This window comes from Saimiri boliviensis, chromosome 18, assembly GCF_048565385.1.
Source record: "Saimiri boliviensis isolate mSaiBol1 chromosome 18, mSaiBol1.pri, whole genome shotgun sequence".
Classification (NCBI taxonomy): Eukaryota; Metazoa; Chordata; class Mammalia; order Primates; family Cebidae; genus Saimiri; species Saimiri boliviensis.
The window spans coordinates 240,094-776,792 of NC_133466.1; the positions used below are offsets into that span (position 1 = coordinate 240,094).

Sequence of the window (536,699 nt, forward strand, 5' to 3'; positions counted from 1 at the left end):
CCTACTAGAAGCAGCTCCCATTGATAGCTCCCACTGAGAAGAATGAAAATGGTGAGTGAATTCTGCACCTTCATTGAGGTACCCAGGTTCTCTCATTGAGACTGACTGGGTTGTCGGTGCAACCCATGGAGAGCAAGGAAAAGCAGGGTGGAGTGATGGCCGACCCAGGAGCTCCACGGGGGAAGGGAAGCTCCCATCCCCAGCCAGGGAGGTGGTGAGTGATTGTGCTACCTGCCTGGGAAACCATGCTTTTTCCACAGATCTGTGCAACTCACAGATCAGGAAATCCCTTCATGATCCCAAATCACCAGGGCCTTGGGTCCCAAGCACAGAGCTGTGCAGACGGTTAGGTTGCAGCCAGTGGCAGCTTGCTGGAGACTGCCTACCACAACCAAGTGCTTAGTGGGAGGAGTGGCTACCATCACTGCAGCTCTGGTCTTGCTGTTTTCCCCTGCTGGTGCTGGAAAGACTAGGTAGTTTGAACCAGGAGGCATTTCCCACAGCACAGCACAGCAACTGTGGCAGATCCTGGCCAGACTGCTGCTTTAGGTGGGACCCAGATCCGTTCCCCATCACTGGGCAGGGACTCCCTGTGGGAATTTCAGCAACTCCAGCCAGAGGTTTATGAACAGAACTCTGATCTCCCTGGGATGGAGTCCATGGTGGGAGAGACAGCTGTGATCTCCACAACTCAGCAGACTTAGTCTTTCCTGCCTACTGGTTCTGAAGAGGTGGGACAGTCTGAACAAGGAGTCCCCCCAGTGCAGCACATCCACACCACCAAGAGGCAGCCAAACCGCTTCTTTAAGCAGGATCTCGATCCCATGCCTCCTGACTGCGTGAGTTTCCCCCAACATGTGTTGCCAGGCATATTATATGGGAGCGTTCCCACCAGCATCAGGTTTGTGTCCCTTTAGGATGGAGTTTCCAGAGGAAGGATCAGGCAGCCATCTTTGCTGTTCTACAACTTCCGCTGGTGACACCTCCAGGTGCAGGAGGGACCCAGGTGAATAGAGTCTGGAGTAGACCCCCAGCAAACTGTAGCAACCCTAAAGAAGAGGCTGTCAAAAGAAAAACAGAAAACAACATCAACAAAAAGACCCCACAAAACCCCATCCAAAGGTCAGCAACTTCAAAAATCAAAGGTAGATAAGCTCACAAAGATGAGAAAAAAATCAATGCAAAAATGTTGAAAACTTAAAAAGCCTCTTCTCCAAATGATTGCAGCATGTTTCCAGTGAGGGCAGAAAACTGGGCTGAGGCTGAAATGGATGAACTGACAGAAGTAGGCTTTAGGTGAACTTTGCTGAGCTAAAGGAGTTATGTTCTAACCCTGTGCAAATAAGCTAAGAACCATGATAAAACATTACAAAAGCTGTTAACAAGAATAACCAGTTTACAGAAGAACATAATGATCTGATGGAGCTGAAAAACACATCATGAGAACGTCATAATGCAACCACAAATAACAATAGCCAAATAGACTAAGTGGAGGAAAGAATTGTAGAGCTTGAGGACTGTCTTGCTGAAATAAGACAGGCAGATAAGATTAAAGAAAAAAAAGTGAAAAGGAGTGAACAAAACTTCTGAGAACTATGGGATTATGTAAAAAGACTGAACCAACAACTGATTGGGGTACCTGGAAGAGATGGGGAGAATGGAATCAAGTTGGAAAGCATACTTCAGGGTATCATCCAGGAGAACTTCCCCAAATTAGCAAGACAGGCCAACATCAAATTAGGGAAATCCAGAGAACCCCAGTATATTTTATACTCCATGAGACCAACCCCAAGACACATAATCATCATATTCTCCAAGGTCAAAATTAAGGAAAAAATGTTAAGGGCAGGCCAGGCACAGTGGCTCACAAAGTCTTGTAATCACAGCATTTTGGGCCGAAGCAGGAGGAACATGAGGTCAGGAGATCAAAACAATCCTGGTCAACATGGTGAAACGCTGTTTCTACCAAAAATACAAAAATTAGCCAGGCACGGTGATGCGTGCCTGTAATCCCAGCTACTCAAGAGGCTGAGGCAGGAGAATCACTTGAACCCAGAAGGTGGAGGTTGCAGTGAGCTGAGATTGCGCCATTGCACTCCAGTCTGGTAACAGAGACTCCATCTCAACCACAACAAAAAGAAAAAGAAATACAAACAACAAACAGAGATCACTATAAACATCTCTATGCACATAAACTGGAAAATATCTAAGAAACTGATAAATTCCTGGATACACAGACCCTTCCAAGTCTGAACCACAAAGCAGTTGAATCCCTAAATAAACTAATAATGAGTTCTGATATTGATGCAGTAATAAATAGCCTATCAACAACAACAACAGCAACCAAAACCCCAGGACCAGAAGGATTTACAGCTGAATTCTACCAGAGGTACAAAGAGGAGCAGGTACCATTTCTTCTGAAACTATTCCAAACAATTGAAAAGGAGGGACTACTTCCTAACTCATTTTATGAGGCTAGTATCATCCTGATACCAAAACATGGCAGATATTAAAAACAAAAAACAAAAAACTTCAGGCCAATATGACTGATGAACATTCTTGCAAAAATCCTCAATAGAAGACTGGCAAACCAAATCCAGTGGCACATCAACAAGCTTATCCACCATGATCAAATCAGCTGGGATGCAAGGCTGGTTCAACATATGCAAATCAATAAACAATTCATCGGCCGGGCACGGTGGCTCAAGCCTGTAATCCCAGCACTTTGGGAGGCCGAGGCGGGTGGATCACGAGGTCGAGAGATCGAGACCATCCTGGTCAACATGGTGAAACCCCGTCTCTACTAAAAATACAAAAAATTAGCTGGGCATGGTAGCGTGTGCCTGTAATCCGAGCTACTCAGGAGGCTGAGGCAGGAGAATTGCCTGAACCCAGGAGGCGGAGGTTGCGGTGAGCCGAGATTGCGCCATTGCACTCCAGCCTGGGTAACAAGAGTGAAACTCCATCTCAAAAAAAAAAAAAAAAAAAAAATTCACATAAACATCACTAAAGACAAAAACCACATGATTAAATCAATAGACACAGAAAAGGCCTTCAATAAAATTCAACATCCCTTCATGTTAAAACTCTCAACTAGGTATTGAAGAAACATACCTCAAAATAAGGAGCCATTTATGACAGATCTATGGCCAATATCATACTAAATGGGCAAAATCTGGAAGCATTCCCCTTGAAAACCAGCACAAGACAAGGATCCCCCCTCTCGCCACTACTATTCAACATAATATTGGAAATTCTGGGAAGGAATCAGGCAAGAGAAAGAAATAATGGGTATTCGAATAGGAAGAAGTCAAATTGTCTCTCTTTGCAGATGACGTGCTCTTACATCTAGAAAACCCCATTGTCTCAGCCCAAAAGTTTCTTAAACTGATAAGCAAATTCAGCAAAGTCTCGGGATACAAAACCAATGTGTAAAAGTTACAAGAATTCCTTTACACCAACAGACAAGGTATGGAGCCGAATCCTAAGTGAACTCCCATTCACAATTGCTACAAAGAGAATAAAATGCCTAGGAATACAGCTAACAAGGGAAGTGAAGGACTTCTTTGAGAAGAACTACAAACCACTGCTCAAGGAAATCAGAGAGAACTCAAACAAATGCAAAAACATTCCATGCTCATGGATAGGGAGAATCAATATCATGAAAATGGCCATACTCCCCAAAGTAGTTTATAGATTCAATACTATTACCATTAGACTACCATTGACATTCTTCACACAACCAGAAAAAAAAAAAAAAGCTATTTTAAAATTGATGTGGAGCCAAAAAAAAAAAAAAAAAATTCCATATAGCCAAGACAATTCTAAACAAAAAGTACAAAGTTGGAGGCATCATGCTACTTGACTTCAAGGTATACAACAAGGCTACATACAGTAACTAAAACAGCATGGTACTGGTACAAAAACAGACACATAGACCAATGGAATAGGATAGAGAATGCAGAAATAAGACCACACATCTACAACCATCTGATCTTTGACAAACATGACAAAAAACAAGCAATGAAAAAAGGATTCCCTACTTAATAATTGGTGCTGGAGAACTGGCTATCCATATGCAGAAAATTGAAACTGGACTGCTTCCTTACACCTTATGCAAAAATTAACTCAAGATGGATTAAAGACTTAAATGTAGAACCCAAAACTGTAAAAACCCTAGAAGGAAATCTAGGCAATACCATTCAGGACATAGGCATGAGCAAAGGTTTCATAATGAAAACATCAAAAGAAATTGTAACAAAAGCAAAAAAAAAAAAAAAAATATATATATATATATATATATATATATATAGATATATATATATACAAATGGGATCTAATTAAATTGAAGAGCTTCAGCACAGCGAAAGAAACTATGATCAGAGTGAACAGACAACTTATAGCATGGGAGAAGATTTTTGCAATCTGTCCATCTGACAAAGGTCCAACATCCAGAATCTACAAGGAACTTAAGCAAATTAACAAGAAAAAAACAAACTCATTAAAAAGTGGGCAAAGGACATGAACAAATGGCTCTCGAAGACATTTATGCAGCCAACAAATATATTTTTTAAAAGCTCAATATCACTGATCCTTAGAGAAACACATCAAAACCACAATGAGATACTATCTCACACCAGTCAGAATGGCAACTATTAAAAAGTCAAAAAACAACAGATGCTGGCAAGGCAGCAGAGAAATAAGGAATGCATTTACATTATTGATGGGAATGCAAATTAGTTCAACCATTGTGGAAGACAGTGTGGTGATTGCTCAAAGACCTAGACCCAGAAATACTATTTGACCCAGCAATCCCATTACTGGGTATATACCCAAAAGAATATAAATCATTCTATTATAAAGATACATGCACATGTATGTTCATTGCAGCATTATTCACAATAGCAAAGACATGGAATCAACTCAAGTTCCTGTCAATGGCAGGCTAAAGAAAATGTGGTACATTTACACTATGGAACACTATTCAACCATAAAAAGGAATTAGATCATGTTCTTTGCAGGGACATGGATGTAGCTGAAAGCCATTATCCTTAGTAAACTAACACAGGAACAGAAAACCAAATGCTGCATGTTCTCACAAATGGGAGCTGAACAATGTGAACATACAGACACACAGAGGGAAACAACACATACTAGGGCCTGTTGGGGGGACACAGGAGGAGGGAGAGCATCAGGAAAAATAGCTAATGCATGCTGGGCTTAATACCTAGGTGATGGGTTGGTAGGTGCAGCAAATCACCATGGAACATCTTTACCTATGTAACAAATCTGCACATCCTGCACATGTACCCCAGAACTTAACAAATTTTAAAAATTACTATCGGGTCACTTGTTTTCAGTCTGATGGACTTTCTTTAGATATTTCAGGTAATGTCAGCCAGCAACAAAGTTTGCTTATCTAAGAATGCCTTATTTTGCTTCCATTTTTCAAAGGCGTATACCTTTTGTATATCTTATCTGGAGAAACGTAGCTTTTTTTTCCAAGATTGCTTTGTTTATTCAGAGTTTCTTTAGATTGTATATGAACTTTAGGCGGAGCTAGTCTTTTTGCAAAAACCATAATTAGGATTTGGATAGGGATTGCCTTGAGTCTGTAGATGGCTTTCAGAGGTACTGGTATCTTAACAATATTAAGACTTCCAATCCATGAACATAGGATATCTTTCCATTTATTTGTTTAATTTCTTTCAGCAATGTTTTGTATTTTTTATTTCACAAGTCTTTCATCTGCTTGGTTAATTCCTAAGTATTTTTTTGATGCTGTTGTAAATGGAATTGTTTTTCTAATTTCAAATTGTTCATTGTTAGTGTATGGAAATGCAACCTATTTTTGTGTGTTGACCTTGTGTCCTGCTAAATTGCTAAACTTATTAATGTTATTTTTTTGTGGAATCTTTAGGCCTTTCTACATACAAAATAATATTGGCAGAGATAATTTTAATTCTCTCTTTCCAGTTTAGAATAATTTTTTTTCTTGCCTAATTGCTCCAAGAGCTTCCAGGTCTGTGTTGAATAGAAGTGACGCAGTCTTCCTTGCTGTGTTTCTGATCTTAGCAGAAAAAGCTTTTGCAGATTTTCACTACTGAGTGTGATGTTTCTTGTGGATTTTCATATATGGAATTCATTATGTTAAAGTATTTTCCTTTTATGCCTAGTTGTTTTTTTCTTTAATTATGAAAGCATACTGAACTTTGTCAAATGTGTTTTCAGCATCGAGGTGATCACGTTTTCTCCCGCCATTCTGTTAATATGGTGTATTACATTGATTGCTTTTCATATATTGAACCATCATTATAGTCCAGAAGTAAACTCCACTTTGTTATGCTGTGTAGTACTTTCAATATGCTGCTGAAGTCAGTTTGCTAGTATTTTATTGAGGATTTTTTTTGCATCAGGTTCAGAAGGGATCTTGGTCTGTAGTTTTCTGTTTTGTAGTGTCTTTGACTGGCTCCAGTTACATGAGATGGAGCAGTTTCATTCCAAAACCATCTCCCTGTGCCCCCCGGTCTGTGGAATAATTGTCTTCCACAAACCAGTCCCTGTTGCCAAAAAGATTGGGAACTGCTGCTCAATAAGATTACCAGCAGATTTCTCATTAGAAATTAGATGACAGAAGATAGTGGGCTAATATATGCTAAGAGAAAAAAAAAAAAGTCAACCAAGAATCCTGTACCTGGCAAAGTGGTTCATCAAAAGTGAAGGAGACATTAAGATATTCTATTCTTGTAAGGAATGTGCAACCTCGATCCCTGGCGTGTACAGTTAGCTCACAAGAGGGCTTGAATGCCTATGAAAACCTAGTGTCACCATTGATCTGACAGGAGGCAGAGCTCAGGTGGTAGTCCTCACTCACCAGCGCCACTCACCTCATGCTGTGTGGCCCAGTACCTAACAGGCCACAAACTGGTAACAATTTGTAGCCTAGGGGTTGGGAACCCATTACCGATGACCCTTTGTATGTGACAAGCAGCTTCTCTCTTAATGCTTTCAAGATTCTTTGGCTTTTCAAATTTTGATATTTGTGTGGTCTCTTTACGTTCGTCTTAGAATTTGTTGAGCTGCTCGGATGCTTATATTCACGTCTTTCATCAAATTTAGGAAGGCTTCAGTCATTATTTCTTCAAGTATTCTCTCTCTCCCTCCACCCTGCTTCTGGAACTGCCAACATATGCATATGTTGGTCTGCTTAATGGTGTCCCACAGATCCCTTAGACTCTGTTCATTTTTCTTCAATCTTATTATTTTCTTCAGACTTATTAATTTCTACTGTCCTGTCTTCAAGCTCATTGATTCTTCTTCTGCCCTTGGATTCTTCTAGGGAATTTTTCATTTTAGTTATTGTACTTTTCAGCTCTGGCCTTCCTTTTTAGGTCCTCTTCCTCTTTATTGATATTTCCATTTTCCCCATATATTGGTTTTTAACATTCTCCACATCTTCCTTTACTTCTCTGAGATCTTTAAGACAGTTGTTTTAAAGCCTTTGTCAGTAGATTTACCATCAGATCTTTTTCAGGGACAATTTCTATTGACTTTTCTTTGAAATGAAGCATATTTTTCTTTGCATGTCTCATGATCTTTTTGTTGAGAAACTGACATTAAAATTAAATAATGTTGTTACTCTGGAAATCAGATTCTTCTTCCCCATCATTTGCTGGGGGGTTTTGTTAGTTAGTTAATTAATTTACTTATTTATTTAGAGACAGAGTCTCGCTCTGTTGCCCAGGCTGGAGTCCAGTGGTGTGATCTTGGCTCACTGCACCCGGGTTCAAGTGATTCTCCTGCTTCAGCCTCCCAAGTAGCTGGGACTACAGGTGCTTGCCACCATGCCTGGCTAATTTTTTGTATTTTTAGTATAGACAGGGTTTCATTGTGTTAGCCAGGATGGTCTCAATCTCCTGACCTCATGATCCACCTGCCTCAGCCTTCCCAAGTGTTGGGATTACAGGCATGAGCCACTGTGCCTGGCCTTATTTATTTTTATTGATCCTTAGCTGTCTCTATGCCAAGGATGAGCCTGAGGTCTTATTTTAAGGTCTTCTTGGGTCTTTTCTGAGCCTGTAACTTTCCCTGGGCATGGACAATCACTTTCTACTTCTCCCTATACATGCAGGTACTTTTGAATGTTCTAGTCTTTAGTGTCTGGCTCCCAAAAGGTGAAAATGAGAAAAATGAAGGGCGGGGATCAGGGTGCTGGCCCTTTAAATTCCAGCAATAGAAGTAATTTAAGCTGGATGGAGAGGGGTTTGCAAAAATGGGCAGAGGTACAACAATGGCCTCTGGACTCATCTGCCCCTCTAAAAAACAGCAATCAAGGATCTGGGTCCATGTGCAAGCTGCTCCTGGAACATGTGCACACTTGCCTGCCATGGGCTGGGGGTAGGGTAGCTGCTACTGTGCTGGGAGCTAAAGTTAAACCTAATTTACCATCTAAGCCTTGCCCTGGAAGTTACAAGCCATCAGCAGACTCCAGAGATCTAAAGAATCACATAAGATTCTGCCAGTGCAATTACTGTCTAGGTCAGAAGATGTTCCTGGTGGCTGGTACTCTACTGTCTTCCCAGAATCTTCCCCTTCATTCAATAATAGCGTAAATGTTAAAAATTGCTTGTCTTTGACTTACCTTCCATTCCATTTGAGCATGAAAGCCTGTGGATGGCCTTCACTCCACTGACCTCCCTCTGGAGCCTCCTGTGGCATCTGGGCATGCCCACCTAGCAGTAATGGTCGGTGGCAAGGCCTCTGTGTTCCCTTTTCCCCTCAAAGCTTCATCTGGTCCTTCATGTTCATTTTTCAGCTTTTGATTTTTTTTACAGTGGCATCTGAAATGAATGTTCATATCTGGACTTTTCAGTTCCTTTGGGAATCTGGGGAATAATATACCCCACACTTAGCAGGCACTTAAAACTAATAAACTTTCAATCTCTCAATCTGTACTGCCCTCAGCAAACTCCACAATGATCCTTCTGAAATATCTCATGGGTTCATGTGAAAAGGTTCTCGCATTAAATCCTGAAAAGCAAAGCAGAATTCAGGAAGATCTGGGTGAGGATTAGGGTGACTGAGGCTTTCAGACCAGCAAGAGGGAGGAGGGAGGACAGTCCAGGCACCTGCTTAGACATTTTAAAGTCATTCCTCTTCAACACAAATTTTTAACTAATAAGCAAAAATGTAAAAACCATTAATTTTGAAATTTTACGTGTAGTTTCCTTTTAATTCTCCATTACTGAAACTGAACATCAAACAAGAGGATGAATGCCATGCACAGTGTTACAACACTGTTACTATATCTAATTTAAACAGAATATGCCTTCCCTAAGCCTTTCAGACCCAAAATTTATGTAACATGATCTCAGGAAGGGAATGCTTCCTCTTCCTGTTCTTTTTTTACAGGGCAAATAATGTGCACATGATTTACTGAGGATATTTACTGACAGAAAGACACAGTGGCACCAGCAGGTCCCTTGCCCTTTCTTTAGAACAGCTTGGAAGACCTGAAGGCCAGCACCGTGGCAGGAACCAGGCAAACACTGGAGGTTAGTTATTTCTCTGCCATGTACTCCCCCATTGGTTTATGCTGACCATTCCAGAAGAACCACTTTGAAATAAATCAGCTATATTCATAATCTCAAATTAAACACAATAACCATAGTTTGCATAAAGCAAATACAACATTTAAACAAATAGAATCAAAATAGAAATAACCCACCAGAAAAAGTAAGAAGTATATGGAGGTTATAATTCTTAATAGAAAAAGACTCCTACAAGTCAGTAGGAAAAAAACTTGACCATAATAAGAACTGCCAAATCTGAAAAAAATACGCCAGATAAGAACTAAAAATGGCCATGAATACATGAGGACATATTTAACATGACCAGACACAACACTTAACTTGTCTGTCAAATTGTCAAAGATTTATTTTAATCTTGAGCATGTCCATTGCCAACACTGCTTGGCAACTGCAAAGAGGCCTTTTCCATGCTGTCGTCCTACCCTTCTGGAGGGCAGCAGGTACCCCAAGCTTCACACCTGGCATGAACTCTGACCTACTCTCTCTACCTGTAACTGAGCCCAAGGCAGCAGCTGTAATGGCAGTGTCAAAGTTCATCTAAAAGGAAGCCACAACAGTGATGTACAGCAGTACAGCAAATACCACATTGAGTCATGGCACACTTGTAAAATACAGCCATTGAAACATGTAGAAGAATATATGTAATAGATTTAAAAGTCTATATAATTTATTAAGTACAAAAGCAGATTATTTAAAAAAGCACTTGATCCTAATTTTGTAAAAAATTTTTAAAAAGGAAAAAATAAATCCCTGAGAGGGTTTATGTCACATGCTAATGCTGCTATTTACTCAGAGGTAGAATTATAAGAAATTTAAATTTTTTAAATACTTTAATGTGCTTTCTAGATTTTATGCTGTAGGCATAATTGCTTTTACAGTCAGAAAAAAATGCAAAATAAAATACATCCTGTTCAGGGTAATTTTAAAACCCTTCTCATACATTTCAAAATGCAGAATTACAAAGTCAATAACTTTTATTAACATAATGATATAAAAATTTTAGTGTGATATACAGAATTCCCAGAGTAATTCTAAAACATTTTTAATGCACTTCTTAAAATCTTAATTTACAAGACACCTTGTCTTACCACCACTGACCTTTCAATACAAAAAGTTTACAATTTTTGTTTGCTATAAAACTACGACATTAAGATTGGAGTTAGGTAGTTTTCTCCTTTCCCTTCCCAGCCATTCTATTGTAAGGAATGTCCTCCGTTAGACAACTGCCCAAACCTCTATATGTCAACAATAAGTTACATAGATTCTGTACATAATTACAAGAGGATTATTAGGATTCCAGTATGTCACAGCATACTTTACCACAGTCCAACACCATGGGCAAACAGGGCTACTATGCACAATGCTATTTGTAGCCAAACAGGAGTAAAATGTGAGAGCTGGGCCAGTTAGCCAGACTCATGTGTGGAGAATTAATAACAGCTTTGTTAGGCACTGATCCAGACTAATTCTGGAAAAACCTGGTTGTTTCTGTGAAGCATGCATGATTCACAAAATTTTCCGCCCTCAATACCCCAAAACCCAACAATTTCATAACATACTCTTAATTAGCTATATAAAAATAATCTATGTTTTAGATTCGTGCTTGACTTCAAATTCTTAGAAGTAACTGAAGGATTTTACATTCTCTTCTTTTGACTTAGGTTCTGTATTTTAGATGACTCAGCTTAGTCAAGTTTGAACAAAATAATAAAATGATTTGGCCAAATTTTATAGGCACACAACTCAAAATGCAAAAGGCAGAATGCAACCATCTCCACCTTCAATGTGGGGCAATGGTGTTTCCTGCTACCCCTCAACTGTACTGCCGGTACTCATCAAACAGTACGATGGATATGAAAACCTTAGACTTTACCACCAATGCTTTTATATCTGATGGCTTGGAATAAAAACAATAAATCAGTACACTTCCACGAGAAGAATTAATATTGTAGTGTTATGAAAACTAGCAATTTAACAGCATAAAGTTAAAAACCAGGAAAGTGCTGGCTTATCTTTCTGAAACAAAGCATCTAACTTGACAGTCCAAAATGGCACTTATTGAGTGTCAGTGACAATATATGCTGACAACCAGCACGCTTGTTTCAATAAAGAAACTGGCAGAGGAGGCACTGCGTGTGACCACACTGCCCTCTGTGAGTACAAAGGATGGGTCCGGCTTGCTTCCTTTCCATCAACCTCCTGTGAAACAGAAGTGAGGCAGCTGTACTCATGGCCTCAAGTTTCTCTCCAGCATAAATTCTATGTAAGAACTTGTCATTTGAAATGGGAATAACTGAATTTTAAAAATCAGGAACTATATTTTTAGCCTAAAGAAAGTGCAAACTTGCAGTACAGCAGAGAACCGCGGTGCCTGTGATTCCTCACTAGGCCCACGCCAGGCCTTTCCTTTCCTTCTTACTCCATCTGTTAAAATACCAGCATCCATGTTTTTGTAAATGTACTTGGCAGATTCAAAATATTTCTTTAAATAATTCAGGAAGTACTTTCTAAAATGAGCTGCGGGGAATTGCTGAGAGGAATCTGTAAAAGCACAGGAAGGGGTAAGTCCCGGTGGGGAGGCTCTGCAGTGCCTTCCCACATCACACCTTGGATTGCTGGGACTCATTCATCTCTGGCACCTGGGCTGGTGCACGTGCTCACATGTTGTAGGCCACATAGATGGGGTCCAGCTGGTCAGCCAGGAAGCCGTCTCGCAGATGCATGCGCTGCTTCTCACCCCGAGAGTTGATAGGGATCACCCCTGGGTCCACAATGACCACCACGCCTACGACCAGGTAGTGCTCCTCCAGCACCACGTTGGTCACCAGGGCCACCAGGTCCAGGGCATCCTGCTCTAGCCCATCCAGCTCCACCACCACCACCAGCAGGTTGGTCCAGGTGAATACAGCACTGCAGAGAGAAGAGAGACTGGGTCACATGGATACAGGCACAGGCTACAGGGGCCAATAAATGCTTGGGAAAGGGTAGTACAAATAAGAGTGAAGAACACTAATGTCACACGGCTGGTTAAGGCCATTCACAATCTAAAGATCAGGCCAGATCCATTTTACAGGAATGTCTATTCCAACTAAAGCTTTTAGCAGAAGCACTATCTGATGGTGAAAGCTGTACCTGTCCCAACACGAGTTCCCTACAGGTGAAGGAGTTGGTGAAACCCCGTCTCTACTAAAAATACAAAAATTTGCTGGGCACGCTGGCACACACCTGTAGTCCCAGCTACTTGGGAGGCTGAGGCAGGAGAATTGCTCGAACCTGGGAGGTAGAGGCTGCAGTGCATTGAGATCACGCCACTGCACTTCAGCCTGGTGACAGAGCAAGACTCCATCTCAAAAAAAAAAAAAAAAAAGTAGAAACACTTCAGGATGAGAACTGTGGAAATCTTAACATTTTGCCTGTGCATTTGGGGACAATCTCTTGGCTTGCAACTTATAAGGAAAAGGAGAAAACAAGCAAAACCCAAACAAAGGCAGCAAAGTGTGCTCTGGCACCATGTTTGCAGAGTCCACCCAGAGGGAGAACACACAAGAAGTCCTCAGCCCTCTCTGGCAATGCCCAAGGCAGACAGAGCTCATCTATGTGGCACCCAGCTCCACTGCAGCCCAGGGTGACAATGCAGGAGGCCTGTGCCCAGGGCCCAGCAGTCCTTGGCTGTGCTCCAACTGATGCACAGCACTCATGCCCAGAGGAAGGCTGGAGGGGCCATGTGGAGCTGCCCTCTGCCTGGGCTCTTACCACTCAGCGATGCTCCTGTGTGCTCGGATCACAGAGGTCTCGATGTCGATGGGGTGGTACCGCATGCCTCGGAGCTCCAGAGTTTCATCCAGAGACCCAACCACATACAGTGCATCATGCCGTCCTGTGAACAGTGTATGTTTACATGTGCCTGTAAAGCGGGGCACGCAGAGTCTGGACACGCGTGTCCTGTGATGCCAACCAGGACTCTTGGGCACAGGGAGGTCTCAACTCAAATATCATGAGGTCCCACACCACATGCAGAGAGGGTGATGGAGGTACTGGCAGCACAGGCTGTTATCTCTGCAGCACAGAACCACCTCAGGAAAGTTACAGCAAGTGTGAGCGTATTACTAAAAATAACTTTTACTGGGATGGGGAGCATCTATAGGAGCTACCGAAAGTTCTGCCTTGTCTGGCCAGTTTGTGGTGGCTGTGCAGAGTCCTCTGGACGTTGGCCACAATCTTTAGCAGTTGTGCGTGGGAAGCCACTGGTAACGACAGTGGCTGAGAGGCCAGCCTGGCCTTGGGGAGGAGCCTGGCAGTTTTATCACCAACACCGTCCCCCACCCCCTCAGCAGAGGCCAGTGGCCAAGCACAGTGAGGGGCTGTCATGGAGGGAAAACAGTATTTTCAGAGAAAATGGCTGTCAGAATATCATTCCCCCACGCTGAACAATACCAGGCCACAGCAAGGAGTGAGGTGTGCCAGCAGGTGACCAAGCTCTTGGGAAGCCCAAGTCCTCCCCCACAGCAGTCACGTGGGACTTCACCACAACCCCTCACCTCCACTGGCATCGGTGAGCTCTGTTCGTCGAAGAAAGCCAAGGTAGCCAGTCCTTGCCCAGATAGTCTGTGTGTCTCCAAAACTCAGCCGGGCACTGAAGTGGTCAGCATGAAGCGCCTCCTCACCGTAGACTGTGTAGTAGCCGGTGGCATTGTGGGGGCTGCTCACCCAGATCTGGTGGGGCCCAGAGGACAAGCATGTGATGTATTACCGGCTACTGAGTTCAGATTCTGTCACGAGACGTCCACTAGCCAAGAATACTGCTCCAGAAAACACTGAACCAAGTGGGAGCGGATAATACCCATTGTCTCCTATCTTATGAACTAAGTTAAATTACAGGCACAGGCAGCAAACGTCACTTTTCTCTCCTTAAATAATGTGTTTCCTCCTTTGACCCAGGAATGATATCTCTAGGACTCTATCCTACGTGAGTAAGTAGAGAGAGGTAATTCCACCTTCCTCATTGTCAAACAATTAAGAGAGGGCTGGGAGCAACCTGAACTCCACAACAGGGATAGGTTGAAGGAATGAGGGTCCCTACAGAGTGGAGAGTGTGCGGCTGCTCAGACTCACAGTAAGACAGAGGCTCTGACAACAGCATGTCCCATAGTTAACATCAGCCCCATGCATGTCTGTGTGCATCCACCTGTCTGTTCAAGTGTTGGTGTGCACCCACATATCTACACACATAAGCATCTGTGTGCATCCACGTATAGACCAGGGGACCAGAGCTTCATCCATGGAGGCCTGTGCCTACAGGGCCAAGCGTCGTGGGGCCCTTCTAGACACAGAGCCTGTCTAGAACCCACAGTCAGTTCGTCTGCCTCTAAGGTGCCGCTACATGGCAGCATCTTAAAGAGGAGAAGGGGGTGGCCAGTAGGGGCGTTTCCCTTGAGCAGCTGCCACGAGGGGTAGGTCCCCATTCCTGGCTCAGACTCTCCAGCTCTTGGGGAAGGAGAAGCAGCGTGGCCACCCTTGCTCTGTTCGGTCAGACCTGGGTTTGGCTGTCCAGGAAATGGGATGGTTGAGAGGAGGGTCCCTCACTCCATCCACACTCAAGACTGGGGCCCAGGACACCTTCCCATCAGGACACGGTAAGACCACCTGAGGTGGCACATGCTCACACCCTTGTCCCAGTCAGAAGAAGCTGGCTGAGGCTGAGTGATTTTCCTCTGGGCGTGACTCGATGGGAGCCCCAGTCTGGCTTCACAGCAGAGTCCACAGATGATGCCTGTGCCCACCTGGTTTGAATACATCAATGTGACATCACATTCCCCAAGAAGGTAGGACTAGGAACCTGAGACCTAAGTTTCCATGGTAACAGATCAACCTAAGTTTCCATGGTAACAGATCAACCTAAGTTTCCATGGTGACAGATCAACCTAAGTTTCCATGGTGACAGATCAACCTAAGTTTCCATGGTGACAGATCAACCTAAGTTTCCATGGTGACAGATCAACCTGCACATTTGGGACACGACTGCACTTCAAGCTGCCACCACTGCCTGTAATGGGTCAGGCCTGTCCCAAATCACAGGGAGACAAACATGTAATACATGTAGACATTTCAACCCAACAGATTCCTATGCAGCCTCTGTGTCTCCAGGGAGACCCACACCATCCACCCTGTGTCCTCAGGACAAGGACTCTGAGCTCCTCCCAACTTCCCAGCTGCTGGTGGAGGCCCTGAACTCTTCTGGTGCAGAGTTCTCTATTGCCACTTTCCCTGGGTCTGTGCTCTTGGCTGGGTGCCAGGGACCACTTTTAAGCAGCAGCTGTGGGGTCCTTCCTAAGGTAGCTGTTTTCTACACTGCCACTGGCTTCGTGCAGCTCCTCCCACCTGCCAGTGCCTCAAACCTTTAGGTTTTCCTCTGTTAGGTCAACCTAGGGACGAGGCAGTTTGTCCCATAGCACCCCAAAATCCTACGTAGGAACTGGGTCTGGGAGGTACATAGGGAAAGGGCCAAATGGTTTCTGGTAGATTCCCAAAGGCGTGTGTGATCCCACAGTTTAGAATTCCCAAATCTGAAGCAAAAAGGAAAGAAAAGTGAAGCTGATGAGGCTTGAGAGCTCACACCCCCTCCCACCGGCCCCTGCCCTCAACTCACCTCTCCCAGGTGTGAGTCTCCCAAGGGCCCTTTGGTCTCAGTGTGTGCAATGATGACCTTCACACCAGGGAGGATCTGCAAGGAGGAGAGCTATGTCCCTTGTTAAAGAAAACATGACACAAGACGCTCTTGATTTAGTGACAATAAAATTAAAATAACGTCCTTCGGAAGCTGGCCTGCAGGACTGATGTGCTTATGTCAGGTCAGGAAGTTTAGAGGCCACTCCAAATTTGACTTTGAATTTTGAAAGAAATAAGAGATGTTAACAGAAATAAATTGTGAATCTTAGCAAAATTACTCCAGTTCCTAAGAATGAACCCCATCTTTGGGTGTCAGGAGGGGCAGAGGGTCACTAAGGCTATGAAGACAATCGGCCAGGTGACGCTGACGAGCACCCATCCAAGGGGTGCAGTGGCCCTGCTTTGCCCAGCCCCGCAGGAGGCACATGCCTGTGAACTTTATCGAGGTCCGGGTTCTCGGCTAGGAACCTGACCATGAGGAAGTTTTTCCTGCCTGTGACTCCAAGTCAGTCCAAACACTGAGCAGTGGCTCTGTGCCAATTCAGGATGGTGAGAAGCCACCATCTGTTACCTGGTCTCCCCAGACCCAGTCCCAGTGGTTCCTCACTGGGCTCAAGTCAGACCACCTGAATGCACAAGGCCTGGCTGCTTGTTCTGTGTCCTCAGTTTCTTCACGCATGAAACCGAGGCAATAACATTGCAGACTCAGGGTGGGCAAGAGGAGGGGAGGAGGGGCCACAGGGAGGTGTGGGCCATGGTTAGCACCAGACCCTTCCCCGAGGGGCAGGACTCTTCTGTTTCCCCAGTTGCTGTTGGAGCCTCCACCCTCTCCTTGCATGTCCCAGTTGAGCCCCCAAACCAGAGCTCTCTTTCCAGGACACAAACCTATCAGGCCAAAGTGATTCTAACAGCAAAATAGGAAAGAATGTCCAATAAAAGGGGGTGAGTTAAACAATTACAGTGCAGCTGTACATGCCAGGACAGGAACAGCCACAGAAAAGAGCTATGTGCTGGCCCAATGACCCAGGGAAACCCGCTGAGTTTACACCAAGGACAATGCAGAGCTGTGTGTGACAGCAGCTCACATGTCCCTGTGCTCAGAGAAAGGAGGATGTGCTGCAGCCCAGGGCTCCGACAGCTGTGCTACCCGCTCAACTCACCCGACTGCACTCTCAGCTTGTCTACTTCCTAGAGTGACTTTAACAGGGCACGTAGGAAGGGAGCTATTCAAGTCCCTGCACCTGCATGTGAGTTCACTCACTCACTCCTCCTGCTCCCCACTCAGCCCAGTCCTACTGGCCTCCTTGTAGCTCCCACCTCAAGACCCTCACAGCAGCTGTGCCTTCTAACCCCAGACTCACCCGCCGCCCTGCAGGAGTCTGTGTGCTGGACATCCTACGGCTTGGCTGAGTCCCTCTCTGGGCCCCTCCCTGACTCCCCACAGGTGGCTGTGGTCATGGCAGTGAGTGAACAGAGTAAGGATGGCCAGGCTGCTTCTCTTGCCTCCGGGGTTGTGAAGGCACCAGGGCCCCCACACCCCCACTGGATGCACAGCAACGCCCACTCACACCAAGCCTGGCTTACTCTTCATGCTGCCTTCCTGGGCTGTGTGGTTTTTCCTCCTTCCTTTGAACCTTTCCTGGTTCAGAGGATGCTATTCTGTGCCTACACCTGCTGACCCCTTGCAGCACCTGTTTTTTCTGGGAGACCTCAGGCTGTCTCAGGATCCCCCAGATCCCCCGAGGCTCTGAGGACCTCTTCCCTGCCGACACCCTAAACCAAGGAATGAGATTTTGCCATCTCCAATTTAGGGCCAGGGCCGTTCCATTTAACTCTACATGGGTAGGTGGGCCAGACTCCTCGCTCCATGTGCCTGACCCCAGAGGCCTAAGGCCTCCCACCTGCCCAATGGGAGTTCTTTATTCCTGCACCTGAAGTTCTCCCTTTCTTGGCACTGAGCTCAGATGTGTTTAAAGACGTAACTAAGTAATTCTATGTGCCAGCTGCAAAGAAGGGAAGGAGGAGCAGCCGAGCCCACCCCAACCAGGAGTTGACCTGTGTTCATCAGAATTGCAGCCCCCAGCGCCCCCTACAGGGTGGTGCTTCAGACAAAGGTCTCACACGACTCAGAATGCAGCGTCTTGGCTTCCACTACCTTTCCAGACTCCATCAATGGCAGGCTGTGCGGAGAACCCCGTTCTACCAAACGTACCCTAAAAAATAAGGGAATGATTTCAGCATAAAATTTGCTGCACAGGCAGTAATGTCTAAAAGGGCAGATCATGAGGTTGGAAATGATCACTCTGAGGGTCTGTTGACAACAGTCAGGGTGTCGGCAGGGACACCCCACAATGCTGGGTCCCAAGTGCTGCTGCCCGCATGTACTCGCCATCCACCCCATGTGCTCACAGCAGCTCACTCTACATTTCTTTTAGGTCGTCCCTGAATCCAGCAGGCCCCTGGCACCCAGTAAGCTAAACCTAGTGTTTACATCAAGCTCCAGTATGGCCATGTCTAGGTTTGGGATCTGAACTTCAAAGCTGGGAGGGGCCCTGAAGCACATCTGACCACAGACCAGCAAGCACACACTGTGTGCATCCCATCATTTATCAAGATGAAAACAGATTCTCTGACAGCATCAGGTAAGAAACGCTCTTGCCAGCAGATGGATGACTTGTCTTCTACCTATCCCTATCCTATAAAAAACCAAATGTCACATGGATCACTCTTATTCTTCCTGGTTGTGCGACAGACAGGGATGTTCACTGCAGCCCTGGGGACATGGGCGCACAGAGACAGACATCGAGCTCCCCTGGGAAGCACACCTAGAGTGGGGCCCACAGCTCTCCTCTTCCTCGTGGTGCAGATGGCCCAACGCAGCCAGCTGTCCGAACACGTGCCCATCTGGGTGCCCAGGTGGGCCTGACTTGGCCCTCCTGTCCTCTTATGGCTGGGTCCCCGGGGATGCCACTGGGTATGAATGGGGCCCAGGCAGGCTGAAAACATTACCTGTCATGGCGCAGTGCCCGCATGTCCACATAGACGGTTGTGGGGTCTGGCCCAGCTGTGCCCTGGAAGGAGAGCGGCAGAGGAACTTCTGTTGGGGGTCTCACTTTCATCTTGTTTCCACAGGCACAGCTGCATGGCAGCTCCTCCTGGGCCCCCGGGGACACCCAAGAAGGTAGCAGCTGGGCTCCCTGCAGCCAGTCTGCCTAGGGGCTCAAGGTCCCCGGGGCAGGGCAGGCTGACACCTTCCATCCAAACATCCACACAGCTTGATAATACTGAGTGAACCACTCATGACTCTGAACACACCATATCATGCCACTTTACATTTCAGTTCTAACATCTTTCTATTCCCACTGGTCTCTTGTTGTGATGAAAACACCATTAGGATCTGAGGGGCATTTCCACCATGCTGGCAGGCAGGGCCCAGCCTCTCACCAACCAGCCTATTTCTACTGGGCACGGCTCACAGCAAGACTCAGGTGAGATGGATGGCAGCCTTCACCTTTCTCCTCCCTTCCTGACTTCTGAATCTTACAGTTAACATTAATCCTGACTGAAGGACACTATGTGTCATTTTATTAGATAAGGAACATCAAATTAAATGAGTACTCTGATCAACAAAACCCTTCAAGATCCAGACAACATAACCTGTGTCTGCACTGGAATTAAACACACCCATTCCTCCCAAGGCAATGTTATGAGGATTAACAATTTTTGAAAATAGTTTTACTTTTAAATTTGGATACAAGGGAGCTTTTGTAATATGTCAAGGAATATCCACTGTGAACAAAGTAAGACAGCAAAAGAAACACGTCTGTCTAGAATTCACGAGAAAGTCACATGAACTCATGGGAGGGGGAAGCAAAGAGGCACCAACGAGGTCAAGGTCATACCTGCTCAGCCAGCTTTCCCAGCCTGTTGGGCTGACAGAGGCCAAGGAGGCCAGCAGAGTGAGACAGGGAGGAGACAGCCACAGGAAACACACACAGAAGCAGCAGCCACATGAGAAACACAGGGAAAGAAAGAGCAAAACCCACCTCCGTATCTCAAAGAGCAAACGTGAACATCCCATAACATCATTTCTGCAATTGTGTGGCACCTACACCCTTCTGATGTCTAGCAAGGAGGGCTGGGGCTTGCAGATGCAGAGCCACTAACATACAGGCCGGCACCCACGCTCAGCCACAGCCCACAGCAGGCAGCGAGCTCACAAAAGACTCCCACCCAGCCTCCTCTGCTGTGTGACAAGGGGCTGAGGCTCGAGTGGCCAGGGGTCTTGTCATGGTGAAGAGGGCGTGAGCAGAGCCACTGCCTTGCCTTGCGTGCACTGCCATGAGGGGGAGGCACAAGGCCAAGCAAACACTTTGGAAACAGAGACAGACCTGCACCCAGCACAGCTCTGCCATGGGCACATGCCATTTCCTTACAGCTACTCTTGCACTATGTGGGTGAAAAGAGCACTCAATAGGTAGGGTATCTAAAAAGCTATTTGGCTTTAAAATGTTATTAGAAAGAAATCAAATTAAGCTATTAGCACAAAATCTGGGAAACAGCTGTAGTTATCTGAGGAAGCAGTGAACAGCAATGCCATGGGCTCTTCAGTCTCTGAAACTTGGTGCTTTTTTTTTTTTTTTTTTTTGAGACAGGGTCTCGCTCTGTCCCCCAGGCTGGAGTACAGTGGTGAGATCTTGGTTCACTGTAACTTCCTCTTCCCAGGTTCAAGCAATTCTCGTGCCTCAACCTCCCAAGTAGCCAGGAACACAGGCGTGCACCACCAGCCAGTTAATTTTTGTATTTTTAGTAGAGACAGGGTCTCATCATGTTGGCCAGGCTGGTCTTGAATTCCTCACCTCAGGGGATCCGCCTGTCTTGGCCTCCCAAAGTGCTGGGATTATAGGCACGAGCCACATTCCTGGCCTGAAACTTGGCACTTCCTTTTAATAAGACATTTCATGGCTTCAAAAATGAATTTGGGTCAATACAAATTACCACATTTATTAATGTTTCAATTTAATATTGCTAGATTTCCTAAAACAGTAAGTTCAATCTTGCTTTAAGAACTTAGCTATGTATTATATCTAAGAGAGTTTTACAGGTAAGGTATTAGTCACTGCTCAGAAACAATTTGTATTTTTTCAAGCCTTTGTTCAACTAGAATATTTTTAAAAATAAAACCCTTGAAGCTAAAATGTTACATGGAAATGAAACATCAAAGGCTCAGAGAAGGAGAAATAGACCAGGCAGGTACAAAACTGACATAAACTGAGAAACTCTGGGTCTGCACGCTGCCAACAGCCAGCTTTGGAGAAGCGCAGGGCCCAAGCACCTTACCTGGAGGCAGATGGCCACGTTGACCCTACACCCGAATGTGGTGCTGACGGCGCGGGCCGGCAGACCCAGGTCCTTGAAGAGCTTGGAGAAGGACTGGGTCAGCGCAATCCTGGGCCGCTCCTCGGCGACCACCATGCATGTGCGCACACATGACAGGTTCACCCCCTTCATCTGCGGGAGGGGTGAGCAGTCAGGCCACAGCCACAGCCCAGCAAGGTGCCACAGCCCTGAGCACTGTCTTGGGAAGTCTCTGGGTGGGCACACAAAGGTGGAGCTGGACACCAACCTCCTCTCCTCAGGCTGTGTCTATCCCACAGAATCCTAAGTGTGGATGCACTAGAGGATTCCCATCTGACCTGCATCCCACACCTGCCCTGCCACATGTCCAAACCTCTACCCTGCTATTCCACAGGGATGCTGCCCTACCCCACACCTTCCTCTCCTGCGGGGTGTGAAGCTGCAGAGGCAGGTGGGCCATGGGAGGAGGAATGTGTACACAGGGCCCGCAGGGGGAAAGGGTTTTCTCTACTTCCACAAACTGCAGGGAGGGGCCTTGGGAGTCTTGTTTTGTTTTGTTGTTTTTAAACCTCCCAGGGCTGTGGGCTGCAGCACACTCGGACGCCCAGGTCTGGGCACTCACCCTGAGGACACCGGTCTGCGCGCCCAGGCCCTTGGTGCACATCTCCATCACAGAGTAGGAGCAGAAGGTGACGCGGGCCTTGTACTGGCTGACGGCTGACAGCCACAGGGACACATTGCTCTCCAGCTCCAGCGGGGGCACCAGCACTGACTGGTGTCCCGAGTAGACGCTGTGAGAGGGAAGGCTCGTGAGGCTCCGCTTACCCACCCAGCACCTGGGCACTCCACTCTTCCCTTCTTCAGGACATTTCTTTTACGGCCATGACAGGGCACAAATCTGTTCTGACGCCAAGTGGGGAGTGAGTGGAAAACATGCCACGGTGGGGAGGTTGGGGGGGTGGCAGGCACGGGGTCCTGATCTCTGCTCCAAACACTTGGAGAGTATCCAGGGACACTGTTCCAGAGGCACTCACTTCTAGAGATGGATCACTACTTTGTAGTGTTTGAAGGAATCAAGCAGATTCTTCCCAAGTACTAATAATGGACAGTGTATTTAATGAAAAATGTATTTTCACTCAATTTCAGACTCAGACTCCAACCCACTTCATCCACAAACAAACCCACTCACACATGTCTCAGCTTGCTGAGCACTCAGAAAGGTGCCTTACTTAGAAGGCCACGGTTCCTATGAGCCACATGAGCTGCTGCCACCTAGCAGGCAGTAGGGACCCTGCACTCACCTGCACAGACACCACAGGGCAAAGCCAAGGCCACAGTAGGGGTCGAGGCAGATGGCAATTTGCCGTGACGGGTACAGCTCACACTGCAGCTTTATGGAGCGGCACAAGGCACTGGTGGCCGCGTGCGACATCTTAGGAGTAAAATAAGGTTAAAAAAAAAAGTGAAATGAAATTCAGTGATGTGCAGGGGGAGAGATGGTTGATGGCAGCAACTGCTCTCCACATGGCTAGACCATAGCTCCGAACTTCCAAACCTCATATTTATTTCCTTAAAAGATGGGTGGCTCAAATCCCCAATATAACCTAAGCAATACCCAAGAAACGATACACTCAAAATCTTTGAAACAAAATTTCAAAATACTGAATTTCCTTTCTCTCTCTCTCTCTCTCTCTCTCTCTCTCTTTCTCTCTTTTTGAGATGGATTCTTGCTCTGTCGCCCAGTTTGAAGTGCAATGGGGCAATCTCAGCTCACTGCAACCTCTGTCTCCCAGGTTCAAGCAATTCTCCTGCCTCAGCCTCTTGAGTAGCTGGGATTACAGGTATGTGCCACCCCACTCCACTAAGTTTTATATTTTTAGTAGGAACAGGGTTTCACCATGTTGGTCAGGCTGGTCTCGAACTCCTGACCTTGTGACCCACCTGTCTTGGCCTCCCAAAGTGTTGGGATTACAGGCGTGGGCCACCGTGCCCAGCCTGGATACTGAAAATTTTTAATTGAGCTATTGGCTCCCAGCAAGGAAACAGATTCATCAAAGTCACCAGTTCCTGGAAGCCGGACAGTCATAAATCAAAAAGTTTAGACATGACCACAAAGCATCAAAATATGCATTACTCTCAGGCTAATCACATTTTAGGGGTTTACTGGTATTTAACACATTAAGCAGCAGTATTGTTGCTTTTTCTGTCCACCCCGCTCCCCCCAATTTCTAGGGGCTGAAGCCAACATCATTTCAGAGGACCTACCTTCACTCCCGCTAATATCCCAGTGGTCGACACGCTGAAGTCCAAGTATGCGAGGACATCGGGGGAGGGGGGCCTGAAAATGCTCGCTACCTTCTTTTTCGGGATGTCATCTGTTAAACAGGAGACACCAGCAATATCAGTATGTTCCTGCATTTATTCTGAGTGCTCTGGGCTTTCACAGGCGAGAGGTGACGCATGATTTGTCCTCGGGAGTCCTGCAGACAGTGAGCTCAGACAGGAGTAAGGTCACAAGGATGCAGGCTATGTGTGCTCAGAAAAGCGTATTTCATTCTTCATGGAAATGCTACCCAGCCCCACCAAGACCACACTGGGCCTGTGGGCATGGGGGACGAGGCAGGCAAGGAGGAGAGACATCACATCACCAGGGCAGGCACTGCTTCCCTTGAGGCAAGCCTGTGAGGCTCTGAGGCCCTGGCCAGCTGTTCTGCTCCGAGCCTGCCCTCCCCTGCACCAGCTGCCCTGGCCCAGCCCCATCCAGCCCAGACTCAGACAGGTCCACAGCAGACGGGAGCCAGGGGGTTTTCAGACCCCCGCCCCACAGGCCCTCAGGGGGCACAGTGGCATTCACCAATGATGGGGACAGGGATGCTGGTGTGGTGGCAAGTGGTGGGAGCTGTGTCCCCAAAGGGTTCACAGAAAGCCTCAGAGAGCTGCCAGCCCCCATGCCAGCAGGAGGTGGGTGAGAGGGGCAAGGCTGTGCTCCGTACCACTTGGAAATGGGTATGGCTGCCATGGGCTGAGTGGAGAATGGATTCGCACACGGGATGGGGACCCCTACTCCTCACCAGGGCCCAGGGGCCGCCCCTGCCGTCAGCCAGGCTCCTGCCAGGACTGCTCTCGCCTCATGTGTGTTTTTGGACGGCAGCCAGGCCACACCTACAACAAGGGAAAAGGGACTAGTCCTGGGCAGTGTGAGGGCACTTACCTGTGTCTAGGATGGTGGGCCAGGTCCTGATGTCCACGGCGGCAGCAGCCTCCTTGGACCTGAGCAGCCGTGTGACGGCCTGTGTGGTGAGGACACATGCAGACTTGCTGACCTGCAGGGCGAGGGGTCAACGGTGGGTGAGTGGGGCCCCTCCAGCTGCCCAGAAAGGGGGGCAGCAGAGGGTGGCCTGGCAGCCTCCCACCCACAGACCCTGTCCCGAGGGCCAGGCGAGCGCACCTCCACGATCATCTTGACGGTGGGCAGCGTGGTGCCTAGGTTCTGAGGGTGCGGGGGCCGCACGGTGACAGGTACGCAGCCGCAGTACAGGCAGCCATAGAAGGCGGCGATGAGGTCCACCCCTGCGGAGACAAGGACCGGCCATGAGGAGGGCGGCCACAAGAGGCTCCCACTGGCCTCTGTTCACAGTTCCTGCAAGAGAGGAGGCGGGCAGTGCTGGGGAGGATGGGGCTGACTTTCAGGTTTCCAAAGGGGAAGCTGAGCTGAGGCAGACAGATGCAGAGAGGAGGGGCTGAGCTTGGTTTTGGAAGCTGCTTCGGGGAGGGAATATCTGGGGGGCTGCTTAGGGTAAGTGACTGCTTACAAAGAACTGCAGGTGGACAGCCCCACAGTGAGCCCACCTGGTGGGTAGACCAGAGCCACATGGTCCCCAACACTCAGTCTTCCCTTCTCCATCAGAGCCGCAGCCACTCTCTCAGCCCTTTTGTGCAGCTGGACACACGTTGCAGTGCTTGTGACGGTGCCCTAGGAAAGTGATCACCGAGCTCATCTGCATGCTGGTGCCTGCAGATGGGCTGTTCGCAGATGTGCGTGTTTACCGCATGCACGCCACTGCACACAATTGCCTTGTGATTATCCGTGATCATGACATTGTGTCAGTCCTATGTGCCCTCACCATGCTGATGTCTTTTTCTTTTTGGTAGAGATAGGGTTTCACCATGTTGGCCAGGCTGGTCTCAATTTCCTGACCTCAGGTGATCCGCCTGCCTCAGCCTCTCAAAGTGCTGGGATTACAGGCATGAGCCACTGCACCTGGCCCACGACTATAGTTTCTCTTCTCGCCATCTGTGTACTCTTGCCAGCAGTGAAGGGACAGGCATGCAAGCATCTCCTGCATGGTCCCAGCTGAGAGGGAGATGCGGCCACTCCATTCACCCAGGGCAGAGCCACAAACACATGGCTAAAGACCTTTCTGGCCTTTTCAATAAAATATTCCATAAAGCACCATTATAAATGAATAGTAAGTGATGGGCAAGCATCCCTCAGTTGTATTACCGTGCATGCCCACAGGCCGCCTTACTGAGCCTGGGCCTCTGTCATCTAGAGCTGGCTTCTCAGAGGTGTCTGTCCACCTTCTCCAGAGCTGATTGCACCCACTCATTGCTTCACCCTGTCTCTCTGCTGATGGGTTTTGGGCTATGTGACCAGTTTAGTGCAAACAGAAACACCTTGTAACCCTACCCCTCTGCTCAGGAAACTCATCCTCCCTGATCCCATGCCAGGCCTCACAGCTTTTTTAGTCCTTAAGAAGATAAAAAGTGCAATTCAGTCTAACAAATATAAAACTCCAGAGCAGACCAGTGTAACATCAAAACTCCCCACTTCTCAAGTGGTGGCTTCTACTGACAGAAAGCAGCGAAAAAGAGAGACCAGTGGAAGCACTTGTGTGCCATGCCTAGGCACAAGGGCTGCGCAGATCCTGAGAGTCCAAATCCTGGGAGCCTTACCAGTCCACGTAAGTCAGGGCCCTGTCAGGACAGAACCTGAGAACTGGACCAGGACTCAAAGCCCCCAAGGCCCTGGATCCCGCCGCACCCTTGGGGGAAACCCGGAGACCCCCAGCCTTGTCTGTGTCCCTCCATGGTTCCACCTGGCCCCCACCACACTGGCCTCCTCTCCTGCCTTGAGCCACTGTCCATCACTGCTTCATAGCCCCTGCTACCCTGGCTCCATCCAAAGCCCCCTCCCCAGCACTGCAGGTCACATCCCTCCACTGTACTCATGCTGAGGTTCTCACCTAGGCTGATTTTACCATGGTCAATGGTAAATCATTGGCTGGCTGTAGGCTTTAGAACTCAAACAGTAAGTCATAAAATAAATGTTTACTGGGCATGCTTCTAGATCAGGCTCCCCAAACTACAGCCCGCGGGCTGCATGCGGCCCCCTGAGGCCATTTATCCAGCCTCCCGCTGCACTTCAGGACGGGGCACCTCTTTCATTGGTGGTCAGTGAGAGGAGCACAGTATGTGGCGGCCCTCCAACGGTCTGAGGGACAGTGAACTGGCCCCCTGTGTAAAAAGTTTGGGGATGCCTGTTCTAGATGCTTCCAATAAACCAGAAAAAATCTCTCTCCTACAGAACTTGTTTTCTAGCAGGGAAGACTGATTTTAAAGCTGTTAAGAATAGGGGTCCTTTTTATTTAACACTGTGTACATTGCAGGCATCAGTAAGTATTTTTTGAATGAATGAGCAATACCAAAAGCTAGACCAGCATCTTCTAAGCCACAGTGACCTACTCTACCACACCAAAGCTTAAGAGTTCTTACGGCTTGTATGGCGCATGGTGCAGGAGGGTTTTTAAATCATTTAACTTTCTGTTTCCACATTTTGCATTCCTGTCCACAACCTGAACATGAAGATTACAGTTTCTCCTTGGCATCCCAAATGCTCCTAGCATAGTGGAATGCACACAACAGGAACTTGAAACACATGAGAATTTCCAAATCAGCAGCAGGAACAGGGTCGGAAGCAACATTTGCCATTTAAAAGCTGTAAATAAATGTAGAAATTCTAAATGCCTAATTGTTTCTTAAAAAACATTTCCTAATTTAGCTCACAAACTTAGAAGTATTTACATGTATGCGGTTTTTAATTTTAAAAACTGGAGCTAGGCCAGGCGCGGTGGCTCAAGCCTGTAATCCCAGCACTTTGGGAGGCCGAGGCGGGTGGATCACGAGGTCAAGAGATCGAGACCATCCTGGCCAACACGGTGAAACCCCGTCTCTACTAAAAATACAAAAACAAATTAGCTGGGCATGGTGGCACATGTCTGTAATCCCAGCTAATCATGAGGCTGAGGCAGGAGAATTGCCTGAACCCAGGAGGCGGAGGTTGCGGTGAGCCGAGATCGCGCCATTGCACTCCAGCCTGGGTAACAAGAGCGAAACTCCGTCTCAAAAAAAAAAAAAAAACTGGAGCTGATAAGACTTTTCCTGCTAAACACAAAATCAGTAGAAATACTATTGTGTGAATTGTGTGGAAAACAAGGAACCTACAAAGGAAGGGGCAGGCCGAGAGAACCACACCGGACAAGGGGCCGAGCCCACAGGCACACTGTTCTCTACACAGGAAAACCACCAGGGCACTGGCATCACCAAGTAGACAAGCAACGGGCTCCACCAGCCCCGACGCCGCCTCACCTTGGCGTTCAGCAGCAAGAACAGCGGGTGGTCAGGGGTGGTGTGGGCACGCCACTGCAGCACGTCAGCCAGGAACAGGAACTGCACGAGAGGGTGATGTGGTTACTGGCAGCCTCCGGGGTATGGACACCCGTCCACCGCCCCTCCCCTCAAAACTGGCCTGTTACCTTCCGTGCCTGGTCACTGTCCTCCAGGTGGGCGAGCTCTCTCCCAGAAGCCTGTGCGATTCTCTTCCCAGCAACCAGGTTCCCGACGATCATTGAGGCTGGTCCAACCTCTAGAAATGGGGAAATTCTGAATGAGATGCTAGTAACTTCTCATTCAGAATGAGAAGAAAAAAGTCATGTGACTTTTTTTCCATTATATTTTTTATTTTGAAAACATACTTGAATGAGGCATTTAACTCTTCTATTGAGATACAAATATTCAGAAAGCCAGCTACAATGTTCATGCTAAGTGACAAACAGAATTTCTCTCTTAAATAAAGAAGTTTACTACATGACATAGCTCAGAGGATATGATTTAGCCTGAGTCACAGCAAAATTCTTAACATATTTTGTTTTATTGTACTTTATGTATAAATCAGGAAATTAAATCTTCCTGATGAAATGTATTTAGTGATATTTTATGTGTTCAATAATTAACAAAAAAAAACTTTGTCATGTACTAAAAATCAACATGATCAAAGAAATGAAAAACTGCATTAAGTTAAGCCAGTCTTTAAAATTAGCTTTTAAAGGTGTAAAATGAGGGAAGGAAAGTTGACCACTTGCTGAGAGATTTCCAAGGTCCCATCAACCCAGTGTCTGTGGCAGGTCCCAGGGCAGAGGCAGGCAGCTGGCTCCTGCGGACAGGTATGGCTCGTGCCCCATAGCACAGCATGGCCACAGAGGCACTTTTGACTTTAAGCTCCAGTATGATCCTGGGCATCATTTCTAGCCCTAAGGAGCCATCTCCTAGCCGTGCAAAGCTAAGAGGCCATCCTGGAGTTTATCATTACAACTGGTTCCTAACAGGCAGGTGCAAACCACCATGCAGGGCATGTGGTTAAGTTCCCCCATGCGTAGCTAGTTTCAGGCACACAGAAGATAGCACCATTTTGGGGTGCACCCTCGCTCCGGCTCTTGACCCTAGCCCCAAAGGCATGGGCAGTTGGCACTGGAGGGCCTAGCAGGGCTGCACCCTAACCACAAGCACAGCTGCTATCAATGCTAAGAATAGAGAGCATCCTGTTGTTAGGTACGACTAACCTGGTTGTTTCTGACGAGGTTTGGGGAGGTTGGTCACACAGGTGTGAGGGCACATCAGCACGTTACATGGGTGCAGTGTCCCTTCCTGAAAGCGCTGTTTGGTTTCAGAAATGTGAATCCCTCCAAGAGGAGCCTTGGGCAAGGTGTTGGCAGGAACCAGGGCCAGACAGTACACGCCCACCTGGTGGATGCTGTCGATGGCCTGAAAGGGAAGGACCCTGCTTGGCCCAGGCCCCCAACCTGAGGCTGGGGAGATGCTGGGTGGGGGACAGGAACATCCCCTACATGGACCTCTTCTCCAGGCCAGGAAATGGAACTCTGGACATTATGTTAGATGAAGAGGAGTGTGTACAGTTTTCTACCGTTTAAGTCAGAAAGGGGAAACACACACACAGTATTTGTTTACCCACGTCCATAAATCTGTGACCAGAGGCTGAGGGATGGGGCAATGAGGAGATGGTGGTGAAAGGGCACAAACCCTCAATCAGACAGGACGAGGAAAGTTTTTTTCTTTGAGATATATTCAGACTGGTGAACATCACAGATAATGTATTGTACATTTCAAAATCACGATGAGAGTGAATTTCAAGTGTCCTCACCATAAAAAAATAAATATTGAGGTGATGGATATATTAATTATTCCATATTGTATTTATAAATTATAACATCACTTTGTACCTCATAAATACATAAGGCTATAATTTGTCAATTTGCAATGAAAAATACAGATAAACAAGCTGGAGGCAGGGAGGACAGGGTGGAACAAACCAACCACTTGGCGCTCGGAGTGGAGTCGGGGGGCCAGCTTGGGAGATTCACCGAACCACAGGCCGTGCAGGGCGCCCACCTGCAGCACACGGCTCATCCACTGGAAGCTGTCCTCCTCCGAGGCATCTGGCCGCTGCTCAGCTACCAGGACGATCCGGTCATCATGCAGCACAGTCACAGAGAACACAGCAATCCTGAGGGATGAGACATGGAAATGGCCACACGGCAAGACGCCGAACAAGGCACAGATGCATTCTCACCTCACAGTGGAAGAGGCAGGCTGTCCTTATATTCAAAATGTAGTCTGTCAAATGGGGCTACCTGCTGCAAATTTGTAAAGTAACTCATCGTTCTAATCTCAAGGACGATTGAAATGTGTCTCAAGTCACAAAAAACAGAGAGGACTTCAGGGTAAAGCGAAACAGCCAGAAAGACACATATTTTTACAAGAAAAATTTCTTTAATCTGATGTTAATTTCCTTGTGCACAAATCTGTCTAAAAGTTCTATTAATTACGTTTTTTAATACAACAGACTGCACCTCTCTTTTACTATAATCTATTCACAATTATTGTGATTAGCATAGTTAGACCTGTCTTTACTACCTTAAGAATTTCAACATGTCCTCCTTTTTTCTGTGTTGCCTTTTTCTTCTTTTAGATTTTGAGTTGATATAAGACAGAGATAAAATATAAGATGATGATCTTTATAAAATAAGATGATGATCTCCCCATCAAACCAATCATTTTAGGATGTCTACCATTCTGACTCTGGGACATTATGGATACACCTTCTCTTGTCCTTTCCTATGACTTGACTGGTGTGTGTACACACAAACACACACACACACTTTTATACAACAGACCTTACCTAATATTGAGTTCTCCTTACTCTCTTATATCTTATAGCACTTCCTGAGTTTACTTCTCTTAGTATCTTGACCAAAACTGTTTTCACTATAGACCTTTGTATGTCAAAACTTCTGAAATTTACATGCTTAAAAGTATTTTTTACTACAACTGCACAACTGACAATTTGGGCAAATTGGGTGCACTGTTATCTTGTGCCAGTTCCACTGTGGGGAAGTCTGATGTGTTTTGCTTGGCTTTTTTGTGGTCCACGGTGAGAACACAGATAAACTCAACATGCCATATGGCCCTCTGTGGACCATTTCCCAATCCAGAGAACTCCAACCACCTGCTTCCTCAGACAATCCCTGCTCCACTCCATGTATCCCTTCTTCCTGAGTCTGCTATGTGGACACCAGCCCTTATTCTCTCCCATCTCTCTTAATAGTTCCTTTAAAGTTCCTATTTTACTTCCAGAGTAGTTCCTTAATCTGACTTTCCACCTTTTCAACTTGTTCTCTAGCTGTATCCATTCTATGTATTCCATCTAATGTGTTCTTTGAACAATTACTTTGCTAGCATTTCTAGATCTTATTTCACGCTGCAAATCTTCTATTGCTTTTCTTCCAGTAACATATAATTTCAATTGGTTGTGGTTCCACTTCCAGGTTCCTGTATTCCTCAGCTCTTCCTAATGGGGCCAAGTAGGCTATCCTGCCTGCAGATGCAGTTACCCAGACCCCATTATTCACTCAGGCTTGCCTCACCTCGTCAGGATCCTGCTTTGGGGGTGGAGGCTTCTTTCATCTCCAGGTACAATCAGGTACAGGTGGCCCTGGGTAGGGGCTCTCCCCACTCCACCTCAAAGCAGGGTTTGGGCTACCTTGATGTTATCCCTAAGGACACCTGCCCAAAGTGTCCCCCATTTCTGCTGTGAGGGGCAGTTCATGACCCTAGCTGTGTTACCCTCCTCGTGCACACCCATACACACAGCCTGCCTGGCCAGGCCCCCTGAGCAATCTCCCACCTTCTCTGTTGTCCATCTTTTGGGCTTCTTCCTCAAGACTGACCATGACGACACATCACTTTGCAGAATCCCCTCATGATTGCTTTGAGGGGTACTCAAAGGCAGGGCCTGGCCTGGCACCCAGGTACCTTAGTTTTAGTAACAAAAGGCATGCCCTTGGCCAGGCACATTGGCTGACACCTGTAATGCCAGCACTTTGGGAGGCCAACAAAGGAGAACTGCTTGAGCCCAGGAGAGTTCAAGACCAGCCTGAGCAACATAGTGAGACCCTATCTCTACAAAAAATTTTAAAAATTAGCCAAGTGTGGGGTGTATGCCTATAGTCCGAGCTACTCAGGAGGTTGAGGTGAGAGGACCGCTTGAAGCCCGGGAGGTTGAGGCTGCAGTAAGTTATGATCAGGCTACTGCACTCCAACCTGGGTGGGCAACAGAGCAAGACCCTGTCTTTTTTTTTTTTTTAAAAAGAAAGGCACCCACTTGAGAAAAATAAAATTTAAAAAGGTAGCTGGCTGAGTGGACCAATTAGGGGAAGAGCTTCCTCCCAGACAGAGAGCTTGGGAATAGGAGCAAAATTCCCCTCCTGTGGCCCCTATGCCCAGAGGCGTAGGCCCAGACGTCTATTTCTTTGCTCAAGAGAATCTCTTAAGGTCCTTGCTTTACACATGTAGAAAAGTTGAGCTGATTTTCATTCCAGAAGCAACGTAGGGTATTGTGTGTCTCACAGAGAAAATGGTACTTTTCTGTTTTAATTCACATTCTAAGGTTATTAGGAACTTGGACCCATTTCTCCTTTGCTTTACTCAATTTTTCCCTCTCTGATTTGTCCCCTGGAGCCTTTGCCCAAAATTTTACATCAAATTCCTTATTTTCTTGAGGAATTCAATGAACTCTTTGGACAGTGAGGATATTAACTCTGGTATCACTGCTGCAAATATTTTCCTTTTTATTTAGGAGCTTTCTGATGTACAACGATGTTTAGATTTTATGAATTGAAATTTGCTGGGCTTTCCATCTACTACGGACAGACTTCCCAAGCTGTAAAAGGAAGGAATCTACTCCCGGCACAGGGGTCCGCAGCGCATCACCTGCCTCTGTAGACAAACTTCATGGGTTCCACGGCCAGTGCAGTGGCTACAACATCATCCGCATTGTGTCTGCGAACTCCAGTGACCATCAGCCCGTCCAGTTTGCCCACGATGAAGACCAGGTTGTCCTGAGGGAAATGGTGTGGGTCAGGATTCCACCCACGGGCAGAAGCTGGACGTGCCAGGACCATGGTCAGGCCCCCCAAGAAGGGGCCAACAGCACAGGACTCTCGGGCGCCTCGCAGTCGGGTCAATGCCCACAGACCCAGTGTGTAGCGCAGGCCCTATGACAAGCCAAGCTCGGAAAAGGGGCAGGCTGTGTGGAAGGAAGCAGGGCTGGTGGGGCAGTGTTAGCAAGGGAGTCAGCATGGGAAACGCTCACAAGTGGGAGACAAGCTGTGGTTGGAGTCTGTGAAGGACTGAAAACCGCTGCACTAAGGGTAGGGGTCCCAAACCCGGCAATAGTGACCTTCTGGGTTGACAGTATCGTTGCAGGTGCTGTCCTGGGCAGTGTTGGCCACGAGCAGCATCCCTGGCCTCTAGGTACTTACTCACTATATGCCAGGAACGCTCCCCTAACATGAGTTGTGACAAGCAAAAATGTCTTCAGAAGTTGCCAGAAGGCCGGGCGCGGTGGTTTGCGCCTGTAATCCCAGCACTTCGGGAGGCCATGGTGGGCAGATCACCTGAGGTCAGGAGTTTGAGACCAGCCTGACCAACATGGAGAAACCTCGTCTCTACTAAAAATACAAAATTAGCTGGGTGTGGTGGCACACATCTGTAATCCCAGCTATTTGGGAGGCTGAGGCAGGAGAATCACTTGAGCCCAGGAAGCGGAGGTTGCCGTGAGCCAAGATTGCGCCACTGTACTCCAGCCTGGACAACAAGAGCGAAACTCTAACTCAAAAAAAAAAAAAAAAAAAAAGAGGTTGCCAGAACTCCCCTGGGAAGGAGGGTGCAAAACTGCCCAGCTGAGAGAAACACTGGGCCAAGATGTTACAAATAGAAGTATTTATTTTTAAATAGTTTAGACATCCAAAGTGATATAATGAATAAATGAATACTCATGGACCGGCCACTCCATATAAAAAGCAAAACACCCTCATCCATCCCTGGGACCCCCGACTCGGGCCTGTGTGCAGGACTGCACACTGATCTCAGAGGTGTGGACGGCCCTGCACACAGGTGAGGTGATGGGCGAGGAGGTCAGTGTGACCAACCAAGGCCACATGGAAGGTCAGGAACAGCCAGGACAAGAGCAGGACTGCAGCAAGGTGTCCCTTAGCTACGCCCCCTACCTTCTCTTACTGCCAGTCCTAGTATAGGAGGACATACTCACAGGCCCAATGAAGCCCAGCAGGCCCGTCCTGGTGAAAGGCCTGTCAAAGACGGGTGACCCTCCTGCGGTGACTGGAACTGTCTGCACAGAGTGGAGAGGGGCACAATCAGGCTGTGGACAACCAACTAACTCGCCAAAAAGACCCAGCAGGTGGCAGGAGACTCAGCACCACATGCATGCCTGCCACGCCTGCCAACCAGGGGAAAAAAGAGGCTGGCACTGCATAGGCCCAGTTTCTGTGGCCTGGCTGCTCCACCTCCTGGGCAGGCCTCCTGAGGCAGGACAAGAGCATGTCTTTTACCTCTGCTCTGTGTGCGTGGCCTCCCCTGGCCTCAGTAGACTTGTCCTGAGCAACTCACATTACAACAATGCAAATGTGGCAGAGGGCTGGTTTCCCTGGGGCCAGAGTGAGTGCCTTCCTATCAGCCACCAGGCAGCACCCACATGCCCTTCTCCCATGCAGGACCGTGGGAAGCACACTGACTCTCAGCTTCCCACAGCATGCCTGGTCCTGGTCCTGGTCCCGGCCCCACCCTCACTCTGGGAGGATACACAGAGGTGTGTAGGCCATGTGCCAACAGCCCTAGGAGGGCCTGTGTGGCAGGAGACCATCCCCGACACCACTGCAATCCCCCAGCACCCCGCACACTTGGGGCCCCCTGAGTGGTCACAGAACTTAACTTCAACAGGAAAGTCAGGAAAAGGGACAAACCTCAAACACATTCTTCGTGATTCCAAGCAATCCATAGTAGGCTGTGCCAGTTGCACTGGAACTGACGCATATTTCTCCCACTTCATCAGTTTTACAAAGATAAGGGGTACCTTCTAACTTCACAACACATACATTAGCTAAAATGAGAAAAAAAAAAAAACTCAGAATAATGAAGAACATGTTTAAATGGATCATTCAGAAAGCTCTCCTTGCTGCTGTTTGTGCAGTAATGGAAACAGGATATTATACACACAGCGTCTTCTTATAAGGAGTTTTATGATGCACATGCCACCCAGTTGTAAGTCTTAGACTGTATATGTAAATTTTTATAACCACTGTAAGGTAACTAGAAAGTACAACACATCCTTCATGTAACAGGCCCCGGCTGACAAAATATGTCCTCTACGATAAACAAACCCTGTGCCTCCTCCTATCCCACTGTCCTCTTGGGGCCATGTGGGGTGCTGCTGGCCCTGGCTCCTGACTATCACCACCACAGCAGCTCCTGCACCAGAGCCTGACAGAACTCTGCCCCATGCCTGCTCCCTTTCTAGTAACTTTGTTTTAAATGCTGACCTGCCATGTGACTCCAGACTAATCTTAAGTCCAGGAGTGCCTCTAAGATGTCTTAATGGAGAAACATCTATTCATCTTAAGTTTTGCCTATCCTCCAAAACAACCCTTGATGCTGCTGTAAACGCCACAAGCTATGAGGCCCAGGGCACTCCCTCAGCCATGTGTACATTCCTTCCAGAGCACAGATGTTTCTCCCCAAGACGTAGGCCCTGGGTCTGGAGGGTTGCAGCGCAGAGATCTGCCTGTCTTGCAGCCATTCAAGACCATGATTCCGTCAGTAAGTTCCCCAGCAGATCGCCCTTTACTGACAAACTGGATCTGCCTGCCTCCTCCTTCAGTTTCTTAGCTCTTTCTGCTTTGGGGGTCCAATCTGCACATATGCTCCTTTTCACGGAGCCTGATGGCGCAGGCCTCAGCATGACTCCTCCCACAGCCCCATCACCATAAAAGACTTAGCAGAGAGAATGCAGCCATGCTTGGCTCATGTGGAAGGTGATGCTTGTCTGCACTTCAGGCAACCGTCCAGGCAGCCCTCAGTGCCACACAACACTCACAGGCACACGCAGAGATGGGGCAAGGTCACAAAAGACACAAAGCACTACATATACCCTTGACGCCGTAGTGAACACAAACGCCGCAGGCTTACACAGGGCAGACTGAAAAACTGCTGAAGACAAACCACCCGTCGGATTCACCATGTGGCTCAGTCCCACAACAAGGGGCATAGTCAGGGGGCTGTGGAGCATCATGGGAAACAGAGGTCCGCCTGGGGGAGCGCTGCGCACACACCTAGAGAGCACTACACACGCATCTCATGTCCTAATCCACGTTTTACAAATAAAATGCGTACAACTACAGATGTTCCTTAGATTCATTCAGAATCATGACCTCAACATGATTTTCCAGGAAAGTTTAAACAGCTACCTATATTTTCCCCATAACATAAATAAGTGAGATCTCAATGATTGATGTATGTGAAAATGTTTTGGCCACAGGTTTAAGCACTGTACAAGACTGACAGGTCCATTTCCAAGTAGAAATACAGGAAGAAAATGATGTCATTCATATGAATAAAAAGTAGAGCTAGAAACACAAGCTGAAATGCTCATCTTCTTCAGTGAGGACCCAGTGTCTGTGTACATACAGGGATCAGGCACCACCTGGCCCCGAGCTCCAGGTTAGGGATGGCTGAGCTGCCAGCATCACCCACAGGGTCTGCACCTGAGCAGCATAGCCACCTACAGAAGGCAGAGCTGCAGGCACGAGGACCAGAACGCTGAGCAGCACACAGTGCCTGCAACCCCTAACGTAGTCAGGGCTGCATGGGAAAGGGGGAGACTGCACTGAGAGATGGGGCCTGCCTCTAGAAGTCACCAAAAGGGGCCAAGACAGCTGCCCATGAACCCCAAAAAAGCCTGAGGCAGGAAAATAGAAGTAGCTGTGGGGTGGCTACAAGCAGGGCAGCCTCAGACCACATGACAGTGACCCTACTGGACTGTCACCAGGGCCTCCCAGGCCAGGTTCTGCCTCAGGCTGGCAAGGACAACCTCTAACATGAAACATGACAGTCAGGCCCACAGAGCTGACTTCTGCGCAAGAGACCACATAGACCTTTCTGACACATAGGAATTTCTGGGAAGCTTCCATGAGGCTTCAACCATAACACATGCTTGCTTCAACTTATTTAGATAACCTAATTGTCAAGTTATTCATACACATTACCATATTCCTCAGAGTTGCCCACTTCACACGGTTGCCGTGGGGTTAAGTGTTCCAAAACATGTGAATATGAAACCTGTGACTGGAATGCAGTGAGCTATCAGTACCATCTCCCCAACATCAGAGAGCTGTAAGTGAGCTGCACAGCCCACACACACATCTCTGTATTTTAGCTCATCTTTAAACTTAACACAAAGAGAGGGAAAAAACTGAGCAAATATTTTACAAACTAAAATTCCAATTTACCTTGAAAACCTTCTTGAGAACCGTTTTACTTGCATGCTTGCTTCTAGAGCACTACGACGAAGCCTGGAGCATTTATAACCTTTTTTGTGACATCAATCAGTTGCGGACAAAGACCCACTCTGGTTAGTCCCTTACCTCCGGGCATCACCTGACCAACGTCCTGAACAGTAAGGACTGACAACTTTTCTTCCGTATCCACTCTGATAACACCGTAACTTAGACCATTCATCGACAGGACCGCCTTTCTTGGAGGTGGTCCTCCCAGATCAGGTGGCCTAGAAAACAAAACCACAATGGAGTTAACTGATGAGGGGGATAAAATTCCAGGGAGGTGAGCCCACCTTGCCTGCAACATGATTCTGCACCAAAACCACCACTCCATGCTACAGACTGTTGAGAAACGCATGTTCTAAAGATGCTGCAGTTTCTCCACACCACATGTCCCTCTGCAATGTGACCTCAACACACCACTCAGTGGGAGAAGGGCCTGTGACTACAGTGGCGGTGATGCTATGTGACTTCCAGTGCAGGCCATAAATGTCAATTCAGCTTCTATCCAGTTGTCCTGAGACACTCGCCTGGAGCCCTGAGAAGCCAGACAAACAGAATGACTGTGTTGAGGCCACTGTGCTGCAAGGAGCCCAGGTGGGGGCCCTGAGATGGTCTCAGCCCCTCATGGCTCCTGTCCAAACACCATCTCCTGCAAGCCAAAAGCAACTGGCAGAGGCTTTCCTAAACTCCTGGCCCACAGAAAGCCTGAGAGATAATAAAATGACTGTTGTTGTTGTTTGTGATACAATAACAGTAACAGAACACTAAGCAACAAAGGTTATTGTTTCCTCCAATAAGAAAAAAATTAAACCGTTGTGCAAAACAAATCACCATAGAACAAAAGAATGAAGAACAATTTATAGTTTGTAGGTGACAATAGTGGTTTTTAATGTTAAGTGTTTAAAAAGTTAGGGTTACTTTTAGGAACTTGGGGTTACTTGCATAAATGGAAACACATACAATTTATGAATATGTGACTATAATACAAGACCACAACTGAGGCTGTGAGTACACTGCATTCTACCCCCAGGATGGAGCTGGGCTTGGAGTGGGTAAGAGGAGGGGAAAGGAAACCTCAGGAGGCGGGTGAGGAGCACAGGAAGGGCCAGCAGCCCCACACCCGCACACAAGGGTTCTCAGGACAGTCTGCATGCCTGACATGCCCTCCAGGCTGAGAGAGGCGACATGAGGAAAACAGCCATGAGGGCAGCATGGGCCTCCCAGGAGGTGGGTGGCTGGATGCTAAGCACCAGGCTGGACGCTTCTCCAGGCAGGTCAATGGTTCCCACAGACTCCATGGCTGACAGGAACCTGCTTCCGACTAAGGAAGAGTTCCTAGGTTGTAATGATTACTACGGCTACAGATGAGATGACAAGGCCTTTCTAATTTGGCAAGCACTTCAGAAAAATCATAAGCTGGCATTCGGCAAGAATCCAGAATATGGCCCAGAAAGCTGCTACTCAATTCTCCATGCAAACCCAAGCTGGCAAAAAGCAGCAGGCCAGGCACCAAGGTGCTGCTGCACAAATGGGCCTGGATCCTAACAGGCACAGCTCCAGAATAACTCCGTTGTACACGGAAGACTCAACTCAGTGCTCACAAGACACAAGCAAGGAATGAGGTTACCTGCGGATGGCGACAGTGAGTGCCTCAGGAGAACTGGCACAAGGACAGATGACCTCTGGCCTCAGACCTCTGGACTGGAAGACGTTGAGGAAGGCGTCACAGGAGGAGATTGACCCTGCACGGAGCAACAAGGTGGAATGCCAGCACTAACTGGGGGCCAGCAGGGAAAGGGTAACGGCTGGCCACTACACACAGGAGCACATGCTCTTGGGAGTTCACCAGGCAACAGCTGGTGGCTGTACAAGCTCAAGTCAGCATAGCCTGCAGCCATCAGGACCCAGGGCTGTGTCAGCAGAAGGAAGGGGCCCTTTCACAGGCATCCTCAGACTTCATGATCTTCAAGGGAGATGGTGTCTTTAAAGAAAACCAGACAGCCACAGACGGTTTGGTGCTATAAAGGGCAGAAAGGGCATCACTAGGGACAGGAAGGCGCTGCATACGGTGGTTGACAAGCCGCACGGCACTGCAAGGATCAGGCGCAGCGACTGGGGAGTGCCACGGGAGGAGGCACTGGAGGGGTGGCACGCTGATTCCACCATGTGGACCACAGAGAGGCAGTGGGCATGGGGTGGAGACACAGAGACCTGAGCAATGCTGCAGAACCCAGAAGCAGGCCCTGCCTGTCTCAGGTGTAGACCTGAGAATGAGAGGCTCTGGGCATGCTGAAAGGTGGGGTGCCCTCCCAAGAGATGGGGGATACCGGGGGTTCCATCTCTTGGGCTACACTGGAGAAGGGATAAGACGAAATGTCAGCTTCTGAACCAGGGTAGTCTCCAATGCCTAGACAGTGATGCAAGTTAACAATCAAGAAAAGCCCCAATATCTGGTCAACAGATGCGTGCTGCAACAGGAGCCCCTGTGTGACCAGCATCACCTGAGGCTTCCCCCGAGGAAGTACCGAGTCCGACCGTGGACAGTCCTGGGCCCCAGAGCTCACATGTGTGCAGCTCTGACAAAAGCAGTCATCACTCAGACCACTGTACACAGGAAGTCCAAGGTGCTCAGGCAGCAGCCACAGGGAGCTCCTCCTGGGAAGATCTGGGGGCCACCCAGGGAAACCAGAAGGAAGAGTCGTTGGGTCCTGGTGGGAGAAGTTAAGCCAGAAACCAGAGAGGTGGGGGCACCAGAACAAAGGGCAGGAGGTTGGGGATGAGGTCCGAAGAGAAACAGGAACCCCCAGGCCACAGCATAATCTGGTAATTAGTAAAGAAAGATGACTCTCATTAAGGCATGTACCTTTCATCAACTGTATTAAAATTGCTTTTAAATCTAGTGGCCTAATAAACATGCATGAGGTAAGCCAGTGAATCACCAAGATGTTCCATGTCATAGAAATGATGTGTAAACAGCTCAGTTTTGCTTCTCAGTGTATTCTACTTAGGTTTGCAGGAGGGGACACTGTGGGCTACGCCACAGGCGCACAGGCTCACTCACACGGGTTGGCACCATCTGCCACAATCAGCATTCGCAGTGAACTGAGGCTGACATCCCTCTGGCCTCGCTGAGCTAGGAGAGACCAGTGCATGTCTCGTGACTTCACCAGCGCGGCCCGAGCTGCAGAGAGAGGATGGCACAGACATCCCTCCGTCACAAGGGCTGGCGCCCTCACACACCTACACACATGTGCACCTCATCCCACACAGAGGTGCACACACACAAAGAGACTCAACACTTAGCTCCCAGGTCACAAGCTCTCTGCAGCTGTGTCTCACATGCAATCTAACTAACCCTCAACACTTTTTCCACAAAAATCAACTCTGAGGTACAATTTAGACATCAAAAACTCAGATCCATTTCCAACATTAATATTTTCTTAGAAGCTCCATATTGCTCTTTTCCTATCTGCCCGCTTCGTCTCACACTGTCCCTCCCCAAGCCCCTAGTACTGGCTGGTCAAGAGGTCTGAGGACCCCAGGAGCTGAACAGAGGGGCACAGCCCAGCAGGAAGAACAAGGCAACATGGTGTCCCAGCTGAGCCAGTGCCTCAGTGGCTGGTAAAGGTGCCACTGAGCTCCACAGGGCAGACAGAACACAGACTGGTGACTGTGCAGGTGTGGCCATGCTGGGGCTTCCTGCTTGGTCTCAGGAGGCACCTCAACCACTGAGAGAAGTGAGGCCCCCACCCACCAAGTGGCCCTATCTTACTACATCACCCATGAAACCCTGAGGGCCATGCCCGAGGCAGAGAAAACCCCCATTCTCCTGGGCAGGGGTATGACCAAGGAAGACGTCCCATGGCTCCTCAGCCTACACCTGCAGTTCCATGTCAGCTTTATTTTTTCTTAATCACCAAAGATGAGTTCAAAGAGCTTTTCCTAAAGAAGGGTGAGTGCCGTGACCAGGATATCCATTACCTTTATAGAAGCACACTTTCTGGATCCAGGACAGCGGGTTGGCTTTCATCAGCGCATAGGGGACGCTGACCACGTGCATCCTGTTCATGACGCTCTGTGGGGGAGCAGACATGCTCAGGGCAAGCAGGCCCGAGCCACACCAGAAAAAGCAAAACAAAACCAATGTACTCTCCCAACAATGTTTCAGGCAGAGGCTCAGGTTCATCTCAATCCCTTGTTCCAATCAATTAGTCATCAGCAAACAACACTCACTGTTAACACTCCATGCCACAGACCAGCATCCCTTTTGAAATCCAGCACATTTGTTAATGTTTCAGCTGAAAGTGGACAAAGAAGGTTAAACCACTGATCAACCTCTCAACAAGCCCGACGCATTTTCTAGAGAAATTCGGAGGTGAGTACATCATCAACATGTTAAGTTTCAGGGAACAGATACAGCATTTCCAAATACCATGTACCAATTAATAATAATCCTGGTTATCTATTCAAATTACTGGAAACACATAAGAGTAGAAGGTCACGCAACTAATGCAGAGAACCATGCTGAGCATGAATCGGAAGGCAGAGGAACATCATATACTGAAGAAGTTGTAAAAGGTGTTACCACATCTTTTCTTTGCTTTTCTTTTTTTTTTTTGAGACCGAGTCTTGCTCTGTCAACCAGCCTGGAATGCAGTGGCGTGATCTCAGCTCACTGTATCCTCTGCCTCCCAGGTTCAAACAATTGTCTCAGCCTCCCGAATAGCTGGGACTACAAGCATGCACCACCACACCCGGCTAATTTTTGTATCTTTGGTAGAAACAGGATTTCACCATGTTGGCCAGGCTGGTCTCAAACTCCTACCTCGGTGATCTGCCCACCTCAGTCTCCCGAAGTGCTGGGATTACACGCGTAAGCCACCACACCTGGCCACACCACATCTTTTCATCAGATGTTTTGAGTGGATATTTTCAGAATGAAGAGGTGGGGATGAAAAACTGTCAGGGATATTCTTACTTCTCAACTCTACACCGCTCCTCAATTCTCACACCTAGAGGCTGTGATCCAGCATCTCCCCTCTATCTCATAGAGCTGGTGGTTCACATCACCCTTCAGAAAGTCACTCTTCCTTTGCCTGTTTTCTCATCCAGAGGCGTGCAGCTAATACATTTTAGGGAGCTTTCGGCCAAGTCCTCTCTAGAACCTGGCTTGTACCTCACAGGCAGAAAGGACAGAGGCTGGGGCTGGGCAGACCTGGCTTCTCGCCAAAGGCGACAGTACTCCAAAGGTGAACAGGAGAAGTTTGATTTGTGTGCCAGGCAATGCTGTTGCATCATGAACAACAGTATTATAAATATCCTTTCTCTGTTGGCTAAAGAACACAAATTATTACTATTATTTTTATAGACAGGGTCTTATCATGTTGCCAGGCTGCAGTGCAGTGGCTATTCATAGGCACAACCCCATTACTGATTGGCATGGAAGTTTTGACCAGCTCCCTTTCCGACTTGGGTCGGTTCACTCCTCCTTGGCAAGCTGATGGTTCCCCACTCCTAGAAGGTCACCAGGTTGCTGCCAAAATTAGTGCAGAAACCCGGTTGGCATAGCACAATACAGCCCAGAATTCCCGGGCTCAGGGAGTCTTCTTACCTCAGCCTACCGAGTAGCTGGGACTGTGGGCACACACCACCAAATCTCGCTAAAGAACCCAAATTATAGGTGACATACATAACATTAGCTCTGGACTAAAGAAAAAGAAAGTCATGGGTCTTGATTTCAAAGATCTAACTTTTTGAATTTAATAAAATCCTCAAAAAAATACCTGAAATCATTTTCCAAATCCCTAGTAAAAGCTTTAGCTGTGCCCTCAACCTACCCCTTGCTTCCTAACACTTCTTTCTTTTTTAAATTTTATTTAAAATTTCTCTCTTATTTTGTAGAGATGGGGTCTCATTATGTTGTCCAGGCTGGTCTGAAACTCTTGACCTCAAGTGTTCCTCCTACCAAAGTGGTGGGATTACTGGTGTGAGCCACTGCACCTGGCCTTAAACACCTATATTTTAGATATTTAAACATACCATTCAATTCCACTTTCTAGTGTTGTTCAATTCCAGTATTACAATGTAAGAAAACTGCTATGCATCCATTTTTATAGTTTTTAAAATTATTTGTCAGCGTGTACCCCATAAATATATACAATTAGTACTTATCAATTAAATATTAATTTAAAAATATTTCCCTAAGTATCTGACATTTGAAGTAAATCAAGTGCCGACTATACTTTACCAAGAGATCATCTATAACCATATTCTACTTACATATTTACATGCATGACGATAAGTCAAAACTACAGTCACAGATAAAGTAATAGAAAAATAAGAGTGTTTTCCTCTTTTTGAATGAAAAATGCCCTGACCCTCAGTATGTCACAAAGTAAGGCAGCCCCCCAGGGCTGGCCTGTGAACCCAGTACTGTGTATAAGTGAATCAGTGGGACATAGGTTTCATGTTCTATAAAACCAACATCCATGTGCATTTACTGAAAACAACCCTGCATGGGGTTGCCTGGACTCTAATAAGAGACGCTGTATGCCCTTTTGGCCAGTATAGAGATCCCACAAACATGCTAAAGATGGTACATCTCCCTACCTGGCATGACCTGGATTAATGGGCAAAGGCATTACCCAGGGGTGGTTTTGACAGGTGCAGCGACAGTCACATGATTAGGTACGTCAAGTATCTGTGTGAGGCTGGAGGGGCCACCACCCCACCCCGAGGGCCCTTACCTTCTGAGTACCCGCATGCCTGGGTCAGAGCCCGGCACTGTGCCAGCAGGGATGCATGAGACACAGTGACGCCCACTGTACTGCCTTCTTTGCTGGTTTTATACTGAAAGATGTCAAGGAAAAAAACATTATATGGTATTTCTACAGCTGACAACAGACAGAATGGAGACTGACAGAATCTTCAAAGGAAGAACTGGTCAGTGTCTTTCTGCTAACCATCCCATGAGGCCCAGGTGCATGGCAAGCCCTGGCTGCTGAGGGGATGCTTCAGTTGAACTCATGGCTCCTCCTGGGCAGGTACCCGAGGGCAATGCTGTGACATGGGCTCTATCACAACTGTCTCCATCCCCAGGGGGCAAGTTAGGAGAGAATTAGGTAAGAGAGAAACCTGGAAGGATCTGAGCAAGGATCTATATGACACTCCAGATTTCTGAGGCAGAGATAAAACAAGAACTCTTAGGCCAAAATTAAAATATATATATATATATTATATATATATATATATATATATATACACACACACATGTATATATCTCACAACTTAAATTCTTATGAAAAGCAAGACTTAAGCCTGTGGGGCATGCTTTTACATGCTCTGAGTTAGGAATGGTCATTACCTCAATGTAGGCGGTCCCAGTCCCTGTGTCCTGGGCCAGAGGGTGCCAGTCCTTGGGGGGCTTGGCTAGATGCTTCCCATCAATCACCAGCCAGGAAAGGGGAGGCCATCCTGGGACACACAGACAGGTGACAGAACAGCAAGCAGTCAAAGACACCTCTGCTCCCCACACTGAAAGCCTGCACCTCCGACATGCAATACTGGCTTGCAGCATGCAGCACTTGTGACTGAGGAGTGCAAGTTTTAGTCTCAATTCATTTTATTTAATTTAAAAAGGTACATCTGGCCAGTGGCTACCACATCAGACAGTACAGGTCGAGACACTAAGCCAGATGAAAACCGAGATTCACAAGGAAAACCGAGATTCACAAGGCCTTAAACAAGCAATCACTTTTGCTGAAGACTCAGTCACCTCCGTCATGTTTAATTTCTGGAACAGCATGCCTGGAGACAGTTTAACATAGACCACAATCGGAACACTGACTCCCCTTCCCTAGGCAGGTCTCACCTTTGAAAGCTGCCACCTCTCCCGTCTGTGCCTTGGGGAGGCCTTTCTGACAAGCGTCTGTGGTCAGGGCCAAGGAGACCCCACAGCTGCCCAGCAGAAACCCAACTTGCTGGCTGCCTGCATCCTGCAGAAAGCAGAGTGACAGTGTGGAAATGGGGTGCTCAGAGCAGCGCCAGCCCCTCGGTGCTCCAGGTCATGCACAGAGAACAGATCTTTCGTTCATCCAGAACAATTCAGTCCTATTATTGATATATATGATCTTTTCATAGAAATCGTTCATGAAAATGTGACAACTCTGTTTAAATGTAAAAGATAATTTTGGTTTGTTTTTGTGGTACAATATAAAATATAATGGGCTAATTTCTCAAAGTTTATTCTTACAAATGACATTTAGAAGCATTTTAATAAACTCCAAAATTAATGGCATTGAAATTTCTATTGGATCATGTTTGAAATTTGCAAATTAACCTGGATAGGCCTGGTCATTAACAATATTAATTATTTCCACACAGAAACACGTTTCCTTGTAGCCAAGTCTTCTGTATTCCTCAGCAAAATTTTGTCATTTTGTTCATATAAACTTGACAAATCTCTAGTTTTACTCCTAAGAATCACCGCATTCAAATACCTGCTCATCATATATTATCCTTTGCAATACACTAGTTTTATCTGCAAATTTTACTTTTGGGATTCTTGACTATTTGTGAATAATGCTTATGTTAACAACTGCCTAAAGTCTGGGACAGGATGCCAGAACACCCTAACATACACGCCTTGTCTACTTCTAAATGACTTTTTAGTAAACAGATTACTGATATTTACATTCAAAATGTTATAGCCATCTAAACAGCAACCAAAACTGCTCACTGTCATGAACAGAAACGCAAGAATTTCCATTTTGTTTATTTAAAACTGCCTCTGAGAAGTGACCTATCTCACTGTAATGATATATTTATCCCTAAGAAATAATAACTATTTTCTATAAACATATGGTTTTGAGGAAAAGTTTAATAAAATCTTATTGAATCATAATTATATTCATTAAAGGAAAAAATGGCTATCATTTCTGTTGGAGAATTCACACAGGTGACAGAACAGCTCCACCCAATAAAAGTGTGGTGTGGAGCCGGGTGCGGTGGCTCAAGCCTGTAATCCCAGCACTTTGGGAGGCCGAGGCGGGTGGATCACAAGGTCAAGAGATCGAGACCATCCTGGTCAACATGGTGAAACCCCATCTCTACTAGAAATACAAAAAATTAGCTGGGCATGGTGGCGTGTGCCTGTAATCCCAGCTACTCAGGAGGCTGAGGCAGGAGAATTGCCTGAACCCAGGAGGCGGAAGTTGTGGTGAGCCGAGACCGCGCCATTGCACTCCAGCCTGGGTAACAAGAGCGAAACTCCGTTTTTAAAAAAAAAAAAAAAGTGTGGTGTGGGAGCATCACCAGCAAAACTGTTCTCAGTGCCTCTCTCACCAGCAAGAAGAAAGTCAGATAAAACGGCATCTGGGCCGGGTGTGGTGGCTCACGCCTGTAATCTCAACACTTTGGGAGGCTGAAGCAGGCAGATCATGAGATCAAGACATGGAGACCATCCTGGCCAACATGGTGAAACCCCGTCTCTACTAAAAATACAAAAACTAGCTGGGCATGGTGGCGTGTATCTGTAGTCCCAGCTACTCAGGAGGCTGAGGCAGGAGAATTGCTTGAACCCAGGAGGCAGAGGTTGCAGTGAGCTGAGATCGCGCCACTGCACTCCAGCCTGGCGCCTGGCGACAGAGCAAGACTCTGTCTCAAAAAAAAGACAAAAAACAAAAAATGGCATCTGATTTCTCTTGAGTCTTGGCCAGCCTGTCAACTACTAGCTTCCTCTCCTCCGTCAAAACAGCTGCTTGCTGCCTGCCCACATTCAGCGAAAACCATGCAAGATACCACTGGTTGTGTCGAGACTCAAGTTCAGAACTGAACCAGGTGGGACCTCAGCCACGGGTTTATTACCTTTCTCGTTAATGGCACTTCTATGGGGACAGGAACCAGCTCTGCCAGGAGACACCCATAAAACGCAACCATGAACATCACGGGGTCACTATTTGGAAACACGAGCGCCACCTACAACAGCACAAAGAAATGAAGTTAGCCTTCTCACATTCCTCCCCCCTTTCCTTCTCCCATCATCCAAATTTCCAATTTTTACAATATCTAGCTAAATTAAAAGGTAGTTACAAAATAAAATTTTTGTTAGCCCCAAATATTGTAATAATTGTGCTTGAAACCATTAAGGAACAAGTCCAAATAGTATTTAACTGAGTAGAGACTGTTAACTCAGGGCCCTTGAGAACACACAGTGATGAACAACTAGTAAGAGCCTTCACTCTGTAAAACAAAATGTAAGCTGTATCTATACTTATTCTGTACTTGAAGTCTGGGAATTTAGTTTCTAACAAGGTTGTTTGTTGAAAAGGGCAAGGTTTTCCTTCGAAATTTGGTTTTAATAGTGGTTGACCAGAACTGTAACCTATAACCTTGAGACTAGATGTTTGGAATGAAAAGTATATTTTCACAGAATTTGTAATGAAAAGCTGTGTTCACTTTTACAAAGTATAATATTATAGGAGGCTGAATTTGCCACCAATTTCTTCAACTCTATCAGTGTGACCTTGTTAATTTTACTATTATTTACCTAACCATAGAGATTATCTTCCAAGTCAAGAAAGTATCTGAAAGTCTTTATCCTTGTAAGAATTTTTTTTGGCCGGGCGCAGTGGCTCACGCCTATAATCCCAGCACTTTGGGAGGCCAAGGCGGTTGGATCACAAGATCAGCATGGTGAAACCCCATCTCTACTAAAAATACAAAAATTAGCTGGGCATGGTGGCGCACGCCTGTAGTCCCAGCTACTCGGGAGGCTGAGGCAGGAGAACTGCTTGAACCCAGGAGGCGGAGGTTGCGGTGAGCCAAGATTGAGCCATTGCACTCCAGCCTGGGTAACAAGAGCGAAACTCTGTCTCAAAAAAAAAATAATAAAAGAAGTTTTTTCAAGAAAATTAAATCAGTGATTCCTAAATTCATTCTAAAGCATAGTAAAGTCACATCTATGAGCACAATATATCATAAAGTATCATGTTTTTAGTAATGTTCTTAAACTATTTACATTTTTATAGCCAAGTACACATTTCCTTTCTTTTCTGGTAACAGCCACCACCATTTCTACTTTATTTGCTTTCCTGTGTATTCTCTAATTTGTTTTAAAATACTTCGTCAGATGGGTCAAATACCTGCTAGTATCATTTTCCAAATAACCATCCGCTCAGTGGAGCCATGAGTGTCCCCTGCTGCTGACGACGCCACCCCATCCTGGGGTCTGGGTTCTCCTGATATTCACTGTGCCACTCCTTGGCCTGCTGCTAGTGATCATCCTGGGCATCTACTGTGGCCCTCCCGCTTGCACCCCACTTGCTTACATGGCTGAGGGACATCTTCTAAGAGCTAGCCAAGAAAGTGCTTGTGAGCCAAGTATTTCTGAGTCCTGCATGTCTGAAATGGCTATTGCATTCTCAAATCTGTTGAATCTCTGGGAATAGAATTATACGTCAAAAATAATATTGCCTCTGAATTTCCGAAGCATCATTCCACTCTCTTCCAGTTTTACCAGTGAGAAATCCCAAAGCCAGTGTGACTGCCAATCCTACTTTTCCCTTCAAAGCTCTGGGGTTCTTTTCTGTACCCTGGTATTATGCAGTATCATGGGCAGGTGTTTTCATGTGCATCCTTGGACATTTACACTCTCCAGGTCTGGGATATTGTCCTGAATCACTATTTTCATTTAAAATGTTCTACTTTCTGTTCTCCTTTCTCTTTCTGGACTCATTATTAGTCAGATGTTAGGTCTTCTTGATTGAGTCTTTTTGTCCAATTTTACCCTACTTTCCGTCTCTCAGCCTTTCCTACTGACATCCTTTTCTTCATTTATGAAACACCTTCGTCTCAGATTTCCAGGAGTATCAGTACCCGCTTTTTAGAAGTGCCGTTCTCTACGTCTAGCTTTCCTTCAGGTTCGTTTCTTCCTTCCTCCCTTCCCTTCCCCGTCTCTTTCTCACTCCCCTTCTTCCTTTCCCTTTTGGTATTCGCTCATAATGGCATTTCCTTCTTAAAAGTCCTCGGCTAACAGTTCGTATGTAAAAGTTCGGCACTGAAAGAGTTACTTGGAACTGTCTGCCAGCTTGTTGACCTGCAGTTTCCATGTTGGGTGATCTGACACAGGTGACTTCTCACCACCGGATCTCACTGGTATGCTCACTTTCATGTTCTGTTTTCCACCCTCGACTTTATAGTATACTGGGGGTCCTCAGGTCTGGTCCATCTTGCCTACAGCAGTACTGTCCAAAAAACATTCTAAGATAATGTAAATGTTTTACCTCCAAGCTATCAGTACAGTAGATACTAGCCACACTCCTACTGAGCCCTTAAAATGTGGCTTGTGCGACTAAGAAACTAAATTTTTTATCTTATTTAATTTTGGTTAATTTAAATAGCCCCACATAGCTACTGCCAACCATATAGGGCAGTGTAGCACCAGAGAAGAAGCCTCTAGCACCCTATTTTGACAGATAGGTACAAGGAGGCTACCTGGACACACAGAATAGGGAAGAAGATAAATATAAGGCATATAGAATTTCACAGCAGGGTTTCAGACCTTTAGCTTTTAATTCATAAGATCTAAGCTCTGGAATCTAATATTTTTAATATCAACATATATGAAGTCAAACAGAAGAGAAGATGAAGAAACAGAGGACAATGAGTACAGAAAAATAATATTGCTTTACTCTGTGTCACAAACTTTGCCATATTTAATATTCTTCACTGCTGAATTTTTTTTTTTTTTTTTTTTGAGATCGAGTATCACTCTGTCACCTCCAGGGTTCAAGCGATTCTTGTGTCTCAGCCTCCCGAGTAGCTAGGATTACAGGCGCATACCACCATGCCCAGCTGATTTTTTGTATTTTTAGTAGAGACAGGGTTTTACCATGTTGCCCAGGATGGTCTCAAACTCCTGAGCTCAGGCAGTCCATCCGCCTCGGCCTCCCAAAGTGCTAGGATTACAGATGAGAGCCACCACGCCCAGCCTTCATTGCTGATTTTAAATCCCTTGTATTAATGCTATAATTCTAACCAAATGATAGAACACTAATTTCAATGAAACAGATTATTTAAGTCTCTGCTTTTGCTCATTCCAACAAAGCGGCATTCTAGTTACTTACTCTGTCTCCAGGTTTAAGTAGAGGCTCATTCTTATTAGTCAGTTTATTAAGTAGAGTATAAGCTAGTTTTAAACTCCGACTCCAAAGTTTACCTAAAACAAAATAAAAATACCAAGCAATGTAAAATTTGAAAAACAAATAATTAACATTTTAATGTAGAAATCAAAATACCCCATAACATACCATTATCCCATTACTGGAAATTTAAGTAGTTTCCAACTAGTAACTATTCTGCACAATGCTGTAATGAACATGATTGCTTTCTCTTAAAAATAACTTACAGATTTATTTTTCTTAATACAAAAATAAAATAGGATTTTATTATAGAAAATTTGGACTACAGAAAAGCCAGCAGAGGCCAGGCTCAGTGACTCATGCCTGTAATTCCAGCACTTTGGGAGGCCAAGGTGGGCAGATCACTTGAGGCCAGGAGTTTGAGACCAGCCTGGCCAACATGGTGAAATCCCATCTCTGCTAAAAATACAAAAAAATTAGCCCAGTGTGGTGGTGTATGCCTGTAATCCCAACTACTCAAGGGGCTGAGGCACAAGAATCACTTGAACCTGGGAGGGGGAGGTTGCAGTGAGAGCCCGCCTGGGCAACAGGAGACACTATTAAAAAAAAAAAAGCCAGCACAAAGTCAGATTTTGTACATATGCATATATGTACAACTATACACATATATACATGTATACATGTATCATGTCTCTATTTTTTTTTTTGAGACGGAGTCTCACTCTTATTGCATACACTGGAGTGCAATGGTGCAATCTCGTCTCACTGCAACCTCTGCCTCCCAGGTTCAAGTGACTCTCCTGCCTCAGCCTCCTGAGTAGCTGGGATTATAGATGCCCACTACCATGCCTGGCTAATTTTTTGTATTTCTAGTAGAGAGAGGTTTCACTACGTTGATCAGGCTAGTCATGAACTCCTGACCTCAGGCAATCCACCCGCCTTGGCCTCCCAAGGTGCTGGGAGTACAGGCATAAGCCACCGCGCCCAGCCATCTCTATAATTTTCAAGAAATGAGATCATACTTCACCCTACTTTTTCAATTAACATTGCATAGTAAATGGATTTTCATTACATTAAATATCTGACAATTACATCATTTATAAGAGTGACACATAATAATCTTTACAACAATTCATGAAGTGGGTCATATCTTTATATTAACATGTTAAATTCTTAGTATGTTAAATTTAAGATGTTAAAATACAAGGCAATCCCAAAAAGAAGTTCCCCTGACCGAAAATCAAGAGACAAACTAAACAAGAGCAATGGATCCAAAGGTGATCTGGGTATCAATGCCATCCATTCTTTACTTGGAAAGCCAACAGGACCTCATCAGGTCACATCATGAATGAACTCCCATTCACAATTGCTACAAAGAAATAAAATACCAAGGAATACAACTAACAAAGGACATGAAGGACCTCTTCAAGGAGAACTACAATCCACTGCTCAAGGAAATAAGAGAGGACACAGATGGAAAAACATTCCATGCTCATGGTTAGGAAGAATCAATATCATGAAACTGGCCATACTGTCCAAAGTAATTTACAGATTCAATACTATCCCCATCAAGCTACCATTGACCTTCTTCACAGAACTGGAAAAACAACCTTAAACTTCATATGGAACCAAAAAAGAGCCCACATAGCCAAGACAATCCTAAGCAAAAAGAATAAAGCTGGAGTCATCACGCTACCTGACTTCAAACTATACTACAAGGCTACAGTAATCAAAATAGCATGGTATTGGTACCAAAACAGAGATATAGACCAATGAAACAGAACAGAGGTGTCAGAAGTAACGCCACACATCTTCAACCCTCTGATCTTTGACAAACCAGACAAAAACAAGCAATGAAGAAAGAATTCCGTTTAACAAATAGTGTTGGGAAAACTGGCTAGCCATGTGCAGAAAGCTGAAATTGGACTCCTTTCTTACACCTTATACAAAAATTAACTCCAGATGGATTAAAGATTTAAACATAAGACCTAACACAATAAAAACCCTTGAAGAAAACCGAGGCAATACAATTCAGGACATAGGCATAGGCAAGGACTTCATGACTAAAATACCAAAAGCAATGGCAACAAAAGCCAAAATAGACAAATGGGATCTAATTAAACTTAAGGGCTTCTGTACAGCAAAAGAAACAATCATTAGAGTGAACTGGCAGCCAACAGGATGGGAAAAATATTTTGCAATCTACCCATCTGACAAAGGGCTAACATCCAGAATCTACAAAGAACTTAAATTTATAAGAAAAAAACCAACCCCATCGAAAAGTGGGCAAAGGATATGAACAGACACTTTTCAAAAGAAGACATTTATGTGGCCAACAAACATATGAAAAAATGCTCATCATCATGGTCATTAGAGAAATGCAAATCAAAACCACACTGAGATACCATCTCACACCAGTGAGAATGATGATCATTAAAAAATCTGTAGACAGACGCTGGAGAGGATGTGAAGAAGGAGGAATGCTTTTACACTAATGGTGGGAGTGTAAATTAGTTCAATCATTGTACAAGACAGTGTGGCAATTCCTCAAGGATCTAGAAATAGAAATACCATTTGCAATCCCATTACTGGGTATATACCCAAAGGATTATAAATCATTCTATTATAAAGACATATGCACACGAATGTTAATTGTGGCACTGTTTACAATAGCAAAGACTTGGAACCAACCCAAATGCCCATCAATGACAGACTGGATAAAGAAAATGTGGCATATACACACCATGGAATACTATGCAGCCATAAAAAAGGATGACTTCATGTCCTTTGCAGGGACATGGATGAAGCTGGAAACCATCATTCTCAGCGAACTGACACAAGAACAGAAAACAAAACACTGAATGTACTCACTCATAAGTGGTTGTTGAACAATGAGAACACATGGACACATGAACACAGGGAGGGGAACATTACATACTGGGGCCTGTTAGGGGGTAGGAGAGGTAGGGGAGGGATAGCAGGGGGTTGGGGGATTGGGGACGGTAATATTAGGAGAAATACCCAACATAGATGACAGGGGGATGGATGCAGTAAACCACCATGGCACTTGTATACCTATGTAACAATCCTGCATGAGCTGCACATATACCCTAGAATTTAAAGTATATTTAATAAAAAAACAACTCAGAACACTGTTGTAGCCTATATTAAAAGGTCAATTTAAGGTGTTAATCATTGTAATGCATCAAGAATTTCAAACTGAATCCAGCTGTACATAAAAAGAATAAGGCATCATGACCAAGTCAGTTTTATCCCAGGAATGTAAAGAGGTTCAACAGAAAATCAACATAATTTGACACATTAACAGAATAAAGGTGAAAAATAAAACAATCATATCAATAGATGGAAGAAAATAAAATTTAACAATCATTCATGATTTTAAAATGATTTTAAAAGATTTTTGAAATCCTTCTTAAACTCAGAATGAAAGGAAACCTATTTCCTTAATGGGATAAGGGCATTTTAGAAACTCAATAGGAAATATCATAATTAATGGTTGGATACTGAAAGCTTCCTCTCTGAGAGAAGTAAGTCAAGGACATCTGTTTTCAGCATTTTACTGAAAGGCTTAGCCAGTGTAAAAGGGGAAGGAAAAAGCTGAACAACTGGAAATATAACTACCATTATTGGCAGATGACATGATGGTGTCATGTCATCTTATGAATCTTCTATAACTGAATTTAGCAAGGCTGCCAAATACATCAACATATAAACACCATTTGGTTTCTATATACTAGCAATAAAAAGTAAATAGGCCAGGCCCAGTGGCTCAAGTCTGTAATCCGAGCACTCTGGGAGGCCGAGACGGGTGGACTGCCTGAGCTTAGGAGTTTGAGAACAGCCTGGGCTACACGGTGAAACCCTGTCTCTACTAAAATATTAAAAATCAGCCAGGTGTGGAGGCAGGCACTTGTAATCCCAGCTACTCAGGAGGCTAGGTCATGAGAATTGCCTGAACCCAGGAGGCAGAGGTTTCACTAAGCCGAGATCGTGCCACTGCACTCCAGCCTGGACAGCAAAGAGAAACTCTGTCTCACAAAAACAAAAGAGTCCTGGGGAGTTGACTTTGTAAACACACAGAGGTACTTTCTCTTGGTTTCCACCATCAAGCAAACAGGAATTCAGGGGTTCATGTCGTAGTTAGCTATAAAAGTTATCTTGAGCAGTTAAAAGCCTTTGCAAGCTCAGAATTGGATGCTCCAGACTTCTTCTGGGAATAGTCCAAGCATCCAACACTATAGCTTAGTGGCTAAGGCTTACTGTTTTCACCTGGGAGGTTGCCTTTGGTAAAGTTCAAAAGTCAGAAATATTGGCCGTGTGGCCTGGCTGAAGTTGAGTAATAAGAGATTTAAGTAAACTTTTTGAAAAGAGCACTATAGGCCAGGTGTGGTGGCTCATGCCCCTAATCACAGCACTTTGGGAGGCTGAGGCAGGCAGATCACTTGAGTTCAGGAGTTCAAGACCAGCCTGGCCAACCTGGTGAAATATCGTCTCTACTAAAAATACAAAAAATCAGCCAGGCGTGGTGGCGCACGCCTGTAATCCTAGATACTCAGGAGGCTGAGGCAGGAGAATTGCTTGAACCCAGGAGACAGAGGTTGCAGTGAGCCGTGATCATGCCACTGCACTCCAGCCTGGGCGACAGAGTGAGACTCCATCTCTAATAAAAATAAATAAGCACTATGGTTAAAAGTCAGCTTAAAAGTGTATATTCAGGCCAGGCTCACACCTATAATCCCAACACTTTGGGAGACCGAGGGATGACAAGGTCAAGAGATCGAGACCATTCTGGCCAACATGGTGAAACCCCATCTCTAATAAAAATACAAAAAAAACGCCGGGCGCGATGGCTCAAGCCTGTAATCCCAGCACTTTGGGAGGCCGAGGCGGGTGGATCACGAGGTCAAGAGATTGAGACCATCCTGGTCAACAAGGTGAAACCCCATCTCTACTAAAAATACAAAATGTTAGCTGGGCATGGTGCTGCGTGCCTATAATCCCAGCTACTCAGGAGGCTGAGACAGGAGAAATGCCTGAACCCAGGAGGCGGAGGTTGCGGCGAGCCGAGACCGCGCCATTGCACTCCAGCCTGGGTAACGAGAGCGAAACTCCGTCTCAAAAAAAAAAAAAAAAAAAAAAAAAAAAAATTAGTCAGGCATGATGGCATACACCTGTAGTCTGAGGAGACTTCGGCAGAATTGCTTGAATCTGGGAGGCGGAGGTTGCAGTGAGTTGAGATTGTGCCACCGCACTCCAGCCTGGCAACAGATCAAGACCCTGTCTCAAAAAACAGAAGTGGATTTCCAGGATCTAACAGCTTGGGACTCCTTGGGAAAAAGAGGAGGTACCACAGACCCCATTTTGGGAAGAACCTCTGTTTTTCTTATGAAACCCCAGGAATTTAAAATGGATAGATCCTCCCAAAATTTAAGACTTGGCTCTGTTTTTCACTGTGTTACCTGACGGTTTTGATTTCACATTATGAGAGAGCTTTGGTGTGTAATAATTAGGTAGGAAATATACTTTGAGGGTAGCTAATGGCAGTTATAGGGGAATATACAGCTCTTTGCATGTTTGGATCAGAGATGCATGCTCTTGGTCACCTAGAAGATATGGAAATGTCCCCATACCTCACTGAGAGATAACACTCCCATAGGGGATGGGCTGATTTCCTTTTTTGGGGATGTAGTATCTGGTATAGAAATGGGACCCCTGATTTCTGGAATCTGCTTTTCCTTACAGCTGCTTATTAGGCCCCAGAAACTGCATGTTTCCCTAGCACTGTTTATCAAAGAGCTCCACCCTGAAGCCAGTAATCCAACTAAGAAACTTAGAAACTGAAAATGGAAAATCTTACAACTCCTGGATCTTCTGTCTGTGTATTTCTTTGTTATGTGTGTGAAGTTTATATATGAAAGAGCATTGATTAGTTTAAAAATACAAGCTTAAACTATGTACTTTGTCAGAAAAATTAAAACTGTAGTGCCTTTTAATTCACATGACTTAAGTAATCTTTGGGAAATGAAGACAGTTTTAAAGATTACGGTAAAATAAAAATCCCTTCAAAAATTTAGGCATTTGGTGTAAATTAGGCAGTTCAGATGTTCGGTTTGCTAAATGCTTTAAGGTCATAAACTGCTTCTTTGTAATGTGTACTTGAGACTATGGGAAAAGCAGTTCTACATGCAAGGTGTATAAGGAAAGTGAAGTGTATTTTTGGTAAGCGATTGTAAGAAGTCATGGGAATGTAAATTTTTTTTTTGCCTAAAGGGTTAAAGGATTATTTTAAGTTAGATAGAATAATGCTGAAGGTTGGAGCAAGTTGTGGAAGGTTTGTGAAAAACTAATCTTGTAAAAGAAATTTGTGTGTGAACACACTGGCCTAAAGTTAAAGGGGTATTATTCATTTTTCCATAAATTAAATATTGGAATAAAGGCACAACAGAGTTTTCTTGCAGCACGAATCTGCTCTTTAATAAAAATTGTTAAGGTTTATAAAAGATTTATGAGAATCTTACCTTATGGTTGAATAGATTTGTCTTATTACAAGGTTTTATTAAGAATTGGGTTTTACATCAATAATTCACTAATGCAACAGTGAAATTTGGCTTTCTCCCTTGAACAAGATTTTTAATGTTATATTTTTAAAAATAATGAAAGATGGCTGGGTGCAATGGCTCATGTCTGCAATCCCAGCACTTTGGGAGGTGGGGACACATGGATCACTCGAGACTAGGAATTCAAGATGAGTTATCATTTTGGGTAAATGAATAACTTATGATGACCTGGGATTCTATCAAGTGTTTAAACCTTTAATATTTGACAGACTTTCCAAAATCATATTCAAAATTACGCCTTTTTCTGACCTAATTAATCTTTTGGGTATTAGGTCCCCTCAAGTCTAAAAAATAACATATTTAGCTTATTTGGTATAAAAATCACACAGGAGCCGGGCGTGGTGGCTCACGCCTGTAATCCCAGCACTTTGGGAGGCCGATGCGGGTGGATCACGAGGTCAAGAGATCGAGACCATCCTGGTCAACATGGTGAAACCCCGTCTCTACTAAAAATACAAAAAATTAGCTGGGCATGGTGGTGCGTGCCTGTAATCCCAGCTAATCAGGAGGCTGAGGCAGGAGAATTGCCTGAATCCAGGAGGTGGAGGTTGCGGTGAGCCAAGATTGTGCCATGGCACTCCAGCCTGGGTAACAAGAGCAAAACTCTGTCTCAAAAAAAAAAAAAAAAAAAAAAAAAATCACACAGGAAACATTGTCAGATATGAAATGATGTTTGGCTTTCTTTGGGCTGTATTTGTATAAATATGTTATTGGTATGTGTTCCAAAATCAGTGAAACTTGTATAATTCTGACATGAGAGTACATGTTATTAATAAGTATAATTGGTATGTTAAATTGTTGTATGTCACAGAAGTAGTAATCAAAATTCCTAGTCAATTGTGGCTTTTATAGAGGCTGCCCTAAGGCATTCTGTCATCCATGGAAAATTGTGGTCTTGTTTTGGTCCTCTTTAGAAGACGTTTTATAATCAACTATAGAACTCTAATAGGTGTTCTTGAATGTAGGCTTCTGCTAACTTTGGAGATTGTGAATTAGAATAAAGGAAAACCTAGGTCGGGTACGGTAGCTCACGCTTGTAATCCCAGCACTTTTGGAGGCCGAGGCGGGTGGATTGCCTGAGGTCAGGAGTTAGAGAGCTGCCTGGTCAACATAGTGAAACCCTGTCTCTACTAAAAATACAAAAAATTAGTTGGGCATGGTGGTGCATGCCTGTAATCCCAGCTACTTGGGAGACTGAGGCAGAAGAATCAGCTGAATCCGGGAGGAGGAGGTTGCAGTGAGCCGAGATCACGCCAGCCATTCCACTCCAGCCTGAGCAACAAGAGTGAGACTCGTCTCCAAAAAAAAAAAAAAAAAAAAAAAAAAGAAGTAAGGAAAAACTTTCAGGACTTTCACAGAGAGCCAAAATGTTCATGAATATCAAACAGGAGTTAGCTGCAGGAGCTGAGCTAATAGAAAACAGAAGTAACTTGCTTTGACTTTTTGCTTATATCATTGCTGATCTGTTTTTATTTTCAGAGCCAAGAAAGCTTTTTTTTGAGCTACTTAAAGCTTTTAACAATTGAGTAAAGCAGACAGAAAAGAGATGGGTAATGTAAAAATCTGGATCAGTATTCTAATTCTAATTCTGGGCACACTGGAATCAGCTAGCAACCCCTTCTCATCTTGGTTCCATCAGTTACCCAGTTCATGAAAATCCTCATTTAATTTACTTAGGATAATTTTATTTATTTTGTTTTACTGTTGTAGAATAAATTGCTATTGTACTCTGTGTAGAAATGCAGGATAAGCTTACTCAATGTTTTCTTAAACTGAACACTTATTAATCTTCCAGATATCACCTTTTCTTGAAGTTATGAATGGCCCTCATCACCATACTGATTCTTTCTGACTGAGCTCCTTTCTTTCTCAAATACAAAGACCCTAATAGTTAGGCAGGAATATCACCACCCCTATTCTGCCTAAAGAAGTTACAGAAGATGAATCTTTGTCCCTCTACAATCCTTAGGATTAAGAGTTCTCTTATAAAACAGAGAGAGGAAATATGTCAGAGGCATTTAAACCAGAGCAACTCCATCTTGAATAGTGGTAAAATAAGGCTGAGATCTGCTGGGCTCCACCCTCAGTAAGTCAGGCATTCTAAGTCACAGGATGAGATAGGAGATCAGCACAAGATACAGGTCATAAAGACCTTGCTGGTAAAAACAGCATGTGTAGTGAAAAAGCTGGCCAAATCTCCCCAAAGGAAGATGGCGATGTAAATGATCTCAGGTTGTCCTCATTGCTCATTACACACTAATAATAATACATAAGCATGCTAAAAGCCACTATCCCAGTGCTATGACAGTTTATAGATGCCATGGCAATGTCAGGAAGTTATCCCATATGGTCTAAAATGGGAAGGAACTCTCAGTTCCAGAAATTGTTCACAGAACTTTTGGAGGCCAAGGCAGGAGGATTACGAGGTAAGGAGTTCGAGACCAGTCTGACCAACATGGTGAAACCCCATCTCTACTAAAAATACAAAAATTAGCCAGGTGTAGTGATGCATGTCTGTAATCCCAGCTACTCGGGAAGCTGAGGTAGGAAAATCTCTTCAACCTGGGAGGCAGAGGTTGCAGTGAGCCAAGCTCACATCACTGCACTCCAGCCTGGGCAACAGAACGAGACTCCATCTCAAAAAAAAAAAAGAAAGAAAGAAAGAAAATGTGCTAAAGATTCAAAAGGTACTTAACAAAAGAAAAAGCCAAAATGATAGAAAAGATCTCAATTTATTTAGTTATCAGGAAAATGCAAATTAAAACCACAGTGAAATACAACCATATTATCATGAGATTAGCTGAAATTAATAAGCCTGACAATACCAAGTGCTGACAATGATGGGAGCAGGTAGGAACCACCCACACTGATGGGGCGAGGGTGAACTGGGGAAGTGTGCTGCCATCTAATCAATATGAAGGTAGCCATAACCCCAGACCTAGTACTTCCACTCCTAAGTACTCACCCTTCAAAAATATATGCTTATATACCAGGTGGCAAACACTAGAATCTTCCTGGGAGCACTCTTTCTACCAGCTAAAACTGGAAACAAGCCATGTATTCCACCAAAGGTATAACAGATAAATAAATTCTGGTATATGCATTCCTTAACAAAAATAAATGAACTACAGCTACACACAATAAAATGAATGAATTTTAAAAGCATAATGGTAGAAGACTCTGCTTCTGTGTAGGAAAGAATACTGGTAGCAGACCAGCACTCCTGCCTAAGCTGAGATTAAAAACTGAATAAAATGCAGAAATCATCTTTGGGAGGCAGCAAGTTGCTGCTCAGCAAAGACGACTGGAGGAGTTAAGATTCCAGAGAGGGAAAACCTTCTGGGAAGCGAGCTGAGCTGCAGCTATCTTTATGCTGTCGGTGTTCAGGGATTCCACCCCTACAGGAGGCTGAGTATTCCACTTGGATGGAGCAGTGCCACCAGGACATGAAGAAACCTGCAGAGCTTTTGGCAGAGGCTAGGAGTCTCAAGAGCACAGCCACCTTCTGCAGGACATGTGCTGAATCCTATGGCTGTATGCAGCAGGAGACCAACAGCCCATGTGGAAAACCTTTGAAAAACAGAATGGGGTCCTTAAGAAACCACAAGGAGACCAACACCATGACTGGGAAGCCATCAGAGGAAAAGAGACACATGGACACACCAGGCACTGGCAGAAAGCCCAGGAAAGCAGAAGCCGGCTGGGCCAGGTGTGGACTGGACTGCAGTGACCAGCCAGCCACTACTCTACTTGCCTAGGAGAGGAGGGGGATTTCTCTTAAGGAAGATGACATTGTCTGGACCCTCCATAATGTTTTTATACACAACATACAATATTCCATCAAAAAGGCCAGGCCTGGTGGCTCATGCCTGTAATCCCAGCAGTTTGGGAGGCTGAGGCAGGCAGGTGGCTTGAGCCCGGGAGTTTGAGACCAGCCTGAACAACACAGTGAAATCCTGTCTCTATTAAAAAATAATAACAATAGACACGGTCTTTGAGCTGAGCCGAGGTGGTCGCTTGTATCGCAGCCTCCCTACAGCCGCGGATCCCTGCTTAAGCCTCCTGTGGAAGCCCGGGCCCGCTTCACAGCTTTCTCCCTTTGTCTCATAACCATGTCCACCAATGAGAATGCACATACACCAGCTGCCCGTCTAGATTCAAGAACAAGGGAAGACAGTACAGAAATGAGGCATCAAAAGCTAAGAAGGATGATCAGATGCTGAAGAGGAGAAATGTAAGCTCATTTCCTGATGATGCTACTTCTCCGCTGCAGGAAAACCGCAACAACCAGGGCACTGTAAATTGGTCTGTTGATGACACTGTCAAAGGCATAAATAGCAACAATGTGGAAAATCAGCTCCAAGCTACTCAAGCTGCCAGGAAACTACTTTCTAGAGAAAAACAGCCCCCCATAGACAACATAATCCGGACTGGTTTGATTCCAAAATTTGTGTCCTTCTTGGGCAGAACTGATTGTAGTCCCATTCAGTTTGAATCTGCTTGGGCACTCACTAACATTACTTCTGGGACATCAGAACAAACCAAGGCTGTGGTAGATGGAGGTGCCATCCCAGCATTCATTTCTCTGCTGGCATCTCCCCATGCTCACATCAGTGAACAAACTGTATGGGTTCTAGGAAACATTGCAGGTGATGGCTCAGTGTTCCGAGACTTGGTTATTAAGTACGGTGCAGTTGACCCACGCTTGGCTCTTCTTGCAGTTCCTGATATGTCATCTTTGGCATGTGGTTACTTACGTAATCTTACCTGGACACTTTCAAATCTTTGCCGCAACAAGAATCCTGCACCCCTGTTAGATGCTGTTGAGCAGATTCTTCCTACCTTAGTTCGGCTCCTGCATCATGATGATCCAGAAGTATTAGCAGATGCTTGCTGGGCTATTTCCTACCTTACTGATGGTCCAAATGAACGAATTGACATGGTCATGAAAACAGGAGTTGTGCCCCAACCTGTGAAGCTTCTAGGAGCTTCCGAATTGCCAATTGTGACTCCTGCACTACAAGCCATAGGGAATATTGTCACTGGTACAGATGAACAGACTCAGGTTGTTATCGATGCAGGAGCGCTTGCCATCTTCCCCAGCCTGCTCATCAACCCCAAAACTAACATTCAGAAGGAAGCTACATGGACAATGTCAAACATCACAGCTGGCCGTCAGGACCAGATACAGCAAGTTGTGAATCATGGATTAGCCCCATTCCTTGTCAGTGTTCTTTCTAAGGCAGATTTTAAGACACGAAAGGAAGCTGTATGGGCTGTGACCAACTATACCAGTGGTGGAACAGTTGAACAGATTGTGTACCTTGTTCACTGTGGTATAACAGAACCGTTGATGAACCTCTTAACTGCAAAAGATACCAAGATTATTCTGGTTATCCTGGATGCCATTTCAAATATCTTTCAGGCTGCTGGGAAACTAGGTGAAACTGAGAAACTTAGTATAATGATTGAAGAATGTGGAGGCTTAGACAAAATTGAAGCTCTGCAAAACCATGAAAATGAGTCTGTGCATAAGGCTTCATTAAACTTAATTGAGAAGTATTTCTCTGTAGAGGAAGAGGAAGATCAAAATGTTGTGCCAGAAACTACCTCTGAAGGCTATACCTTCCAAGTTCAGGATGGGACTCCTGGGACCTTTAACTTTTAGATCATGTAGCTGAGGTATAAATCTGTTGTGTACTATGTTTGGTATTTTGTCTTCCTGTTTCTCTACGAAGAACTCTTTCTAAATGTGGTTTGTTATTGTAGCACTTTTTACACTGAAACTATACTTGAACAGTTCCAACTGTATATACTGTATGAAGCTTGTCCTCTGGCTACATTTCTTATTTCTATGTGGAATTTCATATCTTGCAGCCTCCTGTAAATAAACATTAAAACCCAAAAGAAAAAAAAAAATAATAGTAACAATAGAAAAAACTAACTGGGCGTGGTGGCGTGACCGGTAGTCCTAGATACTCAGGAGGCTATAGTGGGAGGATCACTTGAGCCCAGGAACTCAAGGCTGCAGTGAGCCATGATCACCACTGTACTCCAGCCTGGGTAACAGACCAAGACTCTGTCCCACAAAAAAAAAAAAAAAAAAAAAAAAAGAGAGAAAACACAGACAAGAGCAACAGACCCAAAAGTGATCCAGATATCAGTGTCAGCTAACAAAGACTTTCATTTACAATAATTAATCTGTGTATTCAAGGCAGCAGAAGAAAAGATTAGGAAAACGCATGGAATAATGAGATTTTTTTCCAGAGTACCAGAATAGTAATTATAATAGAGAAATAAAAATTCTAAACTGAAAATACAATATCTAAAATAAGGAACTCATCAGGGTTTCACAGCAGATTAGAAATTTCAGAAGATGGGATTAAAAAATAGGAATAAAGGAAAATGGAAAATATCCAAACTCAAGTGTGTGTGTGTATATGTATATCTATATATATCTATATATATCTATATATATATATAGATATACACACACATATACATATATAAATGCAAAATATAAAAAAGAACATTAAAGGCATATGGGACTCAGAGAAAAACTTTTATATAAGTGCATTTGGAGTCCCAGAAGGAGAGAAGAAAAAAATGAGGAAGAAGCAATATGGCAAGAGAAGATGGCTGTAATTTTTCTCAAACAGATAAAAGACATCATTTTACAGATTCAAGAAGCCCTGTAGACATCTTGAAGATTTCAAAGAACATTACCTCTATAAATATGTCATAGTAAGACGGCTGCAATCCAAAGAAAAATAACATTTTTTAAGCTGCCATACACATTACTATTAAGAGAGCAACAATGGTCTGGCATCTTCTCAAAAGCCAATAACAGTTATCTTTGCACTGCTGAAAGAAGATAAACAAACACGAAATAGAACCTTCAAAAACGAGGCTGCCGGCAAACCTACAGTACAATGAACATACAGGAAGTTTTGCAGGCCAGAAGAAAATGATTACCCAGGAAAATACAGAATTTCAGGAAGGAATGAATATAGTAAAAGAAAGAATAAAAATGTATGACTGATTAAAAAAACAAAAAAATATACAATGGGCCAGACATGAGAGCTCACGCCTGTAATCCCAGCATTTTGGGAGGCTGAGGTAGGCAGACTGCTTGAATTTAGGAGTTTGAGACCAGCCCAGGTCATATGACAAGACCTCGACTCTACTAAAAATACAAAAAAGTAGCCAAGCATGATGGTGCATGCCTGTGGTCCCAGCTACTAGGAAGGCTGAAGTGGGAGGATGGCCTGAGCCCTGGGGGCAGAGGTTGCAGTAAGCCAAGATCACGCCTCTACTCTCCAGCCTGGGGGACCAAGCACAACCCTGTCTCAAAAAAAATAAATAAACACAATGGTAGTTAACACCTTACATTTTGTAAAGAAATGCAGACAAACTGCAAGAGAAGGATAATGTACAAGAAAAAAAGTATGTCACAGGCTGGGTTCTTCACAAAGCAGATGCTGAGACAGGCTCAGGCATATCAAAGAATAAAGATCTGTGACTGGAAAAGACAGGGAGCAAGACTGGGCAGGAGGAGCAGTCAAACCGCAATGTAGAACTGACAGTCTCCACAAGCCCAACGCGGTTTGTAAGTAAAGTCCACGCTAACAGGAACTAGGCCCTTGTCCCACTGCCTTGCTTGGCCACTGGCCAGGGACTGCCCTGCCAATAGCATGACCTAGATTTGAATGCTGATTTAACAGGTGGAGGCTGTGAGCTAGCCACACTCCTCAAAGGCTGGCAATGAGCATCTTTCTTAAAGAATTACAGACCAATCTTCTAATGAAAACATACGTAAAAATTCTAAATGACTTACTGGCAAATCAAATCTGGGTATATATTTAAAAGAGTAAGATATTATGACCAAGTGGGATTTATTCTAGGAATGAAGGGCTGCTTTAAATTAGAAAATTAATCAAAATAACTCACCAAATTAATGGAGGAGGAAAACCATATGATCGTCTTGCTAGCAGCAGAAAAAGCATTTGACAAAATTCAATCCCAACTCATAACAACTTTTAACAAACAAGGAGTAGAAGGGAACTTTCTTAATCTGACAAAGAGTTTCTACCAACAAGCAAGCAAGCAAAACTACAGAAAACATCATACTTAATTACCACAGGCTTTTCCTCAGACGGAAAAACAGGCAAGAATGCCCACTCTTGAACATTGTTCTATTTCACACTGTACTGGAGGTTCTAGCTTATGCAAAAAGCAAAAAAAAAATATATATATATATACATATAAGTATTGGAAAGGACAAAATAACTGTCACTGTTCATAGATAACGTGATTTTTGTAGACAGGTAATCCAAAAGATATATAGACTACTAATTATGAGTAAACAAAGAACTAGCAAGTTAACTTACTGAGATCACTGGATATAAAGTCATTATTTTAAAATAATACTAATGATATAGATTGCACTTCTATATATAAGCAACAAATCAGTAGAAAAAAATAAAAATCACAGCTTTGTAATAGAAATACATCTAATAAAGGATGCTCAAGACTGCATTCCCAAGTATAAAAACAATACTGAGAGAAATTAAAGCAGGCCTTTAAAAAGGGAAAAATATTCCACAGTCATAAAATGGAAGTTTCATAATTATAATACAGGTTGAGTATCCCTTATCTGAAATGCTTGAGATTAGAAGTGTTTTGGATTCCAAATTTTTTTAGATTTTGGAATATCTGCATTATATATACTTCCCAGTTGAGCATCGCAAGTTCAAAAATCAGAAATCCAAAATGCTCCAATGAGCATTTTCTTTGAGCATCATCATGTCAGCTTCAAGTAGTTTCAGATTTTAGAGCATTCTGGATTTTCACATTTGGGATACTCTCAACCTATAAAACATTTAAAGGACTCCAACTTCATTCCATACACAAAATTAAATTCTAAATGGATCATGACACCTAAATGTGAAAAGCGTTTTAATAAGGTTTTAGAAGACCATGTAGGAGAGTAACTTTGTGACCTTAATTTGGTAAAAAGTTTCTAAACTGAACAAAAACTTAGCTACAATACAGGAAAAAAAAATAGGTAAGTTAGATTACATTAAGATTTTTCATCCATTAAAGGCCATAATTGTCTGGGTACGGTGGCTCATGCCTGTAGTCCCAGAACTTTGAGAGGCTGAGGTGGGCCGATCACGAGGTCAAGAGATTGAGATCATCCTGTCCAACGTAGTTAAACCCCATCTCTACTAAAATACCAAAAAAAAAATTAGCCGGGCATGGTGGTACACACCTGTAGTCCCAGCTACTCAGGAGGCTGAGGCAGGAGAATCACTTGAACCTGGGAGGCGGAGGTTGCAGTGAGCTGAGATAGTGCCACTGCACACCAGCCTGGCAACAGAGCAAGACTCCATGTCAAAAAGAAAAAGAAAGCCATAATTAAAAGTGTTAAAAGGCAATCCAAATAGTGAGAAGACACTGCAAAACATGCCTATCTGATGCCTATCTGAAACATACAAAGAAATAAGAGGCCAGGTGCGTGGCTCACACCTGTAATCTCAGCTCCCAGCACTCTGAGAGGCTAAGATGGGAGGACTGCTTTAGCCAGGAGTTCAGTATCAGCCTGGGCAACAGAGGGAGACCCCCATCTCTACCAAAAAAAAGGTTGCTCTTTTTTTTTTAATTAACTGGGTGTGGTGATATGAGCCTATGGTCCCAGCTACTCAGGAGGCTGAGGCAGGAGTCTCTCTTGAGCCCAGAAGGTCAAGGCAGCAGTGAGCTATGACTGCACCACTGCACTCCAGCCTGAGTGACAGAGTGAAACCTGTCTCAAAAAAATATATATATATATAAAAAGAAACCATTAGCAAACAAACAGAAAAAATGAGCTAAATATTTGAACAATTCATAAAAGTGGATATTCAAACAACCAATAAGCATATGAAAAGCATGATCTGTCACCAGGCAAATGCAAATTAGCCTGCACTACAACATACCTACAAGAACGACTATAATGAAATAAACAATATTAAAAGCTGGTGAGGATGGAGAGTAACTGGAACTCCTCATATACTCACTGCCTGTAGGAGTGAAAACTACTGCACTGCCTTTAGAAAATTGTTTGGCAGTATGTCCTAAAGCTGAACCCAATTTTGCTTCTGCTTTTATAACCAGCACAAATGCCTACATCTTCTCACCAAGAGACTCACATAAACATGTCCATAACAGCACTACACACAATAGCCCCAAAGTGGAAACCACCCAAATGTCTGTCTACCTAAGAGTGTGTAAATAAGTTCTAGTATATTCAGACAATAAAATAATATCCATCAATGAGAATAAACTTAAAGAACACTTGTTTACAAAAAAAATTTAAAGCAGGTAAAGCCAACAGCGTGCACAGTCAGGACACTAGTTACCCTTCACGTGTGGGAGGATGTTAGTGCTGGAGGTACAGGAGGGGCTTGGGAACCTGGCAACACTTCTGCTTGGAGTGCTGATTACAGGATCATATTCATATTCACTCTGTGAATTCATCAGGTTGAATATATGCTTACTATTTGTTACAAAAAAACGTAACATGGAACCAAAAGATGCCAAACACACAAAAATACATACTGCATGATTCCCCTTATACAAAGTTAAAAACAAGACAAAACTAAACTGCCTTGTTGAGAATGCATATATAGAACACTCAAAATACTAGAACCCAGAGCAATGGCAGTCACCATTCATTGGTGAGTTGTCCCCTCTAGAGGGATGGGTACCTGGTGTAGGTCAATGTTCTATTTATCTGCCAGTTGTGCTGGCTTCTCAGGAATATTATCAAGCTGTATGTCTATGCTGTGTTACATGTGCGACATTCTACAGCTAACCCAGAAGCACGACTGCTTTCTGTTAACACTTGCCATAGGTGAGAGTGTAGGTGGCCTTCCCAGTTGTATCCAAGGCAGTCAGACAGGGGGATTTGGGCTGTGTTGTGCCCCAGCGCTGCAAGGTGGCCAACAGCGATGGCGGTCGGGGGACACCTGCAGTGAGAGGCTCCCCTCTCAGCACACTCGTCTCACTTCCCTCAGGCTTCGGCTGATTTGGATCTGGTTGCTGAACTATAAGCAAAATCAAAATTTAAAAATCGTCAATTCAGAGCACCACGAATGCACTCGGTTTTTAAGCATTCATAGTTTATAATTTTGTTTTTTAATTCCAACTATAAAAAACTTACAATAATTTGTTTAGAGTTTTATATCACAGTCACTGACCAATTAACCAAAGGACTAAAGGAGCTTCAGTCCTAGATGACAGTTTTAAAATAAAGTTAAAAACAACCAACCATCAACCACAGCCTCACAGATTGAGGTGACCACAGACACAGTCCCAACTCTGGACAGGGCTGTGGCACCACAGTGGTGAACAGCCAGGCATCCACAGCCTGAGGACTGGACCCCCAGTGGCCCACTCAGATAGGGGGAAAGCAAGCAGAACCACCACTTCAGCCTAGGGATCCAAACAATTACCACCATTTTGTTCAAAGAAAAAGAATTAAAAGATTATTTGATTCTATAGTTCCTGGAAAAAGACTAATTTAATCTTTTTTTACTTTAAAAAGAATTACTTAAATCTTTTTCCAGGAGCTCTATAATCAAAATTTGCCCAGGTGGTAAGAAACACTGCTTTAAGAGGCATTCATACCAATAAACCCTGCATTTGAAAGGCACTGTGTCATGGTTAATGTTGATGTCAACCTGACTGGATGGACGTATGCAAAGTATTGCTCCTGGGTGTGTCTGTGAGGGTGTTGCCAAAGGTGATTAACATTTGAGCCAGTGGACTGGGAAAGGTAGACACACTCTCAATCTGGGCGAGCACAATCTAATCAGCTGCCAGTGAGGCCAGAATAAAAGCAGCCAGAAGAACAAGCAAAGACTAGATTGGCTTAGCCTGCCAGCCTACACCTTTCTCACGCTGGATGCTTCCTGATCTCGAACACTGGACTCCAAGTTCTTCAGCTTTGGGAATGGGACTGGCTTCCTTGCTCTCAGCTTGCAGATGGCCTTTTACAGGACCTCATTTTGTCATCATGCGAGTCAATATGCCTTAATAAACTTCCCTTTATATATACATCCATCCTATTAGTTCTGTCCCTCTAGAGAACTCTGACTAAAACACACTTCTGATTACAAAGGGGAAACAATCTCCTAAAAGCCATGTCTATTCCCCTGGTGTGGAGGAGACCCTGGACTGGGCTGGTCTGCTACTAGCAGTGACACTGTATGAGCAGCCAAGGTCTGCGAGCAGGGCCAGCGAGGGGCTCCTGTGCCTCTAATGGCACTCTCACAAGCTTGTACTGGCTTCATTGCCGGTTTCTTTCTGTGTCTTGCTAGTTTTCTCTTTTAAAAAATATATTTATATTCTTTCTTTCTAAATATGTATTTCGTTTATATATGAGAGGCTAAAATTCTGAAAAGCACCCAAATCCATGCTAAAAATTATATACTTTAAAACCATAAGAAGGTAAATATTTCAGAGTTAAAATTTAAATAAAAATTTAAATAACGTTAAGTTAAAACCTTCGAAGTATTCTTATGAAATGCTAAGTCACTTTAATATGAGCAGCAAATTTTCTACCTGCTTAAATGAATGAGGCAGTCATGTGATTTTAAATTCACCATTACACACAGTGACCACTGAGTCTGGAAACAGAATATTTACAGCAATAACCATGTATAATACACATTTTCCTGTGTTTCTCAACTTCCTGGCCACCCTGTTCCTACAAACACAAAAGCTCAAAGTTGGACAACTCTTACCTTCCAACAATTCCTCAAAATCGTCTACAAAGAACTCCTTCAGTGGGGGACGCTTTGGCCTCTTCAGGGTGTTAAGAAGCTGCTGGATTTTGGAGGACACTCTGCTGTTCACAGGGACACCTGTCATGGGAAGGACAGAGAAGCACTGAGGCCAGGACACATCACACCCTCTGGAGAAGTGGACACAGGTGTTAAGGCCCAAGGACAAACCACATGATTTATCAGTTTACAAATCCATCCACGTGTGGACCCCACTGGGCAGTCATTTTGGAATTAATTCATTTAGCAACCACTTATTGAATGCCTTCCAGGAAACAGGACTTGTTCTAAAATAGCAGTTTTAAAAATGGTCCAGGGACCCCTGGGGCATCCAAGACCCTTTCGGGAGGTTTATGAGGTCATGACTATTCCATGGTAATGCTAAAAAGTCATTTGCCAGCCGGGCAGTGGCTCAAGCCTGTAATCCCAGCCAAAGTGGCAGAGGATTGCTTGAGGCCAGAAGTTTAAGACTAGCCTATTTAACATAGCAAGATCCTGTCTCTACAAAAAAATTTTAAAAATGAAAAATCTGGATGTGGTGGCTTGCACCTGTAGTCCCAACTCCTCGGGAGGCTGAGGAGGAACTGCTTGAGTCCAGAAGTTCCAGGCTGCGGTGAGTCAACCGCACTCCAGACTGGGCAACAGAGTCTCTATTTAAAAAAAAAAAAAAAAAAAAGGCGGGGGTGCTAGGCACAGTGGCTCACTCCTGTAATCCCAGTACTATGGGAGGCTGAGGTGGGTGGATCACCTGAAGTCAGGAGTTCAAGAACAGCCTGACCAACATGGTGAAACCCCGTCTCTACTAAAAATACAAAAGTTACCTGGGTGTGGTGGCACATACCTATAATCCCAGCTACTCGGGAGGCTGAGGCAGGAGAATCACTTGAACCTGGGAGGCAGAGGTTGCAGTGAGCCTTAAACCCTGTCTCTACTAAAAATACAAAAATTAGCCAGACATGGTGGTTACCCAGGCGTAGTGGTACATGCCTGTAATCCCAGCTACTCGAGAGGTTGAGGCAGGAGAATCACTTGAACCCGGAAGGTGGAGGTTGAAGTGAGCCAAGATCGGGCCACTGAACTCTAGCCTGGGCAACAGTGAATCTCCGTCTCAAAAAATACAATAAAATAAGGAAGAAAACAAGCACAATTTTTAAAAAATCGGTGAAAGTATAACAGATACTTTCTCTACAAAGATGGCAAACAGGTACACAGAAAGATGCTCAACACACCATCATCCATTAGGGAAATGCAAATTAAAACCTTAATGCAATACTTCTACATGCCTATTAGGATGGTTAACATAATACCAACTGTTGGAGAGGGTGTGGAAGTACTGGTACTCTCACTACTAATAATGAGAATGTAAAATGGTACAAACACTTTGGAAAACAGTGTGGCAGTTTCTTAAAAAGTTAAAATAGGCTGGGCACAGTGGCTCACACCTATAATCCCAGCACTTTAGGTGGCCAGGGTGGGTGGATCACTTGAAGCCAGGAGTTTGAGACCAGCCTGGACAACATGGTGAAACCCCATCTGTACCGAAAATACAAAAATTAACTGGGCATGGTGGCACATGCCTGTAATCCCAGCTATTCGGGAGGCTGAGGCATGAGAATCGCTTGAACCCAGGATGGTGAGGTTGCAGTGAGCCAAGATCACATCGCTGCACTCCAGCCTGGGCAACAGAGTGAGATTCAGTCTCCAAAAAAAAAGTTAAAATGTACTTTATATTTTTTATTAAAAATATATTTTATATTAAAAATATAATTCAGCCATTCTACTTCTAGATATTGACCCAAAAGAAATAAAAACACATCAATGCCAAAACATGTACAAGATCGATTATTCATAGCAGCTTTACTTGTAACCAGGCCCAAACTAGAAATAACCTAAATACATATCAACAGGTAAACAGACAAATTGTAGTGCATACATCTAATGAAATATTACTCAATGAAAAGTAGTAACTATTGACACAAGAACATGAATGAATCTCAAAATAACTATGGAGAGTGGTATAGTCCAGATCATAAAACTATGTGATTCCATTTATATAAAATTCTAGAAAATGCAATCTAATCTATAGTGACAAAAAGTAAATCAGTGGTTGCCTGAAGGGTAGGGGGAAAGCCAGAAAGATTCGAAGAGGGAATGACCATGGAACACAAGGACACTTTGGGCGTGCTGGATGTGATGCTTTCACAGGTGTACAAATGTCTTAAAACTTATAAAATTGGGCCGGGCGCGGTGGCTCAAGCCTGTAATCCCAGCACTTTGGGAGGCTGAGGCGGGTGGATCACGAGGTCGAGAGATCGAGACCATCCTGGTCAACATGGTGAAACCCCGTCTCTACTAAAAATACAAAAAAACTAGCTGGGCGTGGTGGCGCGTGCCTGTAATCCCAGCTACCCAGGAGGCTGAGGCAGGAGAATTGCCTGAGCCCAGGAGGCGGAGGTTGCGGTGAGCTGAGATCGCACCATTGCACTCCAGCCTGGGTAACAAGGGTGAAACTCCGTCTCAAAAAAAAAAAAAAAAAACTTATAAAATTGGCCGGGCGCGGTGGCTCAAGCCTGTAATCCCAGCACTCTGGGAGGCCGAGGCGGGTGGATCATGAGGTCAAGAGATCGAGACCATCCTGATTAATATGGTGAAACCCCATCTCTACTAAAAATACAAAAAAGTAGCTGGGCATGGTGACACATGCCTGTAATCCGAGCTACTCAGGAGGCTGAGGCAGGAGAATTGCCTGAACCCAGGAGGCGGAGGTTGCGGTGAGCTGAGATCACGCCATTGCACTCCAGCCTGGGTAACAAGAGCGAAACTCCGTCTCAAAAAAAAAAAAAAAAATTTATAAAATTGTACACTTTAAATATGTGCAATTCATTATGTCAATTACCCTTCAATTAAGCTCTTTTTTAAATATAAAGAGTAATAAATTGAATTAAAAACACATCTAGCCAATGTATAGACTGCTTCATGTTGATTCAGTATTTGTCTTCTGCCTCTGGACAAGGAGATGAACGCCCTCAACAAAATCTGATACCTTGTTTGGGAGTACCAAAATATACGATAGGCCCTAGCTCTGAGCTCCTCTAAATTTTTCTATAATTTAAATTGGTATTTCGGGGGAAAAAAAACTGACATCATTTTGATAAAAGACACGGAAGACTGTTTCAAAAAGAAATGGTATAGTTGGCCGGGCGTGGTGGCTCAAGCCTGTAATCCCAGCACTTTGGGAGGCCGAGGTGGGTGGATCACGAGGTCAAGAGATCGAGACCATCCTGGTCAACATGGTGAAACCCCGTCTCTACTAAAAATACAAAAAATTAGCTGGGCATGGCGGCACGTGCCTGTAATCCCAGATACTCAGGAGGCTGAGGCAGGAGAATTGCCTGAACCCAGGAGGCGGAGGTTGCGGTGAGCCGAGATCGCGCCATTGCACTCCAGCCTGGGTAACAAGAGCGAAACTCCGTCTCAAAAAAAAAAAAAAGAAATGGTATAAATGAGGACATCATGAAAGTGATACTGACATCTCTGAGCCTGCACATGGGAAACCATGATTGCTGTTGTACCGATTTCACAGGCGCTGACGATGGAGAGTGTGGGGGCTGTTCTGTTGCAGGTGGGTGTGTGCCCCCGCACTGACTAAGTCGCTGTCTGCCACATTGAATCTAAATAAAGAAAGTTCCCACAGCTTCTCATTTCCCTACTGTATTGCAGACTGAAACTCCTTTCACATCCTATCTAAATGTGGAAGTCTTTTCCCTCCCTACTCTGCTTGTTCCCCTCAACAAATTCTATAGATATTTCCAATTATTTCTCCACATGATGCTTTCTGTAATAACATTAACTGCACACACTGGTTTCCATTTATCTGCACTGATTGATTTAAACTGATGGCTGGCTTGGGTTTGCTACAGTAAACACATTAAAATTGTGTTCAATACCTGAAGAGAAAACCTGTGCTCTGCTGTTTCACAAGGAGAAAGAGAGGCATGCTCACCATCTGCTGTTTCCAGCATGCTCCCGCTGCATCCGCGAGGAACACTTCTCACAGAAGCCACCTGCGGACGCTCAAAGTATGAATGCTCCACGAGGCCCGTGGTGACATCAGGAGGGGCAGAATGCAGATCTGCTTTTGAAAAACACACCCAAAATGAAAGTGGCGATTAAGTCAAAGGAGTATTAAGCTGCTCTTCAAACCCCATTAGTCTAAAGCTTCATTAGCTGAGCTCTAAGTGGGGAGAACGTGGTATTCTGATTAATTTTGTTTTCCTGGCTGACCAAAGGCATACTGGGAAACTATGAACTCCCGGAAGTGTTACGCAGAGATCACGTGTACGTGGGTGGCTTGACTCTCAAAGGGATCCAGACTCAGAACCACCAACTTCAGCACAGAGAAAGGCACAAAGTAAACCTGCCTGTCACAATAACCTGATGAGATTTCAGTTAGAAGTTCCCTCAAGGGGCTGGGCACGATGGCTCATGCTTGTAATCCCAGCACTTGGGGAGGCCAAGGTAGGCAGATTACCTGAGGTCAGGAGTTCAAGACCAGCCTGGCCAACTTGGCAAAACCCGTCTCTACTAAAAATACAAAAATTATCTGGGCGTGGTGGCACATGCCTGTAATCCCAGCTACTGGGGAGGCTGAGGCAGGAGAATTGCTTGAACCTAGGAGGCAGAGTTTGCAGTGAGCTGAGATAGCACCACTGCACTATAACCTGGGTGACAGAGTGACACTCTATCTGAAAAATAATAATAATAAATTCCTTCAAGGAAGCAAAAACAAGTTTGAAATCAATGGTCATCTGTACATTTTTTTTTTAACATTATGAAAATAACAGCCAGGCTCATACAAATTGCTACAACTCCCAAAAAAGTATGCTGGACACCATACCTTTGTAGTCCTGAAAGAATAAAACTACAGAAATTAAAACTTCCCCCCACTGCCAGTTAAAACATCTGCAAAATTAAGAGACCACAATCAAGTTCTTCTTTTTTTTGAGATATTCGAGTCTCGCTCCATCACCGCCCAGTCTGGAGTGCAGTGGCACGACCTCGGCTCCCTGTCTCAGCCCCTTGAGTAGCTGAGATTACAGGCATGCACCACTACTCCTGGCCAATTTTTGTATTTTCAGTACAGACGCGGTTTCACCATGTTGGCCAAGCTGGTCTCGAACTCCTGGAGTCAAGTGACCCACCCACCCCAGTCCCCCTGAAGTGCTGGATTTACAGGTGTGAGCCATCATGCCTGGCCACAATCAAGTTCTTAAAGTAGAATTGGTGTAACACTTAAAAACAGACATCACTCCTTTCATTGTCTGAATGTACATTTCTGGGTTTAATTTCTATGGTACAGTCTATCTGCTCAGAATTCTAGCTGACTACAAGTTCCAATAGGAATTATGGTTATAATTGGGTCTACCATTAGTAAAGGCACTTCGTTTGTATGACTACAGAAATTGTGTTCTACCACACATGGACACAGGGAGAGGAGCATCATACACTCAGGTCAGCTGGCAGGCTAGGGGAGGGACAGGAGGGCGTGGGGAGGATAGGGAGGGATAACGTGGGGAGAAATGCCAGATATAGATAATGGGGGAATGGAGGCAGCAAACCACCTTGCCATGTATGTACCTAAGCAACAACCCTGCATGATCTGCACCTCTACCCCAGAACCTGAAGTACAATAAAAAATAAAAATAAAAAAAGAAATTGGGTTCTATCACAATACTGAATACACAGATACTTGCCTACTTACAAGAATCAACACTGGGGTCAACGTGCTAGCTCACATCTGTAATCCCAGCACTTTGGGAGGTCGAGGCGGGCAGATTAGCTGAGGTCAGAAGTTCGAGACCAGCCTGGCCAACCAGGAGGAACCCTGTCTCTACTGAAAATACAAAAATTAGCTGGGTGTGGTGGCGCATGCCTGTAGTCCCAGGTACTCGGGAGACTGTGGGAAGAGAATCACCTGAACTTGGAAGGCGGATGTTGCAGTGAGCTGAGATTACGCTACTGCACTCCAGCCTGGGGGACACAGTGAGACTCTGTCTCAAAAAAAAAAGAGTCAACATTGGCTAGGTGAAGTGGCTCACACGTACAGTCCCAGCACTTTGGGAGGGTGAGGCAGGAGGATCACCTGAACCTAGAAATTTGAGACCAGCCTGGGCAACATAGCAAGATCCCATCTCTTAAAAAAAAAAACAAAACAGCTGGCCATGGTGGCAGACACCTATGGTCCCAGCTACTTGGGAGGCTGAGGTAAAAGGATCACTGGAGCCCAGGAATTCCAGGCTACAGTGAGCTAGGACCACACCACTGCACTCTAGCCTGTGCCACAGAGTGAGACATTATCTCAAAAAAAAAAAAAAAAAAAAAAAAAAAAAAAATCAACACTAGTCTATGTTAGGTAGAGACGACTAGTAATGTTTAATATTTTAATGAATGTACCTGTTAGTCTCACTGTGGTACTCCTAGGTACAATGTATAGCAGTAACTTTTTACTAGGGTTGTAGAAAGCTGAAGTATATGAAAGCATAAAGTCACTATCTGCATAGCAGAATATACCGTTAGTTTTCACAGCCCTTAAAAAACCCTGATGCTGATCAAATTAGCATTTTAAAGTATGTCTATCAGGAGGTTCCTTTAGTTTAAAAAGAAATTTCCCCACTCTTCCGAATCTAGTGAAAAGAATGATTTTAAAAGTATATATGGAAAAAAAGGTATACATGGCATACAAATACGTACTACAGGTAGTTTTTAAAATTCCTATATAATGGCTGGGAGCAGTGGCTCATGCCTGTAATCCCAACATTTTGAAAGGCCAAGACATGAGGATCACTTGAGCCCAGGAGTTCAAGACCAGCCTGGAGAACATAGTGAAACCCCATCTCTATAAAAAAAATTCAAAATTTAGCTGGGCATAGTGGCATCTGCCTGTAGTCCAGCTATTCAGGAGGCTAAGGTGTGAGAATTTCTTAAGCCCGTGAGTTCAAGGCTGCAGTGAACTACGATCATGCCACTGTACTCCAGTGAGGGTGACAGAGCAAGATCCTGTGTCTAGGGAAAAAAAATAAAACAGCTGCATAAAAATAAACAAAAGCTACATTCAAAATAAAAATAAAATACTGTAATTAAAAGTACTGCTTTTAAAAATAGGTATATTTGTATAAAAATGTTTAATATATTTTATTTCCTTTATCCAAAACTGAAAGTGATATTTTAAAAAATTATCTTTAACTGATACGTTCTACCTCAAATTTTTTACTTAATATGGTCTTCCTCTTTTCATGTTTCTTTCCTTTGTTTAAACTGAAGACACATCTAGTGTTAGAAAATAAAACAAAGGATGATTTCTGTAATAAGAGGAGGAAAGTTGAGTATTTTTCAGGTTTAGAAATTCAAATTAACTATGTCCAACGAACATTCAGGATGTGGGTAGCTACAATTCGTAGAAAAATACAATCCTGTAAGTATGCTATTCAATAAAGTCCAGGTTAAGAATTTTTTTAATTAATAGAATTGAGCATAAAATGTCAACACTAGGACTAGCAAATAAGAAAGGAAGAGATCATTATAGCTACACTTGCAGGAGTAAGGAGTTGTCTTCCAACAACACAGGTAATAAACCTACATTATAAATAATTGCAGCCAAGTCCTTTTCAGAGAATGAAAACATGTAATTCAAACATACATTAGAGTTAAATGCTTCGTTTAAAGACACCCCACCATCACTGGAAAGTTGAGGGCTGTACGGTTAAACAGTCTGAACTGTGGCTAATTTTTCATGCTGAATAAAGCTTTCATTTCTAAAATAAAAATTCCTCATCACCAGGAAACAGTGTTGAGATGGCTCAGCAAAGGCTAACAAACTCAGACTACTACTCCTGCACCATCTCACCTAGAAAGGAACTTCTGGAAGAAGAAATGAGGTAAGAGAACATTTAAAACTACTGTTCTCTTGCACCTGCCTCAGAATTGGAGTTAACTATGTATTTCTATAAAGTTAAACCTCCAATGATGAACAGAGAAGGAAAATAATGGTGCAAAAGCTGTTTTCAAGGTATGGATGGTACACATCCCAGGAAAGGTGGGCAGCAGCCTCTGGCCATGGAACACCCAGGAAAGCTACAGAAATAATCTGGGCAGGCCATTTTCCAAAAAGGTGCTTTCTCTGTGGAAAATGCTGCCTTCTCCTCCTACCCTGGCAGCCTTGGCAGTTCCTCTATGAGCTAGAAGCAATGTGGAGTCAAAGCAGGGCACTGTGAGCTTTCATCTGAGACTGACACCTCAGAAGAAGGGCACATGTTAAACACACAGATGTACTGACTCAAACAAATAAAAAATGAAGAGCAATAGCGACGTGCCCTACAGAGGATGCTGACACAGAAGCTGTGGGACAATCAACATACCCAATTTGTCCCCAGTCCAGCCAAGTGACCAAGATTTTACAAAAAAGAGCTCAGCACATGAGCCCAGTAACAGCCTGAGGTGACCCATGGGGACCCCACCACAAACACCAGCCTGTCATGGTTGCACTGCAGGTGCTCGCCATTTCAGTTTTGGCAGAAAAGCAACTAAAAGCAAAGAAACCGAACAGGAATCAAGAAAACGGTATCAGCCCTGGCTTCACCACTTAGGCTGCTGTGTGATCTTAGGCAACTCACAATCACCCGACTTTTTGCCTTCCTTCCTCATCTAGGAAAAGAAAGGAGGGGATTCAGATGAGTCTCCAACAATATGGATTGTATTTTAAGGCACTTGTGCAAGAATGTATGTGGGCTTCACATGCCAGCTACATACAGCTAACTATGCTGCCATTTTAGTTAAAAAAAACTGAATTTCAAAGGATGAAAGGTTTGTACTTTTTTTATTTCTAAGATGAATGTAATTCAAATGACTGTATGATTTGGAAAAGATCCATGCATCTATATCATTAGCTCTGACTGATACCTTTTCAGGAGGAAGACTGTCTAACCTGGTATCTGGAGGAGCAAAGGTCAGACCACACTGCAGCCTTCTTCCCCCACCTCAGAATTCCAGCCAGGTACCGAAACAACCAACAGCCCTGCACCTATGAACATACAGCCAAGAGGAAAGGCATGGAAAACAGAGAGGCAGCCAGGTCAAGGGTGATGGTTACAGCCACCAGCAGGTATGTGCGTGTGCTCACCATCCACCCCTGCACCTGCTATGCGCACCAGCTGCCCCTCAAGAGCAGGAAAGGGCGTTATGACATTGAGAAACACACACCACACCCTTCTAGGGGACTATGAGGGAGGCCCCATGCCCCAAAGGCCTAGGAATGTCAAATCACAGATGCATCAAGAATTACTTTTGTTACCAACAGGACATTTTCCAGATGAGAAAGAGGTAGATCTTAGTGGGGAAAAATTTTGCAACTGAGCTGTATTGTTCAAAAGGTTATTAGGGGTTTAATCTGAATGATGAATTAACCAAATATTATCCTCATCTCTTTCAAGCCATTATTAAAAGCTCAAACCCCGTTTACTGTTTTAGGCAGATAAGCCAGCATGGGCCATCTGGGTTGTGTGACCTCAGTCGCTGGGAGAGCACTCAGGCCTGCAGCTAAGTCTGCAGGGAGGCGCCCAGCTCAGGTGCGCTCCACCTCCTCCTTGAAAAGGAGCGGTGCTGCTGCTGGGGCTTGGCACCTCCATCCTGGACACTCCTGATCCCACTCTGCTGGCACAGGGGCCGCAGCAGCTTGTTACTGACCTATGTGGGTGTGGGCCTCAAGGCCTGCGAGTGCAGTGGCAGCGGCGGCCCCCGGCGTGGCTGCAGCACTGGGAGCGGCGGTGGGTCTCCCTCCCGGGTGAGATGAGGTGGAGGATGCAGAGGATGAGGTGGACGAGCCCTGAATGACCCGGTCGAGCCAGGGCTCGACGCTGGAATGGCTCTGGAGCGGAGTGGAGGTGAGTCGCCCGGGTCGCCGTAAAGAGCCCTCATCTTCTGAGGCAGACGACGTGTCTGTGGTTAAAATAATGATGACAGGCATGATGTTGGGATGAGTCAAGAGAAGGACGGAGTTCCCACTCGCACTGGAGCCTCCCAGGCCTGTGTGCAGCATGCTTCTGTACACCTGGCACAGCTCTGCAGTCACCTTGAAGGTCACCCTTAATCTAGAAGGGTATGCAAGGAGGCCTACTGTGGAGCAAATGAGTCCATGAGCCTCCAGCGCCCCAGAAACCACACACACTCAAAGTGAAGACAGGCTGTTGTCTCCTAAATGGCTTCAGCATGTACCTCGGTGGGGTCCCGAGTACCAAAGAAGACCCTGACTGGTAAGCATTCTGTGAATATCCGGTGCTGCGCTGCATGTCCACACAGAGTCAGATACCATATCCACGCATCAGTCAACATCACCCAGGAGCAAGACTGCACCCGACCCTACACCGTGGAGGTAGAGAGGCAGCATCCTGGCCTGTGCACAGCCGCAGCAACAACATGGTGGCCATGGGAGGCCCGCAGCCCTGTCTACATGCATCCTTTCAGGGGAATCATGTGAACTAGCTCTAAAAAGAATCCCTTCCCCAAGACAACTGCTTCAGTCAACAAAATTAACTGTAAGTTAAGGTTTCTTCAAGTCAGCATGACTGTGTGTTTATTATGGGTTTTAAAATTATTAAAATATTATTTTAAAATTAGATACCATCTATAGCTATATTTAGTAGAAACAATTATTTGACAACCATTTCTAAGATTTTTTTCAACAATAAACTTCTTTTGTTTTAAGCAAGAAAGCATTACCAAAACCACTAAATCATCTTGTGAATCTGGTGTGTTTGGTTTTATTGTATAGTATCTCCAAATGCATCAAACCAAAAATGGGTGTCACTATTTTTGTTACTTAAATATATGACAACAATACAAGTTCATGAATGTGAAGTCATTAGACACTATGAACATCTTGTACAGTTTAACAGAAGACTATAATACATTATTGCTAGAGAGAAAACTCACACAAAAAATTTTCATTTCTAATGATACCAACAAAACCACAACAAAATAAGCCCCAAAACTTTCCAAATAGTCTTATACTACTGCATGTAAGTCCTGGTCACAACCTGTTAAATTATAGGTAATAAGATGAGAATAACTGTAAAATTCTGAATTCAGGAAGCTTTAGCTCAGTGCTTATTTTAGTTTCCTCTCTTTACTAAAAGACATAAATAGCATCTTAGTGTCCACACAAAAAGTCTTACAGAAAGCGAGTACCCATTTACATAAGACCACTATGTACACCACAGATTTTCAGGTAAGGAATATGAGCATATGCAAACATTTTTAATCTCCAAACGTGTCCAATCTATACTACAGGCCAGACGGATCTTCCAAATTCAATGGGAAGCAAACAGGACAACATCAGGCCTGTGAACCACTCAAAAAGGCCACTCCTGAGACTGATTATCAATACCTGGAGGGGTGTAGGTCTCCACAGACGAATGCACAAGGACAGAACGTCTTTTCGAAGGCATAGGCATCTTCCTCTCTTTGTACTTGGCCAAAGCTGCTTGCACGGCTTCAGTGTGGACATCTACACCGGAAGGACAGCAGTAACAATACTTTTTATAAGATGGGTTATAAAGTAGCAAATTAAGTTTCCTGTTTTTGTTTGCTTTCAGTGGGGGTAAAAGGAATAGAAGCTCTCTCTGCCTATCCCCACATGCTGGTCCTAGATTTCTTTAAACATTCGTTTGTTTGTAGATCTAACTTTGGAATCAGGTAAAACATTCCCACAGTTATAAATCGAAACTGAATAAAAGAGAAATCCCCAAAATTGAAAATAAAGTGAAACAAATGAACCTAAATGTGTATCTAGTTGTTGGTTTAAACCAAGCTTGTTCAACCCAGAGCCCACGGGCTCAGGAGGGCTTTCAATGCAACCCAATACAAATTCGTAAAATTTTTTAAAACATTATGAGATTTGGCCAGGAATGGTGGCTCATGCCTGTAATCCCAGCACTTTGGGAGGCCAAGGCAGGTCAATCACCTAAGTTCAGGAGTTGAAGATCAGCCTGACCAGCAGGGCAAAACCCTGTTTTTACTAAAAATTACAAAAATTAGCTGGGCATGGTGGCAGGCACCTGTAATCCCAGCTACTCTGGAGACTGAGGCAGGAGAATCGCTTGAACCAAGGAGGCAGAGGTTGTGGTGAGCCGAGATCGCACCATTGCACTCCGGCCTGGGCAACAAGAGCAAAACTCTGTCTCAAAATAAAAGAGAGAGAGACAGAGAGAAAGAAAAAGAGGAAGAAGAAAAGAGGTGAAGTACAGACCCTGCAGTCCTGAATCTGACAGACCACTTCACTACAAAGAAATGAGGTACTCTGTCTTTTAGAAGTCTGTCTTACCCCTGTACATTGAAAATGCCTACAAACAACAACCAGCCCAATAGCAATCAGCATCCCTAGTGCTCAGACTGTGGTCTTAAAACACCATCCTCACTTAAAATCACCCTGAGCAGGCCAGGTGCGGTGGCTTACGCCTGTAGTCCTAGCACTTTGGGAGGCCAAGGTGGGCAGATCACCTGAGGTCAGGAATTTGAGACCAGCCAATCAATACGGTGAAACCCCATCTGTACTAAAAATACAAAAATTAGCTGGGCATAGTGGCACGTGTCTGTAATCCCAGCTACCTGGGAAGCTGAGGTAGGGCAATTACTAGGACCCAGGAGGCAAAGACTGCAGTGAGCCGAGATCATGCCACCGCACTCCAGCCTGGGTGACAGAGCAAGACTGTCTCAAAAACAAAACAAAACAAAAAAAACCACCCTGAGAAATGGCAGATTCTGGATCTGGAGTAGGGGAAGAAATACCCAGGATGAGCCTAGAGCTTCTTCTCATGCCTTAATCTCCAGAGTACATGGGACTACAGGTATGTACCACCACACCTGGCTAATTTTTGTTAGCAGAGATGGGGTTTTGCCATGTTGGTCAGGCTGGTCTCAAACTCCTGGCGTCAAGCAGCAATCCACCTGCCTCAGCCTCCCAAAGTGCTAGAATTACAGGTGTGGGCCACCACAGCCAGCCATAATGCCTCTTCTTATAAGGATACTAATACCATCATGAGGGCTCCACCCCCATGATCTCATCTAAACCTAATTACTTCCCAAAGGACCAAACTCCAAATATCATCCCACTGGGGTTAGGCTTCAACATATGAATTTCAGAGAGGAGATATAATCCAGTCCACAGAATAGTGATAAAGAGAAAAATCTTAAAAGTGCCAGAGAAAAACAAAGATACATTAGGTACAACAGAACACATACATGAAACAAAGTTGAAAAACTAACACTACTGATTTAACACTTATTAAGGTATAATCATCAAGAGAACATTGTTTTGCCATAAAGACAGATAAGGGCCAGGCGTAGTGCCTCACACCTGTAATCCAGCACTTTGGGAGTCTGAAGCAAGTGAATCATGAGGACAGTAGTTCGAGACCAGTCAGGCCAACATAGCGATACCCCATCTCTACTAAAAAAACAAAACATCAGCCGAGTGTGGTGGTAGGCACCTATAATCCCAGCTACTTGGGAGACTGAGGCAGGAGAATCGTGTGAACCCTGGAAGGAGAGGTTGCAGTGAGCCGAGATCGTACCACTACACTCCAGCTGGGGCAACGGTGTGAGACTCTGTCTCAAAGGTCGGGCGCAGTGGTTCAGGCATGTAATACCAGCACTTTGAGAGGCCGAGGCAGGTAGATCACGAGGTCAAGAGATCAAGACCATAGGGCCAAGATCATGAAACCCTGACTCTACTAAAAAAAACCAAAAAACAAAAAAAAAATTAGCTGGGCATGGTGGGACGTGCCTGTAGTCCCAGCTACTTGGGAGGCTGAAGCAGGCGAACTGCTTGAACCCAGGAGGTGGAGGTTGCAGCGAGCAGAGATTGCGCCATTGCACTCCAGCCCAGTGCCTCGTGACAGAGCGAGATTTTGTCTTAAAAAAAAAAAAAAAAAAAAAAGGCCGGGCGCGGTGGCTCAAGCCTGTAATCCCAGCACTTTGGGAGGCCGAGGCGGGTGGATCACGAGGTCGAGAGATCGAGACCATCCTGGTCAACATGGTGAAACCCCGTCTCTACTAAAAGTGCAAAAAATTAGTTGGGCATGGTGGCACGTGCCTGTAATCCCAGCTACTCAGGAGGCTGAGGCAGGAGAATTGCCTGAGCCCAGGAGGCGGAGGTTGCGGTGAGCCGAGATCGCGCCATTGCACTCCAGCCTGGGTAACAAGGGTGAAACTCCGTCTCAAAAAAAAAAAAAAAAAAAAAAAAAAAGACAGATGAATAGATCAACAGAATAGAGTCCAGAAATAGATGCACACATTTATGTGCAACTACTTAAAAAAAAAAAGTCCAAAGGGAATTCGTTGGAGAAAACATAGACTTAAGGAATGGCACAGAAACAGCTGAACATCTACATCCAAAAACATGAACTCTGATCCATACTTTGTATTTACACTAGAATTAACTAAAAAAAAGGATCACAGACCTTAGGGCTCTAAAATGGCACTAAAAATCGAAAACTATAAAACTTGTACAAGAAAACACAAGAGAGAATCTTTCTAATCTTGGATTAGGCAAGGATTTTCCTTTTCTTTCTTTCTTTCTTTTTTTTGAGATGGCGTTTTACTCTTGTTGCCCAGGCTGGAGTGCAATGGCACTATCTCGGCTCATTGCAACCTCTGCCTCCTGGGCTCAAGTGATTCTCCTGCCTCAGCCTGCCAAGTAGCTGGGATTACAGGCATGTACCACCACACTCAGCTAATTTTGTATTTTCAGTAGAGACAGGGTTTCTCCATGTTGGTCAGGCTGGTCTCAAACTCCCAACCTCCGGTGATCTGCCCGCCTCGGCCTGCCAAAGTGTGGGATTATAGGCGTGAGCCACTGCGCCTGGCCAGCAAAGATTTATTAGACACAAGAACAAAAGCACTATCCATTTAAAAAAATGATAACTTAGACTTCATAAAGATTAAAAACTTCTGCTCTTCAAAAGATACTTTAAGGAAACACAAAGACAAACCACAGCCTGAGAGAAAATATTGGCAAATCATATTTATGATAAAAGACTTATATTCAAAAGATAAAGAATATACCTAGTATAATCTTCACAAGGGCAGAAATCAGTTTATTAGTATCACTTACATGAGCAGGGGCAGGGCTGGGGAGAAGAGTGGGGACATGTAGAAAATAAGGAAGGGAAGAAGGGAGGAGACGTTTTCAATGACCACGTCCATGGAAAGTACATATATGTGTGCATGTGTATCTGCATCCAGGTATGAAGACAACATTGCTCAGTGAAATGCTGAGGGTGGCTATCTCAGGATTCAGAAGTTTCAGGTGATTTTTACCTTCACCTTTGTCCTTAAACTTGGTATAATATTTTTTACCTATTTAACACTAAGTATGTATTATTTATGTAATTAGAGAAGAAGCCATTTTCCATGTGATAAAGTTTTTTATAAATGTATATCAAATTGATAAGACATTATCTGGTCAAATATTTCTTAGACTATTTCGTCACACTCCCTGTTTAAAAAAACATTTAAAATCTTAATCTTTGTCTTCAGTATTCTTGAAACAACCATTATCCCTATTAAAATTTGTTCTGAAAAAGGCTTATCAAAAGAACTTAAATGTGAAGAAAATGTACAATCACACAGTGATGAAAATATTAAACAGATAATGTGCTCAAGTTATTAATATATAACTTATAAGGCCGGGTGCGGTGGCTCAAGCCTGTAATCCCAGCACTTTGGGAGGCCGAGGCGGGTGGATCACGAGGTCAAGAGATCGAGACCATCCTGGTCAACATGGTGAAACCCCGTCTCTACTGAAAATACAAAAATTAGCTGGGCATGGTGGCGCGTGCCTGTAATCCCAGCTACTCAGGAGGCTGAGGCAGGAGAATTGCCTGAACTCAGGAGGCGGAGGTTGCAGTGAGCCGAGATCGTGCCATTGCACTCCAGCCTGGGTAACGAGAGCGAAACTCCTCCTCCTCAAAAAAAAAAATATATATATAACTGATAATAGAAAACATGAATTTTTTTCAATGGACATTTTTTTGATTCAAGTAAAATTATCAGAGACAAATTTAAATATTCATAAAAGCACTGCCACAGAGGCAGAAATCTAATTGGAAGGAAATCTCCAAAATCAGAAAAAGCAATACTAAAACACCTACACCTAGCAGTAAAGCTGCTCCATAATGCACAAAAAGTATTAGTATCAACTTCAAAGTGGAAAAGTGTATAAAAGTTTTAAAGAAGTTACTCTATTAAGAGGGAGAGGAAGACGTCTCCAGAGATTTTTGAAGGCATCCCCTAAGAAAATGCCACTAAAGCTACATAATACATTAAAACAGACTGTGATTATGTGAAGGTTAAATGTTTTTCTTGAAAAAAACATGATTATGTACATTACTGCTCACATGAAGACAATTTCTTTGGCAGATATTGTGGCAAAGAAAAAATAACTGAAAGACTTCACGGTGGGAGTCTGCGAGCTCCAGGCCCATCGCCCTTTCTCACTGCCCAGGCTGTGACTCTACCTGACCGGAAGCGCTCGTCTCTCGAGGTGGTGGGCCGTGACTTCTGCTGCTTGGGTACTGCGGCAGTGGTTTGTGAGGGCCCAGGAATTCTATGCTCTGCTTGCAGAGATGGGTCTATTCCTGAAACACAATATGGGAATACCTTATGTGAACAATTTGCTTTTCAAGTTACAAAAAAATCCATTTAAAATAGCATACACTTCTCATCTGTTGCATACACTCTATCGAAGAGCCTTTAATCTGGAAGTCAGTGACAGACACATGAATGCTGTGGGTTAAGGGCAACATCTACTTCCTGCTCTTCTCTTCCCACACCCACCAGCCCTGCCTCTCATTCACCAACTGCATGAAGGACGACGATCAAACAGCTGGCCCTGTACCCTTGGCAGCACAGTACCCAGCAGTTCACATCAGGGGTGTGAGCCATGGTAGAAAGCCCTCTCAAAGCCCACTTTTGAATTGTGTTTCCAAGTCTACAATGGCCTGTGCTGCTCGTGCCCAGCATTGTCTACAGCGTTGGTAAACCCTGAGTAAGAAACAGCTCACCAGACCACCACTGGGGTCCACCAGTAGCCCTCTGATACAAAAAAAAAACAGGAAAAAAAGTGAAAAGGCAAAGAAAACAAGAGCAAGAGGGGCATTAGAATGATGATGTCAGGGCACAAAGTGCTCAGAGGCTGGGACCTGCTCAAGCCGGGCCAACTGCCCTCACTGCACCACCCACTTGCCCTGCCTTCAAATCGGGGCAAATGAAAAGCACATTACTGCTCTCCACACTCCCTCACCAGGCCCTCTGCTCTCCAGGCAGTGGTCCCTGGCTACAAATGACCTCAAGACACATTCCAGTGAATGAAGGAATGGGGAACAATTGTTCAAGGTCACTAAACAAAATCCCTGGCATCATTTGAACCCTTGCTGACATCTGCAAACAGCACAAAGTAAAACCTGCAGATGTGCTTCAACAAACATATCTGTTTAGCTTTAACCTTTGTTTCAAAATGTCTCATAAAATTGGCCAGCAGGAATTCCAATCCCACTGGCTCCTCCAGCCCTTACCACTCCCTGAAGAAGCAGAGTCCACGCTGCCTCAAACCTGGGCAGGTCAGTGACCGCCCCAACAAGTACAGTGTCACAGAAGTGATGTTGTGTGACTTCCAAGGCTGGTCGTGAAGGTGACACAGCTCCATCTGGCTCTCTGCAACACCACACACCAAGTCTAAAGTGCTAAGCCCCACGGTGGAGAAGCCACATGAGGACAAAGGGAAACACAGGCAGGGGTGGGGAGCCAGGTGCATGGCAGCAGGAGTCTCTCCACCCCAACAACCATAGCCGTGACTGAGGAGCCCTCACAGGATGTCAGACCAGGACTTGAGCACCCAGCTCTGGCTCTGTGGACAGGGACAAGGTAACATTTGAGCTGGGCCTGCATTCCACATTTGTGAGTGGAACAGATGCTGCTGATGTTGTTCAAGCACTACGTGCATTTTGGGGTGGTCAGTTATGCAGCACTGGAGAAAAGGAACACTATCTACAGAAATCAACGTTAGTCCTTCAAAATTTGAGCATACATATGTACATATACATGTATATTTGTGTGCATGTGTGCGTGCACACACACACACACACACACACACACATTTATGTACAAAACATATATTAAGCAGTGCCCCTACTAGCTTTCGGCTTTTTGTGACTGGATAAAACAACTTTAGACAATACAGAGTCTTACACCTTATGATGATAAACAAGCATGCTGTGAAGTGACATATACACAAATGGACTTCCTTAAACTTCAACAGTCCAAAATATGCATCCTTTTATTCTTTGAGATAAATTCATTTATTCAACAAAGATACAAAACCCAGTGTGAAATTATTGGATGAAGTAGTAGATATATTTTTAATTTAACAGATATGAAGAGGTAACTTTCCAAAAAGGTTACAGCAATTCACACTCCTACAAGTAATGTATGAAAGTGCCATTTCCCCACTGTCAGCACTAGATGTTATAAAAAGTTCCAGAATTCTGCCAATCTGATAAGAGAAAAACGGTGTCCTTTAATTTGCATTTCCATATCTACTAGAGAGGCTGAATATAATTTAATGTTTATTGCCCATCCACATTTCCTCTTCTTTGGATTTCTGTTACTTTACCCAACAAAAGACCCCCCCAAAAGACCAAGAATCCTCACTCCTTGTCTGCTGGGGACACCTTGAACTGTGTACACACACAGAGCTGCGGCCTCGCTGCTGGCAGCTCAGTCATTCTGAAATGTTCTCATTCTTAGGGAGCCTGTCACACCTGTCCATCGTTTCCTTTCCAGCTTCCAGGTCTCCTATCTTGCCTATGAATACAATTCCAAGCAAAAGGGTGTTCAAATATTCTCCTGAATTTCATGATTTTTATAAATAAAAACATATTTAGAACTTTAATTCTTCTGAAGTTTATGTTCACTAATGGTGGGGAGGAGGAAGACGGTTCCTGCCTGCAGAAGGATAGTACCAAGTATTAAATTGACCCTCCTCCTTCATATCCTCTCAAATCACGTCTGGATTCTCTTCCACTGACTGGGTCATGTACTCCATACACTGACATCCTCCTGTGGTGACTATAAAGCATGCACAATCAAGTTTAGTAACTCAAATGCCAGTCCTTTATCTCTAGTGTACTTTTTCAAAAATTTATAGGCTACTCTCAGAACTTTTCCCCTCCTAATGGGTCACTTCCAACTCTAGGTCCAGGAGAACCTCAGGGCTGGTATTCAGACTGGACTACATTACATTCACACATTAACTTGGAATCTGCCAGTTTTACAGGATGTTAAGTTTTTCCAGTTAGGAAACTGGTATGTTTCTTCATATATTTAGGTCTTGGTTATTTCTTTCAATTAGATTTTACAATCCTAATATAGGTTTTGTCTTTCTTACTAAATGCACTGATAAGCATTTGACAATCTGTTTTCATTATAAGATTTTTTTCATGTTTGAAAACAGAAATATTGCTAGAGAAAAGCCACATATTTACCGTCTATCTTTACATGTATCAAACCAAAATTACTAATTCTAAAAGTTAAATGAGCAGTCACATGAGTTTCTGAGGTATAAAATAATACCACCTACATTTAAAGATGATTATCTTTTGTTCTCTAATATTTATTCTGCTTTGTTTTCCCATCGTATTGCATCAGCTGTGGCCACCCAAATAATGTGGAGTAAGGGTGGGCATGGCCAGTATTTCTGTTGACCTACTTGGAATGGAAATGGCTACAGTATCCAATTGTTTAGTTTGATGATTGCTGGTGATTTTGGACAAATGGGCCTTAAAGATATTTTGAATAGTTTCCTTCAATTCCAATTTTACCCTGAGTTTGTTTCTATTTTAGATGAATAAATATCAGCATATAGGCCGGGCACAGTGGCTCATACCTATAATCCCAGCACTTTGGGAGGCCGAGGCAGGTGGATCACAAGGTCAGGAGTTCAAGACCAGCCTGACCAACGTGGTGAAACACCATCTCTACTAAAAACACAAAAACTAGCTGGGCATGGTGGCAGGCACCTGTAATCTCAGCTACTCAGGAGAATCGTGTGAACCCAGGAGGCGGAGGTTGCAGTGAGCCAAGACCGTGCCATTACACTCCAGCCAGGGCAGCAGAGCGAGACTCCGTCTCAAAAAAAAAAAAAAAAAAAATCAGCATATAAAGAGCCTCCTAAATCTTCTTGCTGTTGATTATGAAATGCATCATACCAATATGGGCAATATAAAGCATGTGTACAGTTTAAGAATATCATCAAGAAACCCATAGGTTATGAAATAAAACACTTAGTGTCTTAGGAGTCCCTGTGGCCCTCTCCAATCTAACTTCCATGAGGAAATGGTGTGCTAGAGTCTTTGAAAACCACTTCCTTTACTTTCTGCACTCACTGTGCAAGGTCCCTAAATATTAATAGCTCGGATGGAAGTTTTTTTTACCTTGTGTTGGCTATATGCCTTTGTAATTGCTTCTTTATCCCCATTATGTTTGTAAGATTCATCTTTGCTGATGCGCATAGCTCTTGGGCTTTCCACTGTATGAATTCTGTTGATGGGTATTTGAGTTCTTGGCAGTTTACAGATGTAATGAACATTCTTGTACAACAGAATAAGGTGCAAACAAACATGAGTTTCTCTAGGGCAAGTATGTACCTGAAGAACTGCTGCACCTCTTCAACTTTACTACTTAATACTAGCTGCCTGCACCCTACTGATTGAATCTTCTCCAACAGGAAAGTTGGAGGGGGTTATAATGTGCATTTCTCTGATTACCAGTGAGGTTAAACATCTTTTTATTTGCTCATTGGCTATTTGGATTTCCTCTTATGAAACACATATTTGAATCTTCATCCATTTTCTACTGGACATTTTCTTATGCTGAAAGACTTTCTGGCTATTAAGTTTAAACTAATTAAATTAATGGAAGGTATGGTGGCTCACACCTGTAATCCCACCACTTTAGAAGGCCAAGGCTGAAAAATTGCTTGAGGCTAGAAGTTGAGGACCAGCTTGGGCAACATAGCAGACCCCATCTCAGTCAATGAGCTGGTCGTGGTGGTGTACACCTGTAATCCCACGTACTCAGGAGGCTGAGGCGAGAGGATTGCTTAAACACAGGAGTTTGAGACTGAAGTGAGCTATGATCACACCACTGCACACCAGCCTGAGAAACAGAGTGACACCTTGTCTCTTATGCTCAATCATCATACACGCTGCTGTTTCATATACTGGACAATGCAGTCAGAGAACATGCAAGAAGTTCTACTGGGCAGCACTGCTTGGTACATTCTGGATACTAATTCTTATTTGTGTTACGGCTATCTTCTCACACTCTGAAGTTTGCCTTTGCAATCTCTTTATGATGATGTTTGATGATCAGAAGTTCTTAATTTTCATGTAGTCCAATTAATCAATCCTTTCGTTTATGGTTCCTGAGTTTTGGCACCTTTAGTGATGTGAAAAAATCCTTCCTATCTTGAGATTATAACAATTGTCCTGTAAGATTTTCTAAAGGCTTTAAAGGCCTTTCACATTTAGGCCTAATACATTTGGAACTGATTTTTGTCTCCAATGTCATGTGTTTTATATGTGGACAAAGAACTATGCCAGCACCATGCCTGCCATGCCACCGTTCCCATGTGCAAAGTCCACACATCTATGCATTTGTCTGGGCTGTCCACCCTGTCTTAGTGACAATGGCTTTATAATAACTCTTCATATCCTGGTTGGGACAATCCTCTCACCTCATTCTTTTCTGAACATATTTTGGGTCTCCTGACCTTTTATACTCGGATATACATTTTAGAACTAACTTGTTAGTTATTAAATTCCACAAAGAAAAAAAAAACTATTGAAATGAATGCACTGAATCCACAAATCAATCTAATGTGGGAAGAACTGACGTCTTTATAATAGATGTTCTAGCCCCGGTAAGGAAATGCGCCAGGCTGTTCATAATCATAAAAATAAAAAAAATCTTCTTTGGGAATGAGGTCTGAGATCTGTACCAAGCCAGAGCTTTAAATTATAATCTATGCCTTTGGATTGTATTAATATTAGATGCATATTTTTCAAGACCAGTCTGGGAAACATAGCAAGACCCCATCTCAATCAATAATCAACATATACCAACGTTTAAACTTGGTTTAACATTGCTAACGAATGTTAAACTCTAAAAACAATTTTTAAATCATGTTTTATGAAAAAATGTAATTGCTATGAAACACCTGAGTGTATTGAACTTACCTTGAATAAGTGGTATATAACGTGCAAGCAGCTTTGCCCTTTTCTTTTCATATCCTTTTTGAGTGATGTCACCTAAAACAACAATAGAAAAAAGAATTGCATTTCTTCTCCAATTCCAAAATTTTTAAATTTAAAATTAATTCATAATTGAAAAACTGGAAACACTAATGTCCTTCCATGGAGTGATTGGACAAATAAACTATCATGGATCCATAAAATGGAATACCACTCAGCAATAAGAAAGGAATAAATTACTGATACAGCAATTTGGATAGATCTCACATGAATGCTGCTGAGTGAAAGAAGCCAGACTCAAAAGGCTGTATGCTGAATATTCAATTTTTATTACACTCTGGAAAAGATACAGCCATAGAGTCAGAGGCAGGTAGTGGTTGCCAGGGGATGGGAGTGAGGAAAGAAAAAGGGAATTTTGGGCCAGGCGCGGTGGCTCACGCCTGTAATCCCAGCACTTTGAGAGGCCGAGGCGGGTAGATCATGAGGTTGAGAGATGGAGACCATCCTGGTCAACATGGTGAAACGCGTCTCTTAAAAATATAAAAAATTAGCTGGGCATGGTGGCGCGTGCCTGTAATCCCAGCTACTCAGGAGGCTGAGGCAGGAGAATCGCCTGAACCCAGGAGGCGGAGGTTGCGGTGAGCTGAGATCACTCCATTGCACTCCAGCCTGGGTAACAAGAGCGAAACTCCGTCTCAAAAAAAAAAAAAAAATGTGATCAGCTGATGTGTTGTTGCCATGGTAATCCTGCTGAGTACAGAGGAACCACAGGTTCAGACATTTGGTTTATGTGCTTGGCTGAGGGGCCAATGGGGCGAAGCTACAATCTGTGGGATTATGACTGAACGCCTCTAAGTCAGAATCCCACCCAGGCAGAACGAGACAGCAGCGCTGCGGGGCCTCGGATGGCCTCCCTCGGATAGCCGGTCCCTCGCTGTCCCGCGGGCCGCTCCACCCTGCTTGGGGTGTGTCCCGCCGTGTGCCGGGACTGGGGTCCGGTGTGGAGTGTCCCTCGTCCTGGGAAACGGGCTGCTACTGCGGCAGGAAAGGCGGCCGCCCCGTTGCCCATCACGCAATGCATGGTCAGGGGGAACCTGGCACTAAACCATTCGTACACGACCTGCTTCTGGGTTGGGGTTTTGTACTTAGCAGAGCAGCTCCCTCGCTGCGATCTATTGAAAGTCAGCCCTCGACACAAGGCTTTGTATTTTTTTTTTAAATTGTGATCAGCATCCCTGGGAGCCTGATAAAAATGCAAATTCTGAGCTATACCCCAAACTGACGGAAACCAAACCTGTACTTTATCAAGATCCTCCAGTAATTCCTGTGCAGGTTCAAGTTTTCCAAGTAATGGAATATGGGACCCATGGGGCACAAGCCCTCCTAGGCCAAGGGGTGTCCTTGGGAAAGGAGGAAAAAGGACGGCTGTTCCAATAAATTATCATAAGGAAAAGTAGTCTGAAAACAAATCAAACCACCTAGGAATGAGGTAGGAAATGCACCATCATGGAAATACTTGTTAACCTAAGCACACTATTTGGTTTCCTACACACACCTGAAGTTCTAACAGTGGATCTGTGATGTTTTGAAGACTTTATTTAGACCAGAATTATATATTACAATTCTCCTGACTAGCTTGTCCTCTGGGTGAACACAGTAAGAGTTTTTAGTGTTTTGTGAGACCTCCCTCCTCTCAAAACAAACAAAGCAGTAAGGTTGCTGGTGAATCAAAAGACACAGACTGATGTCGTTTATTGAATACGTAACCGAATATTTACTTTAATTTTTTATTGTAGGATTTGTTGTGTGAACATACTGATGCCGTTGAATATCTGTTATCTAAGTTAAGCCTCAACGGAAGCCTCTTGGTAGGCATTAATTTGCCATCCTACAGAAGAGCCTGAGGCCAAGGAGGCCAGGGCCTGAGGGCCAGGCAGCTGACTCTGGTCCAGAGCAGCCTACCACAACCTACTCCACCCTGCACTGCGCCCAAGCCCTGCCCTCCGCACAGAGCCTCTGCTCTGAGAGCTCACTCGGTTCCTCCCAAGCCTGTCTGTCTCCTCCAAAGCTTATCTGTCTCTCCTTCCATTTATTTATTCCCTCTGTCCCAACTGTGTTCCATCCCTTCAGGCAACTTTTTCTTTGCATTTAGTGTCTTTTAGACATATTTTCTTACCGTGTCTTTCTATAGTATCTTTTACACAGTTTTTTAGTGTTTTTCAGAATATATTCTGCAGAATGCAGTCTGCTTTGTATCTGTGTATTTAATTGACCTGAATGGCATATTATAAATCTGTTTTCTTCCATAAGTCTTCCATTTTTAAAACCACCCCATCCTCAAGGCAATGAGCACACCTGATCCACTGCTCTGACCCAGGTGCTCCTTGGAAACGTCATCCTTGTTCACCCCCTCACACCTTCACTGGACACCCCCAGGTCCAGAGAGAGCCAGCCACTGCTCACACCAACACACTCATTGCTGCAGTGACAGTCCTCATCAGGTTCAGGATATAACTGTACAATTTCACTTATTAAATATCAACTTGTACACAAGTGTTTAAGGTTTAGAAGGCAGTAATTTTCAAATGTGCATGTGGGGTATGAGAGGCAATTAGTCAACATCACAGAGGTATAGTATGTGGCTCTGGCTGAATTCCACTGCTGCAGAAGAATCTCACCTGGGGTTACAGATGCCAAATCCCAAGTAATATCACCAAGTTCTTCACTCAGCAACACAATTTCTAAAAACACATTCTCAAAAGCACTCAACGACCCCTTCAGGTCACAGGAACAAGGATTAGTGCACGCTATATGTGATGGCAAATAAGGCAAAACAATCTAATTGTCAATAAAAATAAATAAATACGCTGCCAAACGTCTTTACAGAATTCTGTCAATCTTAAAATCCTCTTATTTGGGGTAACTGGGGTTAAATATCACTTACATGGATTCAGGGTATCCTACTGGGTAAAAAGAGCAAGTTGAAAAGCAATATATATATATATATATAGAATGATTCCATTCTGATCAAAGTAAATAAAATTAGTTGTACGGATGTACAACTAATTATTAATAGTGTTTTCCCCTGTGGAGTGATTTGTTTGCCTTTGGGTTAGGGTGTAAGACAGATTTCATTTTTTACTTCACATACTTTCATTCTTTAAAATTTTTAGACACATAATCCTTTGTCATTAAGAATGTATGGGGATGGTTCTAACGATGTATAATGGCTACATAAGATGTTCCTGGGGGTAACCAGATGAATTCCATGTACTATTTTTGCAACTTCGAGTCTAAAATTATCTCAAAGGAAGAAGTTTTAAAACACATGGAAGAGATTGCACAGAATTGGTATTTTCTTTTTTAGATGTCTCATTAAATTTGCCAGTGAAACAATATGGTGCTGCAGGTTTATTTTCCAGGTTTTTAAACTATGAATTTAATTTATTTAGTAGTTATAGGACTATTCAGGTTTCTGCTTTATTACTGATGAGTTTTGGGGTTTTGTGGCTTTCAAGAAATTGGTCCATTTCATCTAAGATGTTGAAAATAGTCATGTGGGCCAGGTGGCTCATGCCTGTAATCCAGAACTTTGAGAGGCCAAGGTGGGCGGATTACCTGAGGTCAGGAGTTCAATACCAGCCTGGCCAACATGGTAAAACCCCATCTATACTAAAAATAGAAAAATTAGCTGGGTGTGGTGGCACCCCCCTTCTGTATTCCCAGCTACTTGAGAGGCTGAGGCTGGAGAATCACTTGAACCTGGGAGGTGGAGGTTGCAGTGGGCCACTACACTCTAGCCTGGGCAACAGAGCGAGATTCTGTCTCAAAAAAAGAAGAAAAAGTCATGTGTCACTTAATGATAGGGGTACATTCTGAGAAATGCATTGTTAGGCAATTTCATTGTTGTACAAACATCATTTGAGTATATATACACAAACCTCGAAGGTATAACCTACTACACATCTAAGCTGTGTAGTATAGCCTATTGCTCCTAGCCTACAAACCTGTACAGTATGTTACTGTACTATATACTGTAGGCAGTTGTGACACAATGGTATTTGTGTGTTTAAAATATCTAAACAAGGAAAAGGTACACTAAAAATATGGTATAAAAGATGAAAAATAGTACATCTGTATAGAGCATTTACCATGAACTAGGCTTACAGGAATGGAAGTTGCTGTGTGTCAGTCAGCGAGGGGTGAGTGAATATGAAGGCCTAGGATATTACTGTAAATGACTGTAGACTTAATAAACTCTTTACACTTAGGCTATACTACATTTGTAGAAAAACGTTTTCTTTCCTCAATAATAAATTAACCTTAGCTTAACACAGCTTTTAAAAAACTTTTTAACCTTTATAATAGCACAGCTTAAGACACCAACATACTGCACAGCTGTACAAAAATATTTTCTTTCTTTATATCCTTATTCTTTCTTGCTTTTTTTTTAAGAGACAGGGTCTTGCTCTGTCTCTGAACAAACAGATTGGAGTACAGTGTTACAATCATAGCTCACCACAGCCTGGAACTACTGGGCTTAAGCAATCCTTCCACATGAGTCTCCTTAGTAGCTAGCACTACAGGCACTGCTCTAGCACACCCAGTTAATTTTTTAATTTTTTGTGGAGACTCGGTCTTGTCACATTATCTAGGCTGGTCTCCAACTCACAGTCTCAAGCAATCTTCCCACCTTGGCTTCCCAAAGTGCTGGAATTACAGGCATGAGCCATCATGCCCAGCTTATAAGCTTTTCTATATTTTTTAAGTTTTACGGTTTTTTTTGGGGGGAGGGGGGGCTTTCTCACTTTTAAAACTTTTCAGTTAAAAACTAACGCACTTCCATACATTAGCCTAGGCTCACACAGAGATCACCAATTACACTGTGTTCCACCTCCACATCTTAACCTACTGGAAGGTCTTCAGAGTATGTAATACCATGCATGGAAGCTGACACTTCCTATGATTACAAAGACTTCTTCTCGAATAGTTCCCAAAGGGTCTGCCTGAGGCTATTTGATGGCTAACTTCTTTTATATATAAGGAGTATACTCTAAAATAACAAAATGTAAATACATAAACCAGTTACATTAATTTATTATCATTACCAAGTATTATGTACAGTATATAATTATACGGACTAGATTTTTTTTTTGAGGCACAGTTTCATTCTTATTGCCTAGGCTGGAGTGCAGTGGCATAATTGGCTCATTGCAACCTCTGCCTTCCAGGTTCAAGTGATTCTCCCGCCTCAGCCTCCTCTGCTATCTATAGTAATAGTGCCTCTTTCATTCCTGACTTCGGTAATTTGTGTCTTTGGTAATTTGTATTTTTTCACTGTCACTCTTGTTAGAGGTTTATCAAATTTACTATCTTTTCAAAGAACCAGGTTTTGGTTTCACTGATTTTTTTTTTTTTTTTTTTTTTGAGACAGAGTTTCACTCTTGTTGCCCAGGCTGCAGTGTAATGGTACAATCTCGGCTCACTGGAACCTCTGCCTCCTGGGTTCAAGCGATTCTCCTGCCTCCGCCTCCCTAGTAGCTGGGACTACAGGTACACGCCACCACGCTCAGCTAATTTTTGTATTCTTAGTAGAGACCAGGTTTCACCACGTTAGCCAGGCTGGTCTCAAACTCCTGACCTTGTGATCCACCCACCTGGGTCTCCCAAAGTGCTGGGATCACAGGTGTAAACCACTGTGCCCAGCCCTCACAGAAACTCTTATACATTGCTGGTGGGCATGCAAAATGGTACAGCCACTCTGGAAAACAATGTGGAAGTTTTTTTACACAGTTAAGCAAACACTCACCAGATGACCCATCCTATAGAAGTAAAAACTTGTGTTCACAGCAAAACCTGTACACAATTGTTTATAGCAGCTTTATTCTTAATCACCAAAAACTAGAAACAACCCAGATGTCAAGTGAATGGATAAACAGACTGTGATATAACCATACAATGGAAAACTACTCAGCAAGAAAGAGGAACGGACTACTGATACTTGCAAAAATGTGAATGAATTTCAAAATACATTACATTGAGGGAAAGAACCCATTCTTGAAAGTTACCTACTGTATGATTACATTTATATGACATTTCTGAAAAGATAAACCCATAAAGATAGGAACAGACCAGCTGAGGGATGGAGAGACTGCAAAGGGATAGTATAAGGAGTGTTTTGGGATGATGGTACTGTTCTTTTTCTCTTTTTAGAGTCAGGTCTCACTCTGTCACCCAGACTGGAGTGCAGTGGCAAAGCTTACTGCAGCCTTGAACTCCTGGGTTCGAGCAAATCAACTTCCCAGAGTCTGAAAGGAGTATCTGACAAAGAAGTACTTCAGGTAGTTAGCAGCTGGGTGGCTTCACAACGAACCAGTGTGGCTACGGAAGGAGCACCCCAAAAGGGCATGGCACAGTGGGTGGGAGCCCCAAGGGCCCAGCAGGTTCTAATCCAGTACCATACAGTCTGCTTTTGGTCAGGTCACTCTGACCGCCTCCAAGGTGGACACCAGGCAGAAATCAGATACACACCAGAGACTTTGGACCCAAGTGAGCTAGACAGAGTTACCAGTGTTTATTCCTTTGGAAAAGTGTTGGTCTTTGCTTTGCTGACAAAGAAGGGGTCCAAAAAGTCCACTAGGTCCCAACTTGGGCCACACAAGCTTACTTACCCAGGATCCCAAGGCAAGGTCTCTGTGCCATGGTAGCTGGGAAAGCCCACAGCTGCCACTGGACTAGACAGGTCCTACTGGAAGTACCCACAGAGAAGAGAAGAAACAATAAAATGAGGGGTGATCCATACCTGATATGCTTTGGCTCTGTGTCCCCACCCAAATCTCACTTGAATTGTAATAATCTCCACATGTTGTGGGAGGGACTCAGTGGGAGGTAACTGAATCATGCATGGGGGCAGGTTTTTCTCCATGCTGTTCTCCAGACAGTGATTAAGTCTCACAAGATCTGATGGTTTAATGAAAGGGCAGTTCCCCTGCACACGCCCCCTTGCCTGCCACCACGTAGGACACCCCTTTGCTTTCTTTGTCTTTTGCTATGACTGTGAGGCCTCCCCAGCCATGTGGAACTGTGAGTCCATTAAACTGCTTTCCTTTTATAAACTACCCTGTCTCAGTTATGTCTTAAACTTGAAGACAGATGCCACAAAAAAAAAAAAGAAAAAAAGAAAAAAAGAAAACAAAAAAGGCAGTCTCCAAGCCTGTGACACAGAAGAAAAGTTGAAGAAAATCTGTGAAGATCAATGTTTTGCATGGTGGCACCATTCACTGATAACAGTGGTTCTTATACTTAATATAAACAGGTGAAGATTTCGCTTTTCAAGTCTTAAAGCTTCCAAACACAAGAGTCTCAATCATATCTAATACAAAAAGGTAGAGCATATCTGACTGCAATTTAAATTATTTATGCAGCCAAGTGTGGTGGCTCATATCTGTAATACCAGAACTTTGGGAGGCCAAGGTGGAAGGATTGCTTGAGCCCAATAGTTAGAGACCACCTTGGACAACATAAAGAGACCCTGTCTACAAAAAAAGAAAAAAAAATAATAATTAGCTGGCTATGGTGGCACATGCCTATAGCCCAAGCTACTAGGGAGGCTAAGGTGGGAAGACTGCTTGAGCCCAGGAGTTCAAGGCTGCAGTAAGTTATGATGGCACCACTGCACTCCAGCCTGAATTGCAGAATGAGACATTAAAAATAACAATAATACTAAACAAATCATTATGCTTAACATTGAAGAGTGTAGATATGCTTCCACAGTAGTGTTTGAATGTCCATTGTCTCATTCATTTGTAATTAAAGACTTTTTAAATGTTTAGTAAATATTTTCTTTTATCTCAAAGTTTAATAAAATATGGAAAATATTTTCATTAAACTGAATACATACACACACGTAGGAATTCCATTTATGACAGTGACAAAATTATAGATCTAAGACCAACTTTTCCAATGGGAACAACTAAAAAGATCACATTAAAATTTTTCTTTAAATCTGAAGACATTACAGAAGTAAAGAACTGAGGGCCAAGTCAAGTCAAAAAGTAATCACCAAGTAGTTGAACTGAGCAGAACTTTGACAGACTTGAGAGCTAGGAGTTCATTGAGGAGGAAGTGCCTTGGAAAGCACCCTAGGTTGTTTGTTGGGACTTAGAAGGATCACACCTTGGGTATGAACTAAAAATAGAGCAGCCCTCACAAGGACTGGAGCCAGTTTCAAATCACTTTCTCTATATGTACATTAAGGTCATCTTGGATTGCATGTACTCCCAGCCTATCTACCTATCAGATGCAAAAGGAAACCCTTTGTGGTCACAAATTATCACTAAATGGACAATGTCTGGCATTTGATCAGAAATAACTAGGCACATATGGCAGCAAGAAGCTAAGACTAAAAACCATGAGAAACAGTAATAGAAAGCTATACAAAATGGTACTTTAAAATAACCATTATCAATATGTTTAAGGAATTAAAAAGCAGGATTGTGAATTAAAAAAAAAAAAACAACAAAAAAAAACATAGGCTGGGCATGGTGGCTCATGCCTGTAACCCCAGTACTTTGGGAGGCTAAGGCAGGCAGATGACAAGGTCAGGAGTTCAAGACCAGCCTGGCCAACACATAGTGAAAACCCATCATTACTAAAAATACAAAAATTAGTTGGGCATGGTGGCACATGCCTGTAGTCCCCGTTATTCGGGAAGCTGAGGCAAGAGAACTGCTTGAAGCCAACAGGTAGAGACTGCAGTGAGCTGAGATTGAGCCACTGCACTCCAGCTTGTGCAACAAAGTGAGATTTTGTCTCAAAAAAACAAAAACAAATAAACTATAACAAATTCTAGAACTGAAAAATAATGTATCTCAAATCTAGTAATAAATTTAATGAAAGGTGTGCAAGACTACTACCCATAAACTAAAAACATTATAAAAACATTACTGAGATAAGTCAAAAAGACCTAAAGAAATAAAAGGATATACCATGTTCATGAATCTGAAAACTTAATACCAGAAAGCATAATTTCTCTCCAGGTGGAACGTAAGAGTCAGCCTGAGTACTTCTTGAAAGTTTTTGCAAGGAAATTGAAAGCTGATTCCAAAGCATATAGGGAAACGCAAAGGGCCAAGACTAGCTAAATGAAGCTTGAAAATCAGAATAAAATTAAGAGGGCAGAGGGCAGACTTACTCCACCAAATATGGAGAAAGAATGGAGTAGGTGCTAAGATAAACAAGTAGAGCAACACAGCAGAAATCAGTCCACAGTAATAGGGGAAAGATAGCCGCTTCCAAATGGTCAACTGCAATAGAAATGAAATCACTCTTCCTCTACACCAAGCATAAAATTAAATTCCAGGTGGATTACGTATCTAAATGTGAAAGATGGCTGGGCGTGGTGGCTCACAACTATAATCCCAACACTGTGGGAGGCCAAGGCCCGTGGATCACCTAAGGTCAGGAGTTAATGACCAGCCTGGCCAACACGGCGAAACCTCATCTCTACTTAAAAAAAAAAAAAAAAAAATAGCTGGGTATGGGCTGGGCATGGTAGCTCATGCCTATAATCCCAGCACTCTGGGAGGCCGAGGTGGGTTAATCACCTGAGGTCAGGAGTTCGAGATCAGCCTGACCAACATGTTGGTTTCACCAATATGGTGAAACACCATCTCTACTGAAAATACAAAATTAGCTGAGTGTGGTAGTGCATACCTGTAATCCCAGCTAGTCTGGAGGCTGAAGCAGGAGAATCACTTGACCCAGGAGGTGGAGGCTGCAATGAACCAAGATTGCATCATTGCACTCCAACCTGGGCAACAAGAGCAAAACACTGTCTCAAAAAAGCAAAAAAAAATTAGCTATGGTGGTGCACACCTGTAATCCCAGCTACTCAGGAGGCTGAGGTAGGAGAATCGCTTGACCTGGGAGACAGAGGCTGCAGTAAGTCGAGATCACGCCACTGCACTCCAAGCCTGGGAGACAGAATGAGACTCCATCTCCCAAAAAAAAAAAAAAAAAAACCAACAGAAGTTCTAAAATGTAATATAGAAGAATACCTTCATGACCATGACATACAGAACTCTCTCTTTAACAGGAAAGCACCAATCATAAAGGAAAAGACAAAAATATCTCATACCACCAACATAATTTACAATTTAACCAATATAATTCACAATCTAAGAGGTAATTTTTAAAATAACAAAATACTTTCTCCTCTAAGAATGTCACTGACCTTGAAGTGGACAGATTAGTTTCCTATGGCTGTAACCAATTACACCACAAATTTGGTGGCTTGCAAAAGAAACTTATTCTTTCACAGTTCTGGAGGCCAGAAGTCCAAATTAAATTTTACTGAGCCAAAATCAAGGTGAGAGCAGGGCTACACTCCCTCTGAAGGCTTTTAGAAAAAAAGTGTACCTTGACTCTTCCAGCTTTTGGTGACTGCCAACATCCCTTGACTTGTGGCCACATCACTCTAATATCTGCCTTGGTACTCACATGGGTGCTCCCTATTTTTTATGTATTTCAGCTCCCTATGCTTTCTCTCTTCTAAAGTCACCTGTGTAGTATTTACGGTCTACCTAGAAAATTCAGAAAAATTCATCTCAGGATCCTTAATCACATCTGCAAAGATTCTTTTTCCAAATAAGGTAACATGCATTCACGTTCCAGGATTAGAACCTGACATCTCTGGGGCCACCACCGAGCACACTACAATGAGCAACCATTAAAAATATATACCAGAGGCCAGGCGTGGTGGCTCACGCCTGTAATCCAAGCACTTTGGAGGCCAAGGTGGGCGGATCACCTGAGGTTGAGAGTTCAAGAAAAATATATACCTATGGCCAGGTGCAGTGGCTCACGCCTATAATCCCAGCACTTTGGGAGGCTAAGGCAGGTGGATCACAAGGTCAGGAGTTTGAGATCAGCCTGATGAAAACGCTGAAACTCCGTCTCTACTAAAAATAAAAAAATTAGCTGGGCGTGGTGGCACAATCTGTAATCCCAGCTACTCAGGAGGCTGAGGCAGGAGAATCGCTTGAACCTGGGAGGTGGAGGGGTTGCAGTGAGCTGAGATCACACCTCTGCTCTCCAGGTCTGGGTGACAGAGTGAGACTCTTATCTCAAACACACACACACACACACACACACACACACACACACACACTCCGGGCACAGTAGCTCACACCTGTAATCCCAGCACTTTGGGAGGCCAAAGCAGGCAGATCACAAGATCAGGAGTTCGAGAACAGCCTGGCCAACATGGTGAAATCCCATCACTACTAAAAATAAAAAAATTAGCCAGGGGTAGTAGCAGGCGCCTGTAATCCCAGCTACTTGCAAGGTTGAGGCAGGAGAATCACTTGAACCTGGGAGGCGGAGGTTGCAGTGAGCCGAGATCACGCCACTGCACTCCAGCCTGGGTGACAGAGCAAGACTCTGACTGGAAAAAAAAAAAAAGAAAAAAAAATATATATATACATGCATGTACATGTGTATACATATGTATACATATATATGTATATACACACACACACATATAAATCTTTTTTTTTTTTTGAGACAGAGTCTCACCTTGTCACCCAAGTCGGAGTGCAATGGTACAATCTCAGCTTACTGCAACCTCCCCCTCCCAGGTTCAAGTGATTCTCCTGCCTCAGCCTCCTGAGTAGTTGGGATTACATGTGTGAGCCACCACATCTGGCTAACTTTTGTATTTTTAGTAGAGATGGGGTTTCACCATGTTGGCCAGGCTGGTCTCAAATTCCTGACCTCATATAATCCACCTGCCTCAGCCTCCCAAAGTGTTGGGATTACAGGTGTGAGCCACCACGCCCAGCTAAATATATATATATACATATAAATCTTCAGTTCTGCTATTCTATTAGGAAAAAGGGCATGTGCTTCCTTGACTTACCACAGGAGGAGTAAGCTTAAGTCAATGTTGCTAGATTTACTCAGTTAGACAGGTCCTACTGGAGGTGCCCACACAGAGAACCAGGAGGAGGCAAGAAAATGAGGAGTGATCAGACCTGACCACTGTAAAACTTGAAGACAAGATGCACAGAGGAATTAAATGATCGTTTTTACATATCCATGGCCTAGTAAGGGCACATCAACTTCCAGATTAAGAGTGATGCCATGAGCTGGGTGCAGTGGCTCACGCCTGTAATCCCAGCACTTTTCGAGGCTGAGGCAGGCAGATTATTTGAGATCAGGAGTTTGGGACCATCATGGCCAACATGGTGAAACCCCATCTCTACCAAAAAATACAAAAATTAACCGGGCATGGTGGCACACACCTGTAATCCCAGCTACTTGGGAAGCTGAGGCAGGAGAATCACTTGAACCCAGGAGGCGGAGGTTGCAGTGAGCCAAGACTGCACTGGGGAGGTGGAGGGGTTGCAGTGAGCTGAGATCACTGCTCCAGCCTGGGAAACAGAGTGAGACTTCCATTTCCAAAAAAAAATAAAAAATAAAAAAGAGTGATGCTATGACTAGAAGCCATTGTTGGTGAGATTCATTCCGAATCTGCCTCGAACAACCTGGATCTGCTTCCTCCAATACTGAGCACACTTTGACTCCTACACTTAACTCCCCTGCCTGAGGGCTCTCTCCAGTTCCCTCCTTTTCCTGAGCACTTCCCCATGCTGGTCTGTATCTGTGCTTCTGGGCTAGTGCTCAGTGCCTTCCTTGGGCACTCTTCTCCAAGTGGACTGTGGAGTGATGCTGATGCCAACTCTGTAAATTGTTCACACTCTATGTGTTTCAAAAATATACTTGGGAAAAAAAAATTACTACAACATGGTGTAATCATATAAGAGTATCATGCAGCAGTTAGACTGATCCAGAGTTACGTGTATTAACGTAATCATAATTTTTAAAATATAATATTGAGGTAAACAGCAAGTTTCAGAGGATTTATCAAGATGATTTACATAGTTTTAAAATACGTAAAAGCACTATCAATTGTTTGTGGATATATGGAAAGGCAATTAAATGATAAAACACCAAATTCAGGAGAGAAGTTATGAAGACAGCAAATGAATTAGAGAGAAAATGGGACTTCAATTCTATAATGGTTCTTTGTAAAAACCAAAAAATATGAAGCTAATATTAATTTTTTAAAAGTTGGGCAGTAGGTACATGGCTGTATATATGATGATTCACAAAAATTGGTGTGTTTTGAAATATTTCACAATTAGAAAAAAATTAAACAAGAAGCAGTCATCCACATTCAGAAGTTTCTACCTCTTAAAAGACTTTCAAACTGAAGCCTGTGGCTGACTATACTGCAGTTTCCAAGGACCAGAGAATACTTGCTCAATATGAACGTCTGTCATATCTTCTACAGTACTCATGAGCTTATTTAAATTATCCCTTTCAACTGAAGTAAGACCCTTAACATGCATTTAGGACATACAGGTAGACAACAATGTCAGTGAAAGGTAATAAGACTCTTCCGTAAAAATACAGCTCTTGATTGGCCAAGCATGGTGGCTCACACCTGTAATCCCAGCACTTTGGGGAGGCCGCAGCAGGCAGTTCACAAGGTCACGAGATCAAGACCATCCTGGCCAACATGGTGAAAACCCTGACTCTACTAAAATACAAAAAAAAAAAAAAAAAAAAAAATTAGCTGGGCGTGGTTGCGTGGGTCTGTAGTCCCAGCTACTCGGGAGGCGGAGGCAGGGAAATTGCTTGAACCCATGCAGTAGAGGTCACAGTAAGCTGAGATAGCCCCACTGCACTCCAGCTTGGCAATAGAACAAGACTTCTCAAAAAAAAAAAAAAAAAAAAAGAAAGAAAAAAAAGAAAAGGAAATATAGCTCTTGGCTAACAAGTTTGTATGTAAATAGATAATAAACCTTTAAAATACCAAGTATTTAATGGAAGAATGCTTTTAAACATCAATTGGTAAGCTAAAGCCACATGGTTATATAATTCTTACTCAACATTCATAGACGACTAGCCTTGCAACTGAAAGGAGAACTTAGATATTATCCACTTCAATGCTTCTGCATCCTTTCAGCTGCACATCATCTGTTCAACTGCTCTTAGGAGAAGTAGAGAAGTGTCTCTGGCTGAGGCAGAGGTAGGGCTGCTCTCTGAGGGCTTACTTCCCCAAACAACTGGTGGTATCTTCTATGGGAATACATTAGCAGACTCTGAAAAAACAATGAAAACCATATCCTTTCCTCATTATCCCCTCCATAACTTAGTTCAAAGGATGCACTGCCCATCTGCTTCAGATCTGCTCCATTCCTGCCTTTCCAAATCAGCTAATCCTCACTGTTTGGATTTCCCAGAATCTAGACTATGAATTTCTTTTCAGTTTTGAAAACCTAGCTAGATGTGGTGGCACATAGCTATAGTTCCAGCTACTTGGGAGGCTGAGGCAAAATGATCACTTAACCCCAAGTCCAGGAGTTCAAGACCAGTCTAAGCAATACAGTGGGATCTCATCTCTTCAGGAAAAAACAAAAACAAACAAAAAAACCCCTCTTCAACCATCTGAATGAGATTCGGGGAAGTAGTCATCTTTACCTGATGACTGGTCATGAATACTGACCCAGAAAATCCTCCAAACACACTTTTTCTTGAAACCTTCTCCTGCCTCAGCTGCACAGATGCCCACACACTTGTCCTGTCTCCTTCTTGTGGACGCTTTCTTCAGTCTTCCCTGTAGTCTCTCCCTTCTCTGCCTTTCCCTTACGGATTTGGGCTCCTCAGAGTTTTTTCCTAGACTCTCTTTGCATTATTCATTTCTCCTTTTGCGGTAATCACTCCAGTTGTTATTTATGTGCCAATAACGTCCAAATTTCTAGACTAGACATTTCTAGAAAGTACTAGATTTATATATCCAAATGCACTCTGGGTATCACCACTCAGATCTCCTAGAGCAGCATCACACTCCTTGAGTGTTCCACATGGTTGTGAGCAGTACCATTATCTCCCAGACATGTGTTTCAGAAACTCCAGAGTCACCCTAGGCCCTTCTTTACTGTGCACTTCACACAAAGTCTGCAGGCTCTCCTTTTTTTTTTTGAGACAGAGTATCCCTCTGTTACCAGGCTGAAGTGCAGTGGCATGATCTCGGTTCACTGCAACCTCCACCTGCTGGGTTCAAATGATTCTCCTTCCTCAGCCTACTGAGTAGCTGGGACTTCAGGTGCACACCACCACGCCCAGCTAATTTACGTACTTTCGTTTTGTTTTTTGAGACAGTCTCAATCTGTCACCAGGCTGGATGGAGTGCAATGGCATGACCTCGGCTCACTGCAACCTCTGCCTCCTGGGTTCAAGCAATTCTCCTGCCTCAGATTCCTAAGTAGCTGACATTACAGGCGTGCGCCCCTGTGCCACCACGCCCAGCTAATTTTTTTGTATCTTTAGTAGAGACTGGGTTTCACTCACATGTTGGCCAGGTTGGTCTCAATGTCTTGACCTTGTGATCCATCTGTCTCAGCCTCCCAGAGTGCTGAGGTTACAGGCATGAGCCATCACACCTGGCCTGCTGGCTCTACTTCTGATTGTCCTCTCCATCCTATTGGCTCAGCTCCATTCAGACCAGCAAAATCTCTTGCCCTGGATTACCGCAGTGGGTTTTTTAAGCTAACTTTTCTGTCCCCCAATTTCAGCCTCCTCCAATCTACTTTTCACATACTGCAGAACAAGCTTTCTAAATCAAAGACGGAGACAGAAAGAGACAAAAGAGATTGTGAAGGAATGTTTTAATTGTATCTTTTTTTAAAAGGTGGGGGCAGAGGGACTGCTGGCTCCATCATTTTTTAAGACCTGTTTAAAGTAAAGCACCTGGCCAGGTTTAGTGGCTCATGCTTGTAATACCAGCACTCCGAAAAGCCGAGGTGGGCAGATCACTTGAGGTCAGGAGTTTGAAACCAGCCTGGCTAACATGGTGAAACCCTGTCTCTACTAAAAATACAAAATTTAGCTGGGTGTAGTGGTGCACGCCTATGATCCCAGCTACTCGGAGGCTGAGGCAGAATTTCTTGAACCCAGGAGGTGGAGGTTGCAGTTAGCTGAGACTGCACCACTGCACTCCAGACTGGGCGAGAGAACCAGGCTCTGTTTCCAAAATAAAATAAAATAAAATAAAAATAGGCTGGGCGCGGTGGCTCACGCCTGTAATCCTAGCACTTTGGGAGGCCGCGGTGGGTGGATCACCTGAGGTCAGGAGTTCAAGACCAGTCTGGCCATCATGGTGAAATCCCATCTTAAAAAAAAAACAAAATAAAATAAATATAAATAAATAAAGCACCCAAGAAAAATCATCCCCATAGCCTTCCTTTTTTTACCCCCACGAGACAGGATCTCACTGTGGCACCCAGGCTGAAGTGCAGTGGCATAATCACAGTTCACTGCAGCCTCAATCTCAAGCAATCCTCCCACCTCTGCCTCTCAAATAGCTGGGATAACAGGCATGTGCCAACACACGCTGCTAAATTTTTTTTAATTTGTGGAGACAGGGTCTCCCTATGTTGTCCAGGGTAGTCTCAAACTCCTGCCCCATAGTCTTTTCTTAAAAATAGAAAATTGGCTATTTCTGGTTTTAAGATTTACTGAGTTCTTGAATGTATACACATATTTTCAACTTGCTCATTTTCTCCCCTTTATCAAGAGCAGTGGCAGGAATAAAATATATTTTCATGGTATTTCTTGCTAATAGGAAGCCTTTAAGCAGAGCATACACTTTGCTGTTGTCCAGTACAGTAGCCATTAGCCATATGTGGTTACATTTTAATTCAATGATAGTAAATTAAATTGAACAATCAGTTCCCTACTCCCACTAGCCACATTCAAGTGTCCAATAGCCACATGTGGCTGGTGGCTACCATGCTGGACACCACAGAACCTTCCCATCACTGCGGAAAGTTCTAAACAGTGCCATTCTAGAGGCCACAGGTACCAGCACCCCCTCCTACCTTACTCTTGGTCAGCTCACACATCCACAACACCCAACTAACTATAGGGAGGCATCTGAATTTGTTTCAGCCAGTTTGTCTAGACCCCAGAGAATCTAGTCCAAATTCCTTACTAGGATGTGTGAGGCCTGCTGTAAGTTCGCCCCTGCCTTTCCTCATCTACCCGTGGAACACTGCCTGAAATTCCTTGGCCCACTCAACTTTGGTTTACCTTCCTTTGTCTCCACATCCATCCCTGCTCCTCCTTCTCCACTCTCTTAACACCCCCTTCATAACAAAGCTCATGGAAGCTACTTCCACTATTGGCCCTGCTCGCCTAGTGCTGATGATCCATTCCCTTGGGCTGACTGGGTCCTGCATACATGTCATGATATTGCCACTGTTTACATGTCTTTCAGCCCCCACTAGACTGTGAGCCTCTTGGCACCCAGTCTGTTGAATGTTGTTAAACAATAGGATGACACACTGAGTGCCAGTCTGTTCAGGCTGCTGCAATAGAATACCAGAGTGGGCGGCTTCAACAACAGACATTTCTTTTCTCACAGTTCTGGAGACTGAAAGCTCAAGATCAAGGTGCCAGAGGGTTCACTTCTGATGAAGCCTCTCTCCTTGATTTGCAGACAGCTGCCTTCTCACTGTCTTCACATATGCACACATATCCCTGGTGTCTCTTCCTATTCTTATAAAGATACCAGTCCAACTAGATGAGGGCCCATGCCCTTGACCTCATTTGACCTTAAATATCTCCTTAAGGTGCTATCTTCAAATACAATCCACTGGGGTTAGGGCTTCAACATACCAACTATTGTGTCCTTTTGTTTCAGAGACTTAAGGTTTCTTTACTAAAGATACTGCAGAAAAAGTTCTGAAATCTGAAAGGGTATAAAAGTTCTTTTTCTGCTGTTTCCAAAATGGTACTGTTAAATTATGAACAGTTCACTGTAGAAAGAAGACAACAAAGGATTTCTTTCCTTACAACTGATTAATACAAAGTCTAAAAGGAAACCGCCACATGATCACGGTCCCCCTGCTATAATTTTAGCGGCTGCCTTCAAGAACACAGGAAATCTTAAGAACAGATGCTGCCCGGGTAGCACAGAATTGCTTGAACCAGGACCTGGGAGGCAGAGGTTGCAATGAGCCGAGATCGCACCACCGCATTCCAGCCTCAGCGACAGAGAGACTCTGTCTCAAAAAAAAAAAAAGGGAAGGGAAACTCTTCGGTACGTTACTCTAAGTGATTATTTACCAATACACATTAGAAGTAACAGTTATTTTAAAGTGATATGTCTTCACTGATTACACTGTTTTTTTCTTTGCCAAGCAGTTTATGATTTCCTAGTCTTTTTAACAGGCAAGTGCAATATTGAAAATGTCAACTAATTTAATGGTGTAATGACTGAACCACAAAGATTATGTTAGTCCTACCCAAAAGCAAGCTCACTGCACAGCAAAAATTAGTCTTAAAAGACTTACTGGGGCTGGGCGCAGTGGCTCACGCCTGTAATCCAAACACTTTGGAGGCCAAAGCGGGCAGATCACCTGAGGTTGGAAGTTCAAAACCAGCCTCATCAACATGGTGAAACCTCGTCTTTATATTTACAAAGAAAAAAGAAAAAAAGATTTACTAGGAAGCTGATAGTGAAGGAGGCTATACACGTATAAGGGTAGGAGGAATATGGGATAGTTCTGTACCTCTCTCTCAATTTTGCTGTGAACATAAAACTGCTCTTAAAAACTCTGTAAAGGCTGGGCACAGTGGCTTACGCCTATAATCCCAGCAATTTGGGAGGCCAAGGTGAGTGAATCACAAGGTCAGGAGTTTGAGACCAGCCTGGCCAACATGGCTAAACCTTGTCTTTACTAAAAATATAAAAATTAGCCGGGCGTGATCGCTACGATCTCAGCTTGCTGTGATCTCTGCCTCCCGGGTTCAAGCCATTCTCCTGCCTCAGCCTCCCGAGTAGCTGGGATTACAGGCATGCACCACCACACCTGACAAATTTTGTATTTTTAGTAAAGATGAGGCTTCTCCATGTTGATCAGACTGGTCTGAAACTCTCAACCTCAGGTGATCTGCCCAGCTCAGCCTCCCAAAATACTGGGATTACAGGGTTGAGCCACCGTACCCAGCCAATTTTTTGTATTTTTAGTAGAGAGGGGGTTTCATCATGTTGGCCAGGCTGGTCTCAAACTCCTGACCTCAGGTGATTCACCCATCTTGGCTTCCTAAAGTGCTGAAATTACACACGTGAGCCACGGTACCCGGCCTGAATTCACTTTTATGGTAAATAAATGTGTATCACATCAGGCAAAATAATACATTAATAATACATTAAAAGATTAAATATGTGATTTCAAAAACAAAACTGCAGCTCTTGAATTTTTTTTTTTTTTTAACTTTCTAAAGACACTTATCCTGGTCCCTGACCTGCCCTGATGATGAGGGAAGCAGCCACACATGGCGAATGCTCACTGAGGACACACTACATGAAAGGGGGCACCAGGCACAGGGGTGACTCCACTCCTTCATGCTCATTTCCATGAGGACACATCATCAGACAGGCTCTGCACTCCAGCAGACCAGTGCCCCCATCTCTGAATCTCTTTCCAACTTCTAAGTCCTGGATGTACATTCAATCTACTTTGTGAGACTAAAGGTCAAAGAGGAAAAGGGAACTAAATGGCTGAGAGAGGCTGTCTTGGACTGCGCAACCCTGACACACACACACACACCCTATACACCTTTGCTGAAGGCAGGCAGGTATACTCTCCCTATAGACAGGTGTCCTTGAGACAGCATGTTTCTTAATCCCTGTCATCAAGTGCCAGGTGTGAGAAGTCAAGGCAGTTTACAGGCCTGGCCAGCGTGGAGCAGAACAGCAACGCCGCTCTCTTAAAGGTCCTTTGGACTGCTCCAGGTAGGGAAGACCAATATAAGACACAGAATTATCAACAGTATTAATACTTTGGATAATTACTATTGCAATTATTTACTGCATTCCTTAAAATAAGTGCTCCTAAAGAAAAGCAGACGGTGCTGAGTCACACAGAAGGACAGTCAGCCAGCTGGAGGAGTTGGACGTGGACAATGCACAAGCTCTGGTGCCTGAAACTCAGAGGAACAAGGCAGGTTTGGCCCCTGCTCTCAGGAAGCTTCATGATGGGTAACTAAAGAAGAGTCAGACACAGGCAACAGAATCCTGAGAACAGTGAAGCATTCAATACACCTTGACCAACAACCACGTGCCAGGTACAACCTTGAAGAACAGACTATTAATAAGGAAGACGAACATCTAAACTGACAACACCAGATAAATCAGCCCTTCTAAGGTAGGTCTAAATCAGTGACCCCCTATGGCAGTTCACATCCTCTGAAAAGCAGATGCTATCACGTGATTAGATGTGAAACAGATTTACGTGGGGAAACACCCTTGAGGGAAAACGGGGAGAGAACCAGTGGATTTTTGCCAGGGTAAGAGGAAAAGGTGGCAGGTCGGGCAGAAAAAGCCTTAGACTAAAGGCAGCACTAAGAAAGTTCCGGCCAATGGGGAGTCCTTGAGCCAAAGTTCCCATCAGGACTCCCGGGAAAGAGCCCTAGTATTCCTGTTATAGGAAGCAAACCCTCAGCTTGAGAGCAGTGTGGACCCACAGCACAAGCAATGAGGCCGTCAGTGGATTATGCCCTCATGGGCCCCTAACAAACTACTAGATGAGATGTAGGTCATCGAGCTCCACACCATTGAAAACTCTCCAGCTTAGCCTGGACTCCTGCAAGAGGACAGAAGCAACAGTGCACTCATCTTAGTCTCCTCCAAGTTTTTTCTTTCTGGTCACTTAAAGCAACAAAGACCACATTCTGATTCAATGCCTCTCTGAGGCACAGATCCATCCTGCTGATGGGTTCACTGAGTTAGAAAAACTGCTGTAAAAATAGCTAAGTATTAATCCATTTGCAGAGGATTCTTTATTTGAAACAGAATAAACACCATGTGAGGTTTTTCACTTTTATTATTCAGTAAGCATCCATTAAAGTGCCTAAAATGTACAAGGTGCTGGAGATAGAAAGATGAACAGATCGAACCTTCCTCTTGAAATGTTCCCTTTAAAATGGTATAGAAAAGACAAGCAAACAAATAATCATGAAACAAGTAACTATGATCCTACAAAAGTGATACAATTGAGTTTTAAAAGGATACAGAGCACAGGCACTTTATTCTGTGAGGGCAGGGGGAGGAAGGAGCTTTAGCAGAAGGCAGAGCCTCAAAAAGAAAGTGAAGTTTAATCTTAAATGGCAAAAGAAAGGAATTACACAGGTACAGAATAGCTGGCAATGAAGCATGTTTAAAGTTTTAGGATATTAAAATTGAAATCACTGATATTTCTTTTTTAAACCAACAAGTGATTAACCTGTAAGAACTTGTGCATATTTAATGTATAAATATTGATGAGTTTAAAGTATATCCCATGAAACCATCCCACAAACATAACCATCATCTCTAAAAGTTTCTTCTTTTTCTGTTTGTGATGAGAACATTTAACATAAAGATCTACTCTCTTAACAAATTTTTAAATATACAATACAGTATTGTTAACTATACACACTATGCTGTACAGCAGCTCTCTAGGAGTTATTCACCTTGCATAACTGAAACTATATCCCCTTTGATCAACACCTTCCAGATTCTCCCTCCACCTAAGTCCTGAATAACCACCATTTTACTCTCTGCTTCTATGAGTTTGACTGTTCTAAGTTCCTGATACAAGTGGGCTTGTGTAGGATTTGTTCTGGTGCTGATTTTCTTATTTTTATTATTATTATTATTATTTTAAACAGGGTCTCATGGAGTGTAGTGGTGCAATTTCAGGTCACTGCAGCCTCAGGTTCTCCCTGCCTCAGCCTCCCAAGCAGCTGGAATTACAGGTACTTGCCACCACATCCAGCTAATTTTTTGTATTTTTAGTAGAGACAGAGTTTTGCCATGTTGCCCAGGCTGGTCTGGAACTCCTGGCCTCAAGTTATCCACGGGCATCGGCCTTGCAGGATTGCTGGCATGAGCCACCACACCTGGCCTTAATTTTTGTATTTTTAGTAGAGATGGGGTTTCACTAAGTTAACCAGGCTGATCCTAAACTCCTGAGCTCAAATGATCTGCCCTCCTCAGCCTCCCAAAGTCTTGGGATCACAGGTGTGAGCCACCGTGCCCAGCTGGTGCGGATTTTTTTTTTTTTTTTTTTTTTGAGACAGAGTCTCATTCATTGCCCAGGCTGGAGTGCAATGACACGATTTCGGCTCACCGCAACCTCCGCCTCCCGGGTTCAAGTGATTCTCCTGCCTCAGCCTCCTAAGTAGCTGGGTAAGAGGTGCCCGCCAACACGCCCAGCGAATTTTCTGTGTTTTTAGTAGAGACAGGGTTTCACTATGTTGGTTAGGCTACTTTCGAATTCCTGATCTCAGGCGATCTACCTGCCTCAGCCTCCCAAAGTGCTAGGATTACAGGCGTGAACCACCGTGCCTGGTCAGGTGCTGATCTTTTTAAATAAACTTATAAATCAAAATTTAATAAAAAGACATGTGTACTGGGATAATTTACTATAGGGAAAAAAAAAAACCAAACTCTGAAGATGGTATTCCTGAATCATGAATAATACCTTTTGTTAGTGTTACATACAAGCAACTAGTCAGTATAATTGTTAAAGATTTTCAAACATGTTTTTATGAACTGAAATACCTGATTGTCCTTATATACATAAACTGATATATTTATTAAACTAGACAATAGCTTTAAAATGTTGCAAAAAATATAAAGAGATGATGACATTCATGTCTTTCAGCTACTATGTTGTAGCTATTCAAGAGGCTGAGGCAAGAAGATCGTTTGAACCCAGGAGTACAAGGCAGCAGTGAGCTATCCTCTCATTACTGCATTCCTGCCTGGGCAACAGATTAAGACCCTATCTTTAAAACAAACAAACAAAAAATAAATGAAATTTTAAAAATATTTAACTCATTTGAAATTTTTAATAAACTGACTAGATGTTAAGGCAAATAATATTTTTTACTAAAGGTAATACATTTCTGAGAACAAAAACATTTAGTGAGAAGAGGTATTACTTTACATTTTTGCCAGTCGCTTTAACTCTGACTTCAGAGAAGACATAGGGATTCTCATGTCTGCTTCAGCATCCAATCTGTTGCACTATATAATTTTTTGGTTGAAGTCTATGAATCTAATCCATTTGAGAGATATGCAGTTGGAAAAGGGAAGGGTGTTTTCGGCAGCCTTTTCAGATCATTGTGGACATTCTTCTATAACACCCCAAAACTAGGCATGGGGTAGTCTCAAAAAAATAGTTGACAAGCGCAGTGTCTCATGTCTGTAATCCCAGCACTTTGGGAGGCGAAGGCAGGCGGATCGCGAGGTCAGGAGATCGAGACCATCCCGGCTAACACTGTGAAACCCCATCTCTACTAAAAAAAACAAAAATTAGTTGGGCGTGGTGGCACGTGCCTGTAGTCCCAGCTACTTGGGAGGCTGAGGCAGGAGAATCACTTGAACTCAGGAGGCAGAGGCTGCAGTGAGCCAAGGTCACACCACTGCACTCCAGTCTGGGCGACAGAAACACTGTCTCAAAAAAAAAAAAAGTTGTAATATAGAATCTAAAACTATATCAGTGAACTTTTCATATAATTAAAGTCCGTTGGTCTATCTTTTTAATGAATCTTTTACCATGCACCATGATGAACTGGAAAACACTAGTTCACAGAATTATGCAGATTTTCCAAATGTTGACACATTTCACTGTGTTAATAAATACTCATTTATTAACATTGCCACCAATCAAAGAAGTCCTTAATTACTGGGAAACTGTCAAGCCATGGTAGCAGATAAAATTTTTCAAAATTTTGAATTTTGCTTGAAAGCACAAATATTATCATTGGTCATAAACTGTCAGTTATTTTCCTTCATCTGTTTTCCAGAAAATGTCCACCAAATACGCAAGTCTCAATAACCGCAGCTTGTCTGCCACCCACTTCTTCAAGCAAAAATGGCATTCCACAATAAAGGTAGCTAGTTAACTTTGCAGCTCAGAATACACAACTGCTGTTTCTCAAAACAGGAACTGTACCTCTTTGTGCAGCAAAAGTGCTTCAAAGCAAAAGCATTTTGGCCTTTTAAAAAAGGCCAAAAATTTTTAAAATTAATTTTTACTGCTTCATCAGGGTATGTTTAAGTGAAATCAGCCCTTTTTGCTTTTTTTAAAACTGCAAGTGGAGAAGTAGTGAATAATACAATGACTATTAGTGCCACATGGAGTCCCTGCCTCAATTTATGTTAAAGAGCCAGCAGTTTTCCCTACCATTGCTTTTGGACCATCAGCACAAGTGTCAACACAGTAAAAATAGAAATGGCATCTTTATTATTATTATAAAAATAGTCTTCCCAGAAAGGCCTCCAGAAAGGCTCATGAGAGGTCTGTGAACCATGGTTTGAGAACTGGAAGGTCGGGCCTGGCATAGAGGCTCAAACCTGTAATTTCAGCACTTTGGGAGGCTGAGGCGGATGGATCATTTGAGGTCAGGAGTTCGAGGCCAGCCTGACCAAAATGATGAAACCTCCTCTCTACTAAATTAAAAAAAAAAAAAAAAAAATTAGCCAGGCATGGTGGCACATGCCTATAATCCAAGCTACTTGGGAGGCTGAGGCAGGAGAATCACCTGAACCCAGGAGGCAGAGGTTGCAGTAAGCTGAGATTGCACCACTGCACTCCAGCCTGGGCAACAGAGTCAAACTCCATCTCAAAAGAATAAGAATAAAATAAAGAGAACTGACCAATTACTTCTGGAAGAAACACAGGAAACGTCACCAGAGGTCACCTCTAGGAAAAGGCAGGAGGGAGACTCATTCTGCCCTACATTTCCTCTGAACTCTTTAATTTCTCTGCCATGTGTATGTGCATTATCTTTTCAATACAACATTGTGCAAAGCCTTATGATCTGTGGAAAAGAGCTAAATCTGACTTTTTTTTTTTTTTGAGACTGGAATTTTACTCTTGTTGCCCAGGCTGGAGTGCAATGGTGCAATCTCGGCTCACTGCAACCTACGCCTCCTTGGTTCCAGCAATTCTCCTGCCTCAGCCTCCCAAGCAGCAGGGATTACAAGCGTACGCCACCACGCCTGGCTAATTTTTTGTATTTAGTAGAGACAGGGTTTCACTATGTTGATCAGGCTGGTGGTCTCAAACTTCTAACCTCAGGTGACCCACCCACCTCGACCTCCCAAAGTGCTGGGATTACAGGTGTGAGCCACCGCGCCTGGCCAAACATGAGAACTTTCATATACCAGAAAATATTTAAGAAGTACAACAAATGTTTATTAACATAATGGCAATGCCAGGCTGTCATTTTGAAAATTAAGAATTATGGCAGAGCATGGTGGCTCACACCTATAATCCTAGCACTTTGGGAGGCCAAGATGGGTGGGTCACCTGAGGTCAGGAGTTCAAGACTAGCCTGACTAATTTGGTGAAGCCCCATCTCTACCAAAAAAATAAAAATTAGCAGGGCAAGGTGTCGGGCACCTGTACTCCCAGCTACTTGGGGGGCTGAAGCAGAAGAATCGCTTGAACCCAGGAGACAGAGGTTGCAGTGAGCCAAGATCGAGCCACTGCACTCCATCCTGAGTGACAGAGGGAGACTCATCTCAAAAAAAAATAAATAAATAAATAAAAAGAATATCACAGATTTTAGAAATTAGACAGTTAAAGAGAAAGCTTTGTGAGAGAAATCTCTTCCTGTATACCCATAAACTGCGTTTTTCCCCCTTTTCATTTTATTCCACCTAGACTGGAAGTCCTGTATTATAGAACATAAGAAATCAAGAAAAAGACTAAAGTTAAAGCTGTGGAATAGACCTATTACCAGAATAAAATAATAGGGGTGGGATAAAGGTAGCCTATTGTGTAGGAATTTCCTCTCTAACCTACTGCAGACCACTAAAACAAAGAACAAAATGCCACTGTCCATGTTTTAAAGCAGTTCAGCAGCAATAGCTCCAAGACACTGTACAGCACTGGTGTGCCAAAAGCAGCTGTGAGGTGTGTCCAAGAATTTGTTACGGTAACAGGCAAAGCACAAAGGTTTGGAAATTAATTCTTTTTTAAATATCAAGGTTATACCTCTAATGATCTCACTTTCATCCATGAATATCCTGACAGGTTTTCAGCAACCACTTGTATGAATTCTTCTGTATGTGCTCATGGCTGGGGGCAAGGGGTCTAAGAAGAGTGGGGTTCCATGTACTTCCACTCTTTATCTTAATCTGAAGCAGACTCCTAAGTCAAGAGGGCAAAACAGCCAGAAAAGTTAAGGAGCAAGAACACAGCTATGCCTTATTTCCGTCTTGGGAATCTATAACAGAAATTCAGCAAACTTGCCCTAGGGAAAGAAATCATAGCATTCTGCCAGAACTTTCCTGGATCAATGCCAATCACAATGGTTGATAAGAATGCAGTGAGGATATTGGAGAATAAGGCCAGGTGTGAAGTATGAATAAAGGCAGGGGATACTTTCAACAGGCTGAGGGGAAGGGATGCAGGATTTTCTAGATTATTCAAATATCACTCATTACCAGTTTCCATTGAAGGCAGCATCTTTGTCACTTTTAAGTTTCTTCTTCCTTCCAACCTACCAAGCACAGTGACAACTCTGTTTTAGGCAATTTCTCACTCAGATAAATGTGAATGCTATGAAAAAGTTATACTATTTTGACAAGATATAAAAATAATGACAAGGAAATACTAACTTTGGTTGTTTTAGGACTATAACTCATTACTAATATCTCCCTTTAATGATGTAAATAAAACACCAGTTTAAAAGAATTTTCAAACACACTATCTGACTGAATCTTTACAATAAACCTGGAATGTCAATAAAGCTGGTATTCCCCTCCTTTTACAGCTGACCAAACCCAAGTTTATAGACATTATAATTCACTAGAGATTTACAGACACTTTACCAGATGCCAGCCACTGTGGGAAGATGCCAAAAATCTGCCGAAAACAAAGTCCTTATCAGTAACCATCTCCAAATCCAAAAAGGAGACCCCATGTCAACAACAACCACAACACAAACTATAGAAGCCAGCACTAACCTGTGGAAGCACCCTGTAAGTCAGGTCCACATGTGTGACTGTGACTAAGTAATCACGGACCTACGTTGGCCAAAAGAAGTGTCAGGCTAATCTAGGAGCAGGGAAAGAAGCCAAGAAGCCAGAGCTTCCACCTCCTTGGCTGCCACTCCACTACTCTGCTCCTCTCTGCTGTCTTTTCCCCTTAACAGGTTTTTTTTTTTTTTTTTGGAGACAAGGTCTCACTCTGTCTCCCAGGCTAGAATGCAGTGGCATATAAAGGCTCACAACCTCTTCAAGTGATCCTCCCACCTCAGCCCCTTGACTAGCTAGGACTACAGGCGCACACCACCAAGCCCAACCTATTTTTTTTTTTTTTTGGTAGAGGCAGGGTCTCCCTTTGTTGCTTAGGCTGGTCTCAAACTCCTGGGCTCAAGCGATCCTCTTGCCTCAGCCTCTAAAAATGCAGAGATTACAGGCCTGGGCCACAAAACCTGGGCTTAATACTTATTTTGTTTACTTCCTTTCTCAGCTTAAGGTACTTTTCCATGTTACATAATCTTATACGTTTACTTATCTATACATCCCCTACATATCTCTAAAATAACAATAGCATAAATGAATTCAATAGATAGGAAACATTTCTTTCATTTAAGTACTTATGTTTTGTCCCACAAATTATGAAGTACTTTGAGGAAAGTATTCAATTATCAATTCCTAGCAAGCACTCAAACACGACTACAAGATAATGAGAAATTGAGGGAATAATGAATACATTGGAGCAGAAATTAGGAGCAATATGTAAAAATATATTTGAAATGTATAGAATCTAAACTGCATATAATATGATTTTCCCTAAAGAGCCTTAACAAACGCAGTACAGTAGATCCTGTCAAATTTCTAAATTAAGTCTGTCAGACCACCTGAGAATCTAATCACCAAAAATTCTCAAATCCATCTATTTCTTTCCTTCTTCTCTTTGAGAGACAGAGCCTCACTCTATCGCTCAGGCTGCAGTGCTCCAAAGCTCAAGTGATTCTCCTGCCTCAGCCTCCCAAGTAGCTGGAACTACAGGTGCACACCACCTTGCCCAGCTGATTTTATTTTAATACTATAGAGACAGAGTCTTGCTATGTTACCCAGGCTGTTCTGAACTCCTGTCTTCAAGCCACTGTGCCTCCCAAAGTGTTGGGATTACAGGCATGAAGCCACTGTGAACTCAGCCTGTACTTCCATTTTTTAAAAATGTGCCACAAGCCAGGCACAGTGGCTCATGCGTATAATCCCAGCACTTTGGTAGGCAGAGGCAGGTGGATCACCTGAGGTCAGGAGCTGGAGACCAGCCCGGCCAACATGGTGAAACCCCACCTCTACTCAAAAAAACATAAATTAGCTGGGTGTGATGGTGGGCACCTGTAATCCTAGCTACTGGAGGCTGAGGCAGGAGAATCGCATGAACCTGGGAGGCAAAGACTGCAGTGAGCCAAGATTGCACCACTGCACTTCAGCCTGGGCGACTCTGTCTCAAAAAAAAAAAAAAAAAAAAAAAGATGTGCCACATATCACAACTGCAAGTACATGCTGTTATTATATGTAAAACAAGATCACAACAGCATCTACTTGCCTAAGGTTGATAAGGATTAAATGACTTACTATGTGCTAGCGTGCATATTCATTAGATATTTTGAAAAATACCCCAGACTCAGCAAAATCTATCAATCTAAAACTTACAGTAAGAATAATAAGATCATTGGCTGGGCATAGTAGCTCATGCCTGCAATCCCGGCACTTTGAAAGGCTGAGGCGGATGGATGACCAGCCTGACCAACGTGGAGTAACCCTGTCTCCACTAAAAATACAAAAAATTAGCTAGGTGTGGTGGCCCATGCCTGTAATCCCAGCTACTCAGGAGGCTGAGGCAGGAGAATCATTTGAACCTGGGAGGCAGAGGTTGCCGTGAGCCAAGATTACGCCATTGCACTCCAGCCTGGGCAACATGAGTGAAAACTCCATCTCAAAAAAAAAAAAAAAAAAAAAAAGAGAAAGATTTTAAAATGGATTCTAAAAGCTGAAAATGCATTTAGGTCTCAAAAACAGAGTAAGAATCAATTACATGCTTTTCTTCAAGGACTGCAAGTCCTTCCTGATACCGAAGAAAAACCTAACTCCCTCCCAGGGACAGCCAAAAGGAACATCAGGACACGGGCCTTGACAGGGATAACATCCAAATGGGAAATGCCACCCACCACCTCTGAAGCCAGATTACTCCAGTCTATTTTTGTCGACTAACCATTTATAAGCCTTTTTTTTTTTACTTTAAAAAATTTCATGAAGGGGGCTAACAACTCCTGCGTTATGTGCTTTGCACATATATTAAGGTATTTCAGCCTCATAACAATCCAAAAAGGAAAGCGCTGTTATAACCCCATTTTATAGACAGTAAAACGAGGCACAGGGTGCAGCTCCCGGAGCACCAGGCGCGGGGCACGGGCCCCCAGCTCCCGGGAAGCAGCTGCCTGCGGACGGCGGACACGGTCGCCCCGGCGAAGCCCGGACCCACGGCCTGGAGAAAAGGGCTCGCAGCCCGGGGCAAAAGCGGTCATTCCCCTCCAGATCCCACACCTGGCCAGACGACCTAGTCAAGGCCAGTCCTCGGGGTCAGATCCCACGGGGGGAGCAGCTGGGGGCAAGGAAAGGTCTCCAGAAATTGGGTAGGGGTCCCGGTGTGGGGGTCCAGGCGGGGGTCTCGGGTGCAGCGCCGCCGTATTGGGGTCCTGGGGTGAGGAGTAAGTGTCCCAGGGGTGAGGAGCCACGAGGGGGGTCCCGGGGGTGAAAGTCGGGGGTCCGGAGGGGCAGCGCGGGAGTCCCGGGGTGAAGGGAGGGGTCCCAGGGGTGAGGGACGGAGGTCGTGGGGGGTGAGGGATGGGAGGACTTGGGGGTATCGGGTGGGGTCCCGGGGGTGAAAGTCGGGGGTCCGGAGGGGCAGCGCGGGAGTCCCGGGGTGAAGGGAGGGATCCCAGGGGTGAGGGACGGAGGTCGTGGGGGCTGAGGGGCGGGAGGACTTGGGGGTAACGGGTGGGGTCCCGGGGTGAGGGGCGGGGTCCCGGGGTCGAGGAACGCGGGTCCCGGGTGAGGGGCGGGGTCCGGGACGCCAGCGGCCGCGCGGGGGTCCCGAGTGAGGGAGGGGACCGGCTCACCTTCCGACAACTCCAGCTCCAGCTCAGCCAGGCTCTCCCGCACCTCGGCGGGCAGCGGCGCCCCCTCCAGCGGGAACCCGCGGTCAGCCATGGCCGGGCCGGCTAGCGTCCGGGCGGAGGCTGGAGCCGGACCGGGCCTGGCGGCGGGAGCGCGGACCGCCGCTACGTCGCTGCCCTCAGGCAAACAACCCACGTCCGCCAGGCGAGGAGCGGAAGGCGGCGGGGCAGGGGCGCTGCCGGGGCGGCCACGCACCCGCGCGGGCACGAGCGCGGACGGCTCCTTCGCGCCGCCGCCGCCCCGCGCGCTCCTGAGCGCCCGGCCGGCCCTCCACGGGAGCGCGTGCGCGGCGGGAAGGGCGGGCGGTGAGCGCGCGTGCGCGGTGGGTCTCGGGCCCCGCCTATCCCCCGGGCCCCGCCCAGCAACACCAGAGCCTCGCTCCCATTGGCCCCGAAGACGCGTCGCTGCCGCTTCGGGCCCTCATTGGGAGAGGCGGGAGTGCGCCGCTCCCGATAGGCTCTGCGCGAGGGTGGCGGTCCTGAGGCGGCGGGCTGCCGCGCTGGGGGCCGGCGGCGGCTGCGTGGGGATGGGCTGCCCTTGGGCGTGGGCGCTGGCCGCGGGGTCCCCACGCTGACCCCCGAGGCGCCGGTAGCGGCCCCGCGCGCGGCCTTCCCATCCAGGCCGCCCGTCTCGGGGCTCGTCCTTGGTCCGCGTGGCTTGGCGCGTCCGCGTTGACCGCTGTCTTCACTTTCGGGCTGCGCTGACCGCGAACGCTACGCCGGCCGTGGTGGCGGCGAGGCGCCTTTCTCGTACCTTGACGGTTGTTCACGCCTTTGCTTTAAAATATAGCCCTAGACGGACACGTGGTTGGCCCGGAAGGAGCCCCAGCAGCCACCTCGGACCGTGAGGTGACCTTGGAAGGCGGGAGGACGGACGAGGGGGAGCCTGGGGCCTGGCGGAGCCGCGAGCGCGTGGCGGTGTGTCCGGCGGCGCGGCGGCGGCTGGGGCGGGCCTGAGCGGCGCGGCCGTGAGTGAGGCTGGACTGTCGCCGCTCGGCGAGCCCCAGCAGTTCTGGCTCCGGAGGTCCACACCAGGCCGGCCGGAGCTTGGCGGGACCTCCGCTGCCTTCTGTCCCCGTCCGCGAGCTTCCTTCCCCTTGGTTTCGCGGGGGTGATACCACGTAAACATTGTCGTGCCCGCACTCAGCGCAGCATCTGCTTCTGCAGAAACCGTTCTGCAGCCGTGACAGCTGTGAGACGATGGGATGGAGGCGGCGTGACTCACCAGCGTGAAGCACGGGGCGAACTAGTGAAGCGGAATACCCGCGTGGGTAAAGTATCGGACGTTTCATGGTGGTGGACGGAGTCGCTGTGAGGAAGGAAAAGGGGATTGCTTAGTGCCACCGAGTCTCTTAAGAATGGTGGACAGCCGTATGCTTACCTGGCAGGGGAGATACCATGATCGGGAAGGTGGTTTTCCCGGGGCGAGGCTTACATTGCACTCCGGATGTGCTGACCCCTGCCGATTTCCCCAAATGTGGGAAACTCGACTGCATAGTTTGTGGTAGCGGGGGACTGCGTTTACGCTCTCCCCTGATCTCTTTTTAAAGGGAAAAAAAAAAAAGAATGGTGGACAGCCGAAGGCAAGCAGCAAACAGTTGAAAGGCAGTTAGGCTGTCCCGTTCCAGGCAGAGAAGCTTCATTCACTGCCGCAGGACAAAGACAAGAACCAGGCCCAGAAATTGACATCCCTGTTTGACTGAACTCCAAAAATAGCAAAATGCCCAAACAAGGCAATATTCTTCCACCAAGTTTGGAGCCCTTCTAATGAGAGATGAGGCGGAGCCCAGTGGCTCACACCTGTAATCCCAGCACTTTGGGAGTTAGAGGTGGGAGGATTGCTTGAGTCCAGGAGTTCAAGACGGGCTTGGGCAACATGCAAAACCCCGTCTCTACTGGAAACACAAAAAATTAGCCAGGCCTGGTGGTGGCCATGGCTGTGGTCCCAGCTCCTCAGGAGGCTAAGGTGGGTGGATCACCTGAGCTCTGGAAGTCAGGGCTGTAGTGAGCTATGATGTCACCACTGCACTCCAGCCTGGGCAACAGGAGTCAGACCCTATCTTTAAAAAAGAGACAGCAACAAACCCATCATATGTGGGTTGGAGATACCTGGGTAGATGCCTTCAAAAGTTTTGACTCCCCAAACTTCCTTAAACCTTTTTTATTTTTTGGAGACAGTGTCTTACTACTCTGTTGTCCAGGCTGTAGTGCAGTTGCTGAATCATGGCTCATTGCAGCCTCAACTTCTGGGCTCAAACCATCCTCCCATCTTAGCCTCCTAAGTAACTGGGACTACATGTGTGTTTCACACGCCTGGCTAAATTTTTTATTATTTGTAGAGACAGGGTCTTGTTATGCTGCCCAGGCTTGTCTCAAACTTCTAGGCTCAAGTGAGCCATCCCACCTGGCCTGCTTTGAACCTGAAGTCTACCAGGGTGGCTCACCTCTCCTATGAACCTAGCACTCGTCCTCCTCCCTCCCCCGCCATACTGCATACTAGATGTGGATAATTATGGTGGTTTCTTTTCTATTATTCAGCTGGAAGGAATGAGATAGAAAGAGACTTGCTCCCTCCCCCTCAAAAGAATTGTGTTATTAGTTTGCTAGGGCTTCAGTAACAAATTGGGCAGACATTTATTGTCTCAGAGTTCTGGAGGGTAGGAGTCTGAGATGGAGGTGTTCACAGTGGTGGTTTCTTCTGGGGCTGGGAGGGAGAATCTGTCCTGTGCCTCTGTCCTAGCTTCTGGTGGTTTGCTGGCAGTCCTTGGTGTTCCTTGGCTTACAGACGCATTGCCCCAGTCCTGGCTTTATATTCACATGTTCATCTTGTGTGTGTGTCTGTCCAAATGAAGGCAAAAATAACATGAACAAAGGTCATTAGATGTGGGCCTCTTTTTTTGAGACACAGTTTTGCTCTTGTTGCCCAGGTTGGAGTGCAATGGCCCCATCTTGGCTCACCACAACCTCCGCCTCCCAGGTTCAAGTGATTCTCCTGCCTCAGCCTCCAGAGAAGCTGGGATTACAGGCATGCACCACCATGCCCAGCTAATTTTTTGTATTTTTAGTAGATGGGGTTTCTCTACATTGGTCAGGCTGATCTCAAACTCCTCAACCTCAGGTGATCCACCTGCCTTGGCCTCCCAAAGTGCTGGGATTACAGGCCTGAGCCACCGTGCATGGCCATAGGCCTCTTTTTCTAAGGACAGCAGTCATACTGGATTAGGACCCACCCTAATGAGCACATCTTATCTTTGAAGACACATTTCCAAATAATGTCACATTCACAGGTACGGAGGGTTAGGGCTTCAGCATCTTTTGAGGGGGACACACTTCAGCCGATAACAAGCTGTAACACCCAGCCAACATGCCCTGATGGGAGCTGGGAAAGTTTAGGACTGGATTATGAGGGTGCTCAATGAAGGGAGCTGGTATGTAAACTTGCATAGATGTATTTATTTAAATACGCGATTTAACACCTTGGCCAAGACTGGGTGCAGACTTGCTTCAAGGTTGGCTCCTAGAATGGTGGTGTATCTATTGCTACATAACAAATCACTCCACACTTAGTGGCTTAAAACAAGAATCATTTATTGTCTCTAGGTTACTGTGGGTCAGCCACAGTGTGGATTGGTTGTTTCTTCCACAGTGTCTGAGGCCTCAGCTAGAGCAGCTCAGAGGCTGGAGGCTGGAATGATGTGATTTCATCTGCTCCAATGTCAGACAGCTGATGCTGGAGATTGGCTGCAGCCTAGATTGGACACACTCCTGCATGCCACTCCCTGTGGCTGTGGCTTCCCCACAATACGGTGGCTGATTCCAAGAGCAATCCTAAGGATAAGGGAAAGCTGTATCTTTTGTGAACCAGCCTCAGAAGTTACATACCATCACTTCTGCTACTTCCTATTTGTTAGAAATGAAGTCACTAAATCACCCATATTCAAAGGTAGAGGAATTAGGCTTCACCTTCTAAAAGGAAGAATAAAAAAAGATTGCCGATGTGTTTTTAAAACACCATACTTGGAAAAGGCCATGGACCATGGTAAGCAAAATTGAAATGGCAGAATTGCTGTGGCAGACAGTGGTGAAAGGGGATAAAAGGTTCAGGGGCGTGGGCATGCTGAAATTTATATACTCCATGCACCTGGAAGCCCCTCCAGATGATATTCCACAGGAAGATGTAAATAACACATCATTTACAAAGGTCATTAGACATAGGGTGAAGAAAGGGGCACTGATGTCACTAAAATATTCAGTGATCGCTCATCTCTGTAGGTAAGAATGACAATAGAAAGGCTGTTCCAGAACTTGGCTGGGTGATGATGATGATGATGGGATCCTAAAACAAAAGAAGCCATTCTGGGACATAATGGGGACAACAACAAAACCGAAGAAGCCAAAGGTAACACTTAACTGACAGAAGTCAGAGGATTGCAGTTACAGTAGTCAGCAGGGTCTGAGCAGCAGCCAAGGGGGCCTCACTTGTAAGGTTATAGAACAGGTTAATAAACATGGCATCCCTGGAGGCAAAATAGATAGGCAACTAGGAAGAGTACTATACAGCTGGGAAAAACAAAACAAAACAAAACAAAACAGAAAAACAGGGACGGTAACCTGTGCCTGTAATCTCAGCATTTTGGGAAGCTGAGGTGAAGGGATCACTTGAGCCCAGGAATTCAAGGTTACAATGAGCTGTGGTTGCACCACTGCACTCCAACCCGGGCAGCACAGCAAGACTATCTCAAAAAACTAAATTTAAAAATGAAGATGCTTATCCCAGTTTAAAAAAATCAGGATTTCGCTGGGCGCAGTGGCTCAAGCCTGTAATCCCAGCACTTTGGGAGGCCGAGGCGGGTGGATCACGAGGTCAAGAGATCGAGACCATCCTGGTCAACATGGTGAAACCCCGTCTCTACTAAAAATACAAAAATTAGCTGGGCATGGTGGCACATGCCTGTAATCCCAGCTACTGAGGAGGCTGAGGCAGGAGAATTGCCTGAGCCCAGGAGGCGGAGGTTGCGGTGAGCCGAGATCGCGCCATTGCACTCCATCCTGGGTAACGAGCGAAACTCCGTCTCAAAAAAAAAAATCAGGATTTCATGGCCAGTTTCTAGAACTGAGCCAGTTTTCAGAAGTGGAAACGTTACTGAAGAGGTGGCCAAATACCAAGGAGGACCTGTGGCAGTACAAGTGTACACAGAAATGAAGCTCAGGTACTTTTCTAAAGGGTCCGATAGCCATTTCTTTTGATAACTACATCTTGGAGAAAAGTGATTAGCCAAATGTTTTGAAGACTTGTGGATGCGGGGTTTCAACTGGCATCCCGACACCTAGAGTATCCCCTTCTGTCAGAGTAGCTGCATATGGTGGCCAGGTAATTGATGGAGTCCTGCTCAAGGTCCGGTTTGCAGTAGACCCATACACATACAGGACTGACTTAGTGATCATTTTCTTAGACTTCGAGTGAGTAATTCGCACTAACATACTTGGCAGTTAATGCTCATTCCAGGTCCCTGACTATAGATAGAGATAACAAAATGTAAAAGGCCAAACAGAAACCTGAAACTGCCCCATCCCCTAACAAGATCATAAAACAATTATCACATCCAAGAGCAAGAATGGCAGAGGTAAGTGTCACTTCTAAGAATCCAACTGATGCAAAGTGGTGGTTAACAGCACCCCTTCTTAGTTTTATCTCTGTTTTTAGACTGAGTGCCAGTCAGGCTCAACCTTTCATCTTTACTTCTTGCCTATCCCGTTTTCCAAAGGCTTGCTCTTCTTTTCCTGAAGGAGGGTTCTAACTATGTCCCTTGCCCTTTTGGAGGTGTCTCTCACTTCTCTTTCTTTTGCTTTGTTCTCTCCTGCCCCTAGGCCATATGAAACGATCACAGATCTTGCAGAGGAACCATCTACAAGGGAACTTAGGCATGCACACTCACACTTAACCTCTAGAATTCTGACCACCAAGGAAGTACTTTTTCACTCTTTTGTGACGTTTCCTACCTTAGTCTGTGCACAGTTTGAAGCCTTTTTCCCTGCGTTGCTGAGAGACCTGGTTGATTTATTCCTCGCACCAGGTGGGTGCACTAGATGGAAAACCTAACCGTAAGGCACCAATGACCATGCAGCCAGAACTGCCCATTATGTGTTAAAACTACCAAGTCATAAAATCACTTAGGCCCAACAACAGTCCCTTTTAATATGGAAGTAGTGTATTCAAGATTAAGCATGAGAGTGTACCGAGGTTACCAATCGAGCTGCAGAGCTCAGATGCACGTGACTTCAGTGCTGTTTTATCAGCCGCACTGTCATTTCACACCTGTGACCATGGTGGGCGGGGGCGCCCTTATAACCAGTTGCCGGGAGTAAAAAGTGTGAGCATGGTGCCTAAATGGGTCAGCTCGGTATGAGTTTAAAATGAAAATAGCTACGTTACAGCCTCCTCAGGTGTGACCTTGAAAAATGGTGATAAGGGCATATCCTCTCAATTGGCAGAATTTCAGGCAGAGCTAGTCACCTTTTTGCGGAAGAAGTGGCCCAAGGTGAAAATATACATGGGATCATGGACAGCGCTAGATGGACTGGGGACTGGCTGAGGGCCTGGAAAGAAAACAGTTGGAAGTTGGAGACGAGGAGGTTTGTGGTAGATTTATCTGGACAGATAGATTGGAATAGCCACAAAGTATGATGGTCTTTGTAGACAATGCCCACCAGAGGGCATCCATGAAAGAAGCATTGTGCAACCAAGTGGACAGCTGACTCAGCCAGCTGACAATGGAAAGCATCTCTCATTGGCTACTGCAGTACTGGCAGGATGGGCACATGGGCAAAGCAGCCAAGGTGATGGAGCTGGAGACTGTTCATGGGCCTAACAGCGTGGGTTCTCTAGCCAAAGCTGATCTAGCCAGCTTATTTAGCTGCCCCTAAGTATCTAACCTGCCAGCAAAAGAGACAGTGCTAAACTCCCTGTGTGGGTCTTTTCATCAAGGAGCACAAACATCCAGGTTTACGGAAGTCATTAGACATAGTCCCCATTTTACAAGGAGAGTTTACTGTATTGGAACTCTCCCATCCTGGAAGGGCTGGTGGTTCATTTTTCACGAAAATAGACTCATATTCCAAATACAGGCTTGTTTTTCCTACTCTCAAGTGTCAGCCAGCAACGCTTAAGGAGTGTTTGTTTCACTGACAACCACATAACATTGCAGACAGGATTCACTTTACAGCCAAGGATGTGTAGTGTCCATGGGACCCCCTGCCTGGCAGAGCGCCAAAACAGCTTACTGAAGGCACAGCTGAACCGTCGAGCTGGGGGAGGGGGGCAATATGCTGCGAAGGTGGGGTGCCATTCTCCAGGATATGTCACATTCAAGACCGTCCAATAGTACTGAGGAGTGGAAACAGGAGTGGCCCCACCTGCCTTCACTCCCAGTGATTCACTAGGGAATGTTGTGCTTCTTGTCCTCCGAAGTTGAGACTGCACGGTTAGACGTCCTGGTCCCCCAGTGGGACACTCACCAGCGAACACACTAGGTGGTCCACTGGGCTGCAAACTGGATGTCACTTTGGCAGGTGGATTGCTCGAACCCAGGAATTTAAAACCAGCCTGGGCAACAATGAAAACCTTGTCTACCCGCCCCCCCCCCCCAAAAAAAAGCCAGTCATAGTGGCATGCACCTGTAGTGCCAGCTACTTGGGAGGCTGAGGGAGGAGGATCACTTGAACCAGGGAGATCCAGGCTGCAGTAAGCCGTGACCAAGCCACTGCCCTCTAGCCTGGGAGACAGAGACCCTGTCTCAATTTAAAAAAAAAAAAAAAAAAAAAAAAAAAAAAAAAAAAAAAAAAACTATGGATATGTGAAAACTTTGGGATCCTTTTAATAGAAGCCAGCAGGCCAACAGTGGAGTCACTGTCTTTGTAGTGGAGGAGGAAGCAGGGCTGCTGTTGGGTTCATTATACAATGGAGAAGAACAGGTGTGAAACCCAGGTAGTCAGCATGGGTGCATCTTGGTACTCCTCTAGCCAACTGACTAAGAAACTGGAGTCCAACTTGTACATGTAAAGACAGGGTCTGCCTCTTAGTTCCCAAACCCTGCAGTCTGGCTGTGAGTGAGGGAGTGAGCATAATATATGTGCTACTGGTTTAAGACATGCACTGTAAAACATCACCTCAAACTTGTCAGATGTGATTTCCAGGCTGATGGAGACAACAGCCTTCATCTGGCCACTCCACCCTTCTGTCAGGGCAGTTGCTTCTGGCTGATGAGGCCAGTGAATCCTGAGTATGTGTGAGGTCATTTCCTGCACTTACGTTGCTTTAAGATATACCTGCTGCTTTTTTTTTTTTTTTTTTTTTTTTAAATGAGACGGAATCTCACACTGTCACCCAGGCTGGAGTGCAATGGCGCAATCTCGGCTCATTGCAATCTCAGCCTCCCAAGTAGCTGGGACTACAGGCATGTGCCACCAAACCCAGCTATTTTTTTTTTTTTTTTTTGGATTTTTAGTAGAGATGGGGTTTCACCATGTTGGCCAGGATGGTCTCGATCTCCTGACCTCGTGATCTGCCCGCCTTGATGTCCCAAAGTGCTGGAATTAGTAGGCGTGAGCCACTGTGCCCAGCCTTTTTTTTTTTTTTTGAGACGGAGTTTCGCTCGTTACCCAGGCTGGAGTGCAATGGCGCGATCTCGGCTCACCACAACCTCCGCCTCCTGGGTTCAGGCAATTCTCCTGCCTCAGCCTCCTGAGTAGCTGGGATTACAGGCACGCACCACCATGCTCAGCTAATTTTTTGTATTTTTAGTAGAGACGGGGTTTCACCATGTTGACCAGGACGGTCTCGATCTCTTGACCTCGTGATCCACCCGCCTCGGCCTCCCAAAGTGCTGGGATTACAGACTTGAGCCACCATGCCCGGCCCTTTTTTATTTTTTTTTTAATTTGAGATGGAGTCTCACTCTGTTGTGCAGGCTGGAATGCAGTGGTGCGATCTCAGCTCACTGCAACCTCCACTTCCCAGGTTCAAGTGATTCTCCTGCCTCAGCCTCCCAAGTAGCTGGGACTACAGGCATGTGCCACCATGCCTGGCTAATTTTTTGTATTTTTAGTAGAGACGGGTTCTCACCATGTTAGCCAAGATGGTCTTTATCTCCTGACCTCGTGATACATCTGCCTTGACCTCCCAAAGTACTGGGATTACAGGTGTGAGCCACTGTGCCCAGCCAAGATATACCTGCTTTAAAGAGCCAATGTTGTGCAGAACTACAGCAATGGATAAAGCATGTGAGTCCAGGGCCAGGCGCGGTGGCTCACGCCTGTAATCCCAGCACTTTGGGAGGCTGAGGCGGGTGGATCACGAGGTCAAGAGATCGAGACCATCCTGGTCAACATTGTGAAACCCCTTCTCTACTAAAAATACAAAAAATTAGCCGGGCGCGGTGGCGCGTGCCTGTAATCCCAGCTACTCAGGAGGCTGAGGCAGGAGAATTGCCCAGGAGGCGGAGATTGCGGTGAGCCGAGATCGCGCCATTGCACTCCAGCCTGGGTAACAAGAGCAGAACTCCATCTCAAAAAAAAAAAAAAAAAAAAAAAAAAAAAAAACCATGCGAGTCCAGTAATGGTGGCATTGGCAGATAAACTGAGGAGAGGGAAGCCGATTTGTGCCTGGGGCTTGCCTTTATTCCTGGAGGACAAATCACTGCCTTTTCCACAATGGATGGAACCAGGTTGCCATGTGAAGGTCTCAGCACTGGGCTCTGCTGTTGGCAGTTCAGGCACTCAGGAGCGGCAGAAGCCAGGGAAGTCTTGGTGAAGAGAAATGTATATTTTTAAACCAGTGTTAAGCCTCCTTCCCTGCCACTGGTTATACGAGCTCACTCAGCATCATGTTAGCTAAAGAAAGAGGCTGACAGACATTCACAGGACAGGTCATTTTGTCCACCAAATTTCCTTTCTACGGTGGATGGCCTCTGGTGGGCATTTATGTGGAACTAATACCTTCCCTTTGCCCATTCTGGGAAGTCTATCTGCATACCTGTCCTCAAGACTTCTGTTGTTTTATCTTGAGACAGGTTCTCAGCTCTGTCACCCAGACTGGAGTGGCATGATCATGGCTTACTGCAGCCTTAACCTTCTGGGCTCAAGCAATCCTGCCTCAACCTCCTGAGTAGCTGAGACCACAGGGTCATGCTACCATGTCCAGCTAGTTTTTGTTCTTTACAGAGACAGAACTCCTGGGCTCAAGTGATCCTCCCACCTCAGCCTCCCAAAGGCATCAACCACTGAGCCCGGCACTGGAGATTTCCTTGAAACCATCGTTGCAATCTTTTTCTGTTATCAACCAGCTGCACAGTCAGTAACCCACTGCACAGGAATGCTTGTGGATGAGTAAACTCAGATGCCTCTTTCCATATAAGATGGACCACCAGCTATACCCTCCCAAGTTTTGCCAGCTGGAAATCTTCCAAATTCCAATCCTAAACTAGGTTGTAGCACCTTTTTTTTAGGGTGGCACCTTTTTTTTTTTTTTGACAGAGTCTGCTCCATTGCCAGGCTAGAGTGTAGTGGTACGATCTTGGCTCACTAAAACCTCCACCTCCTGGATTCAAGCAATTCCCCTGCCTCACCCTCCTGAATAGCTGGGACTACAGGCACACACCACCATGCCTAATTTTTTATATTTTAGTAGAGACAGGGTTTCATCATGTTGACCAGGATAGTCTTGATCTCCTGACCTTGTAATCTACCCGCTTTGGACTCCCAAAGTGCTGGGATTACAGGCATGAGCCACTAGTGTAGCACCTGTTTATGGTTCATGCCACCATACTGTATGGATCCATTGGTAAAACAAACCTGCATTTTTTCCTCTTCTGTCAGCTGTTCATAGGGAGCGTCCTGTGAAACCAAAGATGTGAACTAAAGGAGAATGTGAAGTAGAAAAGGTGGCATCAACCAGGCACGCTGGCTCATGCCTGTAATCCCAGCACTTTGGGAGGCTGAGGTAGGCGGATTACGAGGTCAGGGGTTTGAGACCACCAGACTGACCAACATGGTGAAACCTGGTCTCTACTTAAAAATACAAAAAGTAGCCAGGCGTGGTGGTGCATACCTGTAATCCCAGCTAGGAGGCTGAGGCAGGAGAACTGCTTGAACCCAGGAGGCAGAGGTTGTGTGAGCTGAGAGCACGCCATTGCACTCCAGCCTCGGTGACAGAGCAATACTGTCTCAAAAAAAAAAAAAATAAAGAAAAGGTGGCATCATGAGTTTGATCACTCTCTTGGGTCACTTATGCCTTCTGAATCTGTTCAGGCATAGTTTTGTGTCTTCTATTTCCAGTTTCAGTGGAAAGCTGCTGTTTATGTCCAGTTTTATGATTCGTTGTATAGGCTGTCTTCTATAGTATGCCTTGTACTTCTGTGGGCTGTTATCGGGATCGGAGCTTTGGTATGGGCCTACAAGCAATGAAGGTGGTATTGCTGGGTTTTAAGAATCAGCATCTCTCTGTGAGGCACTGTATTTGTTCTCACACTGCTATAAAGAAATACCTGAGGCCAGGCATGGTGGCTCACGCCTGTAATCCCAGCACTTTGGGAGGCCAAAATGAGGGGGGGGGGGGTCACCTGAGGTCAGGAGTTCAAGACCAGTCTGACCAATATGGTGAAACCCTATCTCTACTAAAAATGCAGAAATTAGCCAGGCATGGTGGCATGCACCTGTAGTCCCAGCTGCTCAGGAGGCTGAGACAGGAGAATTGCTTGAACCCGGGAGGCAGAGGTTGCAGTGAGCCAAGATTATGCCCCAGCCTGGGTGGAGCAAGACTGGATAGAGCAAGACTCTGTCTCAAAAACAAAAAAGAAAGAAATGCCTGAGACTGGATAATTGATAAAGAAAAGAGGTTTATTTGGCTCACGGTTCCGCAGGCTGTACAGTAAGCACGGTAGCTTCTCTTCTGGGAGGCCTCAGGAAACTTCCGATCATGGAGAATACAGAGGGGGAGCAAGGCACTTCACATGCGTGGAGTAGGAGAAAGAGGGAGAAGATGGAGGTGCCATACACTTGAACAGCCAGATCTCACGAGAACTCATTCCCTGTCACAGCACCCAGGTGCTAAAGCATCCATGAGAAGCTGCCTCCATGATCCAGTCACCTCCCACCAGGTCCCACCTCCAACACTGGAGATTACAATTCAACATGAGATTTAGGCAGAGACACAGATCCAAACCATATCCAGTACCCATCCCAGGTGCAATCATAAAAAGTTTCCTATTCAGGCTCCTTTATCCCTTTTTTCTCAATACCAATTAGCAAAGATGATCCATTCAATTTCAGCAGGTGCAGACAGCAGTACCTCTTCACTATCTGAGGGTCTTTGCTTAGACGTAATATTTTGATTTTAGAGAGATCTACATTAAAGAGATCACAGTAATCGGTTCCAGTGAACAGGGAGTAGTAAGTACCCTAGATACCTTAGTAAGAAATGTGCTATATGGTAGGAGATAAATCCCGTGAAAAACTGGGCACTTGGTATGGGGTTGAGTTGTCTGTGGAGTATTATGGTATCTCCTCTGAAGTAAAAGGCTGTACCTTCCACTGCCTACCACTAAGAAAGGCACCAAGCTGGGCTTGTGTGGATTTTGGATTTGACACATGCCATTTTTGGGTGCGCTGCTCCAATCCATTATTGAAACCTAGAGGCAGTTAGTTTTTGTTTGTTTTGTTTTTTTCAGTCTTGCTCTGTCGCCCAGGCTGGAGTGCAGTGGTGCAATCTTGGCTCACTGCAACCTCCAACTCCTGGGTTCAAGCGATTCTCCCACCTCAGCCTCCTGAGTAGCTGGGATTACAGGCACCTGCCACCAAACCTGGCTAATTTTTTATTTTTAGTAGAGACCGGGTTTCTCCATGTTGGACCAGGCTGGTCTCAAACTCCTGACCTCAGGTGATCCACCGGCCTTGGCCTTCCAAAGTGCTGGGATTACAGGCGTGAGCCACCACGCCTGGCCTGAGGCTGTTTGTTTGAAGCGGGATCTGGACGATAGAAGACCTGCAGCTTTGATGCAAGCTGTCCTCCTGCTCAGGATTTATGACCTCGAAGTTTCAATGATGCTTAAAGGGTCTTTGCAATTGAGGGTGCCTGGGTGGTACTCCAGGATAAAGTTCCATTAGAACAGCCCCCCAGAGGATTTTATTTTTGTTGAGACAGGGTCACACTCTGTTGGAGTGCATTGGCACAATCACGGCTCACAACAGCATCAACCTCTTGGGCTCAAGTGATCCTCCCACCTCAGCCGCCTGAGTAGAGACTACAGAGGTGCAGCACCACGTCCAGCCGGCCAATTTTTTTATTTTTGTAGAAACAAGGTCTTACTATGTTGTCCAGGCTGATCTCGAACTCTTGGGCTCAAGACCCCCAGGGATTTGAAGTAAAGCTTTGCTTTTGGCTAGCAACTCATTCGCCTTTTGAAAAGGAACATCTGAGGCTGGGCACGGTGGCTCATACCTGTAATCGCAGCACTTTGGGAGGCCAAAGTGGGTGCATCATGAGGTCAGGATTTTAAGACCAGCCTGCCAAGATGGTGAAACCTCGTCTCTACTAAATTAGCCAGGTGTGGTGGCGCGTGCCTGTAATCCCAGCTACTCACAAGGCTGAGGCAGGAGAATCGCTTGAACCCCGACAGCAGAGGTTGCAGTGAGCTGAGATCGTGCCACTCCAGCCTGGGCTACAGAACAAGACTCCATCTCAAGGGAAAAAAAAAAAACAGCAGCAACATCAACATCTGACTTGTTCCTGGGTTCTGGCAGAGAACAGACACCTGCGTATGGGATATGCTGTTTGAATGTGTGCCCCAAATTTCATGTTTTGGAAATTCCATCTCCCCAGGTGGTAGTATAGAAGTATTGAAAGGTGGGGCCAGCTGGGTGCAGTGGCTCACACCTGTAACCCCTGCACTTTGAGACTCCATTTAAAAAAAAAAAAAGGAAAAAAAAAGGTGGGGCCTTTAGGAGGTGATTGGATTGGCTGGACGCAGTGGCTCACTAATCCCAGCACCTTGGGAGGCTGAGTCAGGCAGATCAGAAGGTCAGGAGATCGAGACCATTGTGACACGGTGAAACCCTGTCTACTAAAAATATGAAAAATTAGCCAGGTGTGATGGTGTGCGCCTGTAATCTCAGCTACTTGGGAGGCAGAGGTTGCAGTGAATGGAGATCGCACCACTCTGCACTCCAGCCAGAATGAGACTCCTCCTCAAAAAGAAAAAGAAGTGACTGGATCATGAGTGGATTAATGAGTTATCGTGGTAGTGGAGCGGGTGACTTTATAGGAAGAGACCTGGGCTAACGTGCAGTGCCCTTGCCTTGTGATGCCATCTGGGACTCTGCACAGAGGCTTTCATCAGTGTGTCCCTGGACCTTGGACTTTTTTTTGTTTTGAGACAAAAGAGTCTTGCTCTGTCACCCAGCCTGGAGTGCAGTGGCGTAATCTCAGCTCACTGCAGTGAGTGGAGTGGACGATGCAAAGGCCCCCTGAAGGTGCAATGATGATGCCAGACGGAAGACAACACCCTGTCAGTACGGAGCGCTACGATACAAGGTGTTGCAAAGGCTTCGCAGGAACACTAGGTCATGCCGCTTCTCCCACAGACAGCATATGCTGGTGGGAAACATAAGGGCTGCTGATAGGAATGGCACCAAATAACCCCAGGAGCAATTTTTTTGCTTCTCCTAACTGAATTCTGTTGTCCCAAGGGAGGACTGCTTCTACCATATGACAGTGGTGCCTTTGAACTAGCAGTTGAGACTGCTGCCTGAGCCAGCGCGCAGGGATGGGGCGATGTCAACTGTTGGGGGAAACTGGGTGGCTCGTATGCAACGAAAATGGGAGCATCTCTATCTGCAATCCAGTGTCTTCACTGGCACCTTTTGGTACTGACTGACGACTTCCAGGTTCACTCGTGAAAGAAGAGTCCTCTAAAGAAAAGACCATTAAGGCCTCAGATCTTTCAGGAAGGAGGTTTCAGGCACCCTGAGGTGCTGCCAGGACCAGAAAACAAGGACTAGGTGATGGATGAAGGCAGGAGTATCAACTAGAGCTCATGACAAGTTGCAAAAACAACTGTAGCATTTTAAACTTCAGGGAATACACTGATCACTTCCCCCTTCCTAATTTTATATTATTTTATTCGTGCATTAACTTTAAGTCAACAAACCGCTTGTTTGTTGGGCTGCCCCAGTCCTGAAGAAGTCTGTATTACCTGAGGCGCCTGGACCACGGAGAGATGCCCCATGGGCCCTGGGGCAAGGGCTAGAATATCTTCTATCACATGAGTATTTGCCTCTCATCAGGCAGGTGCATGAAATTACTTTTCTTTGAGACGGAGTCTCGCTCCGTCACACAGGCTGGAGTGCAGTGGCACAATCTTGGCTCACAGCAATCTTCGCCTCCCAGGTTCAAGTGATTCTCCTGCCCCAGCCTCCTGACTAGCTGTGATTACAGGCATGTGCTACCATGCCCGGCTAATTTTTTGTTTTTAGTAGAGATGGGGTTTCACCATGTTAGCCAGGAATGTCTCCATCTCCTGACCTCGTGATCTGCCTGCCTTGGCCTCCCAAAGTGCTGGGTTTACAGGTATGAGCCACTGCACTCGGAGAATAATTTTTTTTGACAGAGTCTTGCTCTGTGGCCCAGGCTGGAGTGCACTGGCGCAGCATAAGCTCACTGCAACCTCCGTCTCCTGGGTTCAAGCAATTCTCCTGCCTTAGCCTCCTGAGTAGCTGGGATTATAGGTGTGCACCACCACCCCTCGATAATTTTTGTATTTTTAGTAGAGGTCGGGTTTCATCATGTTGGTCAGGCTGGTCTTGAACTCCTGACCTATTGATCCACCCGCCTCCGCCTCCCAAAGTCCTGGGATTACAGGTGTGAGCCACCGCACCCAGCCTACCCACTAAATTTAATATTTAAAAAAGATTTTGCCATGTTTACTTCATATACATTTGTGCATGGGATTACAGGTGTGAGCCACCGCACCCAGCCTACCCACTAAATTTAATATTTAAAAAAGATTTTGCATGTTTACTTCATATACATTTGTGCATTTTTTAAGGTTAAACAGCCATATCATATACAACTTCAAAGCAAATTGTATACGATATGGCTGTTTAACCTTAAATAATTCAGCATACAACCCCTAAGGGAATCACTCTCTTACATAACCATCAAATTAACAATCCTCCTAGAATCTATCCAGTACAGAATCAGATTTACCCAGTTGCCCCCCAAAATCTCTTAAGTTGCTCCCTCCCAAGTTGGCCTTTGTGCATTGCCTCTGGTGACAGCTCCTTGGCTACTTTAACCTAGAGCAGGCACCTCACATTCGCCTTCCCACCGTCTCTGATTAAACTAGGGCAGTTAACTGTAGAATATCCCGTGTTTGTCTTTTTTCTCATCGTTTCATTTGATTTTATTCCTCCTTCAATAAACTGTTAAGTTAGGGCTGGGCACAGTGCCTTCAGCCTGTATTCCCAGCACTTTGGGATGACAAGGCAAAGGAGGATCACTTGAAGCTAGGGGTTCAAGACCAGCGTGGGCAACAGAATGAGACCCCCGTCTCTACTTAAAATGAGTGTGGCAGTGTGTGCCTGTGGTCCCAGCTACTCGGGAGACTAAGGCAACAGGGCTGCTTGAGCCAGAAGCTTGAGACTAGGCTGGGAAACGAAGTGAAACCCTGCCTACATGTAGAAGAAATACAAAAATTAGTGCCAGGCGTGGTGGTACGTACCTTAGTCCCAACTACTCTGGAGGCTAAGCAGGAGGATCGCTGGGGCTCTGGAGGTCAAGGCGGCAGTGTGAGTTGTGACCACGCCACTGCACTTCAGCCTGGGTGACAGAGCAAGGCCCCGTCTCCAAAAATTATAATTTTATACCCGTCAAGCACATTTTTGGGTAAAGGGTCCTTGGCTAGGTATTACTGTCTAGTCCGAGTATGAATGAAACATAAAAAAGCATGGCTGGCTGGGCGCGGTGGCTCATGTTTGTAATCCTAGCACCTCAGGAGGCCGAGGAAGATGGATCATTAGAGGTCAGGAGTTCGAAACCAGCCTCGTCAACATGGTGAAACTCCGTCTCTACTAAAAATAAAAACGTTAGCCAGGTGTGGTGGTGCGCACCTGTAATCCCAGCTACTCGGGAGGCTGAGGTAGGAGAATTGCTTGAGTCTGGGAGGTGGAGGTTGCAGTGAACAGAGATCGCGTCATTTACTCCAGCCTGGGCAACAGAGTTAGACTCCCTCTTAAAGAAATAAAAATAAAAATAAATAAAAAAAGCACGGCCATGAGAGGTGGATACATAGTGGGAGCATCTTAAAAAGGTAAGAAACCAAGTGAGCACAAACAGCAGGCACACAGCCATTCAAAAATGCTTTAAGTTCCACGGAAAATGTCTGGCTTATGTCTGTTTTATTTTTTAGCCAGTGAGAAAAGCAAACTGGATAAAATGAAAATACAAGGGCTATTCATAAACAAAACAGTGATTAAATTTTATTCCTTTTGGGTTGTTTTGTTCTTATTTTTAAGTGAAGTTTCCATCTGTACACTTTAAGAAAATAAACACAACAACAGGAAGCTTCTCTATGGGTCCATCCTGGAGGCAGGAAGGATGGGTCTGCTGACAGGCACACGGCAGCACAGCCAGCGTCGTGTTACCTCACGAAGGTCACGTGCCTGAAACACACGAAGGGTTCCACGGAAAACACTCCATCTGGCTGTGCAGCCATGCATCAAGGTGAGGACAAGTACTTAATTCAAGGCATCTGGGGGCTGGTGTCATGGCACGTGCAGAGTAGTGCCCATGCCATCCCATGAGCTTCTGTGGGAAAAGGGAAAAACAAATCTTTTCCTCAAACAGAATTGTCACAGGTTAAGAGCCACAGGATTTTATTCACTGTTTAATCTTCTGGTGGCAGGATTTCTTTGAAATAGAATCTGCAAATAAATAAAAATGAGGCAGCAAATTTGTTAAAAGGCTTCACACATCTTTTGAAAAGAATTTCACAATTTTGAAACACTATCACTGAATTCATGTAAATTTTGGTAAAAATATGAATTATACCATGGTTTAAAGTATGATATTTAAGAAACACTGAACAAATTATATCCTGGTCAAAATACAATCTTTATGTTTGCTATCAATTTAAGAGAAAGGACAAAAAAGTCCAGACAGTGATTAAGTCAAACTGACCCCAGCACATAATAGTGCACTGGCTTATACTTTTGTGATAGTCTTCACTTATAACTGATATTTGAATGCTGTGAAACTGACTGTCCAGACCGAAACTCAGTTACCACGCTGAACAGTAGCCAGCTTTCGATGGGCCCTCCATGTCCAGGGTACAGTGACGATGCCCAATAAACACCCAGCGAGGACCTGCATTACCTGCTATCGCCCCGCTGAGCCTTTGCTGGATCACTTCTAAATGGTGAATATACTCTGTCAAGGAATGTTCTGGATCTTGAGAAGTGGTCAGAGATCTTTCTAATCTTGAATTTGGGGATGGAGTGGCCCTTCAAACAAATTACCACCAAGGGAAGAAAAAAAAATGTTGAGTTTGACAGAGTCATGGTGAGTGAGTGTGGAAGAAAGGTGCCAGCCCCGCCTGCCAGCCCTGTGGGGATGGGCGACTCCGGGATGTTTCCTTCAGGTCTTTCCTTATAAAAAGTGCTAGAGTGCTTTAAAAGCCACCTTCTGTGCAATGTTCCAGAGTATAGACTATTGCATATTATTTTGCTAAATCTTTGACGATGTACCTGCTACCCAATGTGGATTATGCACCAGGTCCCACCTGCCTTTCCTGATCTTCCAGAACTGTTTTCTTTGTCTAGGGTGATACCTGCCCTGCTCAGGCCTCACCTCAGCCGTCCTTCCTCCCAGCCTTCTACCGGGCCCAGGGAACACCAGGGGTTTCACTTTTCCCTCTCCACCCAGAGCTTCCAAGTATCATCAGGGCAGGGAACATGCCTTCTTCACCTGGCACATCCCTCACAAAAGTGGCCCTCAGCCACCATAACCACTGTCACTAAAGATCACAGCACCAGGCTCTGGGGGACCAGAGCCACCAGACAGAAAAGCCGGGTCATCCCCCAAAACAAGAAGGACTTCTAGGCCCTCAAGGATTCACGCCGGAGTTTCCTCCCTTGCTCTGGGCTGGGCCAAAGCCAGAACTTTAAAAGATATATTTCCCTGAGAACCTATGTAGGCTGGAGGAAGAGCACTGGCAGGACAAAGACCTGAAGACATCACCACTGACCTTCCCCCACTGTGCGGGGAGGCTGCTCCTGCCAGTCCATGGCCTCTGGCGGGGTCCCTGGCGTGGCCCAAGGGCACATCCCGGGTTGGGGGGGACTCTCTGGTTCTGGGTGGAGACTGCTGTGGCCGTCGGGTTCGGGGTCCTTTCCCAGAATTATTTCACGACAAAGGGATTAGGAAAAGAAATGAATGCATTTTAGTAAAGGCCCAGCTATCAAAATTGTAAATGTATAGACTTTTAAGAGTCTGTATGGCAATTCTGAGACATTTTTAAAAGTACACAGGTTAAATATTATCTTTTTAAAAGCTTGTAAGAAACCTGAGCTTTGATTATCTGCATCCACAGGGGCAGGCCATCTCTAGGAAGTGCGAGGGGTCTCAGTTAAGACCTGCGTGGGGGTCCTGTCGGTTCTGAGAGCTGGCTGAGGAGGAAGGAGGGGAAGGAACCCTGGAGACCACCAGGTGTGACTCAGAGGGGCAAACTTTCCTGATGACCAGAATGCTGAAGAATCAAAGCATGTTAATTCCAAGAAGCAACTATTAAAATGTGGAAGTCGAAACTGATTATAGCTGCCAGGCACAGTGCTCAGGCTACAGTCCCAAGTACTCAGGAGGATGAGGAGGGAGGATGCTTGGGCCCAGGAGTTCAAGGCTGCAGTGAACTGTCACTGTATCACTGCACTTGAGCCTGGGTGACAGAGCAAGCCCGTCTCTAGACAACAACAACTTGGGAGAGGCACTTCCAGGAACGCCCAGTCCCGGTGGCGGTTGGCAGCAGCTCAGGCAGCTCAAGCCCCACAGGCCCAGGGAGCTGCACGCCCACCCTGCGTTCTCTGCACACGAGGCCTGTCACTCTGGGACAAGAGCCCCTGGAAATGCCCTGCTTTGGAGCCGGATCCTTCGGCGCTAGTGCAGCCAGCTGTGCTCTCTGCTGTGGGGGGCAACAAGACCAAGAAGTGAATGAGCCGGCAATAAGCATGACACTCTACAAGGAACGAGGCGGTGGCGTGAAGTGAGTTCAGCCGCTCTGGGGAATAAACGCCATTTCGCTAACCACCATCAAAGAATCTACACACTGAGCATCTCGGGGTTTCCCACTGCCGCACGCCCCCATGAACCACGTTCACAGTGAACGCAAGCCTTGACCTCCCTGTACCGGGCACACCCTGCCTCTGGACCATGGCCTGATGAATTCATGGATTCTCTTACCGTGCTTATTACATCCCCAGAAACACGGAAAAATGGCCCAAAAGTTAATGAAAACGCTACAAGGAGTAGGAAGCAAGGTCTGTGGTCCAGCTGTTACTGGGGCGGGAGCCTCACCTGGGCGAGGGGCTCTGCCTTGTGCCAGGGCTCCTTTCCGATCTACTTCTTGCCATTTCTTAACCAAAAAACGCAATCTACAGAAAAAGGAGACAAGACACACTTAAAAGTACAACAAAACAGGAAGGGAAAGAGCAACGAAAACCCACCGCGATCAAACACGCAGCATGGGCCCTCACTGCCCACCAGGACCAGGACGCTGAAGTCAGCCAGTCTGTTCACTCGGGCCTGGCTGCCTGGTGCACGCATCCAAAGCGCTGGCGGGGCTGCCGGTGATGGAGACCTTCCCACGCACGACCACCTGACAAAGCCTCACGACCGCCCCACTGTGGACCATCTGGCCCCCTTCCCCCAGACACCCGCCACGGCCCAGCCCAGGACGACTCCAGTTCACAGCCGGCCACACTGGTGACTGGGAAACATGCCGCTCCCGCCTGGTGCCCACGACCTTCCCGTCTTCCTGTCACAGATGCCACTGGACAAGCTCAAAACACGGAGACCCTAGCCCTTGTAGGAGCCCGTCAGATGGAAGCACGCAGGGTGTGGGTGACGGGGGCATGCAGGTCGGGGTCCAGGGCCCCAGACATCCCTGCCAGGATGGCCTTCAGGGCAAGCATTGCGTCTGTGGCTTCCCTCCTCTGAGGCACAGCAGACGCTGCCGTTTCCTCCACGAGACCCATCAAGATCCCCTGGTGGCAGCTACCCTAGGCAGTGCTCTCACAGGGACACACGGCCTGCCCATCTGGGACATTGCTGCCTTCGAATGCTCTCTCCTCCTGACAGGAAGACCCTAGAGGTAGGGTCTGGGTCTGCTGACCTTCCTCATCTAGTGCCTAAAATGGTTCCACATGCAGGGCGCTCTCCCCACAAACACAGGATGGACAGATGGGTGGGTGGAAGGATGGACAGTGGAGGCCTATGGTCAGGAGAGCTCAGAGATAAGGAGACACAGTGCCCTGGGGCCAGAGAGGCTGAGAGCATGGCACCCCAGGGGGCCTCGCCTGCACCCGACTCTGCCCGGCCCGCAGCCCCGATGACTGAACTTCCTCAGGGCCCGGTCTCTGAAAGCGGCAGGCCTCCTAGATGCTCTCTGCTGCCTCTGCCCCTCCAGACAGGCCCATGCACAGCCTTGGCAAACACCTCTGTGGGCATCAGGAGCAGGCACAGCTGCACAGCGTTCAGGGGAAAAACGCTGTTAGAAATCCAGCATGTTCTAAAACTAGGAAATGAAAAAAAAAAATTTGTGGCACAAAAACCATTAAAAGGCAAGATGTTCCTCTGCAATACAAAGGTGTCCTTAAATCTGTAGTTTCCAAAGGTGGCAGCTTCATACAACACAATTTCCTGAAGACAAGTTCATCACTCTATTTTCTTTAAGGTCTCAAATACCATTCATCTTTAAAAATAGAATATATTACATAGTTTCATGAAATAAAATCACCTAAAAGCATGCAGCGTGCTGCCCGTTCACAGAGACAGACACGGAACGTGCTGACTGAATGTGGCGGCACTGACCTTAATATCGCGATGACCACCCTGACAGCCGTGCGGAACTTGGTGAAGGGACGAGACATGATCTTCCGCTCTGCTTTGGAAGGAAATACCCCCAAATGGGCAATCATGGAGAGTGTTTCTTGTTCAGAATCCTGGAATCCACCAATCAACAGCAAAAGATACTTCTTTTGATAAATCAGAGCTTTTCTAAAGCTCTCTGCTCTCAAATAATGTAGGTATAATTTTTCCATCTAAAAAAAAAACAGTAAAATTTTATCATAGGAAACAAAGACTCTTGCTGACAAAAGCACATTTACACCACTGCTCTTGACAAAGAACCATACTGTTTCTTCTCGGCAATCATCAGGAGGTCATCGTCCTTGCAACTGTATCTGTGGCCAGGAACAACCTTGCTGTTCAAAGATCAATCTGTATTAGTCAGAGAAGATGCAGGACCACAACCTCCTCCCTGCAGCATCATGAGATGAGCCCCTATGAAGGCTCCTTGAATTTAGCCACTTCAGTAAGGTCCGCTTTGGGCACGGGGGTGGATGTCAGTCACGGGGTGGGGGCTGAGCCATCAGGAGCCTGCCGAGGAGCTTCGGCCAAATCCCGGCACATCCTGGGCCAGGGCTCCTGCCGGCTGCAAAGGCTGTCACTTGCTGGCTTTGTCAAAGCTGTCCATGTTCCCACACTTATCTCACAAGCACAGAAACTCAGTATTTGTACACAAGTAAACCAAGATGCAAGCCACAGTTTATTCTGTCCAACTTCCTTTTCTTTCAGCGATCTTACTGCTAACTGCTAGACCTGGTAGACAAGAACCTTGTGGTCACAAGAATGCTTTGCCTGCAATTTACAAACCCAGGACTTAAAAAAGCACCAAAGTTCTATACTCATGACACTGTCCCTACCTTGACGTTGCTGGTGTTGGCTTCCCCGCTGGCAGCTGGTGGAAGCCAGCCAGGGTCTGGGCGCCTCAGGGAACTCTCTGGAACCGTTTCGTCTGGCTTCCAAGCCGACCTGTCCGGCCTCTGTAAGGAAGCACAGCCAGCACTGTCTACAGAGCTGCTCGTCAGCAAGAGCAGGTTAGGAGAGTTGCGCTCCCACCCCATGCGCTGGAGAAGGCCCGTGTGTGGGGAGACCAGGCTGACCACTCCTCATCCTCAGCCCTTCCTCAGCAGGGTCTAGCTTATAGCATGCTGTGATCAGTCGAGGAATTAACATGGGATAATTACGACATGCCATTTGCTGAAGTATGACTGCAAAAAAGGTACGTTTTAGTAGATAATAGAAAACCAATTATTTATAAAATCACCCCAAATTCAAAGCTTGAAACCTTAAACACTCATATTCTCTGGTCCTAGAAATGCCAGTCACTGTCAGCTCTCTACACCCGTGGATTCAGCCGACAGTGGGTGAAAAATACTCAGAAAAAAATGTGTCTGCACCAAACGTGCACTTCTCTTGCCCTGCACCCTCAACAACACAGGGTCATCACTGTTTCCATAGCGTTTCCACCGGATGAGGTGTTGCAAGTGATCTCAGGGCCGAGGGCTGCCTGCTAACGCCACCTTAGGTCAGGGGCCGAGGCAGGAGGATCCCGGAGCCTGGGAGGTCAAAGCTGCAGTGAGCTGTGACTGCTCCACACTGCAGCCTGGGAGACAGAGCAAGGTCCTTCTCAGAAAAAAGCCCAGAAGTGAAAGAAGCCAGTGTAAGAGGTCCCAAGCCACCTGGTTCTACTTACACAACTTTCTGGGAAGGAGCCACAGCCTGCGGCAGACAGGGTGGCTGCTGCTCTTTCTTGGGGGCTATCGCTGTGTGATCTGAGTGGTGGTTACTTATGAAGGTTGCGGGGGGTAGGGGTGGGGTGTGTGTGTGTGTGTGTGTGTGTGTAAACTTGTATGACATAACACCAGAAAAGGGCAAATTTTACGGCATGTAAATTTAAAAATAACTTTCAAAAAGTTATAAAAAATGAAGCAAATCACAAACAAAACAACCTAAATGCAAAAGAATAAAAAATAAATCAGGCATTCCAGAAGACGACTCTACCTAACTATACCATTAAGAAAATTATAAGTTAGGTGGGCGCAGTGGCTCATGCCTGCAATCCCAGCATTTTGGGAGGCCGAGGCGAATGGATCACTTGAGGTCAGGAGTTTGAGACCAGGCTGGCCAACAGGCAAAACCCTGTCTCTACTAAAAATATAAAAATTAGCTGGGCATGGTGGTGGGTGCTTATAATCCCAGCTATTTAGAAGGCTGAGACAGAATTGCTTGAACCTGGGAGGTGACAGTTGCAGTGAGCTGAGATCACACCATTGTACTCTAGCCTGGGTGACAGAGTGACTGACGCTCTGTCTCAAAAAAAAAAAAAAAAAAAGAAAATTATAAATTACTTTAAATAAAACTCTAAATTCAAGCAGATTATTATATTCTCAGTCAAAATACCCTTTGGGTTTTTTTTTTTCTTGAGACGGAGTTTTGCTCTTGTTGCCCAGGTTGGAATGCAATGGGAAGATCTCGGCCCACCGAAGCCTCCACCTCCAGAGTTCAAATGATTCTCCTGCCTCAGCCTCCCAAGTAGCTGGGATTACAGGCGCCGCCGCCACACCCAGCTAATTTTTGTGTTTTTGGTAAAGACGGGATTTCTCCATGTTGATCAGGATGGTCTCAAACTCCCAACCTTAGATGTTCCACCCACCTCAGCTTTCCAAACTGCTGGAGCCACCACGCCCAGCCCTAAAACACCCTTTAATGTGTTTTAGGGCTGGGAACATGCACCAAACATCAAGTGGTGGTCAGGGTCGGTGAAGCAGGAGGTCTGCTGAGATGGTCAAACATCCGTAACACTCAGCAAGACTTCAAACAGAGATGATGGAGCCGGCACACCCAGGTCCCTGGAGGCAGCCAAGCCTCCTGTGAGGTGGAGCTGCGCTGGACCAGGGCATTCGGGCTAGGGCAGGTGAGAGTTCAGCACAGATACCTACACTCGGGGTGCAGCCCTTCTGCAGGTGATGCTTCAGCATCTTCTCAAGCTTTGCCACCGCCCTGCTCAGCTCCAGCTTCTCCCGGGTCACTGTGCTGAGGGCTTTGGTAAGGGAAACGTTGTCTTTCAGCAGGACGTCCACGAACTGGAGCTGCAGCTCTGCTGCCATTTTTTTCTTGGAGAAAAGAAAATAAATTTGTAAGCTAAAGGACATGTACATTATTTGTTTTTTTTTTTTTGTCAAGTTGCTTTTAGGATTGTAATTAACGTGTCTGGGGTTCCATGCAAAGCTTGTGGGGCTGGCAGAAAACTGTAAAAGTCATCAAATCACAGACTTTGCACAAAACTGGCTTCTATGAACGATGCAGGCCTGTCACAAAGCACAGACCATTTGGTTGTTCCAACAGCACCTTATTAACAGGTGGCTGGATCGCTATTAGTTCATCCCAAGGGGGCAGATATGAAGCCCCTCAAAACAGGCTTACTACTTCCACCACCAAAAGGACGTCAGCCTGCGGAAGGTGGGCACACTGAAGGCCACCAGTGCCCAATATGGACAGGGTGCACCCCACCCATGACGACGCTGTGCAACTCTCCGGCAGCTCACATGCACGGGCTCCATGATAAAAGTCACAATTCCATAAATGCCACAGAACACGCATCAGGAAGTTATAACAGCAGCCAGATTCCCAACTCCTCCAGAGGCAGCTTACAGTGAGCTCGGACTTTCCCAAGAGAACTTGAGTTTTTGTTTCTAGCAAAGGCCATCAACACAAATACAAAGCCAGCAGGCTGGGCCAGGCAGAGGTGAGCATCAGCCCCCCAGAGCCGGAGCAGAGCAGAACCAGGGCCCCTCCGGACCAGCAGCTGCGGGATGTGTGTGGGCCACGCACGGCAAGCGGCATGTGAGGAGGGTGTCCACACAGCCATGCAGCATTCCGTGGGCAGCAGGGCTCGGCCCCCGAAGACACACAAGTGACCCAGGACATGGAGGGCATCCGTCTCCACTTGGCCCACAGGATCGGCCCCCATCCACTCACCCAGATAGCAACATAAAGTCAGAGAAGACATCAGAGAAAACAGTGAGGGAGGAAAAACAACCAAACAGCGTCAAAAAGAAACCACAAAGCTGCCGAGAGGGCCCCTCTGGGGAAGGCGCCGGGGCAGGGACCTGGGGTGCTCACCCCTTACCTGGGAGGAGGTGGGCCTGCTCAACTCAGACTTCAGCTCGTCCAATGTGTGCAGTAAAGATGCCACTGCCTTCTCATTGGATGATGTCCAATCATTAATTGTCCTGTAAAAATAAACGGGCACCTAACGGTTCATGCGTACCCCAAATAAGCATTATCCAAAACTACGGAAGAACTGTCTGCTCACAAGAGACAAAGAGAAGACAGGTTCCTGAGGGGCCTGTGTGTGAACCGTCCAGCCATGAGGCACAGAGAGAAGCCCCAAACTTCCAGCATGGGAAGCCACTGCCTGCCATGTGCTGCAGCTTTCTACCAGAATTAATGATTGAAACTGCTGTGCTGAATGAAACTTGGCTTAGAAATCATACTGCTTGGACGGGCATGGTGGATCACGCCTGTAATCCCAGCAATTTGGGGAGGCTGAGGCGGGCGGATCATGAGGTCAGGAGTTTGAGACCCGCCTTGCCAGCATGGCGAAACCCTGTCTCTACTAAAAATACAACTATCAGCTGGGTGTGGTGGTGGGCACCTGTAATCCCAGCTACTCAGGAGGCTGAGGCAGGAGAATCGCTTGAACTTGGGAGGCGGAGGTTGCAGTTGCAGTGAGCCCAAACTGCACTACTGCACTCCAGCCTGGGAGACAGAGCAAGGCTCAGGCTCAGAGAAGAAAAAAAAAAAAAAAAATCAAGCTGCTCTCTAAATTAAGTCCAAGTGTAGAAAGAACTGTATTCGCTGAGTTCATTAGCATTACTCTTTCTGTCCACATGAAACATCACAATCATCATCCTGGTTGTGAGTGGCCTAGAGTGACCCAGACACTGGGCAGTGCCAGCCTGGGGGCACAGGAGACTCCAAACCCAACCCTCTGGGTGGTGAGCAACTTTACAAACTGTCAAGAGAACCAACCCACCTCAAAGAAACGTGGAAGCCCCACGTTAGGTGTATTCTGAATAACAGGATTTTTTTCCCTAACGTTAAAATGTAAATGCCATTCCGGAATCCCTCAGGAGAGTGCCAGGAAGAGGACTACAGTGTTAAGTGCAAAGGAGCAGGGGCTTCACACCAGACATGCCCAGGCCCTCAGGAAGGCTCTCAGACAGACTCGTGGCTGCAAGGGCCCAGCGGGCGCCGGGTGGTCGGGTGCATACCTGCCCACGGCCTGGCTGGTGAAGCTGGTGAGGAGCCCCACAGCACAGAGCAGCCGCTGCCTCATGGCCTCCAGCTCTCGCTGCTGTTCCCGGAGGTGGTCCACGTCCGAGCTGGCAGCCCCGCGAGCAGAATCTGGGTGGAGGCGGCCACCAGGTGCCCCATCCTTCGACTCCAGGTCTCTCACCATCTGCTGAAGCTGCTTAATCTTATGCAAGTCACGCTGACGCTGCAGTTCTAATTCACGCTGTTGTTAACAGAAAAAGGATAAGATGTTCATCTGAGTGTCCACAAACAAAACTGACAGCCGGGCGCAGCGGCTTACACCTGTAATCCCAACACTTCAGGAGGCTGAGGCGGGCAGATCACCTGAGGTCAGGAGTTTCAGACCAGCCTGGCCAACATGGAGAAACCCGTCTCTACTAAAAATATAAAAATTAGCTGGAAATGATAGCACATGTCTGTAGTCCCAGCTAGTCAGGAGGCTGAGGCAGGAGAATGGCTTGAACCCAGGAGGCAGAGGTTACAGTGAGCCGAGAGTGCACCACTGCACTCCAGCTGGAGCACAGAGCTAGACTCCACTCCAAAAAAATCACCACCAAAAAAAAAAACTGCCGAGCCGGCCAGATGCGGTGGCTCACGCCTGTAATCCCAGCACTTCAGGAGGCCGAGGTGGGCGGATCACGAGGTTAAGAGATTGAGACCATCCTGGCCAACATGGTGAAATCCCATCTCTACTAAAAATACAAAAAAATTAGCCAGGCATGGTGGCATGCGCCTGTAGTCCCAGCTACTTGGGAGACTGAGGCGGAAGAATCGCTTGAACCCAGGAGGCAGATGTTGCAGTGAGCTGAGATTGTGCCATGGCACTCCAGCCTGGTAACAGAGCAAGACTCCATCTCAGAAAAAAAACAACTGCCCAACAAAAGACCAAAACACACAGTCACGTTACAGGCAAGGCCCCTCACAGACAAGAAACAGGCCCTTGGGCGGGCAGCCTCTGTGGTCTTCCACTGGGACCCACACGGCCTGACGCACCGCACACAGGCACTCACGCCAACACAGACGTGGACGGGCACAAATGTGCATGTGAACGTGCACACATGTATGAGCCTGAGTGCAGCCCTGGGCTTAGCCTGCCTGGCCATGTGGTCCTGGGCCCGTAAGCCAGACCTCGAGGAGCAGCAACCTTCCCTTCTACAGGATGGGGGCCCAGGCCATGTCTGGTGCCTAGGAGAAGCGTGTCAGTGATGCCTGAGCCCTGCCCAGTGCACAACTCCTTCCAGGCGAGGGACAGAAAGGCCATTGCATGACAGGGCAAGGAAGGATGGGCAGCCTCCTCTGAAGGGCCTTGGAGTCACCAGTGCTGCTGGGGCTTCCTTGTGACAAAACAGACAGATCCAGCAGGAAGAGGCCCAAGGTGCAGACACACAGGCAGCTCGCCATGTCAGGGAGGGATCCACAGCACTAAGCGGAGGCCACCCAGCCCGGAGGATGCTCAGGTGAGCCTGCACTGTGTGGCACCAGTGCCCCTGCCACTGTGGTGACAAGCTTGGACTCTACCTTCCCGACAGCGCCGCACTCAATGCTCAGGCCTTGTAAGCAAACAGGAGTCATTCTATTTTCTATTTTCTACTAAGATAAGTAAGATACAGATGAACTGATGAAATTATATTATTTAGAAAAGATGGAATTGTCTCTGGCATACCACTATCTTGGGAGGCTTCAATGGCTTCAGCTAGAGAAGGTTCTATAACCAGATCAAATTCATCATCCTCAGTAAAACGAACTCGGGAAGGGCCACCTCACTAAAAATACACGTCAAGGTGCATCCTGAAGGAAAGTTACTAACACAACTTAGAAAACGTTTTCTTTGTATTTTTTTTTAAGCACTCGTGTTACTATTCTTTTCAATAAAGAATCTACATTAAATAAAAGGTTGACTGGAAACTTCAGGCATGGTTTCAGGAAATTCTCAACAAGCAAATGAAAGGCACCCCTTGACCGCCCCATGAAAGGCAGAGCCCTTGCCCGGGAAAAAGGCAAACACACATCCCATCTCAACTCAGCCAGGGTGCTGTGCCCGGGAGAAAGGCAACACACACCCCAAGTCTCAACTCAGCCAGGGTGCTGTGCCCGGGAGAAAGGCAACACACACCCCAAATCTCAACTCAGCCAGGGTGCTGTGCCCGGGAGAAAGGCAACACACACCCCAAGTCTCAACTCAGCCAGGGTGCTGTGCCCGGGAGAAAGGCAACACACACCCCAAGTCTCAACTCAGCCAGGGTGCTGTGCCCGGGAGAAAGGCCACACACACCCCAAGTCTCAACTCAGCCAGGGTGCTGTGCCCGGGAGAAAGGCAACACACACCCCAAGTCTCAACTCAGCCAGGGTGCTGTGCCCGGGAGAAAGGCCACACACACCCCAAGTCTCAACTCAGCCAGGGTGCTGTGCCCGGGAGAAAGGCCACACACACCCCAAGTCTCAACTCAGCCAGGGTGCTGTGCCCGGGAGAAAGGCCACACACACCCCAAGTCTCAACTCAGCCAGGGTGCTGTGCCCGGGAGAAAGGCAACACACACCCCAAGTCTCAACTCAGCCAGGGTGTTGTGCCCGGGAGAAAGGCCACACACACCCCAGGTCTCAACTCAGCCAGGGTGCTGCGTTGCCACAAAGCCGCAGCGGATGCTTTTGCCATGCTCGGCCACACTGTCTGCGCCACCAAACCACCTCCCTGCTCACCAAGGCTTCTGGAAATAGAACACTACAAGTATTCCAAAGAGTTGTTTTTTTTGTTTTGTTTTTTTTTTTTTTGAGACGGAGTTTCGCTCTTGTTACCCAGGCTGGAGTGCAATGGCGCGATCTCAGCTCACCGTAACCTCCGCCTCCTGGGTTCAGGCAATTCTCCTGCCTCAGCCTCCTGAGTAGCTGGGATTACAGGCACGCACCACCATGCCCAGCTAATTTTTTGTATTTTTAGTAGAGATAAGGTTTCACCATGTTGACCAGGATGGTCTCGATCTCTTGACCTCGTGATCCACCCGCCTCAGCCTCCCAAAGTGCTGGGATTACAGGCTTGAGACACCGCGCCCGGCCGAGTTGTTTTTTTTGAGGCACAGTCTCGCTCTTGTTGCCCAGGGGTGCAGTGGCGCAATCCCGGCTCACTGCAACCTCAAAGCCTCCCAGGTTCAAGCAATTCTCCTGCCTCAACCTCCTGAGTAGCTGGGATTATGTGCATGCACCACCACACCCAGCTAATTTTTTCTATTTTTAGTAAAAATGGGCTTTCGCCTGGGCCGGGCACAGTGGCAAACACCTGTAATCCCAGCACTTTGGGAGGCTGAGGCAGGTGGATCACCTGAGGTCAGGAGTTCAAGACCAGCCTGACCAACACAAAGAAACCCGTCTCTTTTATTTAAAAAAAGAATGAAAAAATGGGTTTTTGCCATGTTGGCCAGGCTGGTCTCAAACTCCTGATCTCCAATGATCCACCCGCCTTGGCCTTCCAAAGTGTTGGGATTACAGGCACCAGCCACTGTGCCCGGCCTGCCCTCATCACTTCTATTCAACGTTGAGATCACACCACTGCACTCCAGCCTGAGTGACAGAATGAGATCTGTCTCAAAATTAAAATAAAATAAAATAAAAATAGGTAAATAAATTTAACAAAAGTATACAACTTATATTTTGAAAGCAACAAAACACTGTTGAAAGAAACCGATGAAGACGGGTAACTAAACGGCGGGCGCAGTGGCTCACTCCCGTAATCCCAGCACTCTGAGAGGCCAAGGTGGGTGGGTCAATGGAGGTCAGGAGCTTGAGACCAGCCTGGCCAACAAGGCAAAACCCCGTTTCTACTAAAGATACAAAAATTAGCCAGGCCACCTCCCATGTAGCTGGGACCACAGGCACGTGACACTACTCTCAAGAAGAAGCACTTAAACCAAGGAGGCAGCGGTTGCAGTGAGCTGAGATCACGCTATTGCACTCCAGCCGGGTGACAGAGCCAGACTCTATCTCAAAAAACAAAAAACCCAACCTAATTAAATGGAGAGACACATTCTGTAATCATGGGTCAGAAGACCTCATACTGCCCAGCTGTCAGCACTAGCCAGAGCTATCAGCAGATTTAATGCAACCTCTAAGAAACTCTCAATGGCAGTTTCTGCAGAAATACAAAAGCCATCCTCAAATTCCTATGGAACAGCAAGAAGCCCCACAGAGCTGAAACAATCTCGAAAAGGAAGAATAAAGGTGGAGGAATCATGCTTCCTGATTTCAACACTTTCTAGAAAGCTATAGAAACAGCAGTGTGGGGCCCGCGCCAGGGCACAGACAGGGCAGACCAGATCCGAGAGCCAACACAAACCTCGCGTCCCCCACGTGAACCCCGCTAACTCCACCGGCTATCAAGTCTAGGTGCGGACGCTCCGCCGGCGGGCGGCTCTCACCAGCTTCTCCTTGTCTCTCTGCTGCTTCTTCCACTGCTCCATGGCCCCTGGGCTCTGCCCAGCTTCCGCGCTCCGCCTTGCAGCCTGACGGGCTTCTTGCTCTTTTGACCGTGGGTGCGACTGCTCTAATTCTGCCTGCAACCATGCTGGTTTCTCCCTCTCTCTCTCCAGAAAGCATCTCAGCTCTCGTTCTGGGGTGTGCAGGGCTTCCACTGTGGCCTTCAGCGTGGCACTTACCTCCTTCTCTCTCCTCAGCTCCTCATAGTGCTTCTGAGCCTCGGCCTCAAGCTGCTGCTGCGAGCGCACGGCCTGCTGCTGCAGCTTTTCGAGCATGGCCTGCAAGTCCACCACACGGGACTTCTCCTCCCTCAGCTTCCGCAGCAGAGCGTGCTGTGACTGTGTGTCCTGCTGCGCGCAAGCCTCCTGTGTCCTCTGGCTCAGCCGCTCGGTCAGCAGCCGCTCATGCCGCAAGGCCTCCGACAGCTCCAGGGTGCGGCTCTCCTCAGCCGCCAGGTCCTTCTGGAGCTCGGAGAGCTGGGTCCGCTCCTGGGCCAACAAGGCCTCGCAGCGTGAGTGCTCGATGCGCAGCTCCTTCTGCAGGTTGTCCTTGGCCACCTGCTCGTGTTTCAGTGCCACACAGAGTCGACTGCTCTGGGCACGCTGCGTCTCCAAAGATGCCCGCAGCTCCTAGGCGGCAAGAAGACACGACAGGAGACGTTGAATCACGAGGAAAAGTGTCTAAATCGTTTTCCTGTCCACATCTGTTTGTACACCTTAGCCCAGCAAGCCTGCCTTTTGAAATGCACCTATTAGCCATATGTAGGTACAAGCTTTTTTGTTCATCAAGTAACAGAAAACCCAGATTGGGATGACACACTTTGTTGGAAGTGGTGTTGACAAACTGCACGTGCATGTCCTGGATTCAGAGAAGTCCCCTGGCCCCTCATCAGAAAGTCACTAACCAAAGAGGCTCAGAGATATGCACCCTGCTTGCTATGAACCACCATTTCCATGCTGTAGAAAGCCACAGCCCATGGAGCTGGCGCAGACTTGCTTGACAGCCCTACGATGCCTGCTGGGCCTCTGCCACGCAAAGCCGAGGGTCCCCGCCACCGACCTGCCCCGTGCACAGAAGACCTCTGAGGCTGCACTCCATCTCAGACGGACAGCAAGGGCGCTGTGTCCATCTCCAGAGGTAATGCTCAGGGACAGTGGGCACTTCAGGCAGGGATAACGTGCCCCCATGGGTAATCGCAATGTCTGCCCCGTGGTGGCTGCCACTACACCAAGGTGTAGAAAACACAGCCCTATCCTGCTGCCTCACACTGCTGTCAACTGGGCATGCTGCCCTCAAGAACAGGAAAGGAGGACGGAAGAGAAGCATGGCTGTAGGCTTCCAAGGGACACAGCCTCTGCCAGCCACCTCGCCCCGACACCCAGTCACCTCCAGGGCCTTGGCATTCTGGTCCTCCCTCTGCAGGTGCCGCAGCTGCTCCTCCTCCAGCTGGCTCTGCAGGGCACGCCCCTTCCCCTGCTCGCTCTCCAGCTCCTGACGCACGGCCTTCAGCTCGTTCTCCTTACTGCTCAGCACGGATCTGCACAGAGACACAGGTGGTCCCAGGCCTCGCGTCACAGAACACTCTGACCACACAGGCTGGGAGCTCCAGGAGGGGAGGGCGGAACCCTGCCAGGCCCTGTGCATGTGCTTCACCCCCACTGCAGGCTTAGCAGCCCAGGGACAGCAGGGTGCCGTGCCCCTGGGGCTGCCCAACTGCAGCCCGCCAGAGGTTCTGTTTCCCTTCATTGCCAAAACATGGTGGCCAAAATGGCGAGACTCCCGCCAGGGTCCAGGGAAGGTGGATGCCACGCACCTCAGCTGGAGGACCTCCTGCTGCACCTCGTGGAGGGAGCCGGACAGCCGCTCGCTCTCCTGCCTGCACCCGCAGAGCTCAGACTTCAAATCCCGCACGGCACTCTGCTCAGCTGCCAGGAGCTTCTGCAGGCCGTGTGCTTTCTCCTCCTCTTCTCTCAGCGTCTTCTGCAAGTCGCCTGCAATGGACTTCTCCTGCTCTACTTTATAGGTCAGCAGTTCAACTGAGAAAGACGAAAGAACAGAAATACAGGCCCCGTGAGCTCCACATGCTGCACGTGTAACACAGGTCAGAGACAGACTCGTCGGGGTGCGGGCTGAATCCGCTTCAGGAAGAAAGGAGGTTCTGTGGACTAGAAGCTTTCGTTGTGGATGGAGCAGGACGCTCATTTCTGCCATCTGGGCCACTTCCTTCCGGGCCCACGCTCCTGGCGGGGAGCCCATGGAGTACAGGAGTGATGCATCCCTGTGGCCATCCTGAAATGCCACCCCAGCCCCACCCACAGCCTCAACTGCCTCCAATAGAGGCAACTCCAGGCCCAGGTGGCTTTACTGGAAAATTCTCCCAAAACTTAAGGAAGAAATAACCCCAATTCTAGACAACAGAGGGGATACTTCCCAAACCCCCATGGGGCTGGTGCTACCCAGCATCAAGCAGAAAAAGGCACAAGAGAAAGGAATCTAGAGATCAGCGCCCCTCTCCAGAGAAAGGAAACAGACCAGCGCCCCTCGTGAGAGAGAGGAAACAGACCAGCACCCCTCGTGAGAGAGAGGAAACAGACCAGCACCCCTCACGAGGGAAAGGAAACTGAGACCAGCGCCCCTCGAGAGAGAAACAGACCAGCGCCCCTTCGCGAGAGAGAGGAAACTGAGACCAGCGCCCGCCCCCGGCCCAGAGAGCATGAAGGGAAGGACAAGGCGTGGGGACAAAGGCCGTGGCCTCAACTGCAAGGCTTTTCCCCTTGACAGAATCCAAAACTAGGAACAGAAGGCACTTGCCCGAGCTGACCAAGGGTGCCTGAGCCCACCCACACGGGCACGAGACCAGGTCCTGCCCCCAAAACTGCGAGCAGGGAAGGGCGTCTGCCCAAGCAGCTGGCGGCACAGCACCCAAGAAAACGAGGGCGGGAAATGAAAAATCAATCATTACTTACCCACGATGACATGAGCGTCTACATAAAAACTCCCAAAGGACCTAAACTCAATGTAGAAACCTACAAGACATTCCTAACTCTAGTGCAAGCTCCCCAAACTCTGCCAGCACTCAGCCCAACACAGACCCCTCCTGCCCACACCGGGCCTGGCCATGAGGCCTCCATGCGCCAGCCCCTCCCGGCTCTGCCTGTCTCCAGGGTCCTTTCTGCTCCCTTCTATCAGCTGACAACTGTAGCAACATTTGGGGGCCCGACAAGATGACAGCCTGTCACCACCCTCTGCCCCAAGGCCACACAGGTGTGTGTCAGGTGGGCAAGGACAGGGGCAGGGCCCCACAGGCGGTGTGAACAGTGGCACCCACCCTGCCTGCGCAGCTGGTGCTCCTGCTGGCTCCCACACGCCTCCGCGCTGGTCAGCGCCATGTGCAGGTGCTGCAGCTTCTCCTGGTTCTGCAGGTGCGTCATGCGCAGCTGGGCACGCAGAGCCTGGATCTCGGACAGCAGGCTGCTCCGGTCCAGCAGGTGAAGATGCTCCAGTGACTTTTCCTGCAGGTCTCCCTGGCGGCACAGGAGGAAAAGCAGCCTGAGCCCCAGGTGGCTGCCGCACGCCCCTTCCAAGCCTGCTGAGTCTAGAGAGGGTGCACAGTAGCCCCTGGGCCTCCGGTCAGGCCCGTGGGCATCAGGGCTGGGCCACGCTACCCTGCATGAGGCCTGCAAGCTGGTTACTCTCAACACTGGGTCTCCTCACATGTGCAATGGTGGTGACAGAATTTCCAGTGTCCCCATGGCACCAACGCTACTCAGCCCTGCACACAGAGCACCTCACCACCCAGGAGGGGCTACTTGGAACAAGGAATGTCTCTAGCTGCTAATCTCGAAACAGAGTGAGGCGGTGAGGGCGGATCACATGCACAGCTGTCCTCGTTAGAGCTGCAGACGGAAAATCATAGCATCCCGCGTGGACTGAGCGTGACCACCTGGGTCACAGCCAGAGGGGAGAGAAACAAACAAAATTCAGATACAAAAAAGTCTGTGTCACCCACTCTGCCAGGGCTGGACTCCTGAGGCCTGGTGGCACAGGTGTCCCTCACCTGTTCACGGATGACCTTCTCCAGCCTTTCAAGCAGGGAGCTGCAACCCCCCAGATCCAAGCCCCCAAGTTAGGGCTGCAGCTCAACCCCCTGCATCTCCTGCTCTTTTTCAAATGCCTCCTGCACAACCTGCAGAAACTCCCCACTCCAGTCAGGGAACGTGGTGGGCAGGTTCTAAGGTGTGAAGGAGGAAACAGTCCTCACTAGTGCACCTGCAGGTGTCATGAGGACTGCATGCTCGCTCCCCACAGTTCCCAGTGTGACTGCGTTTGCAGATGGGGCCTGTGGGAGGTGATTCAGGGTAAATGAGGCCTCGTAAGAAGAGATGCCAGAGCTCACTCGCTCGCCACCATGGGAGGCCACAGCAGGGCAGAGCTCTCTGCAAACCAGCACCCAGCCCTGTGGCACCTGATTCCAGAACAGACGAAACCAAGGTCTGCCGTTTAGGCCCCTGCACTGGGGTGTTCTGTTATGGCAGCTGAACAGATGGACACGAGTTCAAACAGAAATGACCCTGACAGAAGAGAAGACACACACTGCCCAGGGCCATTCAGGGCTCCAGAAGTAAACACTGCCATCGTGAGAAGAGAAGAGAAGAGGTGAAAAACATGATACGGTAAGGTCAGGAAAACATCAGCAAAGCTCCTTCTTTCTTTTCCTGCTGCTGCACCTTCGAGGCCCGGAGCCTAGAGGGGGTCTAAGGCTGCAAGGAGCTGCCCACTGGTCCCCAGGGTGGCACGCAGCACCAATGAGCCTCCCAAGTGCCAGCCAGGCTGCCGCTCGCACAGGACAAGGGCCTGCTGGAGGGGCAGGCAGTGGCAGATGGAGCTGACCCACTAGCTCTCCAGGGTACCGGTACGCCCTGCGAGTTCCAGGCACAGGGGACAAAGTCCATCCCTCCCTCACGAAGCTCTCATCCTGGTCAGAGGCAGACACAGGGGCAGGAGGCAGACATGGGAGATGGGAGGGAGCATGACTGGCTCAGCACCCACTCCACAAACTCTGGTGCTGGAAGGAGAAAAGCAGGGAGATGGGCAGGGATTGGGGAGAAGTGGGACAGGGGAGAGGCAGCACAGAGATGAGGCCCTGAGGTCCAGTTACTGGGGCTTGGGGTGTGGAAGGGGAGGTAGGAGAGGCCCAAGGGCAGGAACAAGGCCAGAGGGCAAGTCACCCGAGGGGCAGGAGGAGGGGCCTTGGGGCCAAGTGGTGTGATGGGCTGAGTCCTCAGGGCCACATGGCAGAGAGAGCACTCTTGGCCTCCCGGGAACTCACACAGGAAGAGCACTCTCGGCCTCCGGGGACTCACGCAGGGAGAGCACTCGGCCTCCTGGGGACTCATGCAGGGCATGGGCCCAAAAGCCTGGAGCGCTTCTGCCCCACACACACCTCCACGTCCCGTAGGGAACCTGCTCCCAGAGTCTGCGCCCGCTGTGGGAAGTGGGAAGGCCTCCCCAGGGTTCTCGGACCTCTGTCTTTTTGGTTGTGCTAAAGAAACCCGAGACTACAGGTGCCCACACGTGGCCCTGAAAATGCAGCCGTTGCTGCAAGCTCCTTAAATCCTTGGGAAAAGATGTGAGGTGCCAATAAAACTGTCTTCCCCCAACATGGAGCAAGCCATCCGGTACCTCGTTTCCCTTCCAGGCTGGGTGTGGCTCGCCTGTGCCCAGAGCACTGGGGGGCATGAGGCCTTCTGACAGCGCCAGGATCTGGTGGCTCTCATCACGCACCATCTGCAGCAAAGCCTGTGGCAGGAAAGGGCATCGAGAGGAGGGAGTCACCTGCCACCCCACACAGCCATGCTCCACACCACCTGCTGCCCTGAGCTGCAGCCACGGCTCCGTGAGGGCGGGCAGCCGTGGAGAGCCTTGGCTCTGTGCAGGTGGTGCCCACTTCTCGAGCTACAAGGTTTTCAAGCCATCCTCCCCCAGCCTTCAGGAAGACCACATGGAAGTCAGGCTTGAAGACTGAATTCCTGTATGAGCCACTCCAAAGATGGCCCCACCAATTCCTTCACTCCACCCGCTCCCTGAGGGGGACACCATCCCGTCTAAGCCTGGGCGAAGCTCAAGGCAGGGCTTCAGGCCAATGTCTGAAGCCAGGTCACAAAGTCAATACACACTACCGGCCCTCCTGGCACACTACAAGGATGCCACACAACGGTCACCCAGGAGGCCTCTGCACATGGTCCAGCTGAGGCCAGCGCCAACCACCAGTGTGGGGTGAAGCTGCCTGTGCTGGGAATGGGGAGCAGAGAAAGCTATCCCCAGCAAGCCCTGCCCGAGGTCCCAGCTCACAGGTCTGTTAAGCATGAGGCAGCTGAGAACAGAGGTCTGCAGGTGGGAGCAGGGTGGGTGGGAGCAAGGTGGGGGGAGGCCCTGAGGTTGCTTGGCCCCTGTCCTCCAGCTGCAGAGGACAGGCCAGTTCCTTCTTTTTAATATGCTTTTCTAGATTTTATATTGAGAAAATGCATTTTTAAAAACATCTCTCATGAAGAAAAATGACACAAAGGCCCTGGGCCACAGCTCCCGCCAGGTGACGTTGGGCCCCTGCAGCTGGGTTCCCGTGAGGCCCTGCCAGGTGATGTGGGGCCCCTGCAGCTGCGTTCCCATGAGTCTGAGAAGAAAGTGAGGCCCTGCCAGGTGACGTGGGTCCCCCGCAGCTGGGCTCCCATGAGGTCGGGAAGTGGGGTCCCGCCAGGTGACATGGAGCCCCATAGCTGGGCTCCCGTGAGGTCGGGAAGTAGGACTGAGCCCAGTGGGTACCTTGCAGCGTGGCCTGTGGGGCTACCCGGGGGGGGTCCCACAGACACCATTGCTGGGGCTCGGAAGGTTCCACAGCCTCCACGGTCAGGACCAGGCTGCTCTGCCGCCCACGCCTGTGGAGGGTCCTCGCTTCCTCAGCTGTGTCATACACTCTACACCCTACCCGGGTTTGCTTTCATCTTATGCTATATGCATTGTGTTTAAAGTAAAATTGTTTCCAGTTGTTCAACTGTCTTTAAAGTAAACATAGGATGCAATTTGGTTTCTACTACTTTTGTGTTAATATTTTTTGGGGGCACATCAGTAAAATTATTGTAAGGAATTTTTACAATAAGCAGACGTATTATATAAAAATTTGAGGCTGGGTGCAGGGGCTCACATTGTAATCCCAGCACCATGGGAGGCTGAGGTGAGCAGATCACTTGAGCTCAGGAGCTCAAGACCAGCCTGGATAACATGGCAACACTCCAACTCTACAGAAAATACAAAACTTAGCTGGGTGGGCTGGGCGCCATGGCTCACACCTGTAATCCTACCACTTTGGGAGGCCAAGGCAAATGCATCACCTGAAGTCAGGAGTTCGAGACCAGCCTTGCCAACATGGTAAAACCCTGTCTCTACTAAAAATACAAAACATAGCCGGGTGTGGTGGCGCATGCCTGTAGTCCTAGCTACTCCAGATGCTAAGGCAGGAGAATCGCCTGAACCCAGGAAGTGGAGGTTACAGTGAGCTGAGATTGCGCTACTATACTCCAGCCTGGGCAACACAGTGAGACTCCATTAAAAAAAAAAAAATTAGCCGGATGTGGTGGTGCACACCTGTAATCCCAGCTACTTGGGAAGCTGAGGTGGGAGGATCGCTTGAGCCCAAGAGACAGAGATGGCAGTCAGCTGTGATTGCACCACTCTGCTAAAGCCAGAGTAAGATCCTGTCTCAAAACAAAAAAAAAAAGGAAAATGCAAAGAAGAAATAAAAAACAGATTTTAAAAAATCAATCTCTCCAATTCTCCAATGTTTAAAAAGGTAAAATAAGTTAAATAAGTGGTGTCTTTTTTTTAAATTAAGAAAAGAGGTTTAATTGACTCAGGTCTGACAGAGATGAGGTCTTACTACACTGCCCATGCTGGTCTCAAACTGGGCTCAAGTGATCCTCCCGACAGCCTCCCAAAGTGTTGGGATTCCAGGTGCGAGCGACCACGCCCAGGCAAAAGTAAAACAAGTTTAACTCTGAAAGCAGTAGCCCTCACTTATCATCATGGATGGGTTCTTGGAAACCCACTTTAAGTGAAACGCATGTAACGAAGGCAACCTGAGGGCCCCTGAGACAACCGGACCTGCACCAGCAGCACAGAGCTGTCCCTCGCACAAGGTCAGCTTCCAAGAACCCAGGGGCAACACTAAGCGAGGACTTCCTGTGCAATTTCAGAATGGGTTTCACTGACATGAAAACTTCTTGGGAATCCGTTTGCTGCCTGAGTAAGACGGTGCAGTGGTTTGATTCCATCACTCACTTGCTTAGCCAAGTTTTTGTCAATGGTTTTGCAATAAAATGATCGCTAAACTGGGTGAGAAAAGAAAGCCTATGAAAAGTTCCACTAAATTCTGCCTTCAAAGTTGACTCAGAGGAGGATGTGGCTTCTGTCCCACCCGCCGAAGAGAACCTGGCTCAGTCCTAGAGCACTGAGACGTCTGAAGCCTCAGCCGCTCGAGAAGCAGGGCACAGCAGGGAGGGGGCACAGGCTGGCTCTGCAGCTTGAAGCAACACCACCTGCCCATGGGCACACAGGACCATCCTGCCAGGATGGGAGGAGCCACCCACAAGGCCAGTGCAGAGCTGGGCGGGCGGCTTCCGGGGCCACCGTGGGGGCTGGGCTGAGACTAGTCCTGTTTCATGTGAGTCATTAAAATGCAGGTGCTCAGAGGCTCTCCCTGGTGAGGCAGGACGCCGGGCTTGGGAGCTGCCCCAGAGGCTGCACCTGTGAGCTGTGAGGGCCGTCCCCACCAGCCCTACCTTCATGTGCTTCGGATGGACTTCCTTCTCCTTCATGGCTTCCGGCAGTGGCTGAAACCTTCCAGAGATGGGAGCAGGGGTCACAGGACCAGCAGTGTGAGCCTCAAGGCCTCCGGACCCTGGGCTCAGTTTTGCTCCAAAACCTGAGCCATCACCTAAAAACACCATACTGTCAGGGTCCCACCTGCAGCTCTCTGCAGGGTTCCTCAGGGGATACGCCGCAGAGGCAAGGCAGGGGCGATCGGCCTGTAGCCCCAGTGACAACCACACCATGAAGTGAACACAGATGGGCCCCAAAATACCTTCATAAAAACATAACCCAGGTGAGAATGCCACACAAGTAAGAAAATGCAACTTAGCAGCATCACTGATTCAAGTGCCAGCTTTAGGGGACCCCTGCTCACTTTTCCAGACATGGCCCCCAAAGACTCCACAAAACCCAGATGGCTTTGGCAAGCCCCTAAGAGCAGGTGAACATGCAGGGCCTGCATCCTCCGTGCCAGCCATGGAGCAAAGGCAGCAGTGGACAGGTGTCCAAGGCCTGCTCAATAGACGCTGACCGTGCCTGCTGTGGGTGCCTGCGGTGCTGCTCCTGTGTCTGGTGGGTGCGGGTTCTCAAGGCAGAGTGTTTAAAACCTCCCAATGCAAGAGGCCCTGGTCCATCCTGGAGAGCTGCAGCTCCACCTGCCCACAGGGAGGGGGGCGCTTTGGAAACTGAGGCAGGATTGTGTCAGGGACCCTGGAAAAATGGTGCTGGACCTTCCCAGAGGATGAGGACACCAGCGAGACAGGCCCTCTGTGTGGACAAGGCTCCTGAGGAGAGGAGGCTGTGGCGCTCAGGTACCTGGGGATGCCCCAGCACAGCCTGGTGAGCAGAGAGCATGCTAGGGAGGAGCAGAGGCCGGCGACGCAGACAGAGGTCAGCCTCGGGATGACACGACCTCCTCAGAGAAACAACCGCTCATTCTTCACAACACGAAGCAACAAAGCGCAGATTTCTGTGAGTGTCGGCAAGTGCCGAGAGAACAGCCTGAAGGCCTCAGGCGCAGCTCGAGGGTGTGGGGTGCTGGGTCGCTGCCTTCCCGCTGCACAGCCACCGGCCACCGCATACCGCCTGCGAGTCTTTGTGCCTAATCGTGTCGCCAAGTCCCACTTCTGCCCTGAGTATTTCAGTGAAAGATCATGACGAATAAATCTTTGGCAAAATCATCTAATGCAGCAGGTGTTTGAGAAATCCCTGAGGATGAAGGACTCTGGCATTTCCCTGTGCCACGATCCCACAGCAGCACCCACAGCATGTACCAGGAACACTGGGATGTGACCGCCAAGGGCACTGTCACCCAGTGACATGGGCGCCCGGCACCACGCCCCAGCCCTCTCCATCCTAAGGAAATGGAGGCCAGCAGGTGCCACCAGTGGGTGTTCAGAGCTCAGGGAGTCCACAACCACATTCCTGTGGGCGGTCAGAGCTCCGGGAGTCCACGACCACATTCCCGTGGGCGGTCAGAGCTCCGGGAGTCCACGACCACATTCCCGTGGGCGGTCAGAGCTCTGGGAGTCCACGACCACATTCCCGCTGTCCCACGGGACCCTGTGCCATCAGCATGAGCCAAGCTTCACCTCAGGAACCAACACCTTCCTCCAGGTACAGGGACCCCTCACCTGCCTGTGCCCAAAATAAACTCAAGAACAACCCCCCCCCCCAAAAAAAAAGAAAAGAAGCAAGGAGATGAAGCTATAGGAGAGAGGAACAGTTAGGATAAGAAAGAACTGAGAAATTTAAAATATATGAGAGCAGGAACAAAATACTTAGCACAAATGTTGAAAAATAAAGTTCTGAAGAAAACCTCTTAGAAATGAGAACAAAAATAAAAAGCAGAAATAGGGGGGAAAAATTAGAGAACCCTGGAGGTCTGATATATTTGAATAACAGTAATTACAGAAAGAAGAGAGAAACCCATAGATGTGACCCAAGAAAAGAAGAACGAGGAAGAAGTCCGAGTCAAGGGGTGCGCTCCACCCTGACCGCACAGGGCCCCTCCACAGTCATGCGCCACTGGAAGGCGCAGGCCCGGAGGCAGTGGACAGGCACATAATCCCTGAAAGAATGTGACTTCCAACCCAGCCACCCTACCAACAACCGCCAGGTCAACCCCACACACCTCCTGCCACGAGGGAGCCCGGGCAAGCAGCGCCACACGCCATTGCGAGGACACACCACACCATCAGCGGTGCCTCTGCCCTGAGACCCACAGCAGAGAAAGGGACATCCACCCCAAGGGGAGGGAAGGCAGGGCAGGCGGGCAAGGTAGCAGAGCCTGGAAACATGGGGTGCACCGCCCCAGTCTCCATCCCGCCAAAGACACCTGAACGCAGCCTGTGAGCTTGGGTGTCTTCTCCCTAAAGGACGCTAAGGGGACAATCGGTGAGATCTGAGCAAGGTCTGCAGCTGTAGCTGAGATGCCAGCCTTGGGTCAGGGTGCATATTCCGGGGTGGAGCGCAGCCCGAGCCGGCAACCTTGGCTGTGTGAAAGGCACAGATGTGTTTTCGGGAGTCAAGAGGCCCCAAGTGCACACCTGACAGAGGGCAGAGCCGGGGTGGAGGTCGGTGCAGGGCAGATGCAGAACCGGGTGAAGGACACAGCATTCTTTGAGTATTCTGTGCTATGAAACCACTGAAATAAAAAACTATGAACGGAAGATAACCAACTCACTTTTCTCACTTCCGTCGGTCTTTCCTTTTAATCCAGGAGGAGGTGAACTTAACGTTTCTTGAGGATCAAAAGATGTTATAAAATCTTCCACATCTTTCTCCTGTTCAGATAAGTAGACTTTTAAATGGTCATAAAATAATGAGTAATTACATCATAGAGCTGACTTTGCCAGCTGAAAACTTTCTGAGGCCTGAATTTATCATATTCCCACACAGACCCCAAATGAAACAACTCAAAACTGGTGAACACCTGGAGGTCGAATGCTTCCAGTAATTTGGATGATTCACCCACAGCTCTTCAGAAATATTTTAAAGCAGCCAATAGCAAATATTTCAGATTTAAATTGTTTTCCATGAAATGATAGTAAATGTTTCAGATAATATCTATCTGCTGAATTATTTTTTGAGGCAGGGTCTCACTCTGTCACCCAGGCTAGAGTGCAGTGGTTTGATCTCAGCTCACTGCATCCTCAACCTCCCCCGGTCAAGTGATCCTCCTGCCTAGCCTCCTGAGGAGCTGGGACCATGGGTGGCACCAGCACGCTCAGCTGATTTTTTGTGTTTTTTTTTGTAGAGATGGGCTCTCACCATGTTACCCAGGCTGGTCTCAAACTCCTGGGCTCAAGCAATCCTCCTACCTTGGCCTCCCAGAGTGCTGGGATTGCAAGAGTAAGCCCAGCTGTACACAATTTTTTATTTTATCTTACTCAAGATAGACAAAATCCCAAAATGATGTTAGAAATAATTGATCTGCCAGGCGCGGTGGCTCAAGCCTGTAATCCCAGCACTTTGGGAGGCCGAGGTGGGTGGATCACGAGGTCAAGAGATCGAGACCATCCTGGTCAACACAGTGAAACCCCGTCTCTACTAAAAATACAAAAAATTAGCTGGGCATGGTGGCACGTGCCTGTAATCCCAGCTACTCAGGAGGCTGAGGCAGGAGAACTGCCTGAACCCAGGAGGCGGAGGTTGCGGTGAGCCGAGATCGCGCCATTGCACTCCAGCCTGGGTAACAAGAGCAAAACTCTGTCTCAAAAAAAAAAAAAAAAAAAAAAAGAAATAATTGATCTAACTCAAAAATTATTAAAATTAATCAGCATATGTGAAACCTGTTAAAAATATGAAGCATTCCTGGGTGGGCGCGGTGGCTCATGCCTGTAATCTCAGCACTTTGGGAGGCAGAGGCGGGTGGATCACCTGAGGTCAGGAGTTCGAGACCAGCCTGGCCAACATGGTGAAACCCTGTCTCTACTAAAAATACAAAAATTAGCCAGGCGTGGTGGCGTGCGTCTGTAATCCCAGCTACTCAGGACGCTGAGACAGGAGAATCACTTGAATCCAGGGGGCAGAGACTGCAGTTAGCTGAGATGGCGCCACTGAACTCCAGCCTGGGCGACAGAGCAAGACTCTGTCTTGAAAACAAAACAAAACAAAGCAAACGAACGAAAATAATTTGAAGCATTTCTAAAAATACATCTAAGAAAACATTCTGGACAAAGAACCCTATGCCCATCACACAGGAGATGTGTCTGTGGCTGTGCCTCCTGCAGTCAGCGTCAGTGGAGAAGCATGCCCAGGGTAAGTCTGAGGTGGGAAAATGCATCTCAGGTATTTTAAAAAATACCTGAACAACTGAAATAATCTGAACGCTCCCATGACGCCAGTCCTGAGAGCTGGCCCCACACAGGACTGTGAGGCCGTGTGCTGTCAGACAGTGAACACACAATGGCAGCTGCCAGTGATGCTGGACAGGCCACATTCCCCCCAAGAACACCAGACCTGGGCACAGGGCAGGCACCTACCACAGCCACCCTCTCCACATGGAGGTCATCTGGCGGAGACCCGGCCCACTTCGGGGCCAGCGCTGCTGCGGACACGCTTGGGTAACAAAGCAGCCCCGGCCCCTGGGCCTGCAGCAGCGAGGCGTCCGCCCTGTCCCGCGGGGAGGTGTCAGCACTACATAGGCTTAGGGCGCCTGAGTGGGGCGTCAGAGGGAGGCTTGGCTGGGGCTCCAAGGTCCAGTCCTTCCTGAGAACCTCAGGGGAGCTCCAGGAAGACAGGTCCAACATCCTGACCGGGCTCTTCGGGGGCCTGGCCTCCATTGCACGGCTCCGGAGGTGGAGGCTGCCAAGCAGGCTGGTGGGTGAAGAACGGGGCCCGTCCTGACATTCTGATTTTTCTTGAATGGGAGAATCTGGCACTTCATCTGGTATCAAAGAACCCTGATTTTTGATGATATCAGTTAGCTCCCCTGTGGCTGTACTGGCATCACACACATTGACAGGGGCTGATCTGTCTGGCTCTTCGCCATCATGGGAATCATCACCCCAGTGGCTCTCCAGCAGGTGTGCAGAGGCCACAAGCCGTGGAGACTTCATGTCAGCAGCGTCCACGTCCTGGAAAGTCATGGAATCCAGCAAACAGCTCAATTTTTCCTGGAGTCTTTTCACCTGAGCTATAAGGTCGCCCTTTGGCAGCTGACAATCTTCCGGCACCTTTTCCTGACTCTGCAGGTAAAACAGAACAGGCATGGGTGGAATACCTGGCTTACCAGGAGTCGCACTCGGCTGTCTGGTGTTGACCAGCGGATTAAGGGAGCTTCTGAGCACTCAGGGGTGAGGCTCCAAAGTGAGCCCAGCACACTTCAAGTTTATTTAATTCTGTGAGAAACAGAACCACGGTTTACATCTCTTTGCTTTATTAAAAGGCAACTATCATAACCTATTTCTGCAATGATTAAGGACACAAGCTTCGTACAATGGAAGAAGGATGGTAAGGTTCTATATTTGGACACTGAAAACACAAAACTGTGGTTTATGTGATGGATTTGGAGTTTGTGTGTAACTTCTAAGACTGGCAAACAGCTCAGGCAGGGCTGAGCTTAAGAATTCAAAGAAACGTTCCTGCCACAGGAGACATGAAGGGCTCTCTCTACACAGGACATATTTCCTGAGAGCATGTGAACCAGGTACAAGGCTCTCCTCAGAACTGCAAGCCTAGGCCCGTCCTTCCCTGACTTCCGTGGAATTCAGACTCTTTCAGGCTCTAAATGCCAATGAAGTGCATGCAGTATGGGCCAAGGAAAAGGCGGCACCTGCACTCACGCAAGAAATGTCCCAGCATCGTGCGGGACACTCACCAGGGCTGCGAAGGGCTCGGCTGAGCCCAGGTTTCAGCAGGCATTAGATCCACGCATACTTCCATACCACACTTGAGACCCCAAAACATCTGCCCAGCAATTCTGGTGTCAGAGCCTCTGGGTTTCAGAGCCTGCAGTAGTTGGGGCATGTTTAGCGATAGAAGGGACAGGGAGGAGGAGCAGCAGGGTGGGCGGCTGTGTCCAGGAAGAGGAGGAGGAGGAGGAGGAGGAGGGCGGGCAGCTGTGTGTCCAGGATGGCTATGTTGGGCCTTGGACTGGAGGAGGCGCCACTGGCCGGGCATGGTGGCTCACATCTGTAATTCTGGCAGTTTGGGAGCCCTACGTGAGCAGATCACCTGAGGTCAGGAGTTTGAGACCAGTCTGGCCAACATGGTAAAACCCCATCTTTACTAAAACTACAAAAAAATTAGCTGGGTGTGGTAGCATGTGTCTGTAACCTCAGTTACTGGGGAGGCTGAGGCTGGAGAATCACTTGAACCCAGGAGGCAGAGACTGTAGTGAGCCGAGATTGCAACACTGCACTCCAGCCTGGGCAACAAAGCAAGACCCTGTCTCAAAAAAAAAAAGAGAAAAGAAGAAAGGCGCCATCCGTACCTGACGCACCCCCAGGAGAGGGCAGCCTCCTCGAAGGAGCTTCTGATGGGGTGCTGGAGACTCGCACCTGGAGCACCGGGTGGGAGAAGCACCAGTACCAGCTCTTCTCGCTAAAGGTCAACCCTGCTACGATTTGAGGTTGTCAAGGTGCAACCTCCTTTGCTGGGGGAAAGAAGCTGAGCTTTTTTTCGAGTGACAATATAGAGGGAAATGAACAGATTAAAAAAATAAATCTGAAGCCTGTTAAAGTAAAACCGATGCTGGCCATCAAAGTCCTGAGCTGAGGTGAGCCCCATGGCAATGTGGTCCTCACATGAAAAGAAAACCCCAGGACTAACCCTGGAACAAGTTAAATCCATTTGTATCAATTACAAGAAACCAACTGTTTCTAGAAAGTGGCTTAAATGAAGCACGCGGGAAAGTTCACGACAGTTATGGACAGCTCATCGGAACATGTCACTGCTGGCACAGACTGCGCTCCTCACCTCAGCAGAATGCCCAGCTCTGCCCAGGGCAGGACTCACGTGTTCTGTACTCAGCCTCTCCCGGGTCGCCCGCACACCTCCCCTCGTCCCCACACCTCGACACCATGTGTCCAGCCTCTCCCGGGTCGCCCGCACACCTCCCCTCGTCCCCACACCTCGACACCATGTGTCCAGCCTCTCCCGGGTCGCCCGCACACCTCCCCTCGTCCCCACACCTCGACACCATGTGTCCAGCCTCTCCCGGGTCGCCCGCACACCTCCCCTCGTCCCCACACCTCGACACCATGTGTCCAGCCTCTCCCGGGTCGCCCGCACACCTCCCCTCGTCCCCACACCTTGCCGCCATCCTCCAGACTCAGGCACATTTCATTTTTCACCGAGAGCAGCTCCGCCTGCAGCTGCCTCTGACAGACGCTGAGCACCGACATCATGCCTTCTTGCTTGCAGAGAGGTGTGTCCTTCAACGTCACCAGGATGGGCTGCAGATCACCCTTGACAAAGGAGACAGAGGAAAGCTGAGCATGCAGGAGGCTACTGCAGGGGCTGCTCCTAGGTGGCCTGGAGCTGGGAGCCGCTCCAGCAGCCAGCAGGGATGTCAGAGGGAGGTGGCAGTGCTATCAGCAGCAGAGCACCTTGATCCCAGCAAGCCACACGGAAACAGGGCTGAGGACCCAGCAGAAGCTGCCCCAACCCAGGGTGGCCCCACAGAGCAAGGCGGACTGGGGCATCTGAGAGCTGGAGCCACTCTACAAAGACCCCAGCAGGCATGGGGGTGGTAGGCAGCATGTCCCCAAGGCTCTGCTCAAACACAAGTGGGAGCCTTAGAAGATGACTCCTGCAGGGCCTCCAGCTCCAACGATATCTCACACAGGCAATGCTATCGACCCGCAAACCATTCCATCAGAAACCAGGGAGGGAACTCAAGCAGGACCGCCTCTCACAGTGAGCTCCTTTCACGGGACGGTCCCCAGCACGTTAAAGAAAAAATTGTTTTTTTATTTGTTTGTTTGAGATGGAGTCTCACTCTGTTGTGCAGGATGGAGTGCAGTGGCATGATCTCGGCTCACTGCAACCTCTGCCATCCAGGTTCGAGCGATTCTCCTGCCTCAGCCTCCCAAGTAGCTGGGATTACAGGCACCTGCCATTGCACCTAGCTAATTTTTGTAGTTTTTAGTAGAGATGGGGTTTCACCATGTTGGCCAGGATGGTCTTAAACTCCTGACCTCGTGACCCACCTGCAGCCTCAGCCTCCCAAAGTGCTGAGATTACAGGCATGAGCCACCACGCCCTACAGGAAGAATTATTTTTAAAAACTTAAAACGATAAGCTTAAAATGGTACAAAACAGTGAAAGCCTCAGCCCAGCTTCACTGCGTAATGACCCTGAGCCGGCCTAGGCTGGCCTGAGCTTCAGGCTCCTTTCTCTGCTATACCATGAAAGGAGACAACCACCCAGTGCCAACCGCCCAGTGCCCAGCACAGAAAGAAGTCATTAAAATTAAAGCAGAAAAGGAGTAAGAGTTAAAAAACAAACAAACAAAAAACCCTGCCATGGCCCGCAGGGGAGCCTACCCGTGGGTTGGGGACAGCTGGCTCCAAGGCAGCATCATGGGCGGCCTCCACGTCACCGTCCGCGCAAGGCTGCGGGTGCACCCCGGGCACCCCAGTGTGAGCTGCGGCGCCGCAGGCCTGCTGCTTGTCCAGCTCCACCCAGCACCTCAGGAACCGCTGGTGCAGCACCTGCAGCTGGCGGCCGAGATGGGCGCACTGTGCTCGGAGCCGCTGCAGCTCGGGGGGCTCCGCCAGGGCTGTCAGGGGCTGCTGCTCCAGGGCGCGGCGGAGGTGGGCCAAGGCTGACAGGATGGCCTCCAGCTCAGCAGAGTGGGCCACCTTCCGCTGGTTCAGAGCGTGGATTTCTAAATCCCTCTCGGCAATCATCACTTCCTTCGCTCTCAGCGCTGCTTCAAACTCCTGGATCCTGGAGGCCATGCCTTCGGCCTCAGCTTCCCTGAGAGCTGCACTGCGCTCCAGCTCAGCCAGCTGCCGCTCCGCAGCCTCCTCTGCACCCTGGAGGCGCCGCTGCAGGGCCTGCAGGGCCTGGCTGTACCGGTGCTCCTGCTCAGCCAGCAGCCGGCTCATGGCATCCTTGGCTTCGAGCGCAGCCTCGAGCCTGCCCTGCAGCGCCTGCCCGACAGGGCCCCCAGCCTGGGAGCAGAGCAGCTCACTCTGCAGACTGCCAGCCTGACTGTGGCTGACTTCGTGCAACTCGGGCCCCATGAGGGACAGCTCCTGCTGCAGCTTCTCAATGACTTCATGGAGTTGTTCAATTTCTTCTGCTTTCTCCTTTTGTAATCGTTTTTGGTTCTCCTGCAGATTTTCGATAGTGGCTTTCAGCTCTTCAATCTCAGAGCTTCTGGTATATGTGACCTGAAGACAGAGCACATTTCAGAGGTAAATTAAATGTGTCCACTTTAGAACATCCCTCCTTCAGGACACGTTACATCCTGAAGGCATTCCTGGAGTACAGACTGGACAGCTTGAAAAACAAAGCAGTCACGGAAGGAAACTGCCAGCATCTGAACTCCCCACGTCCGCCTGGCTGCTCCGGGGCCCTGGTGCCCACCTCGTGCTCCACGCCTGATGGTGGGATGAAGCTCTAAAGCGGCCACTTTCCCTGCAAGGATGTGTACAGAATGAGGCTTTCACCACCCTTTAAATGTGATTTTGTTAATATTTAAACAACATTTTGTTTGACTTTCCTGAAGGAACACTAGATTTTAGGTGTCATTCTAACATCAAAGTTTGTTTACTTGTGATGTAAAACATAATCCTCAGCCATTGTAAGGAAATATGACTGTTTCCACTTTAAAGGGGTGAAAACTGAAACTAAGATATTAAACATCTTTCTAAACCTACAAAAATAGTAAGTGCAAAATCAGGATTGAGATCTATGTCAATATAGCTCCAAACTCTATTTTCTTAAGATAACATTACTGGTAATGATAAAAAATAGAAAAATTCTAACCCATTTGTGTTCTAACAATTTTAAATCAATTTGTTATAGCCTGGAGGAGGTTCTTGACGCCCTCTCTGCAGAAGATACTACGAAGCCAGAGGCAGCCGTGTCTGAAATGGAGGTTAATACAGATATTACACTGATTCCTCCACCTACTCCTGAGCCTTCCACTCCGTCTGTGACTGCTTATGATGATTTAATGTGCGAATTACAAACTACTCGCTGGCAAAGCCCCGCTGAACCCTCAATGCAACCACTATTATGGCCTGAACCTTCTGTTCTCTCTCAGCCTTGCTGCAGGGCTCCCAATCATCCATCTAAGCAGCCCGGTAATGAGGCTCTCAACCCCATCCCTGTTCAGCCTGGCTGTCGGGCTCTCAACTCTGTCCTGTCTCTTCCTTCCACGCATCAGTCTCCTCCGAAAGCCTGCTCTGCAGTCAGTCGGTCAGCCAGTGTTCAGGCCCCGGAAGGACCTGCGCCGCGGGCAGCCGGTTCACAGCCTGGTCCACGGGCCTCGGAAGTACCTGCACCGCGGGCAGCGGTTCACAGCCTGGTCCACGGGCCCCGGAAGGACCTGCACCGCGGGCAGCGGTTCACAGCCTGGTCCACGGGCCCCGGAAGGACCTGCACCGCGGGCAGCGGTTCACAGCCTGGTCCACGGGCCCCGGAAGGACCTGCGCCGCGGGCAGCGGTTCACAGCCTGGTCCACGGGCCTCGGAAAGACCTGCACCACGGGCAGCGGTTCACAGCCTGGTCCACGGACCTCGGAAAGACCTGCACCGCGGGCAGCCGGTTCACAGCCTGGTCCACGGGCCCCGGAAGGACCTGCACCGCGGGCAGCCGGTTCACAGCCTGGTCCACAGGCCCCGGAAGGACCTGCACCGCGGGCAGCGGTTCACAGCCTGGTCCACGGGCCCCGGAAGGACCTGCACCGCGGGCAGCGGTTCACAGCCTGGTCCACGGACCTCGGAGAGACCTGCACCGCGGGCAGCGGTTCACAGCCTGGTCCACGGGCCCCGGAAAGACCTGCACCGCGGGCAGCCGGTTCACAGCCTGGTCCACGGGCCCCAGAAGGACCTGCACCGCGGGCAGCGGTTCACAGCCTGGTCCACGGGCCCCGGAAAGACCTGCACCGCGGGCAGCGGTTCACAGCCTGGTCCACGGGCCCCGGAAAGACCTGCACCGCGGGCAGCGGTTCACAGCCTGGTCCACGGGCCCCGGAAAGACCTGCACCGCGGGCAGCGGTTCACAGCCTGGTCCACGGGCCCCGGAAGGACCTGCACCGCGGGCAGCGGTTCACAGCCTGGTCCACGGGCCCCGGAAAGACCTGCACCGCGGGCAGCCGGTTCACAGCCTGGTCCACGGGCCCCGGAAAGACCTGCACCGCGGGCAGCCGGTTCACAGCCTGGTCCACGGACCTCGGAAGGACCTGCACCGCGGGCAGCCGGTTCACAGCCTGGTCCACGGGCCCCGGAGAGACCTGCACCGCGGACAGCCGGTTCACAGCCTGGTCCACGGACCTCGGAAGGACCTGCACCGCGGGCAGCCGGTTCACAGCCTGGTCCACGGGCCCCGGAAAGACCTGCACCGCGGGCAGCGGTTCACAGCCTGGTCCACGGGCCCCGGAAGGACCTGCACCGCGGGCAGCCGGTTCACAGCCTGGTCCACGGGCCCCGGAGAGACCTGCACCGCGGGCAGCGGTTCACAGCCTGGTCCACGGGCCCCGGAAGGACCTGCACCGCGGGCAGCGGTTCACAGCCTGGTCCACGGGCCCCGGAGAGACCTGCACCGCGGGCAGCGGTTCACAGCCTGGTCCACGGACCTCGGAGAGACCTGCACCGCGGGCAGCGGTTCACAGCCTGGTCCACGGGCCCCGGAAGGACCTGCACCGCGGGCAGCGGTTCACAGCCTGGTCCACGGGCCCCGGAAGGACCTGCACCGCGGGCAGCGGTTCACAGCCTGGTCCACGGGCCCCGGAAAGACCTGCACCGCGGGCAGCCGGTTCACAGCCTGGTCCACGGGCCCCGGAAAGACCTGCACCGCGGGCAGCCGGTTCACAGCCTGGTCCACGGACCTCGGAAGGACCTGCACCGCGGGCAGCCGGTTCACAGCCTGGTCCACGGGCCCCGGAGAGACCTGCACCGCGGACAGCCGGTTCACAGCCTGGTCCACGGACCTCGGAAGGACCTGCACCGCGGGCAGCCGGTTCACAGCCTGGTCCACGGGCCCCGGAAAGACCTGCACCGCGGGCAGCGGTTCACAGCCTGGTCCACGGGCCCCGGAAGGACCTGCACCGCGGGCAGCGGTTCACAGCCTGGTCCACGGGCCCCGGAGAGACCTGCACCGCGGGCAGCGGTTCACAGCCTGGTCCACGGACCTCGGAGAGACCTGCACCGCGGGCAGCGGTTCACAGCCTGGTCCACGGGCCCCGGAAGGACCTGCACCGCGGGCAGCGGTTCACAGCCTGGTCCACGGGCCCCGGAAGGACCTGCACCGCGGGCAGCGGTTCACAGCCTGGTCCACGGGCCCCGGAAGGACCTGCACCGCGGGCAGCGGTTCACAGCCTGGTCCACGGGCCCCGGAAGGACCTGCACCGCGGGCAGCCGGTTCACAGCCTGGTCCACGGGCCTCGGAAGGACCTGCACCGCGGGCAGCGGTTCACAGCCTGGTCCACGGGCCCCGGAAGGACCTGCACCACGGGCAGCCACGTGGTAGCCTGGCTTGCAGGCTGTCAACCTTTCCTCTCATCGTTCCAATTTCCTTCCTGTTTCTGGTCCGGCCACAACTGCGGTTGTCACATACATTGGCGAGGATGATAGGCCACTTATGGGAGTGATTCCTCAAGCCCGTGAACATGGTGACTCTGAGGCACTGCACTTTCCAGTACTTTTCCAGCCCCCTATGCCTGCCACTCCAGTCCCTGCACCCCCTGGGATCCAGCTGCTGCTCTTGCTCAACAAGCCAACAGTATTGACACACCTCAGGACGTATGGCCTGTGCCTCGGCAGCCTGTTGCCACTGTACTGCTGCCCCTGGTATTCCTGCCGCACAGGCTACCATCCAGCCAGATCCTCTCAATCCAGGCCAGCTTCAGCTACATGTGGCAAATTTGAAAAGCTTTCCTTTCAAATTTCTTAAAGCTCTTAAAGAAGCAGTCAAACAATGTGGCACTAATTCTCCTGTTGTCCGCTCCACTCTAAAAGCTTTGGCAGAGGACAAACGTCTGGTGCCAGATGACTGGGACTGTTGCGGCAAGGCGGTCTGAACACAATCTCAGTGTCTGCAGTTCAGAGACTGGTGGGCCAATGCTGTTCAGGAGCATGTCTGTAGAAACCAGGGAGCTAATCCTCCTACCAACATCTCAGAGAATCAGGGTCCTGTCTGGGTGCCCTAACTGTGTCCTGGCCCCAAGCCCAGAGACTCCAGAAGCAAAAGAGGAAGGCTCGCCCCTCCAACACGCAGACTTCAGAATCTGACCATCTCATCACCGCCTGGCCCTCTGATTCCTAATACTACGAATTCCAGACCACCTTCGTGGGGTCAAATTAAGACAATGTCTGACTAGGTAGGAAACTTTTTGCAGGAGAAAGGAATTCCAAGAACTACTCATACTCTTATCTTAGCTGCTGTTATGGGTTAAGCATACCCAGCTCATGGTCCTTTTCCCCGGCTAATCCGACCTATTTCATGGTCGGACTCCTCAGTGGAGGTCTATTCTAATAACAGTGCCTTCATGCCAGCCCCTAATGGTAACAGATTCCATGCTTAACCAGAAGAAGAAGGAATGATCTTTCATTTGTCTATTGGGTATAAATTTCAACCACTGTGTACAGGAAATGCTCCTGGGTGTTTGCTAACCAAAATTGGATGTGGACTGTGCCACCCGCAAGTAGCACCTCCTATCAAGGGGTGCGCACTAAAAACAGTCACAATCACAACGCAAATACTGCGTTAAAATACTGGAGCCAGCACACTGTGGTAGCTCTAAATGTAAAACACTAAAACCTAAAATCAGTGGCCTGAGGCCGGATGTGGTGGCTTAGGCCTGTAATCCCAGCACTTTGGAAGGCTGAGGCAGGTAGATCACTTGAGCTCAGGAGTTCAAGACCAGCCTGGCCAACATGGTGAAACCTGGTCTCTAGTAAAAACACAAAAATTAGCTGGGCGTGGTGGCAGGTATCTGTGGTCCCAGCTTCAGGAGGCTGAGGCAAGAGAATGGCTTAAACCCCAGAGGTGAAGATTGCAGTGAGCCAAGATCACACCACTGCACTCCAGCCTGGATGACAGAACAAGATCCTGTCTCAAAAAAAAGCAAAAAGCATTATCAGAGACTTGAATGCAAAGTAAAATCATGAAATTTCTAAAAGAAAAATTGGGCTAGGAAAAGAGCTCTCAGATAGAACTTTGAAAGTATAATCTGGCCAGGTGCAGTGGCTCATGCCTATAATCCCAGCACTTTGGAAGACCAAGGCAGGATGATCACCTGACGGTCAGGAGTTGGAGACCAGACTGACAAACATGGTGAAGCCCCATCTCTACTAAAAATAAAATATTAGCCAGGTGTTGTGGCGGGCACCTGTAATCTCAGCTACTCTGGAGGCTGAGGCAGGAGAATCACTTGAACCCAGGAGGCGCAGGTTGCAGTGAGCCAAGATCACACCACTAAACTCCAGAACTCCAGCCTAGGCAACAGAGAGACTCTGTCTTAAAAAAAAAAAAAAAAAAGAAAAGAAAAAAGAAAAGAAAGACAGACAGAAAGAGCATAATCCATTAAAAAAAATTATTTAATAAAGCAGACCTCACCAAAACCAAAAAGTTTTGCTCTACAAAACATACTGTTAAGGGAATGAAAAGACCAGCCACACACTGGGAGAAAATATTTGCAAATCACATATCCAAAAAACACAGTGTCCAAAAGATACAAATAATTCCCTAAACTCAACAATAAGAAACCAAAAAAATTCAACTTTTTAAAACTCTGCAAAAGACTTGAGCAAACATTTCCCCACAATACAGATGGCAAATAAGCATAGCAAAAGATACACAAGATTGTCAGTCATTCAGGACACACGAAACGCTAGGACATACCACTACATATCTACTGGAATGGCCACAGAAAAAAAGACTGACCTTACCAGGTGCTGATGAGAATGCGGTTAACCGGAACACGTACACATTGCTGGTGAAATGTAAAATGGTAGCACAATAGCACAACTATGGAAACCAGCTTGACAGTTTGAGATTAAATACATACTTAACATGAATCAGGCATTCAGTTAGGTTTAAGTATTGAACCTAAAGAAGTGAAAATTTATTTTCTCCTAAAAAGCTGTGCATGAAAGTTTACGGCAACTGGATTCATCACTGCCAGAACCTAGGAAAAATCCAAACACCCCTCAACGGGTACATGGATCAGCAAACTGGGGTCTGTCCAGTCAGCACTGCGCAGCAGCTAAAGAACAAACACTGGCAACAGTGGGCGTCAGTCTCAAGTACGTTTCCACCCCCGACTCGAGTCCGAACTCCAGAAAGGAAAACAGGCCTGAGGAAGGGCCCGTGGGCTGCCGGAGGCTGGACGTTGTAGATGGGTGGCCACAGAGAAATAGCACAAGGAAAACCTTCTGGGTGATGGGATTGTGGTGATTATTACAGGACTAAATCCTTCTCTCAAAATTTATAAAACTGTATATCGAAAAATTAATTTTACCATGCATAAAGTTAAAAAACAACAAATTGTTACACTAAAAAATAAGTATCTATAATCAATGACCTAAGGTTCTACCTAAAAAAAAAAAAAAAAAAAAAACCTAGAAAAAGAAGAGAAAATGAACCCAAGGTAAACAGGAGAAAGTCAATTATGAAAATAAGAGGAGAAATCAAAGAAATAAAGAGAGAAAACTAACAAAGCCAAAAGCTGATTCTTTGAGAACATCCACAACACTGATAAACTCTAGCTGGAGAGAGACTCAGGAATAAAGGGGGAAACACAAATTCCCCCATATCAGGAATGAAAGAAGGGCCATCAGTATAGAATGGGCAGATACTCAATGGCAAGTAAAGAAATGGTTAACAAGGTAAACAGTTAAAAACGAGAAATTATAAACTTTGTGCAATGAAATTTGACAATTTTGATGACACACACAAATTGCTTGAAAGATACAACTTATCACAACATGAAATAGAACACGACACGAAACAGAAACCCTAATACCCCTGACTGTTAAAGAAAATAAATTCATTGGCCAGGTACCATGGCTCACACCTGTAATCCCAGCACTTTGGGAGACCGAGGCGGGCGGATCACAAGGTCAAGAGATTGAGACCATCCTGGCTAACATGGTAAAACGCTGATTCTACTAAAAGTTAGCTAGGCATGGTGGTGGGCACCTGTGGTCCCAGCTACTTGGGAGGTTGAGGCAAAATAATTGCTTGAACCGGGGAGGTGGAGGTTGCAGTGAGCCGAGACTGCACCACTGCATTCCAGCCTGGCAACAGAGAGACACTGTTACTAAAAAAAAAAAAAAAAAAAAGAAAAGAAAATGAATTAACTGTCATAAATCTCTCTAGATACACAAACTCCAAATGGCTTCATTGTTGATGCTATGAAAACATACAAAGAAAAAATCACATCTATGTTAAATAACCTTTTTCAGAAAAGGGAGGAAGTGAAAAAATTCCTAATCTATTTCATGAGACTACCATAACCTTCATACCAAAGCCTTATGAAATACTGCCAAAAAAGAAAATTACAGACCAACATGCCCTCATGAACACAGGTAGAAATACCACTAACAAAGTATTAGCAAATGAAATCCAATAATACATGTGATATATTAAAAGGGCAGTACGTTACTACCAGGTATGGTTTCTCTTAGAATTGCAAGGTCAGTTTAATCTCCAAAAAAAAAAAAATCACGCAATAAAGTTAACTGTATTAGTAGAATAAAAGAGAAAAACACTGGCCGGGTGTGGTGGCTCACAACTGTAATCCCAGCACTTGGGAGGCCAAGGTGGGTAGATCACCTGAGGTCAGCAGTTTGAGACCAACCTGACCAACATGGAGAAACCCCGTCTCTACTAAAATTACAAAATTAGCTGGGTGCCGAGGTGTATGCCTGTAATCCTACTCAGGAGGCTGAAGCAAGAGAATCGCCTCAACCTGGGAGATGGAGATTGTGGTGAGCCGAGATCGTGCCATTGCACTCCAGCCCGGGCAAAAAGAGCAAACTCTACCTCAAAAAAAAAAAAAAGAGGTGGACGCGGTGGCTCACGCCTGTAAACCCAGCACTTTGGGAGGCTGAGGTGGGTGGATCATGAGGTAAAGAGATTGAGACCATCTTGGTCAATATGATGAAACCCCGTCTCTACTAAAAATACAAAAATTAGCTGGGGGTGATGGCACATGCCTATAGTCCCAGCTACTCCAGGGGCTGAGGCAGAAGAACTGCTTGAACCTGGGAGTCGGAGGTTGCAGTGAGCCAAGATCATCCCACTGCATTCCAGCCTGCCAACAGAGGGAGACTCCATCTCGAAAAAAGAGAGAGAGAAAGCCAACTAGAAGTATAATGAAACTTCTTCCATCTGATAAAAATGCACCTGTGAAAAACCTAAAGCCAACATACTTAATGGCAAAACACTGACCACTTCCCTCTAAGACAAGGAGCGGGGAAAGATGACTGCTCTAGCCAGTTTTAACTTTGTACTGGGAGTGCCACACACTGTAATAAGGGAAGTAACAAAAATTAGAAAGAAATGAAACTGTCTTTATTTGAAGATGGTGTTATCTTACACAGAAAAAGCCCAAAGGGGCCGAGTGTGGTGGCTCACGCCTGTAATCCCAGGACTTTGGGAGGCCAAGGCTGGCGGATCATGAGGTTAGGAGAACAAGACACAGTGAAACCACCCCCCTACTAAAAATACTCAAAATTAGCCAGGCGTGGTGGCACACATCTGTAATCTCAGCTACTCGGGAGGCTGAGGCAGGAAAATCCCTTGAACCCAGGAGGTGGAGGTTGCGGTGAGATGAGAATGTACCAGTGCAATCCAGCCTAGGCAACAGAGCAAGACTCTGTCTCAAAAAAAAAAAAAAAAAAAACCCCTAAGAAATCCACAAAACACTAATATACAAGGTAACAACAAGGTTAACATACAAAAGGTAAAAGGTGTATGTGTATGAATGTGTGTATTCACAGTAAACAATTAGATAATTATTGTAAATCTCATTTACAACAGTACAAAAAACCTAAAATATTAAGATATATTTAACAAAAGATATGTAAGATCTCTTTATTAAAACCTACAGAATAAGGGAGAAGGAAATGGTAAAATTAAAGAAACATCACAGAAAGGGAGCCCCAAGTTGAGGATAGTTAGGGTGGCTGGAGCCTCGGTGGTCGGCAACCAGCACCACCAGGCCAGGGGGACGGGAGCTCCACTTCCCGACACCCCTGAGAGATGCTTCTAGAAGACGGACATCTTCATTGACATAAAATGAAGGTAGAAAACGGCAAACACGTTTTCCTTCAAGGAACTGGAAACCTAACAAGAGTCAACCTTTAAACAGAATTTTACTTTTCTTATATAAAGCAAAATAAAATAACATCTGCACCTTTACATAAAATTAGGAGAATTTTTTATAAAACAGAAAACAAAGGATGTACAAATTTGCACATACCTGAAGAAAAATCCCAGAAGAAAATGTTAGGGATTGTCCTTATAAAGCTTTCATTTCATTCATTCATTCATTCATTCATTCATTCATTTGAGATGGAGTTTTTGCTCGTTACCCAGGCTGGAGTGCAATGGCGCGATCTCGGCTCACCGCAGCCTCCGCCTCCGCCTCCTGGGTTCAGGCAATTCTCTTGCCTCAGCCTCCTGAATAGCTGGGACTATAGGCACGCGCCACCATGCCCAGCTGATTTTTTGTATTTTTAGTAGAGACGGGGTTTCACCATGTTGACCAGAATGGTCTTGATCTCTCGATCTCATGATCCACCCGCCTCGGCCTCCCAAAGTGCTGGGATTACAGGCGTGAGCCACCGCGCCCGGCTCAATTATTTTCTAAAATTTTACTTTAACTTCTGGGATACATGTAAAGATCTTGCAAGACTGTTACACAGGTATACACATGCCATGGTGGTCTGCTGCATCCATCTCCCCCGTCGCCCACATTAGGCATTTCTCCCAATGTTATGCCTCCCCAATCTCCCCGTAAAGCTTTCAATTCTTAATGGAACTAAAATATTGTTCTTAATGGGAACTATTTTTAATGTATTTTTCATTATGTAAGTTTACATGTCAAATTCTAAAGCACTAAGGACAAATAAGACAATCTTTTTTTTGAAAATTAATCAATGTTTTTTAAAGGCATTCTTTTTTTTAAAAATAAGAGTCTTGCTCTGTTGCCCAGTTTGGAATGCAGTGGTATGATCTTGGCTCACTGCAATCTCGGCCTCCTGGGTTCAAGTGATTCTCCTGCCTCAGCCTCCTGAGTAATATTATAGGCACCGGCCGCCATGCCCAGCTAATTTTTGTGTTTTTAGAAGAGATGGCGTTTCACCATGTTGGCCAGGCTGGTCTTGAACTCCTGATCTCAAGTTATCTGCCCGCCTTGGCCTCCCAAAATGCTGGGATTACAGGCATGAGCCACTGCACCCACCCAGCCATAAAAGGCATTCTTCAATGTGACTCAAAATGATATTTTAAAATTTTGCCAAATATACAAGGTATCAACAGATACTAACACAGATAATTAATATCTCAGTAGCCTCTGTCAAAGAGAAATTAAAAGTGACAAACTGTAGGCAAATTTTTCCTTTTAACTTCTATGGTCCTCTCCAAAATTATTGTTTTTTTTAGTCAGGGTCCTGTTCTGTCATTACGACTGGATTACAGTGGCATGATCACAGTTCACTGCAGCCTCGGCCTCCCAGGCTCAAGTCATCTTTCTGCCTCAGCCTTCAGAGTAGCTGGTTACTATCAGTGCATGCCTGGCTAATTAAAAAAAAAAAAATTGTAGAGATGGGGTCTCAATATGTTGTCCAGGCTGACTGCAAATCCTGGGCTCAGGTGATCCTCCCACCTCAAGTTCCCAAAGTGCTGGGATTACAGGTGTGACACACTGAGCCTGGCCATAAAATTAATTTTGTCCCTTTTGGGTTTTTTTTGGAGACAGGGTCTCACACTTTGTTACCTAGGCTGGAGTGCAGCAGCACCATCTCAGCTCACTGCAGCCTCCATCTCCTGGGTTCAAGCGATTCTCTTACCTCAGCCTCCTAAGTGGCGTGTGTCACCACACCTGGCTACTTTCTGTATTTTTAGTAGAGGCGGGGTTTTGCCATGTTGTTCAGGCTGGTCTTGAACTCCTGAGCTCAAGTGATCCACACTCCTTAGCCTCCCAAAGTGCTGCAATTACAGGCGTGAGCCACCGTGACCGACCAATAAAATTAATTTTGAAAAGTATTATAAACATTATATGAGAAAACTGTCATCCTAGAAAGCCAAGGCCCCTGCCAATCACACCCACAGACTATGAGGCCCTCATGTAGGAGACACAGGCATAGCCAGGGGTCTGAGAGCCAAGGCCCCTGCCAATCACACCCACAAACTATGAGGCCCTGGTGCAGGAGACTCAGGTGTAGCCAGGAGCCTGAGAAGACCCTGTTCATCCTCAGTGCTGGAGAGTGGCTTACCTCATCCAGAGCGTGGCTTGCCATCCCATCCTGCTGTGCCTGCAGCTGCTGGCTCACACGCAGTATCTCTTCCTCTTTGTTGTGCAGAAATGCCTGTGGAAATAGTAGTAATAACAACCACGGTCATGACAGAGCTCACAGAGCCTTACTCTGACCCTGCAGATACAAAATGTCCTCCTTCAATAAGCTTACAGGTTTAAATTGGAAAATCAATTTCAAAATGTTTTTCTATTCAAGTCCTTTCTGTCCTTCAAGGTAGCTTTAAAATAAACCAGTAAGTAAATAAAATCTTCTCTGTTTAAAATGACAAATTAGGCCAGGCAAGGTAGCTCATTTCTGAAATCCCAGCACTTTACAAGGCCGAAGTGAGAGGATCACTTGAAGCCAGGAGTTTGAGACCAGCCTGGGCAAGAGAGTGAGATTCTATCTCTACTAAAAAAAAAAAAAATTCAGCCAGGTGTGGTGGTTCATGCCTGTAGTCCTGGCTACTGGGAAGGCTGAGGCAAGAGAATCGCTGGAGCCCAGGGGCTTGAGGCTACAGTGAGCTACGTTGTGCCACCTGGGAGACAGAAGGAGGCCCTGTCTGTTAAAAAATGAAATAACACAAATAAATAAAATGACATATTAGTGTGGATTTCAAAAATCAATTACTGGACTTTTCCAGGCAATCTGTCTCAAAACCATCAGCAAAGAAGTAGTAAAATGAGCTCTTATCTGTTTCTCATCTTATTAACTAAGGAAGAGTTTCCACAGGGAAAACAACTTGTCACCAGGATCAGCCTAAAACTCCCTTTTACTCCACAAAGGTTAAAATCATTCACATGTAGCCTTGGTGAGAGAACCAGACGTAGATGTCACCACCCTCAACTACCTCCCAGGCCGAGTCCGTTCACCAAGCCCGTGGTGCACGGCCATCACATGCGATTCTACACATCTTTCAGGAGCATCTGGAAAGTTAGGAATGCTCTACAATTTTGAATATCATCTCTACTATAAACAGGTTAGTTCTGGTTTTGTTTTTTGCTTCTAAAGCACAGCTACATGAAGATAACAGAAAAGATTTAAAAACAGATTTTTTATATACACTTACCATGTACCCACAAAAATTAAAAAATAAAATTTTAAAGATTTTTTTCCTATCATGCCAGTGGGAAGAGAAACAGTGAGTGGCCACTCACTGAAGTTACCTCCTTGAGAAGGGCAAGCCAGCCAGAGCCCCGCGCCTCTCTCAGTCCACAACTGCTGTCCCAGCCCCGACCATACTCAGATCCCCGACCGTCCTCAGATCCCCGGCTGTCCTCAGATCCCCGACCATCCTCAAATCCCCAACCATTCTCAGACCCCCATCTTCAGATCCCCAACCGTCCACAGATTCCCATCTTCAGATTCCTGGCCGTCTTCAGATCCCCAACCATCCTCAGATCCCTGGCCATCCTCAGATCCCCGGCCATCCTCAGATTCCCGGCCATCCTCAGATCCCCATCTTCAGATCCCTGGCTGTTCTCAGATCCCCGGCCGTCCTCAGATCCCCAACCATTCTCAGATCCCTGGCCATCCTCAGATCCCCGACCATCCTCAGATTCCCGGCCATCCTCAGATCCCCATCTTCAGATCCCTGGCCGTTCTCAGATCCCCGGCCATCCTCAGATCCCCAACCATCCTCAGATCCCTGGCCATCCTCAGATCCCCGACCGTCCTCAGATCCCCATCTTCAGATCCCCAACCATCCTCAGATCCCCGGCCATCCTCAGATCCCCATCTTCAGATCCCTGGCCGTTCTCAGATCCCCGGCCGTCCTCAGATCCCCAACCATCCTCAGATCCCTGGCCGTCCTGAGATCCCCATCTTCAGATCCCCAACCATCCTCAGATCCCCGGCCGTCCTCAGATCCCCATCTTCAGATCCCCAACCATCCTCAGATCCCTGACCATCCTCAGATCCCCATCCTCAGATCCCCGGTCGTCCTCAGATCCCCGGTCGTCCTCAGATCCCCGGCCGTTCTCAGATCCCTGACCATCCTCAGATCCCCGATCGTCCTCAGATCCCCAGTCGTCCTCAGATCCCCGGCCGTCCTCAGATCCCTGACCGTCCTCAGATCCCCGGTTGTCCTCAGATCCCCGACCGTCCTCAGATCCCCATCTTCAGATCCCCGGCCGTTCTCAGATCCCCAGTCGTTCTCAGATCCCCATCTTCAGATCCCCGGCCGTCCTCAGATCCCCGGTCATCCTCAGATCCCCGGTCGTCCTCAGATCCCCAACCGTCCTCAGATCCCCGGCCGTTCTCAGATTGCCATCCTCAGACCCCCGACCATCCCCAGATCCCCAACCATCCTCAGATCCCTGACCATCGGGGCTGCATTCAGAAAGCAGAATTTGGGACAGGGGTCTCGGGCTCCCAACTCAAGATCCCTGGAAAACTGCTCTGTGCACACGGCCCAGGTGGAATCAGGAGCTCTATGCAGCTGTCTGCCACATGGGGGCCACCGGCGTCTGTGAAGGCCAGACACTCCCCCGCCCCCCACCCACCCCCTGATGAGGGTTTGTAAGCAATACAAACTCGGGCGTCGTGCAGACCTTTTGTAGCTTACCTTCAAGCTCGTGTTCTCTTCCTGAAGTTCTCTGAGGCTGACGGCAGTCTGGTTGTTCTGCATGTTTAATTTTAGGTTCAGGTGCAGTATTTCTTCATTCTTACTTACTAAGTCACCTTCAATCTTTTCAAGCTGTTCTTTTAAGTCCAAAACCTTTCATTAAAACAAAAGAAGGGAAGTATTAAAAGTCATCTAATATCCTATTAAGAATTGTTTTAGAAATCATTAAAATAAGCTTTGAGAGATTTGAAAGCACATACCTAAAACAGATATTCCTTCCCTGTGCCTATACCCACATACAAATGGTAAAGCTGCAAGGAATACGGTGGTCACAAGCTCATCATCTGCGTTACTGGACGTCGGACCTTCCGGAGACGCCACTGGACACTGACCTGCAGTCCCACTTTGCACTCACCTCGCTCTCTCGCTGTAGGAGTGCGCTCTGTGTCACCTCTAATGGGGCTTCTGGACCCTGCGGAGGGCTGCCTGAAGGAGGCTGAAGATATCTGCCTGCATCCAGCGTAGACTGCAACGTGGACGCCAGAAGCAAGCTACTCATCTGCTGGTCCTTTAGCGCCTCTTTATCCTATTAAAAACAGGAAATCTATTTTAGGCAAATATTTGGGAATTCAGTACCTCAAACTGTGGCCTGTTAAAACACAGACCATCTTCAGCTGCTCCCAAAGCAGGCCAGGTGCACCTGCACGCACCTGCACTCAATGACACACCCGGCGCACCAGCACCCAGAACCCTGCCCTCTCCCGGAAGAGGCCTGCTGGTGCAGGACATGACCCAGAGCCACAGCCTGTGCCCGAGTCCACTGTGAGGAACTGAGCTACAGTAACAGTAACCACACTATTACCAATATATTCAAAACTCACAGAAACTTGCCAAAAAATGGGGCAATGGCTGACGGCATGCTGATACAATGAATATTACCTGCCCAGAAAAAATTTTTTAAAGAATTATCTAATATGCAGAAAACAGTCACAATGCATTACATGTGCAGGAGATTGGCATATAACATTGCATATAAAGTCCAATTTCACGAAGGGAAAAAAGCCATTTTTTAGCCCTGGCATCCCCTAAACCTCAGTATTCGTCTGCTGAATGGAGGCAGAAGGAAGGGGTGCAGGAACCCTGGAGCAGCTGTCACTGAAGCACAGGCAGTGGCCAGCCAGGGGACAACTCTGCTCCAAGCACAGGTGACGATGAGCAGTCTTCCCTGCCACACCGAACGGAAACACGTCAAGTCCTCAGGAAAGGCCCGACCTAGTAATTCTCGTCAGCACTTTCAAGAAACAACCCGACTTAGTAATTCTTGTCAGCACTTCCAAGAAACAAATATAACTGGCTGAGCGAGGTGGCTCACACCTATAACCCTAGCACTTTGGGAGGCCAAGGTGGGCGGATCACCTGAGGTCAAGAGATTGAGACCATCCTGGCCAACATGGTAAAACCCTGTCTCTACTAAAAATACAAAAATTGGCTGGGCGTGGTGGTGGGCGCCTGTGGTCTCAGCTACTCAGGAGGCTGAGGCAGGAGAATCGCTTGAACCCAGGAGGCAGAGGTTGCGGTGAGCCGAGAGCGCACCACTGCACTCCGTCTCAAAAAAAAAAAAAAAAAAAGAATCGGACACACCTGAGAAAGCCTCCTCTCATGTGTGAAGAAGGATTTGGGTCTGAGGGCCAAACGACTGATTCTAAAATCAAATTTCTTACTGAGCCTCACTTTCCAAGTAACCTTTCAACTTCTGGTGACAGAAAAGTCAGTTGAATTCCTTTTAGCTAAATGCTCACAAAGGAGGTGGGCAAAGCTGCTGCCTAGAAATGCAGACAGGCAGCCCTGCCCCCTCCAGCCACGAGACCTGCACCCAGCTCAGCACCGCAGCCCCTCTTTAAACTCTCAGACACAAACGAAAACAGAGCACCAGAAACAACAGCAATGCAAAACCATCAATGGAGAGCTTGCCACTGGGAGCTGACGTAGGTTGCTCAACCCAAAAACTGAAAGAATTACAAGGGGTTCTCATCAAAGTATTTAATAAGGTAAGTTTTTTTAACCTAAAATTAATAAATGTTTACTTTATGAAATATTAAGGATAAATTCAGAGTTCTTGAGACATAAAGAAATGTTATAAAATGCTACTATAGCAAATAAAAGCAAGTATCTCCAGAAAGGTCAAAGTGCGCTTGCTACCCAGTCACCAGTGACTTCTGTTTATCCCTGGCGCCTGTGTTTCTGGCGCAGACGTGGAGAGTGCGAGTGAAAAAGCAAGCCCTGCCCACTCCCCGCCAGCTCAGCGACGAAGCCATGTACGCGGGGACACCTCGCCACACGCCCAGCCACGAAGCAGAGGCGCTTTACTTGTTCCAACTCTTTCACAATGTTTTTCTGGTTTTCCAATTCTTCCTGGAGCTGGGCCACTTTTTTTCTGATGTGGACGTTCATCTCCTCCAGACGTTTAATCTCGTCTTCCTGCATTGATACTTGTCTATCTGCCGACTCTTTCTGTAGAGCCAATTCATTAAATCCATCCGACTTTTCTCTCAACTTTTGTTGTAACAACTCAACCTAAAACAACAAAAAATGCTTGAGAAATACAAGAGACTGTTTCACAAAAACCCGTCTTTCAAACGGACAGATGCCCTCCGCCCTCTCCTGGAGCCAAGCCGCACAGGGAAGCCTAAGGGAAGAACAACTGGGTGAAGGGTTACTACTCAGCAACAAAAAGAAAAAGCTAGGGCTACACTCGGCAACCTGGATCAATCTCCAGAGAGTTGGTGAACAGTGTCAGTCCCCAGAGATGGCAGACTTCACACATCAGAAAGATGGAAAAGTTTTAGAAGCAGACGACAACGATGGCTGCCGGAGAAAGAAGGACGGCATGGCCGGGAAAGGGCACGTGAGGGTCCCTGGAGGGCCGAAGGCGCTGCAGCGTCACCAGGTCCCATACCGGCTATGACACTGGGTTCCAGCTTTGCAGATGTGACATCTGGGGAACTGCACGTCTGCCCCGAGGGATCAGAGCCTTACCTCTAACAGCTGCGTGGGAATCCACCGTTAATTTTTTAAAAGAATAAACAAACCTACTGGAGCTTCCTCAGACAAAGGAAAGCAGGCGGCTGCGGCCCAAGCAAGAGTGAGAAGAGCGAGTGGGCAGAGGACAGTGCCCGTGGGCGTGGGGGAGCCCAGGTGCGGGTGCAGGGAGTGCCTGTCTCGTCGACGCCTCCTCACCTCTCCATCCAGCGGCGCCTGCTGCCGTTTTCACATACATGGAAGGCAAAAAGTTAAAAGAAAGTTAAAGCTTAATAACACAGCAGAAGACAGCGAGCCGCGGCACCGCACGCCATGTGAACTCACCTGGCTGTCATGAGTGCCCCAGGGCTGCGGCCTGGCCGCCTGGCGGAGCTGCCCCTCCAGCCTCCGAATCTCCTGCTGGAACTCCTCACGCTCGTGCTCCCGCTCGGCAGCCTGCTCCTGGGAGGAGAAGCAGCATGTTGGAGTCGCCTGACGGGGCCTGTGTGACCCTTGCAGCAAAGGCCCAGGCTTTCACGGCACATGGACTCCAAATTTCCCACTCGTCACAGCCCCTTTGTAAAAGGGAGGTAGTAAAGAAAAGCGGGCCTCTGCATGGAACACAGGAATGTCTGGAACTGGTGGGCAGGAGGACAAGAGCTGGTGAAAGCATGCAGTGCAGGCCCAGCCTGGCCCCAAAGGACGCCTCTGGGACTGAGAAGCAGTGTGGCAAGACCAGGGAAGACAGCCTTTGGAGGCCTGAGCCACAAACATGGGCAACCAAGACACCCACCAAGAGTCAGTGACCTGGGTGCCCCCGTGCAGCAGGTGTGGGACACCCTCCTCAACATCCCACCAGAGAAGCTTCTGTAACGATCTGGAAAGAAGCTCAGGCTGTAATGGCAGCTTTCAGTGATGCAAATAAAACGCATTATTCAGAATTCTTACATCCATGAATTGCCGCTGGCTGCGCAAATGCTTGTCCAGAGACGCCACCTGTTGTTCCAGGGCGGTGACAGCCTCTGCCTGCTTGGCACACCCGAGATGCTGAGACAGCTGTTCTTCCAACTCCAATTCCAAAATCTTCATCTGGGCGAGCAGGGCTGAGCGGTCCTTCTCAGCCTGCTTCTTGGTCTCCGACTGTTCTGTGACCAGATCCTCCACTTCCTTCCGGAGAGCTAAGGAGGCAAACCAGACAGAGATGGGGAACCCCTGCACCTCAGGGGCTGTACTGAGCAGGGCACACACGTGCATTTCCTGATGATGATTCCCTCAAAACCCACCCAAAATGAAGTCACAACTTTGGGGTAAAAAGCCCATCTTTTAAAACAAAATTGGCTAAAATAAACTTTTTAAGCCTGAGAAGAATACTTCTGAGTGACACATCAGGTAATTCTCTAGGAACTGTGTCTTCACAACACTCTCCCTGACAGAAACACACGTCTAAGACCCTCCCCACGCAAGCCCAGTCCCAACAGACACGGACGGAGCTGAGTGCCTGGGGCTGTGACATGTCGGGGGAAAGACGAATGCCCCGTTGGTAAATCAAAAGCAAATCTAGGCCAGGCACGGTGGCTCACACCTGTAATCCCAAGACTTTGGGGGGCCAAGGCAGGCAGATCACTTGAGGTCAGGAGTTTGAGACCAGCCTGAACATCGTGCTGAAATCCCATCTCTACTAAAAATACAAAAATCAGTCAGGCGTGGTGGTGCATGCCCGTAATCACAGCTACTCAGGAGGCTGAGGCAAGAAAATTACTTGAATCCGGAGCAGAGGGTGCAGTGAGCTGAGGTTGCAGTGAGCCAAGATCACTGCTGCACTCCAGTTTGGGCAGCAAAGTGAGACTCCGTCTCATAAATATAAATAAATAAAATTAACTGGGTATCACAGTTTAAATTTCTGTCCCCTCCAAAACTCATGCTGGAATTTCACTGCCAGTGTGGTTGTACTGGAGGGGCCTGTAAAAGGTGATTAGGCCAGAAGGGCTCCACCCTCACAGCAGCTGGGATACCTCGATCAGAGGCTGTGGCCATGGGCCCTCCCTCTCGGCCCTTCCGCCTCTGCTCCATAAAGATCCTGAGGAGCCAGCTCTCCACTCCAGAGGACGCAGCATGTAAGGCTCTACTAAAAAATACAAAAAATTAGCTGGGTATGGTGGCGCGTGCCCGTAATCCCAGCTACTCAGGAGGCTGAGGCAGGAGAATTGCCTGAACCCAGGAGGCGGAGGTTGCGGTGAGCCAAGATTGCGCCATTGCACTCCAGCCTGGGTAACAAGAGCGAAACTCCGTCTCAGGAAAAAAAAAAAAAAAAAAAGAAGCAGCAGAGACCGAGCCCTCACCAGACACCAAACCTGCTGGCACCTTCGCCTTAGGCTTCTCAGCCTCCAAAACTGCGAGCCACAAAGGTCTGTCTATGATGAATCCCCCAGCCTCAAGAATTCTGTTCTAGCAGCACAGACAGCCTGAGACCCAGGGTAGTGAAGCCCCAGCCCAAGTGCAAACCGCGGATTAAAAAGCGTCTTGAGAAAAGGGGCTCTCTGCTGCTGAATCCTTAAGTCTTTATTTATTACTGGTGTTTTTTTTTTTAGACGGAGTCTGACTCTGGGATTACAGGTGTGAGCAACCGCTCCCAGCCTGAATCCTGAAGTCTTTCAGCCATCCAAAAACTAAATTATTAAATTTGTACATGTTAATTGACATTTCACCAGTTTCCAAAAAAACATTTGATCTATAAAATTGTTAGTGTTTTATAACAAATTATCATGACCAAAGCAAGTAACATTCTCAATAAATGCTCACGCCGCTGTCCACAGCGACAGCGACTCTACTGAAAACATGCTGCCGTGGCAATGCCATTCACAATCTGGACGAGGGGTGGAGCCCGGGAACAGTTGCTCCCCAACTACAGTCCTGGCCCTGGACATGCCCCGGGCTCCACTCAGCCCAGAACATCACCATCTTCAGGGCCAAGGGCACTGGGCCCTGCCCTGGGGCTGGGCGCCTGCAACACACACGCAGCCTCAGGGAGGCACAGGAGAATCGCAATCCCTGCTGGCTGAGCAGGCGACCCCCATGCTGAGCAGGCCCAGGGGACTGAGCAGGCCCAGGCCCTCCTAGGAGACCAGAGCAGGGACCAGCCCAACAACAGTTACAACCGCCACAAGAGTTCCTGAAAAGCAGCACAAACTGTAGCTCAGGAACTGTAGTAAGTATCATCAGAGAAATGCTCCCGTGTTGCTGGGGAACTGAAATAAGACACTACCACCCACTTCTGCAAATACTGACGATTAGAGTATTGCTGTATTTATTGTTTGCCACAGAAGTTCTGAAGTTCCTTTCTTTAGTAAATATTTGCAAAATCCAGTGCAAACACACAGCACATCACACAGAAATCCCTCGTTTGTCTTTACAAACCTGAGTCCTTCTGTCCTGCAGTGACAGCCGTGCCTACGAATGAAAGTATACATTTACTGAGGCAGAAACAGAACCTGAGAGTTAGAGCCAGGGAAGGCTCCGGGCACCGACGCTGGCCTTCAACAATCTCTAGACTCAGCGTCCATCCTGCCCACAACTGCTGTGCAGGTGCAGCCCCATGGACTTTTTGAGGAAACAAAGACAACAATGGGACAGGCGACACCACCGGAAGAGGGCCACGAAACACGCCTCACAGCAGAGGAGGCGCCACAGAATACAGCCAGGCCGGGATGCTGAGCATGGGCCCTGCTAGGAGTGAGGTCAGGGCCACAGTGGGTATGCCGGTAGCCAGGGCGTGGTCACACAACTGCAGGTCCAGGGTGAAAGGAAAAGAAAGAAACCAGAGTGAGAAACTAAGGCAGGGTTAACTACATCGAAATGAAACCAAGAGGACCCCAGAGAAATGATGAGAATTTCCCAGTGACAAAACAGAGTTGGCCCAGGATGTGAAAGGGCTCCATGAGATCCCTGCCCAGCATGCCAAGCACGTGCCACTGCAGGGCCTGTGGTAAGCCTCAGCTTCTATCCTGGGGCCTGCAGGGACCCGACAGGCTGTGGATGCCCAGGGCCCATGGCCACCTGCCAGGGCAGTCCCTGGTGGGCCAGGCCTCACAGCAGGGGGTGAACCAGAGGCAAAGCAGCAGAGGGGTCACTACGGCCTTGGGAAGAAGCCTCCGTGGTGCTCAGCCCCATGTGCCCAGGCCCAGGGCACGACACCGGTGCTGGCCACAGGGGCCCTGGCCACTGGGCCTAGGCCTCGCCAGGCGGTTCAAGAATACACAGGCCGCACACCCCTTTCTCTGCCAGGAGTCCGGACTAACGAGGTGACTGGGCTGAAGTCCAAGGGCTCGTGGTGATAAAACACCAGGTGGTCTCCCCCGTCAAAGAGTGTGGCCCAGCTACCACTGGCTGGGCACGAAGACACTGGAAACAGGACAGCAGAATCCACAGGGTGGGGCCCGGCCACGAGGCGGCCCCTCGACAGCAGGGGGCAAGCAGAGAGCATCGGAGGAGACGCAACAACGGATGCCAGACACAACAGCAGAGCCGGAACAGAGACGCAGGCCCTGGGTGCTAAGAGCAATGCAGGACGTCCGAGTGTTCCTGAAAAGTCCCTGAGGAGATGCAGGAAAACGAGCGCCTCACAGGAAAACAAACGGCATCGAATCACGTCTCCAGCACAACTAGACTCGCAGAGGAGGCGACGGAGGAGACTCCAGGCCCTCCCAGCCCTCCCTCTGTGGACACACGTCGCACGGGGGCAGCCGCACTTGGAGGCCCGCGGGGAGACAACACTGGCCTGAGCCTGGCAGCAGCCAACTCCACAGTGAGGACTTCACAGCTGGCCAAGGAAAGGCCACCCAGAGCAAGGCCAAGGCCAAGCAGGCAGGCAGAAAGGAAACACCAAGAGCAGCAGGAAGGGCCCCACACTGGCAGGCGCGGCGAAAAAACACCGGCTTAGATGGACCAAAAGAAGACACTCACAGGTAGGGTTTTGTGTTTTGTTTGTTTGTTTGTTTGTTTGTTTTTGAGACAGTCTTGCTCTGTCGCCAGGCACCAGGCTGGAGTGCAGTGGCACAATCGCAGCTCACTGCAATCCCTCCTCCTGGGTTCGAGCAATTCTCCTGCCTCAGCCTCTCAAGTAGCTGGGACTACAGGTGCATGCCACCACGTCCAGCTAATTTTTGTATTTTTTGGTAGAGACGGGGTTTTACCATGTTGCTCAGGATGGTCTCGATCTCTTGATCTCGTGATCTGCCCACCTTGGCCTCCCAAAGTCCTGGGATTACAGGTGTGAGCCACCATGTCCGGATTACAGGTAGGATTTTTTAAAAAGTCATGAACACGGTATCCACATGAGCCACAACTATAACAGAGCATTAAAAAAGACTCAAAATGAAAGGACAAGAAAAAGATATACAAGGGGAAAAACACCAGGCTAATCCTTCAACCTCAGAAATGTATGTAAAAAACAGAAACAGGATAAACAGGAATGACAAAAATGAACTAAAAAAAGAAGATGACAAAGTCTGGATGTGATCGTAGAGTTTTAAACACTCAGCAAGACAATGCCTTCCACACTGGCCAAAGAATCACAAGCTTGTGTGACCCAAATGTCAACACGAGCACCAGAGGTGGAAAGGCTGGGGCACAAGCAGGAGGCACGACCTGAACCCCCAGCCTGCGAGGCGGCAAACATGCCTGCCGGCGTCCAACCCAAAAAGCCCAGAGCGAAGAAAGCCAGAAACCACAGGAGCTGGCTGGGCCAGTGACTCACACTTGTAATCCCAGCACTTTGGGAGACTAAGGCAGGTGGATCACTTGAGGTCAGGAGTTCAAGACCAGCCTGGCCAACGTGGTGAAACTCCATCTCCACCAAAAATATAAAAAATCAGCCGGGTGTGGTGATGCATGCCTATAATTCCAGCTACTCAGAAGGCTGGGGCAGGAGAATTGCTTGAATCTGTGAGCCGACATCATGCCACTGCACAGCAGCCTGGGCGACAGGGCAAGACTCTGTCTCAAAAAAAAAAAAAAAGAAAAAAGAAAAGAAAAGAAAAAAAAAGAAACCCTAGGAGCAAGAAATCACAGGAACGAGAGCAAAAATCAGCGAGACAGAAGACAGCAAATGAGAATGGCCACAAAAATTAAAAGCCGGTTGTTTTCTAAAGAGAAAAATGTAAAAAAGAAATACTTTTTGAAATAAAAAATGAGACTTCTGAATTGGCTGAGATGGTTCCTTCGATGCCCAAGCTTATAACTCCAGTTTGTGTTGGGAAGGGATAACCCCGAGACCACAAACGTCCTGGAAGGAATGAAAAGCATCGGCTCCTCTGCCTCCTGAGCTCCTGAGATCCCAGGAGTGCGAGGCGTCTGTGGGGTGGGAGCCTGAGATCCCATGAGTGCAGTGTCTATGGGTTGGGAGCCCGAGATCCCAGGAGTGAGGGGCGTCTGAGGTGTGGGAGCCTGAGATCCCAGGAGTGCAGAGTGTCTGTGGGTTGGGAGCCTGAGATCCCAGGAGTGCGGGGCATCTGCGGGGTGGGAGCCTGAGATCCCAGGAGTGCAGGGCGTCTGCGGGGTGGGAGCCCGAGATCCCAGGAGTGCGGGGCGTCTGCGGGGTGGGAGCCTGAGATCCCGGGAGTGCAGAGAGTCTGCGGGGTGGGAGCCCGAGATCCCAGGAGTGCGGGGTGTCTACAGGATAGAAGAGTGGGCATGTGGGTGGCAGGACCAGCCCGATACGAGCTGAAAAGGCATGGGGAGAAAGCCAGAGTCAGAGGCATCAACCAGGGAGGCATGGCATCGGGACTGAGGGCAGACATCCCAGCCCTGGGAAAAGCCTTTGCTCACTCAAGCTCAGCAAGGTACTGAAGATACAGTTCCCTGCAGGCTCGACATTTTAAGCTTCTTATGTTTTGACTGTTTTCATTTTAAATGCCTTTAAAACCAAAGCATCTAAAAATCTGAAATGATATAAACTAACTCTGTTAGAACGATGTTCTCCTAACTGGGGTTAGCATCAGGCCCTCGGCTGCTTTTAATGAGATCGTACAGCAGCTCTCGTTTGCCACTTGGCTCTGCTGCCCGCGGCTGCTGCTGGACTCAGAACTCCTCTGAATTCCACCTCAGAGGTGGGGACCCTCCAACCAGCAGGGCCGACAGACAACCCACCTTCTCCGAAAGGGCAGCAAGGCCAGCGGACCCCTCACTGATCCCGCACAAGCTTCCCACGCCCAGCGATCTAGAGAAGCAGCGTGCTGGTTTACACTTGGCCCTCTAGAGACACTGAGCATCCCCAGGAGCTGGGGAAGCCGTGGCAGCCGCGCCTACGTCCCACAGCTCGCACTGTTCTCCAGAGCCCACACTCCTCACCAGTTTCTCTGGCCTCAGCGTCCGCGGCTGCGGCCTCCCCCTGGCTCGACAGACAGGCACACTCCTCCCTCAGTGCCGCCTGCTCCTGCTCCGCCTGCTGCAGCTGCTGCCTCAGGCTCTCTAGCTCCAAGACCAGGCGGTGCTCGGAATCCTCCTTCGCGGCCAGCGCCTTCTGCAGATCCGCAGTCTCTACCTTGAATCCCTCGAGGGTACCTTTGGAGGACACAGAGATGCTCTGAGAAAACCAGCCCTGGGTGCAGAGCTGACATCACCCCATATCCACACCTGCTCCACGGTTTGCATAGAGACCTCAAGCAAGGAGACCCGTGAGACAAGCGCCTCGGGCAACGGAGGACGGCCTGCTGGGAGGGAGGAACCCGGACGCTGCCCCGGAGGGCAGCAGAGCTAAGAGCCGGAGGCTTTTAGAACACAGCTGGGGGCCTCCAATGACCCTGTCAGCCACAGCAGCTCCCAAACGCCCTGTTCCTCCCAAACCATGGGTGCCTCCCACTGTTGGCTTTGTTTTACACTTCACTTTTAAAACCCCATCCGAAGGCTTCCTTCCTTCAGCGAGGCCGGGCCTGCTCCCGCGACAGCTCCAGGCACCCAAGGCCCGCGCTGCTCACCCTGCGTCTTGTGCAGCTCCAGTGTCAGCTCTGCCTTTGCTGCGTTCTCCTCCTTCAAGCACTCCAGCAGCTCCTGGTGCTTCCTGACAACCTGTGCCGTCTCTTCATTTTTAAAACTAAATTCTTTTTCAAAACGAGAATGAATTTGGCGTGCTTCTTCCAACTGTTAAAACACATTTACAAATCAAAACTCCAGATCAAAAAATAACTGAAGCTTACGTTACTTCTACCCCCAGGCCCTTCAGGCCGTCACCACCCAGGCAGTGCCAGGGCCCCAGTCTCCAACGAGCACCCTGCAAACGGCCCCCCCCCGGCCTCCCAGCTCAGCCCTGGTCCCTCTCCCTTCCTCCAGACACTCCCCTGGCAAGTGTGTCCAGTCTGGGACTCCCAGACCATCTACAGGCTGAGGCCCAGAGTCACCTCTGAATTCAAAACTTAACAAAAAATGATTTTTTTCTTTTGAGACAGGGTCTCGTTCTGTCACCCAGGCTGGAGTGCAGTGGAACAATCATGACTCACTGCAGTCAGCCTCGGCCTCCTGAGGCTGCCTCAGTCTCCTGAGTAGCTGGGTCCGCAGGTGCATGCCACCCACGCCTGGCTAAATTAAAAAAGAAAATAAAATTTGTACAGATGGGAGTCTTGCTATGTTGCCCAGGCTGGCTCAAACTCCCGGGCTCAAGTGAACATCCTACCTCAGCCTCCCAAAGTGCTGGAACTACAGGAATGAGCGTTGTATCTGCCTGAAAAAAGGATCTTTGATTGATTACCATGCATTCCTATTTAATGTCTTTTTTAATTATCTAAAATGTCCTAAGAAGATTTTAAAAACAGCTTCCTTTTTCAGTGATAATCTCTAAATATGAAAACATGCCATATGGACTTGCAATGGTGCATGAAGTGAAGTGAAATAAATGTGCCTATGTATTATCCAAATTAAACTGATTCTATCACATTCAGAGCAAGCCCACTTCCTCATCTGATTCAGAGAAGCCTCCTCCCTGGGGAGAAACCCACGAGACTACGGCTGACACCGGCGTCCACCAGGCTTGTGAGGCAACATCAGCTACTCGGTCCTCACCTGCCTGCTAGAGTCCAGGGCCATCTCCAGCAGTCCATCCACGGCCAGGCTGAGGCTCTGGAAGACCCTCCGGATGGGCTGCTCACATTCCCGCACACTTTCTGGGCTCATGAGAAAGCTTTCACGCATGTGGCTGCTAATCTCAGCCGCGGAAGACATCTCTGCACATTCAGACAGGGTTCTGTCCAACTCCGGCAGGGCTGCGTCAGACCACGTCTCCTCCAGCGCCGGAGCTGAAAGATGGGCAATATCGGCTCACGGGGCTCAGCGAGCAAGTTGGCCGCAGCCACGACAGCCACAGCAACAGGGCATCTCAGAATGAGAACCGAGAACCGAGAACCGAGAACCAAGACGAGACAGCACATGTCGCAGGAGCTGGCAAACTTAGCCCAGACCCCAGTCTCAGCCTACTCTAAGTGCAGGAACTAGTAGGAAACCAGGAAAGCAGGGTCTTCCTGGAGGATCCTCTCTGAGAGCTCCAGGCCCACATAGGGGCTGCAAGCACAAGGCAGGCGGCTGGGGGCCTGGTCCCGGCACACTCACCTGCCAACAGGGCCAGGCCTGTGCCCGTGTCGTCCAGACAGAGTCCCACACGCTCCCCAATCCGGCTCCTTAGGGTGATGGCTGCCCTCAGCGTCTCTCCAAACAAACCCAGCAGCCTGCGCAGGGCATCCTGGAGGGCCCCTCTGAGACAGAAAACACCCATGAGGTGAGCTGGTCATGACATGGGAACCCACCCCAGATACTGCTGAGGGGCTGACCACCAGTCTGCACGACTCAGCCCACCGCCACCTGTCCCTGCGGGGACGGAAGACACAATCCTCACTCCCATGAGCACGGGAAGCCGAGACCACAGACAAGACGGCCACGGGGCACCCACTCCAGGACGTGGGCTTCCTAGGTGAGGTCTTCCTGATGCCATTTCTGATTTGCAAAAGGTACCATATTACGAACGCAACGAGCCCGTCCTGCAGGTATGCGATGTGAGCGCATACTGTAAATCACCCAGGAGCGGCACACAGGCTCCGTCTCTCCCCTGGAGCACAGGCTGCACCAGCCAGCGGTTTTACAAGATGTCTGTCCAACACCAATCACGCCTAAGCCGCACGTTCACAGGAGTCGCACGGTGAGAGGAGGATGGCATTTCCCAGCCTCCCTCTGGGCCTCGTGGACGTGTGGTCTGAGATGCTTCTGTTTTTACACACAGGGGCTCCTGGGGCCCAGGCCCCTCCATGCCTTGCTTCCTGCACTGCAATTTAGGGGCAGCCCTCCCAAGTGCGAAGCCACTGAGAAAGGGCAGGCTGACCCCGCACCTACACGGCTGGCCCTCCCTCCACTCCGCTCACAGTTCTAACCCCCAGAGCCCAACCCTGTGGAGCAGACGATGAGGACTGATTCATGGAGACCGTGAGGTGAGACCTGCAGAAGCACCGTGCAGGCCCCGAGGAGCCCAGGACTCTGGGCAAAAAACAGGGAGGGAGAATCCTGAGGAGAGAATGCCATCCACTCCCTGGCACACATCCAGCCCCTGAAACGCCCAACTCCTGCAAGCAGCAGGGCATTGGCAGCTGCCCCTCCTCACGACAGGCACTCCCTCCAGCCTACAGGAATGGCAGGCTCACCTCTGTACCCCTCATGTTTAGAGCCTGGGCTACCCCACCCACCTCTACACCCCTTGAGTTTAGAGCACAGGCTGTCCCACCCACTGCCAACCTCTGTACCCTTCAGTTTAGAGGCTGCGGGACCACCTTGCCTGCCACTCGCCATGGCTCCGGTGACTCAAGAGAGTCAGCACCAAGCTACAAGGTGCCCACAGCCAAGTGCAAGAAAAGGCAAGGTCCTCACAGAAAAATCACAAAACGATGAAAAGAACAAAGATCTGCACAGACACGCCCCAAACGCAGATGGACCCTCAGCATGACAGACGCCAACGCTCCAGAAACAGCTGTGAACTCAAGAGAATCCCATCAGCCTGACCCAGTCTCCCGACCCTGGATGGGCTCCGGGGTGAAGCCAAACCCAGTCCAGGGCTTCAGGACACAGGAGCAGGACACAGAGGCCTCGGGTGGGACACACCACAGGAGCAGGACACAGAGGCCTTCGGTGGGACACCCGTGGGGAGCACACGCATGCCCTGCCCTGGGAGAGCCCTCGGGGCTGGGCGCTCTGCCCACTGCCTGCAGGTCCCCAGGTACAGGCTCCCAGTGCAGAAAGGGACGGGCAGGGCTATGGCCGCTGCTCAGGCCGGTCTCAGAAACACACGTGACACAGAGAGATGTGTGAGGCATGACATTCCCACACAGTCCAAGCCACAGGAACCATGAGACGTGTGGGCCTGGATGCACTGTGGGGAGGCGCTGGGCTCTGGGTGGGAGGAGAGGGATGGGGTTTCCCAGGGAGGCTAGACGGGAAGCTGAGACATAGCAGGCAGGCAGGCGTGTGCTTCCAGCGCTTACAATCTTCTCAGGTGAGAAAAATAAGGAGGCTGGGTCCCCATCCACCAGGAGTCAGTCTGCACGGTGGCACCAGCCATGGGGCCAGGGACCAATGGCCTCCACGTGACCTGGCAGGTGCAGGCAGCCACGAGCAGCCCTGGGGCCAAGGACACACTGACCTCTCGCTGTGGGACAGGTCGGCGTCGGCCTTGAGCATGGAGAGAAGGTTTGCACCTTCCTGGTTCTCCCGCTCCCGCCTCTGCTGCAGCGCCTCCAGCTCAGCACGGCACTCTTCTATCTCACGACTCAAGGAGAAAACCTGGTCTTTCAGCTACGGGGAAAGATCATTAATGCTTTAGTTAAAACGATATGTTTAAAAGTCAATGGCTGTAATGGTCACTATTCGAGTCTCTGACATAGGACTCTTGAGCTCTGCGATGGTGCGAAAGCAGAAGGCATTCTGGCGCGTTCCTCGACGCACAGTGCCTTGACCAACAATGGTGGAGACGCGGCCCCCGCACAGGCTGAGGAGCACACTTAATAAAAATACAGCAAAGGTAAACGAGGTGCCGATTCAAGGTGAAAACCACTGATGCAGTTTTTCCTCCATTACTCGTCATTTACAAACAAAGAATACACTGGCATCCCCAGCTGGAGCCTCAGGCCAGGGGAGGGAAGGGGTGGTTCATCAGAGACCCACCACTCCAGCAGCAATTCCAGTAAGTCACTGTGAATGGTCATCCACAAAAGTCAAGTGCCAGGTAGACTAAGATCTTTCTTTTCGAAACAGGGTCTCATTCTGTCACCCAGGCTGAGTGCAGTGGCCCGACCACAGCTCACTGTAGCCTCAATCTCTGGGGCACAAGCAATCCTCCTACCTCAGATTCCTGAGAAGCCGGGACTACAGGCATGTGCCACCACACCCGGCTAATTTCTTAATTTTTTTTTTTAGAGACAGGGTTTCCCTATGTTGCCCAGACTGGTCTCGAATTCCTGGGGTGGAGTGCTGGGATGACAGGTATGGGGCACGGTGCCAAGGGAGGGAGAACGGGCAGTGAGAGTCTAATGGGGACAGAGTTGAATTTTGCAAGATGAAGACATGGAGATGGCTAAATGCACCTCCGCCATGGAACGAGGCACTGAAGCAGCTACAGTGACTTCTATGCTACACGTCTTACCACCAAAAGAAAATGACTTTCAGGCTGTACACGTCTTATTACAAGGGAAAGGCATATTCTACACACCTGCTGGACTTGGTGATTCTTCTTTTGAAGCTGCAGAGACAAAGACTCTTTCTCCTCTTGGTGAAAAGGCTGTGCCTGTGCACTCTGGAGCCTATGTGTCTCTTCTTTTTCAGGCAATGTAGCTTTCTTTTCACTTCCAAATTCACCCTGTACACATTAATAACAATAAAAAACACCAGTAAGCTAGAAAAATGCATTATCTGCTATTAGCTAGAATTCAGCACCTTTGGCAAATATCCACGGAGCTCCCACTCTGTACCAAGAGCCACCACTCACAGAAAACATGCGCTCAGAGACTTGGCGGAGAACATGAAGTCCTGATTTCAGGGACACAAGTCCGCACCGGTGACAGCTGCGTGCAATGAGCACTGCTCACTACCATTCCTAAAGGGTTACTGTAACATCTTCAAGAGTCACATTAAGAAGTTCACCATCCTGTGATTACAGCCATGAAAATCGAAGATATTTGGAAACCTAGGTTCCCTCCCTTTTAAATTATTTTCTTCCTAAATAATCAAAACTTTTAAATAAGGTTCAATAGATGAATTAAACTATATATATATATATATATATATATATAGATTTTTTTTTTTTTTTTTTTTAAAGAAGGACTCTTGCTCTGTCACCCAGGCTGGAGTGCAGTGGTATTATCTCATGATCTTGGCTCACTGCAACCTCTGCCTCCCAGGTTCAGGAGATTCCCTTGCTTCAGTCTCCTGAGCAGCTGGGATTATAAGCGCCTGCCACCATACCCGGCTAATTTTTGTAATTTTTTTTTTTTTCAGAGACAGGTTTCTAGTAAAACCTGTTGGCCAGACTAGTCTCGAAGTCCTGACCTCAAGTGATCCACCCACATTGGCCTCCCATAATGCTGTGATTACAGGTGTGAGCCACTGCACCTGGCCAATTAAATTAATAAAATAAGCTTATTTTTTAAGCCTACAGAAGTAGCACTTCTAGAATGGCAAAGTAAGGACCTCCAAAATCTGTTCCTCTATAAAAGAAAAAGTGGTAAGAAACCATCAAAACCAATGTTTTCAGAGCTATGGAAATTCGGGCAGGTTTGCAACCAGCCAAAGAGTGTTTATTGAAAGCACAGGCTGAGTGTCAGTCAGAACAAGGTTCAGGTGCTTAACTTTGCTCTGACCCCAAAGCTCCTCTCCAATCTGACAGCCCTGAAAACCAGTAGCTGCCAGGGTAGGAAAGAGACCCCAAAAGTGCCATGCACAACTGCCCGAGCCCACGTGCTGGGCACCTCACTGCCGTGGCTGGGTCAGAGCTCTCTTGGTGTCAAAGATTCTACCCCAGGGCGTGTGCTGGAAACAGTCCAAGGCGAGCGTTTAACAGCACAGCTGCAGCCACCCACAGGAGAGACGCCAGCTGGGACTAATAAGGGGCTTCCGGGAAAACACTTGAGAATGAGACATCCTCATAGGCTCGGAAAAGTTCTGGCATCTTCTGGGGCTCTACATGGTGTGAACACGTGCAGGACTGTGCCCACCCTGGACAGGCCCCAGAGGCCCCGGGCTGGCTGCGGGCTGACCATGTGGCTCTGCAAAGCCAGGGTGAAGGCCAGGGCTGGGCTGTCCACCGCCCACCAGAGCCCCGAGGGCACAACACACACAGGGCCCTCAGCAGAGACAAAGACAGAAATAGAGCTCCCTCAACCCCTGGAGCTGAATACAATCACCGAAACAAATCCACTAGAAGAGGGCTCAGCAGCAGACTACAGCAGGCAGAAGACAGAAGTTGCACGCTGGAAGGTGGGCCAGTTCACACGATCCAGTCAGGGAACAGAGAGAAACATGAAAAAACTCAGCAGAGCCTCCAAGGCCTGTGGGGCACCCTCAAGCCAGACAGAGGGAGAGAAAAGGGCAGAGGGAACCCTTGAAGATATGATGGCCAAAACCTCCCAAATTAAATGAAAACAACAATAACAATTCCCAAACACAAGCTCAATAACCCCAAGTCGGACAAACTGACAGAGACCCACTCAACCATCACAGTCCAACATCAGCAGGGTTCAGGACAAAGCCTGAGGGCAGCTAGTGCACAGTGGGTAGATGGGTACGGCTCATGACACACAGCCCCAGAATACGCAGGGGTTCACAACGCAGCCTGGGAAGACAGGTGAGGCTCACAACACGCAGCCCTGGGAAGACGGGTGAGGCTCACAACATGCAGCCCCGGGAAGATGGGGTTCAAGACGCAGCCTGGGGAGACAGGTGAGGCTCACGACACGCAGCTCTGAGGAAACAGGCAAGGCTAATGACGTACAGCCCTGGGAAGACGGACACAGCTCGTGACACGCAGCCCCGGCCGACAGAGGAGGCAGCAGGGAGCACTGACCAGCGCTTAAGGAAAAGCCTGTGGACCTTGAAGTCCACATCCAGGAAATGATCTCTTAAGGATGAAGGAGAAATTATGACATTCTCACAAAAACAAAAGCTGAGAGGATTCATCAATAGCAGACCTGTCCTGCAAGAAATACCAGAGGAAGTCCCTCGGGCTGAAACAGAAGGCCCCAGACTGTTATTCCCAGGAAGAAACAGGAGCAGCAGTGCAGGTAACAGAAGACAAAACAACGCGGCTTTTGTTTATAGTTCTTTCTCCTCCTGATTTAAAAGACAAGTGCATAAAGCAATGGGCACAAAAAGATATAAAGATGTGCTTGGGCCGGGCACAGTGGCTCACGCCTGTAATTCCAACACTTTGGGAGGCCAGCAGATCACAAACTCAAGAGATTGAGACCAGCCTGGCCAACATGGTGAAACCCCATCTCTGCTAAAAATGAAAAAATTAGCTTGGTGTAGTGGCACACACCTGTAGTCTCAGCTACTCAGGAGGCTGAGGCAGGAAGATCGCTTGAACCCGGGAGGCGGAGGTTGCCGGGAGCCGAGGTGGTCCCACTGCACTCCAGCCTGGTGACAGAGCGAGACTGTCTCAAAAAAAAAAAGAAAAAGATCTGCTTAGTAAGCCATTATGAGCGCAAAGGGCAGAGAAGGGAATGAAGCTACATTGGCAAATAGTTTTGTAAACTTTTAAAATTAAGTTGGTATTAATCCAAACCAGATTGCTGGAAGGTGCTCGCTGTAATGCTCAGGGCAAGTGCTAAGAGAAGAGCTCAATATACACAGCAGTCCCCTTTGTCTGTGGTTTCAGTTACTGTGTTCAACCTCATTCTGAAAATACACGAAAAATTCCAGAAATAACTCATGAGTGTAGGTGCCTGCCATGCTGAATGGCTGGCTGAGATCTGGCAGGCCAGGCCAGGGGTCATCCCTCTGCCCAGACTGCCCATGCTGCAGGCACCACCCACCCACACACAGGCATCTTGGTGGTCAGACTGACTGTCACAGCATCACAGTACTTGTGTTCAAGTCACCCCATTTCACTCAGTCACGGCCCCAAAGCGCAGGAGGTGATGCTGCAATTCAGACGTCCACGGACGCCATAATGGGATTCCTCGAGTTACAAGTTGATGACAGGTACGCATAGGGAAAAACGGCATCCACAGTTTCAGGCACCACTTGGGGTCTTGGAATGCATCCCCTGTGGGTCAGGGAGGACCACTGCATGGTGAAGTAAACATCATGGGAATTTAAGGTAAAAAAAGATAGTGATGGAGAAATACAGGGACAAAAAGGACAGAAGATATACAGAAGACAAACACCAAACACATACTGACACACGCTACAACATGCATGAACCTGGGAACATGCAGAGCAGAAGCAGAAGACACCCAGGGCACACCTGCCTGAGTCTCTTTACGTGAATGTCCATGGATATGGAGGGCAGGCAGCAGACCACCAGGAACGGGGCAGAAGGGAGGATGGGAAGTAGCTGCTAATGAGTGGGGTGTCTTGTTTTTCCTTAATTTTCATTTAATTATTTTTTGAGGCAACAATTTCGTGTCACCCAGGATGGAGTGCAGCGGTGCAATCTCAGCTCACCACAGCTTCAACCTCCTGGCCTCAAGCGATCCTTCCACCTCAGCCTTCTGAGTAGCTGGAACTGCGTGGCGCGCCAACACACCTTGCTAATGTTTTTATTTTTAGTCTTGAAGTCCTGGGCTGTAGCCATCCTCTTGCCTCAGCCTCCCAAAGCACTAGGACTATTGGCTTGAGCCACTGGGGGTTTGGTTTTGAGGTGATGAAATGTTTTAGAATAAACTTTTCTCAGACGTAAGATAAGTGATGACAGATTCTCAGGAGAAAAGGTATGTTAAGCAGATTTAAATTTAAAAAGGCATGACAAACACTGCCTAGAAAAAGCTCAGTTGTAAGACGATGAAATTATGTTTCAACTTGGCATATGAAAAGGTAATTATAAAGCAACCTCTTTATCTACCTAGCAGGCAGGAAAGGACAGCACTGAACTTGTCTCCTCGGAGGTGGGACCTGCTGCCCAGGACACCTGGGGTGGAGTGCCCGCTCCCCTCCCCGCCCAGCACAACCAGGAGGGCTGAGAGCTGGGCCTCCACGGGCTTCAGGAGGAGAAAGGTGTCAACACTGAGTGAGGGCCATATCCAAAGTAACTGGGCCAACAGTTTCAGCAAACACATGCAACCCTGACACCAGAAATTCTCATGATTCTCTACCTTTTCCGTGTGATAAGTCATGGGAGGAAAAGGAGAGAGGGTGGTGTGCCCCGGCGCCAGCGTGGAACTTGCTGAAGGTGCCAGGTTGTCTGTGCAGTTGCGTCTTAGTCGCAGCAACCACAAACAGGGTCACACGGTACAACACTGAATTCACACTCTCAGGGGCTAGAGACCACGTGGAATTGTGAGTACAGATCACTTTAATGAAATTTCTCTCCTGAATTTGATTTAGTTCCATCTGCTGGAAAGGAAGCACTCAGGATTAACTTCTGAGCTGTGGCACACTACAAACTTTCCAAACTTTAATTACTGTGCTGATGCCACAACCATCAGCAATGTGTCTCTTTGGGGACAGATGCGTTGATCTGGGCCAATAGCCAAGGAGGAGACAGCAGGCCAGGAGTGAGAGGTCTGAGGAGGGATGCTGGCTTTGTGCACACCAACCACAGAACGCTGGTGAATTCAAGAACAAAACCCAAAATGCCAATGAGGACCAGCAGGACAGAGGCCAAGGAACTGGGAAGGTAAGAAAATCCATCCTCAGGGCCGGGCGCGGTGGCTCAAGCCTGTAATCCCAGCACTTTGGGAGGCCGAGGCGGGTGGATCACAAGGTCGAGAGATCGAGACCAACCTGGTCAACATGGTGAAACTCCATCTCTACTAAAAATACAAAAAATTAGCTGGGCATGGTGGCGCGTGCCTGTAATCCCAGCTACTCAGGAGGCTGAGGCAGGAGAATTGCCTGAACCCAGGAGGCGGAGGTTGCGGTGAGCCGATAACGCGCCATTGCACTCCAGCCTGGGTAACAAGAGCGAAACTCCGTCTCAAAAAAAAAAAGAAAAAAAAAAAAAAGAAAATCCATCCTCAAGACAAGGCGCCGCCATGATGCCCACAGCAGCTCATGGTCAGAGTCACAGTGGACGGGCTCCTTAGGCCCAGCCAGGCCCAGATCAGGAACTTCCCCCCTGGCACCCACAGCATCAGCTGTTTTCCCAAGGGCAAACCTCTGCACTGCCCATGCCCAGCAGAGGATGTGGCAAGAGTCCAAGGCTGAAATCACAGGTCCTTTGAACACCTTTCTGAGCCACAGACTACTCTTTTCAGACAAAAATCTCCTACAGAGGGTTACTGTGTAACAGTGAGAAAATCGACCTTCTGTTTGAGGTCAACACAGGCGCTCAGGAGTATCTGCCACCCCCGCAGGCTGCGGAGCCTGCCCTAAGCCCTGGGCACCCCAAGCTCCGCCCCACTGAGGAGCATGGCCCCGTGGCTTTCTGGATCCTGGTGTCACACACTGCAGGCCGTGAGGGCAGAGGGCGGACTCCACAGAGAACCCTGGCCAGGGAGGGCCAACACTGCACACAGTTGTCCGGGAAGCCCAGCAAGGCAGAAGGAGGCAGTGCTCCCTCCTGCTGCACCCACTGGCTGTTGGAAGCTCCACACGTCCAGTCTTGACCTTCTCTTTGTTACAGGAGGGTACAGCACTGCCCGCAGGCACCGCCTCAACCCGGGGGAGCCACCCTAACCATCAACACTTGGCCCTGTCCTGTCCACACACTCTCAAGGCCTTCGGCGGACCTGCAGAGGACGTAGGAAGTGGAAGAGGCCAAATGAGGCGGCTCCCCACAGTGGGACAGCCTCCGGGAGACATCTGGCAGGGCCAGGCACGTCACACAGGCCCAGCAGTGGGACGGCCAGTGATCCCACAGGCCCCGGGCCTCGGCTCGGCTGCAGCGTCTGGCAGAAGCGTGCGTGCCTGGCCACCCCCTCAACCTGACTGGACCAGTTCAAAGGAGGTTTTACTCCTGCAACCACCCCCCGCCAGAGCCTCTAGCCTGGAGTAAAACTCTTTAAATTGGCTGGGTGTAGTGGCTCACACCTATAATCCCAGCACTTTGGGAGGCCAAGGTGGGTGGATCATGAGGTCAGGCATTTGAGACCAGCCTTCCCAACATAGTGAAACTTTGTCTCTACTAAAAAATACAAAAAATTAGCCGGGCATGGTGGCAGGCGCCTGTAGTCCTAGCTACTCAGGAGGTTGAGGCAGGAGAATCACTTGAACCCAGGAGGTGGAGGTTGCAGAGATCGCAGCACTGCACTCTAGCCTGGGTTACAGTGCGAGACTCTGTCTCAAAAAACAAAACAAAACAAAACAAAAACTACCTTTAAATTGACTATGTTCTAAGTTGTGAGGTCAGTATCAGAAAAGATGTTTTAATTACAAGTTAGACCAGACTAAAAGAAAAAAGATGTTTTAAAAAAAGTTATTCTAGGCCAGGTGCAGTGGCTCACACCTGTAATCCCAGCACTTTGGGAGGCCGAGGCAGGCAGATCACAAGGTCAAGAGATTGAGACCATCCTGGCCAACACGGTGAAACCCTGTGTCTAGTAAAAAATACAAAAATTAGCTGGGTGTGGTGGCACGTGCCTGTAATCCCAACTACTTGGGAAGCTGAGACAGGAGAATTGCTTGAACCTGGGAGGCGGAGGTTGCAGTGAGCCGAGATCGTGCCACTGCACTCCAGCCTGGCACCTGGAGACAGAGCAAGATTCTATCTCAAAAAAAAATTCATTAAAAAAAAAATTATTCTCAGGCTTTTCTAAAATCTACACAATTGCAAAAAAATCACGTTTTAATCATTAAGAAAATGTAATAGATATGCTGGTGAGGAAAGAAAGTAAGTGGCATGCATAGAAGACACCAACATCAGAACACAAAGACATTCAACTGAGGACGCATTCAGGACATTCAAACTCTAAACCACTCATGTTAACATTCTCTTAATATTTAAAAAAATTAACCTATGAATAGATTTGGAGTTTTCAATCCAAGAAAAGATGACACCGCCTTGAGCACCCACACTGGCCACATGCGATTCACTCTGCACCCAGAGCTTTGCTTTGCGTTACCAGCATGGGCGGTTCGGGGCGGGGAAATCTTATGGGATACATATTTCTACCAAAAAGAAATCAAGCTTACGTTTCCAGAGAACCTTCCTCACAACCAAACTCCAAAGGGCGGCAGCCTGGAAAGTAATCCAATCGCCCTGCAAGCGTAGGTCGAGTCACCCCACTGACAAGTGACTGCTATTCCAACAGGTGCAAAGATATTTGAGGCTCAGATAGAGCATCGCTGCAGGGGAAGAACAGGACATCCCAGCTATTTTGGGACAATGACCCCAAACACTCCCACATCATGGCTCAGCAGGACTTTGTGTAAGTCTCTTCGCAGGGTAAAGCCTGAGGGAAAACCAGGAGAGGAGCGGCCACCACCCAAGAAGCATTCTCACCAGTCCCTGGTCTGCAGATGTACCAACCTGTTTGTGCAAACATGGGAAGGCTGACCAGCATCACGGGAACAAAATAGATCCCAGTGTGAGTGAGCCTGCCAGGAAGAGACTGGCACATGGGCTGGACTTGTGATGAAACGCAGGGGTCGCTGTGGGTGTTTTAGGTGAGAATGGACCATAGCTATGCTGTACTGTGGGAAACACCTCACTCAGACACACGGTGTTTTGGATTTGCTTCTATGTAATCAGAAGGAGAGGGGGACTAATGTATTAAGTGTGTACCCCACTAGCCAGTGACCAGGGGGCTTGCTGAGTTAATCTGCCCCAAAAAAGTTAAAATAAAATAAAACAGTACATTCCACCTCCCCACAGCCCAATTGTTTTCTTCTGTGAAATCAGCTACACCAAACAATCACATAAAAGAGTATCTGACAGGCACATCCTTAGGAGCAAAGTAAAAAGATAACTACCTTCCACCTGGGCAACAGAGCAAGATCCTCTCTCCAAAACAACAACAATGTCACCCTAGAAGAATAAAAGGCCTAGGTCAAGGGACACAGGTGGCACACGATTTCAGAAAACGAACACCTCTTTGTGCTACATGCGGGTGAAATGGACAGAATTTCTTTGGCATGATCAGAAGACAGAGACCCACACGCTGCCCAGCAGGGTCAGGTCTAAGAGCCGAGCCTCAGGACTGAGGGGCCAGAGCTGTCCTACAAATCCCAGTCTACGCCACGCTCTGAGGGCAGCGGGCGTCTACCCCACCGACAAACCACAGACACGTGGAGGGGCTGGACTTCCTGTAAGAGCCACACACGGCCAGGCACACAGACCTGCCTTTCAGCTGAGGCAGAAGTGACAAGAACGTTGGTGAGGAGAACAAGTGGGACTGTGGGGTCCTGCTACCTAAAATCCTCCAGGGCCCTTCCTGAGGGACACAGGACTCCCCAGTGATGGCCCCAGGGCTGTGGGGACCAAGAAGCAGATCTCAAGAATGCCAAGGCCAGGCCTTTACACATGGGAGAACTCTCATGTCTGTGCTTCCCTTCGTCTCTGTCACCTCCTGTGATTCTCACTCTGGGGACGTCCATGGGAACAAACAGGTCAGTTCTAACCTCAAAATCAGTTGCTGTGTCACTCATCCTCAGGAGCAGTCCCTCTTCACTGAGCAAACCTGTTAGCTGCAAGGCCTTACTATGTGGCTAGAAATGAGATACTGGTATGTCCTTGTTTAAAACCCCCTTGGAACAGTGTTAACAAAAAAGAATCACCTCAAATTTGCACATGATGCTTCAAATAAATTACCAATTACTTGTGAAGTGCTCCAAACACAGACTCTAACCCTCCCCTCACAGAAAAGCCAGAAAATCACACAGACTCAGAACACAGAAGCAGGACGACCTCAGGCATCCACCCTGCAGAACATGCAGAATTACATGTGCACCTGTGCTGTGTGTGTGTGTGTGTGTGCGCGCGCACGCATATCACCTAGGCCAGCAGGCATTCGCGTCTGTGCTGTGTGTGTGTGTGTCTGTGTGTGCGCCCACACATCACGTAGGCCAGCAGGCATGTGCGCCTGTGCTGTGTGTGTGTGTGTGTGTGTGTGTGTGTGTGTACACATCACGTGGGCCAGCAGGCATGTGCGCCTGTGCTGTACGTGTGTGTGTGTGTACACATCACGTGGGCCAGCAGGCATGTGCGCCTGTGCTGTACGTGTGTGTGTGTGTACACATCACGTAGGCCAGCAGGCACGTGTACCTGTGCTCTGTGTGTGCACATCACGTAGGCCAGCAGGCATGTGTGCCTGTGCTGTGTGTGTGTGTGTGCGCGCGCGCGCGCGCATGCATATCACGTAGGCCAGCAGGCATGCGCGTCTGTGCTGTGTGTGTGTGTGTCTGTGTGTGCGCCCACACATCACATAGGCCAGCAGGCATGTGCGCCTGTGCTGTGTGTGTGTGTGTGTGTGTGTGTACACATCACGTGGGCCAGCAGGCATGTGCGCCTGTGCTGTGTGTGTGTGTGTGTGTGTGTGTACACATCACGTAGGCCAGCAGGCACGTGTACCTGTGCTCTGTGTGTGCACATCACGTAGGCCAGCAGGCATGTGTGCCTGTGCTGTGTGTGTGTGTGTGTGCGCACGCGCATGCATATCACGTAGGCCAGCAGGCATGCACGTCTGTGCTGTGTGTGTGTCTGTGTGTGCGCCTACACATCACATAGGCCAGCAGGCATGTGCGCCTGTGCTTTGTGTGTGTGTGTGTGTGTGTGTGTGTGTGTGCACATCACGTAGGCCAGCAGGCATGTGCGCCTGTGCTGTGTGTGTGTGCATATCATGTAGGCCAGTAGGCATGCGCGTCTGTGCTGTGTGTGTGTGTGTGCACACATGTAGGCAAGCAGGCATGTGTGCCTGTGCTGTTTGTGTGTGTGTGCACATCACGTAGGCCAGCAGGCATGCGTGCCTGTGCTGTGTGTCTGTGCGTGTCTGTGTGCACATCACATAGGCCAGCAGGCATGCGCGTCTGTGCTGTGTGTGTGTGTGTGTGCACACATCACATAGGCCAGCAGGCATGTGTACCTGTGCTGTGTGTGTGTGCACATCACGTAGGCCAGCAGGCATGCGTACCTGTGCTGTGTGTGTGTGTGTGTGTGTGTGTTTGTGCACATCACGTAGGCCAGCAGGCATGCGCGTCTGTGCTGTGTGTGTGTGTGCACATCACGTAGGCCAGCAGGCATGTGCGCCTGTGCTTTTTGTGTGTGTGCATATCATGCAGGCCAGCAGGCATGCGCGTCTGTGCTGTGTGTGTATGTGTGCACACATGTAGGCAAGCAGGCATGTGCACCTGTGCTGTTTGTGTGTGCACATCACGTAGGCCAGCAGGCATGTGCGCCTGTGCTGTGTGTGTGTGTGTGTCTGTGTGCACATCACGTAGGCCAGCAGGCATGTGCGCCTGTGCTGTATGTTTGTGTGTGTGCACACATCACGTAGGCCAGAAGGCATGTGCACCTGTGCTGTGTGTGTGTGTGTGTGTGTGCACATTACATAGGCCAGCAGGCATGTGCACCTGTGCTGTGTGTGTGTGTGCGTGTGTGCACATTACGTAGGCCAGCAGGCATGTGCGCCTGTGCTGTGTGTGTGTACACATCACGTAGGCCAGCAGGCATGTGCACCTGTGCTGTGTGTGTGTGTGTGTCTGTGTGCACATCACGTAGGCCAGCAGGCATGTGCGCCTGTGCTCTGTGTGTGTGTGTGTGTGTGCATATCACGTAGGCCAGCAGGCATGTGCGCCTGTGCTGTGTATGTGTGTGTGTGTGTGTGTGTGTGTGCGCACACATGTAGGCCAGCAGGCATGTGCCCCTGTGCTGTGTGTGCGTGCACATCATGTGGGCCAGAAGGCATGTGCACCTGTGCTGTGTGTGCGTGCACATCATGTGGGCCACCACCCAGGGTGGTGGCGTCTTGGTGGTGCAGGTGCACGGGTCCACAGATGGGGAGACCCTGCTGCTCAAATGCACTCCCGCATGGACGCGGAGAGAGCCGAGACCACAGCAGGTGGCAGAGACGCCAGCCAGGCCCTTCCACGGCCACCTCAGGAATCCAAGGGGGATTCCAACTGCTCAGTCTGACTCCATCTGACATAATTTGGCAAAGTGCTTATGCACATTCTGACACACAAGGTTTGAAAAAACTGAGAAAGAAACTATACTGGCCAGGTGCAAAGGCTCATGCCTGTAATCCCAGCACTTTGGGGAGGCCAAAGCGGGAGGATCACTTGAGCCCATGAATTAATTCGAGACCAGCCTGGGAAACACGGCGAGAGCCTATCAGAGCCTGAGGCCCAACCCTGTGGCTGCTGCCTGCCTGCCTGTTTGTGATCACAGTCCTCAGAAGCCAGTATCAGTTTCCTTTCTTGGGACTGGAAGGAAACTGATGCTGGCATCTGAGAACTGTGGTACACCTGGGGGGCAGTTCCCAACAGCATCAAACCCCTGTCTAAATTTTGTCCAGAAAGACAACACGGCTCTAGCCTCTCTCAAGAGGCACATGCCAAGGTGGGAGCAGTGGCTCACGCCTGTAATCCCAACTACCTGGGAGGCCAAGGTAAGAGGATGTCTTAGGCCCAGGAGCTCGAGACTAGCCTGGGTAACATAAGGAGACTCTGTCTCTTAAAAATCAGACAAGAATCAAACCAACAAAACACATCCCTGACACCTGGTGAAGACAAGAACAGTACACAGAGGCCTCACGCAGGCAACTGGCTGCACCTCGCTCATGATAGTGGGGACGAGGACAGTACACGGGGGCCCTGGACAGGCAACTGGCTGTACCTCGCTCATCACAGCGGGGACGAGGACAGTACACAGAGGCCCCGGACAGGCAACTGGCTGTGCCTCGCTCATGAAGGGACGGGCCTGTAAGTACTTCCCCCGAGATCCCACGCTCAGACCACACAAAACAGCCTGAGCCAGATGCAGAGGCTCACGCCTATAATCCCAGCACTTGGGAGGCTGAGGTGGGCAGATCACCTGAGGTCAGGAGTTCAAGACTAGCCTGGCCAACGTGGAGAAATTCTGTCTCTACTAAAAATACAAAAAATTAGCTGGGTGTGGTGGCACATGCCTGTAATTCCAGCTACTTGGGAGGCTGAGGCAGGAGAATTGCTTGAACCCAGGAGGCAGAGGTTGCGGTGAGCAGAGATTGTGCCATTGCACTCCAGCCTGGGTGACAAGAGCAAAACTGTCTCAAAAAAAAGCCTGAAACATAACATAAAACCCTCACAGCAGTTAAAGAAGGTGACACCTTTCGCCTTCTGTTCTTACACAGAGCTGAGTGAAAGCAAACAATAAACCCATGCTTTGGAGCCTCAATGCTGTTACCCACAGTCAGGTAGGAGGAAGCCCTCCCTGGGCATGCTTGTAGGAACATGTCCACCTGTGTTTATCCAAGCCTTCAATTCCCTACTTTATCATTTGGAATATGAAGAAATGTCTGACAAGGCACTGACCGGCATCATCGGCTCCAGACACAGGCACTCATGCATGCATACGTGTGACACAAATACCCGCACAGGCACACACAGACGCTCGCATACGCCTATGTGTGACACAAACACCCACACAGGCACACACGGATGCTCACGTGTGCGTACATGTGACACGGACACCCACACAGATGCAGATACTCACGTGCGCATACATGTGATAGACACCCCACACAGGTGCTCAGGCACACATACATGTGACACAGACACCCGCACAGGCACAGATGCTCACGCACACATACATGTGACACGCAGTGGAAACACACGGGTGGTGGGGAGAGGCTGCCCTGGACTGGGGCCAGGCCCTGGCACCTTACCTGGTGGGCTCCCTGCAGCTGGTAGGCCACAGTCCTAGCGAGCTCCGGGCTTGTTTGGGCTCGCAGGTCGTCCCGCAGAGACTGCAGCTCCCTGTCATGTTTCTCCTTCAGTTTCTCCAACTCTTGAGTCAAAATCGTTCGGTGAAGAGAGTCCTTTTTCCGCAGTTGCTCCTCAAAGTCTGCTCGTAAGAGCTCTAGGGCCCGCCTGTGCTCCTCACGGATGGTCTGAATTTCAGACAGGTAACAGGATTCCAAAGAATCCAGGCTTGACAGATGTCTGGTCTCCAGAGCGCTGAGGTCCGCAGCATGTTTTGTCTGCAGTTCAGCCACACGTGCAGCCAGCAGAGCCCCCTGCTTGTTTTCTAAGGAGGCTGTCAGCTCGGCCAGCGCGGCCTGGTGTCTGGCCTCGAGCTCTGCTGTCACCGACAGAAGCCGCTGCTGGTGTTTCTCCTGGAGGAGCTGCAGCTCCCGGGCGTGCTGCTCCTGAGCCTCCCGCAGGAAGGCATCTTGCTCTGCACTGAATTTCTCGGTGATCTCTTTACGTTCCTCTAAAAACCTACGGCAACAAAGTGAACGCAGGACAAGTAAATAAGCACCCAGGAAGCATCGACCTTGCAAAAGCCAAGTCAGTTTCTTACAAGGAACACCACTTCAACTGTTCTGGATTTTAATTGCTCTTACACCTTCTCCCTCTACCACCAGAAATACTAAGTGGGAGAGTGAAGAGGCCCCATGAAACCAGAGGCGGCCAGAGGCCAAAGGCCAGAGCCATGGGAGTCACCAGGCCACAGACCACACGCAGGACTCAATGCCTCTGGCAAGAGCCGGCACACACACATCCCACCAGAGCCACACGTGGCAGGCACAACCAACACCCTATCACGCCAGGGCGTCTGAGTCAGCTCACAACCAAGAATCCCAAGGCGATCTCTGCTCCTCAACAGGGAAAGGGCACTGCCCAGGGGGGCCCACGCGGAGGGGCGAGACCTGAGAACCCCATGGGGGCCCACGGGAAGGGGCGAGAACTGAGAACCCCATGTCAGGTGAATTGAGGTGCAGGCGGCACTCAGGGCCAAAGACAGAGGCAGTGAGAGTCCTAACAGAAGGACCGCTCCCATGAGGAGACCAAATAGGCTGGTGCGGGAGGGTCCTGCAAAGTGCCAAGGCCTCCAAAGGGTGCTGGTGACACAGAGCAGATGGACAGAGGCAGGGGCACCTCTGCGCCTGGAAGCCTCTCCCAGTCACTTTCTAAACCTCAAAGACTTTAGGGACGAGTATGCATGCTTCAGAAAAAAATGTGTATTTTTAAAAATCACCTATTTAAGTTAAAAAAAAAAAACAAAAAACACTTAGTGGATAAACTGCATGTCCTTATGACACCTTATAAACGAGATTTAGCTTCTGCTGTTCAAATCTCAAAACACGCAAAGAACAGAGATGATGACTGATGCCCGCCTCACCCCAACACCACCCAGGGAGTGCAGCCTTGAGGGGACCAGAGGTGGCGGCTTGTTCCAGCTCCTCCTGACCTTTTCACCCAGCGGAGCCCCCAGCCCCTCCTCCTAGGAGCTGCCCTTTACCCTCCACAGTGTGTGGCCTCACAGGGACTGCGGATGGTGCCACAGCAAACCCACCTGCTCCGGGCCAGCATCAGCTGCAGGGCACAGTCCTCCTTCACTCGGAGTGCGGCAAGCTCCCCATCCTGGGCTGCGGGTGGCTCCCGCCCACAACGGCTGCAGCGCAGGGCTTCGTCTGCCATGAGCTCCTGTTCCAGCTGCTGCAGGCGGCCCTGCTGCTCTGTCAAGGACCTCTCCAGATCCAGGATCTGGGCTGCCTGCTGGTCCTGAAGCTGCCTCATTTCAGCTTCTCGAAGCTCAAACTTGTTTACCATGGACTGTTTCTCAGATTCAGCCTTTTCTCTTAGTTCAAGAAGCATCAATGTTAATTTCTCCTCAGCTTCCTGCTGTAGCTCCTCCCTTGTAACTTTCCAGTCCACTTCTTTTTTTTTGGATTCCTGTTTCATCAGCTGAATCTTTTGCATAGCATTATTTAGTTCTTTCTGGTGGTCTTCAACTAAACTGTGCTTTACCTACAGACGAAAGAATTTTATCTGAGAGGAAAGAAGCTAATAGAAAAGATGACTGGAAGAGACAACCCAAACCCACCTCTGAAGATGGGGAACGTCCACCGCACACACACCCGTTACACTGCACACAGCAATGGGAATGATTCTCATGTTGATGAGAATGGAAGAAAACTCAAGTGAACAAATTCTAAAACTAAATAAAATGCCTCCTACATCCTGGCACCGCAAACTGGCTGTTCTTTATTTCTGGAGCTCGTGGCCTCGACAGTGACCAAAGCTGAAGGCTTGCACATCAGCCGAGCAAAGGCAGCGGCTAGAAGCCTTCTGTGTTCCGACCAAGACCAGCAGGACTCAGATCAGCCACAGGCCTCCCACAGGGGAACGCCAACCCCACAGAAAGCGTGGACCACCTGCGGCAAGCAGGACCAGACACGAGGAGGCAAGAGCAGTAGATGGTGTGATGCCGCCGGTCTGTACAAGATCAACGCCAGGACACAGAAAGACCTGGAGCAAGGGGTGGATGAACTGCAAGGTTCATGGTAAAGGATCCTGTGCAGAGGGGGATGAAGAATAATAGTCTCATCTTTTCTTTTCCTTTTTGTTTTTCGACACAGGGTCTGGCTCTGCCGCCCAGGCTGGAGTGCAGGGGCACCATCACAGCTCAATGCAGCCTTGAACTCCTGGGCTCAAGCGATCATTTATAGAGACAGGTTTTGCATGTTGTCCAGGGTGATCCCAAACTCCTGGCCTCAAGCAAGCCGCCTGCCTCAGCCTCCCAAAGTGCTGGGATTGTTACAGGCGTGAGACACCGTGCCTGACTTCCTGACTTTCAAAGAGGAAGAAAGTAGGTCAATAAACTATTGAACTCATCAATCAGAAACAAGAAACCTCAAAAAGGCATGTAAGATTGACCTCAACTCCTTATTTTAAAGTAAGTTATTAAAGTTTAGGGTCCTACATCTGGTGATGCCTGTGCACCTCGTCAGACCAGCCCCCCAGAGACAATGACTATGAACTGAATAAAACGTAAAAAACTCTGAAGGCCGTGGAGAAAACCACAGGCAGGCAGACCATGGAGAGGGCTGCATACTCAGAAGAAGGAAACGGCACTGGGCCATTTCTCCTTCTCTTTTTTTTTTTGAGACGGAGTTTCGCTCTTGTTACCCAGGCTGGAGTGCAATGGCGCGATCTCGGCTCACCGCAACCTCCGCCTCCCGGGTTCAGGCAATTCTCTTGCCTCAGCCTCCTGAGTAGCTGGGACTATAGGCATGCGCCACCATGCCCAGCTAATTTTTTATATTTTTAGTAGAGACGAGGTTTCACCATGTTGACCAGGATGGTCTCGGTCTCTTGAACTCGTGATCCACCCGCCTCAGCCTCCCAAAGTGCTGGGATTACAGGCGTGAGCCACCGCGCCCGGCCATTTCTCTTTTTCGGGCTTTTCAGTAAGAGTAGGATCTGTCCGTGCTCCACTCAGAAATCCCATAATCCCTCTTGTGTGACCAGAAGAACTCAAAAGGGAGGGAGGAAAAAGAGCTGCAACGCCTGAGAGTGAACACCACCCAAACCCCAGGCTGACCCCGACCGTATGTTCACGGGGTAGATTCCAAAATCCAGCCGGCTAAAGCTACAAAAGCTGAATTAACACCATGCCGCAGCCCAGCACAGCAGGGGAGCATGGAGTCTGAAGTCAGCCGAGTTAACCGCCTGCTGCAACAGAAAACCACCACTCTTTGGAGGAGCAAGACAGAACCCAGAACCCAGAGTCTCCAAATCTATCACTCACGGTGTCCAGGATACAACCCAAACATGGCTAACACACAAATAAGCAAGAAAACGTGAATCCTGCTGAAGACAAAATGCAATCAATGGAGACCAACACCAAGACAAAAACAGACCATAACATTTGCAAAGAAGGGTTTTAAACACCTTGAAATCCTGAACGAAATAACCTGTCACCTCAGACTTTCTTACGCAGCAAAAATACTCCTTAAGAAACAAGGTGGCCGGGCGCGGTGGCTCACGCCTGTAATCGCAGCACTTTGGGAGGCTGAGGCAGGTGGATCATGAGGTCAAGAGATCGAGACCATCCTGGTCAACATAGTGAAACCCCGTCTCTACCAAAAATACAAAAAATTAGCTGGGCATGATGTTGGGTGCCTGTAATCCCAGCTACTCAGGAGGCTGAGGCAGGAGAATTGCCTGAACCCGGGAGGCGGAGGTTGCAGTGAGCCGAGATCGTGCCATTGCACTCCAGCCTGGGTAGCAAGAGCGAAACTCCGTCTAAAAAAAAAAAAAAAAAGTAAAATGCATTTAAAAAAATACATCAGACAAAATGCACATGGAGGTTGGAATGACTGTATTGATAAACGATGAGGCCGTGGCTCACACCTGTAATCCCAGGACTTTGGGAGGCTGAGATGGGCAGATCAGGAGGTCAGGAGTTTGAGACCAGCCTGGCCAACATGATGAAATCCCAACTCTACTAAAAATACAAAAATTAGCCGGGCGTTGTGGTGTGTGCCTGTAATACCAGCTACTCAGAAGGCTGAGGCAGGAGAAACATTGAAACCCAGGGGGCGGAGGTTGCAGTAAGCCAAGATTGTGCCACTGCACTCCAGCCTGGGTGACAGAGCAAGACTCCATCTAAAAACAAACAAACAAAAAAAGTCACTTGGGCAAATCCGCCTTGAGCCAACAGTACCAGAGAATGCCACATGCTGGTGGCTGTGGATGCAGCCGGCATAGAACTATTGGCCCATGCTGGGCTCCCCACAGGGCTCCACCCTCATCTCTATTTTGCCTGAAGTCCTAGCCAACACCTGAGTTTAACAAACAGCATGGGACCAGACTTGCGGGTCGTAACAGCTTCCGATGAAGCTGTCTCTTGATGGAGAATGAAAATCCAAAGACATTCACAGGGAGGAGCAGAGGGACGGGAGGAGCAGGACACGAATGCAAACGAAAACACGGTGGCAAGCATGAGGTGGAGTCAGAACACACGTGACGAGACATGACAATCTCGGTTCCCTTTAACGCCACTGCTCCAGCCCGGGGTGGACCCTGAGCTGCCCTGGCTGTAACCAAGCCCATCAGGCTGTGTGGAGGCTGCTTCGCATTGCTTTGTCAACCCTTATGACGGCACGACGCTGATTTCACACTTGCAAAGGGTGAGCAAGGGTGTCAGAGGGCACCTCTTCCACGGGTGCAAGACAGCACAGGAAGAGCCTGGGGAGTGGGGATGCAGTTTAAGACTTGGGGTGAGCATCAGAAGCCAGCTTCCTGAGCTCGGGTTTGTGCTTCCTCCCGGAGCCCTCTGAGGACACCTGGACGGTTTCCCTAAGAAATTCTGACTCACAGGGCTGGGCGCAGTGGGCTGGGAGGCCAAGGTGGGCAGATCACGTGAGGGCAGGCATTTGAGACCAACCTGTCCAACAAGGCAAATCCAACTCTATAAAAACTATGAAAACTAGCTGGGCATGGTGGCACACATTTGTAATCCCAGCTCCTCAGGAGATCGCTTGAAATGGGGAAGCAGGTTACAGTGAGCTGAGATCATGCCACCACACTCCGTCCTGGGTAACAGAATGAGACTCCGCCTCACAACAAGACAAACAAAAGAAACCTTCACTCAGAACTTCGCTTTTGCCCCTGTGCTGACCCTGACGAGATTCTATCCAACCACCACCCACGACTGGCATGGCCAGGAATAGTTTCAAGAATTTATGGGATTGTTGCCTTTACAAGTGAGGCACGTACAGCACTGGGCTGTCCCCAGGGTAGCCCTCCATACGCGAGAACACACGCCTTCCAAGTGTAAAACAGCGAGTACTTGGGCGGGAGGCACAAGGCTGTGGAGTCACTACTCACCTTTTCCAAGTCCTCCTTCAGACGGATTTCATGCTGCAGCTTCTCATACAAATTCCTATTTTCTATTTTTAGGAGTTCAATTTCTTCTTTGAGCTCAGTATGAAGAAGAGAAAGTTTAACCTTGTGCTCTGTTTCCAGACCCAAGTCTCTGGCTGCCACCTCTGTGTCAGACTCCACGGCCCCGTCCTGGAGATGTACCCAGGGGAGCTCTGCATGGAAAAGGAGCAGGGAAGACAGTCACACCAGTACCAGCCCTTGAGGGAGCCCACAGGCTGCACAGTGACCTATAAATGCTTCCGATCACAGACACTGTAGATTTTCAAGTTCTGTGCTCAGTCACGGAAGTAGGCACTACTCTCTCAAGTGTCCCCTCCCTTTTGGGAGACCTCCATGCTGCCCCAGCATAGCGCCATCCTGAGTCACAGGATGTCCTGGGCCCACACAGCAGCTGCCCAGCCAGCCCAGGCTACTCCTTCAGCTCAGGTGTAACAAGTAACCCTCCATGAGTTCCTGAGTGAGCCTCATGCCTGGGACCAGATGTGGGCACACATGTGTGACTCAGGGTCTCTGAGGCAGCCAGAAGGACAAGGCCTGAGCTCAGGGGCCTGCGAGGGGTCCCATCTCAGTCCCTCCCCCTGCTGCTCTGTGCCTGGGCACGCCACCTCCACCAGCCCATTTCTTCCTCTGCAGAAGAGGAAAACAGGGAGAAAGCATCAGGTGGTGGCCAGGCACCAGTGGCACGCAACAGCCATGTGCCTCAAGGTAGGCCCGTGGGGGTACAGCCCACTGCCACCTGTGGGGACAGCTGTGGTACGGGACAGACAGGAGTCAGGACCAGGTGCAGGCGCCGTTGTACCGCTCCCGCTTGAAGGAGGGTCAGGCTCCTCTCCACTTGGCCACAGCCCAGAGTGGGGTTGGACCACATGCCTCCCAGCGGGACTCAAGGCCTGGACCCCTCATCCTCACCATGATGGCAGCCACCATCACCACGTCCATGCCAGGGGCCAAGGCTCCCTGCCTCTCCTGGAGACCCTGTCAGCGCCAGTCCAGAGCCATGGACCGCGCCTCTGGGATGACTGCAGCTTCCTCTCCATCCCCTTCTGACCTCAAAGCTCTGTGCCCCGTACCCTGCCTGGACATCCCACAACCCTGGTCTGACTATGTGAGCTGGGGGTACTGGGCCTGCCAGGGCAGAGCAGGATCCTGAAAAAGCTTCCCCTGGGCCCAGCTGACATTCATTCTCCCTCCAGAGGCCAGTTGTCACCATGTCCATCCAGCAATCCCCGTGACCCCCAGGGTACCCGCCCAGGTCAGACCTCCGCTGCTGAGGCACCAGTCCAGGACACGCTCTCCCGCCCAGCCAGCGACCCCGCCTTCAACGCCAAACCCTCATCAGGACACACTGTCGAGTTACCATCCTCAGCAGAAGAGATTGGAGCACCCCGGTGCTTCACGGAGGACTGGGATCAACCCAGGCACCTGGGCTCCCCGAGACTGTCCCCCACAACCAGCATCTGCCGACACCACAGCGGGGCAGGAGGGGCTCACCTTGGCTGTGCCCTTCAGAGGGCTTCTGACGCCACGCCTGTCCCAACGGGGCAGCCTCCGCATGGCTTCTGTCTGAGACATGCCGCTTGTGCTGGATGCAGAGAGCTGACTCCAGCGCTTCCAACTGGTGCCTGTGGCTTTCTTCCAACTCCACCTGGACACACAGCAGGCTCTCCTGCAGAGAAACCACGTGGGACAAGCACGCTAGCGAGCCAAGCTACCTCCCTCGCAGCTATAACCCCCAAAGGCATTTCCCGCCACGCACAAAGAAAACCCAAACCTCACCAGGTTCATGAGACCACATGCCATGCTCTGGTGAACCCCGCCAGCCCAAAGGGGCGCTCACACGCTCTCCTGCCCACACCCGTCTCTCAGCCAAGCCGCCTGATGACACAGGTGCTGGTGGCACCGAGAGGAGCTGGTGCTCTCCAGGGGACAGCGCCCCGGACTGCACAGACCTCTCCTCGATGCTCTGAGCAGCAGTGTCAGTGGGGCACGTGTCCCTCGCGTTTCTCCCCGTGGCCTCACATCTCAGGTCCGAGCTCTCTTCTCAAGGCCAGCCTCCTGTGACCATTGCTCTCTAACAGCTGTATCCACATCACTCAGGCCCGGAGGCAGGGGTTGGCTCTCAGGCGATACAGGGATGCCTGGTGGGGCTGCGCACTGCACCCCTTCCCAGGCTCTCCCTCTGGGACGAGGCCTACTTGTGGGGCGGCCCTGGCCGCCTGCTCCAGCTGGGCCTTGCCCTTCTCTGGCGTTTCCCCCATAGCCTCTTGTGCGACAAATCCTGTCTTGGGGTTTGTTTTGCAGGAAACTCAAACTGGCATACGGCCCACTGCCACTCTGCCTGACCACCCTGCAGCCTCCAGCAAGCCCAGGGACCCTACTCCAGTGTGAAGGCTACTGACCGCTGCACGCAGAGACCCCGGGTTCCCCTCTACTGGTTCCACCACACAAGCCACGTGGTACTGCCCCTGCACCTCCTCCCTGCGTGTCCCCGGAGCCTGACGCCGGGCTCATGCCGCACAGCAAGTGCTCCACAGCACCATGTGTCCTGGTGGGCCCCACGCTGGCAGCACACACCCAGAACATTCTGTCATCCCAGAAGTTCTGTTTGGACAGCACTTCCCCTGAGAGTTAAAGGTGACAGAAGTAGCAGCATGGAAGCAATTCAAGGAAGAAATACAAAAGCCAGCAGGCGTTCTGTGCGTACTCAAAGCAAAGACACAATTTCACACCCTTCCAACTGCCACAGTCAAGTCTGACAAATGCAGCCCACTGCAGGGAGGAGGTGGCCTTGCCCACAGCCAAGGCCTCCCAGGGCTGACGGAGGGGCTTCAGCTCCACTGGCCACCACCTTTCCTTATCAAATAGTGCTCGGTGAGGCCCGCCCCAGAACAGCAGTGAAGTCAGGGGCAGGCAGCATCCGCAAGACACGCAAGCAGCCTTCCTTCCATGGACGAGCCCCCGGAAGAACAGAAACGCTGGCTCTATCACGTGGAAGACGCCTGGCTGGAAGGTAAAGAGCATGGGACTTGCCCTCTTCTCAGGGTCGGCCAATTACCTTATGTCGCTCAGGCTCGCGTTTATCCAGGTGATCTTTTCTTTCTGTCTCAGGTGTCTCTTCGAAACCCATGCCGGATGAACTGAAGGGAAAACAGTTGTAAAAACTCTACACACATGCCCCGTTTCCATGTGCACTGCATTCTCTCCCCAGGACTGACTGTTCACAGGTGCCACCCCGTGCTTCCACTCAAGGACTTCCCCTACATGCAGGGAGCCATGGAAGCCGCAAAGCCAGGGACACAGCACAGGGACACCCAGGCCTGGCCGAGAGCATGCCTGCCGACAACTCACACACACATGCACAGGCCTGGACGAGAGCGCACCGACCACGGACTCACACACACACAGGCCTGGACACGCCCACCACCGACACACACACACACACACACACACACACACACACAGGCCTGGATAGCACATCCACCACCGACACACACACACCCACACACACCCAGGCCTGGGCGAGAGCACGCCCACCACCAACACACACACACACACACACACACACACACACACACAGAGGCCTGGACAAGAGTGCGCCCACCACCGACACACACACACACACACACACACACGCCTGGATAGCACATCCACCACCAACTCACACACACCCACACACACCCAGGCCTGGGCGAGAGCGCGCCCACCACACACACACACACACACACACACACACACACAGACACACACACACACACACACAGAGGCCTGGACGAGAGTGCGCCCACCACCGACACATACACACACACACACACACACACACACACACACACACACACAGGCCTGGATGGCACATCCACCACTGACTCACACACACCCATACACACACAGGCCTAGACGAGAGTGCGCCCACCACCGACACACACACACACACACACACACACACAGAGACACAGACACAGGTCTGGATGGCACACCCACCACCGACTCACACACACAGGCCTGGATGAGAGTTCGACCACCACACACACACACACACACACACACCCACACACACAGGCCTGGACGAGAGCACGCCCACCACCAACACACACACACACAGGCCTGGATGACACACACCCACACACACACAGGCCTGGATGAGAGTGTGCTCACTAGCAACACCTACACGCAGACCTGGATGAGAGTGTGCCCGCCACTGACTCATGGACACACACATGGGCAGGCCACACTCAGGTGCTTGTGCCTGTACCATTTCAGTCTTGACCATAAAATGTGTTTGTATGAAAGGCCATTGGTGTCCACTGGCCTGAAATCACCAAAACTACACCTGAACTCGGAGCATGGCACCTGTATTGCAGGAACATACTAAAGCTGGAAACTGCTTTATTTACCTGACTTCCACAGAATCAAGAAGAGCATCTTCCCTCGCCCCCTGCAGCCTCTGCTGTAACAGGGTTAGGTCTTCTTGGTAAGTTTTTTCAGCATCCCTTAACTTCTTTTCAAAATAAATCCTCAGATGCTCCAGTTCGGACTCATGCTGGATTTTTGCTTGCTGTTGCTGCTGTTCAAAGCCTTGCTTCAGCTGTTCCAAATCTTCCACGTGAGAGGCGCGTGCCAGGAGCTGCTCGTGTAACCCTGCAACATGACGGGATCATACAATCATCTTAACATGGGACACCCACAACAAGCCAGACGACAGGCCAAGAGCCTGGTTACCTGTGGTGGGGGCAGAACTCAGGAAAGGGCCCATCCCAGAACCTGAGAGTGACGAGGGACCCCCATGGCTTAGACTCTCACACGCCCCTGAAAGTGGACAGCTATCTCCAAGCAGTGGCAAGAGCCACAGGGCTGGGAGCAAGAGCAGCCCTCCAAGTGGCAGGGGCACGTTGGCCACAGCCAGCAAAAGATGGACGATGGTCCTGCAGCCCCAGGAAACTGGATTTGGACCAACCTGAACAAGCCCAGAAGCAGGCTCAGATCAGTACACGCTGGCCGACACCTGGATGTGGACCAGCTGCACCACCTTGGACTTTCTGTAAGCTAACAAATGTGTGTTGCCTTTACACCAAGTTTGCGATAATTTGTTACATAGCAACAGAAAAGCAACATGGACCCAAAGAGAACTTGTCCCCATCGCAACTGTGTTCAGGAGACTACAACCCCCTGCTCTACAGTGGTTGACAGCCAGCAATGGGCACTGAAGCTGCTCACTACCACAGAGGTGGCAAATCAGGGTTCTCCGTATGGGTCCTGAGAGGCAGGACAGAGACAAGCTGAGTACTAAGCCAGAGCCGGAGCCTGAGCAGAGCAGCCGTGCCTGTGGACTCCTCAGCTTCTGTCTTCTGCAGCCTCCAGTGGCAGACATACCCCAAGGGAAAGTCAAATTGACACACACCCAGCTCTACCTGGTCCCAAGAGGGCACAGGGCTGGGAGGCGGAGCCGGGCCTAGTGCCCTAGTAACAGCGGTGGAGTCTCCGGTTCTTTCTCCTAAGTGTTCTTTGCTCCAAATCCCACCGCCCACAAGGAAGAGTTGGGCCAGAGGCTCTGCCTGAACCTGAGCTTCAGGAGGCGCACAGTGGCTCACCCTCCTGTCCTGTGGCCCTGGGTGCCGGGGCCTGAATTGGGCTTGGCCAGCCCTTGCCCTCAGGCACCATCCTCACTAGCTGCACAGAGACCTCTGTGACATGGAAACAGAGGCCTAGGGTCGGGGTCTCCAGAGGTGCTCAGCCGTAGGGGGGCACCTGGAGCAGAGCTGCCCTCAGCAAGTGGCTGCAGCTGCTGGGGCATGGAGACCTGGAGAGCTGGGGCCACAGGAGCCTGGCAACAGGATGTGAGGCACCACCCTGTGACCCCAGACACCGGGTAAGCCCGAACGCACCTGGACAACACTCAATGGCCTTGCCAAGGTGAACACTCAGCACCACTGGAAAGCTTTCCGGAGACGTGAAGACACTACCCTCTGCCAGTGTCGGTCTCGCCTTTAGGGACACACAGGTGCACGTCACTGCTGCACTGGGCTTAGCATAAAACCAGGGCTATCTCTCACAAATAAACCTCCATCTTCAAACCATACACATCAACCTTCAAGATGCCAAAAGGTAAATCCGCTCTTCTGTGCCTGCTAGAACTGTTAAATTCTAGCTTGGGGTTACAACAATAAAAAACACACAGCTTCGGTTTTGAGGGATCTGAAAGAATTCCTTACCACTGAGTTCCTGTCTGCTGGTCCTCGCAGAACCAAGCTGGGACCACAGGTGCCTGATCTCTTCTTGTGACTGGGCCTTCAGGTCTTCATATGATGCCTGAAGATTCTCTAACTGGAAAAAAGCAACGCGCCCAGGTGAGAACCTAATAAGCTCAAGGCCCCCACCCCAGCAGAGAGGTGTGTGGTTTTATCCCTGCCACTTCGATCCTCAGGGTCAAAGTCCACATCCCAAACCTGCAGCTCAGGGAAAGCCGGCCACAGCAGAGACCAAGAGAGCTCTGTCCGCGGCAAGCGGGATCAGTGCTGACTCCACAAGGCCAAGCACTTTCAGAATCACAGCGCCTTCCAGGTCTGCGTGTCTCAGCTGAGAAGTGGGCCCGGGAAGGTTCCATGACGGCCGCAGCTGTGTGGTTTCATCTGTGTGCACCTCTCTGCTTCAGTTTGGGGGTCACACATACAGACCACTAAATGAAATTTAGGGGGTCTTACTAGCCCATAGTACCCACGACTACCAAACAGGGGGCTTCTACTTTCAATACTTTTAAATTAAGGAAGCAGATACCTCTTACACTTTGACACTAAACTTCTCTGTACAATCAGCAAGAGCCCAGCCCAGCATGGCGTGAGGTCCTAGGCAACGCTGCACCTGGGGTTGGCCTGTCCTCTTTGTGAAAACAGCCCCTCCTACCTTTCCCCATCGTGGGCATCAGGACCAGCAGGTGCTAGCAGCCCCCTTTCCCATCCATGAGGAGAAGCCTGGAAGGGCCCAGGGAGAGACTGGGGTGTGGAGCGAGGCCGGGCCTGAGCACTCTGCAGGAGAGGAGGGTATGTGGGCACCGGAGTCCCGCTGGGAGACATAAGGGGCCCTGGACAGGCCTCCCCAAAACCCTAGACCCCAGCTACTTCCATATTCTTAGGTGTGTAAATCTTTCACACACCACGACTAACCCCATCTGTGATTTATGTTTTAATTTCCTGAACTGATGATTGGGATACTCGGTCTAAGGCCTGGGTTTGTCAGGCCCCCTACAAGGACCTGGCCACATCTACATTTTGATACAGAGTGTTTCATTAGAAAAGCATCTTGAATATACAACAGCAGAAAAGTTTTGGTTAACTTTTCCCAGGAATCTCAGGTTTACTGGATTATGGTCAGAGGATGTGGCCTTACACCTACCTAGTGTTTGAAATTTGTGTAATTGTCTCAGGGAGACCTGTAAAGAATATGCATTTCTAAGTGTAAGACTGAACATAATTATTAAATCAGTCTCACAGACTACATTCTTACACTTTTATTCACCAATGGCAGTCTTTCTAAATTTATTTATTTCATTTTATTTTATTTGTTTTTGAGATGGAGTCTGGCTCTGTCACCCAGGCTGGAGTGCAGTGGCACGATCTCAGCTTACTGCAACCTCCGCCTCCTGGGTTCAAGCAATTCTTGTGCCTCAGCCTTCTGAGTAGCTGGGTTTATAGGTGCCTGCCACCACACCCAGCTAACTTTTGTATTTTTAGGAGAGATGGGGTTTCACTGTGTTGGCCAGGCTGGTTTCAAACTCCTGACCTCATGTGATCCACCCACCTTGGCCTCCCGCAAAGTGCTGGAATTACAGGCATGAGCCACCACACCCAGCCAGTCTCTTTAAATTTAGTACTTAAGTTTTAGCAAATAACATAATGTGAAACAGCCTGATTCCAAAATCTTTTAAAACCTCCTTAATATACCTAGTAATTGAAATAACTTAAGCTGCTGCCCACCTCCAGCTGTTTTTCTTTTTCATTTTCTTTGAACTTTAACTCCAAGTCTTCTAAATACCGGCAATGCTCAGACTGCAGGTCTTCACGTAACTTTTCAATGGCTGCTTGATGTTGACTCTCCAGGTTCCTAAGGGCCCCTAGAATGGTAAAGCAACCTCACTTGGTTTACAAGACAGGGATTCCAGTAACAGTAACGGCGCATGCAGAGCACTGCCACCCAAGACCCTGCCCTGGGCATCCCGCATCCCCCAGGCCCCTCGTGTGAGTTTCACACACCTGACGGTACACCACAGTGGGGCACATGGTGTACCACCTACCCATGCCATCCCACCATGAGGGACATCACCATGAGGGTCATGCTGGAACACACATGAGTTTCGAAACTGAACCAGCACAATGCAGCTGCTTTGGTAATAATTTAGCAACTGAGCATGCCAAGAAAATCTCTGAAACAAAGATCAGGAAGGTTTAAGGATCCGGAGAGTCCCGTGATCCATGACGGCCACCAGCCTGTCACACGTGTATGGAGCCATCCAGCATTTAGAAGCGAAGGCAGGTTGGTTGTTTACTATGATCCATGTTAGAGGAAAAAAAAGAAAAAAAAAGCAAAAGCAGGAAGCATGTGCTCCATCATGCACGGTGACATGAACGGCACTCCCAGGAAGCGTGTGCTCCATCACGCACGGTGACATGAACGGCACTCCCAGGAAGCGTGTGCTCCATCACGCACGGTGACATGAACAGCACTCCCAGGAAGCGTGTGCTCCACCACGCACGGTGACATGAACGGCACTCCCAGGAAGCGTGTGCTCCATCACGCACGGTGACACGAACAGCACTCCTTCCAGATCACCAGGAGAACTCAGTCCCACTCCACACTTGCTCAGTTTCATTACTCACATTCAGCCTGCTTTTTGTCTTGAAAAATCTTCTCCAACTCAACTTTCTGTTCTGCCAATTCTTTCTGAAACTGGTTTTGTAAATCCTTCATTTCTGACTGATGCTTTGCAGACAATTCTTTGCGTAGGTTTTCTAAACATAAATCTTTTTCAGATTCCCAATCTTCCTTCAGGGACTAATTAAAAAAAAAATTAAAGTCAATAGTTGATTATCTGTGCTAAAGAAATTTAAATCACGCAGTCAAAACTCATGAGGAAGCCAGGCAAAGTGGCTCATTCCTGTAATCCCAGTACTTTGAGAGGCTGGGCGGGCAGATCACCCGAGCCCAGGAATTTGAGACCAGCCGGGGCAACATAGTGAGACCCCATCTCTACAAAAAAATGCAAAATTAACTGGGTGTGGTGGCACGTGTCTATGGTCCCAGCTACTCGGGAGGCTGAGGCAGGAGGATCAAATGAGCCCAGGAGGTCAAGGCTGCAGTGAGCTATGATTATGCCACTGCACTCCAGCCTGGGGAGGCAGGAGACCCTGTCTCAAAACAAAACAAAACAAAACAAAAAACAAGAACGGGAGTCATCGCCCCCAACTAAACTGTCCTGACAGTCCTGACACCCAGTCTCTCTCTGGACAGAGAAGCAGAAGCATCCAGGAGGCAAGCAGCCGAGAAAAGTCAGGACCACCTACCCCAAAATAGTCTGGCCTCTGCACACACGGCATAATCTACACAGTGACCACCAAAGCATTAGAAATGCATCTCCCTACAAGACCCAGGAATCAACAGCAACTTTGCCCACCTTCACCCAAGGGCTGGTCTCTGTCCCAGGTGCTCTGAAAAATGAATCCCACTGCCTGGGTCAGAGGAGCAGGTGACCGGAACACAACCCCAAGCCTGGACCGACATCCACTGCCTGCCAATGGCCTGAGAGCTGCCCAGACGCCTGGCTCAGGAAGGGCCTCCACACTCAGCACTGCAAACAGCTCACCCCTCTGGCAAAGGGCCTGGCAATGACGTGGCACTACCTGTGGTCCTCCAGTGAGGCCACCCGCAGCAGGTGCAACCCACCCCACCAGAAACCTCCTCATTTGGTATTCTCCCCAGCACCCCAGCACCCACACCCCATGCACTGCAGTTAACTGCCACGTCCACATGGGCAGAGGCTGTGTCCCAGAACACACTCGGGGGCAGGCCACGGGGGGCACTCGGAAGCCAGCATGGAGGGGCAGATGAGCGCCTTTATGTCATACAAATCAATGTAAAACACAAAACACGCTCTTTGACAAATACAGACTACATAAACCAGGTGTCCCCAAACTACGGCCCGCGGGCCGCATGCGACCCCCTGAGGCCATTTATCCGGCCCCCCACCGCACTTCAGGAAGGGGCACCTCTTTCATTGGTGGTCAGTGAGAGGAGCACAGTATGTGGCGGACCTCCAACGGTCTGAGGGACAGTGAACTGGCCCCCTGTGTAAAAAGTTTCAGGATGCCTGACATAAACAAACAGTGCAATACACTTTCATCCAGCACACTCTAATAAAGCCTCGACTGGCTTCTGTCTGAATCCAGGCAAGGAGCGTTCTCGTGGGACCTGGCAAGAAAGGAAAAACACCACACGGAAACGTGCGTTTTACAATCGATCATGGGTACCTTTATTATCTGGGCGTTTTTCTCCATTTCTGATTGTAATTTCTCCTTCAGCTCGGCTGCAAGAAAAACAAAAAGCAGCTCAGGTCACTCAATTTCAACCTTTTCAGTGACCCGATCACCCAGGAAACGACCAGGCTCTGGCACCCACTGGACGTGTGGCAGCGCTCATGGGCTAGCAGAACGTGTCTGTGATGGCGTCTGGCTTAAATAACAAACTGAGGCCACCGTGACTTCCAGCCACACAGAACAATCCAAGAGAGGAGGTGAAGGTCTGCCTGGGTCTCATCTCAAAACCCGCTCTAATCTCCTGGCCACAAAAACCCAAGGGACCTCTTTGTTCAGGCTCTCACAGAGCCAGATGCCAGGTGAGGTGCTGAGAACAGAGACAGGGAGACAGTGCTAGGGTGCCCTAGCTCCCAAGCCCAAGAGGGAAGAAGCACAAGAACGCCCACACCGAGTCCACAAGTCACCCACGCCCACCTAGCCTGTGCAGTACCTGCTTCCTGTCCACACCTGAGCGCCACCTCCTCCTTCTCCCGTGCATGCTGCTCCCGGAGGAGATCCAGCTCGTGCTGCTGCCGGCTCTGCAGCAGGGCCAGCTCCTGGGCACGCCGGCTGTTGAGCATCTCCCGCAGCTCCGTCAGTGCCGTCTCCTTCTCCTTCTGGAGGTTGGCCTGCGTCAGCTCCAGCTGCGCCGCGTGCATGTTGCTCAGGCTGAGGCGAAGCGCCTCCAGTTCAAGGCCGTGCACCGCCTACAGTGGAAAGAAGGCCTCTGATGACAGCCCATGCTCAGAACCAGGGCACGTGAAGAGACAGAGACGCATGAATGAGAATGAGTAAGGGTCAGGAGGACACAGAGAGGGACACAGCAGACACCTCCTGGGGGCAAGAGCAGGACACAGAGACCCAGACGACACCAAGACGCCAACCAGCAATTCCGCCAGTGTCCCCATAGCCCATCACTGCTCTGAGCACCAGCACCCCAAATTCCCTCACTGGACAACAGCACTGTATCTGGAGGGGGCTTCGCAGCTGATAGGGAGAGTGGCCAGCCCTGAGGTCAGTGTGTCACTCGTGTGGCCTGCACCTGACCAGGCCCCCTGACCTCCGGCATCCACGCCTGTTCCCTCCACCAGCCCTTCTGTGGCCCCACACACAGAATGTGGAAACAAACAAGGCAGAGAGAGATGGCAGCACCTGTCCCACCCACCGGGAGCCTGCTGTGCCCTGTAGGGTAACGGGGCCCATGCTATGAGCCTGTGTGGGCCCCGCCAGGTCACCTGACTCTGCTGCGGGCCAGCCTCATCTTCACGCCAGCTCTCCATGTCAGCAATGGCAAGTTCACATTCTTGTTCACACTCCTGGGGGAAAAAAGGCAAAAGATGTGATCCAGAATTCACATGAGAAAACAGTCACTAAGAAGCCATCGTGATGTGCCCAAGAGCTGAAAATTCACATCCTCACAAAATCCCATACACACTTGTCCACAGCAGCAGCAACCCAAAAGCCCACTGATGGACGAATGGTTGAACAAAACGTGGGCTGCCATTCAGCCAAGAAGGAATGAAGCCCTGACTCAGGCTGCAACACAGAGCAGCTCTGAAGACGTGAGCCGAGTGGAGGAGCAGACACAGAAGGCCCACGCGGTGAGGTTCCATTTACATGTGTTCAGGATCCATAAATCCACAGCGATGGAGTATCCTGGAGGCCACTGCACTCCAGCCTGGGCGACAGCGTGAGACTTCGCCTCAAAAAAAAAAAAAAAAAAAAAAAAGATAAATAAGGTCCTAGGAACACAAGCTGAGATCTCTCCTCCAAGCCACAGCAGTGCTGCCATGGGGGAACACATAACCTGCTCTCAGGAAAAGGGGAAAGACACCTACAGAGAGAAAATGTGCATAAAATGCCTGGATAAAGCGGGTACCAATGAAGGTAACCCAATCCGGAAACACAAACTTGAAAGATCTCTGTGTAGCCACTAAATCATCAAACGTTGGTAAGTATATTACGAACCCTCAGTGCCATCGCAGCCAGAGGAAACAAACACACCCAAGCACTATCAACGTCAGAATCCGTTGCTTCAACTTTTTTGTCAGCAGCTGTTTTTTTTTTTTTTTTTTTTTTTTTTTTTGAGACGGAGTTTCGCTCTTGTTACCCAGGCTGGAGTGCAATGGCGCGATCTCGGCTCACCGCAACCTCCGCCTCCTGGGCTCAAGCAATTCTCCTGCCTCAGCCTCCCGGGTAGCTGGGATTACAGGCACGCACCACCACGCCCAGCTAGTTTTTTGTATTTTTAGTAGAGACGGGGTTTCACCATATTGACCAGGATGGTCTTGATCTCTCGACCTCGTGATCCACCCGCCTCGGCCTCCCAAAGTGCTGGGATTACAGGCTTGAGCCACCGCGCCCGGCAGTCAGCAGCTGTTTTTTGGTGATGTAGGTTGAGTTACAGAAAGCCTTTCCGTGTCTCAACATTCCCACCTCTGGAAACGTTTTCAGTAGCAATAACCCAAAGGGAAGAGGAAAGCTGCAGGGGGCCCTCAGCATGGATCCTGAGCCCACTGTCACTCTGGCCCTCCCTGCAGGCTCCTGCCCCCCGACCAGCGCCTAGGATGTCTCCCCTGCCTGTGGAAGCGACCGTTCTCTGGCTTCCCCTGCACAGCCAGGCACCTCTCTGGGCTCCAGGTGACGCACTTGTTCGCAGAGTATTTCAGACTAAAAAATGACCCAAACTAAATTTTTCTGCCCAAACTGGGGGACTGGCTAGGGATGGAGAGATAGAGGCTTGATACAGCTGTGAAGGCTAGACAGGCCCCCCCGAGGAACTAGACAAAGAAGGTGGCGTGGGAGCTCCACAGGGGCTGCTGTGCAGGGACTTATCTCCAGGGCAGATGCTGCACCAGTGCAACAGCATCTCCCTTCAATGTCAGGGGCTCGGGCTGGGCGCGGTGGCTCACGCATGTAATCCCAGCACTCTGGGGGGCCAAGGCGGGCAGATCACGAGGTCAGGAGTGCAAGACCAGCCTGGGCAACATGGTGAAACCCCATCTCTACAAAATATACAAAAATTAGCCAGGCGTGGTGGCTTGCGCCTGTAATCCCAGGTACTCAGGAGGCTGAGGCAGGAAAATTGCTTGAACCCGGGAGGTGGAGGCTACAGTGAGCCAAGATCATGCCAATGCACTCCAGCCTGGACAACAGAGTGAGAATCCATCTCAACTTAAAAAATATATATCAGGGGCTCCTCCAACACTCTGTTCTCTGCCTCTGTAAATGGAAACTCACCCAACCCCCACAGTCCTGTCCTGTCTCCCCTCACAGCCACTCCATGGCCAACCTCAAATCAAGTGTTCTCTTTCATTTTATGATTCTTGAGACGAGTCTCGCTCTGTCACCCAGGGTGGAGTGCAGTGGCGCAATCTCGGCTCAAGGCAGCCTCCGCCTCCCGGGTTCAAGCGATTCTCCTGCCTCAGCCTCCCAAGTAGCTGGGATTACAGGCATGCACCACCATGCCCAGCAAATTTTTTATCTTTTTAGTAGAGATGGGGTTCCACCACATTGGCCTGGCTAGTCTCAAACTCCTGAGCTCAGGTTATCCACCTGCCTTGGCCTCCCAAAGTGCTGGGATTACAGGCGTGAGCCACTGCACCCAGCTATGTTTTCCCTTTTAATTGGAAAAGGAAACATAGGAACATCCAGTTTTGAATGTCCAGTTTTAAACTCAAAGGCATGCGCTTAAAACCTCTCGAGAAGCCGGGCGCGGTGGCTCAAGCCTGTAATCCCAGCACTTTGGGAAGCCGAGGCGGGTGGATCATGAGGTCAAGAGATCGAGACCATCCTGGTCAACATGGTGAAACCCCGTCTCTACTAAAAATACACAAAATAAGCTGGGCATGGTGGCACATGCCTGTAATCCCAGCTACTCATGAGGCTAAGGCAGGAGAATTGCCTGAACCCAGGAGGCAGAGGTTGCGGTGAGCCGAGATCGCGCCATTGTACTCCAGCCTGGGTAACAAGAGCAAAAACTCCGTCTCAAAAAAAAAAAAAAAAAAAAAAACCTCTCGAGAACTGCTGGATAAAACCTAACAAAAATGACTTGAAATGCTCTTAAGAGAGGGAACTCCCCCAGATAGGAGGGTCTTGAAAACTCAGGCCATTTGGGGAGCCAGGAGGAAACAGAGGAGCACAGGTGTTGGAGTCTGGCCGTGCCCGCAAATCCGAGGGCTCTGCCGGGGGATGATTAGAAACAACTGTGGGGGCACAAGCTCTCACGATTTCTTGAGAATGCACTGGGCCCTGCTCACACACATTCGTCTCAGAATAAACCTCTTTAATGGCTTGACAAGGAGGAAAATGGCAGACAAGAGACAGGACTAACATGCAGCGGCCACTTGGACGGACAGAGACAATGGAGTGTGGAGAATCACATCATGAACTTTTGCTGCAAGAACCACCACAGGAACATACCAGGAAAACGGAAAGAATCCTCAGACCCTCTGAAAAAAGTACCTTTCAGGAAACACTGCAAGACAGCTGAAAAACTGAGTTTCCAAAGTGTGAGGAGAGGAAAGCCTGCCTCGAAACACACATCCTCACTGGGGGAAGGATTTAACCTTTCCTAGGGCTGAAAAGGATTTAGAGAGCCAAGTGAAACACAAAAGTAGAAGCAGCAGTGAGAAGAACCCTGGTCGCCAGGGCTCATTTCACAGGGGTCCCTGAGGAAGGGAAAGCAGTCAGCAGGACTGGGGAGAGGCTGCAGGGTAAAGCAAGCTCCCAGCTGAACTCTGTAGTAATTTTGACTGAGCATGAATTCCCCCCCCCCCAGTAGAATCCGGAAGGGGAGGGGCAAACAGGAAGTATGGATACAGGCCCAGAAGCCACAGCCAAAGGTGCAGGCAGGTGGGGAGGGGTTGAGATGTTGATCGCCACCCGTGGAGGTCTGTCCTGCAGACCCCGAATTGGCGATAGATGAACAAATACACCCCCACACACAAAGTACAGTGTAAGAGTCAGGCTAGGGGGTTGTCAGCTGCTCTCAGAGGGCAACTGCAGTTAACTGACCCCTTCTCCTTGTTCCTCCTCGAATTTATTCAGTATATATTTAATAACAGACACTCTAAGTCAACATGCTTTTGGATGATTAACATGGTTAAAAGAGCCGTTTTGTGAATGATAAAAGGTTTTGGTTCTGGGGCCCATTAAGGGTAATCCCTCCTTCAACCTCCCCAGGGTCATCAGGCACAAAGTTCACATGAGTAAACAGCGTAGAGACAAAGGAATGTGGGGTAAACAGACCTAACTGGGGAAACGTTTATTATCCCTAATCTTCACCTTATGACCAAATGCTCTAAGTTAAGAACTGGCATGGCCGGGCGCGGTGGCTCAAGCCTGTAATCCCAGCACTTTGGGAGGCCGAGGCGGGCGGATCACGAGGTCAAGAGATCGAGACCATCCTGGTCAACATGGTGAAACCCCGTCTCTACTAAAAATACAAAAAATTAGCTGGGCATGGTGGCGTGTGCCTGTAATCCCAGCTACTCAGGAGGCTGAGGCAGGAGAATTGCCTGAACCCAGGAGGCGGAGGTTGCGGTGAGCCGAGATCGCGCCATTGCACTCCAGCCTGGGTAACAAGAGCGAAACTCCGTCTCCAAAAAAAAAAAAAAAAAAAAAAAAGAACTGGCAGCCTTCAGCCAAAACTTCTACTGAAAGTAATGCAAACCCCTCAGCCTTCCAAGGAGGTTTGAGACTATCATCTTACAACTTTCCCTAATATTTCTCTTCATATTTTGCTAACAACCCTGAATGAATCTCAACAAGGGGTGAGGCCTTAGGGCCCTGCTTCCTTCCTTTGTCTTCTCAGCAGGAAGGCTGGTAGCCTGGTGCAAGATCTCAGCCCTGCTGCAGGCTGCTGGATGTACACTCTGTGCTGGTGGCCAGGGCACAGCAGGAGTGAGACGGGCCTTGCTGGCTACGTGGGAGCTGGGTGAGGCCTATCACTGCCAGCTTTCCCCCACTTCCCTGGCCAGCTGTAAGACACAGCAGAGGCACCCGTTAAGTCCCCTGGGAACAGAACTCCATCAGCCTGAGAACCACATCCCCAGCCTCCACAGTGGCTGCAGCGAGCCCCACCCAAGGAGAGTTGGAGCTCAAACCTGCCTAACCCTGCCCCAGCCTGATGGTTTTTCTCTGCTGGCCCTGGTAGCCAAAGACAAAAGATACCAGCTCTTAGGAGCTCCAGGGCCCCACCCATTGCCCAAGAAACCAGAATTCTCATCCTGGCCAAGGGAGGAAGAGATTACATTCCCTTTCTATTGAAGCTGGTGGTCTCTTTAAAGTGCCACCTCCTTGCTGGGGGCCAACCAAGGCAAGCCATTACAGCAACTCATAACAGAACAAATCTGCTCCAAGGTAGGAGAAAACAGCTAATCCACCACCTGCAACATCCTGGCTGACCAGAGGTCCCAGGTCTGTCCACGTGACAACTTCACTGTAGCATACCAGCATTTGAGAAAACCAGTGCACGAAAAACACTACAACCAAGGACGCCCCAGAGTCCACTTCACTCCCCTGCCACCTACACCAGAGCAGGTGCTGTATCCATGGCTGGGAGCCCCGAAGACGGACCACATCACAGGACTCTACAGCGCCATCCTGGGGCCCAGAGGCCCACTGGGTGGCCATACCCAGAAGAGCAGTAACAATCACTGCAGCCCAGCTCTGAGGAAGCCCCATCCCTAGGGGAAGGGGGAGAGCACCACACGGCACCCTGTGAGACAAAAGAATCTGAACAGCAGCCCTGGAGTTCCAGATCTTTCTACTGAAAGAGTCTGCCCAAATGAGGAGGCAAAAAAGCCACTGTGATAATGACAAAACAGGGTTCTATAGCACCCCCAGAAGATCACAGTAGCTCTTCAGCAATGGATCCAAACCAAGAAGAAATCTCTGAATTGCCAGATGAAGAATTCAGAAGGCTGATTATTAAGCTACTCAAGTAGGCACCGATAAAGGTGAAAACCAACTTAAATAAATTTTTAAAAAATACATCATAAAAAAGATATTATCGGCCGGGCGCGGTGGCTCAAGCCTGTAATCCCAGCACTTTGGGAGGCCGAGGCGGGTGGATCACGAGGTCAAGAGATCGAGACCATCCTGGTCAACTTGGTGAAACCCCGTCTCTACTAAAAATACAAAAAATTAGCTGGGCATGGTGGCGCGTGCCTGTAATCCCAGCTACTCAGGAGGCTGAGGCAGGAGAATTGCCTGAACCCAGGAGGCGGAGGTTGCGATGAGCCGAGATCGCGCCATTGCACTCCAGCCTGGGTAACAAGAGTGAAACTCTGTCTCAAAAAAAAAAAAAAAAAAAAAAAAAAAAAAAAAAAAAAAAAAAAAAAAAAAAAAAAAAAAAAAAAAAAAAAAAAAAAAAAAAGATATTATCAGCCGGGCGCGGTGGCTCAAGCCTGTAATCCCAGCACTTTGGGAGGCCGAGGCGGGTGGGGATCACGAGGTCGAGAGATTGAGACCATCCTGGTCAACATGGTGAAACCCTGTCTCTACTAAAAATACAAAAAATTAGCTGGGCATGGTGGCTCGTGCCTGTAATCCCAGCTACTCAGGAGGCTGAGGCAGGAGAATTGCCTGAACCCAGGAGGCGGAGGTTGCAGTGAGCCGAGATCGCGCCATTGCACTCCAGCCTGGGTAACAAGAGCGAAACTCCGTCTCAAAAAAAAAAAAAAAGATATTATCAAGAAATAACATTCACACCTGGAAATGAAAGACACACTTAGAGAAATGCAAAATATACTGCAAAGTTTCAACAATAGAATTGAACAAGTAGAAGAAAACATGAGTTTGAAGACAAGGTTTGTGAATTAACCTAATCTGACAAAAACAAAGAAAAAAAGAATTTTAAAAAATCAACAAAGCCTCCAAGAAATTTGGGATTATGTTAAATGACCAAACATAAGAATAATCAGTGTTCCCGAGAAATTTAAAAGTTTGGAAAATTTATTTGAGGGAATAATCAAAGAAAACTTCCCTGGTCTTGCTAGAGATCTAGACATCCATACGCAAGAAGCTGACACAGCATAGTGGCTCACACCTCTAATAATCCCCGCACTTTGGGGGCCAAGGCAGGTGGAACACCTGAGGCAAGGAGTTTGAGACCAGTCTGACCAACATGGAGAAATCCTGTCTCTTCTAAAAATACAAAAAATTAGCCGGACATGGTGGTGGGCGCCTACAATTCCAGGTACTTGGGAGGCTGAGGCACCCAGGAGGCGGCGGTTGCAGTGAGCCAAGATCACACCATTGCACTCCGGCCTGAGCAACAAGAGCAAAACTTCATCTCAAAAAAAAAAAGAAAAAAGCATAAATCTCACAGGACCTCTACTAAGGTTGAGTGTAAATGGCCTAAATGTTCCACTTAAAAGATATGGGCCGGGTGCGGTGGCTCACACCTGTAATCCCAGCACTTTGGGAGGCCAAGGCAAGCAGATCATCTGAGATCGGGAATTCCAGACCAGCCTGGCCAACGTGGAGAAACCCTGTCTCTACTAAAAATACAAAATGTAGCCGGGCATGGTGGCAAGCGCCTGTAATCACAGCTAATCAGGAGGCTGAGGCAGGAGAATTGCTTGAACCTGGCATAGGTTGCAGTGAGCCAAGATCATGCCACTGTGTTCCAGCCTGGGCAACAAGAGCCAAACTCTGTCTCAAAAAAAAAAAAAAAAAAAAAAGAAAGAAGGAAAAAGAAAGAAGCGAGATAGAGGGCAGCACATTAATAGTGGGGGACTTCAATACTCCACTGACGGCACGAGATAGGTCATGAAAACAGAAAGACAACAAAAAAACGATGGACTTAAACTATACGTTACAACAAATGGACTTCAGAGATATTTACAGAATATTCTATTCATTAGCACATGGAACATTACCCAAGATAAATCATAGGATTGGCCACAAAACAAATCCCCATAAATTTAAGAAAAGTGAAATATATCAAATACTCTCACAGATCACAGTGGAATAAAGCTGGAAATTAATTCCAAAAGGAACCTTCAAAAACTATACAAACACATGGAAATTAAATAATTTGCTCCTGAATGATCAAATGAAATAAAAATGAAAATTTTAAAATTCTTTGAATGCAATAATAGTGACACAACTTATCAAAACCTCTGGGATACAGCAAAAGTGGCAGTAAGATGAAAGTTTACAGCATTAAATGCCTACATCAAAAAGTCTGAAAGAGGCCGGGCGCGGTGGCTCAAGCCTGTAATCCCAGCACTTTGGGAGGCCGAGGCGGGTGGATCACGAGGTCGAGAGATCGAGACCATCCTGGTCAACATGGTGAAACCCCGTCTCTACTAAAAATATAAAAAATTAGCTGGGCATGGTGGCGTGTGCCTATAATCTCAGCTACTCAGGAGGCTGAGGCAGGAGAATTGCCTGAGCCCAGGAGGCGGAGGTTGCGGTGAGCCGAGATCGCGCCATTGCACTCCAGCCTGGGTAACAAGAGCGAAACTCCGTCTCAAAAAAAAAAAAAAAAAAAAAAAAAAAAAAAAAAGTCTGAAAGAGCACAAATAGACAATCTAAGCTTACACCTCAAGGAAGCAGAGAAACAACAAACCAAACCCAAGCCTGGCAGAAGAAAAGAAGTAACCAAGATCAGAGCAGAATGAAATGAAATTGATACAAAAGAATACAAAAGATAAATGAAACAAAAAGCTGGATCTTTGAAAAGATAAACCAAACCCATAGATCATAAGTGAGATTCACCAGGAAAGGAAGAGAAAAGATCCAAATAAGCTCAATTAGAAACTAAATGGGAGGGCCGGGCATGGTGGCACCCCCCTGTAATCCCAGCACTTTGGGAGGCCGAGGCGGGCGGATCACGAGATCGAGAGATCGAGACCATCCTGGTCAACATGGTGAAACCCCGTCTCTATTAAAAATACAAAAAAAAGAGGCTGGGTGCGGTGGCTCACGCCTATAATCCCAGCACTTTGGGAGGTCGAGATGGGTGGATCATGAGGTTAAGAGATCGAGAACATACTGGTCAACATGACGAAACCCCATCTCTACTAAAAATACAAAAATTAGCTGGGCATGGTGGCACATGCCTGTAATCCCAGCTACTGAGGAGGCTGAGGCAGGAGAATTGCCTGAACCCAGGAGGCGGAGGTTGCGGTGAACCGAGATCGCGCCATTGCACTCCAGCCTGGGTAACAAGAGCGAAACTCCGTCTTGGGAAAAAAAAAAAACCTAAATGGGAGATATTACAGCCAACACCACAGAACTACAAAAGACCATTCAAGGCTACTACGAATGCCTTTATGTGCACACATTAGAAAGCCTAGAGGCCGGGCGTGGTGGCTCACGCCTGTAATCCAAGCACTCTGGAGGCCAAGGCGGGTGGATCACCTGAGGTGGGGAGTTCAAGACCAGCCTGACCAACATGGTGAAACCCCGCCTTAAAAAAAAAGAAAAAAAATTATATTTAAAAAAAAAGAAAAAAAGAAAACCTAGAAATGATGGATTAATTCCTGGAAATACACATCCCTCCTAGATTAGACCAGGAAGAAACAGAAACTCTGAACAGACCAATAACTAGCAAGACTGAAACAGTAATGTAAAAATTGTCAACAAAAGAAAGTCCAGGACCAAGGGATTCATAGCTGAATTCTATCAGACATTCAAAGAATTGGTACCAGTTTTACTCTAACTATTCCAAAAGATAAACAAAGAATGAATCCTCCCTATATCATTCTGTGAAGCCAGTATAACCCTAATACCAAAACCAGGAAAGGACATAACAAAAAAATAAAACCAATATCCCTGATGAATCTTCAACAAAATACTCGCTAACCGAATCCAACAGCTTATCAAAAAGATCACACGCTTAGGTTCCATACCAGGAACACAGGGTTGGTTTAACATACGCCAGCCAGCAAACGTGATACACCACATAAACAGCACTAAAAACAAAAATCACATGATCATCTCAATAGACGCAGAAGCAGCATTTGCCAAAATCCAACGTCCCTTTATGATTAAAACCCTCAGTATAGAAAGAACAATAAAAGCCATCTATGACAAAACCACAGCCAACGTTATACTGAAAAGGGAGAGGTTGACAGCACTTTAGAACTGGAAAGACTGCTCACTTTCATCACTGCTCTGGAAGTCCTGGCCAAAGCAATCACACAAGAGGAGAAAGAAAGAGCATCCAAGTTGGTGAAGGGGGAACAGTCGCCATTTGCCGATGATATGATCGTATACCTGGAAAACCCTAAAGACTCATCCAAAAAGCTCCTAGATCTGATAAATGAATTCAGTAAAGTTTCAGGATGCAAAATCAATGTGCACAAATCAATAGCACTGCTATACACCAACAGTGACAAGGCTGAGAACCAAATAAACTCAACATCTTTTACAGCAGCTGCGAAAATAAAATAACAAAGGAGGTAAAAAATCTCTACAAGGAAAACCACAAAACATTGCTTAAAGAAATCATTGATGACACAAATGAAAAACACATCCAGGTTGGCGTAGATACAGTGAAAAGAGAACATTTTTACACTGCTGGTGGGAATGTAAACTAGCACAACCACTGTAAAAAACAATATGGCGGCCGGGTGTGGTGGCTCACGCCTGTAATCCCAACACTTTGGGAGGCAGAGGTGGGCAGATCGCCTGAGGTCAGGAGTTCAAGACTAGCCTGGCCAACATGGTGAAACTCTGTCTATACTAAAAATACAAAAATTAGCCCAATACAACGGTCCCAACACACCTATAATCCCAGCTACTCAGGAAGCTGAGGCAGGAGAATCGATTGAGCCCAGGAGGCAGAGGTTGCAGTACGCTGAGATCATGCCACTGCACTCCAGCCTGGCCAACATGGCAAAACCCCATCTCCACTAAAAATAAAAAAAATTAGGCATGGTGGTACATGTCTATAATCCCAGCTACTCAGGAGGCTGAGGCATGAGAATCACTTGAACCCGGGTGGCAAAGGCTGCAATGAGCTGAATTCACACAAGCACATTCCAGCCTGGGGAACAGAGAGAGACTCTGTCTTGCAAAACATAAAAAGCATTTAAAGCAGGAGGATCACTTGAGGCCAGAAGTTTGAGACAGCCTAGTGAATGTAACCAGACTCCATCTCTACAGAAGATTTAAAAATTAGCTAGGCATGGTGGCACATGCCTGCGTTCTCAGCCACTCGGGAGGTTGAGTGGGAGCACAGATTGAGCCCAGAGGTCGAGGTTGCAGTGAGTCACGATTGTGCCACTGCACTGCAGCATGGGCAACAAGGTAAGACCCTGTCTCAAAATTAAAAAGCAAAACATGTCCAGGAAGCCAGATGATTACAGGCTCATACCTATAATCCCAGCACTCTGGGAGGCCAAGGCAAGAGGATGGCTTGAGACCAGGAGTTAGAGACTAGCCTGGTCAATACAGTGAAATCCCATCTCTACAAAAAAAATTAAAACTATTCCCTGCCTTAGCCAGGCATGGTGGTGCATGCCTGTAATCCCAGCTACTTGGGAGGCTGAGGCAGGAGAACTGCTTGAACTCCAGAAGCGGAGGTTCCAGTCTGGGTGACAGAATGAGACTCCACCTCAAACAACAACAACAACAATTCCCTGCTGTACTAGATGTGAGAAAAATAAAATAAAAATAAAATCATGTCTATGGAAAGGGATATTTTTGAGGCACTAATCAAACACGTGGCACCCATCTCGGACGTACTCCTACGAGCCAGAACAGACTTCTCACAAAAGTACACGAACACCCACTAAAGAGGAGCATACCACGTGCTACTCCAAGTGGAGTAACCGACATACTGAAAACAGAAACAAAAAAACAAAAAAAGAAAAAAAAAGAAAACAGAAACATTCAAAGAACCGAAACAGATCCTGAGAAGTGGCACCATGGCAGACCCACAATAACAAAACTGATCCAAAGCAACCGAAGTGACACACTCCACTCACAGTGGACGGGCTGGCCGGGCACAGTGACTCACGCCTGTAACACCAGCATTTTGAGAGGCCAGGGCGGGCGGATCACTTCAGAGCAGCGGTTCAAGACCAGCCTGGCTAACACGGGGAAACCCCATCTCTACTAAAAAAAAAAAAAAAAAAAAAAATTAGCCGGTGTGGTGGCACACATCTCTAATTCCAGCTACTCAGGAGGCTGAGGCACGAAAATTGCTTGATCCTGGGAGGTGAAGGTTGCAGTGAGCCCAAGTTGGAGTCACTGCACTCCACCCTGGACAACAGAGCGAGACTTGGTCTGAAGAGTTCCGAGACCAGCATGGCTAACATGGCAAAACCCCATCTCTACAAAAGAAATACAAAAATTAGCCAGGAATGGTGGCAGGTGCCTGCAATCCCAGCTACTCAGGAGGCTAAAGCGTAAGAATTGCTTGAATCTGGGAGGTGGAGGGTACAATGAGCCGAGATTGAGCCACTGCACTCCAGACTGGACGACAGAGCAAGACTTCTATCTCACAAAAAAAAGCAAAAACAAAGTGGATGCGCTGACTGTACCTCAAAATACTATGCCAAAGCCAAGACTGATGCACTCACAAAAAAAGACGCACAGTTAAAGTAAGTTTGAAAATATCTCTTGGAAACAAGAAATTATGCAGAATGACACAACCAATTTTAAAGAATCCAAATAGCACTAAGAACAGCAAGGACAAAATTAACAACCCTAGACATATTTAACAGCAGATTATATACAGATGAACAGAGATTTAAGAAAATGGGAGATTCCCCAGATAAAACTATCCAGCCTACAGCCAAGGAGAAAAAGGCGGCAAGTGCAAAAGCGGCTAAGCCACATGTATGAGAGACGGCAGCGCTGTGTCTCTACCCAAAGCTCCTCTTGAATTGCAGCTGCCACAATTCCCATGTGTCAAGGGAGGGAACCAGTGGGAGGTAACTGAATCATGGGGGCGCGTCTTTCCAGTGCTGCTCTGACGGTGAGTAAGTCTCACTAGACCTGATGGTTTATAAAGAGAAGTTCTCTGCACAAGTTCTCTCTGCCTTCCGCCATCCATCTAAGACGTGACTTCCACCTCCTTGCCTTCTGCCACGATTGTGAGGCCTCCCCAGCCACGTGGAACTGTAAGTCCATTAAACCTCTCTTCCTTTATAAATTACTTTATAATTTAGCCTTGGGTATGCCTTTATTAGTAGCATGAGAACAGACAAATACCGCATGCAAGCGAAGTCTAAACAACACTTAATGGAGAGAAAGAACAGGTAGAAAGTATGCATGGAAATGCCGGTTAGGATTTTCTAGAAGCAACAAATGAGAAAAGCACCATCCACACACTGAAGAAAACCCCAGATCCTCAACAGAATTAACAACATCATAAAAAGCCACACCTGGTGTGATGGTAACACTGTCAATTTGACAGGACTGAAGTACACAAAGTATGGTTCCTGGCTGTGTCTGTGAAGGTGTTGCCAAAAGAGACTAACATTTGAGTCAGTGGACTGGAAGAGACAGACCCACCCTCAATCTGAGTTGCCACCTAATCAGCTGCCAGTGCGGCCAAACTAAAATCAGAAAGAAGAACATGGAAGGACTAGACTATGCTGGTTAGTCCTCTGGCCTACACTTTTCTCGCACGCTGGATGCTTCCTGCCTTTGAACATCAGACTGCAAGATCTTCAGCTTTCAGACTCGGACTGGCTTCCTTGCTCCTCAGCTTGTCGACAGCCTACTGTGGGACCTCACCTTGGGATCACGTGAGTCAATGCTCCTTAATAAATTCCCCCTTATATATATCTATTCTATTAGTTCTGTCCCTCTAGAGAACACATCAAAACTATATAACACCAAAGACAAAAGTGGCCATGGCAGTGAACACAAGCTAGAGAGGGGCAGAGTGAAACCACTGGCAGGTAAGACACTAACTGCCAGCTCTACATCTTCACCACCCAGACTTTCAAGTAGGGAAACAAAAATAGGCCAGATGCAGTTGTTCACACCTGTATTCCCAGCACTTTGGGAGGCCAAGGCAGGTGGATAACCTAAGGTCAGGGGTTCAAGACCAGCCTGGCCAACGTGGTGAAATCCTATCTCTACTAAAAATACAAAAATTAGTTGAGTGTGGTGGTGCACACCTGTAATCCCAGCTTCTCAGGAGGCTGAGGCAAGAAGATTGCTTGAACCCAGGAGGCGAAGCTTGCTTGGGCTACAAGAGCAAAACCTCATCTCCAAAAATTGAAAAAATGCCAAATGTGTTATTTACAGTCAAAATAAAGCTAGAAGCAACAAAGAAACAAAGATGTCCCTCACCAAGTGAGTGAATAAACAAACTGTGTACCATCCACACAATGAAGTACTAACCAGCATCAAAAAGGAATGAGCTAGGCCAGGCGTCGTGGCTCACGCCTGTAATCCAAGCACCGTGGAGGCCAAGGCGGGCGGATCACCTGAGGTTGGGAGTCCAAGACCAGCCTGACCAACATGGTGAAACCCCATGAAAAAAAAAAAAAATTTAGTTACTAATCAACCTAAAACTTGAATGAATCTTCCCCCACAAACCCCACGACACAGAGTCTTGCACTGTCGCCCAGGCTGGAGTGCAGTGGCGTGATCTCAGCTGACTGCATCCTCTGCCTCCCAGGTTCAAGCAATTCTCCTGCCTCAGCCTCCCAAGTAGCTGGGATTACAGGTGCCCACCACCACCCCTGGCTAATTTTTGGGTTTTTGTTGTTGTTGTTGTTGTTGTTTGAGGCAGAGTTTTGCTCTGTTACCCAGGCTGAAGTGCAATGGCATGATCTTGGCTCACTGCAACCTCTGACTCCAAGGTTAAAGAGATTCTCCTGCCTCAGCCTCTCAAGTAGTTGGGATTACAGGTGCCTGTCACCATGCCCAGCTAATTTTTTATATTTTTCGTAGAGATGGGGTTTCACCATGTTGGCCAGGCTGGTCTTGAACTCCTGACCTCAGGTGATCCACCCACCTTGACCTCCCAAAGTGCTGGGGTTACAGGTGTGGGCCACTGCACCCGGCCTAACTTTTGTATTTTTTTTTTTTTTTTTGAGACTGAGTTTCACTCTTGTTACCCAGGCTGGAGTGCAATGGTGCGATCTCGGCTCACCGCAACCTCTGCCTCCTGGGTTCAGGCAATTCTCCTGCCTCAGCCTCCTGAGTAGCTGGGATTACAGGCACGCGCCACCATGCCCAGCTAATGTTTTGTATTTTTAGTAGAGACGGGGTTTCACCATGTTGACCAGGTTGGTCTCGATCTCTCGACCTTGTGATCCACCTGCCTCGGCCTCCCAAAGTGCTGGGATTGCAGGCTTGAGCCACCGCGCCCGGCCCAATTTTTGTATTTTTAGTAGAGATGGGGTTTCACCATGTTGGCCAGGCTGGTTTCAAACTCCTGACCTCAGGTAATCCACCCACCTCGACCTCCAAAAGTGCTGGGATTACAGGCATGAGCCACTGCGCTGGACCAAACTTGGATAAATCTTAAAACTCATTTTGTTCGGTGATTTAAAAAGTTGGACTCAGAAGTCTACATATTATATAATTCCATCTGGAGAACATTCTGGAAAAGGCAAAACTACGGAATAGGAAGCAGACTAGTGGTTGCCAGAGCCTGAGGAAAGAAGGAGTGGCTGATTTTTAGAAAGAGAACACAAAGCACTCTTGGGGGCCGGGGTTGTTCTGGAGGGTAACTGGGTAGCGGATATGACTCCAAGCTATTGTACATCACAAAGAATGAAGTTAAAAGCCTGTAATTTTTAGGGTGGGTGAGGTGGCTCACACCAGTAATCCCAGTACTTTGGGAGGCTGAGGAAGGAGGATCATTTGAGCCCAAGAGTTCAAGCCCAGTCCTGTCAACATAAGACCCTGTGTCTACAAAAAAATAAAAATAACAAAAATTACCCAGGCGTGGTGGCATGCACCTGTAGTGCCAGCTACCTGGGAGGCTGAGGTGGGAGGATCAGTTGAACCCAGGAGTTCAAGGCCATAGTGAGCCAAGACTGCACCGCTGTATTCCAGCCTGGGCAACAGAGCAAGATGCTGTCTCAAAGAAAACCAGTATGCAATTTTAAAAAACTTGGCCAGGTGCGGTGGCTCTCACTTGTAATCTGAGCAGTTTGGGAGGCCAAGGCAGGCAGATCACGAGGTCAGGAGTTTGAGACCAGCCTGACCAACATGGTGAAACCCTGTCTGTACTAAAAAATACAAAAATGAGCCAGACATGGTGGCACGCACCTGTAATCCCAGCTACTCAGGAGGCAAAGGCAGAAGAATTGCTTGAACTCAGGAGGCGGAGGTTGCAGTGAGTTGAGATTGCGCCACCGTACTCCAGCTTGGGCGACAGAGCGAGACTCCATCTCAAAAAAAAAAAAAAATGACCAGGAGTTGTGGGATCCCAGGATAGGAAGTAGCCGGTGGCGGATGAACCTGACTACATAATCAGCAGCGAAGACACAACCTTAGTGAGGGGCTGGGAAGAGAGGACTGACCTGAGTAGCCCTGGAAAACAGCGTTTTGGCTGGAAACTGAAAATGAAGACAAAAGGACTTATAAACGAACACTGAACTCCAGTTAGTAAATTTGTTTCTTATGAGATGTGGGTTGCTAATTCTGAAACTACACTTACAAGAGAGTTGAACAAATGAGTGAATAAATGGAGCTGAGAGTAGTGGCCCACACCTGTAATCCTAGCACTCTGAGAGATCGAGGCAGGTGGATCACTTGAGGTTGGGAGTTCAAGACCAGCGTGGCTAACAGGGTGAAACCCTGTCTGTACTAAAAAATACAAAAATTAGCCAGGCATGGTAGCAGTGCTTTAATAGTAGCCACTCAGGAAGCTGAGGCAGGAGAATCACTTGAGCCCAGGAGGCAGAGGCTGCAGTGACCTGAGACCCCACTACTGCACTCCAGCCTGGGAAACAAAGTGAGATACTGTCTCAAAAACAAAACAAAACAAAACAAAAAAAACCTTCCAATTTATATATTTTTTAAGTAAATAAAAGGCAGAAGTGAGAGCCAGGCAGAATGAGCCCTGGAGCCCTGGGGTGCTGGGTTAGGCTCTGAGGTCCCAGCATACATTCCTACTTATTTTAATATATGTGTCTATGGATACGTACAAACATAAATGCAGCTATGAGCGTATATACAGACTAGCTCCCACACACAACCTTCCTCACTCCGTCCATGGAGACTGGCCAGAAGCAGCAGCAACATCCCAGCAGCAGTAAGCACACCTAATACCCATTCTTGGTCTCAATACCACAATAAAGTAAAAGACTCCAAGACTCCTTGGAGAAACAGCTGACTAAGACGGAGACAGAAACTACACAATGAGCCTGGGGCACCTTGCAATGCCAGAAAGCCAGGGTGTGCTTAAAACACACATGACGGCCGGGCGCGGTGGCTCACGCCTGTAATCCCAGCACTTTGGGAGGCCAAGGCGGGTGGATCACGAGGTCAGGAGATCGAGACCATCCTGGCCAACATGGTGAAACCCCGTCTCTACTAAAATAAAAAAAATTAAAAAAATAAAAAAAACACACATGACACAGGGGCCACCTGAAAGGGCTCCCCGTGAACAGGGCTGCAATAATTTAAGCATCAAAATAATGCTGAGGCTACAGTAAGCTGTGACGGCACTCCAGCCTGGGTGACAGAATGAGACCCTGTCCCAAAAGTAAATAAATAAGAGCGGGTTTTATAGAACCCATCCAGAGACTATTCTTCCAGTCCCCGCCTATGAGTTAGATCTTTCCTGCAATAATGCAGATTAAAAACCAAACTTGCCGGCCAGGTGTGGCGGCTCACGCCTGTAATCCCAACACTTCGGGAGGCCGAGATGAGCAGATCACTTGAGGTTAGGACCAGCCTGGCCAATGTGGGGAAACCCCGTCTCTACTGAAAACACAAAAATTAGCCAGGTGTGATGGTGGGTGCCTGTAGTCCCAGCTACTTGGGAGACCGAGGCAGGAGAATCACTTGAACCCAGGACACGGAGATTGCAATGAGCCAGGATCACACCACTGCACTCTAGCCTGGGCGACAGAGCAAATGCCAGATGTAGGTGATGGGGAGGAAGGCAGCAAATCCCAGTGCTATGTGTGTACCTATGCAACAGTCTTGCATGTTCTTCATATGTACCCCAAAACCTAAAATGCAATTAAAAACAACAACAAAACTTGCCTAAAACAGTGTGAACTGAGTCTAGCTAGAATCAAATAGCTAAAATATAGGCTTTTAACACAACACTCTAAAATTAGTCAATTCCAAATTTAATGTTTTCTTCCAAGTGCAAACAAAACCCATATCCATAAAATAATCAACTCAACACATATGGAATTCATCCCACCAGGCATCTGACAGGAATCAGGGACAAGAAAACTGATCACAGCCCTCCCTGCACTGCCGGGCTCTCTGCTCGCACAGCTTTGTGAGAAATGAGGTGCCAGGCCTGAGAAACACTGAACAGCCAGGCGAATCCATCAAAAGGGCAACCCGAATAAAGGGAATTCATGACACTCCTCAAATTTATGAAGGGCAGCTTCTCTTCAATGTCCTGCGGGAAAAACAAAAAGAAAGCTCACAAGGAAGGCGGATCTGAGCTCAGGCTGAGGGTCTCAAGAGAGGCTTCCATCCACGGGCAACACTAGAATGTGCAGGCAGCAGCAAGTGGGGCCTACAGGGCGAGCCTCTGCCTCCAGCTCTCTATGCTTCCAGTTTCCACTTTCAAAGAGAGGCCCTGTAGAGATGGAATGTCCTCTCACTGGTTTGGATTTCTACAACATAAAGAAATCCTGACACGGAATACACATTAACGAAGAACTTGAAGAATACCTTTGTGATGACCCCACGCTGCTCCAGATGGTGGTCACTGACTGTGATGACCCCACGCTGTCCTGGATGGTGGTCACTGACTCTGACGACCCCACGCTGCTCCGGATGGTGGTCACTGACGGTGACGACCTCACGCTGCTCCGGATGGTGGTCACTGACGGTGACGACCCCACACTGCTCCGGATGGTGGTCACTGACGGTGATGACCCCATGCTGCTCCGGATGGTGGTCAATGTTCCACCATCCAGAATGGTGGTGCAGCTGTTCCAAGTCCTCTCTCTTCTCTCCATCACAGTCCTCCAGCTAAGAAGGGGAGGCCGAAAGAAGCTTTTAAAGCAAGGTCCATGGCTACAGCCTCAGGCCCTTCCTAGGTCATCTACCTGCAGATCTATGCTGACTCCATTTCACAAGGAGAGCTCACTTTCACCTGTTCGGAATGTGCACCTTGCACCTAAACAATTCTCAAGCCCTAAACATTGTTTAATGCAAATCATTTCCCTAATGATGTTCCTGCCCCTATTCTTTTTCTTTTTTTTTTTGAGACGGAGTTTCACTCTTGTTACCCAGGCTGGAGTGCAATGGCGCGATCTCGGCTCACCGCAACCTCCGCCTCCTGGGTTCAGGCAATTCTCCTGCCTCAGCCTCCTGAGTAGCTGGGATTACTGGCATGCGCCACCATGCCCAGCTAATTTCTCTGTATTTTTAGTAGAGACGGGGTTTCACCATGTTGACCAGGACGGTCTCGATCTCTTGACCTCGTGATCCACCCGCCTCAGCCTCCCAAAGTGCTGGGATTACAGGCTTGAGCCACCGCACCCGGCTTCCTGCCCCTATTCTTAATGAATTCTACTTTTTAAAAAAATTTAATTAATTTTTGAGACAGGGTCTCACTCTGTCACCCAAGCTGGCATGCAGTGATGCAATCACAGCTCACTGCAACCTTGACCTCCTGGGCCCAAGTGATCCTCCTGTCTCAGCCCCCTGAGTAGCTAGAACTACAGGCATGCACCACTGCACCCAGCTAATTTTTTTTATTTTTTGTTGAGACAAAGTCTCTATGTTCATACTGTTCCCAGGCTGGCCTCAAAATCCTGGGCTCAAGTAATCCTCCCATCTCAGCCTCCCAAAATGCTGGGATTACAGGCATGAGCCATAGTACCCAGACTAACCTGCTTATAACAAGACAATTCATTAAGAACATTTCAATTTCCTCCCAGAATTGCAAAGAGGAAAAACAATAATGTAGGCTTTTCGGGATCATTAGATGAGTCACAAGATGAACGCAGAGAGAGAGAGAGCACTCATGTCCAGTGATGATGGCAAAACTGACCTGAAAATAAAATCTCAGGCAAGACTTCATTTAACAATACCCTAGCATCAATTCTCTCAGAATCAAGAGGCAGTGAGCAATGGGTGTCCAAGGACGAAAGGGCACACAGGAGTCTCCATCAGCTACCTGCTCACATGAAGGATTCCACCTCAAATGAACCTCCACCATCCGTTTCCTTAAGAGGACACCTATCAATATTCTTTCACTTCTAATGTTTGTGTGCCAAAACTTAATTGCTACAAAGCAGTTGGATCAAATTTCTAATAAAGCTGTTTTAAATTATTGCTTTATTCTTACTTCTGTAAATTACTTGCAAAAAAACTTAAAATGACAAAATAGCAAAGAGGGTCCAGGAATCTGGATGATAAATGGTGTCCTGGTATTTGATACAATTATGAGTTGGAAAAGTGCTGGAACCACACTTCTGAAACCTTCTACAGCACTAGTTAATCTTCAGCCAGGAGTTTTTGTATTTTCTTCTGAAATTCTTGACCTCTGGGCAATTTTTGGAGGGTTCTTTTACCAAAAAAATGGCCTGGCACAGTGGCTCACGCCTGTAATCCCAGACCTTTGGGAGGCCGAGGCAGGTGGACGACCTGAGTTCAAGAGTTCAAGACCAGCCTGGCCAACGTTGTAAAACCATCATCTCCACTAAACAATACAAAAATTACCCAGGCATAGTGGAAGGTGTAATCCCAGCTACTCAGGAGGCTGAGGCAGGAGAATCACTTGAACCTGGGAGGCAGAGGTTGCAGCAAGCTGAGATTGTATCACTGCACTCCAGCCTAGGCGACAGAGAAAAACTTCGTCTCAAAAAAAAAAAAAAAAAGAAAAAGAAAAAGCCTCTCTTTATTTTGTTCCTCATCTATAACTGAAAGGTCAAATTCTGCTTTCTACCACTGCTTTATTTTTATGATTTTTTTGAGACAAGGCCTCACTCTTCCACCCAGGCTGGAGTGCAGTGGTACCACCATAGCTCACTGTAGCCTCAAAATCCTGGGCTCAGGTGATCCTCCCAACTCATTCTCCTGAGTAACTGAAACTGCAGGTGTACACTGTCATGCCCAGCTAATTTTTATATTTTTTACAGAGACAGAGTCATACTCTGTTGCCCAGGGTGGCCTTAAATTCCTGGGCCCCAGTGATCCTGCCACCTTGGCCTTCCCAAGTGCTGGGATTACAGGCATGAGCCACCAAGCCTGACCTTGCTTTCTTTCATTTCTGAGTTAATTTCCAGAACTGAGATAACTGTTGCATTGGTTGAAGTATTTTTTTCATCATGCACTTCACTTAACAAACTGTAAGGAAGATAGCTGAATCCCGAATATTTACCATAAAGTCTTTCTGCAATTCTATCTTCACTTGCAACCATCCTGAAAAAAAACTGCAATCTTAAAACTGGTTAAAAATAAGCCTTCTGGCCAGGAGTGGTGGCTCACGCCTATAATCCCAGCACTTTGGGAGGCCCAGGCGGGCAGATCACCTGGGGCTGGGAGTTTGAGACCAGCCTGACCAACATGGTGAAACCCCATCTCTACTAAAAACACAAAATTAGCTGGGTGTGGTGGTGCATGCCTATAATCCCAGCTTCTCAGGAGGCTGAGGCAGGAGAATCGCTTGAACAGGGAGGTGGAAGTTGTGGTGAGCCGAGATCACACCACTGCCCTCCAGTCTGGGCAACAAGAGTGAAAATCTGTCTCAAAAAAAAAAAAAAAAAGCCTTATATCATCTTAGAATTTAATAGCATATCCTGTAAGAATGTATTACAGGCTGGCCATGGTGGCTGACACCTGTAATCCCAGCACTTGGGGAGGCCGAGGCGAGTGGATCACCTAAGGTCAGGAGTTCAAGACAGGTCTGGCCAACATGGGTGAAACCCCATCTCAACTAAAAACACAAAAAAATTAACCGGGTGCAGTCATGGGCACCTGTAATCCCACCTACTTGTGAGGCTGAGGCAGGAGAATTGCTTGAACCCCGGTGGCGGAGGTTGCAGTGAGCCGAGATCACACCAGAGCACTCCAACCTGGGCAATAGAGCGAGACTCAGCCTCAAAAAAAAAAAAAAGTACACTGTGGAAATCAAAGTAAGCAATTTATTATATGTTGGAAAACATAATTATTTCTTCTTTACACACATACACACACACACACGCTTAACATCTTATGCTGTTCAATAAGCTCATTAGACTCCCCATAGTCAAACCTGTCTCACAATTTATACACGGGCAAAATAAAACAAATGCACCTTTAATTATGTTCAAAGCACTGGCACAACATACAACATAAAGGCTCCTCAAGGATTCCTACTCTAGAGGGGAGTGCCCTGGACTGGGAGACTGGGACGTTATTTGGCCACACAGCCACCTACTGCCAGCTTTGTAACAGTGGACTCTTCCAAGAATTTCACTTTTCAGAAGAGCATTATTCTGAACACAAAAATCACTCCTATTTTAACATCTAAAACTGTATTAAAAGCATATTAAACTCAATTATGAATTATTTTATAACACATATGAAAAAAGTCCTTTTTAGACTCAACTGATGATGTACGATGATATAATCAGAGAAAAAGTTAATGAAATATCTGCTTTTTACAACACCAATGGTTTTTATATACATAATTATAACAAAAAGCCCTCATTAAGAAATCTGGGGCTGGGTGCGGTGGCTCAAGCCTGTAATCCCAGCACTTTGGGAGGCCGAGGTGGGTGGATCACGAGGTCGAGAGATCGAGACCATCCTGGTCAACACGGTGAAACCCCGTCTCTACTAAAAATACAAAAAATCAGCTGGGCATGGTGGCGTGTGCCTGTAATCCCAGCTACTCAGGAGGCTGAGGCAGGAGAATTGCCTGGACCCAGGAGGCGGAGGTTACGGTGAGCCGAGATCGCGCCATTGCACTCCAGCCTGGGTAACAAGAGCGAAACTCAGTCTCAAAAAAAAAAAAAAAAGAAATCTGATTCATAACTTAGTATTCAGCAGAAAGATTATAGCTCTACTTTACACATACCACTAATTTTACCTGTAGATGTGTAAAAAATATAAATTTAGCCAGGTGAAATAGCTCACACCTGTAATTCCAGCACTTTGGGAGACCAAGGTGGGAGAAGTGCTTTAGTACTGGAGTTTGAGACCAGCCCTGGCAACCTAACGCTGTCTCTACAAAATTTTTTTTTTTGAGACGGAGTTTCACTCTTGTTACCCAGGCTGGAGTGCAATGGCGCGATCTCGGCTCACTGCAACCTCCGCCTCCTGGGTTCAGGCAATTCTCCTGCCTCAGCCTCCTGAGTAGCTGGGATTACAGGCACGTGCCACCATGCCCAGCTAATTTTTTGTATTTTTAGTAGAGACGGGGTTTCACCATGTTGACCAGGTTGGTCTCGATCTCTCGACCTTGTGATCCACCCGCCTCGGCCTCCCAAAGTGCTGGGATTACAGGCTTGAGCCACTGTGCCCGGCCCAAAATTTTTTTTAAAGTTAGCCAGGCATGGTGACACATGCCTGTAGTCCCAGGTACTAGAGAGGCTGAGGCAGGAGGATCACTTGAGGCCAGGAAGTCAAGGCTGGAATGAGCCATGATTGTGCCACTGTACTCCAACCTGGGCAACAGAGAAAGATCCTATTAAAAAAAAAAAAAAAGAAAAAAAAAAGCTGATGTCCAAGATCCTGTAGGGGTTAATGCCTGATGACTGCATATTTAGCTTATTAAAATAACAGGAATTCTGTGGGGAAAAAAGCTGGCCAGTACCTGACCTTTGCCCACCATTTTGGAGCCAGTGGACAGGAAAACAAGGTGTTTCTCTGCTGATTTCAAGCTGCAACTATGCAGAGGGATTCAGGATGATATGAGATGAAAACAGGTCAGGCCCTGCTAGACCTTCATTCCATGCAGACTTCTGGCTGTAGGAGCACATACATTTTTCCGAGAAAATATCCTTACATTTACCAGCTTCTGGTTTTGAAAATATTGCTTTAAATATGTTACTACTCACAGTAACAGTCATTCTATAAGAAACAAAATGCTTTACCTTGGCCATCTTCCCATTGATTCACCAAGTTTTGTGAAAGCAGATCCCTCCTCACATCTCCCACCCCATGCTTGAGGGTGAAGGGTTCTGCCCACTGTGGTCAGGAGGGGGTGACAACAAATGCAGGAAGCGGAGTGAGTGTGTGTATGTATCACTACATCATGGGGACCAGTAATGGGTCTGCTATTTATGCACTGCTTTAAGATGTCCAAAATACACATTTTATTAGTGGTACAGTTAAATTCTAAAATGGAAAAAAATTGTTATATAATAAAATAATAAAAATTCTTACATAAGTACTTTATATAATAAAGTAATATGTTTACTGTAGAAAATACCAAAAATAGGCTGATTGCGATGGCTCATGCCTGTAATCCCAGCACTCTGGGAGGCCAAGGCAGGAGATCACGAGGTCAGGAGTTCAAAACCAGCCTGACCAACATGGTGAAACCCCATCTCTACTAAAAATACAAAAATTAGCCAAGCACAGTGGCATGCACCTGTAATCCCAGCTACTCAGGAAGCTGAGGAAGGAGAATCGCTTAAACCCAGGAGGCAGAGGTTAAAGTGAGCTGAGATTTCGCCACTGCACTCTAGGCTGGACAACAAGAGTGAGACTCGGAAGGAAGGAAGGAAGGAGGGAAGGAGGGAAGGTGGGAGGGAGGGAGGGAGAAGGAGGCAAGAAGAAAGGGAGGAAGGAGAAGAGAGGAAGGAAGAAGGAAGAAAGGAAAAGGAAGGGAGGGAGAGAGGGAGGGGAAGGGGAAGGGGAAGGGGAGGAAGGAAGGATGGAAGGGAGGAAAGAAGGAAGGAAACACCAAAAACAGTAACAAGAACAAAACCAACAACTCTATTCCTTTCTGACCACCAGTGTTAATATTCTGGTATGCACCCTTCTGGTTTTGAAAACAAAAATCAAAATGGTTTTCATAAGATCATCTTCCTGAATGAAGGCATGCATCAAACAGCAGAGTTAGAAACTAAGAGAGTCGGGCCGGGTGCGGTGGCTCAAGCCTGTAATCCCAGCACTTTGGGAGGCCGAGGCGGGTGGATCACGAGGTCGAGAGATCGAGACCATCCTGGTCAACATGGTGAAACCCCGTCTCTACTAAAAATACAAAAAATTAGCTGGGCATGGTGGTTCGTGCCTGTAATCCCAGCTACTCAGGAAGCTGAGGCAGGAGAATTGCCTGAACCCAGGAGGCGGAGGTTGCAGTGAGCCAAGATCACGCCATTGCACCACTCCAGCCTGGGTAACAAGAGCGAAACTCTGTCTCAAAAAAAAAAGAAACTAAGAGAGTCTATAGCTGATGAAACAGCAAAGCAAAGTATGAATGTTTAATCAGGAGTCAACACCATGCCTTCTCATGTTAACACCCCCAACAGTCTCCAAATACAATGTACACAAAATGTGTTAAGTTTATAATGGTTTTCTGACAGGATCCTGAGATCCCACATATATTTCTCCATCTGTGTCAGCTTACTACTTTTAAAACGTATATGCAATCAGAGGGCTGGGCACAGTGGCTCATGCCTATAATCCCAGCACTTTGGGAGGCCGAGATGGGTGGACTGCTTGAGGTCAGGAGGAGCTCAAGACCAGCCTGACCAACATGGTTTGAAACCCTGTCTCTACTAAAAGGACAAAAATGGTGGTGAATACCTGCAATCTCAGCTACTTGGTAGGCTGAGGCAGGAAAATCACTTGAACCCTGGAGGCAGAGGTTACAGTGAAACAGGATCCTGCCATGGCACTCCAATCTGGGTGACAGAGTGAGAATCTGTCTCAAAAAAAAAAAAAAAGCATATGCATCCAGAATGTATCAAAAGTAACTTTCTGGCCAGTGTGGTGGCTCACGCCTATAATCCTGGCACTTGGAGAGGCTGAGGCAGGAAGATCACTTCGGCCTGGGAGGCAGAGGTTGCAGTGAGCTGAGTTCGCACCACTGCACTCCAGCCTGGGCAAGAGAGAGAGACTCTGTCACAAAAAGAAAACGAGAGGAAAAAAAAAAAAGACACCAACCCAAACATCAAAAAAACTCAGGAGAGAAAAAACAAAATCCAGGATTTGTAGGTACAATAACACAAATTTTAACTGTTGGCACCAATTCAATTTTTTAAGTAAAGTAGGATAGACACATTATGACCTTGAGCCAGATTCTGCCCTTGGCCACCAGATTTCCAGCCAATCCTAGCAAAAACCTAAACCTGCACCCACTCTCCTGCAGCAGCAGGGACACCCAATACCCAAGGCCCTCATTCGTAATTCACACAAGAGGCCCAAGGACACCTACAGGCAGGCTTGCAGCCCCAAGAAGGCTGGAAGGCCAGCCCCTTCAGGACTCAGTGTGCAACCCACACCCACCCACGGGGTGCCCCCGCAGCTAAAAAGGCCTCAACAGCAGACCCAGTCTCCTCCAGCAACACATCACTTCTGCAACAACTTCACCCCTTCCCTCATCTCACTTTATTAAAAAGGTAAAAGACAAAGGTGACAAACTGGTGCATTTACAAGTACGTGAAGGAATATTATGTTTTAAGTGTCCCAAAAAAAAACCATCAAAGAAGCTGGCTGATACACACAACCACACAGGAAGAACTCCCAGTTTTCCATTACAAAGCAAACAACTGACACTTGCCTTCAAGCAGTTAATCTAAATTTTCTCAAAATTACATAATAAAGATAAAACAGGGCTAGGTGCAGTGACATGTGCCTATAATTCCAGTATTTTAGAAGGCTGAGGAGGTAGGATTATTTGAACCCAGGGATTTGAGGCTGCAATGAGCTGTGATCACACCACTGTACTTCACCCTGGGCAACAGAACAAGGCCCTGTGTGGAGCAGGCAAACCAAAAAAAAAAAGAAAAAAAAAAAACAAATTTATGCAGAACAAAAGAGTTGGGCCCGGCACGGTGGCTCAAGCCTGTAATCCCAGCACTTTGGGAGGCCAAGGCGGGTGGCTCACGAGGTCAAGAGATCGAGACCATCCTGGTCAACATGGTGAAACCGCGTCTCTACTAAAAATACAAAAATTACCTGGGCATGGTGGCGCGTGCCTGTAGTCCCAGCTACTCAGGAGACTGAGGCAGGAGAATTGCTTGAACCCAGGAGGCGGAGGTTGCGGTGAGCCGAGATCGTGCCACTGCACTCTATCATGGCACCTGGTGACAGAGTAAGACTGTCCCCCCCCCAAAAAAAGAGTAAAACCTTAAAAACTTAGTTTTTTTTTTTTTTTTTTGAGACAGAGTTTCACTCTGTCACCCAGGCTGGAATGCACTGGCATGATCTCGGCTCACTGCAACCTCCCCCTTCTGAGTTCAAGCAATTTTCCTACCTCAGCCTCCCGAGTAGGTGGGATTACAGGCGTGCGCCACCACGTATGGCTAATTTTTGTATTTTTAGTAGAGACAGGGTTTCTCCATGTGGCCAGGCTGGTCTCCAATGCCTGACATCAGGTGATCCGCGCGCCTCGGCCTCTCAAAGTGCTGGGGTTACAGGCGTGAGCCACCACACCCGGCCCTCACTTTTTGTAACTAAAACAACACCCTCTTTCCTCACCTTTGAAAGGGAGAAACAGACCAAAGACCACCTTTAGTAAACCACACCAGAAATCACTAAGCAAAACGCTTAAAGACAACACTGAGCAAATCTACCTGAGCTGCAAAGGCCCCTCCTGTCCCATCAGGGGTGCGGTCACATGATGGGCTTTTGTAAACGTCCCCTCCTCCACGGACTTCGCTGTCGTCCTTGGCTACCGGACTCTCCTCCTGGACAGGCGCATCGACAGCCGAGCCCTTCCTCTTCGCCGTCTTTTTCTCCGAATGCGCACAGTCGCCTTTGGTTTTTCTCTGTCGGAAGTGAGCAAGCTGCGCAAAAACGTAGATAAGTAGTAAAGGCAGAGGTAAACAAGAAAAAAATAACAGAACCACAAAGTCAACAGACTGGTGGGGACCATGAGCCAGAGGGCTGACCCAGTCTACTCTGCCACACCGGGCCAACAGATCGCTCTCCACAAACACTGCCTTCAGCAATATCTATATCCAAGGGGTCTAACAATGAGGACTGCTAATTATGCCTGACAGAGGAAAAAGAACCATACGGCTAATTGGCAGAATAGCTTTCCTAGTCCTTGACAGTTTACAGAGAAATATAACTTTAAAAAAACACGTCTATATAAAAGACTGATAGCTTAATCGAGGCATATTTAAGTTTTAAAATGATATAAAAGCTAAATCTCTCCCTTTTTGCCCCAATTTTCCCCCAACTGGAGAAATATATAGCCCAGCCAAAACTTCCTAGCCATAGATTCTGAGACAAGGTACAGAAATAGCAAAAAATTAATTAAGCCAGGTCAATCTCACATCTTCCTTTACGGAATCAGATGTTCTATTTTTCATGACACAGCTCATCAAAGCACCAGGGACCTCCACAGAGCATCGCCCATCAGAAGGCACAGTCTAGCTCTGCTCCGTCCTCACATCCGAGGGTTTAAGACTATGTGCATGCCTCACCTCCCACTAACGTCTTTCTCAAGAGGGATGCGATCCCGCGTCAGCCTTTCACGGCGAGGCATCTGTTCTCTCAAATGACAACTGTGGCCACAAAAACAAATGCATGGAACACACGTTTGTGTAAATGATAACACAAGTACACAAGCTCCTGGACCCAGGAAGATTACACAAGGCAATCTGGACGGTCTCTCAAGGAAAGACTTTATTCGAAGCCAACCCCATCTCGTTTATTTTCATGCCCTCGTCCGGCACACCTAACCATCGGGGAACAGCACAGCCTGGGTCTGCAGCCTGGGTCGCCCTACAGGCGGCGTCCTGTCCCTCCCTCCCCACCCTCCGCTCCCCCAGCGGGCTCCGGGCTCCCCTTTCCCTCCTGCCCGCCTCAAACGCCGGCGCAGCTCCGAGTCCCCTGCCCGCCGCGCCCGGGAGCCCCGCTCTTCCCCAGCACCCCGGCCCGAGCATCCGGGGAAACCGGGTGCACGTCACAGGGGGGCCAGCCTCGTCCCGGCAGCTCCCGAGGTTCCGCCTCGCGCTCTCGGGACCCCAGTTCCAGTACCCCCAAACAAGGGCTCTGCGCGCTTTATTCCCCTCAGGAAACGCAGGACCGAGGCCATTAAACCGAGCGCCTTAACACGGCGAAACCCGAGGCAGGATAAAGACGGGAAGGCGCCCCTCGCAGAAGCCCGGCGCCAGCACCGCTGGCTTCCCGGCAGCACCCGGACGGGCAGGAGGAGCTCCGCGGGAACCTTTCACACAGGAGGGGCCGCGACGCCGCGGGAAACGCGCGTGGGAAAGCGCCTCCGACGGACGGAGGGGAAGCGCGCCATAAGGAGGCGCTGAGACTGCCCGTGCCACGCCCCTGGCCGCGCAGGAAACTGGCCCGAGACCGGACAGCCCCGAGTACCCGCCGCCCTCTCCGAGCCACCCGGGTCCGGAGGACGCAGGGGTAGCTGGAGGCTCTAGCCTGGGGCCCAGCACCCGCCACACCTCCTCCTCGCAGCCACACCCCCTCCGCCACGCCCTGCTCTGTAGCCCCGCCCCTCCCGGCGTGCTCCGCGCCCGGCCCGTCGACGGAGCAGGCACAGCCCTGCCCGAGAGGCGCCGCGCGTCCCGGCCGCTGATTGGCTGTGGCTGCAGCGGGGGCGGGCCCTGGAGGAGAGCGGCGGATTCAAGATGGCGGCGGCCAGGAGGCGGCTTCCAGCGGAGCGGGCGGGAAAAGCGAGACCTCGACTGCAGCTTCCGCCGGGCCGCGTCCGCTCATGACAAGGGGCGGTGGCGGGCATCGGAGCCGCCCTTAAGACTTCACGCCGGAGCAGCAAGAGAAGAAGCCCCTGGTGTTTACCTTCGCCCTCCCGGCCTCCACCTTTCTGCGCCGTTGCTCTTGCTGAGCTTCCATCTCCCTCAGACTCCGCGCCAGACGCCCGGTGGTGGCGGGGCTGACACCGAGCCGCCTTCGCTGTATTTACACTCCCTCCCCCGCACCGGGGCTCGCCCTCCCCCGCGACAAGTGTCACGCAGCTGCGGCCCCGCCCCCGCCGCGCGCCGCCAATCAGGGGGGCCCGCGTCCCCGGTCTCGCGCACGCGCCCTCAGGGCCGTGCGACCTGGACGGAGCTCCGCCCTGCATGCTCGTCGGCCACAGATTGGTGCGCTCACGTACCCGCCTCCTCCGGCAGGACCAGTAAGCGGAGCGCGGGGGCCTGACGCCCGCTGTGATTGGCCGATTTTAAAAAGCGGGCGAGCGGCTATTTGCGCTGCTGGTCTCGCGCGGACGGGGGTCTCAGCCTGGTGGCCCGCGGGCCGGACTGCGTGCAGCAGCCGCTGGGACCAGACCAGGCTGTTTTCCCCAGCTCAGGAGTTTGTCGTTGGCTGTGGGCCGCCCCGGGAGTGGAACGGACTCTGGAGGAGACTTCCGAAATGACCGAAGCCCGGACTCAGTCCGGGGTCCGCACGGCCTGTGACCTGCGGCGGAGCGGTCGGCGTGGGCGTTTTCTTAGCAGCCCGCGCGCGTGGGCGGGACTCGGGAAACGAACTGGAGCAAAGTGGCAGAAAACCAGGACGCGGTGGGTGACCTCGCGGGGCCCTGTGTTTGCTGGGGCGTGTTCTAAAGCGAATCGCTTCTTTGCTGTGTCCAAGGCTGGTTTCTGGGTTTCTCTCTGGGCCCGCCGCCTCTTGGTGCGCCTTCACTCGCGAACCCTAGGCCGTGGGGGGCAGTCAGGGCCCTTCCCCGAGCGCGCCGGAGCGGCTCTGCGCTGACCCAGCCTCCTCGTGCAGCCTCCGCGAGAACTTGTGATCCTTAAATGTCCTTCAGGAAGCCCTGGAAACTCGACCGCCAGAAACTTCTCCTGCTGCCTCAGGCCACAGCCTTCGTGTGGGGAGCGAGGTGTCCAGCAGTCTCCTGGTTCCTAGACTCGGAATTGGACGGCTTGAGCAGACTCTGGGCAGCGGGCTTGTGAGACCAGCAGTCAGGCAGGCAGCACAGCCACGTGAGCGGGGGCTGTGCCTGCAGGATCGCGCTTTCCAGAAACACCCAGATTCAGCCTGGATCTCACAACTGTTACGTGTTAAAATACATGCAGAACTGTGGGGCGGAGGGAATGTGCCCAGTTCGCCTGGATTGTGTTCCTCAGAACCGCGGAGTGGTTTCTGTGGACATTCTAGAGATGTTCTGCAAATGCTGGATTTGGGTTTTATTTCGTTGTTTTTCTTTTTATAGACAGGGTCTCAGTTTGTCATACAGGCTGAAGTGCAGCCTCAGCCTCCCTGGTCTCGGGTGTTTCTCCATGTCAGCCTCCTGACGGCTGGAATTACAGGCACACCCTACCGTGCTCGGATAATTGTTATGTTTTTAGTAGACACAGGGTCTCGCTCTGTTGCCCAGGCTGATCTTGAACTCCTGGGCTCGAGTGATCCGCCCTCCTCGGCCTCCCAAAGTTCGGGAGTTACAGGTGACCAACCTTGCCCAGCCTCAATTGATTTTAAACTATTAAAAAGCTGTCAAGGCCAGGCAACCACTGCACTCCAGCCTGGGTGACAGACTGAGACCCTGACTCAAGAAAAAACAAAAGCTGCCCCAATAAATTCTGTAGATACCCTCAAGGAAGCGACCATAACTCCCCACCCCTTAAGTGTAGACCGCGTAGCCCATTCCTCCCAAAGAGTGCAGTAAAGAAAAGGAAACTCACTTTGTTGTGGAGAAACTGTGACAGACTCCACGTCTGCCAGGTGACTCGGGTCAGCCTCACAGAGTTACAGTTGAGGTGACTGTGTCTGCTGTGATGGAATGACAGTGGCCCTTCTCCGCTAGAGGCTTCCTTTCTATAGCCCGCAGTCCCAGCCTAACCGGGAGAAAACAGGCAAATTTCAATTGAGAGACACTCTTCAAACCTGTTAAGGTCATCAAAAGCGAAGAGTCTGAGAAGGAGCCAGAAGAGAGAACTCAACTAATGCATTGTTCTGATGGGGACCGGGTACTGCCTTAGGGACAAATCCAAGGAAATTAGCAAAGTGTGGGCTTCAGTTAATTTCGTCTCAGTCTTGGTTCATTAATTATAACAAATGGACCAGGCACAGTAGGTCACACTCAAAAATTAGCTGGACGTGACACCCCTGTAGTTCCACTACTTGGGAAGCTGAGGCAGGAGAATTTCTTGAACCCTGGAAGTGAAGGTTGCAGTGAGCTGAGATTGTACCATTGCATTCTAGCCTGGTCATTGCAGCAAGACTCCATCTTAAAAAAAAAAAAAAAAAAAGGCCGGGCGCAGTGGCTCAAGCCTGTAATCCCAGCACTTTGGGAGGCCGAGGCGGGTGGATCACGAGGTCAAGAGATCAAGACCATCCTGGTCAGCAAGGTGAAACCTCGTCTCTACTAAAAATACAAAAAGTTAGCTGGGCATGGTGGTGCGTGCCTGTAATCCCAGCTACTCAGGAGGCTGAGACAGGAGAATTGCCTGAACCCAGGAGGCGGAGGTTGCGGTGAGACGAGATCGTGCCATTGCACTCCAGCCTGGGTAACAAGAGCGAAACTCCGCCTCAAAAAAAAAAAAAAAAAAAAAAAATTATAACAAATGTAGCATGGTAAGGTAAGATTTTAATAAGAGGGGAAACCAGTGGCTCATACCTGTAACCCCAACACTGGGAGGCCGAGGTGGACAGATCACGAGGTCAGGAATTTGAGACCAGCCTGACAAACGTCGTGAAACCCCATCTCTACTAAAAATACAAAAATGAGCTGGGCATAGTGGCATGTGCCTGTAATCCCAGCTACTAAGGAGGCTGAGGCAGGAAAATCGTTTGAACCCTGGAGGCAGAAGTTGCAGTGAGCCAAGATGGCACCACTGCACTCCAGCCTGGGCAACGAGCAAAACTACGTCTCGAAAAGAAAGAAGAGGGGAAGCCACATGTAGTATGTGGGATCCCTCTCCATGTACTATCTTCTCAATTCTGTAAATTTAAAACTTCTTAAAAGGCCTATTAAACCTGACAAATCTGTGCCCTGTGGAGCATGTTATGTATATTACTAGAGATCCTGAGGAGGCAGTTCTCAGTGCTTCCCAGTCACTTGGTAGTCAGAGCTGTGGGCACACAGGGACAAGTCACTCCTTAAGTTACCATTTCAAACCATATGTAATAGTGTACTTGATCGATACATAAATGTCGTAGGCATTCCACATCAAACAAAGTAACATTTCACAAGAGAAGGGAGAGGAAGGAACGTTAACCAGTCCAAGGAAAAGGAGAATCCGTCTTGCATGGAAAAGTCTGATGTGGGCAGAGCCTTCAGCAGCAGGCGCCGAGGGCTTCCCACGAGCGACAGGAGGACCGTGTCTGTACAGCCGCTGTGACCTGGTGCAGTTCTGCTCTGTGTGGCTGTAGAGTACTCTGGTGAGGACTCATAGTAAGAGTGTGCTTGTTTATGTCCTTATCTGGGTGGGTGCAGTCTCAGCCAATTAGGCAAACATTTGGTCCCTGTTGGTCTGATGCTTTTTTTTTTTTTTTTTTTTTTTTAAAGACAGGGTTTCACCATGTTGGTCAGGCTGGTCTTGAACTCCCGACCTCAGGTGATCCGCCCGCCTTGGGCTCCAAAGTGCTTGGATTACAGGGGTGAGCCACCGCACCTGGCCTATGTTAAATTTTAAAAGGTATCAGGGGCCAGGTGTGGTGGTTCACGCCTGTGATCCCAGCACTTTGGGAGGCTGAGGTGGTGGATGACTTGAGGTCAGGAGTTCAGGACCAGCCTGGACAACATGGTGAAACCCTGTCTCTACCAAAAATACAAAAATTAGCTGGGCATGGTCCTGCAAGCCTGTAGTCCCAGCTACTTGGGAGACAGGCTGGAGAATCGCTTGAACCCAGGAGGCAGAGGTTGCAGTAAGCTGAGATCGCACCACCACTGCTCACCAGCCTGGGCACCAAGAGTGAAACTCCATCTCAGAAAAAAAGTAAGATGGAGTCTTTTTCTCAGATGGGGTCACTTATATCAAGGGTGCTCTATACAGTTACCTAACTAAATTAACCTGGTTTTTGTTGTGTGCACACTCAGAGCTGTTTAAATGTCTCTCCAGACTGTCACCGTTAATGACCATGGACAAGAGCTGGGTTCTTATTATTTTTTTGTAGAGATCAGGGTCTTGCTATGTTGTGCAGGCTGGTCTCGAACTCGTGGGCTTAAGTCATCCTTTTGCCTTGTCTTCCCAAGGCACTGTTACTACAGTCGTGATCTTAAACATGGGGCCAGAGTCTGCTCATGTGCAGCAGCACCCTTGAGGACCCCGACTGCCATCTGGAAATGTGGGCACCAGCAGGGCATGTGATCCCAGCCCATAACCTCCTCAGGCCTGGAGGGAGGGTAAGGCCTGGTTTCATGCTGCCTTCATTTCTGGTTAGATGGCCTCCAGAGTAAGGTGAATTGAACTGTATAACAGGGTAACCTAGGCTCTCCAGGGCTAACAGGTGGGAGGTGAGCCCCTCTGAGGATCTCCATGAGCTGCCTCTGTGAGCATGACCTCCTATGAGCTGGCTGGCCTACACCCTGTCACTCACTGGTCCAGCTCCAGGCTCCCCACATGGATGTGGGTTGGGAGACAGGACAGGCACACAAGCATAGATACTGATGGACATGGCCATTTACAAAACAGGGCAATTTTGGCCACTGAGGCAAGTTTCTGGGTCAGCTGCACTGAGGAGGGTGCTAACCTCCACCCCTCGGGTCCACAGGTGTGGCCCCCTGCTGCTGACACCCCCCAGATGTCAGTCTGCTTGCTTAGTGGGATTGACTAACTCGTCAATGTGGAGTTTAACACCCAGCCAAGTGCAGACCACGCTCCTGACTTGTGTCTGCCCTCTGCAAAACTTCCTGCACACCTGGCTCCTTGCCTGGTCCTGCTGAAGCCCAGCCCCTCTGCAGGTCACGACCCCTTCTCTGTCCCACCCGTTTTGCGCCTGGAATTTCCTGAACAACTTAGTAGGCCATCTCCCCACCCTGTCCTCCCAGGTAAGGAACTGCCCTTCCTCCCAGCTCTGAGAGTCCCTAGGAGGGGAGGAGCCGCCATGTCCTGGAGGCAGTGCACAGAGGTGGGGTGCCCTCCCCCAAGACAGATTCTTCTGGGCTGGGTCCTGAGGCTGGTGGTGCATGGGGGTCATGGCTGTCTTCTTCCCCCAGGTCTGAGAGCTCTGCCCCTCTGCCTCAGCTGCTGCCCACTTTTTTGCCTTTCCATGAAGCCCAGCCGGCCACACCTGGAGATGAGTGTTTACAGGTAGCAGCCTAAGGACGCGAAGTGGAAACCTGGCAACCTGGGGCCTCCCTGCGTCCGGCAGCCTGGCAACTGCCATGTGGTGCCCAGCACTGGCTTGGGTGCTGCAGTACAGGGAGGGTGTGGCTCTTCTCTCCCCTGGGGCTGGTTTCCAGGAGGTTAGGCCAGCCCTGCAGGTGACACTGGTGCTTGGGCTCCTGCTGAGCAGTTCTCTCCTTCGAGTAACAGAACCAGGGAGGGAGGTGGGCTGCGGCCTCCCCTGCCCACTACTGTCATCTCCTGTAGCTCCCACCATGCTGGACTCATCAGCAGTAGAGCAAGTGACCCGACTGACGCTGAAGCTCTTAAGACAGGTATGGCAGAGCCCGGGATGCTCCTGTTTTTAACAACTCCAGGCTGCAGCATTGGAGGGACCCCGAGACAGTCCTGCAGGGGCAGAATGCAGGGTCCCAAGTGCTGGGCCCAGGGCTGGCGGTGCAGTGGACCCATTCTCAGACTGGTGGCCCATGATCTGCCTGCCTGTCCTCCTGGGCCACTGAGCACAGGGTCCGGGGGGCCTCGGTGCTGGGGGCTCCTCTGCACCCCCTGCCTGCATTGTTCTCTCCTGCTGCCTGAGGGACTGCTGCCTGCCTTTTGCCAGCCCTGCACTCCGCACCCTGCATCCTGGCCCACTGCCGCTATCCAGCAGCTGGCTGCTCAGCTCGGAGTCCAGGTGGGGGTGATCCAGGCATGCATGAGCTGGGAAGCCTGGAGGCCTCACCAGGTCTCTCCCAGGGTTGCTCTTCAGAAATCTGCCTGAAGGGGCCACTCACAGCATCCATCCTTAGACCTGGAGATGGAGCATTCGCTGGAGGTCAGGCTCACGGAGGAGATCCTCGGAGGGGCTCACCTCCCACCTTTTGGCCCTGGAGGGGCTGGGTCAGTCCTGACGTACAGTTCTGTTCACTCAGAAAGCCTCTTAGTCATTCCTGGAGCACACAGGGCCTTTGCCTGGAGCCAGTGTCCCTGTCACAGTCTCTTTTCCTCACAGAAGCTGGAGCAAGAACGGGAGAACCTGGAAGGGGGGCCTGGGGGCCTCCACCTCGAGCCAGGTGAGCGCGCTGGGCTGCTTGGAACCAGCACAGGCGGGGGCCAGTGTAGCCTCTCCAGGGAGGTAGGGACAGCAGCTGCAGGAATCACCCCCACTCCTGGTATAGCGAGACTGTCCTTAACTCATTTCCTTTACATTCAAGTTGAAGACATCCCCATTCCTTATCACCTTAATCTGCAGACCCCAAAAGGGGGCGCCTTCACCGTTCCCACTTTGCAGATGAGAAAACGGAGGCAGAGAGAGGTTGGCTGACCTGTCCTGGGTCGCACAGCCTGTGCTCAGCCTGGAAGTGGTCACACCTGGGTCAGACCCAGATGCTCTGGTTCCAGAGGCTGAGCTTGCCTGTTGGTTGGGGAGGGGCTGCTGTCCTCACTGCTGCCTGGAGACCTCTGGGGAGGAGCTGAGAAGGCCAAAGGAACATTTCCTGTTCTTTGGAACATGGGGCAGGCAACCTGTGAGCTCTGGGGGCAGCTGCCAAGGGCAGAGCTCAGAGTCTCAAATACAGAAAGAGAAAGTCCCAAACCAGGTCTGCACAGCCTGTGAGAGGTGACAGAATGGCAACCAGTGCCTGGGGCAGAGGGTTTGGGCAGCCCCAAAGACAGACTGGGGTTTCTAGCAGCCCCGCTCCAGTGTGATGCTGGGAGAGGGGCAGGACCCCAGTGCCAAAGGGAAAGGAGGCCAGAACACTGCCCCTCACCTTCCGGAGCCTTCTCTTGAGTGCAGACCCTTCTCCAAGGAGTATAGACTTTTTTTGTTGTTTTTCTGAGAAGGAGACACACTCTGTCACCCAGGCTGGAGTGCAGTGGTGTGATCTCAGCTCACTGCAACCTCTGCCTCTCAGGTTCAAACAATTTTCCTGCCTCAGCCTCCCGAGTAGCTGGGATTACGGGGGTGCACCACCATGTCCGGCTAACTTTTGTATTTTTAGTAGAGACGGGGTTTTGCCATGTTGGCCAGGCTGGACTCAAACTCCTGATCTAAAGTGATCCACTCACCTCGGCTTCCCAAAGTGCTGAGATTACAGGTGGGAGTTACTGCACCTGGTCAGATGTTTGTTTTTTTTTTCCTGAGACAGGGTTGGTCTCGCTCTGTTGCCCAGGCTGGAGTGTGGTGTGGCATGATCATAACTCACTGCACCCTCAACCTCCTGAGATCAGTCCTCCCAGCTCAACCTTCCAGTGTTGAGATCACAGGCAGGAGCCACCTTGCCCAGACTGAGGGGCAGATTAGAGGGACTTGCAGACACTTGGAGGTCAGACCAGACTCTGGACTGCTTGGGGCCAGAGGGTGGCTCCAGGTGGCCAAGGTCAGGCTGCAGCCAGCCCCATAGAAGCCTTGGCCTCCTGGAGCCCAGGGACTCTGTACGAAAGGTACTCAGAAGGAATCTGGCCACTTGACTTCAGCCTCCCTTCCAGGAATGAGATGACCATAGGCCAGACTCTGACACTGAGTTCCCTGGGTTGCCCCTCCCCTCATGCTGCCCTTGCCCTCCTTACCCAGCATGGGTCCCTCTTTCTCTGGGCCTGAGCCCAGGAGCCTCCCAGGCCGCTCCCATCACAGGAGAGTGGGAGAGGCAGGGCATTCCACACAGGTGCAGTGGTGTCCAGGTGCTTGCAACGACAGATTCTTCGCATTCCTCTGTGAGCAAGCAGGTGTTTCCCTCCAGGAAATGAGGACCGGCCGGATGATGCCCTGCAGACTGCTCTGAAGAGAAGGAAGGAGCTTCTGCAGAGACTCCAGGTAAGCCCTGCACCTGCTGAGCAAAGCTGGCTGAGCTCACTGCGGCAGAGACAGCTGCTCAGCCTTATGGCACAGGTTGGGGGTGAGGGGAAGACTGACCTTTCTGGACTCTCAGGGCCAGGCCCCAGTAAGGCCACTGTTAGCTTAGAGACCTGCCTGAGTGCAAGTTTCTATCAGGGCTGGAAATGTCGAGTAGGGGCCCAGTTCCAGGAGGACCTGAAATTCTAGGATGCCAGGAGGTTTGCTCCCATGGCACTCACCAAGGATGCCTCAGTGGCAGAGATGCCCAGGAGGTGGGGCCATTTTTCTAGCGGGGAGATCTTTGCAGCCAGTTGGCCTGAAACTAACTTGAAAGAGAGAACGGACCCTGTTGGCTTGGAAAAGGGAACAACTGGAGACAAGCTAACGTGATTTGGTAAATGATAGGAGTGCCACCCTCATGCGCATACCCCTTGAAGGGTCTTCCAGCCACTGCCATCCTGCCCAGAGAGGGGCCTGTACCTGGCCCAGGCTGGGCGGAGCCTGAGGCTGGGGGTGCCTCTGTGGTGTTTGGGCTCCCCTCCCGCCGCATGTAGCGGCTCTGCATTGGCCTTGCAGGAACAGCACCTCCTGGACGAGCTTTCTCGGGCACAGGCCTGGACTGCAGCAAGCAGAGGAGCCCTCGGGTCAGCGCTGCCCCCAGAGCTGACCCCCACAGGCGTCCTACCTGCTGCCTCCCCACCTCCGCTGACCCCAGACCCACCAAGGATCCTCCTGCCTACGGTGAGAGGGCGAGGGCAAGGAGCACATCTGAGAGTGGGAGGTGGGCGCTGAATGGATGGGTGGGTGGATGGGTGGATGGGTGAATGAGTGGGGGGATGGTTGGTTGCATGAATGATGGGTGGATGGATGGGTAGATGGGTGAATGAGATGGTTGGCTGACTGGCTGGATGGGTGGGTGGTTGATGGATGGTAGATACTGCAGACACTTTCTTCAAGGACACATGCAGCTAATCACCTGGCTGTTCCTAGGTCCCCCAGCCTCCTGCCACCATCATTCAGCAGCTACCTCAGCAGCCGCTCATAGCACAGATTCCCCCTCCCCAGGTGTTCCCTACCCAAAGGTCAGGAAGTATTAAGGAAGGTAAGTGTTCCATATTCATATTGTTGTGGTTGATGAAACTATCTACTGAAAGGGAAAATATTTCTGGAAGCAGGACAGTCACTTAGCATCAGCTTTTGGCTGCTCAACATGAAAATAATTTTAACGTTAAGAAATCCTTGGCCGGGGCCGGGCACGGTGGCTCAAGCCTGTAATCCCAGCACTTTGGGAGGCCGAGGCGGGTGGATCACGAGGTCGAGAGATCGAGACCATCCTGGTCAACATGGTGAAACCCCGTCTCTACTAAAAATACAAAAAACTAGCTGGGCGTGGTGGCGCGTGCCTGTAATCCCAGCTACTCAGGAGGCTGAGGCAGGAGAATTGCCTGAGCCCAGGAGGCGGAGGTTGCGGTGAGCCGAGATCGCGCCATTGCACTCCAGCCTGGGTAACAAGAGCGAAACTCCGTCTCAAAAAAAAACCTAATTCAGTAAGTAGCTAGCTATTTAGAAAAAGTTAAATTTCTTACCCCATTCCTTATCCCAAAACAAATTCCAACTGGATCAACTGTTAGACTGTAAAAAAATGAAGTCTTGGCCGGGCGCGGTGGCTCAAGCCTGTAATCCCAGCACTTTGGGAGGCCGAGGCGGGTGGATCACAAGGTCAAGAGATCGAGACCATTCTGGTCAACATGGTGAAACCCCGTCTCTACTAAAAATACAAAAAAAAAGTAGCTGGGCATGGTGGCATATGCCTGTAATCCAAGCTACTCAGGAGGCTGAGGCAGGAGAATTGCCTGAACGCAGGAGGCGGAGGTTGCGGTGAGCCGAGACCGTGCCATTGCACTCCAGCCTGGGTAACAAGAGCGAAACTCCATCTCAAAAAAAAAAAAAAAAAAAAGTCTTTCTGGGCCTCCCAAAGTACGGAGATTATGGGTCTGAGCCACTGCACCTGCCTTTTTTCTTTTCTTTTGAGACAGAATCTCCCTCTGTTGCCCAGGCTGGAGTACACAGGTGCCATCTTAGCTCATTGCAACCTTCACCACTTGGGTTCAAGCAATTCTCCTGCCTCAGCCTCCCAAGTAGCTGGGAATACAGGTGCCCGCCACCTCGCCTGCCAAATTTTTTTTTTTTTGAGATGAGTTTCACTCTTGTCACTCAGACTAGAGTGCAGTGGTGCGTTCTCGGTTCACTGCAACCTCTGCCCCTGAGTCCAAGCAATCCTTCTCAGCCTCTTGAGTAGCTGGGATTACCAGGCCACCACGCCTGGCTAATTTTTGTATTTTTAGTAGAGACGGGGTTTCACCATGTTGGCCAGGCTGGTCTCAAACTGCTGACATCAGGTGATCTACCCACCTTGACCTCCCAATGTGCTGAGATTACAGGCGGGAGCCACTGCACCTGGCCCATCTCATGATCCTTAATGACATCTGCAAAGACTCTTTTTCCAAATAAGGTCACACTCTGAGATGGGGGGAGACTGTGACATGGGTGTGCCTTTCTGGGTTCCCCATGCAGCCTGGGGGAGGAGACGGGAAGGCACATGAGAGTAGCCTCCTAGGGTGCCGTGGGGCCCATCACACAACTTTCCACATCTACACTCCCTGACCCTGAAGTTCCATGATTTGGAGCATGCCCCAGGGACCTGCACAGTGCACAGACACGTGTTCTCTGGTCTTGTAACGCACTCTGTCACCTTAACAAATATGAGGAATGGAAGCTTTCTTCAGGGCCCCCGGGTCTCCCCTGCAGACATGGTGGAGCTGCTGCTGCTGCAGAATGCACAGGTGCACCAGCTGGTCCTGCAGAACTGGATGCTCAAGGCCCTGCCTCCAGCCCCACAGGTAGGGTCAGCCCTGAGCAGACCCTGAAACCAAGGAAACAGAGGGCCTGGGGGGTTTTCCTCTGGAAATGTCTGCATCTGTGTAGCTCTGAAAGGGCATTCCTGGCTCAGGTCTGCAGTCTGGCTGTGAAGCCCCCAACCCCATGAATCCCTGCCCCGATGAGGAGTGGGTTGCACAATTTGGGTATGGGGAGGGGCCTCCTCTCGGAGGATGCTTAGACTCCTGCCATCCTGCCTATCACAGGGGGCCTGGCCCCAGTTAGGAACAGGGCTGGAGCTGGGGTGGGAGCAGCCTGGGCTGAGTCCTGAGCCGAAGGTGCATCTGTGTCAGGACCCACCATGTGTGGCCCCGGGGGTCCCACGAGCTGCCAGGCGGAAGCTGCCTGCCGTGCACCACCACCACCACCACCACCACCATGCCACGTGGCTGCCAGGGGCTGCCACTGTCCTCCAGCCCACACCCAGCCCGTGGATGCCAGGCCCACCCTGAGCGTGAGTCACAGGAACCCTGGCCGGGCACCTTCCACCCCCAGGCTTCCTCGGGGCTGTGGGCTGTGCCAGGACCATGGAAAGGGGCAGGGTCCTTCCCTGCCCGGTTGCAGGTGGTGGGAGTGGTGGTGGTGGTGGTGCATGGCGGGCAGCTTCGGCCTGGCGGCTTGGCTCATGACATCCCTTGCTCTGGGACCCCTGCGGTGAGGGGCCTGTGAAACTGCCCAGGGCAGCAGCCCCGCCCAGGGACCCCTCCTTTCCTGTAGGGCATCGCCGGCTCACCTGGAGCCTCAGGTCCCCCTCTTCCATCACGGAGGTAAAGTCCAGGCCGTGGACACCGCCAGATGAGGATCCTGAAATAAAGATTTCATCCAGAAAGAGTTTAAGAAAGCTTCAGCTCAGGAGCATAATAGAAAAGATCAATCAATACCTTTAGCCACATGGAAGTCTGAACATCCTGACGGGAAAAATACCACAAAATCAAACTTAATAACTGGGGCCTGTTTGCCGCAGGTGTGGAACAGACTCCACCAAAGAAGTTGGGGTGCTGCGTGGCTCAGGCCTGTAATCCCAGCACTTTGGGAGGCTGAGGCAGGAGGATTACTTGAGCTCAGGAATTTGAGACCAGGCTGGGTCACATAGTGAGACCCTGTCTCTACCAAAAATAAATTTAAAAAACTAACCAGGTATGGTGAAATGCACCTGTGATCTCAGCAGCTCTGGAGGCTGAGGTGGGAGGATTGCTTGAGCTCAGGCGTTAGCAGCTGCAGTGAGCTGTGATGGAAGCATTGCACTGTAGTCTGGACCACAGAGCAAGATCCTGTCTCAAAAAATAAAAAAGTGAAATAAGCCAGCTGTGCATGATGTGCTCCCTTTTGAGTTAAAACAAAAAATAAGGGACAGTACCAATGCTGTAAACGCAGACACTGCTGCATGCTGGTGTGCTCAGCTCCTGTTCCTGGAGATCAAAGGTGGGCGTGTGGGGTTGGGGCAGGGCGGCTGGCTCTCCCGTTTCCTTCTTTGCCCGGGAAGCAAAGGTGGGCGCTGGGAGGGGGCAGAGTGGCTCGCTCTCCCCAGTTTCCTTCTGTGCCCGGGAAGCAAAGGTGGGCACTGGGAGCGGGCAGGGTGGCTTGCTCTCCCTAGTTTCCTTATGGGCCTAGGAAGCAAAGGTGGGCACGGGGTGCGCCAAGGGTGGCTGACTCTCCCGGGTTCAGTTCCTTCTCTGCTGTCAGGGTTTCTTCCATGTGGATAAGCTAACTTGACTATTCCTTTACTTGTTACTTTTCTTTTTTGGTGGAATTATGTTTCCTTGCTGTTTTAATGTTACTTAAATATTTTTAGGTATTATGCATAAATTTTCATTCATCTCCTATTAGGACACATTCCTTCATTCCTGAAGCTCCGCAGGAGGAGGGACCCTGACCCAGTGTTTGCATCCTGGGAAGCTTGCAGGTCCGAGACCAGATGACCAGAGAGTTGCCACTGAGCTGCAGGGGCTTCCACTCTGGCTGACCTGGCCTCAGAACTCCCCAGGTGAACCACGTGGGGTGCACATGGATGGACAGGTGTGAGCCCCAAACGGGCCAGTGCCGCTGCAGGTTGTCTCACTTCTCAGAACCATCTTTTTGCGGTTCTTGAATGTGATTCCATAGACTCTGTGCTCTCGTTAAAAGCTCAAGTCAAAGTTCTGACTCCATTTCCTATTTTCATGGTGATTTTTTCTATCATGGAATTTTGATTTCCTTCTATTAAATATTTCTCAACAGAATTTTTCATACAACAGAGGGAAGAAACCTCGCAGGAAGTGGTGGTCTTTGGGTGGCCTGGTCTTGGTGCCTTCATAGGGATGAAGGGCCCTGGCATTCAGCAGTGTCTGGTTAGGGCACAGCTGGGCTGGCTGAGCCTTGACTGGCCTGCAGGAGGGGTGGGGTGACGCCTGGGGGTGGGGCAGGGGATGATCTCACCCCCATACGCAGTCCCCCTTGGTCTACCTGGGGAGGCTGAGGAGCTCAGAGCAGGCCTGGAAAGTGGGCTTGGGCTGCCTGGCAGGGATTTTGGGGTCTGGGTGCCTGCAAGCTGGTAGTTAGGAGTGGGGTATTCTCATGGCCCCACCTCCTTGCCTATGGTTATTCCAGCTACTCAGGAGGCTGAGAATTGCTTGAACCCGGGAGGGAGAGGCTGCAGTGAGCCAAGATCACACCACTGCACCACTGCACTCCGGCCTAAGCCACAGAGCTACACTCGGTCTCCAAAAAAAAAAAGATGAAGCCAGGCGCGGTGGCTCAAGCCTGTAATCCCAGCACTTTGGGAGGCCGAGGCGGGTGGATCACAAGGTCGAGAGATCGAGACCAACCTGGTCAACATGGTGAAACCCCGTCTCTACTAAAAATACAAAAAATTAGCTGGGCATGGTGGCGCGTGCCTGTAATCCCAGCTACTCAGGAGGCTGAGGCAGGAGAATTGCCTGAACCCAGGAGGCGGAGGTTGCGGTGAGCCGAGATCGCGCCATTGCACTCCAGCCTGGGTGACAAGAGCGAAACTCCGTCTCAAAAAAAAAAAAAAAAAAAAAAGATGAAGAGATAGACTCACTGATGGTGGGACACAGGGCAGCCCCAGTGCGCATCAGAGACCCCGACCAAGAGAGAACTGGGACCACCCAGGCTGGGCCTGGGCCCCACAGTCACTGGCTGTGGGCTGCTGGAGGCACCAGTGGCCCAGCGACTACCCAGTAAAGCCAGACCCCCCCACACCCTGAGCGCCCAAGAATTCCTGAGAAGCCCTGAGTGCCCCAGGATGTGAACAGAGGCTCCCAGGGCTCCATTCTAACAGCATGGTCAGGAGAGCAGGGGTTTTGGGAGGTGGAGGCTCAGGGCACATTGTGCACACCTGTACACCTGGTAAGTTGGGTGACAATCATTGAGAGGTGAAAATAACCCAGGGACTAAGGCATCATATATACACAGGTCACAGCCTCCTCGAGGTCAGTGGATCTACAGATTTAATGCGATTTCAACCAAGAGTCCAGGAGGAGCTGAATCTGGAACACACACACAAGGTGAAGGGCCGGGTGACTTTGGGAGCAGAAGAATGAGGAGGGACCTGCTCCAGAATTAGGGCAGGGTGGCTGAGGGCAGGCTGGGCAGGAGTGACCTGTGAACCCCCCTCCTAACTACCAGGTCCCTACAGCAGGAGACTGCCACTGCACAGGCGGCAGGTGATGCTGCCGCTGCTGCCGGGACCATGGGTGGCCCTTCCTCAGGTTCACATCAGAGGGCACTTGCTCACACTTCCTAAGGAAATTCAGAGTTGCTGAGCACAGTGGCTCACTCCTATAATCCCAGCACTATGAGAGGCTGAGACCGGTGGATCACTTGAGGTCAGGAGTTTGAAATAAGCCTGGCCAACATGGTGAAACCCTGTCTCTACTAAAAAATACAAAACTAGGCCGGGCGCAGTGGCTCAAGCCTGTAATCCCAGCACTTTGGGAGGCCGAGGCAGGTGGATCACGAGGTCAAGAGATCGAGACCATCCTGGTCAACATTGTGAAACCCCGTCTCTACTAAAGGTGCAAAAAATTAGCTGGGCATGGTGGCGCGTGCCTGTAATCCCAGCTACTCAGGAGGCTGAGGCAGGAGAATTGCCTGAACCCAGGAGGCGGAGGTTGCAGTGAGCCGAGATCGCGCCATTGCACTCCAGCCTGGGTAACGAGCGAAACTCCGTCTCAAAAAAAAAAAAAAAAAAAAAAAAAACTTAGCAGGGTGTGGCAGCGCACACCTGTACTCCCAGCTACTTGGGAGGCCGAGGCAGGAGAATCAGTCTAAAAAAAAGAAATACAGGATTGCACTGGGTGTGGTGGCTCATGCCTGTAATCCCAGCACTTTGGGAGCCTGAGGTGGGCAGATTACTTGAGGTCAGCAGTTCAAGCCCAGCTTGGTAAACAAAGTGAAGCCCTGTCTCTACAAAAACACAAAAATTAGCAGGGTGTGGTGGTGTACACCTGTAGTCCCAGCTGCTCGGGAGGCTGAGGCAGGAGAATGGCTTGAACCTGGGAGGCAGAGGTTACAGTGAGCTAAGATCCTACCACTGCACTCCAGCCTGGGTGACAGAAGGAGATTCTATCTCAAAAAACAAAAACAAACAAAAAAAACAGGGTTGTGTTCAATAATACATATAAATACCTCTAACCAATAATACCTCCAAATAAAAAAAAAATAAATAATAAGACAGAAAACAGAAGCAGTCCCTTACAGCAGAGGGGATAAAGATGAAGAGGTAGGCTGAGCACGGTGGCTCACACCTGGAATCCCAGCACTTTGGGAGGCTGAGGCAGGTGGATCATGAGGTCAGGAGTTTGAGACCATCCTAGTCAACATAGTGAAACCCGTCTCTACTAAAAATAAAAAAGTTAAAAAAAAAAAAAAATGGTGTGCTGGCTCACACCTGTTACCCCAGCTACTCAGGAGGCTGAGGCAGGAGAATCGCTTGAACTCGGGAGGCAGAGGCTGCAGTGAGCCAAGATCACACCACTGCACTCTGGCCTAAGCCACAGAGCTACACTGGGTCTCAAAAAAAAAAAAAAAAAAAAAAAAAAAAAGATGAAAAGATGAAGAGACAGACTCACTGATGGTGGGGACACAGAGCAGCCCCAGTGTGCATCAGAGACCCCGACCAAAGAGAACTGGGACCACCCAGGCTGGGCCTGGGCCCCACGGTCACTGGCTGTGGGCTGCTGGAGGCACCAGCGGCCCAGCAACTACTCAGTAAAGCCAGAACCCCCACGCCCTGAGCGCCCCAGGATGTGAACAGAGGCTCCCAGGGCTCCATTCTAACAGCAAACTGTAGGAACCCCCAAAACCCCACCCATAGCTGGAAGCTCTCCAGGCCCCTCAGTCTCTGAAGGGCTCTTTAAAGTGATTCTCGACTGTGTGTTCTTGTGAGAAGCTTGAGTTTCCTATTTTCAGGAGTACTTTTTTGACATTATGGTTCCACAGTAAACAGAACCTCTCCGTCGAAGGGTGCAGTGGGTGCAGTGACTTCAGGAACAGAGGGGCCTGGCCTGTGTCTTTGAGGGGTCAAGTCCAGTGGGGAGGCATTTTCATGTCCCTAAATCATTTCATGGGACAAACGTGATCGTAATTGCAGTAGCCCCAGTTTTAGGGCTCCAGGCAGGGGCGCACGGGAAGGGCAGGGGGCGAGCGCTGCACGGTACTCCCAGGCGGGGTCCACGCCATTTCCCGAACTCTGGGCGCCCTCCCGGTGCCACAGCTCGGAACTGTTTTACTGACAATAATGAAAAATACCGGCTGTGCTGTGAAATAAAGAGAGGAGGTTCCCCCGGTACTTTCATTCGTGGTTTATTTGCCAGCTGCCAGGCCGGGGTGCAGCGGGAACCCCGCTCCTGCTCTCGGTAGGAACTGCCCGCAGCTCCCTCAGAAGAGGCCCCTGGTCAAGGGCTGCAGCCGGGTCCCAGTGCGTCGGCCCAGCTCGTCCAGCACCGCCTTCTCCTTCTGGAACATCTGCAGAGAAGAAGCGCGCTGGGCCCTCCCCAGGGAAAGGGTCCCGCGCCCCACCCACAGGGTTTAGGGGAGCCCAGAGGCGGGACTGGACTCTGAGCACCTTCTCCGGGGGCCAGGGAGTGCCCGACCTGCCAAGGGGCCGCAGGAGGGGAGGGGGTGCAGGGAGAAGGGAAGGGGTGGAAGGGGAAGGAGGAGGGAGAAGAGGGGTGGGGGAAGGGAGGGGGTGGAGGGAGCAGGGAAGGGGACGTGCGAGGGGGAGAGGAAAGGAGGGGAGGAGGACAGGGGGCGATGGAGGGGAGGGGGTGCGGGAAGGGGGGAGGAAGAGGGTGGGGCAGGGCTGGGGGAGGGGGGCGGGGCATGAGGGGAGGAGGAGTGGGAGTGAGAGGGTTTAGGAAGGGCAGAGGGGCAGGCAGCGGGGAGGAAGGCATTGGGAAGGGAGGGGGAAGGGGAGGGAGGGGAGGAGGGCAGTTGGGCTCTAGGTAGGAAGCAGGAGGGCTTGGGGGGGGCGGTCACAGGACAATAGGGCAGCTCTGCAGGCCCAGAGGATGGGAATGGACTTGCTGGGCCCAGGGATGGGTGTAGGGTGGGTGGGGGAAGGGGGCCAGGTGGACCCAGCAAGCAGTAGCCAGGAGAGGCCTAAGAAAGTCTTCAACCCAGCACTTTGGGAGGCCGAGACGGGTGGATCATGAGGTCGAGAGATCGAGACCATCCTGGTCAACATGGTGAAACCTTGTCTCTACTAAAAATACAAAAAATGAGCTGGGCATGGTGGCACGTGCCTGTAATCCCAGCTACTCAGGAGGCTGAGGCAGGAGAATTGCCTGAACCCAGGAGGCGGAGGTTGCGGTGAGCCGAGATCGCGCCATTGCACTCCAGCCTGGGTAACAAGAGTGAAACTCCGTCTCAAAAAAAAAAAAAATAAAAAATAAAGTCTTCAAGAACTTTTCTTTTTTTGAGGCAAGGCCTTATGGTCTTCCTTTGTCACCCAGGCTGGAGTGCAGTGGTGCAACCTCTGCTTCCTGGGTTCAAGGGATTCTCCTGCTTCAGCCTCCAGAGTAGCTGAGATCACATGCTCGCCCTACCAGGCCCAGCTCATTTTTGTATTTTCAGTACAGAGGAGGTTTCACCATGTTGGCCAAGCTGATCCCAAACTCCTGACCTCAAGTGATCTGCCCACCTCAGCCTCCCAGTGTTGGGATTACAGGTGTGGGCCACTGTGCCCGCCTGACTTTTTCTTTTTGAAATGGACTCTCCTTTGTTGCCCAGGCTGGAGTGCAATGGTGTGATCTCTGCTCACTGCAACCTCTGCCTCCCAGGTTCAGGGGATTCTCCTGCCTGAGCCTCCAGAGCAGCTGGGATTACAGGCACACACCACCAAACCCAGCTAATTTTTGTATTTTTAGTAGAGATGGGGTTTCACCAATTGGCCAGGCTGGTCTCGAACTTCTGACCTTGTGGTCCGCCTGCCTCGGCCTCCCATAGTGCTGGAATTACAGGTGTTAACCACCATACCTGGTCAATTTTTTTCTTTTTTTTTTTTTTTTTTTTTTGAGTCGGAGTTTCGCTCTTGTTACCCAGGCTGGAGTGCAATGGCGCGATCTCGGCTCACCGCAACCTCCGCCTCCTGGGTTCAGGCAATTCTCCTGCCTCAGCCTCCTGAGTAGCTGGGATTACAGGCACGCACCACCATGCCCAGCTAATTTTTTGTATTTTTAGTAGAGACGGGGTTTCACCATGTTGACCAGGATGGTCTCGATCTCTTGACCTCGTGATCCACCCGCCTCGGCCTCCCAAAGTGCTGGGATTACAGGCTTAAGCCACCGCGCCCGGCCAATTTTTTTCTTTTTAATGAGAAAGGTTTTTCATGACTTTCAGAGAAACAGACAATTTGCTCTCTATCACAGGATCGCACTTGCATTAAACACAATGTGGACCTGAACCCCTGTGGGCCTGTCTCTGTAGACAGACTGCATGGCTCTGGAGGGAAGCAACACCCAATTCACTTCACTGGGAGCTCCCGCTGCCCGCCCTGGGTCTGGCCCTGTCTCTGGCTGATGGGGCCCTTTTGACGGAGTGCCACTTGATAGCGTCAGTAAGCTGTGGTTCTCGGCCTCTGGGCTCAGACCCCATGGTGAACACATTCAGCTAAAGGTATTTGGGGAGCCCAATGTTGAAAGCAAACATCCATAAGCCATTTTTACAAAGGGCAGGTCTCAGGCCCTGTTCGTGCGGGTGGGGGTTGGGGCAGTCAGAATGGAGGGTGGGGACTGGCAGGGGCCTCCTTCCCCTTCAGTAGCCGGAGGATGGGCTCCTACCTGCTGCCACTCTGCCTCTGTGCTATGTGTGAAGCCCAACAAGTGACACAGTCCATGGATGGCAGTCACCTGTCAGAGTGATTCAGAAACCAGCTGATTAATTCAACCATTGTGGAAGACAGTGTGGCGATTCCTCAAGGACCTAGAAATAGAAATTCCATTTGACCCAGCAATCCCATTACTGGGTATATATCCAAAGGATTATAAATTGTTCTTTTATAAAGACACATGCACACGAATGTTCACTGCAGCACTGTTTATAATAGCAAAGACCTGGAACCAACCCAAATGCCCAGAGATGATAGACTGGATAGGGAAACTGTGGTACATATACACCATGGAATATTATGCAGCCATCAAAAGTGATGAGTTCACGTCCTTTGTAGGGACATGGATGAACCTGGAAACCATCATTCTCAGCAAACTGACACAAGAACAGAAAATCAAACACCGCATATTCTCACTCATAGGCTGGTGTTGAACAATGAGAACACATGGGCACAGGGAGGGGAGCACCACACACTGGGGTCTGTTGGGGGGAAATAGGGGAGGGACAGTGGGGGGTGGGGAGTTGAGGAGAGATAGCATGGGGAGAAATGCCAGATATAGGTGATGGGGAGGAAGGCAGCAAATCACACTGCCACGTGTGTACCTATGCAACAATCTTGCATGTTCTTCACGTGTACCCCAAAACGTAAATGCAATTAAAAAGAAAAAAGAAAACAACCAAAAAAATTAATAAAAAGTGGGAAAAAAAAAAAAAAAAACGGCTAGAGAATGACCCGACAGGAAGCTGCCCCTTCGAGACACCCCAGGCCACAGGCTGCTCTTGGTATGTGGCAGCAGGACTCCAGGGTTGCTGAGAGACCCCTGAGCAGGAGTTAGTTACTCAGCCTCAGTTCCCTCCCATCTAAAATGGAAAGCAAGGCCTTCCAGACTCTCTTTTTCCCGACCTGCAACTGTCTTGATTGAGTAATACCTTTCAGATCCTGTAGTCAATGTTGACTGCAGTCTGGGCCAGCACTGTGCTGGGGAAGGGCCCGAGGATGGAAATTTCCAGCCTCGGGGGCAATGGGCAAGGGGGGTGGATTACAAAGAAGTGAGGAGGGGTAGGTGCCACGGAGTGGGGGCTGGGGGCCGTGGGGCAACAGTCAGGGCCGGCCTGCCTGCCCTAGGAGGGGTGAGGCAAGGGCATGGCCACACCCCAGGCCCAACCCCTGAGGAGGGGCAGTGCCCCAGTCAGGGGGCGGGGCCTCCAGTGGCCCCAGATTTTACTGACCACTGAGAGTGGAGCTTCGGTGGGTGCACAGGCAGCACAGGAGTGGGGGAGAGGCATGAGGGCAGAGCTGGGGGGAGGTGCAGCTGCTGGTGAGGCATGAAGACCCACAAGTAGCTCCGTCCCCAGGGAGAACGGGCTGGATGAAAGCCCACAGGGGAGGGGCACCAGGATGGAGCCCAGAGCTGGGGGAGGTGGAAGGGGAGGAGGAAGAAGAGGGAGGGCCTGTGGACCCTAAGCAGGCATGGCACCAAGGGGGTTTATGGAGCCCTGTGGGCCACAGGGATAGCGCTCCCCTGGGGCTTGGGTGGGTCTGTGAGGTGGATATCCCTGGGGCTGGTGTGAGGTGCCTGTAGACAAGGCAGGGTAGATGGAGGCTGCAGCTGAGAGCCAGCCTTGAGCAGGGCTGGTCTGGCCTGTGGCCATGAGGATGGGGTCCTGGGAGGGTGGGCTGGCCTTCACTCATGGGAACAGGGAGCCCCATGGAGAGGGCTCTGAGCCTGAGGAAGAAGGCCGGGGCAGACCAGAGAACAGACTCTTAGGAGGTTTGAGGAAGGTGGAAGCAGATGTCCACATCCCCTAAGCACAGTTGCTGGCCACAGAGATTCCACGGCTGAACTTCGGGCTGGGCCACTTCCTGTCACTCTTGGAAACTTCCTCTTCCCTGGCAGGGTATGCATGGCCGGCAAGTCCCACCCTGGTCCGGAGGGAGCCGTCCCACCCTTTCACACTGAGTCTGGCTGGAAAGCTCTGCTTCAAACCACGCAGAGGCACTTGCATCCCCAAGGACAATTCAGGGCATGGCTGTTCAGCCAAAGGAGGACAAGTATGATTCATTCATATATGGCTTTCAGAGTACTTTTTTTTTTTTTTTTTTTTTGCATTAGGCTGCTGAAACCACCTTTGCAAAGGTGATGACAGTGAGAGAAGTCTAGCATGGCTGACTCCATCTCGCTTCCAGCTTCACAGGCTGGCTGTCCCCACTCAGTCCTGGGCGTAGGCCAAGCTAACCATGGGAGGACTTTAGTTTACAGTTTAATTTTTTTTTTTTTTTTTTTTTTTGTATTTTTAGTAGAGACGAGGTTTCACCATGTTGACCAGGATGGTCTCGATCTCTTGACCTCGTGATCCACCCGCCTCGGCCTCCCAAAGTGCTGGGATTACAGGCTTGAGCCACCGCGCCCGGCCTACAGTTTAATTTTAAATCAAGAATATAATTATCCCTCCCTAAAACTAATCCTCTCCTTGCTCAGGGAGCAAAACCACCTTTGTAAAGCTAAGGAAAGATTAGGACAATGGGAGGCGCCTGAATGCCTCAGCCAGCAGGCCTTGCTTCCCCAGCTTGCCTTGCTCTAACCCTTTCTGCTTCGGAGTCTTGCAGCCAGAGGTCGTGAGATCTGTGACTTCCCCAATTGCTCCCCAGTAAGATAACGTCATAGTTGTAGAACCTAAGACTGGTCTTTTGAGATGGCTTTCAGACTTTAGAGTTCTGGCAACCTACAGACTCCACCTAGACCTGAGACTCATGACTAAGCTGATCCTGTGGCTCCACCCAGAGGTGGACTCAGCAGACAAAAAATCACTTACACCCCTGTGGTCCATCCCCAGCTAATCAGCAGCACTCACTCCTTAGCCCCTGCCTGCCAAATTACCCATGAAAACCATAGCCTCTGAGTTCTCTGGGAGATTGATTTGAATAGTAACTCCAGTCTTTGCACTTGGCTAGCTCTGTGTTAAACTCTTTCTCTACTGCAATACCGCAGTCTCAGTGAATTGGTTTTGTCTGTTCAGTAGGCAGGCAGAACCTGTGGGGGGTTACACTCAGGAGAAACGGATGTGGAAGGTGGTGGTGGCTCCAGCCCTCTGTACTTCTGGCAGCTCCGAAAGAAGCTGACCCAGCAGGTCTAGGTTAGTGCAACACAGCCTGTTCTACTCCAGAGGTAACGGCTAAGAAGCCTTCTCCAGGAGCGTCCATGTTTTCACAGTGTGTCCTCTCCCTCCTTCAACCATGGCAAGAGGCATGTAGTCGCTACCCAGCTGGGTGCTCCTCACCCTGCTTACAGGTTCTTCCCCCAGTAGCCCTTATGGTGCCATGGACACACGTGGATGTGGGGTGGTGATCTTGACCCCTTTGCATGGCCCGTGTTCTATAAGCCAGGTTATGTGCTTTCAGTATCCCCACTTACCATCAGGATGTCATTGTAATCTTCATTTTCTTTGCACTGCTGGAAGATATACTCCACTCCTAGGAAAATGTCCCCCAAATTGTAGTCATCTGGAAAATCAGGCTGGGGAAATTCACCTGCTTTCAGATTCTAAGAATAAGGAAATACAAACTTAGAGAACAGGAATTGTAACCCAACCACAGGTTGACATTTAATCCTGGATACTCCCAACACAAATATGCACTTGCTCTCTGACGAGATCACTCTTAGGCTGCACATCCAAGGCCAGGGTAGCAGCTGGGCCTGTGTTAGGGTGAGCTGCCCAGCCAGCTGTGCACAAGTGCCCTAAACTGTTCCACTGTGAAAGCTGTCTGAATAAAAATGGAACCATTAGGGTTAAACAATTAAGCAAACCACTAAACCCTGACAAACAGAGCTGGGGAAAGCTATGAAGAGAGGATTCTCATACTTTTAAGCCTGATAACAAAAACTGTCACCAAAGACTGCAAAAACTGCAGCCCTGCACAAAGCCTATTACAACACACACAAAACCGCAAGGATATCTGCCCAGCAAGTGCCCCTTCCACCTCAGACTGGCATTAACCTTGGTACTGATCTTTGTAACCAAGGATAATTATCTCAAAACAATTATGCGATCCTCCTCATTTTTCCCTTAAAAACCTTTGCCATTTGGGCCGGGTATGGTGGCTCATGCCTGTAATCCAAGCACTTTGGAGGCCAAGGCAGGTGGATCACCTGAGGTTGGGAGTTCAAGACCAGCCTGACCAACACGGTGAAAACCCGTCTTAAAAAAGAAAAAAAAAAAACCTTTGCCAGGTCAGGCGCAGTGGCTCACGCCTATAATCCCAGCACTTCGGGAGGCCAAGGCAGGTAGATGACCTGAGGTCAGGAGTTCTAGACCAGCTTGGCCAACATGGTGAAACGACGTCTTTACTAAAAATACAAAAAATTTAGTCAGGTGTGGTGGCTCACGCCTGTAATCCCAGCTACTCAGGAAGCTAAGGCAGAAAAATTGCTTGAAACTAAGAGGTGGAGGTTGTAGAGAGCTGAGACTGCATCATCGCACTCCAGCCTGGGTGACAGCGAGACTCTGTCTTTGCCTTCCTCTACCTCCCTGAATATGCACATAATATACTGTGGCATGTGGCTCTATCATAAAGAAACATCCTTTTCTCTTTTTTGAGACAGAGTCTTGTTCTGTCACCAGACTGGAGGGCAGTGGTGCGATCTCAGCTCACTGCAACCTCCGACTTCTGGGTTCAAGCGATACTTCTGCCTCAGCCTCCCAAGTGGCTGGGATTATAGGCACGTGCCACCATGCCCAGCTAATTTTTGTATCTTTAGTAAGGATGGGTTTTCACCATGTTGGCCAGGATGGTCTCAATCTCTTGACTCCCCGAGTGTTGGGATTACAGGCGTAAGCCACTGCACCCAGCCACATCCTTTTCTTTTTTCTTTTTTTAAAGACGGGGTTTCACCATGTTGGTCAAGCTGGTCTTGAACTCCCAACCTCAGGTGATCTGCCCGCCTTGGCCTCCAAAGTGCTTGGATTACAGGCGTGAGCCACCATGCCTGGCCCATCCTTTTCTTTTAAAGCCTGTTTGTTGTTTAGGTTGATATCACCTGGTCAAACCACATACTTTTCATCTCTTTCATTCCTCCCAATGCAGAATCACACAGACCCACAACTTCTACAGAGTTAAATCATCACATGGACACAACTGTATATTCCTGTTCTTTCTGCTTGACATTTTGTCCTCAGCAGTCTTTCACATAAAGACTGTAACAAAGACCAGTCCACTAATTTAAGGACCATCCACACTAAGCCAGTCACCTATGGCTGGATATTTAGGATGCTCCTTTTATTTTCCTATTACAGAAAACAGTAACTTTTCCTTTTCTGAGATAGGGTCTCACTCTGCGGCCCAGGCTGGAGGGCAGAGGCATGATCTTGGCTCACTGGAGCCTCAATTTCCCGGGCTCAGATGATCCTCTCACCTCAGCCTCCTGAGTAGCTGGGACTACAGGATTGCACACCACCATGCCCAGCTAATTGTGTTTTTATTTTTTGTAGAAACAAGGTTTGACTATGTTGTCCAGACTGGTCTTGAACTCCTGGGCTCAATCCATCCTACCACCTTAGCTTCCCAAAGTTCTGGGGTTATAGGCCCAGCAAATAAATTAACATTTTAATACATTTTTACGGCTGGGCATGGTGGCTCAAGCCTGTAATCCCCACACTTTGGGAGGCAGAGGCGGGTGGATCACAAGGTCGAGAGATCGAGACCATCCTGGTCAACATGGTGAAACCCATCTCTACTAAAAATACAAAAAATTAGCTGGGCGTGGTGGCGCATGCTTGTAATCCCAGCTACTCAGGAGGCTGTGGCAAGAGAATTGCCTGAACCCAGGAGGCGGAGGTTGCGGTGAGCCGAGATCGTGCCATTGCACTCCAGCCTGGGTAACAAGAGTGAAACTCCGTCTCAAAAAAAAAAAAAAAAAAACAAACATTTTTACATGATTTAGCATTTGGTTTTATTCTGTCTTTTGGCTTACTGTCTTGGGTGTGTCACTACTGACACACCTAAGTCCCAACTTCTTTGCCTGCCACCATGACGAGCTAACTTTTTGTATTTTTAGTAGAGACACGGTTTCACCATGTTGGCCAGGCTGATCTTCAACTCCTGGACTAAAGGATGCATATGTTTTTTTTTTTTTTGAGACAGAGTTTCGCTCTCGTTACCCAGGCTGGAGTGCAATGGCACGATCTCGGCTCACCGCAACCTCCGCCTCCTGGGTTCAGGCAATTCTCCTGCCTCAGCCTCCTGAGTAGCTGGGATCACAGGCACGCGCCACCATGCCCAGCTAGTTTTTTGTATTTTTAGTAGAGACGGGGTTTCACCATGTTGACCAAGATGGTCTCGATCTCTCGACCTCGTGATCCACCCGCCTCGGCCTCCCAAAGTGCTGGGATTACAGGCTTGAGCCACCGCGCCCGGCCTAGGCTGCGTATGTTTTAAATGCTCTTGGCGTAGATTTGCCAAATGGCTTTCCCAAAGGGTTGCTCCAATTTGTGCTGCTACAATGTGGGAAGCCTTGAATGAGTCATGTACAGCATGTAGAGAATAACCTGACGTCTATCACATTGAGTTTGTTGGAAATATTTACTCCAGTCTGTTCTTTATTTTCAGTGTTAATTTTTCCAATTTGCACATATTCATTAACGGACCCCACTTAAAATTGCAAAAATACTGCAGAAACGCTTTGCTTCTTTCTTTTGATTCACTGAGAGCATTAGGAGGGGAAGGGGGTGGACAGTAGTCACCTTTCTTTTTCTTTTTTTTTTTTTTTCTGAGACAGAGTTTCACTCTTGTTGCCCAGGCTGTAGTGCAATGGTGTCATCTCGGATCACTGCAACCTCCGTCTCTGGGGTTTAATCGATTCTCTTGCCTCAGGCTCCCAAGTAGCTGGGATTACAGGTGCCTGCCACCACAGCCAGCTAATTTTTTGTATTTTTAGTAGAGACAGGGTTTCACCATGTTGGCCAGGCTGATCTCAAACTCCTGATCTCAGGTGATCCACCCACCTTGGCCTCCCAAAGTGCTGGGATTACAGGTGTGAGCCACTGCGCCTGGCAGTCACTTTTCTTTTTTTTTTTCTTTTTTTTTTTTTTTTGAGACGGCGTTTCGCTCTTGTTACCCAGGCTGGAGTGCAATGGCGCGATCTCGGCTCACCGCAACCTCCGCCTCCTGGGTTCAGGCAATTCTCCTGCCTCGGCCTCCTGAGTAGCTGGGATTACAGGCACGCACCACCATGCCCAGCTAACTTTTCATATTTTTAGTAGAGACGGGGTTTCACCTTGTTGACCAGGATGGTCTCGATCTCTCGACCTTGTGATCCACCCACCTTGGCCTCCCAAAGTGCTGGGATTACAGGCTTGAGCCACCGCGCCCGGCCGGTCACTTTTCTTTTTCCTGCTGGTTTACCAGGGTAATTGTGGCCTTTGGGTGACAGGCATGGATCAACAGAGGCTGAACATACTGTTCTCTACTTTCGTGTCTATTTGAAAATTTCCAAAATTAAAATTAAAAATCATGTCTGTAATATATATACTTATATGTGCCACCAAGCCTAGCCTGTAATATAATTAATGCAGGAAATGTAGGCTGGGCGCTATGGCTCACACCTGTAATTCCAACACTTTGGGAAGGCCAGATCAGGAATTCAAGAGTAGCTTGGCCAGCATGGTGAAACCCCTCTCTACTAAACACACAAAACAACAACGACAACAAAATATTAGCCGGGTGTGGTGGCTCGAGCCTGTAGTCCCAGCTACTAGGGAGGCTGAGGCTCCAGAATTGCCTGAACCCAGGCAGGGGAGGTTGCAGTGAGCCGAGATGGCACCGCTGCACCCCAGCCTGGGTGACAGAACAAGGCTCCCCCTCATTTAAAAAAAAAATACAGGAAATGTACTCCGGGAAGGTAGGCTAGAGAACACTTTTTTTTTTTTTTTTTTTTTTTTTTACCTCATGAAATGGAAAAGAAAGCACATCGGTTGGGACATTTCTATCTCTGTAGATTCTATTAATGTGCTGAATATTCTTGTTGTCAACACAGATGATCCCCAGGTCAAACTCCTGCACTCCCAAAATCCTCCGTACAGTCTCGATCTTACTGCGAAGCGGCGCTCTCCTGATGGGGATGACTCGCTGCAGATTCCTAATCACCAAGCTCATTTCGGGAAGAATAACCGGCCCTTAAAAAACGTTTCCAGCGGAACCTGGGGTGAAGCGTGAGAGACCAGTCAGTGCAGGAAAGCGGCGTCCGTTCTGTGCAGAACTCACGCTCACGCCATCAGATCACTTTACTTGGTGGAAGGGACTGAAAATCTTACGGGAATTTACACTGAGCACAGAATACAAAAGCGGGGGGCCCCGGAAGGAAGACGCGGGACCAGGCCCGAAGGACGCGCGGTGGGGGGAGCCGCGCCCCGAGACAGGGGCGGGTGCGCGGTGCGCGCGAACGCGGCGAGGCGGGGAGGGAAGGGGACGGAATCGGGGAGGGACGGGACGGGAGGCAGGCGGGTCCTCCGGGGTCCGGGGCGCCCGCGGACCCACGCGGATGGGAGACGAGGCAGCCGCCCGCACGTACCGGGCTCAAGACCTGGCTGAGGGCGCGAGACAAGGCGGACCCCCCACCGGAAGCGCCGCCGCCCAGCAGGGTGCAGAGAGCGGAACCCGATCGCGGCGGAACCCGATCGCGGCGGAACCCGATCGCGGCGGAACCCGATCGCGGCGGAACGCCGCAGTGCTGCGCGAGGCGGAAGTCGGTCCGCCGCGCTTTCGGTTCCGCCGCGTTTTCCGGCCGCGGTGCGCAGTGGCTGGCGCCTCTCGTCCTTTCGGGGATCCAGCGGCGAGACGGTGAGCGTGGGGGTTGGGCCGGCGCCGGAGACGCCGCCTCCTTTCCCGTGGTCGCTGAGGGAGCGCGGCGGCGTCGGCGGCCCCCGGCGGGACTGCGGCCTCCGCCTTTTCGGGCTGTGCTTCCCGGGCAAGCCGTCCCCGCCGGGAGGCCGCGGCTCCGCGGCAGCGCCCGCACCTTCCAGCCGGCTCGGGGGGGTCGCCGGGGCGCGGAGAAGGAATGCCTGAGGAAGGGCTTAGCGCTCCGGCGGCCCCGAGGGAAGCCGGGTGGGAGGAGACCCCGAAACGCTCGCGTTCTGACCGCGATACATTCCAGTTTTCGGGCTGGAGGCAGTGGAGGCAGTCGGGAGACATTCATCGCTAAGTCGTAAGGAGGAACGGCGTTCATTTTCTTATTGCCAGTGAAACGCAGGGATTCGGCTTTTTTTTTTTTTTTCTTTAGTCTTGAAGGATCACGCTTTAAACCTTTGTAACAAAGTCATTATTTGTACCGCTCTCTACGCCATCCTCCAACAAAAGAACCCTGTGGCTCTCAGAAAATAATAGTCCTTTGTCTGCCTTTGAAATAGTTATCCTTATATGACTGTGTTCAAAAATTCCTTTCTTAATGTTGTAGCAGAATGTAGCTGTGATGATCTGAATTTCTGTGTTTCAGCTTGTCATGAAGACGAAGGGGAGGCTGTTTCAGAAAGCCAATTAATTTTCTACTCGTAATACTTACTACCTTCTAATAATTGGATCAGAAGATGAACCCAACTAATCCTTTCAGTGGGCAGCAGCCTAGTGCTTTTTCAGCATCTTCTAGTAGTTCCATAACAACATTCCCATCCAAGGCACCGTTTCGATTTGGTCAACCTCTTTTTGGACAAAACAGTACCTTATGTGGGAAGAGTTCAGGATTTTCACAGGTATCCAGCTTTCCAGCGTCTCCTGGAGTAAGCCATTCCTCTTCAGTGCAAACATTAGGGTTCACCCAAACCTCAACTGTTGGACTCTTTTCTGGACTTGACCACACGTCCACCTTTGTAGCTACCTCTGGGCCTTCAAGTTCATCTGTGCTGGGAAACTCAGGATTTAGTTTTAAATCACCCACCAGTGTTGGGGCTTTCCCAAGCACTTCTACTTTTGGACAAGAAGCTGGAGAAATAGTGAGTTCTGGTTTTGGGAAAACAGAATTCGGCTTTAAACCTGTGGAAAACGCAATGTTTAAACCAATATTGGGGGCTGATGCTGAGCCAGAGAAAACCCAGAGCCAAATTGCTTCTGGGTTTTTCACATTTTCCCACCCAATTACTAGTGCATCTGGAGGCCTGACCCCTTTCTCTTTTCCTCAAGTAACAAGTAGTTCAGCTACCAATTCAGATTTTACCTTTTCAAAACCAGTTAGTAGTAATAATTCATTATCTGCTTTTACCCCTGCTTTGTCAAACCAAAATGCAGAGGAAGAGAAGAGAGGACCTAAGTCAGTATTTGGAAGTTCTGATAATAGCTTCAGTAGCTTCCCTGTGTCGTCAGCTTCAGTTTTGGGTGAACCCTTCCAGGTCAGCAAAGCAGGTGTCAGGCAGGGGTGTGAAGAAGCTGTTTCCCAGGTGGAGCCACCTCCCAGCCTAATGAAAGGCCTGAAAAGGAAGGAGGACCAGGATCGCTCCCCAAGGAGACATGGCCATGAGACAGCAGAAGATTCCGATCCTCTGCCCAGGGGGGATCATCCTCCAGATAAACGACCCGTCCGCCTGAATAGACCCCGGGGAGGTACTTTGTTTGGTCGGACGATACAGGATGTTTTCAAAAGCAATAAAGAAGTAGGTCGCCTGGGCAACAAGGAGTCCAAAAAGGAAATTGGCTTTGTTGAGTCTGGAGAAAGTGACCACATGGCTACCCCAGGAGGGAGTCAGTCTCTCCTGGCACCTTCCCGGATTCCAGGTTTGAATAAAGAGGAAGAAACTGAAAGTAGAGAGAAAAAAGAAGGTGAGTTCTGAAAATGTGGAACATAATGTAAATCCTGCTGGCAGTTTCCCAATAAGTTTCTCTGGGTGTTAGCTTGATTTTTCAGATAAATCTCCTATAAACATTAGGGATTCTAGGCTGGGCGCGGTGGCTCACGCTTATAATCTCAGCACCTTGGGAGGCTGAGGTGGGTGGATCACAAGGTCAAGAGTTTGAGACCAGCCTGGCCAACATGGTGAAACCCCACCTCTACTAAAAATACCAAAATTAGCCGGGTGCGGTGGCGGGCACCTGTAATCCCAGCTACTCTGGAGGCTGAGGTAGGGAGAATGACTTGAACCCAGGAGGCAAAGGTTGCAGTGAGCCAATATCGCACCACTGCGCTCCAGCCTGGGCAACAGGGCGAGACTTTGTCTCAAAACAACAGCAGCAACAACAAAAGAAAAACACATTAGGGATTCTACATGTCATATGGAGCAGGTCTTATACCTGTGAACATTTCCTTTGTTTTTACACAGTTGGTGCCGCCTGTTGTTAGCGTTACATCTGATGGTTTAAGTGTCTATTCTCCGAACCCCTAGATTCTTTAAGAGGAACTCCCGTGCGTCAGAGTAAAAGAAGCGAGAGCACAGATAGTCTTGGGGGCTTGTCTCCCTCTGAAGTCACAGCGATCCAGTGCAAGAACATCCCTGATTACCTGAACAACAGAACCATCCTGGAGAACCATTTCGGCAAAATTGCTAAAGTGCAGCGCATCTTTACCAGGCGCAGCAAGAAGCTCGCAGTGGTACATTTCTTTGATCATGTGAGTATTTCCATATTGCCATTTGTTACCCTAGGTTTGAACCACATCACTGTAAAACTTGTTTTTTTTGGGGGGGGTGGGCATCATGGTCTATCAGTTATTTGTTTAATATAGATAGGGAAATTACTCAAATGTCTTATTCTTTTTTTTTTGAGATGGAGTTTTGCTATTGTTGCCCAGGCTGGAGTGTAATGGCACAATCTTGGCTCACTGAAACCTCTGCCTCCCAGGTGCAAGCAATTCTCCTGCCTCAGCCTCACGAGTAGCTGTGATTACAGGCATGCACCACCATGTCCTGCTAGTTTTGTGTTTTTTTTTTTTTTTTTAGTAGAAATGGGTTTTCTCCGTGTTGGTCAGGCTAGTCTCAGACTCTGACCTTAGGTGATCTGTCCACCTTGGCCTCCCAAAGTGCTGGGATTACAGGTGTGAGCCAGTGCACCCAGCCTCAAATACCTTATTCATCGTTTTTTGACACGGAGTCTTACACTGTTGCCCAGGCTGGAGTGCAGTGGCGAGATCTTGGCTCACTGCAACCTCCACCTCCCAGGTTCAAGTGATTTTCCTGCCTCAGCCTCCAGAGTAGCTGGGATTACAGGCACCTGTCACTGTGCCTGGCTGATTTATTTGTAGTAGAGACAGTGTTTCACTATATTGATATAGGCTAGTCTTGAACACCTGACCTTGAGATCCACCTATCTCGGCCTCCCGAAGTGCTGGGATTACAGGCATGAACCACCGTGCCCAGCCAAATACCTTATTCTTAAGATAGGCTGGGATAGCACTATTTATTTCATAACTTGGAGTATTCCAGGTCCCTATAGAATACAGTGCTCTAGAAATGCTGGGAGAGTTGTTCCCATGAAGTGAAATTCTCCTTAAAGGCTTTGGAGTAGCTCTAACTACATAGTACTTTTTTTGTTGTTGCTTTTGTTTCTTTTTTTGAGACAGAGTCTTGCTCTGTTGCCTAGGCTGGAGTGCAGTGGCACGATGTTGGCTCACTGCAACCTCTGCCTCCTGGGATCAAGTGATTGTTCCTCCCTCAGCCTCCCAAGTAGCTGGGATTGTGTGTGCACCACCACGCCTGGCTAATTTTTGTACTTTTAGTGGAGATGGGATTTCACCATGTTGGTCAGGCTACTCTTGAACTCCTGGCCTCAGTGGTCCATGCACCTTGACCTCCCAAAGTGCTGGGATTATAGGCATGAGCCACCGTGTCTAGCCCCCTCATTTTTTTTTTTCTCCTTTTTTTTTTGAGACGGAGTTTCGCTCTTGTTACCCAGGCTGGAGTGCAATGGCGCGATCTCGGCTCACCGCAACCTCCGCCTCCTGGGTTCAGGAAATTCTCCTGCCTCAGCCTCCTGAGTAGCTGGGATTACAGGCACGCACCACCATGCCCAGCTAATTTTTTTTGTATTTTTAGTAGAGACGGGGTTTCACCTTGTTGACCAGGATGGTCTCGATCTCTTGACCTCGTGATCCACCCGCCTCGGCCTCCCAAAGTGCTGGGATTACAGGCTTGAGCCACCGCGCCCGGCCATGGTGTGTGTTTTTCTAGACGTTTTTATGAGTATCTACAAGGAGACTAAGATGTGTTTGGTTTCATGTGTTTTCTGTGATAAATGGCATCTCGTGTTATTCTGCAGCTCCCTTTTATGCTTCATTGTGACTTGGAAAACTTTGTTTCTGTATATGTAATTAGCTGGTGAGAATCATCTCACCAAATGTCAAAGAGGCCAAGTTTGTGAGTTCTATGAGGCAAAGTTGTTAATTTTAAAAAAGAGCAGAGCAAATTGATGCTTGTGAGACAGGTAAGGGAGATGGACTGCGTGGCCACAGCCGAAGGACCTGCAGGCAGCAGATGGGGGATGGAGGCATCACTGGCATACGGAGGACAGGGGCTCCTGCCGCCTTTGGATGGGTGTTTTGCTCACTGCGTTTGAGTTTTCAGTCTCGTTTCCTTTAGTCTCCTGATGTGCTCACACTTGGTGGTTGTTTTCTAGGCATCTGCAGCCCTGGCTAGAAAGAAGGGGAAAAGTTTGCATAAAGACATGGCGATCTTTTGGCACAGGAAGAAAAGTGAGTTTTCAATTCTCAGTTTTTAGAAAATTATTTTTATTTATTTAATAGAGACGAGATCTCACTACGTTGCCCAGGCTGATCTGAGATTACAGGCATGAGCCACTGTGTGTGGCGTGGTCCTCTCTTCAGTCTCTCTTGCTCTGTACAAACCATTCGAGTGTGGGCCCTTTCCCCAGTCAGTGGGGGAGGCTGGCTCTTCGTGGATTTGCATCTCACAGTTATTTCCTTGGGCTCTTCTCTAACCTCCTGTGACAATGAAAAGAATATTAACTTTCTCAAAAACAAAGTGAAAAAGCCCAGTACCAGGTGATCTGTGACTGCATAAACTCTTTTCTGCCTCCTATGTCCTCAGGCCCCAATAAGAAACCATTTTCCCTGAAGGAGAAGAAGCCTGGTGATGCTGTAGTCAGCCCAAGCCCGGAAGACACACCGTTTCAGCACTCTCCTCTTGGCAAGGCTGCAGGGAGGGCTGGTGCTAGCAGCCTGCTGAATAAAAGGTGGGATGGCCCCTCCTAATGACCTTGTTTGGGAAGGACCAGGAAATACGGCCCCACAGTGACACCTGAGTCGGGGCTGCGGGGTGGGGGGGGTTGTGAGGAAACAAGAGCCAGTTGTCAGGGATGCTTGGGGGTCGAGGTACAGGGGTTCCTGAGCCTGCCCCTCCAGCCAGCATGGGCCATGTGGAGTTGGGTCTGTGTGGGGCTGGTGCTCCCAGCCAGGAGAGAGAATTTTCTGACACTGGTACCTGCCAGCTGCAGAGAAGGTGGAGAGCAGTGATACTGTCCTGTCTTGTTCTCACATACCCTAGTGTCAAGGTTGCTGAGAAAGCCTTCCTTTGGGGCTGGCGTTTTTTATTTTTTGTTTCCATCTTGGCATTTTCTGTGGGAGAATCTTGTCACACAGTTGCTGTAGCTGGTGAAGGCCTTTCAGCTACAGCAGCTGTTACAGGAGATTGGGGGAGGCTGCTCACTTAGGACACATAGGGTCTGCTCTGCAGGACAGACACACGCAGCCTGGCACCCTGTGGCTGCCTGCCTCAAAGGGTGTAGTAGCAAACCATCTCGCTCATCTTACTTGTCCTGAATTCCACTGCAGTTGAGTGCAGTTCCACTTGGTATGTAAATGTATCAGCAATAACTTTTTTCCTTAAGACATCTAATTGGCTGTAATAAACCATGTATTCTTTTTTTTTTTTTAATTAAATAGAGACGGAATCTCTCCATGTTGGCCAGGCTGGTCTCGAACTCCTGACATCAGGTGATCCACCCGCTTTGGCCTCCCAAAGTGCTGGGATTAAAGGCATGAGCCACTGCGCCCGGCCTCTTTTTTTTTTTTTTTTTTTGAGATGGAGTCTTTGTTGCCCATGCTGGAGTTCGGTTGCACAATCTTGGCTCTCTGCAACCTCTGCCTCTCAGGTTCAAGAAGTTCTCCTGCCTCAGCCTCCCTAGTAGCTGGGATTACGGGTGCTCCACCATGCTGGCTAATATTTTTATATTTTTAGTAGAGGCAGAATTTTACTGTGTTGGCCAGGCTAGTCTTGAACTCCCAACTGTAGGTGTGAGCCACCCACCTGGCCACACCATGCATTTTTTTTTTTTGAGACAGAGTTTCGCTCATGTTACCCAGGCTGGAGTGCAGTGGCACAATCTCGGCTCACCGCAACCTCTGTCTCCTGGGTTCAGGCAATTCTCCTGCCTCAACCTCCTGAGTAGCTGGGATTACAGGCACGTGCCACCATGCCCAGCTAATGTTTTGTATTTTTAGTAGAGACGGGGTTTCACCATGTTGACCAGGATGGTCTCGATCTCTTGACCTCATGATCCAACCCCCCAAAGTGCTGGGATTACAGGCTTGAGCCACCACGCTCAGCCCCATGCATTTTTAATAATCACTTCTAGCAGTTTCCAGCATGACTCCCCCTGCTCCTCCTGCCCCCATTCTATCTCCTACAGGAATGACAGCATGACTTTTTGTAGGTACAGGTTATCACAGTGAAACAGACGCTGTTGGCCGTGTTAGTTGTGTGAGCTGGTGTGTGATGTGTGCTCCCCTTGCTGCTTTGTCTGTCTGGGGAACTCTGTTCTGGAAGGCTTTTCCTTTTCACACCAGGCCTACTTTGACAGGTCTCCAGCTTCATCTGTCTTTTTATCTTTTGGCCAATGTATTTTTCTCACTCTCCATTTTGTGATGAGTGGTTCAGTTGCTGCTTTGACATATCTTCTTTGACATTGAAGTTTAGAAAATGACGAAAGCCAGAAAATGGGGAAGCTGAGAGAGGATGCCCAATTCCTTTCAGTATGTTCTTCTACCAAAATAAATTTCTGTTTTAAAACATGTAGGCATTATACTTATATTGAAAGCGTTTTTCATGCGAGCTTCATTTCTTTGAGATAGAAATCTGTAAGTGTTCCTTTCAGCTGTTTAAATGAGCCTATCTTGTTTTTTTTTGGAGGGGTGGTGTGTGGCCCAGATGGAGTGCAGCAGTGCAAGTTCAGCTCACTGCAGCCTGCCAGACTGAAGCAAGCCTCTCACCCCAGCCTCCTGAGTAGCTGGGACTATAGGCACATCCAGACACCTGACTAATTTTTAAATTTTCTGTGGAGATGAGGTCCCACTGTGTTGCCCAGACGATCTTTGTTTTTCAAAAGTATGAAATACTTCAAAATTGTATTAAGGTCAGTGAATAATGTGAATAACGCTTTTGTGCTGATCACCATCTTTATCAAGACTCCTCAACTTCAGAGGACCAGAAAATCTTGAAAGATGAGGGGACATGTTCAGAAATGAAAATCCTCTAAAGGCCTTACTGGTACAAGGACCCTCAATGTGGTGTTTACTTTATAGCTCTCCAGTGAAGAAGCCAAGTCTCCTAAAGGCCCACCAATTTGAGGGAGACTCTTTTGACTCAGGCTCTGAGGGCTCTGAGGGCCTCGGGCCATGTGTGCCCCCCCTCAGTGCCCTGATAGGCACTGTGGCTGAGACGTCCAAGGAGAAGTACCGCCTGCTTGACCAAAGAGACAGGATCATGCGGCAAGGTATGGTGCATGGTGGCAGAGGTTCTGGGGGCCTGGTGAGGTTGTCCTCTTGGGTGCCATCAGAGTGGGAGCAGCAGCTTTCCACTGGGCTCTGTTGCTGTTGAGTCTCAGGGCCTGTGATGTGCTGTGTCTGAGCTTCATGGTCGATCAGTCTTCCTTGGAGTGAGTGCTCTGTGTGTGTACATATACGTTCAAATATGTTTGCTTACGTGTGTATAAAATAGTAGTGGGAACAGGCAGAAGGATGGGCTCATGTCTGTGGAGGGAGCAGGTTTTTTTTTTTTTCTTTTTTTTATGAGATGAGTCTTGCTCTTGTTGCTCAGGCTGGAGTGCAGTGGCGTGGTCTCAGCTCACCGCAACCTCCCTTCCTGGGTTCAAGCAATTCTTCTGCCTCGGCCTCCCGAGTAGCTGGGATTACAGGCATGTGCCACCATGCCCAGCGAATTTTTTGTATATTTAGTAGAAACAGGCTGGTCTGGAACTCCTGACCTCAGGTGATCCACCCACCTCCCAAAGTGCTGGGATTATAGGCGTGAGCCACCATGCCTGGCCGAGGGAGTGGGTTTCTGAAGGGCAGAGGTTATGGTGGAGTGTTCCATCTCAGACAGGACATACTTAACCCTATTGGAATGTTGAACTGTGTGAATGTATTATCTACCAAAAAGAAAGTATGCCATTAACACTAAAAACATATGCAGGGATCAAAAATAAAAGGAAAAACAGTACTCCTCTTTGCCAATTTTTTTTGTCTTAAATTTCAGCTAGGTCGGGCGCAGTGGCTCACACCTGTAATCCCAGCACTTTGGGACGCTGAGGCATGTGGACCACCTGAGGTCAGGAGTTCAAGACCAGCTTGGCCAACATGGCGAAAACCCGTCTTTATCAAAAACAAAAACAAAAACAAAAAAACTGCAGAAATTAGCTGGGTACAGTGGTGTGCACCTGTAGTCCCAGCTACTTGGGAGGCTGAGGTAGGAGAATTGCTTGAACCCTCGAGGCAGAGGTTACAGTGAACTGAGATTGCACCACTGCACTCTAGCCTGGACTACAGGGTGAGACTGTCTCCAAAAAAAAAAAAAAATTCAGCTATCCCTTTTTTTAAAAGCTGTGTGGATAATTAGAATAATCACAAAAAGCTGTGGATAATTAGAATAATCACAGTGTTTCCTTATTATGTGGTAATAAAAGCTGCCATCATACATTGTGTCATTGATATAGTGATTTTTATATTCCAAATAAAATCATTAGGTATTAGAATTTTTCTCTTTCTTTTTTTCCTCCTGAGATGGAGTCTTGCTCTGTTGTCCTGGCTGGGGTGCAGTGGTGCGATCTTGGCACACTGCAGTCTCTGTCTCCTGGGTTCAACCAATTCTCCTGCCTCAGCCTCCCAAGTAGCTGGGACTACAGGTGCATACCACTGTACCCAGCTCATTTTTGTGTTAGTAGAGATGGGTTTTCACCATGTAGGCCAGGTTGGTCTTGAACTCTTAACCTCGCAATCTGCCCTCCTTGGCCTCCCAAAGTGCTGGGATTACAGTTGTGGTACACCAGGTATTAGAATTTTTATTTTTTCTTTTTTTTGGGATGGAGTTTCACTGTTGTTGCCCAGGCTGGAGTGCAGTGGCGTGATCTTGGCTCACCTTCACCTCTCTGGTTCAACTGATTCTCTTGCCTCAGCCTCCTAAGTAGCTAAGTAGCTGGAATTGTAGGCATGTGTCACCATGCCTGGCTAATTTTGTATTTTTTTTCACGTGGAGTCTTGCTTTGCTGTTGACGCTGGAGTGTAGTGGCGTGATCACACCTCACTGCACCCTTCCCCTCCCAGGTTCAAGCAATTCTCCTGCCTCAGCCTCCTGAGTAGCTGGGATTGCAGGTGCCCACCACCATGCCTGGCTAATTTTTGTATATTTAGAAGAGATGGTGTTTCACCACATTGGCAAAGCTGGTCTCAAATTCCTGACCAGAGTAATCCTCCTGCCTTGGCCTCCCAAAGTGCTGGAATTACAGGCGTGAGCCACCGCACCTAATTTGTGATTTTAGTAGAGATAGAGTTTCTCCATGTTGGTCAGACTGGTCTTGGACTCCCAACCTCAGGTGATCCATCTACCTCGGCCTCCTGAAGTGCTGGAATTATAGGCGTGAACCACTACTACACCAAGCCCACGTTATAGAACTTTTCAGAATAAAAACAAGAGTATATATTTTGAGTTGTGAAGTTGTTGCATTTCTTTTTACTTGCAAGATACATTTGCAACTATTTAATTCTAATTGTAATCATAGCAGTTATTCGAGTAAGAACCCAGTTAACTTCCATTACATGATTTTTTTTTTTTTTTTTTTTGAGATGGAGTTTCACTCTTGTTGCCCAGGCTGGAGTGCAATGACGCACTCTCAGCTCACTGCAACCTCCACCTCCTGTGTTCAAGTGACTCTCCTGTCTCAGCCTCCCGAGTAGCTGGGATTACAGGCACCCACCACCATGCCCGGCTAATTTTTTAATTTTTTTTAGTAGAGACGGGGTTTCGTCATGTTGACCAGGGTGGTCTTGAACTTCTGACCTCAGGTGATCTACCCGCTTCAGCCTCCCAAAGTGCTGGGATTAGAGGCATGAGCCATCGCAACTGGCTTTTTTTTTTTTTTTTTTTTTTTTTGAGACGGGGTTTCACTACCATGTTGGCCCGGATGGTCTCGATCTCCTGACCTCATGATCCACCTGCCTCGGCCTCCCAGAGTGCTGGGATTATAGGCATGAGCCACTGTGCCCGGCCAATATTTGGAATATTTGCAGTCGTAATGAGTCAATCCTTCTGTTAAACATCCTGCACCATGAGGGTTTGTCATTGAGGTTATGACAGGAGTTAAAAACTCTGGCTGAAAGTGAGGCTGTGTCCCCGCTTTTAGTCTGCAGTGAGAGTCTGTGACTGTTGGAGAGCGGCAGGCCCAGGGGTCTTTGGGAGCTTTGATGTCCCACTCCCTGGCAGAATAGACCCTAAGTACCCTTTCTCTGAGGCTCAGAGTTTGACGGATACTTTTCTTTTCCTTTGTAGTGTGGATGTGTTCTAAGTTTTCATTTCTTTTTATCGTTATGAGCGTATACTTAGATAGTTCATGCCGACTGTGTGGCACGTTCTTACCTTTTACTTGGCGTCATTTAGCTCGGGTGAAAAGAACCGATCTGGACAAAGCGAGGACTTTCGTGGGGACCTGCCCGGATATGTGTCCCGAGAAGGAGCGGTACATGCGGGAGACCCGGAGCCAGCTGAGCGCGTTTGAAGTGATCCCCGGGACTGACCAGGTGGAGCCCTGCATCTCCCCGTGGAGCGGGGGCAGGCTGTGCAGGGGAGGAGGCTGCTTTTGTACTCTGTACATACTGGATTTAGGTGTTTGCTTGTTTTAGAGGGCATTGGGTGTTTGTGCCATTAGCAATCATATTCAGCTCTTTTGCATCGCAAGATGTTCCCTCTGTAATAGCCGTGTTGCCCAGGCTGGTCTTGAACACCTAAGCTTAAGTGATCCACCTGCCTCTGCCTCCCAGAGTGCTGAAATTACAGGCATGAGCCACCACATCTGGCTTTTTTCTTTTTACAATCATTCTTATCCTTTTCTATGCTTATGTTTTGCACATTCTGGATTATATTCTAGATACAATTTTATGTGTATCTTTCCCACTTAAAATTATGTCATGAACATTTTCCTTTGTTATGCTTGAACTATGAGCGTGTAGGAATGACAGCATATTTTATTAGTAGCTCTGTCAAAACTCTGCACTTTTACCATTAGTAGATAGGCTGTTTCTAAATTTTTAGTTCTTTTAATAATATGGTTTGGCGTCTTGAGTGTCATGTTTCTCTGGTGTTTAGGTTACTTTGTTCAGATCCTAAGAATTAAATTACCACATTGGAGGGTTTGACCTTTCCCGAACATTATCTGTGTATCTTCCCCAGTTGTTTTCCCAGAAAGCTGCACCAGTTTAGATCCTGTGCACTTTGTGAGTTTTGCTTGTGGGCTTCTCTTTCTGGCTGGTGGCTTTTTACACCCTTCACCCGGTGCGGTGTCCCCAGACCAGCAGCAGGTGTGTGTGGGGCCCCTGCTGCAGGAGAGAGCACGTGCTCGGGCCTCGTCCTGCGGATGTCTCTGCGTCTCCTCTTGGCCACGTCATCAGCCTCCTTTTGAGGTGGGAGATGCAGCTCCAGGCCCCAGGTGGGCAGTGCCCTCAGCAGTCCTCACGGCCTGTCTCTGTTTCACTTCCGGTCTGTGTAGACTTCAGCTGGTGTGTGAGCAGAGCTGAGACCTGTTAAATGCTTTGATGCCCTTCCCTGTCCCGTCTCTGCTTCGGAGCTTGCAGATATGCCCTCACCTACATTCCTCCCGTTTGTCGTGACGCACTTGTGTCTCAACTTGTGGTATTTGCCAAATCAAATTTCTGAATTTATTTTGCCTTTGAATTTTGTCACTTTTTAACAAATTTTATGTTGAAAAAAATGTTCTCAAATATTGATCTTTGTGGGTGTGTATGTGATTTACCCTCGTTTTCAAGCATAACTGTGCCTGGCCCAAGGTGTTTCTCACGGGCAGCCCGTTTCTGCTTCATGTCCCTAGGTGGACCACGCAGCAGCCGTGAAAGAGTACAGCCGCTCCTCGGCCGATCAGGAGGAGCCTCTGCCCCACGAGCTGCGGCCCTTGGCAGTGCTCAGCAGGACTATGGATTACCTGGTGACCCAGATCATGGACCAGAAGGAGGGCAGCCTGCGGGACTGGTACGACTTCGTGTGGAACCGCACACGTGGCATACGGAAGGTATTGGCTGCTTCCAACCTGGACGCTAAAAAATGCATGCAAATTCCAAAGTCAAACTGGTAGTTTTTTTTTTTTTTTTTTTTTTTTTTGAGACGGAGTTTCACTCTTGTTACCCAGGCTGGAGTGCAATGGCACGATCTCGGCTCACCGCAACCTCCGCCTCCTGGGTTCAGGCAATTCTCCTGCCTCAGCCTCCTGAGTAGCTGGGATTATAGGCACGCACCACCACACCCAGCTAATTTTTTGTATTTTTAGTAGAGACGGGGTTTCACCATGTTGACCAGGATGGTCTCGATCTCTTGACCTCGTGATCCACCTGCCTCAGCCTCCCAAAGTGCTGGGATTACAGGCTTGAGCCACCGCGCCCGGCCTCAAACTGGTAGTTATTTTTATTTTACTCAGTTACATATTTTACCTGTAACAAAAATGTATCTTCATGGGCAGGGCACAGTGGCTCACACCTCTGTAATCCCAGCACTCTAGGAGGCCGAGGTGGGTAGATTACCTGAGGTTAGAAGTTTGAGACCAGCCTGGCCAACATGGTGAATCCCAGTCTCTACTGAAAATACAAAAATTAGCTGAGTGTGGCTAGGTATGGTGGCTTATGCCTGTAATCCCAGCACTTTGGAAGGCCATGGTGGGCAGTTCACGAGGTCAGGAGTTCGAGACCAGCCTGACTAACACAGTGAAAACCCATTTCTACTAAAAATTAACCATGTGTGGTGACAGGCGCCTGCAATCCCAGCTGCTCGGGAGCCTGAGGAGGCAGGAGAATCACTTGAACCTGGGAGGTGGAGGTTGCAGTGAGCTGAGGTCGTGCCATTGTACTCCAGCCTGGATGACAGAGCTAGACTCTGTCTCAAAAAAAAAGAAAAATTAGCTGGGCATGGTGGCACACACCTATAAAGTCCCAGCTACTCAAGAGGCTGAGGAAGGAGAATTGCTTGAATCCGGGAGGGGGAGGTTGCGGTGAGCCGAGACCGCACCACTGCACTCCAGCCTGGGTGACAGAGCAAGATCCTGTCTCAAAAAAATAAAAAAGACCGGGCACAGTGGCTCATGCCTGTAATCCCAGCACTTTGGGAGGCCGAGGCAGGTGGATCACGAGGTCAAGAGATTGAGACTATCCTGGCCAACATGGTGAAACCCCGTCTCTACTAAAAATACAAAAAATAGCCGGGCATAGTGGCACGTGCCTGTGGTCCCAGCTACTCAGGAGGTTGAGGCAGAAGAATCGCTTGAACCCAGGAGGCGGAGGTTGCAGTGAGCCAAGATTGCGTGACTGCACTCCAGCTGGGTGATAAAGCAAGACTCCGTCTCAAAAAAAATAAATAAATAAAAATAAAATAAAATAACAAGTACTTTTATTTAAATCACTACAAAGTCCTATTAAAACGTGCATCATGGGCTTTGTTTCACATTGAAATGTGAGAAATTGAGGTCATAGCATGATCTTTCTCATAGCTGACTCTCTGCATGGGAATGTGTGTATGATCCTCCCCCTCGCCTGTGGCCAGGATATCACGCAGCAGCACCTCTGCGACCCACTGACGGTGTCCCTGATTGAGAAGTGCACCCGATTTCACATCCACTGTGCCCACTTCATGTGTGAGGAGCCCATGTCTTCCTTTGACGCCAAGATCAATAATGAGAACCTGACCAAGTGCCTGCAGAGCCTGAAGGAGATGTACCAGGACCTGAGAAACAAGGGTGTCTTCTGTGCCAGCGAAGCGGAGTTCCAGGGCTACAATGTTCTGCTCAGTCTCAACAAGGGAGACATTCTAAGGTGAATTTCCACACCCAGATTTGTCTGCAAAGGCAGGCTTTAAGCAGGATAAGCTTTCAGGATTGGCAGTAGCGATAGTGCTGCGTTCTCTCTGGTAGCAGGTGTTGGGATGATAGGAGGAGTCTTGTTCTTGCTGTGCAGTCTGCTGAGCTGAGCTGGGGGAAGAGCGATGGGGTTGTGCACGGGACCAGCACATCTGATGTAGGCCCCGCATGCTCGCTTCCGAGAACTGTTTCTCCTCACCAGTGAGAGAGATGAGGAAGGAATCCTCCTAGTGAGACAGGTGAGTGAACCAGGAGAGGGAGTTCTAGCTGCCCTGCAGGGTTGTTAGCAGCTCCCTGTTTCCAGATAGTTTTGTCAAAGATCCAATTAAGAAGAGAGGAAAAAAAATTGTGTGAAACAAAAATGCTAAGAATGGGGTAGTAAGAATGAATGAATTTAAAACCCTGGTCTGATCCGTCATTGAGAAGTCTGGCAAGCTCTCTGGCCCCTGCTTGTGGTGGTGGTTTTATTTATTTTTAATTTTTTTTTTTAATTTTTTTGAAATGGAGTCTTGTTCTGTAGCCCAGGCTAGAGTGCAGTGGTGCTATCTCGGCTCACTGCAACCTCTACCTCCCGGGTCCCGGTTCAAGCAATTCTCCTGCCTCAGCCTCCCGAGTAGCTGGGATTACAGGCACGAGCCACCATGCCCAGCTAATTTTTGTATTTTGTTGTAGAGACGGGGTTTCACCATGTTGACCAGGCTGGTCTTGAACTCCTGACCTCGTGATCTGCCCACTTGGCCTCTCAAAGTGCTGGGATGACAGCCATGAGCCACCGTGCCCAGCTGTGGTGTTCTTGAGCTGGACTTGATGGTGGACGGTGTCCCCTTTAGTTCTAAAATTCCCCTATTGATATGCTGAAACCAATTTTTTAAGCTTTGTATTTTCTTCAAGAACTGTGTGGAAGAATATCTAGATGTGTGAATGATTTTAAATTTTTATTTTATTTTTTTTTTAGTTTTATTTTTTTGAGACGGAGTTTCGCTCTTGTTACCCAGGCTGGAGTGCAATGGCGCGATCTCGGCTCACCGCAACCTCTGTCTCCTGGGTTCAGGCAATTCTCCTGCCTCAGCCTCCTGAGTAGCTGGGATTACAGGCATGTGCCACCATGCCCAGCTAATTTTTGTATTTTTAGTAGAGACGGGGTTTCACCATGTTGACCAGGATGGCCTCGATCTCCTGACCTTGTGATCCACCCGCCTCGGCCTCCCAAAGTGCTAGGATTACAGGCATGAGCCACTGCGCCCAGCCTATTTTATTTTGTTTTTTGACACCAAGTCCTGCTTTGTTGCCAGGCTGGATTTTGGCTCACTGCAACCTCTGCCTCCCAGGTGCAAGCGATTCTCTTGCCTCAGCCTTCCGAGTACCTGGGATTACAGGCGTACAACACTATGCCTGGCTAACTTTTTTGTATTCTTAGTAGAGATGGGGTTTTGCCACGTTGGCCAGGATGGTCTGGAACTCCTGACCTCAGGTGGTCCATCCACTTCAGCCTCCCAAAGTGTTAGGATTACAGGCATGCGCCACCATGCCCTGCCAATTTTAAATGTTAAAATTAAGCCTTGTATAGCCTGGGCAACACAGGGAGACCCTACTCTACAAAAAAAAAAAAAAAAAGCCAGGCGTGGTAGTATAGGCCTATAGTTCCAGCTACTGGGGAGGCTGAGGTGAGAGGGTCTCTTGAGCCCAGGAGGTCAAGGCTACAATGAGCTGTGATCATGCCACTGCACTCCAGTGTGGGTGGCAAAGCAAGACCCTATCTCTTAAAAAAAAGTCCAAGTGTGGTGGCCCATGGTCTCATAGCACTTTGGGAGGCTGAGATGAGAGGATTGCTTAAGGCCAGGAGGTTGAGGCTGCAGTGAGCCGTGATTGTGCCACTACACTGCAGCCGGGGCGATAGAGCAAGACTCTGCAAAAAAAAAAGTAAAATTAAGCCATGTAGGTAAACTGGTTATGGAGAATGGCTGTATTGTCTTTTTATTTGTGATAAGCATTTGTTTCCCATCATGAATAATTCAGTCAAAATCAATTCATTTCTAAACAAAGAGTTAAGTTTTCTGTTTTCTTATGTTCTACCGTCTAGCACAGCTGACAGCGTTACTTTAAAGTAACTTTTTGGTAACTGATGGCTAAATTGCTGAATTTGTTTATTCTTTTCATTATGCTTTTGAAAGAGACCTTTGTCTAGCAAACCAGCCCAAGCATGGTAGCTTTGAAGTTAGTAAACTATGAATTTAGTGGCATGTTTCACCAGCAAGACCCTCCTTCTCAGTATGGTTGAAATCTAATATCATTATTATTTAAGACAGGATTTTGCTCTGTCACCCAGGATGGAATATAGTGATGGAATCTCAGCTCACTGCAGCCTCAACCTTCTGGGCTCAAACGGTTCTCCCACCTTGGCCTCCTAATGTTTTGGGATTACAGGCATGAGCCAAAGCATCTGGCCAATGAAATCTGTTATTTATTATATCTATCTTGATGAAAATTTTGTCTTATGAAAAATAACATTCCAACCCCTTTTCTCTCCTTTAATTGACAGAGAAGTACAACAGTTTCATCCTGCTGTTAGAAACTCCTCCGAGGTGAAATTTGCTGTTCAGGCTTTTGCTGCATTGAACAGTAATAATTTTGTGAGATTTTTCAAACTGGTCCAGTCAGCTTCTTACCTGAATGCTTGTCTTTTACACTGTTACTTTAATCAGGTGAGTAAATGAGCTGTGCTTGCAGAGTTGGTAGAAAGCAGGTGGTTCCTGTGCTATTCGAGGGCTCTTCTATTCCAAGCTTTTCCAAGCAGGTCTCAGGCTGAGGCTGTGTTGTCCTTGTGGCAGCCCCACGGAGGGGTTTCTAGTGTTGCCCTGTTTAAGAGGGTTAGCACCGTTGGTCACCATCCAGAAAGGCCGTGCAATAGAAAATACTGTTCTGTGGTTCAGACAAGAAAAACCTCTTTACAGCCCGGCTCTGTGGCTCATGCCTGTATAATCCCAGCAGTTTGGGAGGTCAAGGCAGGCGGATCACAAGGTCAGGAGTTCAAGACCATCCTGGCCAATAGGGTGAAACCCTGTCTCTACTAAAAATACAAAAATCAGCTGAGTGTGGTGGCAGGTATCTGTAGTCCCAGCTATTCGGGAGGCTGAGGCAGGAGAATCGGTTGAACCCAGGAGGCGGAGGTTGCACTCAGCCAGGATCGCACCACTGCATTCTAACTTGGGTGAAAGAGCCAGACTCGCTATCTCAAAAAAAAAAAAAAAAGGGCCGGGCGCGGTGGCTCAAGCCTGTAATCCCAGCACTTTGGGAGGCCGAGGCGGGTGGATCACGAGGTTGAGAGATCGAGACCATCCTGGTCAACATGGTGAAACCCCGTCTCTACTAAAAATACAAAAAATTAGCTGGGCGTGGCGGCGCGTGCCTGTAATCCCAGCTACTTAGGAGGCTGAGGCAGGAGAATTGCCTGAACCCAGGAGGCGGAGGTTGTGGTAAGCCAAGATCGCGCCATTGCACTCCAGCCTGGGTAACAAGAGTGAAACTCCGTCTCAAAAAAAAAAAAAGAAAAAAGCAGAAATCTCATATCTACGCACAAAATCCCTGACTTTGAAATTCTTCATGTTTTAAATCTACGTATCTGGAGTAAGGCTGATGGTGCTAAGTTTATTTCAGTTGGTGCCTCAGTGTCTGTTCTTTGCCATGTGCTGGGGCTGCAGAGCAGTGGGAAGGCTGGTCCCTCCCCTGGGGTTTGCACAGAGGAAACTCAGTGTCTTGGGGTTTCCGCTTGGTCCTTTCGTTTCAGTTCCATGGGACTTGGGGATGAGGACAGAGCAGCCCCTGTGGCACCTGCCGTTCTAGGCCCCCCATGTATCAGTTCAGGGAGATGTGACCAGGACCGCCGCCTGCCTTACAGAGGGTCACCTTGAACCCACTGCCTCACCTCGCACACACTGTGCTGCCTGCTCTGGCAGTGGGTTCAAGGAGGTAGCCTGGATTCCTTGCCACAAGCCTGCAGTGGCCACCGTGTGGGGAGGGTGATGCCTGGGAGACCTCAGGACCTGCCTAGGTCTGTCCGTCTGTGGCTCCAGATAATTTCTTTGGTCACACATCAGGGCCTCCTGTAGACTGACTAAACACACAGTCATGTCACAGTCAGAGTCTTTTGTCAGGTCTGCAGGTTGCCAGACAACTGAAGTTCTGGAGCAGATGAAAAGGTTTTCCCTAACTTGCCGCTTGTAGTTAATACTGGCTGGGTGCTTTGGCTCACACCTGTCATTCCGGCACCTTGGGAGGCTGAAGTGGGAGAATTGCTTGAGCTCAGGAATTCAGGACCAACTTAGGGAGACTGTGTCTCTACTAAAAATAATAATTAAAAAAAAACAGCTGGGCAGGTTTGGTGGTACGTTCCTGTAGTCCCAGTTACTCAGGAGGCTGAGGTGGGAAGATCACTTGAGCCTGGGAGGTTGAGGCTGCAGTGAGCCAAGATCTGCTGGGCAACAGAGACCCTCTCTCAAAAAAAAAATAAAATAAAACTTACAGTTAATACTGTATATATGATGATCGTTAGTAGAATGTTGACCAATTTTAATAACTTTATTTATTTATTTATTTATTTTGAGACAGAATCTTGCTCTGTTGCCCAGGCTGCAGTGCAGTGGCAGTCTTGGCTCGCTGCAGCCTCTGCCTCCTAGGTTCAAGCAACTGTTCTGCCTCAGCCTCTCTCCCAAGTAGCCGGGATTACAGGCGTGTGCCACCATGCCCAGCTAATTTTTGTATTTTTAATAGAGACGGGGTTTTGCCATGTTGGCCAGGCTGATCTTGAACCCCTGACCTCAGTAATCTGCCTGCCTTGGCTTCCCAAAGTGCTGGGATTACATGTGTGAACCACTGAGCCTGGCCATTTTTAATAACTTTAAACAAAAGAGATGATTCAAGTGTTTTTCTATGGAAAAACCGTTTTCACCAGCAGTGGTGCACAGAGGCACCCGCCTGTCCCCACAGCCCTGCGCACCCCTGATCAGAGGCTTTGTGCTTGCTGTTCCCGCTCACAAAGTTGCATGGTGCTGTCAGCTCCAGCCTGAGCCCCTGTGTGTCTGAACTCAGCACCTCCCCGAGGCAAGACAGGGCCTGGCTCCTGCCCTCAGCAGGCCTCCGCCAGTGCTCCCTATTCTCCCCGTCCATTTGCCGTGCTACGTGGCCATTCTGTGTATTGTATGTGCTTGTTTTCTGTGGCATTGTTCTCTCTCCTAGCATGTCCGCTACGTGGGGACAGGGATTTTGTTTTGTTCACCGTTGTATTCTCAGCATTAAGAACAGTACCAGTCACAGGCCAAATGTTCAGTCAGCATTGTTTGAATTAAAGAACGCTGGAAGAGGACTAACAGCTTAGTCACCAAAGCCACAGCACCCAAGCATAATTTTTGTTAGCATTTTTGTGTTTTTCCTTTGTCGTTTTAAATTTTTATTTATTTTTTTGAGATGGAGTTTCACTCTTGTCACCCAGGCTGTAGCGCAGTGGTGCCATCTCGGCTCACTGCAGCCTCCACCTCCTGGGTTGAAGTGGTTCTCCTGCCTCAGCCTCCCGAGTAGCTGGGAGTCTAGGCTCCCACCACCACACCCAGCTAATTTTTGTATTGTTGGAGTAGAGACCAGGTTTCACCATGTTGGCCAGGCTAGTATTGAATCCCCGACCTCATGTGATCCGCCTGGTCTCCCAAAGTGCTGGGATTACAGGTGTGAGCCTCGGCCCACAGCCCCATTGTCCTTTTTTGGAGACTGATTCTCACTCTGTCACTTAGGCTGGAGTGCAGTGGTGTGATCAGGGCTCACTGCAGCCTCAACCTCTTAGACTCAAGCCATCCTCCCACCTCAGCCTCCTTAGTTACTGGGACCACAGGTGCATGCCACCATACCCCACTAATTTAAAAAAATTATTTTTTGTGGAGAATAGAGTGTAGCTATGTTGCCCAGGCTGGTCTTGAACTCCTGGGCTCAAGCGATCCTCCCACCTTGGCCTCCCAAAGTGCTGGGATTACAGGTGTGAGTCACCGCACCTGGCCTCTTTTTTTTTTTTTTTTGAGACGGGGTTTTGCTCTTGTTACCCAGGCTGGAGTGCAATGGCACGATCTCGGCTCACCGCAACCTCCGCCTCCTGGGTTCAAGCAATTCTCCTGCCTCAGCCTCCCTAGTAGCTGGGACTACAGGCGTGCGCCACCATGCCCAGCTAATTTTTGTATTTTTAGTAGAGACGGGGTTTCACCACGTTGACCAGGATGGTCTCGATCTCTTGACCTCGTGATCCACCCGCCTCGGCCTCCCAAAGTGCTGGGATTACAGGCTTGAGCCACCGCGCCCGGCCTTCTTTTTTTTTTTTTTAAAGGCTTTTGTTATAATGCCATGATTCATTTCTTCCTGGCATCCCGTAGTCTCCGGGGTCCTCTGCAGCACCTTCGTGTTAAGTGGATGCTGCATAGCTGACTTCACCTGGCCTTGTTGGTGGAAGGTTTGTTTCATGATTTTTCTTATAAATAAAACCTTCCCAGCTTGTCCTTCTCTGTGAGAGTGTCTGCTTGGCATGCATTCCTGAGTATCACCACTGAGCAGACGGCCTGGGATCTCTAAGCTTGGGTCATTCTCTGTTACCAGAGCGCATTTTGGTGGGCTGAGTCCCAGGAGGAGCCCATGTCCCCATGCTGGCCGTTCCTGTGGTCACAGGCTGACTGCATTTGTCTGATTGGGCCTTTCTCTGAGACTGCAGTCATTGGCTGCTCCTTTCAGATCCGCAGGGATGCTCTCCGGGCGCTCAACTTTGCGTACACGGTGAGCACACAGCGATCTACCGTCTTTCCCCTGGATGGCGTGGTGCGCATGCTGCTGTTCCAAGACTGTGAAGAGGCGACTGACTTCCTCACCTGCCACGGCCTCACCATTTCTGACGGGTGAGAGCTGAGCGTGGAACTGCGGGCCCCTCTCTCTGTTTCCTTTCTAATTCTGATAAAGGGCCATGGGGGCGCTGCCTGCCTGCCTGGCTTGGAGAAGGTGTATTCCTCTCCCCTGCAGGTGAACACATGAGGCTCAGAATGGCTGGGGGTGTTCCCAACACCCTGGCTGTTAGCCCATTGAGGGCTCAGACCAAGTTCTTTGTAGACTCAAAAATCAGTCCTTTTCATGAGTTGTCAGCAAACCTAAAGATAAAAGTTAGGGCTTATTGTTTCCCTTGACTGCCTTTGCCAGCCTGTGACAGGCAACCTCTTACAGCTGGGATGGAGGCACTGCAGGCCAGGCTGGAGTATTCTCTGTTACTGAGCAGTCAGAGTATCTTCTAAGACCAGGATGAGACTCATAGACCCACTGTCAGACACCGGCACCTTACCCTCAACACCCACTGCTGCTTTCCCCATCCTACCTCCTGTACCTCCTCGCCTGCCCCCGGCCTGTCTCCTGCTTTCCCCATCCTACCTCCTGTACCTCCTTGCCTGCCCCCGGCCTGTCTCCTCCTTCCTGGTCTGTCCTCACAAAACAGGCGGCTTTGGGTGAGCCAGTCAGGAGGCAGGAGTGAGTCCACGTGTGTCTGTTAACTCACTGGGCTCAGTGGTTCTGGGGACCTGCGGAGGCTCCAGAACGGGTAGCCATGGGACCCGGGCCTCTGCTTTCTGTTCTTTACACGTGGCTGTGGGACGCCTGACAGCTTGCAGCACTCAGCAGGGCACTGAGGGCAAAGCTGCCTTCTTCCCTGGTGATGGCCCTCTGGTGTCTTCTTGTGGTCTGGGTAGCTGTGTGGAGCTGAACCGGTCTGCTTTCCTGGAACCAGAGGGATTATCCAAGACCAGGAAGTCGGTGTTTATTACCAGGAAGCTGATGGTGTCCATTGGGGAAATTGTGAATGGAGGGCCGTTGCCCCCCGTCCCTCGTCACACCCCCGTGTGCAGCTTCAACTCCCAGAACAAGTACGTTGGGGAGAGCCTGGCCACAGAGCTGCCCGTCGGCACCCAGAGACCCGGCTCGGATACAGTGGGTGAGTGAAGCCGCAGTCGTAGTGTGGGGACTGGCTGCATTTTCCTGCCAGGACGCCTCCCAGGAGCCTGAGCATCTGTCTTGTCTTGGGCCCAGGGGTGTGGCGCTCCCTCATGCTCAGAGCTCAGTGGGAGTGGAGCAAGGGGCCGTGAAGCCTTGCTCCTGGCTCCCTCACCTCCTGGGGCTTGTCTTTCACCTGAAGGGTGGATGTGTCCCCTGTGGTATGTGTCCCATGTTGCTGGTCATCAGGAGGGCAGGCCAGTTCTCAGGGTCACTGTGGGTGGCCTGGGGCTGTCCCTGCACAGACCTTGGTCTCCGTGGTGCCAGGCCCTGTGTCTGCAGCGCTGTTTACTCCTGTGTATTTCCTTCCAGGTGGAGGGAGAGGAGAGGAGTGTGGCGTTGAGCCAGATGCATCCCTGCCCAGTCTCCCGCAGCCTCTCCCTGCCCCTGCGCCCTCGCCGGTGCCTCCACCTCCCATCCTGGCACTGAACATGTCCGTGGCACCTGGCCTGTTTCAGCCCCCTGTGCAGCCTGAGTTATCTCCTCCAGAGCCCGTGCCTGTATACTCTGATGAGGTAGGGACTCTTCTAGGTCATCGTGCACTAATGTCCTTGGTCTCCACTCCATGGAGTGGGCTGTGGTGCCTGGTCTCCGGAGAGTCCAGAGAGGGGTCTTCCTAGAGTCAGCCAGCCTCAGGTGACGGGTCTGGGGCCTGCCATCCAGGCCCAGCGTGGAGTCCCATCTTCATCTTGGGAGCTTCCTCTGAGCACTGGCCTGAGCCCGTGTGTCTGAACTCAGCACCTGTCTATTCCTGACAGGATCATGGGCAGCATTGTATGCTTTCATGGGCATGGCCTAGGTGTGGGTATGCCCCATGGCGGCGATGGGTGTGTCCCTCATGGGCATAGCTGAGGGTGGGTGTCCCCCCGATGGGTGTGGCCTAGAGTGGAGGTATCTTCCTGGAAGGTGCGGCCCCCCGTATGCCTGGCCTGAGAGTGGGTGTGTCTTCCTGGTGGGCATGTCTAGGGGTTGGGTGTCCCCACTGGTAGGTGTGATCTTGTCCCCTGTGGGTGTTACCTGGGAGTGGGTGTCACTACTGGTGAGCGTAGCCTGGGTGGGTGTGTCCCCTGTGGGCATGGCTTGGGGTGGCTGTGTCCTCTGATAGGCTTGGCCTTGGGGTAGATGTGTTTTCTCTGGTGTGTGTGGCCTGTGTGACTGTGCACTCTGATGGGCCTGACCTGGGGTGGGTGTGCCCCTTGATGCGTGTGGCTGCAGGGTGGGCATGGCCCCTGACCAGTGCCTTACTGTGGAGTAGAGCCTGTTAACTCTGTGGTTGTGGGACTGGATTGTGTCACCCTGGCTGCTTAGGCGCAGGCACTGGGCACCAGCCCCTTTTGGGATCAGGGAGTCCTGAGCGGGAGCATAAAGAGTGGCCACAGAAGTGGAGGCTGCTTGATATAGATTGGAGATGTCTGGGCCAGGGTGCTCTGTGGCCATCTGCTTTCCGCTTGCCAGGTGCCGCTTTTCCTGCAGCAGTCTAGCTGACCCTGTGTCAGAGGTCATGTGCTTTTGTCACCAGATACCTGCAGACTGTCAGTGACAACGTGTTACCCAGGATTTCTGCCCATTCTGGTCTCTCCACAGGACCTGGAGCAGGTGGTGGATGAGCTCATCCAGGAGACTCTGCAGAGGGACTGCGAAGAAGTCGGCTCTGCAGGCGCGGCCTACGCTGCTGCTGCCCTGGGGTGAGTGGCATCTGGTGCCCCCTCCTGCCACTTGCAGTGGGGAGCTGCACCCAGTCCTCCAGAAGTTTCCTTTCCTAACGTTGCCTGTGTTTTGGAGTCATTATCCAATAAGTCATTGCCAAATACAGTGTCATGGAGATTTTCCCGTGGCTCATGCCTGTATTCCTAGTGCTTTGGGAGGCTGAGGCTGGTGGATCACCTGAGGTCAGGAGTTCAAGACCAGCCTGGCTGACATGGTGAAATCCCCATCTCTACTAAAAATACAAAAATTAGCCAGGTGTGGTGGTGGGCAGCTGTACTCCCAGCTACTTGGGAGGCTGAGGCAGGAGAATCTCTTGAACCCAGGAGGCGGAGGGTTGCAGTGAGCCAAGATAGTGTCACTGCATTCCATTCTGGGTGACAGAGCAAGACTCTCTCAAAAAAAAAAAAAAAAAAAAAAAAAAAAAGCCAGGTGTGGTGACTCTCACCTGTAATCCCAGTACTTTGGGAGGCCAAGGTGGGTGGATCACAAGGTCAGGAGTTTGAGCCAGCCTGACCAACATGTTGAAACCCTGTCTCTACTAAAAATAAAAAAATTAGCTGGGTGTGATGTCAGGTCCCTGTAATCCCAGCTTCTTGGGAGGCTGAGGCAGGAGAATCACTTGAACCCAGGAGGCAGAAGTTGCCATCAGCTGAGTTCGCTCCATTGCACTCCAGCTTGGGCAATAGAGCGAGACTTTGTCTCAAAAAGAAAAAAAATTTCCCCTCCATCTATTCTTCTTTTTCAAGATGGTTTTGTTATTTGGGGTCTCCTGAGATATCATCTGAATTTTAGGATGAGTTTTTCTATTTCTGCAAAAAGTGCTGTTGGGATTTTGATAGAGATTGCATTGAATCTATAGATTGTTTTGGGTAGTACTGTCATCTTTTTTTGTCTTTTTTGAGATGGAGTCTCTCTCTGTTGCTCAGGCTGGAGTGCAGTGGCTCTGTCTCGGCTCACTGCAACCTCCGCCTCCTGGGTTCAATCGATTCTCCTGCCTCAGCTTCCTGAGTAGCTAGGATTACAGGTGTGTACCACCACACCTGGCTAATTTTTTAATATTTTGTAGAGATGCCTTTTGCCATGTTGTCCAGGGTGGTCTTGAACTCCTGGCCTCAAGTGATCTGCCTGCTTCAGCCTCTTAAAGTACTGGGATTACAGGTGTGAGCCACCATGCCTGGCCAATATTGTTGTTTTAACAATATTAAATCTTCTAATATGAGAATATCAGATGCCTTTCCATTTATTTAGGTCATCCTTAATTTCTTTCTTTTTTTTTTTTTTTTTTTTTTGAGATGGAGTTTCGCTCTTGTTACCCAGGCGGGGGTGCAATGGCACGATCTCGGCTCACCGCAACCTCCGCCTCCTGGGTTCAGGCAATTCTCCTGCCTCAGCCTCCTGAGTAGCTGCGATTACAGGCACACGCCACCATGCCCAGCTAATTTTTTGTATTTTTAGTAGAGATGGAGTTTCACCATGTTGACCAGGATGGTCTCGATCTCTCGACCTCGTGATCCACCCGCCTCGGCCTCCCAAAGTGCTGGGATTACAGGCTTGAGCCACCGCGCCCGTCATCCTTAATTTCTTTAAGGAATGTTTTATAGTTTTCACCATACAAAGTTTTTGCTTCCTTGGTTTAATTAATTAATTAATTAATTAGTTTATTTTTGAGACAGAGTCTTGCTTGGCTAGTTTGGTCTGGAACTCCTGACTTCAGGTGATCCACTGCCTCGGCCTCCCAAAGTATGGGGATTACAGGCATGAGCCACCGTGCCCGGCTTAAGTTTTAAATTTTTTAGAGGCTGGGTCTCACTTTGTTGCACAGACTGGCTTTGAACTCCTGACCTCAGCCTCTCAAAGTGTTGGGATTACAGGTGTGAGCCACTGTGCCCAACATTTGTTAAAGATTTGTTTTTTTCTTTGAGATGGAGTCTTTTTCTGTCTTCCAGGCTGGAGTGCAGTGGCACAACCTTAGCTCACTGTAACTTTCATCTCTCAGGTTCAAGTGATTCCCCTGCCTCAGCCTCCCAAGTATCTGGGATTACAGCTGCTTGCCATCAACGCCAGGCTAATGTTTGTGTTTTTAGTAGAGACGGAGTTTCACCATGTTGGCCAGGCTGGTCTTGAACTCCTGACTTCAGGTGATCCACCCACCTTGGCCTCCCAAAGTGCAGGGATTACAGGTATGAGCTACCATCCTTGGCCTTGTTGAGGATTTTTATATCCATATTCATGCAGTCTGTAGTTTTCCTCTTTATTCCTTTTTTTTTTTTTTTTTTTGAGCCAGGCTCTTGGTCGCCAAAGCCCAGAGTGCAGAAGCACAATCACAGCTAGCTGCAGCCTTGATCTTCTAAGCTGAAGCCATCCTCCCACCTCAGCCTCCCAAGTAACTAGGACTACAGGCACATGCCACCATATCTGGCTAAGTTTTTATTTTTTTGTAGAGATGGGGTCTCCCTGTGTTGCCCAGGTTAGTCTTGAACTCCTGGGTTCAAGCAGTCCTCCCACCTCAGCCTCCCAAAATGCTGGGATTACAGGTGTGAGCCACGTGCCTGGCCAGTCTCTAGCTTTCTTCTAGTGTCTTTGGTCTGTCTGTGGTATTAGGGCAATGCTGGACTCATAAAAGAGTTAGTAAATGTTCCCTCATCCTCAGTTTTTGAAAGGGTTTGATGTTAGTTTTTCATAAGTGTTTAATAGAATTTACTGGTGAAACCTTCTGGTCTTATACTTTCCTTTGTTTGGAAGTCTCATTACTAGTTAGAGGACTGTTGAGATTTTTCTGTTTCTTCACGAGTTCATTTTGGTAGATTATGTGTTTCTAACAGTGGGCTTAATTTGTATGCTGACAGCCAAACACGTACAGGTTGTGTATCCCTTATCCAAAGTGCTGGGACAACAGTGTTTTAGATCACAGATATTTTGGATTTTGGAATATTTGTATTATATTTACCGGTCGAGTATCTCCTACCTAAAAATTTGAATTCTAAAATGATTCAATGAGCATTTCCTTTGAAAAGCATGTCATGCTGTGCTCAAAAAGTTTCAGATTTTGGAGCATTTTGGATTTCAGATGTTTGGATTAGGGATACTCAAGCTGTGTGGTTTTTTTTCCTTGTGAATATTAGACACTTACTGACATGGCTTTTTCACTCTGATTATGAATGCCACCCCCTTTGCTCTGTGTAGTGTTTCTAATGCTGCTGTGGAGGATTTGTTAACAGCTGCAACCACAGGCATTTTGAGGCACATCGCAGCTGAAGAAGTGACTAAGGAAAGGGAGCGAAGAGAGCAGGAGAGGCAGCGGGCCGAAGAGGAAAGGTCGGTGTGTCGTGTCCATGCAGCAGAACAAGAGATGTGTGTGGACCAGGAGCGAAGGGACCCTGGCCAGGAAGGCCTTGCTTTTGTGCACTGTGCTGCCATTCAACCCCTGCTGATCCTCTCAGTGCCCTCATACACTTGAGCCCAGGGAGTGGGTGGAGGTCCCCAGGCCATGCCTACCTGTGAGCAGTGGCCCTCCCCACCTGTGAGTAGTGGCCATCCCCAGCCAGGAAAGGCAGGGGAAGGGAGGTGGTGTCAGGAGCTGGAGTCGGGGTGGCCTCCTGGCTCAGGCAGCACAGCTCAGTCCCTGTCTGCACGGCCTGGGAGCAAAACAAGCAGCACTTATTTTTATTCTGAAACATTACCGTTGTGTATTCTCTTCCTTGTAGGTTGAAACGGGAGAGAGAGCTGGCGTTAACTGAGCTGAGCCAGGGCCTGGCTGCAGAGCTGATGGAACGGGTGATGATGGAGTTTGTGAGGGAAACCTGCTCTCAGGAGTTGAAGTAAGTGAAACACTGGTGCCTTGCTGTGCCGGGAGACTGAGGCTGTGTCTTGAGCCACTGAGGATGAGCTACCGGAAATGTGCTTTCTTGTTTAAGCTTTGATTTTGTGACCAAATGTAATTTGATACACATTCAACAAAGAGAATTTTAGTATTAAAAGTTCTCTTTTATACGAGGGCTACCACATGACCAGCGTCAGCCATCCTTAGTAGCCACTGGCATTTATCAGATATTTGACACACTTCCAGTCAGATATTGCTGATGAGAAGGTTTTGTGGTTGGTTGTCTGCATGGTTATTCACAAATTCTAAGCTAGGCACCTATAGTCCCAGCTCCTGAGACGGAGGTGTGAAGATCACTTAAGCTCGGAAGGTCCAGGTAGTGTGCAATGATTGTACCTGTGGAGGGCCACCGTACTGCAGCCTGAGCAGCACAGTGAGCCTCTGTCTCTAAAATAATTAATTAAAAATTCTGACTATTAAGATAAAGGTTTCTTTCTTCCATTCTTTTTTTCTTTTTTTTTTTTTTTTTCCGTGAGACAGAGTCCTCACTGTGTCGCCAGGCTGGAGTGCAGTGGTGTGATCTCAGCTCATTGCAACCTCTGCCTCCCGGGTTCAAGCGATTCTCCTGCCTCAGCCTCCCAAATAGCTGGGACTACATTTGCACGCCACCACGTCCAGCTAATTTTTGTATTTTTAATAGAGACAGGGTTTCACCATGTTGGCCAGGATGGTCTCGACCTCTTGACCTTGTGATCCGCCTGCCTTGGCCTTCCGAAGTGCTGGGATGACAGGCGTGAGCCACCACGCCTGGCCAAGTTTATTTCTTAACTGTTACAAGGGCCCCTTTCCCCCCATAATTTGGCACCCTGTACCACTTAATTATTTTTACTCTGTCCTTCTAGGTGTCTGTAGTTTAAGTATTAAAGCTTCACTTACAGTGAACATGTAATTACATTTTAATGTTGAGGATGCAGACTCTTACGTTGTTTTTTTGTTTTCTTTTTTGGGATGGAGTCTTTGTCGCCCAGCCTGGATCGCAGTGGTGCAGTCTCAGCTCACTGCAGCCTCCACCTCCTGGGTTCAAACAATTCTCCTGCCTCAGCTTCCCGAGTAGCTGGGACTATAGGCACATACTACCATGCCCAGCTAATTTCTGTATTTTAATTTCAATTTTTATTTTCTTTTTTTTTTTGAGACGGAGTTTGGCTTTTGTTGCCCAGCCTGGAGTGCAATGGCATGATCTTGGCTCACTGCAACCTCTGCCTCCTGGGTTCAAGTGATTCTCCTGCCTCAGCCTTCTGACTAGTTGGGATTACAGGCATGTGCCACCATGCCTGGCTAATTTTGTATTTTTAGTAGAGCTGAGGTTTCTCCATGTTGGCCAGGTTGGTCTCGAACTCCCAAATTGTTGGGATTACAGGCGTGAACCACCGTGCCTGGCCAGCTCTTGAACTTCTAAAGCAAGCCCTCAGTGTCTGTGGGCCCTGAGTGCAGTCTTCCATGCTGATTGCCCTATTCCTTAGGAAAGCAGTAGAGACAGACCAGAGGGTCCGCCTGGCCCGTTGCTGTGAGGATGTCTGTGCCCACCTCATGGGCTTGTTTCTCGTGGAGGAAATCTTCCAGACTGCAAAGGAGACACTCCAGGAGCTTCAGTGCTTCTGCAAGTATCTTCAGCGGTGAGTCCGTGTCCCTGCAGGCAAAATCCACACACACGGGGAAGTCTTTCACCAGACTGAAAATGTATGACCCATCAGTTCCTTTACTCAGTGGTAAAAGGATCAGGGAAAATGTTACAGCAATGAATACCTAAAATGGACTCTAATTAGATTATATTGGGTTTCAGAAATACTTGATTATGTGCGAGACACACACACGCACACGCACACACATACAGACACACGCACACTAAACTAAGGGGAAAAGTCAGGAATTAGATTGGGGTGTGGTGGTTGCTCTGTATTTCAGCAGATACTGCCATTTGCCCACGGCACTGGATGCTGGGAGATGGCTGTGAACAGGCCAGATGGCTCTGTGCACCAGCAAATGTGAATTCTCAAAACAGAAGTAGTGGGAAAAAAGTGATTAATAGGGAATATACAAATAGTGTATATTCATACCAAATCACTTATTTCGGATTTTTATATAGTGGTATCAATCCTAAAGAAAAGGAGGAAAATAATGATCATAATCTCAGCATAGTAGTTACTTTTGGGAATGGGAGGGCTGCCTCTCATGGCTACAGTGTCTCAACTGGAAAGTGCATAGGTGCTTGATTATTTATTAATCTTTAAACGGGGCATATATGTGTTATGTGTGTTGTATGATTTATTTCACAGTAAAATTTAAAATAAGTAATAGTGTCCTTGACAGTTGTAGCAGGATAGAAGGGAGTATGGGGAGAAGTGCGTCTCCCTTCCGCAACAGACCTCTGTCCATTGTCGAGCAGCAGCTGCTTGGGAACCCATCCAGAGACTTTGTCCTTTCCTGTGGCTGCTGGCACAGGTGGCCTCCTGACCCGTGCTTTGCGCTGAGCCTTTCTATGCTCCATCTGATAAGAGGTGGAGGCCTGGCTGTAGCAGCGTGTTGAGCTCTCAGCTTTGCCAGTGGTGTTGAGGTCAGTGCGAGAATGTACCAGTAATGACATTCCTGGTCCTCTGTTGATGGACTTTGGTATGGCTCTCCTTTTAGCTCTGGCAAAGAGTGTCAATGTGACTGTCCTTCTACAGACATTTCACTCAGTTGCACACAGGCATGTGTGTCTGGAGATAAATTCCTGTCATTGGCGGCTGTGGGTCAAGGGATACATGTGTATCTGTTTTTTTTGGACAAGAGTCTCCTTCTGTCACCCAGGCTGGAGTGCAGTGGTGTGGCATGATCTCAGCTTGCTTCAACCTCCACCTCTCGGGTTTAAGTGATTCTTCTGCCTTAGCCTCCCAAGTAGCTGGGACCACAGGCACCTGCCACCATAACCATCTAATTTTTTGTTTTAGTAGAGATGTGTTTCACTGTGTTGCCCAGGGTGGTCTCAGACTCGAGCTCAGGCAATCTGCCCACCTTGGCCTCCCAAAGTGCTAGGATTACAGGCGTGAGCCACTGTGCCCAGCCAGGCATATGTATCTTAGATCTGTATCTGCAGGGTCCAGCCCCACAGGGTCTTGTGGGTGTTCTTTTGTGTGCAGAGACGATAGATTGTAGAAGAGAAAGACACAAGGACACAGAGATAAGAATTCAGCTGGGCGGGGGACCACTGCTGCCAGGGCGCGGAGTCCAGCAGTGGCCCCGGATGCCTGGATTCACTGATATTTATTGTATACAAGGCAGGGGGGCAGGGCCGGAGAGTGAATTATCTGACATGATTGCTAGGGGTCAAGCAAATCACTTTCTTAAAATATGGGGGGCCACGTGGGTACAGTTCAGTGGGCCCCTCCCTCAGGTAGCTGCTGCAAGGAGGGGAGGCACATATGTCAGTATCTTTCTGTGCACTTATCAGAGAGATCAAAGGCTTTTAGGATTCCTCTATTCTAAGAATTTACAAGGGAGCATCGGGTGGGAAAGTGGAACATGAAAGTGAACAAGGGTGGAGCACAGCACTGTAGAGAGGTGTTTAAGCCCCTGGATGTCTGTGGGTCGGCTAGTGTCAGACCTTCCTCAAGAGCCAGCAGAGCAGAGTTTTCTCTGAACTCCCCAGTGAGAGGGAAGCTCCCCCTCACCGCCTGCTAAGTAACGGGCGCCTCCCCAGAAGCTGGCGTTACCACAAGGCTTTTACTCTTGCTTCCTGATCACTTCTCACAATGTCCCTTTAGTTCCTAATTATATTTTACCCTATTATTTCTAGAGTATAAGGCTAAAAACGTTCCTATGCTGTAATACTAAAGGAAAAGTTAATAATAGAGAATAATAATGTAATAAGATTTGACTATATAATTATGTGATTGTATCTAATTGGTGTCATTGCTATAACTAAATAATCAGTTATTTATGTTTGATATCACTGCTGTGATAAAGTAATCTTTTTTTTTTTTTTTTTTTTGAGACGGAGTTTCGCTCTTGTTACCCAGGCTGGAGTGCAATGGCGCGATCTCGGCTCACCGCAACCTCCGCCTCCTGGGTTCAGGCAATTCTCCTGCCTCAGCCTCCTGAGTAGCTGGGATTATAGGCACGCACCACCACACCCAGCTAATTTTTTGTATTTTTAGTAGAGACGGGGTTTCACCATGTTGACCAGGATGGTCTCGATCTCTTGACCTCGTGATCCACCCGCCTCGGCCTCCCAAAGTGCTGGGATTACAGGCTTGAGCCACCGCGCCCGGCGCTAAAGTAATCATTTTTTATGCTGGGACAGATGTGCCTTCAGTTTCTTGCCATGGCACCTGGGCAGCTTTCTTCCCACGTCTTCTGTATTGCCAGGTCGGCCTCCAAAGCGCATCCATTGTTAGTTCTTATATCCAGCAGTTTCATTGCTCACCACACTCATTTGATATCATTCCTTCCCCATGCCTGAGTTGTATTTATTTATTTATTTTTTGTAGGCCAAGTCAGCAACATGCCTGAGTTTTAACTCCAATTTGTTCATTGGTTTGAAGACCTTGAAAACACTCAGTGATGTGTTTTTTTGTCCCCAGGTGGAGGGAAGCTGTCGCAGCCCGCAAGAAACTGAGGCGCCAGATGCGGGCTTTCCCTGCTGCGCCCTGCTGCGTGGACGTGAGCGACCGGCTGAGGGCGCTGGCGCCCAGCGCAGAGTGCCCCATTGCTGAGGAGAACCTGGCCAGGGGTCTCCTGGACCTTGGCCACGCAGGGAAATTGGGCATCTCCTGCACCAGGTCAGCATCAGCTGGAGGGATCTCCCGATAGCTCAGCCAGGTGGTGTTGCCTGTCTTGGTGGCGAACCTAGCGATCACCAAGTCTCTGGACTGTGGACCCAGCTCATTCCCCAGCTGTCCTCACTGCTCTCCCCAAACATGCTAGGTCCAGCTGTGGCCCAGCATAGCCGTGTGCTCTGCTGCTGGGAGTTGTCATGCTGGCTGCCCCTGTTTCCTTTAGGTCATCACTCACCTATCATCTGACCACCCTGGTGAGATTGCAACACACACCCCAGCTCCAGCCGCACCTGGCAGCATTTGCCCACAGTGCCCACACCTCCCACGTGCCAGACCAGCATTTAGAGATGCTTGAAGGGCAGGATTTATTGCTGAATCTCCCACAGCCAGCACACAGCAGATACTTAATTGATATTTGTGGAATGAAGAAATCCTCTTAACCTGTTTCTTTTTTTTTTTTTTTTGAAATGGGGTCTTGCTCTGTCACCCAGGCTGGAGTGCAGTGCCCTCGATACTGGCTCACTGCAACCTCTGCCTCCCGGGTTCAAGCGATTTTCCTGCCTCAGCCTCCTGAGTAGCTGAGACTATAGGCGTGCGCCACCACACCCAGTTAATTTTTTGTATTTGTAGTCGAGACAGGGTTTCACCATGTTAGCCAGGATGGTCTTGATCTCCTGACCTCGGGATCTGCCCGCCTCAGCCTCCCAAAGTGCTGGGATTACAGACGTGAGCCACCGTGCCTGGCCTGTAACCCATTTCTTTAGCAGAAAGTTTTTTTTTCAGTCTCCTTGGTATTCCCCAGGGGACACTCACTAGCCGGTCAGTACTTTTCACTAAGCTCCTTCGGGGACACTGTCATTCTGCTTTCCTTTGCAGGTTAAGGCGGCTTAGAAATGAGACGGCTCACCAGATGAAGGTTCAGCACTTCTACCAGCAGCTGCTGAGGTCTGTCATGCCCCACCCTTCTGTGTGCTCCCCGGTGACCTCTGACCCCGTCTCCGTCTGTCACACTGACAGCCCTTCATGCATCTGTGGTCTCTGCTGAGTTTCAGACGTGGTTTCAAGTTTGCAGTTCAGCCTCTGACCCTGATTTTTCCCCACCTGCCCCTTCCTGCTCCTAGGATGTGTGTGTGCTGCTCAGGGTCTCACTCACATACTGGCTAACCCACGGTGGTCTTTTCCTTCCAGTGATGTGGCGTGGGCATCTCTGGACCTGCCGTCCCTTGTGGCTGAGCACCTCCCTGGGAGGCAGGAGCATGTGTTTTGGAAGCTGGTGCTGGTGTTGCCGGATGGAGAAGAGCAGTCCCCAGGGAGTCCTGGCAGGTCAGGAAGGGTATCCCCTGTGGGGTTTCCAAGAGGTGGAGTGGACGGGAGCAGAGCTGTGAGCCAGGGCCGGGTATTCCTTTTATGTGTGATGGGAACTCTGAACCATAGTTTTAATGTTTTAATGCTTGGATTTACGGTCTGTTTTGCGCAGGATTTTATTTATTTATTTATTTTTTGAGACGGAGTTTCGCTCTTGTTACCCAGGCTGGAGTGCAATGGTGCAATCTCAGCTCACCGCAACTTTCGCCTCCTGGGTTCAGGCAATTCTCCTCCCTCAGCCTCCCGAGTAGCTGGGATTACAGGCACGCGCCACCATGCCCAGCTAATTTTTTGTATTTTGAGTAGAGACGGAGTTTCACCATGTTGACCAGGATGGTTTCAATCTCTTGACCTTGTGATCCACCCGCCTCGGCCTCCCAAAGTGCTGGGATTACAGGCTTGAGCCACCGCGCCCGGCCGAAACTTTTGGCATTTTAAAAACGAAAAAAAATTGACATGGCCTTATTTCCTGTAACTAGCATAGAGAATTCTTTTTTTGAGACAGAATCTCGCTGTGTCGCCAGGCTGGAGTGCAAAGGCACAATCTTGGCTCGCTGCAACTTCTGCCTCCTGGGTTCAAGTGATTCTCCTGCCTCAGCCTCCCAAGCAGCTGGGATTACAGGCTCCTGCCACCACGCCCAGCTAATTTTTATTTTTATTTTTTTGGTATTTTAGTAGAGATGGGGTTTCACCGTGCTAGCCAGGCTGGTCTCAATCTCCTGACCTTGTAGTCCACCCGCCTGGGCCTCCCAGAGTGCTGGGATTACAGGAGTGAGCCATTGCACTTGGCCAGAAGTCTTTTTTTTTTCCCAGTGTTTGAGCTGGAGTCTCACTTTGTCACCCAGGCTGGAGTACAGTGGCTTGGCTCACTGAAGCCTCCGCCTCCTGAGTTCAAGCTATTCTCCTGCATTAGTCTCTTGAGTAGCTGGGATTACATGTGCGCACCACCACGCCTGGCTAATTTTTTTATATTTTTAGTAGAGACGGGATTTTACCATGTTGGTCAGGCTGGTCTCGAAATCCTGACCTCATGATCCACCCGCCTCGGCCTCCCAAAGTGCTGGGCTTATAGGTGTGAGCCATTACTCCTGGCCAAGAAATCATAGTTGTTTTTTTTTTCTTTTTTTTTTTTGAGATGGAGTTTTGCTGTTGTTACCCAGACTGGAGTGCAATGGCACTATCTCGGCTCACCGCCAACCTCCGCCTCCTGGGTTCAAGCAATTCTCCTGCCTCAGCCTCCTGAGTAGCTGGGACTACAGGCACGCACCACCATGCCCAGCTAACTTTTTGTATTTTTAGTAGATACGGGGTTTCACCTTGTTGACCAGGATGGTCTCGATCTCTTGACCTCGTGATCCACCTGCCTCGGCCTCCCAAAGTGCTGGGATTATAGGTGTGAGCCACCACGCCTGGCCTGAAATCATAGTTTTAAAGCAACTACAGTTTCTTCTGAGACAGGGTCTTGCTTTGTTGTCATCTAGGCTGGAGGGCACTTATGTGATAATGACTCACTGAAGCCTTGATCTCCTGGGTTCAAATAACCTTCTCGCCTTAGCTTCCTGAGTAGCTGGAACTACAGGCGTGTGCCATCATGCCTGGCTAATGGTTTTTCTTTTTTGAAAGATGGGGTTTCACCGTGTTTCCCAGGCTGGTCTTGAATTTGTGGGCTAAAGCAATCCACGAGCTTTGGTTTCCCAAGGTTTTGGGATTACAGGCGTGAACCACCACGACCAGTTTACAGTTACTTTTTACGATAGTTTTATTGAAATGTTATTTACATACCATAAATTTCACCCATTTGTAAGTAAGCACATAATTAGATACTAGCGTAAAAAAAAAAAAAATTTCACCCATTTGAAGTGTACATTTCCGTGATTTTTAGATAAATCCACAGGGTTTTGCAACCATCACTGTGAAGAACTAATTCCAGAAAGCTTTTTAACTCAAGAAAGCTCGTATTCTTTTTTTTTTTTTTTTTTTTTTGAGATGGAGTCTTGCTCTGTTGCCCGGGCTGAAGTACAGTGGTGTGATCTGAGCTCACTGTAACCTCTGTTTCTCAGATTTAAGCAATTTTCTTGCCTCAGCCTTCCGAGTAGCTGTGATTACAAGTGCACACCAGTCTAATTTTTTATTTTTAGTAGAGATGGGGTTTCACCATCTTGGCCAGGCTGGTCTTGAACTCTTCACCTGAGGTGATGTGCCTGCCTTGGCCTCCCAAAGTGCTGGGATTACAGATGTGAGCCACCGTACCCAGCCTGAAACCACTGATCTGCTTTCTGTTTCCATAAATTTACCTATTCTAGACATCTTACATAAATGGAATCATATAATATGTAGCCTTTTGTGAATCTCACCTTTCCCTTATGGGATGTTTTCTAGACTTTTCCACGTTGAAGCATATGTTAGTGCTTCCTTTTCTGTGGCTGAATAATACTCCATTGTGTGAGTATACCTTATTTTTCCATCTATCGGTTGATAGGCATTTGGGTGGTTTCTGCTTTTTGGATACTGTGAAAAGACTCCTATGAATACTCATGTGTAAGTATTTGTGTGGACATGTGATTTATGATTCTCTTGGTTATATAGTTAGGAGTAGGATTGCTAATTGTATGGAAACTATATGTTTAAGTCTTTGAGGGATTGCCAAACCTTTCCATGATGGCTGCATCTTTAACATTCCTACCAGCAATGTATGAGGGTTTGAAGTTCTCTGAACACATTTCTTTTTAAACAACATTATCTAATTCCAGAATACTTTTTCACTTAAAAAGAAACCCCAGGCAAGCTTGGAACACATGCAGTAAGGAAAAAGAAAGAGAAAGTCATGATGTTCATCTCATAGGACAGCTGAACAAAAAAGAGTGTTGTGGCATTTTAAAAATATTTAAATGGCGATTCATTTTTCCTTTATTATTATTATTATTATTTAATTTTGAAACAAGGTCTCACTCTATCCCCCAGGCTGGAGTGCAGTGATGCAATCTTGGCTCTCTGCAACATGACCTCCTGGGCTCAAGTGGTCTTTCAGAGTAGCAGAGACTATGGGCATGCACCACCATGCCGAGCTAGGTTTTGTATTTTTTTTTTTTTTTTGTAAAGACAGGGTTTCGCCATATTGCCCAGGCTGGTCTTGAACTCCTGGCTCAAGCAATCCAGCTGCCTTGGCCTTCCAAAGTGCTGGGATTACAGGTGTGAGCCACCACGCCCAGCTGAGGATTCATTTCTTAAAATAGCTGTCTTGTGATTTGCTAAGTTCATATATCACTTAGGAATTCTTAAGGTCTCAGATATGAGAAATTCGATCTATAAAAAAATATGTATTTCAAACTCTAGGGATGTTTTCTCTTGCTGAAAATCTTAATGCCTCAGAATCTTAAGTCACATTAGAATGAGCCAGTTCTATGAGTGCTCCCTCCTGCTCAATTAAAAACAAGTAGAAGCCAGGTGTAGTGGCTCACAGCTGTAATCTCAGCAACTGGGGAGGCTGTGGAAGGATTGCTTGAGCCCAGGAGTTTGAAGCCAGCGTGAGCAACATCTATGTTGTGCTAACAAAACTTAGCAGAGGATGGTGGTCCGTACCTGTAGTCCCGGCTACTGAGGAGGCTGAGGCAGGAGGTTTGCTTGCTACAGTGAGCCGAGTTTGTATCACTGCACTGTACCCTGGGTGACGGTGAGACCCTATCTGGGGGGAGGGGAAGAACAAGTAAAGATCATTGCTCCATTTTAAAATGACAGCCTGTTTTGTGCAGGTCAACTTCATAGTGAGATTTGGTAACTTTGGACCTAGATCTGTGTGATATTTCTCTTTCTTCTTTTCCTGGAAGTCGTTATAATTCAAATTTAGAATTGGATTCTTCAAGTGTTTTTTTTTAAATCTATAGAATTCTGGCAAATTGGTTGAAAGTAAAGTTCATGGGAGATGATGGCTCGGTGGATGACATGTGCAGCGATGCTGGTGGGATTCAGACGCTTTCGCTTTTCAACTCTCTCAGCGGCAAAGGGGATCAGATGATTTCTGTGAATGTGTGTATAAAGGTGAATTATAATTACTTTGTGTTTACTTCTACGTTTTCATTACTTTCACTTACTCCAAGATATCATTGGAATCATGCAAATACCATTTATTCCCTAACGTGATTTTGAAAGACTGTGGGAGCTAAGAAGCAAGTATTATGTCTGTCATTTCTAGTGTCTTTTTAAAAATTATTTTTTTAAGCCAGTCAGATGTAGCAGTGGGCACTGCACCTAGCCTGCTTCTTTAGTTTTTCTATTTTAATACTATATATTGAATTTCCTAAGTGTAATCCGTATACAAAACTTTTTTAAAATGAGGAAATGTAAAAGAAGTGTAAAGATGATAACAGCCATCCATGCTCTTGCTGTTTTGAGGTGACAGTAACTTCTTGGTGCCCATTTTTCCCTTTTCCTATGATTACAAAGTTATATTTCATCTCCTGGAAATTATTTTACTGTTCCTGTTACCTTCATTTTCATTTTTAATGAAAGTAATGCTTCCATGTACTTAAAAATAAGTCAAATAATGCGACATGATTTAAAATGAGACATGGTAGCTCCTCCCTCCTCTCTACTCCTTTCTTCAGGGCCTCATTTTTCTCATGTTTCCAGATCACACACTTACACAGCCGTTTCTCAGTTTAGCCATTTCAGTGTTCTCTGCTGACTTCCCATTAATACAAATGTATTAGTTACCTATTCCTAAATAACAAATTACCCCTAACATAGCAGCGTAAAATGACATCTGTTACCAAATTTCTGTGGGTCAGGAATCCAGGTGTAGCCTAGCTTGGGTTCTCTGGCTCAAGGTTTCTCATGGGTGGGATTATGGTCTCATCTGAAAGCTTGATTGAAGGGTGTCTACTTCCCAGCTCATTCTAGTGAGCTGGCGGCAGGATTCACTTCCTTGCAGGCTATGGCGAGAGACTTCCTCACTTTCTGCCACCTGGGCCTCTCCCCAGCTGGCAGCATGGCAGCTGGCTTTCATCAGAGTGAGCAAGAGGTGAGCCAAGATGGAAGTCTGAGTGCTTGGATAACCTAAACTTATCCTGTTGCTTTTGTTGGGTTCTGTCTGTTAGAAGTGAGTGGCTAGGCCCAGCTCACAGGGCAGGAGATCACACAAGGGCTTGAACACTAGGTGGAGTCGGGGGGCCTTCTTGGCTGCTGCATACCACACTAGGTGCAGAGTGGCCTCCTGTGCCATGATCCCACTCAGCCTTCCACGTCTTCCCAGGATGGCTACACTGTCACTTTGTGAGCACACTCCAGTGAATGGGCTCTGTGACTCTACTTGCCTCAGAACCAGTAGTGTTCTTTGACCACAATTATTTTTTTCCTGCAAGAACTGGAGTTGCCTTATTGTCTCACTTAACATAGTTCTCTATCGCTTTAATTTTTACTGGGCGGGAGGGGAGGCGGTTGCTGTATATATCTCGGTAGACTTTTCCAAATGTTCTGTCACTTCCGTATTCTGATCCATCCATATTCCCTCTGTCCTGGAACGCTCACCTGTGGGCTGGTCTCCATCCACGCAGCATGTGTCTTCGTGCCATCATTGCAAGCACATGTCCCTGCTCCTCCACCTGGAAGCTCTGTGACGTTGGGCAAGTTCCCTAATGTCTCTGCCACCTATGTATGGATGGATACTCTACTTATTGTCCTATTTTACTCAGCAAAGCCAAAAGAAATTGCCCAAGCCTGTGCAGGTGCTGTGTGCTGGAGATGCTCATCTGGCTCTTGAGGATGGAGAGAGTCTGCACATGTAGGCTGCGTAGGACAATGCCTGGCACAGGCCAGGTACTTGCTCAGTGTTGCCATTAGCAGCAGCTGTGGTATTTTTTCTTGGTTCATCCCCTTGTTGGATGGTACATGTCATGGGAGGGGAATTTTCTGAGTCCTTTCCCTTATATAAATGATGTATTATTATTATTATTTTTTTTTTTTTTTTTTTTGAGACGGAGTTTCACTCTTGTTACCCAGGCTGGAGTGCAATGGCGCGATCTCGGCTCAACGCAACCTCCGCCTCCTGGGCTCAGGCAATTCTCCTGCCTCAGCCTCCTGAGTAGCTGGGATTATAGGCACGAGCCACCATGCCCAGCTAATTTTTTGTATTTTTAGTAGAGACGGGGTTTCACCATGTTGACCAGGACGGTCTCGATCTCTCAACCTCGTGATCCACCCGCCTCGGCCTCCCAAAGTGCTGGGATTACAGGCTTGGGCCACCGCGCCCGGCCTATTATTATTTTTTTTTATCGAGACAAGAGTCTCACTGTGTCGCCCATGCTGGAGTGCAGTGGTGCGATCTTGGCTCACTGCAACTTCTGCCTCCTGGATTCAAGCGATTCTCCTGCCTCAGCCTCCTGAGTAGCTGGGACTATAGGCCTGTGCCACCACGCCCGGCTAGTTTTTTGTATTTTTAGTAGAGACGGGGTTTCATTGTGTTAGCCAGAATGGTCTTGATCTCCTGACCTTGTGATCTGTCCACCTTGGCCTCCCAAAGTGCTGGGATTACAGGCGTGAGCCACTGCACCCAGCAAAAATGATTTTGTTGACAAAATAACTTAGGCTGGGGAAAGAAAAAAAGATTTATTTTATTCTCACATTTGCTTCATAGTTTAGCTAACGTTTGTAAAATTATAGGTAGAAAATTAGTTTCCTGGCTGTACATAGTGGGTTACACCTGCAATCCCAGCACTCTGGGAAGCCAAGGTAAGCAGATTGTTTTGAGTACAGGAGTTTGAGACCAGCTTGGGCAATGTAGTGAAACCCTGTATAAAATATACAAAAATTGGCCTGGCGTGGTGGCCCACGCCTGTAATCCCAGCACTCTGGGAGGCTGAGGTGGGCGGATCACGAGGTCAGGAGTTTGAGACCAGCCTGACCAACATTGTGAAACCCCCAATCTAGTAAAAATACAAAAATTAGCTGGGCGTGGTGGTGCGTGCTTGTAATCCCAGCTATTTAGGAGGCTGAGGCAGGAGAATTGCTTGAACTCGGGAGGCGGAGGTTGCAGTGAGCTGAGATCGGGCCATTGCACTCCAGCCTGGGCAACCGAGCGAGACTCTGTCTCAAAAAACAAAAAACAACAACAAAAAAAACCCCAAATTAGCTGTGCCTGTAGTTCTTGCAGCTTCAGAAGCTGAGGTGGGAAGACTGCTTGAACCCGGGAGTTTTCGAGGCTACAGTGAGCCGTGATCTCACCGCTGCACTCCAGCCTTGATTACAGAGGGAGACCCTGTCTTAAAAAAAGAAAAAAATTATTTTCCTTTCAGTTTTGCTCCACTGTCACCTAGCATCCACTGCTGCTGTTGAGGTGGAGTCTGAGACTGTTCCTGTTCCCTTCTGTGTGCCCTGGTTTTGTTTCTCTCCAGAAGCCTTTTTTCTCTGTTCATGGCATCCTAAAAATTCACTTTGTTATGCCTGGCACTGGACTTCCTTCACTCACTGTGCAGGGCTTAGCAGTCATGTTTTTATGACACTCACTTAATTTTTTTGAGATGGAGTCTTGCTCTTGTTGCCTAGGCTGGAGTGCAATGGCACAATTTTGGCTCACTGCAACCTCTGCCTCCTGAGTTCAAGTGATTCTCCTGCCTCAGCTTCCCGAATAGCTGGGACTACAGGTGCATGCCACCCTGCCTGGCTAATTTTTGTATTTTTAGTAGAGACAGGGTTTCACCATGTTGCCCAGGGTGGTCTTGATCTCCTGACCTCGTGATCCGCCTGCCTTGGCCTCCCAGAGCGCTGGGATTACAGGTGTGAGCCACCATGTCCAATCTCTATTTTCTTTTCTCTCTTGAGCCTCTGTTCGATGTTAGATCTCATCATCTGATCCTTTGAGTTTCTTATCCTTTCCTATCCTATTTTCAATCTTTTCTCCTCCTACTGTGTTCTGGAAGATTACCTTGACTTTGTTTTCCAGTTGTTCTACTGATTTTTTTCTTCCATTTATATTATTTCCTCTTCTTATGTTGACTTTTTCATAGCATCTTATTTTTTGGATGCATTATATCTTTCCGAGGAAATTAGGGTTTTGGGGTTTAAGTTTTCTTTGGTTCATGCATTATCTGGTTCCTCTTTTTTCCGCCCCTCTTACGTTATTCTAGTTTATCTCTTTTATGTTGGAGGCTCTCCTCAGATACCTTACCCAAGGCTGGCTGTCTATAACTGAGTGAGGCCCTACAAGGCTGGCCAAGAAGTTCTGTGTTCAGGGTGGGGTGGGAGGTAGCTAAATGGCAAGCCAGCCTTTTTGGAGGGACTCGCAAATTTCTGGATCTGAATGTCTGTTCCCTAGACGGTTCAGTTTTTCTGGAAAGAACTTGTGCCTTCTGCTTCCTGAAGAGCTGCTGGTATTCTCAGGGTAGGGTCGGGAGTGGTTTGACACTGAGTCCCTTCCACCGTGCCTGACCACGCCCCTGCATCAGAATCCCCTCAGGACTCCTGTTCAGGGGCCCAGGGCGACTAGTTGTACATAAGGTTGCCTGCAGTGGTGGGTGCCTATAGGCCAGGCTCTGAACTTCACCTTTGGCTCCTGGTATCTGCAGGGCCTGGATATATAGGGCTTTTGCAGGTTCAGTCAACCTGGCTCCCTCCACACCCACACCTGCAGCCTTTAGGTATGGCTTCCTCTTCTTCCCTAACCCAGGGATTGGACCCATCTACTTGCTGCTTTCTAGAAATGTATCAGAATCCCTCATCTGCTGCTAGCTTGCCTTCCCTCTTTATGTTGTTATGGGCTTAAAGTTTTGTTTATTTTTATGGAGATGGGGTCTTGATATGTTGCCCAGGCTGGTCTTGAACTCCTGGCCTCAAACAGTTTTCCTGCCTTGGCCTCCTTATGTGCCGGGATGACAGACATGGGCCACTTTGTCTAGCTTTAACTGTTTTTATACCTGTTTCAGGTTAATTAAAATTTTAGTAATATAGTCAAACATAATTCTAGGTGGAGACTAAATTACCTGTTGAACTGGCCATTTCTTACACTAATTCTGTTGCATTAATTCTGTTGTTTTTGTTTCTACGAATTTAAAACATGAACATGGGCAGGCGCAGTGGCTCATGCCTGTAATCCCAGCACTTTGGTAGGCCAAGGTGGGCTGATCACTTGAGGTCAGGTGTTCAAGGCCAGTCTGGCCAACATGGTGAAACCCCATCTCCATTAAAAATACAAAAATTAGTTGGGCATGGTTGTGGGCGCCTGTAGTCCCAGCTACTCAGGAGTCTGAGGCAGAATTGCTTGAATCCAGGAGGCAGAGGTTGCAGTGAGCTGAGATTATGCCACAGCAATCCAGTCTGGGCAACAGAGTGAGACACTGTCTCAAAAGAAAAAAAATATGAATATGTTTTCTATCTGAAGGTCAGATATAGAAATTATTTTTCTAGGGCGATTGTCATCTGGATATATGAAGAAAGAATGTTATTTGATATTTCTTTTGGAAATCTGAACCTGGGCATGGTGGCTCCTCAATCCTGTAATCTCAGCTACTCAGGAGGCTGAAGCAGGAGGACTGTTTGAGCCTAGGAGTTCAAGACCAGCCTGGGCAACATAAAAAGACCCCCTTCTCAATAAAAAAGAAAAAAAATGGTTGGAGGGGTCTTTGCTAACAATTGGATTTAGGGAAAGAGGTGCCAGGAATGAAATTAACTACAGGAAGTAAGATAACTGTAGGGTATGCCCAGCTGTGCCCTTGGAAGCCTGTCTGGAGTGCAGTCAGTGTTTAGCGCATAGAGAGCTCTGGCTGCACTTGCTCTGGGGCAGATGAGTACTGCTGATGTGTCCTGTGGTGCGTCTATCCTGATGATCTTGATGCACTTGCAGGTGACCCATGGTGCCCTCAGTGATGGCGCCATTGATGCTGTGGAGACACAGAAGGACCTCCTGGGAGCCAGTGGGCTCATGCTGCTGCTCCCCCCCAAAGTGAAGAGTGAGGACGTCGCAGAGGAGGATGTGTACTGGCTGTCGGCCTTGCTGCAGCTCAAGCAGCTCCTGCAGGCCAAGCCCTTCCAGCCTGCACTTCCGCTGGTGGTTCTTGTGCCCAGCTCAGGAGGGGACGCCGTTGAGACGGAAGTAGAGGATGGTCTGTGAAGGAAGTCTTGTTTATGAATCAGCATTGTTTAATAAAGGGGTGGACGCTTGGTCTGAGGATGGTCCAGTAGTGTGGGGTCAGGAATCACTGAGACAGCAACCCTTATAGGACTGTCCACTGCAGGACTGGGGTGGGTCAGCACAGTGAGTTGTGTTAGCAGATGTGCTGAGAGCAGAATGCGTGTGACCTTCATCTCTTTCTGTTAAAGGTCTGATGCTCCAGGACTTGGTTTCAGCTAAGCTGATTTCAGATTACACTGTTAAGGAGATCCCTGATTCCATTAATGATCTACAGGGTTCAACTAAGGTAAGCTTTCATCATTTTTATCGGTCCGTCAGGGTATTTTGATTTTTCCCCTTTTGCTGTGTCTTGAATTGAGCATATATTAGCATTAGCATTTTTTTTTTCTTTTTTTCTTAAGACAGAGTTTTATTCTGTCACCCTGTGTGGCATGATAGCTCCCTGCAGCCTCAACTACTGGGCTCACGCAGTCTTCCCACTTCAGCCTCCCAAGTATATGGGACTACCGTGGTATGCCACTGCGCCTGGCAGCAGGTGTGTGTTTTATAGATAACTTTCTAAAAACATAAGCAGAAATCAAAAGATAAAATTTGCCCAGTCCTGCTATCTGCAAATTAAATCGTTCATGTAAAATTTTTTAGTGTTTTTGTTTCTATGAATTTAAAATATGAACATATATTTGCAGGTCAGATATAGACATTATTTTTCTAGGGTGATTGTCCTCTGAATGTATTAAGAAATAATGTTATTTGATGTTTCCTTTGAAAAGGAAGTCTGAAGCTGGGCATGGTGTCTCCTCAAACCTGTAATCTCAGCTGCTTGGGAGGTTGAAGCAAGAGGACTGCTTGAGCCCAAGAGTTGGAGACTAGCCTGGCGCAACATAGGGAGACCCCCTTCTCAAAAGAAAAAAGAAAGGCAGCGGGAGTCTTTGCTAACAATTTAGAGAAAGAGGTGCCAGGAATTAAAATAACTACAGGAAGTAAGATAACTATGGTGTGATGGCATCTTGGCACATAGTGAAGCTTTTAGTCCTTCCAAAAATCAGAAGACATGGCTTCCATTTCTGTGCATGGCAAAGAGGATGTTCAGGGTTGGTTTCCTGAGGGCCTGGGCCCTTCCACGGGGGCGAGCATGCAGGTCACATTCCTCCTCAGGCCGGATGGGATCTGGGGGCCTCTCATTAGTTCCTCTGCTGAACATGTCTCCAGAGCCCTAGAAGGCTAAACTCAACTGCAAAGGACACTTCTGTTCCCCTTCCTACCGCAGCTGAGAGCCCAGTACTCTGGTGTTACTTGCTGTGGGCAACCTTGGGGAATCAAGCTGTTCCAGAAAGCTGTTTTTGAAAAAACAGTGTGATGTTCAACCAAGTCTCTTCTGAATGTCTTTGCTCTCAGGTTTTGCAAGCGGTGCAGTGGCTGGTTTCCCATTGCCCCCATTCCCTTGACCTTTGCTGCCAGACTCTCATTCAGTATGTTGAAGATGGGATTGGCCGTGAGTTTAGTGGCCGCTTTTTCCATGACCGAAGAGAGAGGCGTCTGGGTGGCCTTCCTTCGCAGGAGCCTGGCGCCATCATTGAGCTGTTTAACAGTGTGCTGCAGTTCCTGGCTTCCGTGGTGTCCTCTGAACAGCTGTGTGACCTGTCCTGGCCTGTCACTGAGTTTGCTGAGGTGGGGGGCAGCCGGCTGCTTCCTCACCTGCACTGGAATGCCCCAGAGCACCTGGCCTGGCTGAAGCAGGCTGTGCTCGGGTTCCAGCTTCCGCAGATGGACCTTCCGCCGCTGGGGGGTAAGTGCTTGTGCTGGGAGGAGCAGTGAGTGGCTGCAGCTGAGCCTCAGGCTTCCTTCTCACTGTAGTGACCACCCAGCAGGTGTTGGACACCAGTGTGAGGGCTGCACATCCACCTCCACTGGGCACATGGGGCGTCCCTACAGTGTGTTTGCCTGTACCTTCCTTTGGGTTCATGGGTCAGAACAAGCTGGGTTTTGTGAAGTGGGGGCTGTTGGCCTTTCCTGACCGACAGAGCAGTCCATGGGAGTTCACTTGCCTCAGGAGGAAAGTGGCAGGTGGTACAACCCTGATCCTGTCCTGCCTGCCTCACATGGTCCCTGTTTTCAAAACAGACGAGCCAGGGGCAAAGAGCATGGGGACCATGTAGCCCTGTCCCCAAGCCACAGCCATGGCACTCAGTGCTGATTTAATGTTACTTCTTTGTCAAAGAAGTTTTGTTCTGTGGCTCTGGCTGGGCCCCTGTTTCTGGCTGAGGTCTCTGAGCTGTCCTATAGGCCATCTGGCTGGCTCAAGCTCAGTGTGGCATAGGGCTGCTCCTTCCCATGCAGACATTGTCAGAAGGGAATGAGCTGCTTATTTGGTGGAAGTCATGGCATTAGCATAGACACTCCCCTTTGGGCCTCAGGTGCCCTTCTAAATTGTGAGGTGTGGTCTGTAGTACCTCTAACCCATGCTCATTGAAGGAATCCAAAGGGAAGCAAACCACTCACTGCAAGCCCTTAGTGTTCTGACTAGGTTGGGGTTCACCAAAATAAGCTAAGACAACTTATACCAGACTTACCTGGGTGCTTGTAAAATACAGATTCCTGGCTGGGCGCAGTGGCTCATGCCTGTAATCCCAGCACTTTGGGAGGCCGAGGCGGGCGGATCACGAGGTCAAGAGATCGAGACCATCCTGGCCAACATGGTGAAACCCTGTCTCTACTAAAAATACAAAAAAATTAGCTGGGTGTGGTGGCGTGCGCCTGTGGTCCCAGCTACTCAGGAGGCTGAGGCAGGAGAATTGCTTGAACCCGGGAGGCGGAGGTTGCAGTGAGCTAAGGTCGTGCCACTGCACTCCAGCCTGGCACCTGGTGACAGAGTGAGACTCTGTCTCAAAAAAAAAGAAAAGATTCCTAGGCACAAGTAGAGTTTCTGGGTATGGTGTACCTTTGCTATCAACACTGTTTAGGGGGACTGTCTGCATCCCTCACCCAAACCCTGGGAGCAAGCTGCTCTTCCCCTCAACAACTGTGGTTCTGCTATGTTTAGAAAGCAGACTTCTCAACTTCACAGTTGCCTTCTCCTAAGAAAATAGAGTTAAAAATATTTTCATATACATTTTCCCCTGTACTTTGGCCAAACCTGTAACTAATGAGGCACTTTCTCCTCAGCCCCCTGGCTCCCCGTGTGCTCCATGGTTGTGCAGTACGCCTCTCAGATCCCCAGCTCATGCCAGACGCAGCCTGTCCTCCAGTCCCAGGTGGAGAACCTGCTCTGCAGAACCTACCGTAGGTGGAAGAGCAAGAGCCCCTCCGCAGTCCATGGGGCAGGCCCCTCCATCATGGAGATCCCATGGGATGATCTCATCGCCTTGTGTGTCAACCACAAGCTGAGAGACTGGACACCCCCCCGGCTTCCTGTTACATCAGGTAGTTAGACCATGGTGCAGTGCGATCAGCACCTCACAAGACTTTCTGGTACAGTTTCTGCAAAGGAAGATGTTTACTTGATGTTGCTTCTTTTCTCTCGAGTCCCTACCCTTCTTTTCCTTAGGACTTCCTCCTTCAAGTCAGTGACTTAGAAACATTGAAAACAAGCTAAGAAGGTTCCAATAGAGCCTGAACTCACCTCCCTGAAACAGGCTTCCTAGGCTGGCTCTTAGAGAGGATTCTGTGGCTTTTGAGTAGTCATTACTGGCCCTGCCAGTCTGGATGTCAGCCTGTCTGGACTTTGAGTGACGCATGGACACTGGGAGCCTATTTAATCAAAGTATGGTAGTCACATAATTGTGTGACTTTAATTAATCGAAGGACTTGCCCTTAAATCAGTGAATTTAAGCACATGCCAAATGGCCACCTGCTGCTCTTTATATATTATTTTTACCTGGTTTTCTTTTTGTTTTTTGAGACGGGCTTGCTGTGTTGCTCAGACTGATCTCTATCTGTTTTTGTATTGTTTTCTCAGAGGCGCTAAGTGAAGATGGTCAGATATGTGTATATTTTTTTAAAAACCATTTGAAAAAATATGATGTTCCTTTGTCATGGGAACAAGCCAGATTGCAGACACAGAAGGAGCTACAGCTGACAGAAGGACGGTGAGATTCATGTTCAGTATGTTTCTGTTGCTTGCTAAACTGTATTTTTCTTCCAAAGTACACAGAAATTAACATCCTACATGCCAAATCCAGTCCATTGTGGGCAGATTGTGTCAAACCCTCAAGGAACAGGTCATTCCCATGCGGTAGAAACTCTTCTAGAGCAAAGTTAGAAGCATTTCACTTCATTTATCTGGCAAACCTGACCCTGAAATCAACCTAACTAGGAGAATGCAGCAGACATTTCATCTCACTTCCAAATCTGGTTCCAAAGCACGGTACCTAAAAAGTTCACAAGTATGCTTTCTCCCAGGGTAAACAATAACAGTGAAAATGTATTAATGTAATTTATTGCCATAATAGAAAAATAAGTGGCCATTGTAGCAGGTGTTGAAATACATTTCTTAAAACTTACACCCATTCCCAATAAAATTTCTTTATTTTGGGTAATTTCTTTAGCTCGGGTTAAAAAAAAAAAAGTCCTAACCCGATAAGGCTACCTAACATAAAACTACCAAAAGGCAGGGGGTGGGAACGTGCTTCTTGAACATTAGGAACACTGGAGTCAGAACCAACCTGTTGTCCTGGCTACTATTCACTATTGTCTTGGAAATTCTGACCAGCGCAGGGTTGGGATATGGCACAAATACCGAAAGGAAGGAGAAACTGTCATTTCCAGACAGTACAGTTGTCGATCCAAGATAATCGGTCAAGCCCATAGAACTATTCTGAATTCAGCAAGTTGATGAGATAGACAGACCCACAACATGTTAAAAAAAAAAAAAAAGAAAAGAAAAGAAAGAAAAAAGCCTGATTCACAACATGAGTTTCTCAGGGCCTGCATGTACAAAGGAAACCTGAGCCATTGAGGTACAGACTAGGTTGTTTACAGGACGATACAATGCTGTGAAGATGTCAGTTCTGGTATTGATAAGTTCTAAAATTCATCAAGATAAGAAAATATTCAGCAATTGCTAAGAAAGTTTTAAATAAGCTTAACAAGGTTTGCTTGGCCTGATATCAAAACATATAGAAAAGGCTCCAGTACTTAAAACCACGTGGGGAAGCCAGAATAGATGAATGGATCAGAATAAAGAGTCAAGAAATAGAACCACGTGTGACAAAAGTGTTATGCCAAATTATTGAAATTAGTGGGGAAAGGACAAACATTGGCATATGTTTAGAGAAAAATGTTAGATGCCTTCTCTCATCATTTGTAAAATTACTTCCAAAGCTAAATATAAAAAATAAGGACCTTGCCAATATTAGGGAAAAACAGAATCTGGAACCCTGGGGCGGGAAGGAAGACATGAAGCAGAGAAGCTCCAAAAGCTGCCTCGTGAGAGCAGAAGCTTCCAAGAGGAACAGGCAGTCTCGATGCCTCTGTGCATGAGGGTTACTACGGTGCAGGGGCTGCCTTCCCTCTTTGCCCTACTCCCTGACTTGAGGGAAGCCTGGAAGCAGGCCAGGCCAGCATGAGCTGTCCCAGGAGGGCACGTGTCTGAGGCACATGTTCTTACATGTTAAAGCACGTGTGCAATTGTATCTATATGCTTTACATGATGCTGTAGAAATATTTTCTCTTGACCATAAGCATTTCAAATCATGTACTTACAGTTTGGGAATAAAGACTTTTCACGCTTCTGCAAACAATTTTCCCATACCATTGCTTCACATGGACGGTAACTGGAAGAGGAGCACAGAGCGTGGTCGAGAGGGAAGGATTCCCAGCACAGAGGATCTGATGCGAGGAGCTTCTGCCGAGGAGCGCCTGACACAGTGTTTGTCAAGCAGTCTGCTGCTGGAGAAAGAGGAGAACAAGAGGTGAAGTCCACTTCCTTTGAATTCGTGTGTATTGTTTAATCCACTTTATGCAGTGAGGGGAGACTGGCTATTGCTTGATTGATGATACAAGACAACCAGGATGGAGAAGGGCAGGTGGGTTATTAGCAACAGTTGTCGTGGTGTGACTGTTTAAAAGCTCTTTGAAGACAGAAGCAGTACTATAGATAGTATGTTTTTAACTGTTTTATATTGAAGTGAATTTCATTTATTATTTATTGTTGAAAGTCAGCGTTAAGTTTTTGTGGGAGATTCATGTGGCTAAGTCTACTCAGAAGATGGTGAGTGCTGAACAGTATGGCTGGCTACAGGCACCCTGACCTGGGGTGGATCGTCCCATGCTGTGACTAGGCAGCAGCTGAGCTGCCCCTCTCTGCATTGCCCACACCCCTCCCTTCCATGCATATCTTTGCTTTCATCTGATGGTCATGTTTACCATTTTACTGAGAAGTAGAACCAGGAATGAGGGACCTTCCACAGGTTATCCTCTGCCTTCCCTTCCCTCCCAGCCACATCCAGCATCATCCCTGTACCCCCTTCCTAACCCCTCTTGTTGCTAGAAAGGAACCATCCAGCTCTTAGTCAAAGTCAGTCCTTTACTGGGCTGGCATATCATCTCCTGCTCACCCAAGGACATTCGTTCTGTGAGATCCCTCTTGTGTTACCACCCCTCCCCATACTAATGGTACCCATCAGCAACACACAGGCATGAAACATGCTGGCATTTCTCCCTAACTTGGGCCCATTTCCCTCTTTAGCCACCACTCCATGTTTCTGCCCTTATAATAGTAAAACTCAAAAACACTTGTGACACTTACTTCTTCAGCCTTCTTTCCCATCCCTGCAGGCAACTCAGGGCTGAACATGACCGTGAACTCCAGTCCCTGGCAGCATCCCATACTTGATCCCCCCTCCTTGCTCCTAAGATGTCTGTATGCCCCCTCTTACCCTGCTGGTTCCTCCTTATCCCACAGCTGCCCCTGGATTCATTCTCTCAACTTCTCCTCTGCATCATCTGTACCTGTTCCTCGGAGATTTCATCCAGGTCCATGGATTTTTAAATAACATCAGTATCTGACAACTCCAAATTTGTATCTCAAACCTGTCAACTCCAGACTTGAACATCCTACTGCTTCTTTGAAATGTTCATTAGACATCTACTGGATGTCTGGTAGCCACTGCAAAGTTAACACATCCCAAATCCAGTTCTTGACTTTGTCCTAACCAACCCCTTCCTTTGGTGGTCGTCTCTGTTGATGGCGGCTCCATCCTTCCAGCTATCTAAATCAGGTGCCTTGGAATCATCCTCTCACATCATCCCACTCACATATCCTATTGGCTCTATTAAAAATGTATTTACAATTGGACCAGTTGTTATGGCTTCCATGGCTACCACTTGGCTCAATCCACTATCATCTTCCTTCTGGATTATTATAGTAGGCTGTAGTTCAGTCTTGGTAGACCTGGTGGGTGCCTTTCAGGTGAGTTAAGATGGAGGTTGTGTCCCTTGCTTGCTCACAGCCTCTCAGTGGTTTCCTTCTTTCACCTGGAATCAAAGGCAGATTTTACAAGGGTGGCCAGGGCCCTGAGTGATCTGTTCCACATTTCCTCTCTGACCTCTGCTCCATCCTTGAACATGGTGAGCCGTGCACAGTTGGGCCTTTGAGTTTGCTGTTCCTTTTGTCTGTGGTTGTTCAGCCCCTCCATTCTCCCCAGCATCCCCATGGTTGGTCTCATACGCACTTCAGATCTCTGCTCAAATGTCTGCTTCTATTAGTCCCTCCTTGCCCATCCCCGACCTTCCTGTTTCCATGGCCTGGTTTTGTCTTTCTCTTCCTCAGACCGTTTCTCTTGTTATGTGTCCCTTGTCTGTCTCCCCTCACTAAAGGATAAATTGCGTAGGGCAGGGCTTCTGTTTTGTTTCAGTGCAGTATTCCTTGTACCTAGGATGATGCCTAGCATTTGGAGGAGGCTTGATAAATACGTGTTGGAAGAATGAATGAATGTCCAATTTCTAGAATTAGTGTCTGTAAGTGGTTTTGGATGACATCTTTTTTTCTTTCTTTCTTTCTTTTTTTTTAATTAGAGTCTTGCTCTGTTGCCCAGGCTAGAGTGCAGTGGCATAATCTCGGCTTACTACAACCTCCACCTCCCAGGTTCAAGTGATTCTCCTGCCTCAGCCTCCCAAGTAGCTGGGACTACAGGTGCCTGTTACCGTGCCTGGCTAATTTTTGTATTTTTAGTAGAGATGGGGTTTCACCATGTTGGCCAGGCTGGTCTTGAACTCCTGATCCACACGCCTCGGCTTCCTAAAGTGCTGGGATTATAGGCATGAGCCACTGTACCTGGCCAAGATGGTTTTTCTTGAAAAGACCGGTATATGAAAGTAGACGGCTCTGGAGTACGTTAGGTGGCAGTGGGATATTATTTTGAGTTAATTGTAAGCTATAAGCGCAATCCACACATTTGGAAAATGTCAGAAGAATTACAGATGCATAAAACCAAACTAAAGAAGATAAGCCAAACAGGACGATTAAAAATAATGTTAAGTAACACACAGAAGCAGTTGTTTTTGGATTAATGCCACTTTTTCATTAAATATAAATTGGATTTATAAATTAAAGGGAAGTTTTTTTTGGTTTTTTTTTTTTTGAGATGGAGTTTTGCTCTCATTGCCCTGGCTGGAGTGCAATGATGTAATCTTGGCTCACTGCAACCTCGGGCTCCCATGTTCAAGCAATTCTCCTGCCTCAGCCTCCTGAGTAGCTGGGATTATGGAGACCTGCCATCAGACCCGGCTAATTTTTGTATTTTTAGTATAGATGGGGCTTCACCATGTTGGTCAGGCTGGTTTCAAACTCCTGACCTCAGGTGATCTGCCTGCCTTGGCTTCCCAGTGTGCTGAGATTACAGGCGTGAGCCATCACGCCCAGCCTAGTTCTTTTTTTAAATTAAGCTTTATCATAGGAAGTTACTAAATTTTCAATAAGTACATTTCTACTTCTCAGTTGATGTCATCTCTAACATTCTTAGTAAAAAGCAAAGGCCTAAGGCTGGGTGTGGTGGCTCATGCCTATAATCCCAGCACTTTGGGAGACTGAGGTGGGCAGGTGGCTCATGCCTCTGATCCCAGCACTTTGGGATGTCTTGGTGGGCAGATCACTTGACCACAGGAGTTGGAGACCAGCCTGGCAACACAGCAAAACCCGGTTTCCACAAAAATTAGCTGGGTGTGGTGGTGTGCACCTGTAGTCCCAACTGCTTGGGGGGCTGAGGTGGGAGGATCATTTGAGCTTGGGAGGTCAAGGTTGCAGTAAGCCAAGATCGTGACACTGCGTTCCAGCCTGGACAACAGAGCAAGACCTTTTCTTTTTTTTTTTTTTTCTTTTTTTTTTTTTTGAGATGGAGTTTCGCCCTTGTTACCCAGGCTGGAGTGCAATGGCGCGATCTCAGCTCACCGCAACCTCCGCCTCCTGGGCTCAGGCAATTCTCCTGCCTCAGCCTCCTGAGTAGCTCGGATTACAGGCACGTGCCACCATGCCCAGCTAATTTTTTGCACTTTTTAGTAGAGACGGGGTTTCACCATGTTGACCAGGATGGTCTCGATCTGTCGACCTCGTGATCCACCCGCCTCGGCCTCCCAAAGTGCTGGGATTACAGGCTTGAGCCACTGCGCCCGGCATAGCAAGACCTTTTCAAAAATAATAATAATAAAATTGGCTGGGTCAGTGGCTCATGCCTGTAATCCCAACACTTTGGAAGGCTGAGGTGGACAGATCACCTGAGGTCAGGAGTTCAAGACCAGCTTGAGCAATATGGTAAAACCCTGTCTTTACTAAAAGTACAAAAAATTAGCTGGGCATGGCAGCATGTGCCTGTAATCCCAGTTACTCAGGAGGCTGAGGCAGGACAATCACCTGAACCCGGGAGGCAGAGGTTGCATAGACCCGAGATCACCCCATTGCACTCTAGCCTGGACAACAGAGTGAGACTCCATCTGAAAAAATTAATTAATAAATTAATAAAATTAAAAACAGAGGCTCAAAAAGTTTTTAAGTATATATAGAAGATTAATGAACAATTGTTAACTTCCTAATGCTCAAATATTTTTAAATTTATGATCATATATTGTTTCAGGTTTGAAGATCAACTTCAGCAATGGTTGTCTGAAGACTCAGGAGCATTTACGGATTTAACTTCCCTTCCCCTCTATCTTCCTCAGACTCTAGTGTCTGTTTCTCACAATATTGAACCTGTGATGAAAACATCTATAACTACTAGCCCACAGGTGAGAAGAAAGTATACGTTTGTTATTTACGTAAGAATTAAAGATTGAGAGAATGGCTGGGAAAAATTTATCCTATGATGTTGTGATGACCAACAAATTATTAGCTAAAATTAGACCCTTTCTTAAACTTTAATCATATCATTGTTACAGAGACCCAAGTGATTTTGAGTTTCTGCCTATGAAATAAATGAATAATAGAAATGAAATATTCCTAAGAACTGAATAAGACCTGTAACTGCTGATGTGTAGTTAAGGGCATTAAGATCCGAGGCGGGTGGATCACGAGGTCGAGAGATCGAGACCAGCCTGGTCAACAAGGTGAAACCCCGTCTCTACTAAAGGTGCAAAAAACTAGCTGGGCGTGGTGGCGCGTGCCTGTAATCCCAGCTACTCAGGAGGCTGAGGCAGGAGAATTGCCTGAACCCAGGAGGCGGAGGTTGCGGTGAGCCGAGATCGCGCCATTGCACTCCAGCCTGGGTAACAAGGGCGAAACTCCATCTAAAAAAAAAAAAAAAAAAAAAAAAAAAAAGGGCATTAAGGTGATGACAGCAGCTTCTGTCAGAGCAAATTTTGTTTGAGCTTTGGGATTACCCAGAGCTCCTTTCTGAGATTAATTTTTCTATTTTCTTTTTCTTTTTTTTTTTTTTTTTTTTTTTTTTTGAGGTGGGAGTTTTGCTCTTATTGCTCAGGCTGGAATGCAATGGTGCGATCTCTGCTCACACAACCTCTGCCTCCCGGGTTTAAGTGATTCTCCTGCCTTAGCCTTCTGAGTAGCTGGGATTACAGGCATGTGCCACCACGCCTGGCTTATTTTGTATTTTTAGTAGACGCAGGGTTTCTCCATGTTGGTTAGGCTGGTCTCAAACTCCCAACCTCAGGTGATCTGCCCACCTTGGCCTCCCAAAGTGCTGGGATTATAGGCATGAGCCACGGTGCCCGGCCAATCTGGAATTAATTTTTCTTGAGGAAAATTAATGAATGAGGAAGGTAAGCTCCCAGAAGTCAATGCCTCACCCAAGGGTATTCCAGTAGTGAGTGGTTAGGGTTGCTTTTCAAAGCCAGATCCAACTGGCTCCAAACCCTAAGGTCTTTTTACCTTATTACCATTCTTCCTTCAGTAGTTAAAGATGCAAAAACGAGTTTTAATCACAGATATGTGCCACTGGACAGGTGAAAACTGTGCTCCTGGACTGGCTTTAGGAAGCTCTTCAATAGGGGGGAGGAAAGCAAATTAAAATGACATACTGTTTCCATTTATCACTTTGGCAAATATTTTAAAAATATTCATACCCTTTGAATTACCAATTCTGACCTAAAGAAATTATTCACTGAAACTAATGTATAAAATAATGTTTACTATAGTATTAATTATACTGTACAAAAGTGGAAACAGACTAAATATCTGAAGATGGAAGTCTGATTAAACAATTATAATACATTCATGCGATGGAATACTTCACAGCCCTTGACAATGATATTTTCTGAAAATGACTGGCTGGGTGTGGTGGCTCATGCCTGTAATCCCAGCACTTTGGGAGGCTGAGAAGGGAGGATCACTTGAGCCCAGGAGTTTGCGTCCAGCCTGGGCAACATAAAGAGATCTCATCTCTACAATAAGTAATTAGCCAGTCATGGTGCTGCATGCTTGTTGTCCCAGCTACTCAGGAGGCTGAGCTGGATCACTTGAACCCAGGAGTTTGAGGCTGTAGTGAGCTATGATTACACCACTGCATTCCAGCCTGGGTGAAAGATGACTGACACTGGAAATCGTTCATGATAGAATACAAAGGAAAACAGTCTATTTGCAAATACCAGCTGATTGTACAAGCTAAATGAAGCTGGAAGGATGTATAATTGATAATTTTTTTCCCTCTAAAAAATAAATGACTACTCAGATGAGGTTTCTAACATGATCCAGATCTACTCCCTTCACAGAGAATAGGTCGTGGTTTATTGACATCCCCAAACTCTTTAGTTTCTTTTTTATTCAAATAGAATGACACAAGGGAGCAACTGCAGCTGTCAGAGGTGACAGGAACATGTCTGACCGAACGGCTAAAGCACCTGGAAAGGCTGATCCAGAGTTCAAGGGAAGAGGAAGTTGCCTCTGAGCTCCATCTCTCTGCATTGCTAGATATGGTGGACATTTGAGCAGCCTGATTTGGTGGGGGGGGGGGTCTCTCCAGAAGAGTTGGTTTTTACTCAAAATAATGTTATTCTCAGATGCTTGATGCACTATTGGAAGTGTGATTATTAATCATGCAAATAAACCATTTAAATGTCAAAGTCTCCAGTTTTTCATAATGAAAAGTTGTTTACCTTGTGGGACATCTTCCATATTCTCTTTTCATGACCTCGGCAGACTGTCACCCACCAGCATATGCTCTGAGGCAGTTTGAAACTTACATTTCCATGTGTAACAGGCAATTCATTCTGTCAGCAAACTTGCAGTCCTTGATATGTCAGACATCAGTGATGCAGAGATGAAGTAAGGCACAGGGCCTCTGCCTGCTAGGCTCACCCAGATTACGTCCAGGAGAGTCAGCAGGTGTATCTGTACATAACTCTGAGAGAATGTACACAAGGCATGGGCCTGAACTTGTAGCAGGGAGAAAACAGGATGGAACAGGATCTGGTTGGGTAGAGGAGAAAGCAGGATTCCTAGAGAGGAGTGCAGGGGTGTGGCTGGGGATAGCGTACTTGAGAAGAGGACATGATGAAAGCTTGGGGGTACCAGTTCGGTTGTGTGGCCAAGTGAGGGGGAAGAGGCCAACACGGTGAAATCGGAGATTGTTGTTGCCTTATTCTAAGAGCTGTGAGAACCAGTTGTTGAATATTCAGAGAAAAATGGCATTTGGGGGCAGCAATCTTGCGAGGTGGGTGCTGCAGCCATCCAGGTGAAATTCAAAGGGAATAAGCCTGAGTTTGCTAGCAATTGGTGTGAAGAAGGGTTAAATTTGAGCCATATATAGAAAGAAGTATTAATAGACTTGGTGATGTTGAATATGACCACCAATCTTAAACTGGCACTCAGCATCTCCTGACTGTAATTCTACATCCCCAGACTCAATTTCATGTCTTCTCATTCTCTTCAAACCACCAACATTCTTAGATCATGTCCTTATTTCACTGAAAAAACAATAGCACTAAGAAGAGAACCTCCTCCACTCCACCAAAGCCACCATCTAATCCCTGCTTCCCCAAACACACATTACTCAACTCGGGGATCTTCAGTGATTAACTTCATCTTCATGTATAAACTTAAATAATGCTATTTCTTTTTTTTTTTGAGACGGAGTTTTTTTTTGGCTCTTGTTACCCAGGCTGGAGTGCAATGGCGCGATCTTGGCTCACCGCAACTTCCGCCTCCGGGGTTCAGGCAATTCTTCTGCCTCAGCCTCCTGAGTAGCTGGGATTACAGGCACGTGCCACCATGCCCAGCTAATTTTTTTGTATTTTTAGTAGAGATGGGGTTTCACCATGTTGACCAGGATGGTCTTGATCTCTTGACCTTGTGATCCACCTGCCTCGGCCTCCCAAAGTGCTGGGATTACAGGCTTGAGCCACCGCGACCGGCCTAATAATGCTATTTCTTAATCTTGACTTTAGAGATGGCTGACTTCCTACAATGGAAGGAGTTAGCTTCTCTTAATTGTCTTTCCTGCAACATGTAATCACCCCCACCCTCGACACCCACATTTCCTCTATTAGTCTCCCTAAAGAGTTTAATATAATATTGGCTGAAACCTGCATTCACAGTTTAGTACAGGCGTCCCCAAACTACGGCCTGCGGGCTGCATGTGGCCCCCTGAGGCCATTTATCCGGCCCCCCGCCGCACTTCAGGAAGGGGCACCTCTTTCACTGGTGGTCAGTGAGAGGACCACAGTATGTGGCGGCCCTCCAACGGTCTGAGGGACCGTGAACTGGCCCCCTCTGTAAAAAGTTTGGGGACGCCTGGTTTAGTATATGTTTACCATTTCCTGTAGAGCCCTTTATTAGTTTATGATTACATTTCCTTTATGTATAATTGTCGATTTTTCCTGGAGTTACTAATTGAATTTTTTTTCCCATATTCTTGGTTATCTATGCTTCTGTCACTACTTCACCCAAAATTCACTTCCCTAAGTGTAAAGCTCTTCCCAAAAAAGTCATGTGCATCAGGCAGTATGCTCCACTTTCTCTTAGAGATGATCCTCTGGGAACCCGGTCTTCCTGCCATAGCTTGGACATTTCCTGGATTCTGAATAATATTTTCCTCTTCCTTGGTTTTCTCTTGATAAAGCCTGTCCTTTAGTAGCCTTCTGAGCTTGAATATCTAAAATGTGTTTATTTTACTGTACTATTATCAAATATATATTTGGTCTTTGCCTGTGCTTTCTGACATGCAACTCCTAAAATCCTTGGAATCTCCAAAATGCCCTTTTATATGCTAGTAAGATGACTGATGGCTGGCAGCACCTATGTAGTTTCAGGATAGGGATGGGTCATCTGAAAGACCAGAGCATACTATAGAGGTTTGGAACTTTCAGCCCACACCCCCAAACTCCCAGAAGTTGGGGGAGAGGGACTGAAAGTGATGTTGATCACCAATGGCCAATGATGTAATCCATCATGCCTATGTAATGAAGCCTCCTAAAAACCCAAAAGGACAGGGTTCAGAGACCTTGTGGATAGCCAGATGTGTGGGGACTTCCAGAAAGGTGGACAAGAACATGTCCATATGGCGGAAGAATGGCACACCCCAACTCCTTGCAGACAGAAGCTTCTGCTCTTGGGACCCTTCTAGACCTCACCCTGTGTATCTTTTCATCTGGCTGTTTATTTGTAGCCTTTATCCGCTTGTAAACGTGTGTTTCCCTGAGTTCTGTGAACTGCTTTAGCAAATTAAAGCCAAGGAAGGGGTCATGGGAACCCAGAAGGACAGGTAAAACAACCTGGGGCTTGTGATTGACACTGGACATGGGGCTCAGTCTTGTGGGACGAAGTCCTCAACTTGTGTGATCTGCCGCTATCTCCAGATACATGGTGCAGGATTGAAGCAGATACCCAGCTGGTGTCTGCCGCAGAACTGATTGCTTGCTTGCTGGTGGGAAGAAATCCTTTTACATCTGGTGTCAAAAGCATGTTGTGAGAGTAAAGAAATGGGTTTTCTTTTTTTTGACCTATGTTCAATTCATCATTTGAATGGGAATAGAATTTTAGATTGGAAATCATTCCCTTGTGTTTTTGCTTTTTTGTTGCCAGAAATTCTTGAGATCACCTCTATTCCTGGTGGTCTCAAATTTCTCAACAACATTACTCGATATGTTGCCTCCCCACCCCCTCACCAACCCCTTGCCCAATTTATTGTGCTGGGTATTTTGTAGTCCTTTTTTCTAGTTTTTATTGCTATTAATTTTATTGCTACAAATTATCCCAAATATAGTAGCTTAAATTTGCGGAGGATTCAGCTGGGCAGCTTTCTCTTGGGATCTCTCGTGCAACTGCAGTCAGGTATTGCCTGAGGTTACAGTCATCTGAAGGCTTGACTGGACTAGCTGTCCATGATGGATCACTTGCATGGCTGGAGGTAATGTTGCACTGTTTTCCTCAAATGTCTGGCTCATGCTGATGATGGGGCTCTAAGGAGCTTGATGGAAACTGTGTCAATGGGTACACAGCCTGACAGCTAATAGGTTTCTGTTTTGCTACTGGGTCATAGTTGCCAGTGTTTGCAGGATGTTTCTTGCGGGCCAGCTGCTCCAGAGGGATCCTTCCACTCCTATCTCATGCTGTCTGGCTGAGTGGGAGAAGTGAGCCTGGACTCACATGTGTAGACTTTCACTCAATCCCTCTGCTTTCAGTGGCCCTCAGGTATGCCTCATGCTTGAGGTCACACCTACTCTGATTCAACTGCAGGCTTCCTCCACCCAAATAGGAGAGGGGAATCTATGGTCACATGTTCCTTACAAAAATTTTCCACCAGTTATTCCTATTTCTACACCTTCCTGGTGTTCGCTGGCAGGACTGGTCTCTTTCTTCTTGACTTCACCCACAAATGTTAAGTTTCAGCTTTGTCTGGCTAAGTCAGTTATAACTTCTTCATCCATTCCCTGCCTTTGTAATTTTGTTGACTTCTCTTGCTTGCTGGTGTCTCCTCTCCCATTCTTTGTGGATTTTTATGTCTTTATTACTTAAGTGAGTAGTGTTTGGGCAGGAAGTAGAAGTTAATGCCTATGATCAGTCTGCCATGTTTAATTGGAAATTTCTTTTAAAACTCTGCCATTGGGCCGGGCGCGGTGGCTCAAGCCTGTAATCCCAGCACTTTGGGAGGCCGAGGCGGGTGGATCACGAGGTCGAGAGATCGAGACCATCCTGGTCAACATGGTGAAACCCCGTCTCTACTAAAAATACAAAAAATTAGCTGGGCATGGTGGCGCGTGCCTGTCATCCCAGCTACTCAGGAGGCTGAGGCAGGAGAATTGCCTGAACCCAGGAGGCGGAGGTTGCGGTGAGCCGAGATCGAGCCATTGCACTCCAGCCTGGGTAACAAGAGCGAAACTCCGTCTCCAAAAAAAAAAAAAAAAAAAAAAACTCTGCCATTAAGAGTTTTCTCCCCATGTCTCCTGAGATAGCTCTTGTCAGTCACCAGTACAGTGCTTTGTTACATCCAATAATACATTCAGTCATCATTTTGCAATCCCTTCAAAGCCTCAGCAAAGATCACCATATCTTCACTCATATTATGACTACATATTCTTCTGGTTTTCCTTCTCTCTGTGGCCACTCCTCAATACTGCAAAAGGTTGGTGCCCCAGGGCTCCTGCTGGAATTCTCCTTTTTGTGTGTGCATTTCCTAGTTGATCTTGTCCAATCTCATGATTTCAAACACTACCTGAAAGCAAATGACTCCCAAATTCCTGTCTCCAGCATGATCTTCTCTCCTGAATGCCAGCCTACTCAGTATTTCACTTGAATATCTATTAAGCATCTCTAGTATAACTTGTCCCCACTTAAGCTGAAATTTCCAATCAAACTTTTCCTATTTTAGGCCAGATACGGTGGCTCATGCCTATAATCCCAGCACTTTGGAAGGCTAAAGTGGGAGGACTGCTTGTGGCCAGGAGTTTTGAGACCATCCTAGACAATGTAGTAAGACCCATGTCTCTAACAAACTTAAAAATTAGCCAGGTGTGGTGGCACAGGCCTGTAGTCCTAGCTGTTCAGGAGACTGAGCCCAGAGGATCACTTAAGCCCTGGAGTTTGAGGCTGCCGTGAGCTAATGATTGTGCCACTGCATCCCTACCTGGGTGACAGGCTGAGATCCTGTCTCTAAATAAGTAAAAGACACCTTCTCTATTTTAGTAAATGACCACCACCATATACCCAATTGTTCAGACCAAAATCCTCAGAGCCTTAGAATCTGGCTTAATAAAAAAGCTGGATGTGGCAGTATGTAAGCAGATAGAAACATTGTTTTTTTCTCATGACTGCCCCTAGAAGCTTACCTGTGTCAATTCTCAGATGTATTTTACAGTTTTTTCTTTTCTTTTAAATATTACAAAGGCGGGTTATTTTGCTCATAAAAAAGTCCAGTCCACTAAAATACCAAAACTAAAACTCTTTTCCAATTGAAACCTCTTCCCTCTCCTAGCTTTGCCAGATTCAGAGTCTGAGATTCCATGCAGGCTGAAGCCCTTTATTCCTACTCTTCATGTTTCTACATGGAGGGATTTACCTGTAGAAAAACTTAGTCTCTTTCTGCTTCCAGAGAAGTGGAGTGACTCATTTGGTTGAATTTCAGAGAACAGAGTGTGCTCAGGCTCCTCTGGGTATTCTTTCTGGGGGTCTGTGGTTTGACTGGGGCGGAGGGCGAGGGGCGGGGGGCGGAGGCTAGGGGATATGTGTTTCTGATTCAGGGGAGATTTCCTAGCTTGCAGATTTAAGCTCTGTCCTTCAAACTAGCTTTTTGTTTGCGGCCAAGTTGATATGTTGATACCCACCCATCTTACTGCTGTGTCTTTTTCATTTGTTTCTGAACTGGGATAGGAAGAGTTGAGTATCCTCGATCGTGTAAAACCCCGCTATTCCATTGGGGGAAGGTGCCTGTGGGTGGTTTTTCTTCTGTCCACTCTCCCTTCCAGCTTCCGGGTGGGAATTCAGAGGTAGGTGCAGAAACGCTTATTAGGCTGGGGCAGTAGTAACTGGATGTTGGGGATCCCACGGGGCAGATGCAGACGTGCTGGGGCAGTAGTAACTGGATGTTGGGGATCCCTCAGGACAGATGCAGACATGCTGGGGGAAGTAGTAACTGGATGTTGGGGATCCCACAGGGCAGATGCAGACGTGCTGGGGCAGTAGTAACTGGATGTTGGGGATCCCACGGGGCAGATGCAGACGTGCTGGGGCAGTAGTAACTGGATGTTGGGGATCCCTCGGGGCAGATGCAGACGTGCTGGGGCAGTAGTAACTGGATGTTGGGGATCCCACGGGGCAGATGCAGAGGTGCTGGGGGCAGCAGTAACTGGGTGTTGGGGATCCCACGGGGCAGATGCAGACGTGCTGGGGCAGTAGTAACTGGATGTTGGGGATTCCACGGGGCAGATGCAGACGTGCTAGGGTCAGCAGTAACTGGGTGTTGGGGATCCCACGGGGCAGATGCAGACGTGCTGGGGCAGTAGTAACTGGATGTTGGGGATCCCACGGGGCAGATGCAGACGTGCTGGGGCAGTAGTAACTGGATGTTGGGGATCCCACGGGGCAGATGCAGACGTGCTGGGGCAGCAGTAACTGGGTGTTGGGGATCCCACGGGGCAGATGCAGACGTGCTGGGGCAGTAGTAACTGGATGTTGGGGATCCCACGGGGCAGATGCAGACGTGCTAGGGCAGTAGTAACTGGATGTTGGGGATCCCACGGGGCAGATGCAGACGTGCTGGGGCAGTAGTAACTGGATGTTGGGGATCCCACGGGGCAGATGCAGACGTGCTAGGGCAGTAATAACTGGGTGTTGGGGATCCCTCGGGGCAGATGCAGACGTGCTGGGGCAGTAGTAACTGGATGTTGGGGATCCCACGGGGCAGATGCAGACGTGCTGGAGTCTTCTGTGGGTCCTCGACCTGCCTTAGGGACCACGGCTGCAGCCTCCGGACGCCCCCTGCCCTGCTGCGCCCGCTGTCCCTTCCAAGCGCGGTCACCTCCTGCTGCTGCTAAGGCTCTCACCTCCAGTGTCTCCTGGGGTCCCCCGAACTCCAGCGACCGCGCGAGCTCTCCCGCGCTTGGCCCTGGCCGGCGACGCAGCCCTTCCCTGCCCGGGGCTCCAGGGCTTTTGGCCCCTGTGGTCCGCCAGGCCTGGGGGCCTCGGCCTCACCACGACGAACACCCCACGGGCGATGACGGCGCCGGTCTCAGCATCCCAGGGACCCCCGGCGCCCTCCGCTCCTCCGCGCCCTCCGCCGCCCGCGCTCTCCACACCTCAGGGCGGCCTCCCACCCCCCACCCCCACCCCCACCCCCACCCCCGGCCCTGGCGTCCCGGCAAATCCTGCAGCGCAAGAGCGATTCCCTGCACCTGACCTTCGCACCGTCCCTCGCTCGAGCCTCGCTCCCCACATCGTCCTTCCTTCTGACCTCCGCGGGACCCTCCTGACCGGCCGTCAGAGAGGCCCTCACCTCAGCGCGCGGCGCCCCGGGCTAAGCTCCAGGACGCCCCGCCCCCCGCCGGTCCCGCCGCCGGCCCCGCCCCTCCGTTCCCGCCAACAAGGCCCCACTCACCTCCCCGTGCCCCGTCGGCTCCACCCACCACCGGCCCCGCCCCCACGCCCCATCCACCGGCCCCGCCCCTCCGTTCCCGCCCACAGCGCCCCACTCACCTCCCTGCGCCACGTCGGCTCCACCCACCACCGGCCCCGTCCCCCCGCCCCACCCACCGGCCCCGCCCCTCAGTTCCCGCCAACAGGGCCCCACTCACCTCCCTGCGCCCCGTCGGCTCCACCCACCACGGGCCCTGTCCCCACGCCCCACCCACCGGCCCCGCCCCTCAGTTCCCGCCAACAAGGCCCCACTTACCTCCCCGCCCCCCACCGGTCCCACCACCGGCCCCGCCCACATGCCCCACCCACCAGCCCTGCCCCTCAGGCCCCGCCCCACTCCGCGTGGGGCGCCGCGCGCTCAGCCACTGTGGTGGCCTGGCACAGCCCGGGCACACGCTCGCGGTGCTCTGATTGGTTGCGCGGACATCGGCCCACCTGGGCCTGCGCGTCGGCCGAGGCCGGCGCCTGCGTAATGCGGCGCGAGGGAGGCGGGGCGGGGCGGCCTGTCGCGGAGCGGGCGGCCGGCGGCTCGCGGCGTGGAGCTCGGCCGCGGCGATGACGGACGGCACGTGAGTCCCCTCGCCCCGGGCCCCTGGCGAATGCGGGGTGGTCCTGGGTGCTGAGGGGAGCGCGCCGCGGGCAGCGGGCCGGCGGCCGGGGGGGCGGGGTCGGGGCCGGGGCGGGGGTCGCTGACGGCCGGTGGTCCGCAGGTGTCTGCGGCGCCGCGGGGGCCCCTACAAGACCGAGCCCGCCACCGACCTCGGGCGCTGGCGGCTCAGCTGCGAGATGGGCCGGCAGACGTGGACCTACCTGCAGGACGAGCGCGCCGGCCGCGGGCAGACCGGCCTGGAAGCCCACGCCCTGGGGCTGGACACCGTAAGTGGCGTCCGCGGAGCGTCCGCGAGCGCGGGGACCCCGCGGGGCGCTGAGCGGGGAGCCGCGAGGAGCCGGTTTCCCTCGGGAGGGCGGGTGGTGCGAGCGCCCCGGGGCACTGCGTCCGCGGCCCCTTAGTCTACAGGCCACGCACAGGACCCTCCTGATTTTATTTTTTAGCATCTTATTTTGAGATAATTTCTGACTTACAAAGACAGTTGTAACTTTTTTTTTTTAAGACGGGGTTTCACCATGTCGGTCAGGTTGGTCTTGAACTCCCGACCTCAGCTGATCGGCCCCTTGGCCTCCAAAGTGCTTGGATTACAGGCGTGAGCCACCACGCCCGGCCATAACTTTGTTTTTATGCACAAAAAGGTTTTGGACCCAGTGTCTTATTTGTGTGCACTGTAAGAGATTTGGCTGGTCGGAGTCTGCAGTGTAACCAGGGTCTCCGCCAAGCCCTGGCCACCGTGGGAGAGGCTGTGCCATCCTTTGGGCCCTTTCTGAGAGGCCCGCGTCCAGGACCCGGGGGGCATCCGTGCCCCGCCCCACCCTTTGGTGCCTGGTTTATACCAGACATCTTGGAGAAGTTGTGAAGAATCCGTGACTGGAAAGGAAAGCAATGAAAATGTGGAACTGTCCTTTTGCTTTGCTGAGGTGTGATACTCTAATCAAAGAGTTTCATACTTTTGATGGAAACAGCTGAAACTTTTACAGTAATTTAGATTCACTATTTTGACTTGGGCTGTATGTGAGGAGGGCTCCTCTGGCCGGGCAACAAGACCCTCAGCTTGCTCTATCTCTCTCTCTCTCTCTTTTTTTTTTTTTTTTTTTTTTGGTCTCTTCACAGAAGAATTACTTTAAGGACTTGCCAAAAGCCCACACCGCCTGCGAGGGGGCTCTGAACGGGATGACATTTTACAAGGGGCTGCAGGCTGAGGATGGGCACTGGACGGGTGATTACGGTGGCCCACTTTTCCTCCTGCCAGGTAGGAGTGTGCTGCCCCCCCAGCCTGAGGGTATGGCCTCCCTGGGTAATCCTTGGGATCCTGGCCCAGCCTGGTCTAGGGTTTAGATGAAGAGGTGAAAATCCAGAAGCTTACATAGGAAAGGACTAGCAAACTCTGCCCTGTGTCAAAGTCGACCTGCCGTCCGTGCTAGGGGATCAGCTAGCCTTGGCAATGTAGGATGACAAGCAAGTGGTTCACTAGGGGTCTGTTGCCTTGAGGGAGGAGGAAGGTGGGCTTTGAAGTATATGCACAGAGTGGGATGGGCATTCCAGGTGGATGGCCCAGCCTATGCCAAGGGGCTGTAGGTGGGCAGAGTGGTGGGCGGGAAGCTGGTAACTGCTGTGAGCTTGTCCTGAGCTATTGCAGGGGAGCGCTTGCAGGGGAGCTTCAGGTTCAGGCCAGTGAGTAGGAGGAGGATAGCAGTTGGATTGCCTGGGTACTGAACTGGTTTGGCTACACAAGACTATCTTGCATCCTAGGAGTGTTTCTTCACAGAAATCCTCAGCCTTGTAAAATGGGAAATTTCCTATGCAATAGGACCTTTTCCCTAGTGACTTGTAATAACATTGATTCACTGATGTGAACTCCTACATAAATAGGGTTTCTTTCTGTGATAACTCTTACTGATACGTCGTTTTCTTTTACTATGCTGTTAATTATGACTTTGTAGTTAATTTAAAGTCCTTATATACCTTTGTTGCCTTTCTTTTTAAAATATCTCGTAGGTGTGTCTATCCATTTACTCATCCAAATTGCCTTTATTCTGATTCTATCCCAGAATAAAACCTGTTGGGACTTTGAAGTTGCATCAGGCTTATGTGTTTGTTAGTTTGGGAAGAGTTGGCCTTTAATGTTAAAAATGGTTCCATGGTGTTTACTGCAGTCCAAGCCTTCCTCAAGGCCTGCTCTTCTTTTAGTCCTTAGAATAAGCCTAATGGGATCCTTTAGGAAGCTGAGGCATATTTATTCCAGGTCACCAGACTAGCAAGACAAGCACTGGGATTCCTTCTCTGCTTTGACTCCCAGCCCTGCTGCTACCTGCACTGTACAGCATTGAGTTTTTCTGTCCTGGGATTTGAGGCCCTGTTGTTATGGGAAGTTGAGGTGCTCTTCCCTTGGCCCCATCAGGGCCTGTTGAGACAATTCCCGGGGCTCATGATAAGACAATGACATAGAGTTGGTCAGGAGATGAGTCAGCCTCACTTTGCATCGGTAGCTTCATCTGTGACAGGATTGGAATCAGGTTTGGTTATGTGCACAGCGTCAGGCACGCTGTGGTGTTTGGTCAGTGAGGTTACTGTGTTGTTTTGTTCTTGCTGCTTTGGCTCTGGGCTTAGCTTGCTGGGACTCTTCTGGTGGGCTGGCTGTGAGTTGGGTCTTTTCTTCCTTCTTTCTGGACTTTGGAAAATGCTCCTGGAGTCCATGATCCTGTGTAGACAGCTCCTGTCGAGTGTGCCTGTGTGGCACTGGGCAGCACTGTGGTGAGCACTGATAGGGGTCTGACCTAGCCCCACCATTTACTGGCTGCCTCAGTTTCCTTGCCTGTAAAACCAGGAAGATGCTGGCTCTGCAGACTGGCTATGCTCCTGTCTGCACATTTCCCGGTCCCAACAGCATTATAACTGTTAGGAAGAGATGGTCCCTAAAATGCTGGTTCCTTTTGGACCTTCAGGGCACTTGGGGGAGGCCTTCCTGAGGTGCTGTGCAGTGTTTGCTGTTTCTCTGATCCAGAGGGTCATGCGATCCAGGCGTGGCCAAGTGGGCTCTGCAGGCCCTAGGCAGGGAGCATCGCCTGTGCTGTGGCTGACGTCTTCTCTGATCCTGTTCCCAAAGTCCCTGTTGGCCTGGGAGGAATGGCCTTTCCAGGGGTGTTTTTGTGGGAAGTAGGTAGCTCCCTTTTGGAGTGGGGTGGTCAGGAGGAAAGGGGCCTGGTCTTAGCAGTGATGACCACCTCCCCAAAGCGAGAAACATCTCCTGTCACACAGGCCTCCTGATCACTTGCCACGTGGCACGCATCCCTCTGCCAGCTGGATACAGAGAAGAGATTGTGCGGTACCTGCGGTCAGTGCAGCTACCCGACGGCGGCTGGGGCCTGTGAGTGTCCTGCCCTAGTGTCACTGCATATGCATGTGTGTGTTCTCGTGTGGGAGATGCTTGAGTTTCCAGGCAGCTGCCAGGGGGGTAGGAGGATGGCAGCTGTGGGCCTGGGGTGGGTTGGGGAGAGCCTAGCAGGAGGGGAGTGGGCTGAGGCTGTGCAGGTGGGGCCTTGGCTTCACACCTCGTGTTAAATGGGTTTTGTGGCTGTTAGGACACTCTTGAGACCCACATGTGGAAACTGTCAGTCTATTATCACTAAGGCAGAAGAAAATTGCCCTTGACGCTTGTTAGGGGGAAACCCCATAAGAGCCGAGGCAACGGTCTGAGGCCTCAGTCTACTTTCATATAAATATTGAATTAGAAAAGAATTGGAGATATAGTTACATAATTATTCCTATATATGATCATAAATAATCCCATGGGTATTCACATCTAATCATAAATATACATATAGGCAATCATATAATCTTTAATTTTACTAATAAGTCTCAGGTCAAGAAGTATGGAACTGAAGTGGCATTGGAAAAAGAGGTGACCGTAAGGCAAGATACTCTAAGCCCTCTGTCACCCCCGCGTAAAGGCTGCTGGAGGGCGCCTTGGCTGTGCGGCAGCACCAGCGCTGTGAAAGTGCCGGCTGTTTAGCCAGCTAGGGAAGGAGACGCCCAAGATGGCCGAGATGTCTCCTTCCTCGCGGAAGTTAGGAGAAAACTCTGCTCTTCCAAGCTCTTGTGGTGGGCCTGGCGGCTCTCAGGGAGGCCTGCAGACGTCTGGGGACTTAACTGTCTCTATGTGACGCTGTGCTTCAGTGGTCACGTTCCATGTCTGCTTTCATGTTCTGCCTCAGCACGTGGTTCGTCTCTTTCTCAAAATATAAGAATTAGTAACATAAATTTTAATGTCCTTGGTATTCTTGACAAGTGTGAAAAAAGTGCTGACGCATTAGGTTTTCCCCTTGCCTCGGCTTCTTGAAAATCCGAGCCCCTGTCTCCAAGACATGTGACTTACCTGACCCCGTCACTGTCCACCATTGCCTCAGCCTTTCTACCCTGCTCCCTGCTTTGTACTCAGTAAAAGTCAGAGTGTCCAGGCCCTCGAGGGCCACTGCTGCTCTCCAAGATTTGGTTGGCAGTGGACCCTTGGGCTCAAACTCTTTTCTCTATTTCTGTGTCTTGTGTCTTTATTTCAGTTTCTTGTCTTCACACCTGTAGAGAAGGACTACTTCATGACCTGAGACTTAGTAAAATTAAAGATGATATGATTGTATATATGTATTTATGATTACATGTAAGTAGTTATGTGATTGTGATTATGTAATAATTGTATATAGGAATAACTATGTAACTATATCTCTAATTCTTTTCTAATTCAGTATTTATATGAAAACAGACTGAGGCCTCAGACTCTTGCCTCGGCTCTTGCAGAGCTTCCCCCCATAGACTCTGGGCTGGTAACAGGTGGAGGCAGGGCTGGACAGCTTTCCTGCAGTGTGGCGCACACTTTGGGAGCAGAGCTGTAGCCCAAAGTGGACTGCCCTCGGGAAGGTGTAGAGCAGGCAGGTCAGGTGGATGGAGCAGGGGCTCGGATGTCATGGGAGGTGCATGAACACCTGCTGGAGAGTGGCTGCTCAGGTGTCTCCTGTGTTGGCATGGCATGTCAGGGTAAGGGATTTTAGCATTCTTAGTTTTCTGAGAAAACTCCAGAAAGTTTTGATTTATTTCTTAGAGGTAAGGACGGATACCAGTTTCTCACCTGTGCTCTGCTCCCGTAGGCACATTGAGGATAAGTCCACTGTGTTTGGGACTGCACTCAACTATGTTTGTCTCAGAATTCTGGGTGTTGGGCCTGATGATCCTGACATGGTACGAGCCCGGAACCTTCTTCACAAGAAAGGTATGCCCCATGCAGCACGTGCTGGGTCAAGGACTCACGTCAGCTCTATAATAAGCTCTCACAAACGAGATACAGAAAGGTGCACCTCCAGATGAAACAATGGGCAAAACACATCAACAGGGAATTTGTCAAAGCAGAAATAGGCAGAAACTGTTTAACAGATGCATAATTTCTTAAAAAGCAAATTAAGAGCCAGGCACAGTGGCTCACACCTGTAATTCCAGCACTTTGGGAGACCGAGGTGAGCCTAGGAGTTTGAGGCCAGCCTGGGCAACATAGTGAGACCCTGTCTTTACAAAAAAACAATAAAATATTAGCCAGGTGTGAAAAATATTAGCCAGGTGTGATGGTATGCACCTGTACTCCCAGCTACTTGGAGGCTAATAAGGCAGGAGGATCACTTGAGCCCAAGAGTTCTGGGTTGCAGTGAGCTGATTGTACCACTGCACTCCAGCCTGGGTGGCAGAGTGAGAACATGTCTCTAAAAAAAAAAAAAAAGCAAAACAAATTAAGACAACCAGGTAATTGTTTCCTGAATTGACCAAGACTTAAACGAAACACATTAATATGTTGCTTGAGGAAGAACACGGGAAGCCACCTTCTGGGGGCAGCCTGGCTGCAGGCAAGAGCAGCCCTGGAGCTTGCACCTTTCAAGCTGGCTCTTGACCTCACCAAGCCCAGCCTGGCTACCTCTCCTCTTGCCTGTCAGCCCTAAGGGTGATTTCAGCCAAGGGAATCCATGGCTCTTGCTGCTCCAAGAAAGTCTAGCTCATGTTGTGGCTCTGCAGAGCCTGGCCTGGTTTTTGCCCCCTGCCTTTCGCAGACCTTCCGTAGCCCATCCTGTCTGCTCTGCTCTTTGCTCCATGCACAGGGGTGACTGTCAGCTCCTCAAAGGTCCTTACTACACCAGGGCTCACCATGCACTGCTTCCTTAACCTGGAACTTCTTACCTTCCACTCCTGCCCCAGTGGCTCACACTTTCAGTGTTACTTCTTTGAGGGCCTCTTCCTGACCTACCGTGCCAGGTGGAGTGTCCTGTGATGCGTTCCCGTGAGATCCTGCCTCCTTCCTTCATGAGCTTGTCACTATTGTCATCAGTTCACTGTCAGCCTTTGGTGTCAATGATGCTGTATTCCCACGGCTGCTGACTGGTTCCCCACCACAGTCCTGGCGCCTGCCTGGTGGAGGAATGTGTTTAGGCTGCTCTTTAGTAGCTTTGTGGGTGTTACTGACTTTTGCGTACCCTTTGGGATTTAGAGCAGGGACTCCTCAGAAGTGTGTTTAGACAGTGTGGCTGTGCCGGAACTGAGTGCTGCTGGAAGTGGCTCTGGCATATGGGGCCAGTGTGGCGGAGCTGCTCCGGAGTCTGGGGCTTGTCATTGTTCCCGTACAGGCCCAGTCTGCCAAGTGGAGGTGACAGACTGGGGCAGCTGAGGCTTGGCTCAGAGTGCGAGGCCGAGTGTGCGCTCTCACTTCTGCTCATTGCCTTCTCCAGGCACATGTGGACGTGGCTGCCATGTGTACCTGGGCCCCTCGCTCGCCTGAGCACTGAGGTGTCCCTGGACCTTCCAGGTAGCTGTCTTCATGTGCTCCTTCCTGGGGCCAGGGGTTGGAAACACCTCTCCTGGGGCTGGAAACACTCCCAGGAAAGCCACTGGTTTCACCTAGGGACCGTGCGTCCAGGGCATTTCTGAGCACTCTGGAACCTGCTTCTCACATGGGGTTGCAATATCCGCATGAGGCTGCCCTTGGCTCATGGGGAGGGGTATGCATGACTCCTGGAGGGTGAAGCTTCCCAGCTAGAGGCAGCGTGGGCTCTGCTCACAAGAAGCAGATGACGTGGGCCTGTTCTCTTCCCTCTCAGGTGGCGCTGTGGCCATCCCCTCCTGGGGGAAGTTCTGGCTGGCTGTCCTGAATGTTTACAGCTGGGAAGGCCTCAATACCCTGTTCCCAGAGATGTGGTATGCCTGCTGTTGATTTGGTTGTCGGGTGGCTGCTGCTTCCCTGAAGAGTAGAGGGACAGGGACTGTGGGTCAGGTGCAGGCTGTTAGACAGAGAAGGGTGGTTGTTCTGTGGGTGGGTGCAGTTAGGCTCCTGGCAGGGTCCTTGATCGAGCTGAGTCCTACAGGGTTACAGAAAGGGGGTTCCCAACTTGGCAGGAAGGAGGCTGTGCTGTGGATGGGGGTACCCTGAGTCAGGCTGCAGGCAGGGAGGGGTGGCTTGCATTTTGTGGAAAACTGAGCATCTGTGGAAGTAGAAGGAACTGTCCCTCCCGCAGCCTGCACAGGGACGTCCTGTGCTGCTGTTGCTGCTGCTGCTGACCTTGTCTCCTTTGCTGCTGAATGTGAAGCGTGTCCCAGTGTCACACCTTACCTGTGGACTCAGTGTGCATGCCTTTAAAAGATCAGTGTTTGTCTTTCTGAATAGAACCGAATGCTTTTAAGTACCCAGCAAAGCCAACATTAATTTCTTATTATCTGGTGTCTTTTTTTTTTTTTTTTTTTTTCCCGTGACGGAGTCTCGCTCTATCATCCAGGCTGGAGTACAGTGGCATGATCTCGGGTCACTGCAATCGCCGGCTCCTGGGTTCAAGCAATTCTCCTGCCTTAGCCTCCCGAGTAGCTGGGACTACAGGTGCATAACACCATGCCTGGCTAATTTTTGTGTTTTTAGTAGAGATGGGGTTTCGCCATGTTGGCCAGGCTGGTCTCAAACTCCTGACCTCAGGTGATCTGCCAGCCTTGGCTTCCCAAAGTTACAGACGTGAGCAACCATGCCTGGCCTAAAGTGTCTTAAATAAACTTTTAAAAGTAAACTTTATTATTTATTTATTTATTTTTGAGACCGAGTCTTGCCCTGTTGCCAGGCTGGAGTGCAGTGTTGCAATCTCAGCTCACTGCAGCCTCCGTCTCTTGGGTTCAAGCGATTCTCCTGCCTCAGCCTCCCAAGTAGCTGGGATTATAGCCACGTGCCACCATGCCCAGCTAATTTTTGTATTTTTATTAGAGACGGGGTTTCACCATGTTGGTCAGGATGGTCTTGATCTCTTGATCTCGTGATCTGCCCACCTCGGCCTCCCAAAGTGCTAGGATTGCCCAGCCTAAAAGTAAACTTTAAATTTTGGAATAGTTTCCAATTTCTGGAAAAGTTGCAAAGATAGCCAAGAGTATTCCCTGGGGCCCTCACCCCATATTCCCCTTGTTGATGCTTTATGTGACCAAGGTATATTTGTTGCAGCTAAGAAACCCACAGACAATCCAAAGCATTTAGGAGCTCCATCACCTGGCTTTAGGATATAAAATGCTAACTGAACCAGGAGGTGCAGCTCCTTGGAGAGTGCACCTATGGCTTGACAGTCCCCCTCAGGAGCACGGTTGAGAAATGCCCGCAGGTGCACTGATGTGGTAGGGAACAGCCATCCACCAGTGTCCGTGCTTGGAAGGGCCCAAGGTGTGGATACTGGCGGAGGGGCAGGCTTGAGTCTTGGGGGTCTCCAGCTGACTCCTGCTGTTGCCCCAGGCTGTTTCCTGACTGGGCACCAGCACACCCCTCCACACTGTGGTGCCACTGCCGGCAGGTCTACCTGCCCATGAGCTACTGCTACGCTGTTCGGCTGAGTGCCACAGAAGACCTGCTCGTCCAGAGCCTCCGCCAGGTAGGACCTCATCAGGGAACAGAGCGAAGGCTTCTGGGGCGGGGACCCATAGGGCCTGGGGCTCCTGGAATCTAACCACACCTGTCCACTCACCTGGGGGCCCTGTGGAACTGGGAGCCCTGTGATCAGAGTGGGCCTCCACCTTCCTCCAAGCTCTGCCCAGAGGGGACTCGTGCTATGGGACAGGCAGTAGCCGTTGCCCGGGGTTCTTAGGGGGACATCCAGGAATCAAGAGATGCAGGAGGCAGATGTGCACTGTGTCCTCAGGAAGCAGGCCCTGAGGCGGGGTTTGAGGTGCAGGATGTCTATCAGGTCTGCCCTGGGGAAGGAGGAGGGGCAGAGGGAGGAAATGAGCTTCTGGGCAGGCCTGGGGCTCATGGAGCTGGGGAACGCCGCAGAGTGGTACACACATAGCCACAATGGCTGGGCCTTCATGTGCCCTCAGAGTCAGTTGCTGGAAGGGCCCCCCCGACCCAGGAAGGCGCTGGTCCAGGGTCCTGAGGGTGGGTGGTGGGAGGCTGCCCCTCCTGGTTTGAGCCAGGCTAGCCGGCTGCCCCCACCAGGAGCTCTATGTGGAGGACTTCGCCAGCATCAACTGGCAGGCGCAGAGGAACAACGTGGCCCCTGACGAGCTGTATACACCGCACAGCTGGCTGCTCCATGTGGTATATGGTGAGTGCCTCCTGAGGGGCTGGCAGGGCAGTCCGTGGTCGGGGTGTCATCTACTCATTCATGAACTCATCCCCTGCCCGTGGCACTGGGCCACCTCCTCTGTGCCAGGCCCCAGGAGGCGGGATCTCATAGCCCTGTCCTTCCACCCCTAGAACCGGCTGTGCTGACTTCTACTCTCAGGAGCTCATCCTGAGCAAGGGTGTGTGTAGGAGGTGTGGGGCAGCCCCTCCTGGGCAGGGAAGGAGGAGCTCAGCAACCAAGTCTGGGGGCGGGGGGCAAGGGGAACCCTGGGGAAGGGCAAGTCCAGGTGCATGGGGCTCCAGGCTGAGGCCAGTGTCCTGGTGCCTGGTGTCCACTGACCCCTGTCCCCTGCAGCGTTCCTCAACCTGTATGAGCGCTACCACAGTGCCCACCTGCGGCAGCAGGCCGTGCAGAAGCTGTATGAGCACATCGCGGCTGACGACCGATTCACCAAAAGCATCAGCATCGGCCCGGTCAGTGCCTCTGCCTGGCCTCTGGCTGCAGCCCCTGGGGGTTGGGGTCCAAAGTAAAGTCCGGGAGGCCGAGCCATGAGCTGGGAGTAGGGTCCCCTGGAGCCTAGTGCACTGCCATTTGAGAGGTGGCCCTCAGATCCCACAGGTGTTTGAGGACTTCTGTCCTGGCTCCCTGCACGCCCAGCTCAGCGAAGCCGCCCCACCACACTTGACCCTCCCTCCTGTTCTCCAGTTGCTCTTGTCCTAGGGGGTGCCTGACCCTCTCCTGGAGGCCCTTCCTGAGATCTTTCTGGCTAGCTGGGAGGGGTGTTTTTTTTCACTTGATTCCTTCTGAATTCCCCTCCCCAAATAGTTCATTATTGTCCTTCTCTCAGGGGGTTTAGAGATGCCCAGGGTGGGTGGGAGTAGCAGGGTCCTTGGGTTCCACTCCTGATTCCTCCTGCCTAACCAGGGACTTGGACCTCTCTCTTCTGTGGGGTCCGCAGGGGGCCAGGTATGGGCTAGTTCAGTGACCTTGGAGGGTGAAATCCCTAGGCTGTGCTGGCTCAGGGCCGCCTCCTGACAGAGTCAGCAGCCCCTGGGCTGTGCCGTAGCTGCTGCGGTGTAGTGGCTTGGCCTTGGCATTCTCTGGATGTACCCAGGTGGCACTGGGCCACTGAGTCCCACCCTGATGCTGCATCTCGGGTTTTCTGGGCCTGATGCCACCTCAGTGAATCACAAATCCTGACTGACCTTGCAGCAGGTCCCTTGTTTTCTGCTCAGCAGTGACGTGATTCTGTGTGGGTTGTGGTTTAATCCCATAGAGAGCACGTCTGTACTAAGCACATTAGAAACATCTTGCAATTGGATCTTGACTTGTAAGATCCATAAATAAAAAGTTCGGGCCTCTGGAACAGTCTGCTCTGAGGAAGGAGGGGAGCAAACATTTCCTACTACTACAGTCCCATGTCCACATCTCTTCCTGGGCCCCTCAGGCCCTGCCTCTGTCCCCTGTGGTGTTTCTAAGGCACCTGACAGCCCATGCCCCTCTGGTTGTGGGCTGGCCCCTATGGCCTCTCCTGGAACCCTTCACTTCTCACTGATGGAGTGCGGTCCCTCCTCATCCTATGCCAGGCCATGGCCTCAGCTGACACTGCCTGTGTCTGAGTCGGGTCCTGGGGACACAGTTGTCCATCCTCGCTCAGTCCCGCCTGTTAGAGCAGAAGGCCCCTGTCCTGGCCCTGAGTGAGCTGCATGTGACCCTCTCCCTGGGGGCTGCTGTGGGTCTGGAGCAGATCCCCGATAGGGCTGTGTCTCCGGCAGATCTCGAAAACCATCAACATGCTTGTACGCTGGTATGTGGACGGGCCCACCTCCCCTGCTTTCCAGGAGCACGTTTCCAGAATCCCGGACTATCTCTGGTGAGTGTGGCTGTGATGTGCTGGTGAGGCTTCTCAGTGCAGCCACACGAAGGCTGGATCTGAGCCTCAGCCGCATCCCAGTGAGGGGGCCTCCACGGTGCCATCTGGCAATACTGCCAGGGAACACCACCAGGGAACACCGCCAGTGAGCACCCACCACCAGGGAACACCGCTAAGGAATACCACCAGGGAACACTGCCAGGGAGCACCCACCACCAGGGAACACCACTAAGGAACACCACCAGGGAACACAGCCAGGGAACACCGCTAAGGAACACCACCAGGGAAACACCGCCAGGGAATACCACCAGGGAACAGCAACAAGGAACACCGCCAGGGAATACCACCAGGGACCAGCAGTGTCAGGGCTTGTAGAAGCCACCTAGGGTTGTCTTTGAATTGGAAGATTTGCCACCCAGTGGAAGAGTGGGGTGGTCGCAGAAGGTAGAGTGAGGAGGGGTGTGGTGGGCAGCAGGGCAGCTGCAGGTTGGTGTCAGGAAGACCTGTGGACAAGGGGAGCTTGTTAGACATGGAGTATGCCCTGAAGGTGGGCCCCTGTCGTGGATGGCACAGCACGGTTCAACAATGGAAAGCCCTGGTTGGTCCCACAGCACCGAACACGGGCAGCAGGGCTGAGGCAGCCTGGGGTCAGGGGTCAGGGGTTGGGGAGCCTCCTGCTGCCCTTTGGCTTGGGTGCGCCCTTCCTGGGTGAGTGTGTCCTGTTTTCTCTAGAGTGTGGGCCCAGGAGTCTAGCAGCCCAGCAGCCCAGCTGGGGCGGCATCCAGGCCAGTGCTAGGCCTTGGGGGAGGGGACAGACGCCCTCTCTGGGTACAGGGTCTGGGTAGCCGGCTGGGCTTCCAGCTTTCTCCTTGCACCTGACTTGGGCATTTTTGTCCTCACAGGATGGGCCTTGACGGCATGAAAATGCAGGTAAGGGCTGCAGGACTCCTTTGAAGTCGTTTCTACCCTTCATTACTTTTCCTTCTGGGTTCATTAAGATGCAGAAGTAACTCCTCCTGGACCAAGTCCCGGCAGAGTGTGACCGGAGGCTGAGTCAGTTGAGGCCTCTGGCTGTGTCCCCGTGGGTGCCCACAGTTCTCGAGTGTCTGTCTGCAGCTGTCCTGTTTGCTCTTTGCCCTGATGGTCCGAGTGGGCCCAACCGGAGCTGCAGAAGCTCTCCTCTTGTTACCGTGGCAGGAGGCGGCTCTGGTTAGTGGGGGCCTCTCCCCCATGCACTCTTTTTGCTGCTGCTGTTGAGATGGAGTCTCACTCTATTGCCCAGGCTGGAGTGCAGTGGCTCAATCTCGGCTCACTGCAACCTCCACCTCCCAGGTTCAGGTGATTGTCCTGCCTTAGCTTCCCGAGTAGCTGGGATTACAGGCATTTAGCACCACGCCCAGCTAATTTTTGTATTTTAGTAGAGACAAGGGTTTCACCATGTTGGCCAGGCTGGTCTCGAAATCCTAACCTCAGGTGATCCGCCTGCCTTAGTCTCCCAAAGTGCTGGCATTACAGGTGTGAGCCATTGTACCCAGCGACACTCTTAAGAGGCTCCTCCTTAAAGTTGTGGGTGCACAGGACAGGAGTCTGGAGGGCCATGGTGGCATATGGCTGGGCCTAGGAGCTGCCTGGGGACTTGCTCTGAGTGGGCTGGAACCTAGTCATGAGGGGCACCAAGCACAAGGGAGCGGGGAGGCAGGCATCGCCACGTCCAGGGAGAGGGTGTGCTGGACACTTGGCCACATGGCGTTAGTTGGCTTCTTTCTGGATCCTTCCCTGAGCTTTTAGAAGATACACTTGTTTCCAGGCAGGGATGCCTGACCAGGGTCCTTGCCCTTCAGGGGTTGTGCGTCTGCTACCACTGTGGGGGAGGCCCGAGGCATCTCAGATTTCTCGGAAGTCTGTGGACCAGAGTAGCTGAGAGCTGTGTTAGGAAGGGCCAGCGCCGTGTTCTGCTATACAGTCTCTGCCATCGGAAGCATCCGCCTGAGTGTGGCCTGCTCCAGGTAGAGGTTGTGGTGGTCTCCAGGTCATTGCTCTACAGCAGGCGTCCCCAAACTTTTTACACAAGGCCACTGTCCCTCAGACCGTTGGAGGGCCACCACATACTGTGCTCCTCTCACTGACCACCAATGAAAGAAGTGCCCCTTCCTGAAGTGCGGCGGGGAGCCGGATAAATGGCCTCAGGGGGCCGCAGTTTGGGGACACCTGCTCTGCAGTGTGGGTTGGTCATCGAGGTGGGAGAACAGCCCACTGCACAGGAGCTGTGGGCTCCCTGCCTGCACCGTCTGTGCTGTGTATCGCACGTCCTTCTCCACGTCATCCTGCTCAGCGTCTAGATTTTGTAGATGGTGCTGTCCTGGGTGTGGCTCTGGGGGCAGCAGAGCAGTGTTGAGTGTGGGGTCCTGGCTGACCCTGGTCCTGTCCTGGCTCTGGGGGCCCTGTAGACCCCAGTTCTGTCCAACTGGGCTGAGCCTGTGCCCCTTGTGCATTATCACAATGAGTGTGTCAGAAGCCCAGACAGTGTTGCCCTGTGTGTTGTGGTCTGGTGAGGGTTATGCCCTGCGGGTTTGTCTTCTGTCCCCCACCTGGTTCGGTGTGGAAATGTGGAATCTCCAGAGGTGTCCTGGGTGTCATGTTTGGGATGGACACCCAGGGGCCCAGCACTGCCCGCCCCAGGGCTACCCTTGATGCCAGGTTTCCCCGGCCATGGGCTTTCACCCAGCTGGCCTTGAGCTCCCTTGAGGCTCCCTGGGCACAGTCCATGTTTTGTGAAATGGTTTTCTTTTTTTTTTTTGAGACGGAGTTTCGCTCTTGTTACCCAGGCTGGAGTGCAATGGCGCGATCTCGGCTCACCGCAACCTCCGCCTCCTGGGTTCAGGCAATTCTCCTGCCTCAGCCTCCTGAGTAGCTGGGATTACAGACACGCGCCACCATGCCCAGCTAATTTTTTGTATTTTTAGTAGAGACGGGGTTTCACCATGTTGACCAGGATGGTCTCGATCTCTCGACCTCGTGATCCTCCCACCTCGGCCTCCCAAAGTGCTGGGATTACAGGCTTGAGCCACCGCGTCCGGCCTGAAATGGTTTTCAAAACACATGCAAAGTGGATGAGTTACATGAGTAATGAGTCCCAGAGCAGGCCCTGGCCTCCCTGCCACTCCCTGACCAGCCCTCTCGCTGCGCCCTCTCTTCAGTGCACCTCGGGCTGCTGAGTGCTTCTGTGTTTTATAGAATGCTCTGTGGCTGTCACACCCAGCAAACTTCACGACGGTTCCTGAGTGTAGTCCTCATGTTGCTGTTGGTGTGTGTGAATCAGGGTTCAGGCCAGGCCCACGCAGGCCTTCACGTGTTGGTATCTGAGCTCCTGTTCGTCCACAGCAGTCTTCTGTGGCCTCTTTTCTCCTCCCTGAAGGGCTTCACATTCCGGATCTGACTGGTTGCTCCCTCTGTTCTCTGAGTGTTTGTAAACTGGCCATGCACTGAGGCTTTATCTTGTTGTGTTTCTTTTGTGAGAATGCTTTTCTGGTGGTCGCTGGCTCGTTCCTCCAGTGCACGATGACTGGATTCCTCTGTCCCCTGCCGCCCCCCACCACCATCCCCATGTCTGTTGTGGTCAGTGTCCAGCTCTGTCTCACTGGGGTTTGGTCACCAGCCCTTATGAATTGAGACCAGAGTATGTATCTGGGAGTCCAGGTCCGGGGTGACATTTGAGGTGGGGCCTTCCCAGCCCTATGCAGTTTCCGTCACCTCAGGTATACTCAGAAATGGGGGTCATTTCCAGGCATCACCATGACTGAAGTGCACCTCTCTCATTGGGCGAGGGCAGCTGGATGCTCTGTGTGTGGGTGCTGGAGCCTCTGAGGGATTGTTCAGTCGTACAGGTGTCCTGAGAGGGACACTGTCCTGCCTAGTGGCCCATGAAGAAAGGTGGGGCTCCCTGACCCATGTTTGTCTGCAGGGCTCAGCCTTCTCTGAGGCCCTTGTCAGCCATGAGGGGTGCACAGGGCTCAGAGCCTGAGGTTGAGTGTTGGCTGGATGGGAGCCCCCACACCTGGCCCTCAGGGGCCTGTCGGATCCTGGAGGCCGTAGGTGGGAGTAGGGGAGGCTGCTGTAACACCTGTCTTTTGTGTGTAGGGCACCAACGGCTCACAGATCTGGGACACTGCCTTTGCCATCCAAGCTCTGCTAGAGGTTCGTGGCTCATTCTCTTTTCTCAGCCTCCACTGACCTTCCTTCCTGTGCACGTGAGCCCTCGCGTCCACCTGAAGGCAGCACTGCCGGCCACACACTTGTGACTCCTTGAAGTTTCCAGTGACCTGGGCTCTGGCCTCTGGTTTGAGATGGTGGTGCTGTGGAGGGGGCGGCCTTGCCCAGCAGTCCTGGGTGTTGGGCTGGGTCAGAGGCTTTGGGAGGGGAGGGGCTGGAGGCCGTGTACGCAGGGGAGCCTGGTGAAGGCTGTTTCTCAGAGCATGGGCAGGAGTGGGACTCCAGGCTCTTAGAACTGGAACTGCTCATTATGGGCATTCTCCAGCCAATACTCTAGAGAAACAACAGTGGATTTTTATGCTGTTGGGAATGAGGTTGGTGGGATTCTGAAGGTGTTTCTGGAGTGCCCTGAGGGCTGGGCCATTCAAAGGACCTACCCATGCTGGGGTGCTGGAGATCCTCTGGGCATAGACGCTCGCTGGGTGGGTGGGGTGCTGGCATCCTAGATGGTTTCTTCTGCTCCCTTCCATCTTGTCATATCTCATGGACCGTTGATTTTTTTGTCTTTAAAGGTAAGTGCAGCAAGAAACCCTGGCACTCTCTGGAGATACCTGCCAGTTTCATTCTGGTTCCCAGTTGGGGCAGGATGTGGCCAGAACCATCGGGGAACCACTCAGCCATGGTGGCCATGCAAGGGCGGTTCAGCCTCTCTGTCCTGCTATCTCTTCCAGGCAGGTGGACACCACAGGCCCGAGTTTTCATCCTGCCTGCAGAAGGCACACGAGTTCCTGCGGCTCTCGCAGGTGAGGCCTGTGCCTGGGGCCCTGAGGGGGCTGAAGAGGGGGATCAGGGCTGGGAGCTCCTACAGGCAGAAGTGCCCACCTCTACCCTGCCCTGTTCCCTGCACTGGTTTCTCAGGTTGCCCCTCCCCACCCCTGTTCCATCCACCCGTCCTTGGGCTGGCCTCACCTGGAGCAGCTCTGTGAGGCCTGCAGGGTGCTGGGGGTGCTGGGGGTGCTGGCAGTTTCTGTGTCCTGCTCCTGTTGGAGCCATGGTGTGCAGGAGCCAGGCACAGGTAGGGGCCATTTACCCTGAGCTGCGCAGCCTACACGCCACCTCGGGGTCTCTGAAGTACCTTTTGCCCATAGAGGTGATGCCAGCCTGTGGACGTTCCCTCCTGAGACTGTTTGCAGCGAAAACCCCTGTCCATCCTGCTAGATCAGCTGCCCACAGACAGTGCCCCAGCCCCCAGTTTGACCTCAGTGTCTCACACGTGCCTACACCCCAATCTGCAGCCACAGTCTTCCCATACGCTGTCCCTGCCACGGCCTCAGCCAGTGTCCTTCTGCCTGGAGCAGCTGCCCCTCCCCCCCAGCCCATCTCACCATGTCCCTTCAGATGTCATCAGGACATTGCTTCTGCAGGGCCTCTGGGTGTTCCTGGCCTTCGTGTGGCCAAGGCTGGCACCTATCTGGGGCTCAGACAGGGGAGGGGCATTGTCCTGCTGTGGCTGACCCTGCAGCGGACTCCTCATGCCTCCTGCCTCCTACCCAGGACTTGTTCTGGTTGATGGGGACTTGGGGAGGCTGACTGAACCCTACTACAGTCCAGGCCTCTTCCCTTCTCATTGAGGCAGGAGACACAGCCCAGGAGCTGAGGTCCACGAAGCTGGGGTTGTTCAGGAGGCAGCGGGAGCCCCTGGCAGAGCACACCACAGAGGCCTGGGCCACCTCCTTGCCTCCTGGCTGGTGGGGAGATCATAGAGGAGGCAGGTGCCTCCTGTCTGGGCTAGTTTCAGCCCTTGCTGGCCAGTCACGTTTCCCAGCAGCAGTGGGTGGTGAGCTTTTGGTTTGGGCCCTCAGGTGCCTCGCAGCACCCACTGGGGGCTGTGGCTGGCATATCCTGCCTCTCCAGTCCTGCCCAGTCTATCTCAGTGATGTCCCAGATGCTGACATGTTCTCTGCTTCCACATTTGCCCTTGATGCTGCCCAGATCCCAGATAACCCTCCCGACTACCAGAAGTACTACCGCCAGATGAGCAAGGTATGTGGGAGCCAGCCCCATCCCTGCCCCATCTCCCAGGGGGGGCTGCCCTCAGCAGGTTGGGTCCTTCCCTTTGAAGGGGGGATTCCTCCCTTGGCATCTTTGGATGTCCTGCTGTGATAGTGCCTGGCATAGGGGCCCATGCCTCATGTTGCTGAGCTGCCTGGCACATGGGGGCACTGTTTGCTTGCACATGTGGCCGTGCCTTGGGGCGGTTCAGGTGGTCATGGCACACACGTATAGGCTTCAGGACAGCCGAAGTGTAGCCAGGGCGTCCGGGGAAGGCAGAGGGGAGAAGAGACCTCGGCTGGTGTGGGCTGTGACCACAGGTGCAGGCTGTGAAATTAGGCATGAGCGCAGCTGCTGCTGCCTGTTCACAGTGGGGGTGGGGGGCACCTGGGCCCTGTCCTGTGCCGTCGTGGGATCTGAAGGTGTTGAGGGTGTGAGCTGCTGCCCTGAGGGTCCCTGTGCTGGAAGTTGGAGTTCCATCTAGATGTGCCCAGCTTGGGCCCCTGGCTGCACCCACACCTTTGGTGGATGGGACCCCGTCCTGACTGGGTGCTCTGTGATGGGGAGGGATGTGTGTGGCTGTTGGGTGGCTCCGAGGACTGGGGTGTGGACACCCTCAGCCTAGGGTCACGGGTTGTGTTCTGCAGGGCGGCTTCTCCTTCAGCACGCTGGACTGTGGCTGGATTGTTGCTGACTGCACGGCTGAGGCCTTGAAGGCTGTGCTGCTCCTGCAGGAGAAGTGTCCCTATGTAACCGAGCACATCCCCCGAGAGCGGCTCTGCGATGCTGTGGCTGTGGTAAGGCTGTGGTCCTAGCCCCGTCCATAGCTCATGTCTGCAGATGAGCTGCGTGCTCACCTCCACTCCCACGGGCGCCACCCCACCACACACTCCAGCCGGGCTGTAGGAGCTTGTCCTTGGCCAGCGTTTGCATGTGGAGAACTGTGAGCTCTGGCTGGACCCCTAGGGGCCTTGCTGGGCTGTTTGCAGGGGGCTCTGCACTACAGAGCTGGTGTCCAGCTCAGCGCAGATGCTTGAAGGAGCCGGTGTGGCCCCCAGGGTTTCTCTCTGGTGGTTTCCAGTGGGTGTCCGAAGAAGGAATTTCTGTTGGTTTTGGTACCACATTCTTTCAGCACATCTGGCTGTTGTGCGTGTTTCCCAGTGGAGACCCTGCACTGTCTGGCAGCAGCACACACTTGGTTTCTCTTTTTTTTTTTTTTTTTATGACGGAGTTTCGCTCTTGTTACCCAGGCTGGAATGCAATGGCGCGATCTCGGCTCACCGCAACCTCCGCCTCCTGGGCTCAGGCAGTTCTCCTGCCTCAGCCTCCCGAGTAGCTGAGATTACAGGCACGCGCCACCATGCCCAGCTAATTTTTTGTATTTTTAGTAGAGACGGGGTTTCGCCATGTTGACCAGGATGGTCTCGATCTCTTGACCTTGTGATCCACCTGCCTCGGCCTCCCAAAGTGCTGGGATTACAGGCGTGAGCCACCGCGCCCGGCCAACACTTGGTTTCTAAGTCATAGGCACATGTGGGGGCGTGTTCCGAGGTGGTTGTGCATGGAGGCCCTGAAGGATGAGGTTGCGGCTGCTGCCTGGGGCACTCAAGGGCTTGGTTAATGTGGAAATCGGCTTCTTGCCCCCGTTCCTGCCCCATTGGTTGTCAGCCCTAGTGTTGCCTCTAGAAATCTCCACTGTGGCCTGGGCGTCTGTGTGTGCTCATCATGTGGGCGAGTTCTCGGGTGCTCTGTGATTTCAGCTGCTGAACATGAGGAATCCCGATGGAGGGTTCTCCACCTACGAGACTAAGCGTGGGGGGCACTTGCTGGAGCTGCTGAACCCCTCGGAGGTCTTTGGTGAGTGGTCAGCCAGCACTGTGGTACACAAACCCCAGAGCCAGCTTTTCCCCCTTGCTGCAAGGGCCCAGGCTCACCAGCAGATCTGTCTGGAGCCCTCCCTCAGCCCGGGGTGTTCTGTGCCCCTCCATCCCTGGCAGGATCCCTGTGTTGTGGATAGGAGGGCATCAGGTCCGGCTTCGGGGATGGGATGGTGGAGGGTTCCAGTGAGGTCCACAGCCTGGGCTGGCTCCTGCTCAGTCCACAGGGCTTACGTTCTGCGGAGGCTGCTGTGTGTCGCGAGCCCACTTCGTGAATCCCAGAGCGCCTGCAAGGAGGTATCTCTGGGGACTGAGGGGACCCACGTCATGGGCTGGTTGGCTGCTGTGTGTGCGTGGCTGCCACTGTACTGGCCTGGGGACAGAATCTCACCCCTGGTCCACCTTTGGGCACCTCACATGCCCCCTTCCTGGTCCTCTACCCATCGCACATGGCTTTCTGGGCTGGGATTGCAGCTTTCTGCTGCGTTCCCCTCATCTTTGCTCTCTTGTAGTACAGGTGTGTGTCCTGGGCCGGCCAGTGTTTGCTCTGGAGGTCGGTCGGGGAGGTAGCATCCAGGCACGGATTCTGCACACTGCGACACTCTTGCTTGTCGTGATTTGGCCTGAGTTGCAAGCCCCGGGCAGCCAGGCTGAGACAGCACCTTGGTTCTTCCTTCGCTTCCCCAGGGGACATCATGATTGACTACACGTATGTGGAGTGCACCTCGGCCGTGATGCAGGCACTTAAGCATTTCCACAAGCATCTCCCAGACCACAGGGCAGCCGAGATCAGGTACGAAGGGCCTCGGCCTGGGATGCTCTCCCTCAGTGTGGGGGCTTGCCAGGTTGGGGGCCAAGGCCCAGACGCAGCATTCTCTAACACAGCCCTCGTGGCCCATCTCAGAAACAAAACTCACGTAGATGTGGAGAGGCTGCAGAGGTTACTGAATCCAGTTATATGCCCTAAAGCCTACAAAATATCTATTGGGGCTCAGAATAGCATAATTACAACACAAAAATGGATTTTCTCCCTATCTTTTAGTAATGTTAAAAAGACATTACATATGCGACTCCCCCTGTGTTCCAGTAGCAGTTTTTAAGGGTAGCAAATATTCAGGAAAGTGTACAGGTTGATTTTCTAAAGGAAACAGGTCCTGGTGCCAACATCGAACATGGCAATGCCACCAGAGCCCTCAGGCGTCCCCATGAGGCGGCCGCCCACACGCCTACCAGGTTGTGGGTTTCTGTTGCTCACTTTGAGCCTTGTCTAGGTGGAATCCTGAGGTGTGGACTTCGTGTTGCCTTCCCCTCATCTGCTTGAGGTTAGCCAGGTGGCTGGGGTAACAGTAGTGTTCTCTCCCTCGGGCCTTTGGTTGAATGCAGGTGCTGTGCTGGCTAGCTGCCCGTCCTCAGCACCTGGGAGGATTTCAGTCTGGGCTTTTATGAAGTGTCTCCTGTGAACACTCTTGTACTTCCCTTTTCCGGCACCTGGGTACTGTACTTATTTCTCACAGTCATGTACCTAGGAGTGTCATTGCTATGTCAGAGGGCACGTTAAAGGGCATGTGGTTTGTGCAGGTTCTTTATCCTACTACGATTACAGTTTTTACTTTTGTTAAACCTGGTGTAGACTCACCCTGGTCATGATGTACTGTTTTTTTATATATTGCTAGATTCAATTTGAGGAATATTTTGTTACGAGTTTAACAGCTCTGGTTACAAGAGACACTGGTCTATAATTTTTCTTTTTTTTTTTTAAAGTTGGGGTTTCACCATGTTGGCCACCAGGATGGTCTCAATCTCTTGACCTTGTGATCTGCCCACCTTGGCCTCCCAAAGTGCTGGGATTACAGGCCTGAGCCACAGCACCTGGCCTGTAATTTTCTTTATATAAAATTATATGAAATTTTCTTTACATAATGTCTTTGTGAGGTTCTCCTGTTAAGATGATGCTGAACTCAGAAAAGCAGTTGGAAATTGTTTTTTAAAATACTCTTTGGAAGAATTTATGTAATGTTTGTAATATTTTTGCCTTTAAATATTTGGGAAAAATTACTGGAAATGTCAGTTGGGCCTGGAGTTTTCTTCGAGGAAAGGTTTTAAATTAGAAGCTCATTTTTTTTTTTTTTTGAGATGAGGTCTTGCTCTGTCACCCAGGCTGGAGTGCAGTGTAATTTCTTTAATAGTTTATAGGACTAAGTAGATGTTCTATTTTTGTATCAGTCTGGGGAGTCTTCCTTTTTCCACTCAGTTTTATACTGATTGGCACGAGTGTTCCATATCCTCTTGGATGGCTCTGAGCTCAATGCTGACATCCTCATCTTCCTTCTGAGATCTTATGCCGATCTTTTGAAAAAACAAAAACCGTCTTAGTCTTTGATTCTGTTTTTTAAGAGAGTTTATTTTTTGTTTCATCAATTTCTGTTCTTTGTTATTTTCTTCCTTTTTTATGTTTTTCGAGACAGAGTCTTGCTCTGTCACTCAGGCTGGAGAGCAGTGGTGTGATCTCAGTTCATTGCTACCTCTGCCTCCTGGGTTCAAGTGATTCTCCTGCCTCAGCCTCCCGAGTAGCTGGAACTACAGGTGCTCACCACAATGCCCAGCTGATTTTTTTGGTATTTTTAGTAGAGACAGGATTTCACCATGTTGGTCAAGCTGGTCTCAAATTCCTGATCTCAGGTGATTCACCTTCCTTGGCCTCCCAAAGTGCTAGGATTACAGGTGTGAGCCAGCACACCTGGCCTTTGTTGTTTTCTTTCTCCTTTATTTTTCTAACTTGAATGCTTAGATATTTGATTTCAGTTTTGTATTGAAATATGCACTTGAGGCTATAAACGAGTTTTGATATATCATTCAATTAAAACTGTTGTTTGGTGCTCGCTGCGGCAGCACAAATATTAAGTGTTTTCTGTTTCTGCTGTTCTTCTCTGACCCTGAGTTATGTGGGAGTGTGCTGCTTCATTTAACATCTAAGGATATTCTGGTTGTGTTTTTGTTGGAAGCCGTGGGTGGAGCAGGGGTTTTCTTGTGCTTTGCAGGTGCAAGCACTGTGTTCATTGTCTTCCATGGCCTGGCACAGCCCTTGGCCACGTGCTGCCCGGTGGTGTGAAGTGGGCACGAGTTGTCCTCAGCCACACTCACAGAATTGGCCTTTTAAAAAATATAACACCTTTTAAAAGTCACTGTAATAAAGTAAAGCAGGTTCTTTACAAACAAGACTTGCAAAATATAGAAAAGTGCAAAGAAGAGGCTAAGTCGCCCCCTCCTCACCCCTGAATACATTTCCATGGTGGTTTGCCACCCTTCTTCAGGCCTGGCCCATTTTGTGCCTGGGTGAGGTTTCTAAAAGCCCCACCATTGAGCGTGCTCCTCCAGTACAAACCATAACGGCACAGGTGTTGTGTCATTTCACTCAGTAGCCTCTGGGTTATTTTTCAATTTTCATTGTTTTTTAGCTTTTTCCCCAGTTTAACCTTAACTGGTATTTTCTTGTTAAATATTTATTCATGACCATTATTATTCCCTAAAGCCATATGGCTTGGGGTTTGCCTGCCTGGCTGGGCCCCCAACCCTCCCTCTTCCTGGCTGACCTGGCCTGGTCAATTCTCTGCTCATCTCTTTCCCTGCCTGGGTGGGCAAGAGTACAGCCTCGCAGAGTGGAGGGATTGTGAGAGGTGCCGCAGGGAAGCGCATGTCAGCTGTTGTCACTGTGTAGAAATGGATCCTGAATGTGGCGCACAGGGAGCCGTGGTGAACTTCATCGTGGGTTTCCTCTGCATTTCTTTGGTGACTTCCAAGCTAGAACATTTTTTTAATAATTTATTTTTTTAGACAGAGTCTCATTCTGTTATCCATGCTGGAGTACAGTGGTGAAATCAAGGCTCACCACTGCCTCAAACTCCTGGGCTCAAGCAATCCTCCCACCTCAGTCTCCTGAGTAGCTGGGAATAAAGGTGTATACTGTTAGGCCTGGCTAATTTTAAAAATGTTTTGTAAAGATGGGATCTAGCTCTGCTGCTCAGGCTGGTCTTGAACTCCTGGGCTCAAGTAATCATCCTCCCACCTCAGCCTCCCCAAATGCTGGGATTACATGGTAAGTCACCACCCCCAGCCATTTTTAAAATTTTCACTAGGATGGTTTTTCTTTTTCTTTTTTTATTTTTTTTAATTATTTTATTTATTTATTTTCTTTCATTTTTAAGTACAGTAAGGATTTGTGTATTATGTTACAGATATTTTCTCCTCAATTTCTTTGTTCTTTTTATCTCTTTACGGTGTTTGAACATAAGTGTTAAACTTTTATTTATTTTTATTTTTATTTTTGGGATGAAGTCTTTGTCGCCCAGGCTAGAGTGTAGTGGCACGATCTTGGTTTACTGCAACCTCCGCCTCTCAGGTTCAAGGGATTCTCCTGCCTCAGCCTCCTGAGTAGCTGTGACTAAAGGCATGTACCACCATGCCCAGCTAATTTTTTTTTTTTTTTTGTATTTTTAGTAGAGATGGGATTTCACCATGTTGGCCAGGATGGTCTCGATCTCTTGGCCTCATGATCTGCCTGCCTTGGCCTCCCAAAGTGCTGGGATTACAGGCGTGAGCCACTGTACCCGGCCAAGTTTTCAACTTTTAAATGGTTAAATATATTAGTCTGATTTTTATATTAAGATTTTAAATTTACCTAGGGAGTTTTTTAGATACAGTATAGGGTTGCCAATTACTTTAACATTATTTATATGGAATATTCTATTTTACTACACAGACTTAAATTCTCCCCTAAATTTACAAATTTATAGAAAAGCTGCAAAATTAGTAAAAAGTGCTCCTGTTTCCTCTAAGTAAGATTCCTCATTGGGTGGCATTCTACTCTGAGGGCTTCATTGCCTTCCCTCCCATGTGCTCCAGAGATACTCTTTGTTGAACCACTGGAGAAGTTGCAGATAGGATGTACTGTGTTTCTAACTGCTAGAGTATTTCTTAGCAGGTGTATTCTTTTGTGCAAGTGTAAGTCAGAAAGTTAATGTTGATGAAATACTAATCTGCAGGCCTTATTCAAATTGGCCTAATTGTTCCAATAATGTCCTTTATGGCGAAGTTTTTCCTCAAGCGTTAATCTGATATTAGGGTTGCATTTGTTTATTTTATTTTTTATTTTTATTTTTTTGAGACAGAGTCTCATTCCGTCACCAGGGGCCAGGCTGGAGTGCAGTGGCAAGACCTTGGTTCCCTGCAACCTCCACCTCCCGGGTTCAAGCAATTCTCCTGCCTCAGCCTCCCGAATAGCTGGGAATACAGGCCTGTGCCACTAAGCCCAGCTAATTTTTTTGTATTTTTAGTAGAGTTGGGGTTTCACTGTGTTGGCCAGGATGGTCTCGATCTTTTGAACTCATGATCCGCCCACCTCAGCCTCCCAAAGTGCTGGGATTACAGGCATGAACTACCGTGCCTGGCCTGTTTATTTATTTTTAATTATTTTTCATTTCTTTTTCTTTTTTCCTTATCCTCCTTACTGTGCACATGGGTTGTATTTAGTTATAACATTGACACTCTTTTAACCTGGAATAATTCCTTAGTCTTTCCTTGTGTTTGATGACTCTGTCATTTTTGAATTGTTCAGCAAGTTATTTTGTAGAATATTCTCAGTGTTTTTTTTCTGGTGTCTCATGATTAGATTCAGGCTATGATGCTGTACGTTTTTGTCAGGAATATTGCAGAAGTAGGGCCTTCTGCATCTTACCAGGAAGCACACAACCACTTTGATCCCTTGATGAAGGTGGTGAGCAGTGTACTTAGTTTCTCCACTATGAAGTTGCCGTTTCTTTTTTAATTGGGAGACAGTCTTAGGCTATGTAAACGTCCTATTTCTCATCAGACTTATACCTGTTATTGTTAGCATTTGATGATGATTCTTGCCTGAATCAATTATTTGCATAATGCTTGCAAAATTGTCATTCCTTCCATATGTATTAGTTGGCGTTCTTCCAAAAGCTTTTCCTTTGCCTCTGTTTATTTACTTATTTATTATCACTGTGGACTCGTAGATTCCTATGCAGTTGATTTTGATACTGATCTCATAGCTAGACAATTTGCTAAACTTTAAAAAAAAAATTACGCTCTTTATCTTTTATAGCAGTTTTAAATTTACAGAAAATTTGAGTGGAAGATGCCGTTTCCCCATAAAGCCACTAACTCCTCTCACTTTCCACCAAGTTTCTGCTGATATTCACATCTTGCGTTAAATTGGTGCATTTGCTAGTTGATGAGTCAACATTCATAAATTATTGTCATCCGAAGTCTGTTGTTTACATTCAGGTTCCTCTTTATGTTGTTCGTTCTGTGGTTTTCACAGATGTGTAACACATGTGTCCACCACTGCAGTGTCACAGTAGTTTCACTGCCCAGAGTCCACTGTGCTCCATCCGTCATCCCCTGTCCTCACCTCTGGAACCCCTTAGTAGCAAACACTGATATTTTTACTGTCTCCATAGTTTTGCCTTCCAGACTGGCCTTTTTCACTTAATAATAAGCATTTAAGGTTCTTCAGTGTCTTTCTATGGCTGGATAGCACATTGGTTTTTAGTGCCGAATAATATTCCATTGTCTGGATGTACCACAGTTTATTCATTCACCTACTGAGGTGAATGCCTTTCTTGCTTCCAAGTTTTGGCAACTATGGATAAAGTTGCTATCAATGTTAGCGTGCATGTAAGTTTTCAGCTCATTTGGGTAAATGCCAAGGAGCGTGATTGCAGGATCCCATGGTGAGAGCGTGTTCTGTAAGAAGCTACCAAGCTGTGTTCTAAAGTGGCTGCACCGTCTGCATTTCCACCAGCAATGATGAGCCTTCCTATTGTTCCACATCCTCACCAGCATTTGGTGTTGTGTTTTGGGTTTTAGCTGTTCTAAGAGGTGCATAGTTGCTATCTCCTTGTTTCAGTTTGCAGTTCCCTAATGACATTCTGTTAAAATCTTCTCATACAGTATTTGCCACCGGTATCTTTTTCAGTGAAGTGTCTGTTAAAGTCTTTGGTTCATTTTTAAGGGTTTTCTTATTGTTGAGTTTTAGTTCTTTGTATATTTTGGCTGCCAGCCCTTTATCAGATATGTCTTTCGCAGATATTTCTGCCAGTCTGTGTCTTGTTTCTTCATTCTATTTATAGTATCTTTTGCAGAGCCAGTTGTTATTTTAATGGAGTCCAGCTTATCAGTGTACTCTTTCAAGTATCATGTTTTTGGTGTTGTTTCTAAAAAGTTACTGCCAAGCCCAAGGGTACCTAGATTGTTTCCTGTGTTATATTCTAGGAGTTGTTAAGTTTTGCATTTTACATCTGGGTCCATGATTTGTTTTGAGTTCAACTGTGAAGGGTTTACGGTTCGTGTCTAGATTTTGTTGCATGTGGATGTCCAGTTGTTTTGGCACCATCTGTGGAGAAGACTTTTTTTGCGACATTTTGTTGCCTTTGCTCCTTTGTAAAATATCAGTTGACGGCATTTGCGTGGGTCTGTTTCTGAGCTCTCTGTTCTGTTCCATTGGTTTATTTGTTCTTTTCGTCAGTACCACCCTGTCTCGGTTCCTGTAGCTCTGTAGAAGGCCTTGAACTCAATTAGTGTCAGTGTTCTCACGTCAGTGTTCTCTTTCAATAGTGCAGTGGCTATTCTGGGTTTTTTCCCCTCTCCCTGTACATTTTAGAATCAGTCTGCTGATAGTTAAAAAATGCCGAGACTTTCGTTGGGATTCCATCGAATCTATAGCTCAAGTTGGGAAGATCTTTTATTTCTTTCATCAGAATTTTGTAGATGTCATCATATATAGATCTTGTACATATTTTGTTGTTTACACCTAAGGATTTCAATTTTTTGGAGCTAATGTCAATGGCATTGTGTTTTAAATGTCAAAATCTAATTGTTCATTGCTTGTAGGAAAACAGTCGACTCTTTTTCTTTTTCTTTTCTTTTTTTTAAGAGATGGAGTCTCAGTCTGTTGCCCAGGCTGGAGTGCAGTGGTGCCATCATAGCTCACTGTAGCCTCAAACTCCTAGGCTCAAGGAATCCTCCTGTCTCAGCCTCCTGAGTAGCTAGGACCACAGGCATGCACCACCATGCTCAGCTAAATTTTTAAATTTTTTTTATGGAGATGGGGTCTTGCTCTGTTACCCAGGCTGGTCTCAGACTGCCCTGTCTGCTTTGAGATGATTATATATTTGTGTCGTTTGTTAATTTGTAGAGGATTATTATGGATTTTTCTAATGTTAAGACACCTTTGTATTTCTGAGATAGACCTTTGTATGGGTCTATATTTAAGACAGTTTTCAGTTTCTCAGTTTTAATTTGGAGTTTTGCGTCTGTGTTCATGAGTGAAATAGCCTGAAAATTTCACTATTCCATGTCTTATTTCTCTGGGTTCCTAGAATGAACGAGAGAATGTTCCTCCTCTTTCTATTCTCTGGAAGAGTTTGTGTGAGATTATAATGAGTGTGCCTGATAATTTAGTCGAATTCACTTAAAAATTCCTAGGCCTAGAGTTTTTTTCCTGGGAAAAGTTTAGATTTGGACTCATTCTTTTAGTAGTTTTAGGACTGTTTAGGTTCTCTGTTTCTTGATTGAGGCAGTTTTGATAAGTTAATTTTTCTAATTTGTACATTTTATCTAAGTTTTCAAATGTAATACATAAAATGTTCTTATTTCTCACCATATCTGTGTAGTCCTATCACTTCTTTTATTGCTTTTATTGTACGTTGACTGTTGGTTTCACCTATTGCTGGTGACAATGTTAGTACAAACCTAGTGGCTTAGAAGAACACACATTTATTACTTCACCATTTCTGTCAATCAGAAGTCCAGGCGCACCTCTCGGGTCCTCGGCCTCAGGGTCTCCCCAGGCTTCAGTCAGGGTATTGGGATTGGGGTCTCACCTGAGCTTCCAGTGAGGAAGGCTCTGCCTCTGAGCACACGGGGTCCTCGGCTGGATCCCTTTCCTCAGCTGGAAGCTGCTGACTGCCTTTTGCTGCAGGGGCCTCTGTAGATGGCATCTCACAAAAGCCAGAAGGGAGAGTTGGTAGAGGGAGTTTGCGAACACGATCGGAGCTGCAATCACATGGACCTTAGTCCCAGGACCGACACCCATCAGCCCTGCTGAATCTGCTGGTTAAAGATGAGTCTCACGTCCCGCAGGCTGACACCAGAGTAGACACTTCACTCCAGCCTTTTTGGAGAACCGGATGTTTTTAGAAATACCAGTTAGATTTAGGATGGGTCTTCTTTGTCTTCTAAATCTGTTGTTTTCTCTCTAATTGATTTTTCCCTGTTCTTACTTAGTTCACTTTGTTTGCTTTGCTCAAGCCTGGGCCCCTGGGTCTCAGTGGCACTGCTCCTCTTTGACCCCGTGTCTGCGGGGGCTTCCTCCCGAGGCCTTGCTTTCCTCACCATCCCTTTTCAGACTCTGCCAGTCTGCCTCCCGCTCTGGTGTCTTGTAGTTGTTTTGTTTAAAAACCCTCATAGGTCTGTGTAAACTGTTTTATTTTTATGTGGTTTTTAAGGGAGACCATGCTCATTCTTTTGAGACCCTGAAATGGGTGGAATTGGGATAGGCAAACTGCCATTTTGCCGGATTGTTCATTGGGCCAATCTCATGTGTTCCAGGGAGACCCTCAAGCAGGGCTTAGAGTTCTGTCGGCGGCAGCAGAGGGCCGACGGCTCCTGGGAAGGGTAAGTGAGCCCCGCCCATGAGTGCAGACATGTGTGGGATCCAGAGGTTTCTGCTCTCACACGCTGCCTTCATAAATGTTGGGTGGTATGTTGGTGCTGCACCAGACGTTTCTGGAAGTGAGCTGCCAGCCCATGACTTCTGGGAGACCTCGTTCCTTTTTTGGCATGCCTGGCCTCTGCCTTGGTGAAATTGCTCGGCATGTTGCTGGGTGCAGCCAGGCTGTGTTGGACATGCACTGTCGCCTGAGTGCGGTTGTTCCCCTCCACCCTCGCGGCTTGTTCTCGGGTGTCTGGCTGGTGGGCCCAGCAGATGGAGCTGCTGTCTTCCATGGCCCTAACGCCTGAGGCACTGGAGTTGTTGGGCTGGCTGGGGCACGTGTGAATGTCGCCGAATGCCTGTGGTTTCACATACCGGTTGTGAACATGGGTTGAAGGGCTGAGGCTCTCCTTGTCTCCCTTCAGGTCCTGGGGAGTGTGCTTCACCTACGGCACCTGGTTTGGCCTGGAGGCCTTCGCCTGCATGGGGCAGAGCTACAGAGATGGGTGAGTGAGTGAGTGCCTATCCTCTGGTGGGCAGGGTTCTCAGCCCAATCCACGGACATGAGTGTTGTTTGCTTTGATGTTTGATTATAGGAGTGGTTTTTTCCTTTTTTTGAAACAGAGTCTCGCTCTGTCAACAGGGCTGACATGCAGTGGCATGATCCAGGCTCACTGTAGTCTTGAACTCCTGGGCTCAAGCGATCCTCCCAAATAGCTGGGACCACAGGTGCACGCCACCACACCTGACTAATTTTTCTTTCCTTTTTTTTTGTTGCACACCTAATTTTTTAAAACTTTTATGCAGAGATGGCGTCTTGCTGTGTTGCTCACACTGGTCAGGGCTCAAGCAATCTTCCTACCTCGGTCTCCCAAAGTGCTGGGTTACAGGCATGAACCACTGCGCCTGGCCTGTTTTTAATATTTTTAAACAGTGAGATAAGATCGGTTTCTCAGACAAGGTCCCAGGTTGAAATGAGGATGCTTCCCTGGTCCCATGGCTGTCCAGAGCTTCCTGAAATGTGTGCTGGAGGAACACGTCTGGCTTCCAGTCCCTCCAGGCACACAGATGCCTCCCAACCCTGAGTAGGAGGATTAGGGTCCAGGCCCCCCGAGACCAGATTAGAAGTCAAGAGGCCTCCAGTCCCAGCCCTGTCTCCAGCTGCCCCACTCTTTCCCGTGTGGGTGTTTGGGGGTGGGGAGCACTGTGTTTGGCTGGGTGCAGCTTATAAGGCACTGCTCCCAAGCACTACAGACCTCACTGAGTCTGACACGTGTGTGAGGCCATCTGCAGTACTCGCATGTCCCTTTGTCACTCCAACGACTCTGGGAGCCAGGAGTATCTGCTCCCACTTCACATCTGTGGAAGTCAAGCTCAGGGGTTTCAGTAGTGGTCCATGGCTCTCACATAGGGCGACCCTGTAGTGTAGGCTCCTCCCCATACCCTAAGGCAGCCTGCCAGGGTGAGAAGCCAGAAGTCCTTCCCTGAAACCTTCCCTGGTGTGATGGTGTCTGCTGTCTCTGGTCTCTACAGGACTGCCTGTGCAGAGGTCTCCCGGGCCTGTGACTTCTTGCTGTCCCGGCAAATGGCAGACGGAGGCTGGGGGGAGGACTTTGAGTCCTGCGAGCAGCGGCGTTACGTGCAGAGCGCCCGGTCCCAGATCCACAACACCTGCTGGGCCCTGATGGGGCTGATGGCTGTTCGGTGGGGATGATGGGCCTCATCCCTGAGCCCTGGGTTTGGGTGGAAGAGGGATACTCAGCTGTGAGCAAGTGGCCTGGGCTGAGTGAATGTAGAGAGGAGTAGGGGAGGCCTGTGGGCCAGGGGCGATTCAGCTGCCACTCAGGGAACAGAGACGTCTACCAGAGCCACGTGCCAGGTTCCTGGGGCAAGGAGATGGGTTGCTCTGACCACATGGGGCCCTGCAGAGAGGCTCGCCTCTTAAAAGTGAACCACCCACCATTAGCAGTGTTGGTGGCAGAGCATCGGCATCAGGGACCCCTGGAAACGGTGAGGTGGGCTGTGATGAGGACGCTGCTTCCTGGTATGGTAGTGATGGCGGCAGTGGCAGCTGCTTTCTGTGGCCCTCCTGTGTCCATAGCTGGTGCCAAGCCACATGTGCCTAGTACACACATGCGCAGCTGCACGCAGGTGTGCATGTGCACACTGATGTGCACACACAGACATATGTACATGGAGACAGATGCACACAGTATGTATGCACCCACAGCATGTGCACAGGCACCTGTGTACACACACAGATGTACCCACAGCGTCCCATCTGTGCTGCACACAGACATACGTACATGGAGACAGATGCACACACACATAGGTCTATGCACACACGTATTTGTGCACAGGCACCTGTGTGCACACACAGATGCACCCACAGCATCCCATCTGTGCTGCCCTATTAGGTTTGTGGCCATCTGGGGAATCTTCCTAAAAGCTAGGGCAGGTCTGTTTGAGCAGGAGCAGCAGGGTCTGGGGGACCCCTGAGGGCAGGATAGTCAGGGACCCACAGTTAAGCTGGGCCCACTGAGCCCTGGTCCTGCTTGGTATCTCATCCTGGCCAGCAAGCAAGTGTGAGCTCCTGTGGCTTCTGTGGCTTCCAGAGGCCCACGAGGACCAGTGGGCTGAGTGGGAACAGTCTTGGGCTCCTCTTTGGGGGGCACCGAAGAGCGTCTTGTGCTGGAGCCACCAGGGCAGGCCTAAGGAGGCCTGTGTCCCCAGCCTGTCATCACTGTGGCTCCGCTTCTCAGGGAGCCTAGGAAAGGAGCGGCAGGAGCCCCAGGTGCTCACTGCACCTGGTGGGGCCTGTGGATGTCAGTTTAGGTGCATCCATTCTCACTGCAGCATTCCAGGGTTTGTTCTTAGACTTGGCCGTGTGAGGGTGAGGGTGATGCTCGGGGGGTGTGTTTCAGCCTCCTCTTCCGCCAGGCATCCTGACGTCAAGGCCCAGGAGAGAGGAGTCCGGTGTCTGCTTGAGAAACAGCTCCCCAATGGCGACTGGCCCCAGGTATGCCACCAGGGGCCTGAGTGCATAAGGCCCAGCACCAGCCTCCATCGTGCGCGGCTGTTTCCACGTCCTCTTGCTCTGTGTCTTCTTTGGGGTACTTTGGATGCTTGGAAGGCATCAACTCTGCCAGTGAATGCCAGAGTTGGTGGCAGGTCTGTGGTAGGTTTAGGTTGGGTCCTAAAGTCCAGGTCTTGCTGTTTTTGCAAGTAATGCCCTGGCTGGGGGAGGAGCTGGATGGGAGAAGCCAGTGGGCGGGAAGCCCTTTTGCTCCAGGACAGACCCTCTGACTCCAGGCGACCTGGTGGCCCCTCACTGAGCCGGAAGGGCAGGAGGCGGCCTCTGCTTATCCCTGTGGTGTGGGTGTCATGAGATCATGTAAGGCCAACTACCCTCCCTTGGGATGAGGCTGAGTTGGTGGAAGCTGACCTGGTCGTGAGGGGCTGGTGACCCCGGCTCAGTTTGCTGCAGGATGGGGAGTCTGAGCTGGGCTGATGGTGCCTGACTGACGTGGGATGGACTACTTGCTTTCCCATGCTCTTGCTTAATCAGTCCTTCCCAGGCTTACCCACAAGCCAGCCAAGCAAGCAGCCAGTGTACAGTTCAGGGACTAGCCCTCAGCTGACCAGTGGAGGCTTTGTGTTTATTTCTCTGTGTTCTTTCAGGAAAACATCTCCGGGGTCTTCAACAAGTCCTGTGCCATCTCCTACACGAGCTACAGGAACATCTTCCCCATATGGGCCCTCGGCCGCTTCTCCCAGCTGTACCCTGAGAGAGCCCTTGCCGGCCACCCCTGAGAACATGCCTGCCTCCTGGGTGCAGACCATTAAGGCCAAGGGGTCCTGGCCAGGTGGGGGAGCCCTCCCATAACCTTGTCTCTGGCTCCAGCCCCTCAACTCCTGCCTCACAGACATGAGTCTGGGGACCAGGCTGGAGGCAGGGATGCGGACAGGGTGGGTGGCTTAGACTCTTTGATTTTTACCATAGGTTCATTTCTGAGAGTAGCTTGTCAGGCTTGGGTGAGGAGGGGGCGCTGGAGCCACAGCCCTGGGGAGGCACAGTGCCTTTCACGCCTCTGGGCACAGCCTCCCCAGGGAGTGAGGCTAGTAGGGTTTTTCTGACCAATAGCTGAGTTGGTAGAGGAATAGCTGCACCTGTGCGATTCCTGCCTGGCACTGTCATGTGGGCTCTGGGTTGGGGTTGGCCCTGGGCAGGCTGTTCTCCTGCACCTTCTGTCTGCCAGGTTGATGGACACAAGGGCGATTCTGACAATGGCATGTACGGTGCGCATCCGTGAACAGCCCAGTGCAGGGGGTGCTCATGGAGCATCTCGAGGCTGTGTAGCAGGGAACCCCATGCCCCTGGGTCGTGAGCTCACCTGCGGAACGGTGGGCGGAGCCTCCATACCCACCCAGGGTCGTGAGCTTGCCTGCATTTGGTGGGGGGTGCCGGAGCATCCTGAGGTTGTTTAATGGGGAGCCTCCATACCCCTGGGTCGTGAACTCACCCATGTGGAATGCGGTTTGTGAGGTGCCTACAGGGTTTATAGTCGCCCTATGGACAGAAATGCACATGGGAGGCACAGCGTAACCAGGGGTGAGCGGCAGACAGCAGTCATGGTCACTATTGCAGGGCACTGCTCTGTACAGGGACAGCCAGTGCCCAGTCCATCACCACTCCCTGGGCTGGCTGGGCAGGATGGCGCCCTGGGGGCCTAGCATATCCCCAGGCCCAGGCAGGTGCTCTGGGCTGGAGTGAGGGCCAGGTGTTGGGGGAGGCTTCTCTGGGTGATCCTCTGAGCTCCCTTCTAGCTTCTGACCCAGCTAGTCTGGCTTGCATGGATGTAGGCCTTAGGATAGGAAGTTCAGGTCCTGGCTATGCCTTTGACTGATGTGGATGAGCCATTCACGTGCTCGGCGTCACCCTGAGGCTGTCACTGTTCTCCCTGGCCATCGGGAGGAGTCACTGAGAATTTTGTCACCACTGCTGCCTTGCCCAGGGCACACCCTACGCCTCCTCATCTGCTCTTCCTCCCCTCCCTGCCGCCTCCTGGGCAGGTGGCAGCCCCTGGGCCCTCCCCGTCTGACCGTCCTCTCTCAGGCAGTGGAGATCTGTGTCTGGACACCCTCGGAGCCTGTCATTTCCTGCCTAGAGTCCTTCAGGGCCACCCCTCTGCCTTGGTGCAGGGTCCAGGGCTCTCACCCAGGCTCCGTGCCCTCTGGGGTCTCCTGCACAGCTCCCTTGCCCCATGTGCTGTCACTGACTCTCCTTGGGACTCAACCTGCCTGCTCGGAGCATGCAGAGCCTGGTCGGCCGCACGTGCAGGCAGCTGCCTGTAGAGTGTCAACACTTTCCTACACATCTGAAAACTAGGGTTTAGTTTGGCTGAAGGAACTGTGTTGGGACCCTTGGCATCTGTCAGGTTTGCACGTGCTGTTTTTTTCCAGAGCCCATGTGTTCCCACCTGGGGCAGCAATAGGACAGTGAGTCCCAGAGTCTGCCTGGAGCAGCAGCTGCTGTCCCTGGGCCTCCTAGCCACTGCCAGATCACTGTACAAAATATCAGTTTTCCGGAAATGAAATGTAAATCCATCTTTATACTGAAAATGTTATTGAAGACACTTTTATGAACAACTACTTTAATAAACAGACATTTGATTCCCTTAGCAGAGGCTGTTATGCTGTGTTTCTTTCATCCTGGGGAGCAATGGCAGATCTGGGGTTTCTGGCTGTCCTGCCTCACCCACCTGTGGGATGAGTGGGATGCCCAGCCTGGTTCAGGGAACAGGAGTAGTGTGAGGAGTCACAGGTGTGTCTCCAGCTATCCAAGGAAAATGTATCTCTCTTTTAAGAGATAATAGCCAGCCTATTTTAATATCTTTTAAAGCCCATAGACATATCTAGAAAGATTAATGAGAGACATGTCCACATAGGAACTTTCACTGCATTGTTTTCCTTCACAGTGGCCTTCAAGTCACAGGATACAGCGGTTCCCTGCCACCTTCAGTGTTACTAACACATGCAGGACTTCAGTGCCACTGTCCTGCCCTGTCTCCTTTAAAACCATATCCGTGTTCAGTCTGTTGTTTAAAGCAAGTATATTTTTCCTGTCTCAAGAAGCGGCCTTCTTGTTCACGATTGGCTCATAATGCAGAAGAGTCTGTCCCTCCCCTGTTGGCATCTCTGGGTGCCGGGAGGATGACCTGTCCCAGGGGACTCATCACCGTGATGTGCTCTTGGCAAAGGAAACCACCAGGAAGAGATGGCGGCTGCGCCTGTGCAGCTTCTGTCTGAGGGGATACTTGCCTCAATGTGATTAAAAATCAAGTTTGCTATCCTAAGTCATTAAAGATTTTTGAGTTCAAATTATTTTTATCAGGGACAGATATTGAACATCCTGAAATCTTTTCCCTGGTGCCGTCGTAGGTTTTCTTTGTTCGCTATGATATAAAGTTTCAGACTCTTGATATTTTTAGTATCAACATAGACTGTAGGACAAGGAATGGATACCAGAAATAAGAGACAATCATGAAAAGAGGATCAGTTTATCGGGACGTAACAATCCTAAGTGTATATGCACTTAATAACAAAACTGCAGAATTGAAGAGCATGACATAAACTCACAATTTTAATGGGAGAAACAACATCATTACCACCAACACAGGCATGGGCTATTGAGAGGATACTTCACCTATCTAATAGTGGTGAAGCACATGCTTTTCAAGAGCCTGTGGCCCGTGTGCTCAGGTGGACCATAGCGGCTCAGGAGATGAGTCTGAGGATGCCAGAAAGGACATGTCACGCGGAGCGTACTTCCCACGAGGCGGACTCCAGCTGACGTCACGCGGAGCGTACTTCCCACGAGGCGGACTCCAGCTGACGTCACGCGGGGCGTACTTCCCACGAGGCGGACTCCAGCTGACGTCACGCGGGGCGTACTTCCCACGAGGCGGACTCCAGCTGACGTCACGCGGGGCGTACTTCCCACGAGGCGGACTCCAGCTGACGTCACGCGGGGCGTAATTCCCACGAGGCGGACTCCAGCTGACGTCACGCGGGGCGTACTTCCCACGAGGCGGACTCCAGCTGACGTCACGCGGGGCGTACTTCCCACGAGGCGGACTCCAGCTGACGTCACGCGGGGCGTACTTCCCACGAGACGGACTCCAGCTGACGTCACGCGGAGCGTACTTCCCACGACGGCGGACTCCAGCTGACGTCACGCGGAGCGTACTTCCCACGAGGCGGACTCCAGCTGACGTCACGCGGGGCGTACTTCCCACGAGACGGACTCCAGCTGACGTCACGCGGAGCGTACTTCCCATGACGGCGGACTCCAGCTGAACTGAAAATCAGTAGCAAAGGCGCAAAGGCAATTCAATGGCCAAAGGACAGTCTTCCACAAATGATGCTGAAACAACCAAACTCCCTTTGTAAAAAAAATGAACCTTGGCATACCCTTCACATCTAGACACACTCAAGATGAATCAGAGACCTAAATGTAAAACACAAAACAATAAAACCCCTAGAATGTCACATAGGAAATCCAGGTGACCTTGGGTTTGGCAGTGACTCTTAAGATATGACACCAAAGGCATGATCCATGCAGGAAAACATTGGTAGGTTGGGCTTCATTAAAATAGTAAATTTCTGGCTCATGCCTGTAATTCCAGCACTTCGGGGGGCCAAGGTGGGAGGGTCACTTGGGCCCAGGAGTTTGAGACCAGCCTGGGTAACACAGTGAAACCTCATGCATACAAAACAATCAAAAGATTAACCAGGTGTGGTGGTAAGTGCCTGTTGTCCCAGCTACTTGGAACACTGAGGTGGGAGGATCGCTTGAGCCTGGGAGGTCCAGGCTGCAGTGAACTGTGATTGCGCCATGGCGCTCTAGCTTGCGTGGCAGAGGGAGACCCTGTCTCAGTAAAATACATTAATTAGAAGTTTCTGCTCTGCAAAGACTGTCAAGAAAATGAAAAGACAAGTCAGAGACTGGGAGAATATATTTTAAAAAGACAAAGGATCGGTATCCAAAAGAGCTCTTCAAACCCAACAGTGAGAAAATCTGGTTAAAAAATGGGCCAAAGACCTAACAGACACTGCACCAAAGAAGATACACAGTTGTTGAATAAGCATTTGAAAACATTCCACATCATGTGTCATCAGGGGAATGCAGATTAAAACTACCAGTATACTCCTGAGAGTGGCCAGAATCCAGAACACTTGACACCACCAAATGCTGGTGAGGATGTGGAGTAACAGGAACTCGGTAGTGGGAATGCAAAATGGTGTGGTCACTTTGTTTTGTTGTTGTTGTTTTTTTTTTTTTAATTTGTGTTGTGTTTTTTTTTCCCCCTTCTCTTTTGATAACTTGGGTAGATACAGCCACTTTGGAAGACAGCTTGGTGGCTCCTTACAAAACTAAACATACTCTCACCATATATCCAGCAGTTGCACCATATATCCAGCAGTTACCCAAAGGAGTTGAAAACTTATGTCCACACAAGCACCTGCACACAGATGCTCATAGCTGTTTATTCATAGTTGCCAAAATGTGAGGGCAACCAAAATGTTGGTGAATGAGTGAATAAACTTTGGGGCAGTCAGTGGAATATGATTCAGCACTAAGAAGAAATGAGCTATCAGGCCGTGAAGAGACACAGAGGACCTTTAAATGCATATTACTAAGTGAAAAAGTTGTGCAGTTTGGAAAGGCTGCATACTATGTGATTCCAAATAGATCACATCCTCAAAGGCAAAACTGTGGAAACAGTAAAAAGGTCAGTTGTAAAAACACTTAAAAAAAAAAAAAAAAAAAAAGATCAGTGGATGCTGGAGTTAGGGCCAGCAGAGGGATGAATAAGCAGAGTACAGAGGATTTTTAGGGCAGTGAAACTACTCTAGCCTGACACTGTGATGGCGGATACAGGACATTATACATTTGTCCAAAGCCAGAGAATGTGCAGCATCAAGAGTGAGCCCCGATGTAAACTGTGGGCCCTGAGCATCAAGAGTGAACCCCTGTGTAAAGTGTGGGCCTCAGGCACCGGGAGTGAACCCCAGTGTAAAGCGTGGGCCTCGGGCACCGGGAGTGAACCCCAGTGTAAAGTGTGGGCCTCGGGCATCAACAGTGAACCCTAGTGTAAAGTGTGGGCCTCGGGCACCGGGAGTGAACCCCATTGTAAAGGGTGGGCTTTGGGTAATGACGTGTCCATGTGGGTTCATCAGCTGTAACAAATTGGCTGCCCGGGGACTGAGTGGGTATGCGCGCCTATAGTCCCAGCTACTTGGGAGGCTGAAGCAGGAGGATCTCTTGAGCTGAGGAATTCGAGGCTCACTGAGCTGTGATCATGCCACTTGCACAACATGATCTGGGCATGTTGATCATGTTACCAGCCTGGGCAACAGAGCGAGACCCTGTCTCAAAAAAGCACCACTTTGCTGCGGGACGTTGATAATAGGGAAGGCTGTGCGTTTGTTGGGGCAGAGAGTAGGGCAATCTTCATATCTTCCTCTCAATTTTGCTGAGAACCTAAAACTCCTCTAAAAAAAAAAGCGTCTTGCGAAATATGAAAGCACAAGGGAAACTAGAGAATATTTCAAGTTGAATGAGAATAAAAACGTGACATTAGAATTTTGGGATGTAGTTAAAGCTTGATGCTCCTGCTCCACAGCGGGAAATGAAGTGCCTGACAGCCACAATTGTCAGCAAAACGCACGTGAGGGAAAAATAGAAAATATAAGTAACCTTGTACCGATTTAAGAAATTGATTTAGAAATTTAAAACTTTCCCAGAAGAATTCTAGGCCTAGATAGCTTCACGGGTGAATTCTATCTGGCATGTAGGAAGGAAAGAACAGCTAGAAGATGGCGTGGAACGCCTTGCGGGGCCTTTTAAAAGGCCAGTGTTCTAAAGCCAGACCAAGACATTACAGGAAAAGGAGCTTCAGATCAGTTTCCCCATGAGATAAAAATACTTAACGAGACACTAACAAACCGAATCCGGCAATATATTAAAAGCATAATGCGTCAAGATCAGAAAGCTGTCAGAATGTTGATAGGTCTGTGGCCAGAGAGCACGTGATGTCCAGAGAAGGTGTCCTTGTAGTGGGGAGAAGATGGCATTTAAAATGTGATGGGAGGAGCCAGTGAAGGAAAAGCCATTCAGCGCCCCACTGGCCTCAGCTGGGACACATCTGTGACTCGACCCTCACTTCTCTCCCGAACCTGCATCCTGGACACCCTGCACCCCTCTTCAGTGGGCTGTGTCAGGCCCCCATTGTCTTCATCTGGGGAGTGAGCCCTGTGGGGCAGCACCAGGCTGGCTGGGTTGTGTAAGGAATGCTGGGGTGTAGAAACCCTTTCTCCACAAAGTCTGACTTGAGACCTTCTCTCCTGGAATCAACATTCCCCTCATCAGGCCGTAGGGCTGAATGAAGACTATTTTCCTGGGGCGTCTGCACCTGAGTGCCCTTGAACATCACATAGGAGGAAATCCAGGTGAACTTGGGTTTGGCAATGACTCTAGATATGACACCAAAGGCATGATCCGTGCAGGAAAACATTGATAGGTTGGGCTTCATTAATAAATTTCTAGCTCATGCCTGTAATCCCAGCACTTTGGGGAGCCCAGGTGGGAGGGTCACCATCACAGGGCCAGAGGTCACAGGGTGCCTGTCACAGGGCTGGAGTGTGGCCGGCCCACTGGTTTGTGTTTTATGTCCTTTCCCACAAGGATGAGGTGACCAGTGTGCTGTGTTCTGGCTGCCGATAAAACAAGACCCTTGGAACTAAGAAACAACACTAAGGTGATTGATTTTCCCAAGTAATTGGAGACGGGAGGAGTCAGGGCGGGTTTCAAGACGATCACACAGACAGAGGACAGATGCCTGCCCTAGCAGGACCCCATGAGCCACAGCCCCATGCGACAGCCTGAGGGGCCACGCCGTGGTTGGGGGTGTCTGCAGTGAGGTGCAGGCAGGAGCAGAGCAGTTGGGAACAACTGGTGTCTTAGACACAGGTGCTCGTGGTCCGATGGGTGGACATGCACTGCTGGACCCTTCTCATGGGGGAGTGAAGTCAGCAGGTGGTCTCCAGCCCAGCCCTCAGGGCCTCCCAGTGCTCCTCGGGGTGTGGGGGCCATCGTGGGGCTGCCCCGGGCTGGTCTCCTCCCCTACCCTCACCAGCCCCTCCATCCTCAAGTGTGGGTCCCAAGGTTGGGCTCCGATGAACACCTGCACAGCAGATGCCACCCTGAGTGCCAGGGCTGCACACCAGATGCCACCCTGAGTGCCAGGACCTACAGGAAGCTGCACTAGGTCCCATGTTGTGGACAGGGTCTGTGGGAAGGGCGGCCCCAGTGCCACTCGAGGAAAGGCAGCATCCCCGCCAGGCCTGAGGACTCCACATGGGGTGAACGCCCGACCCTGGCTGGGCCTCCCTTTGGGGAGCAGCTCAGACGCCCCCCCTGGAGTATGGTCCCCACATTCCATACCTGCCTAAGGTCCTTGGCATTCTCGGGCCCTGTCGCGGTGCGGGAGTGGCTACCTGTGCACCCCACGGGCCTCCAGTTCACTGCCTCAACGTGGCCACGAGCTGTCGCCAGGACGGGCAGAGGTGCCGGGCACCTGGTCACTAGGGCAGCGACATCACAAGGTGCGGAAGGTGGCGGTGGCCACGGAACTCCGTGGCCTCGGGCTGTTTCTGTGGTGCCTGCGGGCTCTGGGCTTCCACCTCTATGGGGCTGCAGGAGCCGTGAGGGACAAGGAGGGACGTGTGCCCGCCATGGCTGAGGGTGGTGAGCTGATGAGCAGGCTCCTGAGTGAGAACGCAGACCTGAAGAAGCAGGTGCGCCTCCTGAAGGAGAATCAGATGCTGCGGCGGCTGCTCAGCCAGAGCTGCCAGGACGGCGGGGGCCGAGACCTGCTCCCCCAGAGGGCGCCTGCCTACCCCGAAGCCGGCTCCCCGGGCAGTGGAGGTGAGGCGCTGCCAGGCTCAGATGGCCCAAGGGCCTGGCCTGGTGGATGGGGGGGTCCCGGGACGCCCACACCTCGGGTGTCCCTGGTACAGGAGGTCATGGGTACCTTTCACACCCTCGGGTCTGAGTAAGCAAGCCCAGGTGGTTCGTTCTGCTGTTGTCCTCAGGCGAGGCCCCTCCCCTCCAGGCCCACTGCGGTGAAGGAGGGGTGGTCAGCCGCTTGCAGGTGGACTGGTCAGCTGCAGTCACTGAAGAGCCGCCGTAGGGGTGGAGCAGGAGGCATGCAGTCTTGTGGGCCTCCAGAGCCCCAGGCAGCTCTTCCAGTCTGGGCCCGGCTGGCTCTTTGCTCTGCTGTGTGTGTCTCTTCTCCTGGGGCGGGGGGCTGTCAGACACTCCAGCCACACGAGTCCCACGAGTCCCACGAGTGCTGTGTCCCATCCACTCACGTCCTCAGCCAGAGTCAGGGCAGCCCCAGGGTGGGACGGGCCTACCTCGGGGAGCAGGTGGGGAGGGTGGGCGCCTGTCCCTGGGGCGGTGGGAGTGTGGGGTCACGAGCCACCCACCACAGAGTATTGACTCCAACCTTCTGTGGCTTTTCACTGAAAAAAAAAAAAAATAGGGTTTGATCACTTCCTGCAAAGTAGTAGGTTTTATTCTAAAAATGTTGGGAAAAACATTCCCTGTTCCTGCATGTGACTTGGGGTGTGGCTGACAGGTGTGCCCTTGACTTCATTAGGATGGTGGGCAGTGGACAGAGCCCCTGACCCAGCACTGCCTGGGACTTCCACAGCTGACCTCAGCTTCCCACTGGGCTGGGTGGGGACAGGATGTGGTCATCCTGCCTGGTCCTGGACGGCAGAGCAGGCAGCCTCACCAGTGCCTGTGAACGCTGCTGTCGGGAAGCACGAGCCATGCCCGGGAGGCTGGCTCTGCCACCCACCGAGGGGACACTCTGGGACCTGCGCTGGGGTGGTCACTTCCTGAGTCCTCAGACGCCGGCCACCACCCTCATCTGTGCACCTCTGAGCAGGCACAGCACGCAGGAGGCGCTCTCCGTGCTCGGAGCTCCTGTGTACAAAGCCTGAGAGCGAGCACGTGGGGAAGAGGGGAATCCTTGGCAGCACCCCCACACCTTCGGTCCCTGGAGGGACCCCTCACAGGGAGATGGGAGGAGAGCGCCTCGCCAGGAGGTGTGGGGACAGTGTGTCCAGAGAACCCAGCGCCTGGGGGCCCTGCTGTGGGAGGCCCCGGGTTCTGCACCTCCATCAGCAGCCACTGAGCTCTCCCACACTCACCACAGGCCGTTTGCTGGGTGGACCTGCACATGGTCCTGTTCGCAGCACTTGTGAGCCCTGGGCACCGTGGCTGCAAAAGGGCCCCTGGTCTGCTTGCTGCCCGAGATCTGCCACAGGCTGCATATCCTGGCCTTGCTGCCATCCTCCTCCTCAAGAAGGAATTGCCCTGGGCCAGACCTCAGGTCTGGACAGAGTGCCGGGACCTCGCCTGGCAGGAGAGGGGCAGACCCTCCACCCTTGCTCAGGCTGTGCAGTGCCCGGGAGGACCTTTGTCAGGGGCTGAGTCAGGTGGGGTCTCCATGGCTACGGCTACTGCGCCTGCCCTTGGGTCACCTTGGCAAACCAGGTCTTGGGAGGAGCCCCAGCCCGAGGCCAGCAGGCCTTCCACAGAGGGCCTTGGAGCCCCGACGCAGGATGTGGGGCAGGCTGAGTGTGGCCCAGGCTGGCAGTGGGGAAGGGCCTGGGCAAGGCCACCTTCTAAACTGTGCCACCTCAGTGGCAGCACATGGTGTACGCTTGATGCTCTGGGCCTCAGCATGTGTTTGGGAATGTACCTGGGTCTGTGGGACGCTGCATTTGGCCCCAGCCTTCAGCAGGACGGGGGTTTGGAAAACCACCACTAAACTCGTACAAAAAAGGAGTTTATAAACAAGGGAACCACCATACAGCAACGTTTCCGTGCTGCCAGAGTTCCTTCGTGTCTGTGTTCAAAATAGGATGAGCACTTTAAAACCCTGTTTGTCTTACTGATTCAACAAGATGTGCTCACGGTAAACTTATAAACACCAGGACGAACACAACGTTTAAGGCTCAGGCCGTGCCTCCGGACCCACTCCCTGAGGGCAGGCACAACCAACGTTTTCTTGGGTTTTCTCTGGAAGTTTGATGGAGGGCCGTGTCTCTCTCTGTATCTTTTTGGTCCACCTAAACAGGACTGTGCTGTTCCCCAGCCTGACTTTCGCCCTGAAACTGTCCGTTCCTCTGTCATTCCCCATCAGTCCTCAGCTGCAGGTCTCCCTGGCACACGTGAACACTGGCTCCTGTGGGGGCCCCAGGCAGGCAACACCATTCCCAGTGTCTGTGACCGCGGATGCCATGGCCGTGAGCGGCCTGCACAGGCACTCTGTCACCTTGGGTAGGGGATCCCACACGTGGGTCCTCGGGTCGAAGGCCGTGCGCATTTGAGATGTTAAAAGAGCACTCCAACACTCTCCTGAAAGGCCTCTACACCCCACTAATGGAGGAGGTGGGTGCCATGCTGGCGTTGCTCTGGCACACCCCCCCTCCCCCCCCCGCCTGGTGATCTCCATCTCCCGCCTCCTGATCATCTCCACCCGCTGCCTCGTGCTCTGTGCACACTCCTGCCTCACGCTGTCTGTTCCGCACCCATGCTTGAATGATACTTGATGCAACTATTTCTGGCCTGGCTGTGGTTTTTTTCCTCGGGGTTATCTTTGTAGGAATTTGACATTAGAATTGTGACAAATTTTGAAACCTAATTGAGCATCCTTTAACCATTCTATGGTTCCAGCTTCATTTGTATGACGTCGGGATTATGACTTGTTTGGGAGCTTGGCACACTCACCCACAGACCACCCCGGCCTGCAGCCCTTTGGGGAATAATAATTTCCTAACTTTTAGATTTTCATTCTTTGTGTGTTGGTTCATTTAGGTTTTCTATTTCTTATTGAGTTCCTTAAAAGTAACTTTCCAGAAGATACCTCCTTCTACTGAAATTTTAATTAATATAGAATTGTACATGATATTCCTTTATAATTTGAAAAGTACCTGGGGTGGGGGTTGGTGCAGCCCCGAGGACTGACCAGGCCTCCCCCGTGGCAGGAGGCAGGAGGCAGGGCACACACTGATGACTTCGCTTCTTTTGAGCACTTTCTTTTCCGTGGAAAACATTTCTGAGGGAAGATGAGTTGGTTCCTTTGTAGGCACATAATTTTTTGATATGCTCTTAACACTGTTTCTCAAATATGTATTTGCTTTATTTCTAGGAGAATACTCATGACATGGAGGTAGAATAGAATTTCATAAGCCACAAAGACATTGATAATTTTGACCAGGGATTAGGGAAATGCCACATGACCTCATCAGCCTGGTCAGGGGATACCGAGTCTTCATGAGACTGTGGGGCTGGGAGCGGTTGGTGGGCATGGAACCTCCCCCTCGTAGTGGAAAGCAAAGAAAGTTAAACATGCACACACATGAGCCCAGCGCCGGGCCACAGGGGACGCTCACGGAGCCAGGAGGCTGAGCCCAGCACCGGGCCACGGGGGATGCTCACGGAGCCAGGAGGCTCATCCTCGGAGGTCAATTACAGCTGTGCATTTGCAAGGAAATGTGGAAACAGCCCGTGCCCATCAACAGTGCAAGGGATAAAAAGCCACTGTGTGTGTGCCCATGTGTACAGAGGTGCCAGGAAATACTTAAATGAACTGGGAGCTACCAGATGGCTCAACATGGATAAATCTCAGAGAGAATGCAGCAGCAAAAAGTTCTATTGCAGAATAAAATGTGTAGGGTGTCACCATTTATGTAAAATTTAAAAAGCGTATAAAAGTCATTCTCCAGTGTATGTGGGTGCACAGGGAGGCCTGCCTGCTTGCTGTGCCCATAAACAGATGCAGGGCTCCCATGGGCATGTGGGTGCCATAAACAGATGGAGTGTTCCTGTGGGTATCGCGGGCGCCATAAACAGACACAGTGCTCCCGTGGGCATGGCAGGCACCATAAACAGACACAGCAATCCCGTGGGCATGGCAGGTGCCATAAACAGACACAATGCTCCCATGGGCATGGCGGGCACCATAAACAGACATGATGCTCCCGTGGGCATGGTGGGCACCATAAACAGATTCAGTGCTCCCTTGGGCGTGGCGGGCGCCATAAACACACACAGCGCTCCCATGGCCGTGGCAGGCTCCCACAGCCACTTCACTACATCTAGCATCTCCTTTTTCACTCGTGGTCCAGAGGGGCAGGAGGACGCTCTGAAGCCAGGGAAACCCCAGCAGGTGCTGAAGCTTGGGGTTGGCACATAGGGTTTGTTAACATGTTCTTTGCACTCTCGAGGATGTTTTAGGAGCTTGACCTGACTTCTCATCCCTTTCCTCCCCACCCCAGTTCCAGATTTCGGAAGGTTCACCAGTGTCGCTGACTCGCCCTCCCAGTTGCAGACATCCTCCCTGGAGGACCTGCTGTGCTCACATGCCCCTCTGGCCAGCGAAGACGACGCCTCCCCGGGCTGTGCAGCCCCCTCCCAGCCACACTTCAAGGCCTTCCTCAGTCCCCCGGAGCTGCACAGCCACCGAGGCACGGACAGGAAGTTGTCCCCACTCCTGAGCCCCTTGCAAGACTCACTGGTGGACAAGAGCCTGCTGGAGCCCAGGGAGGTGGTCCGGCCTAAGAAGGTGTGCTTCTCAGAGAGCAGCCTGCCCACCGCGGACAGGACCAGGAGGAGCTACTACCTCAATGGTATGGCCTGGTGGGGGGACAGCGGGTGAGCCCTGGGGGGAAGGCTGGCAGCTGTGGGGAGGGCATGTCTGGGCGGTCAGGCAGGGCCCACGGAGTGGAGGGAGGACGGCCTGGCTGGGAGGCTGGGGCCCAGGACGGTGTCTGTCCTAATCTTTTGCCCATCTTTAAAGAAAAAATGGGTTGCTTATCTTCTCCTTGGGAAGTTTCGAGAGTTCTTTATCCGGATATGAGTCCTTTTTGGGCACACGTTTTGCAGATATGGTCTCCCCGTCCATGGCTTTCCACTTTCATAATAACGTTTTTTTATGAGCAAAACTGTTTAACTTGATGAAGTCCAAGTTACTGATTTTTCTTTTGTATTTTATGCTTTTTATGTTCAGTTTAAGAAATCTTTGCCAAGCCCAAGGTCACACAGATTCTCTCCTATGTGTTGTTCTAAAAGTTTTATAGTTTAGGTTTTACGGGTAGGTCTCTGATCAATTCCAAGTTAATTTTCATATATGGTGTTAGGTGTGCATGTAGATATGCACCTGAGGCTCAGGCCAGCCTCCCACCTCAGTCTCCCAGGTAGCTGGGTCTACAGGTGTATGCCTGGCTAGAATAAAATGGCTTATTTTTGTTTTTTGTGTTTTTGTTGTTGTAGAGATGGGATTTTGCTACACTGCCCAGGCTGGTCTTGAACTTCCAGCTGAAGCAATTTGCCTGCCTTGGCTTCCCAAAGTGCTGAGATTGCAGGCATGAGCCACCATGTCTGGTCTGTCAATTTTATTTATCTTTTCAAATAACCAATTTTTTGTTACATTCGTCTTTTGTATTGTTTTCTTCACTTAAATTACATTTATTTCTGCTTTGATCTGAATTGTTTTTCTTCTAATTTTGGGTTTGGTTTGTTCTTGCTTTTCTAACTTTTTAAGATAAATCATTAGGTTGTTTATTTGAAGTTTTTCTACTTTTTGATGTAGGCACTTAACAGCTATAAACTTTTCTCTTTGAAAGGCTTTTGCTATGTCCATTGTAGTCTTTCCAAACATTATCATTTGTTTCAAGACATTTTAAAATTTCCTTCTTAATTTCTTCATTGATACACTGGCCATTTCAGGAGCATATTGTTTAATTTCCGTGCATTGGTAGAGTTTCCAAAATTCCTTTTGTTACTGATTTCATTTTATTCCATTGAAGTCAGAGGAGATAGTTGATGTATCGATGTTTTGATTTTTAAAGACTTGTTTTGCAGCCTAACATATGGTCTATCCTTGAGAATGATCCACGTGCTAAGGAGAAGCGTGTCTATTCTGCACCTATGGCACGAATTCTGTAAATACCTATTATGTTCATTTGGTCTGCAGCACAGGCTAAGTCTGATGTTTCTTTGTTGATTTTCTGTCTTAAAGATCTGTCCAAGGGTGAAAATGGGTACTGAAGTCTCCAATTATGACTGTATTGGGGTCTCTCACTTTAGCTCTGATAATATTTGCTTTACATATCTGGGTGTTCCAGTGTTGGGCACATATGTATTTATAACTGTTATACCTTTTGCTGAATTGACCCCTTTATCATTACATAATGAATTTCTTTGTCCCTTTTTATAGTTTTTGTCTTGAAATCCACTTTGATGTAAGTATGGTTACTACTGCTCTTTCTTGGTTCTCATTTGCATGGAATATCTTTTACTATCACTTTATTTTTGGCTAGTCTATGTGTGTCTCTACAGGTGAAGTGTGTTTCTTGTAGACAACAGATGGTTGGGTCTTTTTTTTTTTTTTTAATCCATGCAGCCACTCCTCTGTGGCTTTTGATTGGAGAAGTTAGTCTATTTACAGTCAAAGTTTCTTGGTTGTTTTTGACCAGACTCACACATCATCATTCATCAGTTTTACCACGCTGTATTTATTTTTTTTTTGAGACAGGGTCTCACTATGATGCCCAGGCTGGAGTACAGTAGTGCAACTCAGCTCACTGCAACCTTTACCTCCAGGGTTCAAGTGATTCTTATGCCTCAGCCGCCGGAGTTGTTGGAATTACAGGGGTGTGCCACCATGCCCAGCTAATTTTTGTATTTTTAGTAGAGATGGTGTTTTGCCATGTTGGCCAGGCTGGTCTTGAACTCCTAACCTCTAGTGATCTGCCCAACTCAGCCTTCCAAAGTACTGGCATTACAGGCATGAGCCGCTGCACCCAGACTATTTACATTCAAAGTTATTATTGATAAGTAAAAACATACTCCTCCCATTTTGTTGTTTGTTTTCTTGTTGTTTTGTGGTCTTTCCTCCTCTTTAATTATCTTGAAGAGTTTGTGTTCAATTGTTCTTATTTATTCCTTAAGTGGTTGAATTCACCACTGAAATTACCTGAGCCTTGAATGGCCTTTGTAGGAACATTTTCTCCCTACAAATTCCATTTTATTGATAATGTCAACTGAAATTAAGGCTGTTGAGACAGAAATAATTTGATAAAGGTTTATGGGAAGCCAAGTGTGAGGATCAACCAGGGGAACACACCAACAAAGCTGGAGTGTTCTGGAATCTGAGCCTGAGGCTTTTATGGGAGAGTTCGGGAGAATAGAAAGGGACTTCTCATACTCCTGCTATCCTCTTCTTTGGAGGGTGCAACGCAGAGGGCCAGTCACTGGCTACAGATGACAACATACAGGCTAAAATGTCTCCATGCAAGAAAATCAGTAAAACTTTATGATTCAGGGTTAAATCCGTGTCCTTCTGATGTCAGTAGGCTACGCATTAATGAGTACAGCAGCATCTGAGGAACTTTACTCAGGGACCGTGGATCACAAGACCTTCCCAAGGCAGGCCAGTTTGGAAGTCTGTTTACTTTTAAACTGTCAAATGTGACTTGCAAGATTATCAGATATAAGGCTATTCAGATTATCCATTTCTTTGCGAGTGAACATTCGTAGTTTGTGTCTTTTAAGCAATTGGCCAATTTCATCTAGGTTATTGAATTTATTGGCATAAAGTCATTCCTAAAGCTTCCTTAGTATCCTTTTTACATATGTAGAATCTGTGGTAGTGGCATCTCTAATTTCTGTTAGTGGTAATTTTTGTCTTCTTTCTTTTTTCTCCTAAGTCTGGCCAGAGGTTTATCAATGTATCACCTTTTTCCTTTGAAGAATAGGTTTTTGGCTGGATCTTAGAGACCCAAGTTGGACTAGAAACCATTTCTAGAACATGTCACCTACAGTATGTTTCTTCTACCTCATTGATGCCTGTGGAGGGGGTGTGTGTGTGTGTGTGTGTGCAGAATGGGAGAGAGAGCTTGATTCCTGATGAGAGAAATGCGTTAATACAGAAGGAGACTTTACACCTGCTCCTAGCGTCTGTGTAGTGTGCTGGTGTACCTATTCTGCAGTCTTGAAAAGTGACTGGGAAAGAAATGCACTGAAAACTACAAACATTGTTGAAAGGAAAGAAAGACATCAAGAAATGGAAAAACGACCAGTCACGGTGGCTCACACCTCTAATCCCAGCATTTTGGGAGGCTGAGATGGGCAGATCTCTTGAGCCCAGGAGTTCAAGACCAGCCTGGGCAACATGGCGAAACTCAATCTCAAAAAAAAAAAAAAACCAAAAAAATAAAAATGAGCTGGGTGTGGTGGTGTGTGCCTGTAGTCCCAGCTATTTAGGAGGCTGAGGTGGGAGGATCACTTGAACCCAGAAGATAGAGGTTGCAGTAAGCTGAGATCATGCCACTTCACTCCAGCCTGGGCGACAGAGCAAGACCTTTTCTCCAACCAACAAACAAAAATAAATAAATAAAAATAAGTAAATAGAAAAACATCTTGTGTTCACAGATTATAAGACTTTATATTGTTTAATAATCAATAATTTTGATAGAGATTGCATTGGATGTATGGATTCATGCAATTCCAATCACAGTCCCAGAGGCTTCTTTGCAGAAATTGACAAGCAGAAACTTAAATTCATATGAAAGTGTAAGGAACCAGAATAGGTAAAACAATCTTTAAAAAGGAGAACAAAATAGAAGGATTCATACTTCCCGGTTTCCAAACTGACTATAAAGCTTACAGTTACCAAGACGATGGTACTGCCGTAGGATGGAAATAAACCCATAGGTAGATGGTTTCCAACAAGAGTGCCAGACGATTCACAGGGACAGAATACTGTTTAGCAGCGGTGCTGGAACAAGTAGGTATCCACATGCCGAAGAATGAAGCTGGACCTTAGTCCACACCACATACAAAAATTAACTCAGAATGGATCGGACCTAAGAGATCTCAAGGAGGTTAGGCCAGAAAAGGCAAATCTTCATGACCTTTGATTTGGCAGTGGATTCTTAGAGGTCACACAGAAAGCACAAGCAAAAGAGAGAAACGGACAAATCAGACTTTATCGAAAGTAAACGAATAAACAAACAAAAACCACACGACTTTTGTGCTTGAAAGGACAATACCAAGAAAATGAAACCAACCCAGAGAATGGGAGAAAACATTTGTAAATTGTGCATTTGAAATGGGAACAGCATGCAGACTATTTAAGAACTGTGACAATTCAAGAGTAAGAAGACTAACAATCCAATTAAAAATCGGTATAGAACTTGAACAGATATTTCTCCAAAGAAAATACAGTACATACACGGCCAAAAAGCACTTGAAAAGATGTTTGATCACTAGTCATTAGTGAAATGCAAATGAGATGCTGTTTCCCATCCACCAGGAAAAAGATGGAGGACACGTGCTGTGGTGGACTCAGATGCCATCAGAGGCTGCCCTGGGGAGGGGGATTTGAAGCAGGTTTTGTGGGGGCACTGGAGCCTCCTGAGTCATGTCCAGGAAGTAATTAAAATAGAGTGACCATGTGCGGTGGCTCATACCTGTAATGCCAGCACTATGGGAGGCCAAGGAGGTCAGCTGTTCAAGACCATCTTGGCCAACATGGTGAAATCCCATCTCAACTAAAAATACAAAAAATTAGCTGGGCATGGTGACGGGCGCCTGTAATCCCAGTTACTTGGGAGGCTGAGGCAGGAGAATCGCTTGAGCCAGGTAGGTGGAGGTTGCAGTGAGTAGAGGCTAGGCCAATGGACTCCAGCCTGGATGATGATAGAGTGAGACTCTGTTTAAAATAAAAACTGCTGCCAATCCAGCAATACTCTTCTCAGAGGCAGGAAAAAAATGAAATAATTTTATTAATAAACATGAAAGCAGCCTTTGATGCCCAGAGGCTGCCAAGACAGAAGGAATCCCCACGTCCTCCTAGCCAAGCCGACTGGCTCTGCTCCTCACTGGAGGGGACCCATCCGAATTCCTGCCTCCTAGGGCCGGGTTCCTCTGTCCTAGCGGGGGCAAGCTCCCTCGTGACAGGGGACCAGTCCCCACGCGCGAGATTAAAGGGTTTACCTCACCCCAAAGGGACAGAGAAGGGAGTTGCTTCCGTTTCCCGAGAGCACGCGAGGACACGGAGCAGGGACAGCCGAGCTGCCCGGCGGCGGCACTTTCTGACGCTCCTTTTCTTTCCCATTGTATTTGCCAGACAGTGGCGGGTGGTGGCAGGCGCGGGAGGGGGTGGAGGAGCCGCCCCCACGTGCCGGGGGCGCCCTCGGGGGCAGTGGATCCTCGCGCCCCCCGACCTTGTCCTGGGCCTTTCCTCCCGCAGAGATCCAGAGCTTCGCGGGCGCCGAGAAGGACGCGCGCGTGGTGGGCGAGATCGCCTTCCAGCTGGACCGCCGCATCCTGGCCTACGTGTTCCCGGGCGTGACGCGGCTGTACGGCTTCACCGTGGCCAACATCCCGGAGAAGATCAAGCAGGTGCGCCCCGCGGGGAGCGTGCGGCCGGAGGCGGCGGACGCTCGGGCGTCCCGGGCAGGCCCGTCTCGGCTCCTGCCCTGGCGGTGGCCGCGCGAGGGGACCCCCGGGGCCCAGGCGGGCGGGCAGGGGTGGGCTCTGGGCCGGGAAGCCCCGCCTGAGGCCCCGAGGCCGCCCCCAACTCCCCGCAGACCTCCATCAAGTCCCTGGACGGCTCCGTGGACGAGAAGAAGCTGCGCGAGCTGACGCAGCGCTACCTGGCCCTGAGCGCGCGCCTGGAGAAGCTGGGCTACAGCCGCGACGTGCACCCGGCCTTCAGCGAGTTCCTCATCAACACCTACGGGATCCTCAAGCAGCGGCCCGACCTGCGCGCGAACCCGCTGCACAGCAGCCCCGCCGCGCTGCGCAAGCTGGTCATCGACGTGGTGCCCCCCAAGTTCCTGGGCGACTCGCTGCTGCTGCTCAACTGCCTGTGCGAGCTCTCCAAGGAGGACAGCAAGCCGCTCTTCGCCTGGTGACCGCCGCGCCGCCCGCCGTGCACCTGTGCGCTCCCGCCGGGCCGCGCCATCTCGCGAACTCGCGGAGGGGAAGAGCCGCGCCCCCCGCGCGAGGCCGGAGCGGGCGCCTGTCCCGCCGCCTTGGGGCCCCCCGCCGGCCCTCCGCGAAGCGCTAGCCGCCCTTCATTAAAGTCACCTGTTTGCTTGTCTGCCTTGACCTCTGGCTCTCAGAGGGCACGGGGGAGCCCGAAAGAGCTGGAGGGCGTCGAGGCCTGTCCCAGCGTGGGCTTCCCCAGATGAAGCTGGAGCGGGGATTTGGTTCTGGCGGAGGGTCACGCGCTCCTGCCGGCAACTTGGAAACGCAGCCCCTTGTTCAAAAGCGAAAAATTCGAAAGGGCAACAGCAGAGCGTTAGGGTGAAGCGGGGCCTGAGGACTGAGAAGGTGACAGCACAGGCAGGGGAGCCCGGAGACCATGGGGGTGCTGGGGGTGCGAGCGCTGGGGAGCCCCCAGACCATGGGGGTGCTGGGGGTGCGAGCGCTGGGGAGCCCCGAGACCATGGGGGTGCTGGGGGCGCGAGCGCTGGGGAGCCGCGAGACCATGGGGGTGCTGGGGGGTGAGCCAGTGCAGGGCAGCCCCGAGACAGTAGGGAGTGGTGCTGGGGGGAGCGAGCATTGGGGAGCCCTGAGACCACGGGGGTGCTGGGGGTGTGAGCGCTGGGGAGCCTCGAGACCATGGGGGGTGCAGGGAGTGGGCCAGTGCAGGGCAGCCCCGAGACAGTGGGGAGTGCTGGTAGGAGCGAGCGTTGGGGAGCCCTGAGACCATGGAGGTTGCTGGGGCTGGGCAAGTGCTGGGGAACCCTGGGGACCATGTGGGGTGCTGGGGGTGGGCGAGGGCCCGGTAGCCACGAAACCATGTGAGGTGCACCTGGCACCATCCCAGAGCAGGGAGCAGGGAAGCTTACCCATCAATTCCCCTCCCCTGGTCATCTCCCTGCAGGAGGCCAGAACATCGAGGAGACAGGGCCCTCAGTGAATTGTCGGGGCCTTGGGGCTGAGGGGATACCCGGTTCCAAATGCCCTGAAACGAGGGGCCTTTGCCATGTTTCGAGGGAGTCTTGGCTCATGATGCACAAGTCCGCGTGCTCAGCCTGGTCCTAGCAACTGTCTCAGCAACACTCTCGGGGAAGGCAGGGCTGTCACACTCCGACAGTTCAGAGCTCCACACGACACAGGGACTGCTGGGGGCCCAGCTCTGGCTGGTAGTTACAACATTCAGGTCCCCACGCTTACATGTATCCATGCTCTCTCATGCATGCTCCCTGCGTTGTGCTCACGTGTATCCGTGCTCACTCTCACACGTGTGCTCCCTGCCCCACGCTCACGTGTATCCATGCTCACTCTCACATGCCTGCTCCCCTGTACACTCCTGTCTGAGCTGACCTCAGTTGGGTTCTGCAAGCCAGGGCCTCACACCAGCCTCTCGCCCTCCACAGCCCTGAGTTCCAGGCTCCTTCAGGAGCAAGCGCAGGCCCCAGGGGTGGCCTGGAAGGTCTCTCGGAAGGCAGCACAGGGTCACAGGGGTCACCGGCAGGGGTCACCTGCAGGGGCACAGGGAGGCCTCGTCAGGCGGGGATTCCAGTCAGGCTGGCCTGATGCTCCTGGGGACCCTCAGCGCGCACCCTTCTGCGCCGGCATGCACTGTTTTCCAGGGAACCCACACTCTGGCTGAGTGGAACCGTCCCCTCCGGGTGGACAGCACCCAGTGTGGCTCTGCAGCGCCCGCTCCCCGCCTGCGCAGGGACCATGGCCTCGCTGCTTGCTCCTCGTGGTGACTCGCTGGTTAATGAGAAGCTGTGGGAGGTGCTGCCGGACGGTGTATAAAGGTCCTGGCTGTGGCTGGGAGCCCTGGCCCCTGCTTCTGTCTGCCCCAGAAAGGAGCGTCTAGATCGAGGTACTGGCCATGTCCCAGCTGGTGGAGTGCGTCCCCAACTTCTCGGAGGGGAAGAACCAGGAGGTGAGGCCCTGAGGAGCTGCTGGAGCGTCCAGGGGCCAGTGGGGCAGCTGAGGCCCAGGCCGTGGAGGGGCGGTGGGCTAGGTGTGGCGTGGCATGGCCTGGCAGGGGAGGAGCCACTCTCCGTGGGCCCTAAGGATGTCCTGTGGTTGGGGGGACGTGGGAGTGCCTGACCCAGGGATAGGTGGAACAGGACGGCGGGTTGTAGGTGCTGAGGCCTGGCTGTGGCTCCAGGAGCCTTTTGGTGCTTCCAGTGGGGGTTTGGGCAGATCTCTGGGCCTCAAAGGGCCTTGTTCCCCTACTCAAGTGAAGCCCCTAACACTGATGAGAAGGGCTGAATGGAGTCACGTGAGGTTGCCCAGCATGGCCCCTGAGGCCACCCTGGAGCTATCATAAATGACTGAACCCCCGCCTGGCAGCCTGGGGAGGCAGCTGCTGCCACCATCCCCACTGGACCCGAAAGGAGACAGCACAGAGGGGTCAGGCAGGCCCCCAGGTCTGGCCTCTCGCCCCCCATGGTCCCGAGGCCCACACTCCTCCAGAACAAGTGCAGGCCGCAAGGGCCACCTGGAAGGCCTCCCAGAGGGCAGCACCGGGTCGCAGGGGTCACTTGCAGGGGTGCAGGGAGGCCTCATCACGCCGGGATCCCAGCCCCCAGCAAGGCCCGGGGACATGGAGATTTGGGGCCGAGCCCCTGCTCCCAGCTGTCCTGCCCTTCTGGCCCCTCCTCTGCTCGGGGGTTGGGGGCCGGTCCTCCGTGCCCTGTGCCTGTGGTCACCTTCTTGGTTCCCCAGCCAGGCCTCCAGCATCTGCCTGCCTGTCGGGGCAGAACCTGGGGCGTTTCTCCTGGAGGCACCGCCAGCAGCGCCGCCTTGTAGGGGCCAGGCTTGGGCCTCTGTGAAAGCCCCGGGACAGCCACTGTGCAGGTGTTTGCGGAGGCAGTTCAGCTCTTCGGGGGGTCCCCACAGGCTTGGCCCGCCTCCTCAGCCCACGTTTGGGTGTGGGGGTACAGCCACCTCCAAGCTCCTTTTCCTTCTTTCGAACGGGGAGGTTGAGGTGTGGGGGCCGGGCCTGTGTCCAGGTGATTGATGCCATCTCGGGAGCCATCGCACAGACCCCGGGCTGCGTGCTGCTGGACGTGGACGCCGGCCCCTCCACTAACCGCACCGTGTACACCTTTGTGGGGCCGCCGGCGTGCGTGGTGGAGGGGGCCCTCAACGCGGCCCGCGCTGCCTCCCGGCTCATCGACATGAGCAGGCACCGAGGTGAGGCTCCGGCTCTCCCGTGGCCGCCGCGTCGCGGGGTGTCGGGGCTGAGCCCTGTCCCAGTGTCCTTGTCCTGGGAGGGGCAGGAGGCCCAGGGCCCACGTGTGGAATGTGGGGTCCAGCGGGGCTGGCTCTGGCTCTCCTCGGAGGACCCTGGAGTGTGGGGGGTCACCATCCCCCGACTGCAAGGCTGTGCTCTGGGGACCCCAGGTCGTCACGCCCCGCAGCACCGGGCCACCTCCAAGGCTGGGTGGGGGAGGGGCCGTGCGGGGAAGGTCTGTGGCCTCTCCATCTGCCCACACGCCCGGGGGCCGAGAGCTGCTCTTGGAGCAGGCCCTGGACGGGGAAGGGCCGCCCGGAAGCTGACCTGCCAACAGCCCACAAGCCAAACAGCTCGGTGGGCGGGCAGGGTCAAAGGTGTGTGGACACAGCTCCTGAGAGGCCGGGGACGCACAGTGGCCCCTAGTGGTGGACGGACGAGAAGCTTATCTCAAAGCAACCAGCCCCGGACTGTGGAGGCAAAGGTGGGGCTGGCGTCCCCAGGGGTGGGCCATGCCCCACAGCCTGGTATAGCCACAGCAAGGGACTCAGCTAGTGAGAAGAATGCTCGGGAAACAGCATGTGGATTCCCTGCTTCAGGGAGTCTCTAAGGCTGGCCAGGGGCTTCCCGAGAGCTGAGCGTTGCAGCCGTCAGAAAGTTGTTCTTGTGACTTAGGAGAGGGAGAGGTTTATCCCAAAGGTGCCAGACCACCTGCTCAGGCTGCTGCTGCTCCTGGACTGAGCAGCTCCCGACACTGGCTGGGAGGACTGTCCAGGAATGTCCGTCATCCCAGAGGGACTGATGTTGCCGCTGGGGCAGGGCTGGGAGTGCCCAGGGCCGGCCTCCTCCCTGTGGTCAGTGTGAGCAGCTAGCTGGGTGTGTGGACAGGGGGCTGCCCAGACTGGAGAGGACAGAGGGTCTGAGAGCCACGTGGGGGTCCCACCCACTCCCACTCCCAGCCTCCTGCCTGGCCTGGCCGTCTCTCCGCAGGGGAGCACCCCCGCATGGGGGCCCTGGATGTCTGCCCCTTCATCCCCGTGAGGGGCGTCAGCATGGATGAGTGTGTGCTCTGCGCCCAGACCTTTGGCCAGCGGCTGGCAGAGGAGCTGGCCGTGCCAGGTGAGCGTGCCCCACCCTCCTCGCTCTTGCCCGTCTCATTGGTGCTGGTTCAGTGCCCGCAGTTGTCTGCCCTCGACTGCTCTTGCCAGGGCAGGTTGCTCCAAAAAGTGCAGCTCCCTCAATCCTGAAAGAAACGCAGCCCCATCTGTGGCCACGCAGGCCCGGGACCCCTCAAACTGTACCACGGCGCAGCTGGGCCGGCAGGCCAAGGCCTTCTAGAGTACAGTCATTTCACCTCGAGAAATCAACTTAGGCAAGAAAATGATACCAAACACACAGAGACAAACCAGGCTAAGTGCACACCCACCCCTGGGCTGCGCCACCTGGAAGGAACCCCGAGGCAGGGGCATACGTCACTGTCACACTGGCACACAGGGCATACGTAACCCATGTCATTGTCACACTGGCATACAGGGAACATGACTTTTTCCTTTTCGTTGTGGTTATATTTATGTGGTCGCTTGTGGTTCTGTTTATTATACAAGGAAAACAGAAGCATGAGCGTCTGGCGTCACCATGTCCCACGTGTTCTATCCTAACCCTGCAATTTGACTTTTCAAGGCCCTGTGAGCCGGGGGTGGGTGGGGGTGCTGGCTGAGGGTCTACCGGGACCACCCATATCCATCCGAGGCGGAGAGTGGGTGCTGCCCGGGAGAGGGCATGGTGGGGCCCATCCCCAGGTTTAGACTGTAGGGAACCCCTCCGCCTGGGTCCTCCAGGAACTGAGTCCTGGATCCCCCGGACTGACTCCCTGGACTGACCCCTGGACTGACCCCCTGGACTGACCCCTGGACTGAACCCCTGGACTGACCCCCTGCCAACGACTGACCGCTGGGCTCTCCTGCAGTGTACCTGTACGGTGAGGCGGCCAGGATGGACAGTCGCCGGACCCTGTCGGCCATCCGGGCTGGGGAGTATGAGGCCCTCCCTAAGAAGGTGCCCCCACCCCGGTAGTTGGGCCTGGGAAGGAGGGGGACCTGCCCCTTTGTCCTGGCTGGGGCGGCTGGGCTGGGCCCCTCCTTCCCGGGACCTGGGACCCTGGCGGGGCTGCTCCCTCCCGTGGGGGTCATTTCACCCCAGGGTGAACTTGCCCACAGCTTGAGCAGGCCGAGTGGGCACCTGACTTTGGCCCCAGCTCCTTCGTCCCCAGCTGGGGGGCCACGGTCACAGGGGCCAGGAAGTTCCTCATCGCTTTCAACATCAACCTACTCAGCACGAAGGAGCAAGCCCACCGCATCGCCCTCAACCTGCGGGAGCAGGGCCGCGGGAAGGACCAGGTGACCCCCTCGCACCCCCCACCCAGCCCCTCCACCTGCGGGGGCAGGGCGGTGGGAAGGACCAGGTGACCCTGTTCACTGGCCCCCACCCGGCCCCTTGGGAAAGGGTCAGAGGCTGAGAGCCTCAGGCAGGGTGGTCCGCGTGTGGACGGGGCACTGGCCAGACAGGGCTCGGCCTCCCGCCTGCAGGCTGGCCCAGTCTCAGTGTCCGTACCCTTTGGGGGCAGCACGGGTCGCCAGGTCGGCAGGTCAGGGGTGGAGTGAAGCTGAGAACTCTGGCTCCACGGGGATTTTCCATGGAAGGAGGCAGGGCTTCCTTTTGTTAAAACGCGGCAGCATTTTCATCCTTTTGGGAAACAGCTAATTCCAGAGTCCCAGGTGCCCTCAGGGGCCCCCCACATCCCTCCAGATGCCTTGGGGGCCCCAACACCCCTACAGACCTTCAGGTGCCCCAGGCCTTTCTCCTCCAAGTCTGCACAGCAGAGGTCACCCAGTCTGAGCGTCACCCTGGCACAGGTGGTGTAGACACCTAGATACAGAGGTGGAGGGACTCCCTGCCCACTTGTTCCCCACTCAGAGCCCCGGGTCCCACAGGCAGCTGAGGTCCTGGGGCCCGGCTTCCCGACCTGCAGACTCAGCACAAAAGCACAGTGACCTCCAAGTCCCCCTTCATGCCCCAGCCGAAGGCAGAGGTCAGAGCCCCCCCCATGAGGAGTTCGGGACTGAGGGGACGTGTCGGGGAGCAGGTGGGATGGGAGAGCGGCTTGGGGGTCCATGGGGCCCCACCCTGCAGCATTCCCCCACATCTAGGGCAGAGCGTGGCTGGGAGGCAGGGCCTGGGCTGAGCGGGGCCTGCAGGGGTGGGTGTCTGTCGTCTGACCCTTGTGGTTGGTTTCTCTGTGGCAAGCGAAGTCTCTCTGCCCCTCCCTGGCCAACTTGGGGAGGGAGGAAGGAGAACCACAGCGTCCATCTGGGCACAGGCTCCGTCCGCCCCATCCAGTTGGGGATGCAAGCACCAGGAGAAGCTGGCAGGGCCAGGCAGGATGAGCTTCTAGCACAGGCTGGGGAACGCTTTTCCTTTGCAGCCGGGACTTCTGAAAAAGGTTCAGGGCATCGGCTGGTACCTGGATGAGAAGAACCTGGCTCAGGTGTCCACCAACCTCCTGGACTTTGAGGTCACGGCGCTGCACACCGTTTACGAGGAGACCTGCCGAGAGGCGCGGGTGAGCCGGCCAGGGGGCAGCCACTGCTCCTGTGAGGGGCACACAGATCCCTCCTGTGGACAGGGCAGGGGCCCCACGTGCCGGATCTCCAGCCAGGGCAGTTCTTAGCCTGCCCCATGTCCCTGTTCTCTATCCAGGGCGGTTCTCAGCCTGCCCCACATCCCCGTTCTCCAGCCAGGGTGGTTCTGAGCCTGCCCCACATCCCCGTTCTCCAGCCAGGGCGGTTCTCAGCCTGCCCCTCGTGTCGGATCTCCAGCCAGGGAGGTATTCCGCCCGCCCCCATGTACTGACACTCCCTGTGCTCGGCAGGAGCTGAGCCTCCCGGTGGTAGGCTCACAGCTGGTCGGCCTGGTGCCCCTGAAGGCTCTGTTAGATGCAGCCGCCTTCTACTGCAGGAAGGAGAACCTGTTCATCCTGGAGGAAGAGCACCGGATCAGGCTGGTGGGCCGGGCTGCCAAGGACGGATGGGGCCTGCGGGGCGGGTGGGGAGGTGGCTGCTGCTGCTCACATCCTGGGGAGGCTGTGGCCAGCGCTCACTCCGGGGTCAGGCTGGTGGGCCGGGCTGCCGCCCCCGACTGCTCAGACAGGGGCCTGTGGGAAGGTGGGGAGGCTGCGGTAGAGCTCACACCCCTGGGGCCCAGCTTTCCTTCCCCTCCCCCCTTCATTTTATTGACTTGTGTTCAGAAGATGAGATTTCACTTTTCATTTTCATTTTGGGAACTTTATGGAGGTTTTTTTGTGTGTGTGTGACCTATAATATTCTCCCTTGTGCAAGTTCCACAGAGGAGATAGCACCTCTGTCTGCCGGGTCTCCCCTCCTGGGCCGGCTGTGCTCCCGTGGGGGGCCTGCGCCTCCTCCCACCACCTCCATAGGGGCTCCCTGCACCCCCGGAACGGGCGGCTTACGGATCGTGTGGCTCCAGCTATGGGGTGCAGATCTCCATCCACGGAGCGGCTCCATTGTCTTGTGGACACCTAGGCCTCAAGGCCCCCAGAGTCTGGGTTCCGGGGGACCCCGGTCCTGCTGGGGTGTGGCAGCGTCTGCAGAGATGCTCGCCCCCATATCTGTCCTTTCACTCCAGGCCACTTTGTTTCAGCTGTGTTTTTCACAATAAGCACAATCCACTTCACGGGATGTTCTGGAGAGGTTTCGTATTTTGGTGGTTGGTTCTGGCTCTGTTTGTGTTTTGCTGATGTGGCTCTCGTGGCTGGTGGACTCCGTCCTTGCGTCGGCTCAGGCACGTTTTCTCCTGTGAGATCAATCACGGGGCCCGTCACTGACTCTAACTTAGGGAGGCCATGAGGCCGCGGCATCTCTGATGTGTCTGCCTCCGTCTTCACTCCTCTGCCACCTCTTCCTCTCGCATTCACAGCACTTTTCCGAAACCCGGCCAGCCTCTCCACCACGGCACGTTTGTGGCCTAATCTGTTGTATTCCTGGCTGTTACCATTTGTTTTTTTTTGAGATGGAGTCTTGCTCTGTTGCCCAGGCTAGAGTGCAGTGGCGCAATCTCGGCTCACCGCAACCTCCACCTCCCGGGTTCAGGCAATTCTCCTGCCTCAGCCTCCTGAGTAGCTGGGATTACAGATGTGTGCCACCTCGACAGGCTAATTTTTTTATATTTTTAGTAGGGACGGGGTTTCACCATGTTAGCCAGGATGATCTCAATCTCATGACCTCGTGATCTGCCTGCCTTGGCCTCCCAAAGTGCTGGGATTACAGGCGTGACCCACTGCACTCGGCCACAGAATTTTTTGTGACTTTAAGTTTTGTATAATTTCTTACAGAGAAGTTACGGGTGGCTCTCCACCCCTGCCCTCCACCCATGTTTTCCAAGTGCTTGAATTTTGCCCCATGTATTTGTGTATAATCATTTTATATTTCTTTCTGGCCTATTTAAAAGTTGGGTTGAAGACACTGTGCCCTTTTACCCCTAATTTATTAAGGCTGTGTTTCTTAAGAACAAAGACATTCTCTTACATAACCACACTGTAATGATCAAAATCAGGAAATTCAACACTGACACAATCCTACTACGTAGTGACCATCAGGCCTTAGCCAAACGCGTCAGTGTGGGAGTCACTCGCATCAGAGCGGTCTCTCCTTCAGCCCACCATACAGCTCCCGGAACACCGCACTGAGCCCGCCTTGCCTCCTGTCGTCCAGAGCTATTCCCCGCCTTCCTCGACCCTCACTGGCCTTGACATAGTTTAAAAGGGCAGGCTTTTCAAAGCACCTCAGTAAGGACTGGTCTGTTGAAGCTTGTGACCAGATGCATTGTGCATTTTAAATTTTAATTAAATTAAATTAATTAATTCTTTTGAGACAGGGTCTTGCTGGGTCACCCAGGCTGGAGTACAGTAGTGCAGTCACAGCTCACTGCAGCCCCAACCTCCAGGGCTCAGGAGATCTTCCCACCCCAGCCTCCCAAACCGGTGGGATTACAGGCGTGCACCACCACGCCTGGCTAACTGTGAACAGATGGGGTTTTGCTCTAAGGCCCAGGCTGGTCTCAAACTCCTGGACTCAAGCAATCCACTCACCGCAGCCTCCCAAAGTGCCGGGACGACAGACCCCACCACGCCCAGCCAGTTACGCACTTTTGGCAGGAAGAGCATAAATGCTGTGTGTTCCCCTGAGAGAAGCCAGCTCCCCATGATGTGCGTTTTCTCAGGGTGCCCACGTGGACCAGGTCCTTGGTCAGTGTGGCACCACCCTTCCCCCCAGGCCCTTCACTGCAATGTTACTGTTTTTCCTTTTCCCATTAATACTTTGTGGGAGTACTTGAAGGTGTTTAAAGTATTGTGTAGGTAGATAAATGCCTGTTTATCTACTGAAATTCCAGCGTAAGTTTTAGTAGCCAGTGACAGGCAGCCTTCTAATGTCATCTTCTCTGTAAGCAGCAGCTGTTGCTTCTCCATGCGGCCTTGTCTTCTTATGTGTAGGGCCCCCTCTGCTTTCCAGCACCGGGTTTTGGGGTTTTGTCTTTTTTTTTTTTTTTTTTTTTTTTGAGACAGAGTCTTGCTCTGTCGCCCAGGCTGGAGCGTGTAGTGGTGCGATCTTGGCTCACTGCAACCTCTGCCTCATGGGTTCAAGGAATTCTCTGCCTCAGTCTCCCAAATAGCTGGGATTACGGGTGCCTGTATTATTCTATTTATTTTTTAATAGAGACGGGGTTTCCCCATCTTGGCCGGGCTGGTCTTGAACTCCTGACCTTGTGATCCACCTCCTCGGCCTCCCAAAGTGCTGGGATTACAGGCCTGAGCCACCGCGCCCGGCAGAGTTGTTGTCTTCTTTACCTGAAGGGTCCCGAGCCCGCGGCCTGCACGGGTCTGGCTGCGCCCGTGGCTCCATGCGGCCTGCACGGGTCTGGCTGCGCCCGTGGCTCCATGCTGCCTCCTGGTGGTGAGGCTCCTTTGCTTTCTGTCCTGTGATTTTGGGTTGTGAATGCAGGCTCTTTGGAATTTTGTCTATGGTAATTCTTGGACACCTGGGTTCAAAGTTTTCTCCTCCAAGGAGGGTTTGTGCACTCTCGGACACTGCCCCACAGGACCCTGAAGCTGAGCTTTTGGCTTGGAGCCTTGGAACCACACAGGAGTGAATTCTGTGTCTGGTGAGGCCAGTAACCCTGTCAGAGATTTTTTTCCTGCTTCACCCAAAGGGAAGGCAGGGACTGGGAAGTACCTCAACTGTTTCCTCTGGCGGGTGCTGTTTCTAGTTCATCCTTGGGGACGTCACTTTCCAGGGATCTACAGTGGTACCCACTCTGAAGGCCGAGACCTTCCCCACTCATGAGGGGCTGCCAGAGGGGGGCAGTTGCCCCAGAGCGGACCCAGCTCCAGGCTAGCAGGCCGTTGGGACTGCCTTTCTGGTCACTCCTGGTCTTGGATGGTTTCCTGTTTGTTAGTTTGGCCAGCCTTTAAAAGGCCGAGTCTTCCTGGGGTTTCCTGCCCAAGGAGGCTCTGCCTTGGGGCTCGCTGGTCTGTGGCCACCAGGGAGGCAGTGGAGGCGCCCCCCACCCGCCTGGCTGCTCTTCCCCTCTGTGGCGTGGGGGTCCCATAGTCAACGCCTTCTGAATGGGTTTCGAAGCAGGAATTCTAATCTTAAATGGGACTGTTGCAACTTTATTTTTAATGTGGGTAAAATTCCTTTTTCTGGGTAAGAGTTTCTGTGTGGGTGACGCGGTGCTGTTCCGGGGTTTCAGGACTTGTTAGACGTGAAGACGTGGAGAATTAAACTGTTTGCCCGTGGCTGACAGCGATGGGCTGAGCGGTGTGGGGGGCGATGAGGGATGAGCGGCAGTTGGCTTAGGGGTCATCAGGGTCATCGGGCGACAGCTCCTTTCTCTGGGCCTCAGTTTCCCCAAGGGCAACCCAGGGTGAGTGGCTGTATGGAGTGCCCGCTGGGGGGGCACGGGCTCCTGGGGAGGCAGGGGTGAGGGCGGGGGTGCCAGCCACGCTTCTGCCCTGCTCCCCGAAAAGCCCCCGTGTGCTCAGGACGGGGGCGGCTGTAGCAAGGGTGGGACGGACCCGCAAGTTGGAGGCTGTCCTGGGGGTGAGACGCGCCGGGCCGGGCAGTTTCTACTCCAAGCCGCTTTTCCAGGTGGTGAACCGGCTGGGCCTGGACTCCCTGTCCCCCTTCAACCCCAAAGAGCGGATCATCGAGTGAGCCTCTGACCTCCCCGCTCTTACCCCTCCCTGCTCGGCAACCCCGTCCATGCACCCGGCCCTGGGGGCCCCGGGTTTGCGCTTGGAGACGGCTCAGTCCTCCCAGCGCCTCCCCGAGGGCGCCGACTCCGCAGCCGGTGCCAAGCCCGGGTCTGGGGGTGAGGGGGGCGCAGAGACCCCGCGGGTCCCGCTGCTTCTCCCCTGAGAGGCGCCTCCCCGCATGGGGTAGCCCCGGGGCGGGAGCGGGGGCGGGAGCCGCCCTGGGAGGACGCACTCCCCCCACACCCCGAGGACGCGCTCCCCCCACTCCCCTCTCCGGGACCCCGCCCCCCGCTGAGCCGCGCCCACCCCGCAGGTATCTGGTCCCTGACTCCGGGCCCGAGCGCCGCCTGGGCGACAAGTCCCTGCGCGCCTTCGTGGACGAGGTGGGCGCCCGCTCGGCGGCTCCCGGGGGCGGCTCGGTGGCGGCGGCTGCTGCGGCCATGGTGAGCCCGCGGGTGGATGGGGGCAAAACGAGGTGGCAGGGAGGGGGCAGTTGTGGGGAGGCGGTGGGGAGGGTGGGGGCCGCCCTGGGCGGAGACGCGGGGCCACGCGGGCGGGTGCCCATGGGCGGGACCCTCGGCCGGACGCACGCGGGTCCCCCTCCGTTCCCGGGGCGTCGCGGGCCGTCTGGGGTCCCCGCGCCCCCGCAGCCGCGCCCCCCGCAGTCTCCCCTCCCGCAGGGCGCGGCGCTGGGCTCCATGGTGGGGCTCATGACCTACGGGCGGCGCCAGTTCCAGCCCCTGGACGCCACGATGCGGCGCCTGATCCCGCCCTTCCGCGAGGCCTCGGCCAAGCTGACCGCGCTGGTGGACGCGGACGCCGAGGCCTTCGCCGCCTGCCTGGTGAGTGGCGCCCACAGCAGCGCCCGGGGCGCCCTTGCCTCCCCAGGCCCAACGGCAGCGACCCCCCAGCCGGGGCCCAGTGAGAAGCGGGGAGGGGCCGCAGGGGTCGCAACTTCCGACGTCTGGGCCTTGACAGCCAGCTCCGCCCTCACCCCTGCGAGTTTGCGGGTTTGGCCGGGGTGACCCCACACTCACAGGCCACGGCCGGGGTACCAGGAACCGGCGCCACCCAGCAGGGGAGCCCAGGTCTGAGGGGGGCAGCTCTCCGATGTGTGGAGACCTGACCGCACAGACCCGGAGCAAGGCGAAGCCCCTAAAACCCTGCAATTCCTGGAAAGGGCGGCCTGCGAGAATCTCAGGAAAATAGTGGTCAGTGTTCTCAGGGAGGCCGGCGCGAGACAGAAACACCATCTTCAGCTAACACCCACTCGGGCAGTGACCGCACCGCCCTGCAAACCGACAGGAACGGGAGCCTCAGCCGGGAGGAGGTGCCCACTGACAGGTGCTGGCCCTCAGAGCCCAGGGCAAGGGCCAGAGAGCCCGGGAAAGGCAGAGAGCGGTCAGGAAGGCACCTGAGCAGTTCCAGCTCAGGAGAGGACAGGAGGGAAGGACAGGAACAGAGAGGGAGGGAGCGACAAGTGCGGAGAGAGGGGAAAGGGAAGAGACACAGAGATGGGGGGAGTGACACGGGGAGGGAGGAGGGGGGCGTCGGGAGCAGGGCAGTGAGGAGGCCCTGCCTGTTTCTGGGAGCTCCACAGACCTGCAGGCCTAACTTGGGAAGTCTCCTCTGCAAGGCTGGGTGAGGAAGGCAGGTCGAACCTGCAGCAGGCAGAGGGAGCCAGGATGAGGGTCTCAGCTACACAGTCTGGATTGGCAGAGGGAGTGGCCTAAAGCTCCGGTCCGGACCTGTTTGAAGGGAGGTGTAGACACGGAACACCTTTTCCAGTCATTTGGAAAGCTCCGGTTTCATTTACTTACTTTTACAACGGATGGGCCTTCAGGTGGTTCACCTTCCCGGCTCCACAGCCCCTCGGGCGCTGCCTCTCCCTCCCCTTACACACGGCCCTGCAGGCTCCCAGCTTTGTCCCTCGAGTTTTCCGAAGCCCCCAGCGGTGACGCTGCTCACGGAGTCTGTTGTTCTGGGATATGCTTCCCTTTACCAGGGAGGTTAAGCGTTTTCCATACGTCAGAATATGTTTCAACCCCTTTTCTCTTAGGTTTCTCTTGGGGCTTTCCCTGTGTTGTAGGACTTTTTCGTTTACTAGGGGAATCAGGCCTCATTCTGGGTTTAGCTCCCCCACCCCCGGTGTGTTGTTTGTCATTTTTGGACTTTGTTTGTGGGGGCTTCTTAATCTTTAGGTCGTCAGATGTACCAGTCCTAACTCTATCTTTTCTGGGTCTTGTGTCACAGTTTAAACCGCCTCCCCAGGACGAGATGATCTTTTCTAGGCTTTATTGGGTTGATGAACTTTAGACCTGGAGAGGCATTTAAAAACAATCATCAATTTAAATATAAATATTAGAAATAGGCCAGGCGTGGCAGCTCACACCCGTAATCCCAGCACTTTGGGAGGCAAAGGTGGGAGAAGACCTTGAGCTCAGGAGTTTGAAACCAGCCCAGGCAACCCTGTGTCTACCAAAAGAAAAGAAGAAGAAAAAAAAGAAATAGCCAGGCGTGGTAGCAGTTGCCTGTGGTCCCAGCTACTCAGGAGGCTTAGGTTAGGGCGGGGGTGGCATGAGGGCAGGAGTGTGAGGCTGCAGTGAGCTGTGATTGCACCACTGCATTCCAGCCTGGGCGGCAGAACGAGACCATCTCAGCGGTAAATATCTATATGTTTATATGTATATATATATATATATATAAAATGTAGGGACAATTTTAAATTTAGAAGTAAAACAAGAAATAAGATGAATAATTGGATAATTAAAAAACAAGTAGAGAGAAAAAGTACGTAAATGAAAATGTAATAAGAGGCAGAAAGGGAACAGAAATATAAGGCATATAGTTTAGAGAAACAAGGGTGGGGAAGGGCAGATCGCGCCAGGCATTAGCGGTCACTCCAGCGGGTGAGGGGCTGAATTGTTTACACTCCCTGTGAGCAGCACGAAGCTGGACTTTGGAAAAAAGTAAGGAGACATCCTTTCCTTGCACCAAATACGTAAGTGATTTCCAGATGGAATAGAAAGCTGTGTTTCCCCATCACCAACAAAATCTGGCCTCACGATGTATCAGAGGAAACGCTGCCGCCTCGGTGGGCAGCCTTGGCCGGTCACAGACGTGGCCACGTGAAGCACGTGCTCAGCCAAGCTCTGCCCAGGGAGGCTGTGGACACCGCAGGGTCTGGCAGAAGGGTGCTCACAGTGGGAATCACGGCGTGGGGATGGCATCCCACCTCTGTGCGACAGTCTGCAGACCCTGGCTCAGGAGAGGGGCTGTGGCCAGGAGGCATGGTCCCGACAACGCCCAGCCGGTCAGGCAGACACTGGGCATTTCTGCTGCTCTATCACCGCTGTTGGGACGGTCACAGAATCCAGTTCTGGCTGGGGCCCAGGGAGCGTTGGCTCCCATCCACGGCAGGGGGAGGGGCTATTGATGATGACTTTCTGGCGGAGAATTTGGCTGAATCTTCCAAGATGAAGTGAGCACGTTCCTCACCGACCACCCCGAGGCTGGGGCTCTGGCCATAGCGGGTGTGAGCAAGGCTCCCAGTGGGTCCCTGTGCTCAGTCTTGTCCTAGGAAGTCGGCCTGTGACCCCAGCCAAGCTTGCCCACATGGGGCAGGTCTGAGGAGCCAAGTGTCTTGAGGTGATGCCATGAGCCACACCTGTGAGCCCTCAGAAAGGCTAGTGCCTGAGGCTGGGGAGGGGCACGAGGGCTTTGGAGTTTGCTGAGTCTGTCTGCACAGTCTGAGCCTCTTAGACCCAGGCTTGGGGTGCTGCAGCTGCTTGTGTTGGAGACCCCATCCCAGAGCCGCTCCTGCCCCACAGGTTCCAGGGCTCAGGGCACCTCCTGGGCCCTCAGGCTCCTTATCTGAGAATAAGGGCCCTGAGGGAACTGCCTGCCCCTCCTCACATCCCCGGGCTTCTCCGACCACCTGCTGTGCCCCTGACCCCGCCCCACCCCAACCATCCACCAGGCCTGATGCCAAGGGCTGTAAACCATAGGCCCAACGGATGCCGAAGCTCCGTTTGCTGAGAACTTGCCCCTGCCTGGGACAGAGTCGTCGCCCACGGCCCCTCCTGGGAGCTCAGAGGGCATGGCTGCTCCCCCCATGGTCATTCGCCTGGTGGTTCTGTCTGTTTCTGGCAGGAAGCAATGAGGCTGCCCAAGAATACACCTGAGGAAAAGGACAGGTGAGCCCGGCCGCCACCCTGGGGCCTCTGCATTGGGGAATTTGGTGGCCAGGAACCCGGGTGTCTGTGGCCTCTGTGTCTGGGGAGCTAGTGGCCAGGACCCCGGGTGTCTGTGGCTTCTGTGTCTGGGGAAGTTGGTGGCCAGGACCCTGGGTGTCTGTGGCCTCTGTGTCTGGGGAGCTAGTGGCCAGGACCCCGGGTGTCTGTGGCTTCTGTGTCTGGGGAAGTTGGTGGCCAGGACCCTGGGTGTCTGTGGCTTCTGTGTCTGGGGAAGTTGGTGGCCAGGACCCCGGGTGTCTGTGGCCTCTGTGTCTGGGGAAGTTGGCGGCCAGGACCCTGGGCGTCTGGGCACGGTGACAGGCATGGTTGCCCTGGGCCTGCTGGGGTTTGGATGACTTTCAGTTGCCCACGCCCGTTGGGGTGCAGGGTGGCCACTGCCTGCCCACGTGGCCCCTGTGCCCAGGCTCTCTCCTCTTCCCCCTTCCAGGCGCACGGTGGCCCTGCAGGAGGGACTGAGGCGGGCAGTCTCTGTGCCCCTGACGCTGGCGGAGACGGTGGCCTCACTCTGGCCAGCGCTGCAGGAACTGGCCCAGTGTGGGAACCTGGCCTGTCGGTCAGACCTCCAGGTAGGGGGACCCTGGGAACCCTTGGTCTCCTGCTGTAGAGCAGGAAACAGTTGTTGGGGCTCAGTTGCTGGAGAGCAGGGTGGGTTGCTGGGCTGAGCCGGGCTGGGGGCCTCAGTTCACAGACTCAGTCCTCGAGAGCAGGATGGGTTGCTGGGCTGAGCCGGGCTGGAGGCCTCAGTTCACAGACTCAGTCCTCGAGAGCAGGATGGTTTGCTGGGCTGAGTCGTGCTGGAGGCCTCAGTTCACAGACTCAGTCCTTGAGAGCAGGGTGGTTTGCTGGGCTGAGCCGGGCTGGAGGCACTTCCCCGGACTTGGGCCTCCTCCATCAGGGCCCACGTGTCTGCTGAGTTCTAAGATCTCATTCATGGTCGCACCACAGATAGGCAGAAACCCAAATGTGTCTGCAGAGCCCACCCTGACCACTGTATACACTGCTCCACCTCCTGCAAGACCCCCCTATCACCCCACCCTCTGCTCTAGAAGCCACTGGGGACGGTGGCTCACGCCTGTGGTCCCAGCACTTTGGGAGACTGAGACAGGAGGATCACTTGAGTACAGGAGGTGGAGACCAGCCTGGGCAACATAGTGGCCCCTGTCTGTACAACAGATATATGCGCCAGGCATGGAGGTGCCTGTGGTCCCCGCTACTTGGGAGGCTGAGGCGGGAGAATTGCTTGAGCACAGGAGGTCGAGGCTGCAGTGAGCTGTGATCACGCCACTGCATTCCAGCCTCGGTGACAGGGCAAGACCCTGTCTCAAAAGCAACAAAACACTAGAAAACACACAAGACAACTCCTGGAAATGGACGTGTTGCACCGACAGGCGCCAGGGCCGGGCAGTGGCTCCGGGACGAGGCGCGTCCTTTTCGGGATCTGCACTTCCTACCGCCACCCTGAGACCTCATGGTCTTCGGGTTCTTTACAGGAAAGACACCGTTTTCTGCGTCTGGTCCCAGAGAAGTGTCCCCTCAGTCCCTGGGAAGTGGCTCTGGGCAGTGGGCGGGCCGTTAGCCTGAGGCTGCCTCCCGGGGGGCCACAGCAGATGGCTTTGCCTCTAGAACTGTGGTCTCGGCTCCTTGAGTGGCAGACCCACCGTGAGCCCCGCGTGGGGAAGAGGAGGTGTCTAAGCTCAGTGGTAGAGGAAGCCAGGAGCCCTGCTGAGCCCTTGTCTGTGGGCTGAGCCCGGGGGCTGTGCTGGGCTCCTTGTGGTGTGGACCAGGAAGCCCGCTGGGCTCCTTGCGGTGTGGACCAGGAAGCCCAGCCCCTCCGGGACCCTCAGGCAGAGACCCTCCTCCTGGCAGTTTTTGCAGTCTTGATCCCTGTCGACCAGCTCTGCCCTTGGCGAGCACAATCCCTGGGGTCCTTGCAGGTGGCGGCCAAAGCCCTGGAGATGGGTGTGTTTGGCGCCTATTTCAACGTGCTCATCAACCTGAGGGACATCACGGACGAGGCATTTAAGGACCAGGTGAGCAGGAGGCAGGCGTGCTGCCCGGGACTCGCGAGGGGCTGGATTCACAGCCTCAGGGTGGTTGCCGACTGGCCCTGGGTGGCAGGGGTTGGAGGTTGCTGCCAGCAAGCCGGGCAAAGACTGGAACCCCCAATCCCCTCTTTCCGTGTGTCTGTCAGATCCGCCATCGCGCCTCCAGCCTCCTGCAGGAAGCCAAGACCCAGACTGCGCTGGTGCTGGACTGCGTGGAGGCCCGGCAGGAGTGACCTTGCGGGCGGCCTCGGGGGTCTGCGGCCCCTCTCTCACCCATCCCCAGACGGCACAGCCGTGACCTTGGTCGGGACACAGCTTGTCTGTGTGGGCCCTGGAGGATAGGAGGGTGGGCAGCGGGGCGTCTCCCAGGAACGGAAGTGCTGGCAGGGACAGGTGACCCCTTAGTCTCCTGTGACCTCCAGTAAAGTCTTGGCACCAAACTGGCGTGTGTGTTTGCGGTTTTGGGGGCAGGGCTGAGAGCTGAGCTGCGGGTGTTGGGGTAGGGGCAAGACACGTGGTCGGGGGCCGTGGGAGCTGGGTTGGAGGGAGTGGGGTTGCAGCGTGAGGAGACAGACCCCAGCACCAAGGTCCCCAGACGCCCGGTGCAGCTGCAGCAGGCAGGGTCCCAGGTATTCGGGGCACTGGGGGTTCAGTGCGGGTCCCTGGGCCACGAGGCCCCTCATCTGCGGGAAGGGCCCTGGTTGTGCACGGGACAGAGGCCCTGGGGACAGCAGGACTTTCGGCGCTGGAAGGAGAGCCTGAGTCACAGATGCGGCTCCCCGGCAGGTCCAGACAGCCCCATGGAGCTGCGCTGGCCCCATCCTCGTTTCGAGTCCGCCCTTCAGCCAGCAGCTTCCTGGGGACGTTTCCTCCCTGCTGCGCAGCCTCCTGCTTCCAGAGAAATTCTCCATTAAAAAATAACTTGAAAAATCACTATACCCTCAAATTACTTCCAGCTGGACTATGGCATGTGATAGACGAAGTGTGAATGTACTTGTTAGACAGCAGTGCAGGGTATTAAAAAGATTATTGCGGAGTCTGTCCTTGAGTGAGGCCAAAAACTCAAATGCCTTATTGCAGAGATTTCCCATTCTGAAAACAACACACTTGCTCCTGGAAAAAGATGCTGTCACCAAGACAAATGGCAAGAATCCTACTGGGAGAAAAAACACCCAAGGTGTGCGCGGGCACAGGGCCACCATCACTCAGCACCTACAGTTTCTACACATCCAGCTGGGAGGGAGCGCCGGGGTGTGGATGCTGGGGAGGGGAGGCTGGGAGGGGAAACTGGTGAGGGGACATTGGTGTTGGAACAGTGAGGGGACATTTGTGAGGGGCACTGGTGAGGGGACATTGGTGTGGTATAATCATTAGTGAAGGGCCAGTGGTGAATTGTGGGGTGGAGCCTGTGGGTATCTGAAGTTCCTCCCAGTGGACCTGACATTCCTGCCCTGCAGGATCTAGGCTACACACACGGGAACTAGCATTACAGAGGGTAGTACCCTTTCCCTGCAGAGGCCCTGGGCACATGTGGGAGCTGATACCACAGAGGGGAGTGCCCTCTCCCTGCAGAGGCCCTGGGTGCCCTCCTGCGGGCAGAGCCTGTGTACCTGTAGGGGCCTCTGCCTCCTCCACCTGCAGGAACCGGGTGTTCACCTGGAGCACAGGGATCTGAGGGCTAGCGCTCAGGGCGCAGGGTTTAGCAACACAGGTGGGCTGTCTCTTCCTGGCATTTGCATAGCTTTTTTGTGGGATGGAAAAGAAGGAGAGAAAGATAAAATAACTGAAGTCCTTCCCTGGAGCTGCAGGATGTGTGGTCAGATGAGGAGGAGGTGGAGTATGAGGAAAAGAGCGAGTCTTCCCAAAGGACAACAGAGTTTCGGGGTGTATTGGGGTGAACTGCATTCCCCAGGTTTCACATGTTAACCCCTAACTTTGACCCTACCTCTAGACCTCTGGCTCTGACCTTGTTTGGAAATGGGGTCTTGCAAATGCAGTGAGCTAAGGGGAGCTCATCTAAGAGCAGGCTGAGCCCTGGTCCCGTGTGACTTGGGTGAGCTCATCTAAGAGCAGGCTGAGCCCTAGTCCCGTGTGACTCGAGTGAGCTCATCTTAGAGCAGGCTGAGCCCTGGTCCAGTGTTATGACTTGTGTCCTTATCCAAAGGGGACTTGGACACAGAGACACACACAGGAGTGGGCCATGGTAGGCTGGAGCGGGGCTGCCAGGAGCTCAGGAACCCCCTGATGCTGGGGAGAGGCCGGGGCAGGCCTTTCTCTAGGCCTCCAGAGGGAGCCCAGCCTGGCTGACACCTCCAGAGCTGTGGCCGACGCTGGGAGTTGTCCCAGCTGTGGTCTGTGGTGCCCTATGATGACTGCCAAGACCACTCCTGCCAGCGCCTGCCCATGGAGCCTGTGGTTCACCGAGGTGCCACTGAGCTGAGCCTGAAGGATCCTGGGGATCAGAACAGAAAAAACCCACTGAGACGGCCACACAAAACAAAACCAGCCCAGAACCTGCTGTCTCTGTCGGCCGTCAGTCTGCGTCCACCCACAGAAGACCATCCCTGTGCAGTGATGCTCTCAGAGCACGGCGACCCTGGCCGCGGCTGGAGGGAGAGTTTGCTGATCAAGGCTGCCGCGTCCGCACGGGTGGGGTCAGCCCGCACCTGCGGGCGATGTCCCAGGAGGCCAGGGCTGGGCCGGGGGAGCCATGGACCCTGGAGAGCGAGTGACAGCTGGAGCGTTCCCTCCTGGGCGCGGGACAGCTTCGGGGTCCCCCCTGCCCAGCACGGACGCAGCGAGCGGGCACGTGGTAGGTTCAGAGCGTTTTTATTGGGTCAGGGCTTGCTCCGGAGTTCAAGGCCAGGCAGGTCCGGAGCCTCGGGAGGGCTGCAGGGGTGGAGGGAGGCCGGGTACCCCCGGGGGCTCTGGGGGTGCGCCGGGCGGCGCTAGCAGATCCAGCGGATGAAGCGGTCGAAGAAGCCGGGCCGCGCCAGGGCGTCGAAGTCCTTCTCGCGGAACACGGCGGCGCGGTCGCCCAGGCTGAGCGTGGTGAGCACGTCCATGTCCACGTCGCTGCCCACGGCCACCACGGTGGGCACCACGTTCTGCTTGCGCATGGAGTGCACGGCCTCCTGCAGGCTGGCGTTGCCCGTGACGCCGTCCGTGAGGAACACGAACGCCAGCTCCGCGTGCCGCCGCGCCCCGCCGCGCGCCCGCACGATGGCGTTGACCGCGTGCACCACCCCCGCGCCCACGTGCGAGAAGGAGTTGAGGTAGCGCGTGGCCTCCAGCGCCTCGTGGATGGCCGTGAGGTTGTGGCTCAGCGGGAAGGCCACCTGCTGCTCCCCGGGGCCCCCGAACTGCAGCAGCGCCACGCGCGCGTTCAGGGGGTCGTCCTCCCTCCGCGCCAGCGTCAGCCGCCGCGCCGCCTCCTCCACGAAGCGCCGGGCCTTGTGGAAGTTCTGCTCGCCCAGCCGCTCGGAGCCGTCCAGCAGGAACACGACGTCCACGGGCCGCTGCGTGCACTGCGCCACCGCCAGCTCTGCGGGGAGACGGGGTGCGGGCTGGGCGGGGCGGCCAGCGGGGCCTGGCAGGTGCCCACCCTGCGCCCGCCCCTCTGCCCGCACCCGCCCGATGGGCCCCGTGGACGGCCGGGCTCTTGGGGGGGCTCTGCGGGGGAGTCCTGGGTGCGGGTCCTCGGCCCCGGCCCCTTCAGGCAGCGCTGTCGGGAGCCACTGTCTCCCCTGCGGGTGCTCCCAGGCCCGAGACCCAGACACAGGCCCCAGGCCCTGCCGCCTGCTGAGCGCCGTCTCTGCCCAGGCTGGCCTCTTGGGAAGGAAGGGACCCCAAGGCATCTTCTCGTGGTCCAAGAATTTGCTGCCCCTAAAAGGGCCCCTGTCCGTGTGGTGTGGGAGGGACTTCAGGAGGGCCCCCACACCCCCAGCCTGACTGCCCACTGGCTGGGTCCCAGAGCTGCCCAGAACCCCTAGAGCTGACTGGGCTTCATCCCTCCCAGAAAGACCGGGAGCATCGGCCATGGTGGGTAGCAGCAGGCACAGGGGCAGCCAGGGCAGGCTCTGCCCTAGGACTCCTTGTTACTGAGAAGGGCTGCCACCTGCCTGGGTGGTCACCAGCCCTGGGCACCCTGGAGTGTGAGGGTGGGCCACAGCCACAGCCCAGGCCGCCCACCACATGTGGGGGTGTCACGTGGGGCCAGAGACCACAGGATGGGACACGGACAGTCCACACGCATGGAGCTGGCCCTGTGGCCTCACTGGCACCTCAGCTTCTGGGATGGGGGAGGGGAGAGACAGAGCCAGTTTCCCCAAGGGCATCTGCTCCTAAGCCCACCCCCCAGACGTGGTCACAGCTGGTACACGGATCCCCAGGAATCCCTCAGGAGCGAGGTCCTACGAATGTGCACGGAGGACCCTGACCCGAAACTCGGCTTCTGAGGGCCTTGGAGGTACGGAGTCCAAGCCCTGCTGGCAGTGAGCAAACCCCTGAACACAGCAGCATGACCTCACGGGTACTTCAGCCTTTACAGAACACCCGAGACACGCGGACCCTGTCTGAGCACGCGCGGGCTGGCAGACGGGGTTCTCAGAGAGCTTACGAGTGATGCAGCTTATTCAGTGAAAGGAAGGGCAGCCTCTGTAGTGAGGCCCACACTTTGGAACGTGCTTAAATGTCCAGAAAGTTCTCAGGCACCGCTGGGCTTCCCAAACCTCCTCAAAACTAATAAACATTTTCTCCGTTGTTACTACGCACACGGAGACAGACGTGTCGGGGGGCGGCTGGTTTTGGGGCCTCTCTCCAGGCATCAGCATCTGTGGGGTCTAGAGGAGATGGGAGGCCATGGGGGCTGGCTGGGCACAGGGAGGCTGAGGCTGGCGGGCTGTGTGTGGACTCTGCTCTCCTTCCGTGGGGGATCCTTTATCCCCACAGTGGGAAGTCTGGCCTGGCCCACCCTGTGGGATGTGGGGCCGAGAACCTGGCCATGAGAAATGGCCATAGCCCTGTCCAGTGGGAGCCCAGCCTAGATGAATGTCGGGGTCCGAGCTCAACGTGAGGCTGCGCCCTTTGGATGGTGACCCCTGCCACTCCCCCATGTTGTGGCCCCTGGGGTTCCCTGCTCAGGCCTCTGGGACAGCAGAGGTCATGCCTGGTGAATGCTCTCCCAACTGTACTTCTGGGAACCCAGAGGCTGGGCTGGAAGGGTGCAGACACCCCAGGTCCGCAGCTGCGGGCAGGCAGCTGTGGCCATTTGCCCCAGGGGGCATGACACCATCCCAGATACCTCAAGGTGCCAGGACTGCCAGGTCCCAGGAATATCTGCTGCCCAACCCGAATGCCTTCACCCACTACGAGGTGGGCTGAGTGCCCACGAGTCACTGTACACAGGATGGGTGCCGACACCCCAGCAAGTCTCTCCAGCCTCTGGGGCCTGTTTCTGAGGCTCCACTGGAACCCAGAGTGGGAGACATCCTCAGCACTCAGGCTGCACCACCCCCCCCAGCCCCACTCTGACACATGCAGGCCAGTTGGGTCACTAAGTAAAGGCCCCAGAGATTTCCACGCTCAAACCCTGGAGCCTGTGAGGGTGCCTGAGGGAGCAAAGAAGGACTCTGCAGACAGGAGTGAGTTACGGGTCTTGCGAGGACGCATCCTGGACTTGGGTGGGCCTTAAAGTCAATGATTGGTGTTCTTATAAAAAGTGGAGAGGCCGCAGGAAGACAGAGGGAGCCAGGAAGATGAAGCCGCAGCCCAGGGACACAGCAGCCACCCGGGTGGGGAGAGGCAGAAGGCGCCCCAGGGCCTCTGGAGGGACTGCGGCCCTGCTGACCCTCCGATTCCAGACTTCAGCCTCCGCAGAAAGCCAGCCTGCAGGGGCAGCCCTGGGAAGCTAGCATGGCACGGAGGGGCCGGCCAGGCTGGGCGGCCGCCGGGGCTTCAGCAGAGGGCCAGCGCAGTCTCGGGATCACCCACGATGTCCCTGTGCACCAGCTTAAAGGTGTCAATAAACAGCTCCATCCAGTCCTGCCGCTCAACCCCGGTGGCGAACTTGGCCCGCTCTGCGGTGTAGACCAGCACGGCCACCAGCTGGGAGTAAGCGGCTGGATCCTGTGTGAACTCCGTGGCGTTTAGCAACTGTTGGATCAGGGGGATGGTCCTGGGGAAGGTGGCGTCCGGCCCCTCTTCCGTGCGGAGGAAGGTGACCAGGGGCTCGCCGCCAGGCCACGGTACATCTGCAAGGGAGCGTCCAGAGAAGACTGAGGCCGGGGTGGGCGTGGCCTGCAGCTGCTCCTGGAAGACGCGCTGTGCCAGACCAGACAGAGGAGCGGCACCTGGGCCGGTGCAGCGGTGGCGGAGACGCAGGCAGGCGTGGGGTGGCGTGTGGCTCGGCCTTGGCAGGAGGCATGAGGGCAGTGGGGGGTGGTGGGGAACGGGCAGCGGGAGGACAGGGAGCTAGGAGAGGAGGCCAACATGGCAGCACCTTTGGGGGACACCACAGACCCCAAGAAAACCTTTCAGCTCAAAACAGCTCCGTTCAAACCTGTGCTGAGACGCACCAAGCTCCAGCAGGCTCCCAGTGCCCCAGGCCCTGTTGCCAGGAAGACCCTGGCCGGCCCCGTTCAGGAGCCCGCCTGGGGAAGCCTGCAGTGGGAAACCCTTCCTCAGCCCCTGAGATTGAGTCCTCGACTCCAGAACTTTCCTCCCCCAAGCAGACTGGGCCCCTGAAATGCCTTTGCTTTTTCTTTCCACCGGGCAGAGCTCAGGTTGTGCCGCGGCCCCATGCAGCTCTTATTGCTGAGTGGGCTCCGCCTTGGCTGCCTTCCACTGTGTCTGGCTTGTTTCTCCAGCACCCTCTGGCCCCAGCGCAACTGAGACACCCTCAGGCTGGGTGCAGGCCCAGGGGGCTGGGCTTCGGGGTGGAGAAGGCCAGGGCCAGCCCACAGCCAGCAGCATCCACCCAGTGCCAAGGAAGGCCAAGGAGGATGCCCAGGCATGCACGCCGGTGAAAGCCAATTTAACGCTGACCCTGCTGTAGCTCCTGGAGCCACAGGGTCAAGTTCACTTTGAAATTACAAATAGTTTGAATGATGGATGTGCTCTGGGTGTACTGCAGGGGTCAGGGAGGCTGGGGGGAGGGGAGGGGCTCGATGGGGGCTGCTCCAACTCACTGTCATGTCCTGGAGGTCTCAGAGGAGGCCAGAGCTTCAGGGGCCCTGTGTCCTTCCTGGCTGCTTTCCCTGTGGCACTCTGGTGGTCTGAGTGGCCCACTCCCAGGAGGGAGAACTGGCTCACCCCAGGTCACCATCTTGCAGGGAGTCACCATGGAACCCTATGAGACCTGCGTCACCTGAGGCCTGAACCAGAGACATCACAGGAAAGGAACGTGCAGGCCAATGTCACTGATGAGCACAAACCCTCAGGAAAGCATCAGCAAATCAAGGCCCACACGCATCAGCAGAGCTACTCCCCATGCCCAGGTAGGTTATCCCAGGCATGCAAGGTTGGCTCAACCTCTGAAAATCAGCAAGGCTCAATGGCTAACTCCCAATGGCAATGACAGGCCAAAGAGGAAAGGTAACATGACATCCACAGATGCAGAGAAAGGACCTGCCAAGATGGCAGTGCCCACTCATGGCAGAACCTGGAGTGGAGGAAAAGCTCCCAGCACCCACTCACACTAGAACTCAGAGTGCAGGGAAGCCTCAGCACCCACTCACGATAGAACCCAGAGTGGAGGGAAGCCTCCGTCCCACAGAGAGCAGAGTCCACAGTGAATGTTGCCATGTCGCCTATCATGGGGCCTGAGGCTTCTCTGCCCTGTCAGGAACCAGGGTGGAGGGACCAAGGTCTGGTTCCTGCCCTCAGGATCCAGCTGCCCTGGTGCTGATGCAGGCCCTGGTGGACCCTGGGGAGGATGCCCACACCCCAGCAGAGGCACAGCCCATGTGCTGTGGGGCCTGAGGCTGCCCACCTGTTGAAGGGCAGCCAGACCCAAGAGCAGCCTCCAGTGTGGCGAATCCTGGCCCCTAGTCCACAGCTTCTCCCCTGGGGTGGTCTCAGGGCCCATGAATATGCTCCGTGGCCCCTGTCACCCACCAGGAGCTCCCCACAAAACAGCTGAATGCACACCCCAACTTGCGTGTGCGAGGATGTGCTGACTTCGCACCGCAGACCCTGAGAGATTTCCTCCCCCTGGCCCTCCAGGTCGGACCCTCCCACCCTGTCTCCATGGCATCCCCATCTTACACTCTGGGAGGGGATGGCTCGTGGAGGGGGACTCAGCCCCTCATGCCCCCAGGCACCTCCTGTGGGCCCAGTTACGGTGAAGCAGTCACCGTGGGGGCAGTGCCACAGCCAGCGGAGCCTGGATGGCACCCTAAGCCTTGGGCATAGGCCGAACCTCTGCCTCAGGCACCCCCTGTCCAGCTTCGCACCCATGTGGACCACGTCCAGGATGAGGGCTCCCGAGAGCGAGCCGCCTCCACCCCCAGAGATGAGAGCCGGCCGAAGCTCTGAGGCCGGGCAGGGTGGGAGCAGGACGGGCTGGTGCGAGTGGGTGTCAGTGCCTCTGCACGGTTCTGAATGGGATGGTTCTGTACCAGCCGTTTCATTCACTGAATCCAGGGCTTCCTCCCAGTGCCATGTGCACGGCCAGCCCATGGGAGCTGGGGGGCAGCTGGGGGGCAGCTGGTGGGAGACTGCAGGGCCCACAGTGGGCCAAGATGAGCAGCCACACGCCCAGCACAATGCAAGGCCAGCAGGCCCCGTGCCGCCGGGCCTCATGACGCCGTCCCGAGTTCCCTCCCTGTGCTGCCCTCCCAGAGCCCCTCCTCCCCTGTGCCCAGGGCTTAGGGGTCATGGAGGGGTGTCTCATTGAGGAGCAGCCTCAGCAGCGGCTCCTTCACAGCCCCTCCCCAGGCCCAGCCCTGGAGGAGGAAGGACACCGGGGCTGCTCTGTTAGTCTGGGGTGGGGGCTGGGTGCCCTGCATTACCTGTTTGGCAGGGAAGGTCTGGGCACACAATCTGAGGGTCTGGAAGAGAGGAGAGAGGCCAGGGCGGGGTCAGCGGCTGCCCACGGATCTGCCCAGACAGGCTCAGGGTGCAGCTGGCCTTGCCCTGCAGCGAGAGGGCGACCCCTTCCCACCCGGAGCCCGGCCCCGGGCTGCACATTCGTCCCTCGGGTGACGGTGTCCTGGGGCCTGTGCTGCGGGGCCGGCTGCCCTGCGCCCACGCGCTCACCCGGGCAGAGGACATCCTCCATGTCGTCGATGAACTTCTCGGCCACCAGGTCGGAGAACAGCGTCATGTTGCGCACCTGCTGCGGCTTGTCGCAGGCGATGGAGTAGAGGTTCTCACTCTCGTGCTTCTCGTGGAACATGTCCCCGATGCCGATGGCCGTCACCGTGACGTCACGGTCGCACAGTGCCCGCAGGTTGAGGTCGTCGTCCCGAGGGTCGTGGCGCCCGTCCGTGATGACCACCGCGAACACGCGTGTCTTCTGGCGCCGGCTCTCCTTGATGAGGCGGTCGTAGGCAAACTTGAGGGCCGAGGGCGTCCAGGTGCCGCCCGCAATCCACTCGAGGTTCTTGACGGCCTCCTTGAAGCTCGACAGGGAGTCGATGCGCTCGTCGTCCAGCTGAATGGCCTCGAAGGTGCCCTCGTGGCTGTACTGCACCACGCCCACACGCGTCCCTGCAAGCCGCACGCGGGAGGGGTCGCCTGCGGCCTCGGGGTCTGGGGCATCCCGGCCGGGCAGACGCCCTCATCTGGGCTCCTCCCATCCCCTCGCCTCCCGTGTCCCGTCCGCCCCTGCCGCACTGACCTGTCTCAGACTTGGGGTCCTTAGCGATGGCGCCCAGCCTGTTGACCACGTTGATGACAAAGTTCTTCTCCAGCGTGAAGTTGGTGTACCCAATGCTCTCGGAGCTGTCGATGACGAAGACCACGTCCAGGGCGCCACAGCGCTTCTCACAGTCTGGGGAGCGGCAGGGTCAGCAGGGCGCACCAGGAGACCTCAGACCCCAGGGCCAGGCGCACACGGGGGACCCAGTGATGCCCTGCCCTGGCGCGCTCCCGCCCTCCACCCGGTGCTGGCCCGACCCCCCGTGGGCAGCGCCTCACCGCAGCAGCCGCAGGTCTCTCTCACGTAGGTCATGACGTCACACTCCTGCAATGTGGGCATCAGGCAGGGCAGTCCCCCAGGGACCCAGAGGAGTTTGCACAGCAAGGTCCTGGCCCAGGGGCCCCAGGACACTCCAGCACATGCGTGGAGGCAGCCAAGCAGGGAGGCAGGCAGGTCCTGTCCCTGCCAACCTCACTGTCGCCCTCCTCCCCCACCATCCTTGCCCTCTTTCCTCATCCACTGATCTTGCCCTCTGACCTCCCCCTGCTGACCTGCCCCTGCTGACCTCCCCCTCCTGACCTCCCGCTCCTGACCTCCCGCTCCTGTCCTCCCCCTGCTGACCTCCCGCTCCTGACCTCCCCCTCCTGATCTCCCCCTGCTGACCTCCCCCTCCTGACCTCCCCCTCCTGACCTCCTCCTGCTGACCTCCCCCTCTTGACCTCCCCCTGCTAACCTCCCCCTCTTGACCTCCCCCTGCTGACCTCCCTCTGCTGACCTCCCCCCCTGACCTCCCCCTCCTGACCTCCCCCTACTGACCTCCCTCTGCTGACCTCCCCCTCTTGACCTCCCCCTGCTGACCTCCCCCTCCCGACCTCCCCCTACTGACCTCCCTCTGCTGACCTCCCCCTGCTGACCTGCCCCTGCTGACCTCCCCCTCTTGACCTCCTCCTACTGACCTCCTCTGCTGACCTCCCCCTCCTGACCTCCCTCTGCTGACCTCCCCCTCCTGACCTCCCTCTGCTGACCTCCCCCTCCTGACCTCCCTCTGCTGACCTCCCCCTCCTGACCTCCCTCTGCTGACCTCCCCCTCCTGACCTCCCTCTGCTGACCTCCCCCTCCTGACCTCCCTCTGCTGACCTCCCCCTCCTGACCTCCTCTGCTGACCTCCCCTTGCCCTTGCTGCTCTTGGTCTCTAGATTTGCAGGGAGAAGGACACTAGTCTGTCCCATGTGACACCTACCGTGAGGCCGGGGTCTCCAGGAGGGCCGGGCTCACCCTGGGGAAGGAAGGATGAGGCTGAGATGTAGGGTGCAAAGCTGGGTGGCCGAGTAGCTCACAGGCCATTGCCCACTGTCCACCATGGGCAGAACCATGAGGCTCGGGTGTGCGTTGGCTTGGCAGGCTGGGGGGCTGGCTGAGGTCTGAAAGGCATAGGGACTGGTCACTCGCCTACCTCGGGTCCTGGGACTCCTCTCGGCCCCCGGGGGCCTGGCTCACCAGGGGGACCAGGATCCGCCTGAGAAGGAACAAGGGCAGGTGGCTTCAGTGGCCACAAGGACAGTCTCTGCACACAGCAGGCCCCAACCACAGGTCCTGCCTTGGGGGGCCTGACAGGTGCAGGGAGTGAGGCGAGGCTGTGCCCCTACCTTCCCTGTGCTAGCACCAGGGCTGGGAAGCCCATGAGTGGCCACCGTCAGAGCCTGGCCCACCAGAGGGGTAGGGGCCTGGCAGACCCGGGTGTCCCAGAAATAGTAGCCAAAACAGCTCATTCCCATCTATGGCTATTCCACCCACTCATCCATTCATCCATCTATCCACTCACCCACTAACCCATCCACCCATCCCCATCCACCCACCCACCCACCCATCCATCCATCCATCTATCCACCCACCAACTAACCCATCCACCCATTCCCCATCCACCCGCCCACTCATCCATCCATCCACCCACTGACCCACTAACCCATCCACCCATTCCCCATCCACCCGCTCACTCATCCATCCATCTATGCACCCACCCACAAAGCCATCCACCCATTCCCTATCCACCCACCCACCCATCCATTCATCCATCTATACACCCACTCATCCCTTCAGCTATCCATCCATCCACCCACCATCCACCCACCCACCCATGTACTCATCCACCCACCCACTCCCTCACCTATCCATCTACCCATCCTTCATCTCATCCATCCACTCATCCACCCATCCATTCCATTCTCCATCCACCCACCCATCCACCCATCCATCCTCTATCCTCCCACTCACCCATCCACCCACCCCTTCATCCATCCTCTCACCCACCCATTTGCCCACCCCCACCTGCCTGCCCATCCATCCATCATTATCCATCCCTTGTCTTGTACTCAGTTCCAGACCAACCTGCAGTCCTTGTTAAACCAGGCTAGGGATCTGGAGGCGCAGAGCACCTGCTGGTGGGTATCTGTGGCGGGGAGGGACACTAGGGAGGGGATGCTGGGAAGCGGTTCTGTGGGGGATGCTGTGTGTGCCACACTGGGGAAGGGACCCTTGGGGAATGCTGTGTGCGGGAACTCTGAGGGGGATGCTATGTGGGGGGATCTTTGGGGGGAAGGGACCCTGAAGAGGATGCTGTGTTGTGGTTGCTCTGTGGGGAATGCTGTGTGGTGGTGGAGGGGGATGCTGCCGGGAAGGGGACCCTTGGGGGATGTAGTGGGAGAGTCACAGGGGAGGGGACCCTTGGGGGAGATGCTGTATGGGGAAGGGGAAGGGAACCCTGGGGGATGCTGGAAGTGAGGGTGGGTGGAGGGAGGAGGCCCTGAGCCAGCCATCCCCTTCAGGAAGGTGGGAGTGGTGTTCATGGCTGGGGCCAAGCTGCCTGGCATCCTCCCACACTCAGAGGTGCCTGCTCAGCCTCAGGGCCCCTCCCGCCTCTGTCCAGCTATTGTGGGCTTCAGGATGACGACACTCACAGGCTCTCCTTTCTCTCCTTTCCTCCCAGGTCCTCCTTTCAAGCCAAAGTCACCTCGGCCTCCCTGTGACAGGGGACACATGTTAGCCTGGGACGGAGGAGCCGCCTCTACCAGGGACACCAGTGTGCTTTTTACGTGGAAAGATCGATCTGGCATTTTGGGGTCCTTTAAATGGCAACATCTATGCGGTTTTTTTCAGCAAAGCCTGAACTTTGATTGGAAAGGGACCAGCTTGTGGCTGGTAGCTCCCCCAGAGCTCAGCATGGGTGGCATGGCTGGGACTTGGGGAGCCAGGACCATCCGTGGCAGTGTGTTTCCAGCCACAGTGGGGGGCATGCAGACCCCCACCACAGGTGGGCACGGGTGGCCGGGACCCGCACGTACCTCAGGGCCTCGTGGGCCAGGCTCGCCTTTTTCTCCCTGTGAAGCAGAGAAGTCAGGGAGGCTCAGCTCAGATCCCAATGCTCCTTCCTCCCTCCTGGCACCTTCCTGCAGCCCCAGCTCCCCACCCAACAGGCACACTCCGGGCGAGGCCTCCCTGTCCCGTTCTGAGCCGCGCTCTTCTCCTGATTTCGGGCTGGCCCTGTCCTTCGCCGAGTCGCCCAGAGCCTTTTCGCCCCTCCGACCCCCAGGAGGGACCTCACTTTCTTCTGAGGCCTTGGGGGAACTACCAGGAACCTCCGGGGCCCTTGGGACAATATGCACCCCCTGCTGGGAGCTGCCGTCCCAGTCCGAGACTCACGGGTGCTCCTCGGGGTCCTGGGTAGCTGAATCCAGGCCTGCCGGGGTCTCCCTGGAAGAGGAGGTTGAGTGGGTCAGTGTGGTCGTAGGATGGAGCGGGGCTGGGCAGCTGTGCTGGGCAGGGTCCACGGTGCACACTGGGGTGGAACGGGGCTGAGGTGCTGTCCAGGGCTGGTGTGAGCAGGGGCCTGGCAGCCTCCCCCTTCCACCTCCAGTCGGGGCTGGATGTGCCTAGAGGCCCAGGACTGCTGCCTGCCCACACACGCAGAAAACCCGGCTCTCGCCATCAGGCTGCCCTCAGGCCCCGCCCCGCCCACACCCAAGGCTCACTGCTGACGGGGAGAGCCGGGAGGGCTCCATGGCCCCACTCCACTGATGCACCCCTCACTCCAGAGCTGAGAACAGGAGGCACAGGCCCGGCCCAAGGCATGTCTGCAGGCAACAGAGCCCCCCAAGCTGCCCCCCGGTCCTGCTCTTCTGGCAGCTGCCCTGAACCCCCAACACATCCTGCTGGGGGGAGGGGCACACACCTTGGGGCCTGGCTGTCCTGAGTCTCCACGGGGCCCCGCATCACCAGGGTCCCCCCGAGATCCCTGAGGGCAGGAGAGAAATTCAGAAGTCAGCACAGGCAGGGACCGGCCTGACATGCCCCGTCCAGCCCTGACCACCAGGTCACGTGGCCCCAGCTCCTCCGGCCGCGTCGGGGACTATGGGTCCCTGTCTCGAGGGTCTCAGCTCCTCCTCTTCCCTCTATCCATCAGGCCCTCGGGTCCACCGCCTTGCCCCCGACTCCCCAACCGAGGTCCTTGAGGGCAGGACCAGGGGCTGGGGCTGAGGGTGGGTATGAGGTTCTCAGGGTCTGAGGGAGCAGGTGCTTGCTTCTGGGGCCAGGACCTGCTGCCTGGGTTTGCTATGGGGACGGTGGCTGGCACCAGTCTGCCCCCACAGACAGGAAGACCCAAGTGCTGCCACAAAAAGGAAATGGACCATGGGGTCAGAGGGCATGGGCCCCACCGCTAGCCTGGGGCCACAGGCGTCCTGCACTGACCTGCTTTCCCGGCTCCCCAAGAGCCCCCTGGGGGCCTCTCGGTCCAGGCAAGCCTCGGTCTCCCTGGAAGAAAAGGGAGGAGGTTGGGGTCCTCTTGACTGACAGCAGCATCTTGGAGACCCCGAAATCAATCCTGCAGGCACGGGCAGGGCCTGGAGTGTAAGGCGGGTCTGGCCCTGGCCCCTGTAACCCTCCTGGAGGCTGCAGCTCCTGACCCTCAGCCTGCCACGGTGCAGCTCCTGCCTACCTTGGGGTACAACCCCTGCCCGGGTCCCTTCCTTTGGGGTGCAGCTCCCCTTGGCACCCCACCTTAGGGTGCGGCCCCTTCCTACCTTGGGGTGCAGCCCCCGTTGACACCCTACCTGGGGGTACGACCCCTCCCCACTTGGGGTGCAGCCCCCTCAGCCCCATCTTAGGGTGCAGCCCCTCCTACCTTGGGGTGCAGCCCTTATTGTTCCCCTACCTGGAGGTACAGCCCCTCCCCCCTTGGGGTGCAGCCCCCCTCAGCCCCCCACCTTAGGGTGCGGCCCCTCCTACCTTAGGGTGCAACGCCCCTTAGCTCCTCCACCTTAAGGTGCGGCCCCCTCCTACCTTGGGGTGCAGCCCCTATTGTTCCCCTACCTGGAGGTACAGCCCCTCCCCCCTTGGGGTGCAGCCCCCCTCAGCCCCTCACCTTAGGGTGTGGCCCCCCTTAGCCCCCCCACCTTAAGGTGCGGCCCCCTCCTACCTTGGGGTGCAGCCCCCCTCAGCCCCCCACCTTAAGGTGCGGCCCCCTCCTACCTTGGGGTGCGTCCTCCGTTGATCCCCCTACCTTGGCTCCTTTGCTGCCGACCTCTCCAGCCAGGCCTCGGGGCCCCTCAGGGCCAGGGTCCCCCTGTGGGAAGGGAAGGGAGGCCCGGTGGGTCTCAGCTGAGGCCTTGGACATGGGTCCATGTGAGAGGCAGGTGTGTCCAGGGGTGGGGGAGGAGCCCCAGGTAAGTGGTGCCTCAGTGGGCCAGGAGGGGTGTGCCTGCACAGCTGTGTGGGGTGTGCCTGGCGGGTAGTGGAGCTCCCTCAGCAGGAAATGGGGCATGGGGATCTCAGGGCTGCATTCCCAAACCGCAGAGAGTGACCCCCGGAGGCTGAGGCCCTGGAGCTCTGCTCTCAGGAGGAACGGGGCTAGGCCCTCACCAGCAGGGCCGCGGGCAGCACAGCGGACCCCGCAGCACCTCCGGCAAGGACTCACCTTCTCCCCCTTGGTGCCATTGATGCCTGGGCTGCCTTTGCTGCCGGGGTCTCCCCTGCGCCCCTGCAGAGAACAGGCGTGTGGGTGAGGCAGGGGGCTGGACCTGAGCCCGGAGACCCTGGAGGGTGGGGGGCATGCTGGGGGCCGTGCCGGGACTGGCGCCTCGTTCTCTCCAGGAGGCTCCGGCTTTGGGACCTGAGACCTGGATCTCCCGGCTCCTTCCGACGGCCTCAGCCTGCATCGGGCTCTGCTGCCAGCCCTCCTCCGTTTGCTGGTGCCTCCCGCCCATTCGAGGGTTTAGGAATGATATGGGGAGGCTCCAGGTTGAGCTGGATGTCCTGGGAGTGGCGTTTGAGGTGATGGGTTGGGGCCGTCCAGTCACTCTGGCCACTCCCAGGCAGGCCACAAGCTTGGGAGTGGAGGGGTCAGCACTGGACAGGCCCTGCCCACCCCTTGCAGGAAGCTCTGGGCAGCTGGTGCTGGGTTAGGGAACACCATGGGGGACCCACTTGGGCCTCCCCTCTAAATGCAGCCCTTGGGTTCTATGGGGTGGTCCAGTCCCATGTCTCGGGATGGGGGCCTGGCTGTGGCTGGCCAGCTGGGGGTCCTGCCTGCAGCTTGGTGCCCTTCCCCGTGGCCCTCTTCGAGCTGCAAGGGGGTGTGCAGTGGCTCAGAGGGGGTCCTGAGGCAGGGGTGGGAGGGACTCACAGGCTCGCCTTTGGGTCCTCGGGGCCCAGGCCCGCCCTTGGCTCCTTTCAGGCCTGGACTTCCTGGGGCTCCATCGTTGCCTTGATAGCCCTGGGGATGGAGCGGGCAGCACAGTCACGCAGGGGCAGGGGCCACGGCAGGGCCCCATGCTGGGCCCTGAGGTGCAGTCACGCCTTGTGTGTGGCTTGAAGCCCTTGCTGTCTTCAGCAGAACCTGCTTGCTGGGCACGTGGGGGCCCTGTAGGGCTCCCTGGAGCTGGCTCGGCCTCGTGAGGAGGGCACAGGTTGGAGGGGCTGGTGGCTCAGGGCACGTGGCTCATCCTTCCTGTCCCTCCCCATGTCCCCAGAGCCCAAGGGGCATCATGGTGACAGCAGAGATGGTGGCCAGTGTGACCATCTACCCAGGCCATGGGCGTGAGTGTGGCCAGCTCAGCTGCAGGCAGAGGCAGAGGAGCTCACCTTGCTTCCCTTGGCCCCGCTGTCTCCCGGGGGCCCTCTGCGTCCTGGGCGGCCAGGTTCCCCCTGGAAGGGTTTGCAGAATCAGTGTGATGTTTTTGGCAGGGAAAGGGGGTGCAGGACACCCAGTGCAGGACCTAAGGTCAGGCTTGGGGCTTCATCTGGGATGCCAGATGCTGGCAGGGCTGTCGGAACCTCCATGCTGGCAGAGGGCAGAGTGTAGGTCAAGGGCAGGGCCTCAGTGCATCTGCACAGTGGACTCAGCCGGATTTGGGCTCAGGCTGAGGGAAGTGGACAGGAAGTGGGGGTGGCCCCAGGTCCAAGAGCTCCTAGAGAAAAGCCGCCCGCGGGGATCTGAGACAGCCAGGGACAGGGCGACACTGCAGGCAGCCCAGGAGGACAGAGCCCCCGAGGCACAGAGAGTGTTCCCATGGGAGCTCCAGGAGATACTGGGGGGCTTCCTGGGGCTCCACCCAGGAGGAGGTGGGCTTGCTGCTGAGGCCTAGGTGGGCAGCCATGGAGCTCCCCAAGCTGGATGAGCAGCCCCGGGTCAGAAGCAAGTTGATGGAGCCCCGGGGTGGGTACCCCTGCCCTGGGTGGGCACCCCCAGCATCTCACAGCCATTCACTGCTCACTGACCAGTGTTTTGGGAGAGGCCTTCTCTGCTCAGCTTCTCAGCTGGGGCTGCCTCCAGGAGGCCCCCTCATGGGGTCAGGGAGGCCCCTGGAGGCTGGTGACCACCCCACACAGGCTGGCCTGCACCCTGGGAAGGCCACTTACCTTGCCACCCTGGTCTCCTCGCTCTCCCGGGCTCCCTGCTTCCCCTGGGTAACCATCGGGTCCCTGAGAGAGAAGTGAGAGGTGGAGCCCGGCTCACAGCGAGTTTCTCCCCACGAGCCAGGGCCCGAGCTCCTCTGTTCCAGCCCGAGAGGCACCTCCCACCCTCTCTTAGAGGCCAGGCCCAGACCTGCTGTGCAGGGAAATGGAGCTGTGCAGACACTGAAGCTTGGGACGCCTCAGTTCCCAGGGGGAGCTCCTCACATAACCCTGACCCGAAAGAATGCTGGGCTTGGGGTGCTGGGGTGCAGGGTGAACTCAAGCTCCCATGGCAGCCACAGCCATCCTTCCGCTCCGCGAGGCACCCATGCCTCCAAAGCCAAGGCTGAAGGAGGGATGTGAGCGGCCCTTACCCGGTTTCCGGGGTCTCCCTTGCAGCCAGGAGGTCCGATGCGCCCCAGCTTGCCCTGAAGAAGAAGGGGGCGGGAGGAGTCTCAGGGTGGGGCTCAGGGGCCCGGGCAGGTTCTGCACCTTGGGGTGCACACTGAGGCCATGGCTGCTGAGGAGTCGTCTCCGGGAGGCAGAGTGGCCAGTGCCATCCCTGAGGGCAGAGCTAGAGCTCCCTGGGCACAGAGGACGTTCCCACAGGGAGCCCTGGAAGGAGTGGGTGGGGCTCTCCTGTGGCTCCACCAGGGAGAAGGTGGGCTTGTTGCTGGCCTCTGTGGGCAGCTGTGGAACTGCCCCAAGACAGGACGTGCAGTCTTGAATTACAGGCTGGTGAAGCCTGGAAGCTGGAGTGACCCCGCACTGTGTGTGTGTGCATGTGTGTATGTGTGCATGTGTGCATGCGTGTGTGCGTTGGTGGGCATGTGTGTACGTCTGTGCGTATGTATATGTGTGATGTGTGTGCATGTTTGTGTGCACACGTGTGTGTGCATGTGTGATGCGTGTGGATGTGTGCACACGCATGTGTGTGCGTGTGTGATGTGCGTGTATGTGTGTGGGTGTTTGTGTGCATGCACGTGTGTGTGTACATGTGCGTGTGGTGTGTGGGTGTTTGCACATGCATGTGTGCATGTGTGTGTGTGATGTGTGGGTGTTTGTGTGCACGTGCGTGTTTGTGGGTGTGTGTGCATGTGTGCATGTATGTGTGATATCTGTGTGTGTGATGTGTGTGGGTGTGTGCATGCACGTGTGTGGGCATGTGTGTGCATATGTGCGCATATGTATTTGTGTGATGTGTGGGTGTTTGTGTGTATGCACGTGTGTGTTTGTGTGCACGTGTGCATGTGCATGCATGTGTGTGCATGTGTGCATGTGCGAGCGTGCTTGTGTGTGTGTGTGCATACACGTGTGTATAAGCTGATAGGTCAGACTTGATCTGAGGGCTCTGCAGAGTCTGGAGGCCCAGCTGTGAGCCTGAGGCTCCCTCTACCTTCTGTCCATCAGTCCCATTCTTGCCAGCCAGGCCGGAGGCCCCCTGGAGAGAGAAGGAAGAGGGGACTCCATTAGCCCCAGTCCTTCTGCCCTCTGAGTAGCAGAAAGGAGGGGCTCTGCCCACCCAGCCAGCCTACCTTGCGACCGTCGGCTCCAAATTCGCCCTGTAGGAGGAAAGCCGGGGCAGTTAGCTTGGTGTCTCAAAGCATCACGGGCATTGCTGTCTCTGGGGGGGCCAAGCTCAAGCCCACAGGACCCCCCAGAAACCCCCAAAGCTACCACTGAGAAAAGCCCAGCCTGGTGCCCCAGGAGGAATGACGGGCTTCAGCAGACACTGTGTGGGTCTGGTCTGGGCCAAGGTGACGCAGGTCTCACGTCTGTTAGTGCAGGAGCCTCACCTTCTCTCCTTTGAAGCCAGGAACGCCCTGGGGGCAGGAGGAGAGAGGGGCGTTACTGAGGAGTTGGGCCAGAGGCTGGGTTTGGGGCAGCCATCAAACTATCGAGGCGCTTCTGTTCCTTGGAAGCTGGCAGGAGGGTAGTAGGGGCTGGGGCTGGGGCTGAGGCTGGGCTCAGGGGGAGCCTGCCTGGCAGTGCTGGGGCCGCAGGGTGGAGCCAGGATCTCGCTGAGCACACTCACCTTGGGTCCTGGGAATCCAATGGGGCCTTCGATGCCTGGGTCTCCCTGTGAAGGACAAAGCAGCCATGTGAGCCCATCTCTGGGGTGCCGGGCTGCGGGCAGGCAGGCGTGGGGCAAGGACACTCACCTGTCTTCCCTTCTGGCCTGGCTCTCCTGGCTCACCCATGTTGCCCTTGGCACCCTAAAAGCAGACAACAGAGAAAAGGGTAAACCGAAGCAGGGTTGGCAGGTGGGGACCCCACCCAGGTGGAGATGTCTTGGTGTCAGCTGCTCCCCAGGGGCCCAGCCTCTGTCAGACTCGGGCTCGCTTTGATTAGTTTCTCCCAGATCTGAGGGAAGCTTCCCAGAAAACCACCTGCAAGACGAAGCCAGAACAGCAGCCTGGGGGTGGGGGTGCCCGGCCTGTGGGGGGGTGCCTTCTGCACCCAGTGGCTGTGACCATAGCCAACACTGGCCTCCAGTTCTCCAGTGATGCCCAGGTCTCATCACTACAAAGATTAATTCTTTTATCTAAGTCACTTTCAACAGATTAGGACTTCAGAAAACCACATAAAGTTTACACTCCCTTGGAATTAAAATTTTAACCTATGCCACAGAATTTTATTAAATAAATTCATCTATTTATTGATATGCTCCCAATTTAAGTGCAAAGAGGAGGAGAGGAAAGGGGAGGAATTAAGAGGTCAAAGGGAAGAAAAGGGAGGACACTCAGGGCAGGGGGTGAGGTAGGCAGAGGCTTCTGGAACATCACAGCTGTGTTCTGTCCTGGGCTCTCCTTGGCACCTTGCCACCACTCAAACTCTAACCACTAGTGATCCCTGTGGCAGCCTCCAGTGGCCACAGGACGGGTCATTGCACTGCTCTGTGCAGCCAAGGCTGCCCCAAGTGGCAAATTCATTCCCAGCTGTGGTGGGGTAGGCATTGCTGCCGGGATTGGAGAAGCCAGGGAAGGAGGTGGCAGGATTTGGCCTGCAGCCTGGAGATGTCTCCTCTTGGAGAAAGTATATCCAGAAACCTACTGGTTTAGACAGCTGTCATTCAAATTTAGAAAAACATGTAGCTACTTAGCAATAACTTCCTCTATAATAGCCAGTTCCTTATTTCTTCTCCTTAGAAGGTGCTTTCTTCTCCTATGCCTTTCTTTATAATTTTTGACAGATGTGAATTATTGGAGTTTCACATACTCTGTTAGTGAGTTTTAGAAGGATTTTCTTTTATGTACCTCTGTTAGGAAAACGTGTGGGTAACACCCCCCATGGGCACCAAGGAAGAACTGTCCAGACCCCAGGCACAATTAGTGCATGAGGAATATCTTAGTTTATAGTGTTATTACTCAGCTATTTCCTTTATATAATCCTTTATATATAATCATATATTAGTTTATAGAATTAGTGCCTGAAGTATAACTTACTGCTTGCTATATTTAGCTTATATAATCATATTTAATACCTATATCTAACGTACTTAGTTCTATATACTCTTTCTATATGATCATATAGGTATTATGGTCAGAGCTGTGCTGACACATTTAGTGCTGATTTATAGAATCCTTCCATATAACCATATAGTAGTTTGTAGTAGGAGGAATGCCTAGAGCAGTCACAGAGCAGAAGCAGTACATGGGAAAACAGCCAGACCAGGACAAGAACCAAAGACCCAGGCGGTGGCGTCCCTGCCTGAAAGGGCATACGCTGTACGGCAGGCTTGGAGCAGGAGCCTCTCCTCCTGAGAAAGGAGTTGTAGCACCTTGCATCCAGTTCCTGTGGAAAGTTGGCCTCAGACCTGAGATCCTGGAAGTAACCGAGGGAGAAGAACCCCTCTGGTGTGACCAGTCATGGCGGCTGGACACCCTGTCAGTCTTTTCTCGCTTCTGTGCTAGCTCAAAGAATCCTCCCATAAATATCTTAAGAGAAGAGCACAAGTCTGTCAGCTCCCACTGCACTGGCTCAAAGTATCCTATTAGAAATCCTTTGAAGTCTCAGCCCCCAGATAAGAAGTGTCGTGCACGACACCTGCTGCACACAGCCCACCTCCTTGCCTCGGTGACCTAATGGGGGTGGATCCCTTTTTTGTACATGACCCTCTACTACTGCTCACGGCACGGCCCCCTACTGCGCACGGCCCGCCTCTCTGCCCAGGTGACATAATGGGGTGGCCCCCTACCTTGTGACTCACGTGATTATGTATGCCCTATCACTAAGCCTATAGATGACGACCTGACTTAGGACCCTTCCCCCTGCCTGTACCTAATAAATACAGATACTTCTGCGTGTTCAGGGCCTTGCCTGACCCTGCTCATAGGTGGCAGGCCCCCTGAGTACAGATGCCCTTCCCCAGTTCTTCAGTGTCCTGTCTCTTTACTGCTCGGATCTTGCACCTCAGCATAGCATAAGGGACACCCCACGACCCTGTGGGGCCAACAGCCCTACAAAATGCAGGGACATTCAAACCAGACTCCCTAAAACTACTTATGTAAGAAACCACAAAAGAGGTTCATTCCTATTAATGAGCAATCATACTATTAACTGTAATGCATCTCACGTTTTATTTACTTACCTGAATATGCTTGCTTACAAAAGCATTTTAATGGCATATCTTAATAATTTTTTAAAAGTTTCTACTTTTATCAATATACCATTTAAAAGGAATTAGACAAAAAAAGAATGTTAGTTTCTCTAGGGTCGGAAGTATTGAGACCATCTGAGGCACAGCTAGCCTTAAATGTGGATTTCAAAATAAATCAGGGGCTTCCCAGTGAGCAGATCCCATGGGCAGTCTGGGCATCTTACCTTCTGTCCACGGTAGCCCTTGGGGCCAGGGGGCCCAGGGATTTCCAGGCAGCTCACCTTGTAGCACTGAAACGAGGAAGCAGAGACAGACAGTTACATGGGTGGGACAGTCCCCAGGTGGCAGGGCAGGGGCTTAGAACATGTAGCCCACGACACTCAGCAGGGGCCAAGGAGATGCTGAGATGCCCTGAGACCTCGGGCTGGGGTGAGGGAGCAGACGTGGGGTGCTGTGAGTCTCCATCCCCACCAGGGACAAACCAGACAGTTTGGTTCTGTCAAGTGTTCTAGGCACGTTTTGGAAAACCAAGGCTGGCTTAAGCCATGCCAGAAAACAAGGGAAGAAAGGCCGGGATCCGGTGATGCCAGTTCCTTCCCCCCGACGTGCTGGGCCGGGCCTGGGCCTTGAGTCCAGGGTGGAGGGATCCTGCCCGCCTGGGGGCCGGACCCTCGCCGCTCCTTGTAACACGTGCTCTGTGGGTGACTCTAACGCTGATCCCCAGGGGATCTAAACAGCCTGGCTTTGGCCGGGAGCCAGTTGTCCAGACTCAAAGGCCTCAGGTCCAACACGGAGCAGGGGGCTCCCTCTCCTCTCTCATCTGTCCAGCCTGGAGGTGCCAGGAGTCAGCAGCCTGGCGTGGTCATGTCTGCTGTGTCAGGGGCCACCAGCACGGGCGGGAAAGGACACCCACTCACCTCTCCGTAGGCTTCATGTTTCTGCAGAAAAGACGGAAGTGCTGGTTAGCTCTGGGGTGGCTGCATCTTGAGTCTGGGTGGGGGTTGAGCAACACCTGAGTGGCCCAGGTCCTGCTGGGAGCCTCCTCCTTCGGCCTCCGGGTAAACTGAGGCCTGGAGTGGGAAGGCTGCCCGCCGCCCCCGGTGAGTGGATGCTGCTCACGGCCCGTGGCTCACCATGACCTGGATGATGCGGTTGATGGTGTCCTGGTCGATCTCGGTGGAGTCGGGCAGCATGGTGGCGTAGTCGCTGCGGTAAAGCTCGTGTGGCGTGCTGGCGATGTCCCGCAGGCCCTGCTCCTTCAGGTTCTGGTTGGGGGCCACTGCGAAGAGCCGGATGCCCTCCTCGCGGGCCCGCTCGGCCTGCAGCTTGATGCCGCCGCAGGGGCTGCCGGTGACGTGGCCGTCGGTGATGACCACGGCGAAGTGGACGGTGCCCTTGCTCCCGTGCAGCCGGACTTGCTCCGTCATGTTGGCCAGCGCGCAGTCGGTGAAGGTGCCGCGGCGGAAGGAGCTGATGCCCTGCAGGCTCTTGATGAAGGAGGCCCGGTCGCTGCCCGGCGGGCTGAACACCTCCACCTGGTCGGAGAAGTGCAGGCCGCCGTAGCGCCAGCTCAGTGCCACCTGGTCCAGGTAGAACTCATTCTGCAGCTGGCTGATGAACTGCGGCACGAACTGCTTCATGTGGAAGAGCAGGATGTCCGTGGGGGACTGCATGGCGACGCTCTCCGACGTGTCCAGCACGAAGTACACGTTGATGGGGCAGTCGGTCTTCTCTGCGGGGGCACAGGACCCATCTTGAGCCTGTCTCGGGAGGGACTGCTGTTCCAGCCCCGTCTCCTGGTCTCGTGCCTGTGGCTTGTCCTGACTGCCCCCTGCATGCCTAGAGCCCCCGACCCCTGGCACTTGGGCACTGGTCCCGGACTGCCCTACAAATGCCCAGAGCCCCTGGCCCCCAACCCCTGGCACCTGGGCACTGGTCCCAACTTCCCCCAGCATGCCCAGAGTCCCTGGCCCCCAACCCCTGGCACCTGGGCACTGGTCCCGACTTCCCCCAGCATGCCCTGAGCACCTGGCCCCCAACCCCTGGCACCTGGGCAGTTGTTATTTCTCTCAGCAGTGTCTGGCGAGATGACCTCCTGCTGCTGAGCCCAGATGGCCCCCAGGATTCCCCAGAGCAGGAGCGCGGAGCGCGGACCCTGGAGCATCTTGGCGGGAGGTGTGGCCTTGAAGTCCTGCAAGGAGGGTGGGGTAACTGCAGATGCCCGTATGCCCCTCTCCTGCACCCCTCCCCAGGGCAGGTGCACAGACAAGGTCAGTGGGATTAGGGACACTGCCCTCAGTCTTTAAGGAAACAGGGTCTGCGCCTGGCGCACACCGTCACCAGCATCTGGACTCGGGGGCTATGCCCTCTCACCCTGCCTTGGGTGGGATTTAGGTGTTTGAGGCCCCTCCATGCCCTCTAGAGCTGGGTGGAGTAGGCAGTTGGGCCGCTGGCACAGAAGGGAATGGAGCACCACGGTCTAGAGCCTGACCCCTGCCAGGGGTTGCCCCAGAAGCAGCACAGAGGGGAGGGTGGGTGAAAGATCCCAGCTTCCCCACACAGGCTCCCCTGTAGAGCTAGGCACTCTCTCTCCAGCCTGGCTCCATTCCCTTTAAACAGGACTTTCATAAGGAGTGGGGAGGATGCTGTCCAGTGTGGGGACATGGCTATCACTAGCCTGGTTTTCCTTTCTGCAGGTCCTTCCTCCCTGGTGCCCTGTGGCTTGGCCTGAGCTCCAGCTCCAGGAGGCGGTGAGGAAGGGCCTCATGTGCCTGCTGGCTCCACAGAGTGGGGCTGGCAGTAGCTGGGTGGAACGGGCACAGGGCCTGGTTCATGCAGATCCAGGGGCGATGCAGGGGTCTGAGTGCCGCCCTCCCCTCGGTGCAGATGGGATGCGTGTCCTAGCACTGGAACTGGGGAGGGGCTGCCGGGAGAGGGCCCTGAAGGGTTGCTGTGATTCTGCAGCTTCGTCAATGACAGGGTGACCCAGGCCAGACCCACGCAGCCTGGGGCCCAGGGAGGAAAGACGTCCCTTCCCAAATGCCAGCTCGGGCAGGTTGTGGGTGAGTTCTTTCACACTTTCAAGGACTAACACTTCTATGCTATTTAACTTGTTTTAGAACATAAAAAGACAAACATTTTCCCAATTCATTTTTAAACCTGGCATAACCCGTGACCAAAGCTTGATTAAAAAGAAATCCCTAAAAGTAACTCTACAGATAAATATCACTATAAATATTACTGATGGCAGTGGGCAGGCCGCCTGCCCGCTGCCATCATGCTGGCTGCTCAGGGAAGGCACAGGGAAGAGGTGGACACTGCCAACCCCGCAGACTGCCTCCCTGGGGGCTGCTGCGATGAGGCTGGGTCGGGTGGCATGCTGGGTGAAGGGGAGCTTGCAGTGGTGTTGCCCCTGCCTGGGATGGAGGCCCCCGTCTGGCAAAGGCCTGGGGTTAGAGAGCATGGCCAGGTGCCAAGCTCCATGGAGCCAGCAGGAGCTGGGATAAGTGGGAGCCTTGCCCCTTCCAGGTTGGTGGTGCCGGAGCTCCTTGGGTACAACTGCAGCCGCTTAAGTCACAGCTGTGATCCGGGCCTCATGCTCCCTGGAGCAGGCAAGAGCCTGCCCCCATCCCTGGCACATTTGCAGCAGCCAAAACTAGGGCTGCTGACTCAGGCATCCCTGCACTCTTGGGGAGCCAGGGAAGGCCCCTCTTGCCCTTGTAGGCTTGGGTGCCTGCTCCTGCTTCCCCAGCCTCTTCCCACTCCAGGCACCCGCTCCAATCTCAGAGCAGAGTTGGGGCAGAGCCCAGGCGCTGTCAGAGCCTGGCTGGGCGTGCGCATGCTTGCGGCCATGCTGACATGCCAGCCCCTTGCTGCTTTGGCCCTTGCAGACTTTGGGCACTGAGGAGCGCAGGAGGGGAAGCTTGCGGGGGGTGCTGAGGGCAGCTGGGTGCTGGCCTTCAGGTGCCCCTTGGTGCCAGCAGCCTGGGCACCATGGATGGCTGCAGGAGGCAGACAGGCTCCTGGGCAGAAAGAAGTGGGTCCCCAGTGAAGGCCCACCTTCCTGCTGGGGCAGACCTGAAGCCTGGGGGCCAGGCTGCCAGCCTTATGGATGAGGGGGAACTATGGTGCTTTTCTCTAGGCCTGCACATGGCTGCCCATGGACCAATCAGCATACACTTCCCCCCTCTGAGGCCCATAAAAGCCCCAGGCTCATTCAGAGCAGGGTGGAGGGTGGAACGACCAGCTGCAGAGAGGAGCTACCCTCTCCAGGGCCTCCTCTCTGCTGACAGCTGAACGCTAGTCGGGATGCCCTGTCTGCAGAGAGGAGACACTTTCTCCAGGGCCTCCTCTCTGCTGAGAACTGCACACTTGACAAGACAACCTGCCTACAGAGAGGGGCTGCCCTCTGCAGGTCTCCTGTGAGCTGTCCTAACGTTCAGTAAATCTTCTTTGTCTCACCCTCCACTTGTCTGCATACCTCATTCTTCCTGCACATGGGACAAGAACTTGGGCAAAGGTGCCAGTAGCCACAGAGGTTTCAGGCCAGAAAAGTAACACCCTAAAGATCCCATAACATTATCACAAAAATCCTAGCCAGTCTTAAAAACTAAGATCCAATAGTATGTTAAGGGCCACTATACCAGAACTGTAACAGGAAATTGGTTAAAAATACAGTGATGCCACAAACACTAGGGAATATGTTAAAGTCAAATCAACATAAGAAGAAGAAAATACGCAATTGCTTCAGTAGATCCCCAAAACATCCATTTCTAATTAAGAAGCAACAACAACAACAAGACAAGGTAGAACCTAGCAAGAAATTTGGGAGTAGAAATAACATTATAAAAGATATACATTTCAAATCAAGAGCTCACATCGTATTTTACAGGAAAAGCTAAAATAGTGGTTCTTATCTTTGTGGTCCTGGACCCTTTTAAGAGTCTAGACAATTTCACCTTACAGAAATGCATAGATACTCATATACAGAAATTATGTCCGGGAATTTGGGGATTCCATTCATAGATCTAACCCTGGGTTAAAAATTCCTGCATGAGAAGGATGATGCTTATTAGATGGTTATTAGGTCCATTAAAAAAAAACGGGGTGGGGGAAAGAATGCTGATCTTACTCTGCTATTTATTGTTGTGTAGGAAGCCAGTGAAATAAATGAAAAGAAACAAAGTATAAATGTTGGAAAAGAAGAGACAAAACTGTGCTTGTTAAAGATAGGATCCTCTACCCAGAAAATCAACTGAACAAAGTTTGTTTGTTTTTAAGTGAAAGAGAGAGAGAGAGAGACAGAGAGAGTGAGAGAGCGAGCGAGCGAGCAGGGGAGAGAAGGTTAATGAATTTAGTGAGTCACTTAGATAAATATATTATCAATGAAAAAAGTCAAATTCTGTAAAATATTTGAAGTGATTTATTCTGAGCCAAATATGAATGATCATGTGACACAACTCTCAGGAGGTCCTGAGAACATGTGCCCAAAGTGGCTGGGGTGCAGCTTGGTTTATTCACTTTAGGAAGGCATGAGCTATCAATCAAATACATTTGAGAAATACATTGGTTTGGTCCAGAAAGGTGGGACAATTCAAAGTGGGGAGGGACAGCTTGCAGGCTATAGGAGAATTTAAACATTTTCCGGTTGACAATTGGTTGAGTTTGTCTAAAGACCTGGGATTAATAGAAAGGAAATGTTCAGGTTAAGATAAAAGATTGGGGAGACCAAGGTTCTTTTGAAGCCTTATAGTGGCTGCCCTTAGAGACAATAGATGACAAATGTTTCCTATTCAGATCTTTAAAAGGTGCTAGACTCTTCATCTCTTCAGGATTGGGAAGGCCTGGAAGAAAAAGATTTAGTTATGTTACTAGAGATTCTTTACATATGAAATTCTCCCCAATAAAGGGTGACTTTGCAGGGCCATTTCAAAATGTGGCAAAGAAACATGTTTGGGGGTAAAATATTTTGATTTTCTTCTTTGTCACATAATGTTATGCCAGAGTCAGACTGGAAAGTAAGTCACGACATACAGCATTAGATAAAACCCATCTGACAAGAATGACAGCTTGTAGGGCATGACTCTCCAGACCCCTTAGATAGATAGAAATACAGGCAAGATAAGAAAACCAGAACTTAGTCCTCAATATACCAAAGTTATTGATATTCTTCTGTCAGTAACAACCAGTTAGAAAATGTTGCAGAAAAAATGCTATTTACACTAGCAATAAAAACAACAAAAACTCAAGGAATTAACTGAATAAAAATGTGCAGGACTTAGGAAAAAAAACTCAATTTTTTTTTTTTTAGGAATATATTGGAGAAACAAGCCTTATTTTGGATAAGAAACCATCCCACTATCTTAAACTGATATTTTAAAATATCAGTTATTTCTAAATGAATCTATAATTGAATGTAATTTTAATTTAAATTTCCAAGAAATATTTTTTTGCTTTTTTTGTAGAAAGGAGTTTGCAAAATGAAGCCAAGTTTTACTTGGAAGTAAAAGCAAGAGTAGTTGAGCAAAATAAAAAATAAAGGGTAAGGAGAAAACTTGTGCTATCAAGTGCAAATGAAACAATAAAATCACAGTTTTGGTTTTGGTGCTGGGACAGGCCAACAGTACACACAACAATGAGCGTAACAACACACGAGAGCTTAGGCTACAATGCGGTGGCCTCACAGAATGGTGGAAGTAGGCTGGGATGCGGGCTCACCCTGTGATTGGACATAAAGTTAATCCCACCTCACATGGTACACCCAAATAAATTTCGGGAAAAGTAAGTATCTGAGGGCAAAACATGAGCCAAAGGGTCTTTGAAGAAAATGGAATGTATAAAATGTCAATGACAAATCAATAATTATTCAGTACCAGTCCTACATCCCTTCATTTACCATTCACCATTGGACCTGTGACCTTGGACACAGGTACTGTTGTCATCCCCACTCCAACAGCTGAGGAAACCAAGGCCTAGTGTAGGTGACTTGCCCAAGGCACTCAGCTAATAGCTGACGTCTGAAGTCTGGTAGTGTGGGCTCAAGTCTGCACTCTTGATACTGAGCTCCCACATAGGACCAACATTCCAACAAAAGCAACACGTGCAGGCTGGACGCGACTAGAGCCCACAGCAATCTTCCCGATGTAAGATATAAATATTCTGATGGATGGTTATTAGGTGCCTACTTTTTTATAATTATTATATCTTGCTGTATTGAGCCTTTGATTAATATATAAGGTCCTTTTCCTCTTGTAACCTGTTTTGATTGAAAGCCTGTTTTTTCTGATATTAGTATAGCTACTCTTGCTCCCTTTTGGTTACTGTTTGCACGGCATATCGTTGCCCATCCTTTCACTGTCAACCTGTTTATATTTTTGGATCTAAAGTGAATCTCTTGTAGAGAGCACATAGTTGAATTTGGCTTTCTAAATCCATTCTGCCAATCTCTGTCTTTTTACAGAGAGAGTTTGGAGAGTTTAATCCATTTACATTTAAAGGAATTACTGATAAAGAGGGACTTCTTTCATTTTGCATTTGTTTTCTGTATGCCTTATAGATTTTTTTGGTCCCCTCCAGTATTACTGTATTCTTTTGTGTTTAATTTTTTTTTAGGGGGTGAAACATTTAAATCCCTTTCTCATTTCCTTTTAAAATTCATTCCTTAGTTATTTTCTTTGTAGTTACCATGGGGATTGCATTTAACATCCTAAAATTGTATCAGTCTAAATTGGATTAATACCATTTTAGCTTCAATGGCATAATAAAACTCTCCTCCTTGAATGGCTTTGTCCCCAACCCTTTTAGTTATTGATGTCACAAAATTATACTAAGGAAGAAGACCCCCTTCTCCGAGCCTGTGCTTGGAGAACAGGAGGAAGTAAAAGTTAAAAGTCAGCCCAATGAGGTCAGTGGAAGGACTGGTTGGTGCCACCAGCCAGGTCTAAAGGTGAAAGATTAAACCCCCTACTCTGAACCACAATCTTAGCTATAGATCACTGACATGGGATGCAGGAATTTCCCCCAGAAGGCATTGTTCTTGCTCAACTGCTCAGACCCCTACCTAGTCACGCCTCCCACGCTTGCCTAATCGATCACGACCCTCCCACCTGTGTACCTCTTAGATTGTAAGCCTTTAAAAGGGCCAGGATTTTCTTTGTCAGAGAGCTTGGTTGTTAAGGCTTGAGCCAGCTGCAGCTCCCAGCTGAATAAACTGCCACTTCCTTCCCCAGTTCGGTGTTTGAGAGGTTTCATTCATGGCCGCTCTTGCTACAATACCTTTATATATTATGTGGCCAAAACTATAAACTAATGTTATTTAAAAATAATTAGTCTCTTAAATTATGTTGAAAACAAAAAGCATTACACACCATTGTTACAGCAATACTAGCTTTTATAGTTGTCTATAATTTACCTTTTCTGAGACATTTATTTATTTAGAGACAAGGTCTTGCTCTGTTTCCCAGGCTGGAGTGCAGTGGTGTGGTGATAGCTCACTGTAGTTTCAAACTCCCAGGCCCAAGCAATTCTGCCCCCTCAGCCTCCGAAGTAGTTGGGACCACAGGTATGCACCACCATGCTTGGTCAATTTTTAAATTTATTTTTATTTTGTAGAGATAGGGTCTCCCTATGTTGCTCAGGCTGGTCTTGAACTCCTGGGCTCAAGTTATCCTCCTGCCTTGGGCTCCCAAAGTGATGGGATTACAGATGTCAGCCACTATTCCTGGCTGAGATCTTTATTTCTTCTTACAACTTTGAGTTACTGTCTATCATCCTTTTATTTCAACCTGCAGGACTCCCTTTGGCATTTCCTATAGGGCAGTCCAGAGGTAATGAACCCTCTCAGCTTTTGTTGATCTGAGAATGTCTTAATTTGTCCCTTACTTTTAAAGGACAGTTTTGCTGGATGTGGGCTTCTTGGTAGACAGTATTTATTTATTTATTTACTTACTTTTGAGACAGTCTTACATTGTCACCCAGGCTGGAGTGCATTGGCATGATCTCTGTCCCTCTGTCACCCAGGTTCAAGGGATTCTCCTGCCTCAGCCTCCCAAGTAGCTGGGATTACAGGTGCCCACCACCATGCCCGGCTACTTTTTTTTTTTTTTGGTATTTTTAGTAGAAACGGAGTTTCACTGTGTTAGCCAGGCTGGTCTTGAACTCCTGACTTCATGATCCAACTACCTCAGCCTCCCAAAGGGCTGGGATTACAGGCGTGAGCCACTGCACCCAGGTGACAGCTTTTATTCTTTTAGCACTTTGGATATATTGGCCCACTGCCTTCTGGCCTTCAAAGTTTCTGATCAGAAATCTGCTAATAGTCTTATTGAGGATTCCTTACATGTGATGAGTTATTCTCTCTTGCTGCTTTTAAAAGCTTTGTCTGTGGGTTTTGACAATTTGACTAGAATGTTTCAGTGTGGATCTTTAAGTTCATCCTAATTGGAGTTTTTTGAACTTCTTGGATGGTTATATTCATGTCATTCATCATATTTCAGAAATTTTCAGCCATTATTTCTTTAAATAGTCTCTCTGCTCCTTTTGCTCTCTCTTCTTCTGGGGCTCCTACCATGTTTATGTTGGTTTGCTTGATGGTGTGCTACAGGCCCCTTAGGCTCTGTTCACCTTTCTTCAATCTTTTTATTTCTCCTCCTCAGACTCAATAATTTCCATTGTCCTACTTCAAGTTCCCTGATTCTTTATTCTGCCTGCTGAAATCTGCCTTTGCATTTCTCTAGTGAATTTTAAATTTCAGTTATTGTACTTTTCAGCTCCAGAATTTCTTTTCGGCTTCTATTTAAAATTTCTAGCTTTTTATTGATATTTTCATTTGTTCCTACATTGTTTTCTGGACTTTCTCCACATTTTCCCTTAGTTATTTGAGTATCTTTAAGATAGTTCCTTCAAAGCCTTTGTCTTGTAGATCTACCACCAAGTCTTTCTCACTCACAATTTCTGTTGGTTTATTTTTTTTCTTTGAAATAAGAAAGTTTCTTTGTATGTTTTGTGAAATCAGAATCTCGTTCTTGCCCAGATGTTGCTGGTTTTTCTTGTTTTTATCATATTGATTGTTGTAGGCTGTCTCTGTGCTAAGGATCAACATAAAGTGTAAACTTAAGGTCTTTTTAGGTCTTTTCTGAGCCTGTGACTTCCCCTGAGCAAATACAATGACTTTTTAATTTTCTCCAAATATATGGTTGCTTTTGAATCTGCTAGTCTTTAATGTGTATGTCTCAAAAGGAGAAAACAGAAAAATGAAGGGAGAAAAGGGTGCCAGCCCTTTAAATCTCCTGGAAGTCACTTCAACGAGAGGGAGAAGGGCTTGCAATGATGGGGGCAGTTGCAGCAACAATGTCTGCGTCAACAGATTTTGAAAGGTCTACATTATACAAGATATCTTTTCAGACCGCAAGGAGTAAAGTTGAAAATCAGTAACAAGAACATTTTAAAAATCACAAATTTGTGGAAATTAAATACCTTGTTAAATAACCAAGGATCAAAGAAGAAATCACAAGGGAAATTATAAAATACTTAGAGATGAATGATAATGAAAACATTAATTAAAAAACTTGTGGGACAGTGAAAGCAGTGCAAAGGGGAAACTCCTGACTATACATGCTTACATTAAAAAAGAAAGATCTCAAACAGGAACTTAACTTTACAATGCAAGGAACTAGAAAAAGAACAAATGAAACCCTAAGCTAGCAGAAAGAAGGCAACAATAAAGATCAGACCAATGATAAACAAAACGGAGAATAGACAAATAATAGAGAAAATAAAATACAATGAAAGTTGGTTCTTTGAAAAGATAAACAGAATTCACCAGCCTTTAGCTAGATGGACTGAAAAAAAAAGAAGAAAATCAAATTACCAAAATTATAAGTGAAAGTGGCAACACTGCTACCAATTCCACAGAAATAAAAAATACTGTAAGACTGTACTATGAGCAACTATACGACAACAATTTTAATAACACAGATAAAACAGAAAAATTTTCAGAAACACAAAACCTATTAAGACAAAATCATGAAGAAATAGAAAATCTGAATAGACTTATAATTAGCGAGGAGAGTGAATCAATAATAAAAAATCTCCTGATAAAGAACCTCTGGACATGATGGCTGCACTGGTGAATTCTATGAAACACATAAAGAACTAATATCAAACCCTCCCAAATTTTTTCAAAAAACTTGAAGAGAAGGGAACACTATTTAACTCATTCTTGTGAGGGCACCATTACTCTGATACCAAAGCCAGACAAAGATATTTCAAGAGAAGAAAACGACAATTCCTTATGAAAATTGATGCAAAAATCGTAAAGAAAATACTATTAATAGCAAACTAAATTCAGTAACGTTTTATATAATTAAATTGAATTTAATGAATTGACCAAGTGGGATTTATTTCTGGAATGCAAGGATAGTTCAACATACAAAATAATCAATCAATGTAATACACATTAACAGAATGAAGGAGGAACAAAAGCCTCTCACATGATCATTGCAGTTGATGCAGAGAAAGCATATGACAAAATTCAGTAGCTTTTCATGACAAAAACATTCAGCAAATTAGGAACAGAAGGAAACTACCTCAGCATAATAAAAGCCATATTATATGAAAAAGTCACAGTGAACAACATATTCAGTGGTGAAAGACTGAAAGCTTTTCCTCTAAGGTCAGAAAGAAAGAAAGGATGCCTGATTTCACTATTTCTGTTAACACTGTACTGGAAGTTCTAGCTAGAGCAATTGGGCAAGAAAAAGAAATAAAAGACGTGCAAATTGGAAAGAAAGAAGTAAATTTTCTCTGTTGACTGATGATTTGACCTTATATGTAGAAAACCCTAAAAATTCCACGAAAACTGTTATAACTAATAAACAAATTCAGCAAAATAGCAGAATACATAGTCAACACATAAAAATCAGTTGTATTTCTATTCGCTAACAATGAACAATCCAAAGGAAATTAAGACAACAATTCTATTTACTTCAAAAAGAATAAAATACTTAAAAATTGACTTGGGAGGTGAAAGACCTCTATGATGAAAACCACAAAATTTTTTTGAAAAAATTGAAGAAGACATTAAAAAAGACATCCTTGTTCCTAGATTGAAAGACTTAACATTATTAAGATGTCAATATCACCCAAATTCCAAATATGGAATCTTAAGGGACCCCGAATAGCCAAAACAAACAAACAAACAAACAAACAACAACAACAAAACCAACAAAAATCCTTAAAGAAAAGAACACAGCTGGAGGACTCACATCTCCTAATTTCAAAACTTACTACAAAGCTGCAGTCATCAACAGTGAGACACTGGCATTAAAACAGGCATACAGACCAACGGAATAAAACAGAGAGCCCAGAGAGAAACCCTTGGACATATGACTTTCAACCAGGCTGCCAAGACCATTAATAAACACAGTCTTTTCAACAAATGGTGAGAAAACTAGATATCCACATGCAAAAGAATGAAGTTAGACCCTTACCTAATACCATACATAAACATTAATTCAAAATGGATCCATGCCCTGGATCTTTAGGTTTTAAGACCTAAAACTTTAAAACCCTTAGAAGAAAATATGGGGCAACACTCTCATGACATTGGTTTGAGTGATGATTTCCTGGGTATGACGATAAGGGCACAGGCAACAAAAGAAAAAAATAGATAAACTGGATTACACCAACATTTAAAAACATTTTTACATCTATCTAGTGAAAGGACACCATCAACAGAGTAAAAAGACAACCCAGAGAATGAGAGAAAATATCTGTAAGTTGTGTATCTAGTAAGAGATTAATGTCCAGAATATATAATGAGCTCCTAAAATTCAACAACAACAAAAACAATCGACCTGATTCAAAGATGGGTCAAGGACTTAAACAGGTATTTCTCCCAAGAGATATATAAACGGCCAATAAGCACATGAAAAGATGCTCAGTGTCACTAATCATGAGGGAAATGCAAGTCAAAACCACAATGAGGTACCACCTCACACACATTGGGATGGTTAACATTAAAAAAAAAAACAACACCCCCAGAAAATGACATCTGTTGGTGTGGATGTGGAGAAACTGGCCCTGGGTGCCCTGCTGGTGAGAAACCAAAATGTGCAGCCAGTGTGGGAAACAGTGAGGCAATTCCTCAAAAATATTAAAAAATCGAATGATCCGCAATTCCACTTCTGGGTACACACTCAAAAGAACCAAAAGTAGGATCTGGAAGTAGAATCCGTATGCCTGTCTTCACAGCTGCGTCATTCATGGTAGCAACCCACGTGTCCAGGGACAGATGAATATGGATAAACACAATAGGTACACCCATGCAGTAGAATATTATGCAGCCCTAAAAAGGCTAAAAAGACGTGATAACATACGTTACAGCATGGACCAGTCTGGAGGACATTAAGCCAAGTGAAATAAGCCAGGGACAAAAGGAGAAATTTCATGCGTTTTCACTCCTATGAGTCACCTAAGTGGCCAAATTCATGGAAACCGAGAGTGGCATGGTGGCTGCCAGGGGCTGCGGGAAGGAGCGACGCGAGGTGGTGCTCCATGGGCTTCAGTTTGACGAGAACATCCATTAGGAACACGGGGAAATTGACACGAACACGGTCACTGATTAAATAGCCCAATAACCTTGTGCTGCGCAAAAACCAGACGTGCAGAACAAACCCCAACAAGGCATCATTCCTCATCTAGGAAATGAGAGGAAAACGTGCTCCTATCCACTGTGGAGACCGGTTCCTCGCCGCTTCTGGGATGCGCCTCTGAGGTTTCCGCCCTCTGGGCCCAGCCGCCGCCCTCCTGAGAGCAGGACTCCCGCGGCCCTGCCCCCTGCAGCCTTCACTGCAGGCCGGGCTGGGGTTCGGATCCCGGGCGCCCCGCAGCCCCGTCCAGCGAGTGCCCCGAGGGCTGGGCCCTCCTCCCATGGGCAGCGCCGGGACCCCAGCTTGTCGAGGGGGCCCCGCATCAGGCCCCGACTTCGCAGAGCGTGAGAGGCGGCAGGAGGCAGCCAGTCAGCGCGCAGGGCCGTGTTTAAACCAAAGCAGCTCACTGGACACTTTTTTCACTTTTTTCCCTCCTTCCTTCCTTTTTTTAATTTTAATTTTTTTATTTTTTTGGGCAATGGCGCGATCTCGGCTCAATGCCCGGCGCTCCCAGAGCGCTGGGATTACCCGCGCGAGCCACCGCGCCCGGCCCGGCCTTCCTTAAAATAATCGCCGGGGTGGACGCGCGAGGGGCCTCGGGGCGGGAAGAAGAAGGACGCTCGCGCACCGCAGGCCCCTCGGCTCCGGGTACGGACCCCACAGGGCACGTCCTCGTCCAGGGAGGGTCCCGGGGGGCTCAGCCCGAGGGGCACCGCTCACAGGCAGCGATCCGCGTGGCTGCCGGCAGTGGAGACCTGGGCCCGGGGTGCTGGGCTGGGGGTTCCACCACCGCCCCCCGCGGAGCCCCGAGGCGGGTGTGGGCGCCCGGGTAGGGGCTGGGGTCGCTGTCGGCCGGGGTCCCGCCTCCCGGTGGAGCCGCCCCCATCCGCGGTCTCTCCGGGGCCTGAGTCTCTCGCCGGCCTGGGGGCTCTCGTCGGGAAGGGCACAGGGATGGGGCGTCGGCTCAACCCGCGTTCGCGTCCCCGCCCTCCCCGTCCCGCCCTCGGGCACCCAAGGCCCTCCCGCCCCCGCCCCCGCCCCCCACTCCGGACCCGGGAGAGGCCCTGCGCCCCCGGAGGCCCCGCTCAGCCGGGCGTCTTCCCCGCGGGCGGGAGCTGCAGCCAGGCCCTGGGGAGGCGCGCGGTGCCGGGGTCCTCCGGGGAGCGGGGTCCCAGCACCGAGCTCGGGCGCAGACCGGGGCCCCCACCCCGTCCAGGAGGGCGCCGCCTCAGAAGAGGCCGCGGGGAGGTGGCCCCGGGCGCCGGCCGAGGGCTCGGATCCCCGAGACGTGGGGCCGTCCGGGCAGGGAGGAGCCCGAAGCCCGTGCGCCGTCCCTGGGGCCGGAGTCCCCTTCCCGGGGCCCGAGGGGCGCAGCCGTCGCCTTCCCGAGACTCGGGGTCGCCGCCGCAGGCCCAGCGGCTTCCGGGCTCGGGGCTTCGGGACGCGCTCACCTGGTCCCGAGGAGGCTCCGGTCCGGACGGCCCCGGGCGCGGGCGCGAGGAAGCAGGAGGGAGGGGACCGGGCCGCGGCCGCCCCTTTATACCTGCCCCGCCCGCCGGGCCCGACACCAGGAGGCGCTGCGGCCCCGCAGATGGGACCGGCGGAGGGGGGGGCCCGGGGGGCGGGAGGGGGATGGGAGCGAGGGGGGCCGGGGAGGGAAGAGGCGGAGCGGTGCGGACCCCTCGGCAGCCCGGGCCAAGTCCCCTCCCCAGCCCCGGCCCGCCGCGGGCGCCGCTCGGACTTCCCGTCCCCGCCCCCTTTCCCGGGCGACCTGGCGGGCTGTGTCACCTCCGGGGCTCTGGGTGCTGGGGACCGCGCGCCCCACGCCGGGCCGAGGGGGCTCTAGGACTCGCCCCTCGGTAGGAGCTGCCCTGAGGGGTGCAGGCCTCCTCCCGCACCCCGTGTGGCCCCCGGCGAGAGGCCTCGGGTCAACAGCCGCTGCAGAAACTGCTGCTCCGGGGGCCTGAGACGGGGGAGCCTGGGCGGCAGGGACAGCAGAGTCTGGGCGCGGGTTCGGGCAGGGCCCGGGTTCGGGCAGGGCCCGGGCGTGCGGTGACCACCCCTGCCAGCCTTTTCCACAGGGGGGCCTGCGCTGGGCCCTGGGACCACCGTGAGGTCCCCACCTGAGCCCGGCAGGGGACAGAGTGAGAGCGGTCCCTGGTAGGGCTGTGTCTGGAATCCCCACTCCCCACCCTGGTCACAGCCCGGCAGCCAGGGCCAGGGCCCCTCCTGGAGGGGAGGTGCAGGCTGGGCTGGGGAGACCACCCTGGGCTCTGGGGCTGGGCCCCCTTCAGAGCTGTCCCGGAAGGGGGCGGAGCAGTTGCGGGTGAGGCCCCTCTTCAGCCCGTTTGCAAAGGCTTTAGCCCCTTCCCCGGAGCAGAGGGTCCCTGGGCTGCCCGGTGGCCCTCGGCCCTGCGTGGATGCCCTCTGGTCTTCAGGGCCTTCTCTCTCTGCCCCTGAGGACAGGCCTTCTCTCATCTGTCTCCTTTCCTGGTGGATGGTAGGGTGGCTGGGGTGGGGGTCTGTGGTGGTGTCTTGTGCTCGAAGTGTGCCCAGGCAGTGGGGAACTTCCCAGTGTAAGGAGGAGAAAGCCACCGTCCACTGGATGCCTGAGAGCTCGTCCCCAAATCCCCCTGCCTGCCGTCCGCAGGGCCTGCAAGGTCCACCGCGGCCGCAGCCTCCAGTCTGTCCTGGTGTCTGGACTCGGGCTGGACCACCTTACAGCTCGTGCCAGCTGTGCCTGCACCACCTTTTATGGCCCACACCTCCCACGGCAGCGTCAGGTACATCTGTCCTCTGCCACCCCAAGCGGGCCCTTGAGTGGGTGGTGGTGCCTGGAGCCAGGGGTGTGAAAGGACAGGTGGTGTGAGTGTGCAAGTGAGTGTGTGTCCTGTGTGAGTGTGAGCGTGTGGCATGCTGTGTCTGCATCTAAGTGCGAGTGTGTGTGCATCTGTGAATGTGTGTGGTGTGTGGTGTGTGTCTGAGACTGAGTACAAGTGAGTGGTGTGTGTCTGCATCTGAGTGTGAGTGTGTGCACCTGTGTGTGGGTGTGGTGTGTCTGTATCTGAGTGTGAGTGTGTGTGCATCTGTGTGTGTGGTGTGTGTCTGCATCTGAGTGTGTGTGCATCTGTGAGCGTGTGGTGTGGTGTGTGTCTGCATCTGAGTGTGTGTGTGCATCTGTGAGCGTGTGGTGTGGTGTGTGCATCTGAGTGTGTGTGTGTATCTGTGAGCGTGTGGTGTGGTGTGTCTGCATCTGAGTGTGAGTGTGTGTGCATCTGTGAGCGTGTGGTGTGGTGTGTCTGCATCTGAGTGTGAGTATGTGTGCATCTGTGAGCGTGTGGTGTGGTGTGTCTGCATCTGAGTGTGTGTGTGTATCTGTGAGCATGTGGTGTGGTGTGTCTGCATCTGAGTGTGAGTGTGTGTGCATCTGTGAGCGTGTGGTGTGGTGTGTCTGCATTTGAGTGTGACTGTGTGGTGTGTGCATCTGTGAGTGTGTGCTGTGTGTTTGCGTCTGAGGCTGAGTGTGAGTGTGCGTGTCTGTGTCTCAGTGTGCCTGAGTGTGGCAGCCACGTGGTGGCTCTCTCCTGAGCACCCTGGAGGGACAGGGCTCTGGCCTTACTGCCTCCTTGTGTGAGGAGGGTTCCCTCCTGTCTGTCCCACTCGGGTGGGGCTGGCGTTTTAGCCTTGCTGGTGGGTTCGGGTCTGCTTCCCCCTCATCACCCCCTTCTCAGTGGTCTCATTTTGAGACTGAAGTTGGGTGATTGCTCTTTTTCTCAGAGTGTTTGGGTGCAGCAGGCCGCGGAGGGGCACTGAGGTAATCCGGCCTCAACCAGCATTCCCAGGACCCGAGGCCCCTCTGACCCTGAGCAGGCTGCAGGCTGCCCCACGGACAGCATCCTTCAGCACCACAAAGCGCACGGCTGAGGTTGGTGGCCAGGGCTCAGGGCACCTCCAGGCATGGTTCTTAACTAGCGAGCTGATGCCAAGGTCACATGACTGAGTTTTGGGCTGCGTTCCATCCTGTCTGTGGGGAGATAGAGGGAGAGGAGCAACATGGGTGTGTGTTGACGCTTAGGGGGCGAACTGGGAGCTGCAGTAAGACACATGCATGCCTTTAGAGAAGGGACCTTCTCTATCTGGGCTGTGGGTGCCCACGGGCCTGGCCCGGAGGAGAAGGAAGTCGTGCTGTTCCTTTTCTGCCCATGTGTTCCCAGGCTGAGGCAGGCCTTAGGTGGCTCCGTGTGGAAAAGCTCTTCCTGGCTTTCGCACACTCTGGACACCACATGGGCCACTCGGGGCGGGGCGCTGCTCTCGGGTTTGCAGCCTTTTACTTCACGGACATTTGGGAAGACGCCTCTGCAGTCAGACTTTCCTCTGCTTACTCACGGAGCCGACAGACAGAACTAAAGTTCTCCCCAGTCACACTTGATCACAACTTTCTCCAGGGACAACTCAGAAAAAAATGAAAAATGGCAAAACCTGCCGTTCATGGGCAATTGCACATGAGTCAGTTTGTGTCACAGGGTGTGTGTTCAGAGTTGGTGGTGGATCCTTGGGCTTTTATTTATTAAGCCAGAGTCACCACATTATTCTTAGTAATCTCACCAGGTTCTTTGGCTGCCGAGCGCTTGTATTTCTGCCTTTTAGTTTCACAATAATGCAAGAGTGCTGGAGAATGTGGCACGGACCACAGTTTACGTTTTCAGTGGAAACCAGGACCAGAGGCGGTGTGCTCAGGGCCCAGCTGGGGTGACACCAGGTAGCAGGAAATTCGGGGGACAAAGGCTGCGGGTGACAGCCTCATCGGTCCTGCACCCAGGAGGAGCCAGGGAGGCCTGCCCTGTCCCACAGAGAGGAGACTGAGGCTCCCAGAGGAGGATAAGTGGCTGGGAAGAAAATTGCAGGCCTTTTATCTCCCAGTCCAGGGTGGTGTGTTTCCCCTGCCCACCTCGGAGGTTATCTAAACTACATGGGATTCAATTATAAATATTTCAAAATATTTGTGTCTGAATAAAACCTTCCTCTTAAGCAGCTGTGCAGTGCTAACTGAAGGGATCCCACGAATGTCATGCAACTCAGTTCTCTGCTGGCTCAGGAAGGTCCCACTAACAAGCACTTTGGTGGTCGACACTACCTGTTTGTGATGTGAGAATGCCAGGTAAGCACAGCAGGGGGCTTCCCACGGTGGGTTCAACCCAGAGTGTAGTGCCACAAGTCCCCAAAGTCTGAACAATACTCTGTCTATTTTCCTGGGAAGAGAGCCTGGAGATTTAATTGGATTCTCAAAGGTACATGTGACTCCAAAGACAATGCACAGTTTCAAAGAACTGTAGCACAACAACACACACACAATTCATGTGAAGTGAAGTTCAGTTTTACTCTGATGACTTAGGGGGTCCAGAGTTATCACTGCCACCAGTAATTCCATGATCATCTCCACCACCACCATCACCACCATTGCCATCACCACCGCCACCACCACCAGCACCATCCTACCACCACTATCACCACCACCACCATCACCTCCATCAACCATCACCACCATCACTACCACCTCCACCACCGCCATCACCTCCACCATCCACCACCATCACCACCACCATCATCACTTCCACCAACCATCACCACCACCATCACCACCACCGTCACCTCCAGCATCCACCACCATCACTACCATCTCCACCACCACCACCTCCACCATCCACCACCATCACCACCACCATCATCACCTCCATCAACCATCAACACCACTACCACCTCCACCCCCACCATCACCTCCACCATCCACCACCATCAGCACTACCACCACCATCACCTCCACCAACCATCATCACCACTACCACCATCAACATCACTGACACTGCCACCATCAGTACCATCACCACAATCACCACCACCATCACCTCCATCAACCATCATCACCACCACCACCACCACCACCATCACCACCACCACCACCATCACCTCCACCAACCATCACCTCCACCACCATCACCACCACCACCATCACCTCCACCATCACCACCACCACCATCATCACCACCACCATCACCATTACCACCACCACTACCATCACCACCATCACCATCACCACCACCACTGCCACCATCACCATCACCACCACCATCATCACCATGAGCTCCCCACTACTGTCACTACTACAGCCATCACCATTACCCTCACCCTTACTGTCACCACAGTCCCTATCACAATCTGAATCGGTTATCTATTTCTCCATAGCAAACCATCCAAACACTTAATGGTTTAAAATAATCACCCATTTAATTTGCTCTGTTTTTGTGGGTTGACACTTTGGACTGGGCTCAGTTGGGCAGCTCATCTGAAGTCTGCACCTGAACTCATTATGTGGTGCCCATCAGCTGAAGGTTTGGAGGGGGCCTTAGAATGATCTAAGATGGCATTACTTACAGGTCTTGTAGGGTAGGCCGTTGGTCAGGGTGCCTTGGTTTTCCTCCATGTGACGTCTCTGGAAGTCTAACTCAGACTTGTTTATGTGGTGTCAGTATTCCAGGAGAACGAGAGCAGAAGCTGCAAAGATTCTTGTGATCTGGGCCCAGAAGTCATAATACATTGCTTTGCCGTGTTTCGTTGGTCAAAGCAAGTGACAAGGCCAGCCAGGATTCAATGGAGAAGCAGTTTCCAGCTCCCAATGAGAAGAGTCGCCGCAAAGATTTTGTGACCCTTTTCCGTCCACCACCACCACCACCATCACCATTTCCCATTCCCATAACCTTTGTCTATCCCCACCGCCCTCTCCTGATTGGATCATAGAAAGATGTAGCCTCTGATCTTAAAGGTCAGGCTATGCAGCTGAAGACATACATATTTGTGATGGGTGGATAAGGGCGTTGTAAATCTCTGAACATGCTCCTCACTGGCACTGAAAAACTCTCCTGAAGGAGAAAGGATAGGAATCCTGGGTGACTGCCACCTCCTATCTTGGAGGCAGGGCTCCGCCTGACATGGGAGAAGGCTGTGTTCCACTGTTTGATAGGTGCATGTTTACAGGGAATGTTCTTTGCCTTTTGTTATTAATTTTAATATTTTACTAGTGATTGGTATTAAATTGTTATGATACTATTGTTTATTTTTGAGAAGATAATGCATGTTCACTGTGCAAAATTCAAAAGGCACAAAAGGGTATAAGGTGAAAGGGCCTCCTGCTGGCCCTTCCTGCAAGGCTGGAGTGGGGGAGAGTGACTTTCCTGTTCACTGGTGCAGCTGTGGCTGGCTTCTACCCACGCTGTCTGGAGACGTCAGTTTCTCACTACAGCTCCCCATGTGCAATACAGAGACCTGATTGCCCCAGGGTGGGAGCTGTGAGAGAGAAAGCTGGCACGAGAGGGTGAGAGATGGAGATGGTGGCCCAGCAGGACAGAGGCAAACAACTTTTTTAGGCCATTCTTTGAATGACATCTCATCCCTTTTGCTGTAATCTCTGTGTTAGCAGTGAGGCACTACATCCAGCCTTCACTCAGGTGGAGAATACCGGGAGGCGGCACCGTTGGGGGCCATTGTAGAGACTGCCTGGTGTGGGTCTGTTAGCAATACGTTTTCTGTTTCCACTTGTCTCAACAGCCTTTTATTTAACCGCCAGTTTTGAAAGATCGTTCCCTAGGTAAGAATTCCAACTTAGCAGTTACTTTCTTTTGATATTCTGAAGATGACATTCCATTATCTTCTGGCTTTCAGATTTGTGGAAGAAAGTCTGCCTTTCTGTTATTTCTTTGAAGAAAATGTGCTTTTTTCCCTCTGGTTTCTTTCAAGGTTTTCTTATTGCCTTTGATTTACAGCATTTTTATGATGTACCTAGGTATGCCATCCTCTTTGTGTGGATTTTTTTTGAATTAGTGGTAAGATATCTTTTATCAGTTTTAGAAAAATTCTTGGCTACCATCTCTTCGGATATTGCCTCTGCCCTTCTGTCTTCATTTTCCTCCTGGGCCTTAAATTTTACACACGTTAGAGCCTTTCACCATCTGCCACGTGTCTCTTTGTGCTTTTCTATATTTTCTGTCTGTCTCTGTCCTTCAGTCTGCCCACTTCCTTTTGACCTATTTTCAAATTAACGTATTCTGTCTTCTCCCGTGTCTGATCTGCTACGAATCCTTTGAACAACAGTTATTGCATTTTTTACTTTTAGAATTTCTGTTTTATCTTCAGTGTCAATTGCTTTTTAAAATACAATTGTCTATCTCATCTTCTGATGTCTCATGAATCATACTTATTTTAAGGTTCATGTCTGATAACTCCCAAATCATCTTGAATTGTAATCCCAACTGTAATCCCCACATGTTGGGGAGGAACCTTGTGGGGATGATTTGATCATGGAGGTGGCTCCCTCATGATGTCCTCATTCTCATGATAGTGGGTAAGTTCTCGGGAGAGCGGATGGTTTTATAAGGGGCTTTTGCTTCCCTCACTTGGCACTTCTCTCTCCTGCCACCATGTGAAGAAGGAGGTGTTGGCTTCCCCTTCTGCATGACTGTAAGTTTCCTGGGGCCTCCCCAGCCACGTGAAACTGTGAGTCAATTAAACCTCTTTCCTTTATAAATTACCCAGTCTTGGGCAGTTCTTTATAGCAACGTGAGAACAGACCAATACACCTCTTCTTTCCATTATGTATACCTTTATTTCTTTGTCTCACCTTTATTCGCTAGTTAAATCTCCAGTACAATGTCAAATAGCAATGGTGAGAATGGACATCCTTAGCATATTCCTGAATTTAGAGGGAAAGTCTTCTGTCTTTCACGTAAATATGGTATTAGCTATAGGGTATTTTTGGTGGTTGTTGGTGATGTTGCTCTTTATTATGATGAGAAAGTTAACTTCTTTTTTTTAGTTTTTATTTTAGAGAAAGTTAACTTCAGTTCCTAATTTTCTTAGAGTACTTTCACAAACAGGCATAGCATTTTGTCAAATATACTTTCTGCATTTATTGAGGTGATCAAATTGTTCATCACCTCTATTCTGCTATTATAGCAAATTATATTGTTTGATTTAAAAAATCTTAAGCCAAAATTGTGTAAGCCCAGTTGGCTATGGTATAGTATCCTTTGTATAAATTGGCAGGTTCAATTTGCTAACACTTTGTTAAGGAATGTTGTGTTTATGTTCATTTGGGATGTTGATCTGTTTTTCTTTTCTTTTTTCTTGTCTGCTTTGGGTGTCAGGATGATTATGGCCTCATCAAATAAATTTTGAAGTGTTCCCTTCCCTTCTGTATTCTGAAAGAGTTTATTCAGAAATGGTATTACTTCTTTCTTAAATGTTTGATAGAATTCTCCAATAAGCCCTCTCACACAATGAATTCAATTTTCTTAATAACTATAGGAATATTTTGGAGTTAATTTAGATAAATTATATATTTCAAGGCATCTGTTTATTTTATATAAGTTGTCTAAATTTATTTGCATTAAGTTGGTCATCATATTTATCGTCCTTTTAATGTCTGTCAGATTTGTAGTGATGTCTCTTATTTAATTTCTCTTAATAATTTGTGACTCCTCTCTTTTAAAAAATCAGTATAGTGTCGTATCAAATTTATTGATCTTGTCAGAGTCAGTTTTTGTTTTGCTGATTTTCTCTATTGTTTGCCTGTTTTCTAGTTCAAGGTTGTGTGGCTGAGCCTGTCTTTTTATTTGGGATGCTGACCAAGTTTGAAGGCCCCCATTCAGCCCAGGTCAGCCCGAATGAGGAGACCAGTGCCACTGACTGGTCCATGATGACAGTGGTTGGGATGAGGGGCAAAAGCACCCAAGTGACCAGTCACAGGGGCAGGGCCCGTGAGTCACACCTGTGCCCTGGCTATGTTGCCGCTCCTCCTCTGTCACAGGGGACTCTTCACCGCGCTTGGGTCGGGCGAGCTGCCCCCGTGAGGAACTTCCCAGGGTGCCAGGGTTGGGCCGGCAGGAGCTGCAGGCAGGTTTGCCCGGCTCACCGTGGGGTGTCAGCACCTCTGGGTGCACATGCGTGCCGGCTGACATGATCGGGCAAAAGCTGCACTCAGCCAAACCCAGAGGCACCTAAGTGTCCTCGATGGAGAGGAGAGGCGAGAAATCCTGTGACTGGTTTAAGAGAAGCTGGAAATACATGTGAACAAAACCCAATATCTACCTCTAATGAGCCTTATTCTCGTGTTATTAGAATTGTACATTAACTCTGATGCCGGGGTCAGCTTGATGGCGAAACCCAGGATGCACTTCTCCTCTCCTGACTGCCGCCCCGCCCAGGGACCCGTCCTTCAGGGTGGCCTGGGCTCCCCTGTGGACCTGGCCTCCGGTGCAGGCCCTGGGTTTGGCCATTCGCAATTCTCAGTAACCCTCCGCAGCACCACCACACTTGGTCAGCACCCCATCTGGAGGGCAGCCCCTCCCGCAGCCCTCAGGACGGCAGGGACATTCAGATGGGGGCACGGGAGCAGACGAGCCTGGGGCTGCTCACAGGAAGCCGCTGGCGTGCAGGGTCAGAGCGCGCTGACAGCAGCCACAGGGCCAGTGTGGGGCGGTCACACTGCCTGTGACCTTTCTCCAGTTTTAGAGGAGAGGGGACGTGGAAGAGCTCAAGACAGGGCCTGGGCCCTCCCGCATAGCTGCACTAGGGTGTGCGGCCACAGCTAGCTGGGTGGGTTCAGACGCAGGGACTGGACATCCAGCCTAAAAGCCAGGCTCTTGCTGCCGACACCTCCTCTGCCCCGTGTGTGGGCGGAGATGGGAAGCAGCCCCCCAGCTCCACAGCCACCAGGAGCTGCCCACAGCCCCTGCAGCCAATGACGTGGATGACAAATCCCCAGAAATCAGCCTGGAGGGGACCATTCCACATCCTCAGGGTGCAGGACCCGCTCGCCCAGCTTCTCCCCTGCAGGCCCAGGACAAGAGGCTTTGTCCCGAGATGGGGAGGGGGCGGCATGCCCTGCTGAGTTTCTCTGGGGCACTGGTCCTCCTGGCTCATGGGCAGCCCCTGCCCTGGTCTGAGGCGCTCACGCTGCCCTCGGCCCCTCCTGCTCTGTGGGCTGAGGTCCTGGAAGCCTCAGTGACATCAGCCGCAGAGGAGCCTCACTTCCCTTTGATGGAGCTGGTTTCGGGCAGGAAGAGCGTTTTAAGTTGTCTGGCGAGTCAAACCCTAAACAGAACCAGCTGCCTGAGAATTAACAGCCCGTGTGGAGGGGGGTGGCAGCGGGAGGCGGGGGGACGCGAGCTGGAAGCCACTTCGGGAGGCCCAATTCCAGGGCCCACGGAAATCGCGGGGGTGGGACTTTCTGGGGCTGGTTTAACCGAAACACCACAGAGGCTTCTAGCTTTCTCCCCAGAGTCGGGCCTCCCTGGAGGCTGCCGCCTGCCCCCACCCCCTCCAGGATCTGAGACGGGCCTTGGACGGCCCCGTGGGGACTTCACCCTGCAAACTTCCTCTCTGTGAGCCCACGCGGTTGAGGGGAGACCAGCGACATGTGGCCACCTCCTGCTCAACCCACCCAACTGCCCAACTCACTTATTAGCTTCCCACACTGTGGCTGTGGGGGCGGGCAGGGGAGGCTGTGGGGGCGGCCCAGGGTCTCCCAGTAAGAAGACCTGGATGGTGATGGAGCCCTGCGGGCTGGGAGCAGCCTGCCTGCCTGGCTGTCCAGGTCACCTCTTCCAAGCTCAGGTCCCGCTGGCCAAGACTCTGAGTCCCCCACCCCACCCAGCTCACCAGGGTCCCCCCACCAGCTCAGAGACCCCACTTTACCAGGCACCCCACCCTGCCCCCACAAATGCTCAAGGTCCCAATCTCTGCCAGCATGACCTCTGGCCTCAGCTCACGCCCCAGGACCATCTGATCACCTGGCCTCCCCAGCTGAGTGGAAGCCCAGGGGTCTTCCTGGAGGAGGGGGTCCTTTTTCTTGGCATTGGCAGGTCCCGAGTCCTCCTGAGTTTCTCTCCTCTGCAGTCAGTGTGGGCAGTCTCCACACCCATGTTTTCGGCAGAACAGGCCTTCTGTGAACAGGCTCAGTGCCCCAGGGACACAGAGGCCCAAAGTGAGAGGACCAGCCAGCCCACCTGGCTTTGCTGTCAAGGCCCAGCCTGTGGGGCAAGGGCCGGATAGGGAAGGGAGGGCCAGGTGGCTGCTGGTGGACCCGGATCAAGTGGGTGGGTTCTGCCTGGAGGGGGCGCAGGACCCCACAGGCCTGCTCACTCTAGGGCTGACTGCAGCCCCCGGGGCCTCCACGATGGTTGAGAATCCAGTGTCATTGTCCAAGCTGTGACTGACGCAGGGTGAGCGGCTGCCTGGGATGGGTGGGCTGGGCTGTTGACCCTGAAAACCGTTCCTGACGGGAGCCCCTGAGGTCCCGTCTGCAAGATCCCCACCCCCCGCTTTGGCTGGCCTCGGGGCTGCCGCTCCCCTGTCTTTGTACTGCCCACGACAGACACGCACAGCAGCCTCCAGGGACCGCAAAACGCAGTGTGTTCGAGGGGCGGCCTCTTGACCTTGAGCTCTGGGGACCTGCACAGTAGACGGGTCTGTGGAGGGGTTGGGGGAGCTGGCCGGTCACCCCCCCTTTGCCATCCGGGCTCCTGTTGCCCCCACTCCTAGGCTGCCTGGGCCAACGAAGCTCAGCTGCTCAGAGCCTGGGGGAGACCCACAGAGGCCCCCATTCCTCCTCTGCCCGACCTGAGGCAAGTCACTTGCTCTCTCTGGTGCCTCAGTTTCCCCACCCATGAGGTGGGCACGCATGTCTTCAGGCTCCTCTGTGAGGTGTGAAGGTTCTCCCTGTCCTGTGTCAGGGGCTGCTGAGAACAGCGCTGACCTGCGCTCTGGGAGCCGCTGGCACCTTCTTCTCAGCCCTGAATCCTTAGCCCTCCGGGTGGCTGCACCTGCTCTCTGGGCTGTGCAAGGCTGGGCGGCGTCCACACTGTACCTGCTGAGGGGTCCCTGGGCTGCCCCCACTAGCTGGGAAGTGGTGGCTGCTGCTGGGAAGTTTCCATGGCTGTCAGGTGCAGCCGTGGGTGCCACAGCTGGTTTGGGCTTCCCTGCCATCTGCGGCTCTGAGTCAGCTGCCCTGGCCCAGGTCACCTCGAGGGGGAGCGCTGGGAGGCCCCAGCTGCAGAGACCCTGAGGCTCCCCCTTCCCTGCTCTGGGCCCACCCCTCAGTCCCTAGGGTTGGGGACTAGGGTCTTCAGTGGGGTGTGGGAGAGGTTTCACAGTGTGTCCCTGCCTCACTGCTGGGTGGACGCAGGGCCATGCCCACCCTCCAGGCCAGCGAAACCACCACTGCCGTTCCTGTTAATGACACACTTTCCAGAGTCTGGGCCATGAGGTCGCATTCATCACTCGGAGAAAATGTTCCGTAGGTGGCTGGGTCCTGGTGAATGTGTCACAGCACATTTATCAGGAAGGAATTTGGGCTATTGGTGACTGGTAAAGAGCAGACATCCATGTTTTCTGCAGAACAGGCCTTCTGTGTCCGAACGTGGGGGCAGGTCCTGGTGCCCAGAGGAGACGGACCTGTGCAGGGCAGACGTGTGTCCTCACTTCTCAAGTACCCTCCTCATCCTGTTGACCCCGAGGCCTCTGGGGCTCTGTGGTTTCTCTGCTGGCTCACTTGGCCTCAAAGTCCTGTTGAGTGTCTTCCTGGGTGGTGGGCAGGAGACTGGGTGGTCGGGCCTGCGCCCTGGCAGCACGCCTGTGCTGTGACATCCCATTTGCAGAGTGGTTGGGGACCCTGATAGGTGGGAGGCCACTGGGTGGGCCTGGGCTCATGATGGGAGGCCTGCGGCACCTCGGGTGGGGGCAGAAAGGAAGTCGTAGGGTTGGAAGCACCTGGGGCTCCTGTGAGGGGCTGGGGGCCTGTTGCCGAGGGTGAGCTGAGCTCAGTCACTGTCCCCAGAAGACAGTCCCAAAGCTGCTGGGAACCGGGAATGGGCAGGCTGTCAGCCAAGTGAGAATGGGGACGGCCAGCCCTCTGGCCCAGGACCAGGCTGCAGTCGCTACATGAGACTGGCTGAGCCTCAGACTCCTGGCCTGCAGGCTGGGCTGCAGTGGGAGCTGGAGAGGCCACAGGTCTGCTGCTTTTGTCTGCACATCCAGTCCAGGCACCTGGGGGCTTCCTGCCAGCGCCCCCCCATCACCTTCCAGCCTCGGCAGCCACACCGCCCCGGGCCCCGCAGGCTTAGCTGCTGTCTGTGACTCCCCGGGGCTGTGCCTGGGACCTGACACTCACTGAATGTCCTTCTCCATCCCCACGAGACGCTCACTGCGACTCCCTGGTTATCTGCTGGGAAGCCGGTGGCCACGTGGCCAGAACCTCACATGTGGACCTGCTTCCAGGGAGGAGGAGGGGACATGAGGAGGAGAATGGGGGGTGGCCACGCTGACGGGACAAGTCTGGGAGCAGGCAGCACACGGCACCATGTGGGCCACCGCTCGGCACCCCCAGGTAGCCCCCGCGACATCCCGAGGCACCCACAAAGCACCTCCACGGCCCCCGACAGCACCCCATGCCACACCCCCTTTTGAGCCCACAGAGCAGGGGCTGCATCTCCCTGGGAGTGAGGGAGTCCCGCTGTTGCCTGCATGGGGCCCTGGACCAGGAGTTGGGAGCCCTGAGCGGTCACTGCAGTGCACTGTGATCCTGTGTCCTGGGTGGCCGCGAGGGGCTGGTGGGAACACACTGTGTGTGTGTGTGTGTGTGTGTGTGTGTGTACAAGTGTAAGTATGCTTACACCCACACATGTGTATATGTGTGTGTATGTGCATGCAGGTGTAAGTGCATGTAAGTATACACACATGCCCACATGCACACACAGGCATATGCACACATGTGTATGTGTATGTGCACACAGGTATGCATGTGTATATGTGTGTGCATGTGCCTGTATGTGCATGCATGCATGTGTGTGCACCCATGTGCGTGTGCGTATGTGTGTTCACATGCACATGTGTATGTGTGCACACGTTTGTGTGTGTGCACGTATGTGTATGTGTGCATGAATGTGTGTGTGTGCATGCATGTGTGTATGTGTATATGTGTGTGTGTGTGTGTGTGTGTGTGTGTGTGTGTGTGTGTGTGTAGCCAGGTGCTGTTGACTACATGTGTGGGAACAGAACCTTCCAGAACACCCTGGCCGATGAGCTCAGCGATGTGGCTGACACGTCAGTGGGACAGCGGGGGCTCACAGGAAGCTAGCCCCTTGTTAAAGCTCCAAGGAGGGCCTGTGTGACTGGGGGGTGCAGGCTTCCTCTGAGTCACATGCACTGTCTGTTTCTAATTATGAACATAGCTGCCAGGGCCAGCATGTATAGGGGTAAGTGTCTGAGCAGCGAGCTCATGGCTTTGTAGACTCCTCAGACCCCCAGTCCCTGCTGGACCAGGAGGGAGCTGAGGGCAGGGAGGCCAGTGACCTGGCTGATCAAAGTCTGAGGGCAGCTTTGGGGCTGTGACTCCACATCTGGGACCACGTGGCCTGAATCCTTGGGTTTAGTTGATAAGTTACACCTCTGTGGGTCTGCGGTCTCCTGTGCAAGCTCAGGCCTGTTGGTCCCCTGGGCATCCTCTGTACCCCTGCAGGGCCTGGTCACCTTGCTGCGTCCCATGGGCAGTGGTGCTAGATGCCACCTTCCTTGTTTCCACATAACTTGGCTCAGTGGCATTCAGGCCTCCATGCCCCAGGGACCATAGCTCTTTAAACTTCATCATCAGGAGTTTTCTGACCCTTCCTCAGGCGCATGAGGGCTGGGGGGCCTTTGCTCAGCCGGGTCCTGAGCTCAGCCTCAACCCCAGCGTTTCCCAAGGTGAGGCCCCTCAGGAATGCGGTGCCTGGCTCAGGCTCTGAGCTGGGTGTGGGGACTCCGGGTGACGCTGCTGTAGGTCCCTTGTGCCCGCTCAGGACATGTTGACTTGGGGCCCTGCCAGCCTCAGAGCCACCACAAGGGTGAGGGCTGAGCCTGAACCTGGCCACAGTCCCCAGAAGACACAGTCCCGAAGCTGCCAGGAACGGGTCTGCTGCCCTGTGGTCTCGTCACTTACGCGCTGAGTTCACCCTCTCCAGCTCAGCCTGTGCCACGCGGGATCTTTGCTGGAGGTGCCTCTCCACCCCAGCATTTCTACTCCCCTCGGAACCTAAGCCTGTGATGCACACACTCCAGAATACAGCTTTCTTTCTGGTACGTTCTCTGTGGTCTTGGGCGCTGGCAGCCCCTCTGGCCATGCAGTGCGCCTGTGGTGGTTTCTCTGGGTGTCCCCCCTAGACCCGAGTGAGGAGAAAGCGCAGAAGGGCTGGTGCGGGAGGCACCCAGAGTACACTGAGGGCCTCGGCAGGTGCAGGATGGAGGACCCTGCAAGCCCATTGTCCCTTGGAACCCTGTGTCTCGCCTGGTGTGGACGCCCCTGTGGCTGCCTCACGGCCTCACTGCAGTGCTCCAGGGACAGGACTCGCCCAGTGGTGGGCAGACGCCGCCTCCCCGTGTCCCAGCGTGGCCCTCCCTCTGGTTTGTCTGTATCTCAGCTCCTCTCCTTATGTGGGGGCCAGCCAGACTGGGTTAGGGCTACCCCAGTGACTACTGGGAGTGACCACTTCAACACACGAGCTTTGCAGTTAGCAGTTCCACCCCAGGGGGAGGCAGGAAGGCCGTGTGCCCCCCCCCACATGGCCCCTGTCACCACTGAGTCCTGTGAAGCAGAGGGACAAGCCTTGGATTGGTGCTGCACTTTGCAGAGACGAGGGGCCCCGCAAAGTGAGTAAACGTGTTGAGCAGAGGTGGACGGCCCCAGTGCCTGGTTTCTGGAGCACCGTGAGGAAGCCGTTTCCTCGCCCCTTTCCCTGCGTCCACCTGGAGGCTTTGTCATTTCACTGGGGCACCCAGACCCAGCAGGAGACCCATAGGTGTCCCAGGGGCAGGTCCAGTCCTCCCGGCTGGAATGATCTTTACTGGTGCATGGAGAAGAGCTGAGCTGTCCGCGTGGAAGGTCTTCGTGGGTACCTGCCATGTTCTTGGGACTCCCTAGAAGCAGGGACATACCTGCACTTTTCAGATATGCTCTTACCCAGGGTCTGAAACCACTGACCTGAGAAAGGCCAGGAGCTCCCACTGCCAAACTACCCATCTGCCCCAACCCAGCACAGGGACCCAGCAGTGTGGTGTTTATTAAGGATTCTTGGGGCCACTGAGACCTGGGGAAATGGTTCATTCAGTCAAAGAGCCATGGAAGTTCTAATCTCCAAAATTACAAAGTAGACACATTTTATCAATTTCTCTTTGTGCAGAGAGAATTTTATTACATAACATCTGACTCAAAGTCAGTGCTGTAGGAACCAGGATGTCTTGTAGCTCTGTGGAATTAGGTGGCTCAATCTAACGGCTGGTGTCCGCCTAAGAAGATGAGATGAAGATACAGACACAGAAACACACACAGAAGCTGGGAGATGAAGACACAGTCACAGAAACACACACAGGAGCTCGGATATGAAGACACAGACACAGAAACACACGCAGAAGCTGGGAGATGAAGACACAGACACACAGAAACACACGCAGAAGCTGGGAGATGAAGACGCAGACACAGAAACACACACAGGAGTCTGGGAGATGAAGACACAGTCACAGAAACACACACAGGAGCTCGGATATGAAGACACAGACACAGAAACACGCAGAAGCTGGGAGATGAAGACACAGATACACAGAAACACACGCAGAAGCTGGGAGATGAAGACACAGACACAGAAACACACGCAGAAGCTGGGAGATGAAGACACAGACACACAGAAACACACGCAGAAGCTGGGGATATTTTATTTAAATTTTAAGTTCTAGGGTCTGTGTACGGGATGTGCAGGTTTGTTATGCAGGCGAACGTGTGCCATGGTGGTTCGCTGCACCTGTCAACCCATCGTCTAGGTATTAAGCCTGGCATGCATTAGCCGTTTCTCCTGATGCTCTCCCTCCCCACACCTCCCATCCTGACAGGCCCCAGTGTGTCATGTTCCCCTCTCTGTGCTCATATATTCTCATTGTTCAGCTCCCAGTTATCAGTGAGAACATGTGGTGTCTGGTTTTCTGTTCCCATGTTAGTTTGCACAGCATGATGGCTTCCAGCTTCATCCATGTCCCTGCAAAGGACATTGTCTCATTCTTTTTTATGGCTGCATAGTATTCCATGGTGTATATGTGCCAACATTCCTTATCCAGTCTATCATGGATGGGCGTTTGGGTTGATTCCATGTCTTTGCTATTGTGAGTGGTGCTGCAGTGACCTTATGTGTGCATGTATTTTTATAACAGAATGATTTATATTCCTTTGGGTTTCTCCTGACTGGAGAGGAAGCATTAGACATGCAGGGAAGGAAGAGGAGAATAAACCCCATGATACGAGGTTCGAGTTGGAAATGTCACTGTGAAGGCACATTCAGCATTTCCTCCACCCCTACACACACATACACACAGTTAAGGACACCCATGCGCACACACGTATGGACACCCACGAACACACACAAACACACACACATATATACACTCTCATGCACACGAATATCCTCATGCATGCACCCTCCACAAGCACACACAGTACGCATGCACAGACACACATGCACATACACATGTAAGGACACCCCACATATATGGACACCCATGTGCACACACATGAACACATGTACACACATGCTCCCACATGCATACCCCATGTATGCATACCCACACACATGCATGCACATGCAGTACACACATGCACACACATGTGCACACACATGCACACATACATGCAAGGACACCCCACACATGCATACACACGTGCACACATGCACATACACTCCCACTTGCATATGTACATGCATGCACACACACCCACACGCACACACACATGCATGGACAAACCCATGCACACATGGACATACATACACATGTGCATGTGCACATGCATATATGTGCACCCACACACAGGCATGCACACAGACATGCAAACATACACACACACCAATGGACACATGCACACACACACACACACACACACACGCATGCAGATGGTTTGATGGGCAGGAAGAAAACCACCCGCTGTTGTTTGACCGGGTGGCTGTGGACTAGGGAAAGAGGCTCAGCTGTTTTGGAGACAACTGGGCGCAGAGTCTGAGTCTGTTCATCAGAGATTAAAGTATCAGTGAGGCCCCTACTAGAGTGGGGCTTTCAATGGGGGAGGCTCCCGTGGGGCGCAGGGTCTGGGCTGAAGAATGGGGCTTGCGGGGGTTGGGGGAGGCTCCTGTCTGTGCATTATCAGGCTCTCCTATGTGCTTCATCCCACCGGGAAGAATTGATGGATCCAGGAGCCCAAGGCTGGGAGCAGAAGTGCCCGCTCCCCGTGGCTCCCAGCAGCCCTGGGAGAATGTGGTGCTTCCTGCCCTGCACCTGAGCTTTGCAGGGTTGAGGGTCTTGTCCTCAGAGTCCCACTGGACCCAACGTTCCATCTGCCCCCAGGGCATTTGGACTCCTTGTGTCCCAGGACCAGCAGGTGAGAAGAAGAGTCACTGTCTTGGCAGGAGGCACTGGCCGGGGGCACACGTGGGAAACCCAGGCGGCTCACCTGCTGCCCTGTGAGCCCTTGTACCTGTGAGTGTGAGGGGCCGTATCCGCTGCAGGAGGTCTTGGGCCACGCCCCTGGGGAGCCTTTGAGACTTGCCTGGGTGAAGGCAGCCACGGGTGGGGGATGCAGGAATGGAAGGAGGGGTGCACATCAGTTGTGGCCCCAAGACCCCCGGCAGGGAGGAGAGGCCGGTGAGAGCCTTGGAGTGGCTCTGGGCAATGCCCAGGGGAGTGAGTGGGGCAGCTGGGAGTGCGCTGTGCAGGGAGTGGAATGACGGGCAGCCCCGGCTCCTCCACTGCCAGCTCCTCCATCCCAGCTCCTCTACCACGGCAGTTCCTCCACCCCCAGCTCCTCCACCACAGCGGCTTCTCCACCCCCAGCTCCTCCATCCCAGCTCCTCTACCACGGCAGCTCCTCCACCCCCAGCTCCTCCACCACAGCGGCTTCTCCACCCCCAGCTCCTCCATCCCAGCTCCTCTACCACGGCAGCTCCTCCACCCGCAGCTCCTCCACCACAGCGGCTCCTCCGCCCCTGGCTCCTCCATCACAGCTGCCTGGCTGCAAGCCCCGCTCTTTCTCGGGACACACAGGACCCCATACAGTGGTGAGCTGAGCTCCCCACCGGTGCTGCCGTCCCAGGCCGCACTCCTACCAACTCCCAGCTTGCCTGCTCCCTCCCCGCCCTCTGCAGATGCCTCTGGAAGGGCCTGAGCCAGCACCTCTTGTCTTTTTCTTCTGAGGGGTGGCATTTTAAAGATGAATTGCAGTGATTTTCTTTATTCAGTGTTTTGAGAGAGGTCTCTGGCCAAGCGCCTCATTCTTAGGGTCATGTTGGAACTGAGAGGGTCCTGTCTGGAACTGAAGCACGATCCCAGCAGAGCTCCTTCTCAGCCAGATGAAGGGAGTTATGTGTCGGTCACACCCCAGCACGCGCAGGGAGGCCTGATGGGTTGCCATCTGGCATGTGGGGTGGGAGTGGAGACCCTGGATGGGAGCAGAGACTGTGGCAGAGCTGGACGTCCTGGAGCCCCCAGTTGTGGCTGTGGCCCCAGGGACCCACCTTCACAGAGACTGGAGCGTGGGGTGTCTAGGCCCCAACAGCCCCTGGGCCTGGGTGTCCTGGGCCTGGGTCCCTTGCAGGAGGGGAGCCAGACAGCCCTGTGCTCCTGCTGGCTTCCCACTTCCACGAAGGCCAGGCGGCTTCTCTGCAGCAGCCCAGCCTCGCCCCTGGCCCCCAGCCTGCACGCATATTTAAAGAGGGTGGGGCATTTCTAGCCCGGATACGTTTCTTTTATTTTTTGAGGTGGAGTTTCACTCTTGTTACCCAGGCTGTAGTGCAACCTCCGCCTCCTGGGTTCAGGCAATTCTCCTGCCTCAGCCTCCTGAGTAGCTGGGATTACAGGCACGCACCACCACGCCCAGCTAATTTTTTGTATTTTTAGTAGAGACGGGGTTTCACCATGTTGACCAGGATGGTCTCGATCTCTTGACCTCGTGATCCACCCGCCTCGGCCTCCCAAAGTGCTGGCATTACAGGCTTGAGCCACTGCGCCCGGCCACTGCCCGGATACGTTTCTAAAGGGCTCCTGGATGGGAGAGTCAGAAGCTGCTTTTCAAATCACTATTTTGCTTGAAATTCTCTCCCCCAACCTTCCTATGAAGGTTGTAAAGCACCGTCTATTACCTCCGTCTCCGTCTCTGCTCTCATCCAATGCATGGCCGGTGCTCCGTAAGATAAAGTGGTTGCTTAGAGAACAAGGGCCAGCTCCAGAGTCCACCATCCTTCCCTCCAGCAAGGCCCAGAGGGGCAGAACCACTGCCAACAGCGGCCCAGCCTCGCGGCTGGGGTTCACCACCTGGTGGACGCCTGGAGATTTTAACAATTGTTTAATATTATCGTTTCCTTTGGGTGTCAGAATAAGGAGATATATATATATTTTGAGACAGAGTCTCACTGTGTTGCCCAGGCTGGAGTGCAGTGGTGTGATCTCAGCTCACTGCAACCTCTGCCTCCAGGGTTCAAGCAGTTCTCTGCCTCAGCCTCCCAAGTAGCTGGTGTTACAGGCAGCTGCCATCATGCCCGGCTATTTTTCTTGTATTTTTAGTAGAGACAGGGTTTCACCATCTTGGCCAGGCTGGTCTCAAACTGCTGACCTTGTGATCCACTTGCCTCAGCCTCCCAAAGTGCTAGAATTATAGGCGTGAGCCACAGAGCCTGGCCAGAATAAGGACATAAATATTAACTTGTGTTTGCTCAGAGGCCAAAGCAACAGACATTCGCACCCTGCAGAACACTGTGGAGGGTCAGGGAGCTTTCCACGCAGATGCGTGAGCCGTGCGCTGCGGCCTGCTGGACACGCCATCTTGTCCCCACACCGGCTCGTCCCGAGGTCGGCCCATCCCTGCATTGGTGTGTTCCCGGAGGGCAGGGGCCGGAGCTCCCTGGCAGCACCAGGCCTTGTGCCCCGGGCCCCAGCACAGCGCTTTGCTCTCAGTAGGTGCTGAACAGCCATTTGGTGAATTAATGAAGGATGGGGAACTTGGCTATTACGCTATACATTAGGAAAATTTGTGTTGTCAGAATATGTACTTGGGTTTCAAAACTGGGTAGAAACATGGAATTCTTTGTTTAGAACAAAAATAGGACAAGTCAGCAGGGACAGAACTGGAGGAGCAGCCGCTCTGGGTCCCAGGGCTCCCGCTGCACAGGCGCTGCCAGCTCCCAGGGCTGCCAGGCCGGAAGGCTGGGCAGGAAGACATTTGGGAATGAGGGTTCCCCATTCTGGCTCTGCCACTCCTTCACTGTGTGGCTTTCTCTTTGCTCCTGGATTCCTAATTTTGCAACGAGAAGGCTGGAATAAAGGCTCCCTGCCTTCCCAGCGACGCATTCCAGAGACAGGAATCTTCAGCTTGATATGGAAGCAGGGCTGTTTCTCGTTTGTTTCATTTCCTGCCAGCAGAGGTCTGGGGAAAAGCCTTCTGCCGGGTGAAGACAGCAGCCCTGTTCCTTCTCCTGGGGGCCTGGAGGAGGCATTTCCCACCCAGGTCTGTGGCGGGGCCGGGGTGCAGCCTGAATGGAGCGGAGGGGTTAATGCGGAGTGAACTTGGCCCCCGACCTCTGGAGTCCAAGCCCTAGGTGTCTGCTGGAAAAATGTAGCAGGGAGCCAGGTGACACAGCTGTGTGTATTTGTTTTTGAGGTTACCAGAGAAACAAGAGGGAAAGTAAAAAAATAAAGTTTCCACAAAAATCCAGTCCGACTTCCAAAGCATCTGAGCGCGTGGATGCAACACACTTGGCTCCGATCTGCCACGGCCCCTCGGCCCACACCCAATGCCCACAGGAAGCCGGGGAGGAGCTGGATTTTCCATGGGGAGAGGGGCGGGCTTCGTCTCGGGGCCAAGAGCAGTGGCTCCACATGACCTGACGGCCAGGGCCAGGGACACACCCCACGACTGTTAGCTCTGACACAGCAGCAGCCACAGGGAGAAGCCGGGGCATTGCTGTGCGGGTGTACGTGGGAGGGAGGGTCCTGTTAGCACAGAGCATCAGCAATAGGTGGAAACAGAAGGAAAAGGCTTACAGCCAGAGGCAGCCTCCAGCTCATCCACCAGGATCCACACTGAGGGTGGAGGGGTGCAGGCATTGCCAATGTGCTCCCAAGCAGTGGGGTGAGGCTGTCTCCCGGCAGCCAGGCCCCAGGAAGGGGTGCACGCACGGGGCCAGGGAAGTGTGCCACGGGTGGGACTCAGCCATGCTGCCAACTGGTCACCTGGGCAGTCCCTGGCTCTTGGCTTCCTGTAAAGCGGCTGGGTGCCCCTTCTGGGCCTCGGTGCATTTATTCCATCTCTCAAGCACCCCCTGTGCCATCCTCCATGCCTCCCAGGGGAGCGGAGCGCCCTCAGGCACCCACCATGGGAGACCCCAACAGGCCTCTCTCTCTCCCCGTTCCTTCCTTCATTCCTTCTTCCCTTCCTCTCTCCTTCCCCCCCACTCCTTCCTTCCTCTCTTCCTCCCTCCTCCCTTTTCTCCCTCCCCCTCCCCTTTCTCCCTCCCCCTCCCTCCCTCCCTCCCTCCTTCTCGATCTGTCTGGCCTCCCTCCCTCCCTCCCTCCCTCCCTCCCTCCCTCTCTTTCTCACTCGCTTCCTCACTTCCTTCCTTCCTAATTGAGATAAAATTTAGGATTCATCATTTTAACCCTTTTTAATTGAGATAAAGTCGAAGACCCCTTGCTTCAACCTTCCTGAAGTGCTGCAGCTCAGCAGCGTCTGGTGCTTTCACACTCTGTGCTGCCCTCACCTCAGTCCATCTCCAGACATTTCATCTCCCCAGCAGGGAGCCTGGTCCTCAAGAAGCAGCCGCTCCCGTGCCCACTCCTCCTCCCCCCAGCCCCTGGCACCCCCAGCCTGCCTTCTGTCTCTGTGGAGCTGCCTGTTCTGAACGAGTCGTGTAAGTGAATCCTGCAGCAGGAGCCTTTGGTGTCTGGATGCCTCGCTCAGCAGAGCCCGTCTCCGCTCATCTGTGTTGTAGCGCCAGGACGTGGTTCTCTTTCGTGTCTGAGTGAGACTCCCCTGCGCGGATGACACGTTTTCTTTAACCGTTCATCCACTGGGGATGCGTGAATTGCTTCCACTTTTGGCTGTTATAAAAAACACTTCTGTGGCCCCGCTTTCTCTTGGGTCCTGTGAAATCAGTTGAGTAGAGGGATCGGAGATGGCGGGTGTGCCTTCTGTGCAGGCACGGATCCTGGACGGCTCCAGGCAGACCGGGCAGGACCCTCAGCATCCGCTGGCGTTTCCACAACCAGCCAGTGGAACCTACACCCCAGATGCTGCTGGGCTTCCTGGGGCCGCTGGTGCCAGGTCCATGTGACTTCCGACAGCACAGGGCCTGCTCCTGCTGCGTACAGGTGACCAGGACAGGCATGGCACCTCTACCTTTATGGGTGGGAGCGTCTGTCTTCCCCTTCAGGTGAGGGGTCCAGGCTGCCTCGCCGCTTCTTGAGCATAGCTGGGGTCAGAGGGCACATGTGGGCTCCTAGGTTGGGTCATGGGTGCTGCTACATTAAGTTTGGCCTGAAGCCGCCTCCATGTGTGTGAACTGCAGTGTAACTCCGGATGGAAACAAGTCACAACCTAACCAGAGTGTTCAGGTGATCCCTCATGATGGTTTGACTTGTGATTTTGTTGTTGTTGTTGTTGTTATTTTACAGTGGGTTTATTGGGGCATTAAGTGCATTTTTGACTCATGATTTTTTTCTACTTACGATGCATTTATTGGGTCATAACCTTATTGTAAGTTGAGGGGCTTCTGGTGTTCTTTTAACAAGTAGCTGAGCTTCAGCCAATCACAGGTTGCCGACAGATCACACCACACTTGTGTGTGGCAGGCGTCCAGCTGTAGCCAGTCAGGCTGTTTCTGCGCCTCACTTCCAGATTCTGTCTACAAGCGCTGCCTGCTCATGTTGCTGGAATTTGCTGGACCTCTAGAGGTTCTGGGTGCTGCCTGATTCATGGATTGTTTGTTCAAGTAAACAATTCATGCTAGATTAATGCTAAATTTAATTTGTCTAAAGACTTCTTAAACAGTGCTTGAGAGCTGCAATTTAGCAGGCGTGAATGGGCCAGGATTCTTCTTTTCCTGAGTTTCAGGCTAGACGCCTGGCCACACTGCTCTGTAGTCCTGGAGCTGAATGACCATACGTGGTGGAGGCAGAGCTGCCTGTGTCAGCGTTTGTTGCTGGGGCTTGCTACAGCTCATAACCAATGAGGAGTGGGGTGGCCATGGAAGACACAGCAAAGGAGAAAGCCCTGTGAGAGGCAGCATCCACCAGGGCTACACACCTGAGTCATGTAGCCTGTCTCTCCAACCTGCTCTGTGCAGCATAAGCCAGAAAACAGCCTGAGGAAGATTCCAAGTGAAATCTCCAGGGTCTTGAGGGTTAAGCCTTAAAGAGTTAGAGCCTTTATCCCAAGATTTAGAACAATTCCAAGTGCTGTGTATTCTTCCATGTGCTTCTCACAGCTTAATGAGAAACAAATATCACAAACAAAGCAATGACTGATTCTTATTACCAAAATGCTGGCTCCACTTAGCTGTCTTTTCTTCAAATTTGCATTTTCTCCTTTTGTAGACAGTGCTTGATGGGGCGGGTGAAGAGGACACTGAGGAAGGACGGGGGGGGGTGCTCAGCTCCCTTCAGTGAAGCTTGACACAGTTTGACCTGCAAATGCTTCTGGCCAGACAAGAGGCAGTGGCACGTCTCAGCTTCCCATGGAGCTGAGCATTCGATTTCACCCTTTCACGCACCTTTCTGGAAACCCAGAGCTTGAGTCTGTGCTACATGCAGGGAAGCGACCACTGTAGCTGGGAGTTAGGGAAATTTCTGTCTGATTTGGAGAAAACCTAAGAATGGTTTACAACAGCCAAAATCGGGGTCCTGTATGGGGCCTAACATGATATGGGAAGGGGAAAAGTGGGTAGAGATGAGACGCCTCCACCAAGGAAGATTCTATACTGACAGTGGTTGGATGGTTTAAGGCAGAGGGTGCCTCAAGCAAAGCCCTGAGATGGAGCCTGGGGCTCTGGGATTGCAATGGCACGAGGGCACATCTAAGTCAGGAAGGAGGGAAGTGTTGCCTGGGGGGTTGTTCCTGCCCCCTGCACAGACAAACCAATCCACAGAGACCACGACTTTGCAACAAAGAGTTTAATTTACATGGGGCTGGCCACGCCACGTGGGAGACAGAGTCACTAGTCCAATACGTCTCCCTGAAAATTTAGAGGCTAGGGATTTTCAACAGTGGTTTGGTCAGCAGGGGTCTGGGGAATGGGTGCTGCTGATAGGCTGGGGATGCAGTCATAGGGGTGTGGGAGAGGGTCCTCATGTACTGAGTCCACTTCTGGGTGGAGGCTGCAGAAGCAGCTGTGCCAAGAGTCATGGGTCAGAGAGGGACAATCAATCATCAGAAATGGAAAGCCTGTACAGATATCTCAAAAGGCTGATCTCAGGTTTGACAATAGTGATGTCATCTGCAGGAATCACTGGGGGACGTTGTAAATCTTGTAACCTTCTAACCTGATCCCATCCTCCTAACTTCATCTCATCCTCCTAACCTGATCCCATCCTCCTAACCTCATCCCATCCTCCTAATGTGATCCCATCCTCCTAACCTCATCCCATTCTCCTAACCTCATCTCATCCTCCTAACCTGATCCCATCCTCCTAACCTGATCCCATCCTCCTAACCTGATCCCATCCTCCTAACCTGATCCCATTTTCCTAACCTGATCCCATTCTCCTAACCTCATCTCATCCTCCTAACCTGATCCCATCCTCCTAACCTGATCCCATTCTCCTAACCTGATCCCATCCTCCTAACCTGATCCCATCCTCCTAACCTGATCCCATTCTCCTAACCTCATCCCATCCTCCTAACCTCATCCCATCCTCCTAACCTGATCATCATTCATTAGGATTAAAAAGGTGGTTTACTTTTGGGAAAGGGGTGTTATCATTTAAATGATAACTTGCCAAGCCCAGCGTTGACCAGGGGCAGTTTGGAGGTTAAAGGTGACATGGATTAGTTAGATATGATCTGTTTCACTGTATACTTTCTCCACTGTTACAATTTTTGCAAAGGTGGCTGGAGACCTGAGTTCAGGAGTCAGTGACACAGCCGATACTGGAGGTTCCCTGTCAAAGGGACCCTTTCTGTTCCCCAAGGACAGAGCATGAGGCCCCCATCCCTCACTTCTCTCATTTCTTCCCGAAGTCTGAAGTGTGCCCCCACCATCGCCATCTGTTTCCAACTCAATCATCTTTCAAGACCTGGAAGGCACTCTCGCATGAGAACTTCTTCCAATACCATCCACACGTATGTGGCCTCTTGCCTACTTTGAGATGATGAACAGAGTCTGGCAAACAGATTCAGAAAAGCTTAGTAAACATTTATTTCAAATAGATTTCCATTGCATTGACTTCCTTAAGTGTTCCCACTGGGACGGACCACCCCATCCTCCTTGAGTCAGAACTAGAGACTTTCCAGTGGAAATCCCCAGAGGACCCAGGCAGCCGAGGGAGGCAGGGGCTGAGCCTCTCCAGCATGACTCACTGTGCTCACCCTGTGACCCACTTCCACTGTGAGTTTTGGCTAAATGGGTTCTCATGATCCTTGTCTCTCCATGGTCACCTCCTCACTGGAAAGGCAAGGCTAGATGAAGCCAGTCAGAGTCAAATGCAGAGCTCAGCCAGCCTTCGCAGAGTGGACAAGAGGAAACGAGGGAAGGGACAGCCCTCTGTGCCATAGCATGACCTGTGTTGCCTTTCTCCTTCAAACCACAATCCTTCCCTAACCCTCTGTAGAACTGCGGGTCCCATGACGAACGGGGACAGAGATGCAGGGTGGGGAAGGATGGCCTGCCTGAGCATCCCGAGGCTGCAGGTCCAGAGCGGGTCCACAGCCCTCCTCCCTCAGAGCCCTGTGGCCTGTACATCAGGAAAAGTGAGGTGTGGGCTCTCTCGGAAGAACTCCGAAAACTGAATTATTCAACGTGACTTACTAACTTTTTAGTAAATACTTTCACCCACGTAAGCCTTTAACCTTTAGAAAGTTCTGGACGTGGCTGCTTCGGCGGCCTCTGTGAGACTGATGTTTGAGAGCTCCTTGTGCTTGCTGAAGGCAGGTGGGGCTGGTGAACCCAACTTTCAGTCCAGGGCCAAGAAGCAGTCCCTTAAATTAGAAAGACAAAGCATCCTTTGACTTTCACAAAACTCAGAGTATGAAACATACAGCGCCACTAAGCAAACCTGAAAACAACAACTGCTTCTTTTTGACAGCTCTATGTGGGAAAAAGAACAATGAGGAGAAAGAAACAACTGAATGACCTGTCCACACAGACACTCAGGGGCGGGCAGAGAAGAACGTCCATGTCCACGCCACCTGTCCACAAAAACACTGAGGGACGGGCTGAGAAGAACGTCCATGTCCACGCCATCTGTCCACAAAAACACTGAGGGACGGGCTGAGAAGAACGTCCGTGTCCACGCCATCTGTCCACAAAAACACTGAGGGACGGGCTGAGAAGAACGTCCGTGTCCACGCCACCTGTCCACAAAAACACTGAGGGACGGGCTGAGAAGAACGTCCATGTCCACGCCATCTGTCCACAAAAACACTGAGGGACGGGCTGAGAAGAACGTCCATGTCCACGCCACCTGTCCACAAAAACACTGAGGGACGGGCTGAGAAGAACATCCATGTCCACGCCACCTGTCCACAGAAACACTGAGGGACGGGCTGAGAAGAACGTCCATGTCCACGCCACCTGTCCACAGAAACACTGAGGGACAGGCTCAGGGGAAAGACACCTACCTTTGGTGGGAATTCCCTCCTGGGGCTGTGGGTGGTGGAAGCTGAGGTTCTGTGCCTGCAGCTGGCTGGGGGAGTGACAGGGAGCTGTAGGCTCCACCCTGAAGCCACTGAAGTGCTGAATGGTGCTGGGGGACTGTGGTCCTGTGGTCCTGGAGAAGCTGTGGAGCAGGGCGTTTCTGGATGCTGGGCCTTGCCAGGTGTGTGCACCGTGGTGCGTATGAGGCAGGTGTAGGCCTGGGGTGGGTTTAGGGCATGTCGCCTTTGCTTACCTGGCTGCAGACGTCCAGGGCCACTGTGGCCACCCAGCCCTGGCACAAGTGCACCCCTGGGTTGGGGCAGAGGCAATGTGGGGACTCCTTACAGCCCCGCCTGCCATCATCATGGGCAGGGTGGGGGCTCCCTGCAGCCCCTTCTGCAATCGTCATGGGCAGGGTGGGTCCTGTGTTCTGGGTCCTGTGTGGTGAGACCTGCTGGCTTTCAGGCCCAGACTTTAAACAAATAGAACTGGTGGGCACTGCCCATGCTGGGCCCACGTTTCTCACTTGGTGGAGGGGCTGGGCAGGAGAGCAGCGGCTCACAGAAGCCCCGGCCGGGCAGGGGGCCGTCCATGCAGCCTGCAGGCCCTGACCTCCGCTGCTCCCAGAGAAGCCCTGAGTGGCCGCGCCGAGCGCTTGAGATTTCCCATCTGTGCGCCCTCATCGGGAAGGCCTCGGTCTCTCCATAAATGGAAACATTTCGAGGGGGCCGCAGACCACTGCCAAGCGCGGGCGATGACTAAGCCCCCACGGAGGAGAGTGCGTCGCCTGGCCTGATTCTTGGCCCGAGCTCCTGGCCCGTGTGGGGGCTGTTGCCGGAGCCCAGGGCGGTTAGCTGGCGAGCCTCTCTGAAGGCAGCGGCTGGGACCCTTTACTCGCCCACGTTCCACAGAGGCTTCTGGTGAAGGCGGCATTTGGAGATTCGCAGCTGGTAAAAGGGAATCTCACTTGGGAGCTCCTCAGAGTCAGGACGGGGGCGCTGGCGAACACGGAAGAGGAGCTGCCTCTCTGGGGACTCAGATGCCACGTGTGCAGTCAGCATAAGCAATCGAGGAGTCACAGATTTGGCCATTTTCATAAAAAATAGGCAAGGGAGAGAATTCGTGTTTTTCTAAAACAGCTTTAAATCTCTCGCTATGTGAGCCCAGGTTTTTGGTTTAAAACCACCATTTTCTTTCTTTTTTGTTTGTTTCCCGTTTTGCCCACTTTGTTCAGGGTTGTGGGTCCCGCTCAGGACTGATGTAATCTGCGATGGGCCTGCACAAAAGAAATGGGAAATGAGGCATCTTGCTGAGGCCAGCGTGGGAGACAGGCCGAGCCTTTCGGGAGGGCACGCCTCTGCTAGTGGATGGAGTCTCCAGCCCACCAGGCGGTGGTGGTGGTGGGCTCTGTCCAGGGTCACTGGGGAGTTCTGGGCGTGAAGCTTTCAGAGAATTAGCAGGCAGGGTCAGGCATGGGCGCGCACTCCCCTTGCAGAGAGGAGGCCCGGGGGTCCGCTTGCACTGAGCCGTGTGGACAGCAGGTGGGGGATCCAGATGGGGGCTCCAGGCCCCCCGCTGCCCACCCTCCTGTGGGGACACAGCTGCACTGGTTTCCCAGGCTCCCCGTGTTGAGCGGGGCCTGACCCTCCACCCAGCTCCCACCATGCCTGGCTAAGTTTTGTACTTTTGTAGAGACAGTCTACATGGGGTTTCACCCCCATGCTGGTCTTAAACTCCTGCCTCAGGCGATCCACCCACCTCGACCTCCCAAAGTGCTGGGGTTACAGGTGTGAGCTACCACAGCCAGCCTATTTTCTTAGCTTTATCCCTAGGTAATACGTATTCCTGTCCTCACCCCAGGGTACGGGGGTTCAAGGAACAGCCCGAGGTGCTGGTCAGGCAGAGCCATCAGGGCCACAGAGCCTGAATCCTCTGGAGGGCCACAGGGAGCAGAGAGGCCGGTCGGGGTCGGGCAGGAGCTGCAGTGAGCCTCTGTGCGCTGAGAGGTCCACGGCTGGTCCCCTCTGAGTGCCTCCCATCCTGGTGCCTCCCAGCTCACCAGGTGCTCCTCCTGCGACCCCGTGAACTGCCTCCCGGGCTCCCAGCACTGCCTGCCAGGGCTCTGGGGTTCTGGCTCGGGGGAGGCTCTGAGGGGATGTCAGCCTGAGGTCTCCACGGCAGGACTGACCTGCATGGCTCAGAAGCCCCCAAGGGAGGGTCCAGACCACCAAGCGATTCTCAGCCCCTTCAGAAGGCACCCAGACTCACGAGCAGTCTAGGAAAGGCCGAGGGTGGAGAGCGGAGGGTCGGAGGAAGCTGTTTCTTCAGGGAGAACTGCTGCTGTGCCTTCAGCTGCCAGGGTGCAGGGGGCTTGGGCTGGCCAGGAACCACCTTGTCCTGAACCTGCAGGATGGCCAGGGGCCTGTGTGGGGCAGAGGGAGGCAGGGGCTGTGGGGGATAGAGGGAGGGAGAGGCTGTGGGGGGGATAGAGGGAGGGAGAGGCTGTGGGGGGCAGAGGGAGGCGGGGGCTGTGGGGGGGCAGAGGGAGGTGGGTGCTGTGGGGGGCAGAAGGAGGCGGGGGCTGTGGGGGGCAGAGGGAGGCAGGGGCTGTGGGGGGGCAGAAGGAGGTGGGGGCTGTGGGGGGCAAGCCAGATTCCCTTCAGAGAAGGAACGTAGCGAAGGAATGTGTGTATTTGGGCCAGATGTGGCCATGTGGGGCGGGACCTGGGGATTCCTCTGAAGTCCGGCCAGAAGGGGGTGCAGGGGGGTGCTCCAGCACAGAGCAGGCCTGGCACAGACTGACCGCAGGGCTTGGAGGTCATGGGTTGGGGGTCAGAGGGCCCACAGGGCTGTGTGGCCCTTGGCCTGGTGCTGTCAGGGCGTTTCTCTCTGCTCCGCTCTGTGTCTGCACAGGGCTGACCTGCAGGCGGCAGACCTGGGAGCCCCATCGCATATTCTAGCAGGGAATAAGTGGAAAACAAGACATTTAAAAGGCCTATTGTTTGTAATAGCAGCAAAGAAAATGCATTAGGGATAAATCTAAGAAAATAGGCCGGGAGCGGTGGCTTCTACCTGTAATCTCAGCACTGTGGTAGGACGAGCTGGGTGGATTGCCTGAGCCCAGGAGTTTAAGACCAGCCTTGGTGATGTGGAGAAACCCCGGTCTCTACAAAAAATACAAAAATTAGCCGGGTGGGGTGGCAGGTGCCTGCAGTCCCTGCTACTGGGGAGGCTGAGGTGGGAACACGACTTGAGTCCATGAGGCTGAGGCTGCAGCGAGTCAAGGTCACACCCCTGCACCCCAGCCTGGGCGACAGAGAGCAACCCCGTCTCGAGAAAAGCAGAAAGAAACAAGGAAATGGGCAGAAGATCAGTACGTCGCACACTAGAAATCACTGCTGAGGACTGAAGGTCTAAAAGGTAGAGAAATATATTGTATTCATGAATTAGGAAACGCAACTTTTTAGGCTTAGAGTTTTTCCTCAAAACTCATTAAGTCTTTGATAGTTTGATTTAATGGGATGCCAGTCAATGTTTTTTTCATGGACATTGAGAAGCTGATTCTAAAATGCAGAGGCTTTGAGTAGATAAAATAATCTTAGAATAAAGTTGTATCTTTTAAACTACTTAATTTTAAGACTTACTATAAACCTACAGTAAATAAGAGCGTGGTATAAGTGTAATGCCAAATGTATGTGTGCCTGTGTGTTCGTGTGTGTGTGCGTGCGTGTGCAGGTGTGTGCATGTGCATGCATGTGCATATGTGTCTGGGTGTCTGTGTGCGCACGTGTGCACGTGCATGTGTGCTTGTGCATGTGTGCGTGCAGGTATGTGCATGTGCGGGTGTGTGCGTCCATGTGCATGTGTGTGTGCATGCATGTGTGCCTGTGCATGTGTGTGTGTGTGTGTGCCTGTGTGTGGGTGTGCAGATGTGTGCATGTGCAGGTGTGTGCATGTGCATGTCCATGCAGGTGTGTGAGTGCATGTGCATGCAGGGGTGTGTGTGTGTGTGTGCGCATGTGCGGGTGTGTGTGCGTGCATGTGTCGGTGTGTGCATGTGCGTGCATGAGTGTGTGTGCATGTGCATGTGTGTGGCTGTGTGTGTGTGCGGGGGTGTGTGGGTGTGTGCAGGTGTGTGTGTGCATGCGCATGTGCAGGTGTGTGTGTGTGCATGTGCGTGTGTGTGTGCGTGTGTGTGTGCTTGTGGGTGTGTGTGCGTGTGGGTGTGTGGGTGTGTGCATGTGCATGTGCGTGTGGGTGTGGGAGGTGTGTGTGCATGTGTGTATGTCTGTGTGTGTGTGTAACCTAAATAGTGTGATGCAAGTTAAAACCACAATGATATACCGATACACACCCACTGCAACGTCTAAAATTGACAAGACACCTGGCGTTGGTGGCTTTGGGCCGCAGACGACCCCACAGTGGTGGTGGGAGTTCATGTGTTACAGACACTTGGCAGTTTTTTATGAAAAAGCTGTTTACTGTCACCTGATGACTCAGCCGTTCCACGCTCAAGGATTTCCCTAAGACAAATGAAACTCATTCCACATGACGATTTGTACAGGGATGTTCCTAGCAGCTTTATTGGTAACCGTCAAAATGTGCCAGCAGTGCCATTGACCCGCAGAGGGAACCCACACAGTGGGAGGGGTCTGTTCCCAGGGCACGCCCTGCCCAGCCGTGCATGACCAGCGACTGACCCACGCAGCAGCAAGGAGGAATCGTGGAGGGACGGGCCAGCAGGGAGGCATCAGAGCGCAAGATTCCGTTTCCATGCAACTCCGGGAGAGGCCAGGGTGGTTGGCAGGACTGAGAGGCAGGGCTGTGGGTGACGGCAGGTTCCACGACTCCCGTGTGGCTGCGTTTCCACGGTGGGTGCACCTGCAAGAAGACATCGAATGCTACCCTGAAGATGTGCACTTTCTCTTCTGTAAGTTACACCTTGCTGCAATTGATTGTGAAGTTAAAAAGCACCAGTGTTTGTGAATTGTGAGAGGGTGGCCTTCTCTTCGTGGCTGCAGGGGCCACGGAGAAGCCAGGTGTGGCCGGTGTCTTAGTGTGGCAGCTGCAGCAGGGGACCACAGCCCTGGCAACTTCATCAGGAGACATTTATTCTCTCAATCTGGAGGCTGGAAGTCCAAGGCCATGGTGCTGCAGGGCTGGGCTTGGTGAGGTCTCCTCCCAGCTGGCAGGTGGCTAAGTGTGCCCGGGTCCACTGGGGCCACAGCCATGGCTGACCAGGGCTCCACCCTCATGAAGTCATTTAATGTCATCACATCCCAGAGGCCCCATCTCCAGACGCAGCTGCCCTGGGGGCCAAGCCTTCGACCTGTGAACCCGGGAGAACACAGACGTTCAGTCCCAGTGTTGGTGACATGAGTTTGAGGACGTCACAGGCACCATGGCCTGGCGTCTTTCTTCAGGCACACAAGAACGTCTTTCCACAGGGCTCTGAGGATAAAGAGCCGGATAAACCATGGAGATAGGAAGGAAGGGTTGGTGCCGGATGAGGGAAGTGGTGGTGCCAGGCTAAGGAAACACCAGGTGATTCTGATCTTTGGAGAGGAAGGGCTGGCATTTTGATTTGGAAAAAGATGCTGAGAAAGCATTGGAAGCTCCTCAGGCTGGGGCATTTCCCTGAGGCTCCTTCTTGCAGGATTCTGGGTGTAGATGTCCCGGGAGGAGGTGCTGCCAAGCCAAACAGTGACCAAGGAACCTGCTCCCATACTGTGGTCTCAGGAGCCCACCCCACACCCACAGGCCTTGGGAACTTCGAAGACCTTCTGTTTGTACAAGTTATGTCTATCCACATTGATTGTATCTGAAATTAAAATAGAAATTCAAAAATACTGATTTATTGATCCATTTCACATTCACAAGTATAAACCCACCACATGTTCACATAATATGGTTTTAATTACAACAATTAAATTATAGTCCCCCAGCGGGAAGTCTGTGAGGACGGTGGTGGGGTCTGAGTCCAGAGCCGACAGGGTCAGCCGGGATTCCGCATAAGCAGCTGTTGGCCCCGCCATCCTCTCCCTGCGCCGCCTTGGGGCTCCGATGCTGTGTGTGGCGGGGCCAGGACCCCCTTCCTAGATCCCAGTGCCACCGGCCCGGCTCCCCAGGACACCATGAGCTGAATGGGAGAGGATGCCAAGGGCTGCCAGGGTATAGCCAGTGCTCCTGACTTGGGGACCCAGGTGGGAAGCTGTCCAGTAGCCATGTGTGGAAAGGTTGGTCAGGATGGTCAAGGTGCAGTCCACCTGCCAGTGTTCCCAGGACCCTCCACCAAGCGTCCGTTGTGGGCACAGTAAGATCTGTGGCAGCTCGGGGCAGGGAGGCTCAGTGGGGGGGGGTGCTCAGTGGTGGGGATGATGGGTGGGGGCTTGGTGGTGGGTGCTTGATGGTGGGGTGTTCGGTGGTGGGTGCTCAGTGAGGGGATGCTCAGTGGAATGGCTTGGTGGTGGGGGTGCTTGGTGGGGAGTTCAGTGGGGGTGGCTCTGTGGTGGGTGCTCAGTGAGCGGGGTGTGGCAGCCAGAAGCGCTCCCATACAAACACTTAGTTCTCTGGCTGTGTGGGGGAGGGTCTGCCATGAGGGCATCATTTCTTCAAGCTGAGCTGTGGGCTGTGCCTCGGAGCCCCTCCTCCAGGGCAGACACCCAGCGGACATTGGTCTGTTGACATCTAGGGACAAAGGCGCCAGGTCCCAAGAGTCTGGGTCGGGTGCTAGGACATCTGCCAGTGCTGGGACCCCAGCAGGATGGGCCCTGGCTGGGGGCCTGCCCCCCTGACCTCCAGGCTGTGGGACTGGAAAGCTGACTGGGGCCTCTTTTCTTTGGAAGTAACCAGATCATCCATCACGCCCCATGAAGCCTTCTTCAAGCCCAGCAAGCACTTCCTGCTCAGGACGGGCTGTCTCCAAGTGTGCATGCTAAGGGGAACGTTTTCCTGACTGGAAACACCTGCATGCCGGCCTCATGCCTATGAAGAATGGATCTATAGGAAGGAAAATGATGAATAAGCAAATCCCCTCCCGCAGGAGGAAGCAGTAGGCCGCTTCGCAAAGAACCGATGGGATGAGATCCCCTTGGAAGAGGCGGTTCGCTGTGTAATAAGAGTTCACGTGTGTAATGAGAGTTCATCTGTGTAATGAGAGTTTGCATATGTAATGAGAGTCACATGTGTAATGAGAGTTCACATGTGTAGAGTTCACGTGTGTGATGAGTTCAGAGTTTTCGTGTGTAATGAGTTTCTGTGTGTAATGAGAGTTCACGTGTGTAATGAGTTTGCATATGTAATGAGAGTTCATGTGTGTGAGTTCACGTGTGTAGAGTTCACGTGTGTAATGAGTTCTGAGTTTGTGTGTGTAATGAGTTTCTGTGTGTAATGAGAGTTCACGTGTGTAATGAGTTCATGTGTGTAAAAAGAGTTCACGTGTGTAATAAGAGTTCATGTGTGTGATAAGAGTTCACGTGTGTAATGAGAGTTTGTATGTGTAATGAGAGTTCATGTATGTAATAAGAGTTCACGTGTGTAATGAGAGTTCATGTATGTAATAAGAGTCCCCCAGTCTCCTGTTCAGTGTTCTCCGGACCCCCTGATAAGCAGCTGCAAAATGTGTCAGGCCAAGGAGAGTGGCCAAGTTTGCCCTCCAGCCGTCTCTGCTTCTCAAGGCCTCTCCTGACTGCACATCTGTCTACATTTTCTTGGGAGTTGGATCCGTGGATGTCTGCTTATGCAACTCCTTCCCATTTTTGGCCGGGGAAGTTATTCAAGGCATGGAGCGGAGCTTTGCACAGACGCGGCCAGCTGGGCTTGACGAGAGGCCCTGGGGCGCTCTGGGACAGAGGAGGGCGCAGTGCGAACGCCTCTTCCTGGGAATCCATATTTGGACCCAGGAAGCCTTTCCAATGGCCCTGGTCACCTTTTCCCGAGTGGTGCCAGGGGAGGAGGCCCTAACTGCCCTCGCTGCAGGGGCTGTCCGTGGTGCTAGGCCAAGTGTGGAAAGGTGGATGAGGAGGTGGTCAGCAGGGCAGAGGGTGTGGAGGGCGGTGGGCAGGCAGCTGTCAGGGGCCACAGAGTCACAGCAAGCCCATGAGGAGGTTATAAATGGAGAACTTCGAAGAATCGTTGCTGGGGAGGCGCTGTTTACATACAGGAAGATGCACCTACTTAAAGTGTATAGTTTGATGAATTTTGGCAAATGTATACAACTGTGTGACCATGAACACAATCAAGACAGGAACACATCCATCACCCCAGAAAGATCCCTCACCCCAGAAAGATCGCTCATAACCATTTGCCACAAATCGCCCCACCTCATACAATCACTGATCGCACTTTGTCACTGTAGATGGGTTTGTGTGATTTCCTGTTGTGGAATAAGACAGTATGCACTCTTCTGGCCTCGGCATTTGTTTTTGAGATGCATCCAGATGTGATTGCCAGGCTGGTGGTGGTGGTGGCTTCTGCCTGTAATCCCAGCTCTTGGGGAGGCCAAGGTGGGTGGATCACCTGAGGTCAGGAGTTCAAGACTAGCCTGGCCAACGTAATGAAACTCCATCTCTACTAAAAACACGAAAATTAGCCAGGCGTGGTGGTGGGCACCTTGTAGTCCCAGCTACACAAAAGGTTGAGGCAGGAGAATTGCTTGAACCCAGGAGGTAGAGGTTGCAGTGAGCCAAGATTGTGCCACTGTACTCCAGCCTGGGTGACAGAGTGAGACTGTTTCAAAAAAACAAAAACAAAAAGTAAAAAATAAAAACCAAATATGATGGCTGAACGTCCCACGGCATGGCTGTGCCACAGTGGCTCTGGGTTGGGGTCCATTATGACAGCGCCTGCTGTGAACTCATGCCTGAGCCTGGGTGAGGATGCGTCCTTCCATTCTTGTGGGTAAACATGTGGATTCGAATGGCCGGGGTAGAAGGCAGGTGCGTGTCTGACTTCCTGTGAAGCTGCCGGTTTCCCAGGGAGGTTGCACCGTCTTACATTCTCACCAGGGGTTCATGAGAGTTCCGGTTCCTCCACATCCTCAGCAAACACTTGTTACTGTCAGGCTTGGAAGTTTCTGCCATTGCTGTGGCTGGGGTCCTCTGTGTGTCCCTGATGGTGAATGGGGCTGAGCACTGGCTTCTGAGCTCACTGGCCAATTGCATGTGTATCTTATTTCATGCAGTATCTGCTCTAATTATTTCTCCCTTTCTTTTCTTCTTTTTTTTTTTTTAAAGCTTTTTTGTAGTTTTTGTAGAGATGAGGTTTTGCCATGTTGCCCAGGCTCATCTTGAACTCCTGGGCTCAAGCAATCCTCCCACCTTGGCCTCCCAAAGTGCTGGGATTACAGGCAGAAGCCACAGTACCCAGCCTTTTTTTTTTAAACTTTTGAATTTTGAAATAACTTTAGATTTCACAGAGAAGTTGCAAAGAAAGTATAGAGTTCGCATATGCTCTTCAACCATAACTATCAAAATCAAACCAAGAAACTGACATTGGTACCAAACTGTTCACTGAACTACAGATCTTGTTCAGATTTTGTCAGATTTTGCAGGTATTTTTTTCTGTTCATAGTTCATAAACTCGAGGATTTGTGTACCTATGATCACAATCGGGACAAATGACTTTTTCATCATGCACTTACAGTCACATTCTGCCCCAAACCCTAACTCCTAGCAACCACTTATCTGTCCTCTGTTCTCTATCTCTACAATTTTATTATTTTAAGAATATTATGTAAATAAAAATATATAGGATAAAAATACACATATATAGAGAGAGGGAGGGAGAAAGAGAGAGAGACTGGCCTTTTCATTGAGTGCAACGCATTTGAGATCCGGTAAATTGCTGCGTGTCTCTAGAGGGTCCAGCCCTATAATAGGGTTCTGTGAGCCCCTCCCTGCTGGTGCGGGGATGAGAAACCATAGAAATAAAAGACACAGACACAGAGATAGAGAAAAGAGAGTTTGGGCTGGGCGGGGAGGGGTCCACTGCCAACCAAAGTGTGGAGACCTGCAGTGGCCCCGAGTGCCTGGACACTGTGACTTTTATTGAGTACAAAGCTGGGGTCAGGGAAGGTAGGGTCGGGTAATGGTGGTCAGTGATAGGGTCAGGTAAATCACGTGCCTTGAAGACAGGGGGCCCTGGCCTTTCAAGTAGCCGAGGTGAGGAGAAAAGCTAATGCGTCAGCGCTCTTCACATATTTATCAGAAATGTCAAGGACATTAATTCTTATCTTCTGAGAAGAAGAGAAAGCAGGTGCAGAAGCAGGGCGTGAGAGTGGACGTGGACTTGACCACTGAAGCCAGCATCACACAGAGGCAGTTAAGACCCCGGATGTCTGTGGGCCTCCCTGACAGCCGTCAGGCCCACCGCAAGAGCTTGGAGAAGTGGAGTTTTCTCCCAACTTCCCCGGGAAGGAGATGTCTCAGCCATTTTGGACATCTTCCCTAGCTGGCTAAACAGCGGGCGCCTTCCCAGCTCTGGCGCTGCTGCACACCCGAGGTGCCCTCCAGCAGCCCTTATGCGGGCGTGACAGGGCTTAGAGCATCTTGCCTTAGGATCACTTTGTTCACAATGTCACCTCAGTTCCATGTTGCATAATCCCATAGGTATTAGTAAAATTAAAGGTTATATTGAGTAAATATCTTTATAAGTGAGTAACTACAAGATTATATATGATTATATAAAGGAATAACTATGTGCCTACATTTCTAATTCTTTTCTAAATTAATATTTACATGGGAACAGGCTGAGGCTTCAGACCCTCCCACGGCACTTGCGGGGTTTGCCCCCCATGTCTCAATCCTTGCTCCGTCTCGTTGCGGGGTAGTATTCCCTCGTGAGAATTCCCAGTTCATTCACCCCGTCAACTGTCGAAGGGCATTTGCATTCTTGGAATAAATCCTGTGCGATCATGGTTTATAATTCTTTTTATGTATTTCTGTATTTTATTTGCTAGCAGTTTGTTGATGATTTTTCCATCTTTGCTCATGACAAATGTTAGCATGCAGTTTTTAAATGTTGTTTTTGTCTTCTTTTGGTGTCAGGGTAATGCTGGTTTCATAGAATCACACAGGAAGTGCTCTGTCTTCTATTTTCTGGAAGATGTTAGATAAAATTGGTGATATTTCCTCTTTAAATGTTTGGTAGAATTTACCAGATGGTGAAACCATCCGGGTTGGGATAGTTCTTTTTTGGAGGGCTTTTAAACTCAGGAATTTATTAAAGAAATCCCATTTCTTTAAGAGTTGAGAGCTATTTGGATTATCTACTCCACTTAGGACAGTTCAGGAGCTTGCTGTTTTTGAGGAATTGGTTAATTTCATCTGCTGTGTTGAATGTCTGCGTGTAGATTTGCTTATAGTATTCTGTTTTCCTTTTAATGTCTATGGGGTCTATAATCTTGATATCTCTTCTTTTATTCGTGATATTGTTTATTCTCTCATTTTTGGTCAGTTTTGCCAAAGTTTCATTGATTTTATTAATTGTCTCAGAAACCAGCTTTCTTTCCATTGATTTTCTCCGTCATGTTTTAAGTTTCATTGATTTCTGTTTTATTTTTCTCTTTGTTCTACTTGCTTTGGGTTTATTTTGCTATTTTAAAATAACTTCTTGAGGTGAAAGCTTGGATTATTCTTTTGAGATCTTTCTTCTTTTGCAATATAAACATTTAGTGTTATAAAATTTCCTCCAAACACTAGTTTAATTGCATACTTCAGGTTTTGATATATTTTCATATTTGTGTAGTTAAATATTATCTTTAAATTCCCTAGAGACCTTCTCTTTGTGGATTATTTAGAGGTATGGTGCTTAACTTTTAAGCATTTAGAGATATTCCTGTTATCTCTGTGATGATTACTAGTTTCATTTCATTATAATCAGAGAACATACTTTGTATGATTCAATTCTTTCAGATTTATTTAAGATTGAAAAAATAGAGACAGGGCCTCACTATATCACCCAGGTTGGCCTTGAACTTCTGGCCTCAAGCAATCCTCCCACCTTGGCCTCCCAAACTGCCAGGATTACAGACATGAGACACCTCGCCTAAGATATTTTGACTCTGGGCATTGCCCACCTGTCTTGGTAAAATTTCCATGTGCACATGGGAAGTATTTGTGTTCTGCTCTGGTTGGGTGGAGTGTTCCATAAATTCAATTAGGTGAAGTTGGTTGATGGCGATGTTCAGCTGTACGCCTTTCATGATTTTTTGTCTATTTGTTCTGGGACAGACATGTTGAGGTCTTCAACTATAATTCTGGTTTATTCCATTTCTGTTTCATGGGTTTTGCTTCACATACTTTGAAGCTGTGTTGTTGTGCACACACTCAGGATTGTTATATCTTTTTGGTGAATTGACTCTTTTATCATCATGTAACTTTCCTCTTTGTCTCTGATAATTTTATTTTCTCTGAAGTCTACTTTATCTGATATTTATATAGGCAGATCACTTTGTTAAAATTTGTGCTTGCATGATGTATCTCTTTCTATCCTTTTAACACTGACTTATCAATATTATCTTTGAAGTGAGTTTCTTGAGTTAGAATATAGATGGGTCATTAAAAAAATCCATTGTGACAAATTTTCTTTTTTTCTTTTTTCCTTTTTTTTGTCATAAGAAAAAGAATAAAGAAGAGGAAGAAAGAGGAAGAGGAAGAGGGAGAGAGGATGGGGGTATTGCTTTATTGCCCGGGCTAGAATGCAGTCTAAATATGGGTATGCCTATAATTGTCCTTAATAATGGAGACATGAAAGAAAATGAGGGAAGAGAATAACAAACAAGGAGCCAACCAACATTTCGTTTAAACTTCTAAGTTGATATGATGTGGTACTGATAAGAGTGTATATTTTGTGTATTTGAAGTGGAGAGTTCTATAAATGTCAATTATGTTTACTTGTTCCAGATCTGAGTTCAAGTCCTGGATATCGTTGTTAATTTTCTGTCTCATTGATCTGTCTAATATTAATGTTGAAGTCTCCCACTATTATTGTGTGGGAGTCTAAGTCTCTTTATTAGTCTTGTATGTCTGCGTATTCCTGTATTGGGTGAGTATGTATTTAGGATCTTCAGCTCTTCTTATTGTTGCATTGATCCTTTTATCATTATATAATGTCCTTCTTTGCTTCTTTTGATCTTTGTTGCTTTAACGACTATTTTATCGGAGGCAAAAATTGTAACTTCTGCTTTTTATTTATATATTTTAGCTCTCTGTTTGGTTGGTAAATCTTTCTCCATCCCTTGTTTTGAGTCTTTGTGTTTCCTTGAATATGAGATGGGTCTGGATGCAGCATACTGATGGGTTTTAGTTTTTTATTCAAATTGCCTGTCTGTCTTTGGATTGGGGGATTTAGTCAATTTAAATTTAGAATTAATAATGATATATGTGAGTTTAATACTGTCATTTGATATTAGCTGGCTATTTTGCCCATTAGTTGATGTAAATTCTTCATTATATTGATGCTCTTTTTGGTATTTTTTAGAAAGGCTGATACTGTTTGTTCCTTTCTATGTGTAGTGGTTCTTTCAGAAGCTCTTGTAAAACAGGCCTGGTGGTGATGAAATCTCTGAGTGCTTGCTTGTTCACAAAAAACTTTATTTTTCCTTCACTTATGAAGCTTAGTTTGGCTGGATGTGAAATTTTGGGTTGAAAGTTCTTTTCTTTAAGGATGTTGAATATTGGCCCCCACTCTCTTCTGGCTTCTAGGGTTTCTGCTGAGAGATCTGCTGTAAGTCTAATAGGCTTCCCTTTGTGGGTAACCTGACCTTTCTCTCTGGCTGCCCTTAGTATTTTCTCCTTAATTTCAACCCTGGTGAACCTGACGATTATGTGCCTTGGAGTTGCTCTTCTTGAGGAATATCTCTGTGGTGTTCTCTGTATTACCTGGAGTTGTATATTATCCTGCCTTACTAGGTTGGGAAAATTTTCCTGAATAATATCCTGAAGCGTATTTTCCAGCTTGGATTCATTCTCTTCGTCACATTCAGGTACACCTATCAAGCGTAGATTAGGTCTTTTCACATAGTCCCATATTTCTTGGAGACTTTGCTCGTTCCTTTTTATCCTTTTTTCTCTAATCTTGTCTTCTCGTTTTATTTCATTGAGTTGGTCTTCGACCTCTGATATCCTTTCTTCTGCTTGATCAATTCGGCTGTTAAAACTTGTGCATACTTCACGTAGTTCTCGTATTGTGTTTTTCAGCTCCATCAATTCACTTATTTTCCTCTCTAAATTGTGTATTCTTGTTAACATTTCGTCAAACCTTTTTTCAAAGTTCTTAGTTTCTTTAGATTGTGTTAGAAGAAGTTCTTTTAATTCACAGAAGTTTCTTATTATCCACGTTTTGAAGCCTGCTTCTGTAATTGGAACACACTCATTCTCCATCAAGCCTTGTTTCATTGCTGATGAGGAACTGGGATCCCCTGCTGAGGGAGAGACGTTCTGATCTTGGGTATTCTCAGCCTTTTTTGGCTGTTTTCTTCCCTTTGTTGTAGATTTATCTGTGGTCTTTATAATTACCGACTTTGTAATTGGGTTTCTGAGTGGACGTCCAACTTATTGCTTCTCAGCGCCGAAATCTGAGCAGCCCACTGCGCCGACTAAATCAGCGGTGTTAAGATTGATGGTGCTTTTCTGACTCTGCACCAAGAACCGACGCTCCGAGGCGCCGGCAAAACCACCTCGCCGATCACAAGAGTCGTGCTGGCGACCCGTGGGGCTCCTCCGCTGGTATCTCCTGGTGCGTGAGCAATGAGAATTCATGTGAAGGTGTGGCGTCCTCTCGTTCTTTGTGCTTTCACTGGGAGATACAATCCCAAGCTGCTAGTGATCAGCCATCTTGGATCTCTCTTTCTTAATTTTTAATTTTTTTTAGAGATAAGTCCTCACACTGTTGCCCAGGGTGGAGTGCAGTATCATGATCATGGTACATTGCAGCCTTGAACTGGGCTCAAGGGATCCTCACACCCTGGCCTCCTGAGTAGCTGGGACCACAGGCACACACGATATGCCTGGCTAAATAATTTTTTTTTCTTTTTTTCTAGAGACAGGGTCCCACTATGTTGCCCAGGCTGGTCTTGAACTCCTGGCCTCAAGCGATCCTCTCACCTTGGCCTCCCAATGTGCTGAGATTATAAGTATGAACCACAGTGCCTGGTCTCTGTCTTTTAATTTAGACCAGTTACATTTAATGTAATTATTGATATGTTTGGATTCAAGCATATTTATATATTATTTGTTTTCTGCTTATGTCCACCATTTTTTTGTTCTTTTGTTTTTTCATTCCTGTCTTTTTTGTTATTTGAACATTTTTCAGTATTTTAAGTTAGTTACCTATTATGTTGTTGATAATATAGTTCTGTAAAATACTGGTTTTCTGGGGATTACCATATGCATACAAAACCTTTCACAGTCTCCTTAGAATCGGTATTTTACCATTTCAAATGTTTTGTGGAACTTCTGGCACTGTGGAGCTTCCTGGACCTGTAACTTTCATGCTGCAGTGCGTCTTCGTTGATGCATCTACGTGTGCTGAAACTCCACCCAGTGTTGTTACAATACTTGTTTTTCAACATCAAATACATTTTAAACAACAGAAGTGAAGAGCAGGCTATTACATTTTCTCAATATTTATTATTTTTGTTGTTCTTCCTTAATTCCTGATGTTTTTCTATCTGAAAAAACTCGTTTAGGTATTCTTTTAGGGTACATTTGCTGGCAGCAAATTTTCTTAGTTTTTCTTCATCTGAGAATGTCTCCATTTCAATCCCTCATTCCTGAAGGATATTTTTCCTGGATATAGAATCCTGAACTGATAATTGTTTTCTTTCAGCAATTAAAAAATGTGCCAGGTTGGGCGTGGTGGCTCATACTTGTAATCTCAGCACTTTGGGAGGCCAAGGTGGGCAAATCACTTGAGGTCACGAGTTCAAGATCAGCCTGGCCAACATGGTGAAACCCATCTCTACTAAAAATACAAAAATTAGCTGGGGATGGTTTCGGGCACCTGTAATCCCAACTACTTGGGAGCCTGAGGCAGAAGAATTGCTTGAACCTGGGAGGCAGAGGCTGCAGAGAGCCAAGACTCTGTCTCAAAGTTGTCTTTTCTTTCCTTTTTTTTTTTTTTTTTCTCTGAGACAAAGCTTCACTCTCTCTATTGCCCAGGCTGGAGTGCAGTGGTGTGATCTCAGCTCACTGCAGCCTCTGCCTCCCAGGTTCAAGCAAAATTCTCTTGCTTCAGCTAGCTGGGACTACAGGTGTGTGCCATCACGCCTGGCTAATTTTTGAGAGGGGCTTTCACCATGTTGGCCAGGCTGGCCTCTAACTCCTGACCTCAGGTGATCCGCCCACCTTGGTCTCCCGAAGTGTTAGGATTACAGGTGTGAGCCACCCTGCCTGGCCGCTTCCATGGTTTCTAATGAGAAATTTATGGCCATTTCAATTGTTCTTTTATAAGAAATGCGTAATTTTTCTCTTCCTGCATTGAAAAAATTTTTCTTTGTCTTTAGTTTTCAGAAGTTTGGTTGTGATGTGTCTGTGTGTGGCTGTATTGGGGTTTTTCCTGCTTGGACTTCACTTAGCTTTGTGAACCTGAGAATGAGAGGAGGACTGGAGGGTTAGACTCTGCCTGTGAGAAGGGCGGAGACTCCCGAGACCAGATCTGCCTGCAGAGTTACCTGTGAAGGAAGTTAGGGTTTACAGTAAGTAGATGCTGGAACCCTGCTGAGCTAATTTTACCTGTGGCCTTCTCCAAGGTACAGCTTAGTCAGGTACCTCTTGGCCAAGTAGATGGCAGTGGGTGAAAGTTCAGGGTTGGATGGAGGCTCTGGCTCGGGGTCTGGATGGAGGCTCTGGCTTGGGGTCTGGATGGAGGCTCTGGTTTGGGGTCTGGAAGAAGGCTCTGGCTCGGGGTCCGGATGGAGGCTCTGGCTCGGGGTCCGGATGGAGTCTCTGATTTGGGGTCTGGATGGAGGCTCTGGATCGGGGTCCGGATGGAGGCTCTGGTTTGGGGTCCGGATGGAGGCTCTGGTTTGGGGTCTGGATGGAGGCTCTGGTTTGGGGTCTGGATGGAGGCTCTGGTTTGGGGTCTGGAAGGAGGCTCTGGTTTGGAGTCTGGATGGAGGCTCTGGTTTGGGGTCTGGATGGAGGCTCTGGTTTGGGGTCCGGAAGGAGGCTCTGGTTTGGGGTCCAGATGGAGGCTCTGGTTTGGGGTCTGGATAGAGGCTCTGGTTTGGGGTCTGGAAGGAGGCTCTGGTTTGGGGTCCGGGTGGAGGCTCTGGTTTGGGGTCTGGATGGAGGCTCTGGCTTGGGGTCTGGATGGAGGCTCTGGTTTGGGGTCTGGATGGAGGTGTTGGCTTGGGCTCTGGATGGAGGCTCTTGGGTGTGTCAAGTGGCACCAGCCCTTGGTCCTACTGGCTGATAGGCACACTGTGCTCTGGCCACTGGACCACACATGCTGGCTCAGGGTGCCTGAGTTTGGAATCCTTCCTTTTCTCACAACTGGTTTTTAAGGAATCAACTTTAAACAGATGACGTCGGTGGGCAGCATGTGGACCAACCTTCCCTCATGTCGTTGTCTGTTCTCACACTGGTAATAAGGACACATCTGAGACTGGGTAATTTATAAAGGAAAGCGGCTCAATGGATTCACAGTTCCATGTGGCTGGGGAGGCCTCACAACCGTAGAGGAAGGTGAAGGAGGAGCAAAGGCACCCTCTTACATGGTGTAGGGGACTCCCCTTCATAGAACCATCAGATCTCACGAGACTGATACACTATCTTGAGAACAGTATGGGGGAAACGGCGCCATGATTCAGTGATCTCCACCTGGCCCTGCCCTTAACATGTGGGGTTATTACAGTTGACGGTGACACTGGGTGGGGAGACAGCCCAGTCCCACCACCTGGGCACCAGCAAACATGCAAGCGAGGCTCATGCTTCCCGACCCTCTGCTGAAAACAAGGGGAGCTGGGCTGGGTGGGGACGGGTGGTAGGGGGAGGGCTCAGGGCCCACGCTGTGTGGAAAAGACGGATCTGGGAGGTGCTGGGACCCCAGCCGCAGCTGGATGGCCGCCTGTGACGGAGAAGAAGCCTTGGACGGTGCGGCCGCAGTGCTGTTGTTCCCTGGCATGACCCCTGCACAGGCCCCTTGGTCCCTGTGCCCAGCCTACCTTCTGGCCTGGGGACTGAGCTCAGCTGCTGAGCCCACATGGAAGTCAGTGGCCATGTCCCCACTGGGTGGGGAGGGGCGGAAACCAGAGGGGACTGACCCCGCAGGAGGAGAGGCTGGGCGGTCCGAGGCACTGGCGCCAGAGGCGGAGTGGGGTGTTCACAGAGGACACCCCCAGGTGAAGATTTCAAAGGCAGAGCTGCTCTGGGGGACAGCAGATCTGGGGTGGAGCCTGAGTGTGCGCGGGTGCTGGAGAAGGGGTTCTGGCCTCAGAGAAGAGACGATCAGAAGCTGAAGGCCCAGGGACAGCCGCGCGACCCCCTGGGGGCCTCGTTTGGTTGCGGAATGGACAGGAGGGAGGGGCTGGCTGGTGGGGGCAGTGGTGGGCTGGGGTGAGGCCCACCATGCTGGTAAGTTTCCCCACTGGCCCTGAGGAAGAACAGCTGGATTCCTAGCGAGTGCTGATTCCAGCTGTGAATACGCCACGTCGGGGAAGCTCCGGAATGCGCCGTGGCGTTTCCATTGTGCAGACATAGAGACGGAGGACACCTTTGTGACCTTTGTGTTTAACATCATGTGTTTAATTGTTAAGTTTACGTAATTTTAAAAATAACATCTGTGTTTAGCCACTGCCCACACCCGGCTCAGGGTCCCCTCACCCACTTCATTCTCCAGAACACCCTGCCCATCAGGGCCGGGTCCCTCGCCCTCTCCCGCATCCAGGCCTGGATTTGACCTCCAAGGCTCATCCAGCCAGACGCCCCCACTGCCCTCCCTCCCTCTGCCTCTCCCTGTCTGCAGGACGGGCCTCTGTGCCCCAGGAAGCCGTCAGGATCTCAAATCAGCCCCAGGCCCAGCTTGAAGTCTGTGTCCTGGACGCTGTCCCTGCATGCCGGCCACACGTAGGCGGAGAGGCCGGATGGGAGCCATCTGGAGCCTCCTCGGGCCAAGACCGCAGCTTTCCGAGGAAGTGGGACGCTCTGTGGGCGGCGCTTCGTTTTAGCCCAGAGCGGTTTGTGGTGTGGGGCGCTGGAGAAGGGTGCAGGGTGGGGTCATCCCGGAGCGTCTGTGAACCCCGCCACAGGCCAGGGCCTGCCTGCCGTCCACGGAGCAGAACCGATGGGCGGCCTCTGGGGTGGAGGCCCTGACGCCTGCCCCTGAGGAGGGGACGCAGAGCCATGTGGGTCCACGCCGTGTGAACCTGAGCAGTGTGGCCTGTGTGGCCCTGTCTGCGGGTTCTGTGGCAGAACCTGTGTTTTTTATCCAGCAGCAGCAGGCTGGGCCGCCTCATCCCTCGGGAGGGTGTTTGCAGACGCCGCGGCAGCCGCCCGCGGTCCTCAGAGCAAAGTGCCTGTCAGGCTCCACTGTGTGGCCCCTGCTCACTTTGGGGGTGATGCATCCCTACCTGCTGTCTGACTTCCGCCTGCAGGCCCCAAACCTGGTGATGCCTCCAGTGCCCGGCTCCCGTCCCTCCACGCCCTCTCTGACCGCCAGTGGCTGGGCCCCCGATTCAGTTGTCTGGCAGGGTGGCACTTCCCAGGACCCTTAGAGTGGACAGGCTGCGGTCCCCAGAGGAACTTCTGCAGACACCGTGCCTTTGCCATGCAGCTTCCTGCCCAGGTGCCCCCCGGGCTCGTGCTCTGCCAGCCTCGGGCTGCAAGGCAGGGTCAGTGCGGCCACGGCCTCGGGGCTGCATGCACGCAGCTGGGCCGGCAGCTCCAGTGTTTCCTTTGCTTTTTAACTGGGAACCAAGGAAGGGCTTTGTGTGCCCGCTGACAAGGGTGACGTTTTCCAGCTGACCATAGTAACGAAGTTATTTGTTGCTGTGAACGTAAGACAAAATTGCCCCATACCTTGTCCCTAAGACCGCGCTGAAGGACAGCACTGTACTGGAGGCTGGCGGACACGGAGGAGGCCGTCTACACCCCAGGAGACACGGTGGTATTGGACCTGGTGGACGCTGAGGAGGCTGTCTACACCCCAGGAGACACGGTGGTACTGGACTTGGTGGACACGGAGGAGGCCGTCTACACCCCAGGAGACAAGGTGGTATTGGACCTGGTGGACACGGAGGAGGCCGTCTACACCCCAGGAGACACGGTGGTATTGGACCTGGTGGACACGGAGGAGGCCGTCTACACTCCAGAAGACGCGGTGGTATTGGACCGGGTGGACACTGAGGAGGCCCGTCTACACCCCAGGAGATGGTGGTAGTACTGGACCTGGTGGACATTGAGGAGGCCTGTCCACACCCCAGGGGAGCGGCGGCTCCAATCCATGTGCAGCTAGGTAGGGGAGGGGCTTTGCTCCCTCGGGGGCCTCTTCCGGGGTCAACCCAGGCACAGAGAATCCAAAGTCCTTTCTAATCTCACGTCAGTGGGGATCCTTACAAACACTTGGTGATTATGCGGCTTCCAGAGACTGAGTAAATATTTACGTTCCATACTAACTTGTTGATATCCTAATCGGAGTTACTGTACTTCAAAGAATGAATTCTTAGTGGATATCTGTGACTATTTTAAAGCTGAGATCTCATTTACAAAGGAAAAAGCGCAGATCCCACGCATTGGCTCTGGGCAGGTCCCCACGGGCTCCCCTCGGGCCTCCTAGCCTTGGCCTTGATGGTCTCGGAGCGAGTGGATGTGGACGGATACACGGCAGGCACGGTTTTGTGTCTGGATTCCCCATAAGCATCGACGCTGTGCGAGCCTCACAGTCCTTTGATTGTGGAGTGGCCCATGGTGTGGCTGCAGACTGCGGGTCTGGTCAGCTTCGATGGGCACCAGGCTGCAACCAGGTTCTGGCTGCTCTGAATCCTCATCGCGGGTCCTCGTGTTACCCAAGCACTGGTTTCTGTGGCATAAACACCTCGGCATGGGACTGTGGTGCTGTAGGAGGGGACGCTTAGCATCAGGGGATTCTGCGAAGTGCTTTTCAAAGGGACTAGGTGTGTGAGCCGCCCTCACCGCAGCCTGGCACTGGGGGTGTGAGCTGCCCCCTCGGAAGCCTGGCACTGGGGATGTGAGCTGCCCCTCCAAAGCCTGGCATTGGATATGAGAGCCGCCCTCTCCACAGCCTGGCACTCAGGGTGTAAGCCGCCCCCTCTGCAGCCTGGCACTTGGGGTGTGGGTCGACCCTCTCGGAAGCCCAGTGTTTGGTTGTTCCAAATGCTTCCAACACTTGGTACTGATAGTTTAATGTTGACCATTTTCGTGAGTGTGTAGTGGTATCTCATTGTGATTTAAATGTATATTTTCCTGGTAACTAATGGTTTTAAGCACTTTTCAGATGGTTATGAATCTTTTGGATAACCTCTTTGTTATCCAAAAGAAGTTGATAAGTAAATATGAAAGCTAAGACAACACACAGTTATTACTTTACATTTAGTAAAGTCCACCGTGGAGCTCACCCGACTAAAATCAAGGTCCTTACAGGGCTGCACCCCTTCCTGGGGCTCAGGGGAACACGGTCCTCACCTTTTCCAGCTCCAGCTCCGAGCACAGCTTCTGCTGGTGTCTGTGGCTTGCAGCCCCACCTTCCAAGCTATGGTGTGGACATGTGTCTCCTCCAAGTCTCGTGTGGAAGTGTGATCCCAGTGTTGGAAATTCAAGGAATGCAGCATTGTCGAAACAATCTGGAAAAGTAAGAACTAATTTGGGCGACTCACACGTCCCAATTTCAAAGCTTACTACAAAGCCGCAGTAATCAGGGTGGGGAGCTGCTGGCTTAAGGATGGACACACAGGAAAATGGAACAGAGTAGGATCCGGAAGCAAACCTGCACACAGTAGGTCCGGAAACAAACCTGCACACAGTAGGTCCAGAAGCAAACCTGCACACGGTAGGTCCAGAAACAAACCTGCACACAGTAGGTCCAGAAACAAACCTGCATACAGTAGGATCCAGAAGCAAACCTGCGCACAGTAGGTCCGGAAGCAAACCTGCACGCATAGTCAGTTGATTTTCAGCAAGGGTGATGTGTATTCAGTGAGAGAAGAAGTCTTTTTGACAAACGGTGGGGGGTCTACTGGATGGTCACCTGAAAAAGCATGAATTTATGTCCCACCTCACACCAGATGTGGAAATTAACTTACAATGAATGCATGACCTAAATGTCAGAGCAGAAACTGTAAACCTCGTAGAAAACACAGGCACCCTTCTTCAGGACCTCAGATTAGGTCAAGGTTTCTTAGTTACAACACCGAAAGCACAAGCTACCAAAAAAAAAAAAAAAAAAAAAAAAAAAAAAAAAGACAAATCAGGCTTCATAAAAATCAAACATTTTGTGCTTCCGAAGGCATTTGAGAAAATTAAAATATAACTCACACAATAGGAAAAACATTTGCAAATCACATATCTCATATCAGACTATAATCCCGGATATACGAAGGACTCCTACCACCCAATAATAAAAAGCCAAATAGCCCAGTTTAAAAGTGAACAAGCCGGGCGCGGTGGCTCAAGCCTGTAATCCCAGCACTTTGGGAGGCCGAGGCGGGTGGATCACGAGGTCGAGAGATCGAGACCATCCTGGTCAACATGGTGAAACCCCGTCTCTACTAAAAGTGCAAAAAATTAGCTGGGCATGGTGACACATGCCTGTAATCCCAGCTACTCAGGAGGCTGAGGCAGGAGAATTGCCTGAGCCCAGGAGGCGGAGGTTGCGGTGAGCCGAGATCACGCCATTGCACTCCAGCCTGGGTAACAAGAGCGAAACTCCGTCTCAAAAAAAAAAAAAAAAAAAAAAAGTGAACAAAGGACTTGGTGAGACATTGCCCCAGAGAAGACTTACAGTCAGTCCACAGGTGGAAAGTCCTGCAGATTGTTAGATGTTAGGGAAATGCAGGCCAACACAGTGAGGCCTGCTTCGCGTTCACCATGACGGCTGCGCTAAATGAGACCTGTTCTTCCTCTCCTCGGTCCATGCTGAGGCATCTGCAAAGGACATCCACACACACACTCACACAAAGCCTCAGCAGCCACGCCCAGCTGAAAAGTGCCCACTGATGGGCAAGTGGATGAACGCCATGTGGTACCGCCGCAGAGGAAACCATGACTCAGCCACAGCTGGAGTGAGCCACTGACACGTGCCACAGCGTGGGTGAACGTGGAAACATGCTATGTGACAAAGCCAGCCACAGAAGCCGTGGATCACGTGACCCATGTGTCTGAGACGCCCAGAGCACATAAACCCAGGGTTGGAAGTGGGCGTTGAGTTCGCCGACCCCTGGGAGTGACTGAGTGGGCAGGTGTGGACTCCCTTCTAAGCGGCAAACATGTGCTGGCATCAGCATGGTGGTGGCACAGGTCTGCGTTAATGTACCAGAAAGCCACAGTGCTGTACCCTTTACAGTGGTGAATTCTATGGTATGTGAATTATATCTCAATTGAAAAACACTGTATTCTTGGCTGAAAAAAAGAAGAAAATGTGGAAGTTTCTACAAAGGAGCACAAAAAATAAATGAGAAAGCGTCGGACAGCTGCCTGCCGCCCGCCCACCATGCATCCTCCACAGTACGGTCTGTGTGGCCAGCCAGGGGCTCCTTCGTGGAGGCCCAACACTCGGAGGCCGAGGTGGGCAGATCATTTGAGCCCAGGAGTTGCAGACCAGCCTGGGCAACACAGTGAGGTCCCCTCTTTACCAAAAAAAAAAAAAAAACAAAAACCAAAAATAGCAGGGCGTGGTGACGCACACCTGTAATCCAGCTACGCAGGAGGCTGAGGTGGGAGGATGGCTTGAGGTCACAGTGAGCCAGGATCCGGCTACTGCACTCCAACTTGGGCGACAAGGTGAGACTCCATCTCAAAATGAAGAAAGAAAAGAAAGAGATTCTCTTCACGTGCAGACATCTATACACCAATCTGTTGTTTTGAAAAATAGGATTCTCTTCAGGTTTCTGTTTGTAACTTGCTTGTTTCAATATAATATAAATATAATATAATATAAACATATCATGCTTGTTTCAATATAATATAAATATAATATAAACATAATATATCAATATAATATAAACCCTTTCATTTTAATAGATGTATATTGCTTAAACAATTTAAAGTGAACCCTGCACCAGTCTCTGGAAGGAGGAAGGCCGCCCCTTGCCTCCCAAAGCCCAGCTTGCCTGTGGTCCACTGGAGCCAACAGACTCGGGGGAACTCAGCCCAGCAGCAGTGGCAGATGCAGGGGTGCAGCGTGAAGAGTGACCGGCTCGGGGCAGGTGTCAGTGGGTTTGGGACCTGCTGAGGGGCTGCAGCTGCCACTGGGCTCTGCTGTGACACAAGCCCGCCACCTGCCTGGAGGCAGAGGACACAGGGGAGCCCCCTTTACAGGTCAGGCTGCGCTGACGTGAGGGCAGCGGGCTCCTTCCCTGTCCTCGCTTCTCAGAGCAGCGGGGATTATGCTGTCAGAACAGAGGAAGAACGGGAAACCTTAGTGAGGGGATGCGGCCGCAGTGTGCTGCGTCCACCTTCACGGTCCTGGGAGAAGGTCTGTGGGAGCATCGCTGATTCCCAGAGGGAGGTGGAGAGTCCAAATCCTGTGGCTTTCAGCTCCTGCCGCAACCCCGAGACCTGGCGTGCAGGGCTGTCCCCTGACGGCCTCCTGGTGGACCTTGCCTCCTTGGCTCTGTGGGGGACCTGGGGCTATGCAGGGTAGGGGTTGGGGAGCCCTCTGCTTATGGCTCGACTGCCCGTGCTTGTGTGTGTGAGTGTGTGCGTGGGTATCTGCGGCCGAGCATGTGCGTGTGGGAGCATCTGTGGGTGTTTGCGGCCGTACATGTGCGTGTGGGAGCGTGTGTGGGTGTCTGCGGCCGTGCATGTGCGTGTGGGAGCGCGTGTGGGTGTCTGCGGCCGTGCATGTGCGTGTGGGAGCGCGTGTGGGTGTCTGCGGCCGTACGTGTGCGTGTGGGAGCGCGTGTGGGTGTCTGTGGCCGTGCATGTGCGTGTGGGAGCGTGTGTGGGTGTCTGCGGCCGTGCGTGTGCGTGTGGGAGCGTGTGTGGGTGTCTGCGGCCGTACGTGTGTGTGTGGGAGCGTGTGTGGGTGTTTGTGGCTGTACGTGTGTGTGTGGGAGTGCGTGTGAATGTCTGTGGCCGTGCATGTGCGTGTGGGAGCGTGTGTGGGTGTCTGTGGCCGTGCGTGTGTGTGTGGGAGCGTGTGTGGGTGTTTGCGGCTGTACATGTGTGTGTGGGAGCGTGTGTGGGTGTCTGTGGCCGTGCGTGTGTGTGTGGGAGCGTGTGTGGGTGTTTGTGGCTGTACGTGTGTGTGTGGGAGTGCGTGTGAATGTCTGTGGCCGTGCATGTGCGTGTGGGAGCGTGTGTGGGTGTCTGTGCCCGTGCGTGTGGGTGCGTGTGTGGGTGCAGAGAGATGAAGTGAGTGATGGTTTGGCTGCAGGACCTGCCTCCTTGCTGTGGGCGTGTGGTGTCTTGGTGAGAGTCTTTTGGTCCTGGGGGACAGGGGCATGCTTGGTCACCTGGGGGTGTGGCTGGGTCATCCTGGCCTCAGGCACCCAATGGAGACCCTCAAACCCTAATGACTGAAGGCCACAGAGGTGACTGCGGTTGGTGGAGGGGATGTAGGGTTTGGACTTGGAAGGTGTGGGCTCCCGAGGCCAATGCCCCTGCCTGACTCTGTGGGCACCTGGCTTGGAGGCCTGATCCAAGCTGCCACGCAGGGCCCTGCGCCTGTCCTGTGGAGCACCATGGGGAGAGGCCCAGCCAGGCAGCCACCCCTGCCATGTGGGTGCCACTCTGTGCCTCAGCCTCCCCATGTAGCAGGAGACACACGGCTGCTGTTCACTTTGGCCCGCGGGCTGCATGTAGCCCCCTGAGGCCATTTATTTGGCCCCCCGCCGCACTTCAGGAAGGGGCACCTCTTTCATTGATGGTCAGTGAGAGGAGCACAGTATGTGGCGGCCCTCCAACGGTCTGAGGGACAGTGAACTGGCCCCCTGGGTAAAAAGTTTGGGGACGCCTGCCCTAGAGGTTGGGGGCTGCACGTGGCTGCTGTGAGGGTGAGCAAGGTGGTGCCCGAGGGTGGGGGCAGCCGCCTGCTGTGCTGTGCAGGAATCCCACCCTAGTGGGCCTCAAGCGTCTGCTCCTCTCCCTCCTGCGTCACCCCAGGGCAGACCCCACTGTTCACAGCCCTGCCCAGCCTCAGGCTCCTGACTTCCTGGAGACCTTCCCTTAACCTGCTTTTGGCCAGGGGAGCCTGATAGCTGTGTGGCTTTGGGGAAAGCACAGCTCCCCGGCAGGGTGTCCTCATCTGCCTGCAGACGGTCCGTGGCTCCTACACCTGGGAGCCCACGAGGAGACGTGGTACTCCAGCAGTGGAAGGTGGGCATCAGGGGAAGAGACTGCTTCCTCCGCTAATCTCACTGGCTGAAGGACCGCTCCCAGCAAAGCCTGGGCATGCACCAGGAGCCCACGTCAGGGTGCCCATGCCACGAAGGAAAGTGGATGGTTCTTATCACTCTGGACACTCCATCTGGACAAGGCCCCACCCAGGGCGTGCTCAGAGCCCCAGCTCTGCTGGGCCAGGCTGGGGGAGGTGGGTGGCGGGATCCTCTGGGGCTTGGAACCCTGGTGGCTCCAGCCGAGTGTGATCAAGCTGCTGTCCCCACTGGTCTGCGATGACACAGAGGCTTGGGGCCCTGCCTCCCACACCACCCTGCGTCCGTGCGCCTAGCAGGGCTTGGCAGACCCTCTCCAGGGGCCCCATTTCCTTTCTTCTAACTCAGAAGAAGCCCCTCCCCAGCTGTGTCCCCACGATGTGCTTGTTCAGAGGAACTGCCAGGTTACAGGGAGACATGTGTCCCTGCAGCCTCGGCTCACGACCCCGCCAGGGTGCGGACCCAGCCCCGCCTCGGGAGGGTGGCATCCAGGCCCAGCTCACATGGGCCATGCTGTGGCTGTGGGCTGGCCACGGGACCCCAGGGAGACGGTGTCCTTGTGATGTCAGTCCCTGGGGGTCACCAGACGGATGCGCTGCATGGCCCCGAGTGCCTGGACCAGGGTGGCTTCGATGAGTTCGTATCCTTTGGAGGGACATAGATGAATTTGGAAACCATCATTCTCAGTAAACTGACACAAGAACAGAAAATCAAACACCGCATGTTCTCACTCATAGGTGGGAGTTGAACGATAAGAACACATGGACACAGGGAAGGGGGCATCACATACTGGGGTCTGTTGGGGGAGCCAAGGGAGGGACAGTGGGGTCGGGGGAGGTAGGGAGGTTGGGGAGGGATAACATGGGGAGAAATGCCAGATGTAGATGACGGGGGTATGGAGGCAGCAAACCACCTTGCCATGTGTATACCTAGGCAACAATCCTGCATGATCTGCACATGTACCCCAGAACCTAAAGTACAATTAAAAAAAAAGACAAAACATAGCAGGGATGGCTTGTTTCTGCTCCAGGATGTCTGCATTCCCTGCTGGAAAGCCTGAAAAAGGTGAGGGCTGGAATCACCTGGACCCTTCTTTGCTCACATGTCTGGTATCTGGGCTGGGGCGACGCAAAGGATAGGCCCGCCTGGAACTGCGGACTGAAGCACCTACACGTGACCTGCCTGCATGGCTTGAGCTTCCTCACCACATGGCAGCTTCAAGGCAGTTCCTGCATGGTTGCCCAGAGCACCAACAGCAAGTATTTTGCTTCAAGCAGAAGGTGTGCATGGCCTTCTGTGGGGGTCCAGCTGTGGAGGTCACTTGGTGGTATTCCATTGGGCTCTCTTGGTGGAAGGAGCCACACGTTCACTTAGATACAGAAGGAAAGCTCCTTCGGCACAGCTCAGTGCCTTCAGAAGGAGACTGCTGCCTCTTTAGGGAGAAATGTCAAATAATTTCCACTCATGTTTTAAAACTGCCACAGTCTCTCCCTAGACAAGAGCTGTTTACATTCCCCACCAAGCCACATATATTTATCTCCTCCCAAGACTTCCCACAATAGCTGCATCCCATTATGCTTTCCATCTCATGCTCAGAGCTGATGCTCTTGTTCCTAATCAGGTCCAGGTGTAAGACTCGCCAGGGCTGGTTCCTCAAGTGCACTTCCTCTTGTTCTGAAGATTTATGAAAAGAGAGGCAAGTTATCTTCCATCTACACACTTGACATACAATGTGGGACAGGGATGGGATAATCACACAGACACTCCTGTTCAAAAGGGAGAAAATGGGAAGCAAAGAGCAGTCATGGGCTCATAGCAGTTCTGACGTCCGGCCAGGAATCCATCACCAGTTCCTTGATCAGGCCTCCCCACTACTTGTGAGAGACACTCCTACTCTCTTAGCTGTTCTGTGAGTGCCTCCGCCACCCTCGGAGTCACCTTTTATCTTTCATAAGAATGGCCAGTGTTTGCAGCTGAGGTTTGTTGTTGTCATTTTACCTACTTCCTTCTTGCAGAAGTTCAGGGGCCCAAAGACCTCTTGTAAGTTGCTATTGACTCTATTCCTTTTAGACAAAATTGATGTGATTCCTTTAGAAACATTATGGTGTTCAATTTATATGAATTACATTAGCTAAAACCTACACCTAAAAAAGATTCTTCTGTCACCTGTGAGGCTACAGGGGGACAGTGATTTTAAAATTCTTGGAATGTCTATTGGTTAACATAGAAGGTCTAGAAGGCACACTTGCACTATCCTTAGAAAGTCATTTATTTGAAATGGTCTTTGAGGCATTACTTTAAATATTTCTGAGGCTGTCTTTGGTCCTTTTGTGCTGCTATAACAAAATGCCACAGGCTATAATTTATAAAGAGCAGAAATTAAGCAATTCTGGAGGCTGAAAAGTTCATGATCAAGGCGCCAGAATCTGGTGGAGGGCTTCCTGCAGTGTCCTCACATGGTGGAAAACGGAAGGGAAAGCCAACCCCCTCCCCAAAGCCCTGTTTACAACATTTATCCATTCATGAGGATGGAGCCCTCATGACCTAAACACCTCTTAACAGGCCCCACCTCCCAACGCCACCACACTGGGGATCACTTTGCCAACACATGAATTTTGGGAACACATTCAGACCACAGCAGAGGTCTTAACGAGGGATTTTACAGTCACATCCATGGTTTCATATTACTCTGAGATCGTGTTATCTGAACAGTGACCTGGATTTGATTTTTATCCATAAGCTCTATTTTACTTTGAGAATCATTCTGGCAAGCCAGACTGTTCCTCTATAATTTCTCTAAACTTTACTTGAAAACTGAAAAGTTTATTTCTCAGTTGACCTCTTTGCTCTTGAATTTTATTATAGGCAGCTGAAAGAATCCAGGAAGCACCTTCAACACCCTCTGCCCAGAAATCACCTTAGCTAAATCATCAGTTTATTAGGAATATTTTCTATTTCCCATATTCCCTCAGGTGACAGTGCTGCCAAACTTCCACACCATGTAACAAGAATTTCCTTTTTCTCCACTTCCAAGAACATTTTAATTACTTCCCTTTAAACTCTAAACAATAGCCTTATCAAGGCGCATCAGATTTCTGCCTGCTGTCTACTTCCCAAATGAACAAAATTTCAGTTTTTCTTTACAGCAGCATCCAACTTCCAGCTACCAAAAATCTTAATAATTTTCTGTTACACAAGTGACTTCATCTTTACTCTGAGAATACATTTTGCTGACAATTCCCCAGGTTTTACTTTTGCCCTGAGGACATTTCTTGCTTTGAGAGTTCTTTGTTGCCTGAAGAGATTGTTCTGAGCCTGCTACAGTTTTTTTAAACTCCAGTTTAAAACAACAGTTCATTCTTTTAGGTCACATCTCTACATTCAGTTATTCTTATCATACCCTCACTCTTGAGTGAAACCTTAGCTGGGTATAAAATATTTTGTAATTGGAGCTATTTCTTCATTGTTTTCTTGATGCTATTCACACTGATGAGAAGTCTGCTAATCTAGTCGTTCCTTTATAATTCCATCCTTATACCTGATATTCTATGGTTAAACTCTAATGAGTGTGGAGTGGGAGGGTATGGGGAATTGAACACTATTTTTTCTGCTTAAAACTTGGACTCTGCTTTATATCTGAGGTAAGGAAAGTGAGTGAGTCCCTTGAGACCATGTTTAAGGTTGGCATAGAGCCAGAATGAGAACCGAGGCTCATTGGACTCATCACTAAGTGCTCTCCTGTGGTTCTACCCCTCTTCCCACAAGTGTGGTTATTGCTATCTTAGATAATTTGGTTGGGGAGAGCAACCAGGGGACTTTACTACATGATGATGCTCTTTCTTCCCTAACTGGCTGTACACTCATGAGGTCATGGAGTCTGCCTTCTTTTTAAATCATTGTTGATAATGCAGTATCAGGGAGAATGACAGGTTTGTTTGAAAGAGAACAGATTTTGGAGCTGGGCAGGCCTGGATTTGACTCCAAATCATCACTGATTTTGTGCAGTCTTGAACAAATTACCCAATACCTCTCAGAATTACTTTGCTCATTTGTAAAATGAAGATATCATCATCATCTTTATGGGGCATATGGAGATGTTTGTATATAGTAGATGCAGGGCAGGTGCTTGGTGCAAGCTTGCTGATAGGGGTTGAGGCTGGTGATGTGATACTGCAAAAAACTAAACTAAAACCACCCAGGTGCCAAATTGTCAGGGGTTGAGAGAGGAGATCAGGGAGAGATTTGCTTCCCCTTGAGTACTTACAGCCCTGAGTGCATCACCGGTTGGGAGATGGGTCAGGCTTTCACTTGCACCACAGATGGATTGGGTTGCTGTGATAGCTACCTCCTTTATTTTTCTGACAGTGAGATTTATAGAAGGAAGGAAGCCAGATCTTCAGTCCCTGGCTTACTTTGTGACTTAATTCCAGAGTGTCCCAGTAATGTTCCTCAGAAATCCCTCAGAAAGTGCTGAAGAATGAGGGCGAGGTTTTAATATTTGCTGTTGTGGGGGTCAGCTGAGTTCCTCCAGCATGGGATGAATGGCAGTCTCCAAGTGGATTTTGGTCGCCTCTGTGAATAATGCTTATTTGCTTAAAGGCAGGGTGTTACACAGTGGATTAAAAAAACATTTTGAAGAATGGCTCTAAAAAGACAATTAATTCACAGAAAAAGCACTGACTTAACACTTTTGATGTGTGGATTTCAGCTGCCCCATTGACCTAGTCACTTATCTGGGTATGTAACACAGGTTCTGTAGCTCAACTGAGGTTAATGCCAACAGAGTTGGAGAAAGCTCAGAGCAAAGAAGAGACCAAATCTCTTACAAAAATCCTGGCAGGCCAAACCGTTCTCCATCCAGCAGATTCCCCTTAAACGAAAGCTGTTTATAAGAGATGTCAGATCCTGGGTCATGTTTTGAAAATGTTCCCTGAGCTCTGTGATAACCTCACTGGGGTCACATCTGGCCTGGAAGCCACATGCCAAAACTACATATTTAGGGCTGAATTTGCAAGTTCATGACAGGAGGGAAAAACTTTATTTAAAAAGCTTATACATATATATACATAAATACTTATATATATACATATATATGTGTGTATATGTATAAGCTTTTTAACTAAAGTTATATACATGTATATATACATATATATATATATATATTTTTTTTTTTTCTTCTTCTTCTTCTTCTTTTTTTTTAGAGACAGGGTCTTGCTATTTTGCCTAGGCTGGACTCAAACTCCTGGGCTCAAGGAATCCTCTTGCCTCAGCCTCTCTAGTATCTGGGACTACAGGAATGCACCACTGTGCCAGCTTGAATTAATTTTTATGTATGGTGTGAGGCAGGCATCAAGATAAATATTTGTCCCTAAGAGTTAACCAGTTTTTCAAGCACAGTCGGTTAAAAAGAATTTATTTTCCCCATTGAATTGCTTTGGTGGCTTAGTTGAAAATAAATTGGCTATATAAGTGATGGTCCATTTTGAACTATATTCTGTTCCATTGATCTATTTATTTGCCTTTATACCAATACTACACTCTCGTAATTACCAGTGCTTTACTAAGTTTTGAATTCAGGTAGTGTAAAATCTCTAATTTTGTTATTCTTTTCCAAAAATTGTCAGCTACTAGGCCCTTTGCATTTTCATGTAAATTTCAGAATCCACTTGTGACTTTCTGTTCTTAAAAAGTTGGCTGTGATTTTGATTGAGATTGCATTGAATCTGTATATTAATTTGGGGAGGGGCTGGGTGCAGTGGCTCACACCTGTAATCCTAGAACTTTGGGAGGCCAAGGCAAGTAGATCACTTGAGGCAAGGAGTTTGAGACCAGCCTTGAAAACATGGTGAAACCCCATCTCTACTAAAAATACAAAAATTAGCCAGGCATGGTGATGTGTGCCTGTAGTCCCAGCTACTCAGGAGACTGAGGCATGAGAATCACTTGAACCTGAGAGGCAGAGGTTGCAGTGAGCCAAGGTTGCACCACTGCACTTCAGACTAGGTGACAGAGTGAAACTCTGTCTCAAAAAAGAAAAAAAAAAAAAGGAGAGAATTGACATCTTAACAGTATGTACCCTTCTAGTCCATGAACATAAACGTATCTGCATTTATTTAGGTCTTCCTGAATTTTTCTCAATAATGTTTTGTAGTTTTCTGTGAACAGGTCTTGCACACCTTCCATTAAAGTTAATTCTAAATATGGTATTTATTGTTTTATTTTGATGCTACTAATGGTTTTTTTCCCATTTAATCGTTTCAACTTTCCAACTGCTTTTTGCTAGTGTATAAAAATTCTTTTGATGATTATACATTGATTTTGTATCCTGAGTTCTTGCTTAATTCACTTACTAGCTCTAATAATTAGTTGTTGTTAATATTTAGGATTTTCTACATATGAAATCATGTTCTCTGTGAACAAATAGGTCAACATTTTCCTTTCCTATCTTTATGATTTTTAGTTATCTTGCCTTATTGCGCTTAGCTAGGAACTCTAGTACGACACTGAATAGACATAATAAACGCCAACATCCTTGCCTTGTTCTCAATCTTGGGTTGAAAACATTCAGCATTTCCTTATAAATGATGGTGTTATCTGTAATTTTACAAATTGAGGACTTGACTTTATATTCTCTGTGTCTTGAAAGTTATTATTTTGAACAGATATTAAATTTTGTTTCAAAGTTTTAAATGAATTTATTTAGGTTATCTTATGAATTTTGTCCTTTAACTTATTAATGTGGTGAAAAACATTTACTGATTTTTGAATTACATTCCTGGAATAAAACTCACTTGGTCATGATAAATTGCCTCTTTTACTATGTTGTTTGATTTACTAACATTTTGTTAATTTTTAAATTTATGCTCACGAGGGATATTGATTGGTCTGTAGGGTTTTGTTTTGTTTTGTTTTGTTTTTGGCAAAGGTTTGGTATCAGGATTATTCTGGCCTCATAAAATGATTTAGAAAGCATCCTCTCTTCATTCGTTTTCTTCTGAAAGGGTTTGTGAATTACAGAGATTACTTATCCCTTAAGACCTTGGTATAATTTACCAGTGAAACTATCTGAATCCAAAGTCTTCTTTTTTAGAAAGTTTTAAAGTATAAATTCTATTTCAGATCTTCTGTTTATTCTTGAGTTAGTTTTGATAAGGTCTGTCTTTCAAGGTTTTTATCCATTTTATCTAAGCTGCTAATGCTTCAGTTTTTTGTTTTATTTTTGAGACAGAGTTTCGCTCTTGTTACCCAGGCTGGAGTGCAATGGCGCGATCTCGGCTCAGTGCAACCTCCGCCTCCTGGGTTCAGGCAATTCTCCGGCCTCAGCCTCCTGAGTAGCTGGGATTATAGGCACGCGCCACCATGCCCAGCTAATTTTTTGTATTTTTAGTAGAGACGGGGTTTCAACATGTTGACCAGGATGGTCTCGATCTCTTGACCTCATGACCCACCCGCCTCGGCCTCCCAAAGTGCTGGGATTACAGGCGTTAGCCATCGCGCCCGGCCTGCTACAGTTTTTTTTTTTTTGTCTTCCTTTTTCTGTCACTTTCGCTCTCATTTTTGGATCTGACATGGTTATATTTTCAGACTATTTGTTATAATCCCATGTTTTGCAAAAGTTCTGTTCATATATTGAAAAATCTTTTTCCTTTGTCTTGAGGAAAAAAATCTGAATAATTTCCAGTGACCTTCAAGTTCACTGATCCTTTTTTCTGCATTATTCAATATAAGTCTACCCACTGATTTTTATCTTTCATATGATCTATTAGTATTCACATTCATCTTTTGAAATATACTATTTGTTCACCCACATTTGAAATAATTGTTTTAGTATTTTCTTTTCCCAATTATTGGTAAATCTGATGATCATCTCTTTCTAAAATAAGATTTTATATTATCCTAGGTATAAACCATACATTATCACTTACTTGCATGTTTTATATACTTTTGTTGTTTGGCATATTGTGTATAAATGAATAATGAAGATTTAAACATTTTTGTTTTGGTTCCTTAGACATGCATTTCCTTTCCTCAGAATGCAGTGAAGGGGAGAAGACAGTCACTCAGCTTTCTCCTAGAATCTCCTTGAGACAAAAAAGTCGCAGCTTTAACCTGGCTTGTCAATGTTTGGTCTTACAAGGGGCTGGTTGCACTTTCAACCACTCAGGCAGTGGAATCCATTAATCACAGCAAGTATGAGATAGTGTGGTTTCTTTCTGCTTAGCCACCCTTCCTCCACTTCTAAGTTTATGACAAAACTTGGAGTAGGGAAGGAGAGCTGCTCAGGTCAGGTGCTCTAGCCTTGCCCTTGTGGCTTTTCTAGACTCCAATTTATCCCATCAGCTCATAGTGCCACCCAAAGTTCAGCTGACAACCCTTTGTTCCCATGAAGTTCCTTATCCACGGCAGGCCAGTCCTCCTCAGACCTCAGTAGGAAGCCTGGGAACTGTCATGTCTCTCTTGCCTATGCTTGTTTCTTTCTGGAATTCAGTTATCAAGGCTTTCTTCATGCCGCTGCCTGACCTACCCACCTCCCTGGCCCCTCCCAACCCCTGATCTTTTAGAAAAGGACAATTTTTATTTTGTTTGAGTTTCTCTTGTTGTTCTTATGGGAATAGTCTTTCTCATCTTAATATAAAGCAGAAATCTCCTGTATCTGGCATTCTGTTCATTTCTTTTTCCAGTCCATAGTATGTCATGAGTATTTTTTCGTGTGAACACAAATAGGTTGACCTTATAATTTAGAGCTTTAAACATTCATACTTTGTTTTGCAAACAAAAGTAATGCTTTTTCACTATTGGTAGCATACTGAAAGCACAATAAAAAATAAAAATGAAAATTAATCATTAACTTTCCTTGTCTTTTTTTTTTTTTAAATTGAGGAATAACTTACATATAGCAAAATACCCAAATCTCAATTGTACAGCACAATAAATTTCTGATATATTTACACTATGACTCACTCATATTGAGATATAGAACATTTCCATTATTATTCTTCCCAGTCAATATTGTCTCCCAGAGAAAACCATGATTTTCATTTCTAGCATCATAGTTGGGTTTTTGCAGTTCTGGAGTTTAATAATTGTACTGGAGTTTAATAGTGTGTACTCTATTGTGCCTGGTTTCTTTTGCTCAGATAATGCCTGTGAGATTCATCCATATTGTCATGTGTCTCTATTGCCTATTTTTATTGTTGTATAACATTCCATTGATGAATTGCACCACAATTATTTCTCCATTAGCCAAGTGATAAACAATTGAGCTGCTTCAAGTTTTTTGCTTGTTATCAATAAAGTCGCTGTGAATTTTTGTTGGACATTTCACTGATTTTTCTAACTTTGCTTAAAGTGAAATGATTGTATCATGAAGAGATGTATATACAGCTTTAACAGAAATTGCCTGTTTTCCCAAGTGATGGAATCACTTTGCATTTCAGGAGTGTATGAGAGTTCCAACTGCTTCACGCCCTCACCACATTTGGTATTATCAGTCTTTTTAGAGTTCTGCCACTCTGTTGAGTGTGACAGGGCCTCATAAAGTCTTAACTTAACACCTCCCTGATGCGCTCCCATTCTTTTCAACGGCTGCATGTCATTCTCCAGTATGAATGTGCTGGAATTTATTTAGTCATTTCCTTACTGATGGATATTATCTTTGTTTCTAGTTTTAATTCTTTAAAATACTGTTTCATTTCACACTTTTGACACACACCTTTGAGTGCACATGCAGGTAGTTCTGGGTTCAGGTTTTAGGGTATTCGGCACTGCAGTGTAAGGCTTGAGGAAGCAAACATGTCATACAGAGCCCTGCACAGCCTGCCCACAAGACCCCCGTCCAGTATTATGGTGTCTCTTCTCATGTGACACTGTCACTCTGAACCAGATGCTTATGGAAAAGTGAGGCCTTTCCCATGCTAAGTCCCGGGCCACGTGTTAAGCTGTGTTTCCATTCTCCTGCTCCTTCAAAGGCTCTTTCCTGGAATTGCCTCTTCTTTTGACATCAGCATGAATGGGATGCATTTCTCATTTCTCATTTCTCTGGTTTTCCTTTCTTGGCTGCCTTTTAAACAAGGCATTTTGAAGATAATAGTTTTACTGCCTGTCACTGCAGCGAGGCAGACTGGTGACAACAGAAACCAACCAGAGGAAGTTTTATGGCTTTTAAGTCCTCCTGGAGACTACAGGCCTGGCTGTCACTCTCCTCAGTCCACACTGCCCTGGTCCCTGCCACTGAGATGAAAATTAGAAGCTTCTCCTACTGGGGTGTCCTTTTTTTTTTCTTTGCTCACATCAGGAGCATCTCCTACATTTAGACCTGGGTGGACTCTTTCCTTTTTTAAAATTCCTTATATAGAGAGAGCTTGAGTCCATCCAAACTCTCGACAGTTAAGAAAGACTTGAGATGATCACAGATAACTGACAGGCCTGGCCTGGACACTATCTTGAAACTCGCCCTAGACTGCGGAGCCGGGGGTGGACGGTGGGGTGCCCGGAATGCAGTCACCCTGGATGCTGACATTGGCTCCTCAACTCCAGCCGCGTTGGTTTGGGTGAGCACCTTTGACCTCTCCGTGCCTCACTGCCTCATCTGCGACACGCGGGAAGGAAGAGGATCCACTGGAGAAGGTGGCTGAACCAGGGCACTGAGACACGTGAGGTAACAGCCTGAAATGCCGTCCACATGGTGGGGGTGATGCCATCACCCTCGAATCCCCAGAGGAGGGGGCAACAAAGGTGACTCCAAGCTGGGACTGGCCACTGCCAGCTGTGGACTCGGTGCTGAGTTTGGATCCCGGCCCTGTACCTCAGTCACCCCGTGGGTAACTTTCCTCCAGTGGGAGCGGGGACAGCCTGTCTGGCCAGCCCTGGAGACTACACAGCTCCACCTGGGCAAACTGACACCTGCGAGCCCAGGTGGCCCAAGCTAGGCAGTCATCGAGCAGCCCAGCGGAAGGCTCTGGACCAGCAAGCCGCTCCCCTCATCTGGGAGGTTGAGGCAGGGGCCGCCGACCGTGGACAAACAGAGATGCCGCCGGAAGCCCCGCATCTCCCGCCCACCGTGAATCTGGACTGTGATTGGTTTGGAGATTCACACGTGATGCCTCTCCAGCCAATGAGATGCAATGGGATCCTGCGGAGGGTTTCTCTTCCGGACCAGAGCCATGGCGGCGCTTCTGTTGCTGCTCGGCTTGTGGTGTTTGCGGAGGCTCCGGGCATTTGCTGTGCCCCTGCGGTCCCTGTCCCTGTGCGGTGGCACCCTCAGGACCCCAGGGGAACGAGCGTGGAAGCAGGAGCCCAGGCTCCGAGGAGCGGGGTTCCCGGGAACGCCGGGGCTACAGAGTCACTGCGGGCGGGAGCAGAACGGACAGCAGCAGCCCGAGCCCCACCCTGGAGGGCCTTCGAGCGCTGGGGCCTGTGGCAGGTTTTGAAAGCTCCTCCTGCTCCAGGGTGAATGCCGAGGTGCCTTTCGTTTTCTGGGAAGCTGGTTTGGGAGACATGGTAGCGTTGCAAGTGTTTCCAATCCGATTCCTCCAGAAAGCCCGCGAGGAAGCTCATCTCCCTCTCCGAAGGGAATGTTCGTGTGCCGCTTAGTGGCGTCCTCCTCCACGTGGTGTTCGAACAAAGTGTTTTGTTTGGTTTTGTAGCTTCCAGATCACGTAAGGAATGCTGACATCCCAGACCTGAGCCCGTGGGCTGCTTTTCCTCCAAGTCAATGGCAGCTCATTAAATCATCTGGGTTCTTTCCAAAGCTAGCTGGGCCTGGGCTCCAGTCCAGATGCTGGGAGTGACTTGGTCTGCGTTGGGCCTGGCATCAGAATCTTTAAAGATTTTCCCACCCCCAAATTACGCATGTGAAGCCAGCAGAGGACCTCTGCTCTGAGAGCCTGAGCAGGTGGGACTTAAGGCTGCCTGGAGGACACGGCAGACCGTGGAGGCCAGGTGATGGCTCCAGTTCCCTTCCCGATTTGTGCCAGTAGTCTGCAGGGTCATTTCTGTGCCCCTAGTTAGTGGGAGCCAGCTTGACACATGGGAATTTGTGTGTCTAGGACTTCTACTGTATTTGTCCCCTCAATCTCCTGGAGTGGTCAGACATTGCCAGCCTCAGCTCAGCCATCCTGTACGTGTTTGACCACAGAGGAAAGTCTGAACAGCTGACCTCATAGCCTCTTCCGCCACATTTGGGAACCATCTGGGAGAAGAGATTAAACACAAGCCTTAGGGGAAACCTCAGACCCAACTGGCAAAAGATGAACCAATATGCTGAGCAGGAGACAGAACCCACAAGAAAGCAGCATGCAGGCAAAAGTAGTGGGAATCTGACCTAGGAATGCTGCCTTACAAAAGGCTCGGTGGTGGATGGCTACAGCTTTTACTCATGGAGCAGCCTGGAGAGTGAGGCGGTTTTCATCCCCTTCTCACTGTGTCCCTCAGCCATGGGATAGACACTTTAATCCAGCTTTACAGATTTTACTTACATACTTCCTGTCGTACTTACCATGCCCTTGGCACTGGTCTAAGTGCATTGCAAAGATCACTTGAACCCTTGGGACAGGATTCTGCCATGGGTGATATTATTGCTCACACATCAGAGGTGAGCGAGTGGAGGCCCTGATGGCTGTGATCTGTGTCTATGCAGGTCAGCTCTGGAGCCCGTGCTCTTCACCTCAGGACTGTACCTCCTCTGTCACAATGATGACTCAGGCAAGGAAGCTGTCAAGTTCCACATTTGGCTTTGAGTCTAGTCGTGTTTGCAGTCCAGGGTTCTCCAGGGGTATTTCTTCTAGTTCATGAAGCCTCTCACTCTCCTGACTCCATGTGTTATGACCAGTGTCTCTATGCTGTAGCCAGTCCTGTCCTACATTCACTTAAGTGCAGGACTCTACACTGGCACTTCTCAAAACCTTTTTGCTACATGGGTGCTGGCGGAGGGGGTTCATGTTGTAAAACACTAAGATGTGCCTGGACTTGTGAAATCCACTTTGCTCTCCCCAAGACCCCACAGCCTCGGCATTTTCTCTCCCCTCCTGCATTTCCTCTAGTGACTGTAAACTCTTCAGTTTACTGTAGGTATACCTACGCCAACTCCCTTTTATGAAGTGGCCATAGTGAGGAGAATGGGCGCCAACACTTTCGTCCTCTGTCTCGGTACTTGTCCATGAGTTTTTACAAAGACAGTGAGAGCTCTTCCCCCCAAGACATCTCTGCTGAGTGAAGTTGTCTTAATTTTGTGGTCAGGGAATGTTTCTGTCTCTAACCTGCTGGAGAAGGAGACGTACAGGACAAGAAGGGAGAAGGCTCCGTGCTGCAGCCCCACCGTCCACTGCCCGAGGAACTGGACAAAGTCAAGTCACCTCCCCTAGTCAGTACACTAGGGACCATGGCAACCACTCTGTACTTTTGAAGAATTGTCCGTGATTTCTGGTTTAGGGAGCTGGGTGAAGCACTCTGTCTCACTACCATCACACCCAAGAATGTGAACAACAAAGGTTTGAGCAAGAAAAGACAAACAGCAACAGCCTTTACTGTTGAAAGCGGAGGAGGGGAGACCAGCTCCGTGCCTCAGGCAGCTCCTGCCTCCACTCGGCCTGTGGGAGAGGACAGAAGTCAGAGCACCAGGGAACACCCCTCTCCCCACCCCACATGATTCCTCCAGCAAGAGAGAGCTAAAGGAGATGGGAAGGGAGGTGGGAATTTCTTTGAAATTGGGGCCTTTCTCAGCTTGCTTCCTCCTGCCCCCAACAGAACCATGGTGATTCCTTATGGATTGGGGCTGGGGTTGCCAGCTTAGAAAGCCAAGTCTCAACTTTTAAATGTCTTGGAAGAAAATAACATAAATCTTTATGAGGTGAAATTAATAAAACAAATCAGGAAGTGTGGGGAAAGGAGTGTAAGTGTGTTAGATTACTGGTCTTTCACAGTGGGAAGACAGATAGTTTCCAAGTTGGAAAATAAACCAAGAAATAACAGTTCTAAAGGGAGCCATATGAAGAAATAAAATAAAAACAAGAATGAATTTGCTGGGTGTGGTGGCTCATGCCTGTAATCCCAGCACTTTGGGAGGCTGAGGCGGGGGGATTGCCTCAGCTCAGGAGTTCAAGACCATCCTGGGCAACACAGTGAAACCCCATCTCTACTAAAGTACAAAAAATTAGCCGGGTGTGGCAGCATGCACCTGTAGTTCCAGCCACTCGGGAGGCTGAGGCAGGAAAGTTGCTTAACCCGGGAGGCAGAGGTTGCAGTGAGCTAAAATCATGCCACTGCACTCAGCCTGGGTGACAGGGCAAGACTCTGTCTCAAGAAAAAAAAAAAAAAAAAGAGAGAGAGAATGAATTATAATCAGGGAAAATCAGAAAGTAGGTAAGAGGAGGAGAGAAGTCGGTAAGAGAAGGTCTGCTGATTTTCTTCTTTTAAAGCAGGTGTTCCAAAGACATTGTCTAAATATGCTAAATCTATGAAAAGAGTGTTGGGGTGCTTTATGGACTCAATGCTTGTGTCTCCTCCTCTCAAATTCATATGTTAAAGCCCTAACTTCCAGTGTGGCTGCGTTTAGACCAGGAAATAATTGAGGTTAAATGAGGTCGTAAGGGTCAGGCACTGATCTGACAGAAGTAGTGTCCTTAGAGACACCAGATGTTTTTCTCTACCCTCACTACCTCCTCCCATGTGTGAGCCTGGCAAGAAAGCACCTGTTTTCAAGCCAGGAAGAGATCCTCCCCTACACCAGAAATCACCTGTGCGGGTACCTTGGTGAACTTCCAGCCTCCAGAGCTGTGAGAGAAACGAAATTTCTGTTGTTTAAACCACCTGGTCTATGATACTTTGTTATGGCAGCCCAGGCAGACTAATATATGGTATAATATATGAAAGAAAAAAAGTGGAAAAATTAAACAGTGTACCCCTTTCAGATTACCATAGGGAAAACATTCCACTTCTGAAAAAAGTTCATACAGTGAGAGTTAGAAAATAAAGGAAACATTATAAATAGAAAATGTAAAATGCTGGCATAAAAATAAGTGTGTCAAATGCAAATTAAATATACTTACCTACTGAAAGATATGTAAAGCCCAAGCAAATAAATTCATCCAAAACAAAGTGATTCAGAAAGGGCACATTAAAACCTAGAGAAACAAAGACAGATTAAATTCAAGGCACAAATTATGAAGTGAGTTAAAACAGCACTGTATATGGATCATGAATATTTTTTTTTTCTGAGACAAGGTCTCACTCCCATTACCCAGGCTGGAGTGTAGTGGTGCAACCCTGGCTCATTGCAGCCTTGACTTCCCAGGCTCATGTGATTCTCCCGTTTCAGCCTCCTGAGTAGCTGGTACTGCAAGTGTGCACCACCATGCCCGCCTAATTTTTTGTTGTTTTAGTAGAGATTGTTTCCCCACATTGTCCAGGCTGGTCTTGAGCTCCTGGGCTCAAGCAGCCTCCCAAAGTGCTGGGATTACAGTCATGAACCACCTTGCCCAGCAGACTTCCTCTCTGTGACCTGGAGTAGATATACTTTTCCCTAGTCCTCCTGCTAAGTACAACAAAAAGACCCTGGAAACTCTGTGTAAAATAGAAGAAGATTCTGAAAAGTTGAGAGAAGAAGGCAGGTTAGTTAGGAACGTGAGCATTTGAAGAACGATATGGTGGTGAGCTCCTTGGATTTTCCTTTTCCCTTGTATATCCCAGATATGGAGCTCAAAAAGCTGGAAACCTGGAAACACTAAAGCGCAGACAAAAATATCCCTAACGAGCGTTTACTGTTTCTGCCAGAGGATCAGGATAGGAGCAACCTGGGAAGACAGAAAACTCTGTGGCCTCACTTTCACCTATGCAAGCAAAGCCCAAGCTGGGGAGCCTGAATTTTCACCCTCATGAGAATGATGTCACATGCCAAGTAGAGAGCTAGTATTTCTATCCCTGCCAACTGATAATAAGGCATGACACCCCACACCTCACAGTTCAGTGGAAACCACAAACAACCTAAACTTGCACTCCTACTCAGCAGCAATAAAGTATGCCTTCACCTCCTCAGTGGGGTGATGTTGGAGGAGGCTAAGTGAGGAGTTAGGACTCCCACCATGACTCAACAGTAAAGAGGCTTTCCCTAGAGTAGAATCAGTGGAGAAGTCATGATGAGCCAGAAATCCTGCCACCATCCAGAATTAACAAAGTGCCCCCCGCTTCCTCTTGGGCATCAATAGAGGCCTTAGTGGGAGCTTTGGTTTCTATTCCCACCTGGCAGTAACAAGCTAGTGTCTCCGTCCCTTCCTTTGCTAGGTCAGTGTCAAAGGGAGCCAGCTAAAACGAGCTTGTAAATGAGATCCAGAGTCTCATAATGCAAAAATGTCCAGGTTTCAATAAAAAAAATTACTAACCATACCAAGAACTCAGAAGATTTCAAACTGAATGAAAAAAACAGCAAAAAATGCCAGTGCTGAGATGACAGATATTACAATTATATAACAAATGTTTAAAATAGCCATGATAAGACTGCCTCTGCAAATAATTTCAAACATTCTTGAAACAAATAAAAAATAAAAAATAAAAAGCCTCGGCAAAGCAATGGAATAGAAAGTCTTATCAAATAAATAGAAGATGTAAAGAAGAACCAAATGAAAATTTTAGAATTGAAAACTATGGTAACCAAAATAAAAAGCTCAGTGGATAGTTCAAGAGAAGAATAAAGCAGCTACTCAGAAGGTTGAGGCAGGAGAATTGCTTGAACCTGGGAGGCAGAGGTATTATAATATATAGAGAACTCTCAAAGGTCAGCAGAAAGAATCAAACAATTCAAATAGGAACTAGGCAAAATGCATGAAGAAACATTTCACCACAGAAGATGTATCAGTTGCAAATAGTCACATGAAAATACATCAACATTATTATCCATCAGGGAAATGCAAATTAAAACCATGAGATATCATTACTCATCTATCAGAATAGTTAAAATAAAGGCTATAATCAATGCCAAATTCTGACAAATGTGGAGAAATTGGATTAACACAATGCTGGAGGGAATGGTACAGCCACTCTAGAAAACAATTTGGAAGTTTTTAAAAAACTCATCATACAACTACCATATGACCCAACATTTGCACTACTGGGCTTTTTTTTTTTTTTTTTTTTTTTTGAGACGGAGTTTCGCTCTTGTTACCCAGGCTGGAGTGCAATGGCGCAATCTCGGCTCACCGCAACCTCCGCCTCCCGGGTTCAAGCAATTCTCCTGCCTCAGCCTCCTGAGTAGCTGGGATTACAGGCACGCGCCAACATGCTCAGCTAATTTTTTGTATTTTTATTAGAGACGGGGTTTCACCATGTTGACCAGGATGGTCTCGATCTCTTGACCTTGTGATCCACCCGCCTCGGCCTCCCAAAGTGCTGGGATTACAGGCTTGAGCCACCGTGCCCGGCCGCACTACTGGGCTTTTATCCCAGAGAAATGAAGATTTATGTTCACACAAAAACCTATACACAAATGCATATAGTAGCTTTATCCATAATAGGTAAAAACTGGAAACAGCCTAGATGTCCTTCAACAGATGAATGGTTAAACAAATTGTGGTACACTCATACCATGAAATACCACTCAGCAATAAAAAGAAATGAACTGCTGGGCGCAGTGGCTCAAGCCTGTAATCCCAGCACTTGGGGAGGCCGAGGCG

The 536,699-nt window shown here is 50.1% G+C and overlaps 9 protein-coding genes, 3 long non-coding RNA genes, 1 other non-coding gene and 1 pseudogene across 39 annotated transcripts; 10 read left to right on the plus strand and 4 right to left on the minus strand.

The window, feature by feature from the left end:
• Window positions 1-10,616: 10,616 nt before the first annotated feature.
• Window positions 10,617-123,465, minus strand: DIP2A (disco interacting protein 2 homolog A). Of its 6 annotated transcripts, none has more exons than XM_039480377.2 (39): window positions 123,124-123,465; window positions 92,833-92,904; window positions 87,055-87,174; window positions 81,924-82,043; window positions 80,225-80,476; window positions 74,490-74,618; window positions 70,448-70,567; window positions 68,549-68,746; window positions 51,007-51,098; window positions 47,747-47,857; window positions 45,753-45,876; window positions 45,246-45,355; window positions 44,629-44,731; window positions 42,116-42,180; window positions 41,864-41,957; window positions 40,944-41,063; window positions 39,510-39,624; window positions 37,967-38,106; window positions 35,291-35,427; window positions 34,579-34,659; window positions 33,240-33,367; window positions 30,360-30,474; window positions 29,513-29,714; window positions 28,430-28,539; window positions 28,263-28,343; window positions 25,464-25,587; window positions 25,063-25,184; window positions 24,826-24,937; window positions 23,880-23,989; window positions 22,916-23,046; window positions 22,237-22,405; window positions 21,597-21,767; window positions 20,159-20,188; window positions 19,266-19,327; window positions 18,412-18,469; window positions 16,237-16,311; window positions 14,129-14,303; window positions 13,344-13,467; window positions 10,617-12,500 (listed from the first exon to the last, which is right to left on the minus strand). In XM_039480377.2, the coding sequence occupies exons 1-39, from the start codon at window positions 123,212-123,214 to the stop codon at window positions 12,248-12,250; spliced, it is 4,746 nt and encodes a 1,581-aa protein (XP_039336311.1). In that variant the 5' UTR covers window positions 123,215-123,465; the 3' UTR covers window positions 10,617-12,247. The 6 variants fall into 6 exon arrangements, with proteins under 6 accessions (XP_039336311.1, XP_039336310.1, XP_074245458.1 ...); XM_039480376.2 differs by having other exon boundaries at window positions 74,490-74,621; XM_074389357.1 differs by lacking the exon at window positions 123,124-123,465 and adding an exon at window positions 106,802-118,065 and having other exon boundaries at window positions 74,490-74,621.
• LOC104653090 (importin subunit alpha-1 pseudogene) lies at window positions 61,764-63,463 on the plus strand (annotated as a pseudogene).
• A 178-nt stretch (window positions 123,466-123,643) lies between the features above and the next one.
• On the plus strand, window positions 123,644-146,046 carry LOC104653092 (uncharacterized). Of its 3 annotated transcripts, none has more exons than XR_012514880.1 (3): window positions 123,644-129,254; window positions 140,746-140,953; window positions 142,821-146,046. It is a non-coding gene; the product is annotated as an uncharacterized LOC104653092 (long non-coding RNA). The 3 variants fall into 3 exon arrangements; XR_012514879.1 differs by having other exon boundaries at window positions 123,644-124,451; window positions 129,049-140,953; XR_012514878.1 differs by having other exon boundaries at window positions 123,644-124,029; window positions 124,348-140,953.
• Window positions 124,554-124,716, plus strand: LOC120368480 (U1 spliceosomal RNA). The gene has a single exon (XR_005582596.1). It is a non-coding gene; the product is annotated as a U1 spliceosomal RNA (small nuclear RNA).
• PCNT (pericentrin) lies at window positions 140,684-263,936 on the minus strand. Of its 8 annotated transcripts, XM_074389372.1 has the most exons (49): window positions 263,785-263,936; window positions 261,585-261,797; window positions 252,574-252,876; window positions 234,003-234,083; window positions 233,219-233,474; window positions 232,723-232,778; window positions 231,076-231,250; window positions 230,176-230,312; window positions 228,418-228,529; window positions 226,603-226,846; window positions 225,267-225,348; window positions 223,703-223,877; window positions 222,155-222,363; window positions 217,833-218,287; window positions 216,199-216,754; window positions 202,950-203,096; window positions 201,885-202,036; window positions 199,814-199,956; window positions 199,271-199,503; window positions 198,885-198,932; window positions 198,193-198,355; window positions 197,567-197,779; window positions 193,637-193,669; window positions 191,171-191,400; window positions 190,568-190,684; window positions 190,442-190,462; window positions 189,572-189,778; window positions 187,620-187,790; window positions 187,205-187,357; window positions 184,618-184,710; window positions 172,483-173,337; window positions 171,247-171,402; window positions 168,475-169,179; window positions 166,674-166,773; window positions 163,960-164,114; window positions 160,811-160,927; window positions 158,457-158,652; window positions 156,942-157,164; window positions 156,515-156,665; window positions 155,308-155,757; window positions 150,622-150,866; window positions 149,475-149,577; window positions 148,285-148,458; window positions 146,206-146,325; window positions 145,313-145,542; window positions 143,798-143,874; window positions 142,476-142,617; window positions 141,605-141,732; window positions 140,684-141,153 (listed from the first exon to the last, which is right to left on the minus strand). In XM_074389372.1, the coding sequence occupies exons 1-49, from the start codon at window positions 263,836-263,838 to the stop codon at window positions 141,110-141,112; spliced, it is 9,603 nt and encodes a 3,200-aa protein (XP_074245473.1). In that variant the 5' UTR covers window positions 263,839-263,936; the 3' UTR covers window positions 140,684-141,109. The 8 variants fall into 8 exon arrangements, with proteins under 8 accessions (XP_074245473.1, XP_074245470.1, XP_074245475.1 ...); XM_074389369.1 differs by having other exon boundaries at window positions 140,684-141,732; window positions 190,442-190,459; XM_074389374.1 differs by lacking the exon at window positions 141,605-141,732.
• A 49-nt stretch (window positions 263,937-263,985) lies between these two features.
• On the plus strand, window positions 263,986-268,868 carry LOC141582031 (uncharacterized). The gene is made up of 3 exons (XR_012514881.1): window positions 263,986-267,324; window positions 268,139-268,288; window positions 268,657-268,868. It is a non-coding gene; the product is annotated as an uncharacterized LOC141582031 (long non-coding RNA).
• A 67-nt stretch (window positions 268,869-268,935) lies between these two features.
• C18H21orf58 (chromosome 18 C21orf58 homolog) lies at window positions 268,936-277,262 on the plus strand. 7 transcript variants are annotated; one of them, XM_074389381.1, is made up of 9 exons: window positions 268,941-269,013; window positions 269,102-269,195; window positions 269,478-269,545; window positions 270,223-270,283; window positions 271,949-272,022; window positions 272,620-272,784; window positions 273,034-273,145; window positions 274,852-274,943; window positions 275,274-276,280. In XM_074389381.1, the coding sequence occupies exons 3-9, from the start codon at window positions 269,486-269,488 to the stop codon at window positions 275,430-275,432; spliced, it is 723 nt and encodes a 240-aa protein (XP_074245482.1). In that variant the 5' UTR covers window positions 268,941-269,013; window positions 269,102-269,195; window positions 269,478-269,485; the 3' UTR covers window positions 275,433-276,280. The 7 variants fall into 7 exon arrangements, with proteins under 7 accessions (XP_074245481.1, XP_074245482.1, XP_074245478.1 ...); XM_074389380.1 differs by having other exon boundaries at window positions 268,936-269,195; XM_074389376.1 differs by lacking the exons at window positions 268,941-269,013; window positions 269,102-269,195 and adding an exon at window positions 276,808-276,895 and having other exon boundaries at window positions 269,206-269,545; window positions 275,274-275,434.
• Window positions 277,263-280,769: 3,507 nt separating this feature from the next.
• On the minus strand, window positions 280,770-291,850 carry YBEY (ybeY metalloendoribonuclease). 2 transcript variants are annotated; one of them, XM_074389382.1, is made up of 4 exons: window positions 291,251-291,850; window positions 286,725-286,853; window positions 283,263-283,331; window positions 280,770-280,947 (listed from the first exon to the last, which is right to left on the minus strand). In XM_074389382.1, exons 1-4 carry the CDS (start codon window positions 291,458-291,460, stop codon window positions 280,861-280,863), a joined length of 495 nt encoding a protein of 164 aa, XP_074245483.1. In that variant the 5' UTR covers window positions 291,461-291,850; the 3' UTR covers window positions 280,770-280,860. The 2 variants fall into 2 exon arrangements, 1 of the variants encoding a protein (XP_074245483.1); XR_012514882.1 differs by having other exon boundaries at window positions 280,917-280,947; window positions 283,263-283,404.
• Window positions 291,851-291,922: 72 nt separating this feature from the next.
• On the plus strand, window positions 291,923-349,016 carry MCM3AP (minichromosome maintenance complex component 3 associated protein). 2 transcript variants are annotated; one of them, XM_039480428.2, is made up of 29 exons: window positions 291,923-292,144; window positions 292,797-294,109; window positions 294,670-294,893; window positions 296,894-296,969; window positions 297,325-297,469; window positions 299,817-300,007; window positions 303,163-303,302; window positions 304,607-304,804; window positions 306,322-306,590; window positions 309,174-309,336; window positions 313,394-313,554; window positions 314,389-314,630; window positions 315,002-315,204; window positions 316,274-316,374; window positions 319,580-319,711; window positions 320,101-320,214; window positions 321,740-321,892; window positions 324,839-325,036; window positions 325,910-325,978; window positions 326,222-326,356; window positions 330,280-330,433; window positions 336,228-336,486; window positions 336,704-336,801; window positions 337,911-338,301; window positions 339,678-339,935; window positions 340,471-340,600; window positions 342,218-342,424; window positions 346,580-346,730; window positions 348,726-349,016. In XM_039480428.2, the coding sequence occupies exons 2-29, from the start codon at window positions 292,888-292,890 to the stop codon at window positions 348,879-348,881; spliced, it is 5,940 nt and encodes a 1,979-aa protein (XP_039336362.1). In that variant the 5' UTR covers window positions 291,923-292,144; window positions 292,797-292,887; the 3' UTR covers window positions 348,882-349,016. The 2 variants fall into 2 exon arrangements, with proteins under 2 accessions (XP_039336362.1, XP_010348369.1); XM_010350067.3 differs by lacking the exon at window positions 291,923-292,144 and adding an exon at window positions 292,189-292,508.
• A 7,980-nt stretch (window positions 349,017-356,996) lies between these two features.
• Window positions 356,997-392,166, plus strand: LSS (lanosterol synthase). Its single transcript, XM_039480434.2, has 22 exons — window positions 356,997-357,089; window positions 357,231-357,396; window positions 358,244-358,382; window positions 360,389-360,497; window positions 362,269-362,390; window positions 364,255-364,351; window positions 365,910-366,045; window positions 366,609-366,717; window positions 367,093-367,211; window positions 368,514-368,611; window positions 369,514-369,541; window positions 372,749-372,805; window positions 373,552-373,623; window positions 374,813-374,863; window positions 375,520-375,669; window positions 376,633-376,729; window positions 377,437-377,542; window positions 386,383-386,448; window positions 386,911-386,991; window positions 388,019-388,189; window positions 389,426-389,504; window positions 390,167-392,166. Exons 1-22 carry the CDS (start codon window positions 357,076-357,078, stop codon window positions 390,296-390,298), a joined length of 2,199 nt encoding a protein of 732 aa, XP_039336368.1. The 5' UTR covers window positions 356,997-357,075; the 3' UTR covers window positions 390,299-392,166.
• A 5,487-nt stretch (window positions 392,167-397,653) lies between these two features.
• On the plus strand, window positions 397,654-409,735 carry SPATC1L (spermatogenesis and centriole associated 1 like). Its single transcript, XM_039480441.2, has 5 exons — window positions 397,654-397,765; window positions 397,797-398,477; window positions 402,908-403,258; window positions 408,886-409,037; window positions 409,226-409,735. The coding sequence occupies exons 2-5, from the start codon at window positions 398,285-398,287 to the stop codon at window positions 409,550-409,552; spliced, it is 1,023 nt and encodes a 340-aa protein (XP_039336375.1). The 5' UTR covers window positions 397,654-397,765; window positions 397,797-398,284; the 3' UTR covers window positions 409,553-409,735.
• A 1,246-nt stretch (window positions 409,736-410,981) lies between these two features.
• On the plus strand, window positions 410,982-427,918 carry FTCD (formimidoyltransferase cyclodeaminase). Of its 4 annotated transcripts, XM_039480435.2 has the most exons (14): window positions 411,136-411,546; window positions 412,625-412,808; window positions 413,839-413,967; window positions 414,815-414,903; window positions 415,065-415,244; window positions 416,330-416,467; window positions 416,777-416,908; window positions 421,071-421,132; window positions 421,491-421,620; window positions 421,858-422,019; window positions 425,330-425,373; window positions 425,861-425,999; window positions 427,368-427,463; window positions 427,625-427,918. In XM_039480435.2, exons 1-14 carry the CDS (start codon window positions 411,493-411,495, stop codon window positions 427,709-427,711), a joined length of 1,626 nt encoding a protein of 541 aa, XP_039336369.1. In that variant the 5' UTR covers window positions 411,136-411,492; the 3' UTR covers window positions 427,712-427,918. The 4 variants fall into 4 exon arrangements, with proteins under 4 accessions (XP_039336372.1, XP_039336369.1, XP_039336374.1 ...); XM_039480438.2 differs by lacking the exons at window positions 427,368-427,463; window positions 427,625-427,918 and adding an exon at window positions 422,358-422,521 and having other exon boundaries at window positions 410,982-411,546; window positions 425,861-425,916; XM_039480440.2 differs by lacking the exon at window positions 412,625-412,808 and having other exon boundaries at window positions 411,140-411,546.
• Window positions 427,919-430,291: 2,373 nt separating this feature from the next.
• On the minus strand, window positions 430,292-465,080 carry COL6A2 (collagen type VI alpha 2 chain). Of its 2 annotated transcripts, none has more exons than XM_039480432.2 (28): window positions 464,988-465,080; window positions 451,937-452,078; window positions 451,021-451,619; window positions 450,805-450,825; window positions 450,112-450,177; window positions 447,450-447,503; window positions 447,323-447,367; window positions 447,084-447,110; window positions 446,823-446,849; window positions 446,684-446,728; window positions 445,662-445,715; window positions 445,252-445,314; window positions 444,475-444,537; window positions 444,017-444,106; window positions 443,309-443,371; window positions 442,895-442,957; window positions 442,084-442,146; window positions 441,566-441,628; window positions 441,037-441,087; window positions 440,679-440,714; window positions 440,295-440,357; window positions 438,794-438,856; window positions 438,581-438,616; window positions 437,619-437,664; window positions 437,320-437,472; window positions 436,737-437,189; window positions 436,490-436,528; window positions 430,292-431,022 (listed from the first exon to the last, which is right to left on the minus strand). In XM_039480432.2, the coding sequence occupies exons 2-28, from the start codon at window positions 452,049-452,051 to the stop codon at window positions 430,427-430,429; spliced, it is 3,057 nt and encodes a 1,018-aa protein (XP_039336366.2). In that variant the 5' UTR covers window positions 452,052-452,078; window positions 464,988-465,080; the 3' UTR covers window positions 430,292-430,426. The 2 variants fall into 2 exon arrangements, with proteins under 2 accessions (XP_039336366.2, XP_039336367.1); XM_039480433.2 differs by lacking the exon at window positions 430,292-431,022 and adding an exon at window positions 433,121-433,729.
• Window positions 465,081-465,233: 153 nt separating this feature from the next.
• Window positions 465,234-473,660, plus strand: LOC120368440 (uncharacterized). Its single transcript, XR_005582577.2, has 4 exons — window positions 465,234-466,319; window positions 467,314-467,461; window positions 468,569-468,694; window positions 470,061-473,660. It is a non-coding gene; the product is annotated as an uncharacterized LOC120368440 (long non-coding RNA).
• Window positions 473,661-536,699: the final 63,039 nt, after the last annotated feature.

Coding starts and splice junctions, on each gene's coding strand:
- DIP2A (XM_039480376.2), bottom strand. CDS start 123,214: ATGGCTGACCGCGGGTTCCCGCTGGAGGGGGCGCCGCTGCCCGCCGAG. Junction 70,568..74,489: donor CATGCTGGAAACAGCAGATG/GTGAGCATGCCT, acceptor TTCCCATGACAG/GTGTCCCTGTGAACAGCAGA. Junction 14,304..16,236: donor GAGACTCACACCTGGGAGAG/GTGAGTTGAGGG, acceptor GGGCCCCACCAG/ATCTGGGTGAGCAGCCCCCA.
- PCNT (XM_074389368.1), bottom strand. CDS start 263,838: ATGGAAGCTCAGCAAGAGCAACGGCGCAGAAAGGTGGAGGCCGGGAGG. Junction 226,847..228,417: donor CAGCAGACAGGAACTCAGTG/GTAAGGAATTCT, acceptor GTCATGTTGCAG/GGTTACACGAGCAGCTCCTG. Junction 225,349..226,602: donor CTTGATTCTGTGGAAGTCAG/GTAAATAAAGCA, acceptor TTTTCCCTTCAG/TTCATCCGGCATGGGTTTCG.
- C18H21orf58 (XM_074389376.1), top strand. CDS start 269,270: ATGTGGTGCCCAGCACTGGCTTGGGTGCTGCAGTACAGGGAGGGTGTG. Junction 273,146..274,851: donor GTCAGGAAGTATTAAGGAAG/GTAAGTGTTCCA, acceptor TCTCCCCTGCAG/ACATGGTGGAGCTGCTGCTG. Junction 274,944..275,273: donor CCCTGCCTCCAGCCCCACAG/GTAGGGTCAGCC, acceptor CATCTGTGTCAG/GACCCACCATGTGTGGCCCC.
- YBEY (XM_074389382.1), bottom strand. CDS start 291,460: ATGAGCTTGGTGATTAGGAATCTGCAGCGAGTCATCCCCATCAGGAGA. Junction 286,854..291,250: donor TTTCTTTTCCATTTCATGAG/GTAAAAAAAAAA, acceptor CCTTATTCTTAG/AATCTGAAAGCAGGTGAATT. Junction 283,332..286,724: donor ATTACAATGACATCCTGATG/GTAAGTGGGGAT, acceptor TCACTCTGACAG/GTGACTGCCATCCATGGACT.
- MCM3AP (XM_039480428.2), top strand. CDS start 292,888: ATGAACCCAACTAATCCTTTCAGTGGGCAGCAGCCTAGTGCTTTTTCA. Junction 296,970..297,324: donor CTTTTGGCACAGGAAGAAAA/GTGAGTTTTCAA, acceptor CTATGTCCTCAG/GCCCCAATAAGAAACCATTT. Junction 342,425..346,579: donor GAGAAAGAGGAGAACAAGAG/GTGAAGTCCACT, acceptor ATATTGTTTCAG/GTTTGAAGATCAACTTCAGC.
- LSS (XM_039480434.2), top strand. Junction 358,383..360,388: donor CCCACTTTTCCTCCTGCCAG/GTAGGAGTGTGC, acceptor CCTGTCACACAG/GCCTCCTGATCACTTGCCAC. Junction 377,543..386,382: donor CACAGGGCAGCCGAGATCAG/GTACGAAGGGCC, acceptor CATGTGTTCCAG/GGAGACCCTCAAGCAGGGCT.
- SPATC1L (XM_039480441.2), top strand. CDS start 398,285: ATGGCTGAGGGTGGTGAGCTGATGAGCAGGCTCCTGAGTGAGAACGCA. Junction 398,478..402,907: donor CGGCTCCCCGGGCAGTGGAG/GTGAGGCGCTGC, acceptor TCCCCACCCCAG/TTCCAGATTTCGGAAGGTTC. Junction 403,259..408,885: donor GAGGAGCTACTACCTCAATG/GTATGGCCTGGT, acceptor TTCCTCCCGCAG/AGATCCAGAGCTTCGCGGGC.
- FTCD (XM_039480435.2), top strand. CDS start 411,493: ATGTCCCAGCTGGTGGAGTGCGTCCCCAACTTCTCGGAGGGGAAGAAC. Junction 411,547..412,624: donor CGGAGGGGAAGAACCAGGAG/GTGAGGCCCTGA, acceptor GCCTGTGTCCAG/GTGATTGATGCCATCTCGGG. Junction 426,000..427,367: donor CCTGTCGGTCAGACCTCCAG/GTAGGGGGACCC, acceptor GGGTCCTTGCAG/GTGGCGGCCAAAGCCCTGGA.
- COL6A2 (XM_039480432.2), bottom strand. CDS start 452,051: ATGCTCCAGGGTCCGCGCTCCGCGCTCCTGCTCTGGGGAATCCTGGGG. Junction 444,107..444,474: donor GCGGGGCCAAGGGAAGCAAG/GTGAGCTCCTCT, acceptor CTCCATCCCCAG/GGCTATCAAGGCAACGATGG. Junction 441,629..442,083: donor TTGGGGAGCCGGGAAAGCAG/GTCAGTGCAGGA, acceptor TCCTGCCCTCAG/GGATCTCGGGGGGACCCTGG.